At 37.4% G+C, this 576716-nt stretch overlaps 2 protein-coding genes, 1 long non-coding RNA gene and 1 other non-coding gene across 7 annotated transcripts; 1 reads left to right on the top strand and 3 right to left on the bottom strand.

The window, feature by feature from the left end:
• Positions 1-5999: 5999 nt before the first annotated feature.
• On the bottom strand, positions 6000-49413 carry PITX2 (paired like homeodomain 2). Of its 4 annotated transcripts, none has more exons than XM_034442285.3 (5): positions 48592-49413; positions 36706-36761; positions 35420-35557; positions 11819-12024; positions 6000-7539 (listed from the first exon to the last, which is right to left on the bottom strand). In XM_034442285.3, the coding sequence occupies exons 2-5, from the start codon at positions 36749-36751 to the stop codon at positions 6976-6978; spliced, it is 954 nt and encodes a 317-aa protein (XP_034298176.1). In that variant the 5' UTR covers positions 36752-36761; positions 48592-49413; the 3' UTR covers positions 6000-6975. The 4 variants fall into 4 exon arrangements, with proteins under 4 accessions (XP_034298176.1, XP_034298175.1, XP_087731690.1 ...); XM_034442284.3 differs by lacking the exon at positions 48592-49413 and adding an exon at positions 42144-42782; XM_087875564.1 differs by lacking the exon at positions 48592-49413 and adding an exon at positions 42144-42424 and having other exon boundaries at positions 36706-36815.
• On the bottom strand, positions 25606-25678 carry TRNAR-ACG (transfer RNA arginine (anticodon ACG)). Its single transcript has one exon. It is a non-coding gene; the product is annotated as a tRNA-Arg (tRNA).
• A 115826-nt stretch (positions 49414-165239) lies between the features above and the next one.
• Positions 165240-459939, top strand: LOC117679973 (uncharacterized). The gene is made up of 6 exons (XM_087874976.1): positions 165240-165427; positions 208591-208641; positions 217428-217539; positions 389490-389593; positions 430612-430657; positions 459765-459939. Exons 3-6 carry the CDS (start codon positions 217514-217516, stop codon positions 459937-459939), a joined length of 351 nt encoding a protein of 116 aa, XP_087731102.1. The 5' UTR covers positions 165240-165427; positions 208591-208641; positions 217428-217513.
• LOC132710412 (uncharacterized) lies at positions 410757-412943 on the bottom strand. Its single transcript, XR_009621112.2, has 2 exons — positions 412513-412943; positions 410757-411026 (listed from the first exon to the last, which is right to left on the bottom strand). It is a non-coding gene; the product is annotated as an uncharacterized LOC132710412 (long non-coding RNA).
• Positions 459940-576716: the final 116777 nt, after the last annotated feature.

The raw sequence follows: 576716 nt of genomic DNA on the forward strand, positions 1-576716 counted from the left end.
TGTTTTAATGGTTAATTGCTCTTCAACTCAGCCAAGGTTGAGTATTTAGCAGAGAACTATTTGGGCGCAAAAGGAATTTGTATAAGCCCCAAATATAACCTTAACAGTCGATTTTTAGGGAGCGGGGAATATTAGACTGAGTTTGGGTTTTGACTGTTTGCAGTGCCAGGCGAACTTAAATGAACTTCTTCAGAAAGAAGTTGTACTGAACATAGCAAGACTTACCTCCAAAAAGTTAAGGAATTGCAGACTTTATGAATTCCGTTGGTCAATTAAAGATCACTGCATCCCGTCAAAGGTACAATCCCTCCCTCCCTCCCTCCCTCCCTCCCTCCCTTCCTTCCTTCCTTCCTTCCTTCCTTCCTTCCTTCCTTCCCCTTCCTTCTTTCCTTCCTTCCTTCCCCTTCCTTCCTTCCTTCCTTCCTTCTTTCCTTCCTTCCTTCCTTCCTTCCTTCCCCTTCCTTTCTTCCTTCCTTCCTTCCCCTTCCTTCCTTCCTTCCCCTTCCTTCCTTCCTTCCTTCCCCTTCCTTCCTTCCTTCCTTCCTTCCTTCCTTCCTTCCCCTTCCTTCCTTCCTTCCTTCCTTCCTTCCTTCCTTCCTTCCTTCCTTCCTTCCTTCCTTCCTTCCTTTTGTTTCCTCCTTTGGCTAATCCATTTCGCTCTTTCTGTCTAGAAATGCTAATTCTATTCTCGATCTACAGATGTCCAAACTTTTCCCCAATACCCACCCCATCGTTGAATTCAGAACCTAGCCACATTCAGACGACCTGCACCTTCGGAATGGCTCCATGGCTGGGGGAAGACGAAGTCGGGGAATTAAGGAGTCCAAGGCGCGGCTCTGCTTCCAAGCTGGAACATTTCCAGGCCTTGCACGCGCACTGGGACGCGCCCAGCTGTCCCTGCCTGCCTGCCTGCCTGCCTGCCTGCCTGCCTGCCTGCCTGCCAGGGCCTCCGAAGGCTAGGCAAAGAGGAGGCGAGGGCGGCGGGAGAGTTGGTCTCCGGACTAAAAGGGTGGGAGGGGCAAGGAGAGAGGGACTCTGCCGCCTTTTTTTTTTTTTTGTGGATTGGGATGTGGATTCCGAGCCAGACAGCCCTGTTTGTTCACACGCCTGGGCTCAACCGTGGGGATCTCGCTGGTGTTTTTAATAGACTCCTCAAGGGAGGAGCAGCAACTCCAGGCGCTTAATTGATGGCCTGGTGCTTAAGACGTGCAACTTTGAAAAGCAATGTGGATTTCTTCTTTAGAGTCCGGGCTTTTACTCTTTCTCCCCACCCCACCCCATCCCATCTCTCTGCATTCTTCTGCCTTCCCTCCTGCCTTCCTGCCCCAACAGCTCGCTCTGTTTCCAAGGTTGCCTGTGATAGAGGGAGGGAGGGAGGGAGAGAGAATGAGAGAGAGGGAGAGTATAAGAGGGAGAGGGGAGTGGGAGAAGGAGAGGGAGAGAGGGAGGGGAAGAGAGAGAGAGAGAGAGAAAGAGAGAAAGGGGGAGAGGAAGAAAAAAGAGAAAGAGGGGGAGAAAGAAAGAGGGGGATGGGAAGAGAGAGAGAGAAAGAGAGAAAGGAGGAGAGGGACAAAAAAAGAGAGAAAGAGGGGAAGAAAGAGAAAGAGAGGGATGGGGAGAGAGAAAGAGAGAGAGAGAAAGGGGGAGAGAGGGGGAGAGAGAAAGAGAGGAAGTGGGAGGGAGGAAGCGAGAATAAGAGAATGAGAGAGGGGGAGAAGGAGAGGGAGAGAGGAAGGGGGAGAGAGAAAGAGAGGGAGAAAGAGAGGGAGAGGGAGAGAGAGAGGGAGAGAGAGAGAGAAAGAGAAAGAGAGGGGGGAGAGAAAGAGAGAGAAAAAGAGGGAGAGAGAGAGAGGACATAGCCATCACCCTCTTTCCATTTCTGGCCGACCAAGGCATGCAAAAAGCTCCTGGGAAGGAATAAATGGCCATGCAGAGCCAGAAGGAGGAGGAGGAGGAGGAGGAGGAGGAGGAGGAGGAGGAGGAGGAGGAGGAGGAGGAGGAGGAGGAGGAGGAGGAGGAGGAGGGGAAGGGGAAGGGGAAGGGGAAGGGGAAAAGAAAATCCCCTTAAAATGAGGCAGGGGAGTATCATTTCCTTCACTCCTCTACCTGCTGGCCTGAAAACAAGGTTCTCTCCCATTTTAGACAAATAAAATGCAAGACTTTTTTTTTTTTTTTTGAGAGTCAATCAGGGTTCACGAATCGAATTCACAAGATCAGAATCCAGCATGAGGATTCATTGGGTTGGATGTATGGGCTTACGCTCCATTGCCAGGAATGAGATTACAACTACCCACTAATAATAAGGCTGCGGTCCTGAAGGAAGGCGGTTATGTGGGAAGAAAGGCCCACTGAAAACTACGGGGTTTAATTCTGAATATAGGATCAGTCTATAAACTGCCAGTCTTTCATCCCTGAATGGCAAATAAGCCATTTTGTCCGAAACTTGATTCTAAATCTCCTTGATACTGGAAATCTGGAAATCTCTGTTTAAGTCCCACCACTGCATCCCAAAAGGAATGGGCCACACTAGAAATACATCTGAATGAACAGATTGGGCGGAAAAAGAGAGGTCGTGGCCAGGAACTCCCTTCTTGCTCTCTATGAAAGTGCTGGTTCGGGTAGGCCGCCATTGGATTAATAATTACCATTCACTTAATCACTGATGAACGGAGGAGAATAACCGTAATAAATATCTCCCAGATCCTTTCATCCCCCCCCCCAATCTGAAGTATTGACAAGAGTGAATCAATCGATAGCAAACTCCTGGCGATGGAAATAGGGTGATAAGGAAGAAAATTCCTCCATTCAGCTGCCTTTTAGCCTCCCCACCCCTACGCCTGCCCTGCCTTTAGTGAGGTTGGGGCTGCGGTGAATGCAGGCCACTCAACCTTCCCCACCACTAGGCCTTCCCCTGCTCTTCAGGCCCTCTAATGCAGGGGTCTCCAATCTTGACAACTTGGCAACTTTAAGACTTGTGGACTTCAACTCCCAGAGTTCCTCAGCCAGTTTTGCTAGCTAGGCCTTCCCCCACTCTTCAGACCCTCTAATGCAGGGGTCTCCAACCTTGGCAACTTTAAGACTTGTGGACTTCCACTCCCAGAGTTCCTCAGCCAGCGTTGCTAGCTAGGCCTTCCCCCACTCTTCAGACCCTCTAATGCAGGGGTCTCCAACCTTGGCAACTTTAAGACTTGTGGACTTCAACTCCCAGAGTTCCTCAGCCAGCAAAGCTGGCTGAGGAACTCTGGGAGTTGAAGTCCACAAGTCTTAAAGTTGCCAAGGTTGGAGACCCCTGCTCTAATATGTTGGACACTCAATCTCAGCTGGGAATGGGGAGACTTGCTGTCCCACGCATCTGGAGGGCACCAGGTTGTGGTCCAAACTGCATCTAGATGAAATTCAGGCAAGATCGATCTTCAGCTGTGATTTTTTTTTTTTTAAATCTCAATATTCAAACTTTTGAAATTTGACAAACGCGCATGTTTCCATGGATCTACTTTTCAATTTGGTCGAATAGGTCACCTGTCTTTTAGTGCTGATTTTTTTTTTTCCTTCCTCCCACAAATTAACCCATAAAAACGACACATTTTGGCTTTTTTAAACGTTACCTCCAAACCGGAAGATTATGAACTTTTAAGTGATTCAGAGTATCCCGCCACGGGTTTGAATTCGGAAGCTTCAGCGTTTGAGGTTTTTGGGCTGACGGTCCCATTTTTTCTTGGTCTGGACACAGAGCCCACGCCTGTTTGAGGGCCTCTCTTTGCAGATTAGGAACTAGAAAACCAGCCTTCAGTGAATCCTATTAAGTGGCGAGGGGTTTGTGGCAGTGGTGAAATCCAAATATTTTTTACTATCGGTTCTTGGCCAGCGTGGCAGTGGAAGGATATTGCAAAATCTCCATTCCCACCCCACTCTGGGGCCAGCCAGAGGTGGTATTTGCCAGTTCTCTGAACTCAGGGCCGGATTTTCCTATAGGCTAACTAGGCTTCAGCCTAGGGCCTCAAGATCAAGAGGGGGCCTCAAGATCAAGAGGGGCCTACATTCAAATTGTTAGCAAAATTAAAATTACACTTTCACTATAGGTGAAAGGGCCTCATAAGTGGAATAGCCTAGGGCCTCTTTTCATCTAAATCCGGCCCTGTCTGAACTACTCAAAATTTCCGCTACCGGTTCTCCAGAACCTGCTGGATTTCACCCCCTGGTTTGTGGGCGGAAGGGGTGGGTAATAACAGGTCAAGCCAAAAATGGACGGTTGAGTTAAGTTTCCTGGTTGCTAGATTTGCAAGTTTGCTTGGGCAGAGGCGACTTCAGGTGCTGGGCACTTCCGGCTGTCCCTTTGCAATCTTCCTCCCTTCAGGTCCCCTGCCCTTCCTTCGCTGTCCCAAAAACAAGATGCTTTCGTGTCCAGGCAGGGTTTAGTCCGCTGTGGAAAAGAAGAAAAGAAAGAAAAAAAGAAGAAGAAGAAAAGAGAAGTTGCTCTGTAGGGCCTGGCCACCACCAGCGATGGACTTTAGTTGGGATCTTTTCTCTCTCCCTGCTTGTCAGCCGCGATGCGGGGCAGAACAAAAGCGAGTCTGTTTGCTGGGATTATCGATAAAGTTACAACATTAGCAAAACCCACACAACACACCCAAATCTGGGCATCCGGGGAGAGGTGGGAAGGCTCTCGGATCTGGGTTTTCCAATCCTTTTGACCACGTCCGCTGTATGCACGTTGGATCTTTTCTTTCTTTCTTTCTTTCTTTCTTTCTTTCTTTCTTTCTTTCTTTCTTTCATTCTTTCATTCTTTCTTTCTTTCTTTCTTTTTCTTTTTCTTTCTTTCTTTCTTTCTTTCTTTCTTTCTTTCTTTCTTTCTTTCTTTCTTTCTTTCTTCCTTCCTTCCTTCTTTCTTTCTTTCTTTTTCTTCCTTCCTTCCTTCCTTTCCTCATTTCGTGTTTTTGTTAGTTTTAAATCCTTTTAGCTCTTGCCTGTCCCTCTTGTGGGAACCTCCCGGCTCAGAGTGCTGGCGGGCTAATTCGTCCTGATTTGTGCCATCCTGCCGCAGACATATTCAAAAGCATAATCCGGAATGGTTTTAAGAACCAGTAGCTCTCCAGATCTTAGTAGATCCATCTCGCCGGAAGCCAAACGTTGCAAACCAATTGCCACACCGCCCCCCCACCCCCACCCCGAAAAGGAAAAAAAAACAAAAAAACCTCAGCCGCCCCAGCCTAGCCCGTTTATTTCCCCCTCCCCCACTGCCGGTCCACAAGGGAATCGCGGGTCATTGGGGTGGGGCTGGCATCGATTTGGGGCAAAGGTCTGTTCCCCTTTAATTAACGGAGGACTCTCCTTAAAGGGGGCGAGGGAGAAAGAGATAAACAAAAACAAAACAGAACTCCAGTGAGGGAGAAACTTTAGGCTATTTGATCATTTTATTGGTCAGTTATTTGTACTAGGCACACTCCGGCCAAGGTTCAAAACTTGTAAACCTCCAGGTTTAAAATGGCTGGCAGAAGGGCGAACTCTGCCACGAGAATTTAAATTCCGTGAGGCTTATACTCCAGAGCAATCTCTGTTTTAAGGCTTCTTTCCATTTCTTCGTGGAAAGTCGAGAGAATCGAACCTCTTCTGGATCAAATCCATTCGGGTATTGGTTGATTCGATCCATGAAGGTAAAGGACAGGCCTTCATTCTCTCGATCCTGGAAAACACCTCCATTTTTATTTATTTATTTATTCTTTGCAAGACTGGCACTTTATTTATACCTCCTTCGTGCCGTTATGCCAGAGACAGGGTCAGAGGAAAAAAAATCAGGCATTTTCGAAGTTCTCAGGCTTAAAGACTCTAATAAAGGTTTCAGGGGCTTTTTTTTTTTTTAAAAAAAAGACCGAAATAAGATTCCTTCTCCCTTTTTAAGCAACAGGTTGGATAAGAGCGAAGTATTATTTTTCCTTAGAACTTGGGAAATCCTCCCTGGGAAATTCATTCAAAATTTACCCCCCAAAAAATCCAGACCAAACTGTATGCTGTATATTTTACTCCCATGAAACACATTTTTTTTTCCAATGTTGTCTGAAAAGGAAAAACACTAATTATACGAAATGTTATACACGGGGTATGTTTTTACATTGCAGTTTCAAAAGTCACCATTGCATCCACCAGAGGTACTATTCTAAAACTGATATTCACACAATGGGACTTCCTTTTTAATAATAATAATATTAATAACATGTTAGAAACATACAGTGTTGCATTTAGTACAGTATATACATTCCCTTGCTCGCAAGCGGAAAAGAAAAAGGGGGGGGGGGAAGGAAAAACAAATCCCTACTCTCTTGTGTAACATGCTTTATTTTAAAGCCTAACTTTTAAAAACACTGTGGAGATATTACTAACAACTGCTTTTATAAAATTAATTTTGACATTTCAATAGATATATACATCCTTTCCCGTCATTTTTTTTTCTTTTAATGTTAACAATGCTAAACATAAAAAATAACAAGCTTATAGGAACATTAAAATGTCATACCATATCCAGTCAAACGTTTGTCCGTATTTTATATATATTTATAATATATGTCCTTGTCTCGGTTGGGAACTTTTCTTTCCCATTTTTTTTTTTAAACCACAACTCTTTCCATTTATTTTAAGGAGCCGAAGAACACCCTTTAAAAAAAGGCCAAGAACGCCGAAATTTCAAGGGTTTCCCTTCTCTTTTTCTCCCTCCGCCTGGGTAGATTAAATTCGGCCGCCTAAAATTACTCCTCCTCTCTCGCTCTCTCCCCACCCGCCCAGCGCCCCGTTTCCTTTGGATTGAAGGTTCGTGTTCTTAAAATGCCGAGGCGAAGAAGCCTCCTTCGTCCCTTCCGACTGTCACGCACGATTGCCTGCCCTTCTTCCCCGCCCTCCTCCCCCCCCTCCCACGCAGCAACGAGAGCAGCCACCCCGAAGCCCGGCCGAAGAGGCTGGCTTCCCCCCACCCACCCCCCCTTTTTCTCACACCGGCCTGTCCACGGCGTACTGGCAGGCGCTCAGGTTGGAGGCCGGGGTCTGGACGCTGGCGTAGCCGAAGCTGGAGTGCTGCTTGGCTTTGAGTCTCAGGCTGGCCAAGCTAGAGTTACACGTGTCCCGGTAAACGTAGGGAGGGGTTGGCGGGGCATAGGGGCAGGCGGGCGTGGGCACGGCCGAATTGAGCGAAGGGTTGCTCAGGTTGTTCAAGTTATTGAGGCTGTTGAGGCCGGAGCCCGGCACGCCGGTCACCGCCGAGGGGACCATGCTGGAAGACATGCTCATGGACGAGATGGAGTTGGGGGGCGAGAACATGCTCTGCGAGGACAGCGGGTTGACGTTCATGGAGTTGAAGAAGGGGAAGCTCTTGGTGGAGAGCGACGCCGAGGTCAGGCCCTTGGCGGCCCAGTTGTTGTACGAGTAGCCCGGGTACATGTCGTCGTAAGGCTGCATCAGCCCGTTGAACTGCGGCCCAAAGCCGTTCTTACAGAGTTCCGCCTGCTGGTTCCGTTCCCGTTTCCGCCACTTGGCCCGCCGGTTCTTGAACCAAACCTTAAGGAGAGGGAACAGAGAGAGGGAGAGAGAGAGGGAGGGAGGGAGAGGAGGAGGGAAACAGAGCGAAGGAGAGAAGCTGGTCACTGTGGGGAAACCAAAGGACCCTAGCATGCTCTCCCCCCCTCTCAGCCCACTGCGACCCCCGCACTACGGGGCTTCCCGGGCTCCCTGAGAGAAGGGGCAAGCGAGCACCACAAACCGGAACCCCACCTCCCCCACCTCCCCAATCCCCTTTTAAAGGGGATTTTATTGGTTTTTATATTTGAATACTGAATTTTATGTGTTTTTTCTATTGTTGTGAGCCGCCCTGAGTCCTTTGGGAGAGAGGGCGGCATACAAGTTTAATAAAATAAAATAAATAGATAAATCTCCCCCCCTCCACTTTTTTGGTGCCGCCCTCCAGCTCCAGCCTCCCTCGGACTTTCCTCATCCAAGGTGTTTTTTTTTTTAATTTTACCAAAAATCTTTTATTTATTTTTAGGCCCTCTTTTTTATTATTATTTATTTATTTATTAAATTTATATACCGCCCTACTCCCGAAGGACTCAGGGCGGTGAACAGCCAAGATAAAATACACATATTACAAACGTTAAAAAAAAACCAGTTAAAAATACATGAAATGCGTTTGGCCCACAAACAAATTCTCTTAAAAAGAATGCAAGTCCTTCAGCTGAGCCTGAACAATAAACGCGCGTGGCGCCGCTTTTCCATACGACAAATACCTTTTCAAGGCTCCTTTACAGGGGAGGTGGGGAGGGGGGAAGAGAGAGAGGGGACAAAAAAAAAAAGAACTTTAAGGGTTGCCCGAACGTGAAATGTACCGTTATTTATCTAGCAAGGGCCTCTCTTTGGCCCTGCCGTTTTCCGAGAGAGGAGCAACCGCTGAAAATCTTTGCATCCTCCCGACCGCACAGATCTCGCGCTCAACAAGCCTCCCTTCCAAGAAAGCCTTTAAGTAACCTGCACGGAAATGTCCAGGCTGGGCTCCAGAGTTTAAAGGCCCAAAGGCCCAGTAAAACAGAGCGAGGTTCTGTTGGCAGAGACCTCCCCACCGCCCCGGAACGCCATTTCCTCGAGATTTCGCTGAGGTCAGCACGGAAAACCTGTTTAGCCTAGAATGCTTCACCTTTCGCACAAGCTGGTCCACGGAGTGAACAGTTTTTGTTCCTCTGGCCTTATTAACATATGTATGGCTACATAAACAACCCCGTCTACCCTGGCATTTACATTCGGATAATAAGCACACAAAACAGCTCGCCTACGCTGAATTTTAAACAAACAGGCTTCTCCAGAGAGCGGCCAATCTCCTTCTCCTTAAAAGGGACAAAAATGCTTCTCCGCAGCTGACTTTGGAGACGGGGAGGACTTTGTTCCTAGCCCCGACAAAAGGTTATGTAGAGGTCCGAAGGCGAAGATCGTTCCTAACAAACTGTGAGACCTAGCCAAGAAAACGTCCCGTGCATCTGCTGTTTAGTTTTCACCCCGCGTTTCTGCCATCTCTCTCTCTCTCTCTCTCTCTCTCTCTCTCTTTCCTTTGCAGTTCATTCAGTTTGATCCGAGTGGTTATCTGGAACAAAAGGAATATAGCTCAATCTTTTTCCACTCCAAACTTCTACCTCCCTTTCCTTCCCCCCAAAGTCTAGAAGTCTAAGGCCAAGGAGGTTAATCCGCTTTAACACCTATTTTTCTACACAGGAGAGGAAGAGACGATCCTCGCGATGGTATTAATAATCCAGAAGTACCTTGAAATTTAAATCTGGTCAATGCTTTTTCTCTCCCGCAGCCCGGGGAAAAAAAAAAAAGAAGTCAACATAAATATATAAATCGACTAGGAAACCTTCTAATAAATCTTTTACCTTAACGGCTGGTGACAGGAACGTCTTTCTTTTCATGTGCTAATCATTAGTAGAGCTAAGCCAGGTCCGAAGGCGGCTGGTTCTCCTGCGCTTTTTTGGCAAACTTTGCTCTTTCTCGACGCGAGAAGGACGGGCGCCTCCGCCGCCAAGACAAAGGCGACAGGCGCGCGCGTCTTTCTCCAATCCACATTCCCAGCTGCCTGCTCGGCCCAGCCGCCCCCTGCGACTTTCTGATGTGGATTGGAAGGGCCAATCTGCTCTTGGGTTGACCCCCCCACACCCACACACGCGAAAGTTCGCTCCAGCCTGACCCCGGCGCCACAGCAACCGAAGCCTAGGCGGCGGTTTGTACTGCTCCGCGCACCCGAAACGCAGAGGCCGCCACTGCAGACAACCTGCAGGGCGGATCGTGTTTCCGCCATCTGCAACGGAGGGCAGAGCAAGAGCCATGCGCTTTTGGAGCAGGGGATCGGACGGCGGCATCGTGCCCAGCTGAAGGTTATATTGTTCAGTTGTGAATAAAGGCCGCTTCCTTCTTTTGTCCGAGGTTTTTGTTTTTAGGCGTTTGGGACAATCCGACAAGTTGTTATAGAGCAATTCAGTCTAGATGTGGTTTACTGCTAACTGGAGCCACCATAACACCCGTAGTACAGTTGGAAATCTCATTAATCGCATCTCCTGTTAGAATACAAACACACGGAGGAAACTTGCCTAGAATCCCAAGGGCAGCAATAGCAACATCTCAAGAGTAACAATTTTACTCTTTAGGACGAACCAAAAGGTGGTTAAAAGATCCCGGAAGGTTGCTTCAATACGTTACTGTACCGCATTGTTTCCGAAAGGACAATTTTCCAAGAGGACGACTCAATTCCAAACCAGCTTAATTGCAAGCTTTTCCGTTTAAATGGTTTGAACCACAGGAATTCCGGGTGAACTGTTCGAGGAAGCCGGAAAAGATCAGCTTCCTCCTTATACTGTGCCATTTTTTCCCCCTCCCCAGTCGCTTGTTGTTCATTCGCATTAAAGCTTGAGTCTCAACCCTTCCGATTTTTAATTCAAAACAACTTTGGGATATGTATACGCTCTGAGCGTTTAATTAATTAAAAAGAGTTAACCAAAAGTATGAAATGGATTTTGGGGTTCATTTGTCTTTCCTAGATTAAATGAACACCAATCCTTTCCATACCGTCCTTTTTTACATTGCAAACGCAACCTTTTATTTTCGTAAATATCGTCCCAAAACAAGGTCTCTTTCCACTCTACTCCTTAGTGGCAAAAGTTTGGAAAGAAACGCGGTTAAAGGTGGAGTAAGTAGTAGGGCTGCATTCAAAAGTCCTCCCTTTTCACAGCAATTTTTTGGAGAGTCTCTTTCACTCTCATCCAAGAAAACAACTGTGTGGTTCACCACTGTTCCTTTTTTTTAAAAAAATAGCTCCTTCTCCTCCTTCCTTTCCATGACTGTATGTGCGTGCATGTATGAAACAACAGCAGCGACAACACTGAAGCAAGCTGACCTCTGCTTCTCCGGGCATCTCTGCCTCCTTCATTTCACTGGCTTCCACTGAAACCAGCGAAATGAAGTAAACTGAATTTACTTCCACTTCAAATAAACCTTGGAATCCAATCCAAGTGTTTTACTTACCAACTTTCCTGACTCCAAGCAGTAGTAATTATTCAAAACCCCTTACGGAATTTTAGAGTCACTAATCCCATCGAATTAAGAGACCCTCACCACAATCTACGAATTTCTGCCTTAAAACCTAAACTCGGTTTACACAGGGAAAACTCGAGCCGCACCGGATTCCATCTGATTTTTCCTACCACGAGTAGCTCTGAACTACAATCTGGATAGAAAAAAACGGCCCTCCCCCTTTCCTCTCCGGCGCATTGGGGAAGCTTTTTCTCTCTCCCCCCCTCCTCTTCCCCCTCCGACTGAGCTGCCTGATCCTGTCGGATTTTAGGGGCTTTTTAGACGGAGCCATAAATCTAAGGCGAGAAGAGGGACGGGGAATAAGCCACCAGAGTTGTGAAAGCGGAGGGAAAGGAGGGAGGGAGGGGGGGGGCAAAGAATGCGGAGAAGGGAGCGTCGCGGGGCCTGGGAAGACGGCCGAGGCCTGGCGTTTGGCGCATTTTGGGCTGGGCGCACGTCGGAGCCTGCCCTGAGCCGCTTTCTTGGCGCAGGTTCCCTTTGCTCCTTCGCATCCCGTTCGGAACACGCCGCACAGTCGGGGCCGCCCATCCATCATCTTCGGAGGGGAAGGCAATCCGTCAGTTGCCTGACAGATAGAACCGAGGAGCTGCGCCGGGCCAAAGCCCGCCTCGCTGGAGGCGAAATCGAAAGGAGCAGCAGCAGCGGCGGCCGCCACCGCCGCCCTTCCCCGCGAAGTCCCGCCCAGCGTTCCCCACCGCCGCTCTCTTACCCTGACTCTGGCCTCGGTGAGGTTGGTCCAGACCGCGATCTCCTCCCGCGTCGACATGTCCGGGTAGCGGTTGCGCTGGAAAGTGGCCTCCAGTTCTTGCAGCTGCTGGCTGGTGAAGTGAGTGCGCTGCCGCCGCTGCCGCTTCTTCTTGGACGGATCTTCGGCGCCCGCGTCCTCATTCTTGCTCGGCTGGCTTTTCTCTTTCTCTGCGGAAGGCAAAGCAGCGTCGGGTCAGGGGCCCCCAGTCGGGGAGGAGGAAAAGGCAAGGCAAGGCGGGGGCAAAGCAGAAGGAAAAAAGAGTCGCCTCGGTCGGCTTCACAGGCCAGCCACTGGAAGTCCACGCGGGGCCAACCTCTGGGAAAGGGCTGCCTGCGACCCGAGCCCGCTTCATTGCAGCCCCCCGCCGCTGAAAATCAAGGGGAGTCGGCGTGAAGGAGCCACAGTCGGGGCGGTATGACTTAAAATGACTAAGAACCACTTTTTTTAAAAAAGAAAGCAGGCGTGTATCTATCCGCAATCAGGTACGGGAGCTTTTGGGGGAGAAGCAGCAGAAATCCGAAGGGCTGCTTATAAAACGAAGGCGCTTCCTTTCCCAGGGAAAACAACCAACCCATCTGAGAAGGGAAAAGCGCCCCGTCGTTTTTGGCTGGCCTGCGTCTGCAGGATGGCTGCCCCACGGGTGAAGAGTGGCTTCCTTGTGCTGTGGATTCTCCCAGGCTTTTGGAAAAGATTTTACCAAAAGCATCGGCTGCAAATGGGAAAGGAAGGAAAAGAAAAGGGGATTTTCCCCCACCACTAAACTACCTGCTTAGACTTGGAACGCGGATTGTGTAAATTAATCACTCCCGACCTGAACGTTTAAACTGCCAGGTCCAAGCAGGTTTGCTGTGATTATTCACAAGGGATTGCTCACCTCATTCTTTCTCCCTTAAGCATACGGTTTTATTGCAATTAAATATATAACTGCCGGTGGTTGTAGTGGGACAGTACAAGTCTGAACTGACAAATCTCCTATAATATAGAACAAGGGTCTCCACAACCTTGGCAACTTTAAGACTTGTGGACTTCAGTTCCCAGAATTCCCCAGCCAGCAGAGCAATCAGCTCCATTGCCCTGGGTTTAAGGCACCCAAAGACGCACGCACAAAAAGTTTTTAAAAGGACGGACAGATTTTGAGAAGACCAAGTATTATCTTGCATATTCTTACGTTTTTTTAAAGACGTGCCCACTTTGGGGACATCCAGAAATTATATCAAATAGTAGGTCGCAAATGGGAGAGTTGATCTCGATTAATACAAATGACCGAAAAGAATAAATGCCGAATATATATATATATATAAAACTGCAATCAGACTGAGAATCCTTTCAAAAAGCAGTTCTTTTACGCACAGCAGCAAGTTTTATGTACAATGGGAACTGCAGCAAATATCTATGAATCATATAGACACCCTGTTCTCTTTAGGTCTCAAGATTGTCCTTGATGTGTTAAATTAAAAGCGTTTCTGAGTTACAACGGCTTGACCTTAGTATAATTTGAGGTAGTCATGCTAATCCAGGGTCCATAATATCCAGTGAAAACCTGCAGTATTCGACTCAGCAGAAGGTCAACTGTATCCGTGGATTTAGCCCCAAATAAATAGATAAATAAAAAGTATGTAGCCTTAACCCAAGACTTGGTGGTTGAACCCCGAACTATAAAGTTGACGGTGTTTACTTGCAAATAAGTCCACTTCAGTTCTTTCCTTCTCCCTGGGCTAAAATACTGTACACTGCATATTCTGACAGATAATTCTGAGCTCTTACACACATGAGCTGCAATTGCAGTTGAACTCTATGCACATTGATTCTAAAATTCATCCAGTTGCTCTCAACAGGACTTACTCTGGAGTAAGCACAGACGAGAGTGGTCTTTCAGCAGCATTTTCTGCCTGGTTTAGCAGAATTTCCCAATGCAGCTTTTTATTGGAAAGTCTCAGAAACTTGCATGGAGGCTTACAGCCAATTTGCTTGCAATCACATTCATTTCACTAATCTCAGATTTGGGGCATCTCGTTATTTCAAGAGTCCCCACCCCCACCCCCCACCCCGCACTTAGTTTCCAGTAAGGAAAGAGTTCCAATAGGAAGCCTTTCAGAGAGAGATGAACTCTGCTTAAATCAGGTGATACTCCTGGGAATTGTTGCTCTGACTGTTTTCACTTTAGCGGGCCGAGCTCCTGTTGGGTTTGCTGCCGGGGCCAACTTCTCCCCCTTGCGAATACCAAGGTTGGCATGGGAGGTGGAATATAAAAATTGTCCCCCCCTCTAGACCAAAACGTGGCAAATACCTGACACCATCTGAATCGCCTTTTCCCCACCTTAAAAAAGAGTGGAGAATTGCTTTTTTTTTTCTTTCTGGTGTTCCTTTGCGATTCTCTCTACCTTTCTAATTTGTAGCTATGGAAATAACGGATCAGGTCCATTGGCCATTATCCCCCCCCCAAAAAAAACCACGCATGCGCCCGTTGCCGCTGTACAATAATGGGGGGAAGAAGAGTGTCTTTAAAGCGAGAAGCCGGGGAAGGTTAGTGACTGGATTGGGGCAAGAAGCGCCTTACCTGCGGCCTCGGGGCTGGAGGTGTCGGAGATGGTGTGAACCTCCAGCCGATGCTTGGCAGAATCCAGGGCCGATCGCGGCTGGCCGGGGGTCAGGGCTGAAGCCATAACCAGAGCCGGCTGTTGCTGCTGCTGGTGATGATGGTGATGATGGTGATGATGGTGGTGGCAAGACGAAGAGGCGGAGGAGGAAGAGGAAGAGGAAGGGGAGGTGGAGCAAAGCTTATTCCCGGCTCCCAAACGCTCCAGGCTGAGAGGTTCTTTCAGGCAGTTCATCGAGAGTCTCCAGCAAGCCAGCCAGCCAACCCGGGCGGCCGGGGGCTGAGCGCTGGCGGAGAAGAACCCCGGCGAGGGAGCCCGAGCCGCTGCCAGGGACAGAGGCTGCCGCAGTCGGTGGCCCAGGAGCAGCGGCTGCTTAAACCCCCTGGCCAGATTTCGCTCCTTCCCCGGCCTCTCAAGCAGCAGGTAGGCAAGTCAATCAATCAATCAATCCCGTCCGGATCTCAAGGCAAGGGAGCTCCCGGGCCGCCCCCGCTGCGCCGAATCCCCCGCCGCATCCGCCACTGCGAAGCCAAGCGCCCCCGCTGGGAGAGCCTGGCCAACCTGAGCCCAAGACTCCCAAGGCGGACGGGGCGCAGGAGACCATGAATAATCACCGAGAGAAAGGAAGGAGGGCGGGCGGGCGGGCGCAGGTAGATCGGAGTAGATCCAAAGAGCAATCAATCGGTCGGTCGGTCGGTCGCAAAAGCAAGCAAGCAAAGCAAGCAATCCCGGAGCGAGCCGCTGGCGTCCTTCCCTTTCCTTGGGCGCTCGGAGAGCCGGGCTCCTCACTGGCTTCCCTGTTTGCCCAACATCTTAAACCCCGAGGCCGCCTTCCCGGGCCAGTGATATCAGGCGGCCCCTTTCTCTCTCCCCTCCTTCCAGCCTTCCCCCCAGCGGTCCAGACTCGCTGCGGAGACCAAGACTGACGCGGAGGGCAGCCAATCGGAAAAGCGCAACGCCCCGGCGCAGGCTATAATAAGAACAGCCTATCAGACACTCGGGGCAAGGCTCAATGGAAAGCTTCGCTGTTCTTCTCTCTCTCCCCCCCCCTCCGCTCCCCAAACCCCCTTCCCTCCTCCAGTCAAGTTTTCAAGCTCTGCGTTGCAAGTCAGCAAAGGGAAAATTGGAAAAATCTAGGGACGGGGGAGGGGATCCGTCGACGAGGCAATCTTCTTATTACCTAAGCTTTCATCCTGGGGGGGGGAGGTTGGGTGGGGAATAACGGGGGGGGGGGGGGTTAAAGCTTTCTCCTGCATTTATTTCGGAGGTGCCTGCAAGAGCTCTTGGAGCCACTCAATAACCCCGACCTAGAAGGCTACGAGCTTCGCAATCGCTCCCCTAGCACCACACAAAAGATTTCCCCCCCCTTAGATTAAAAGAAAGCAGGTATCCCGGAGGTGAAACGCAGCCTCGAGACTTGGTGGGGTTTTTTGTTTTTTTTTGCGGTGACCTCGGACCTTTGTTTCAGTGACGCAGAAGATAAACTACATTTTTTTAAAAAAAAGGACAAGCCAAAGTGACCGAGAAAGAGATGGTCGTGGGAAAGCGTAGGGGAAACTTCTATCCCCTTAGGACCCTCTGTAATTCACGGCTGTCAATTATTATTACACGGAATACATACGGTAATAAATGTCCCCGATTAACTGTGGCAATAATATTGTTTAAAATCCTCCCCTCCCCCTCTCCGTGACTTTAAACTACTGCAGATGATTTGCACTGATCTTAATGTACTTTTTATAATCATCTACCGATCGGATTCTAAAAGATCCTTGTGCTAATCCTAAACACATTTCATTATTTTGTTGATAAGACTGCAAAGATTTGAAGCTAGGATCCATCCCATACCGGAACAAACAGACGTAATTGGCGCTTTGAGCCCCTTCCCCCCACCTAAAACCAAAACTGAGGTATTGTCTACCTGTTTTAATATGCCGCTGCACTTTTTGCAAATTTTTTTAAAAAAACTCCCTAACATCCTTTTGCTATATTTTATTTTACAATAATGAAAACCAAATTAGAATAAGAAGAATGAAAAAAAAAAAACAACCTAGAAATAAATCGGATGTGCCGAAAACTTTAATTTGGTTTTCGCTTGGCACTTAAAACAAGCCAGGTGAGTGTCCTGGTCATCGAGATTCGCCCGCAGAGACAGGACTTAAAATATATCTTTTATTGAGGCGTCATTGGGATTTAACGCTGCGTGTTTTTACTTTGCTGGAATGACGTTTCCCACCCGCAAATACAGCCTTGCAACTTGTGGCAACAAAATCGGGGTTTAAATCTCTTGACAAAAACATACGCATTTGAGCCAGCCTGCCTACGCAGGAGCAGCCCCGCATTTTTTTTTTAAATTTGATTTATATGCCGCCCTTCTCCGGAGACTCAGGGCGGCTTACAATGCGCTAAGCAATAGCCTTCATTCTTTTGTATATTTATACAAAGTCAGCTTATTGCCCCCACAAACTGGGTTCTCATTTTACCTACCTTAGAAAGTGAACAAAAACTAAGTAAAACAGAAAAGCGCTCTTCTCCTGCCACCGCTCTCTGCAGGTGAAATGGGCTATTCTTTGTTTTTCGGGTTTTTTTTTTTTAAGGGTGGTGTTATATTACAAACTTTAGGGAAAGGCAAAGAGAATCTCGGGTAGACTTTGCTTCTAGCTGGGCTGCAAAGCCTGATCTGTCCTTCAGTCTCTCCTTTGAGAGTGCGGGGCAGTGTCAATACCCCAAAGCAAGGCTGTATTTCTCTATCTCGCAATCCCCCCCCCCGTCCATTATGGTACCGTCGGTTACTTTAAAAGGTGCTTTGCATTCGTTCCTTAATAATCCCGGGAGGGGAGGGGGGGGGAAAGAAATCCTTTTCACTCTGGATTCCCAGTTATTAAACCCGTGGAGTTCGCAGCAGCGGTAGCAGGAGGATTGACTCAGCCAAAGAGCTCAGATTCGCAGGATTGGAGTCCGGTTTTCGGGATGCGCTCACTTCCAGCAAGCCGTCGCTGATCCCTTGGATGTTTCCATAGGGAGAATGCCTGAGCCGGTCGCTTTCACCCCCAGCCCCATTTCCCCCCCACCCTCTTTATGGAAGGTGGGTGCTCGCCCCTTTTGTCGCCTTCCCCGCTATACCCCACGTATAATTTTAGCAGTATAGCTAAGGGGAAAAAAAAGCAAGTCTCGTTAATTTACATGCTGCTCATTATCCGCTCATTAAACGGCGGAGCTTTATCCCTGCGATTTGGCAGCGACCTGCCTCTCCTCGGGACCCCTCAGCGTTTGGATGCAGACAATTCTCTTACATTTGTAGTGGGTTTTTAAGCTGATAAGACTCTAATTTGCTTAAGTCTTTTAAATAGGGGCTTTCAATGATTCTAGCTCTTTTCTTATTGGATTGCCTCTAATTCCCCCAAGATCATAAAGTATATGTATAAAGTAAATAGTTTCTCCCTAAGCACCGCCGGCAGATGACCTATAAGTAAATCAATAAGAATCCGAAGCTTTTCTCCACAATTTGTTTACTAACCATAGCCCGGTTCTCCTTAACCTCCCAGGGCTACGAGGGGGCTACACACGCCGCGTAAATCCCTCCAAGCCTTATTAGAAGCAACGGACGGTGCGGCCGCGGCAGAAATTACTCAGTCGTGGCGCAGTTGAGAACAGGAGGCAGAAAAATGCCGCAACCCGCTTCCCCCCGCCTCTCCCCCGCAGAGAAACAGGGAATTTCTCCTCCAAAGTTGGGAAAAGGGAAGTAAGTAAGAAGACACGAATGAGCTGGAGAAAGGCTAGCGCAGATCCAGCCCTTTGAGGTTGGGTGAAGGAATATCGCCACCCTTTCTCTCATCAGATTGAAAATGCCTCTTTCCGCTCGAAGGGATGCCTTCTCAACCCAAGAGCATCCTAACGCTCTTATTTAAAGCCACCCTAAAGATACACCCCCGTCTTTTATTAAGTTAAGAGGGAGGGGGAAACCATTCCAAAGGACTTTGTATTCACAAGGGGCGATTACAGTAAAGCTACCCAGAAGAAGGTACAGCGCGCTTAGCACCTTCGCTGGTTAAGAAACCGGCGCTCGCCCTCCGCAATCCTATAAATATATCTACACAGAAGCCGGCGCCGCTGCTGTCAGTGAGACTTCCAGTTAAGGGAATATAAGGAGGCTGCTTTGCCAATTTTGAGTTCAGAAGCTGAAGTGGAGACGTGGAAACGCCGGTTTTGAAACGAAGCACAAGCGTAACGCTGTTGCTACTCCTGAGAAAAATGCAGATCCCGTGGATTTTAAGAAGACTAGCCATAGCAAATCAAGGACAAGAGAGGTGTTTAAACCCGGTTAAAGTTGAATTAACGGCTTTACATATATTACAGAATATGGCCCAGGAAACTGTACATGGTGGTTTGAATTCGGAAGAGAATTGTTACCATGCATAGAAATTGTGCAGCAGAACAAGCAGACCCCATCCTGGTGCCCATGGGTGGGTTGGATTCCAACCCTTATAATCTCATTGACATTTCAACACGTTTTGGAGGGCACCAGGTTAGGAAAGGCTCCTGCAGGCATTTCTCTATCTAGTTGAAGTGAGGGCATGGCAGCCTGAAATCCTATGGTTTCCTACTTGATTGAAACCCTCCTTGAGAATCTGGATTTAATCATCTAATCTAATCTTTCAGATCATGAAATCGAATTACTCTTAACTGGTAGCAACTCTCAAATAGAAGAAGCCATTCACAAACTCTCTCCTATTTTGAGGTGGATTACTAGGGTTGAACCTGGATCGTTTCTGTAGAAAAGGACCCACACTTTACCATTAACTTGAGCTATCGTATTCCAAAGCACCAGCCATGGGAAAATGGGCAATCGTATTTTCTGAATGGCTACCCCATCCAGACTTCGAAAGCTTAGACACACACCCAAATTTTGAGTCAAAGACCAGCAGATGGCAGAACCATCCTAACAAATTTAAATCAACGATGATAATGAAAGTATTGATAATATTAATGATAAACAGGATCTGCTTCTGGACAAAAATCAGGAAAGGAAATGGGCCGCTTGAAAATGTGAAAAACAAACACACAAAAAGAGATTGATTCTGGAAGACATGGTTGGCTTCCCATATCATATTTGCCCAAAAAAAGTTAACTAATCCAACATTCTGAGTTTTCAGAAGGCTACACTAGTATAAGTGTTTGAATAGAATAGAATAGAATTCTTTATTGGCCAAGTGTGATTGGACACACAAGGAATTTGTCTTGGTGCATACGCTCTCAGTGTACATAAAAGAAAAGACACATTTGTCAAGGATCATAAGGTACAACACTTAATGATAGTCATAGGGAACAAATGAGCAATCAAATCAAATTGATGGTTTAATCATGTGTCATGGGAATTTGTTCATTGCTGTAAGCATGTTTTTGAATCAGCCATTAAATAGTTTCTTTTGGGTTATTTATTTATTTCTATCCCACCTTTATTATCTTTACAAATAACTCAATGCAGTGATCATGTCTTATATCCCTTCCTCCTCCTATTTTCCCACAACAACAACCTTGTGAGGTGGATTGGTCTGAGAGAGAACGACTGGCCCAAAGACACCCAGCTGACTTTCATGGCTACGGAGGGACTCAAATTCATAGTTTCCCAGTTTCTAATCTGGTGTCTTAACCACTAAACCAAACTGGCCTTTATCATCTTCATATATTCGCAGTAATGCTCCAAGGCGGCTTCCATCAAATAAACATCAAATCCAAATAAAACACACCAGCATCATAAAACAAGAAATACCCACGTTAAAAAACAACAACAACCAATAACAGTGTAAAAAACATGCCATCAGTGTTCAGAAACACACCGCAGACTAAAACAGACACTGCAGGAAAGGCTAATGCGTTAATGTTTTATATTCTTTCTTAAAATGGTGTCATGGGGAGACCATTTGCACTGTACAACCATTATGCTTTAGCTTGTTGCCTGAATTCAGTTTGTCGAGTGCCTGGTGCAACCTTCAAACTTCGTAGGAAGTAGCCTTATGCCAAACCAAGCCAATAGCAGAGTATTTTCTACATTAAAGGCAGTGGGTTTTCAACTCCAGGTCAGGGGTGGGTTAGAACTTTTGGTATGTTAAGAATCTGCTCTGTCCTTGAGAAAGAAATGTTGTACATGGGCAAGATGGGTTTCATAAGATTTGCTGTTCCCGCCATCATTGTATTTTATCCAGATCCACAGCCAGATGTGGTTTAGTGGGCTTTTATAACTAGACTGACAAAAGCCACCAATCTCATCTTTGAAAAGTGAAAGGGCCAAATCCCTTAACCTGGTAGCTCCTGTCCAAGGTGTGGCACGTGGCATAACTTTCTTGTCCCTCATCTCAGTAGCTTTTCATTCCCACTCATCTACATTTTTTTTAAAGAAATAAGTCTTGCTTTGTATCTCTGACATTGGGGCTGCAAAATAAGAAATAGGGGCAATGCCAGTTTCAACTCACTTCTTACAGTCACCGGCTGGAGCCAATGGGAAGGTCTCTTGCTCAAATGCCAGAGGTATGAACTGCATGGAAGCACGCAGTTCTTCTCAAGCACTCTTGATCTTGGGCAAGACTTTGTTTTTCTCAAAGAGGTTTGCATAATATTGTTTTTTTTTTATCTGCATATGTATTTTATCCGAAGCTGTAATCCTGTGCTGTTCCTTGCATTGATCTGTGTGGGATACATTTTTACATAAATGTTACAAAGCAAGAACCATCTCTGTTGGTGGTGATGGTATCTCACCCAGGTTTCCTCTCATGCCATCCAAATACTGTCCCCTTAAAGCAGAGGTCTTCAAACTTGGCAGCTTTAAGACTTGTGGACTTCAACTCCCAGAATTGGCTGGAGAATTCTGGGAGTTGAAGTCCACAAGTCTTAAAGCTGCCAAGTTTGAAGACCTCTGCCTTAAAGCATCTCATTAGGGATCTACCAAATCTAGGCAATAATTAAGACATGGTATGATTTCTTGTCTTCCCTAACACCACCCTAATTGGTCCCATGGTTCCAAGGTGCCTGCCCCAACCCCTTCACTGAGAGAACAAGGCAATCCAGTTATGCTAACAGCAGCTGGAAAGCTGGCAGGGAAGCCACCTTTCCCCACGGCGGTTCCAAACCTTACATTAGAGATGCAAGTCTGTCATATTAAAATTAAACAAACAGACAATTGACTGATAATTAATAGACACCCTCTTTTGTGCTACACTTTAGCGCTCATATCATTCCAGGGAAACGAGTATTATTTACTTTAGTGCCATTTCTAAGTTGTTTAGATAGTTTCAGAAAGTTGGATCATCAACCGTATAATTCCCTGACAATGGTAATGGATAAGAAATAATTAATATTCTAAAGTTGGGAGAACACAAACCTACAGAGAGATAACAAAAAAAAATTAATATCTTCTCGTGGCTCTTAGAATGAAGTGATAATTTTGTAATGAGCTCTTGCTACTACTCAGGCACAGTAGTAACGGGTATGCAAAGGGACATCTAGTATTTTCAAACTAGTTAAATATAAGCTATAAGGAGTTTGAAATGATGAGTTCCATGGATTCAAATTACATTCTAGTATCTTAAGTGGACAGAATTATGTGACACAGAACAGTTCAAAAAGTCCTTATAAATTCTTCAAACAACTGCCTTTTAATTAGGAATAAAATGTTGAATCTTCAGAGTTTGGAAATCCATAATCACTGATTTTACTGATAATTTTAAAGGGTAATTCAGTGGCGGTTAATTCTCGCCAGTAAATCTCAGAATTGTGCTATTTAAAATACAATACACTCTTCCCATTCTTTTTGTTTCTATCACATCCTTCCTTCAAATAGATTGGATTTGTATTCATAATGCCCTAAATTACGGTATCTTCTGAAGAACCTTTTAATTTAGTTTTGATTAGCCCAAAGTCATATATGCAACTCTTCGATGTGCCTCTAACAGGTACGTAGTGTTAGGTTTCAGACTTATAGAAAATAACTGTAAAATATTCTGAAGACTATGTTTTGAAGAATGACACACACACATCAAAAATGAAGTGAAATAAAGAACTGTATTGCTTGCTCATATGATAACAGACCCACAAGCATGTTCCTTACTACCATTACAGGTTTCTCAATTTTCTAATTCATAAAAGTTTTTCATAGGTCCATCCCCCATGATGTTCAGAGCCAAAAGTAGACAGGAGTGACTTCCATGGTAGGTGGGTATGAGGGCAGGAGATGCACTGTGGACTTGAGGATACTTCAGGGCCCATCCTAGTTACAGATCAGGGAAATGAAAATTGGTCCAAACCACATGAGATTTGCTAATGGGCTTTTTTCATCCAAAGCAAATGCTAAGCAAAATCAAGGGCCAGCATGTTACAATGACCAAAATGTTGCATTAGGACAAAGTACAACCTAGTTCAGATTTGCTCTCATACAAGAAATTGTGATCACGATATTCTCCTTGTTAAATAAAACAAATAAATAAAATAAGGCACGTAGCGTAGCAGAATCAGAAGTTATGAACACCATGCTATTCTTCTTTGTTCATTTCTACAACTGGAACTTCAGTTGAATTTCATTTCGTCCTGTTTTCCAGAGCTGCAATTCCTGAATAAAGCTTATTTTTCCAGGAACTGGATCTCTGATTAATTAGGATCACATGATGGAAGCCAGACAGATAATCTTTGTTTAGTATGTTGGTCAAAACAATAAAGAACATGATGAGTCCTTCAGGACTAACCATGTTATTATTATTCAAGAGAAACCATTTATTATTTTTATCAAAAATTTTTCCATCCTAGATTTAGGAAATATAGTCTATTTCCAGCTTGTGCTACAATAAAATGATTACTCCTCAATTAGCACAGAACTCTGTTGTTTTAGCTTATGGTGCAAAAGGTTTTTAAAGCACCCTCGTGGGTGTTCCTTAAATCATTTCCCGGGGCAACTAATCAATGTGAAATAAACAGGGGTCTTTTTTTCCTGCTTTCACAGTCACCACTTCAGCACCAGAAGAACCAATTTTCTCCTAAAAGCTCTACGGACAAACTGCAAAGCAAACAAACAACACCTACCCATCTACCTTGGGTGGGCGGGCAAGGAAGAAGCTAAAGAAAGATTTCAAATAAAATGCCAACGAAAAGGTAGGGAAGAAAGAAAGAAAGAAAGAAAGAAAGAAAGAAAGAAAGAAAGAAAGAAAGAAAGAGGAAGGAAGGAAGGAAGGAAGGAAGGAAGGGGCCAAACCAGGGTGGATAAAAATCAATGATTTTTTTAAAAAAATCAAAAAAATCAGATTTTTTTGATTTAAATCTGATTTTTTTAATTTAAATCTGATTTTTTTTATTTGTATCGAATTTATTTTAATAAAAAACTTTTGGGGTAAAAATCTATTGTAAGATAGTTTTCTATTTAAGATACATAAATAATTTAGTTTATTCAGCATAAAATGGAGCTTAGTTATGTAGCATGAGGCTGTATATTCTGCAACACTGGGACTATCGGTGAGTCAACAGTGGGTCAAAGGAGTAGCAGAGATGACAGTTGCTCTTTAAAAATTATGATTTAAATCGAGTTGATTTAAATCAAGCCTTTTTACTAGTGATTTAAATCACAATTTAAATCAACTAAATTTAAATCAAATCCACCCTGAGCCAAACCAAGTTAGCTGGTGGGAAAGAGAAATAATAATAATAATAATAATAATAATAATAATAATAATAATAATAATAATAATAATAATATCCAGAACAGAAAGAACAAACAAACAGAAAATAGGGAGGAAGGGAAGGAAGAGAAGAAAGGAGAAAGGTCGATAGAGAAATAATAGCTAGCAAGCAAAAAAAAAAAAAAAAAAAAGACTGGATGTCTTCCCCCCCTCGATTTTTTTTTAAAAATTCGGTGGTGAGATCTCACGCTTTTCCTATTCATTCCCTCCCTGATCCCTAGATCGGGGGGGGGGGTCTCGAACCTTGGCCACTTTTAAGACTTGTGGACTTCCAACTCCCAGAATTCCTCAGCCAGCAAAGCTGTCGGAGACCCCTGCCCTAGATCCCTTGTTCCCAACCTTAGCAACTTTTAAAATGTGTGGACTTTCAGCTGGCTGGGAAATCCTTGGAAGCGGAAGCCCCCCCATCTTCAAGTGGTCGAGGGATGAGAAGCGCTGCCTTCGACGCGCAAGCCTTTGGGCGACGCTCGCTCTTCGTTCGATTTAGGTCAGTGTTTCTCAACCTTGGAAGCTTGAAGATGGGTGGACTTCAACTCCCAGAATCCCCCAGCCAGCGCTGCTGGCTGGGGGATTCTGGGAGTTGAAGTCCACCCATCTTCAAGCTTCCAAGGTTGAGAAACACTGATTTAGGTGGTTCTCAATGCTTTTTTTTCCAGCAAGAAGAACCCGTGGCCTTTAAAAACAAAAACAGAAAAACAGCGCGGAAAAAGAAAACGGGGGCTCCTTGTCTTTCGCCTTTCTCGGATTACCAGGCGATTCACCTTGATGAAGAACCATTAATTACACCCATTCAGTCAATATTAGGAAGGCGACGGTGATGTTTTTTTATTATTATTATTATTTTAATTTTTAAAGGTAGGGTTAAGGAAGGAAGACCTCAGATCGCCCCATTCCCGTTGCGTAGCGGCCATTGGCTAACACGCTGAGCATGTCAAGGTCGGCAGTTCAGCGGTTCGAATCCCTAGTGCCGCGTAACGGGGTGAGCTCCCGTTACTTGTCCCAGCTTCTGCCAACCTAGCAGTTCGAAAGCACGTAAAAAAATGCAAGTAGAAAAATAGGGACCACTTTTGGTGGGAAGGTAAAAGCGTTCCGTGCTCCTTTGGTGTAAGTCATGCCAGCCACATGACCACGGAGACGTCTTTGGACAGCACTGGCTCTTTGGCTTTGAAACGGAGATGAACACCGCCCCCTAGAGTCGGGAACAACTAGCACATATGTGCGAGGGGAACCTTTACCTTTACCTTATGCATGGTCTATATTTAACTTACTTAATTACTTACTTACTCTTACTTAAAGAGTTGGGACCTTGGAAGTCATCTAGTCCAACCCCCTGCTCACGCAGGAGACCTGTACTAGGGATTCGAACCTCCGAACTGCCTGCCGACCTTTCTGGTCTTAGACACTGAGCCGTCTTAGTCAGGCACAAAAATAAAGTTTCCGAGCCAGGCAGGAGTCGAACCTACAATCTTCTGATCCGTAGTCAGACGCGTTATCCATTGCGCCACTGGCCCTCCGTATAGTTGCATGCTTGTAGCCGCAGTTTTGCAAAAAGACTGCGACTGGATTCAATGCGGAATGGTTGGTTTGGCTCCATGGGTTGGGACAGACAAGTCAGGCAAATCTACTTGTTCTTTAAAGTAGGGGGCTCCAAACTTGGCAACTTTAAAGTCTCGTGGACTTCAACTCCCAGAGTCCACAAGAGAACCCTGCTTTAAAGGAAGTGCCTCGCTTTGGATAATAGGACTTGGCCTTTTTGCAAGTTCTTCCTGCCCTTCATTTACTGCATTCCTCCCAATCCTTCCGCAGCTCTGCTCTGAGAGCTCTTTGTAAAGAAAGATGGTACTGAGAAAGCCAAGAAAGAGTGGTCCTAAAAAGGGGAATGAAAACCCCACCACAATATTTTTTGTTATTGTAGTTGAAAACTCCAACAGCAATATAGTGCACAATAAATGGACTGCCTGTGGTCGTTTTGAGTTTTAACTGGTTGACCAAGAATGCGTTGGAGAAAAGTATATAAAAAGGTATTAATGTCATGTCCCCAGACCAACTTATCAGCTAAATAATGGAAGTGGGATTTAAATTTTGTGTGGTGGGGGTGTCAAACATAGCACTCTGGTTTCACTATTTCATATTTCAATGAGTAAGCTACCCTGGTGTCTTTTCAATTGTTCTTCAATATAAGAGGTGCATTGTTTGATAATTATAGGAATTGTAATCCAGACACCAGGATTGAGGGAAGCTAATTACAATTGCCCAATACACTTTTATCTTTCTGTATGCTGCACCTTTCCACATTCTGATTTGTCCAAATTACAGCACTTTAGGAACTGACGGTGCAATGGATTTCCAGCCTCCCAAAGGTTCCATGGACCAAAAGTTTGGTCCCAGGATGCTGGTTGGCTAAGCCAGAAGAAACGATGGGAGATGCAATTAAAGATTTAAGGACAGCCTGTTAAGAGAAGTTTGCAGAAGCTGATCAAAGCAGTGGAGGGCGTTTTGGCCCATTCTCCACATCTAGGAGAGAGAGATGGAAGAACAGAGAGAGTTCAGACATCTTGGAGACAGGGGTTATTAAAGCTTTCAGGATTGCATATACACCACAGCTTCCCTCCCTTTCTTATCATCGGTGTTATTGTCATTGTCATCATTAGGACATTTTGTTTCCTCCATGTTTATGAACCTTTGGAGCCAAGAGAGCAGTGGGAGTGTAGAAAATTCCAAATACTGAAAGAAAACTATGTTTAACTTATCTGATCTAATGCCCTAAAGGAAAAGTATCAATTCATTTGATCATTTCAAATCCCGCTTCATGCTTTGGTTGGAGTTCTCTTCATGCAAGCAGAGGAGGGCAGCTAGCCATTCCTTAAAAATCAAACAAGATCGCATTCCTTCTCCATTAAGAACAGGGTTTCTGGCTTTTTGAGGAATACTGTAGATGGAATGTTTACTTGGATTGGCAGAGGCCCCCACTAGCAAACCCCCCCAAAGTGCTACAGTAGCAATGCATTCTTAAAACAAAACACTGAAGCTAAAAATGCCTCTGAACCAGAACCAGACAAACTAAGACAGCTGAAAATGCTTTAAAAAGGGAGCCAACTATGGCAGGAGAAGTTAAAAAGTTATTCTACCATTTTATTTAAAAAAAACAACACACCACAGTGACATGACCATACTAAGTTAAAGACTTGAACCCTACAGATGGCCCAGGAAACTGCTATGCTATTAGAAAAACCTTAAACCAGGCAGTCTACAAATGTATACGTGTATTAACTTTAATTTATGTGCGCAGTGCTTGGCAGTTTCCATTCCTCCCATCTCCCAGTCTCCTGAAAACATCCTATAAATAGTGTTAATTCGTAAAAAGCGGTCTACTAATTCTTGGATAAAGAATTCAGAGAGATAAATTTCTAAGTCAGTTTATTTAGAACTACAATTAATTTGTGGAAAAATAAAAGAATATAGGTCCAAAGAATGTTGGGTTGCAAATGTTCTTCTGATTCTTTTATTCATATGCTACTTTTCTGGGGCAATTTATTTAGCATCCTAAATTGTAACTTGCTTTGGAATCTTGAAACGTACCTTGAAAAATGGAATATATACTGTAAATATCACAATAATACACTCTTCCCTGCAAAATCAGTTGAGTAATCAGATCCTCTGCAGCTTACTCAAAAGTAGTCTCTTCTTTTAAAGATCCTAAGGGATCCTATTAATTAAATTAATTCTAAAGGGATTAATTCCTGTGCCTAAGTAGTTTACTCAGAAGTAAACCACATCATTTCATTAGTTTTTCAGCATGGTAGACGTACTTAAGAAATATTCCTGTTTCCCAAGAAAAATCTTCACGAACCTTGACTCCCCTGCAAACTATAAAAACCGTCAGGGCACCAACAAAACTGAAGATGGTTTAGAATTGAGGCCTAAGGCTCCTCATCATAAAAGTTATTCTGGAAAAGAGATTCCACACATGTAAGAAAACTCTCATTGTTTTCCATATTACTTGATGTGGTTTCAGATTTGAAACATGGTCTAGAAGTAGGTTTGTGGTTCAAATGTAGCTAGGATGGCCTAAATGACGTCCTGGTTGCTGAAATTATTCTAAATACCTTTAACTCAGAAGAAAGTTCCCACAGAGTTGCTCCCCTATTAAAAGGCTGCATGCACTAACAAAAATCTATACATATAAAAGCGAAAACCACTCACACATTAATCACAAAATCTCCAGAATCATAAAGTCTACAAACTTGAAATTTGCCACTTGGCTTCTAGGTGCTCACTAAGAAAGGGTTTTTCGAAATGACCATCAGAGCATTAGTATTTCCTATATTATTATTAACATGCTCTGATGCTACTCCCCCCTCCCAACTTGAAAGTAACTCTGGAGAGAATGGGATAGAATAGGACAGGCTTCTGTGGGGCAAGGCTGAGGGAGAGAAGGGGAGAGGCTTTTATGGGGCAAGCCTGAGGGAGAGAAGGAGAGAGGAAAGGATCTATGGGGCAAGCCTGAGGGAGAGAAGGGGAGAGGAGAGGATCTATGGGGCCGGCCTGAGGGAGAGAAGGGGACAGGATAGGGGACGATTCAAGCTGTAAGTATCGATTTATCAAGCCTGATCACATAGTTTTGTAGCAAAGCACGGGGATCCAGTTAGTATATGATAAATCTAGGGCAGGAAGTATGCTTAAGTTTGCAATTCTAGACTACTTATTTGGAATTTAGTGAGTCAGAATTCCAATTCAAAACTGAATTCAGAAGAGTTGTGTATTATATCGTGTTATAAACCGTAATCCATCCAAGAATATTTTTTTGTTTGTCTCTTAAATCTGAAGCAGACCCATAGGTCAGTTACAGGAGAACCCTGATAAATTATCCAGAGCATCACTTGAGAATTGTGAGCTGAAGCAATTGGGACGTGGGAGTGCCCTTTCTGCAGTGAATTGAGATAAACTAACGTTCTGCCTATGGGAAACTTGATGTATAGCCCTTTGAAAAATAAAACTGTTTGGAAACTTTAGGACTATATAGAATGAAGCCCTTTAACATCCTTATATATACAGATATGTATGTATTCATTTTAAAAAAATATTGGGTGTTCATCCTACCATAAGGTAACTATATAACATAAATAAATAAAAAGCAAGAATTAAAAATCAAGGTCACATGACCAGGGGCAGAATGGGGGTGGTGGGATCTGTTGTTATCTCCATTGAACCACCTCCATTGAACTGTTTCCCCCATTGGGGCCACAGGCCAACTGGTAGAGTCAGGTCTTTCGGCTTAGGAAAGGATAGGAGGATTGAGGCCAACCTCACGTGGGAGGGCCAAGGTGCTTCAGAGGGCAGGAGCAACAGCAAAGAAGGGCCTCTTCCTGGACTGACGGGACCCACTGATCCAATCCCAGTGTGGTGAGACAGTCCCTCATATAACTTGTATCTCCTGTATTGGTTGTATGTCCATCCAAAATAAGCAAGTTGAATTCAATGGGAGTTTTAGCTTAATGCCTATGGTAATTCAGCATTTCTCTGGAAACAATTATTCACTCAACTCAGATAGCTGACTTCCACAATAAAGAACATTAGGTCCCAGTTCAGTAGAGAGATCTAATCAGAAGGTGTTCAACTCCTTCTCTAAGAACTCTTAAATCTTATGGATTGTCTTATGGATTTTTTTAAATGAATTGATAAATGAAAAATACATTATCTGACCTAGCAAATGTTGCTCAATAAATTACACATTTTAGTGCTTGCATTAAAATGAAATTAATTTCTTCTATACAGAAAAACATTAAAAAAAAGTCCTAAAAGATGTAGTGCACATGGGCACCTTGGAAGGTGAGTACAGTAAGACTATTAATGATTAATAAGATTAATGACACTTTGGAAGGTGAGTACAATAAGACTATTAATGACTTAATGAGTTAGGATCAATGCATAAAAATATTCAATTCCCACTGAGTATCAGTTGCTCAGGTGCCCTACACTACACTAGGCATCCCATTGACATGGAAACAAAGACAGACAAAAAGAAATACTCTTGGTCTCATTCAGTTAGCTTTTCTGATATCCTTATCTAACATGTATCAACTATAGCTGGAAAGCAATCAGAATTGATCTGATCTGATTAAGGTTGATTTTAAAATTAAATTGGTTCAAATAGCCATTTTATTTGGGTTAGGACTCATTTGGATCATTACCCATTGGTGCATATGTATTTTTACGCCCAAACGACCAACATCAATTTGGACTGTCATAATGTGATTTGTCATTCCAAATTGATTGGAATCGGTTGGAATCACTCTATATTGTTGACACGGTGGTGAAGGTAAAGGCCAAGATTGAGGAGATTCAGAAGAAAGTTTACCCCCAACCCTGGAAGCTCATTAGGTGATTTTGAGCCAATTATTCTTTCAGTCTAACCTACCTAATCAGGACTGTTATGGGAAAGTTTGAGGAGAGACTTTTGTATACATTGGGATATAAATCAATAATTCAATACATACACAAATATATAGTTTTAATTTCAAAGCAGTTGAATCTTTATATAATCTATAATAACAATACTACAAGAAGAATGTACTGGTGAGAATGCAAGAATGGTTGGATGGCTGGATGCAGATAGATAGATAGATAGATAGATAGATAGATAGATAGATAGATAGATTGATTTTAGGCCTGTGTGGCAGTCACTAGTATTATCTTTTTTAAAAAGTATTGTCTTTTACAAATAAAATGCTTCTTTGAAGGTGTGCATTAAAACAACAATAAAAGCAATGCCAAATTTAAGCTAGGTGGTACTGAATTGAGGAATTGTTTGGGGTCAATTAACATATTTAAAATCTATGAAGGATTAATCCCCCTAGCAACATGTCTCCATTAAAAAGAAAGAAAGAAGGATAAATAGGCAACTTAACTTATAAACCTTTCTCAGTGCTTCTTTGAATTAGACTTCTTAAATAAGTGATGTTCACATACGCCTGGCTTACCTGGACATTAAGATTTCAATTAAATGCTTGTCAGCCTAAATTTAAGCACTGCCCAGAATAGCACCATTTTTATTTATTTTTTGCCTAAATTCAGGGCAGTTTACTTTCTAGGAAGCCTGTTTAGGAAACATCCCACCCAGACTTAGAAAAACCGGTTTGTCACAAACAGGGCTGGCCCAGCTGGACCCCTTTCCCCGTGTCTGTATTTTTAAAACAAACAACAAAACCCCATTCCAGTGAATTCAGCCCCTCCTGCTTAAGTAAAGCCTTGCCTGGAATTGCATCTGCTTGGAAAATTTGTTTTAAGGATTGCAGAAAGTCAAAAAATCTTTCCAAGACCTTTGGATGAAATACATCTTAAGGTTAGAGTTCTCAGATTTCATTGGATTGATCATAGAGCTATGTGCTGGATACTCCTCAACATATTCCAAATAATTGAATTAAACTAGTCAGCAACATTTGCATTTCAGTTATTTTGATAGCAAGATCATACATATATTTATTCACAAGTAAGCCCCACTGAACTCAAGAAAATGTATTCCAATTTAAATGTACATTGAACCATTGCATGGAAGAAGAATGTCTCGTTTTACAAACTGCCCGTTGCCCACCTAGTGAGGTTGTTGAGAATGTATTGAACAACATATTCTCTCATCTACAGTGACCATCATCCGCAACCATTGGCCAAAAAACCCCTAGAGATTATGAGTAGATGTGTGGTCCAGCAAGTCTGGAAGTCCTGGAATAGGAAGGTTGTTGAATATTTGGTTAGTGAAGTCAAAACATGGGCGTTTTGGTGACATTTGCAAATTGTTCTAAGTTTTGCCAAAACTTTCTCACTGCATTTAAAACAAACAAAGCTGGAGGGAGATGTATGAGTTCCACTGCAAAATATCTTCTTCAACAAAATGAATCCTTCATTTTGGTGATGATTCCAGGAATGCAAGCAGACAAGAAGCCTGCGTCAACTCCATCAATGGAACCATCCTTTCTTTCTCACTTTGCCAATTAGGTTTTGGAATGAAAAGGGCACACAACTCTCCCTGAAACTAACTGGCTCCTTAAGATGATTTTATTGGGGCGAGTGGTCACTCATTTCATTGAATGAATTTATTAGAAATCTTTTTTAGATCTCTTTTTGAGGCTCTTTTTGCTAAACATAGGTTAGCTGCCGAAAGCAATAATCCTATGCACTCTATTGAGGAATAAGATTGGTCTACATAGGTAGTAAGTCCCATTTATACTGTATGAAGGAAAGCAAAGAAGTGGGGAAGGATACAGGCTACAAGGCACACTTTTGAGGCTTTTCAAATTCACTTGTGTTAAACATTTCCTGAAGCTTTTCTTCTTGACATCTATGGCATTTGGGCAGATGCATCTGATCGGTTTATGTCTCTTAAGTTCCCCATGGCTTTGTCTTCATTTTATAAAATAAAAAATATTGCCTGTTCCCACCCAAGGCCCCAATCCTTTCATGGGTGGAATTACAATTCTCTTAATTTTCTCATTCCGTTGTGTAGAATTTTAACAAGCTGAAGGTTTGAAAAGCAGGTGAGTCCTATTGATAACTCCATCACTCTCACGTAGGATATATTTAGCCCTGGAGTCTCTTCCCCAATATTGTTCCATCTGGTCCTCAGTTTAGCACAAAAATGGGTTTTTTTAAAAAAATTCCATCTTTAGTTTCAGCTGATTTCTCCTCTTTTTTCTAAAAAAGCAACCTTTGGCCATTTCCTTTCTCATTCAAGAGAGTAAAAAAAAAAAAAAGACCTTGTGGCATATTGCATAGGGCAGAAAATGAATAGGATACAAAACTGGTGAGGCAGAATGAGTAGTTAGAAAAATTAGAATTGGTTTTCCAGGGGAGGCTGTGATGGGGAAAAAAAAAAAACCTCAACTTTTCTTTAGCTAAAAGTCATCTAGTCACGGCTAGATGCAGCCAATATCTTCTGTTGGATGAGCAAGCTCTGGAGAAGAACGTTTCTGCTAGGCTTATGGAAGTTTCCACCTAATTGGATTTGGGGCATCCACAGAATATGGAGGTAACTTTCTATTGTGGGTCCCCTTTCCCTCCTAAATCAAGGTTTGCCTTTTTCTGTGAGGATCCCAGCTCCGGCACTTGGATCTGATTGCAGCAGACAACCTTGATCTGGCTTTCTTCAACACTTGACTCTTCCTGGAAAAAGTGTTTTTCTTTTCTTTCTTTCTTTTTTAAAAATCTCGATAACGTACCTTTCAATGTGATTTCCCAACTCATCATTCTCAGAGGCGTTCTTTGCCCGGGAGGGATCTTTCGCCTGGAAATTAAGGTATGTCCTCTTGTTTCGAGTCAAAACACTTTAGGCTGGAGATCTCTTTGGTGAGCTCAGCGGCAGACCCAGGCCTCCAGCCAATTCGCTTTTATTGTCTTACAAAGGTTTTTTTTTTCTTCAAGGGTGGCGTCGAATTCTTGCACGGGCGCAACTCCGCGGCAGCAAATGCCACCACCGTGGTTCCTGCGCGTTCAGCGGGGAGGAAATATGAGGTTCACGCCCAGTCAAATTTTACTCATCCCTTGAATAGCCGAGACCTCGCCCCGGTGGTGCGCAATCCATTCAGCGGAATTGCACCGAACTAGTGCATTTTTGTATGTACACTTCCATGTCAGCAAATCTCTATGGCAAACATTCTTTCGACCAGACCACCAGGCGAGTGCCAGACACTCCGTGCAAAAGTGTTAGATCACCACTCTGATCATCTCCAATCGGCAGTGTCAGCTGCACTCCAACTCCCGGCAATGGATGGGTCCCCCTGGCTGGGAATCATAGAAGCTGTAATTTAGGTGAAGGGGGTCCTATCGAAGGCAGCTTCCCCAACCCCACTTTTACCAATGTCTTTCCACCCCCAGCCCCCCCCTGTCTCGAGATTCGTTCGTGCTAAAATCACCCCAAGGAAGCCAGTGGGCCAATCGTGCATGATGGAGGATAGACGCCTAAATCCCTTTTCTCTGCATTGTGTGCAGCGATGCTTTTGAAACAACTTGAGTAGCACTTCTGCCCGGGTACTTTTTTTGAGAAAGGAGGCTGTGCCACTGGAACTCAGTGGAACTTTTCCAATTAGGAAGCAATTGGATTTAACAATCCCTGCGATTTCTCATAAACAACCGTGCCCATCTGCATAAACAGCGCTCCGAAGAAAGTTGTTATTATCTTGGGGGTATTAACGAAATGGCATTTCTGCTAATTAAACCCAACTGCCTTCTAAAAACAAGAACAGCCAGAGCCATCTTATTAGGATTGTATACCACTGCAAAAAGAAAAGAAAAAAATCTCATTTACTTTTATTTCCAAGGTTATTGGTTTAAAAAGCAAAAGGGCTGTTTTTTTCCCCTTTTCCCCATTTTCCCATTTTGGATTGGGGAGCAATTCAGGCTGCTAAAAATCTCGCCTTATTACGGAGATTTCTTTTTTTTTTTTTTAATATACTGGGACATATATATTTTAAATAAACATCGATACTTAACTGAAAGAAAGAAGGAAAATGCCACTTGGCTTTTCCCGAGGATGGCAAAAAGCAAAGACCTATCATTGCCGCTACAACCTTTGGTCCTAACTTTCTACACCTACCATTATTGCTAGCGCCTATTGTAAGCGATGGGGTTGCAGCTTAGACGACGAACGCTTCGAATTCAGTGGGGATACAGACGAATCAACCGAGGTCTTTTTTTGGGGGGGGGGTTGGTTAAAAGAAAACCGCCAAGGGTGGCACGCCGGTATATCATTTTCTGGCAAATATGTGTGCTCAATACAAATATTAGATAGAAAAAACAAAAACAAAAACAAAAAACCGCGATCAAATCCCCTTTGCCAAAAGCACATTTTCGCCGAGCCGCTCTCCGCTCCGCGCCCATCGTTCAACAGCAGAGGGCGCCCTTGCACCGCCTTCAGCTCGCCGCCCTGCGCCGCGAGGAAAGCTGGGAGAGCGCGCAAAAACCCTCGCCCGGGTCGCCCGCAGACGAGCCGACAGCTGCTCGGAAAGCTTTGGGAAAGAGGGGAGACCCCTCCCCTTATTTTGGCTCTCCCACCCTGCCTCCCTCTACCCCCCCCCCCACGGCGGCGCCCACCCCCAGGATTAATTTTTTTTTTTTTTTTTTTGCGGGCTCAGCGAAGAGGCTGCCTCGGTCGTGGGAGCCGTGAGTTCGCTAAAGTTAAAGCCCTGGAGGGAGGGGGGGGGCTCCGATCTCTGCCCCCCCCGTCCCGTCTGAGCAGGCGGAGGCGGGCCGCCTCGACTCACCGTTGGCGCTGGGGTGGGCCCTGCCGAAGTGTTTGCTGCTGGAAGCCTCTTTCCTGCCTTCCGGAGCCTCGCCGAAGTCCCCCTTTTTAATATCGGAGTCTTTGGAGAAGAGACATTCGACGGTCGAAGGTTGCACCCCTAAAAGGGAAAGAGAAGGGGGGGGCTGTTAGTTCCGCAGAGGGAAGAAGGGATGTGTGTGTGCCTGTGTGTGTGTGGATCTGAAGTCCTCAGTTTAACAGTAACCGAGTTGGAAGGGGCCTTGGAGGTCATCTAGTCCCACCCCCTGCTCACGCAGGAGACCTGTACTAGGGATTCGAACCGGCCGAACTGCCTTCCGACCTTTCTGATCGACAAGCTCATGTTCTTAGCCACTCACTGGCTAGGTTAGGCTGGCTGGGGATGATGGGGCGTAGGGGATACCTCCCGACGCCCTGGGAAAGGCGAAGGTGGAGGCGCTGGTCCCCCCCCCTTTTTTTTTTTTTAAAAAAAATTGATTTATATGCCACCCTTCTCCAGAGACTCAGGGCGGCTTACAATGCCTTAAGCAATAGCCTTCATACTTTTGTATATTTTTATACAAAGTCAGCTTATTGCCCCCACAAACTGGGTCCTCAATTTACCTACTTTAGAAAGGATGGAAGGCTGAGTCAACCTTGAGCCTGGTGAGATTCGAATTTACTAATTGCAGACAGCTGAAGTTAAATTACAATGCATTAGTCTGCTGAGCTATCCTTGGAGAAGCCCATAGCTTTCCAGTTCTCCCCGGACCTCCGTTGTCCCTCTTTCTCCACCCTCCCAAAAGGAGCTGCTTGTCCTCCCCTCCACTGTTGGGCTTCTGAGTTTCGCGACGGAGGCGAACCGGGCCGTCGAACTGCAAAGGGCGCTTTGCCCGGGCTAGAAAGCTCGCGGCTCTTTTTTCAGTTCGCGAGCCACGAAGCTTTTGGCTGTAAACCCACCCATCCTCCCGAGAGGAACAAGCGTCCGGCACGGCGCTTGAGTGACGGAGGATGCCTTAATTCTCGCCCGATCAACTGGGACGGTGGGGGGGGGGGGTTACAGGATTTTCGGTGAGTTTTTGAGCCCCGAGGTTTACCCCTAATTGTGCACCCCGTGAAAGTACATATATGTATACCCCCCACCCCCGCAGGACCTTTAAGGTCTCTCTTTTTTTTTTGAAAACGGTCCCATAAGTAAACGGCGTGCAAGGACACTTCGACCTTAAATCTCTGCAGGTCGTTCCGGTTAAAATGAAAAAAAGCAATTCGGGGCGAAGCGTTTTTTCTTACCTAACTGGACGCAAGCCGATACAAGTTTACGGCAGTTGGACTCCATAACCCGTTATCTGCAAAACATCAGACGGATTGGCATTGAGATGACAGGCCGAAATAAACGTCAGCTTCACGAAGTCAAACGAGGGGAAACAAACAAACAAACAGGAAGGCTTTAAAGAAAAACAAAGCAAGCTGTCGCGTCGCAAACAAGCCATGCTTCAATAATGGATGGGAAAGGGAAAAAAAATGGTCCCTCTAGACGCCTATTTATTTATTAAATTTGTTGGGCGCCCATCTCGCCCCAAAGTGACTCTGGGTAATATCCTTGAAGTAAAACCGTAAGTTATAATGAATAAATACATAAAATCACAATAAAATTACGATAAAGTTATACCTAAAGCTTGATTCCAAATTCCCATTATTTTTCAGCCAAATACTTTGATTTAAGCTCCGGTAGATGCCAGCTAGCATGGTGAAGTTTGGAAATTGGGGGAAAGGGCATTTAAGGTATCAGATTGGGAAAGCTGGTATAAAAAAAGCCAGGAGCAGATTGGGTTTGCTAAATTCGCTTTCAAGAATGCTGAGCTCCAGAGCTGTCTGGAAGCCGGGTGTTGTCAAAAAGTCAAGATGGTGATCATAATCATACAATCCAAAATTTACTTATTCTTCATATGTATCAACTTTTTTGACCAGACTCTGCTCACACCCCTGATTTGAGGTCATCCCTGTGAGGTCTATTCCTCCTCCTCCTCCTCCCCCTCTGTGTGTGTGTGTGTATACACTTGCAGGTCTCTTTGTGCACCTCAACCCAGGGAGTGAAGCAGATGTACTTCACATGCTTTAAATTCTGATGCTCCAACCAAAGAAATAAAATATTAAATTCAGGTAATCAACTTGACCAGTGATTTAAGCTTTGGACTGTAGAAGAAACTTTGAGAAAGCCATCTAGCTTTCTCATTCATTTAATTTGAATTTTGACTCTGCATTAACTTCATTTTGAAATAAATTCACACACACACACACACACACACACACAAACCAAATCCACTGATGCAAACCTAATGTGAATTCATGTGCAACATTTCATGCCTGGAATCTGACAAATGCCCAGTGGCCCCGGGATATTTCTCTCCTGACAGAACCGTTTTCAATGCACATAGATCTGCAGGGGTTATATAATTAGAGGGAAAAGTGGATTTTCTCACAGAGTTTTTTTAAAATAGGGATGCTGCATGCAGCATGCCAAAAAAGAAAGAAAAAAAAGAAAGAAAGAAAGAAAGAAAGAAAGAAAGAAAGAAAGAAAGAAAGAAAAGAAAATCTGATCCTGAACAAAGGGAAGAAAACACCTCTTGAATAATAATAAAATAAGAATGCATTAGTGTGAAAGTTCTAATCACTCCTGTGTGTGTGTCATAAAGAGCTTGCTTCAATTTAACTACCCAAAACAAATTTTTCTTCTTACATTTGAAATGGCACATTTTTTTATCCATTCATTTGTGATGGGGGAACCCCAGCTTTTACAATGTGTCTTCCTAAAAATGGGCTTGTCTAAACTTGCGGGGTTTGATTGATTGATTGATTCAAATCATCAACAAGCCTGAGATTGGTTTCACTGAGGAAATCAACCCTGTGGACTTGAGGGGTGGGCTGCAGTCTCCTTCACAAAATTACGGTCTTAAGCCTGGGCATTTACCTGAAAGCAAAGCTCAGGTGATTCAGTGCAACCAACTCCCAAATAAAACCAAAGCTGGGCTGCTCATGAGTTAACAAGGGCTCACCCAGCCTGATCCTATGAAATGTTGGTCTTGTCTAAATCCACTGGAATAAATCAATAGCTGACATCTTTGAGCCAGGAGAGCAAATCAAGATATTCAGCTTAACAATGCTGCAATTTACATAACGGAGCAGGAAGGTTTGATGGGTGTCACCTCCACCACGTGGGAAGGGATGTTCTTTTCAAGAGACAGGAGCAGGGGTGTCTCGCTGTAGAGACCCTTTTCCATTTCCAAAGATTTGCAGTGTCTACTTCACTGAACCATCGCCATGCCACTATAACAGCGATGGAGACAGCCTTAGTACCTCCACAGCACTGGGGTGGATGGTGTTACTATAAAGTGACCTCGAAAAAGAGGAAGGTCTGCGTCTGAATTTGCACTCTCAGGGGGTCTGTGGCTTATTGGTAGAGAATGGAAACCCAAATGAAGTCTCTGAGCCCCCTTTCCAGGTAGGGGAGGCAGCCTCTCCAGTGCAGCTTCCAGGGGAGACCCTTTTGGGATGGAGAAGAAATGGGGGGCAAGAAAGACAATGGACCATTTCCCTTCTCTGCCTTCCTCCTTTGGCTAGAAGGGAGAGAGGCTGCCTTCCTAACACTTTAGGTGCTACCTTCACTCCAACTTTTAATTCTTCTGAAGAGTACTTTTAAAACTTAACAGAGCATAGCAGAACAGAACAGACAAGACACCACAACTAAAAAAAGAGGTGTTAAGGAAGAAAAAAAAAGGAACAAGATTAGTGCCTGATTAAGATGTCTGTTTGGGAGATATTACAAAAATCATTACCAGAGCTCTCAACTAACTCGATATGAAGTAACACAGATGGGAGGTTATTAGTCCAGGCTTCAAATGTTTACTTATGGTAATTCTGATAGAAAATTTGCATCTCCTCTTCAGTTGGATAATTTAACATCCCCATTCCCCAATATCCCCTTCCACCATTTCAGTGTGTTAACCGCCCCGCTCACTCTTAAGCAACTTATCCTTCTGAGCCTTCTCAGAAATCCTTGGGGGACAGGACAGCTCTGCCTAACTGGCTAATCAGAAACAGCCAGGAAGAGAACAATAATCCCCTTGATTTAATGGTGATGATGATGAGGGTGATAGCCCTCCATCCTATTTAAGCTGCCTTGCAAAACATGCGTCTCACAAGGAAAACTGTTTTTCAGATGAAGATGCAGTTTTCTTGCTCCAGGGAGAAAATTCCTAGAAGCTAGTAAAATTGCTGACTTCTTCCAAACCAGGCCTGGCCTTAAGATCTCAGATCAGAGCCATCTGATTTTTTTCCAAGCCATCAGCTATTCCTAAGTGTCTTGGGGTAGAACTGGGTGCCAGCAATAGATGCAATTGAGATATTGCTTCAGTTTAATGTATATGGCCAGAGGGACGTATGGAAAAGATGGTAAGTTCTTTATTTTCCAGCAGTCAAGACTGACATGTAAGATGTCCTGAACAGTTTACCTTCTGAGCTACAACAGAAGAAGCAGACAAGACATTTTTCTCACAACGAAGGCCTAATTTGAGATCTGTAGTGAAACTGTTAGAGAAAGGCAGTTGAGAGTCCCTTTTAATTTCTCTTGGAGGGTCCTTAAAGTGGGTTTTGTCAAGCAGGTTTCGCAGGATAAATTCAAACTCTCAGGCTCATCACTTGCCTTACCGGCTAATTAATTGAACACACAGAGACAGATAACTTTTGCTTTAAATCCTTCACTTCCAAAACCTGAACCACTAGAAAATATTATTCTTAAAAAAAAATGCAATATCAGGACTTCTATTTATCCATTGTTTTAAAATCTTGCTCTTACTTATTTTGGAATATAAATATTTATTTGTTTGCAAGGATTCCTGATAGTTGAGAAATAAAGAAATTTTCAGCTGAAGTCTACTCAGATTTATACGAAAGGCAGCACCAAGTTAAAACTTACTTGGGCAAGTAAGGTTAGTACTACAGTGAGAAAGAAGAAAGGAACCGTGATTTTTGCCGAAAAAAAATATTGATTTTTAAACACCCAACCTGCAAATTTATCTAATGATGAAGGGGTCAGGGGAAGGCTCTTGGGAATGACTGTTAGGCTTTATTAATATTAGTTCCAGATGCTAGACTGCTTATACAGTACATGCAAATAATCACATAAATAGAATAAATGGGACTCTTTACCAAATAATTTGGAGTCCACCAATCAATATTACAACTAGAATCATTATTTTCGGGACCCAGTCTTCTTCATCATATACTTGCCTCTCATTTTCATTTTATTGTTTTAAATTCACAAACTTAAATTGCTTTTATGAGCAACTACATGCATACTCTAACAAAAAATAGCTAAAATAAAATAAAGTGCACCTTTTACTGAAATGCAAAAAATGAAGTACCATCGCACTGCAGATTAGAATTTGGTATTTGGTGTCCCCCTCACTTCCCTCATCAATAGCAAGTGACTCACAATTGCATTTTCATGGCATTTTAGATAGACTTATAACCTGATTCTTAGCGATACAAAAAGTGCAAAAATAGGTCAAGAAGGTGGATGGGCATCAAAAGACATAGCCAGAAATTATAGGAGGCAGGATTTGTTTTCATTATTTTGAATATTTGGAAAATTAAGAGAAGAATGTTGCATTTCTCTTTAAAGGTGGATTCACCCCGTGGAATGTAAAGGAACTTTTGTAAAGCCAACTAAATTAATTGGAGTGACCCCCTTTTCCCCCCTGAACCCTTATTTCCTGCCTGGTTTCTTGTTTAATTTAGGTCTCCTTCACTGTTCCTTAAAAATAAAAGAAACACAAATTACTCTTTATACTGCCTTTGGAAGAGGAACCAGATTTAATAATAGGGATATGATGGAGTCAAAAGGCAAGACAAGACAAGACAAAACACCCCCAAAACCTGCCACAAACTTCAGAAAATGTTGCCTTTTAAATGAGACTACAGGAAGCAAATAGAACGTTGAGGAACTCGCTAAAATTAAGTCATCCAAGTCTCAGAATCCCGATGCACCACACGGTTTGCCATAGTAAACCACCCTAGGCGTAATTGCAATTATGTGTTTACGAAAGTTACACTTCAGTTATAAAGCAAGACTCGGCCTCATTGTGGCAACTCCTTGGCAACTTGGCCTCCTCGATTTTTTTCCCCCAAGACTGGATGAAAAACATTAAAGGACACGGAGGGCCAATCATATTTTGCAAAGAATTGCATTTGAAAAAGCTCCGTACAAGGACCTGGTCTTCTTTCTCTTTTCCTTCCTTCCTTCCTTCCTTCCTTCCTTCCTTCCTTCCTTCCTTCCTTCCTTCCTTCCTTCCCTTCCCTTCCCTTCCCTTCCCTTCCCTTCCCTTCCCTTCCCTTCCCGAATCCCAGGGAGATTGCAAGACCAGGATGCCAAGACATGTTTATCAGCCATAAGGGAAAAACGGAACAGAAAAAGAAAAGACGGGAAACCAGAAGGAAAGGGCGCTCGTCTGAAGTCGGGCAAGGGGTGAACCTGGAAAGGAGCGAGACCCCACTGGAAGCCCCTGACCCAATCAAGCGCAGGAAGCCGAAGTCTCCGAGCCAGCCGAGCGCACCCCCACCCCCCCGCAACAAAAACCGGCCGGGACCAGCCGCCCGAATTGGACTCAATCCGCAGACTCACGCCGCTGGCCCAGGGGCACTGCGCGGCCCACCTCCGGGCTCGGGCTTACCGGCTCCAGTTGGCTCTGATGGTTCCTGATGGTTCCTGGATGCCGAAGCGGTGGGCAAATCCCCTGGCGGGGGAGGAGAAGTCTGGGAAAGGGTCGCACCGCCGCCAGCGCCCCGAGCACCAACTCCCGAGGCCCGCCCGAGTCAGAGAAGGGCGGCAGCCCAGCAGGATCCCCGGGAGAAGAAACGCGGGCGTCGAGCAGCCCGTGGAAGGAAGGGAAGGGGACGGAATAGCCGGGCCCGGGTGGGTTGGTTGGTGGCTGGCGGCGACGGCAACAGCAGCGGGGCAGCTTCCCGGCGGGCGACCCGGCTCCCCCTGCCTGGCTCGGGCTCTCCTGCGGCTCCTGTTCCGCTCAACTCCGCTCGGCTCGGCTCGCTCTGCTTGGCTGGGGGAGTCGCGTGACGTCAGCAGAGATTCCACCAAACTGAAGTCGGCGGCCAAGCCGAGCGGAGGGAGGGAGGGAGGGAAGGGGGAAAGGTAGGGGTGAATAACGGGGGGGGGAGGAGGAGGAGAAGGTAGGGGCGGCCCAGCTGCTTCTGCTGCTGCTGCTGGGAAAGGACGGTGCCCAAGAAAGGGGATTGTGGGGGCAGGAAAACAACAACAACGGGACTCGAACGGATGGACCCTGAATGAGAGAGAGAGAGAGAGGTTAGAGCCACCTCTATATCAAGCTGGGGGCGCAGTAGAAGTAATGGACTACAACGCCTATTGGCCAGGGAGTGACGGGAGGTAGAGTCCAAGATACGTGGAGGACGCCAGTTTAACAAAAGCCCGGCAGAAACGAGCGGCTGACAGGAGAAGGAAAAATCAAAAGCGGCCGTGACAGACAGAAGAAGAGCAAGGAAGGGAGCCTGGTACTGAACTGGGAGGGACGGGCTCCTTATGGCTGAAAGTTTCACTAAGAACAGTTAAAAGTTTCCATGGGGAGAGAACGAACATTACTGGCAGTGAGTGTGTGTTTTGTGTGTGTGTGTGTGTGTGTGTGAGAGAGAGAGAGAGAGACACAACGACCAAAAAAACCCCCCACAAACCAAAAAGGAAGAAAAAAGACGCAGCGGAGCGAAGGCGAGAGAAAAGGCAGCGGCCAAAGAAGCAAAGTAGCAAAACAGGCGCAGAGGAAAGGAAAGGAAAAGTCGGAAGCCGAGAGGTGTCGTCCGTCCCGGGGAAGCGGAGGAGAAAGCGAAAGAGCGAGGCCGGGAGAAGGCGAGCCCAGAGGCCTGCTTGCCCTCCTCCCTTTCCTAAACCAAGCCAGCTTTGCTTTGCTTTGCTTTGCTTTGCTTTGCCGAAGCCGCAGCTAGGGAGCCTGCAAACGGAGCCTGCTGAAGCCGGCGGGTGAAAGAAACAAAAGAGGGGAGGTAAAGGAGGATCGAGGCCCGAAGGGGGCCTGCAGGGAGAGGCGCAATGCAAAAGCGGAGTCGAGCATTGGAGCCGGTGCAAAAGGGGCCTGGACTGAGTCGTTCAGCCCACCGGCCTTTCCCCAACATTCAAGCCGGCTTGATGAACTCGGCAGGAAAACGGGCTGCAGCTGGGGAAAAGGTGGCTGGGTGGGTGGGTGGCGGCGAGGGCCGCGGGGGGCGCGAAAGGGCCTTTTCCGCCGCGAGGTTCGCGACCTACAAGCCCCAGAAGCGGCTGGCGGGGTAGAATTTCCTCGGCTCTCTCTGCCCCCAGCAGGTTCACCCGGGGTCACCGATCATTCATTTAGGAAAACGACGAGGCACGAGGCGTAGGAAGAAATACGGTTTCCGAACGGCGTGGCTGCCGTGCAGTTGGCGCGGTTTCCGGAGAGGCGGTCGTGGGGGGGAGGGAGGGGGGGGCGACGGCGGCTATCCCGGGCCAGGCGCGCTTCCTCGGGTGCAAAGCTCTGGCTGAGAGAAGAAACGTGGAGAGATCCGGCCTGCTCGGTTACTTCGACCCTATCAAGAAGAAACAGCGCACGGGGATTTCCGTGTACATTAAGGGAAATCGGGAACGTGGTCGAACTATTAACTAAAAAAAAAAAAAAAATACTAGTAAGATCTTTCACAGCAATTGCAAAGCCAAATGCCCCCCCCCCGCTGATTATTGCAAAAGTTGGGTTGCAGACCCTTGCACCTAAAACGCCTCCCAAGAAATTGTGGCCGCGTCCTTTGCGTTTGTTCCACGCTCACACAGCACGCCCTTCAAAATAAAAATCTTTATTTTTTTAAACCTCAATACAGTAACCGTTTGCAGATCACCATTAAATTTTGAATTTGCTGTTGTGTGTTGCATTATTTTTTTTAAAAAAAGGAAGGAAAACGATTCTACGATAATTGAAAGAGCTAAGTCTTCCCCCCTCTCAAAAAAAATAATAAAAAAGTTGCTTTAATTTGACGCCCTTATTTCAACTCTCTTACTGTAGTTGGAAGCTGGGAAATGGGTCGGTTCTGGTGCAAAGAAATGGGCGCCATTTTGAAGTGTCTGGTTCTCAGCCTATAAGCTTAAAACACAGATGGCTTAAATGAATCCTAATATACCTGCATTAAAAAATTTTAAGCATTTTCGTTTCTTTTGTTGGAAGGGAATCCTTTTCTACAACAGGGCTATAAACCTAGGCCCATTAGCTTGGAATTAAAAAAAAATGAATAAACATGAGGGTTAATTTATAAAACACAAAAATTGCTTCAGTGAGGAAAATTCTTATTCCATCGATACTTTAGTGCTTAAAAAAAAACATCAAATGCAGTGTTACCACTTGCAGGCCATTTGAAATGATCGCCCTCCTTATCGTTTGTCCTACCGATTTTATTTGAAAAGGTAAAATATCGAAATGCAAATTCTAGCAGCATCAAACGTGCCCCATATAAGGGCCACCACAGGCACCTTGCGTTAAGAGTTCGAATCGGATCGTTTCACTGCGGATAGTTTCACCCCCCACCGCCCCCCCCACAACCGCACGTGTGAAAACGGAGTAGCAGACCAACCCGCATTCGCGTCCTTGGGGGGGGGGGAAGAGCCAGGGCCCCCCGAGTTATTGTATCGCAATAAGGAATGCGAAGGAGAAATAAATCCATGGGGGTTAATCCTAAAATCTCTCTTTCGGTCGCTCCGTGAAGTGGAAGGGGGTGGGCGGATGGGTGGGTCGTGAAAGTGGAGGGGGGAGGAAAGAGCGGGAGAGAATGCAGCCTTTTGTTTGGCTCCCAGCGACTTCCAGGCGGCCCTTCGCCTCCCGGAATACCCTGATGCTTCATACACCTAATTAATGTACGGACAGTAGTGGGTAAAATAACTAAGGTAAACAGACCCTCCGTGTTGTAAGTGCCTTTGCTTTGAATCCGTCTGAGGACCGGGAGAAAGGAAGGGGAGGGGGGGGGAAAGGCTGTTCCTTCTCCTGCTCCTCCTCCCAGCACGAGTCTTGGAAGATGCGCGCCTGTTCCTTCCCCACCACTTGCCTCTTCCAGGCACTTCAAATTAGGATCTGTCACAGACCTGCCTCTCCGCCCCCCCCTCCTCCAGCCCCAGCCAATGCTGGCTGGCTGGTTCTCCGTCTGCGCTACCTAGTCAGACTGCCAGCCGGTCTCCAGTTGCTTTCTTTCCCTCCACCCTTGTTGGTCCCCGGGCTGCTGCCTCCCTTGCCCCCTTCAATGCCGGGCCTTGAGACCGGAGCACGACTAGGGCCGGGTACTCCTCTGTCGTTGGCTAGGAATGGGTGCAGCTGAAGTGAGCAGCTGGTGGGAAATGCAAATGGCTGGTGGAGAAACATAAGATACAGAGTGATTTTCATTCCCTCCTCGAGTGCGTGGAAGGAGCTGGACATACGTTTCACGCTCCTAATCCTTCTTTTACATTTTTAGTCATACTCCTATTAAACAACTAATTAATGCTCAGAATCGCTGGGGAATATATTAGACAGACTGCCTCGAAACAGGAGTTTTGAAAGGTTGTCTGGAAACTGTGGAGCTGCTTTAATACACGGATTTTAATTCTTTTTTCTCTCTCCTCGTCCCTCTTTTCCCCCTCCCTCCTCCCTCCCCCATCCCAGCACCCTTTTTCTTTCTCCCAGGAAATGAACCACAATCGCCCCTTTTGGTCCCGAGAGCACCAGCCGCTTTTCTGACTAGTCGTAAACAAAGTGTGTAGCGTCTTAACTAGGTTAGACCAACTGGGTTATATCTCAAGGTTACCTCTGTGAGAGGGTGCAGGGGCGACACGATTGACCGACCGGGGCAAGACTTTCTCGGTGACTTTTTTTTTTTTAAATACAGTTATTATCCGAGACCCCCTTGTAGGACACTCCGAAAGCATCATTCAGATGCCGCAAGAAGGGACTGTTGGAAAAAAATGGCCCTTTTTTCCGGATTCTCGCAAAGCTTCGCCTGAAGTCATTTTTGCCGCGAAGAAGTTTGTTAATGCTCATTTCCATGAATCTCGAATTGAGCAAAGGGCAGGATTGAAGTCTCGCTTAATAAGCAGGTGGAGTTAGTTGCAAGTGCTAATTTCGGGCACTTGATTTTCCATTAAAGGACGGCTGGTTTATTTAGGAAATAAACGGACACTTAAAAAAAAAAAAGCTCCAGAAAGATTCCCAAAGGCCGATTTTAATTGGCTACTAGTTATAACGGCTACTAATTGTCTACAAATCGACTGATATTGCGGGTAGCAATTCTTTAAAAAAAAACATGCTTTATTTCTTCAAAGCTGACGATCGGGTTATAACAATCTAAATACAAGCCCTTGACTTCCGGAATCAGGTGGACCTGTTCACAAAGCATTTCCCGTTCCAGATTCCACAAACGATTTTAACTGCCATTACTTATTTAAAATTTTAGGGTAAAAACTGTTCTTAGCCAAAATGCTGATCCTGGAAATGCAACATCCTGTAATAACCTCGCTTGGTAGCCAAATAATTCCCACTCACTTCAATGGGGCTGAGCGTAAGGTAGAATCCAGACAGCATATTCAGAACTTAGTCCTATGAAATTTGGTAAGGTGCGCTAAGTTCAAAGCTACCGATTCCCAAACAAACACGAAAAGAATGCAATTGCTCTTAGCCAAGAATGAAATCTTTTTCAGATCAATTTCTCTTAAGTAAAATGAATGTAAATCTTTTTGTTAAGTTTGACTACGGATATTAATATTCTGCTCTATCGTCTATTTTTTCTCCAATGGGAATGTCTAAAATCTAACTCGGTTAAAAAAGAAAAAGACGTTTGCTCATCGGTTAGGTCAGTGGTCCAGGGGTGGGGAAGGGAAACGTTATTTCAAAGAAAGCATTTTTGGATGGGGAGGCAAACTAAAAATGTTTGATATGGTAGCATAATTACATTAAAATCATATTCTAGCACCTTACTCTAATGAAAAAAAAAACACACGAAGAGGCTGGCTGATAAGAATTCTATTTACAGACTCTTAATTTCATTGAGGAACTGAGATAAATATGAAAATTAGGAAGAGAAAGAGAAGAAAACTCAGCAGTAAGGAAAAAAATATATCTTTGATTTTGCACCTTTACTGGTGCATTTGAAAACCTGTGAGTATTAATCAGTGTGAAAGAATGAGTTCCTACTTATTTCCCCCCCCCCCAGTTTTGAATGATGTTTTTCGAATCTTCGTCCTTCTTCCTACAGTTTTGCGAATGGGGTAGAAGTTTACAACACACGCGCTGCACTTTTGTTTTATGACTTCTGCGTTTCCTCCTCCCTCCCCCTCCGCCTCCTCCCACCCCTATATTTCTTTTATGATTTTATTTCCGTATTACTCGTCTAGGCATCTCGATTCCATACAAATAGAAAGTGGGGGGGGGGAGAGAAGCGGGAAACCCTTCGAACGGACCCATTAATTTGCATATAAATTAAAACCCATCCTGCTACCTCCTGTGTTCCGGTAGCCTATTATCATTGCGAAACCAGGAACGCTTAAATACTTGAGCTAAGAGAATATATAAATGTCTGCCTTGACTCAGTAATGAACGACCTCATTAAAAACGTCCCATCCCGACGCTCGGAATTAATAAAGAAATGAAAAGAAAAGAGGGAAGGAGGAAATACCCGGGTAGAGATACACACAGACAGACAGACAGAGAGAAAGAGAGAGACATACACACACACACGAGGTGGAAATGTTCAAATCCGGACTTATTCGGGCAGAAGACAACAATCCATGCAAACACAAAAGGGGCATCTCCCACCCACCCACCCACTCCCCGTTTCCAGAGACTTCTTGAGAAACCAAAGCGAGGGAGGTGGAAGAAGTACAAAGGGAGACCCCCCCTTCCTTTCCGCGCCTGGTCTCTGCGCCAGCCGGGTCGCAGCCTTCTTTGCCAGTGGCCGGAGCTTGCCGCTCCAGATCCGAGGACGGCGCCCTCTAAGCCCCCGGCCGCTCGGCTTCCCCGCTCCTTCTCCTTCCACCCTCCACCCCAGGCCATCGAGCCCTGGCAGGACCCCGACGGCTCCGCGGGCGGCGTGAGAAAACCCAGCCCCAGGAGCGCTTACCTGGGTCCGGAGGAGAGGCGGTGAAAGGGGCCCCCTTCCTGGGACAGGGCGAAGCGGCGCGGCGGAATGCCACAAGTTGCTGGGGAGGAAGGCAGCGGCGGAGAGGAGGGAAAAGCGGGGCTGGCTGGCGGTGGGAAAATCTGTCGCCTCGGGGGCCAGGCAGGAGCTCCCTTTCATTTCAAGCGCTTATTGATTTGCTGTTGTCATCTTTGGCCGCGCAGAAGGACACTTGAAAGAAGCGCTGATCTCAGAGAGGAGGTGACCTGACCGGCGCTCTCCCCCAAATCTTAATTACCCACCTTCATGCCTTGGGGTGGGGGAAAAAAAAAAGGGGGGGGGTAGAGAAAAAAAGAAGAAGAGTCCACAGCCAAAAAGGGCTTTGCTTATTTGCAACTTTGTCTAATTAGTCCAGGCTTCTCTCCCTCCCCCCCCCACCCCCAGGCGATCCCATCCGCTTCCAGGCAGCCTCCTTTCTTTCTTTCTTTCCTTCTCTCTCTCCTCAGCCGCCGTCTTTTCCAACGACCGAGCCTTTGGAGGGCTCCTTCTCCCGAGTCCTGGTTGTGTGTGGATGGAGGACCCCAAACTGGAGGGCGCCCGGTTGGGGAAGGCTGCCCCGAGGAAAGAATTCGAAGCTTGGCTTTGGGCTCTCTCTCTCGAACCAGCCGGTTGAATTCGAATAAGGGGGGGGGTGTGGAATGGAGAGAAGGGGAAGAAAGTTTTGCGGGGTCGAGGTGGGTGGGGGAAAAGAGGGGATTAGCAGAGACCCAATGTTCCCTTCTGCCAAGGGCTGCTCGGATTTCAGCTCCTGAACTTGTCTTGAATGTCGGGTTTATGGGAAGCGAAGGTGCTTCTGAAAACAAGGGAAGGGTGGGTTTTCCTTGTTTTTTTTTTTTTTGCTGTGGATCACAGCAGCTCTCAACTAGGGGCTGAGGGATGACGTGGGAACCGTGCCATTTAGTCAGGTTCCTGCTTTGGCAACTTACCTGTCCTTACCAGAGATTCTGCTGTAACTCCAGCTGTTTTTGAACTTCAATTCCTACCAGCCTGGCTAAATCAGCCAGAAATCATCAGAACTGGTTACACCCCCCCCCAAAGATCTGAAGGGCACCCAGGCTGCCTACTCATCATTTCCAGTTTTTTTTTTTTTTTACATCTTGGTTTTTTTTTCCTCTGCAGTTTCCACGCCAGAGATTTATAGTGGTTTTTTTAGTACCATTATAGTAGTGTGGGCAGCATATCATCCCTTGACTACTGTTCTAGTTGGTTTTCTGCAAAAAGGAAAGTCAAGCAGCAGAGATGAAAGAGGAGAGAGGAAAACCGCTCTTCTCAGCTTTTGGATCCATAGTGTCTACTTCTCTCCCCCCCCCGTCTCATCTTTGGGAAGAATTTGGTGTCCTCTCCCCCGCCCCCCAGCCTGCTCTGGAGGAAATGAAGCGCGAGACAAGTCTGTGTCCCTGGAAGAGATGAATCTTCAATTTAAAACACATCTGCCACAATGAAAAGAACGCTGAACAAACCTGAAGAACCTGCCCAGGCTTCGACCTTGGGATAAGTGGGCAGAGGAGACATTAGAAGGATAGTGACAGAACTATAAATAGTTCAGCTGTCAAACTGTTTTGGTATCTGTCAGTATCCAGAAATGGAGCATAGAAAGTAGATTTCCACAGGGTGGGGGAAAAAAAAAAGACAAACAGCACGACAGAACTCTTTCATTCTTCCTACAACCAGACATTATTGTTAATTGTACACCAGGTCCAACCAAATGCTTGGATTTAAGCAACCGCTGTCCCTATGCCACCTTTCGTTTTTGCACCATACAGTCTTTGACTTTCCAGAAAGTTTTACATCAAACCAAGAATTTCCAATGGAAGTTTAACAGATCTCTTAGGCTCTAGGAGTAATGCTGAGATCTCTGGAGAACAAGCCAAACTTGTACAATTTCTCTTTGGATTTAGAAGTGATCTTGATTTTTGCCTTTGTGTTTATCAGCAATTATTGGCCCTATATTTGTTGGGGAGCCCCTGAGAAATGTAACCATCTTAGTCAAATTGTTCTACCCTTGCCAGTGATTGCCTTGTGAAACAACAACATTAGCAGATGTTTTACATAATAATGTACCAAAGCTAAATCAAAATCAGATGAGGTGCAGAAAAAGTGGGCATTATTCTTAATTCTTGAACTTACTATTGGTATTCTTTTCTGCTGACCTTCATATGTCCAAAGGGGCATTACATACACCATGTCTACAGAAATCAGAGGCCAGTAGATTTCTACTTTTTCCAAAGAGGAAAAAAAAACCTGTCTGACTCTAGGATAGTAGAACACTTGCAGTTGATTTTGGATTCTATGCTTCTGGTTAACTGCTAGTGGCCCCCAACCTTCCGTTGAAATAAAACAGGCAGTCTTAAATAGTAGCAAAGCTAATATTAAAATACAAGAGGGAGAGGAGGGGGGAGACATTTATAAAGCCAGATCATTGGCATGTATAGTTCATTGCCTTCACTAAGGAAGAACTTTTATAATGTTCATCTGATACTTCTTATTCTAAGACCTTAAAAATTGAACTGGGAACAGGATACTGTATAGCTATACAGTAGATTGGGTAGTCAATCCACAGAAACTTTGTTTTTTTTCCAAGATTAAAATGGACTTGTCTAAATTAGTGTTTACATTTGAGCTCAATTTTCCATTCCCATAAACTTAATAATTTTCTTTCCGCCTGATTTTCATGTTGATTGATTGATTGATGTTGGGTGTAGTTCAAAGCTATCAGTGAGATTTCCATCAGTAGAATTGCCTTCACCTTGATATTGGTGTCTAGAAAACCTCTGTCAGTGAATCCTCAGAACTAACAGCTTTCAGTGAACAGAACATTTGGTTTTGACCCAGATAAGACAAGCTTTAAAAAAGACAAAATCTCTTCAGATTGATATGGATGCTTTCCAAGTTGACTTGGGGATGAATATGAGCTGAGATTCAAAATTCTGAAGTGTCATGCTTCCTATTAATTGTAAATGCCAGTCAAAAGGATGACATTTAACTGTAGATCCTTCTGAGGACGTGAAGTCAGATTTCAGAAAACTAAGAACTGGTGTGTTTTTGTTCTAATATTCCCTAATTTTGTAGTGCTTTCTAAAACAAGGAACTGCCAATATGTTTGTGTGTGAGGAAGAGACAAAGATCGTGTGTGAATGGGGTTGTGTTTGTGTGTGTGAGAACTGAAAAAAAAATTGTAAGCATTGTTGCCACCCTTGTGGGTATTAAGCCTTCAACATTTCAGATGCATCATGTTACTCATTAAGATACAAGTAGAGTCTTCACAGTTTTTGAGGTGAGTAATCTACTGTGGGCAATGCATGGCATCTGTCCAAGGATTTGTCCACAGTCTGTTTTTACAGACTAAAAACAACAGCAATAATAAAGTCTCACTAATTTATAGAAGATGGATCAAGATTGTGAACAAATGTAGGATAGAAAAGGAAAGATGTAGGAAAGATGGAAGATTAAGATGGAATGGTTTGGACTCAGATCAGGAAGGGATTAAGTGCTGCACAAAAACAAAAATTATCTCTGTTTCCTTCCTCTTCAAAAAGTCTTGTTTTGTTGAGTCAGAATTAACAATGAATATACATCTGGCCTGGACAAAACATCATATAAGACTCCATATTTGCCTCACAAAGTGAATAATTGTAAACTGTAGTAAACCTTTTTGTGTATGTTTACAAGGTAAATGGGACAATCACTCACTTCCTTTCTCCTGAACTCCATATTGGTGTTGCAGTAGAATAGTTTCAAAACAAAACAGAAAAACAAATAAAATAAAATAAAAATAAAGGCATGTTTGCCCAAGATGGTGGAAAAATAAATTGCTGGAGCTTTGATTTTAATAAAGATGGATGGAATCCTTACTGCTCCTAGTTATGAGTTTGGACATAGATGTACTTATTGTAGAGGTAATTTTCTAGAAGAATGTTCATGCTATAAATTTATAATTCATATATTGAATGCAGTCTTATACTGCATCAAGTCATTTCATCCAATATTATTTATACTATGAGAGGCAGTTTGGTGTAGTGGTTAAGGTGTCAGGCAAGAAACTGGGAGACCATGTGTTCTAGTCCTATCATGCCCATAAAGCCAGCTAGGTAACCTTGGGCCAGTCACTTTCTTTCAGCCCTAGGAAGGATGCAATGGCAAACCACTTCCAACGAACTTTGCCCCCCCCAAAAGAAACCTTCAGATGGACATGATTGATTGGAAGAAAAAACAACAACTACAACAACAACAAACTTCCAAGCAAGTCTTGGAACTTACAATTCAGACACAAAAATACTAGAGAAAACATGGGATATTTTCTACCCCATTCCTGTCTTCAGTTCATGGTTGTATCTTTTTCTCACAATGATAAAAAAGTAGGAATCTATATACAGTATGTAATTCCTATTTTAACAGTGGTTTGAATTTGATGGGAAGGATATACTAGTTTTAAAATTCTCTGTATGAGTTCTTACAGCATGCTAAACTAATGTAGACTGGAGATGGATAGTTGGTGGTCAGCAGACTATGAATCAGGCTGCCAGCAAGTCTCCAGGAAAGTGGTGATTATTTTTTAAGAAGCTCTGAAATATGGATACATCAAGGCTACTATGTCTTGCATGATCCTATCCATCTAATCTAAACACCTAAACAGGACCTTTGGAGAGTCTCATCTCCAGATGAAGTGCAGAGGATGTAGACTAGGGGCTGGGCCTTGTCAGTCATACTCTTTCCTGCAAGTACATCTGGATACCTCTGTTTTCATGACCGTGAAGATTAATTTATTTCAATGGTCTTCATTGAAATAACTGTGGGTGAACGCACTACACACGTACATGATTTGGCATGTTTATATTGATGGTTTTCCTAAATGAACCCTGTTCAAAATCTTACTAGATTGCAGAAGTATGCCAACATTATAAAATGATCATTAAAATATGTATCAAATCATGGGTATTGTACATCATGTGAATGTGGAAGCTGATTTGTTAACCTGAAATTAGAGAAGTAGCTAAGGCTATTAGCTCTGTGCTGCAAAAAATCCAGACTATCACCAGAGGGCAGCAAAGAAAAGTCAAACAAAGAAACAAACAAACTCAACCAAATATCTTTGCTGCCATCTAGTGATCACTTGACTCTTTGCAGCCCAGATCTGGTACCCCTGTTCAAATTGTATGTTAAAATTTAGGTAGCTTAATCTATAGAAATCATAGTTGGGTTTTACTTTTTCAAACACAATTATTTAATTTACAGGATAAATAAATGAGCTCTAATGGTGACATTAAGGCCATAGATATGTTTCTTCCATATCATTCCTAGATATGTTTACAATGCAGCAATTTCTTTTTATTATATTGTGATTTAATTTCAGAGAAATATATCTATCAGAGATAGATATAATGACTCTCTGCTGATAATTCAGTTGCATTTTTCGTTGGGCCCTCCCTTGCTAATCATGTTCCTTCAATTCAAATTCAACTATGTTCAGAGATGGGTGCGATAAAATTGTTTGCAATTTAAATAATGCAAAACTTTCTGGCAACTAGCCAGTAAAGGAAGGTGATTGTAAGAAACATTATTAAAGCATAAATTACAGCAAAGAGATGCATTCTAATCTTTTGAAAAAGATAGTACAGATGGATTGTGTTTGCAATGCATGATGCCTTTACAATGGTTCATCTAATCATGCGTTGATAAACCAACCCAATTAAAATCAATGTTTGGATTTACATGGCACATCAAACCATGAATCAACTCATACATGCCCACCTACGCAATGGGCCAAACTTAAATATGGTTGCTTAGTGGGCAGACTGGCATATTATTTGATCCCTATTGTAATTTGATGTTGCACTTTGTGTCGGAAGTTAAGTTCCACTGTTGCCAGTGGGACTTGCTTGAAGGGATTGTAAATTCTCAATTCACGATTTTAATTTTGCTGACCAAGGTGAGCAGGACTGGATTCAAAGTATCGGCAGTTGGAAAAAACTGACACCGCGCAGACATCATAGACAACAACTGCAACTCTCTCTTTAACTGTACTTTGAAAATGATAAAACATTGACAGTTGAGAAAAGCACTGTTTTAAGGGCAAATTCAGTGGCATGCAGTAGATTGCTTTTCGTCTGGGAGATCTGCCAAGTTCTTTTACTCCCTGTAATATACCATGTCAAAAAGTTGGCTCTTTATTACACAACTTTTTCCCCTTCTGAAAATCTGTTTCATCTGGAAGCAGAAGGGTACATTCACTTCTCCAGTGGAATACTCCTTTGCAAATCGCACTGCATTTCTTCTGGCAGCAAAATAGTAAATTTTCTTTGCTGGCTGAATATGGCTTTCAAATCTTTTACTTTTATATGAATCAGTTCTGGCACCATCTGTCAAAACAGTACGCTTAAATGCTTTTAGAAAACATTTTTTTTTCTGATTAAATTTATTACATGCTGTCTTTGAATTTATGGAAGACTTAATGTGATAATAGAGATAAAATAGCTCTCAGTGACATGCTTCTTATGTGATAAGAATGCTCACTTGGACTTCACTATGGAGCTTATTAAGAAATGGATTGTGGTAAAATAATGCATCTTACTGAAAGATCACCAGATTGAAGAGGAGCATCTAGCACCCACTTCCCCAAATTCTGATATGAAAATTTTACTAAGTAGTCAAACTTAACATCCAATTCAAAACCAAGTGAGAATTATGGTAGCTGTGAATCACAGGGTCACTGCAGGTTGGAGAAAGCTGAGTTGTCATCATAACATAGTTTTCTTTGTTAAGGGAAAGCACAATGAAACGATTATCCTTCTCTCTATATAGGGTCACCATAATTTGGCTGTTTTGTAGTTGCAAGGACAAGGGAGTGGGTGTGGCGTATTCAAAACAACAATGAGAATTTTACCTTTTTGCTTCAGTTGGGTAGAAAAACTGGTTCTCTTCAAGTTTTGAACAAATTCCCCGACATTGGACATGGTGGTTGAAATTATTGGGATTGTAATCCAAAACTATCTGGGGTGTATCATGTACTGTACCCATAATTTATTAATCTTGCAAGTTATACTGAATATAATGATTGTTATTCCCAGGTGATATGAAAAAGTGATCTAGTGAATAGAACAGGATTTTAATTCTAGAGCTTTTTTCTCCTCAATGAAGACTTTTCAATAATGAGAATCGCATTCACATTATTTTATCCATAGTGTTGCATCTGGCCTATGCTGTTTGCCTCTTTGTTAGTTTGTGTAATATTCCTACTTATCATTGTCATTACAGAAAAGAGGGTTTTCTTCTACCCTCAGATTGGCTGGAATGTTTCAAGATATACATACATACCAGTGGTGAAATTTAAAATTTGTTACTACTGGTTCTGTGGGCGTGGTTTGGTGGTGGTGGGGGTAATGTGACTGGGTGGGCGTGGCCAACTTTTTTTTTTTTTTACTTTTAAAAGCATTTTTTCTACAACCTCTTCAGCCAAAGAAGTTGCAGAAAAAAATGCTTTTAAAAGCCTCTGATGATCAGGCAACTCAGCTGGGATCGCCAGAGGCTTTTAAAGGCATTTTTGTTTCTACAGCCTCTGGCCGAAAAGGTTGCAGAAAAAAATGCTTTTAGAAGCGTCTGACGATCTCAGCTGAGTCACGCAATCATCAGGGGCTTTTTTTTTTTACTTTTCAAAGCATTTTTTTCAGCTGAAGAGGTTGTAGAAAAAATGCTTTTAAAAGTAAAAAAAAACAGCCTCTGATGATCTCGCGGCTCAGCTAGGCATGGGGAGGGGGCGCACAGGGATTTTTGCTACCGGTTCTCCGAACCACCCGCCGCCATCGCTACCGGATTGGGCGATCCAGTCTGAACCGGGAGCATTTCACCCCTGATACATACATACATACATACATACATATGGTTTATTAAAGTATTAAAGTAGATCTTTATGTAATGATGAGATAACAAAGCGTTCAGCTTTTTTAAAAAAAGTTATTAGCTAGAAGGGCCCCAAATTTAAGAAATATCTTAAAAAACTGTTGTTATCCCTTGTGTAAAGGAAGCCCAAATATTATTCATTGCTTTAGTTTCTTTGAAAACTCATTTTGCTCTGATGTATCAAAGGAAAAAAATGCTGGAGTCATAACCATGACTTTTTAATCCTTTGCACACCCAGTAAAAGGAAACTCAGCATTTCTCTAAATAACCTGTTCTACTGATGAACTATTCTTATAGTTAGGAACTCTGTCCTAACATTCAGATGGGATTTGTCTGTCTTATTTAGACCCTTGCCGTTCAGAAACAAACTTCCAGTGGTTCTCAAACATAATACACAAACCATCAACGTATTCTTTCCGTACACTGAGATATACTCCATCTGGCCCTGAAAATTTAAACTAATTCAAAGTAAATAAGTATTCCTTAATCATGTTTCCACCACACTTGGTTTTCAATCCCAACACTTCATCCTGCCCTTCACAATTGCCTGTTGGAACACAAACTCTTTGTAAGAAAAGGCTGAACCAAACAGAAGTTGAATAGGTTTCCTTTTCCTTTGTTATCTGTCAGCTTTTTGCCACATTCATTGAGCACCCAGCACTCTTGACAGTTCTTTCATATTTTGATCTTATTAGAAGAAGACCTTTTAGTTGTTCTTAATATCCTTCACCAACCTCAGATCACTTGGTGAAAGCAAAAAGATGACAAGGTTCTCATAAATCAGGCACTTCAAATGGTCTCAAAATCTTCATCTGGCAGTTTCAGTAATTGGAAGAAGCTTCTCTGCATTCACTGTGCATGTGAGAATGTTCTTCCAGAAGCCGATTGCAACAGTTAGTAGAATTCCTCTTTCCTATGTAGCAAAGGCATGGAACTCTTTTCTAGCTACTGCAATTGCTGGAAAAGGATTCCTTTCACTTTTGGAAGCAGCTGCATTGTTTCTGAAGCAGTATTAAAGGAATGTATTACATAAAGCTTTGTTAAATCAAAACACACATCAAAGCTTTGCACGGTTCTATTCTAAATAACAAAGTTGAATTTACTTAGTGAAATCAACATTTAGCTGGGGTTTTTTTTTTTTTGAAGGAAAATTCTCTTTTTCTCTATTTCAGAGGTTAACAGCAGCAATATCCAATTTCCTCAAGGTTTGCTTTATTGCAAAGTCTTTTATTGTCTAAGGAGTTCCAATATAAATTATGTCTGTTACATTCATTCAGAACAAAGAAACTAGGAGAAATAGGAAACTGGCCTACCAGTTTCTATCTATTTCTACTTGGAATCTTCAAGTAGGATTGAAAACGATTTTATTATCCAAGTTTTCATTTACCTAATATAAATGAGAACTGTGCAGCTAACTATTGAGGAATAAGGTTTGAAACTCACTGACAGGAAAAATGCAAAAGTATCATCATTTGATTATAGGACATATAATCTCGGTTTAGGACATGAAAGATCTTTATTGGAAATGGAGCATGGTAAATGTCACACAGTATGTGAAAATGGGTGTTGTTGTTGGAGATGATTTAGGCTTAAAGGGAAAAAAACCCCACTGTATTTGTGTGATGAAACAGAAAATCTAGCCAATTTCTGTCACGGTTGAAGCTGTGTTGCTTTTTTTTGACTGACATCAGCTTAGAGATCAAGTTCTCTTTGTTCTACTGCTATCCCTAAAGCATGCAACGGAGAACATGGCCAACCCATTCTTCAGTTTTAAAATAGCCACAAAATCTTATTATAAATTGAATTGTTGAATTGCTTATACTATGTACATCGAATCAGAGAAGTCCATTTCTCAATTCACCCCATGAAAATTTCCTACACCCTTTTGCTTACATTTGAATGCTGTAGCAAGCTGGCAGAGACAATTTCCGTTTCCATCATTGGACTTATTGTAGCAAACCTTGCTTTGGCTAGGAAGACTTATAATATCTAAGGGCCAAAAGGACTCGGAAGGTTGCCTATAAAGGAAGAAATATATAGCAGTAATGTGTGTGTGTTGGGGGCAGGGGTTGAGCTCATGGCAGATGTATTTTTCTCCATGAAACTCATGGAGATGATCTCAGAAGCACTATTGCTGTTAATTTCCAGCTGTTCCAGAAGAAGAACTCTCCCCCCCCCATAACCCTCTTGTAAGGAACACAGTTTGCTAAGCAACAGTGCTAGTAGATTGCACCAAATGGGTCAGCTGGTTTGCAGCTGGAGACTGCTGGTAACTCAAACTTCATCCTTTGCATTCTTGCAATGGATTGATATTTCAAACGTCTCATTCCCCTTTGTTTCTCTTTAATACTTCTATCATCAAGGCTAAACTGATGTCACTCTGTGCGGCAATGTGAGGAAATACGACTTCTGTTCAATGTAAATCTCAATTTTAGTCTATCGCTGAGCTTTAGGGTAACGTAAGACTCGAATAGCATTCAGCTTTGGAAAAGCTCTTTCCTTAAGCTTAGAGTTTTAAATCATTGATTTGTTGTATTTATTGGAGGTATTATGAAGTTGAATCAATTTTAAGTATTTGACAATTTTCTTTTTTCGGAGACTAAAGCATGTCTGCATATCCTTGTTGGAATGAAAGGAAAGGATTGTGCTAATTCGTCACATACTGTTTGAAAAACCCTTTTGGAGAAGATATGGGTTAGAATATCAATTCCTTGCCTGTAGAATGCCGGTGCTTGAATAAAGTCCTGTTTAAATTACCTGTGATGGAGAATGAGAACATGTTGCCTGCGCCCCCACTTTTTGAACATAACATTGTTATCTGTCCTCGCACAGGGGATGAACATCGCCTAATTCTCTTCAAATAAAATCCAACCCATAAAACAAAAGCAAATATTAACGCAGTGAAATACAATACAATATGATAAAACAGCAACAACAGCAATAGTAGCCCAATAAGTCTAGGGAGATGATATACCGTTAGCTAATTAGGCCCAAGCTTGTTGAAATAATAGAGACTTTACGTAGATATTCTTTAAGCGCCACTAAAAAGGGATCCAGGTTTATTTCCAGCTGAGTGCGAGAGCTCTATTTTGGTTGTCGACAAGGAGAACACTGCCTCATGTGTTTCAGCTAACAATAGATCTTTTCTGTATCTGAATAATGTAAAGAGGAAGTCATAAGTTTCTTTCTGGGTAGGTTGTGGGAAGAGGGCTAGTTAGTGTATTGTAGCAAAAAAAAAAAAGCTGAAGAAGCTCAGTAGCATCTTTCCTGACTAAGACATTTTATACAAGGTGTAAGCTTTGGAAAGCTGCAGTTCACTTCATCAGAGGGGGAGAGAGTAAATTTCCATCAGTCTAGCTAGTCTTTGTCTCTGATGAAGTGGCTGCAGTTTACCAAAGCTGATGCCTCTTAACAAAATTTATTAGTTCAGAAAACGTGCTATTGGGCTCCTTCAGATGTTTTTCTGTCCAGGTGCAGCACTTGGCGTTTGAAAGTGTGCTGGGGACCACCTTCAAAAAAATAGGTGTGACCAGAACAAAAAATATTGTAGGTGGGCTGGATGCCAGATGTAAACAAAATTGGATTTAATGTAAGTTACATCATCCATGACTTAACTTCGTGTTTAATAATTTTCTTATAAAGTTATATTTGGAGCTGACTTTTGAAGAGACTCTAGGGGATGCACTGATGTTTTGGAAGCTGCATGTGGCTTTGGGAATCCACATTCATCTCTAACGCATAAAAAACAAAATCAGATTTATATAATCTTTTAGTTGTCTGAGATCCAAACCATTTAGGCTTAAAATGGAAGTGCCAGGAATTTCAATTTAGCTTGAAAACAAGCTCAATATAAGCATTTCTCTTTAATGAAGGGGTTTTCATTGTTCTCTTTAATTCTTTCTGAGGTTCTTATACATTTATATCAATATGTCCCAAAGGTGCTTTTTTCAAAAGGCAACAGGACTTTGTTTTTCCTTTGAAGATATTTCATTTCTCATCCAAGAAGCTTCTTCAGTTCTGACTGAATGGTGGAGGATGGAAGGATTATATTCCTTGCAGACATCTGGTTGTTAGCACTCTTTCTGAGAGTTGTTGAGACAACTTGGAGATTTATCTGTATCCTCCGGGTCACCTGAATAGTGCAATGGGGTGTGGAATGATGACTGAGAATCTCCATAGACATTTATATCAATAGTAGAAAGAAAGTATGGGGATTGTTCTCATACTGGGATGGTAAACTATAAAACTGCAGTTCATTTCATTTCATTATTTCATTTACTGCATCAAATTTAGACAAGAATTTTTTTGGAACCATTGAAAACAAAGCAAGTAAACAGGGTGGAAAAAAATTGAGGTTTTTTAAAACTGTGGCAGAAAAGCAAAATTGATATTTGTTTGAATCTCTATGTAGTTTGTGGTTATGAATTATTGCAGTTTTTTATTTATTTTTATATGCCGCCTTTCTCCAGAGATTCAGGGCGGCTTACAATGCGTTAAGCAATAGCCTTCATACTTTTGTATATTTTATACAAAGTCAGCTTATTGCCCCCACAAACCGGGTCCTCATTTTACCCACCTTAGAAAGGATGGAAGGCTGAGTCAACCTTGAGCCTGGTGAGAATTGAACTCGCAGTAATTGCAGGCAGCTGGATGTTAAATGCTGCCTTAGTAGGAGGCATTAGCCTCCTATGCCACTCAGGCTCTTGACTCTTATCCTTAACAGTTAAGTGCGAGAGTCTTCTTTCCATGCTTATAATACAGGGGTGCCAAACGCAAGGCCCACGGGCCATTTCTGGCTCACAGGATGCTTAGATCTGGCCTGCGGCCACCCTGAAAACAGCGAAGGACCAGCCCACGGTGCCTCTGCCAGTGACCCTCCCGAGCTCCATTTTCACTGGCGGAGGGTTGCAGGAAGCTGTTGTAGCTGAAAACGGAGCTTAGGAAACTGTTTTCACTGGCAGAGCACTTAGGCCACCACAGGCACCCCTGACATGAGTGACGTCGACCTGGCCACACCCACCCCAGCCCCTCAAGGTTAAACACAACCCTGATGCAGCCCTCAATGAAATCAAATTTGACACCCCTGTACAACCGTTACAGTACAGCTGTTAAATATGATGTGCAAACTAGAGAGTTTTTAATTTTTTTTAATAAGAATTCATTCACATCTGTGTTAGAATATAATTTCAAATTATTGAAATATAATTTCAAATTATTTCAAATTATTAAAAAACCATTGGACAGGTATTGTTTTATCCCTGAGTTCAAACTTAATAGGTTTAGTGGGCTTATATACAATGCTTGCTGAATTGTAGCCTTAAGTGAGGATTCAGTCAGCATTGCAAACACATTATTACACCTTATAGATACATATGTATGATTCTGTTTCTCACTTCTATTCTATTTCATGATTCCAATTAATCCAATTAATTTACAGTGATGTGGTAACTCAAAGCGACTTATCAAATGGGTAAGAACTTATGTGTGAAGAGATACAGTATATCATATGTTTGTGTGTGTGTCAAATTTAATCATGAAAAAAGTGACCTGATCAATAAACTGAAATGATATCTGGATTTGCACAATCTGAGGTTGCTAATAGACTTTGATACTTTATAATGAACGGCTGTTTTGCACACGTGAATGAGGAATTTGTCCTAGAACCTGTGTGTGACATAAATAGTAGATTTGTACAGAATTGGTTCACACCTTCATTAGCAAGGCATGGACAGGGTAGAAATAAAGTTATTGTGATTTGTGTATGAACCAAGCTTTTCTTTCTTTGCAAACAAAAAATATTGGCCTTTTTTGCATTAGAAACGTTCTCCTTTCATGGAAGGTAGGTCATTTTTCATCTGAGATTAATTTTTTCCTGTGACATTTGGGATGAATGGTTCAGCAGAACAAATTATTCAGTATGTTTCAGTTTCAGGCTTCCAAAGTAGAATTCAGGTTTTAACATCAGGATCCAATTAAATGATAGTTGGATCTGACTGCAAGAAATAATGGCCCAGAAGAGAAACTGTAGTATTTGTTGATGGTATTTCTCGATGTTCCTATTTAGAGTTCTCCTGTTTTAAATAGAAATCTGGACAATGCCCAGCAAAATATAAAACCATGTATTCCATTCAACAGCTGAACACATGGTCACACCCAAGCATGACTGCTTTATTTAACAATTGGTTGTTTTGCTTTAGGCTGTTCTTAGGTGCCTGCCAGCATCTGTGAACTTGGCTACAACTTTAGAGTTGGGATAATGCTTTGAAAGATTCTTTTGCTACTGATCTGCTGTCCTTTGGAAAGAATGTGATTTGGTCATTATAAATAATACCTGTTCTGTAAATGTATCAGGCCCAACAAGTTACCTACTGCCAACCTTTGTTTACATACCTTCCTGGTAATATTGTTTTGATATTGCCACAATGTTCATGTTAAGTACGGTAGATATAAATATAATAGATGTCTCATTGCATCATATTTGCCATAAAGGTAAAGGTTTCCCTTCTCCGGTTACGTCTGACTCTAGAGAGTGGTTCTCCTCTCCGTTTCTTAGCTAAGAGAGGCAGTGTTGTCCAAAGACATTTCTGTAGTCATGTGACCAGCAGGACTATACGCTGAGGCACATGGAACACTGTTACCTTCCCACCAAAATGGTACCTATTTATCTACTCACATTTGTCATAGCTTTATGGAAATGATAATGAAAGTATTTAAAATAACATCTTCCGACACTGAAGAAATAGTTAAGGAACCCATTTTCTGTGGCATGAAGGTTGCCATAGAAGATTAAGTTTCCAACCTGACTGATTTTAGAGACACGTCCAAAAATGTTTTGCTACTTCCTTTTTCCAGGCTATTTTGTTAACCACTGATGGTAGTCCAGGCAAAAAAGCACAAGCAGGAGTACTAACTCTATTTATATTGTTAAATTATACTGACAAAATTTTGCAAGTTGGGGGAAAAAAATCTCCCCCCTTTTTCCTTTTATTCTCCAGAAAACTTGGGAAGGTCCCTTCTGAAATGTTTTCCACACCATTCCTGTTTCTGTGGGCTGAGATATCTTTTAAATACTGGTTGCCCAGTCTGTGGCTCTCCCTTCTCTAGCCTATGACTCCCAAGGTCACTTCCATTGCTACTACCCAGCTAGCCTATAGTCCTAATACTAGGTCACTTCCATTGCTACTACCCAGGCTAGCCTATAGCCCTGATTCTGGTTCAACCAAAGAATAGGCACATTAGAAATGGCTCTGAAATAAACTGTGCAACTTCTAATATTCCTAGTCATAGTTGCAATACTGAAAGCAGGTAATGTTTCTTTTCTAACTACGTTAACCAGTGGTGGGCTGTTGCCGGTTGTAACAACTGGTTCTCCCAGCACCGAAAATGTATGGGTAGACAAACATACAGGTAGTTCTCGAGTTACAACAGTTCGTTTAGTGAATGTTCAAAGTTACCACAGCACTGAAACAGTGACTTATCACCGTTTTTCACACTCACGACCATTTGATCAAAGTTCAAATGCTTGGCAAATGACTCATATGTATTTTTGACAGTTGCTGTGTCCCGGGGTCACCTTATTGCAACCTTCTGACAAGCAAAGTCAATGGGGAAATCAGATTCACTTAACAACCATATGACTAACTTAACAACTGCAGCGATTCACTTAACAACTGTGTCAAGAAAGGTCGTAAAATGGGGCATATTTCATTTAACATGCCCCATTTTAAAATTATAAATGTTTCATTTAGCCACAGAAATTTTGTACTCAGTTGTGGTTATAAGTCGAGGAGTACCTGTACTTGCTGTAGAGTCTTTGTTGAAGGATAAGTCAAGCTATTCTCCAAAGCACCTGAGGGCAGGACAAGAAGCAATGGGTGGAAACGAATCAAGGAGAGAAGCAGCCTAGAACTAAGGAGAAATTTCCTGACAGTTAGAACAATTAAACAGTGGAACAACTTCCCTCCGGAAACTGTGAATGCTCTAACACTGGAAGTTTTTAAGAAGAGATTGGATAACCATTTGTCTGAAGTGGTGTAGGGTTGGACTAGAAGACCTCCAAGGTCCCTTTCAAGTCTGTTATTCTGATGAGTGTGAGTGATGAGTAATGTATGACATGACCATTGCCTGATCTAGAACCTTCATCATCACCTTTTGCGATTCTAATGGATTCAAAGATTGCCATGGATTCCATCCATTCCCTTGATCCACTGTAGGGACTAGATTACTTAGTGCACAGAGAATGCCACCTTAGAATTAGTCCAGGAGCTAATCCCAATGCCAGTGTAACAGCAGCTGTAACCTTGCATTAATACTGGTACCCTATTGTCAAATCCAGTCAGCCTATGTGGTTGCACAGCAGGTCATAAGATCAAAAGCCCCCCATCAATGTCATCAAAGAAGAATGGTTAGCAGGTTTTGTTCTGAATAAACAGCTGTTCATTGTAGTCCATAAAATTTGAGCAGGGTCAGTTGTATAAGAAATACTAACGTAATGCTTTGAATACTTGATCACAATAACTTTTACATTACTTTGTAAGGCACATAATGATTCTTACGACTTTGCACAGGAAGAAGCTGAGGAAGGGTGACTTATTAAGGCCATGGAGTTCATAATCTCATATCCTCTCTTTATCCGCTGATACTACGAAGTCTTACTGAACTTAATAGAATTTATGTTTGAATAGACATATTTCACATCTGTGGTGTTAATGACGTTGTTTTAAATTTTTGAACATAAAAACTTTCAGCTAAAGTCCTATGCCTCTAACTTCAGGACTCTCCAATAGGCCCATCAGGAATTTTGAGGATGTGTTATCCACATTTTCAGAGAGTAGGTACCATAGAGGGGGTGGCCAGTTTCAAAATAAGCCATTTATCAGAAAAAAATTGGTAAAGTTTCTTCCTGCCACTTCCTTGAGCCTCCAGTGCTTTTTGCCACATTAGTTAAGGTTTTTTAAACCATTTTCCTGGGCAAATAAGCCAATTTTCAAACATAGTGATAAGCTGTAATCACTCACTTTAATACTACAAATGCTTGGCGGGACCATCTTTAATTTAGATACATTAAAATAGAAAAGTAAATAGACTCACAAACCCATAAGCACACATGCAGTCACTAAGATATTTATACTTATATTTGGGGACATCTATCTAGATCCAGTTAATTTCTTAACCTCTTCCAGTTTGGTACAGTCCTAAGGCAAATGGTCACAGTACATGGCACAAAATCTTCTAATTCAGATGGAAAGGAGATGTTGAGGGTCCCAACAGAACTTCAAATCTTTGGATAATTGCCCACAGAGACTACTTGTTGAGCAGCAGTGAAAAAGAATAGAGTCCCATTAATAGCAATAGTGCTTAGACTTATATATCACTTCATAGTGCTTTACAGCCTTCTCTAAGGAGCTTACAGAGTCAGCATATTGCCCCCAACAATCTGGGTCCTCATTTTACCCACCTCAGAAGGATGCACGGCTGAGTCAACCTTGAGCCTGGTGAGATTTGAACTGCTGAACTAGCAGTCAGTTGAAGTACTGTACTCTAACCACTGCACCACCTCAGCTCTTAATGTCCATAACTCAATGTTGTAGAACTGAACAATGTTGTAGAACTGAACAGAAATCCTCCATTGCCATACTTTTGAGATGGTTTGGCCGGTAGCAATGGAATCGCTCTTAACAGTATTCTAATTACCAATCTACTAAATTAAACTGCTCCAACAATATTTCATGAACAGCTATGTCAAAAGCTGGAAAATGGAGCAGCTATAAGGAGCTGCTCCATTTTGCACATAAGGAGCTGGAAGTCTCCTTATGTGTCTCCCAATAAAGTTCTCCAATGAAGGCAGCCAACTTTTATTATATCTATTATAAAGCTCTATTATACCTAGGTCTGAAACCAGACTGAAATTGGATTTCAATGAATGGCTTCATTGGAACATGCTTATTAGTTATGCCCACTAAACTTGAAGAAAACAGTATTTGCAATGGGGTAAAAAACACATATTACCAAATGCGAGTTAAGGAATCACAGACAAGGAACAATACACAAGTCCATAGATGGCAACATTGCAGGCAGGACTGTTCCTAAAATTCTATGCTTTAATAAATTCTGCAGTAAATAAGCCTTATATTTAGTATGTACTATAGTATTACATACAATAGCAATAGCAGACTTATATACCACTTACAGTGCTTCTCTAAGCAGTTTACAGAGTCAGCATATTGCCCCCAACAATTTGAGTCCTCATTTTACCCACCTCAGAAGGATGGAAGGCTGAGTCAATCTTGAGCCTGGTGAGATTTGAACTGCCAAATTGCAGGCAGGCAGCAGAAGTAGCCTGCATTACTGCCCTCTAACCACTCTAACCACTGCGCCCCCTCAGCACAAAATTGTGTCAAAATCTATCCTCCAGTTTTCTGGATTTTCTTCATTCCCTTTTCCAAACCATTTCTATTTTAGGATTTTTTCTTTTCTTTTTCTACTTCCAAATTTATTTTACTGGAGTTTCTAAGCTATTCATAGTATTGTAAAATAGCAAAGATGGAGTATTTATTTCCACTTTCCTTTTGGTGGATTTTCTTGAGATTTAGTTCTAATAGAAGCAGTCATGGAAGCTGTAGGATGCTTTGTAGATGATTGTAGCATGTCAGGGGTGGGTTCTAAAATTTTTTACTACCGGTTCTGTGGGCGTGGCTTATTTTGTGGGCATGGCTTGATGGTCATGTGACAATTCTTTAGGATTTAGTAGAGGTACTGGTCTACCAGGCTTTTAACTACTTGCAGAGCTCTACTGGTCTACTCATTTGTTTTTGGAGGCACCAGTCTACTCATTTGTTTTTGGAGGCACCGGTCTACCACCACACTGCCTTTTAATACTGATCAGCTGTAGGGTGGCCCTTTGAAGCCCCACCGCAAGAGTTTAAACAGTTTCTTTCCTTCTAGCCAATCAGCTGGGACTCGGGAGGCAGCAATAGATTGGGGGCGGGGCCAAATAAAAGGTAAGAATAACACGGGCAGGGGGCGGGAGGGCCCAGCTCCCAAACAAACAGAACCGGTTCGGTGACGTCATATCGTCACCGCTACTGGCTCAGCCGAACCGGGAGGAACCCACCACTGTAGCATGTCCATACGTTTGTAGATTTCTCTGACAACTAACTTGTAATTAAGGAAAGTGCAACAATTCCACATTCATCCCGAGATTTATATCATGTTTCCTACTTTGAAACAAAAACACCCCAAAATAATTGTTCTGGCAGGTTGAAAGACAATATTTTGAAAAATGTGGGAGTCCTATTCAAGCTCATACTATTATTAATCATGCTGAAACTTGGTGGAACGTTGAAATAATTTATGTGAGGACTACATGCAGGTAGTCCTCAATGTACGACCACAATTGAGCCCAAAATCTATGTTGCTAAGTGAGAAATGTGTTAAGTGAGTCTTGCCCCACTTTACAACTTTTCTTGCCCCATTTGTTAACTGAATCATGGCAGTTGTTAAATTAGTAATACAATTGTTAAGTGAATCTGGTTTCCCCTTTGACTTTGCTGGTCAAAAGTTTGCCAAAGGTGATCACATGACTCCAAGACAACGCAACCGTCATAAATATGAGTCAGTTGTCAAGCATCCCAATATAAATCACATGACCATGGGGATTCTGCAATGGTCATATGTGTGAAAAATGGTCATCAGTCACTTTTCTCAATGCTGTTGTAACTTCAAACGGTCACTACATGAGCTGTTGTAAATTGAGGACTACCTGTAAAACCTTCTTTAGAGTATTTTTTTTATTTTCTCCATATAGACCAGAGGTCAGCAACTTGCGGCTCTGGAGCCGCATGTGGCTCTTTCACCCCTCTGCTGCGGCTCCCTGTCACTCAAAATGTGTGACACCTGCCGGCATGCGATTTATTGAGCTTTTCAACCCCCGGTAGGCCAACCGTGGATAAATCCAAGAAAAGAAAAGTTTCAGAAGAAAACAAAATGTTTAATTCAATGACATATGCTAGTTTTGTGGCTGCTCAAGAAATAGTGAGGCACGGGAAGGCTTTTGTGGCTCCCGGTGTTTTCTTTTCTGTGGGAAACAGGTCCAAATGGCTCCTTGAGTGTTTAAGGTTGCAGACCCCTGATATAGACAAAGAGGTAGCCTTTTCACATAGCTATGTCATTATCTGTGCCTTGATGAATTTGGCTGAATTTTCCTTGCTTCCTCAAGTATAATCACATCTGCAGGCCTCCTTATAGAAAATGTGTCCATTTTATTTGCATCTTTGATCTATGCTCATCAGGAGGATTATGGATTGGTATTTCCTCTGCTGACCCTGAAACAAGACAATGGGATTATCATGGTATGATAGCACAGAATAAACATGATCCTAAAATAAACTCTTTGGTCCTTTAGGTTAGCCCATGTAGCTCACCAAGCCACTTTTCATGTGACTGAATTTGTACTTTGGAAACTGGTTGATCTTTGCATCCACCTAAACTTCAAGCACATTACAATGCAACAGGGATTAGCGAGTGTCTCTTGTTTCATTATTGTTCCATTAGTTAGTTCTGCCCATAATTACACTCCACCTGCCTCCTAGTTTCACTTGGGAAAATACTTAAAATTCATTGGGGATACATTGCTTGCAAATTTATTGTGATTTTCAGTTTCACTCTCCTTTTTTTCCTCATAGGACACATACACAAAGCTCAAGATATGCAGGTTGATTTTGTTTTTTGTTTTTTAAAAAGAACAATGTTTTCCAACTACAATAAATTTGCAATTTCTAGATACTAATGAAGTCTAGAAAATACTGTATAAATAAAAGAAAGATGCTGCGTGTTGGAATTCTTTTATAATCCTTTATTTTAAAAACTAGATATTTTGATGAGAGCAGTTATGAAGAGCGTCCTACAACTGAAATTAATGTCTGCTTTTATTCTCAGAAGAGTCACCTTTGCACATTGAATAAGAAGCACCAATTGTTAGAAATAGTCACATAAACATTGTCTATGGAGATTCTCAGTCATCCAGGTCATGGTTGTCCCAAAGGTGCTTTTTCAAAAGGCAACTGGACTTTCTTTGTTTTCCTTGAAGACTTTTCACTTCTCATCCAAGAAGCTCCTTCACTTGTGACTGAACTGAAGAAGCTTCTTGGATAAGAAACGAAACATCTTCAAGGAAAACAAGAAAGTCCAGTTGCCTTTTGAAAAAGCACCTGTGGGACAGTCACATGATCAGGTCACATGAACAGGTCACATGAATAGCCTTTGGTTTCCTGACTTACTTGCTTGGCATATAGTGATGATTTACTGCCTGCACGACGTCATGTTTTAGCTTCTTGGATTTCCTTTCTTCAGTTTATAAATACCGAGAACAAAGAGAACAAAGCACAAAGGCATGGGAAAGTGAATAAGAACAATGGCAAAGAAAGGACTGTATGCCTTTGTCCTCAAGAAAGACAAGTTAGATATTTTTAGGATTTGAGCTCAGCTAAGGAGCCTGATATTTTGTATCTTGCATTGAGAAGAGAACAATAATGCTGGCTAATATTATGTCCATCTTTCTTAACAGAAAAAATAATAATCCGTAAAGCTTCATGCAGAACTCAGTATGATGGGAAGCCATATTATAGTCAAAAGGGGACATGCTGTCCAGTAGCACATGTTATTTTCCACAACTCCTTACTGACAGGCTTGCCCTTGCCTTGGTGAAACCTGAGAATAGGAAAGGGAGAGGTAAAGGGTTTGGGCCATACAAGGGCTGACCAAAGATAGCTTTGTTCCATAGTTGGCAGCAGACCTAACCAGGAAGAAGATGCCATTCTCCCTCTTCAACACCGATGTCTGAGCTAGCTACGCTCTCCCCATTTCATACATCATCCTTCTTGCTTCCCATAAGAAATTCTTAAAACGGGGTCCTCAGGAGAAGAATCAGGGAAGACCTTCCCTCCCAAACTACCACATCGCAACGTCTCGGCTGCCTGCTGTAATAAAAGTTGTCAATCAAAATTCTTTCCTCTAATCCTCATCACAAATCTCCGCTGCATATTTTGTGTTGTTCCATGTGTGGAACATTCACCAGCATCAATAAACCCATGAGCTCAGAATAAGTACTGAATCAGAATGGAGAATTTAGACCTATGAGAAGATACATTAGATTGCTGTGACAAATGGCATCCCACAAAGAGCACGTGCCGAGTAACTATGGAATCTGCGCTATTTTCCTACAGGAGAGTCATATCCATCTTTTTGTATAAAAACAAAGCAGCAGAAAAAAACCCCAGCAGTTATTGTATTATATTAATTTTTTCCAGTTTTTTTTCAAAAAATATCTAAGCTTAATTTTGGATAAGTCATCCTGTAGAAAAAAAGTAAAAAAAGAAAGATGTGTCTCTACAAGTTTCATGTAGACGATGATATTGATGATTAATAATAACAGCCAGAATGTCATTTAAGTCTAATCTTTTGTACACATTTGGGAATTTGGAGATACGGATTCTTGAGTAATATTTAGCAGTCTAAAGTATCCAATAATAGTATTCATCCTTCTTCTTGCACTGAAACCAGTACAGAAACCAGTACTGTGCATGAGTGTTGTATTGATAATTGTGAAATCATCGATCCAGTGGTTCAAGCCACTCTAGTTTCCTATGCCTCCATATAAACCCCAGAAAAAGATATCTAAGGGAATACCTCACACATTTTTTAAAAAACATGGGGGGGGGGAAGCTCCACATGGCACAACTCTTGAAGAGCATTTGGAAGCTGCAGCTGAGGTGGTATGGACAGTTTTGGGCCCTCAAGACTGGCCTATGTAGCACCACTGCTCCATGAGCTTCACTGCCTGCCGGTTTGCTTCTGGGTGCAATTCAAGGTGTTGGTAATCACCTTTCAAGTCCTTCATGGCATGGGTCCAGGTCACTTAAGCCGTGATGGTGCAGTGGTTAGAATGCAGTACTGCAGGCTATTGCTGGCTGCCATTCGAATCTCACTGGCTCAAGGTTGACTCAGCCTTATATCCTTCTGATGTCAGTAAAATGAGGGCCCAGATTGTTGGGGAAAATATGCTGACTTTGTAAACTGCTTAGAGAGGGCTGTAAAGCACTGTGAAGCGGTATATAAACCTAAGTTCTATTGCTATTCGGACTGTCTCATCCCAATAAGATTGGCCAGCAGGGGCGGCATGCTGTGGGTTCCATCGGCTGGGGTATTCTGGCTGGCGGGGTCCAGGAGAAAAGCCTCCTCTGCTGTTGCTCCTGCCCTTTGGAACATCTTGCCCCATGGAGTGAGGTCAGCTCCCACCCTCCTGACTTTTCACAAGAGCTCGAAGACCTGGCTCTGTCAGTTGGCTTGGGACTCCAATGGGAAGGCTTCACATTGGGGTCTATGACAATTCGCCATGGGAACTCATCATGGCCAATTCGCCACAGCTAACTCACTATGGCCAACTCGCCATGGCCAACTCACCATGGCCAATTTGCTGTGAGACAACTCGCCATGGCCAACTCACCACAGGACAACTCGCTGCAGGACAAGAGTTACACTAATATCAAAGAAATGATGGAATGGAATAATTAAATAAAGGATGCGAAGGGAGGGACTAAATAAAATTACAAAAATTAAAATATTTTTAAATTTATTTTAAACAATTAAACTGAATTGTTAAATTGTCCTGTGGTGAGTTGTCCCATGATGAGTTGGCTGCAGCAAGTTATCCCATTCCATTCATATTGGGGGTGATAACTGATCACACCACATCCCGACTCATCCTACTCTTTCACTTCCTATCATTTTAAAGGACCTGTGTATTTATATTTTTATAGTTTTGTATTTGTATTGTGTATAGGTTTTGTATAGTTTTATCCTTTCAATATTGTAAGACGCCCCGAGTTACCTTGTGGTGAGATTGGCAGCCAATAAATTTAATAAACAAACAAATAAATAAAATTTTAAAGAAGGAGACAGGCAATCTACAGTTTAACAATGAAATAGAAAGTAATAGCCTTCTGATACCTCACAAGCTCTACAAAGTTCAAATACACTTTCACAGTAAATTCTAAAGAAATGACTTGAGGAATGAGATAGGAAAACAAAACCTTGTTTTGATAGTGTAGGAAATTTTCAACACAGTTCGATGACAAGTTCTGAAGAGAAGAGGTTTGTGTCTTCTTCAGCTTCAATGTGAACTTTTTGTGGTAATTTTGCAGCAGAGCATATAGTGTCCTATGAGGTATACAAATCATATGGAAGTCATAATGAAACAAAGACAAGGTACCTGTGGAGAATGACAGAGCTGAAAATGAGAACACAGTGCAATACTAAAAGAAGCACTAATTAGAACAATATGTTGTGATATGGATGAGTCTGCTCTTGATCTGTAAATTGTAAATAGAGGTCAAGCAGTGATAGATTTCTGTTTTAGGAGCTTATTTAGAAACCAAAGTTATCTCCAGACAGAGTGGTTGTGCAAAACATCTTGGCAAATGGCAAGGAAGAGATAGTCACGCACCTGGGATTTCTGTGTAATAAACTAACTGTATTCTGTACCTAGGATATTACCTATATTTAAAAGGATGCCGCCTCAGCTTAATCACCATTTTTGCTTTAAATCTCACTGAGTCATGAAACAAAAACACAAGCTAATGAAAATATTTTAATTGTCAAACAATTGAACTGTTGCTGGTCCTTGGAAAATATTCTACATTATTTTGTCGTAAGGACTTGCTAGTCCACGTATAATTTATGCCCATTTGTCTTTTGATGTGGGAGGTATTCAGCATGCCAAATGACTTCATCAGGACTTCTCAAACTATTTTGTGAATAGGTGAAACATTTTGAAGAAGAACTACAAACCTGCTTGAAATTTGAGGAGTTCAGCATTAATTCCCCCTGACAGTATGAGATTCTGTTGTAGGTTTAGGCTGTTACTTCAATATATCCTTATTTAATTGTTCAGTGAATGTTTAAGCCCCAGAAAACTGTCTGTTAATAGAAGTAAGAAGAAGCCTTCATATTTAAGACAAGGCAAAAATTTGTAACATAATTTTATAGTTATTAAATATCTAAAATACTTTTGTATAAAGATTATACAGGGATTTGTCCTGTACACACATGTATGTGTCCATTCTATTATATCTAATGCTTTCTTGAAGTGTCTTACATGGGACATTTGAAATCCAGGTCATTTCCATCTCTCTTGATTTCACCAATGCACTACTGGGTACTCAGAATATAGGTCTTTTTTCTTTTTCTTCTCCTCTTGTCTCTCTCTCTCTCTGACAACAACAGTGACAACAGGAATAATTCATAATAGGGACGGAATATAGTCGTACAATATGGTTGATACAGTTGATTCAATATAGTTTCTATGTCTATATGTAGAATATCCTGGCATGACTTTTCTTAATTTAAGCAATGTGACAAAGTCCTAAAATTATGAAGAAAAGAACACAAGCAGCAAAAACCAGAAGATCAGCTATTGTAGAAAGAAATGGTCACATGACAAAATGTGAGGACCAATGAAGAACATTAAACCAGAAATATAATTTGTGTGTCCAGGAGCATTTCATGGCTGTCTAGCATCCATACAAAATTCATACTTGCTAGCAGCTAAATAGACCAAAGGGCTGAAAGAAAGGGACAGAGCAATAGGGCACTTGAAGTAAGTGACAAACAAAAAATGATGGAGCTATAGAAAGTTCATATGAGGCAAAGACTATATGTTTATACAGAACTGTTTAATAAACAATTGATAAATTATCCCAAATTCTTCTTGAAGGATCTGTCTGATGATCTGCTGAAGGACATCACTGTAGTTTACATCTGAATGGTAAAAGCATTATTTTATCAGTCTTGTGCAAAACTTCAAAAGGTGCTTGGCTTTGGCAATGCTTTAAGCAAAGATTCTTCAAAGCTGTTTCAAAAACAAACCATCAATTCACTTGGGTGTGATTGATGGGAAATCTGTTAGTTGGAAAGAGACTTATGTTGTCTCTTGTGGGTAGATGCAACTGCTAGATTTTGAGGTCATTGGAAACATCTTGTTGAGGTGTAATATCCTGCATTATAGTGTACAGTATGTGGGCAGCAATTCTGGCTGACTACCAGAAGTATCCAAAAAGTTAAGATGGCTGATACAATCATGCAATCAAAGTCCTGCCATCACTTTGATCCAGGAGTGGAATTCTATCAGTTTGGACTGGTTCGGATGAATCGGTAGCTCTGATGATCAGCTGGGAGCGAATCGGTTCACTCCGGCGATCAGCTGGGCCCATCCACCTGCCCCTGTGCTTTACTTACCTTTATCTTCACAGCTGATTAGCACGGCAGAGCGGATTGCTGCACCTCAGCTGTTTTAATTCTTTAGCACTAACGCGGAAGGTGATTTTTTGTTGAACTGTGCACGCGCGCGCAGCAAAGTGCATGATCACTGAACCAGTTGTTAAACCAGAAGGATTCCACCACTGCTTTGATCACATGGTTGTGGCAGCCATTTTATGTTTTGACACACACATGACATATGCATATTTTAGGACAGCAACTGGCAGAAGCCTTCCTTCGCTCACCCAGCATCATCTACCAGTGGGAAAGCAAACTGTCAATCTCTCCCTTGAACTTAGGGCTGTGTAGGGATGCATTTGATCACTGGACATTATTATATGTTAATTGATCTTTCAAATTATACAAATTAAATTAATAAAAATTAATAAAACTGGGAGAACAAAATCTGCTTGATGCTTCCATAACTAATCAGCACGAGGCAAGTACGTTTATAGATATTCTAATCCAACTGACAGAACTGTTAAAAAAATCATAATTACCAGCACATTAAACAAAAATGCAGGAACAAATTCAAGCACTTAAAAAAAACCCTTCATAACAGAATGCTACAGTTCCAACAAATGTTTTATTTCATTCATAGCCAAATAAATGCAATATTAATATTACTTTTCTTCTGAGAAGGCAACATTTTCATAGTAGTATGAATTGTAGGAATATCAGAAGCCAATTCTTTATATATATATTTTCATTCTTTCCTATTTTTCTTCTACATTTTTTCTTTTTTCTTTGTGCACTTTAGCTTTCTCTTTTATTCCTTCTCTTTTATTTTTTTCTTCTTACTCTATTTTGAGTTAACGATTGTGAGAGTTCAGAATTGGGGTCACTTTGCTTCAATGGTTCTACTTCTACCTAAATGAAGGAAGAGGTTAGTTGGTGGTGCCAGGGCAGAACAAGTCATCCTGTTGGTTATTTCCTTGTGGAGTGTGGCAGGTTTCATGGCTCTCAGCTTTGATTCTTGGTATCTACATGAAACTTACTAAGTGAGGTCATCCACTGGTTTGGGTTAGCAATAACAATAGCACTTAGATTTATATACTGCTTCACAGTGCTTTAAGCAGTTTACAGAGTCAGATTGCCCCCAATAATTTGGATCTTCATTTTACCCATCTTGGAAGGATGGGGCTGAGTCAACCTTGAACCTGGTCAACCTTGACCTGCCAAATTGCAGGCAGCCAGCAGTCAGCAGAAGTAGCCTGCAGTACTGCAATCCAACCACTGCACCACCGTGGCTCATTTATCCTAAACAAGCTGGTGATAACCAAATATATATTCATACCTGAAAATTGCCTGCTCTAAGTAGAGTTGACTCGTCTAGTGAACACTTGCGATTTACAGATTTTGAAATATCCTCTTTGTCGGCAAGGAGACAATGTTCTTCAATGCTTGGAGTAATTTACCTACCAGATTACCTTAACCCTAGAAACTGAGATACCATCTTCTCTGCTGATTTTTGCAAAGGTGTCAAGACAGAAGTGTTTCAGAGAGCATTTGGTAATTGATATCATAGGATTATATGTAATGGTGGAATTTTGTTTTACAGATACGTTGCTGATTTATGGTTTAATAGGTGCATTGTATATACTCCTCTGTATGTATGGAATCAGTGAGATACAGTGTTACAATAAACAAACCAAAAGCCATGTGCTGTTCATCGTTTTGACACGCGTATAAAGTCATGCACAATTGCATGATTAGGAGCTGTGGTGCCGTAGTGGTTAGAATGCAGTATTGCAGGCTAACTCTGCCCACTGCCAGGTCAGAAGTTTGATCCTGATGGGGTCAAGGCCTTCATGCTTCCGAGGTTGGTAAAATGAGGATCCAAATTGTTGGCGGCAATGTGCTGACTCTGTAAACTGTTTACACAGGGCTGTAAAGCACTATGAAGCGGTATATAAGTCTAAATTTTATTGCTATTGATTGCTTCATAGGACTGGTTAGGAACCTAAACTGGGACGATGATACTCTTATACTCTTCTCATCCCCTATCCTCAAAATCTGCCTCCAATATCTTTCTAATGACATATGAAGAATTTGCTGTTCATGTTTGGATCAGTGAATTTTTTTAAATATATGTTGAACACTGGGATTAAATGCATATAGCTTAATCCAGTTCTTTCCTAGAATAATGAAGCTTTGTATTGTACTTATACAGTAAACTTAGGAATAGTTCCCTTATCTTGGTCTTCTCTAAAATAATAGGATAAATAAGATGTTGAGTTAATTCTGAGAAAGTAGTCCCATTTTTTTTTTTTACAGACAAGCTGGATTAAGAATGATTGATAGAATCCTAGAACCAGTTAAGATTTCCATTTCCACCAAAATCCTGTTATTTCATGACACATTCTGGGTCTGAGTAGGAATGTATACATGCCATGAAATAACACAATAAACAAAGAAGGCTGGGTAAGAAGCAAGTGGAAGTCTGTGACTGGTAATGGATGCAGGGAGTGACTGAGAAAAGCCAGCCAAAAGAGACAAGAAATGGGAGTCTGACAGTGGGAAGACTTTTCAAGTAAAGTTAGAAGAAAAGATATGTAGCAACCCTTAGAGATATCTGTGCATGCCTTATCAGAATTTATAAGTCTTCCCTGTGAGAAGAAGACCTTGTCTGCAAAACTGGGACAGTGGATGGATGACCCTTTGCAGACAATTATGAAAATAATTTTCAAAATGCTACTCTGTTTTCCCCATAATTTAGTTGTGAATCCTACATGAATGATGTAAAATTATTCTGTTGTGAGTTGATAGTGACAAAGATGACAGACCAAAAGAACAAATTCCAGATTTGGATCATAAAGCAAATGGGGAGGAGGTTTTTTTTTTTACTATAGATTTATACACAAAACTATATCAGTTGTTCTTTTTAATTGTTTCATTGTATTATAAGAGAAATATTGAGTCCAAAACTAATTGTCTTACTGGTTTGGGTATATCTCTTAGCTAAAGCAGTATACGATTTAGAAAATAGGAGGAACTCTCATTAGCTGCATATTTAAGAGAAACATCAATTTAGCTATACATAAATCTGGCAGCAGAGAATGTCTAAAATATTGAAGTGATAACACAATCCCTTAAGTGGCTGCTTTGGCCTCATTCATATACCAGCAATTAATTACTTGCTAAAATAAGAAACACAAGGTAGCAAGGGTGATTAGCTCAGTCCTTTTGAAGACAAGATGAATATTTGTGCAAACAAGTTATCATTCTCTTTATAAAAGGTTAGGTAGGAAGTGGGAAAAAAGAAGAGAGGTGAATTTTAATAGGTGGTAGAACATTTCTTCAGATTGATAGGAATGGAGAAAGAGAGGAAGGAAGTCAATACATATTCTATCCTTTTTGACATTTTTCTTTCACAATGGTTGGGTTTAAATCTGCTAATAATAGTTACTTTTTTTTAAAGAAATCCTCCATTATGTGTTGTTCATTTTTTCTGTGACAAAATAAAACAAAATCTGGAATATATCATAAATAAACATATTTATTAAATGTTTTTAATTAGTTCTGTGGGAGTAGATACAGCCACTGTACAGTATGCTGGTTTGATCTTATTCATCCTTGGCACATACTAGGAATAAGGGTAAAGGCAAAGGTTCCCCTTGCACATATGTGCTAGTCGTTCCCGAGTCTAGGGGGCAGTGCTCAGCTCTGTTTCAAAGCCGAAGAGCCAGTGGTGTCTGAAGACGTCTCTGTGGTCATGTGGCTGACTAAATGCCAAAGGCGCACGGAATGCTATTACCTTCCCACCAAAGGTGGTCCCTATTTTTCTACCTGCATTTTTTTACGTGCTTTCAAACTGCTAGGCTGGCAGAAACTGGGACAAGTAATGGGAGCTCACCCCGTTACGCGGCACTAGGGATTCGAACCGCTGAACTGCTGACCTTTCGATCGACAAGCTCAGCATTTTAGTCACTGAGCCACTTCCTGAAGCAGCTGGTATTATTTAATGGTACTAATATTAGAGTATTATCAGTAGCCATACTAGTACTAACAATAATAAATAAAATCCACTAACCATCAATAGAAACCATGGACTCTTTAAATATGCCGGGTGAATGAAGATATTCTAATTAAGCCCAGGAGGTATTAAAATTTTAGCACCAATGCCAATGAAGTTTACTCTCTCTTTTGGAGGAATAATTCAGTTTCAATAGAAAAAGCAATTGCACAAGACTTCAGTTCCCTAGAATATTTTAAGAGGAAAACAGCTTGGGATAACACAGGATTATACCGATGTACATGTATAGTTGTGATACAACTTGATGAATGAATTACTTCTTTAAAAAGTATCAAGTGATAGATATTTCTGATCAGTGTCTTTGTTTAGTGAAATTTGTTTTACATATGCAAGCCATCTTTTGATGCTGTAGTTCAGGGGTGTCAAACTCAAGGCCTGGGGCCTGAATCTGGCCCGTTGGGTACTTAGATCTGGCCCGTGGGCCTGCCCTGGAACCAGCAAAGGACTGGCCCACGGTGCTTCTGCCAGCGAAAATGGGCTCCTGAGCTCCATTTTCACTGGCAGAGGGTTGCAGGAGGTCATGGCAGCCGAAAATGGAGCTCAGGAGCCCATTTTCACTGGTAGAGTGCTCGTGCCACCATAGGGCCCCCTGACAGGAGTGATGTCAAGCTGGCCATGCCCACACTGGCCATGCCCCCCACCCCCGAGGTCAAACACAATCCTGATGCGGCCCTCAATGAAATCAAGTTTGACACCCCTGCCATAGTTGATCATAAATAATGAGCATGCATATACATGATTTTTAAAAGAAAGATAATTTACTTTTAAAAGGAAAATCTATTGACGTTATTTTGTGTGCCTAATCTATTCCCAGCTCAAATTTTAGAACTGTGAATATTTTTGCTCTAGCATTATTGACTTCCAATATTATTGCTTAATCATCATAAGGATTAGTCATTTTGTTACACCATGCGATTTTTTTTTGTGCCAGTCAAAATTTTACTATTATAGAATTTCAGACATTTAACACTTAATCAGCACCCATGTATTATTAATCATTTCAGTTATGGCAACTTATGAATTATCCACAAAGATAAGCATTCTGAAAATTAGCCTCCCCTCTCTCAAGTTGATATGCAGTAAAGTTAAAAGGCTCAATAATCTACAGAAATGTACATAAAATAGCAGCAATTTGAAAATTTAAGGTAATCTTAAGGTCTCGGTGAAGCTAACCTTGGCATCATTTTAAAGTATTACAATCATGTAATATATTCTCTCCTCTGTCCTTTATAAATCCAGAAAGACTGTTGAACAGATGGGGAAAAGCTTGTGTCATTCCTGAACAAGCCTTTGCCAGTTTCTTGTTCTATATCAAGAGTCATGTTTACATAGCTGATTCATCATAATGATTTACACAAGCAATTCATGAAAATAATGCTGAGCAAATCACAGAGAATAGTTACAAGTGTCATCTCTTTCCATCACCCTTGGTAAACATTGCTCCATTTTCTCTTTTCCAACATCGCAGTATTAATTGCTAGATATAGATGTTGAAAATCCTTGAATAAAACACCTTAAATGACCCTTCTCTCTTTCTTTCCCCTCCAATATTGTTGTTAGCTGCTGCAGTGTTTTCTTTTTTTCCATCCCCACCCTCAATTCAGAAAGTTCCTAATTAAACAAAGAACCAATGAACAAATAGGAAAAAGCTTTCTCTTTCTCATCATCGTCACTATTTGAGAAGAGAGACAGAGGAAGGTAAATTAACTAGTTCCAATGGTCAAGAAACTGGTTTAAGATCCATGGATAGGTGTGACCTTAGAGAATGTCTATTCGTGCCCATCTTGGATAATACAGGTAGCATTATGTCCCTATTGCAATAATATACAGTATTAAGACTGTATACTTATTTCAAGATAACCGATTCTTCACAATAGGTAAAACCACTTTAGATGGACTTCTCCTCAGATCATTAAAGCAGCCGCATCTTTTTCCAGGTGATGTGTCAAGTGGAGGTAGCTGCAGGTAGTATCAAAACATTTGCGTAAGTTTGGAAAAAGATGTGGCTGCTTTAATCATTCTAAGTAAAATGCTTGGGATGAGTTGCTATGCCTAATAAAAGGAAAAACTAAGAGAAGGGACTGATAACCTAGTAGGGTAAGGTGTTTTTGTGTTGTGTTTATCTAAATTTCAAGGAGGGGATTTGGTTTAACATTGAATTAATAAGAATACCAATATTGGATAGAATGAACTTTGGTTAGTTTATGCCAACAAAATAAATCATTTAGACTTATAATGTAATATACATTTTTAAAAAAATTCTAGAAGGAGTTAGTTGAGCTGTCTCAATGTCTTTAAATGAAATACCTGGGTCTGATCCATTGTCTTTGATGTCTCTGTTTAATGAGACTGAGATTCAGAATATATAACAGCAATTTTTCTATGGTTCTCTTAGCATTGCTTTGTTATATCTGGTAGAAAATATTAATTAATAATACATATGTTCAGGCTAACTATTATGCCATAAAACTGCTTAATATTTTTATATTAAGGACCAGGAAACTGTAAACTGGTCATGTAGTTATTGAAATTTCATAAACGTATTACAAATAAACCTTTTGCCTTATACATGGAAGGAGTTGAAACATAAACATTACAACATTGGATCCCTTCAAAACTCTCTCTGCTAATGCTGAGTAGAATACTTCAAATCTGAAATAGTACTTTGAGCATAAAACAGCGTTCTCCTATTTCCTGGAAATATCCTGAGCTCGAAGCATTTTGGAATCCAAATAACTCCAGAATTATCCAAATGACATAATATTTCTGATAAGTTGTTTTAAAGAAAAACTGATGTTTCAAACTAAAATGTGGTACATAGAGCTCAAAATGTTTGGAGCTTATAATCTTTTGTACTTCTCTACTCTATAGCTCAGTACTAAATTACAAATGTTATCTAGGCATACTGTATTTTTCAGCTCAATGGTAGCACCTTTGTGGCCTTGGATGACCTCAGAAATTCAGATTCAGACCTGGTTAGTAATTGGACAGGAGACAAACAGAAACTAACAGGGCATCATAGAGTGGGAAATTGAAAAACAATTCTGAAAATATGCAGTGACAAAGTATTTCTCTGTTGTAGTCTAGTAGGCTTGCACTACATTTTTATAATTATTTATCCTATGACATATGCACATCACATTTTGATAAAAACACAGGATAAAAATGCAAAATATTTGAATTTTTATTTTGTATTTGAAATATAAAATCTAAAATATTATAAACCTATGTCTAGGTCACAGATATCATTTTTTTGGCTTCATTTGTCACCGCCAGGAAATCAGCAAAATGTTCATTTTGGCACTCTGACACTATGTGTTGGATAGTTTGTTTTTCAGCTCCACAGTCATAATTTAGTGATAGCATTTTGCCACACTTATAAAGGGTGTCAGCACATCTACTGTAGCCAGTGTGAATTTGGTTTAGCGTGGTCCATATCACAATGGGGCTGGTCAAATCCAGGTAGTAGTTGCACTACAGAAAGCTACTCTGATTGGAATTTATGGCAGTTGTAATACAAAAAATACATTAGTTTCTACAAGCTGCTTGCCTAAATCTGCTCTTGCAAAGACACTTAAACACTCCTTGGATTTCCTGCAGCAGTGCCATGACATCCTATATTTTTATTATAGACGTTCAGATCTTAAGATTTTAATATTTTCAGAAAAATGGCATTACATATTTTTAATGGCAGCAGACACATTTTATTTCTGTGCAGTAATTTGCCAGCAATTATGAATATACATCTTTGAGTAAAGGTTATTTACTCAAAGAAATGATCTTCATGGTCCTTTACATTCATATTCACATTTGTAATTATTTTTAAAATTATTTGGATGCAAGAAAGGCTTCAAAAGGTGCTCTGAAAACAGCTGCACTTCTGTCATTTTTGTGAATATTTTCTCCATTTGAAAAAGAGTATAAATCTTTTTTTTTTTTTTTTTGCATAGGGTTTTTAAAACGACAATGGTTTGGTGAAAGCCTTGAAGCCCATACATATCTTTACAGTGAAAAAAAAAATAACCCAGTAAATATCCAGTAATGATTTCCCCATCTCACGTTGGCAATAAATTTGAAAAGCTACTCAGCTTGGCATAACCTCTTTCCTAGGAAAATTAAACGAAGAAGCCAAGGGAAGGATCACAAGCTTAGAAGTCTAGTAGCTGGCAAAGAAATCTGGCAAACAATAGCAAGTCTAACAGTTCTGAAAAGTCTCAACTGCCTTTAAAGAACTCTTCATTTCTCATTTCTCCGACAGCTTGTTGAAAATGCAAGGTTCTACATTGCTCCGTTAACTTTTACTTTAAAAAGCAAAAGCGGGAATGACTTTTGTTTAACTGCTCCGAGGCAGGGTTGGGAATTCGATCAATTTTACCTATGGTAGCCTGAAAATCTCTCTGAAGCAAGTTCAATAGGCAAAAGGGAAGGGATGCCAGCTTTTATATGCAAATATACAAGGGATTTTTCTCCAGAGTTCAAAGCTCTGCCAAAAGGCTTTGCAAAATAGTAATTAAAATTTACAACACATTGAGGGGGGGGGGGCGGAAAGGCACCCCTTTCCAAATGTTCAGCACTTATTGCATAGAATGTCATTGCAAGAGTATCTTGAATCCACATTTTATACCTAAAGTACATTAAACCCTATTAAAATGACTATTTTAATGCTGTCAGAGGAGCGAGCATTCTAGCACTGGGAATTGCTGCTTCAATATGCTTTACATCTAATTGCTGAAGGATACAATGCACCTGTGTTATTACATTGGTTTCATTCTTGGATGATTTCCCCTTTGGCAGACCAGTGACACTTTTTCATTGGTTATTCATTCACTTTATTGATTAACACATGGACCAATTTATTAGTCCTTCCGAAGCTATTGTGAGAGCCCAGCTTTTTAAAGGGTGAGTATCTTATACTGAATACTAACAGAGGATGTGTTATATTTGAAAAAAAAAAAAATCTGTATAAAACATACAGCATAATGACAGCAAAATACATTTATACAAAATGTACAAAATAATTTTTATCATAATCTCACTCATCATTTCATTCTTATCTTCCATTCAAGGGCATCTTAAATAGAATAAAGGTTCAAGGTTGACTCAGCCTTCCATCCTTCCAAGGTCAATAAAATGTGGACCCAGATTGTTGGGGGCAATATGCTGACATTTGTAAACCACTTACATAGGACTGTAAAGCACTACGAAGTGGTATATAAGTCTAAGTGCTATTGTTAAGTGCTATCTCAACGTTGCAAGAGAACAAACCACCAATCTCGTATTCTACTCCTAACCAGGAAAGGACAGTTTTTGCTTTTCCTCAATTAATAATTTGTCATTTGAAAATTGGAAGCAGATATAGTTTGTAGAATCAAAGCATGCAATGATTGTCTTTGAATGAAAACAATTGGAATAAAATATAATTATCAGTTTTACTTCCTCCTCCAACTTTTGAATTGATCAGGCCTTTCTAGATCATGTTAATTAAAAAGAATATAACTGTCTTGATGGGAAGTTGCATGGATAGCAACATTTGAATACAGTAGCTAAATAATATAATGACATATAAAGCTATGTTAATAGGAACATGGTATTCTATTTAAGAGAGTTCTGATTCAGTTCAGTTCTCTACAGCACTGGTCAAGGAAAATCTAGAGCATTCTCTTTGTATTGTGGACTACATTTTAAGCAAGACATCAATACAGTGGAGTGACTCCAGATAAGGGCAATATGAATGATTAAGAGCCTGAAATAAGTCCCCTGAGCTGTGAAAGAGTTGAGGATATGTTGCCCGAAAAAGTGAAGATTAAAGAAAACATATTAGTTCTGAAACAGTTGAAAGGCTATCATCCACAATATAGTGCAGATGTGTTTTTAATTTTCTTAGAACACCCAAGTGATACAAATAGCAGAGAAACAAGAGTCTGGCTAAACTTTACTAAAAAGAAATCTTTATGTAAATACCATACTGTTCTGATGGTAAAACCAATTAAGGGAGTTTTTAGCATTCAGAATCATAGAATCTTCCCAGACCAATTGGTTTGGACTAGAAGATAATTTATGCAACATACCTGCTGTCACCTGTTCTACTACTAGATTGGGTTTTTTTCTGTTATTGTACAGAGTAATTTTGATTGATTTTCTTGTCTGGGAGTTTAAAGAAAATGGCTGTAACTTATTTCATTTGGCGATGTTATGTCTCCTACTGCTTTTGATTTTGTCTTGCTCCTGTCATTGCTTCCTACATTGGTTCTCTGTTTTATTTTATTTTGTAAAATGCTTTATGAAACTCTCCAGATTCGATTCCAGAAAGATGCTTTGTAGAATGGTGCACCTGTCTTCAAAACAGCTGCATGTTTTCCCAGAATTTTTTCCCCATGTTACACAGTCCTAACATTGTGTACACCAGATCCATGAATAAACCTTCCAGTCATTAACTCTAATAATCTCAACAGGAGTATGCAGTACATAACATTTCTAAGCCTATTAAAGATTTCTAGATAATATTCATTTCTAGGTAAAATCCATACCAACCAACTGTACTCAAGAGGTTCATCGTTATGCATGTTTTTCTTCTTCACAAATAGTTGGGAATTACTGTTGTGATGAACATTTTTCTAGAGCAGGACCAACTGCAAACAAGCTGAGATGTTGATGAGTGGAAGCCTCAGAATCACATCTTCTTGTGTAGGAGGAGAGTGAAGACTAGCAGCAGGAACTGTCCTCATTTATCAGAGATGCTGAAATAACTTGAAGGTACACCTGCAGTGTGTCAATGCTTCTGGTTTAGCACTGGGCATGATACTAGTATTTGTTCCTGAGTTACCAAAAGCAATAAATAAGTCACAGCCTGACTCATTCTGTTTATAATGCTAACTTGAAAAAGGAACAATTAAATGGCTTTGTGTTTTTAAGGCATATTGCCCCAGCTTCTGGTGATCTGTCGAACATTCATAGTTCATACCATGTTTGAGTACAAAATTTGAGGCAGGGAAATGAAATGCTTTCTATAGTAATGTTAGCTCCCTCTAACATTTCCACAGCTAAATCACTCTCTTTGATTTCTGCACATGTATTTAATAAAGGGACAGGCTTGTCAACAGCCTATGTTTAACATATGCACACCAGAAATTACTAGCTGCTAATTGATAAATGATTGATGGGCCAACGAGATCACAAGAGAGTTTGAATTCCCACAACCTCACTGGGCTGGGAATCATGAAGATTGAGGATGCTAAAGAGAGACAAACAGAGAAATCTAAATGAAGCTCTGTGTCTCTAGAAATGTGTGTACTACTTCGCGGGACATCTGAAATGAGTATCCAAATGGTTTCATTTACTAACATTTATTAGAATGTTAGTTCTGATAGAACTATATTTAGTTAAATATTAGGCTGTATAGAAATCTACAAAGTACTAGAAAGTCTTAAAGAAGAAAAATGGTGGAGGAAGTTGAGAACTTTTCCCTCTTATTGTTCATGTCTTCTAGGTTTTTAAGCAAGCAAAAAACTAGCAAGCATTAAAAGATAATTAGCAATCAACTTCCCTCCTTCAAAATGAAAATAATCTATATTATAATTATAATACATTTTAGATTATTGATGAGCAACTGATGGAACGTATTGATGGAATATGATGATGAACATGGAAAACCACAATATAGGAATCAATCTAATTCTATTCAATTCCTGATCAGTTTTACATATGTTCAGTGTTTGGGTATAAGTCTGTTCTTTCACATTTCTGCATTTTGCTGCGAATATTGAAGAAAATCCATGAACATTTAACTTTCATTTTTGTACAACTCTAATGTTTGTTATTTGTACAATACTGTTTGAAATACAAAGATCAGCTTTAACAACTGGGATAGACCAATTAAAGATCAAAAGTTGGATTCAATTATCCAGAATTCCTAATTGTTATATGCTGCAATGCACAAGATTAGAGAAGGCTAATTTAGGGCACATTGACTCAGCAATAAAACTGCATAACTGACTGCAATTAAAAAAAAAACACTAAAGAAGAAACACAGAGTCTAGGATTCATGTGGAGCATAGATACCTTTTTGACTTTCAGAAGTATCTAACTAATAAAATTGGGCTCCCTCCCATCATCAGTGCCTGATGATGCACATGTCTTAGTGACACACTTACATAAAGCTTGGTATTTCCTTTATTATGCTATACTTGGTCTATTCTAATTGGCAGACTTTCCCTTTCTCCAAGAACATGCTGGGGTGTCAAATTGGCATCCTGTGGGCTGGATGCATCATGCGCAGGCCAAACCCACTCCAGCTCTGTGAAAGGAAAAAACATCATGAAATGTCACATGACAGCAACCTGATGCCATGAATTTGACACCCGTGATCTACAGGATGGTAAATAGGAGCTCTTATAATGTATTTGCCGGTTATTCGTTTTTTAGCCCTATTCTTCCTTCTGCAACTGCAGCAATTCCATCTGTATTATTTCTTAAAGAATTCTCTATGAGAGCCTTTAAAACGGGACTGTAAAAGTTACTGGGTTGGGAGACATTCAGTTCTGCAAAGCATGTTGAAATGTTGAAACCTGCATTCGAGAAGAAGGTGGAACCAAGCCTATTTTTAAAAGAGGGTTTTCAGTGTTTGAAGGGGTAAAAAGTTGCTTTAAATATCTGCAAGGCCTTCCCCCCCATTTTTAAAACAACCAACCATCCAAAAATGCAAGAAAGGCATGTTTTTACTCAGAAGACAGGGTTTTTAGTCACAAGGAGGATACTAGAAAGTCAGATGCCGTTTTTGAGTTACATGTAGACTGTTTGTTTCTTTACCAAGCGCTCTCTATGAGTGTAACCTATTTCTTAATAGCAGATGACATAAATCCATTAGGATTAGAACCTGAATTTAGATTTCTTTTAAAGAAAGTTTTTCTTGAGTGCTTTACAGAATGGTAATTTTTAAAGTAGGACTTTGAATTTTCTGTTGAATTTCTTACTTGACTATACTTTCTGATATTTACCAATGTTGGTCATTCGCTGGTAGTGACAATGATTACAGATTGTCTATAATATTAGATGGGAAGTTAAACACAGTACAATTAATTACTTTTGAAAATCTGCAAATACGTAAGAGATATAAGAATTGTACTGAAAACTCAAGTATAGTAGAAGATTTCTTCCCTTATGAAGTAGGCTCCTTTTTTCCTACCGTATTCTACAAGTTAGTTATTAGATATTTTTTTATATTTGCTTTTAACAAAATGTTTGAACTTATTTTATTCTTGTGAACAATAGAAGATTCTACCTTCTTCTGCCTTCCATTGATCCATAACTATGCAGCATCCCTAGCTTCCTTTGTTTCTTTCTAACTGTTTTCCATTGGGATTTGTTTGGGGAAATTAGAGAAGCTACAAATCACCAGATGGATGATGATTGTAAAATGAAAGGCATACATCCTGCATATAAAAAAGTGAGAAGACTTTGTACTCATCTATGAAAAATGTCCTTTTTCTTCTTCTTTTAGGAAAACATTCTTTTGCATTCAAGTTGAATGAGAGAATGATAAGGAAAAAAACAGTAATATATTTTGGAGTTAGCACTAAATAGCTATGATCAACAGTGTTTATTCATGCACTTTGCTCATATTGCTTGTTGTTGTGGATTTTGGGAGTATAATGCCTGCCATCCTTTCTAGAATAGTCAAACATAAGGAAATTAAGGACCAATGCCAGTTTACACTATGCTGAGTCTCTTCTTATCTTTATGAAGAATTCAAACAGTTAATCATACCTGGACATTGGAGAAGAAACTCATTATGTATGTATTATGACTAGTTCATCTTAATCAACATCTACCAACAGTTGGAAACCCCCCCCCTCTTTTTAAATGTTAAACAACTTCCTAATATTAAGGGAGGAAAAAAAATCTCTCCATCCGCTTTCTTCATGCCATACATAATTTATAAGCCTCTGTTGTCTCTCTCCCTTGCTGATATCTCTCCCATCCCTGCTGTCTAAACTAAATAGCTGCAGACATCGTAATCTTCACTCCTAGGGAAATAACTGTAGCCCTCTTGCAGGATGCTAAGTGAATGAGATGCTTTGCAGGAAAGCCAAGAAAAGTTACTCATAATAATTTCTTTGAAATATATCACTATATATTTATGTATTTGATGTACATGTTGCTTCAATTGTCTAGATGTTTATTGGCAATATGTAATGTACAGAAACAATAAGCAATTTATAAACAATAACAGTAATAAGTAACAGACATATCATGGAAGGATACATATAAGATACACACACACATATATATTCTGTTTAATCATGCTTGATAGTGTGGTGTGTGTGTGTGTGTGTGTGTGTATGTATGTATGTATGTATGTATGTATGTATGTATGTATGTATATTTGCAAGTTTTGGTGTATTCGGGACTTTTCCCGTGTAAGATTGAGAGTATCTTGGCGACGTTTTGACGAGGTCCCACTCGTCATCTTCAGGCTGGTGTCTTCGGCTTCGTGCTTGTGTGAGGATATATATATATATCAAATTCATATTTGCTGATAAGAAATAAAGGGAGACTAGTATAGATCTATTTCAAGCTATTTAGCTCTCACCAGCTAGCCATACCCTTACTCGGATTCGAACTTGGGCTGCCTGCATGTTGAATTAACCTCTGAGCAAATATAAATTTGGTATAAAATGGTTTGTCTTGAGTGCGACTGCTTGAGGGCTCCTCGATTGGAGCTGAAAGGTGAAAGGGAAGCAGTACGCTCCCACCCATATTGGGGTAGACCAGGTGCTTCAACAGAAAAACACTTAATATATATATGTATATATGTGTGTATGTGTGTGTGGTGTACATGTGTGTGTGTGTATATATATATATATATATATATATATATATATAGATATAGATATAGATAGATAGATAGATAGATAGATAGATAGATAGATAGATATACAGTATATATAATATCTTTACATTAAATACACACACATTCAAATTTGCCATTTAGTTGCCTTTTTGGAGTGTTCCTTTGGAAACTCAGTATAATTTCCCCAAGTGTAAAAAAGACCTTGCATTTTTCTCCAGTATTGGTGCTGTTTTTACAGAAAATGTTGTCCAGATTAATTTTGGAGGAAGAAGTGCAAAAGGAAGGGATCGCAATAAACATTAGTTATTTATAGAATAAATGTATCCACTTTAAACAAACTGACCGATCTATAAAGGCCAAGAGGATATCAAACCAGTGAAATATTGCAGTTCAAAAATAAAATAATTAACCATAATGGCAACAACACAGCAGCTATTTGTGCTAAAACCACAATTACTGAATCGCTGAAAGCTTTCTGAAACAGCCAAGTTTTAATAAGGATGCAAGAGGGTACTTCCTTCTGTTTCAAAACAGAAATATGTGAACAATGGATGGCTAGGACTAAATCTCTCTCTCCTCCCCTCTCTCTTACATACAACTCCTTTTCAAATGATAACTAAAGATATTTACCTAATATTATCCCTCTCTGCAGGAAAGAGGATGCTGATCTTTCATTTATTTTTATTTTATTCTGATGTGCAGCCATGTTCATAATGTAGAAGAGTGGCTTCTTTTTCTCTAGCAGTAAAAGCAGCTTAATCCCTGTGTAAGAAATCAGTAAGTATGGTCCGCTTAATCTAGTCCCAATGTGAAACTGTTGACATTTGTTCTTTTTTCTTTTCTCCCTTCACCTATCATTATGTGACTGGGCCTGTTTTGTGCTGGATTAGGCACAAATCTCCCATACAGCACATTTGGCATGTTACTAGTAGTTTAACTTCATTAATAATGTATGAAGAAAATGTAATCCATGACAAGGGAAGGAAAATAAAAGTTTCCCCCCCCTTCTCCTTTTTAACCAACCAACAATTATCTCAGCAAAGGTATAGTCATGATTCGATAGGAGGCCTTTGATGTTGTTGATCTCGCCAAGCTGCTGCTATCATAACTGTTATAGCACTGATTGTAGCTGGATGGCTAAATAAATATAAAATTCTCTAACTCAGCAATAACCTTTATAAATTGCTTTCTTTCATTTTGCATGCTAGGTACTCTAGATTAGGATATTTTTTTTTCTCCCGTAGTTATTTTATATGCAATTGTCTTTTAAGTATGATTAAAGCATAAGAGAATTAACAAAGAAAGGGGAAAAAAATCTATTGGTTTTGCATTGCCAGAGGCTTTCCCTCCAGTCCACCATATAAGCAAATTTAATTATCTTTCTATTCTCTTTATTTAATTCTTATATACTGGCAAAGCAGGTACTCATGTGTACAAAGTACTATTTAGTATAATAATTCAAAATCAATTTCTTGCTTTTCAACAGGAAACCAACACCTTTTTCTTCTGTTAACAAATTCAGTATTATTTCTAAATACAAATTCTTATGATTAGATGTTCTGTTTAGACTATCTTCTGATATATTTATATTAAACTAGAATGGTTTAAATTTTGGCAGATCACCCAATACAAATAACACCTTTTCTATTTTGATTTGGTTCACTTTCCAACATATTATTGTTAATGCAATATTTTTCTAATTTCTTTTTTTATCACTTACAATGCTGATTTTGGTCACATTCCTTTCTTTTGTGCTTAACAAAAGTTAAAAAGCAAATACCTTATTAGTATGTTCTTTTATGTTAATCTTAATTCATTTTTTAAAAAATTGGGATTAAATAGAAATCTATGTGTGCACCTACTTTTGAATGTTAGCACATGTTAATTAATATAAATAAACAATCTGAGGACCAGGCACAGACTTTGTGTTCATCAATGTGTAAGTAAAAAGTTTACTACACTATGTGAAGTAAAAAGTTTCTGGGTAGATGCAGGTAACACTTGTTTTATCAGAAAAAGTGTTGTCAGTGACATTTTTTTTGTGTATTTTTAGAACAACTAACTGCTATTCACCAAAGAAACGGGACAATAGTCAACATTTTCCTGCATTTCTGGAAGTTATTCAGTGTTGATCTTCACAGCAACTGGCAAAGCAGCTCAGGCAACAGAAGCCAGACTCCAAAGCAGTAGTCACTTAGAAGTACTTTGTGCTCCACACTTCTGTCACATTTGTGCTATCAGAGCAACAGCTGGGGAGACTTTTTCAACAAAGATGAGTGTCAGATAATCCTGATGAGATTCCACATCCAGCATCTTTTGTAATTATGTCACATTCGGCTGTAATGGAATAATTCAAGCTGAAAGGACAAGCTTTGATCCTTTCTTAAACCTTTCCCTGTGGACTGACTATCTGAAAGATTCAAAGATATTTCTGTTACAAGATCTAGCATTTCCTCAGGGAAGTCATACTTCTGAAGCAAAGGGGATCTTGCAAAGAGCAATATCATGTTTGCCTAGAACATTTTGGAAAGATATTTTTATATGAAACAGAGATGACGATAAAACAAGATCCTTCTATTTTCTGATCAGGAAGGCAACCCTTGTTTTAACTATTTTACTGATCATTTGGGCATTTTGAAAACTGATGTATAAGAAGAAAGAACTGGTTTTTGCAGAAAGAGAATCACTTTGTGCATAAATGTGTTGCATTTGAGCTGTAATTCCATACCTTCTTCTCTGGAAATAAGTTCTTTTAAACTGTGGGACTGATTTCAGAACAGACATTATAAGTTTCAGTCTTCGTTATTTAAATAGCCTCACTTGTGTGGATCTAATTCAAACCAATATAATAGCAAATAATAGAATTTGTGCTTTTGAATTAAATATAAACCATGCTCAGGAAAAAAGGCTAGATGAGTCAATACCATAGCTAACCATAGTTTAGTAATGCACCCTCCTTTTGGCTTGTTATTCTAGTAATTAATCTTTGATTAGTGGGTAGTAACCTGACTTTTTCTTTGTGTATGTGTCTGGAACTTTCCTAGCATGATTTGATTGAGAGAAGAATCACTTGTATGATAGAAGAAAGAAAATTGTTCCTCAGCCTTTTTATCTCCAAAGTCATTGAGACTGAAAAACAAATCTGTAGGACACTGTTTTTGTAACCACTCTAATATCTTCTCATGGTGAAGTAATGCTAACCAAAACCAAACTAAGGGTATAAATTGCAGTTAATGTATTCTTATCCACATCTTACTCATGGTTTGTACCAGGAAAACATGTTATGCTAAATTATACTATGGCTTTGCATGATATAGGGTAAGGTCATTTACCAGACTGTGTTAGTTCAAACTGCTGTTAAGTAGCTTTGATAATCTATTTAAGGATGGTCTGTAGCATTTCCTTTCAATGTAGCAACTGCCTTGCTCCATCTCAGCTCCAGCCTGACAAACCTTCTTCTTCCCCCTCCATACCCCACATCCCAGGGGCTGGTCATTAGTCTGTCTCACTTTAGCCTGGGTTACCACCAGGCTCCTATATTCTTCACTGATAGCTGGCAGTTATCTTGTGGCTGATCCAACAATGGTCATGAAGTCATTAAACTTTCCCTGCCTCTGAAGAAAGGCAAGAAGCAGGGACTGACTAATTAAGATCTGTGATAGTCTGGATTGAGGACCAACCAGTCAATTCAACTGTTGAAATCTGGAATGGAATTTTGAAGTCAGCTGGGACCAGCACAGGAATGAAGCTACTTAAGCTGCTGGATGCAATTGCCTGTAATAACTGAAGGCATCTTGCATTAGTTTAATGTCTCTGAATAAGAAAACCAAACACAGAAGTAAAATTGGTTCAAAGATAAACGGTAAGAAAAAACCCAATGCTCATTTTTTTTTATATAAAGAGCCCTCAGAGCAGATCAAATTTGTGTTTTAAAGCACAGCACTTTATATTATGGAACACTCCGAACTCTTTGTTTCTATACACAAAAATGGTGATATATAGAAAAGTGTCTCCTCCATGATAGCATACTCCCACTCCTCCCTGGCACTGTGTACTATACACACAACAAAACCTGGTTCTCTAACTTACATATCTTGTGTTAACCATTGATTTTGTACACCATTGTTCTTGTATTTTGGCTAGTGTGCAATTCAATTTTTTTGATTTGAAATTTCTAAATAAAAGAATTAATGTGAATCCCAAATACTCTCTCCAAAGGTACTTTCAGGAGAGTAACTGTCAAGTAATTGTAGCGTTGGTATGACAGGTAGTCATCAAGAAGATTCTGCATTGTATCCAGAGCTATTTATTTCCAAGAAGAACAGTACAGAAAGAAATTACACTGCTCAAAAAAATAAAGGGAACACAAGCAGAAGACATCCCAGATCTGAATGAATGAAATAGCCTTATTAAATACTTTGTTTGTTACATACAGTAGTTTTCCCAGATCTGAATGAATGAAATAGCCTTATTAAATACTTTGTTTGTTACATACAGTAGTTTTGTGTTCCCTTTAATTGTTTGAGCAGTGTACAAACTACTGTTTGCAAAGAACAAAGTATTTAATAAGGCTATTTCATTCATTCAGATCTTGGATGTCTTCTGCTTGTGTTCCCTTTATTTTTTTGAGCAGTATCTTTTATAGTGTTCAGTTACTCTTTCAAGAGCTCGGATTTCCATTAGTTCTACTGTTCTTTGCTCACCTATGAATTACTTTCATTTTCAATTTAGGAGCTTCAGCTGCTGGAAGGAGAAACAAAGTGTCCCATTAAAAGTTTCTGATGTTTAGACAGATATGTCTCCTTACTTTTCTTTAAGGGACAGGCATTTATTTATTTTTTTGGCCCGTCTAGGTAAAAATTAGTTTTCCTTTCCCCAAATAGTGCTTGGTGTCCTTCCAGGAAGAACAATTCTACAAAGAGCCAATTTCTGCAAGAGAGAACAGGGCAACCAGACTTTGCAACAAGTACTCTTTGTTAGTGCCATGTTTGGGATTGATGAATGACTATTCAAGTTACGCCAAATTTAATCATTTTGAAAAATGAGACTGAAGTGGAACAGCTGGAAGAAACCAGAATAATGCTAAAATTTTGACAAATATTTGGGAAATATGAATACTCAAATAGATTGGCTGACATTGGAATGTGAAGATTGATATCTCTAACATTCTGTTGCAACCCTTAATATTTCATCAGGAATTCCTTATATAAATGAGGAGCAGGGTCTACTCTTATATATATATGCTTAGACAGTAATAGATACTTCTTTTCTAGAATATAATGAATGATATTTTTGAATTTAATTTGAAACAAATCTACTTTTCCAAATTCCCGTTCATAATTCTCTTTGAACTAAATAGTTATGTACCCTTGAAATTCTACCATACTTAGTGTCATTATCTATTATCTATGTTTAATACTGGTAATTTCTATGGATTTAAAAACTGTCATCAATCATTGTCATGCATCAGAATTCCTGTTGAGCATTAGACACGTTCGCAAGGAATTCTAGGAATTGTAGATCTTAGTCCAGTAAAGATCACTTCTTTGGAAAAACTATAGTAATGTGTGTAAAAAGTTTCCGTGTTCAAATAAATATTAGTTTTCAAGTCTAGATCCTAATATGGATGGAATTATTTAAAAAATCAATTCAAAAACTCGTTACCATAAACAATCTGTACTTGGTGGTGAACATGAATAGGAATCTTGGAAGGATTCCTTCCTTCAGCAGTAAACAAAAATCAGTCACTGTATATTGCCAAATATGTCATGATGAGAACTGCAGGCGTCATTAACTTCATGAATTAATGAAGCTAATGTTCATTTCTATAGCACTCTCTTAGTCCAACCCGCTTGTTGTGGGAAAAATGTAACATTAACATTTAAAATTATAATTAATATTGATAGAATAATACCTACTTTTTCTGCCTTTTTTCTCTCTTATCTACACTTAATATTCTAAGGCATCTATATAATAGAATATTAGGAATTTAAGCATATTATATAAATACACTATTTTATAAAAATAATACATTGTACTAAAAGTGAGAAGATGGGGCAATAGTTGATTTATATGGCTAAATTTAATAAAATTTTAAAGATTGAGCTATAGGTGGTTGCCGAGCATCCAAAAGAAAATCATGTGACTACAAGCATTTGTGCAATAATTGTAAGTTTGAGGAAGTGTTGTAAATAACTTTTTTTTGAGTCTGTTGTAACTTTGAACATCATTAAATGACTCATTAAGTGAGAACTACCTGTAATTCTATATTAACATTTTATGGATATATTTTTAGTCTCTACATAAGCCACTCATTTATTCATTACGTATTTTATTCTGATTTTATTAGCATTGCTATATTTTTGGTGGTACTTCAACATAGTGTAGGACATGATCTGGCTGAACCCAGGGAAAGATCAAATGCATCATCAGTCATGAGTCCCTTTGCACCCACAAAGGATCTAAGAACAGACCATTTTGAATTCCCTTCTATTCTTAACTCCCGCTAATTTCCCTTGACTGTTAGTAGTTCCAATTCTTGTAGAGAACTTAAGTTTACAATAAATTTTTATACACATTTGAACTGCCTAGATCTCCTGATTTCCTAGGTGCTTGATACATAGATTCTGGTGATCCATACCTCCCTCCCTCCCTCTCCCTCCCCCCCCTCTCTCTCTATATATGTGTGTGTGTGTGTGTGTGTGTGTGTGTGTGTGTGTGAATTTATGCACTTCTATTTGTCATGGCCACGAGGCTCAAGAAATATGGTTGCATTTAGTCATTGTCTTTGTTGTCATCCATTTAGCACCGCCAGGGAGCACATGTAGCTTAAGGAATGCTACAGACATGGGTGACTATTGCTCCCTGTATTGTAGACTGGACTTTCCTAAATTTTCTCTCCAGAACAGCCAAAGCGCAGGTATTGGACTATCCAAGAGTCAAAGTCCTTCTGTGTTTGGATATGTCTAATTGCATAAGACATGGCATAGATGCTTCTATATAACTGTAATTGACAATAATAGGAAACTTGGAGCAATCCATAATTGCTGTTTTCCTCATGGTAATTATTTGTTGGAGAATGGGGTGAGAAAATAAAGTGACTGCAGAACAATTAAATACCAGCGTCTTCACTGTTCTACTCATCTATGTCAAAAAACTGTCCTTTATACCTTTAAAAGAGTTTAGAGTCTATTTATAATCCCTGTTCTTGTCCAATTATAAATGACCAGCTGTTCATATCTCTTGACAGTAGCAGAGGTATCAGTCGTCATGTACTTTGTCAGTATAATAAATTCAGCAATGAACTCTATGATGTCTCATTCTAAGGGCAATTTCTACATATGAGTTACTAAATTAGATTTCCTTTTCACAAGAAGCCTGGGCTCCTGTCAAACTCAACGTATTTAAAGATAGTTAAATATTATGCTCTGGCATTTGTATAGGTCAATACATTGGTAATAATAAATTAATTAAATAGGAGATGAAATGGATATCAGCAGAATGTAGGAACTACATTTGCGAAATATCATGTTCACCGCTGTAATGAAAATGAAATGTGAAGTTTTAAGCACAGGTCTTTTTATAAGTCATGGCCTGAACTTTATAATTCATACACCAGACTACAGCATAGGATAATGATTCCAGTTCCTAATTCATTTTGTTTTTGAATGACAATATTTCAAACTAGCAAGGAAGTAACTGGTTTGAATAGATCACCTGATCCAGGTGTGGTGTCCACAACTGTTTTAATACCAGCCTTAGCCAAAACATAAGAATATTTATATCAGAGTTTTATTGCAAATATTCTGGACAGAATGCAGCTAAAGGATAATATAAAATGTTGCAGGGCTGCCATCAAAAGTGATGGCGAACCTAAGGCATGCATGCCACAGGTGGCACACGTAGCCATATCGGTGGGCACGCGAGCTCAGCTCCGCCAGCTGATTTTTGGGCCTTCTGGACCCACCAGAAGTAGGGAAACAGGCTATTTCCTGCATCCGGAGGGCCTTGGGGGTGGGGAGTGGGGAAGGACCGTTTTTCTCTGTCCCCAACCTCCAGGGCAGAGGTGGGTTTCAGCAGGTTCTGACCAGTTCTGGAGAACTGGTAGCAGAAATGTTGAGTAGTTCGGAGAACCGGTAGTTAAAATTCTGACTAGCCCCACCCACGTCTATTCTCTGCCTCCTGAGTTCCAGCTGATCGGGAGGAAATGGGGATTTTGCAGTATCTTTTCCCCAGAGTGGGGTGGGAATGGAGATTTTACAGTATCCTTCCCCTGCCATGCCCACCAAGCCACGCCCACCAAGCCACACCCACAGAACCGGTAGTAAAAAATCTTGAAACCCACCACTGCTCCAGAGCCTTTCTAGGAGTCTGGGGAGGACAAAAACTGCCTTCCCCACTCCTCCGGAGGCCCTCCGGAGGCTGGAAATGGGCCGTTTTTGGCTTCTGGAGGACCTCAGGGGGTGGTGGTGGTGGAGGCCATTTTTGCTCTCCCCAGACTCCTAGAAAGGTTCTGGAGGCTGTGGAGAGCAAAAAATGGGCCTTCCAGTCCCACCGGAAGTTGGCAAACGGGACATTTCTGGTCTCTGGAGGTCCTCCGGGGGTGGGGGTGGGGAAGGCTGTTTTTGCCTTCCCCAGACTCCTAGAAAGACTCTGGAGGCTGGGGAGAGCAGAAAACGGGCCTACTGTGCCATCATGTGTGAGGAATGGGGGGAGCATGCGGGGATCATGTGCACATGCACGAGGGCAAGGTGCATAGGATTATGAGTGTGGGCACATGCATGCATGACCCCCCCGTTCCTGGCATGCGATGGTAAAAAGGTTAGCCATCACTGCCATAGACTATACTTCAGTAATATATCATGACCATACTTTCTTGTAAAAAATAAAGAACAAACCTGTAAAAGTGACAAATCTGAAAGTATAAAAATCTGGTAATAAAACTTTTTAACTGTTTATTTTTATAATTTTGATTTACAATAGAAAATTCAAGAGTCAAATCAAGAAAAACTGTACTTAAATGCCTATTCTATAAAAACATCAAGCAGTATATAAAACTTTGTTTTAAAAAAATGGTTCAATTTCCATATTTTTCACATGTATGTGAATGACTGTGCATTAAATGGTAGCATTTGTACAGGAAAAGTCAAATTATCAAAATAAAGGGCAAAAGTGTGTTTTTTGATAAATAAATTTAAAGGACAGCTTTCTGGAAAAAAATGCTGTCCTTTATAATAAAGAATATATGGTTACTGTACAGGAAAGGCAAGGCATATAGTAATCCTAGAACAGACCTGGGCATTTTATCATCCGTGCGCCACATCTGGCCCTCTGACTATCCCTGTGCAGCTCGTGGTTGTGGTGGTGGGTGGTGGTGGCAGCAATGGTGGCAGCAGGGTAACGGCAGTGGCATTGGCCCTCCATAACAGTTTCAGTTTCTTATGTGACCCCTTAGGAAAATTAATTGCCCACCTATGTCCTAGAAGGTAAGGTCATTATTTAAAAATATTTTTTTAAATGTTATGGAGCTGTCTACATTGCCAGATAGACAAGGTTTAATTTAATTTAATTTAATTTAATTTAATTTAATTTAATTTAATTTAATTTAATTTAATTTATCACATTTCTATGCTGCCCAACTCCCAAGGGACTCTGGGCGGCTTATAGCAAAAATAATGCGAACAATAAACATAGAAAAATTATTTAAAAACATTATTAAAACATTTTAAAAACATTAAAAGCCCATGCACACCATTCATGGCCGCATCGCGCAAGATTGCAACAGCGAGATCAATGCCCCCAGGCCTGCCGGAAAAACCAGGTCTTCACTGCTTTCCGGAAGGCCAATAGGGTGGGGGTAGTCCAGATCTCATAAGGTAACTGTTTCCAGAGAGCTGGGGCAGCCACAGTGAAGGCCCTCCCCCACGGGCCCACCAGCTGGCATTGTTTAGCTGACGGGACCCGGAGGAGACCAACTCTGTGGGATCTTACCGGTCGCTGGGAGCTATGCGGTAGAAGGTGGTCTCGAAGATAGCCTGGCCCTGAGCCATGTAGGGCTTTAAAGGTAATAACCAACACCTTGAATTGTGCCCGGAGACCAATAGGGAGCCAGTGCAGCTCACGGAGAATTGGTGTAATGTGGGTGTATCTAGGTGCACCCACGACAGCTTGCGCAGCTGCATTCTGGACTAACTGTAGTCTCCGAACACTCTTCAAGGGTAGCCCCATGTAGAGCGTGTTGCAATAATCTAATTGTGAGGTGACAAGGGCATGAGTGACTGTGAGGAGAGCCTTCTGATCCAAGATAAGAAATCAGATGAGCTAATTCTACTTTATTGTAAAGCTTCATTAACAGAATCTTGCAAGTCTGAAAGTACAATTCTCCCACCATCTCCTCTATACCCTAAGAAACTAAGGAGTCTAAGTTTCTCTACCCACTATCTAACTATGGCCTCTGCTGCCTCTTATCCGCTTATCTGATTGTTCCCTAGATGGCATTCACCACATCTCCCAAGGTTTTTCCCACATTCATTACATTGTCGAAACAAAACTCTAGTTTGTATGAGTAATCTCAAATTAGAGTGACCAAGAAAACAATTTCAGTTGCTTTATTAAAAAATTGATAAAGAGTGGTAGAGTGTGAGCAAGGGGTTGCACTAGAAGACCTCCAAGGTCCCTTCTAACTCTGTTATTCTGAAAACAAGTTTGCAAAAGAATGAATAATTTATTCTTTTATTTCATTTTCAAAATAATGGCACTCTAGTGCAGGGGTGAAATGCTCCTGGTTCAGACCAGATCGCCCGATCTGGTAGCAATGGAGGCGGGTGGTTCGGAGAACCGATAGCAAAAATCCCTGCCCCCCCCCCATGCCCAGCTGAGCCGCACAATCATCAGAGGCTTTTTTTTTTTTACTTTTAAAAGCATTTTTTCTACAACCTCTTCGGCTGAAAAATGCTTTTAAAAGTAAAAAAAAAAAAAGCCTCTGATGATCGCGTGGCTCAGCTGGGATCATTGGAGGCATTTAAAAGAAAAAAACCCTTTTTTTCTTTTAAATGCCTCTGACAATCCAAGCTGAGTTGCCTGATCGACAGAGGCTTTTAAAAAATCTGCCGATCAGGCAACTCAACTGGGATCATCAGAGGCTTTTGAAAGCATTTTTTTTACAACCTCTTCGCGGAAGAGAGAACCATTTTTTCATAGAAAAAATGGTTTTAAAAGTAAAAAAAAAAAAATGGCCACGCCCACCCAGTCACATTACCCCCCCCATCACCAAGCCACTCCCACAGAACTGGTAGTAACAAATTTTAGATTTCACCACTACTCTGGTGATACATGCTTGTGTAATTATTCAGCATTCTATCAGTCCCCCCTTTTAAAATTAAGCAATTTGGGACAGTAGTTAAGGTGATTGCCTAGAGACCAGGAGATATGACTTCTACTGGCTGGGTGACCTTAGGCCAGTCACTCTCTCTCTTAGTCCAACTTAGTTTACAGGGCTGTTGTGGGGAAAATTGGACGCAGGAATATTCACTGCCTTGACTTCTGAATGTATAATTCATGCATGCACACACACATTAGATATAATCAATTTTTATCTCTTTTCCAGTAACCATACTGTAAAGTAGACATAGAATCTATAGATAAGTAATCCTTTATTATGACATGGCAAATTACCTTCCAGCTGTCTGCATTTTTCTACACAGCTTGTCAATTAAATACAGTTTTAAAAATTGAAACTAGACTTTTAATTCAGAGTACAATGTGATTATTTTCTTTTACATTTTGGTCTAACCAGAGATAATTTATTACAAATTTATATAAAATTGCATGGCAGACTTTAAGCACATAGACTCCCTTGTAAAACCTATCAAGCTATTGAGTGACCTTTGATGATATATAAATCATGTGGATGATGCAGCAATGTTCCTCTGTTTTCTGAGGGTCAGCATTTGCATAATTACATATTATTCACTGAAAGACCTATCATCTAGTACGAACAAAACAGCCCTTACTTTGTACACCTGAAGTATTTCATGGATATCAAAAATAATGCTGACTGTGATCATTTCTTTTATCATGGATGATCTTAGATAAGAAACTTAAATTACATTTTTAGAGTATAAAAATATTGTTGGGGATGTTTCACATGATAATGATAGAATTCATACATAAGATAGGCAAGAATACACACTGAATTAAAGTATTGATTTTCAAAGTATTTTTTTAAAAAAAGTCAGAAGTTTTAAAGTCAAGCCACCATGCGAATAAATTATTCTGTGCCCATTTCCAAAGGGAAACATTTTACTGTTATAAATTATGCAGGAGCCAAGATTTAATTAGTAATCAGAAAAAGACATTTTAATCATCTAAAGACAGACTTTCATAGGTAGGCTAAGATTTCAATCTACTCTTGTTTATCTTCCGAAACTGATTGATTTTTGTGTTTGACATTGTGTTCTGACATAGAAAAAAATATTAAAAATGTCTTTCCTTCTAAGTATCATTTTAATTAGAACACCAGTTCATATAGTTACCTAAAAACAAAAGCACCTGAAGTGAAATTTTCATGTTAAAATAATATAAATGTTATTGTAGTAAGTACAAACCAGTTACCCTTATTCTCTTGATCAGACCAGTTTGTCATTTTACCTACAATCTCATTTCTGATTTATAATTAACATTGTAGGGCTATCGGGCTTTTATTTTTTGCGAAGAGTTACTCCTTAAGGTCCCTTTAGTTCAAGGGTATGAAATTCAAGTTGTACTCAAGGTTTGAGTAGCATGTTTGGGATTGCGTTCTAAGAAATTCTGAGTGGAGCCAGGCCAAAACCTAAATTTAAATTAATTTAATTAATTTTAATTTAATTAAAAGGGTACTTAGTTGAACCTCTCCAGTCATGTGTTTAATATTTCATCCATTTTGTCACATTAAAAAAGGTGATTTAGCAATATCTTTTAAAAATCTGATGGGATTGTACCCAAATCTTTTTGTTTTTGCATGCAAACAAAGGACCAAAAAAAGGTTTCTTCTTAACTGATGGTGTCTGAATGTGTAAAAACAACCCAACTTTCAAATAAAGATTATATTTAATCTTTGTATTGGTTTATAATTTTTCAGGTTAAAGAGCTTATTCTCAGAAAACTACTCTTTTTTTAAAAAACCCAAACAATCTGAGGCATCATGACTTCCATGTTCGGTTGGAAATACAGAATGCCTTGTTTCTTTGTTAAGCTTATGGTCTTGCATTGCAGTTGAATTTGAAGTATTTACACATTTACCTGCCTCTTTTTATTTCCATTTATTTTATTGATTGATTGAACTTGTGAATTGGCAAAGCTTTCAGGCAATTTCCATGAGCACAAAAAGAAAAACATAATCCATTCCAATGGTGAAATGTAAAATTTGTTACTACCGGTTCTGTGGGCGTGGCTTGGTGGGGGGGAATATGACTGAGTGGGCATGGCCAACTTTTTTTTTTAACTTTTAAAACCATTTTTTCTACAACCTCTTCGGCTGAAGAGGTTGTAAAAAAATGCTTTTAAAAGCCTCTGACGATCCCAGCTGATTTGCCTGATCGGCAGAGGCTTTGTTTTTACTTTTAAAAGCATTTTTTCAGCCGAAGAGGTTGTAGAAAAAATGCTTTTAAAAATAAAATAAAAAGCCTCTGATAATTGTGCGACTCAGCTGAGCATGGGGTTGGGGAGGGATTTTTGCTACCGGTTCTCCGAACCACCCGCTGCCATCACTACCGGATCGGGCAATCTGGTCCGAACCGGGAGCATTTCACCCCCTGATCCATTCTAATTAAATATAATTTATAAACAAAAAGAAAGGCCATCTACTAATGTAGGTTGTCATAGCAAAGGCTAAAATATGAAAAGCAACAAGTATTCAAAAAGCTAAAAGAAAAAGTCTGCAGAGGATAGATCATTGTACAGGTGGATGGTGTGCATGTATAAACATGACATGATATGTATAATAAGTTTATTAAAAAAAACTATTCTGAACCTGCTACAATTGCATTTTATGATCATGCTTCTGTTAATTATGTGCCAAGGGAAATAACTAGAACTGGCTGCCATATTATCTAAATCATTCAAACTTTCTAATTTAATGTTATATCAATTTTCCTACTTTGCCATTCCTTTAGAAAAACAGCATTTCTGGAGTGTGTACATAACCCTGAATATAATAAGATAGCTATGGCATACATATGGCAGGATCATCTCCTGCTTTCCTCCCACCGTCCGGTGTGCTCACACAGAGCGGACCTCCTCAGGGTGCCGTCAGCCAGACAATGTTGGCTGGCGGCCCCCAGGGGGAGAGCGTTCTCTGTGGGAGCGCCAACCCTCTGGAATGGGTTGCCCACCGGCCTCAGGACAGCCCTAAACCTCCTCTCCTTCCGCCACGAATTGAAGATGTGGCTTTTTCACCAAATGGGCTGAATCCGTAGGGGTGACTTCAAATAATTTTAATAATTTGTAATTGATTTTAATTTAATTTTAAACTTATTTTAATTGTTTATGTAATTCTTTGTTTTGTTTTTGTAAGCCGCCCTGAGTCCTACGGGAGAAGGGCGGCATATAAATTACATAAACAAACAAACAAACAAACAAACAAACAAACAAATAAATAAATAAACTCATTGAAACATTTCCTGTGCTGAAAAAAAAAACAACCCTGATGATTTGGGCAGAGAGATTCTCCATATTACAACCCAAGCCAGGGGAAAGGATGGAGGGGAATGGGTTTTCCATATAAACACAATAGCTCTTCATTGGTTAGTTAATTTTTCAATGGCTCTTGTCAGTTGGGGTTTCCAGTGCAAATTCTATTACACTTTGCTGACCTAGAAACAACCTGGGCCAGTGGGATACTTTTAAACCAATTAGCTGTCACACTGGGAAAATACTGTTGTGCATAATTCTAGTGCTGTTTCAAATTATAACTTGAGGGAATTGCATTCGACTTACAAGACAGTCTTCCTTCAACTTCTGCAGAATATAGTGAATATGATACTTTTAAGTTTTGTTCCCAGCTGTGAAACAAAAATGATGTCAATGTAATTCCTGTTTTATAAATACATTTTAGTATTCTGTATATACTCCCAACGGATTTGGCACACATGCCTTTGAAAATGAGCCTTAAGTTAGAACTTTAATTCTCCAACTATTGTCTTTCCTAAACATAGAAACCACTGGTAGATTGAAGAAATTTAGGTTCAAGTTAGAGTTTTGTAACGTATGGTTATTAAATAAAAAGATGTAAAGTTATATTGTTTAAAATACAAAAGAAACACATTAGCAGTACTTCAAAGAACTGACAGTTGAAAAATAAGAATAGCATTAATACAGTCCATAAGGAAAGCAATAGGAAAGATATTTCTAGAATACAACAAATATTTTTTTATTAGAAAACCATGGAAGATGCTACTAGAGAATACTTAATAAATAGGAAAGCATTTGGACATGATCTTACATGTTTGGTTATCAGAATATTGGATTGGCTAATCCTTTGATCAAAATACCCAGAATATTTATATATTTTATGAAATATAAAATGAAATATAATCAACACGCATGGGGCTGATTAAGTTATAAATAGATTTTAATTGCTAAATGCTATGTATGAATACTGTAACTTGCCAAGCCAAGAGCACATTTCAATAGTAGTTAGCCAAAATCTAACCTTGTAAGTCATTACAAGGGTAAGTAGGTAAAGAGAGGGGAGGGAGGAAGGGACAGACGGATGGATGGATGGAGGGAGGGAGAGAGAGTGCAAAAACCGTGACCAGGGGGGCATTTGCCCAGATTCGTCTGGTGCACCAGTTGCCCCCCTACCTGGACCGTGATGCCCTACGCACAGTCACTCATGCGCTCGTCACCTCCCAGATTGACTACTGCAAGGCTCTCTACATGGGGCTGCCCCTGAAGACCACTCGGAGGCTTCAGCTGGTGCAGAATGCGGCCGCGCGGGTAGTGATGGGAGTGTCCCAACACTCTTACGTTACACCCCTCCTGCGGGACCTGCATTGGCTACTGGTTGCCCTCCGGGTGAGATTCAAGGTGCTGGTAATCACCTATAAAGCCCTACATGGCTTAGGCCTGGGGTATTTGGTGGACCATCTGCGGCCAGCAACAGCTCCCCATCGCCCGGTGCGTTCCCACAGGGAGGGCCTCCTTGGGGTGCCGTCGGCCAGACAATGTCGGTTGGTTACAGAGCGGGCCTTCTCTGTGGGTGCACCTACCCTGTGGAATTAGCATCCCCTGGGGCTCCGGGTGGCCCCTGACTTTCGCTTTTTCTGCCGTGGCCTTAAAACATGGCTATTCCGCCTGGCCGGCTTGGACTGAAGGGGTTTTAGAGGGGATTTTAATGGTTTTTATAGTTTTATTGGGTATTTTTAAAAAATTGAACTTTGTGTGTTTTATTGTTGTGAGCCACCCTGAGTCCTTTCGGAGATAGGGCAGCATATAAGTTCAAATAATAAATAAAATAAATAAATAAAAACAGAATTTCTAGACTGTCAGAAATTCATGGATGTTGTGGCCGTATATCACAAAGCAGTGATTTTGGTCATTTCTTAAGGCTCATTTGGGCTTAATCGGGTTTGGTTTGATGGATGAATATTGTCACGGATAACCTTTATTAGGGGTACTGTAATGAATTATCAAAATCTGGATGACCCCTAGATGATAGCAAAGAGTTTCTGTATCTCTCTTCTGCCATCTACTGGTCACTAAATGTGTGCCAACCTTTGTTAAAATATGTTAGTCCCAACCTTTGTTAAGAGAGAGATAAGAATGCAGTCCTAGTTCTAATTTCTCAGTGGTCTTATTTTTTTGTTGTTCAGCATAGCTTGTTAAAATAACTCTGTGGACTAAAGTTGAGTTCTACCAGGATCACTCTACTTGAAGATTCTCGTTCAGAAAGTAGTATAGGAGTTGAAGTAATTGAGATGGAAAAATAGTCGGGTATACTACTGTGTAAACATGGAGCAGGTGCCTTCTAATCTCAAGACAATAGTCGTTCAAAGTCTACTGATTTGAAAGGATGGCATAAAAAATACGGAATTTAAACCTAAGGATTGACATATGCCAACCTCTCTCTATATTTATATATACATGTATACAAATATGTGCACACACACACACACACACACACACACACACACACACATTCACATATAAAATACAAAAATCAAGGGATGTATATGCCTCTGTGTATCTTTCTGCCTTGATGGTTACCACCTTTAAAGCGCTCCATGGCATAGGACCCGGGTACCTTCGAGACCGTCTTCTGCCACCAATAGCCTCCCACCGACCAGTCCGCTCCCACAGAGAGGGTCTCCTCAGGGTGCCATCAGCCAAGTTATGTCGGCTGGCGACACCCAGGGGGAGGGCCTTTTCTGTGGGAGCCCCAGCCCTGTGGAATGAATCGCCCCCGGAAATACGCAAGATCTCCGACCTCCGAGTGTTTCGTTGCGCACTGAAGACCCTGTTGTTCCGCCAGGCAGGGCTATCAACTTAATAATTTTAATTGGGGTATTTTAAATGTTTGGGGTTTTAAATCGGCCAAATCTATGTAATTATTTTAATTTTTAATTATTGTTGTGTGTTGTGTTTTTAAATTGGCTGTACACCGCCCTGAGTCCTTCGGGAGAAGGGCGGTATAGAAATAAAATTATTTATTTATTTATTTATTTATTTATTTATTTCTGATGTCTACATAGCTTCTGCATATATTATACAGTTGTCTGTAATAAAGCAGCTTAACTGGCCATGTCATGTTTGTGAAACTTCTGCTATTATTTAATTAAAGTGGTATTGAGTTTTTTTTTCACAGTGTATATTTATTTCCAAGACTGTAAAATCTGACACATATTGGAAACATTGTTCAGATGTCAAGTATTTTTGCTGCTCCACCCTACAAGTTTCAGTTTGATCCATTATGCTCTAATATTTATAAGGAGTAGCTGGGTGAGATCACCCAACAATTTGAAGTAAGCTTTAAATCTCTTTAACAGCAGATTAAGATAAAGCTCTGAAAATGCTGTTCTGCAATCTGGAGCCCATAATATGCTCCAAAATATTGAAGATGAATCCTGACTAAAACAGAAGCATAATACTTGGTGGTCACTAACCATTTCTATCTTGGCTAGTCCTCTCTTATAAGAGACTAGTAGTTTAGATCTAACACTGTCTCTAGAAGCCTGAGTGAATTTGAAATTTTTGTTAGTATTTGTCAATATTCTATTTAGTCTGTTTTATCATTTGATATAACGTTCTGTCTTCCCTTGAAAATAGTTAAGACATTATATTGTAATAGAGAATACAAAATTTGTTAGCAGGGTGCTAATACATATTAGTTTTAAAAGTCTATTTGTCATCTAACTCCTTTCTTAGAAAAATTAGACATTTATCTTTAAACAACTTACCATTAACATTCTAAATGGCTAAGCTCCAAATATCTGAAATAGTGTCACTTTTAACAATAATCTGCTATGATAATCAGATAATAGTTTTCTTTATTTTTGATTAAAAAAATACCACTTCCTACCTACAAAAAAGTACAAATAACTAAATAAACTTATTCTGGTACCCCTTTAACCGTGGAATACTAAAAGGATTAAATTAGCATTGTTTCATTTGCCTGTTTTTTTTAAAAAATAAATACTTAGATTTTCAAACATGAATCTATATTTTTAAATGGGTTGACAGTGCCTTGTTTCAATTTTCTAATTTTCTGTCCACATTTTAGTCTGTTTTCTTGCACTGAATATTTAACTGAAATATACAACAATAGGCAATGAATATCTTGCAATTCTTCTCAGGATAAAACTAACACACAAATTTCTAAAAGAAATAATTACAGAAGATGAAAATATTTCTTCCATATTAAAGACAGCTGGATGGTCTTACTTATACTGTATCTTAATAGCATTTTGACCTTATGGTATTAGTTATCTAGTAAAACCTACTAAATATGACAGAACTTTTTAAAATGGAAATACGGCTGACAACCAGAAAGCCAGGATTGTCCTAATCCAGATGTCTTGTATAAGTTTCTGTTATATAGAGACATTGACAAGACCTTTTCAACTAAAGGAAGCTTTGCTGACAGAATGCCCATCCCATATATTAAGCGAGATAAAAGAACCTAAAAATCAGTATTCCAACTAATTAATTTTTGGGTAAAATCTTTGAAATTTTGAACTTTGAAATTCTCCTACATAAGCAAGTTGACAAATCTATTAAAAACAATCCTCTTTGTTTTCAAGATACCCTCTCAGTGGCTAGGACACTGACCTTGTCTATCGAAAGGTCAGCAGTTCAGCGGTTTGAATCCCTAGTGCTGCGTAACAGGGTGAGCTCCCATTACTTGTCCCAACTTCTGCCAGCAGTTCAAAAATGCAAGTAAAAAATAGGGACCACCTTTGGTGGGAAGGTAACAGTGTTCCGTGCACCTTTGGTATTTAGTCATGCCAGCCACATGACTGGACAGCGCTGGCTCTTTGGCTTTGAAATGGAGATGAGCACCGCCCCCTAGAGTCGGGAACAACTAGCATATATGTGTGAGGGGAACCTTTGCCTTTAAATTGAATAGGAATATTTTTATAGAAGATTATCAGATTGAGGCTGAGGGAGGGGTCAAACACGTCATAAGTCTTGAGTCCCTGCACACCCACAAGAGATATAAGTCCAGCCCACCTTGAATGCTCTCTTATTTCCTGCACATTTCCCATAAGGGACAGTTGGTCCGATTTTTGTAGAGAGCTTAAGCTTACAATAAATCTTTATACTCATTTGAACTGCCTGGCTCTCCTGATTTCCCTGGCGCTTGACAATCTTTCATCTATGTTGTGTTCTTGAAAGTTAAGAAAAATACCTCGAGATACACTCTAAAAATATAGGGTAATCTTTTTTTGAAATAATACTTTTGGTGACTAGGAGCCTGAAGTGTTTTTCAATTGATATAGTAAGGATAAATTAAGGCTCTAAGGGTGGAGTATATATTTTAGAAGTCAACATTCCTGATTTTTGAATGCCTAGTGCTCTTCATTTCCACACACACACACACATTTTTGTCCTGTAGATTGAATTTCAAACTGTCATCCAATTTAAAATTAATGGAATGGAGAAAAAGGACCTACCTATATCTGCACATGTCAGTTTGCTAAAGCCCAGTAAAATAGCATTAGGAATATCTTTATTTTTCTTGGCATTCAGATAATGAAAAAGAAAGAAAAAGTCTCATAGGTCTTTGATAGAATGCATCAGTGAGAAAAGCTCCTATCATTGCTGACTCTTCATCAATTTTTATTTAAACAGAAATTAATAATTTCTGATAAGTGATTATTGTTATAAAATAAGTGAGACAATAGCAGTAAGAACCATAACAATAGTTAATTCATCAGAAAAATGTATGCATTGAATTCTCCATAAGTGTCAAATTTGAAAAGCTGGCCTAGCTATATTTCCTTTCCAACTATTCCAAACCATATTGTTAGAGCAGGGGTGTCAAACTTGTGGCTCACAGGCTGGATGCATCATGCGCTGGCCACACCCACACCCAGTTTAGCAAAGGAGAAAAAAGTCACGTGACGATGCCAGGACGACGCGAGTTTGACACCCTTGTGTAAGAGAATTGGTCCAAAATACCTTACAGGAGCAGGACCTGTTTTTATTCTTATTGCAATTATTATTGGTCTGTTTAGCTGCATACTGAAATGATTGGCTATTTCTGATAATAGAGACTGGTGAAATATACAGGGGTTGAATATGGATGCAGATACAGGCACATATCAGCAGGTTCTGACCTGTTCTGGAGAACCGGTAGTGGAAATTTTGAATAGTTCAGAGAACCGGAAAATACCACCCCTGATTGGTCCCGCTCCCATCTATTCTCTGCCTCCTAAGTCCCAGCTGATCAGGAGGAAATGGGGATTTTGCAGTAACCTTTCCCTGCCCACCAAGCCATGCCCACCAAGCCATGCCCACAGAACCGGTAGTGAAAATTTTTGAAACCCACCACTGACACATATATGTGATGATGGTAGTCAAAGCAAAGAGGCTTCAAGTATTCTTGGATACATAACATCATTTGGTTGATTTTGTTGGTAAGATGGGCTGGAGAAAAAAAAAACACCTACATAATAATGAATTCAGGTAGTGCTTGATTTACGGACATATAACTTTTATAAATAAATTAATTTACAACTGTAATATAGCCTGGTCGTAAGTCGAGACACCTATGTGACAGATCCAATTTTATGACCTTTTTTGCGGTGGTTGTTAAGTGAACATTCTGGTTGTTAAGCAAATCCATTAATTCTTATGGGCATTTTTTGCTGACAACTGCCTGAAAAGGCTAGAAACAGGCAAAAAATGTTGTAAATTGCAATCACATTCCTGTAGAATACTGCAACTGGCTGCAATTGCCAAGTGCTCAAAATGCAGCAGTCATGTTACTGGTGTGTGTGTGTGTGTGTGTGTGTGTGTGTGTGTGTGCCACCCTAAGAACTCCGGAACTGGTTGTTTTGGGAGGCTTCATTTTAACTTTGAAAGGTCTATAAGTGACAGGTTGATAAGCAAGGAATACTTGCTGTACTGCATGCTGAATTCCTTGTCTTAAATACTCACACTTTATTTATTTATTTATTTATTTATTTTATTTAATTTAATTTATATACCGCCCTTCTCCCGAAGGACTCAGGGCGGTGAACAGCCATAATAAAAACAATGTACAAAAATAGAATTTAAAAAGCAGATTAAAATAATTAAATCATAGGCCGAATTTAAAACTCTCATTTTAAAACCAATTTTAAAACCCCACTAAAACCAAATTAAAATCATTTATCCCATCAGAGTGGCTTGCTGGAATAACAGGGTCTTCACTGCACGATGGAAGGCGCGGAGGTCGGGGATCCTTCGTATGTCCGAGGGTAATTCATTCCAGAGGGCAGGGGCCCCCACAGAGAAGGCTCTCCCCCTGGGGGTCGCCAGTCTACATTGTTTGGCTGACGGCACCTGAGGAGGCCCTCTCTGTGTGAGCGTACCGGTCGGTGGGAGGCAATCGGTGGCAGAATGCGGTCTTGTAGATAGCCAGGATAGCTTTGCATCACAATTTGTTGGGAAAAACAAAACATACAGCCATCCCTCCCAAACAACTATATCATTTTTATTTACCTCCCAAGAAGCTTGCTAGAGCACTCATCTTGGATAAAAATAAAGACAGGTAGTCCTTGACTTACAACAGTTCAAAGTTACAGCAGCACTGAAAAAAGTGACTTATAACCATTTTTTACACTTAAAACTTTGGTAGTATCCTCATGATCGTGTGATCAAAATTCAGATACTTGGCAACTGGTTCCTACTTATGACTGCTGCTGTGTCCCAAGGTCATGAGATCACTTTTTTGCAACTTTTTGACAAGGAAAATCAATGGGGAAACCAGATTCACCTAACAATCAGGTTACTAACTTATCAGCTGCAGTGGTTCACTTAACCGCTGTGGCAACAAAGGATGTAAAATGGAGCAAAACACACTTAACAAGTGTCTCACTTAACCACAGAAATTTTGGACTCAATTGTGGTTGTAAGTCGAGGACTCTCTGTATAGTTCAGTGTCATTTTTCAGAAGCAGAACTTCCTAACTTTCATAGTTTATTATGGGATTGGTTCTATAAGATGTATTTCTCCTTTATATTAGGTTTTCATAATCTTAAACTGGCATTTAAGATATAAAAGGTAGAGGTAAAGGTTCCCCTCACACATATGTGCTAGTCATTCCCAACTCTATGGGGCAGTGCTCCAGGGGTGGTTTTCAAAACCCGTCGCTACTGGTTCACTTGTGGGTGCTTGCGCATGCGCAAAAGCATCTGGGTGGGTGGGCAGAGACCATATTTAGATGGGCAACCCACCACTGTGGTGCTCATCTCCATATCAAAGCCGAAGAGCCAGCACTGTCCGAAGATGTCTCCATGGTTATGTGGCTGGCATGACTAAACACCAAAGGCACTGTTCTGCCCCAGCTAAGGACCCCAAAGAACGCAGAACACACAAAGTCCATTCAAACCTTTTAACAACAACGGCTGTTAACTGCATTAACAGCTGCCAAGAATTCAAAGAATAATAACTGAAAGCTTACTGTGGTTGGCAGAATGCCCAGAAGCAATTTGCAGGAAGCTGATAAGATAAGCAAGACAAGACACGAAGGTATGTGAACGAAGTTGTTCCCTGCAAATTGCTTTAGTCGGCATTCCTCCTTAAATAGGCTAAGGGAGTGGCCAATTAGCCCCAAGCCTTACTCTTGAGGACCTCCTCCTGAGGAGCCACTCCTGCCTTTTGGCAGTTCTGCGTGCCCGTGCATCGAGAAGAGGCTCCTCCTCTTCATCCTCTTCACTTAAGGGAGCTTCTGGAGGTTTTGAAGGCCTGGTTGAATCCCCACCTCTGGCACCACATCTTCTCCAGCCTCCTCATTGTCCGACTCGAGTGCCAGCTGCATAGGCTGCTGGCGCAGCACCACACCAGCCTCCTCGCTGTCTGAATCAGCTGTTAGCTGCACAGGCCGTGTACGGGCCACAACAGGCACATGGAACACTGTTACCTTCTCATCAAAGGTGGTCCCTACTTTTCTACTTGCATTTTTAACGTGCTTTCGAATTGCTAGGTTGGCAGAAGCTGGGACAAGTAACGGAAGTTCAGCCCGTTATGTGGCACTAGGGATTCGAACCTCTGAACTGCCGACTTTTTGATCGACAAGCTCAGCATCTTAGCCACTGAGCCACCGTGTCCCTTAACATTTAAGATATAGTGGCACCATATATGTAGAAGGCTGTGCAATTATGTTAACTTCTCCAGTTAAATCAGGAGCACTTCCTACTACAGGTTTCAAATAGCAATACAATAGATTGCAATCCATAAGCCTCGGAGAAAGTAAGAAGTGATTATTAAAGTAACTTTGTGCTGTCAAACTAAAAAAGCAAAGCTAAAAAAATCTTTCCAGATTTTTTTTCTCCTGTTGAATACTTTCCCTGTCTTCCATTCTGGTATCCATCTACTTCTAAACGTAGTATTTGTTTTCATTCATAGTATTTTAACATTTCCATTTTTTTCCAGTTTGCCAATGATTTAGAGAAACAAGGCACTTTCCTGCCAAAATTACAGTATTCCCTTAGGGCTAATAGTTCAGTGCTGTTACAATATTCAGACAACAGACCTGCCTGTATGAATGTTTCAACGTCAGGGAAGCAAGTTATTTCTTCCCTGTTTTATGACAGACTGGCTCTGTTTATATTTTTTATATTCATGACCAGCTTGTTAATTTATTTCTCTATGATACCCTGAATTTTCTCCATGATACCCCAACTTTTAAATGTAACTATTCCAGCATTGTGACATCACCCAGTTATATTTCAAAAGTTACTATTACATGGCTACATGCTGTACTGCTTTTCTGAACCATTGTTTTTGTATTTCTTTTCTTGAAAAAAACAGTTTTATGACCCTGTAAAAAGGGCTGAATGTTGTCTTCATTAAGATATCTGAAATCTGAAGGATTAAATGCATAGACAGTCATTGTCTCATAAATGGCCTATTGCTGTAATCTATGTTCAACCTGCAGATTATTACCGCAAAATGAAAGCGTATAGGAATTTCTGATAAATTGTTTTGCAACATTCAGTAATAGAATAGAATAGAATTTTTTATTGGCCAAGTGTGATTGGACACACAAGGAATTTGTCTTGGTGCATATGCTCTCAGAGTACATGAAAGAAAAGATACATTCATCAAGAATCATAAGGTACAACACTTAATGATAGTCATAGACAAACAGTCAATATAAATCTTAAGGATACCAGCAACTAGGTTACAGTCACAAGTGGGAGGAGATGGGTGATAGGAACAATGAGAAGATTAATAGTAATGCAGACTTAGTAACTAGTTTGACAGTGTTGAAAATTATTTGTTTAGCAGAGTGATGGCATTCGGGAAAAAACTGTTCTTGTGTCTAGTTGTTCTGGTGTGCAGTGCTCTATAGCGTCGTTTTGAGGGTAGGAGTTGAAACAGTTTATGTCCAGGATGCGAGGGGTTTGTAAATATTTTCCCAGCCCTCTTTTTGACTCGTGCAGTATACAGGTCCTCAATAGAAGGCAGGTTGGTAGTAATTGTTTTTTCTGCAGTTCTAATTATCCTCCGAAGTCTGTGTCTGTCTTGTTGGGTTGGAAGAACAAAGGTGCTTCAAGAGTCCAACTGAGAAAAATCATTTTCAAGCCACTAATAAACAGTTGGTAGGAATAAGAGGAATAACCGTGATTAGGAATATGAGATACTGATGTTCAAATTGCTCCTTGGATGCATATTCTTAGGGAATTTTTTCAATATTTTGGGACGAAAATCTTTAAAAATAATAATAAAAACAGATAAGAAAACCTCATGATATGTCACTATTCCTACAAATCATAGAACTCTTGACAACAGTTTCCATTGAGAGAAGGATAGCTAGTGACAATTTCTTCTCCCAGCTGAATTCAACCTTGGGCTTTATTTACAAAATAACACCATCACTAACACTTAGCCACATCCACTCTGATAATTTTTTTTGACCTTAGTATCATATGGCACTTTGACATTGTCTAATGCTGTGTGCAGTACGTCTCAGTGCAGGTGTGTGTGGGGAAATCATAGTTAGAATGACTTTTGAAAATGCTACATTAAAGTAAAGGGTAAAGATTCCCCTCACACATATGTGTTAGTCGTTCCCGACTCTGGGAGGTGGTGCTCATCTCCGTTTCAAAGTTGAAGAGCCAGTGTTGTCCAAAGACATCTCGGTGGTCACGTGGCCAGCACGACTAAACCCCAAAGGCGCACGGAACACTGTTACCTTCCTACAAAAGGTGGTTCCTATTTTTCTACTTGCATTTTTTACTTTCGAACTGCTAGGTTGGCAGAAACTGGGACATGTAATGAGAGCTCACCCCATTATGCAGCACTAGGGATTCGAACCACTGAACTGCCAGACTTTTGATCAAAAAGCTCAGCGTCCTAGCCACACAGCCACCGTGTCCCTATAATGCTACATTGCTGTTAGCTAAATCCTAGACAGCCTCTCTTATTCAATCATGTATACATAGGGAAAAGGTTCTATTGTGAAAGCTGATGGTTACAGAAAGCTAACACATATCCCGCCCCCCCCCACCCCCAACTTCTTATTTACATCTGTTCAGCATAGTGATGCAGATTGCAATTAATTAAGAAGTTTCTGGTGTGGTAAGAATGATCATACAGCTGGTATGCAAACACAGAACTTCCAAAGCGAATTTTATTCCAGATGGGTGCCCCGTCCCCAAGAAACAAAGAATTATTTGTAACTTTAAAGAAGGCTTACTATGTCTGCATAAAAATGAAAAAAAAAAAGTTTTCACTACTGAGGAATTTTGAAATGACTTCAATTTAACAATTTCAGCCTTTGCATCATTCAAGTTGAAGAGAGTGCTTTGATCAGGCCTGTGTGTTATATAATTTATTAGAGTAAAGGGAACGGGATAACCGTCAGATGTCTTCTGTGGTAAAACACTTTTGTTAAAATGTTAAATGTTTGCAGACTAAGGACATGTTTGGCTGGGAGCTCTAAAAATGAATAAACAGAATGGGACATGCTTGATTTTGTTATTTATCCCCTGGTTAAAGAAACCACAAGAAAAGTGAATATAAATCATGCTGTATGATGTCTTATTCAAAATGCAAGGCATACTTTTTCTATAGCTAACCTCGGTGTGGTAGTATTTTGCCATATCATCTATAATGGCAATAGATATTCAGCTGGCTTTAAGGCTGTCAGTACAGCAATTTTATTAAATCCTTGTAGCTTCTTCATATATACAATGCAAATCCTATAAAGGGCACTTGTATATCCCTGGTGACATATGTCATAGATTTTTCTATTCTAGAACAGATCTGACAATTACAATGACCGAAAGCTTGCATGTGGATTAAGTGTCTTACACAAAACTGAGAAAGGTTTTTTTTTTAACTAGTTGGTATTTATTTATGCAACATTATTCACAAGCACATATAAGATCCACAAACACAAACAGAAATAAAAAGTAAGATAGAACACTAGGTATAACCCCCTACGATAAAAACGAAAATAAAAAAAAAAAGAACAAAGCATCTTAACAACACAGTGAAAAATATAGTAGGAAGAAAAATGTGGGGACTGTATTTATTACTGTAGAATGAATGTGTACATTGAGGGTGCTATATAAATCAAACATCACTACCACCCATGTAGAGTATGACTATCATCCCACATCCAGCAAAATGATATAATACTATATATCCTTAATTGTGTTTTGAAATGTGGTGAAGCCATAAAAATATGTTTTAAGATAGAAGCAGTCTAAATGAATGTGAGATAAATCAGGCAGACTACAACATCCTTTACAACTATTATTCTATCCATGAAATTGAGTTTACATGGAGAATAGTTGGACCATATGTGCAGCTTCAACTCCTTCACTAGTCTCTACTCATGCTGTCCATAAGCTTAGAAAAAAAAAAAAATCAGGAACCTGCTAACTAAGGCTCAGAAGGTCTGCCCTTCATTTGAAAGCATTCTGAACATTTAGAGTTTGTCATTTTTAAAAAATGCCCTGGTGATGGACAGAGTGGAAAATACAAATAAAGATTAAATATCAGAAAATAGCTTATGCCCACAGCTATAGTGTAACACAAATCTTTGGGTAGTTTCAACTTATTGCTTGTATATTTCTTGCATATTTAATTAATTAATATGATTAATTAATATGATATATATGATTACGTACACTGTGTCAAAATTGCAAGCAATGCGAGCAATCTCTTTCTGCAGAGAAATATGATTAACTTCCAACTTACCCCTGTATAGTGTCTATATAATATATCCAGATTGCCTCTAAAAATGAAGCATTGCAAACTTACATTGAGTGTTTGACTCTGTGGTGTCTTCTGAACACAATAAATAAAAGATGCAAATTCAGTAGCAGATTATTTTGCTTCTCACCTTCTAGCAGAACTAACTCCAATGAGTTTGCAAGAATTTCAACATATGCAGGACATCCAAAATTACCAAGTAACAATATAAAATCAAAAGCATGTTTAATCAATCAATACTATTAATAATCCAATATGTTATTGAACTACTAAGTTCAGTTGCAAGTTAGAGAATTTTAGTCATGAGAAGACCACTTATTTTGAAGATGTTTCTACATTCACCCCTTCAACTCTTAGCATTTTGGGTCCAACTGGGAAAGATTTGTTTGAATCTCTGTTGATAGCTACTATTCAGATATTTTAAATGACTTTAAGTTAATATTGACTCCTGGAGACTGCCTGGAGAAGTCCTATGAAAATTGAAAATTGGAGGACTGTATCTTTGTCAGTGTGTTTTAGTGGGGATATTTAGCAATTTTGTGCTGTTCATATCCTCTCCTTATGTATATTTGTCTAAAGTTTTGTAGTGGAGAAGCAATTGAGATTGCCTAGAAACTAATAAGCATATAGCTTAAGCTATAGTAAAAAAGGCAAAAAGAAAAAAAAAAGAAAAAAAAAGATATATACTTCATATGGATGTCTGACTGGTAGGGGTAGATTGTGAAGATTTCCATCCTTAAGATAGGTTTCCTAAGTGGAAAGGTTTTACAAAAAAAGAACTATAAAGTAGAGATTTGTATAAATAGATCTAAGCATCACAGTATATGCTGGCTCTTTGATAGGTTTCTATCCAGTCAATTACTCAGATCTGTATTTCTCCAAGGCACTGGAGGTACATTGAAATAGCCTCATGTGGCCAATTCATCCACTCCCTTTTTTGTTTTTCCAATTTTCTTTTCTTTTATTCTTTCTTTTTAAAAAAATTTCTGTGCTTCTGAGGAGTCTCTTGGAATATCTTATTCTTTTAACATCTTATTCTTGGAATAATGCAAAGTGTCCTGGACATGCTTGATTTCAAATTCTGTGTAGTTTATTTGATATTTGTTGTGTGGCATTTTTTTTTTCCAGGCATGCTTCTGGAACTACATTTTTTAAATACATGTGATGTACTGTACTTTCCAAACCACAAACATTAGTATAAGTGAAGGCAAAGGAGAAAGGCAAACCCAAGTAACCAATGTTATAATTCCCTTTGTATAGGTACTGATTATGTTGTCAAAAGCAATGCCCCCCAAACCAAAAACATACTTCCACATTTATAATAAGATATTATCTGTCTCTCTCTCCACCCATCTCTGCCTCCATCTCTCATCTGCCCATCTCTAAAACATATCAGAAAAATCATACAGTGCATATTTAGATGGAAAAACTGAATTTTGTATTCAGCAAAAACAAGATTTATTTTATACATAGTATAATCTGTCACCAGATATATTCTTGTGAAACAAATTTGTCAGTAGCAAAACACATAAATACACACACACACACACACACACACACACACACACACACACACACACACAAGCAAGCCCTACAAAAAAGCCAATTTAAGATTCAGCTCTAATTTGATGGACATGACATTTCCATTAGATTGTAATGAATTAATCTTGAGAAATAGCTGCCTTCTGCAGAGTTTAATTGAGTACCAATCAATCAATCTTACCGAAATGTAATGTCATTATGAAATATAATAAAAAGCACTTGCTCTTTCAAAAAGAAAAGTAAACAATGAGAATTGGGCGTCTTGATCTTGTGAAGGGCATATACTAATAAGCAATGCTTGACAATTCAGTGCAGCAATTATGTAAATTTCAAATCATAAGACATGATAGGTTCACATCATAATATTTTAAATTCATAATAATGGATGAAAGTACCTTTTCATACGGATACTGCTAACTGTTTATACTAGTCATCCCTGACTTTCTACATCCTGGACTTTGTTTCCTTAAAAGATAATATAGAATTACAAATAAAATTAGCTGAAAACCTGAGGAAAAGTTTAGAAAAAAAATCCTTCTAGTTTAGACAACTATAGCTTAGTATTAAACCCATTCCTATCAAACATTCAGTTATACTTAATTGGTTATTGGAAAGATATTCCAGAACTAAAATTTCTCTTTGAAAGCTTTGTAAACCATTCCAAAAGTTGTAACTTTTAAGTGAATGAAAGGGAAAATCATGAGCAGTAACCACATTAACTGCATCTAATTTAATTAAACTTTAAATAAATAGTTTCTTAAATCAAATTAAATCAAATCTGGCTTCTGTTCTGATTCTGCAGAACTTTTGCTGTTCATCTTCCAGTCACTTCCACTCTGTCATCTATTTCCACCCTGTTGGTAAGGATTACATCTATCACAGCAGACTGAATGAATGACCAGAAGAGATAAAATCAGAAATGAGGCCATAAGAGAAAGAATGGGCATAGAATGTTTGTGGAGATTCTCAGTCATCCAGGTCATAGTTGTCTCAAAAGGCAACTGGACTACTTTTTCCTTGAGGAGGAGGAAGAAAACGTTTTGTTTCTCATCCACGAAGTTTCATCAGTTTTGATGGCAAATATCAAACATTTTCTTCTTCTTCTTGAAGGGGGAAAAAAAAAAGCGATTGCCTTTTGAAGAAAAAAAAAGCACCTTTGAGACAATTGGCATAGAACCAATCTTAAACTATATACAGAAACAGCAAATAAACTGGCTTGCTCACCTAGAGAGGACATTATGGGCAGTGGTGAAATTCAAATTTTTTTGCTACCAGTTCTGTGGGCGTGGCTTGGTGGGCGTGGTGTGGCTTGGTGGATGTGGCTTGGTGGATGTGGCAGGGAAAGGATACTGCAAAATCTCCATTCCCTCCCCACTCCTGGGGGAAGGATATTGCAAAATCTCCATTCCCACCCCACTCTGGGACCAGCCAGAGGTGGTATTTGCCAGTTCTCTGAACTACTCAAAATTTCCGCTACCGGTTTTCTGAACTACTCAAAATTTCTGCTACCGGTTCTCCAGAACCTGTCAGAATCTGCTGGATTTCACCCCTTATTGTGCGATTTCATACCAAACAAGGGATATACAAAAAGAGGAGAAGGTGAAAGAATATGAGGCAGCCCCAGAAAAAGATGGAGAGACAACATCAAAGACACATTATGACACATCGATTAACAATAGTTGAGGCTGCTAGAAGTGCAAGAGACAGAAGTTTGTATCTGCCTTAATACCCAAAGCAGTAAAAGAGGAAGCTAAGAAGAGAAGATAGCAGACTGACTTTTTCATTCTTCTACTTCTGACAGGGCAAGAATTGGTTGAGTCTCTAATTCTTAGCAGCATTAGTACAATAATAGTAGATATCTGAATAATTGAAATCTTGTATTTTGCACTGCCATATGTTTCTTTGAAAGACCAGCCTGATGCAAGCAGACTTCTTATGTTATATTATGTATATTATGCATGTCCAGTCTATAATAAACTACCATGATAATTCTCTCTCCTTTTAGTCTTACTTAAACATTTTCAATGTATTTCCATGTTCCACTTCTTGAACTATGCAGGGGGATTTTTTCTCTGTTATGTAAACATCCCCATCCTTTTTGTTGGGCTTTCTTTTTCAATAAGTTGTAGCCTTTTGTTCTATGTGCTAATTCTGAATTCATTTCACTAAGTTTCAGTGATTCTTTTTCTATCATATTTGTCATTATGCATTAGGATGTTTCCTTATTTAATTTCTATATTTTGAATTAGTGTAGAAATATCAAAGGTTTTGAAGGGACCACTTAGTGAAATCTGTGTAGCTTCCTATGAAATACTGATGTCCCACTCTGATGTTAGCTTTGCTTACTGTTTTCATGGCTCCCATCCTTAACTGCCTATTTAATTCTGAATGTTTGTCACTGTTCCCTTTTGTTCTAATTTTACACCTTCCTATGTGATTGTCAAGAGTCCTGCTAAATACTTCTTTCCCAGTCTATGTAAAATGTAGCCTAAGTTTTCCTAGCAATCCTTCATAATTCTATGTCATTGTCATAGAATCCAAATCTACTCTGTAGCACCATCAAACTCAGTCATATTCATGATGCCCATGTTTATCCTTTTGTCATCATCCTCAACTGGAATGACTAATGAAAAATACTTGTACTCCCCGTTTCTTCACCTTCTTGCCAGTGGTGAAATCTAAACTTTTTTTTACTATTGGTTCTGTGGACGTGGCTTGGTGGGCATGACAGGGAAGGATACTGCAAAATCTTCATTCCTACCCTACTCCAGGGGAAGGATACTGCAAAATTCCCATTCCCTCCCCACTCCTGAGGGAAGGATATTGCAAAATCTTCATTCCCACCCCACTCTAGGGGAAGGATACTGCAAAATTCCCATTCCCTCCCCACTCCTGGGGGGAGGATATTGCAAAATCTCCATTCCTACCCCACTCTGGGGCCAGCCAGAGGTGGTATTTGCTGTGAACTGTTCACAATTTCTGCTACTGGTTCTCCAGAACCTGTCTGAACCTGCTGGATTTCACCCCTGCTTCTTGCTCAAAGTCTCCTGAGATTCTTTCAAGGACGTTTCTGGCTATGTCATTTGTCCCCATTTGAATCAAGAAGAAAATATAAGTTGTTGGTAGTTTGAATAGTTTGGATAGCATGTCTGTGGCATGTTGCATACAGACACAACATAACTACCATCACATTAGTACGAGTCTACAATATGCTACTTTAGTTCCTTTCAGGAGGAAATCACCTATCACCTATATTATTTTTTTAGGTGGCTGTTGAATTTATTTCAGTACACAGGATCTTCCGCATTTCTTCTTTTAATATTATATAATCATTACATTAAAAAAACTTTACACATTTTTTTTTGCAATTAAATCACAAGTTCATTATACTTTCCTATTAAGGTGACAAAAATGTATTGTTTAGTATGTGACATCCACATATATTAAAACCTAAAAGACTACAAAATTCAAACTATTATGTTAAATCTAATATAATTTGGATTTAAAAATTATAACTGGTTTTGTTTGACTAATATCCATTTTTGTAAAATACTTGACATAAATGCAAAATATGTACACATAATGGTGTTAATATTTATTGTATAAAAGCAAGCGAATACAATAGATTTTATTTCACCAAAATAGCTTCTGATTTACTAATGAATGTTGCAATTAAAAAGATTGTATCTTAAATGGTTTTTACATCTTTTTTGTATTTTGAAACCTGCATTTGATTATTTTTAAAGCAGGCCAGAATAGAATTATGTGTATTCATGGAGACTGATACTGCTTGATGCAGGAGAAACCAAAAAAATACATGGTTTCCATTTCAATGTTTTAATAATTGATACTTTCCAGATTATTTTAACTATAAATCATTGTTTTGCTCTTTTAGAAGTACCTGTTTTGCTTACTGTCTGTAACCGTTATTGAGAAGATTATTCTGTGAATAATCTTAATGTAATATTGATGGAAAATTGGATTAGTCTGTGTATAGTTGTTCATAAATGGTCTTCATAAAACAGTTGAGTACGTACCCTGTCTGTGTTTGAGATGCAGTAACAGATGTGATTAAGCACTATGTTCTGAATGCTGCTGTGTCCAATTTGGAGCGAACATCCAAAGTATGTAGCTGAGAACTAGACTCTGAAAAATGTTGGCTGATGATCTATTAGAGTGTGCATTACAAATATGGGAAACAGGAATTTATTTTCTTGATTGCACACACTGTTGAAATCTACCCTTCCTTCCTTCCTTCCTTCCTTCCTTCCTTCCTTCCTTCCTTCCTTCCTTCCTTCCTTCCTTCTTTCCTTCCTTCCTTCTCTCAGAATATATACATATTCATTCTTATCACTGAGCATCTTGATTGTATGATTTTCTTCTAACAGTAAATTTGATTTTGACAGTTTCCACCAGAGAAGCTAGGATAGAAATGTCATATATAATTCAGTTGTTTTCAGTCAAAATTAAAACAGATTTTTTGTTAAAATTGATATAAGCCAAGTATGAGTATCATTTATGTTGGGAAATCAAAATTTATACTAGGGAATTGTTACCAGTTATTGCCTTCTTGGCTTCTTATTTTTACATGCACATTATTGAATGGCATAGAATAAAACTTTATTATGGTCATCGACCAGCAACAGACATACAATAAATAAATTAAAAATAAATCTAACATTATTCGTGAATAATAACATCTCTGTGATAAAATACATGATCTCAAACCTAATTTACATGCATGTAAGTATGTGGGTAAATGTATTGTTATAGATCTCAATTATTGAATGGTGAGAACTTTAGGTACCACTATCAATACAATCAAAACCAAAGATTATCAATATGAATGTTGTGAAAACATTAGAATCTCACCAAACTTGACTATATTCAGCAAGCACATTTCTGAGAAGACATGCATAGCAGCATAATGCAGTTAACAATTTCTGTTGTTGGTACAACATATTGCTATTTCATTATTTTAATGAGTGCGATATATCGCATTTAACTACTTGGATGTTGACACTTGCATTAGAGCCAGTTGATAAAAGATTATATATAAATATTGCATAAATATATAAATGTCTAATGGTAAGGATGCCTTAAAAATAATTTCAAATAGAAAATATATCTAAAGCTGGGCTGGTAGGGAAATGAAATATTATTGTGGGCTGATTGAGGATGGTTTATCTAATCTTATTCTCTACGACTCAGACATAATACCTGGCATTGAAGTTAGTTGATGTCATGAAGCAGCTTGAACCAGTCACAGATCCTTTTGAGTCAAGCCTTTTTATTAAATTCTATAGTTTCCCAGAAAATAGATAAATAATTATAATCCAATACTCCCTACATAATTTATAAACCTTATATTTAGGACCTATACTCTTTTTGAATTTGACAGTTGCATTCAACCTTTGTGTGATGGGTCAGTGACATATTTGCCTTTACCTAAATCTGAGGTAATCCATTTTTTTTTAATTTGATTTATATGCCGCCCTTCTCCGGAGACTCAGGGCGGCTTACAATGCGTTAAGCAATAGCCTTCATTCTTTTGTATATTTTATACAAAGTCAGCTTATTGCCCCCACAAACTGGGTCCTCATTTCACCTACCTTAGAAAGGATGGAAGGCTGAGTCAACTTTGAGCCTTGGAAAGATTCGAACCAGCAGAAATTGCAGGCAGCTGTGTTAATAACAGGGTGCACTAAACCACTGTACTATCAAGGCTCGTTTGGATTTGGATTCCATGTAGAGTTCTGAAATTCATGTGGGCTCCTGGAAGACTCATGGTGGAGGCAAGTGATAGGACAAACTGGAGACAATGTTCCTGCAGTAAACTGGACTGACATCAGATGCTTAAAGTTTTAAATGAATGTTAAAATAATGAGCATCTCCTGAGTGCTAGAGGGTACTAGTTAAGGCTATGATTGGGTGAAAAGGAAAACTGGAAGGCTAAGACAACTTTACCTCATTATTGCTGATGGCTGCTTTAGCCTTCCAGCTAAACAACTAATATATAAACACTGGTACTAAAGGACTAAAGCAGGCTGCTGAGGCTTTGCAGATGTCTATGGCACTGATGGCTAACATAGGCTATATTGCAATTTAGTAAGATGATTTTTTTAAAAAAAAAACATTTCTATTATATATCCACCAGAATAGCTATGAGTCAGGCAAACCTTCTGAAAGACCTCTGCATCCACTGTCCAGTATGACTGCTGTATCATTACACTCCTCAATTCAACTGGGTGAAATTCTTCCTTGTGAAAAACCACAGCAATTGCAAGCAAAGTAGAATGGCCTTGAAGTCGAAGGCTTGGGGGTTTCAGGCTATGAGATCCAACTCTACATGCCTTCTTCCTGTGCTTAAACCCATCACAGAGCATATGAGATGGACTATATGGATTCTGTATAATGATGCCACCCACAGGCAGCCATAGCCATGCTATACAATAATCTCCATGACTGAATACACTGTGTGAGCGCATTAGCAGAGAAAGGGAATAACCACAGGGATGGTTGAAAGCCATCCATTTGGTTCTGCATTTGAGCCCTTATGCTTTGCCAGTAAATATGGGAATTTGCAGACTCATGATATAGATCTTGGTTATTTTTGCAGCACTGTCTTATCTATGCTGGTGCTGAGACATCTGCTTTAAACTTTCAAAGCTCTTCAAGTAGACTAATATATTTATATTTACTGTTTTTAGATCCACTCCATTCAGTGAGCTGAAGTAAGGTAATGTTATGAATAATAAAACAAGTTTCTTGAAGGATGTTGCTGATTTATATGCCTTTGGTTGACTTGCTATTGTCTCCTAGAGCTGTATTTCTGAATAGTATTTATTTATTTATTTATTTATTTATTTATTTATTTCATGTATTTATATGCTGCCATTCTCCCGAAGGACTCAGGGCGGCGAACACAAGTTAAGAAACAAGTACAATAAAATCATAATTTAATCCAAATAATTAATTAATAGTAAATAATAAAACCCGGAATCAGTCTCAGCTTATTTGTTTGAAAAGCCAAGTCTTCAAGTCCCGATGGAAGGAACGGAGATCAGGAGCCGTCCGGAGCTCAGTAGATAATTCATTCCAGAGGGTGGGAGCACCCACAGAGAACGCCCTACCCCTGGGCACAGCAAGGCGACATTGCTCCCAGTTTTTCCTCCCAAGTAATAAGCAATATTTTCCTCTTTATTCCCTCCAACTAATTTACTTCAGAATAGTAGATAACTATATCCACACAGTAGTAGTGCTACCAAGAGACCTTAAACTAATGCATTGTTAATATTAAACTAGTTCAATATACAGTTTTTTGATATCCCTTACATGCTAAAAAGTACTCAGGCCTGTTGACAAAGCAAAGAAATGGTGTCAAAAATAATTTTAAAACCTTTTGACCTGCAAGGTTTAAGAGAATTAGGCACAGATTCTTTTCTTTAAGCCTCTTGGTGACAAGAAATATGGTTCTCTGCCAGCCAGTTTGATTGACAGGAGCGTTTGTAGTTTCAGCTGCTTCTCCAATGCAGCCCTTGTATATTTCTAGTGGGTAAATATAGAAAACTATTTGTCACCTGGGCTGATGGATTATGCATAAGTGAGACAATGATGTTAAGGTTCTAAGGCATAAATGAAAAAAATATCACAAACTTTACATAACTCATAAAGCAGTGCTTAATACCCATAATAAAGTCTCTTCATTTTAATCAAGGGAACTGTCAGACTTCAATATAAGGACAATGAACAGTGTTCCATTTGAGATAGCTGCTTGTTACAAACTGCATCAATGAAATCTTGACAGGCATGCCAAGGTATATTGGAAAATTGATTAATTTGAGCAAGTTGTTATAGCCAGCTGCTTTTATTTGTAAATGTCAAGAATTCCTTCATTTAAAAGTCTCTCTTTTGTATAGGAATTCGGATATGGAAATTAGACTCTCACACAGGATTCATATGCTGTTTTCTGTGTGTCTTTCAATCATAAACAGTAAATTACACTAAAGTTGTATTTGTGTTTCAGTTGCTAAACTAGCCCTAAGCCTTCAGGTGTGATGAAGGACACTCATGGCCAAGGACGAAAGAAAAATCAACTGCTGATTCATATATAAGATTAGCAGGGTGCAATTCAGTTCTTTTATTCAGGCAGGACAGTGCTTTGGATTGTGCTATAAACTTTAACAAGTAATTGAGGAATTTAAGATCAATATTATCTGCTGGCTATTAAGTTTACCATTTATTTATATTAAAAGATTTCTATTGCTGCTCATCTTAAGCAACTCTAGGTGGATCACATAATAGTAATTTAAGTTTATTTGATCTCTTCTAAAGTTATAGGTTTATCAGTTTCTTAACTGATTATTAAGAAAACGTCAGTGGAGCCAATCACAGAGATGATGTTAGTATCTCTAGGTAGTCTAGACTAGAAAATCAAGTCTTCAATAAGACTAAAGCTGTTTTATTGAGATTGGCTAATAACATCTTTACCTAGTTCAGTAAATTAGGAAGCTGTCTGCCTGAGCCACTTCCAAATGTTATCTCTTTTAAAATGTTTCTGCTCCTTTTACCAAGGCAATTGTTCTTCTCTATCTTCATCAGTGCCATCTTTCTTATTCTCTACAAATGGCGACCAACATTTTGCCAGATATTTTCAAGCAGGAGCTGGGCAACCCCATCTCTAGTTTCTTTAATTTGGACTTTATACTGATCAGAATATTAGACTTGGATTTCTTTCAAAACCATGGTTCCACGGTTCTTCATTAAAATAATGGATGGTCACAAGCCATTTATTATAGATGTATTTGAAGCATTGTTCTAACTATTATAACTTCTTTGAGAACATCTTTCTTTGAGTAAATCTTAAAATTGCAATCTGGTATGAATGAAGCAGTTGACTATAGATGTAGAAGACACTGTTTTTTTTCTTTATATAGCTATTTCTCTATATGCATGCATGTGCTGCTAAAAAACTTCTTCTCCAATTATTTCTGTGACAAAGTCCATACCATGCCGAAGTAGGACAAACTGATTGCTGAGTATCTTTGAATTATTACTGCAGTGAAGAGTAACTCTTTATCAGATTTTTATAAAGATTTTGCATAAGTTCTAAGGCAGTCATCACTCAGCTTCTTATCCACATTTTTAAAATCTACTCTACTTTCTAGTCCAATACAAACACACAAAAAAAGAAATTTTGGAGAAAGAGTATGAAATTGGAGCGTTCCTGTGTGACTTCAATATACTCTTACTCCTTCATTGCTTTGTATTTACACCACCAAATTATACATTACAGATGAAAAGAATTATTTCAAGATTTTGTAAGTGCTTTGGTCATTACATTTTCAAATGCAGAACTTTCTGGGGGAAATAATTTTGAACTCATTGATTTTTTTTAGATATGGAGAAAAAGAGTTTGCTATGGAAAATGTATTATCACCTCTCAAAACATGCAGTAAAATTGGCGTTTTTAGCATGCTACTCTTATCTTTATTTGCTGATGGAGAAGAAATCCAGATTTTTTTCCATAGCTCTAAAGTGGAATAATATGGCTAAGTTCACAGTCTTCATCCAGTCTTTAATAGAAACAACATACAACATTCAGGTATAAGAAAATGCAACAAAGAGTAATGATTATGTTTTTCATAAACTCGGCTTTTTACCTTATTTAGTCTTATATTTATTTCTGACTATATATATTCAGTTTCATGAAAACCTGAAAAAAATTGTACTATTTTAACTTTGATAGTATTTTTTTAAAATCAGCTATTCATTTTTTATATACTTCTTCAAGCCTAATTTATATCAATTTCATAACTGTTTTTGAAGTGATCATGGCCTACAAATATTATTGTTCCATTTAAGTGACAGAGCATGCTACTTTCTGAAAAGCTCAAGTTGTTACTATTTAATAGTACATGGTTGGTTGGAGTTGTGAAGAGACATCAGTATTATTAAAGAATCTTTCAATATTATTACTACTACTAATAACAGCAACTACTAATACTAGCAACATTACTATTAATTATTATAATGAAATATTTAAGGTGTATCATTAGAAGCATCTAATTTTTAAAAAAATCACTTGTAGTAAAACCCATGCCAATAAGACTGTATCATTAAAAAGGTAGAGATTTTATTCAAAAGGACTTTATTACAGTATAGATATGCATATGCCACAGCACTGAAAACTAGACTGGATTTTCAGATTATTGAATTATTGGCCTGTCAGTGTGTGCTTTTCTCAACCTGTTCAGGAAATATTAGAAAGTTATTTGCAAACGTGAATTAAAAGTTAGAAGTTGCATTTACAGCATTCTTTCTAGATACCTATATCTATAATATGAGAACAGGAAGAGTTTATTAGATGCTCAGACATGGGAAAACATTCACAGAATGTTGCTATAATAAGATTGCTCTGACTATCACGGCTGTTCTTATATGCTTAACTTGCTTCCTTCTGTCTGTTTCATTTTGCCATGAGGCCTGCATCTGACAATAGCCAGATCCTGTTACTCTGAACAGACTCTGCTACTTCATAAACTTCCTGACTTAACTAGCATCCATCAGCTAGTAGACCAACAGTGATTTTACTGAAAAGATAGATACCTTTTGTATGTATTATAATCCTTGGTGAGTTTTCTGAAAATTTCAGTTAAAAAAAAAAAAGAATTTCAGCAGTGGTGAAATCCAATTTTTTTTACTACCGGTTCTGTGGGCGTGGCTTGGTGGGCGTGGCAAGGGAAGGATACTGCAAAATCTCCATTCCCACCCCACTCTGGGGCCAGCCAGAGGTGGCATTTGCCGGTTCTCCGAACTACTTAAAATTTCCGTTACCGGTTCTCCAGAACCTGTCAGAACCTGCTGGATTTCACCCCTGGATTTCAGGTAGTATATTTGGAAGGATATTGGAGAGATGCTGATATCAATGAAGTTCATGTCTAATGAATAGCAATAGCACTTAGACTTATATACCACTTTACAGTGCTTTACAGCCCTCTCTAAGGTTACCAGAGTCATCGCCCCCAAAAATGTGGCTCCTCATTTTACCAACCACAGAAGGATGGAAGACTGAGTTAATCTTGAGCCTGGTGAGATTTGAACTGCCAAATTGCAGTCAGCCGGCAGTCAGCAGAAGTAGCCTGCAGTACTGCACTCTAACCACTGCGGGTCCATGGCTCAAAATGTTAAACGGTTATGATATTTATGTAGTTATTTACCAAGTACATCTAAGTTATATCAAAGTAACCAAAATATCTTTACAATCCCCAAGACACGTCACAACATTTGAGCACTCCTAATGTTTGGAAATTGGAAGTTGAAAAATTTGACACGCCCTAACATTGTCTAAGCTACATAGAGCAACAGCGTAGTCCAGAAATCAAGAATGTCTCTTTATATGATCATTAAGGACAACAAAAAACAATAAGGAATAAGACTTACTATGATATTGACTCATACTGTTTGTCTTTAGGATATTTAGCTAAAAGAGATTTCTGCTGTTCAATTGTATTTAAAGGCCTTGAGAAAACTGTTGGGCACCATGTATATCAAGCAGCAGTCATCTGTCCATATCCCCATTTTAGCCTTACCTTTCTTGCTGAGGCACAGATCATAAATGGAATTTTGATTGTCATTTTCCTCTTCATACTGCCAGTTATTAAAATATGATATAAAGCTGACAGACAAAAAGGATGGCAGGACCAACAAGGTTTTGATAGCATCCCATAATAACTGTTCTAGGCAGAAGTATTGATATCATCTGATGAAACAATGATGCCTATTTATTTGTCATATTTATTTATTTATTTGTCATATTTATATGCCGCCCACTCTCCGAGGACTCTGGGCGGCTTACACCAAAGACAGTATACTAAATAGCATATTGCCCCCAACAATCTGGGTCTTCATTTTACCCACCTTGGAAGGATGGAAGGCTGACTCAACCTTGAGCTGGTGAGATTTGATCCGCTGATCTGCTGAACTAGCAGTCAGCTGAAGTAGCTGAAGTACTGCACTCTAACCACTGCACCACCTCGGCTCTTTCCCAGGAATTTAAATGAAGCGCTGTTTGTCTACTGTGTGTAAAGAATAAAAATAGGTTAGACTCAGGGTTTAGAGATGCAAGCCACTTGAATTGTGAAATTCAGTACGTACCTAATAGCAAGTTCCCTTGAACACTTGAATACTTTTCCCCTTGAAAAAAAATTGGGATGAGGTGGACCGGTTGCTTTCGTGGTGTGGAGACAATAATTTGATCCTTAACACCAATAAGACCAAGGAGTTTATAGTGGATTATAGAAGGAACAGATCAGACATCCAGCCCTTGCTTATCAATGGAGACCAAATGGGGCAAGTGGCCAATTTTAAGTTTCTCAGTGTTAGCATAATAGAGGACCTGACCTGGGGTACTCTCATTGCAGCACTGGTCAAAAGGGCCCAGCAGAGATTATACTACCTGAGACTTCTCAGGAAACAACAACTGAATGAAAAACTGCTGGTGACCTTCTACTGCTGCACCATAAAGAGTATTTTAACCTACTGCATCAGTGTATAGTTTGCCAATTGCACAGTAGCAGATAGGACAGCACTCCAGACGGTTAATATCATTGCCCAGAGGATCATTGGTTGCCCTCTTCCCACTTTGGAAGAACTTGATAGCTCCTGCTGCCTTAAGAAACTTCAAAACATTCTTAAAGGTCCATCTCATCCTGGACACCCTTTTTTTGAACTATTACCATCTGGCAGATGGTACAGCATAATAAAAACAAGGACAAATAGGCTGAAAAACAGCTTCTATCCCAGGGCAATAACCATACTGAATTCTACTGTATAGTGCAATATTAATGCAATATCAGGGGTTTTCAATTAAATTGTATAGAATATGAAGGATGTGTGTTTGTGTTTTATTTTTATAGTTTTAAGGTATACTGAAGATGGCATTTAATTTCGTTGTACGAAGTGCAATGACAATAAAGTACACTAAAACTAAACTAACACGAAGTGGTTTATTACTATGTAGAAAGGAAGTGGAATTTTAAATGTTGCTTGCAAGGAGGCAGGAAATTCTAAAACAGAAAACAACTAAAATGGAAAATGTACCTGCTGGTAGGAATAGCTAAGCTTTTCAATAATTGTTACATTTCTCTATTTTGCTTAACTTTATTGTGGACATGAAACAGCACAAGAGAATTAGTCCAAAATAACCAAAATTAAATTGAGAATGCTGGGTTAGTTAATAAAAGCACATACAGATGAAAGGTTTTGGCTAAAAGATAATATTAAATCAAAATATGCTGAAAAGCTTGTTCAGGCTACAACAAGAAGGTAAAATTGGCATATAAACTTTGAAATAGCAGTATAAAATACAATACATAAACACACATATATGCAGAAGAACCATGTGGTGCAGTGGTTAGAATGAGTATTGCAGGCTAATTCTGCCAATTCGATTCTCACCTGCTTAAGGTAGACTCAGCCTTCCATCCTTCTGAAGTCAGCAAAATGAGGACAAGATTGTTGGGGCCAATATGCTGACTCTATAAACCCCTTAGAGAGGGCTGTAAAGAACTGTGACGTGGTATATAAGTGCTACTGTTATTACTATGTATGTATGTATGTATGTATGTATGTATGTATGTATGTATATACATACATACATACATACATACATACATACAGTTTGAAAACACATTAAAAATGCAAGTAGAAAAATAGGGACTACTTTGGTGGGAAGGTAATGGTGTTCTGTGTGCCTTTGGTGTTTAGTCATGCCGGCCACATGACCACGGAGATGTCTTCAGACAGCTCTGGCTCTTCAGCTTTGAAATGGAGATGAGCACCGCCCCCTAGAGTTAGGAATGACTAGCATTCAGCCTGTGGGAGGGACATACTGCATCCCTTTCTCATTTCAGCTCCAATCCAGGAGCCCTCAAGCAGTTGCATTCACGACAAACCATTTTATACCAAATTTATATTTCGCTGATAAAGAAATAAAGGGAGACTAGTATAGATCTATTTCAAGCTATTTAGCTCTCATCAGTTAGCCATACCCTTACTTGGATTCAAACTTGGGCTGCCTGCATGTTAGGCAGTTGTATTAACCTCTGAGCCACAAATTCTCCACAAATTCTCAGCTTGAGCCAGGGGAGAGATTAGGTGTTTTTCACTACCACATGCTGGGGTAGACCAGGTGTCTCAATAGAAAAACACTTAATCTCTTCCCTGGCTCAAGCTGATGAAGGGAGGAGAACACACTCACACACACACACATACATACATACATACACATATATACATACACATACACACACAGATGTATCTCCAAAAATAAAGCAATACAATTTCCAAAAGAGATTTAAGAATTATACTACTCTTAGCTAACCCTGTCCAACCTGAGAAAAATATAGTACAATAGCTGACATGGTATGGTTAGGGTTAGGGTTAATGCCTATGGTTAATGCTGTGCCTGAGCCATTTCTGACTATCTTTACTTGGGCTGTTACAGTGACTTTGTAATGAGCATGGTGCCTTTTTGTAGCTTCCAGCCAAAGTACTCAGGGGAGACAGCATCACATTGGGCTAAGGTAAAAGCTCTTCTCTCATTTGAGATGTTAAGTTGCGTAAGATATATAGCAGGTTCCAGAGTGTAACTCCTGCTGCCTGCTGTAGTAAGCTACATTTCTTTATTTTTATTTTCAACACTTTTTAACTTTTTCCCACCAAAATGTGACCCCTCCTCGAATATCTTGCTTTCTCAAAGGGCCTCAACAGATATATGTTAATCTTAGCTCTTGTGTTATTTTAGATTGGATTCTTTATGTCTTTGTTACCTAACAAAACAAAGTCCATGTAAATAATCAATACATTGTTAATTAAAAAGCTGTCAGAAAAGAATAAATGAAAGTAACTGAAAGTCCATTTCTCAATTTATTCCATTATGTTGCATGTGAGCCTTTTGCTCATGTATTTATGGAAGGCTACCCGTTGTGACCCGACTCCCGAGCCTGTCCTAACAGAGGAAGAGGACTCAGAAGGTGATGGGGAGGAACTGATAAGGCCTTCCTCTCCAGGACCCTCCTCTCTGGCAATGCCTCAGTTTCCATCCGAAGGCCAAGAGGAACAGCCTGGGATATGCCAGGAGGAAAGAATATCGGAACAACAACAGATAGGGAGCGAGGATGATGAATCCTGGCTTGATCCCAGGAAGTGTCGGAGGGAGAAGCATGCGCAGCAACAAAAGAGGCATGGGAGGGCCAGAGATTGAGCTGAGTCACTGAGCCACATCCCACAAGGAATAAAAGTGGGTGTGATTGCTCTTCAGGCTTTGTGACCGTCAAAGTTAAAAATCTGAGAGTCACATCGCGTTACCTGAAGTCTGGCTTGTGCATATTTGGATTGGACCTTGGCTAACTCTTGCTTCGTGTATTACTTTTTGCTACTGAACCGGACTGAGGATAAACTGTCTCTTGCTTACTGTGGGTGAAAACTGACTTGGCAGGCATTTCGCAGTTTACTGCCAAAATTCTTATCTGCAAGGGTTTCTAGTCTGATTGCTTAATAAAATCTTGGCAGGCGTGCCTGGTTGTGTGTTTGTCTGTGTGGGGAAGGGGAACAGACCAGCTACCAATTCTGATTTTTCTCAGTTTCCCACTTTTCCCCAGTTAATCCCAATTTTTTTAAAAAAAAAAATAGCACTATAAGGTGTATGCACTTTTGTATGCATTTTTCTAAACATAGACTTTTGTTCTCAGTATTGCCCAACCTTTATAGTTTTTGTATTTCTTCCAAAATAATATATAATGTAGATTTTCCATGTATATATGCATTTTTTGCAGGTCTTTTTCATGCCTCCGTATTATAACATAAGTCTGAGGGAGATTACATTCATTTTATGAAAATTTTATTGGTCATAAACTATGGATTAATGTGATGAAAACTAATAGACACAAAGCTCTGATTCTGCCATATAGATATAGAAAATCTGGGCACATTCAGTTTTTCACTAAATATGCTACGTTATAACCCAATTGAGTTCTTTTTGTCCCTTTCCTTTAACTATCTCATTGTGCATCCCGCCATTCTAATTTCCTTTTTTTGGTCCTGTTATGTATTCTGATCTTCTCTCTACTATTTCCTTCCATGTTGTTTCCCCTCCCCCTCCCTGCTTACTCTCTTCTGCTTCCAGAATTTTTCCTATGGACATTGGAGAAATCTACCAGGTACAGTCTATCTGTGGCAATCCATTGCAGATGGGTGGGGAATCTGATGAATTTCTGCTTGCACAATTGCAATAATAGGTGGAAGACTGAAAGATACACTATGCTTTATGAAGATATAAAAAAATTTAAAGGTTTCCCCTGTCCAGTCTTGACCAACTCAAGAGGGTGATACTCATGCAGATTCTTAGCCATTATTAGACAAATAAACTTAGCTGAGAGAATCTGCATTGTCTGGGAGACATTTCTGTCATCATGTTGCCAGCATGGAAATATGAAATGCAGTAACCTTCCCACCAAAGTGGTACCTTTCTATCTACTTGAATTTACATGCAGTGGTGGGATTCAATTTTTTTAACAACCAGTTCTGTGAGCGTGGCTTAGTTGGGGGTGTGGCTTGGTGATCATGTGACTGGGTGGGCGTGACTAGCTGGTCATGTGACTGGGTGGGTGTGGCTAGCTGGTCATGTGACTGTATAGGCATGGCTAGCTGGTCATGTGACCGGGTGGGCGTGGCTATGTGCATAGGGACTACTCAGAGGGCTGAAAAAAGTCATTTCTGACTGGTCCTCGCACTTTTGACCGGTCCTCACACTTATGACCATCCTCACATTTATGCCCGTTGCGCATTCTTAACAACCGTGTCAGTCATTTCACCACTACTTCTCTTCACCACAGTGACAAGATAGGGCGCAAAAAGTAAAATGTGAGGACAGTCGTAAGTTCAAGGACTGGTCAAAAGTGCGAGGACCAGTCAAAAATAACTTTGTACTGAGTAGTCCATTTACTACCAGTTCTGTGGATAATGTGACTGGGTGGGCATGGCCAACTTTTTTTTTTAACTTTTACTTTTACTTTTAAAAGCATTTTTTCTACAACCTTAAGAGGTTGCAGAAAACAATGCTTTTAGAAGCATCTGACAATCAGGCAAATCTGCTGGGATCGCCAGAAGCTTTTAAAGGGATTTTTTTTCCTACAACCTCTTCGGCTGAGAAGGTTGCAGGAAAATATGTGTTTAGAAGCTTCTGACGATCACTCAAATCTGCTGGGATCGCCAGAAACTTTTAAGGTGATTTTTTTTCCTACAACCTCTTCAAAAAATCCCTTTAAAAACCTCTGACGATCTAAGCTGAGTTGCCTGATCCTCAGAAGTTTCTAAGAGCATTTATTTTTCCTGCAACCTCTTCAAGCTTCTGCCTTTTCAAGGCAAAAAAGGGCGAGGGGTGGGGGACACACACGTGTGGCAGCGAGATATTCCACAGCTCAAACCTCCCCCCACCGGAAACCTGGGAAGGTTTCCCGTCTCTAAACAAACAACTCCTGAAAATTGAGTGGCAGGGGCAGGAAAGTCTCGCCCAGCGAGGAAACAGACTGGATTTCGGAAGAAACGCAGCTCGGTTTAAGGTTAAGTCAGGGCAGAGAGGCTGAGATGGCGATGGAGGGTGGGGGGCAGCCTTTCCAACAAGCAAAGTCAATGGGGGGGGAGCTGGATTCACTTAAATTAACAACCGCTTTGCAAAGGTGCACCTGCGCTCTCACCTGTTGGATATGCCCGGACGCCATCGCCGCTGCTGCTGCAGCCACCGGAGCCCATCCAGCACCGGCGGAGGAAATGCGGCGCTCATCTCGCCCTCTCTGCTGCCTTTCCGACCCGGCCGGAGCCCGGGAACCCCCTGTGGAAAACTCACCTTCTTTGCCCCATGGGTTCCACACAACGGCCCTTGCAGGTAGACCCAGGGCCCTAGGAAGGTCATGGGGATACTGGGCCCCACGTGCCCAGGCAAGTCGTGTTGAGCGTGGGCGCATCGCGGGGGTGGTGGCCTCTGGGGCAAGTTTCGCCTTCTGCTCTGCTCCCATGTGTCTGGGGTGGATGGCTTATCCCTCAGTTGAGCCGGCTAAGAGGCAACATTCCTCCTCCTGCCAGCCTCAAGTTCAGCTCCGGGCAGCGTCCAGCCAGCCTACCTGGCTTCTCCCTGGGCAGCCCACGTGGATCCCAGGCAGCGGAACTCAGGCTAGAGAAGGGCTGGGCAATTGTAGCTCTTTTACAACCTGTGGCCTTTAACTCCCAGAATTCCTGATACAGCCAAGCTGTCTCAGGAATTCTGGAAGTTGAAGTCCACAGGTTGTAAAAGAGCCACAATTGCTCACCTCTGGCTAGGATAGGCTGGCGCTGCGCGGGTGGGAGGCGAGGGGTGGGCGAGCCAGCAATTTAACAAACGGTTCAGTGTGCTGCGATGCCAAAAAAATTACAAAAAAACACCGAATCGTTTGTTAAATTGCTGGCTCGCCCGCCCCTCGCCCACCACTATTTATTGGCAATAAATAGTGGTGTGGAGGGGCGAGGCAAGGGGCGGGCCGAGCCAGCAATTTAACAAACGGTTGGGCCAAACTGCCTAGAACCGGCAGAATCCCACCACTGTTTACATGCCTTCGAATTGCTTGTTTGGCAGGGGCTGGGATGAGTAACAGGAGCTCATCCCATCATGTGATGCTCAGGTTTGGAGCCTGGGCTGCCGATTTTCCAGCTGACAAACTCAATATCTTAATTGCTTACAGCTATCAAAAAGAAATGTTTCTGTCAATACTACATAAAACATGGTGAGGGGTAGATTGAACAAAGTAAAAGGAAGCCATTTAGTTTTCTTTCACTGTCTAATTGTTCCGTACATTTATTCTCCTGAAGAATTTTCACTTCAGTGAGAGATGACACCCATGTTTAAAGTATCAATCACTAATCAAGCACTGAGGACAGATTGTACATTACTTGGTGTCACCTCCATTACAGTAATTTTCAATGGACACTACTTGCATGGTCAGCTGTGAAAAACTGAGTGATAAATTGCTAAGTATACAGATCCTGATTGATGGGCTACATATCTGAAAGTGTGAATGGGTACAACTGCATAGGCATTACATCATTAGGGATTGATCTTATTTATGAATGCATTTGTATAAATTATGACAAATCAAAATTCTGCCCACAAGGTCATCAAGGTATTAGAGAATTTTTAAAATAATCACATGTCAAATCAAACCAAACAAATTGATAACCAAAGCTACGGAAAATCTATTGTTGGCAATTGCAAATTTCTGGCAGATTTATATGTGAAGCAGCAATGCTTCAACTATGCTATGTCCAATCTGCTAACCAATCTAGTTAGAACCACTAACTAGAATTGGTATAATTAGGATAATTTGCACAATAGACAGCAATCTGTTTGCTATTTTTTTTTCTAATCAGATATGCTTTTTGCTAAATCGTGTATGATTAAAGCATTAATCAATTTTATTTATTTATTACATCATCTGTGTACTACCTTGTTCCAAATTACTTTAAGCAATTTGGAAAACAATCTATGTGCTACATTTTTCTAATTAGGTATGTTTTTGCTAAATCAGGTATGATTAAAGCATAAATCAATTTTATTTATTTATTACATCATCTATATACTGTCTTGTTTCAAATGACTACAGGCAATTTAGAGTATAAGCTACGTATAACATAATAGTACACAGTAATCTATTTCAACAATTCAATAAAATACACCAGAACAAAAGAATTCTAAAATTATAACCATCAGCACCTTCCTTGCAATGTTGATATGAGCAGTTGTTTACATCCAACAATGTCCTTCTGAAATAAAACCATTTTACTGTTTTTCAAGGTATAGCAAAGTATTAAAATTTCTAGGCGAAGCATCTGCTAAAGGGATGTAGTCATAACTTAGAAGGTTTTCTTCTAAGACCTTTAGTTTACTAAGGAATGCAAGGACTAAGTCATTTGAATCTCAGCATAGAGTACTGCTCACAACTTCCATCTGACCTTATTTTCCTGAAACAATGTCAAATACAGAAGTACCCTACATTCATCAGAGGAAAAATTGATTCAACCTGAACAGGCTGTATTTCCATCTACCGATTGATTGGTCTATCTTAACATTTATTTAAATATAAACAACAGCTTGAATTTATAACCATGTATTTAAAAGCTGCATATTAATTCACCAGGTAGTCCATTTTCTTTTCATATGTTAGTTAATAATACCTTATTTTTTTGGGTTCCTTCAAGTCAACCTTGACTCCTGGTGACGGCCATGAGAGTTATCTTTTTGGAAGTGATTGGTCCAGCTGGCGTAGTTCCTAAGATGGGACTAGAACTCACGGTTTCCCAGTTTTTAGCCTGTGCCTTAACCACTACATCAAAGTGTTTCACAATGCCTATTTAGAGCATTTGTAACAATCATTTTTCTCATGCCATATTTCAAATGCTTCCAACTGTTATTCATTCTCATGGCTCATTTCCATGAATTTCTTATTGTTTTGCATTTGAAGCTAATGATGCCAGCCATCATCTCCAAGAGAAAACGGAAGTATATATTGAACTTAATAGGAGTAATGGGACTGTATTGGAAATTATTTGCAAACCAGCTCCTCATTCTTTCAACATAATGTGCCATGCAGTGGTGGAATTCAAATTTTTTATCTGCCATCACAACAGCTACCTGGTGACTTTCAGCTCAACTTTTCAGAAATATAGGAAGATAACTTTAGGTATGTACCTTGAGTTCCTGGACAAAGATGGGATATAGATAGATATGCATGTTTGTGTACCAGAGAAGGGACACATAAAGCAATAAAATATACAGAATTTTCTTTGTGCACCTTAAAGTTGTTGCTTCTTTAAAAGTCACATATCAGTCAATTCTTTGCTGCTGGGTGGGAAGGAAGTGAGGGATTGCAAGACTGGCTGGGAAACTGTCACAGAATCTTGAAAATGAAGATCATGCAACAACAGCAACAGCCCAATAGTGCAGCAGCAGCCAGTAGCACTGAAACAGTCACAACTTTCCCATTTTAGTGGTACTTTAATTCAAAAATTGTTTCCCTAGGAATTTTGTCAAAGTAAATTCTTAACAAGAAGAACTTTAATAGCATATAGATGCAGAAATCCATTCTGTCGTCATTTTAGAATTTAGAAGAGGAAGAAATAAAAATGTTTGCTTTTGCTAGGTATGCAAACTTTTGTCCTGATTCGGATCTACCTTTTCCTGGATATGAGACAGCAATTAAACATAATTTCTGTTCTTTTCTTAAGGGTAGAAATTTCTGCTTCTCTTTGGTTGCTATGAAGGATGACATAAGCACAAACTAACTAGGTATTGGGTGAAGTACACACCTTATCACCAAGTTAAGCTAGAAAAAATAGAAAAAATAGAATGATTGCTATTGTTTATTGTATTAATATATATTGACCCTGAATAGTGTCAGTATAATATTATGCATTAATGTGCCCCTGATGCAAACATTGTAGAACAAATGTCAGAACACCAATCCATGATTTCTCTAGCTTTTAACTGATGGCAATTGAATTTGAAGTGGCTCTCCAGCTATTAAAGGTTGAGTACCACTAATCTTGAGAACCAGTTGATTGCAACAAATTATACTGTTGAACTGATAAATGTAACTTTTTGAAGAGACGATGAAAATGAATTCCGAAAGAATATCTGTGTGAAAAACGGTAAAAAGACTTATATATTTTGTGGGCTGGTAGTGACAAGGAAGCCACATTCTCCTGTAATCAGTGAGACTAAATTTTAGTTTTCAACAGAAAACTGAACAAAGGAACCAACCTTTATGCTATTCAAGAAAATGCTTTGTATACTGTTTATTTATGGGAAGTCAAAATAATTGCACCAAATGACTAACATTTTAGAACATTTAGAGAGTGTAGAGAGGCTATATTTTTGCAAAGGTATCAATATGTCCAAATAGAACTGATGGTGAAAGCTTTCAAACTTCACTTTCTTCTTCTACTTCTGTATGGCAAAAAGCCCAGTGTAGACAGACACAGATGGCACTGTAAATTTTATTCTCTATATTGGAGGTATCTTATCTTTTTTATCCCAAAATGGAGTTATAATGCATAATCAGATCACACATAGACAATTCTCTGGATACCATATAAAGATTCAAGAGAAAGAGTTGTAGTTTGTGTCACAGTATATCTTGGGGCTCTTTGAAATGTAGTTATCTGTAAATATGTTAAAATAAGAATAATAATTACAAGGCCCAGGGAGGTACTACTTTGACGTGGTTATGTGGCTTGTCTCTGAGAAGGATGAGACTAAACCAGAGGTTCAACCAGACAATGGTCTCATCAGCCGGGCCAGATGAAGAGTGGCTCTCCCATAAAAAATATGTTAAGGAGTAATTTACAGAAACCATACCAGATTAGTTATTGCCTGGGTCAACATCTACTAAACAGTTATTGGAGCTCCTGGATATTTGGTGACAGATGGGCTACAGGACTCAGCAACTGCAGGACTACAGGAATAAAGTACATTACCATCATGAATATACAAAGACTGAAAGCAAAGAAATAAAAAAAAATAGGCTCTTTGGATGCAATCTCAAAATATCTGGAGTATCACTTAAACATCATTGGCATTAAACAAAATCACCTTCAGTCAATTGCAACCAATATCTTACTTGCAACATCTTACATCCTGCGACAATACTTTTAATACCATCAGACAACATCTCTTTCTTCCAGGTCCTTGGAAAGGATTCAATAGTTGGTTACAAATGCCAAATCCAATGATAACAAGAACAGTGGACCACCTAGTTAGCTCTTGCCAGAAGATTGCACAGACTAATTGGAAACAACAGAATGACAAAATAGCAACAATGGTGCATTAGGATAGCTGCAAGAAATACCACTTGCCTGCAGGCAAGAACTGATAAACTACAAAATATAGAAAATAGAAAATGAAGAAACTAAAGTGCTCTGGACTTTAAAATTCAAACAGACAAGCATCTGCCACATAGACCCCAGATTTAACAATTGTTGATAAGAAAGGCAAAATATTGCAACGGACAGTGGGCATTGCAACACTTGAGACAGCAGAAGAGAAGAGAAAGAACTGAGAAAATAACACAATATAAAGACCAACAAATAAAAGTAGAAGGACTGTGACAAAAGGAAGCAAAGGTAGTACCACTAGTATCTAGCTTTTGATAGAATCCCAAAATATCTGGAACACCATTTGAACGCCATTGGCATTGACAAAATCATCCTCAGGCAATTGCAGGCAGCTTTACTTGTAGTAGTTTACATCCTGCAGTGATACATTTAACACCATCAAACAACCAACATTTGCCTATCCCAAGTCTTTGGGAAGATCTTGATAGGTGGATAAAAATGTCAAATCCACTTTAAACTTTTAGCTGACTACACGACTACACCACAATAATAATGCACTAAACTTGTAGGGAGGCTAGCTAGGAGATTGGATTTGTTCCAACAATTTGGACATCAGATTTGAAAATTCTAACTTAAATAACTCAACTACAGCACAAAATCCAATTTTGTTGGGAACACATCCTATAACTTACTAAAAATAAAAATGAAACCTAATGTTGCATAAGGGGACATGGTGGCTCAGTGGCTAAGACGCTGAGCTTGTCGATCAGAAAAGTTGGCAGTTTGGTGGTTTGAATCCCTTGTGCCGCATAATGGAGTGAGTTACTTGCCCCAGCTTCTACCAACCTAGCAGTTCGAAAGCATGTAAAAATGCAAGTAAAAAAATAGGGACCACCTTGGTGGGAAGGTAACAGCGTTCCGTGTGCCTTCGGCGTCTAGTCATGCCGGCCACATGACCATGGAATTGTCATTAGACAGCGCTGGCTCTTCGGCTTAGAAACGGGATTGAGCACCGCCCCCTAGAGTCAGGAACAACTAGCATGTATGTGCGAGGGTACCTTTAATGTTGATAAGCAAGCCATATACACTTCATATATATTTCAGAAATAAATTGTGTTGAACTTGTGTTGTTGATCTTAATAAGATGGGAATAGGCATGACTGCAACTTTAGTTGATCACAAGGTAGTCTTAAATTAGAATTTGGCATGAAAATGGGAGATGGTTTAATGAACTGCCTTCCCTCTGCCTACATTTTGACCAAGTTCTAATAATAGGTCTATTTTTTTTCTGCTATTATTTCTGTGGGCTCAAAGTGTATGTTTGTTTGTTTTGCCAGATGGTAGGTATTATAAAATGTAATTCATTGAACAGTAAATCCCCTAAAGGTTTCCCTTTGAAATATTGCCAAATCCAATGAAAGTGGGACTTGTGGCCACATTTTTTGCCTATTGTACAGGTTATCTTTGCTGCATTTTGCACAGGGATTAAAACAGGAGATGCATTCTGACCTTTCAGGAATGGAGAGAAAAGCAAAGCTTGGGGTTACAGTACTTTCAGAATTATGTTGGCGCCAACAAGCAAAGCAATCCAATATGACTTGGAAACTACTGAGAAGCTGAACCTTAATCTTGATTCACTTTCATCACAGTTCTAAAATATAGTTGATTGATTCAATGCTACATTTTGCTCCGAAATATTTTGAGATTGGTTCTAAATAAATTTACTTTATTTCTTCTTTAACTATCTCATAATTTACGTTTCCGAGATAGCCGTGAGTGCAATTCGCTTGAACTGTTCCTTAGGATTTGCAATTAGTCTCTGCATGGTTGGCAGCTTTCTAACGCTGGCATGGAAAGTTGGCAGCTTTTAGTTTTATTGGGACAGCTTCTAAGTCCTACAGTTTCGGTACACATGCCCCAACACATCTTAACTGACTTGACAGTTATCAATTGTTTGATTAGATAGTAAGAGCTGACTTTCCTTTTATTTATTGCACTGAGACAAAGCTTATCACTTTCATACTTGCTGACTAAGATGGGAGTTGTATAAGAGTTTTAACTTGTTGTTTGCTTTGTGTTTGCAAAAGACCGATTTTTTCAACCAAGAAGATGTTATATCCTGCCACCATTTTTGAAAGAGGCACATCGTCTAAAGGATTTGCTACTCATGTGGTTGAATCTCTTGGAAACTTTCCAGATTGCTAACAAGAATCTGATTTCCATTCTCCACTAGTAACCAATCCATGGTCTTTTTTTAACAGTTATTGAATTAGCTTGGAATACTTTTCTCTGCCAAGTATTGATTGAAGTTTACAATTGGCTGTTCTGCATGATTTGATCTTTAAAAGTTTCTTTGACAAGAATATTAAAGTAGATTTATTGGCAAACTTGGTGTTCTATTCTTACTTAATAACTTATTGCAAATGCATGTATTTCAGAAAAACATGAATGGTTGTAAAACTCATAAAAATAAATGAAGTAAAACCATTTAAGGGAATAAAAACCAAATTTTATTTGAAGCATCATACTTACGTAATCTAGAGGTAGAAAACTTCCAGTTATTACCACTCCCAGTACAAAAATACTAAAGAGATAAGCTTGACAATAAATATGGCTAATGCTGAAGGATGCTGGGAATTCAGCTATTTTAAAGGTCACAATTTCTTCTTTGTTGATGCAAGCTCTGAATTGGCAACAATATTTCGATACCCAATCAAAGTAAAACTAGAAAAGGTCGCCTTCAATATTTTTGTTGCAATTATTAGTTTTATTTGCTCATAGTCTTTTGGCGGAAAAGAGGCTGAAAGAACCAAACAAAAAAGAAACAATAAATAATATAGAAACATAAATATAGGAGATAATGTTTCCTTCTCCATGCTACTTAGAAAAATATGAACATTATAGTCCTAGAATTATAATCTTGCTAATTAGGAAAAGTTGGCTGTAAGGCAACTTAGTTTTCTTCAAGAATACTTATTTTTCTGAAGGTTCTGGACCATCTTGAATAATGAGTGCTAGAAAGTGGGTTGGGCTGCAAGAGAGTGACTGGTCCAAGGTCTGGCTTTCATGGCTAAGGCAGCATTAGAACTCACTAGACCAAACTAGAGTTAGAGCTACCAATTAATCGTTGAGCTTCATAGTTCACAGTAATGTGATCAAACCGATATAGAGTGTCATAATTGGATTTATAGATTTAAGTTCCTTAAATTCCTTTGTTTAAATTTGATAGATTATTTTCTAGAGCTTAACAATATCCTTTCAGAATTCATGAGTGATGGGGGTATATGAGTTCCCAGTAAAATAAGTGTGAGACTCTAATACTTGCGTGACTTCAGATACCATCAATCCCAGGTGATATGAGCAAATGTTGAGAACGATGGGATTTATAATTCAACCTGAAATATCTAAGGCTCACAGATTAAGGAAAGAACTGATGGTTTATGAGGAATCCCCTTGGGTGTTCGGGATTGTCCATTGATAAGGTTGGCAGTCCTGCAATGCTCTTAGTCACCTTCCAAAATTCAAATACAATAAAAGCATTTGGATGAGAATTCCTCCCAAATTCTGGGTACTTACGAGATCGCCTTCTGCTACCGATAGCCTCCCATTGGCCAGTACGCTCCCACAGAGAGGGACTCCTCAGGGTACCATCGGTCAAACAATGTCGACTGGTGACCCCCAGGGGGAGAGCCTTCTCTGTGGGGGCACCCGCCCTCTGGAATGATTTGTCCCTGGAGATACGGATGATCCCTGACCTAGGCACCTTTCGCCATGCCCTCAAGACGTTATTGTTCCAACAAGCTGGGCTGGCCTAAACAATAATTTTAATGGGTTGCTTTTGATTTTTAATGATGTCGGGGCCAAATTATTTAATATGTTTTTAAATTGCTTTTAAATTTTATATATGTGTTTGTTTTATCATTGGCTGTGCACCGCCCTGAGTCCTTCGGGAGAAGGGCAGTATAAAAATTAGATTAAATAAATAAATAAATTAGTCACATGTTAGCTGAAGATCCAAAGGCAGCTTTTCCAAGGAATTCAGGGAAATAATACAGTGATGGTAGAAAAGAGTGAAAATGATTTTTGCTCCAGCTTGCCTAAACAAAATGTATACTTTTATTTAATTTAAAGTGATGTCTGCTGGAGCAGGGGAAATAATTTTGATTTTAAATAATTTTCATTTCTCATTCCACTTTTTATAGGCACCTATGTGGGTTCTGTCTATATGCATTAGTGGTGCATGTAGATTTTTAAGCTCTTATTTTCTTATCTGTAACACAGGAAAATATCGGAGTGCTTTGTATTTTTAAAGTGGAATAAAGTATGGATTATAAAGCACTTTATTTAACAGATACAATTGGAATATGAAATACTATTTTCTGATATGAAATATTATTTTCTGTTAGAAAGAAACTATCTGATACACAGACAGGGTCTTTGTCATTCTGTATAGCTACTCCCGTCTGTGGAATTTTCAGTGATGCACTAAATTGATATCTGAGGGCTCAGGTGACCATTCACAACTCCTATTTGTGGCAAAAAATGGATGGAAAATAAGCCCATCAAATGGAAAATAAGCCCTGCAAAGTGGTTCTGTGTCTTGACCCTATCTCCAGTCCAAATATTTTCCATGCAGTAAGAAGTTGGTGGTAATTCAAAATGTTACACACAAGTTTAAATGCTCTTTTAGACTTCATGACACTTCATAAAATGGTCCGAACTGGAGGGAAAAAAATGTGATAAAGTGACATGAACCAGACTTCAGCTGATATTCACACACACACACACACACACACACACACACACACACACACGCTGTCTCAAGGAAGATTATAAGTAGAAGTAGAACATGAATGCCACAAAGTATTCTGGACGCCCACACAAACATCTTTCTAGATTTCCAAGGGCTATCTGAACTGAATGAAAAGAAATGGGTTGTATTTCAAACACATACCATTACCCTGAGCAATCGCAACATTTTATGGCTCCAGTCATTTTTTTTGACTGTTGCCATAAACTTTGTAAATATAAAGGAAAAAACATGCACATATATACCCCCAGAAGTTATCATGGTTGCTTTCTACTTCAAATTTGAAACAGATCCCACAGTATCATGAGAATAAACTGATGGATATGTTTAAATTATGTGACAGATAGTTTTGTACAAAGGATATTTTAAAAAATGGAATTGCTTATATCTATTTGCTCCCAGATCAGTCTTCCATCAGATGGGAGGCAAAATTCCTGCAAAGTATGAATCCAAGCTCTACCAACTCTTAATGTATATACTGTATGTTAAAAACAAATGAGCTAGATAAGACAGACACTGTTTGTGTACTGTGTGTTTTTGTAGATGGAGATGGATGAGGCAAAAAGGAATAATACAGCAAGTTTAAAATGAGGTCGGAAGGTTTTGATCTTGGTAGAAGTAAGTTGGTAGAGAATTTAATAATATTAAATTATTTAGGGCAAATAAATTGAAGTTCTATTGAAATGCAAATTAGTTTTTTAAAGATAGGTATAGCAGCCAATTAAAGATAACTTTGAGGGCTATGGATGTAGAGGGACATGCCAATGATATGGTACAACATGAACGAGAGCAGCACCAAAATAAAGATTAGGAAACTATATTCTCTTGGCATAGCCAGTTTGTCATAGTTTCCCAAGTCATTAAATACCATTTCAGTTATATATATATAGGTCAGATTTAAATCTCATTTGTCACAAATATCTTCCTCCTCTTCCTCCTCCTCCCAATTTAAAAGTAATGTCTTTTACATAAAAGGGATTATTAAAGAAATATTCTCTGCATCAAGTATTATGAAATTTGTTCTCTTTGTGAAGGTCTGGTTTGCTTCTTATTTCATTCCATTTTATGGAAAAGCAAAATGGCGACAGCTACATATAAGTTCCTCATGCTAGGCTAAGGAAGCACCGAACAATCTTTATCTGAATCCTACTCATTATCACAAATTGGACAATGTCTGAAGGCAACTGTACCAAATTGCAATATTGAAACGAACCCTTGAATCAAATTAAATGGCTTGTGTGCATTTCCAATAAATATTTTTGTTTATTTTGTTTATAGTTTATACTTCCACAAACACAGCTATTCATAATATTCATTTTTAAAAGGAATTTTGCAACATATGTGCTCTTAAGAGCCATGGTGGCACAGTGGTTAGAATGAAATATTGCAGGCTAATTCCGCAATACTAATTAATCCTAATTTCAGGCTGATTTTAGACAGGGCTTCATTCAAAACAGTCTTGACCATTCTTATGGATGATGATCAGCAGGAGGAAAATTGACTGATCCTACTGATCCTAGGTCTTCCAATGGTCTAGGTCTAATAGTCATTATATCCTCCAATATAAATGAGATTTATCTGTATTTTCCCATGCAGTTTGAATTTCCTTTTTTATTTCTACATAATTTATATATAGAACAGAACAGAACAAAACAGAACAGAATAGAATAGAATTCTTTATTGGCCAAGTGTGATTGGACACATAAGGAATTTGTCTTGGTGCATACGCTCTCGGTGTACATAAAAGAAAAGATACATTCGTCAAGAATCATAAGTTACAACACTTAATGATAGCCATAGGGAAACAGTCAATATAAATCTTAAGGATACCAGCAACAAGGTTACAGTCATACTGTCATAAATGGGAGGAGATGGGTGATAGGAACTATGAGAAGATTAATAGTAATGCAGACTTAGTAACTAGTTTGACAGTGCTGAGGGAATTATTTATTTAGCAGAGTGATGGCATTTGGGAAAAAAATGCACTTGTGTCTAGTTGTTCTGGTGTGCAGTGCTCTATAGCATCATTTTGAGGGTAGGAGTTGAAACAGTTTATGTCCAGGATGTGAAGGGTGTGTAAATATTTTCACAGCCCTCTTTTTGACTCATGCAGTATACAGGTCCTCAATGGAAGGCAGGTTGGTAGTAATTGTTTTTTCTGCAGTTATATATACATACAATAATGGCCAAAATTGTGGAAACCTTTTGGGAAAAGTGTATTTTCTAAAATTAGCTAATAACACCACTTTTTTTTTTGGGAGTAGTACCATAAAATTACATATCAATGGAAAGATAATTTAATCAAGAATGTAATGTAATAACTTTTATGAAGAATTTGCTATTAGAATAGCAGTTACGGTATAAAGAAGAAAAGTGAAACATGTAGAAAAAACAATATAGACAAAAATTATCACCATAGAAAAACGAGATATACAAAAATTATCACGTCAGTTAATACTTAGTTGGGTAACCTTTAGCATGAATTATGGCCTTACAATGTCTTCCCATGGAGTGAACCAAGTCTTTTAGTTCTGTAGCTGTTATAATGTGAAACCAAGATTGAATGATTGCTTCTATTAACTGGGTTTTATTTCTGGGTCGCTTCTGACTAACAAGTTTCTTTAGTCTGCTCCATGGATTTTCAATTGGGTGAAGGTCTGGGCTATTCCCAGGCCATTCCAGCAGTGGAATATGATTACCTTGAAACTCCCCCCCCAAAAAGTGGTGTTATTAACCATCAAATCTCAAAAATACACTTTTCCCAAAAGGTTTCCACAATTTTGGCCACTACTGTACATGAACACACATATACACATACACTTACACATATACACGTGCACAGTATATTTGAAGAACATTTTATCCCTTGAATTCAATAACTCATTCAAGAAATCTTTTGGGAGAAACTCAAAATAGAGAAATATCTCTTAGGATTATATATTTTATTAATTGCACTATCTTGAATATGCAATAGTTATTCCTTGGGTCATTTTAAATATTGAACCATATTTTTATTGGGATTCCCAAAGTTGGTCTAGGACAAGTGCCATTCTCTTCCAAAAGATTGCTGATAACTTATAACTTTATCTTTAAAAGACACTGAAATCTTGGAGATAAGATTGCACATTTCCTGAAGGAATAAGTTTGTAGTTTATATCTAGAGTTATTGCTAAGTCATATTTGCTTATGACTGGCTGATGCACAAACTGTAAGCATTAACAGAATACAGAATAACAGAGTTAGAAGAGACTTAGGAGGTCTTCTGTTAACCTCAAGCAGCTTGACATTTTACTTCTCATCGAAGAAGCTTCTTGGATGAGAAGCAAAATGTCTTCAAAGAAAAACCAGAAATTCCAGTTGCCTCTTGAAAAAGCAACTTTGGGACATAGTAACCTATGTTTTTGTAATGTTTGTTAGTATTTTTGTGATACGCTGATATACAAATGCAAAGCAGGCGCAAGACAGTCCCTTAGAACAGGTTGATCTTGTGATTAACTGCCCCAGTGGTGGGTTGCCCCCAGTTCCAACCAGTTCACAAGAACCGGTAGTAAAACCGGCGGGATGCTCTGCCCACCGCCCTGGATGTCGTTATCAGCGATCTGCGCATGCGCAGAAGCTTGCGATCCTGTTGTGAACCAGTAGTAAAGGTAAGTAGAACCTATCCCTGAACTGTACCCTTTCTTCAACCTGGAGACCCTTCAGATGGGTACCATGTGCACTCACAATTTGACTATCCCAATGCTTTCTACCTTTGGCTGCTTTTACAATCCATCTGGAAGCAGTAAACGGTTCAAAATGCATCAAGCAGTAACAAGCATTTTAAAGGCTATGCCTCACCATTGCTATGTGAGTTGTATTAGTTGCCAATAGGCTTCCAGGTGCAATTCAAGATGCTGGTTGTTATCTAGAAACCCCCTAACAAGGCATGGGGCCTTGTTACTTATGGGACCATGTTTCTCCAATTGTTTCTGCCCACCTGGTACATTCAGGCAGAATGGGTAAACACTAGGAACGCTCTGTTGAATGTTGTCATCTTAAGGGACCAAGGACAAACCTGTTGTTTGTTCCTTTTGGACCAGCATTTGTCAGAGATATAGACAGAACACACTCATCTGTGGTTTCAGAAAGCTCATCGTTTTTAACTGCTTATTTAGATTTTGTGATCTGTGTAAAGTCTACTGCAGTGGGCGTCCATAACAAATCATTATTTTATTATTATTGATCATTGCACAGTCAGCCAGATGTTCAGACTGGTTTTGGCATTTTTGTCTATCTATCGAGTCCTTACCAAGGACCTGGGATAGGCAGACCTGGATGTTGGATGGTGCTACAGATATCGTCGCAGGATGGAAGCCGTTCCAACTAAAGTCGTCTTCTGCAATTGACTGATGGCAAATGCCAATGGTGTTTAAGTGGTGCTCCAGTTGCTTTGGGATTGCACCCAAGGCACCTATTACTATTAGTACTATCCTTACTTCCCTTTGCCACAGTCGTTCTATTTCTATTTGTAGGTCTTTGCAATTTATTATTCAAATTGGAAACTGCAACCAGTTTAATATATGGTTGTTAGGAAGCTAAAAGAAACAGTTGTCAGGGAATCATATAATAGTGATTCTATAAGATGATTTGTATCTTTCTTTCTGGGTAAAACTCAAGATATAAATTGGATCCTGGATACATGGACTAATGTGATAATCTATTTATGCTTCTAGTTATGGTGTTCTTTTCTACTTAAAATGGGAAAGACATGTAGTTGAAGATTTAATGATTTCTAGGAAAATTTTCAAACAGGTAACCTGAAACTTTAGCTTTATGATCTGGGCAAATGAAGATCAATCGGGATGCAAAATTCCAGCAATTAAAGAAGAATCAGTTCCTATAATAGGGATTTATAGTTGATGAATGAAAGATCAATGTGGAAATGTGAAAACTTATCAAATAAAAGATGTAATTAATATTTTGGGTACTTCCTACAGAAGTATAACATTTGATAATCATATAAATTAAGGCCAATTATTAGAAAAAACTAACAAGAGAGATTTTTATATCACAACAAATTGTATCTTACCAAGTCATTAGACTGCTTGTACAGGTAGCCTTTTACAGGTAGACCACAATTGAGCCTGGCATTTCTCTTGTTAAGTGAGACATTTGTTAAGTGAGTTTTGCCTCACTTTATGACTTTCTTGCCACAATTGTTAAGTGAATCACTGCAGTTGATAAGTTAGTAACCCAGTTGTTAAGTGAATCTGTCTTCCCCATTTATTTTGCTTGTCAGAAGGTCACCAAAAGTGATCACATGACCTTGGGACACTGTAACCATCATAAATATGAAACAGTTGCCAAACATCTGAATTTTGATCACATGATCGTGGGGATGTATAAAGTTCGTAACTGTAAAAATCTTCAGAAGGCACTTTTTTTCAGTGCCATTGTAACTTTAAATGGTTGCTAAATGAACTGTTGTAAGTTGAGGACTATCTATATTACCCTGAAATTTGACATTGTGTATTAGAAAACCTGTAAAGAGTTCTCTGATAGTTTGTTTTCCTAGAAACAGGGATAAAAGTTTAGCCACAAATGGTTAAGGGAAATATTATCATGTATAAGAAAATGAAAACTTGTTATGAGACAATTGGTAAAATATTTTTTAAAATGCCCTATTTTATATACAACTAGCTGAATACCTGTGCTCCGCTATGAAGCTATGTGATCGGGCTTGATAAATTGACAGTTACAGCTTGAAAATTAATGAGTAGTTACGATCCGCCTCTCTTCTCCCCTTCTCTCTCTCAGCCTTGCCCACAGAAGCCTCCCCTATCCTACCCCCTTCTCTTCCTCAGCCTTGCCCCACAGAAGCCTATCCTATCCTATCCCCCTTCTCTCCCTCAGGCTTGCCTCATAGAAGCATCCCCTATCCTATCCCCTGCTTGCTGCTGTGAAAGTAAAACTGAAAGTGAAACTCTTCTCCTCTGCTTGTGTTTTGCATTTGGAACAGATTTCTTTTCAGGTGGGGAGGGGGAGTAGAACTCCTTAGCATCAGAGGGCTGTTCGGAAAGTGAAACAGTATTTGCTGTGTGAGCAAGAAGGAGACAGGAAGGAGCCTGGCTGTGGCTCAGCTCAACTGTTCTGTAGTAAAGCTGCTTGCTGCTGTGAAAGTAAATCTGAAACTGAAACTCCTCTCCTCTGCTTGTGTTTTGTATTTGGAAGAAATTTCTTTTCAGATGGAGAGTGGGAATAGAACTCCTTAGCATCAGAGCGGGTTAATAATAATATAGGAAATACTAATGCTCTGATGGTCATTTCGAAAAATCCTTTCTTAGTGAGCACCTAGAAGCCAAGAGGAACATACGTGGCAAATTTCAAAGTTTGTAGGCTTTACGGTTCTGGAGATTTTGTGATGATGTGTGAGTGGTATTTCACTTTTATATATATAGAGATGGTCAAAACACAGGGCAAGAATTTAGCTTCATGAAAAAAAAATCAGCATTCCAGCACAGAAAAAGCAAAACGGTGAAAGATATAGGACTATATATAATGGGCGTTCCATTTGAAATGTTCCATTCCTTTATTAACATAGAAAAATAAACTACATGAACCCCTTACTGAAAGACTATTATGTCAATCTGATATTTAGAAGAACTGTCAGTAGTCCCACCTTTCCTCTAAAAGGGTGAGGATGTACTTAAATCCTCACCCTAGAGTGATATTGCTGTTTTAGGAATAGCAGCAATGGAAATATACTTTGTACTGGCTGAGAAATGCTGCTGTAGATTTCACTCCTTTGTTTAAAACCAGTCCTATGGCTTAATAGGGCTTATAGTGCATATTTGTAGCTGATCCCTAACTTCAATTAAGCCATGTCATCCAATATTTTTTATTTAATCAATCAAGTATCTCAAGGATCCTCACAAGGACTAGCATGGTTGCATTAACTTTGCCTTTTTTTTTTTTACTACTGTTTTACTATCAGGATAGCTATCTACATGCACGATTTGCCCTTTGAAAGTGAATGCATCTCATTAAGTTGGCTGAATGAAGTCACGGCTTATTTTCAGCAGCTTTATGGCTAAAGTTTGTCCTTTAGCTGGCCAGGATGCTTCACCTGGTCCCAAAATGACAGCATTCTGTTAGAAATAGATTGTCAGTCTCTCTCAGTGCCAGAGTTCCCATTGTAGACATTTCCCATCTGGGTTTGGGAAAGCAGACAGCTGGGGAGAGTTCAGGGTTTTGAAGGTTATGATCACAGCAGTTTCATAAGTGCTTTATTTCAGTTCTCTTCTAACTGCACTGGGGACAGGTGCGGTCTGGTTCTGATTTCACTGTCTTAATTTCTTATCTGACCTGGTAGTCAATCAAGGGCATGGGACGATGCGTGGCGGGGGGAGGAAGCAGGCTGTCGGGGGGGAAGGGAGGGCCAAGCTAGAGAAGGCAAGCAGGAGAGAAATGCTCAGCATCTGACTTTTCTCATCCAAGAACTGGCAGCTCGGCCTGTCATTCAGGGCTTGTCTGTGTACAAACGCTGCCCTGTGCAAAAATGGATTTCTGAGTGTTAACCATCATGTTCTTTTTTTCCAAAGGGTCTTCTGTAGGATTTCATTTGCAGAGCACAGAGGGCAATATCTAGGGTAATTCCAGGGCTTAGTGGCTGTGATCTTTTGTCAACTCTACTTGTGAGTGAAATTAAACTTGGTATGAGCACCCACAATCTGAGCTCATGCAACACAATTCCTAGCCAATGAGTAGAAAAATCATAAACCTGACAAGTATTTATGGGAGAAACAGCAAGAGAGAGAAAGAGGGAGAGAGATGTTAAGATAACAGGAATATATTAATTAACCTATTCATTTCCTCTACAGAAGCAGGAAGTCTCTTTTTAGTAAAATGATTTGAGGTGTTGTTGTTGTTTTTTTTAAAAAAATGAAACTATAATTTTTCTTTGCTTTATTAATACAGTAAATTAAAAATATTAATATATTTGAATTAGCCAATTGTTTTGAATGAAAGTCATACTACAGTAATGTATTACTAGCCACCGTGGTCTTGATGGATTATTAGACAGTACCTATCCATGTTCTTATAACAGAAAAAAATCATACAGGCCTTTTGGATATTTTTCAGTTTATAAGATCCATATGAACCAGCATATCCAGCTGCGGTAAATCAGTTGAATACCTGTGGAAATAAATGTTATGAGTACCTAACCTGGCTTGTCTCTTTCTCCCTCATTTTTCTACCTTTCTGCCAAAGGAATGTGTTTACGATTCTATATCCAGGGGTGTCAAACAGGCAGATGACAGGCAGGATGCATCACATGCAGGCCATACCCAACCCAGGTCTGTGAAGGGGAAAAACATCGCAATATGTCACATGATGGCAACGTGACACCGCGAGTTTGACACCTGTGCTATATGCTGTTCAGAAATAGTCTTGTTTCTTATTTATCTTTTTGATAAGATCCAATTATGGTTCCTTTTTCTCATTTCCATGCCTATGCCTATTTTTATTTTTATGTTCTTTCTGCGTGCTCTGGTACAGTTGGGTGTGAATCTGAAGTTACTGGTATTGGGAGGGGGGGTAATGGTTTGGTCTGGCCAAGCTAATCAAAACTGAAACAGCAAAACATCATTTTAAAGAGATATGGAAGGGAGGGAGGGAGGTTAATCAAGGTTCTGCGAAAGAGATAGACATGTCCTCAGGCCAGAGATGCTTTTATCCAGGGGCCGATCCGTTAACGATGGAGACGGGTAGTTCGGAAAACCGGTAGCAAAAATCCCTGCCCACCCCCACCCATGCCACCCAGTCGCCTGGTTGCCCATTTTCCTGCTTGGCCGCTTGCTGCTTCTTTCCGGCTCACTTACTTTTTAGGTCTTGTTTCGCCTGTTGCAATCCCTGTAATCAATTACATCAGCTAACAATTGAATCTGCCTGCCTGCAATCAATCTCATCGGTGAGCAACTGAATCTGCCTGCTTTGTGCCTTCAATTGGGTAAGTAATTGAGGGTTTTTTTGGCGGGGGGAGCTTTAAAAAAATAGTTAATTGGGGGTGTTTTTTTTAGGAGTTTTATTTTTTTTTTAGACATAGCAATTAAAAATTAGCTGCTTTTATCTAAAAATATAAATAAAATAGCAATTTAAAGTTAGCTGCTTTTATCTAAAAATATAAATAAAATAAAATAATAAAATAAAATATTTGTACAGCTTTCTGAGATTTGGTGTGTTTCTGTAGTGTTTCACTCTAACTACACAAACACACAAAATCTCACAAAGCTGCATGTGGCATTTTGTATGGAAAAAGTGTGAAACTTGGTTTTTGCGCTTTTTGTGGCTGTGTGAGGTTCCTGCTTGTTGCAGGGGCCATTTTGGGTCAAGTGCAGCTGCTTTTACATTGTGAGTGAGTCAGTTGTGTTGTGTTGTGTTGTGTTGTGTGTGTGTAAAGTGTGAAAGTTGGTTTTTGGTACCTCTTATTGTTTTGTGTACTTTGTTTATTATTTTTATTATTTATTATTATTGGCCATGCCCACCCAGTCACTGACCACTAAGCCATGCCCACCAATTAAGCCACTCCCACAGAACCGGTATGGAAAATTTTTAGATTTCACCCCTGCTTTTATCTCAGTTACTTGTTGCTTTTACCTTGTGAGTTCCCCCCCTCCTTTAAAATGAGGCCACTTCTGCTAGGGGCTATTGGAGGCAATGGTGAATAGAGATAGGAAGAAAAAGGATAATAATAATTAAAACAAGCAGTCATAGAAGGATATAATCATTGAATCATAGGCTTGGAAGTCAGTATGGTTTTTTTAAACTCCATCATATTAGCAGCAGTGCAAGAAAACATCTATGTAGCACAATATCTCCTTAGGTTTACCTATGGTTTTATTATTATTTCATAGTTAAGGTTCACAAATGCCTTCATATCAGGAGTAAAACATAAAATGTATTTAATCTGGCATTCTGCACTCCCGCACAGAATCCCCTAAAATCAAATGTTCATAGTTTAGGCTAAAAGTTGGTAGAAAATGGTATTAACTCTTTATCCCTGTTTTTATTTGGCTTTAAATAATAATGTTCCTTGATATTAACTTTTTAGAAAGAGTTTAGAACAGAGAAAAACTGAACATGTGTTTTCTAATTGAACCAGACTTTGGTTATACAGCATCCTTGCATCATGGGATTTGTGAAGAAGTTCAGATGTCATCATGGTCCATATGTAACACTGTCATGTTCTCACAATTTATGCCTATTATTATTAAGAATTATTATTTCTGAAGGCTCATTTTTTTTTTTTAAAAAAAAGCAAAATCATTTTTGTTGGTGCCATATTCTACACATTGGGTCTCGGAGCCAATGAGCCAAAAGGCTTGCACTTCAGGGATGAAATCTAGCAGGTTCTGACAGGTTCTGGAGAGCCGGTAGTGGAAATTTTGAGTAGTTTGGAGAATTGGCAAATACCACCTCTGGTTAGCCCCAGAATGGGGTGGGAATGGAGATTTTGCAATATCCTTCCCCCAGGAGTGGGGAGGGAATGGGGATTTTGCAGTATCCTTCCCCTGGAATGGGATGGGAATGAAGATTTTGCAGTATCCTTCCCCTGCCACGCCCACCAAGCCACGCCCACACAACTGGTAGTAAAAAAATTTGAATTTCACCACTGCTTATACTTTCTCAGCAGGGAAGGAGTCAAATACTCTTTTTCATAAAGTGACCCACTGTAAGAGATCTCCAACCAACCGTCCATTGGGCCATGGTCAGATAGACTTTCATTTTTAAGAGAACAAAACCTTCCAGGTTATCTATTTTGTGAACAACACATGTGTGTGATAATATTACTCTTATTGTATTACTATTATAGGAGTATACTCATCACCAAATAAATAAATATGTGATATCATCAGACAAGTTTGCATTGTAGTGTCTGTTGCAAATATATAAGGGATTGAATTGCACCACAACACTATCATTTCCCCCTTGTCCTTCCTGTTGATATGTATTTTGATGAGGTACTTCTGAATAAAAGATTAATGAACACTATTTTTTAAATCTCTTTTATTTTTCAATCCTAAATCATGAAGTTAAGATTTTCAGGATTTCAAAATCATTATCATATTTAGTAGTTAAGATTACATTATATTAAAAGTTATCACCAATATGGTAACTACTGAGCTACATAATATTGTAAAATTATCCATAACTGAATGTTTTGACTCCTGAAAATACAGTATCAAAAAATTAAAATGTAGATTGACTCATATATTCATGTATTTCACATGTGCCAAGTCTAACTATTCAGGAAATAGCCTGTAGAATCTCACTACTACTTTTATAAATCCTGGTATTTTTAGCTCATTGTCATCCTGTTATTCCTTGTTCAACACTATTATTTATTAAAATGAAAATGAATAGAAAAAGTTATTGCCATTGAGATTAAAGCAGAGCTCCCTCTAAGAACTCAATTCTTTAACAGAGTTATTTTAAAATGAACTATTTTTTAAAAATGAGCTATTATTTTTAAATGAGTTATTTTAACAGTTTGCAAGAATATGTTTAGAATTTTAGAACAATGTAGGGCACAATAATTTTATTGTTTACAATGAACACTAAAAATAACAATCAAATCACTTGAAAAGTGAATTTGAATGAATGCCATATAAATGCATTTAAAACAGAGGTGCGGCTATTTTGTATATTAGATACCAAAAAAAATCTTTTTTAAAATTGGATGTTGGACTGTTATTCAAATTAATGCAAATTTTACACAATGCTCCAGTTCCGTCTAAATTCGTTCAGCGCTACGAACTCCGGCAACGAGTTCAAAAAGGAGAGCCGGTCAGTGCTTATGTGGCCGCGCTTCGAAAAGCCGCAATGCATTGTGACTACAGAGACTTAGACGACGCGTTGCTTGAACAACTGATTTGCGGGGTTCAAGATACCCGGTTACAAAGGCGTCTTCTAGCCAAGCCAGACCTCATGCTAGCCGGCGCGCTAGACGAAGCCCGAGCGCACGAGGCATCAACGAAAGCTTCGGAAGCGCTGCAGCGACCCAGTTCAAGCAAAGACGGGCCGAAAACAGCCCCCGTCCACAGAGAAGAGGTGCGAACCAGCACAGAGGAAGAGTCGGACGAGGACGTCTTCCATACAGAAAAGAAATCGGGCGAACAAAGCCGCCGCCACGAGAACTGCCCCAGCTGTGGTGGGGATCACGAGAGACATTCGTGTAAATACAGAGAAGCCATTTGCAGGCGTTGCGACAGGAAAGGCCACCTAGCACGAGTTTGCAGAGCTCAATTTCCGCGTAGTCGAAAGTCACGTGACTACCGCGACCAACCAGAACCGGCTCATTCAAAACAGCCAATCAAAGATGACGGCGCGAGAAAATGGCGCGAACCTCAAAAGCGGGAGACCTACAGCACAAGAATCGGCCAAGCCAGCACAACCGACGATGAGAAAGTCTACACGAAAGTGGAAATTGATGGCAAATCGTGCGAAATGGAAATCGACACCAGGTCTACGTTATCGATCATGTCCTGGTCAACACTCAAGGCACTCCTGCCCCAGCTTCAGAAGAACCAGCTGTCCCATCAGAAAATCCACCTACTCGACTACCAGGGAAACTGAGTTCCCGTTGAAGGCGTGGGCACGTTCCGGGTTACCTACGGCGAGTTCCAGAAAGAGCTGCCCCTGACCGTCGTTAGCAAGCCTCTACCAAGTCTATTGGGCATGAAATGGTTCCGGGCCCTCGGCATGGGTTTCACGGGTGTTCACAACATCAGCGGATCATCACCTAAAGAAACCCTGCTCCACGAGTTTCGGGACATTTTCGAAGAGACTCTAGGCAAGTACGTGGGGACCCCTATATCCTTTAATTTAGACCCCAGCATAGAGCCAATCAGACTAAAAGCAAGACGAGTTCCATTTGCTTTAAAGCCCAAAATTGATGCGGAGCTCGACAAGCTCATTAAGCAAGGGGTGCTAGTTCCCATAGATCACGCTAAGTGGGAAACCCCAATAGTCATGCCAGTCAAATCGGATGGCTCAATTAGAATTTGCGCCGACTATAAATGTTCGATTAACAACGCATTGCAGCAGAGCACCTATCCGGTTCCGATAGTCCACTATCTACTACATTCCCTGGGGCCTGGCAAGCTATTCGCAAAACTAGACCTTGCGCAGGCGTACCAGCAACTGCCGGTAGATGACGCTACGGCAGAATCACAGACAATAGTAACTCACAGAGGTGCCTTTAAATGCACCAGGCTTCAGTTTGGGGTCAGCATCGCCCCAGGACTCTTTCAAAGCACAATGGAGCGCCTTCTACAAGGCCTCCCAGGTGTCGTCCCGTATTTCGACGACGTTTTGATTAGTGGCCAAGACGAGACTCAGTTAGGCCAGAGGGTTAGACAAGTCCTAACGAGGTTCAGAGAAGCGGGACTTAAACTCAAGCGAACAAAATGCAAGATAGCGGTTCAATCAGTGGAATTCTTAGGCTACAGAATTGACGGCACGGGCATTCACCCCACAGAAAGCAAAGTTAGGGCCATCCAAAGCGCACCCACCCCCAAATCAAAATCCGAACTGCAGGCTTTCCTGGGCCTCCTCAATTTCTATACGATGTTTCTGAAACACAAAGCCACCGTTGCGGAGCCTCTGCACAGGCTCCTTGGAAAAAACGTTCCGTGGGTTTGGGGCAAGCGAGAAGCGGCCACATTCAACGCAGTAAAGAAACTTTTGTCTGAGGACAGTTTCCTCATCCAATACAATTCCAAACTACCTCTAGTATTGGTCTGTGACGCTTCGGTGTAGGCGTGGTTTTAAGCCATAGACTGCTGAACGGGTTAGAGGCACCCATCGCCTATTACTATTACACTTTGTCTAGTGCTGAAAGAAACTATAGCCAACTAGATAGGGAGGCACTAGCGGCTGTAGCTGGGGTCAAAAAGTTTCACATGTATTTGTTTGGCCGCAATTTTGAACTTATTATGGACCACCAGCCTCTTTTGGGACTTTTGGCTGGAGATAAACCGACCCCGGCTGCTCTTTCCCCCCAGATGACCAAATGGTCCATTTTCTTAGCCGCGTACTCGTACAGACTGCTCCACCGGCCGGGCAAAACTTTAGGACATGCTGACGCCCTCAGCCGATGCCTCTTGCCCGAATTATTGGACAACCCGACCCCGGAAGCCCCGGTTTTACTGCTTGACATTGTTTCCCCGGGCCCCATTTCTTCAAACGAGGTGGCGAGGGTTTCTGCCAGAGACTCTGTGTTGTGCACTGTAATGGGCTGGGTAATGAGGGGTTGGCCTACCAAGGTGGACGGTGGTGACTTTCAATTGTACTTTAACAAAAAAAATGAACTGTCAATGTTGTGGGGAGACAGGGTGGTCATTCCTTCATGGTTACGGCACAGAGTTCTGGAAATGTTGCATGAGGGACACCCTGGTATTGTTCGCATGAAAGGCCTAGCTCGTAGTTATGTTTGGTGGCCACATCTCGACCAAGATGTCACTGAGTGGGTGGGGAAGTGCAGGCCCTGCCAGGAGTCCCGCCCAGATCTGCCCATAGCTCCCGTTCGCGAATGGGAAAAACCAAAAGGGCCATGGGGAAGGATTCACATTGATTTCGCTGGCCCGTTCCATGGCCAGAACTTTCTTATTATTGTAGATGCATATTCTAAGTGGCTCGAAATTGCCCTAATGCCATCTACCACTTCTGAAGCCGTAATCAAAGTACTCAGAAAACTATTCGCAACACACGGGTTGCCGGACACCCTAGTATCCGACAATGGGCCCCAATTCACGGCAACTCAATTTGAAGGTTACCTAGCTGAATTAGGCATAAGACATGCATTATCCGCTCCTTTTCATCTGGCTTCTAATGGCCTTGCTGAAAGATTTGTAAGAACGGCCAAAGAAGCTCTTTCCCGGCTTGATGCAGGGGACTGGCAGGCTAGAATAGATGAGTTCTTGGCGGTACAGCACACCACCTCATGCCCGACCTCGGGCCGCAGCCCAGCCGAGCTCTTAATGGGCCGAAAGCTAAGATGCATTCTCGACCGCCTGCATCCCAATTACTCCCCCGATAGCTTCAAGGGGGAAGGGGGAGGACTAAGACAATTCCAAGTAGGAACACCAGTTTTTGCTAGAAGTTACACCAATGGGCCCTTATGGGTAGAGGGAACCATCGTGGGAATTACTGGCCCAAAGTCATATACAGTCGATATAGGGCATGGTAAAATCTGGAGGAGGCATATAGATCAATTGCGTAAACGTTTACAAAATGAAAACTCATGTCCTAACTTTCAAGGTCTTCCTGACACAGCTACCTCAAGCCTGAGTAAGCCGGAATACTTATCTGGCAACCCTGAATTCCAGCACCGCCCCAGCGAGCCGACACTCCCAGCCAGAGATAGCCACACCTCCGGAGAAATCCAGGAGGTTCCATTGGCGGAGCCGGGAGAGACGGGAGGTCCCTCCGACCGGCTCGACGCCTCCCAACAACTGAACTGCGCAGGTCAACCAGGATTAAGACACGCCCTGGTCACCTGCATGATTTTGTATGTAAATATGTAAATAGATAGAATAAGTGCCTTCTGGGAGTGGAGGGGTGTTATGTATGTATCTATTTTGTGCGGGAAATTCAAATGTACAGTGAATTCTGATTGGTTCTTGGTCACCCCGGAAAAGTATATAAAGAGGGCTGTTGCCTGTGTTCTTTTGCTGAAGTCTCACCCTGAATTAAAGAGCTGTTGTTACTAGCCTGCTTGTGCTTCTCGTTATTCCCGCGCTACAACACTTTTAATGTGTAAATTTGGTGGATATAATTTAGGGCAAGGAAATGTTGATTGAGTCTACAGGCCTTAACTGAGAAAGAGGCAAATTATCTTAAATAATCTGAACAGTAAAATACAGCTATGTAAATGGCATCCATAAAAATAATGTTACATTGTAAATAAAGCCAGTTAGTTATATAATATATTAGTATATAAAATATATAATAATTCTAATCAGTACTTCTTTTTTAAAAAATTTTTTTCAATTTTTTAAAAAAAATTCCATAGAGATGAATAATGGGAAAAATTGCAGTAGCTGGTTTTCTGTTGATATGTCTGTTTATGTCTCTCTCTGTGTTCTGGGGATTTTTTTGGTTGCTATAACCAAATGAATTTCTGGAATCTGATCTTGAAAGTATCCCTGGAAAGTGTCCACCCCCCTCTATCATTGGAATCATTTGCTGTCCCCCAGTTAAGGTTTACAGGCATCTAGTTAGTAAATGAAGCAACTTCAGTGAAAAACAATTAAAAGAGAAAAATGAGTGGAGCTCTTTCCAACATCACAGCATCTAGGCCTGGAAGGATCTTTCTCAGAAATCTAAAATAAATTTAGTTTATCACATCAGCAGAGATTTGTTTCTATCTAAGCTGACTTTAGATAGAGGACTAAAAGGAGATACAGACATGCATAAAACTATGTATTCCATGAGTAAGAAAGATTTACAGTAACAGAAATTTAGTGTAGCTTGACATCCATGAAAAGATTGTGATGAAATCACTTATACATACCTTAGTTTTCTGTCCAAAACTTCAGGATGGTCAAGTTCATCTGTCAGGGCCTTAGTTATCTTAAGCACAAGGAACCTTGAAATAGATGACTCTTTAGAAAAAAAAAATAGATAGAAAACTTTATGAAAAGTTTTTTGGCCTGTAGAGTTAGACCTGAATTTACATGATATGCCAGGGTATATAATAAAAAAAGTGGGCAGGACAAGATACAAAATACAAAAGTAAATAGGAAAGCAGTGGGGAGGAAGTGGGGGGGGGAAAGAAAAGTGAGGAAGGATTAGGAAAAAGGAAAAGAAGCATTGACTTCCACTCTCTCTGTAAAATAAGGCATTAAGATTTATTTATTTATTTATTTATTTATTTATTTATTTATTTATTTATTTATTTATTTATTGCGATTTATATGCCGCCTTTCTCCCTAGGGACTCAAGGCGGCTTACAAAATGACAACTTCAATACAAATCACAATACAATACCAAATTAAAATCAGTGATTTCAGATGAAATCACAACTTTTTGTTTTTTCATAATAATATAAACTAGCCATTTCTATATGGATCTATCAGTCTAATCAGTAAAACCAGAAAATCAGACTTTCATTCTTTTCCACCTACAAGCACAAAGTTCAGAAGCGGTCTCCATGTGGAAACAAAAGTACTTCTATTCTTTTCTTTAATCAAAATGGTCAATTCTGTCATTTCAGTCAACTCCATCAGCTTCTGCAGCCATTCATCCATGGTAGGAATCGAAGTGTCCTTCCATCAGATTGTACACTCCTGAACTAGAAGATATAGTAGTTCTGGCTACAGTAAGCAGGCAGTCCCTAGCCTCCTTCATTTAACCCGTTATCAATAAATACTTATCAATAATACTTAAAATGAATTTTAAGTTTTCAATAATACTTAAAATAAACCCTGGATTTATTTTCAGTTAAAAAAGAAAAAAACTTGCAACTGCAGAAAAACTTTTCTTCAGGTTTTCTATATTGATCAGAGAGGGATTATGGTTCTTGATATGAAATGTTTGAACTGGACTAATGAGAAAGAAAATCAAGGATAGCTTGGAATGAGAGTCTCTCTTGTGCTCATATAGAAGGTATTCCCAGCTTTGCTCTCCCAGTGAAGCAAGCCTGAGCCCTGCTGGCAATTTTTTATAGATGAAGAAGGAGGAATTAAAAAAAAAAAAGCATTGGGCACACTGATTTCACTCCTAAGGCACCTGTTTCCTCATCTTTTATTTTCCTTTAGGCCCACATCTGTTTTCAGGCAGCCAGAGAAAAATGAACTGACCTTGGAAGCTATTTCGGCCCATCACAAGTACTTAACAAAATTTGACTTGTCCATTTTTTAAAAACATGCTTTAGGAGTAACTTGCTTTTTTCAGCCAGGGCATAATAAAAGAAATCTTACACATTAATTTGTGTTTCTATATAAAATGAGAAAACAAATGGGTATCTTCACCAACATTTCTTTTGATAATGGGGCTTCTTCACAGCATACCTTAGTGGAATGCTGAAAAAGTTTCTGGCTGCCCTTTCAACTTTGGCATGTTTGCTTTGCTTTTATCTCCCAAGCATTTCTCCTCAGCAGCAGCAGCAGCAACTGCCATGTCTTCAGTTAAAGGGAAAGTCCAGAGACTCCTTTGTTCAACAGCTGTTCTGGGCTGCTAGCACAAATTGCTTAGCAGAGGGTGATTTGTAGTGACAAACTCTGAACTTTATCCCTAGAGATTTGCCAGATACCTTAGCAATGCTCTGTGTCTCTCAAGGCTGGGAAGAGGAAGTCCAACTCCCAGTACAGAGCTTGACCCGGCAACATCACATCACTTGCATGTTTTGCTTTTGCTTCACTGGTACAACAGTTCTTGGGTATAAAATAGGCTGGAAGAGTATCGATAACATTACAGATGAAGAGAGATATCTGCAATACTTCCTTTTCATGCACCAAGACAGGTGAGAGGATACCTTAAACATTTGGTCTTGTAGAAAATGTTCATGATTTACGTGGTAAGTGTTGTAACCTGAATTTAAGACAATAAGAATATTTCTAAACCACTTTAAATGTTTAAAAATGCAGCCAGGCAGCAGAAATCATTAGAACAGCAGTAATATTTAAAAAAGTATTGGTGTCATAATATTAAGAAAAAGTCTCTAGGTAAATGGGTGATGTGTATTTGTCTTTTTTAAATATATCACTTGATCTTGATAAGTTTAGCCAAATTGCCCAAATGTACATACTTAAAAAAATGGATTTGGGATATGTAATTAGTACTGCAGTGTTGCAGACACATATTTCCAGACCCCCCAAAAAAGCTTTATTCAAGCAGCACAATTGTGTAAAAAAGAAATATCTGAAGAAAACGTATTATATCTTAGAGTTCTTTGATAGAACAATTAATCTAATAATTTTATCATGATGAAAACTAGCAGATCACATTTTATGCTCTAACATCAACAATGATGAATTTTGATTTCTCACCTATACCTTTGGTGCGCAATAATACCAGTAGAAAAGCTGAAGATAGGAATACTAGGTCTCTGTGTATTTTTGCTTGTTTGTCTTGGGTGATGCTCATTTACAAAATACTAGATGAACGATGGGGGAATGTTATATGGCTGAAACATATTCTAAATCAGGAGAAAAGACTGGTGGCTTTTCAGATGTTGGTGATGACAGCTCCCAGCAGCATCAGCCAGCACTGCAGTCAGTGAAGGATGCTGGAAGTTGAAGCTCAGCAAAATCTGGAAGGTCAGAGATTCCCTACTCAAGTTATATTTCCTTGGAAGGAATGTTATTTTGTTTTATGTTATGTTGAGATTGCTAGCTGTCTTGTTCCTTTGGAATGGATACCATATAAGCGCAGAAAATAGAAAAATAAATAGAAACTCCAATTATGTATGTGTAGTATATTCAGAGTGTACTAAAAAGGTCCCATAGACAATTTATTATGTAAACTTTTTAAATGGCTGCCATTTTCTTCTAAACACTTTGTTATTTATTTGATGTTTGACTTTTGAATATTAATAAATATAGTAACATTTCTTGTGATGTTTGCAAATTCTACTGTGATGGTCTCCTTTGGGCTACACCCTGCATATGTGGGTATGTGTGTGAGATTTCTTTGTATGCACAATTATATTTTCTATTACTACTGTCACAGGGGTGAAATCCACTTACCTTCAATACTGGTTCGCAAATGTGAATGGTTTGCTACGCTTACGCGCGCCTCCTCCACACATGAACAGAAGGTCAAAAACGGGACGTGATGACGTCCGGGCAGATGGGTGGAGCCTCCCACCACTGGCGGTATTGGTTCACCCGAGCCAGCTAGAACTGGCTGAATTTCACCACTGTACTGTCATAACTAATAGCAATAATATCCTAGACTTCCAATTTATGGAACCTAGATTCAATATTTTAATTCTAATTTTAATCGATTGCCTTGAGCTTTTGTAGATTGATGGTGGAAAATACCCACATTTTGGTGTGAGAGGCTACAGCCATTCTTTTCTGGTGGCCAGCTGTGTCAAGGCTTGGAAATTAGTGTCATTCATTATCTCATGTAATCTGGAGCCCAACACACATGTAATCACACATTGGTCCTCATTTTTGTTTCAGAGCAGAAAATAGGTGATCTAGTTAATAATTCTATCACTCTGTCCCATAATCAGATAATTCCCTGATCCAGATAAGGTTGTTACCTTCCCATGACTTCTGAAGAGTGGGGGATTCTTCATCAGGTCTTAAATTGATTCAATTGGTCCTTGGGGAATTTTCAAAATCTCTGACAAAAATTCTATGTTGTGCCTGAGGAACAAATAGCAAAGAAGATCAGGTATTCATTGGTATTTTTCTGGGGACCAAGGTGGATTATACCTGGGTAAATCCATTGGATAATTAAATGCCAGAAAAAATGGCTGGAGCATTGGGCTATAGAATATAAGTGAATCTGACCAAGTTTGGAACAGCCCATGATCAGGCCTACACTGGCATATTAAGAGAGACAACACGTGCCTACTTCTCCTCCCATATTATGTCAGGAGGCTATCATCCAACTGTGTTTAGGCTTTAGGGTAACCAATTATTAGGGAGAGATCAATATAAAGATTTCCCACCTGGCTTCTGTAATCATTTTGCATAATGCTTCACTGCTCTTCAACTTGGGCCCTTGGCAGTGACTCTTGGCAATCTTGCATTTCATCTGGCACTCTTTTCTATCTGTGAACTCTGAGGAATTAGAAAATATGGTAGGTTGTTTCCTTTTACTGCTCTTTGAACTCTGATTATGTCTATTGCAAGGAGCAGGTAGAAATGTAACCATTTGGATTTATAAGATTATGGATACCTCATTATAGGAAGGGACTTCTGAAATGGCTTTCCTGAATCCAGGGATTTTAGGCAACTATTACTCAATCTCTCTTCAGACTAACTGACAAGATCATAAAAGAAGTAGATTAGTTTTCCCTTTTAAGGGAAGAATTCAGCATAAGACAGAATTGGATTGGTGACTCTCTTGGATGACCTATGCTGGGTGGGACATGTATGGGGATTGTGCACTCAACCTAATCCTATTAAAACTTCGATGGCTTTGAATAACTATTGTCAATGGCAATTTATTGGACCACCTTGATGGGACTGATATTGTTGTGCAGCAATTCCATTCCTTTCTCACTACGTATTTTAAGTCTGTAATAGTGAGAGGTGAGAAGCAATCCCAGGGACATCTGCAGTGGGCACTTCTTGAAAGGTAAAGCCTCTTTCCCTGTTCTTCTACATCTATATGAAATTTCTGAGAAAGGTAACCTGATGGTAAGGGATATGGCATCATCAATACACTCTTAGGCACCTGTGACTTCGGAAAAAGAGTGGGGAGCTCTTTAGATGAACTGCTCCAGCTACCGAAATGCATCCAATTATTGCCATCTCTGGCTGTAGGAGAAATCTTCTGTATGTCCTGCCCTGGTGCATGAAGTCTACAATGATCTGGTACGGAGAAAACAGTCTGAAGCTGAATCCAAGTAAGTGGCTGTTTTCCCATCAGGTTTGCCTACTGTCACCAGTGTTAATTTGGATGAGCAAGGATTACTTATGAAGGGGCAGGTTCATAACTGGGATTCTTCTGAAATTGTGGCACCTGCTTGAAGAATAGGTGCCATGGCTAGAGGAGGCTTTGCTCCATTTTGGCTACTGTACCAATTGCAATCTTACTTGGTAAAGGAGGACCTACATTAACTCAGGCCCTTACTACTGCCTATATAATGTTCTGCAATCTGCTTTACAGGGTCTGACTTTAAAGACAATTTGAAACCACATCTAATGCTAATATAGCAGACCACATCCTTGATCTCTCTCAGTTCTGGGAGCATATAACACAGATTCTGTGGCCCTTGCATCAGTCACTCATTAGTGTCTGGAAATTTATTTAAGGTTCTGATGAGCATGAAGCTTTTTATGCTTAAAAAGCCATGGTGGTGCAGTGGTTAGAATGCAGTACTGCAGGCTACTTCTGCTGCCTCCCAGCTGCCTGCAATTTGGCAGATCGAATCTCACCAGGCTCAAGGTTGACTCAGCCTTCCATCCTTCCGAGGTGGGTAAAATGAGGACCCACATTGTTGAAGGCAATGTCTCTGTAAACCGCTTAGAGAGGGCTGTAAAAGCACTGTGAAGCTGTATATAAATCTAAATGCTATTGCTATTGTTGCTATGCTCTCATTTCAGGGTACCTCCAGGATCCCTGGCTCCAGTCAGAATCCTAGATCCTTTAGGGGGAAATAATTTTTGTTTCCATACTTCTGAAGGGTAAGGTAACCAAAGTTACAAGCTGCTGATTTGGAATAGTCTTCCAATAGAGATCAAAGTGTCCCCCTCCTTTTGATTTTTAGAATATGTAAAAAACAGGTATAGGAGGGGTATTACCCTAGTTTAAGAACTGCACTATATTCTGTTTCTTTATCTATTGTTTTTGTTTTCTCATTAGATTTATTGCTTGAAAGAAAGCTGTAAATTAGATTTTAAAAAGTTATGGATTTGGCTTTTCAAAAATGAATTTGAAATCTTACTGTGTGGTAACAACAAACATTTCAATACTAAGGTTTATAAATTGTTATTGAAATTGAATCTGGAAAATGAATATGTACAGCTTTTTACGATCCAATGAGCAAGAAACTTTGTGTATAATTTAATGGTTGAACAATGGAAAAATATGTGAACAAAAGGTTTAAAATATACATTCAATTATAACTTGAAAGAATTTTTTTAAATAAAATGATGTTGTCTTGGTACTTAACAGCAAATAAACTGCAAATAACATTATTATATATGATTACTTTATTTATTTATTTATTTATTAGTCCAATTTATATGCCGCCCTTCTCCGTAGACTCAGGGCGGCTTACAATGCATTATAGCAATAGCCTGCATACTTTTTTGTATATACCTGCTTATTAGGGTTTTCGGCCCCCACTAAGCGGTGCTGTTCTATACAAAGTTGGCTTATTGCCCCCACAATCCGGGTCCTCAATTTACCTACCTCGAAAGGATGGAAGGCTGAGTCAACCTTGAGCCTGGTGAGATTCGAACTTGCACTAATTGCAGGCAGCTGGCAGCTAAGTGCTAGCACTTAACAGCACTTTAGTCCGCTGCACCACCGAGGCTCTATGCCCAAAAATGGAAGGACACAGTGATTCCCACAAGTCCTACAATAGTACAATTATATGTACTGTTTTGTAATTTTGTGACCTTCATGACTTAACTGAAACCAAGAAATTGTATAAATAGATAAACAAATTTACTCCCAAAGGTTGCATAAGGTGAGTGACTAATCTCATAATAATTGTCAATATCCTTGGGGCAGAGCAGAAACCAAAGTCCATGACCCTTCTTCTCATGTTCAATGCATATTCAGTGTATTGAATCATGGGAATATTAAAGAGGATTTAGAGAAAGGGTATAGTTTAAAGAAATTTCATTAATTTGTAGCGCACAGATTAGAGGAATCATAAATACTCTGAGTTAAGCATTGGACCTTCATGAAAAACATATTGTCATGGAAAACAAAAATAGCAATAGGTTTCTTCTGTTTTACACCTCCCATACTCATTCTCTCAACATTTTCCACATTCTTGACCAGCTTGCCCGTAGCCTAAGTCAACCTGAAGCCTATTAACTAGGTTCTTCTGCAGATAAAGTGTGAGTCCTGGAGCTGTAAGGAAGGCAGAGTCATGCCTAGAGTCAAATATCAGATGCCCATGTTGTTTTCATTTTTTTCCTAAGATTAAGCAATAGAAAATCTGAACCGGTTTAATTCTGCATTATTTCATTGTACATTATTACATTTTACAATGTTATTTAAAATGAATGGAATACAATAGATTCTGAATTGGAATGAATAGAATAATAAGGTCCCATTCTATTCAGTGGATCTAAAATACTTTTGACCCAACCCATTATCCTATAAACTGTTTCAAATATTTTATCTAAAAGACAGCACTTAATTTCAAGAGTAAAATAAAAGTAAAATAAACATCAAGGAATATGATAAAGTCTATATCAGCTTTGTCTGCTACAAGTATCGTTCTAGTTCTTTTCTTAACTACCTGTTAACAAAGATCTAGCAGTTGGATCCACCCATTAAAGATAGGGTATTAAAACAGCATTACTATATAGCTGTCTGTTAATTCTCAAACTGGTAGCCTTTAAAAAGGATGAAAGGGCTAAGCATAATATTTTGAGAGCTGTAGGCCATATCTATTTTTTCTACAATGACTGAAATTTGATGCCAAAATTCTTAGTGAAAGAGGGATTATTCCTGCTGATCGTTAATGAACATTTCCCCAATTTACCTGTTTAATTCTATTAATTCTGAAAGTTCTTTGCCCATTTTTGAATTGTACCATTTAAGTTTTACTGTTAAGTATTACTTATTACCATTTCCATTGCTTACCTATAAAAATGTTCCTTTTCTTTTTATCAAATGTGCCAGTCCCTTGTCCTTTTGTGTTCTAAATGGGAAGTCAGGTTTGCGTATGTCTTAGTAAAATTATCAGTTGAAAACACCATCAATTCAAGAGGCAGCAAAAGGATTTACCTGACTTGTGACATTACATTTATATTTTTATTGGCTTGTCAGGTAGAATGTGAATTCCAGGCTTGATTCTGGAAGGTGGAGAGTCCAAAAGATGAGCACACAAGCTGAAGAATACCCAAGGGTATGCTTAATAATATATATCCAGGAATCTCTGATTTATTATTGCAGGAAATTGATTTTTTTAAAAGACATGTACAAAATATGGCTGAATTCCTAGATATTTCCTTTATAAGAAAAATCATTAATTTGTACCAAGTAATCTTTCTCAGGGGCCTTTAATTATAGTTATGAAATGACTAATTTATTTGTCAGTTTAATTGGTTAATCTCACATATACTTGTGTGTAAACCATCTGTGGATAAGATCCTCATATTGTGAACCCAAAGCTATGAACAAATGTGCTAGGTAACATCATTAGTATGAAGAAATACAGTTTGCTGTGCTATTTATATGTAGCAATTTGCTAGTCTTGGTGGGGATATGGCTTCCTTCTTATGAGGATATAGCTTCCCATATCAAGACTGGCATAAAAGAGCATATTGACTTCTGACCAGAATTATTCCTATAGGATATTTTACCAGATTTGTATAATAAAGGGAATACATATTTAATTTTACATGTGTTAACAGCAGCAAGAATTGTTTTTACACAACAATGGAAAAATGAAGAGATCCTTACAGATGCAAGTGTAATAAAAAAAAATTAGAACTTGCAGAGATGGATAGATCAAAAATAAAGGATTAAAAATAAAGGAGAAGGAAGAAACAGAATATTTCTTAACATGGGATTTGTTTTACCAATGCTAACAGAAACAAAGGTTAGAAACTGAAAAGAATGATTAATTATATAACAAACATTTTCTAGTATGGATAAGCTAATGTCAATAATATTAAAAAGGTAAAGGTTCCCCTCGCACATATGTGCTAGTCGTTCCCGACTCTAGGGGGCGGTGCTCATCTCCATTTCAAAACCGAAGAGCCAGTGCTGTCCGAAGACGTCTCTGTGGTCATGTGGCTGGCATGACTCAATGCCAAAGGAGGACAGAACGCTGTTACCTTCGCACCAAAGGTGGTCCCTATTTTTCTACTTGCATTTTTTACATGCTTTCGAACTGCTAGGTTGGCAGAAGCTGAAACAAGTAACGGGAGCTCACCCCGTTAGGTGGCACTAGGGATTCGAACTGCTGAACTGCCGACCTTTCGATCGACAAGCTCAGCGTCTTAGGTAATCATTATTAATGATATGCATATTGTGACTACTACTTTGTTTATTGTCTTTTTGTTATTAAAAATGAATTGTACTCAGACAACACGCTGTTCATAAAGATATTGAATTTTTATGTTTATTAAAGAAAAATGTATCAATTTTATATCTATCTATATCTATATAATATAAACAGGCAGCAAACTCCCCTCTTCCGTTGGTGATGATCCCTAACCTTGTAATGATACATCTGTAAGAAAACAACCAAGCTCAAACAGTAACTTCGGAATATCCTTTTTGGAATATTAAAACAATCATCAATGGTTGACTTCATCAGGTAGTGTCTAAGGTCCACATTCCAATATTTAACCTCCAATATTTTTTTCTACCACCTCCTCACCTCCTGTCCGCTCAAGGTGTGGAATAATTGACAAATGAAAGGACAATATACAACTGTCCTACTTTTCTTTCCAGTGAGCAGTGCAAATTGGGGATTGGGGGAAGAGAATAGGTAAGCCTATTGAATGCAGAGTGGTGGATAACCTTGCCCAAAATCTGAAACCATAATTAGTTACTAAATACATAAGTGTATGAAGATGTTATATACTATAATTTAAAAAAGCCCTATGACATTTGTATAGGTGACAAGAATAATGGGAATTTCTGAGGACGTTGTTTTACTCATTAAAAGTATGACATTAAAATTCTGTTCAAAGATCACCACAGTTGACATTAAAACTTTGTATAAAAGTCACTAATTCACAGTTTAATTATATGAGGCATGGAGATAAGAACTCATATGGAAGAAGATTTTTGTATATGTTCCCGAGAAACAACAAATGTATCATCAAGTTTGTGGTGTCATGTTTATGTGAGTTATCTAGAAGATAGAGGTCAGGGCAGGCATACGTAGAAATGTAGAAAACAGGTCTTCATTCTTGACATTCCATTTAGCTTTGCCATAGAACATACTTCATGACCAGATTTCAGCAGTTGTTTTACTTGAGAAATAATTTCGGTAATATGACACAAGGCCACATTTGTTACAGATTTTCACATAGTCAACGCAATGGGAGTTTCTTTTCAGCTTTTTAGACTCAGGAACATTTATTCAAAATGGCAGTTGTTTCAAGAAAAATAACAATCAATCCTTTACATAAGCAATGTAATGGAATTCATGGCCACTCTGAAACAAAGGTGTTTGTTGTTATCTTGGTTTGATTGGGAACTTCATATCTGTATTTTGGAGACATTATTACACTAGAACCATGATGGTGAACCTATGGCACGCGTGCCAGAGGTAGCACACAGCACCCTCTCTGATGGCACGTGAGCCGTTGCCCCAGTTCAGCTCTGCTGCGGATGTGCACGCCCTCCCGCCAGCCAGCTGGTCTTTGGGTCTCTGCCGCTCATGCGCAGGAGGCGGGGTGCATGAGGGGGCCTGCGCATGCATGTGCGGGGGTGGGGCACATGTGGGGCCATATGTGCATGCATCGGGGTGGGGCACATGCACAGGGGCCTTTTGCACATTGCATTTTGGGGGTTTGGGCGCGCTTTGGGCACTCAGTCTGGAAAAGATTATCACTGCACTAGAATGATTATCCTTCTTCAGAATGATGCCTTCTGACTTTCATAGACAAAGTATTGAGAAATTTTCTTTGAAAACGTGATAAAATGCTTAAAAATGTATTTGATATGAATGTTTTACATTAAAATATTGCATAATTATATAGGTGCATCTGATAATTGTTTTCATAAAAGTTTCTCCTATGTAAGTTCTATAAGTGGCTCTGCATGCAATGTGTGATGTTTAGAACAGCAGTTAACCCAATTTCTACTTTCCTTTCTATATGTTAATTTTATTTTTATTCAATGAGACCCGGATTGCGGGGGCAATAAACTGACTTTGTATAAATATACAAAAGTATGAAGGCTATTGCTTAACTCATTGTAAGCCGCCCTGAGTCTCCGGAGAAGGGCGGCATATAAATTAAAGCAATAAATAAATAAATAAATAAAATACATATATTATAGGGCCTTGGTGGCACAGCAGACTAAAGTGCTATTAAGTAGCACCAGCTACCTGCAATTACTGCAAGTTCAAATCTCACCAGGCTCCAGGTTGACTCAGCCTTCCATCCTTTCGAGGTAGGTAAAATGTGGACCCGGATTGTGGGGGCAATAAACTGGCTTTGTATAAAAAAGAAGACCGCTTTGGGGTGTGTGTGAAAGCCCTACTAAGCAGGTATATACAAAAGTATGAAGGCTATTGCTTAACGCATTGTAAGCCGCCCCGAGTCTCTGGAGAAAGGGCGGCATATAAATCGAACCAATAAATAAATAAATGAATAAATAAATAAATAAATAAAAAGGTAGATAACATAAATTAGCCAAAATTTACTAAGAGCATGTCCATTTTGTTAAAAATAACATATGTGAATATATTATTTTTGGTCTTATCCAGGAAAAAAATGCCTTCGATTTTTTCCTTAATACTGTAGTTCTCATACAGAATGATGATAGACAATCTGCTTTTGAAATTTCTTTCAAAGGAGAAGAAAATAATGGATGAATTTCATACAGGTAGAATATGAAGTTATACAAAAATATTCTATTGTTCATTGTAAGATTATGTCCATGTGATTAGATAGCTTCTCTGCTTTCTAAGGTATATTCAAGGAGAATAGTGTTCTGCCCCAGCTCCAGATTCCCAAGGATATTGAAACACACCAACGGTCCTTATCAAATTTATTAAGTAGCAAGAATAAACCAAAGTCCGGCAAAGGTTGGCAACCAGCCCAGAAAACTAGATAAGACTTTTCCAAAAATGCTCTGATAATAATTACAAGTTGTTTCTAGCAAGAAACTTACTAACGGCGTGTGACTTAAACAGGCTAAGGAAGTGGCCAATTATCCTCAAGCCTTACTCTCGAGGAGACCTCCTCCTCCTGAGTAGCCACTCTTGCCTTTTGGCAGCCCTGCGTGCTCGAGCATTGAGGAGAGGCTCCTCCACTTTGCTATCTCCACTTGAAGGAGCCTCTGGAGGTTCTGAAGACTCTGGCTGAGTCTCTGCCTCTGGCACCACATCCTCTTCAGCCTCCTCACTGTCCGACATGAGCGCCAGCTGCGCAGCCTGCTGGCGCGACACCACACCAGCCTCCTCGTTGTTGGGATCAGCCACAATCCGCGCAGGCTGCTGGCGGGCCACAACAAATAGATATATATTAGAGTGCATTTCTTTTCTTTGGACTATTGTAGAAGAGAACATTGTCATTTCCTAGCCTCCAGAAAAAAAATTGTTGCCAATTTTCACAAGGAGGCAACCTGATAGTTTATGTTAGAAAAAACATATCTATAATTAGGTGATAGGAATTTAAAGCTTTGATGAAATATTTTTTACAATTTTATACTGAGAGAGGGGGGGGGACAGATAGAAAGAGGGAGGGATGGAGGGAAGGAGGGGAGAGAGAGGGAGAAAAAGGAAGAGCGGGGGGAGAGAAACTTACCATATAAAACAGCCTTTTGCTCTTCCATTTAATTCTCAGGAAGCTTGACTTTTTAAAAAAACAATCCCTTAATGATTCTGGACTTTAAGTGAGAGATGGTGAAGTCTGTTGCTAGTGTGATGCTTTTGTTACATTCTTTTGTTACATACATCAGTCTAAAAATTGCCTTGCTCTCTACATTGAAATAGTCTAGTGAGAGGAATACCCTCTCATTATATCGTTTCTTGAAAAATGTAAACAAATGGAAAAGTTTCTCCCAGTGAGAAAAACTTGAAATGCTGAAAAGTTTGGAATTGTTTAGTTTAATAACAAGGCAAGTCCGTTGGGTCATGTTATAAACAAATATCATGTAGTATAGACAGTGCAAATAAGTAAGATGTTTGCCTTCTTACACAGGGAAGGCCGAAAGAAGTAAACTGACATAAACTCTGGGAGAACTGTATATGCTTGCATGAGGTGATATAGATTTGTATTTTGGTCTATGGAGGAGACATGATTTATTTCACTGAAGCTAACAGATTCCCAGTTTGCCTCACTGAAACAAAACACTTCAGGTCAGTGTTATGAGAAAAAGTTTTTGTCAGCCTTCTCACTCAGCCCAGGCCAATGCTTTCAGGGTGGATAACTTCAGGATACCCACAGCTCTTGTGACAGCACTGAGAGCTCTGAAACACAAGAGAGGTAAAGCAGCATGATGGCCTCCCCTCCCCTCATATAACTCTTTGAAGCAACTTTGAATTTGCTTAATTCAGATTTTCATCAAGATAAGCGTGCCTTAAATACTTTTCACAGCTTTAGAATTATTCAGTATCTCTGTCTATGGGCCTTAAAATTCAGGCAGACTTGTGTTATGGAAATAAGGCTAAATAGAAGCTATCGAGCTATTTTAGAGATTTTTGGCTCTGACATTAGAAAATGGTTTTGTTTTAAATATTTTAACTATTGAAAATATTTTCCATCCTCTATGACATTAAAACCCTTTTTTCTTCTCTAAACCAAAACTGTGAAAACCAGATTTGATCACTGTTTATTTCTTGGCTGACCTCAGAAACCTAAGCAAGTTTGGTTATGACTTTAGTGGGAGATAATCAAAGGATACTAGGGCAACAAGCTAGATCAGAGTTTCCCAACCTTTCCAGCTTTGTGGACTGGCTTGGGGTGGGGAAATGGGATGGTTTTGTATGAGTGACCGGCAAGTGCACACACACACAACTCCATTTGCGTGAGCAGCATGCACATTAGGGGTGAGTTCTACTTACCTTTATTACCAGTTTGCATCGCGCCCGCGCACTCTTCTCCACATGCGTAGATCACCTATGATGACATCTGGGTCAGTGGGCAAAGCCTCCCGCCGGTTTTACCATTGGTTCTTGTGAACTGTTCCAAACCGGGGGCAACCCATCACTGATGCACATGTGTCCAGTGCTCACGCAAATGGAGCACGCGTGCACATGCTTGCCTGCTGCTCATGCAAGTGGGGATACGCATGCACTCCCACACTGTTCCTATGGCCAAGTTGCAAATAGCTCACAGCCCACTAGTGGGCCGCAATCAGAGGTTGGGGACCCCTTAGTTAGACTGCAAAATTTAAAAAAATACTTTAGGAGAAGGAAGTGGTAAACCATCTGCACTACATTATTTAGTTTAGTATAGTTTACTTTACATTATTGATTAGCCCTTGGGCCATATTAAAATGCAGAGTTCCAGATACACATTATTACTAAAATCCGATAAAACAATTTAAAATGGAATTCGATCAAATACAATTTAAAATGAAATTGGAATAAAATACAATAATTTAATATATAGATAAATAAAATATGATAACATTATATTTCGGTGTCACCCCTACAATCTACCCCAATCAGTCCCACATATGCTGATCTCAACTGAACCATTTTGCTGCTGTATTAAATGTTATTTTCAGATTCTGACTGCACATGGTAAGTTGTTTTGATATGGGGATCCCAATGCGTAATTTGTTTAATATGTAGACCAAAGTACCTGGAAATATTGATGTAACCACTGCCGTTGCCTCCCTGTTCTTCTCTAATGGCTTTTGTGACAGCCATTAGCATGACAGAAGGGGTGAGGTGGCTAGGATTACAGGAGTGGCCGTTAGGTAAAGGGCGTGTGGGGTGCATGGACCATGTTCCCCCCTCCCTTCCCCCCTCCGGCTTCACCTCCTCACCTCGTGTTGTTTGCACGGCAAGCAACCAGAGGAAATGGCAGGGACTGGCTGTGCATGCATTTAAATATTTTCGGGGAGGGCTTATTTTCAGGGAAACAGGGTATTTCTTACTAGGCTGATAGGAGAGGCTATCATATGCTGTTTTTCACTTTGAGTCCCTCTTAATGTATGTCTATTAATATATACCAACTTACTTGTCACACCTTTTTTTGATTAGTGCTAGGAACATTGTTTAGTTTCATGTTTTAGGACACAGGCAGAATTCGCTCTGCACCCAAGACTAATGCTGGGACCCAAGACTCCAGCTCAGCTCGATTCAAGGGATGACATGTTAGTCACACTCCCAAGTGGCAGAAGAGAAAGCACTTAATGATGATAGACTTATATGAGAACGGAACACACAGCCCTAAAGCTTCTGCAGGTATCAAGCAGATGAGCTAGGGTGTATTCAGCAAGCAAGGGGGTTGATTGCAGAACAAATCCATGCCATATGCCGCACAAATCCCTTGTAACTGTAACTAGTAAGGTTGTGGCTTATCCACCCACCTTCTTAATCTTAAAAAAGTATAATATGCCTTTTTTTTGCAACTTCTCTCAATCCTCTCCATGTGTCACAAAGCTGGCGGCACAATTCACAGAGAAGAAAACAAAACTCAAAGACATTTTTGCCAGGTCCTACCCAAAAGAACCTGAATGGGGTGGCTGCTTCAGGCAATAGACTCTGGACACTTAAGAAAAATATCACCAGAAATTTTGTTCCCTCTGCAGTACTTTTTCTGAATTACTAGAAATTTATATGGCCTAGGAAATCTGGGAAAAAAAAAAAGATTTAAGACTTTAGTGCCACAAAAGCCATAGAATAGAATAGAATAGAATAGAATAGAATAGAATAGAATAGAATAGAATAGAATAGAATAGAATAGAATAGAATTTTTTATTGGCCAAGTGTGATTGGACACAAAAGGAATTTGTCTTGGTGCATATGCTCTCAGTGTACATAAAAGAAAAAATACATTCATCAAGAATCATAAGGTACAACACTTAATATGTAGATAAGGAGGAGAACAGAAAATTTGGAAAGCTGCCTTCTGTGACTATACGCTTTGCTCAATAATGAATTAAGCAAGCAACAATAGAGGGGCAAGGATTGGCTAGGTATACGTTTTATTCCTATAATTTGTGGGGTCTCTTGTTAAAGATATCCCAAGACAGAAACAAAATAAAGCAAACAGAAACCCGAATGCATTAGAGAAGAGGACCAATAAATCTAATCCATTTCTGATCTCCGTGAAATGTTTTGCAGTTCTCTGCATTAGAGTGTTGATAAATCCAGTGATTTGTAGATAGTGTAGGATTTCAAAAATTAGGTCAGATTAGGCCTTCCCAAGATCTATTGGGTGTTCAGAAAGAGATGACCTCAAAGTTAGCTCACTTGGAGTTCAAGTTCTGCCAAAGAGCAGTTCTGATTAAACTTTGGGTGCACCACCTTGTGTTTAAAACTGAATCACCAAAGGAGAGATGCAGAAGTTTAAAATAACAGAACACAGATTTCATTTTAGAATTTACGAATGAAAAACACTTGAGAAAATATCAGCAGGCAGGGGCAGGAAGAACAAACGGTAACCAAATTGGTTCCTGTGACAAACCATAACATTTACTTTAAACCATCCGCATGCTACTCAGTAAAAGTCAAGCTACTACTCTTTTAATAGATCCCAGGCCTTCTTAAACTCATAGCTCTGCCAGTGTTAAACAGGTCAAGAGCAGGTCAAAAAGTGAAAATCCATGTGAAAGTAAACTTTAAGATCTCTCTGCTGGAATAGCTATAGCAGAGTGCCTTCTCTGTGGAAAATATACTTCCTCTTTATGTATCAGTGTGAGATTGTTTGACACACACTATACTTAACAAGTCAGGCAATACATTAAGCAATGTAACAGCAATACGGCTCATACAAATTAGAATTCTAATGATTCAATGTTTGAATCATATTTAATATATGTTTACTGAATGGGAGATCTAATGGGCATTTTTAAGCCTTTAACTGAAGAGTCTTAAACTTATCTACTCAGAAATAAATCCTGCTCACTTAAATGAGGCTTACTCCCAGGTAGGTAGCTAGGACAGTAATTAAGTACACAAAATTATAAGGTCTATTTGATTTCCTCTTTTTATTTGGTATAAATGGCAATGTTGCTACTTAAACTTCTTAAACTTCTTCATTTTGGTGTTTGGTTGATATTAATTCACATTTGAAACTAGCAAATACTGCGTCCCACAGATGCTTTCTTTGAAAAGGCAAATGGACTTCCTTGTTTTGCTTGAAGACGTTTCACTTCTCATCAGAGAAACTTCTTCAGTTCTAACTGAATGGTGGAGAATGGAAAGATTTATATTCCTTGCAATCATCTGGTCATTAGCAGTCTTTCTGAGAGACGTTGAGGCCACTTGGGGTTTTATCTGTGCCCTCGGGGTGACTTGAATCCTGTACTCTACAATTTTTCTAGAAATCCATTCATACTTGTACCCATCCATTCGAAGGGTGTTAATCCTAAAGTGCAAGGTTAAATGTCTATGGAGATTCTCAGTCATCCAGGTCATGGTAGTCCCAAAGGATTGAAGGGTGTGACCTGGATGACTGAGAATCTCCATAGACATTTAATCTTGCATTTGCACTCTTTGAATGGTGTGGGAATATGAATGGATTTCCAGAAAAATGGCAGACTACAGGATTCAGGTAACCCTGAGGGCACACATAAACCTCTAAGTCAGTGTTTCTCAACCTTGGAAGCTTGAAGATGGGTGGACTTCAACTCCCAGAATCCCCCAGCCAGCGCTGCTGGCTGGGGGATTCTGGGAGTTGAAGTCCACCCATCTTCAAGCTTCCAAGGTTGAGAAACACTGCTCTAAGTAGCCTCAACAACTCCCTTGTTGAGTGGTCCAAACTCCCTTACTTTAAGAATACAGGATCCTACAGATATGGACAATTTTTGTCTGGTCTTCAACCCTCCCTTTCTGGGGGAAGTTGATAAGAAGGTGGTTGGCTTCCAACTCCAAAGGGTGCTGGAGGAAATGGATTATTTAGATTCTTTACAATCAGCTTTCAGTCTGCGATTGAATATTGTCTTGTGGCAGGCTTGACATGGGAGTAACACCAGGGATGGGATTCAAAAGTTTTAGCAATTGGTTCTCTGCCTGGTTGCTGGGTGAGTGTGGCCATGGTGGGCATGGCCTACTCAGCTTCCTGCACCACAGAGGGGGGTTTTGCCCTCCCCAAGCTCCAGAGGCTTTCTTTGAGCCTCCGGGAGGGCGGAAATAGACCCTCCCGGGCTCTGGAAGCCCTCTGAAGGCTGGAAACGTGCCCATTTCCAGAACTTCCAGATCTTCTGGGTGACCTGTTTTTTACCTACTAGAACCTCCATGAGGGCCCTGCACTTACCTGGCATCCAAAACGGGTCACATAGAGATTCCTGGGATGGGTGGGGTGGGCGGGGCCAGCCAGTCCTTGCAACTACCAGTTTGGCGAACCAGATGTAAAATTAGCATCCAGTTTGCCCGAACTGGTCTGAACTGGCTGAATCCCACCCCTGACACAGTAGCACATCTATCCTATCACTCCTTGTCTTCTTAATGGCTTCAGTACCATCAACATGGTGTTCTTCTGAATCAGTTTTGAGGGTTAAGAGTGGATGGCAATGGTTCTCCTCCTCCTTCCTCTTGATCTAGTTCCAGTCAGTATTGGTGCTAATCTCTACCCTTTTCTCTTTAAGAACTATTGCATGTAGTATTGCATGTAGTATTGTCCGTACATTGATGATATCCAACTGTACATCTCTGTTCGTGGCTGCCTAAGTGAAGCTGCCAATGTTCTATCCCTGTGTCTGGAAGCTGTGGGCAAAACAGATGAAATTTAATCCTTCCAAAATTCATTAACTATGGCCCTTGGTGTCTCTTAGTCATCCAGGTCATGGTTGTCCCAAAGGTGCTTTTTCAAGAGGTAACTGGACTTTCTTGTTTTTCTTTGAAGAAATTTCACTTCTCATCCAAGAAGCTTCTTCAGCTTCTTCACATATCCATGGGAACCAGAAAATTTTAATTCTCGAGTCTGAGTAATGTTTCACTTCCCCATTCAGATTCAGTGCACAACTTGGGAGTCCTCCTGACTCACTATCCTGATGGAAAAGTAGTAGTTAGTTGTGGCCAGGAGAACATTTCCACTGCTTTGTCAAAAGTTTGCAATTTCTGGAGAAAGAAAGGACAGGCAGTCAATATGGAAACAAATTTAGCTTTATTTGCAAGAAACTTTATTGAGCTTTATACAAAAGAAACTTGGTTTTCTATCTCCCTTTACCTTAAAGATTGCCATGAATGCACATGTACATACACACGTGCGCACACAGAGTCCCACAATTGTTGGTTTCATTGATTTTAGGAGTGTTTTTAAAAAATTTTTTTACATATTTTCAGGCAACCAATATATCTTTTGAACATATTTCTCTTTTTCTATATAATTTTATTAAAACTTTTAGATAGATAAAAGAAATATCTGAAAATATATTTTTAAAAAATAGAGAAAGAAAAAGCTAAAAGAAAAAGTTAAGAAAGATAGTTAAAGAAAAATAATTAAAGAAGCAACTTTTGATCTTTGCAGCAATTACTCCTTCCTCCTTAAAATTATATCACCATTTCGCTTTTTTCTGTCATCCTGACGATCCATTCTTCCATTATGGTTATAGTATTTCTCCATCATTGTGCATAAAATCAGGCTTCCATAAGCCTTTTTTAAATGATTATTTTTGAATCCCAATAATAAAAGTTACGGTTTCATATCAATATTTATACTTAACATAATTGATATCATTATTATTCATGTTTTCAAAGCTACCATGATTTTTCATGTTGTCAACATTGACCAGAAGTGCCATCTTAGATAATTTTTTTGGTGTTATATGCCAACATTATATCACTTTGTAAAAAAAAATTCTCTTAAATTATCATGTAATGTGAATTTCAATCTTTTACTTTTATTTTCTCCCATTGACCCATCTAAATGTTATAACTGAAATTCTTAGCCCATTTTATCATGCAATCTTTAATTTGTTTTTTTGTTGCAAAAAAGTTTAAACATTTTTGCAATTACTTATTTATAAATTGTATGTAGCTTAGATTGTTCAATTCAAGTTATCTTTTTAATCAAGTTACCTTTTGAAGACTTCATCTTCAATTCTCATTGTCTATACTAACAAATCTTGATACACTAATCATTTATCTTTGCCTGCTGTTTCTATAAAATGCTTCTTGTGCTGAGACCAATAAAATACTTTTAGGCATAGCCTGAACTAAATTTACTTCATATTGTTAATATACAATAGTATATTTCACATAATGATTTTAACTTTAATTATACCATAAAAAGTCATGCCAACCAAACTTCAGGTAATATTCTTCTAATTCTAATATACTTTTATTTCTCAGGAACACCCATTACTTCATCAAAAACAAACAGCAATTTGAAATCCTACAATCCTAGTGTGCCTCTTTTCTTTTATATTTAACCCCTTCATTTTCGCTATAGAAATTCTCCCCAACAATGATACTTTTATAGTATCATTACTAAAACTAAAACTAAAACTAAAACTTCTCATCTATATCTTTTTGGGGGAAAAGGATATTTGTTGTTAAAGTGTATCTTACTTTTCAACTTTGTGCTAAAATATTAGCACTAAATGCAATGTTGCAAAATAACAGTCTTCTGAATCTTTTACAGGATTGCAAAACAATACAGAATGCGTTCTAATAACAAAAAATATTTATTTATCTAATGGATTTATATGGTTGCCCATCTCCTTCGGGAGTAGGGTGGTATAGAAATCCAATAAAATAAATAAATAAATCTCACTGAACAGGAATCTGCACAGAGTGCAACCAATAATTAAAAGAATGTCACACTTTTAAAAAATGTAAAATATAATAAAAAGCAAGATTGCAGGAAAAGAACATTAATTTAAACACAAATATATCCATTACTGAAACCATAAGAAAGGCTGAGCGCCAAAGAATTGAGGCCTTTGAACTATGGTGCTGGAGAAGACTCCTGCGAGTCCCTTGGACTGCAAGGCGATCATACTGGTCAGTCCTAGAGGAGATCAACCCTGACTGCTCTTTAGAAGGCCAGATCCTGAAGACAAAACTCAAATACTTTGGCCTCCTAATGAGAAGGAAGGACTAACTGGAGAAGAGCCTAATGCAGGGAAAGATTGAGGCCAAAAGAAGAAGGGGACAACAGAGAATGAGGTGGTTGGATGGAGTCACTGAAGCAGTTGGAGTGAGCTTAAATGGACTCCAGAGGATGGTAGAGGACAGGAAGGCCTGGAGGAACATTGTCCATGGGGTCACGATAGGTTGAACACGACTTTGCAACTAACAACAACAATATCTGCTACACAGGCTCCCCATAGGATCTCCAAAGCTTCTGGGAAAACTGTTTTCAGGGCTTTCTGAAAGGTAACAGGGACAGGACTAACCCTAATTTGGGAGAGATAATAGTGCAAGGGCAGGAGACACTGAAAAAAAAACATACTGTCTGGGTTCCATCAGATAGAACTCTTTAACAGACAGGCCCTGCAACTCACCCTTCCTGCTGGACTCAGTAATATTTTCCAGAGACGTCAAGGTTACAAAAGGTAATACTATATTTCACAGATGTACTCACCTAGAAATCAACCTATACTTGAAGGCTTACTAATTCTAAATTAAAGGCAATTCTTTAAGTTGTGAGAAAATTATTGATCTGATTAGCTACTGTTGCTCTGATTAGAGGATCTAGCTGTTCATGATTTGAAATATTGCATGTACTATAATCATCTAGATTTACAAACCTAAATAAGAAGCAACTGAGATTATACTAGGAAGCCTCCACTCCAAATCAGGATGCACACTACTTGACACCAGGTAGTAATAATAAATGTGTTGCTTTGCTTTAATTATTTAAAATGCTATATAAGAACACCAAAGTTGTAGTGAAGTCTATGTAATCTTTCTGAATCATGGTATATTGTGATTGCTCTATGTTTTGGTGAAGATATAGAAAACACTGCTTATTGCTTCATGTGGTTGTGAAGATTTTTGCATCTTAAATCCAGTAGCCTTACAGCATAAGTCAAGTCTGCATTGACTAGGTGAATATATATATATATACATATATACATATATACATATATACATATATATATATTGGTTATTCGGGTCTTCTCCCACGTAAAATTGGAAGTGTCTTGGCGACGTTTCGATGACTCAAACCCACACTGATAATGAGCCACGACCAAGGACCAGAAGCCAGACCGCAGCTGCATCATTAGCCACTTTAAACCCCTCCAATCCATACATGAAGCAGACTGACATGAAGAGCTCGCATGGCCACAAACACGAAGCCAAACAACAACAACGCAGCTCACCAGCTCAAATCCCCCTGCAACTCAGACTAAGCTGAGCACAACCAAGCCCCCACCCAAACAGAACACACCCCCAGCCAATCAGAGCACAACCAACCCCCCATCCAATCAGAGCACAGCCAAGCCCCTAACCAATCAGAACACACCTCCACCCAATCAGAACACAGCCAAGTTCCCACCCAATCAGCTCACACCCCCACTAGCAGTTAAAAGGAAGAGACAGCTGCGATCTCACATTGCTCCTGGAAGCACGAAGCCGAGAACACCAGCCTGAAGATGACGAATGAGACTTCGTCGAAACGTCGCCAAGACACTTCCAATTTTATGTGGGAGAAGACCCGAATAACCAAAGACCTACATACAAACACCCGCGAAAACCTGAGAAAACAAATATATATATAAAAAAAACCTTGGCTACGTAGGGAAAACCTGGCTAGAAGAAACACACACACACACACACACACACACACACACACACACACACACACACACACACACATATATTGAGCTACTGTGCATGTCTACATTCTTTCTTTTCTTACTTCCTTATTTATACTTCCTTTGTTCGTCTATGTGATAAGCCGCTGGTAAAAGATGTAGTTAGCTAGTTTTTCTATTTTTATAATAAAAGATTTATTAGAATATATATTTTGGTTTTCTTTCTTTAAAGTATACAGCATGGAAAACAAGATCCATCCGCCTCTGATTAAGTACAATTACCCCAGGGAAGTGTCTTATCTCTATAAATACTGGTGGGGAGGTGTGGGGTGCTGGCTTTGCTGCTGTGATCGGATTGGTTGCCTGTGTTGTTACATCTTGATTGGTTGATGGAGTTGATGTTTGCAGATTAGTCAGCTGTTTTGTAACATCCTGTGTGGGTGAGATCCTTAATGTGTGCCCATTAGTCTTTTGTGTTTTAACGACCTGGGTAATGGGCTGTGTGTTCACATCCTGAGTTCTAGTGTTGTGATATCCTGAGTTATTTGATGTAATGTCCTGAGCAGATGGCTGTGATGCCACATCCTGGGCTTTGGTTTGGCTCCAAGTTTGAGGTCTTGCCATGTGTTCATGGTGTGTGTCAGTTTGCTTTGTGTGGGGATTGGAGGGGGGTGCAGCAGCTCGTGATGTTGCCATGGTCTGGCTTCTGGATGGTGGTTGTATTTTGTCTATGGGATGAGTTTGGGTTTGAATCTGGTGAAGATGATTGGTGGTGGTGTCATCTGTTATCTTGGGTCCGGTGTTAATCTTCGTGGCTGGGACTCTTCTGTTGACTAGGGCTAGTTCGAAACGTTGCCAAGATACTATCAATCTTACATGGGAAAAGACCTGAATACTCCAAAACTTGCGGCAAAAGAGACAGCAGCTGAGCTGTGAAAACTATGGCTGATACCAGATAATGCCAACTTCTGATGTAGATTCTTAATGCACATTCCAAGCAATTTGGTATGTTGCCCAATGATTTAATGACATTGAAAATAGCTCATTATATATAGTCAAAAGTAAACAAATGGCAATTAGTATTAGTTCATCGGTTTCTCATGCAATCTTATGCATTTTTCATGGGTGGCTCAGATAGTCTCATTTCCAAAAAGTGTACTTAGACTTGCAGCTTTTAAGTAATGTAATCTCTTTTCAATGTACTTTTAACCTTGTTATATACTTTTATGAATAGAAATTACGTTTGCTTTTTTTAAAAAAAAATCTGTTTAAATGTTACAGAAATGTTATTTTCTATGTCAAAATTTTGCCCTTGACTTCCGGGGAAGAAATGGTGATCTGAAGAGAGCTGCATGGAAAACTAAACTGATAACTGGGGAATGAAGAGCTGGTGAGTGAACTGGCTGTTTGCAATCCATCTCTGGACAAGGAGAGGACTTGGGCCTGCTCACAAGTACCTCAGACAATTTCTCCTCATGAGGAGATCACAGGACGGTTTTCTCTGGAGAGTATGTGATCTGGGAGATGAAACCATGTTGCTGAAGCCACGGTCAGTGCTGGACATGTTCACGTAGTTCCTTTTCTAATGACTTTTAAATTATTTGTTAAATGCTTTTTAGCTATTAGGAATATAGAGTAATAGGGTTGGAAGGGACCTTGGAGATCATCTGGTCTAACCCACTGTTCAAGTAGGAAACCCTATATCATTCCAGACAAATGACTATCCAGTCTTTTTTTTGAAAACTTCCAGTGATGGAGCATCTACAGCTTCTGGAGGTTAGCTATTATACTGATTCTTACTGGATGAATTTGCTTCACTCATTAGTTTTAAATATAAGTTTAAGGACATACCAATATTTTTCAGAGTTAAAAAAATGTTTAGAACATTGATTGTGAAAAGTTACATACTGACTAAGGATCCAGATGAATTTGAAATAATATTTTGAAATTAATTATAAAATTTCTTCTCATTGGAAAAACTGTTGTTTTGAACTCTTAAAAATAATATATAATAGGATAGGACTTTGAAGGTTTGACACTAGAGGGAATCGGAATAAACTAAAAAGGAGAAGATCGCTTAAATTTCACTTACTAATACAAAATGGAGCAAAATATTTTAATATTGAATATATTAAAGGATACTTGTAAACAATGGACCCAAGAGTTAATTTTAATAGTGTCTGCCATTATAGATAGACTGGGTTTAAAAGAAGTTATGGAAGACGAACACGTTTTATCGGACAACACTGAGCAGGATTTAAACATGACAAGCTACAAGAATGATAATGGAAAAAGATGTCATGATGGATATACAAATGATGTTTTAATAATTAAAGAGGATAAACAAAAAACAAACCAAAAGACCAATCTAGATAATTTTCCTATATTAGATTTACAAAAGAGATTTGTTAAAATTTTGAAGAATGTTGTGAGAAGGACAAAGAAAAAATAAAAAGAAACCAAATTTTGGAGCAATATTTGAAAAGATTCAAGATCAGGATTGTTAAAAATAAAAACAAGGAATATAAATTCCTCATTGTTTCTTTGATAAAGGTTAAAATACATATATTATCTCTGGTAACTTTCAATGGACTTTTGCTGATCAGGACTGTACAATAAAGTTTTATTTGTTTGTTTGTTCATTAGATTTATATGCCACCACCTCACTCTGAAAAGTGACTCTGGTTGGTTGATAAATTTAATAAATAAATATTTTAAGGATTTGTTTATAGATAAACAAACATGGATAGAGCAGATTACTGTTCTATCCAAAATTGTTTATCTATAAGCAAATCCTTAACATCTTTATTTATTTTTTATTACAGATCACTTTTTATATTTTATGAGAAGGTAATAAGTTAACTAAAATTAATCAAGAGGAAGTTATTTCATTATGTTTCTTTTCTTTTTTCTTCTTTCTTTTCTTCTTTCCTGCACTTATTTTTTTTAGTTTGTATTAGTTTATATTTTTAAATTGTAATGTTTAATAAAATCACTGTATAGAAATTTTGTTTTCACTCCCTGCATATTATTTTGTGTGTGTGTTTATCAGTTTGCATCAGCCAAAATAAAATCACTGCAGCATTGACTCTTGACTTAAATTTAGGGACTATAATCTATCATACAGACCCAACTTTAGGATTTAGAAAGCTTTATGTTTAAGGGATGATTAGTACCTGGGCTTTCCCATTCCTACTTCAATAACTTAATCATTATATCCACTGGCTCTCATTCATATATATTATGATGTTATCATACAATGTTACTTACTTAAAAATCCAGTGAAATTAACTGTTTCAGAATGTAAAAATGCTGTGTTAATGACAGATCATACTGGTTTTATATTTTATATTTTAAATGCTTTACTGTGAACATATTTTATTTCTAGAATTTTTTTTCTTATAAAAGCCTTATAATCTATTCACCATGAAATATTAGACAAACTCCCGTAATCATCTGTATATAATTAAGGCTCGCTTGAATGTGCTACCCATGACAAGTAGGAATGTGTATGTGTATAAAGTATGTGTATAAAGAAAAAAATCCACTTAGCAGTACTCATCAAAGACATTAGATCTCCTTGCTTTAGTATCTGTTTCCTTTCATTCTTTTTAATGGTGATGATAAGGACATCAGTGCCCTACGCACTAGCTACAATATAGTCCCATAACTGAAAATAGGAAGGAAGGAAGGAAGGAAGGAAGGAAGGAAGGAAGGAAGGAAGGAAGGGAGGGAGGGAGGGAGGGAGGGAGGGAGGGAGGGAGGGGGGAAGGAAGGAAAATAATCATTTTAAATGTGATATTGGTGAACTTGAATGCAAAGTAAGTCTTATGCCTATTTACTTAAGAAGTAAGGTCCTTAAACTACCTCCCACAAAAGGGTTTATAAGATTGCATGTTATTATATATTTATACAATATAATTAATACCTTATTGAATTTATGTACCATGTTACAAATACACGTGACAATAAAATGCCAAATAAAAATATTAAAAGTATAGCTAAAAGAAGTAAACTTGATAATATATATTAAAGAGAAATAAATAATGCTATCCAGTTAGTGAAAGCTTTCTTTGATATAGGAATGAAAATGAAACGTCCTGCCCAAATAGTAATAAAAATAGCTTATTGCTGAAGAAGAGCAATAAGCTCTTATTGCTATCCTGGATTTTTTTTTCTTTTGACAGAAGTTTTAGAAATCCATGCGCTTTACATGGCACTTAGCATCCCTACCAATTAATGTTTAAGCATTTAATAATTTCGGAGAAAGATCTATGGAGATTTGTGATAGGGAGCTTGTAAACGTGGGTTTCAAAACAGGGCTTTTACTATGGCTTATCCTCTGAGATTTGCTTGACACCAACTCTATTATTATGACCGTGGCTGCCAACTAAGCTGTGCAAATCAGCTGATGATCCATTCCTGTAGATCCACTTCTCAAAGCCACAAAGCAGATGCAGCGGCTGCTTTGAAGCTCACCCCCCTCCCCTCCCAAATTCTTTTATGCATGCAACATTTCTACCAGGACTGCTGGTAAAAGAAAAGTAGCTTCAAGGAGGGGCAGTGTGATTTCCACAACTATTCTATAGCCAGTCTTGTACTATTTTCCTAGGACTTGTCATATTCTTACTCCCTGCTAAAAAAAATTTTAAAATGGTTTTATGCATCTTCTTAAAATGTTGCTCTTTCCAATTTTTACTTTTGATATTCTTGCGTTATTTTTTTATCAATTGCATTTTGTGTGTGGCAAACCCATTTTGAAAATAGTCATTTTGGAGATGAATATAAACTCTTTAATAAATGATTCATTGAATAACTTCAATAAATAAATAAATTGAATAAATCATTGAATAAATAATTATTGAATAATTCCAATGATTATTAAAAATAATAATCAATGATGATGATGATGATGATTCAATGATTTATTTGATTTATTTATTTATTCAAGTTATAAATAATAATCATTAGAAAAACGGAACTCTGTAATCCCCAAAATTAAAACTATTGTGTTTTAGGGTGAAGTTTTAGGGAATTTTATACTGGAACTTGCGTACACATGATGATATATTTAAAATTTATAGTTATAATAAAACTATAGGAAATAGAATGCCATAATTTTAATATTTTATCTACCTAATAATCCTGATGGAACAGGGGCAGAAAGCCAAATAAACCCTGATATTGTGCAGGAAAATTATAGTAACTTTTGCTAATAGTGTTTGAAAGTTAACCATCTGTTGTTTTCAGCTTTTAGATAAACCAAATGAGAAGTTGTTATCATCAATGATAGCTTCATCCCAAAGAAGATTTTTATTCTAATGATGTACCTCTCTGTTTCAGCCAAAACCATATCCATAAAACTGTAATCCTTCTTGTTTATTTATTTATTAATAATATAAGATACAAAAATACAAAAGAAAATAGTAGAAAAGATAGGGGAGAAAAAAGGGAAGAGAAAAGGGAGCAAAAGAAAGAAAATGTGTTGACTTCCAACTCCCTTTGATGCAGTAGCATCATCATAATAACATCAAACCTCAACTTTTTACTTTTACTTAATAGTATAATCTAACCAGCTCTATAATGACAAAGCTATCTAATAGGTAAAACCGAAAATCATTTTTTTCCAACTCGAGCACAAAGTCCAGAAGTGGCTTCCAAGTAGAAGCAAAAGTAATTGTGTTTTTGTTTTTAATTAAAGCAGTCAGTTTATCCATCTCTGCAAAACTGATTCTGGAATAAATCTGAACTACTGGTATGCACAAATAATAATTTATCTTGGAGGGAACCAAGATGCAGTTCTGCACAGAGCTTCTATATCTTTACTAAGCCTTAGATGCACCATATCTAAAAATACATTGCTACAAATGCTTGCACATCTTTGCTAGGCCCATTGTGATAAGATTGCCCAGGGTCATGGAATTAACTAAATCTACATTACCATGCTGACCAAAGAATTGCCAGCCTAACAAGATGGTTACTAAGAGGATTCAGTAACCCACACATAATAAATTCCTAGCCCTAGAAAGCAGCTGTGTAATCTCATGGACAGAAGCCAAAGCACCAGTTAAATGTGCAGAGCATAGTGAAGAAGTTAAGAATTTACTAAATTATCTAAAGAGAATTCAGCGGTTATTTAATTAACATTTGAGCTGCACCAAAATATTAAGGTTGTCACTGAGAAGACAACACTGCTATGACACTTCTAAGACAGCTGGTATGTTGCTATACCTTTTCTTTTTATTACTTTGAGAAAGTAAACCATATAATGTATGGAATAGAATATAGAACAAAATAACAGAGATTTCATAAAGCTGCCATAATGCTAGTGTTTCACAGAATCTGAAATGCAGATAATTTTCTCCAAACTTCTCTTCCAGAATGAAACATGAGCAAGAAAATCTAGCTCATAATCTAGAGCAACTATTATTTGCCATAATATGGAAACATTGTCTACCTTCAACCTGCAGCAGTGTGGATTTGTCAATTTGGGACTAAGAAGGACCTTCTTTCCAAGGGGGAAATTGCAAAACTAGCATCTAAAATGCCTCTTTTTTTTTGCCTACCTGTATTCCATTCCTGGAAAGTGATATAATATAGTTTAGTTTATCTGCCGATTTGGTTTCTACATCAGTCCCAAAAAGCAGGTTTGAGGTAGATAGGAACAGATGTTCAGAGAATACTCTGAACAGCTTATCATTAAAATATTGCTTATCCAAGCTGCCTTTTCTTATTGTCCAGCTGATGAGGTACAGTACAAAGAGGGAATTGCTAGTGAGCTGAGCAGCTTTGGTTCATTTTAAGCTGTAACCCCAGATGGAATGAGACAGTCAGATGCATCTTCAAGGTGAGCAGGCAAAGAAATACATGTGTCTGTAGTGTGAATAGTCTTGTTTTACAACTAGGATATCGGTGACTAACAGTACCAATAAAGGAGAATATTTCACTCAGGATTGAAATGAGGGGTCTTTGGTGTTTCGTGAGCTTGCCACTAGAATATAAACTGAGAGCAAATCCTGCTCTTTACTAGCACTGATCATATTACCTAGTTTGGCTAATGAAATGCCTGTATTTAAAAAAAATACCAAGCTCAGAAAGCACCAAGTGACTAACAGTGGAAGTTTTTTCACCTTAAATTGCAGGTTATACTCATGTTTTCTTTTTTTAGAAAAAAAATATTGCTGTTTGTGGCTTATCCTTACACATTCGAAGAAATTGTGCCTCTTAATCCTGTTTACTGTCCTAATTCAGTATGTTTTGATTATGGAGGTAATCAAGCATTGCATCCGACATAGAATTTTGTTATCTTGTAATGTATATACTGAGAAGGCAAATTAAAAAAGCCTCATGCTTTTAGGGAAAAAAAAAACACCCACAGAAGCAATATTTCCTAGTTAGAATTAAAATGTTCAAGGTAGACCTGTGAGAAATATTCATAGGCAAGAGCTAATTTTATACTATGAAATGCAAAAGAATAAAAATGTAGAGAAGATGTGAACAAAATATACTAACTTTGACCTGCTGGTGGAAAGAGAGCTGTTGTTACCTTTGGTAAGCAACTAGTTAATCTGCCTCTTTTTTTTTTTTTTTTCCCCTTTTGGACAATTTGTATGCTGGTCTTGGATGTAAGAAGTGGCTGCTGACAGAAGCTGGTGGAAAAGAAAGTGATTTTTACCTTCTGCTTTGAGACTCCTGCTGGCTCTTAGAGCTACTGCTTCTGTATTCAGCAACTGCTCTTTCTCTTGGCTTTTCCTTTCCTCTTTCCTGTCCTTTCCTTAGTACAGAAAGGACAAACACTCCTTACAATTGTATATGCAGACCAGGGGTGGGTTCTACTTACCTTTACTACTGATTCACAACGGGGTTGCGAATGCGCCAATGCTTCGCTTGTGCATGCGACAAGCTTCTGTGCATGCACAGATCGCCTATGATAACATCTGGGGCGGTGGGCAGAGCCCCTGCTGGTTTTACTACTGGTTCTTGCAAACCAGTCTGAACCGGGGGCAACCCACCACTGATGCAGACCTTGACAATCTTCTCATGAGAGAGTGTACCCTCTTCATTCGGGAAAAGAAGTTAAGCTCCATTAATTCAATCTATTCTGAATGAGGATTCCACAGTGATTTTGATTTATAATATAGCTATTATTTACACATACATCTTCTGCTGCCTGATTATCATGGTGCAGAAGTTTGTTGCTATGATCTAGACCTTCTAATATCTCGTGTTCCAAATAGGCACTTTAATTGGCTCTTCCAATTTTCTTTCATGCCTTATTGCAGGAGTAGCAAACACCTTAGTGCTCGGTGTTGATTTTATTTTGAAGCTCCAGTGAGTGAAAATGGAGGATGAATAAGTGACAAATGAGCAGATTCCTTCATCTTTAATTATAGTTCATTAGAGGTTCAAGTAACCTGTCAAACCTCATGTGTCCAATGTAGATAGCCAAGTCAGGGGAAACCAGGCTAACATTTTTAACACGGTAGAAAGATTGTATAATGTGCATTGTCATAGAAAGAGACAACAGGTGTCAACCAGATGGGAATGTAGGCAGCCAAGTAGGCTAATTTGTGGTTAGCAGGGAAGAGGAAGCACATCATGTCTGTCTGAGGTCATATGACCTAAGAGATACAGTATTAGATTATCTAGGAAAGATAAACTGTTCTTCATAAGCAACTATTTGTGACCTAAGATTTTCAGTGTAAAAACATAAATAAATGAACCTACTCTCCAAAGGAGCAGATCAAGGTATATCTTCAAGAGCTAGGATCTTGTGCTTCTTTTCAAAACCAGCTGTAGAAATCCAAGTGAAGTTACAGATGGACTTCACTATCTAAACTCAAGAATTATGAGGAATCCTTTGAACTGTCTCTGTTTTAATAAAAATTCTTTAGGACTGGGGATTGAGGGAAAAATATTTATACAAGAATTGTGTTTATTTGAATTCATAAAAAATTGATAACTTTCCCTTGTGCTTATATTACTCAGGTGCGAGAACCTTTTATCTACCCAGAAAGGAAAGGCTACAAAATGTCAAAAGCAAGAAGCCAAAGGCAAAGAGTTAGATATTCCCCTCAAGTATTCCTGATTGATTTTAATACTAGCATCTTCCTCTAGTTGCCTATCTAGCTAATAGCACTATTCATTTCTATTTTTTTCTACTTAGTCACTGAACCATTTATGTCAAATTTCATTTCCCCTTTTTCCTCAAACAGCTCTTTTTAAAAATAAATTGTGTTCTGAATAACACAATTTTTTTCTTTACAATATATTTATTTCTAAGGCTGCATTAAAAAAAAATCGATAAGGTCAATGTCCTACCCACAAGAGGACTGATTTCCCTGTCTGTAGTCCTGATCTTGGATCTGAATAAGGTTTTGCAACTACTCTCACATCCTAACCCAAAAGGAAATTAAAATCAGACCTTGAAATAAACTAAAACAAAAAATGGCTTCCTCTATTAATGGAATTCTCTAATTTCACATTAAAGCTGTTCTTCCCATACATTGTACTTGGTATGAAGCATATGATCAGGTATAATTCTGGCCGCTATCTAATTCACTCAAATAATGTACAGTGAACAATGTACTGTGAAGGAACTGTCTTGGGCCCTGCACAATTTTCAGGTATCTCAACAGATTTACCAAGATTTTGTTCTTATTTAGAAAAATAAACCTAGTTCTATAGACAATTACTTGAATCACCATTGGGATATGGTTATGAGTATAAATGTAGTCTGCATCAGAATAAATAGAAGGAAAAATTAAACCTATTAGCTAATTTTTCTTGATTATAAGCTTTAATTAATGTACAAAAAGATATTGTCTGATGTGACAATTTTAATTTTTATTTCTTCAATTAAGAGTGTAGACACACAACATTTAAATGCTTAAATAGCTTTCTAAACTTTAAGCATATTACAGCACTTATACAACACCTTTATATACAGATTGCCCCTAAATTACACCTTGATTTAACGACTAAAACAAGCTGGTATGCAAGAGCAGTTGCTGTTGATCTTTTCTACTAATTTTGGATTAATTGTGATCTACAGCACTGCGTAAACATGCTAACCTAGTGCTTCAACTTCAGCACAGCTAAACATTAATCCTTCTTAATGCTATAAGTCAACTTTTAGTCTTTAGCAGAATTTACCTTAATCTCTGGCTAGGAAATGGACTTATTTACAAAACATAATCCCAAACTCCAGAATCTTAATGAAAATGTTCAGAAGAAGTAATATTTCAGCTGTCCATGACATGTAGTATTCACACAGCTAAAACATTTCTAGTATTTTCTAGAAGACATTTTATTTTTATATAGACATCTGCTAAATAGTATTTTTTCTGGGAAGAATTTTCATAATATTATTAATAATTAGATTTTTGAAGCAGTTTTTTGCAATATTCTGATGAATGGTGGTACAGAAAAGGCTAAATAATGTTTCTGTATATATGTATAATAATGCAGTAAAATATGTAAATCTGTATCATTAAAAAAAACATAGTTGGAAAAATAAATGGAAAGGACGGAAATGAAAACATTATTTTGGAAGGAAAGGTTACGTTTAATAAATATAATCAAGTTCCTGGTCATCTGTAAATCCTTGTCTGTTGCTTAGAGTTAAATATTTGTGTGTATATGTGTGACTATTATATCTTTTCTATGTATTATGCTGACGTGATTTCTCAGGATGTTTGCAGATACAGATCTAGCTAGGGCCGCTTAATATGTTTGATAGCTGTAAATCCTTAAGCAATGTACTAGATGCTTTACCAAGTGCAGAGTGAGTAGTCAGGGTCTTTTTATAGAGGATAGTTATTGAGCTAGCATAATTTGCTATGTTGCATCTTTATTTACTCCTGAACGTCTGCTCTTTACAACTACAGCTTCATCTGTGACTGTAATTGGAAGTAATTTGATTCTCTTATAGGTGTGAAAGCTCCATACAAAATTATTCACGCAGCCAAATGCAAGGCAGTGCGTAAATATGTTTGTTTTTTAAATTCTAATAGTTGTTACCAGCAGACAGTCACTTGAACGAGCTCTCTGGATAGCTTTTCTTTTGTTTCAGGAAAAGGAAATTACAATGGTTTTTTTTTGTCTCTTGCTCTTTCTCCATCTTTCTCTGACTTACTCTGAACTGCTCAAAGAAACATGAAGATGTTATATGGATAAGGCCAAATTTATGTCAAAATTCCAGAGCTTAACAATAATTGTGGTCTATTCTGTGAAAGGTTATGCCTTTAAACAGAACAGCACTATTGGCTATGATAAATTTGCCAAGCTTAGTTTAGTGGAAGCATATATAATATGGTGGATAAAGGAAAGTGACATCTTGAGTTAAAGAGACAGATGTAAAAGCCTGATCTATTGTTCACTCAAAGGGCTTAAAGTCGTTCTCTCAAGGTTTTTTTCCCCCCAAATGTACATGGTTGATTGCAATATGGAGGGCTAAATATGTGAAGTTGGGTTTTGCTCAGTTTCTAATTTTCTAGTTCATTCTATTCTGTTTTATATGACATTTAATATAACAGTGCTTTTAAAGAGTTCAAGAAAAAAAATCTATATGTATTTCCACATATGTATTTCTTCTAATATAAATATCTTTCCCAAACAATTTGCCATAACGTGCTACATTTCTGCACTGCTATTTCAGTACATTTTCTCAATCTGTAGTTTTTGTTTAGAAGTTTGCACTGTAAATTCCATATTCTTCTTAAGTGCTTGCACTTTTATTATTAATAAGATATTTGACGATTATAAATGGGTTTGTTGTTCCTCCTGTAAGCCATGTTTGTTTTGTGCCTTTTTTTGTTGGTATGTAGGTAAAATAATCACATGGCCTTTTATTTGCATGCAATTTTAAAAATTCACTGTAAAAAATATTACAGTGAATTATAAAATTTGGATCCAAATTATCATTATTTCTTTCATATTGTAAAATAAACTAGGAATCCAACCACATAAAGCCTTAGGTGCAGCAATCCAAATATTTCTGTTGAGATATATAATATTTAATGTCATGCGATTTAATGAAGATGACATTATTAATAGGAAATTCCCATAGTCACTTTATTTATATGGTATATGGTGTAATTTATATTGCATTAGATTTGTTTTTTGCTTTTCCTGTATTGTCTTGGTTCCATTTAGTTTCTCTAATGTAGCATTCACAAGCGAAACACAATCCCTACCCCTCAAATTCTGAGATCTTGTTATCAATCAAATGTAATTGTGATAGTTATAAAAATATACAATTGTTTACATTATATTTTATGTGCAAAATATATTGTAACTTTATTTCAAAAAAATTAATTTTCAGGTATTTAGGGAAAAGCAGAAAAATTCACTTGTTCTCAAGTTTCAGTGGAAATATAATTTTATTGATTTATTGTTTTATCTTGATATTGTTTGAGTTCAGAAATACAAACAGCACTTTCAAATGATGTCATTCCAGGTCTGGAAAAACTAAAACCCAATAGGATTTCTGTGTATATATTCATGGCCACACAAACATACCCTTCTTAGATGCATGATTTGGTGCTTGGATTCCTTGAATTCATATTGAAACAGCACAATTGCACGTTAGCTCTGCTGTTTACTTGCTCTGAAATAGATTAAACCAGGTTCCCTAATTGAACTTGAATCTTTCACATTTTTAAAAAAGTATTTTAGGAAATGCTTGGAATTCTTGAAGCAAATTGAAATTGGTCAGAGTTGATTAAGACATTCTGCAAACAATTCAGTCTTAGTCTACAGTCTGATCAACACAAAGAATGGCCATCTCCTGGCTACATTCACACAATGACTTTCCCACAAATTACAAATCACAACAACGGAAGCACCTTTTAGAAAAATCACTTTTTGCAGTATGTGATGAAGTCACTATTTTTCTATGAAGAGTTTCAGTTATATGACAGTCTCAGAAGCACACTGAAAGTTGCCAGAATCAATATTTTACTGATTTTGAATGGGTACCGTTTTTAAAGTGCTGAAGTTATACAATAAGTGAAGTCACCTTATGTGATGGGTGAAAGCTATTATGAACAACAAAAAATAAATTAATAGCCATCAACACTCCAGTTACAACTAAAAGCCACATGCAACCAGGCACCACATAAATACTCCGCATAGAACAGTCCAGTGCGCACATTCTAGAGAGTTCCCTGAAGATGGGCTCCAGCACGAGTCTGAAAGCTTGGAAAATTAAACCTTTGGTTCCGGTGACTGACTCAAATTGGATCCTGAAACATTATCCGGGGACAAGTATGTTTGCCTTAATTTGCAAAAGAAAATAAAGAATGACACTGTACATTTTATGGAACAGAAGTGCTGTTTCACCTGCCAAGATTGTTGTAAAAAATTACCATGGCTGAAGACATTTTTTAAGAGTGTGCAATGCTGTATCTTGTGTCCTATGATATATCTTGTTTCTTATTTTTGTCATGCTGTCATCTTTTTTTTTTTTTTAAATAGTCTTCCTACCCTCTGTCAATAAAGCTGTTCTATGTGTCTACTGTGTAGTTTCTATATCTTGGAAATTGAAGTAACGACAACAATTTTTCAGGTAAATAGGCCATCATATGATTGATTGTCATATGTTGAATATTTTCTCCGCTTTTATTAAATTGAAGGTGGCATAAGAATGAAGTAACAGGTAACAGTAACAGAGTTGGAAGGGACCTTGGAGGTCATCTAGCCCAAACCCCCTGCTCATGCAGGAGACCTGTACTAGGGATTCAAACCGCCGAACTGCCGACCTTTCTGATAGACAAGCTCAGTGTCTTAGCAACTGAGCCACCTAGTCAGTATAAGTATCTTATACTGCAACACTATTTTTCCCAGTCCCATTACTCCACTTGTTTGTGATGTGGAACATTCTGCATTCCAAGTGGACCTTAATTTTCATGTTAGGTTTTCAGTTTGATTTTTCTTTTTGAAAATTTGAAAATTTGAACCCAGTATCACTGGCCTTTTAGGATCTCATTACCTGTTGGCCACCAAGGGGCAGTAGAGAGTAGACTGACGGTGAAAAGGTTACTCTGCCCTCTTTGTTTTTAAGAGATCTCTAATCTGAAGTCATTTCCTCCTGCCCTTTCTCCCAGAAATACAAATACAGAACAGTTTTATCCTTCTTCGAGTAGATGATCTTTACCTATCTCTACAATGTATTTCATATAAATAAGTTTTGATACTTATTGATAAGTTATAATACCTGGTTTACAAATTCCTGGTCAGATTAAATTCCTGCCCTAAAAAATGCACATACAGAAAACTTCAATTTCCAACAGATATTTCAAATAAAGCAACAAGCTTGTTCTTATTAAAGCTAATAAAGCTAATTTTGTGGAAGAACAAAGAAAGAAGATCTTGTAAATATTTATAGCCATCTTTGAAGATCCAATTCTAGTGTTGATCCTGAGTACTTACATTTTCCTTCCTATGAGACAACCAATAAGAAAATGATCGGCATGTGAATGTCTTGAGAAACATATGAAAACTAAATGAAGAAAGTGGAAGAACACTTTTAGTGGTTACTAAAGTATTTTTTTAATGCTCTGAAATGTCTTTTCATTGCTGAGCATACATCTGGAGGGAAAACTGGATCCTTAGCAAAGTTTCTATTCCTCTATGAGTGTTGTTGTCTTTTGCCATCATTATCTATTCCAGGAAAAACAAAACAAAAGTGATCTGTTCCACTAATTTTTTTTTTTTTTTTTAATTTGATTTATATGCCGCCCTTCTCCGGAGACTCAGGGCGGCTTACAGTGCGTTAAGCAATAGCCTTCATACTTTTGTATATTTATACAAAGTCAGCTTATTGCCCCCACAAACTGGGTCCTCATTTAACCTACCTTAGAAAGGATGGAAGGCTGAGTCAACCTTGAGCCTTGGAGAGATTCGAACCAGCAGTAAATTGCAGGCAGCTGTGTTAATAACAGGGTGCTTTAAACCACTGTAGTACCAAGGCTCTTGATTGACTTTGTATAATGCTTACAACTTGAAATTTATACTTTAAGAAGTTAATTGATAATTTACAGTAAGGAAAACCAAATAAGAGTCTTGGCTATCGTATAATATTGTTTATTTTATTAGATGCATAAAATTTAGTCCTGAGTATGCATATACAGAGCATATGGGACACAAACTTGAGAATTTGGGTAACATATGAGGCAGGGGTGGGTTCTACTTACCTTTACTACTGGTTCGCAACGGGGCCATGTGCGTGGGAGCGAAGCAAGCGCACGCTCACTCTTCTGCGCATGCTCAGAAGCGTTCTGATGATGTTGGGCTCGGTGGGTGGAGCCTCCCTCCGGTTTTACTACCGGTTCTATAGAACTGTCCGAACCGGGTGCAACCCACCACTGATATGAGGGTGGAATATGATAAAAGGAGAATGAGTGAAAATTCCTATTAATCAAAACATAAATTGGGTAGGAGACAGACATCTTTGCACTGAAAAACAAACATTTGTAGTGTGGTTGGGAAATTTAACCTATTGCTGACCATTTATCATGATTTAAAGTATGCCAGAGAATTGATGGTTAAGTATGCTATTTCTGTTTTCAAAATTGTGTCCATTTAAATTAGCCAGAATGTCCAACATGAAGTGTAACAAGAAAATTATGCTAAATTGAAGAAGCATGTTTTCTTGCAAGTGACATTATTTGCTCCTGCAAAAATATTGTGCTGTGAGCCACCCAGAGCCAGTCTGAAGTTGGGCACCGCCCAAATTAAATAAATAAAGGAAAATAGACATAGAAGTGGTATTCTGTTTGCTTCTCTTTTGGCTCTATTTTTCAGTAGATGATGTCTCATAAATTCCTGTGGTCCTGACAGATTATAATAACACTTTGATTTTGGTGTAATTTTACGCATTAATTGGGTGGGTGTGAGACAGCAGTATGAATTGACATAATATCCTAGGACGTAGTTGTTAATGATGGATCTTGTAGAGTGTAAATATGGGTAGTAGTCAGCTTGCTTCCTATGTAAAGTGATGCTTATACCATTGTATAGTTCCCCAATAACATCCAGAAAGTACAAGATGATTAGAGGGTAAACATTACTTAAGTCTTTAAAGAAATTTGTGAGAGTGTTTGAGTCCATGAGTCCATATAATAAAGATGTCATCAGTACATCTAAGCCTTAGATGAGAATTTTAGGGACAAGTGATGAAGTAACAGTTGTAACTCATCCATACGTAAGTATACTGTTTTGCTGTTTTTAATATCCACTGTTGTACCACTGATTGAAAAAAGGTATAGTTTTGCAGATTAAGTCATTTTTGTACAGCACATTCGAGGCCTTCACTCTACTTAATTTGGTGTTCTGGTTATTTCAGAAGAAACAAACTCTTAAATATTTCCAAACACTGTTTCACAAAAATATTGCTTAATTACTAAGTATATGAAGAACACAACAAAAACTGAAATGAAAACCTGACGAAAAAAAATGAAATTAAAGTGGTGGAATGTATTATTAATGCACAATTGAAACCTTTGTGTATTCTGTTTTCATAAAGTTGTCTACTTCTCCATGCCTGTGACAGGATGGCTGTTGAAGTTACCTATGCTTTTCATTCCATATCCAGTTTCTCTGATATAAACTTTTATCTTTCTATTACAGCGTTTTTCAAACTTGGCAACTTTAATATGTGTGGACTTCAATTTACAGAATTTCTAGCCAGTGTTGCTGGGGAATTGAAGGCCACACATCTTAAATTTGTCAAGTTTGAAAAACACTATAATAGAAGATAAGGGAAGATCTGGATTCTTTTAAATAGTGTTACGTCTATCCTGAACTGAAAGAGTAATTGTCTATTTACTGGTCAATGAATAAAGTGTCAGTGGTAAACCAAAGATGCCCGAATGATGGAATGGTTGAGCAACCAAGAGTAAACCCTTTATTCCTTCTTCTGTCCTTCTCATTACATCTAGTAAAGGTCTCCTTCTGATTTCGGGGGGTGGGGGTGGGTGAGTCAGATAAAAGGAGGAGAAAGCATAGAAAAATTGTCCAGAAATCAGAATAAGAGAATGAAAGATAAGAAATAAAGGCAAAGAGTGAAAAATCCTACTATTATCGAAATAAGATTTATAGAACTAGAATGATAGAAACTTGGAATAAAAGTTTTTAAGAAAAGATTGGACAAGGATGGCATAACCTGCCTCAGGTTAGACTAGACTCCAAAGTCCCTTCCAGCACTATGATTCTATGAAAGAATGAATAAATGTTGCATAGAACAAGATCTGGGTGGATTGATAATAAAATAATGGTGTACAAGGATAGGGCGCAAATATTCGTCTTATAATTTGTAGGCATGTACAATCCTAGAGTTGGAAATGGGACCCCAGTTTAATTTTAAGTCTTTATTTTTAATTTAATTATTTATTGGATTGATATCTTGTCTTTCTATTCTGTAGAGACTCAAGGCAAATAACATTGTGGGAGCTTCATCACTGGAAGCTTTCAAAAAGAGACTGAACTGCCATTTGTCAGAAATGGTTTCCTGCTTGGCGGGGGGTTGGAGTAGAAGACTTACAAGGTCCCTTCCAACTCTGTTAATCTGTTAATTTTTTTTTTTAATGGAAAGACCATAATTTTTAAAAAAAAAACCAGATTATCCATATAATAAGTATTAAAATCAACTAATTATGTTTGTACTTGTTTGCTATATTTTTAAAAATCTCTAGCAAAGTTCCTATCTTTGCTATGGAGAGCGAAAAACAAAGGATGAAGGATAAAGGATAACCTTTATAATGAGTATAAGAAAAACAACAAACAAACAACTGGCAGAAGCAGAGTGGTTTTATAAACCTTCCCTTCTTGGTTATGGCCACTACGCTTTCAATCACCTCCACCCACCATTGGTATGTAAAGTGACCCTTTAAGACAGGGGTGGGCAAATGTGGCCCTTTTACAACCTGTGGACTTCAACTCCCAGAATTCCTGAGACAGCCAAGCTGGCTCAGGAATTCTGGGAGTTGAAGTCCACAGGTCATAAAGAGGCCATATTTGCCTATCCCTGCTTTAAGACATTGTCCCTGTGAAAATGCAGACTTGATAGGAAAAGAGCATGCCTGTTCCTGCTTCATCTAATGAAAGGCACGCAGGGCACAGATCAGCAAGACATTTGATCTGCTGCTCTGAGCCATGGTGGCATTGCCCAGCAGGATACCCTTGGAGGCTTTCCAGGCCAGAGCCTCACATAGCAATAGGTTGCCTGCACTTGGTCCTTGGGAGTGTATTTTAAGCTTGTGGATCTTGTTTGTTGTAGTTAGCAAGGTTCTAACTGTTATCCCAACCACAGTATCTGATACCGTTCTCTGAGAGTGGAGCCAAAAACCTGAATGGAGGTGGTTTTTTTCCCACTTAAAATTAGACACAAGGGATTTGACTTTCGCTAGTCTGCAATAACAGTGCATATTTGTGAACAGAGTTTTGGTTGCAGGATAATAACTCCTGTTAGATAACAGATCGGAGAATAAGATGCAATACTGTAAGAGGTGATGAACCTCTGAATTAAATATCTGTATTTGCTTGTTTCTTGACATGTTTATGATATATGTGTGTGTTGCTTGACATGTTTCTGATATATGTGTGTGTTTGTGTGTGTCAGGGGTGAAATTCAGCAGGTTCTGACAGGTTCTGGAGAACCGGTAGTGGAAATTTTGAGTAGTTCAGAGAACCAGCAAATACCATCTCTGGCTGGCCCCAGAGTGGGGTGGGAATGGAGATTTTGCAATATCCTTCCCGCGGAGTGGAGTGGGAATGGAGATTTTGCAGTATCCTTCCCCTGCCAGGCCCACCAAGCCACACCATGCCCACCAAGCCATGCCCACAGAACCAGTAGTTAAAAAAAAATTGAATTTCACCACTGGTGTGTGTGTGTGTGTGTGTGTGTGTGTGTGTATAATTTGTATATGTGTTTGTATCTTTGACTCAATGTTAAGTCCTTAAACTACAGGGAATTTGATTCCCTGTAGCTTTCTTGGCAAAATTTTTGGAAATGGTTTGTAATTGCTTTCTTCCTAGGGCTGAGAGAGAGTGATTGGTCCAAGGCAGTAGTGAAATCCAAATTTTTTTACTACCGGTTCTGTGGGCATGGCTTGGTGGGCATGGTGTGGCTTGTTGGGCGTGGCTTGTTGGGTGTGGCAGGGGAAGGATACTGCAAAATCTCCATTCCACCCTACTCCAGGGCAAGGATACTGCAAAATCCCCATTTGCTCCGCACTCCTGGGGGCAAGGATACTGCAAAATCTCCATTCCCACCCCACTCTGGGCCAGCCAGAGGTGGTATTTGCCGGTTCTCCGAACTACTCAAAATTTCTGATACCGGTTTTCTGAAGTATTCAAAATTTCCGCTACCGGTTCTCCAGAACTGTCAGAACCTGCTGGATTTCACCTCTGGTCCAAGGTCACTCATAAAGAAAGGTCCTTATTTTTATATATTCATGCTTAATGGTGGCTTTCGCCCCATTCTCTCAATATTGTCAGTTGCTAGATGAGAGCCAGTTTGCAATAATAGCTAAGGCACCATACTAGAAATCAGGAGTCAGTGAGTTCTAGTCTCACCTGGGAAAGGAAGTCATCTGGGTGACATTGGGTCAGAATTTGGAGATTTTTCATTTTACTTCTAGTCAGTGAAATAATATTGCCCCAGACAGAACTGGTCCATAATTTCCAGGAACAAATGACAGACAAGTTTTTGCACAGATATCTCTTTACTAACTACATTTTGGGATTAGGAAGGATTGGGAAGCTTTAGTCACACTCATGCCTTGACCCCTCCTCAAATAGATTACTGCAGTGGGACTGCTTTTGAAGACCATTCACAAGTTTCATCTTTTTCCAACTGTGCTATTGCAGGCAGTAAAGCCAGTCCTCAGTTTACGACCACAATTGAGCCCAAAAATTATGTTGCTAAGTGAGAAATTTGTTAAGTGAGTTTTGCCCCATTTTACAACTTTTTCTCACCACATTTGTTAAGTGAATCACTGCAGTTCTTAAATTAGTAACATGGTTGTTAAGTGAATCTGGTTTCCGCATTGACTTTGCTTGTCAGAAGGTCGCAAACGGGGATCACATAAATCCAAGATATTGCAACCATCCTAAATGTGACTCAAATGTCAAGCATCCAAATGTAAAACACGTGACCATGGGGATGCTGCAACAGTTGTAAGTGTGAAAAATGGTCATAAATCACTTTTTTCAGTGCTGTTGTAACTTTGAATGGTCACTAAATGAACTGTTATAAGTCGAAGACTACCTGTAAAGCTGTAGTGTACCCATGCTATACCAGTGGTAGGTTCCTCCCGGTTTGGTCCGGTTCGGCAGAGCTGGTAGTGGGGACGATATGATGTCACCGAACCGGTTCTCCCCCCTGCCCTCCCTCCCCACCCCCCACCCACGTTATTCTTACCTTTTATTTGGTCCCACCCCCAATCTGTTGCTGCCTCCTGAGTCCCAGCTGATGACTAGAGGGAAAAAAACTGTTTAAACTCTTGCCGCGGGGCTTCAAAGGGCCGTCCTACAGCTGATCAGTGTTAAAAGCAAACAAATGAGTCGGGTTGTAAGTGCGAGGACTGGTCGTAAGTGCGAGGACCTTCCAGAAATGACTCTGACCAGCTAGCCATGCCCACCTAGTCACATGACCTCCAAGCCACACCCACAAAATAAGCCACGCCCACAGAACCGGTAGTAAAAAAATTTAGAACCCACCCCTGTGCTATACCATTGTTCCATGAGTTGCACTGGTTCCCAGTAGGCTTTTGAATGCAATTCAAGAGGCTGGTTGCCTCAGCTCTTCATGGCAGGAGCACTTCTGTCCAATTGTTTATGCCTGGCTTTTCAGATCTGACAAGGTGGACATGCTCTAGGTTCCTTCTATTAAAAAGTGTCATCTGTGGGGCTTCTACTATTGCAGCACCTGTCCTTTGGAACATCATATCCCATAAGATTATTTTGACCTTACTGTCATTTTGTAATTGAAGATCTAGATGTTCTTCCTGAGATGAGCTTCGTTGAGCGTATATGGATTTTCTGACATGACTATGCTTATGTGGTTGGAGCTTGATTATCCTTCAGTGTCATTGTGTTTACTTTTTATTATTTTTTTGTCCTGTTGAGTTTTAATCATGTGTTTGCCAGCCAAAGTTATGATTGCAAGACGAGCAGCAATATGGATGGATGGATGGATGGATGGATGGATGGAACGAACAAACAAACAAACAAACAAACAAACAAACAAACAAACAAACAAAGGAGCCCTGGTGGCGCAGCAGACTAAAGCACTGTTATTAACATCAGCTGCCTGCAATTACTGCAAGTTCAAATCTCACCAGGCTCAAGGTTGACTCAACTTTCCATCCTTTCTAAGGTAGCTAAAATGAGGACCCGGATTGTGGGGGCAATAAGCTGACTTTGTATAAATATGCAAAAGTATGAAGGCTATTGCTTAACGCATTGTAAGCTGCCCTGAGTCTCCGGAGAAGGGCGGCATATAAATCAAATCAAATAAATAAATAAAATAAATAAATAATAAACAAACATCCTTATACTCAATTGAATTCAAATACCTAATTTCTGAGGAGATAGACACTGGACTACAGTATAAAGATTAAACCCCATTTTTCAACTAACTTTATTCTGCGCCACTATATTTTTCTTACGGTTTTTTTCACCATGCAATCAATAGACCACTGAACGAAAATGCACAGAAACCCTTGGATATTGAAATAACTCTTAGGATTATATTTAAACCAATTTATTTCATTTCTTTAAATGAAAAGCAGTGTTCCATCTGATCATTTTCATATTAAGAAAACATTATTTCCTCTTCTCTTTTGGATCCCCTTCTAAGTGGTCCCTGAGGCAATTGCCTCTTCTGCCACCCCATAAAAAAATCCTGGTTCCCACCCATGTAGTGCCTGGGTAGAATAAAGATCCTATACCATGATAATTTAACCTTGAGGTAGAAGGTCATTTTTTTTTTTAAAGATGATTGAATTAAGACAATGATGAAAGGGAAGAATGTGATTTCAATCAAGAATTTCCTCCAGGAAATTATTTTTGCCTTCAATTTATATATTATGGGTACAAACATATGCATGTATATTATCATGTACATTTCTCCTTATTGTTCCGACCTTCACTGATAAGTAATTCTAATGATTTTGTATCTTAATTGTAGTCTGATTTTTTTTCTACTTAAAAATGTGTTTTTTCTTTCTTTCACAGAAACAGTTTCATTATAATGATACAGTGAATGGCACAAATAGTACTCCAAAGGTATGTACATTTTCAGGGTTTTTTGCTTAGGCATGTATTTCATTTCAATACAGTATTAGGCCTCTCTGTCATAACAGATTTAAAGCAAATCCTCTGTGCGTGAGGAAGCATGATTGCAACAGTAATTATTCCAAAACAGCAGTTCTGTTCCTGTGATTTTGAGGGTGTTTTCAAATTCCTGTATACCACAGGTTTTTAGTAAACAAAAAAACTGACACATTTCTTTGAAAAGATCCATCTATGTTAATTTCAGTTATTTTTTCATATGGGTATTTTTAGGTTCTTAGATCTTTACTTTGATAAAACTAAACATTGAAAGTGAGATTTCAGTAAGATTATGTTAGTACTGAATGGAGATGTTTGTGGAATTTGATTATTTTTGGAAAGTAATCTATAGTACTCATTCTGGCCCAGTTAAGTAGAAGACTAATAGGATTTGCTTCAGGTGACCCAAAAGGAGGAATGTATGCTAAGGTTTTTGTCTGAATGGTACAAGAAGGCTTTTTAAGATAGCTTTTAGAGAAGTGTGAACCTCCTAACACAAATTATTCAGGGAACACATTTCTTCACCTGTATTGATGTCTCTAATGGATGACCTAGGCATATTGATCTGTGTACAAAGGGGCAATTCTATACTCTGGAGTTTTATGGGTTGAATGGAAAACTGACTTTTATTATTGATAATTTGGAGCAAAGCAGATCTGGAACTTTCTGCATGAAAGCATGTGCTTTGCCATTGAGCTGCATCTTCCATAATCTGAAAAGGTACTTCTGAACATGAATCTCAATTCGGTGTCCCACTGCTGGTATTCATTCTTTCCCTTTGGGGATTAATTTTATTTTGATCAAAGGGGGCTTTTAAAAAAATAAAAAAACAGGGAACAGCAAACAGCCAGTTTACAGGCTCATGTGTAGAACAGGGGTGGGTTCTACTTACCTTTACTACCGGTTCACAACGAGGCTGCGTGTGCTCTGTCCTTAATGCGCAAAAGCTTTCTGATGACAGCGGGGTTGGTGGGTGGAGCTTCTCCCTGGTTTTACTACCGGTTCTATAGACCCACCACTGGTGTAGAAGTTTACAAAGATGATGGGGCATTCGCCTCTCTCTCTGTCTCTCTGTCTCTCTTTTTATATATTTTTTAATCACACTTTTTTTTATATAACTAAAGATAGGAACCTAACAATAATCCTTCCTATTTTCCCCACAACAGCAAGCATGTGAGAAGAGTTGGGCTGACAGAAAGAATGATTTGCCTAAAGTCCCCCAGATTACTTTCATGCTTAAGGCAGGACTAGAATTCACATCCTCCTGGTTGTTAGACCAACATCTTAACACTATAAAAGACTGGCTCTTTCTTTTAATTTTTTTTTAAAAAAGCTGTGTCTTGTGTGTTAACACCAGGGGCAGGTTTCAAAACCTGCCGCTACCAGTTTGGTCGTGGGTGCATACGCGCTCTCACACACGCGCAATGCTTCTGCGCAGAAGCATCCGGGCGGGTGGATGGAGCCTCCCGCCACCGTCACTATCAGTTTGCCCAATCTGGGGTGAAGCAGTAGCAACTCACCATGGTTAATACTAAAGATTTACATTCACTATCTTTTATCCAACTTTGCTGTTTTTTCTTATTAAATACTATTGAACTAGATATCTTTGCATTTATATTTTATCATATACAGTATACATTTCTTTCTTTCTCTGTCTCTCCTGTCTCATACACACAAGCGCACACACAAGAACACAATGCTACAATGTACATATATTTGTTCCTTGGTCCCTATTGGTATTTACAGTTTAATATTTCTTAAGTCTGTGGGTTTAAATGCTTTTTTATTATGTGTGTGTTTGCTGTGCCAGACAGAAAAGAAATTTCCTTTCAAGCTATTTTCTCTGCATAGTGCTTGCATGATTTTCAGTTGCACTGTATACATTAGCAGTGATAAGGGCATCCCCTAATCTCCAGGGTCATCTCTTCCTACAGTAGTAAAATAACTTTAGCATGTGTAAAGTAGCTTGAGTTATTTCATACAAAGAAAAGGCTGACAGTCACATATAGAGTGAGCATGGGGGGGGTGGAGAGAGAAAAAGAGAGAGGGAGGGAGAGAGAGAGAGAGGGAGAGAGAGAGGTGAGGCTTAAATTGGTAGTTTGGAAAAGACATAAAATAGTATTTAAACATTTCAAAGGTTTAAAAATTCCAAAAGATAGGAAAAGCCACAGGTTTTTGTAGGGAGAAAAATGCAAATAGAAAATACAATGGAATAGAGGCTTAGATTTTATTTTGTAAGCCCTTCCTGCATGATTAAAAAGATTAAAAGGTGATTCTTTGTTCTATCAATAAATATTTCTAATAATATTTCTAAAACTGTGCAGAAGTCCTCAAGGGAGATGTTGTTTCCCTCTTATGATATTGTGGGATGGGGGGGGAGCAGGGGATAGTCATATAGGTTTTTATAAGAGATTTATGCATGAATCAGGAAAATAATTTTCAAGAATGTGGACATTTTGTCACTCTGTGCTTGCAGCATAAGTTTCCATTACACAAAAAAAATCTGTGTGATCTGCTAATAAGTACCAAGCGATTGTAATAAACATATTTTTGGGGTTTTTATTTGCAGCATGTGAGAAAATTTTAAGAGAAAAGCAAGGCAAAAATACAAATCTGGAGTAAATTTTCATCACCCATTGTGGCTTTTGCTAAGAAAACAGACTCTCAATATAAACAACATCTGCCTTTTTTTTTGCAGTGCCTTTCTAAACAAGACTAAATAACTTGGATTTTTTTTTATCTTCTTGTCTTGCTTCAGTTTGTGCAGAATGCAGGGTTTCCACTGAATACAAGGCACAAAAGTTCTGCTATCTTTGCCTCTAACAGGATTTCCAAATGTAGATGACTGTGAAATGCACTTTCCTTCTCTGTGCTGGTGCTTTAACTTTAGTCTGACTTTAATAGGCTGGGATGATTTCAGCTTATAAATCTTCAACTGGAGGATAAAGTTCAAGTAGATAAAATCAAACAGATGTTGGTGGGAGGATTTCTCCATTACCCATAAAAGTGCTATCATCAAAGCCTGGAATCATTTGTTTTGAATTATTACATTGTTATCAAAAGGACTGTAGCAGTCTGCTTGTTGAGAAATTGGATCTGTTTATCTGAAAACAGAACCAAGATGCCATTCTAAGACATTCCTGGGAAAGTGTGGTTTAGCTGATGGTTGACACGGTAGGATAGCTGTGAGGCACATTGATTGACAGCTGTCAACCAATCTGGCAAGTCTGCTGATAGAAAATGAGACATATTGTGTTTGAAAGTTTCTCTTTTCTCTTTTCTTTTCTTTTCCTTTTTCCTTTTTCCTTTCCTTTTCTTCTCAGCTTAACATGCAGGGACCAAAAATATCCTTAAGTAAAGATTTTCATATTTTAAATATGGTCCAGAAGTTTTAAATAGCAACTAATGAAATTAATGAAATCAATTATTTATATAGAACCTGGAATTATGCAGAATGGAATATGCTGCTCTGGTTACGTATTTGCTTCTTGATTCCTTTCGATCAGTTTGTACTATGAAATGTTCAGTGTGGTTATAGAAGAATTGCATTATGCAACAATTAATGTCAATGGAATTTCTATTTAGAATGGTTTCATAGATATAATAATACAATCCTCATGGCATTTGATTAAACTATTTTTCCTTTTCAATGTGTGCATATTGTTAAGTTGGGTTACATTAATCAGATTGTGTTTTGGTATCTTAGTTATATTTTTATGATGATTTATTCTTAGTGTCTTATTACACACACTACTCTATTTGATAACCTGGTGATACTTACTATGTGCTAGGAGTAGATCACTGAGGACAAAGAGCAATTAAAATATTGAAACTATTGTCTGCTACTGCATTTAAATAGAAACAAACTGAATATGGGCATTTTGGACATGTGTTCTAATTTTCTCAAGCTGCTCCTATCAGTTTCTCTAGAGTTATAATATAAAGTACATAAGATGCCTGTCTGTCTGTTTGTCTGTCTGTCTGTCTGTAGCTACATATGAGCAGATGTAAGACCAATACTGAGCCCTTGTATAATATTGACTAGATGTTTCAATACTTTAACAGGGGGAAAACGCCCTAGAAAAAAACAAAATAAACTACCTTGTGCAATATTCTCTATCCTGTCTGGAGCAAAAGCTGCATTATAATACTACCCATTACTATCCAATTTTTGTGGTTGTTGATCTGACCGCAAATCATTTTAAGATCCTTTGAAAATAAGTGCATCTTCATAGTTGCTTAGTTCTTGCTAGATCTAGCTTTAAAGCTGCAGTGCTTTGGCCCCAACCTTCCAGAAGACCATTAGATGGCAACAAAAAGTTGAGTTTTCTTCAATTCTTTCCCACCACCTACTGTTGACTTAGAGGCTATGCATTTTTGCAACCCAGATCTAATAGCCTACTGATATTCATTTTCTGCATCTATGTAAAGACAACTAATGTATATTGTGTCGAGTTAAAAATTTTAACAAGGAATTTTCTTGTTAAAAATTTTAACTTGACACAATATACATTAAGCTAATGTTCAGACCACAATCCGTTAAAGGAATGTAGGAATGTTGTGCACTTACATGCAAGCCATATAATACACAGTCTGGGTATGTGAAACCTTAGAGCTAAATAAGATCCAGTTACGTACATAAAGAAATAGATCTCTGTTGTTTAAAAACTTCTGCAGTTAGCTTTGTCATGGTAAGGCAGGGCCAGGGAGAGCAATCCAAATGACTACAAAGGAAGGGGAGATCATTTGTTTAAATTAAGTGTGTATCTGTATGTATTGTGTGTGTTTATCTCACTCCAATATGTTTTCTTTGATTGAAAGCATATAGAGACATATCCTATTCCTGTTCGGTTTCTTTTCTCCAACTGCGGTAATATTAATTTTCAAGAATGGGTTTTTCGTTTAGAATTAACATGTATAGAGATGGGCAAAGAGCTATTCCAGTTGGACCATTTCTCTCCTAAAGCTATTGATAAATATCATGTAAGACGGGACTGCATTTATGAATAGCTTGTCATTTTTCTGAATATTTTTCTGAAGCTGGAAGTAGCTTTAAAGGAAAATCGTCTTTAGTCATAGCCAGAGAGAAGGGAATTAAATTCTTCTCATTCCTTATTATGATTTTGTTAATTATGAGTTTCTTCCATCTCATCTACCATGCATAGAAAACCAGAAACACAATTAAATAAAAAGGTATTTAACAACATGGCCTTGTATTCAAAGAACATTGTCACGAACTCACATTGTTTTCATGAAATGGAACTCCAGCGGTTTTAGTTTAGCAATGACATTAGCTATGATAAGCTTACTTTCATAAGATGCCTTCCTGAAAGAAACTGACCTTTAGGTTGTAATGTGGTCTCTAAATTCTGCTTCAGTCTGCAAATATTAAAGAAGTTCAGTTGAATTTATTCACGCTGAATATATTTGATTGACTTTCTTTACATCAGACTTCTCTTAAAAATGAATCCATGCAAATCATTATAGAAAAGGTAACAAAACAATTTCTAAAGTTCTAGAGCTCCCCCGTGTCTTAATCAGACAATGTATGTTTTTGTACACAACTTTTTCCCATGTATGCATTTTTTATTTTATGTCTATATGTATACCATTTTTTCTTACATAGTTTTGTGTGGACAATTTTTACCTAAAATGTATTATTTTTTTATTTAGTGCTCCCAAGCATCAAATGTAATTTGCACTGGTTTGTAAAAAAACAACATTGAGGCAAAAGCAATAATGTTTATAGTTACTCAGCATTGCTGTAAATTGTATAACAATTTGTCAATAAATTGTATAATTTTGCTATATAATTAATATATAATATAATTCCATATTTTTGAAAGCCCTTGGTGTAACATTTTCAATGCTTGCTTGCCGCTCCACTTAAATATTCAAAGATGAAACATGCATAATTTAGAAATTTTCTTAGACTACATCTGGATTTTTACAACAAAAAAAATTGTTGTAGGCAGGAGGGCAGAGATCGACCATGAGGCCCCTCAATTGTGGGGTGCCTCAGGGGTCGGTTCTCTCACCCCTTCTGTTCAACATTTATATGAAACCGCTGGGGGAGATCATCCGTGGTTTCGGGGTGGGGTATCATCCGTACACTGATGATACCCAGCTTTTTATATCCACCCTGAACCAGCCCAGTGATGCCCTCGACATGATGTCCTGGTGCCTGGAAGTGGTACGGATCTAGATGGGGAGGAACAGACTTCAGCTCAACCCTGTCAAGACTGAGTGGCTGTGGATACCGGCATCTCGGTTCGAAGGAGAGATTCCATCGCTGGCTATAGGGGGTGAAATTTTGCCCCCTGTAGACAGGGCGCACAACTTGGGTGTCCTCCTGGATTCACGGTTGAGCTTAGAAGATCATATAACAACCGTGACCAGGCGGGCATATGTCCAGATTCATCTGGTCTGCCAGTTGCGCCCCTATTTGGACCGAGATGCCCTACGCACAGTTACTCATGCACTAGTTACCTCCCACGTTGATTACTGTAATGCTCTCTACATGGGGCTGCCCTTGAGGACCACTTGGAGGCTTCAACTGGTACAGAATGCGGCTGTGCGGGTTGTGATGGGAGAGTCCTGATACTCCCATGTTACACCTCTCCTGCGCAACTTGCATTGGTTGCCGGTTGCCCTCCGAGTGAGATTCAAGGTGCTGGTGATGACCTATAAAGCCTTACATGGCTTAGGCCCAGGATATTTGGCGGACCATCTGCTGCCAGCAACAGCTGCCCATCGCCCAGTGCGTTCTCATAGGGAGGGCCTTCTTTGGGTGCCGTCAGCTAGACAGTGTCGGCTGGCGACCCCCAGGGGTAGAGCTTTCTCTGTGGGCGCGCCACCCTTTGGAATCAACTCCCCCTGGGGTTCTGGTTGGCTCCTGACCTTTGCACCTTCCACCGCGAATTAAAAACATGGTTGTTCACATCACCCAGCCTGGACTGAGAGGGTTTTTAGATTTTGGGGCTTTTAATATAAATTATATATGTACATTATGTATTTTATAATTTTAACTGGTTGTTTTATTGTTGTGAGCCGCCCTGAGTCCTTGGAGATAGGGCGGCATATAAATTTTATTAAATAAATAAATAAATAAAATAAACAATAGGATTGGTAAAAAAGATGGTTTTTGAATTGTTTGGAAGTCCTATCAAATGCTCATCTTGGTTGCCCTATGGAGAAAGTCTTGCCAAATTATAAATGTATTTCAGGCTGGCACTGAATGTTAAGGATTACAACATGCCTTATATCATAATTTTGAATTATACGTCCATATTTACATCTACCTTTGGGGAGTCTGTAAGCATCACTGCAGCCCTAGTCAGATTAATCAAACTTGTACTTAAAATATAGAGCAGGCAAATATTTATATGATTAAACCATTTAATAAATTATTTACCACCCAAATAACTTTGAAATGCATAGTGCTTGGAGATTAGGATTACAATTGCTAGATTGGAAGAATTCTTCTGTTCAGTTATTTGTTTATTAAGCAAATATGCATAGCTGCCGAGCTCACATACAGTGACTCTGTGTTGCATGTAACGTTAAAAATTCACAACAAAAAATCCCCCATTTAAAAATTCCCCATCCCAACCCCTTATTACAGCAACAAAAGGTGAGTCTACTGCATTGTGTCCAAATTCTCTATTTGCCATATGAAGACACTGCGTATCATCCCTTTCTGTTCCTTGGTCGCCTACTCAGAGATTATAACCAACTGAAAAGTAGGAAGATACTGAAGACAATTGCTGGCTGGTGGAACTCTGTATTGGCTTCCTTTTTTTACTCATATTAGTAATTCAGTCCAAATGCCAGGTGACTAGATCAGATTTACTGTAGAACCCTTCCCATCTCTAGGAACATAAGCACAAACACTTCACACCATAATTCAGCTATAGTAATAAGTATGCCTTGTAAACTATATTATTGTACTATAAGCTATTGAATTGGCTGGACAAAGAGAAACTCCTAATTGTTAAACCAGTAGGATTGTAGATTTACAACGCAGTGGTGTAGATTTTACAGTTTTAATAAAGAAACATATGATAGTCAACACGAGCCCTTATGTCTTTCTTTCATTTATTTAAAATTCACTTCTAATTCTATTCCAAAAGACTATTAACCAGTAGATAACTCTTCCTTTGCTGAGAAGTGACATAGGCTGTTTAATATTCAGAGCCGCCCTGAGTCTTCGGAGAGGGGCGGCATATAAATTGAATTAATTAAATATATATGTCAATTTAATGACAGTTAAAAAGAAAAGAATTCCACCTTTCTAAGCCGAAGAGAGCCAATAGTACTAAGGCAGTGGTGGTGAACCGATGGCACGCTTGCCAGTAGTAGCATGCAGACCCCTCTCTATGGGCACGTGAGCTGTCACCCCACTAAGCTCTGCCGTGCATGCATGCGTGCTCCCACCGGCCAGCTGGTCTTCGGGTCTCTGCTGTGCATACGGGGGGGGGGCACATGCAGGGGACGGGGCGCATGCAGGAGTGGGGCACATGCAGGGCGCATGCGCGGAGGGGCAGGGTGCATGTGGAGGCTGCAAGGTGCCCTGCACGTATTGCATTTTGAGGTTTTGCGTGTGCTTTGGACACTCGGTCCGGAAAAGGTTAGCCATCTCTGTACTAAGGCATCAGCCTAGAAACTAGCAGACCTTGAGTTCTAGTCCTGCCAGGAGCACAAAGCCAGCTGGGTGACATACTCTTTCTCTCTGCCCCTAGGGAGGAGGCAATGACAAGCCACTTCTGAAAACATTGCCCAAAAAACTGAAAGGACTTCTCAGAGAATTGGACACAACTGAAGAACAATGCAGCAATTCTTTCACTTGCACAGGTGAGTCTCAGGAGAAATCTGGGGGCCTTCCAGGAACAGTGTGAAGAGCAAGAGCTTACAATCAATCACTCCAAGATCAAAATTATAGTTTTCTCTAGTTGCCACAAACATGAATGGCAAATCTGAAATAATAAAATTGAACAAGCTCCATTCTTTAAATAATTGGACATAATTTTTGAAGCTTTCAGAACTTAAAAGGAAAATACCCAGAGCCATTTCTGTCAAAGTTAAACCATAGCACTCCTGGGCTTTTTTTTTTAATTCCAAAAAGGGGCAGATGTACATCTGCTACTATCAAGCTTTCCAAAAACTGTATCCCAAATGCTTTATGGTATATAAGAATGTTCCTGCAGTGATTAAAACCACTTAGGCACTGCTGAGTCCAGGATTTGAGGCACACTCTTCCGCATCCCATCATGTGCTTCAAATATTTTAATCCGCTTGGAAACTGGCGTGATTCTATTACAGGCAGAAGTCCACATTTGCAAATTCTAGTGGCTTTCTTTTTCTTTTTTCTTTTGGTGTCTTTGAGTCAGTACTGGGTCCTGGCAACTGCCTGCAGTTTTCCTGGCAAGGTTTTCAAAATGTTTTGCCATTTCCTTCTTCCTAGAGTTGAGAGAATGTGTGACTGGCGTAAGGTCACCCAGCTGGCTTTGTGCCTATGGCAGGACTAGATCTCAGTTCTAGCCTGATTCCCTCACAACTGCACCAAACGGGATCTTAAAATCCTTAAATTCTTCTGAACAGAACTTTTTCTTCCTGTTCATTGATCACCAGAATTGTACAACAGAATTTCATTGCACAGTTATGCCACAATAAATATAAGGCAATGATATTTCTCTGGGCTTATGTTCTTAGCAATAGTATGAAGACACTGGTCACACCACTTCACTGAGTTTATCGTCAGTGGTGGGTTTCAATATTTTTTATATCGGTTCTGTGGGTGTGGCTTGGTGGGCGAGGCTTGGTGGGTGTGGCAGGGAAAAGTTACTGCAAAATCCCCATTTCCTCCCGATCAGCTCGGACTTGGGACGCAGAGAATAGATGGGGGTGGGGCCAGTCAGAATTTTTACTACCGGTTCTCCGAACTACTCAAAATTTGCACTACCGGTTCTCCAGAACTGGTCAGAACATGCTGAAACCCACCTCTGTTTTTCGTTAGTTGAAGTAATGCCTGTCCCCACAATTTCCAGAGTTTCTCTATTATTTTCACTGTTCAAAATTAATCTTCACTATAAAAATGATATGGAAAACGTAGTGGGTAATTATTTCACTATTGTAGAATAATAATGTCTATAGGATTCCAGTTATTCAAAAATCAAAAACTATGAAACAATAATTAAAAAACCATTTTGTTTTCTTTTTGGTTTTTATATAATCTTCAAAACTCCAAATTGCCTACAACTGCACCTAAAATAAAGTGTGTTTTTTTTTTGGTTACTATTGCATAGAAAGAATCTGAAATTCCCGGAAATACTTTTTTCTTCTCCCCCCTTCCCCTCACCTTGCTCTCCCCACAGCATTTTGTCTACACAATATAGCTCACAGATACACAGAGAGTATCTGGGCATGTTGCTTTAATAGTTTTTTAGTAGCAAGCTTAGTAGAAGTAGAAGTTTCATCTGGCCATAGACATTTATGTTCAGGTTATATGGGGAAACCTCAGAGACTGTGTAGCATTTGTTAGAGACAATGTGCTGCTTTGACACTTCAAGCAATGAGCTCAGAAGAGCACTCCAATTTATTTTGTGTTGCAACTTTCAAATTGTTTTGCACGTTTCAAATGTTGATGCAAATTATGGTTTTCTATTGCACCTGAGTACAATAAAGTAGCTTGAAAAAATATAAGACACACATTTTCCAACAACTTTTCTCCTTGGCCATCTTTCAACAGCTAGTACACAATGGTAGGGCCAGTGCAAGATTTTTATCATCTGTGCATTAGATTTCATGAATAGCACCATTTTTTGATCTAGAAAATAACATTTTCACACCCTTTTCTGCAACCGGGTAATATTTTCAAATATTTAGATTATTGAATTTTTCATTTCTTTTTTGTTTCTATTTGACAAAAAGCATTAGGCTCAGTATTTAATGGGATAGTTATAGTCCATAACATTCCCCAATCAGTAATTCACTAACCTCGTTTCCCACATGCGGTGTAAGGATGGACAGAGACAAGCAATCTGATAGTTTATAGCAGTGGTATCAAACTCGATTTCATTGAGGGCTGCATCAGGGTTGTGTTTGACCTCGGGGGGGGGGGGCAGTGGGGGCATGGCCAGGGGGGGCATGGCCAGTTCGACATAACTCAGGTTGGGGGCACCTATCATGGCTTGAGCGCTCTGCCAGCAAAAACAGGCTTCCAAACTCCGTTTTCAGCTGTGACGGCCTCCTGCAGCCCTCTGCCTGTGAAAACAGAGTTCAGGAGGGCTCAGGCACCATGGGCCTGTCCTTTGCTGTTTCCGGGGCAGCCCAGTGAGTCAGATTTAAGCACCTGGAAGGTCGGATCTGGCCCACGGGCCTTGAGTTTCACACCCCTGGTTTATAGCATAACAAATATCTATTATGTATTTATCCAACTGTCCAAGTACAGTAGAACACCTTCTAAAGTCCCTAGATTTCACATTGTACTGTGGATCAAGAGCCTCACAAAAGACCTATGTCAAAAATTGATGATAACTGGAGCCTGTTTGAGAAAAGAGGGGTCAGCTTGACTAAATTTGGTGACAAGTCACGTAAATTAGGTGCAGTCAGTTTCTTATAGATCGAATGCAACAATTTATGTAGAAAACACAGCAAAACCTCAAAATGGAAAACTTCCAGCTTTGAGACCTCTCACTTCATCCTTGCATTACTTCTACACTCCATGTGGCCCTCAGCTGCCAAAATAAAGTATAAAAATATGTGATCCCCAGCCACAAACAAATTAGTTGGTTCTAAGTATAGCATATATCAAGTTCCAGATCTCAGAACTATTAATCATATTCTATAGCCTTGGCTACAGCAAAGTATTAAGGGAGGCAGAAAAAATATTTCCTTCTCAAGGACAGCCTGAGACAAACTGACACCTAAAGAAGCCAGTTGGCCTGGCAGTCGTTGTAAAAGTTGTGATAATGTTCTCCATAACACTTGAGTGCAGACAACTATCTTAAGAAGTATAAGACAGGATGCACTTTGCATATAGTTTTGTCTTCCAGTGTGATACTATTCTGTGATCTTCAGGATGTGCTCTTACAGCTGCTACATAGTAAAGCTAGCCCTGCTCTTTTTTGTTCCTAAGGTCATGTTTTTGAAAAAGTGCAAAATTTAATTCCAGTTCAGGAATGACATAACTTTTCTTGGTAGCATATTTGTTAGGATAATGGCGTTCATTACAAAGGCATAGAATAAGAATGGCCAGTTGTCAGTTGCAGATCCTTCAAATCCTGAAGTGATCCATCAAGAAATAATTTGCAAACTTCTCATTTATTAAATCATATAAAATGTTAAAAAAAAATAAACTTAAAAATGGAAAAGGGAGAAAATTGAAAAAAATACAGTAAAGCAGCATTAATCATGAGACAAGAAAAATAAAATGAAAGATAAAATATTTTTTAATGTCGTCACTCCAAGATTAGAACAGCTTATGCCTCTTATAGAAATCATTGTTGATAGAAATTTAGCACCTGGATCAGTGATGGTAGGGTTCTAATTTGCAAGTAGGAAACAAACCGCCTCCCTTATTTTATTATCAACACCCAGATAAGTAGGAATTAACTATTAAATTAACACAAGATAAACAATAAAGCATATGAGCAATATGCTAAGGAACTACCAATTCAGACAAACAATAAAATATTAAACAACGATCTACCAAGAAATTACGAAGGAAAAAACAACAACCTACCAATACTGATAGGACAAGCTACTGTATATAAACAGAGAGCAAACCCGACTGGCTTCTAGCACTGAAGATATTATCTAGTATGGTAATGAAAGGTTTGCAAGCAACCAACCAATTTGATTCTGTGTACTTATGCAGGTGTAAGAAACAGAGAAAAACTAAGTGCCAGGAGGTATGAAAACTGTTGCATAAAGAGCATACATTTATTTTAACTTAAAATAGATTTACAGTACTTTCTCTGTCCAAAGTACACTGGAATGTGGCACTCTATTTAGACTATACAGAGCAAAATGTTGGCAGAAGGACTATAATAAAGTCTGCATTGCAGAAAAATTAAGAACCTGCCACTATTGTCACAAGCTCTCTTTCTCTTCTAAAGCTAGGAAATTTATTCCAACTACCAAAAGGTGTCCAGATTTATAACTTGCAAGTAGATGGATAATTGGAGGGAGACATTTTTGCTAAGTTCTATCAGGTGCTCATTTTGTAACAGTATCAATCTCAGTTAATACTCCAAATATTTTCAGTCTGAAAATGATATACATCTCCCAATTGGACTTAACCAAGCCATCAAAAACAACTGGCTCTTCAAGCAAGTCCTTGATAACCTCAATGAGCTATGTCAAGATGATAAAAATAATTTTATGCCCTTAGTTGCTGGTGCATTTGAAGGAGCATGATAACAATGGAAAGAAAAAATAGATAACTACTTTCAAATGCCCAATCCCCTGTGAATAATTGATGCCAAGTCCAGTGAACTGCTAAAATTCCAGAGTAAGACAGAAACATCCAGCTGCCAATGGCTTTCTTAATAGAAAGTCAAACCAACAAGCTCACTCTCGGCCGATTTTTTTTAAACACGTTTTTTTAAAGTGAATAATAGAAAATCAAAGCTAATGATAAGGGAACAGATTTTCTTCCCCAAATCTGAAGCCAAAATTTGCTGTTTTAAAAGAACAATCAAGCAAATTTACTTGCTTTTTTAACTGAATATTTATCTAAGGGTAGAAGATGTCAGTTTTGCTTTCTCTTGGTTCCTTTTTTTCAATTGTAATTTCATTCCCTTCCATTTCTGAGTAAAATTACATTTTTGTTTTAAAAATATTAAAAATATTTGTATGGATGTTTTGAAATGCAATTCTATCTGTATTCATGTAATTTTATATGATACTGAATTGATCATATTTTTCTAAACATGTAAACATTCTGTTGAAAAACAAGTAGACTTGGGAATGTTTTCTTTTAAATAAAGCAATTACATTTCTATCAAAAACAGTAGATTTTTAAATAAAGTACAAAAGAAACTATCAACTGACGCAAAAAGAATAATACATTAACAGATCTTCAGATGATCAAGATAGAGTTTTATTTCTTTTTCTCTTTCTACCCTAAATCTTATCTTCTTCCCTTTTTTCTTCCCCTAGTTTTCTATAACCTTTTTAATATTTTGATAAACTAATAAAATTTGTAAACACAAATATATTGTATCCTTCTACTATGGACCAATGGGAAAAAAAATCAAGATAGTTTTTTATTCTGTTTTGCATATTTTTTAATCTCTCAAATAAAATGAGAGATGAACATTATACAGTATCATTTCAGAATGGTAGGAGCTAGTTAATGCATAAAAGAAAATTGGTATTGGACATGCTGCATTTTTGTAATAAAGGGTACATGGATAATGAGATTGCAACCACCATTTTGACTTTTTGGCAGCTCCCTTTGTCCCCCAGTCATCCTGATTAGAAAATACCTGTCAACTTAGGGGACTTCCGGCGGTGACGTCATCACGAATGGGTGAGGAAACGGAGGCTCCGTCTCTGAAACCCAAATTTCCTCATTAATTGCTCTTTAGGGGCATTCCCGAACTTGGAGGGATCGGGAAATTAAAGAGGAATTCGCGAAGCCCCCTGGTGTTGCGCTGTCATCAGGGAGGTCGAGCGATCAACCTCTTAAATTGGTGGAGAAGAAGTCGGCCTTATCGGCGGACAGGAGGGATGGCGCCCGCCTAGATCGAAGCAAAAAGTGGAAGCAAATCCGAGTGACTGTCAGATAGATCACCTACAACAGAGACGGCAAATGGGACGCGCGAGCGAATCAGAGAAAGATAAGTGAGTTACAACAGCGGCGATACAAGAGCAGAAGGAAAAAAGGGGGAATAATTATAGCGCGGAAGAGAGAATCCCATAGAATGACTAAGCAAATATAAGAAAAGGAGAAATAGCGCTCGAAGCGGTCTGACTGCGGACCTTTACAGCTGATCAAAGGGAGCAGCCTGTGGACTTTGTGGATATAGAGACAAGCTGTTTGATCTTGGGAATTATAACTGATTCAAACCCCAAACATTGGAAACCGAATGCAGAGACTGAAATACCGGACTAAGTGGTGAATTTCACGGATACAGAAGATCTGTCGGGTTTTCGAACTCTGGATTTACAAATAACTTTGGATAATAAGAACTCAAGTTTAAAAAAAAAAGATTTGAAAATTGAATGCAGAGATCCGATGACTGGGAGAAGAAATTAAAAAAAAAAAAAAGACTGAGACGACACAGATTGCGTTTTTCATGATTGTGAAAGAACAGACTGAGAGAGGTAAAGCAAGAAGACAATAAGGACTAAAGAAAATAAAAATTAAGTGAATTATTAATTTTGAACTGTTTAATTAGTTAATAAGTTTAATATTTGAAAGAAATATATAAGTTGACAATATTTTTATAGCTATAAATTGTATTGTGGAATTGTAGTTAGATAAGGAATTATTGTTAAAGCGAAAGACTGATTTTTATATATCTCTGAGATAGACTGATTGAAAAAAGGGGGTAACTGAAAAGATTGCTAATTAGAAAATTAAGAAAATTAAATTAAAATCCTGATTGATAAGTAAATAGATTTATACTGTGAACAAGAATTAATTGCTTAATTGGGATAACTGGCAATATAATATAATATAACTATATATAAGTTGTGTGGTGTATAAGTAGTATTTGGAGGGGAAAAGAGATATTAAGGAATAACTTAATAATTGATGTTAAGGTTGGAAAGCTTTACACGAATATTAAAAATGTCTACAACATCCACCATAACAAAGACAGGGAAAAAACCTACAACTAGTACGTTAGTAATGACTCCTTCCCCCTCACAACAAAAAACAATAGATAGCATGATGGGGAAAGAAAAAGAAAAAGAAAAACTGGAAATGGCACCTAATGTAATACAAGATATGTTTCAAAAGATCCAGGAAACACTGCTTCAAACACAAGAAAAAATAGCTGAAAATCAGGAAGAAATGAGAACGTTCCATGCAGAGATCAGAAATGAATTAGGAGAAGTTAAGGAAGATATTAAGACCATGAAAGATAAAATTGGGGGCATTCAAAATTCTATAGCAGAAAATGAACAGAGAATTAGGAAAACGGAAACAAAAATAGATCACGTGGAATTAAAAGTAGAAGCAATGGAACAAAAAACCCTACAACTAAACAAAGAAATGTCAGATTCCTTGGCCATGCTCGAAATGGAAAAGGCCTCATACTTCTTGCGTTTTCAAAATGTCCCAGAAGAAAAAAATGAGGACTTAGAAGGAAAGATGGTGGAGATTATTGCAGGAATGATACAAAAAGAGCCAGAAGAAATAAAAGGACAATTGGAAGAAACTTATCGTGTACAAACAAATTATATAAGAAGACACAGATTGGCGAGAGAAGTCCATGTTAAATTTTTAAAAAAATCAATTCAAGATGAAGCCTATAAGAAATCTAGAGAAGAAACGGTGATCTATAATGGAAAAGAAATTATAATCTTAAAACAGATACCCCGAAGAGTAAGAAATCTACGACAACAATATCAATTTTTAACACAACTACTGATCAAATACAAGATAATGTATAGATGGTTGCCAATAGAGGGGATCTTAATTACGTGGGAAGACAAAAGATATAAAATAGATACTCTAGAAAAGGCAAGAGAATTTCATAACACACATTTTAGACTAGAAGTAGAACAGGAAAGTAAGGAGGAAACAGATAGTAAAAGTCAAGAAGAAGAACCAATAGAAACAAAGGAAGAAAAAGAAATAAGACAGAGGCAAGAAAAAGAGAGAGAACAGAGAGAAGGTGCAAAACCTAGAGAACGGATGGAAACAAGAAACACCAAAAAACAGATATAATAGGCAATGGATGAACAGATCAAACTCTTTTCGGTAAACATTAATGGCTTAAATGCCCCAAAGAAAAGGAATCAAATTTTCACAAAATTACGAAAATTAGAAGCAGATGTAATATGTCTGCAAGAAGTACACATTCAAAAAGATTATCAAAAAATCCTAGAAAACCCCAAATTAGGAAAATTATATTTATCTCTGGCCCCAAAAAAGAAAAAAGGAGTAGTGATTTACGTAAAAGAAAAAATACAATCTAAACTAGTTTATACCGATGAGCAAGGTAGAGTGGTGATGGTTGAATTAGAAATAGGAAAAAGGAAAATGTTAATTGTAGGGATTTATGCACCTAACCAAAAACTACAGGTTTTTTTTAAAGACCTACATATAAAATTAGCAGAATTAGAATATGATGATATTTGTGTAATAGGGGATTATAATGCAATAGTAAATGCAAAGAAAGACTACAAAACTGGGAAAAAAAAACAAAAGAAAAAAGAAATACTTCCAAAAGAATTCTTTACTATGGCTGAAGAACTAAACTTGGCAGACGTATGGAGGGAAACACATGAAGAAGAGGCCCAATACACCTTTTACTCCCATCCGCATAACTCCTGGTCAAGATTGGACATGGCATGGATGACCCCAAGTATCAAAACAGAAGTAGAAAAAATTGAGATAGGCACAAACCAATGGGCAGACCACAATCCACTATTCATAAACTGGAAAGGGGAAAGAAGACGTAAGAGATGGACAATGAACCAAAGATTATGTAAAGAAAAAGAATTTAATTTGATGTTAGAAAAGGAAGTAAAAATATTCTTTCAGATAAATAAAATAGAGGAAACCTCTTTACAAAACACATGGGATACTTTAAAAGCATATATAAGGGGCCTAGTAATAGCATATACGAGGAAAAAGAATAAAGAGAAGAAAAAACAATTAGATAAATTAGAGAAAGACCTAAAACAAATAGAACAAAAACTCCAGGAAAAGCCCCAGAACAAAACAATAAGAGAAGAATGGGAAATGATTAAGCATAAATTGAATTTGATAAACCAAATAGAACTAGCCCAAAAAATAAAAATGGCGAAACAAAACTATTTTGAGCACGCAAATAAAACGGGCAGATGGCTAGCCTATAAACTGAAAAAAGAACAGAAAAAAAGAATGATATACCAATTGAAAGATGATAAAGGAGAAATTCAACATAGTAAAGAGGCCAAAAAAGATATTATTAAGAAATTTTATGCGAATCTATATAATCAGGGGAAAATAGAGGAAGATAAAATAAAACAGTACATAGAGAAATCAGAAATGCCAAAAATCACAGAAGAACAAAGAATTACTCTCAATAGGCCAATAACCAAATTAGAACTAGACGAAGTACTGAAAAAGCAAAAAAACAATAAAACACCGGGTCCTGACGGGCTACCGGTAGAAATATATAAAACAATGCAAGAAGTATTGGGAGAGAATATGTTGCGATTATATAATGAAGCTATGGAGAAAGCCAAGATACCAAATTCATGGACAGAAGCCATAATAACAATCATTCCAAAAGAAGACACAGATCTCCAGTTAATACAAAACTATAGACCTATTTCATTATTGAATGCCGATTACAAAATATTTGCAGCAATCTTGGCAGAAAGAATTAAATTAGTATTAAATACATATATACACCCAGACCAAAATGGATTTCTGCCGGGACGCCAAATAAAGAACAACATGAGAATAATACTTAATGCTTTAGAATACTATGAATCACACCCGGAGAAGCAGGCAGTGTTGGTTTTTCTTGACGCCCAAAAGGCCTTCGATAACCAAAATTGGAAATTTATGATTGAACAACTACAAAATATGCAAATTGGGGAAAAATTTGGGAAAATTATAGCAGAAATCTATACCAAGCAATCAGCAAGGATAATTATGAATGATGATATAACAGACAAATTTAATATAACAAAAGGAGTTAGACAAGGCTGTCCACTTTTCCCCTTACTATATATTCTATCATTGGAAACCCTGTTGAAAAAAATTAGAGAAGATCAAGGAATTGAAGGTTTAAGGATTAATAGAGAAGAATACAAAGTTCAAGCCTTTGCTGATGACTTAGTGTTTTTGACAGAAAATCCTATGGAATCTATACCTAATTTGTTTCAAAAAATAGAAGAATTTGGAGAAGTGGCTGGACTAAAAATTAATAAAAATAAATCGAAGCTAATTGTTAAAAACCTTACGGAAATCCAAACAAAAGATTTGATAGATAATATACAAATTCAAACAACAAAAAAAATAAAATATCTAGGAATCTGCTTATCCACAAGAACATCAGCAATTAAAGAAAATAATTATGATAAATTACTAGAACAAACAAAGAAAGATTAGAAAAATGGGAAAATTTACACATTTCATTCCTAGGAAGAATTTCGGCTATCAAAATGATTATATTACCTAAATTTCTATATTTGTTTCAGGTCACCCCAATTAAAATAGATAAACCGTTTTTTGAAAAGCTGAATAAAATAACATCTAAATTTATTTGGCAAGGGAAAAGGCCACGAATAAAATTTAAACTGCTTCAGGATACAAAAGATAGAGGAGGAGCTGCACTCCCTGACTGGGAGATATACTACCAAGCAGCAGTACTATCGTGGGTCAAAGATTGGATAGAATTAAAGGACTCTAGAACTTTAACAATTGAGGGACACGAACTTCAAACTGGCTGGCACTCCTTTATGTGGGATGAGAAATACAAAACACATTCATATTTTAAAACACATACAATAAGGAACTCACTATTACAAATTTGGCTTAAAATTAAAAAACAACATTATATGAAGATACCAAATTGGCTAGCACCGGCGGAATCAATTAGACACCCAAATTTAACAGATAAGACAAAAATAATTAGATATAAAGATATAATTGACTATCAAGGCAAACTAAAGACAAAACAACAATTGGAGACAGATTTACACAGAGGAATAGACTGGTGGACTTACACTCAAATACAATCTAAATATAGAGAGCATATAAAAACATATGAAATTTACAATCAAAAACAAGAAATAGATAAAATTATATTAGATTCAGAAAATAAATTAATTAGTAGAATTTATAAATTTCTCCTACGCTATAAATTGGAAGAAGAGACAGTCAAAGAAACGATGATTAAGTGGGCTCAAAATATCAAACACACAATACCTTTGGAAAAATGGGAAAAGTTCTGGCAGGAAAACCTAAAGTTAACGAAAGCAACGGCGTACAAGGAAAACCAACTGAAAATGTTTTATCGGTGGCATATGTCTCCAACCAGATTGGCAAAAATACAACCTAAAAATAGCCCAATTTGTTGGAAGTGCAAAAAGGCACAAGGGACTTTCTATCATTTATGGTGGACATGCCCGGCAGCAAAGAAATTTTGGTCTAACATCAAAAAATGGTTGGAACAAATAACAAAAACACAGATTGAAAAAGAACCAGAAACATTTTTATTAGGAATATTTAACAAATCATACCCTAAGGATATTAAATATCTTACAATTCACATATTAACTGCTGCAAGAATAATCTACGCAAGAAATTGGAAACAAGAAAAAATACCAAGTGAAACAGAAGTAATAGGGAAAATTTTAGAATGCGCTGAAATGGATAGGTTAACCAAAGAATTACAAGAAAAAGAAGAATCAGACTATTATAAAATATGGAATAGTTGGTATAATTGGTTAAAAATTAGAAATACACAAAAAATATAGGGGATATATTACCGATTGATACATATATATGTAATAAAAATATTATTAGATTACAGAAAGGTGAAGGAATATATTATAAGTAGAATTGTAGAACGTCACTCTGAAAAAATGCTTAAGAAGAAATTATATTCTTTTTGTGTATATGTTGTATAAATGTTCGTTGTGTATATGTTACGTATGTCTTTTTTAATATTTATATTCAATAAAAATTATTTAAAAAAATTTTTTTTAAAAAAGAAAATACCTGTCAACTTCAAACTGAACCTGGCAGCAGTCATCTTTCTGTTCCTCAATTACTACACAGGGGGGGAAGGGAGGAAGGAGGTTGGAATGCCTTACTAGACACAACAAAGAGCTTTCTCATGAGAACCAAGGTCATCTCTACTGGCAACAGATAAGGTCGGAGAAGGAGTACCACCAATTAACCCAATTGGCCAACATGACCAATGACATTTGGGGGTGGGTTTATTTCCTAGTTTAATTATTCTGTAACCACGGGAAAGATTTAGAATTGGTTTTTATTGAAGCTGTGCTGATACGATGTACTCAATAAACTCAGAGTCCCGATTTTCTTGGGTTCGTTAAGTAATGTCAAGCCTTGACAATGCCATTATATCCATGTTTACATGAACTGATACATTTTAAATTGCAGATTGAAAGTTGGCAAAATACATATTGACAGCTTTTTCTCCAGGAGGGGATTTAACATAGGATGCAAGAACAATAAATTGAAAAGAAACCTTTTACAAATCTATTAAGAACAAAATCTTCTCCAGGACTGTAATACATTGTGTCCTTGGTTTGACAACAAGAAAATACTAAACCACAAAGGCTGGTATTTGGGGTCCTGTTTGGGATCCTGTCTGTAGGGACAAATTCCACATGGATTTCTACATATATAAATAATATTTTAAAGTTACTGCTGATGAATTCTCAAGTGAAAAAGTTCTGTATTTTCCCATAGCAAGCCTCAGGGAACCTCAACTGTGGTGGACTTTTCTCAGATATCAGCCTATAAAGTTTAAGGGAATGAAACAAAGAATATAAGAATTGTATTTTTTTCTATAGTTTTGTGGTGAAGATAGCGCTGGAAATAAGACTACATAAAGCTCCTAAAGCTGCAATTCTGTTTTTGGGACCCAAGAACCTTGGAAGATCTGTTTCTGAGTTAAATTACCAAGAATTGTGTTCCAGATCAATTTTCTCAGTCACCCTCTCAGTTTCTCTGAGTTTTGTGCACTTCAGTTACAGAAGCATAATTGTTAGTACTCTGTAAATGCCCATGAAAAGCTATCACTGGAGAACCTGTGTATATAGTGTGTGCGGTGAAGAAGGAGACATTTTGAGGATATTTTGTTTCCTGTTTTAATGATGCTTGCATTCTTTACCTGCTCCACTTCCTTTATCCCTGCTTGTGGTGAATTTTTCTGAAACCCCTTTCAATATATGTTATGTAGCTCTGTATATAGTTCTGTAAAATTTCCATAATGAGATTGGCTCTTTTTCTTTTCATGAATTTACCCTGAATATTGCAGAAAAGCACTTCTGAAAAAGATAAAACATAAACTATTGTGTTAAGCACAGATTTGTGTTTACGTGGATTGGTTAATTAATTTGAAATGCTGGATTATCAGTTTTCTTGCAGGGTGGAGTATTGTATACTTAGCATTAATATATTGTCATGGAACAAGAGGAGTGAAAAGAAGTGTCTATTAATCCTGGTTTGGTCCCAACTTCATGTTATGAAATAAATGTATCCTGTTTCCCCCAAAATAAGACATCCCCTGATAGTAAACCCAACTGGGCTTTTGAGTGCATGGCAATAAGGCCAAGCGCTTATTTCAGGGTCCAAAAAAATATAAGACAGGGTCTTATTTTTGGGGATACAGGGTACATCACATAAAGAAGAAATCTCTCATTGCACTGTTGTGTTACCCTAACCCTAACATGCATGTTGTCAGGCAATTGCCGTAGTAAACCACAAGCTATGAGGCTTTATATTTCTAGTTTAAGTCACTCATCAGAACCCCTTTCAAAAATATAACATTTCATGTGGTTGGAAAAGCAGCAGGGTAAACTAATCAAGTCTATTGAGTGAGCTATATGTTCTTGTATTTTATTTACCAGACTTTATGCTGACAAAATAACCAATAATTAAAATGAATAAAATGTTATAGAAAAAAGAAAGGAATTCACACAGAATTCCTCATTTGAGTGAAGGAGGATCAAGAAGAAGCACATCTAAGCCCAGTCCACCAAGAATGGTATCTCAGGGAGCAAGAGGTACTGACTATCTGAAAGAAAAGTTGAGTGGAATACCACAAAAGGAATGAGCAGCAGAATCCCTAGAGCAGAGGTCTTTAAACTTGGCAGCTTTAAGACTTGTGGACTTCAACTCCCATAATTCTCCAGCCAGCTATTTTGAAGTCCACAAGTCTTAAAGCTGCCAAGTTTGAAGACCTCTGCCCTAGAGTGACCTGAGATGGTAAACCTTGGGGGAGGAGCCTCTTCATAATTAAATGGAAATCTCTGTTTTAGCATAGGAGAAACGAGGAGCCTCTTCATAATTAAATGGAAATCTCTGTTTTAGCATAGGAGAAACGAGGAAAGTTTGGCTTGCCTTGTGCCTAAGTAGTATTACAGAATCATTATGTTTGTAAGTCCAATATGCAACAAAATAATAGGAAATGGACAAATAAATTACTAAAGAAAAAAAATGTACTGGTGAAATGATGCATTCATGGTAGCTTTCTGGTTGACAAAGATACGCAAATAAAATCTGGCATCAAGGGTTTGGAAAAATAATTTTTTCCTTGTTCTAATATAATATGCACATTTGCAGTTGTGAAAAGTTTATATTTATTTTCAATTTCAATTATTTCAGTGCAATCAAGTCAGATTCAGCTCTTCCTTGGAAATTCTAATAAACCCTTTATCCTTGCTCTTTGTTATCGGGATTGTAGATTTTTTTTTCTCAAGGGGGAAGACAGTTTTATTTCAGGATCAAGAAATTACAACTTACAAGAATTCTTAGAAATGAATGATTTTAAGAACTCAAGGTAAGCTGCTTCTTATAGCCTAATGAAACTCGAAATGGTATCATATCTACCCCAAATAACCAGGGGCCCAGAACTGCAACCCCCAAAGTCATTTTCTGCAGCTCCTCAGTACTCCCCATCATTGCTGTTAATGCCAACATTTTTATTCTGCTATTTTGTTGTAAAAAAGATTAAATTGTAGATAAACCTTAAAGTAAATCTAGCCTTTTAAAAAGATCTTATGACTAAGAGCTAAGGTGGTGCAGTGGTTAGAGTGCAGTACTGCAAGCTACTTCTGCTGACTGATTGCTGCCTGCAATTTGGCAGCTCACCAGGCTCAAGATTGACTCAGTCTTCCATCAAGTAAAATGAACACCCAGATTATGGAAGGCAATATGCTGACTCTGTAAACCGCTTAGAGAGGGCTGTAAAAGCACTGTGAAGTGGTCAAAGTGTTATTGCTATGACATGGCTACACACAATCTGAATCATTGCCCTGTCTCTTGAAATTCATAATACGTTGGATTGCTTATGCCTGGAATAGGGTAAAGATATGTTTTCCTTATTCTTGGTGAACACATGAATGGATTAAAATGCAATTTTTAAATGTACTGATAACAGCAGATACATTTAATTGAAACTGGGCTTGTGGAATAGTCGACTTTACACTAACTCAGTAAAATAGTGCACAGATCTTTAAATCATTTCTTCTTGCAAGAACTATTGCTTCAATTTAGCATGCCAGACACAGGCAGTGATGGTAAAATTAGTCCGCAGAGACTGTGAGATACAGAGACTGTGAGATACAGAGGTATAAAGCACAGAGGGACAGGTCAGGGAAAGTCCTTTATATATTTGCTTTTATGATGATATCATTTTTATGAACTGCAAAGTGTGTTGGGTTTTGCAAACAGAAACATTCCCAGGTCTAAGCATCACTTATTTTCTCTAGGAAAAAAAATTAATATTGCTGCCAACAGGCTATATAATAGCATTTTTCAATTTAGCATTATTTTCATAATATAGTTCACATAGCCATCATTAACAGCAAACTTAGATGCTTTGGACAAATAATTACTTAATTTTATAAATCATTACTAATTTATATTATTCAAGAATTATGAAAAAATATTCAAAATAGTAGCTGATTTATCTAGTTCACCATTGTGGGGATGAGTTTGTACGGTAGAGAATGTTTGCCTCAAATTTTAGATAAAGAGCAAAGTGTAAAGAGGAGCATAAACTCCCTCCAAATGTTTGTAGAAATGATGTATAGCTGGTTGAGTGAGGAGCCCTGTAACTGGCAATTAATGCTTCCCAGCTCAAATCCCAAGACAAATGTTACATTAGTCTCCACTAACCTTGTTATGTTTGAGATCTGCTAATTGTACACCCCTAATTCCTTAGATCAGTGTTGGTGAATCTTTTCGGCACCAAGTGCCAAAACGGGAGCGTGCGCGAAGACCAGCTAGTCGGTGCGCATGCGTGCGCTGGAAACCGGAAGATCATCTTCCCAATGTGTGCATGCGCACCAGGTGGCTGCTCTTCCAGTTTCCAGTGCTCCCACGTGTGTGAAGACTGGCTGGCCAGCACACCGGAACCCAGAACAGCAATGGGCGAGAGCTCGCGTGCCCAGAGAGTGGCTCTGCATGCCACTTCCAGCATGCGTGCCATAGGTTTGCCATCATGGCCTTAGACAATATGGCTATTGCTATTGCTTAAAATTATGGAACTTTGATCTGCACATTAGGATGATACAAAAGCTACGAAGGTTGAACCTTGCAATGTTCAAATGGTGAAGTCTCAGGGAAAACAGCATTCATCAGCAGTGGCACCTGAGACCAGAGAATTTAAACGAATGTCTTCTAAGTGACTGGGAAATTCTGGGAGTTGAAGTCCACCCATTATAAAGTTGTCATCCTGCCCTATGGAAACTCATCTAGCAGTATCCCTCTCCTTTCTGTTATTTTAGATTTGATTTGATATCTGCATTAAAATGGAATTGTGACTTTCAATTTCCATTTTTTTTTTTTGGTACTATTTTCCACTGATTTACTAAAACATTTTATTTTGGGGTTGTTTGATTATTGGCAGATTAAAAAAATCATAACAATAAAGTCTCCGCACAATCAACCAGCAACAGCACTGACCCTCAGTCAACCCACATGAACTCTCCAACCAGCACTTCATGTCCCAATGACTCTCACCTGATGTGACCTTCCCATCACAAGACCCATCACAAGACTCTCTCCTAAACTGACCCACACCTGACTCGTCAGAAGACCCCTCAGACAGGGTTGGGTTCTAAAAAATTTTATTATCGGTTCTGTGGGCGTGGCTTATTTTGTGGGCGTGGTTTGATGGTCATGTGACAATTCTTTAGGATTTAGCAGAGGTACTGGTCTACCAGGCTTTTAACTGCTTGCAGAGCTGTACCAGTCTACCCATTTGTTCTTGGAGCGTTCTGGTCTACCCATTTGTTTTTGGAGGCACTGGTCTACTCATTTGTTTTTGGAGGCACCGGTCTACTCATTTGTTTTTGGAGGCACCGGTCTACCCATTTGTTTTTTGAGCGCACTGGTCTACCACCACACTGCCTTTTAACACTGATCAGTGTAGGGCGGCCCTTTGAAGCCCCGCAGCAAGGAAAAAAACAGTTTTTTTTCCTTCTGGCCGATCAGCTGGGACTCAGGAGGCAGCAAATAGATTGGGGGCGGGGCCAAATAAAAGGTAAGAATAACATGGGGGCGGGACGGGAGGGCCCAGCTCCCGAACAAAGAGAACCAGTTTGGTGATGTCATATTGTCACCGCTACAGGCTCGGCTGAACCGGGCCGAACTGGGAGGAACCCACCACTGCCCTCAGAAGACCCTCACCTGATGTGACCCTCCCATCACAAGACCTATTGATCACACGAAGCCCTTATAAACAGAAGAACACCAACACTGACATTCCCTAAATGTCACGGAATATGTGGGAACTTGGTAGCTTGGTAATTAAATGTTCAGAAACCAACCCACAAGCTCAAACAATGAATCTCCACCCTCATCCTACACCCAAACTACAGATATTCATCAGTATCGCAAATAAAGTCTCCTTCAAGTCAGGCCTTTATACTTGTTGTTTTACCAGAGTGCAGAATAGTTTGGCAGTGCTTTTGCTTGATGGAGTCTAAATTACACACTTGGAATATGTGAGTCTGCTATCCCAGTAATATGTTTGAGCTCAATTGAAATAAACAAGCAAACAAATGCATAAGAAAGACAAATTAAGGGTTGAACCTGACTCCTGTTGCTCATGTGCATGCATGTCGTTGAAAGTAACCCATTCAATTAGGGCAGAAGTCTTGAAAAAATATGGGCATATTAAATACAACCCAAAGTGTTTCTTTCCTTGAGCACAAAACAAATAATAACAACAAAGGTCATAGTTCAAAAGTTGCTCTCACTTTACTTTGAATTTGAAGTGTGGCAAAGACCAGAAAAATTAAGACTTCAGAAATTGCTCAGAATCGTCCTTCTAAGACCATACCTCATCCAGCCTGTTTTAGAGCCTTCCAAATACATATCAAACAACCAGTAAGAGGGACAAGGAAAGAGAAATTAAATATTGGATTTATTTATTTTCACATCAGAGGTTTTATGTTGACTTCAAAAGGAAGAATTTGCCATTCCCTATATAATTCTTTTCCTGCAAAATATTATCTTAGAAGACATAATATTGCATTCTGAGAAAAACAGTCCATTCAAAGCTTTTTCTTGATGAGAAAAGGTGGAATTAGATTGTTCTTACATTGCCTCATGTATGAAACAGCAACTGCCAACATTCCTCATGCTGACTGGGGAATTCTGGGAGTTGAAGTCTACAGGTCTTAAAGTTGCCAAGATTGGGTACCCCTGTAGATGAAGGTTTCTGCAAGCCATTTCAATGCACAGAACTTTGGCAGCATTATAATTGAGGTTCAATGCATACAGATTTAAAACAAAATATCATTGACTAAAATAGGCCTTCCGTGTGGTTAAGAATGATTTGCATAAAGTGCAAGCTATGAATGATACTGTCACAGAAAAATTGATCACGGCTAGATAAATGTATGAGAGTCAAAATTCGTATTTGAATATTTAAAATGTTTAAAATATTCGTATTTGAATATTTAAAATGTTAAAATGTATTTGAATATTTAAAAAAGTTGTGAATAGTTAAAATGTTTGGATGTTTAAATTTGAGCATCATCTCATTTATTGTAGCAACAATCCATTTTAAAATTAAATGTAAAAAAGTTCTAATTCAAAATGTCCATATTTATATTATAAATCTCAATGATGAAAAGCAGACTGTTTAAATGAAAAATGTTTAGTATGAATTATGAAATATGTAATGTGTTTGTACATTATAAATGAAATATACTTGGATTGTTATTGTTAATCAGCAGGTTTCTGTTGATCTGGAAACTAAATCATCATTGGTATTGAAATCTTATTTTATCATAATTTCTCATACAACTGAATTCTGCTTAATTCTCAAAATGAAACATTGTATTTTCCTATTAATAATCACAATCATAAGCCTAACCCTACCTTTTCATTAATGAATCATGATATTTTGCAAGTATCTCTACCAAAGCTTGTATATATAAATTTGTTGAAAATGCTGTTGGAAAATAGCAATAAACATTACTATTTGTGCATATACCATAAAACAGTAAAATAGATGGAAGTATACTGTGGTTATACATTCTTAAAACCTTGTGGAACAAAATATGCATTTTAATCAGTTAATTTTTGGATGGGAACGTTGAATGTTCTTTTGGGTTGCCTAATCATTTAATTAGGTTCTGGAAGAAATCTTTAACACAATTTTGGAAAGAGAAGGGGAATATCTGTGTTGTTTTTAGCTTCTTGCTTACTACCTAAAGCTGCTTGTGAAAATCTTTGCCAAATATTCAAACTGAGAGATGCAAAAAAAAAAAAAAGATTGTCCAATTTGGAAAATCCAGGTTATACACTTCTCCCTTCTCCTTCTCTTTCTTTCTCCTTCTCCTTCTGAAAAAAGTAACAGCATTCTCTTTGCGCCTCCATGACTGTTTTCAATATGCTTAAGTGTCTGACTCACATATTTTCAGATTAATTCAGCTTGCTTTTGAATGTAATTTTTTTGTACCGTCTACAGGACTGAATCAATTGCTTCCCAAATGCATATTTTTATTGCAAGGGAATTAAGAAAACAACAATTAAGAACTATAAATTTATTTCTGAGTGACTTCTCAAAGATTCAATGTTGTACCTGTTGAGGTTGACAGTTTTAGATCTCTTTCAATAATTATTTGAATGGAAAGTCAGCTCTTCTGCCTCTTCAATCAGATCTGACAGTGAGAAGATTAAAATTGACACACAGGAATTGTGTGTAATGAGAGTAAATTTGATCTAGCAAATGTTTCAGGGGTGAAATCTACTTACCTTCCCTACCAGTTTGGAAGTGGTTAAAACCAGGAAGTAATGACGACCGGGCGAGTGGACGGAGCCTCGCGCTGCCGTCGCTACTGGTTCTCTGAACCACCCACCGCCATTGCTACTGGTTTGGTTGAACCAGTCCGAACCAGTAGCATTTCACCCCTGAAATGTTTCCTTTGCTCTGACTTAGCATTGTTTTTTTTTCTCTGTAATTTCACATGGGCTATACGATGACATCATTATTTTGAGAAAGATGACTAATTTGGAGATAATAGGGCCAATGTAACAGTTGCCAGAATTGCAAGATTAAATAATACAAAACAACATTGCTCCTAAAATGCCATTAACTAGAACACTGTCCATTTACATTGTTATTCTTGGTAATAATATTTATAATGGTTCATCATACATTCAGCCTGATGTTCAAATTGGATTTGGCATTTTTTATTATTATTGTATTATTTTTATATAGATTTATCCTCTGTTTCTTTAGCAGATCGGGACAGCTTATGTGAGATCTTCTTTTGTTTTATTTATACAACAACAACACTTTGAGGTTAGTTGGTCTGAGCAAGAATAATTGGCCAGTCAAATAGTGGGTTTTTATGGCTGTTTTTATAATTTCCTAGTCCTAATACAGCTCCTTGACCAATATTATATGCCATAAAGATGCAGCTCTACTCTGTACAAAACAAAAAGTTGAAGTTATGAAATAAAAAATAAGGAAAAGTTTAATAAGTCAAAGGGAAGAAAAAAGCCTTCACCATCACTCATATCAGTCCTAGCTCATCTTAAATGTCAGTAACATTATTTATATCCAGTTATTTGAGACACTCTATTTTAATAGCTGATAATATTTTACATACTTTTAAATAGCTAACATATTAGGTATTTCTTACAAGCTTTGTTCGAAGTCAGTTTATAACAGCACACGAACAGTGAGTTCAATCCAGTTAATTTAGATACATACATCCAGATCCAATTTTATATATATATATATATAAAAATTAAATATTAAGTGAGAAAACTTTCTATTTATTGGATTGCACTATTAGAATATTTTGACATTACATAAATTCATCTAATCTGCTGCTTGCAGTGTTTCAAAATGTTTTGTTTCTGTAATTTACAAAGCTGCTGCTTTATTTTCATGAAGTTAGTTTTAAAGCAAATCATTTTGTTTTGAAACTGTTATTTCCAATCCCACAGAAATACAAAATAATTGGGTAGTCTGCATTTTAAGTAAGAGTACTAGTCACAAATGTTATATTTTTTTCATAACAAAATAATGGATAATGGACACTTGCATGCATTCTGACATGAATTGTATTAGGCACAAATTTATTAAAGTGGACCTTTGTTAATTTTTATTAGACAGTAAATATAACTCAGAATCCTCAGAATTTGGAAGTAAAATGTCTGCTAAATTTGACTTTCCAAAATGCATGAAAATTTTTTAAAAACATTAATGTGTTTTAAACTCAATTTCTTTACGTCTGTTCATGCCTTTACCATGTGGTTGAGTTTGACATTTGGCCTGGGAAGTTCATAATAAAATCACCAAGTTCAGCGCACAGTTTTAGGCAAACTATTTTGCTAGCTAAGGCCACCTCCGGAGCAGGAACAGGATTCTTTCATTGTTGTGCAACATTGTAGAAAGGCTCTAAACACATTTTAGCAATAAGGGAAAGAAAACATTTGGGGAAAAATATTTCCTTAAAATTCTTAGTGACTTGATTATTGAGAAAATTTGCTTGGCAGTCTGGAAAATCCTTATAGACTTTCTGCATAAAATGCACTTATGACTTGTGGTTTTGATGATTAGGAAAAAAAAAAGGATTATGGGGGTTGTTTTTGTAATCATAGAGTAAGAGATAACTGTGTAATCATTCTTTTTTAAAAATTGGAAATTGGAAGCTTCTTTCGATTTCCTTTTATGTTTTCTTTCTGCGCTTTTGTCTTTCTTCTTTTTTTTCTTTTTTTCTTTATTTATTCTGTACGAGATTGCATTAATTTTTATGCTCTCTTTAAAACTTTTAATAAAATTTACATATGCATATGCAAAAACCTGGTTGCAAATATAAGCATTTTGGAGAATCTGAATGTTGTGTTTAAAACTTCTTTGTAATATTATATTGCTGACACTAAGCTACTACTTATTATGAACACCGATCCACCCATCCACCACACAGAATAACCCTGTTAAGCTATACTTTTGAATGAATATAGTTAGGACAATAGCATTATTAAGCTCTCATCTCTTTGGAAGGTAATACATGTAGAAAAACATTATACATTATATATTATATATCAACATAACTGTACAAAAATGTTGATTATGTTGATTATTTAACATGAGTCTATATTTGATTATATATATATATACACACACACATATACATACATACAAACATACATACATACATACATACATACATACATATCTGTCAAAGCAAACATACAAAAAATAAAATATATAACTATATTCATCCTGCATGTTGTCCTGTATTGTAATGTAGTGATCATCTTTTCATAATAATTCGGACTTTCTGGAAAGTTCACTGCTACAGTATATTGTTTTAATTGCTTCAAAGCACTCCTGCAAGGCATTTTCTGTGAAGTTTAATGAAGAATAATAGCATTTTCCATCCAGACAGTTATATGCTGTCCTGTATTTTAAACAAAATTAACATTTTCCATTTATGAAGTAACCCCTCTGTTGCACGATACCTACCACAAATGTGTAGGAATCTAAAAATAATCCACAGTCTCTGAATTTAAAAGAAGTGAAGAAAATTATTAAAATTATTGTCTGAGTAAGAAAAGCTTAAATGCATGTTGAAAAAAAAATTGATTGTATTCTGATTTGCTTTGAACTATTGGTTTCATTAGCATGGTTCAGCTGAATAAACACCCTGGGCACTTTATGCTTCTGGGGACCAGCCAATGTAAGTGGAAACACTGAATTTTTGAATTGTTTTTCATTTGTTTTGTAGATGCTAAATGATTGTTTTTGTTCTTTCAGTCTATATATTTGCTTGTCGGAAATAAAGGATACCTTTGAATCCTGGGCAATTTCCTCTTCTAACGTCAGTTTTGTTTTCACATGAATAGAAGGCTCTTTTGCCTTTCTTGCATCCAGTCAGAACTGCTATGATCTTTTCTTTGAACATTTGCCCCTAATTAATTCGCAAGAGAAGTATTTTCAAAACTATAATCACTTGGTATATCATAGCTTGTTTTGGCAATCAAGACGTCTATTCCATTACAAAATGCAATTGTACTTTTTTCCTATCAGTAATTTACCATGATCTTACAAGGTTTTAAATGGAATGATTCAAAGAACATTTTAAATTATATATTAATGTTTAATTATATTTTTAATTTTTAATTATTAATGTATAATAATACAGATTTGCCAACAGGCATTATATCAGTTTTGTAAGTATAGATGTTTTGTAAAAACATGCTGAAGTTGTGCTGTTGATTTTTTTTTTCTTATCCTTCTCTCCAGACTGTAGGTTTGCTAATTTATTATCTTGGAAATGAGAAAAATTGACTTTATATTTTTCTGCATGCATCCCAGAATAGAAATCAGATTACTAAATAATCACTGCAAAAAATTATTCACTTTACCAACACATAACAATATCTTATTTTTTACAAACATTAAGAATATTATTCATTTTAGCAGAAGAAATGTAAAAATATAAAAAAGGATAAATGTTTCAGCGGTAGATGAGAATAAAGATATGATTAAAAGTTTATGTCATAATTCCAATATCTATGGTGATATTTTATGAAGATGTTCAAAGTTATTCATACAATTACTTAAGCAGTTTGCTCATTTTTTGTCAGTTACACCTTTTATCATTTAAAAATATAAAATGACTGCATGAAAATCTTCTCCGTGTTGCTGAAAAGCGTGTATGCATATGCATGTGTTATATGTAATATATGTAATATGTTTCTTAAATTAAGTTTGATTAAAGGTACATATCATAGCATTATTTTACTCTGTATTAGTAAATGTATTTTTATTAAAATATATTTTAATTCTAACATTATTTAAAAGGGTTCATTGCCAATTATTCTGAATTCTTTTAACTAAAACCAGTGATATTTGGTGTGATATACTCATAAAATTATTCATTAGATTAACAATATAAGATAATTATATCAATTTATGCAGTTAAAATATTTTTTCAGTTATTCATCCATATTACACTGAGAAAATACATGAACATTGTTTTTTAAAAAATCTAAGTGTAACTATTCACGTTTGTATATATATGATGGTAACAACAACAACAGGTCTAAAGAAATTAATTTGTGTATACCTCATTTTTCCCGCTTTTTAAATATTTTGAAATGGTTGCTAGAGAGTGACAATCTTTAAACAAATTTATTGGCAATGCCCTTGTAAATAAGAACATTTAAAATTACACTTTAGTGTGTACTTTAGAATATAAAAGGCAACAACTAGCATACCATTTTAAAGCAATTATTTAAAAATAGGCTGTGCTGTGATGAAGTCTAGCTGCACCATCACAATTTATATTACTATATATGTGAGTACATTTATCTAAAAGAGAAAACTGTCTTAAGGACTATTATAAAATGTAACTATTTAATACACTTTTTGTTTGCTGCAGATGTTGTTCCTGCTGCTTATCCTATTGTTCCTAAAAGCACTCTTGCTGGTTATTGACTGTATAAGTTTGCATTTGAGAGAGCTTATGCAAGTTAGGAGTGCCGCATTTATTTATTAGTAATTCGAAGTTTCCTATTATGCATGCCCAAAATATTTGTTTAGAACAAATATGTAGAATGGAAGGTCTTCGTTATTTATCTTATTAAATGCAAAACTGGATGATGTGATGCTGAGAAAGAACTTATTTTACCAGTCACTTTCATAACCCTTAAGGAGCCTTAAATAGTACATATGAAAAACAATTCATATCAGGTTCCCCTCAGGGAATTTTCTTTGGTTTAAGAAAATTTTATTAAAGATTGGCATTGCAAATAACATTTTTCATAACTATATGTAGACCTGTTAAAATTTTTATTAAAACTGGAGTTCGGCCTGTTCTTTTTCATCATTCTACCAGATATTAAACTCTAGAAGCAGCTGTAGGAAATAGAGAAAGGGATTTTCAAAGGGATTTGAGCTCCCTGTCTTTGTGCCTTTAGTGATCATATTATCATACCTATCACACATAACAAAGCCCTAAATCTGTAATTCAGATAAAGTCGTCAGGACTTTGAAATACAAAAAAATCCAAACAGATGCTGTAACATTTTTCTTCTGTCTCTCGTCTCTCTCTCCCCCCCCTTCTTTCTATACTGGTTCTCGTTACATGGATTTTGTAAACCTGAACAGGCATTCTGCAGATGCTGTATAGCAACCTACATACATTAAAGTCTATTATTACTTGTTTAGAAGAGAAAGAGGGCGAGAGAGGGATTTAATTAAAAAGGTACATTTGACTATATCTGCAGGAGTTCTACTCAGAAATTCCTAGAAAAGAGTTCAAGTAAACCCACTAAAGGTTAACAAAAAAAAAAAAAAAAGGATGGTGGGTGCTTGTTTTGAAATGAGTTACATAAGCTAAACCCAGTTTGGAGACAATATTTGTGCATCAGCAGTAGGAGGTTTTATTTTGTGAGGTTACAAGTCAACAAAAAAGATGCGCCAAACGAGTAAGTGTGGACGCAATTCTCTGCTGAATAAAAAGAGCAGTGTGTCAAAAGTTGATGAGGCAAACTCAGAAGGAGAATAGAAAAGAAATTGGCTGCAGGGATCTTGGAATCCTTTCTCTCAGATTAATTACATTGACATGGTGGCTTAGGAATTGGGTCTTGAGAGGAGATCACTGTCATCATATTGTTTAACAGATTAACAGAGTTGGAAGGGACCTTATAGGTCATCTAGTCCAACCCCCCGCTCAAGCAGGAGACCCTATACCATTTCTGAAGAATGGCAGTCCAATCTTTTCTTGAAAGTCTCAAGTGATGAAGCTCCCACAACCTCTGAAGGCAAGCTGTTCCATTGGTTAATTGTTCTCACTGTCAGAAAGTTCCTCCTCATTTCTAGGTTGAATCTCTCCTTGGTCAGTTTCCATCCATTATTCCTTGTCTGGCCTTCAGGTGCTTTGGAAAACAGCTTGACTGCCTCCTCTCTGTGGCAGCTCTTCAAATATTGGGACACTGCTACCATATCTCCCTTGGTCCTTTTCTTCACTAGACTAGCCATGCCCAGTTCATGTAACCATTCTTTATATGTTTTAGTTGCCAGTCCCCTAATCATCCTGGTTGCTCTTCTCTGCACTTTTTCTAGAGTCTCAACATCTTTTTATAGTGTGGTGACCAAAACTGGATGCAGTATTCTAGGTGTGGTCTTACTAGGCCTTTATAGAGTGGTATTAGTACCTCACTTGATCTTGATTGTATTCCTCTGTTAATGCAATTTAGGATTGCATTGGCTTTTTTAGCTGCCGCTGCACACTGCTGGGTCATATTTAGCTGATTGCCCACTAAGACTCCAAGATTCCTCTCACAGTCACTGCTATTAAGCTTGGTTTCCCCCAGTTTATATGTGTGTTTTTGGTTTTTCTTACCTAAGTGTAATACTTTACTTTTCTCTACATTGAATTTCATTTTGTTAGATAGGGCCCAGTGTTCAAGTCTGTCAAGATCCAACTGGAACTTGAGCCTATCTTCTAGGGTGTTAGCTATTCCTGCCAGCTTAGTATCACCTGCAAATTTGATGAGTTCCCCTTCTATTCCCTCATCTAAGTCGTTTATGAAGATATTGAAGAGTACTGGGACTAAGATGGAACCTTGTGGCACCCCACTGCTTACTTCTCTCCATGTAGATTTAGGCCCATTAAGGACTACTCATTGAGTACGGTTTGTCAGCCAGTTGCAAATCTATCTGGTGGTGAAGCTATCTACCCCACTTTTTTCTAGCTTACGAAGAAGTAGGTTGTGGTCTATTTGGTCGAATGGCTTGCTGAAGTCTAAGTATATTATGCCCACAGTATTTCGCTGGTCTACTAATTTAGTCACTATGTTGAAGAATGAAATAAGATTGGTTTGGCATGATCTGTTTTTAACAAACCCATGCTGATTGCTAGTTATTACTTTACTCGTTTCTAGGTATTGGCAGATCTATTTTTTTATTATCTTTTCCAGTATCTTCCTGGATATTGATGTTAGGCTGATTTGTCTGTAGGTTCCTGGGTCTGTTTTTTTTTCCTTTTTTGAAAATGGGAACCACATCAGCTCTTTTCCAGTCCTCTGGTAGCTCCTGGTTCCAGGATTTTTGAAAGATGTGGTGCAATGGTTCTGAGACGACATCTGCTAGCTCCTTTAGAACGCTGGGATGTAATCCATCAGGTCCTGGTAATTTGTATTCATCAAGATCAGACAGGTGTTCTCTTACTATTTTTTTGCTTATTTTAACTTTTATTTCCAGTCTGTTTTTTACAGTTATGTTTCTGGTAGGTTGGTAGGTAGTTTCTTTTTGCATGAAGACCGATGCAAAGAATGAGTTAAGCAGCTCTGCTTTCTCTCTATTGCCTGTTACTTCCTTGTCTCCTTCCTTGTCTTCTCTCTTTAGTGGACCAACTGTTTCCTTGATTTTTTTCTTGTTATTTATATGTTGGAAGAAACTTTTTTTTGTTATCTTTGACTTTTGTTGCACGTCTTTGTTCATTCTGAGCCTTTACTTTCTTGACTTCATCTTTGCAGATTCTGGCTGCCTGCTAAGATAGATATATGCAGCCCTAGTTCAGTGAAATCACAATTCACTAGTTTCTGGGCTTTTTTTTTCTTCTGGCAGCCAGCAGACCCTTTGCTGCCCATTGGGAGACTAAGATAGATCTATTTTGGCCTTATAAGGCTTCATCAGTTAGCCACACCCTCATCTCATGTATCCTCCCTGTAAAGGTACAATATTTGTTGAGGCCTTATAAGGCCAAAATAGATCTATCTTAGCCTCCCAATGGGCAGCAAAGGGTCTGCTGGCTGCCAGAAGAAAAAAAGCCCAGAAACTAGTGAATTGTGATTTCACTGAACTAGGGCTGCATAATATTTTGGTTTACGTAGGTAGAACCTGGCTAAAGAGAAATACATAAAACCTACGAAAAAGAAAGAAAACACACACACACACACACACATTATATATATATATATATATATATGTGCAAAATGTGTATATGCAAAAAATTAAAATCTCGGGTGTTTTCCCATGTCATGTTAAATAAGTTAGTTAAAATGTTTAAAATTCTGGTTAAAATCCTAGCTTAAAATCTTCCAAAAATCCTTACAGAGCACTCTGCAATGTCCTTTAAAACCTTAGCTAAAATCCTACCAGTACCTTAAAAGTTTTTCTTTCTAGCAACGTTTCGACAGGCTCACAACCCTGTCATCTTCAGGCTCTTGTTTAGTTTAGAAGCTATGGGTGCAGTGCGAGGTTGGAGCTGTCGCTTTTCTATGTTTGCTGCTGCTGACGTATGTTGGTTAGCCTGTAACTCTGTGTCCTGATTGGAGGACAGCAGTTTTTCTTCCTGCTTCCTCATCCTGGATGTTTGGCTACGTGTTACAGGCCTAGCTTTCTCAGGTTCTGTATCTGTCTGCTGTAGAGGAGAAAGGATTCTGGTAGGCATCCCAGCACCCTTGATTGTTAGTTGAGATCTCAGCCTGTCTTCTGGCTCGATCCTCTCTCTCTCCCTATTGCTAGCCACCCTCTGCAAAGAGGGAAGAATTCTGGCAGGCCTTACAACATCATTGGTTGCTTGTTGGAATTCTGCCTCTCTTAACACTCGAGTTTCTCTCAGTGCAGGTCCCCAAATACTTGATAACCTAGAGGCGTCATCTCATCTGTTCATATTTTGTGGCCTCTTTTCAATTTCGATGGCCTCGAAATTGAAAAGATTATATATACCATATATATTGTATTGTGCTGTATTGTACTATATTGTATTGTTAATGTTTAAGGTGCTCAACTATGAATGGGAATACCAAGATTCTATTTCTTCCTTAAGAATAAAAGCCAACTATTTCACTTTGGGTGAGTCCTTTTTTCTCACTCCGTTATCTACCAATTTGCACTACAGCGGATTGACTCATGTTCGTAATAATGTCTCTCTCTATCTGTATGTGTGTGTGTGTGTGAGAGAGAGAGAGAGAGAGAGAGAGGGAGAGAGAGAGAGAGAGAGAGAGGGAGAGAGAGAGAGATAATATTTGACTATGCATCAAAATAAGAAGCAATTGGAATGGTGAACATTAGTTATATGGAATCCAGTATCCTAACCAGAAGTTAAATATTTGACTGGAATTTTCTTGAACTTCAGAAGTTATTTACCCAACTCAGTGAAAACATTGGCACGTATATCTTTTTCAAGTAACATTAATGAATATGTTGCACAGTGTGGGAAAAAATTTACTTTACTTTAGTTTTCTTGAAGAAGTCAAATCCTGCTTTAGTTGCCTGAGGCAACATTTTTAAGCACCTTTAATGCAGCCCAGTTAAAAACCCAGTTATTTGACAAAATGCATTCCACTTTATTACAAAGGATTACTTTAAAAAGCACAATTCTGTATGTAGTATGGGATAATTGAAGCACTAAGAATCCCCTACTGTATGCTATATGAGAAATAATTACACGTAAATGCATACTGGAGTTGCATTTTAATGAGTCCTTCCTTGAAAAGGATGAACATGTAACCATATTCATGAAATTTTAGACTGCTTATTTTGTAGCACCAGAAGAATCCAATCGCAGATCCATTGATATTCCATCACTGAAAAAATTCAAAGACATACAGACTCTTTTCCCAAGACCACTGAAGATCTCAAGTGTCCCTCAAGGTCTCAAGTCTATGAATCTTAAGTCATTTATAATCAAAGTCTGGTTGACCCTGATACAGTATGTGTGTTTTTAAAATGTACAGCAGCTATGTTAGGTGTGACATTAATTAAAAGGTCACTTGTTAGGTAAAACACATAATCAATTTTGTAAATGAGTGTACATGTTAAAACAGCAACTCTTTTAGAAGGCTGCATTAAAGATGGATAAACTTCAGTGAATTCTACTAAAAAGCATGTTGAACAATCTGAAGACAAAATAAATATTTAATAGATTCAATCCTTGCTTTCTAACTGAAAGTGTTTAGTGCCACATTATTAAAAGTATTCTTAAACTAGTATGGAAGTGTCTTTGAATTTATTGGCCATATCAGCCCAATATGGTCTTCAGCAATGCTTAAATCAATATAGTTCATTGCATCATTAGTGTGTTTAACTTTGTGGCTATTCAGCCCAAAACATTTTGCACCCATTGATTGTATTTCTCACTCTACCAGCATCCTTCAGAGCTTAGCTGTGTGTTCCAACTTTTCTCTTTTCTGGGATGGATATAGGAAAGAATTGTGATCAGCTTGTGTTTCATTATTAACTTAACCATATTAGACTTACAAAATTCACATATGATCTGTTTATCAAGTGGTATCCAGCTTATGAGAAAATTGTGATTCAGTTCTTCCAACAAACAAACACTAAGCATAAGTCCTAGTGTTCAAAGTATGCATAAAATGTGCATATATCTCAGTGGTGAAATTCAATTTTTTTTTTACTACTGGTTCTCTGGGCATGGCTTGGTGGGCATGGTGTGGCTTGGTAGGAATGGCCGGGGAAGGATACTACAAAATCTCCATCCCCACCCCACTCCTGGGGAAAGGATATTGCAAAATCTCCATTCCCACCTCACTCTGGGGCCAGCCAGAGGTGGTATTTGCTGGTTCTCCGAACTACTCAAAATTTCCGCTACCAGTTCTCCAGAACCTGTCAGAACCTGCTGGATTTCACCCCTGATATAGCAACCACAGCAAAAGCAAATGAATCATATGTTATAAAATATAAAAATATCTATTTCATAATAAATATGTCTAAAAGTTCAGATTCACCTTTTTTTAATGTAAGACAACAGACAAACACGAATCATGAGAGATAAGGACTACAATATTAGCAATAAATTAATCCACGCAAGGTAGCCCCACAGTGAAATAGGAGGCAAATAAATTTGACAAAATAAACAAAGAGCAGCTGAAAATAGCTATTTAATCATCTTTGTTGCAAGGAACATCTTTATTTTGACATATCTTTGAATTTTTGCACAGTGACTATTGGCTTCATTTGGCTGATATTAGCTGAAGAGGCTTATATATACTGATGCTGAGGTATGGAAGAAGATGCAAGTCTAGCTACATATTTGATACTGTTAACAATGGACTGGCACATCTAAGGTTAAAGTTATTGTTGTAAGTTTAAGTACCGAGACCTTACTGACTTCTTCATGACTCTGACACAATGTTAAGTATACTGTTATTGAGCATTTCTGATGCTGTGAGAAGGCATAATTGGCTTCAGAGTATCTGTTCTCAAAGAGCAAACTGGCATGATTTCTCCTCACCACTGTTTCTCATTTGTCAGGATGTTCTCTATCACCACAGCTTCCTTTATATTTTTCAATACCCTGTTGGGCCCAGTGCCAAGTCAAGCACAAGATATTGCCATCACTTCATGCGAGCAACTGAAAGAGAGTTTCAGAGAGAGAGCCAAGAAGGAGATTCAGATATATTGATGCCATAAAAAGATTACCTCCCCCATAATTATATGATCCTTTTATTTATTCAAGCTCACAATTATTTTTTTCCCTGTATAATTTATTATAATTTATGCATTCAAAAAGCCAGCTGGATGACTTTAGACCCATCATTCTTTCTCAGCCCGATCGACCTCACAGGGCTGTTATTGTGGAGAAAATAAGAGGTCAAAGGTATATTTGGATATATTTGCCGCCTTCAGTTATTTGTAAATTTGGTGTGTTGAATATGTTCATCCATATTCGTTATAATAAAGGCGGGGAAGATATAAATAAATCAATCACTTAAAATACATTTTTAAAATATACTTTTGTTCATTAGCAACATCTCAGTGTGCATAATAATTTAGGATGGGTAACTTTGGTATGGTCTTATCAAAACATAAACTGAGAAAAATCCTTTCCCTCTTTGTTATATTTTAAAGCAATTCATGATAATCCACTGTAATTCAGTATATCCGTTTGTCCCTTTGAGTATTAAGTTTTAAAATTAATAACAGACCCAGAAAACTGAATACCACATATCATTGTTATCTGTTTTTAGGGAAAATTACCTTCTTTAATGGACTACAGTTTGATGCAGGAAAATCCACTCTTGTTCTCTTGCACATTTTCTGATCAAAAATAATTCCGCCATTAGTTGGCTTCTGTAAATCTGAGGCACTGTTTTGAATAAATCCCCTAAGATTTATTGAATGCTCTCTGGAGATTCAATTCTTCTTAACCAGTTGTAAGAAACAATAGGCTACCAAAATTATTTGGATGGCTGCCAGAAATGTAGAATACATTCCAGGATGGAGATTATTTCATTTTTGTACACACACAAAAATTTTTTTTTAGTGTATATGATCACAAAGGTATTCCACAAATTCTGCTGAAGAAACTTTTTGTCTGTAAAGAATCTTTATAAAACTTAATTGGAAAATGAACAATAAATTGCTCTGAGACTGCTTTAATTGTACTGAGCATTTTAAAAATGAAAGAAAGATAACCTCTATTCCTTTTATATTTTAAAAGGTAAATGCAGGGAATGTGTGAGCAGAATTTTTGTCTTGGTGTTATTTTTTCCTATTTTGAATGAGACATCCAAATTTATTCTTAGATTTTTTAAAATGGCTAGAGATCAAGTACAAACTGTGAATGTTTATTTTAGTTATTTATTTGCTAGATTTATATCCTAACTTGTCTTTAACAGCTCAAGGCAGATTACCCAGGAATCTCCATTTTATCCCAACAATTACAAAGTATTTGGGATGAGAAAAAGCTACTGGCCTAAAATGATCTGCTGACTTTTCTTGGTTGAAACCAAACTTGAATTTTGATCTGCTTAGACCTATTCCAACACCTTAACCACTTTATCATGCTGATTCAAAATGATCAAGTTCTGCCATGCTTCATAATTTTCAGACTTTCTTCTGACTCAAAAGTATTATTGGTTTATGTTGGCCCATATACTGGGATTCCACTGAAGCATTTTTTTTTCAAATGTTTGATCTAGTTTTAAGGGTTTATTTATATATATTACCATCTTTTTGGTACTTCCATCCCAATTCAAGGGAGTTCACAACATAATGAAAACAATGAAGGAATAAAACACAAATAGCCAAACATAATAAAATCATGTCACAAGAAATAGTTACATACACACCCATCAGCTGCCCTAAACCGAGAACTCCTGCTTTTAAAGTATAAACCATTAAAAGGCAGCATATAATTTTAAAAAATCTGCCTTAAAACTTGCCGTTCCCTTGATATTTGTTGTTTGACACCAACTCCTTAAGGTTCATCAAGAGAACTATTTTTATAACCTAACAAATGGTAATAATTGTAATTTGTTCCAGAGTGAGAAGTCTGTAAAGAAGACCTGTCTCCTATTCTTTACCTTTTGATATCCCAGGAGTGGGTTTCCAAAGTGTTTTTTTCAAGAGGCAACTGGACTGTCTGGTTTTTCTTTGAAGACATTTCGCTTCTCATCCAAGAAGCTTCTTCAGCTCTGAGCGGATGATGGGGAATGGAATACTCCTTTCCATTCCCCACTATTCAGAAAAACCAGAAAGTCCAGTTGCCTCTTGAAAAAGCATCTTTGGGACTTGCTATCTTGTTCCTCTCATGCATTACACTTAGATTCTACATGAGCAGATGGTCTTAACATATCTAGAATCTGAGACAAAGACAATTTTATAGGTGATAAGCATCACCCTGAATTGGATCAGGAAGCAGACTGGAAGGTGATTCATCTTCTTCAGTATCAATGTTAATGTTAATTCTGCAATAATGTACCCATTAATAGGCACACAAATTTAGCGTTGATCTTAGCTTTGGATTTAGCATTTTCCTTTGTAGGTTGTTAACCTTTATTTTATGCAATCATAGGATGGTCTGCTTTTTTTCTTTTTTCTTTTAGGAATAGTAGACACCCACATGCAAAGTGAAATGTGTTGATTGGAAATTAATATCAATGAATTTGTAGATTCTTCAAAGATTTTGGCTCGCCTGTGCTATCCCATCAGGTCTTAATTTGTGGTAGAATGCGTATCATATTTTTTGGAGTATAAGACACTCCACACTATAAGACACACCTATCTTTTTTGGGGAGGAAAACAAGAAAAAAAATCTGCCTTTGCCTCCCAGCAATTTGCCTCCTTGCAGCAAACAGCAAACAGTGGAGGCCAAAAATGGGGCATGTGGAGGTGGCAATAGGCAATGGCAATCCCTGCAGCCTGAAACAATTGATGGTCGGGAGGCTGATCCAACTGACAATCAGCTGCTTGTGCTAATCAGGCTGTGCTGAAGCTGAAACTGAAAAGAGCTGTTTGCTGTTTGCTGCAAGGAGGCAAATTGCTGGGAGGCAGAGGCCAAAGGGTAGGGCCGGCAGGTGGACGTGGCTACCTTCAGTGTATAAGATGCACCCAAATTTTCACCCTCTTTTAGGGGGGAAAAAGTGCATCTTATATTCAAAAAATTACGGTATTTTCAAGTTCTTTTGCCCCTGAACATTTTCAAGATGTGTGTGTGCACGCATGCATTCACACACACACACACACACACACACACACACACACACACACACTGTAATGATTCCTCTGAATAAGTGTAATGTCTATGTGGTCCTATAGTACAGGAATCTGAAAAAGGAGAAAGTCCTGAAAATCAGATAGATCTTTAGGCAAAGTTCTCAAAGAAAGTGCCTCTGTATAATTTATCCCTTCATCACATCATATTTGTTCAGGACATCCCTGATTCTCAGAAGAGATTTTGAGGAGCTCTGAGTCTGTCATCAAAGCAAACAAGTGTGTTTGTGTGGGTATTTGTGTGTGTGCATGTGTATAAACAATGAATTCAATAAGCCCATGATTATTATAGATAAAAAGGAAGTTGGTGGAAGAGCACTTTTAATTTATATGAATTTTTGGATAGCAGGATGCCAGTGTTTTTAATAGGCATGCAATAGATTCTGTGCAACCAATTTTTCCTGTCTTCATGGTATATTATTTACCTCAGGGAAAGAATGAACTGTGTCACACAAGCTTCAGAAACATTGCTTAGAGAAAAGGGGAAAAAAGGAAGCTTCTGTAGGTTGTTCCTTTCTTAAATGGATCTCATAATTGCAGATTTTCAGGAAGGTTGTTCCTGTAAATCCCATAGGCGATGTTGTTACAATCATTCTGGGGCATCAGACGGTATTTAACAGTTCAGATTGTCTAGGATAACAGGAATGTTGTTATGTTGAATCCCTCTACCACCGGGAAGAAATGAGTTGTGACATATCAGAGAAGATTAAATTTGTAACAGAGCACATCTTAAGCACTAGCTTATGATTTCACAGTAACATTAAAAGTCAGCATTTAAGAAATACGACAGTTTGCTTGTCATTAGGATTTGATTTTCTGGAAAGAGCCCTGACAATGGCTTGTGTGAACTAAAGACAAGATTTGGGAGCTGTTTGCTTGCTAAACTCAGATCCTTAAAGAAAGTGGCCAGTTTTGTTTGCCCTCCTTAGTTATTGGCCTGGCTGCTTTAAAACAATGTAACAAATGGCCATGCACATTTTGATCCATGAAAACAGTTTCTACATATTTATCTTTATCCATATCCATATTTATATATGATTTTTCATCACAAATATTTGTTTTTCTGCATGAATATTAGATGTAAATATTGCTGTTACAACAGTCTGTTGTTATTACTGGGTTGTTTTGCTCTGGCCTGTACATAGTTGTATCTTCTACTTTTTTATTTCTTGCATGTAAATAGCGCTGTGTTAAATTATACAAAATGACTGTCCTTCTGAAAGTTACAAGTGGATAAATATATACATTGGGAAAGATACACTTGGCTAGCTGTGGCTGTGATGGTCCTTTCCAGAGTGTATTCAACTAATACAAAGACAAACTTCAACTGATTAATAAAAATTCTTATTTTTTTGATCTCATCACCATCACAAATCTGCTCCTGATCTCTGGTCTTTAAGATCAGATTTTTGGGCCAATCAAGCAGCGGTGATTGTTTCATAATATCTATTGCATTTCTACTCTGTTTTATCCATGGTGTGAATGTAATGGTGCTTGTTACCCCATATTTTGATGTTTATTACTCATAAAAAGACAGCTTTATAATGAATGTGGTTTTCTAAGGATCAGGTCTGAAGAAAGACTTTGACAGTTCTTGAGACTGTGCTTACAACAAAGGACATATTATAGAGTCTTATTTTTTCAGTTGTAACATAATGAAAGATAGATCGTCAGAAAAAGAAAAACTGGTCCTTTTAAATTGTGATGGTGTAGAAAAATGTTGAATAATTATTCAATACTAGATAAAGTAAAGCCCGATTGCTGACAAAGCACCAATAATAAAGCAATGGCTTAATAAGAAAACAACATAATACGAAAACAACTGTCAATGGAAAAAATATTGATGCCTGGAAAAAGAAGTGGCTAAATGCTATTACTGATGACACAAGCAGAGCTTACAGAAACTCAAAGCAGTGAATTGCTGTGAAATGTTGCCCATCAGATCATTAAAAAGCCAGAAGCAACTGAATGATTTAACAATCGCAACAAATAATGTAAAAGTACATTACAATCTCTAAATGCAAAAATTAATTCCAGTTGATGAGATTTATGCATTGATTTGTGGAGATTGTTGTAAGACTCATTTAATGATTTCTTCATATGTTTAGAAATCAGGTTTTTTAAAAAAATATTTCAAGTTTAAAAGGATTTAATTTAAAACTAAATTTTGGCTGGAGAGCAACAGGTTAAATTTTCTATGTGGGTTGGGTTTTATGTTTATATTTTCGTAGCCCTGGTTAGGAGAAATGTTTTCTTTGTTGTGCCAAAGTGATAGGGTTTCATTTGTTTGAAAATCTAGCATACCCCAAGAGGTTACCTTAGTGTAGATTTTGTTTTCTCTGAAATAAATTGCTTATTGTCACAAACTGTCCAACACTGCTGGATTTTGAAAAGACCCCTAAGAAGATTTTTTTTTTCTTCCTAGTGGATGGGCAGAAATTTCTATATTGCAAGGTTTTTCATTTCTGAAAACTGGAATACAATTTGCAGCTGTTTGGCTCGTGACAGTGATATGGATCTGATTGTACATTGTATGCTAAGGAACCATGGATGCAGCTGGAATAGAGGTTATGAATGTTAAAAGCAATGCAAAGGTTGCCCATTAATTGGCTACTAATAAAAGCAAACTCAACTGTTTATAACTGTGGGAGCCAGTACTTTGTATCTGATAACAAGAATTCATACACATTACACAGTTTGGTCATTTAGACCATGACTAATTGCAATGTGAGGCATAGTGATCAAATTTAACTCTACCAGCATGCACTCTGGTTTGGGACTTCATGGCGACAAGGTAGCATTTATTACTTATTCTCCATAACACAGCCTGATTGAAATATCTAGCTATGTTGTCAAAAGAAGCCCAGCTGGGTTTTGGAGCAGCTAATTAAGTCATTAAAACGAGGGGTCAAACAATCTATTCCTACTTGCTGAACGATAGCAAATCCTGTATCCTGCTGTCTAAGACATTAAGGTTTGAATGTTTACAGAGCTGTTTGGCTAAATATCTACTGTTTTTGGAGTCTGATTGAAAAAAAGTCTCTGTTCCTAAAAAAATGTTTCTGAACCTTTTTAAAAATGTTTTTTAATGTTATCAATTAAATGATTTTTAAAAACATTAAAAACATTTTTAATGTTATCAGTATTTTATGGTTCAGGTATAACCATATATAAGGCAATGTCAAACTCACGGCATCACGGCAGTGTCATGTGATGTATCGGGACTTCCCCCCTCACTAAACCGGGTGTGGGCATGGCCAGCACGTGACGCATCCAGCCCAGGGGCTGAGAGTTTGACATCCCTTGCTATAAGCCATGAGTTTCTTGATAAGGGCTATATGAAAAACATTTGTTTAGGTTTGCATAATATACTAGATTAAAACTGTGATCCGCAACAGCTAGATTTTTCACAGCACTCTAATTTTTGGAAAAACCACAACCAACTTTTATTTATGACTATTGGTGTTAAGATAACGAAGATTTGGACATTCCTGGAAAAACAGTGCTAACCTTTTAAATGGAATTTTATTACACTGATTTAAGGTCTAGCCTAGCAAATAGTTGGAGAGTATAGTCCTTCTGGCAATTGTGAAATGTCCACTTGCAACACGAATCAAGTGACAAAATGGTGATTGTGAACAGAAACCCAGCCCTTTGGTATATGCATTATACAGAGTGGTGGGGCTTCCATCTGCTGTAATGGCATCAGCCATTGATTTCCTTGATTTCAAATGGCTCTGAATTGAAAAAGTAATGCACAAACATGTCAACTCCAAGGTCTATTTTATCCACCAGTATGTTATGACCAGATAGTTATAAGCTCAGAAGGGTTACATGGCTAACACAAGAAAGAAATATTGCCCTGGAAAGTAAATATAATATGCAACCATCATCACTGTTAACTATTGATGCCCCAGTCTTCCATGAGAATTGTTTAATTATCTTTAAATCTACCAAATTTTGCCATAAAGAAGAAGGAATCAACCCTATTCTCCAAAGCACCTGAAGGCAGAACAAGAAATAATGAATGGAAACTAATTAAGGAGATAAGCAACCTAGAATTAAGGAGAAGTTTGCTATCAGTTAGAACAATTAATCAGTGGAACAACTTGTCTCCAGAAGTTGTGGGTGCTCCAACACTGGGGCTTTTCAAGAAGCAATTGGACAACCATTTGTCTGAAATGGTTTTCAGGGTTTCCTACCTGAGCAGGGAGTTGGACTAAAAGACCTCCAAAGTCCCTTCCAACTCTGTTATTCTGTTATGACAACTTCAGAAACAGTGCTTTATGGCCTATTAAGAACTTGTAAAATTCTAGTCCCATGTCCACAGTTGCGTGATCCTGATTTAAGTGCTTGGCAACCTGAAAATCTATGAGGAAGCCAGCAGGGAAGGTTGCAAGCTTTTCTGGGAACTGGATGAAAGAACTGCCTGATGAGACAAAATACTTTCTAGAAAGAAAAGTGATTGTGTATTTATCCAAGATAATTTCTGCCATATCTGTGTTGGCCACTTCACTTTCAAAAACTTCTTCATGTAGAAGAATTCAACCCGGAGGCTTCCAGAACATGGATAACTATAACAACCTATAATATCATTAGGTGTATTTATAAGATATTATAATAGGAAAAAAAAGTCAATATGATTGTTCTGTTCAACTGACACAGTGTGCTTTTTATGGAGACAATTTATTTTCCCATTTATAAACCTGAATCTATGAACGGACCCAAATTTCAGAATTGATCCTTAATAGGCATGTAACTTTTTCAAAGGAAATTGAATTCAATATAGCTAAGAGGATGGCTAAGAGTCCACCAAAAGCAAAGAGCACTTTATTTGGCTTTAAACTCGGTTTATTGACCTCTTCCACTCTAGTAAGTCACCACAGTAGAAAAACAGCAATAAACTTGAAACTAACTAAAGGTCTCTTGAAAGGAAAATGTTTCAACCTGCCTTAAGAATGCTGAAGGAAATGGGCCGAACACCATGACATGTCTTAGCTCCGGGGCACCACTGAAATTATCCTATTTCTTACACATGCTCTTAGTATAATGAAAACAGAAGCAGGCCTCCCTCAGCTCATCCTCAGTAATATAAAATACATGTTCATAGGAAGATCTATGCAATACACATCCCAATAGTGCCATTTAAAATAAATTATCCACTCACATGGATTCATAGTTGCTGAAGAAAAGTTACTAGAACGGATAGTATTATGACCTCCATCATCTTTGTTATTTACAAATTTTAGAAAGAGAGTAGGAAAGAGAAAATAAGATATAAATATGGACATGGGGAATAGTGAGGTGAGGGCACATATATGAACCAAATAATAAAGATGGAGGTCAAATAGATATAATTTTGAGATTGCTAGAGGATGTACAGTAATTCTACTGAAACATTTTAAAGAGTTGAAAAAACACCTCGCTCTATCTATCATCTATCTATCTATCTATCTATCTATCTATCTATCTATCTATCTATCTATCTATCTTCATCTATCCATCCATCTATCCATCCACTCACCCACCCATCATCTATCATCTATCTATCTATCTATCTATCTATCTATCTATCTATCTATCTATCTATCTACCTCCATCCATCCATCCATCCATCCATCCATCCATCCATCCACCCACTCACCCACCCATCATCTATCATCTATCTATCATCTATCTATCTATCTATCTATCTATCTATCTATCTATCTATCTATCTATCTTCTATCTATCTATCTATCTATCTATCTATCTATCTATCTATCTATCATAATCACAGCCACTATGTTTTAGAATTGGGTAGGTATTCTAGGAGGATAAATGTTATGGTCTACGGTGGCCAAAAATCACAAGAAGTCTGGTAGAGTTTTTCTGATTAACCATTTTATTAAAAGTCATAAACTTTCATGATCTACAACACAGTTCAGATGTAATAGTTATATTAATTTTAGGGTTTTAAGTTAGGATGGGAGAAAAAAAGAAGACTGTGTGTGAATTCATCAACTTCTTGCTGACTAGAACAGATAAAGCCCCATTTTTCTAAATGCTAAGTGACACATTTGTTAAGTGAGTTTTGCTCCATTTTACGATCATTTTGCCACAGTTGTTAAGTGAATTACTGCAGTTATTAAGTTAGTAATATATTTGTTAAGTGAAACTAGCTTCCCCATTGACTTTGTTTGTCAGAAGCTCACAAAAGAGGATCACATGACTCTGGGCACAGCAACCATCATAAATATGAGTCACTTTGCCAAGCATCTGAATTGTGTTCATGTGACCATAAGGATTTTTCAATGGTTGTTAGTGTGAAAAATGCTCATAATTCACCTTTTCAGTGCATTGTAACACTGAATGGTCATTAAATGAACTGTTGTAAGTCGAGGACTACCTGTAGAACCCTGCTTTTCTTCTTTTAATTCTCTGCTCTTCTAAAACTGTGGACTGTAAATAGACTATTAATAAATAGACTATTAGAACATCAGATACCTACCCTGCCCTAGATTCTCAGTTATGTGTGACAATTACTAGTTGCCATTTGTTTCTCTTACAGATAGAATGCCTTATTTGTTGAGTCTGAATATCCATTTCTAATGTACAGATTTGGTGGAGTATGTCTGTGTGCTTGTTATCAGATCACTTTGAAAAAGGCTTCTTTACAAATCCAGATTAAAATAAGAATTCTCTTGTTGTCAGATGACATTTTTGATTTCTTACAAGCAAGAGGATTGTAATTTTTTTACAGCCAGAAGCATAGCACAAAATATGTTTTTACAGCCAGAAGCATAACACAAAGTGATTTTCAGTAACATGAATAAATGTAATGGGATATATTTTTGAAGAAACTAGTCCTAAATAATAAATTATGTACTAGTAAGATGAAAACTTTAGATTGGTGAATGAAATGTTATCAGTGCTTGAAAGATAATATATATATGTATGATTAAATGTATAATTAAATACCATTAAGAGATCAGTTTCCATGCTAGTTGTACAGGGAGAAAAAAACTATGGAAAATTGTTAGGTTTGTTGTAAATTGTCAGTTTGGTTCATGACCTTAATACTAGTATATACTTTCCTCTTTGCTGCATTTTTTCCCCAAAGTGCCTTATGCATTTTGGCTTGACTCATGTATAATAGTCTATTTGTAATGTGATGCTAAACCATAATTTGGTACTACTTGAAAGAACATGGGTAAGCTTTTACAATTATGAATTAGTCTTTCCTCACCAATGTAGCCATTAGGGATGGGGAACCATGGCTCTTTTATGACTTGTGGACTTCAACTCACACAAGGCCATGGTTTCCCATCCTGCATTAGGAGGACATTAGAAACATTCTTGATTTAAATTAGGCACAATTTGCCATTACTAATGTATGAGCCAAGGTGTGGTTAGTTTAATATTATGGATTTAATTATCAATAGTTTAAACTGTTGATAGTGTATAAGTTCAAACTGAAATTAGTTTAAGTTAGGAACTGATTTTTCTTGTGTCCTTCTATACTTCGCGTACTGATAATCTTACAAGAATAACTCATTAATAACCAATGTTTGTTGAAAACACACTTGTGACTTATAAACCCCCAATTTGGATTTTCTTGTTCTCTGAAGAACTTTAGAATTAGGCAAAGGTAACTCATAAGATGTACAAAGTGCAAGAGTGTGAAAATCTGGGTAGGCTTATTATGAATAAAACTAGCTATAGTCACTCAAACTGGAGTAATATGGTATGTACTAGTTCAGTTCACTTCTCCAGACTTTAATATCTACATGAAATGAAAGAAATAATCTAAAATCCATTAATATATGAATAATATTTAGTTATACATCTCTGTTTTTAGCTCTCCTTACATGGGAGATGTGGTGGAAATCCTGAACCGGGTCCCAGAGAATATTATGTCCTGGCTGGAGAAAAATAGGCTCAGACCAAATCCAATCAATGCAGAATGACTTTTGGTTCAGAATCCAACTACTTCTGGGGTAGGATAAGTGATATCAACTTTGGCTTTTGTGTTCCCTCTGATATCACATGTTGGTAGACCTGCTGTATTTAAGACACTTGCTACAGGTGGGTCCCAGCTTATTTATTCTTGATATTCCACATTTTGATGATGGCAATTTTCCCTACCTAGAGCTGGTCTCAGAGACAACTGTGAAGTTTCAGTTGGTACAATATGAAATTGCTGTATTCTTACTGGAAAATGATGGTATTATCATATAAGTATAAGACAATTATTGCAATGGGTCCCTCAGTTGCTTATTGTTTTCCAAATGCAGTTCAAGGTGCTGGTTATTACTTATAAGCCCCTATGTATCCCAGAATTAGGTGTAGTTATACACCAGCTATTCCATGTAACTTCTGCTCACCTAGCGAAAGTGCATACATAATACCCATGAACTTGTACTTTACAGGTACAACAAAGTTACTTCATTAGAACACAGATCTTTGTAAAAGCTTATCCTGAGGGAAGAACGGATCCCATTCTCATGCCTTTCTAGTGAATAGTTAAAAATTGGTTCTTCCAGAAGATCTTTGGAATAAATTCTGGAATAAGTTCTGAATTAATAAAGATATGGCTACTGCTTTATTATTTTATTTGGCACTTTATAGAATACAGTTTCTGTGCTGTATTGAAAATTTTCCTTGCTTGGTTTGCAGCTTTACTTGTTGCTAAGGCCCACTGTATCTGTGTAGCTGAAAGCTATGGCATCAGTAGACTAATTATTGGCAGGTTCTTCAAAGGTGGACTGATCTGATTTGACTATGACAAACCACCCATTTGGGCAGTAGCAATATGAGACAGTGTTGGAAGAGGAGGATCACATTTCTTTGACAACGGCAACAACACTAGAATCTATTTTAGGTTTGCCATGAAACCTAATGGATAGTTACTACAAAACAAAATGTGACCAAGTGTTGGAAGATGAGCCCTTCACATCAGAAGACTTGAAGTCACTGCTAAAGATCTGAAGAGACTTTATAGTAAAGCTGGTATTTATGATGTAAGTGAAGCAAACACTTTTGGTTTTCTGATTGTTGATGAAGCTATTCATGAAATGATGATCGGAATCTCTAAAGATGTCCCTCATGTATGGAAAGTACAAAGCAGGGATGCTATTCAGCAGGTTCTGACAGTTTCTGGAGAACCGGTAGCGGAAATTTCGAGTAGTTCGGGGAACTGGCAAATACCACCTCTGGCTGGCCTCAGAATAGGGTAGGAATGGAGATTTTGCACATCCTTCCCCTGCCACGCCCACCAAGCCACACCCACAGAACTGGTAGTAAAAAAAATTTGAATTCCACCACTGGTACAAAGGATCAACCAAACAAAACCAGACTCTGCTCTAGATTTTTAAATGGACACTAAAATTATGGAGTCAGAGCTGCCTGAACTGCAAGCAGAGTTCAAGAAAGGCCAAGGAACAAAATATATCCATGCAGATGTGAAAATACAATTGAACACTATCAGGATATTTACCTGTGTTTCACTGACTACAGCCTTTGACTGCTAAACAATGAAAGGTTCTGAACCAAATTAAGAAGCATGAATATACCAAAATATCTAATAATTTTAATGTATATTTTTACATTGAGCTAGAAGCAGCAGTCCAAACAGAATAGGAAGCAATAGAATGGTTCAAAATCAACAAATACTGCATACTTTCCTCATACTAGTTCAATTTACATTCATAACAAATAATTGAAGAAGCAGGACTGTGTGAAGAAAACTGAGGTGTGACAATTGATGGAGACTGTTAACAATTTTCTATGCTGATCATGCACATAAGTGGCTGAAAGTGCAAGTGATCTGAAGCATCTCTTATTAAGATCAGGGAACACTGTCTCAAAGCTGGAGTAGCATAGCATAATGCGCAGAAGACAAAGATTCTAACAGCTGATAACATCAATAATTTTAGCCTTGACAGAAGAGAAATAGAAATTAGCTGACAATTTTAGATTGCTTAGATCAATAATCAATAATGAAACTATCCATGGACAAGAAATCAAAAGACAATGACCTTGGAGAGGAAAAAAAACTATGAAAGGCACAAACAATATCTTTAAATACAAAGTGATTTCTTTGTATTCAATGATCTGACATTAAGCCCAGGATATTTTCATAATATCATATGGATATGAAAGTTGTATACTGAAGAAAGAAAGCAGAAAAAAATGCTTCTGGATTGTGATGTTGGAGAAGGATGCTATGAGTACCATAACTGCCCAATGAGCAAATTAATCAGTATGGGAGGAATGCAAGCCTAAACCTGTTGTAGAAGATGAAATGACAGGCATATAATTTCAACATTTTAAAGACCTCAATTGAAGACAAAGATTATTTAGAGTAGGTACTATGTTTGGCAAGGCTGAAGGATAATGCAAAAGACTAAGACTATTAATGCAATGGATTGATGCCATAACAATAAGCATTGATACTGCCAGACATGGTTTAGAACAGATGGCAACTAATAAAACTATACCGAAAATTTATTTAGAGTCTTTGGAGCGAGTCAGTTGATATAAAGAAAGAAACAATTTGGGTTTTGTGTTCACTTTCAGGGTTTGAACTGACTTTTTTTACCGAAACAATAAAAACAGTAGAAAAATACATGATTCCATGTGGTCAAAGGTTTGAATTAGGAGCCTGAGTAAAAACCACAGGGTAAAAATCTAAAAAATAAGTACATAAATAAAAAGTCTGGGCTGAACTAATATTTTTATTCCTTGAAACCATGTTCTTTGTCTTTTGCATTGCATGCTCAGCTATATAGTATGAATGAACTTCTAGTTTACCCAGACCACAGTTTGCAACATATGATTTACAGAAGCATTCCAAAACAGGACTGTGAGCCATATTAAAATTCTGACCTTAGGAATTGTTGTCATGTCTCCGATGTAAAATTAAATTGATTAAAATATGACATTATTTGGTAGCTTAACTGTACGACACTTGGAGTATAATTGCAAGGATGAGGCTAATTTCCTATTCTTTGGAAGTCAACTGAGTTTTGACAGAGTAGACGTGAAAATAAAATTGTTGGCACTCATTATTCCTTATTTTTTAAAGAATAATTCAAAGTCTAAGCTTGTAAATAAATGCAATTGCACATTACCAGGCAACCACATGGATATGAATGCTTTTTAAAATTTATCTATTTTTAGAATTAATTCCTTTTAAAGTCCCGAGAAAGAACAACATGAGGAAAAAGGCCCTCAAAACCAGTCTGCTAGGATTTTGATAGGTATAAAATGTGGTTGAAACAAACTTTGACAAACTTTCAAGATTCTGTTGTCCCTCTGTTTTTGTTTTGCTTTCATTTTTTGATCTTACCAACCTCAAAGGGGCTGATAATTGATATTATTTCAATAAACTTTTGGCTTGCAAGTCTATATGAATTATTGTCATAGTGAAACAATTTCCATTATTATTTTAACTGTTTTGTTTTATACTTGCATCTAGGACTACTGTAGCCTGCATGAATTGCATAAGCTTACAAATATTGCTAAATAAACAACAAATTTGTTGCTGTTATTATCCTAACAGGCAGAAAGTATCCATCACTTCAATATCTTCATTGCCATTTTTAAGATGGTTATTCTGTCTGTTGTTGTTAATTTACTCTTTATTATATTTAACTTTAATCCTAATTTTTGCCTGCATTCTTTAACTTATACTACTAAAGCTTGTAGATCAGGAGTGTCAAACTCACGGCCAGTGGACCGGATGCATCATGCACTAGCTACGCCCACCCTGTTTAGTGAAGGGGGAGAAAGTCACAATACGTCACGTGATAACAATGTGATGCTACGAATTTGACACCCCTGTTGTAGATCTTTCGCATACACACACACACACACAGATAAAAACATACATACATACATACATACATACATGAATAAAGGGAACAGTATACAGCCTTGTTGCATTGCATTGCTTTGCCAAATCTGGAGCCAACTATTTTACCATATTCTGTCTGTACAGTGGCTTTGTGACCTGTGTATCAGTTTTTCATGAAGATGAAATGTTTTGGGATTCCCTTTTTTTTGTGAGCACATTCCACAGTTTGACATGATTGTCACTATCAAAAACTTTTCTATAATCAATGGAGCACATAGGGACTTCTTTCAGGTATTATTTGGCTTTCTTAGTTATTCAGCATGCATCAGAAAAATGTCTCATATCCTTGGCCCAGTTTAAACATCTGGCATCTCTTATTCCATGTAGAGTTCTAATCTGCATTTGATAATCCTAAACATTTTTTGCTAACATGTGATATAAAGTTTTTCTACAAAATTTATACACTCTTTTAAGTTTCTTTTTTCTTTTGTATTGGAATGTAGATTGACCTTTTCCAATATATTGGTCACTATATTCTTTTTCAGATTTGCTGGGATAGGTTGGTTAGAAGATTCAGTCAATCTTCTATTGCTTACCATATTTCTGTGGCCATCAATTTTCTGTAGCCTTCCAACTTTGTATTGACCAGAGCGCTGACCTAACTTCATCTTCTAGTACTAGAGGTTTTTGTTAAATAGAAATACCTTGTAAAGTTTTGGAAATGACAGCTAGAATCCTCCAATCCCTAGGAATTACAATAGCCACAAACCCACAGCCACACTCCACCAGGAATTATCCAGACCAAATACAGGCAAATGAAAGAAACAATGTCATCTACAAAATCAACTGTAACCAGTGCAATCAATTCTATGTGGGACAAACACCAGAACAGTTAAAAACCAGGATCCACAAACATCAGTTGGCAGTCAAATGCCACGATCCCAAATCCTTAATCTCTACCCACACCGACACCAAATATCAACACAAAAATCATTGGCCACGCCACTACCCATCATGCTCATGAGTTCATTGAAGCTTGGTACTCCACAAGCAATTCCATCAACAGATACATTGACCTAAAACCAGCCTATGAACCCCTCAGAATCCAAATCAACAACACAGCCAACCAGAGACAGCACTGACCTTCAACCAAGTCATGCAATTCCCAACCCCCCCAGTCACACACACTAGCAGTTCAACTACAAACGACCCTGACCTGAGGTAATCTCTTTATCGCAAAACTCATCACAAGACTCACAGATGACTCACTGTCACAAGACCCTAATTTGACATACCCACACCTAAGTTCTTATAAACGGAACACTGACACTGACACTGACATTCACTGACATTCCCTAAACTGAATTTAATTTAATTGAATTGAATTTATCGCATTTCTATGCCGCCCAACTCCCAAGGGACTCTGGGCGGCTTACAGCAGAAGATGTTACCTAGCCTGGTAACAAAACATTCGGAACCCAACTCACAAGTTTAGAGAACAAACTTTTACCCTCATCCTACACCTGAGCTGCAGATATTCGCCACAATAGCAAATCTTGTGAAATATTTTGGATGTTGACATCTCTATTGTACTCCTTCCATCTTCTTCTGGTACTCTTTGAATCAATTACTATGTGTCCATTTTTTCCTTTAGCATACAAATTTGAGTTTGGAACTTCCAAGTTCAGAGAGCTTTTGAAAGACTTTCATTGTTTTTCCATATCTGTTTCCATTTTCTATGTCTTTAAAGATGTTGTTATAAGATATTGATATTGTAACAATTCAGATATTATAGGTAGATGTTATAAAGATGATGCTTGTTGTAAATTGTTTTACTTGCATTTATAAATGTATTATGTGGTTTCTTAAATTAATAAAAAATTTAAAAAGTAAAAAAAAAGATGTTGTTACAAGAATACTTTTTGTATCTTCTAACAGCTCTCTGTTAAATTCCTTTTTGAGACTGTTGTCTTTCTTGGCATTGTCCTCTCTTCTTGGCAATTTCCATGGTTTGTTCCAACATCTAATTTGCTTTGTTCTCTTTCTTCAAAAGGAGATTTTAAATTCTAAAGTCTTCTATTGTCATTACTACTTTATTACCTACAAGTAGAAGACATTTTTGAGGCCTAAAACTAAAGGTTGCCATTAAATTATACTTTTTGGTTTGACAGAATGAGGATATTATTAAATGCATACCAAGGAATAATGTTAAAGATTATAAATTAAATATTTAAATTCAAAAGCCAACTGTCAACCAAGCTCACAAAATATTTCATATTGTTGGCTACAGAACCTGCACATCACTTACATTCTTTCATCATTTGTAAATTAGAGCGAAATATAGTAAACTAAAGTTAATTACTCAGTTTTGGACAAGCAATTACTTTCATGTTTAAACATAGATTAATGATTGTAACATGCTGGCAGATTTACACAGAATTTGAAAATGTCTATATGTAGCCCTGAAGGCCCATACACACTTACATGGTGTAAAGAATAACAAACTCAAAGACATGAATAGGATTGTATCACATAATATACACATGCAAACAATTTCTCAAGGAATTGAATTCTGAACAAAACATTTTCTTCAAGTTATAAGCCCCTTCAAGAGAGGAACTGAGTGGCTCTTGTAAAAGATGGATGCTGATATAATTGCTGATAGTCAGTGATGCTCTGAAGTGTTTTTTTAATCCAGTTTTTAGACATGCAAATGAAAAATTGCCAGCATGAACCTTTGAAAATTAAAATTTGTGATACTGTTTGTGCCCTGTGAACAAAATGATAATCTTTTCATTGTTTACCATACTTCACTTGATGAATTTTTAAAAGTCTAAACTGTTAAAAAATAAACATAATGAAGTTTCAGAATAAAACTTGTACTTCCTTGAAATCTGGCCCAATGTATTTAAACCAATTCTATCTTATTACATTACAAAAATTACATTGTTTACCTGTCATCCACAAATCATTTAAACAAACTGAGAATTAACTGAAAATATTGAGAAAAATAATCTATGGCACTTTTTATTATATCGTATTTAATTTCCTTAATTTCTTTTTATTATCAGTTACTTGATCATATATCCAGTCAGGCTTATCATATTTTATTTATGATACTTTTTTGGTGTTACTGTAACTTTTTGTTTCATTGTTGTAAGTGACCCTTGGGAGTCATGTATCATACATGTTTAATTAATTATTATTATCATCCATAATTTATAGGAATACTTACTAATGCTATTGCATAATAGTAATAGTAATAGTAGTAGTAGTAGTAGTAGTAGTAATAACACAGGTTGCAAAAATTGTCCATTAGAATTTTTGCAGAAAATATAGGCTAATTGTTTGCAAAAATCACATGTGACTGAAAAAGTTTTCTAAAATAACAAAGTTAAAATTTTGGGATGTCAAAATTCAAACTGTTAGGTGATTAGAACAAAATATACCAAATGTTGCCATGATTGAAAAGTGTGGTTAATGATAAGGCAATAGCTAGAAATAGTTGAATGACAACTGGAGAAAATAATAAAATACTGTGAACTACAAAGCTAAAAACATTGAATGATTATGAAGTAAAAATAATTGTTATATCCATTTTAATTTGAGACATTGGTGTAGTTACAAAATATTTCATGCAATATTTAGAAATGTTAAACTTACTCGACCTGATATTGACTTTTCTTACATATACCTATTATTTGTAGTATTGTACTACACTATATATATGCACAGTATTATGCTATAACTGGTACCAATCAATTAAATAAATAAAAAAAAAACTCAAAGCAGATTTTTTTTTTGTAAGTTAAATGTGGTAGGAATGTGACATGAAATCATTTAGGTTGTATGCTCTTTACTTGAATGTTGTCTATGCTCATAGCTTTCTCAGTGATATCTGGTGCTTGTGAATCCCTGCAAAATCTTTGTGCTCAGATATCATGTCACAAATAAGGCAAATGTAATGTGTTTCTATCCCATGGCCAATGCTTCCTCAATCATATCATAATCCAACCTGTGCCTTTATTTCAAAAGAGGCAAAATAACTTTCTCAAGTATGAAAAACCAGTGTGCAAGTTTATTGTTTAGGGAGCAGGGCTGAAGATATAGGATAGCAAATGCTGTGCAAATAGAACACACTCTTGGTTTCTTTCGTATCTAGAATTATGATATCTCTGATCAACAAAAGATTCCTTTTTATTTCCGTGTGATAAGTAGAAGGGGGGCGTGCATTTGAGTGCTATGGTATGTAACATGTGTATAATGGACCTCCATGATGATCTATAACCATAAGAGGCACAAAATAAAACTTGAGATCAAAGGTGTGGGTGATAAAAAAAAAACTTGGATTGAAGCTCCCAATGATGTCCAATGTTTTATTACCAAATTTTCAAAATGACACAAGGTACAAATGATTAAAAACACAAATGGGGAACAAAACGGTGAAAATTCTTCAAAATAGGTTTCTGTATGCATTGTTTTAAAGAATGTGCACAGCCATAGCAGACAGTAATAATGCTAATTAATTATAAGTAAAATTATATGTAAATGAAAAGAAATCAAATTTAGTTTGATTTTTATGATTTCAGACATTAAATCATTAATTTTTTTATTGGATTCCATTTCTAAGCCAAGTGCATTACTTGGCTCATTAAATGTTAAGTTATTTATCTTTTAAGTATGGAAATGGTTAGGCCATTTTTAGAGTCTCAAAATTATAAAATTACATTGTTTGAATCAAGCTAGTAATATATGAAAGGTTATCATTTTTACTTAATAATTTCAAATACATACATTCATCACCAAAAATGCCAAATTTTTGCTTTGAATGTATAGAAATGAAAATGACACTGTGACTTGTAGTGTAGTCTGTTATTATTGCATTGGAGGGTCATTTAAAAAGCTAAGATTGTTGCAGTTCAACAAACATGTTGCCCTAATACACCCAGAGTATCATATTGTGTGTAGTCTTTAAGCATTTCCATGCCGTAGTACTTATTTCAGATGGTAATTTTACTAAAGAAAAGTTTCAGATAACTGCAAAGAATGTACTTCTGACGAGGACAATTTCTTATTAACCAGGGATGATTTTGGTACCTTTCTTATTTATTAGACTAAAGAGCTAATCTACAAAAACATTCCCAAGTTATGCAAACCATACCGTTATTGTAAAGTTTCTTTTCCCCTTACATTAAGAATGATGGCTTACATATGGAAAAATAGTTGCCCCGAGATAGAAAAATGACACATTTTCAAGGCACTTATGAATTGAAATATAATCTGATTAAAATGCATGCGTAAAACCCTTTTGAATGAGGTGCATATCTGATGGCACATTCAGGGATATATTTTTTTTAAACGTGAGAAAAGAAAGCAGATGGTCTCCCAATTCTTTTTGTCATCATTTCTTGAACATGTTTTTCCAGGAGAACTGTCTCGCAATTGCAATTTTTCTGGAACCCAAAGCTGGTAAGAACAATGGATTAAACTTTGGAGGCGGTTGGAAGAATAAAAAAATCAGCCAACATGTCCATTTTTATTGACAGTTTAAGAAAGGAGTGAAAGGTTTGATGCTGTTTTGAATAATCATACTTAATTTTAAATAATGGTTCTCACCTGGCAATTATTATAGTCTAAAATTTATATTCCCACCTCCTGCCTGTCTCCTGTGTACCTCTCAGTATCTCGATTCATATGAGAAACATAAATCGCTTTTTGATTCCAGAGAGGAGAATGATAAATATTTGCCAAATATCCTTTTTGGTGACACAGGGAAAGGAAAATCATTTCTGATGAATTATGATGTTGTATATCATTACTCTAAGTCAGTCAGAAAAATAAGAAGAACAGAAAGTGGGCAGAGGACTTGTTTCTGCAGCTCCCCTCAAAACCCTGTCTAGAGTCTAGTGAAATAAATGAAACATTAATTTGCTCTAATTCAGAAACTGATATTTTAGAAAATGTATAAGTATTTATTGAAGCTTTTACAAAGCTTAAACATTTTCCATGCTGTAATATAAATGATTTTCATTTATGGTATTGTGCTACGTTTGATTATTATTTTTTCAAGTGCTTTAATGATACTTAAATTAACAAAAACAAATCTAAGCATCTTACAAATGCAATAAACAGTAAATTATACAACACATTATAATATTAAAAGTACAAAACCAAAAAGCAGGACTTACATAGGTACATCCTAATTAACTATTTTTGCAGTTAATTTGAGATCTTATGTAGATCATGTTCAAAATTACTGTTTGTTTGACAGACCATAGGAAACTCACCTATATATTTATGGTATTCTTGCCTCTACCTTACAGAAAAAGGAAATTGTCAGCCATGTACTGTGAGAGAAGCATAAAATTGAAATGAATCATGTGTTCTTTCTTCTGTCCAAAATGCCTGATTCCGGTTTTGCACCTGTGATTCATCAATAGGCACAAAATTTTTAAGAACATGTCCATTGAGATCACATTTGATAATCCTTTGAAGATTTTTGTGTGTTGTGTTAAAATGAGAGAGGGATATGTGAAGATTGAGCTTATTACATTGCCTTATGTTGTAGACAGCCTTCTCCAAATCAGGGCACACTCTGAACCACTGTACCTTAGCTAATATTGCTAATAGTAGGGCATTGTAAAAGTTTTAAGCCAAAACACCTGGAGAAAAGACTGACTGTTCTTTGCTCTTGAGTTTTGAGTCAGTTAAAACTAGTTTATTGACTGTTTCTGCCAAAATGAATAAATGTTTGTTTTGTACTACATACCTTTTCTTTTCCTTGGTTGTCTCACTGTCTGGTATTCCTGTTTAATGGTATGAGCTTCCCAACTGATCCAAGAGAAGCTATCACCAGTTGCCACACAATATATGGATCACAAGCTCTCTTGTTGCTCTTTGGATTATAGTAGCCCTCTTTCATTTTACAAGTTTATCTTTTACTTCTTTGGTGTTCTGTCAGCAAATAATCTCAGTCATGTGCTGGGTTCGTTATGCTTTCATCTCTCTGCATCAGACTGAAGACATGACTTGGAATGTAGTAGTACAGCAACCGATCTGCTATTTTGTGGAGCGCACATTGGCAAAATTTGGAACAGAAAGGATTGTCAGGATTTCATTATGTATGATAAGCCTAAACTTTTTATGCTTGTGAAACAGACTGACCTGTTACTTGTTGCTCATCAAGATAATAAAATTGCAGATATGCATAGGAGAAACTTTGTATTAAATATAAAATTCTGCAACTTACATAAAAGATACAGATAAAATATTATAGCTTTGCTAATTTCCCTTTTTTTTTCTGGCAAATTTACTAGCTTCTCATAGTTTCCTTTTGCTTTTAGCAGGCAATGAAAGAATAAATGTAGACGTGAGTTTAAACTGAAGATTGGGAAATGGATGATTTCCACAATTTGCAATTTGACTGAAATATATTTGTTCCTTAGTTTTGTCTACCATTATGAAGACATAATGGTATACAATTCTTCCAGGTAAAACTGAGAAATAAAGTTCTGTGACTTAACTAGCCTGGACATGGCCAAGTTAATTTATTGTCACCTGGATCGAGGAACTGCAGCAAAAAGGATATATGCTGAATTTGCTACTCATTTAGTATAATTATGCTATTCAAAGTAGTTGACAGCCTTTAATTAACTGTAAGTTTAATTAACTTACAGATCTAAAAGAGAAAGGAACAAAGGAAAATGAGATTTATTACTTGCAATTTAATTTTAGTGAGTTATGCAGGTTATAGATTATTGAATGCTAGAAACCAGAAGTATATATGTGGCTATGTAAATCCGATTAATTTAAGAAATTTCCAATAATAAATATCTGCATAAGAGTCAATCAACTGCCCCCAGAGATACGAAGAATTCAAGACCTGGGTGCCTTCCGCCGTGCCCTGAAAACCTTCCTTTTTCAGCAAGCCAGGCTGGCTTAATGCTTTTTAAATGTTTTTAATATGTTTTGTTATTGGTTTTTAACTTTGGGGCCAAATTTATATATATCTTTTTAAATTGCTTTTAATGTTTGCATTTATGTTTTTTACTTTGGTTGTACACCGCCCTGAGTCCTTCGGGAGAAAGGCGGTCTATAAATTTAATAATAAATAAAAATAAATAAATAAATATACCTGTAGGAAGCACAACTGTCAAATATTTCATATGATTTATAGCAATACTGTATTATTATATCTTTACTGTGTGTGTGTGTGTGTGTGTGTGTGTGTGTGTGTGTGTGTGAATTAATATTTGTCTCTATGTAGGAAATGCACACATATGGCTGTATACATACATCCTCAACCATGATTATTTAAAGCAAGACTTCTGATTTCAAATATTTATAGATTTTAGCCTTGACACAAATTTTAAAATATTATATCTGCCTACCCAAGATACACAGCTGACAAATACTGTCAATGAAAGCCTCACTTAGGGCACATGACAGTAGTTTAAGTGGTATATAGCCATGGCAAATATAATTATGGACAAGTCAGACTTTTATATGAATAACTGTAGTTGCCACACTTATTGTACCTGGAGAAACATAATCCTATTCCTCCTCAAAATTTCAGCATATAGGTCAGGCTATCTTCAAGAGGATATTCCATAAGTGAACTTTAGGATTAATGTCATCTTCTCCAATCCTGGAAAATAAATTAAATATAGATTTAACTGATTAGAATTAGTTGCAAGATTTCAGATGGAAAGGATGTATTGGGAGTAATGAGACGTTAACTAGTCCTGTGTCATGCTGCCTATTTAGGAAAAAAAATTGTGGTCAAAGTTATTTTATTTTCATTTTAACAAGACATTTAAAAGAAAATCTCAAAAGAAAAATAACCATATGGAAAAACATTTAATGCAGCAGCTCTTCCCTAAAGCTTTGAACTCTGGCATTAAACCTGGTATTGTTTGGGATTTATCAAAGTTCTCTGATACCAGTCTGCTCCAAATTATTAGTAAGGTTATGCTGCACATTAGTGGAATAACCAAAAAAAATGACTAAGACCTTCTCAGCCAAACCAAGGTCTTTCACAGTTCAAGCCAATAAATAATGCAGTCGTTTTTTCAAATTATTTATAGTGAATGTTTTGATTGTTGATTTTTAAATACTGTTTTTCCTTTTAAATCTTTGACATAGGATACAATAATATCTGGATTTATATTTAGATCCAGCATGTAGAACCTTTCTGCTTACAAAAAGTTTTTTAAAAAAGGTACAATTATAATTTGTACCTATTTGCTACAATAATAAATTTTGGCTGACTGAAATTTAGGATCTGGGTTTTTTTTTAATTTTAGCATGTTTTTTTTTAATTAAAATATGTTTTGAGTTCTATTTCAATTATTGCTGAAAAATATTTTTAAGTTTCTTTGAACACCATATGTTTGTGCAAAAGTAGGGTATAAATCCCACAAATAAATAAAATCACCAAAGTTTATTTTTGCCAAGTTCTCTTTTGCTAATTAGAAACATGTATAACCCAAACCCTGAAATAATTATAACATTCCCAAATGTTACTATTTCAATGACCTTGTTGCTTGGCAGCTACATATACAACAACAAAGATCTGCCGGCAGAAATCAGAAGAGATTCATATTTTGTTAATTTCAGTTAATTTAACTTAGCCTATATTTTTCTGATAGTAATGAAATAATATAGGTAGCAACCAAATAGGGTTAACCTTCTAATTAGTTAGAGTAGAGTAGCCATGGAAACATGGTGAAGGTGTGATAAAAGGATCAGTGAAGGACAAAATGGCACCTCAGTGACAATGGAAGATGTGTGCATTTCCTCATACTGAAGTAAGAGTAATTAGCTGATCCAGGAAGCTTTTGCAGGGAAAATCGATGTAGGTCTACCATCTTATCTTCCTCTACATATTCTAAATCATTTTGATGACCCCTGCAAACAAAAAAATGTAGGTAGGCTTTTCAAAATACTCATAGAATTCAGAAGAAAGAAATGAAGTTCTTAGTGATGCATTGTCATCCTACTAATTTTGTTATGACACTTGGTTTTCACATTATCAGATATATGTATTTGGACAGGGGCCTTTTCACAGACCTGTCCAGACTCCAAACATGGCAGAAGATACAAATTTCTACTCATTCAAAAGATTCAGAAAGTGATCCCAGTCTAAATACTGCTCCTCAGCTTAGTCCATTTTGCACCATTGCCATGATGTGATACAGTATAGACTTTCTGTACATTGAGCTTTTGGAGGTACATATATATATGTGTGTACTTCCAAAATATACTAGAAGAACTAGTATCAAGACCACACAGCTTGTTCCAAAATAATACTCTTCTGATGCTATGAATATGCTCTATATCTTGGACACAAAGTACATGCTGAATTAGGAAAACAAAAGCTTCTTCCCTCTTTAAATTAGCAAAATTTAAAATAGTCAAAATTTATAATCTACAATAAATTATGCTGGCTGTACTGTCATCAATATTCTTATCTGTTTTGCATTTGAATGGTTCAGAATAATATCAAAGAGAAATATGTTTTGCTGCTTTTTCATGCTGTCTCCTGTTGTTGCTAGAGGCATCTTGCTTTGTCATAACTTATACAATTATCAATAGCCCCCTTTTTAATTTGACATTTTAAGAGCTGTGTTAGGTAAGGGATAATTAATAGCACTTAGTTGCTTTAAAGTTGAGCTTTGATTTATATATAGCATAATTACTTCTAAAGCCTCTAACTCAGTGCTTACCCCACTAGGTATTCCATGTGTGTTTTGCTTTAATATGTCTCCTTCCTTATAGCAGGACTAATCCTTTACTTGGGCATATTAAGCTCAGAAACACTGATTACATATTGTGATCTTCTTGTGAGCACCTTAATTATTTCCTTTTCTTCAGTTATTTTATCTTCCAGTTCAATATAAAAAATAAAATAAAATGGTGGATGAAAACTCATAATAAAATTTGTTGCAGATGAAAATCCAATACATAAAATTACTGTGCCTTCAAAACCCAAAATATTACAGTCTTCTAAAACCCTGAATATTTTCCTCTAATCCCATGGTGCCATTTAACAAGTGAAACTATTTTTTATTTTTTTCTAAAATTGCCAATGGCTTTTCTCAAGATTTATTGAGGCTTTCCTTCAGCTTCATTCAGCTTTTGTATACTGAGAATATCCATAGAATTCATTTGTTTCTGGCTGTATATTTCCTCATTTCATCCTGAAATGCAAGTTGGAAACTCCTGTGTAAATTGCTTACTGTAAACCTGAACAATTATTTATTCATCTGTGATTGTGCATAAAAAAACCCTTTCTAATAATGATATGCCTATCAGTATTAATCAAATGTAATTTAGCTTCAGCATTCTTCATATTTTCTTTTGAATTAATTATCTTTCTAGGCTATATTTATATTAATATGGGCTTCCTCTCAGTCTCAAATTCTAAGGAGAACAGTAACCTCTATTTTTTTCCCCTTATCTAGAAGATTATTTAAGCAGGATCTTAGTGCTGGTGATCTCATCCTTAGTTACAAATATACTGCACTAGTGTACTGAGATTTCTATAAACAAGAGCAGTCTAGATTATGGGTTTTATTATACCTCTTCAATTAAGATGATTTAACCATTTTTCGTAAAATTTACAAGGAAAGTAAAATAATGTTAATGTGATTTCACCGTTTCTCTTAATAGCTATTGACACACGCTGAAACTGTTTTATATCTGGGCTTGAAACATAACATCTGTAGGATATATAGTATACTTTTTGAGCAAGAAACAACTTGATAGAATTCTTATGTACCAACCTTCCATAATAAGATTGCTAACTGAATAAATTATGAAAAATATTTTTTTCCTGTAGTCACCAGAAATAATTTTAAAACTGATTTAAAGTGTTTTAGTTTCATACATATGAATACATATAAACAGTAAACTATTTTTTTTTTTACAAATTAATGAAGAGTAAAATTAAGGGGAAAATGAAGTTATGCTCTCATTTAAGAAAAAAATACACTGTGAGTTTTAAAAATATGTGTTGTTGTTATTATTATATTGCTTATGGAGTTTACATTGCACACAATACAAAACTGCATAATTTACAATTAATTTCACATTTTAGTAACATACTTAGGAGACAAGCAAATATTAGATTAAAGGAATATTTTATGTGAGAGGGTTTATCCAGAATGAAGAACTGCTGTTTTAACATGTTGCTTATATTTTAATGTGATCTATACATGAGAGTCATTACATGAGATTCTAATTCTAATGGTTGATTGAACATTGAAGAAATTATATAATCCTTGCTATTTATTTTAATTTTATACTAGAAAATAGGTGTATTTCTCAAACTAAAAGCATTTTTAGTGCAAGGTGTAGTTTCCAATCATCTTTAGTAGGAATAAACTGAATTTATCTTTATACAGTTTATCTGTTGTGAATAAGTTTTCTTGGAATGGCAACTAGCGTTTGTAATATGAAAGCTAGTTATTACTGAAGTAAGTTGTCAGTTATGTTTAAAGTGGAGCTAGAGTTTTTCAATTCAATTGGCAATTGAAAAAACTAGATTTAAAAAAAATATTCACAGCAATGGCTAGAAATTAAACACAATATTTTCCTCATCATCTTGTAATAAAACGGGAAGCTGTATGAAATGAATATTTTCTTCCCACAGTACCTCAGTGACTCTTAAAGGAAAGGGAGTAATTCTGTGTATATTGCAAATAAGGGTCAGACCATTTGGGTTTTGATTAACCTTTCTAGCATGTGCTATGGAGCTTGGTCACACACCGTAAATAGCTTTATACACCCACCATTTATATAATAAAATTTCCAAGCCAACATGTTTGGTCTTACTCTTAACCAATATCTATTGGGAATGATGTGGCAACCTACCTAATCGCCTACAGTCCTTAGTTAAATCATCAGTTTGTTAACTGCTGTTTGCAATCTAAACTCTCCCTCTGGAATGAACTTCTTTAAAGCAAAATGAAATAAAATAAAGGTAAGTAAAAGTAAATAGATTTTCCTATTGAAAGTTATTACTTCAAGAATGAAGAAGATAGATATTGATCTGGCCCATCCTTTGCCATTACAGTCAGGTTCACATAGATAGCACAGACACTTTATTTTAAGCAAACAGCCATTTTCTCTTCTGACTTGGATTCCAGCGAGAATTGAAAAAAAAAAAGAAAGAAAGAAAGTGAAACATTTTTCTGTCCTTCTTACAGGGACAATTTAAGTTGAAGTAACAGTTTTCTGAGATACCTGCACCTGTTATTGATTTATCTCTTCTATGTCATGAACAATCTCCTGTTTCATAATACCCTTGTATACTGGCCTGAAATAGTTAATTAGAAATAGGTATTACTCTGAAAAATGTTAGGAGAGGTAAAAATAAAAACTTCAGAATAAAACAGACATACTGTATGGGTAACGTAGCCTCTGTTCTTTCTTATACTGCATGCATTTGCAAACTTAATAAATGGAACAGTATCATGACTTCTATAATACTGAAAATGACATTCAGAATATGAGTCCCCATTCTTCTGGAGTATACTGCTAGCTAAACACCACAAGATGTTTAGGTCACAAGATGACCTTAAAAAGCTGTAAAATGAAGAATAAAGTATCAATCCTCCAAAACGTGTTATATCTCTGATAACAATCAATGTGTTTCAGATTTGTATGACTGAAAGGGATGCAAGTCTTGGTTTGTGTAAATTAAAAGCTACTTTAAGGGAGTATTATTGATTATCTATTTACACAGATACTTCCTTGTTTGGATATCCTTCTTTTGTGGTTCTCAATTTATAGTTGTGGATTAAGACTTGAACTCTTGTTTTTCCCAAGTATACTTTTTTGTCTTTTTATCATATGTTTTGTCATTTTAGCAAATAAATTTTGACAGGAATTTTGTCGTATTTTGTGCTTGACGGTGGTACTAGATGCTTATCGGATCAAATTACAGTAAACCAGGAGTTCATTACAACTTCTTTGTCTCTGTCTCTGAAAGAAGTTGTTTGTGTGTGCGTGTTCAGTTTTTTTTTCAATAGATTGTTTTTAAAGCACAATTTATCCAGTAATCACACTCACTTAGATACATTTTATAACCAAACTGTATATTATATCAAAGAATACACAAGCATATTTTATATCTATTTCACCTCCCCAGGGTCCATTTTTTATTTTTAAATGTATAGGTCAGTGAGCTTTCGCCTGGCTTAAATCCGTTAAAGTAGCTTTTAACTTGCATAGACCTTTAATTCTGGTAAAGTATCTCACTTTATTATGTCTCTCTTTTATTCTGTATGCACCCAAAGAACTGTGTGCATTATGTGTTTCATGGATAAAGCAATAGAGACAGAAATATGCAGTTAGTCATTTACGTGCATATCACATTATAAATCACAAAGATTAAGGGGAATCATATTTGGGAGCATAGCAATTTTGCAACCAAAAGCACTTAAATAATTACCTTTTTAAGCAACTTTTATTGACTATGCAGGAGGATCAAAAGTAATCTTACTTGTTTTAAATGGTATAAAGTGCCGAAATGCCATTAACAGAGTGTTACAATTCTTATTTTCGCTAAGATTCTTGAAGCTTATCAGAAAGAGATAAAAAATGTATAAATTCAGGAGCACTGGCTAGTAATATCCCAATTTCCCAAACCATTGTCAGTGGACTTCTGCTTTCTCCTGCCAAAATATGTGGAAGCATGCATGGATTCTACTAGATTAGTAAAAGGGGCTTGTTTCCGTGGCATTAGCCAGGTATCTTAGCAACAGGATCATACCAGATTCTATCAGTGCTCTGTGGTGGTGCATGTAATATCCTGGACATAATCTGTCTTTTAATTTTCTTTGGATTGTCATGATATTACAGATACATGTGTTCAGTTATAGATCTTTATTTAATAAGAGGAATGCTTTAGCTGAAGATTTGTACTATGTCAGAAGTGGGCAACTCACAATAATGTTATGGAAGGTTTAGCCTCTGCACAGCCTTGTCTCACATAGCAGATTGACAGGAAAACTTACTCCCTTCATTAAGATGTGCCTCGTAGTTCATATCTTTATGCTGTAGAGATGAGCATGCTGCCTGAATTCATAATGGTGATAATGTTATTTAATGTCAGATAGAATGCAAATTGCTTGTACAATTGAAATGTCATTCGAAAACATGCCACCGTATGCAACACCACTTTATTATAAGTCACTGAGAGCAATAGCTTAAATTTGGAATTGCACTAATCCTTCATCTGCTTTTGTTTACTTTTCATCTATAATAGAGATGTTGAATTTTCTGCAAACCACATTTGCATGGTTTATCTGCTAGCTGACATGGTACAATATGAAAAGGGAACCGTAGGCTAGGAACTCCCCTTTCATTTTTTAGTTGTTTGTATAATGCAAATTAATCACACATGAGAAAAATACAAGTTAAAATGCCCTATCAAATCTTTTCAAGGAATAAGCTAAAGCCTTATATATGAGCATTTCATTATTTAAATTTGTAATACAAATTTGCCATTGGTTTATTGGTAATTGATTTTCCTGGTAATTTAGTCTCATGCAGTAGCTTTTTTTTTTAAATTGAAACAATAATAAGGATTTTGAAAGATTCAATATAGAAATAAATAATGTATTTGAAATAGTATACATGTCTTATATAGACACACACATAAACATGCATGTACAGAAACAATTTTACCCATGATTTAAAGGCACATAAATACATATTTCATGTGGCAAATCTTGTACATAAACCATGACTTCATGACTTTGCGTATAGGAATAGGTAACTGTCCTTGCTGGAACAGATCATCGTCCATATTTATCCAGAATTTTATTCCTCCCAGTGACCAACCAAAATGCCTCTGGAGTACTTGCCGGAAGGAAATGGAGACATACTCATTTCTAATTATTGTTCCCCTGCCACAAATATGCTATGTTTCAATAAATCTTTGAAGACCTGTTTTTTTTTTTTTTAAACAAATCCTGGAAGAGAGTAGCTTGTGAACTGGCTCTCTGATGCATGTTCCATGCCAACCATATTGGTAAATCATGCACTTTTATCCCAGATACAATTTAATAATTCTATTGTCAATTGTTACTTCTTGATTTTTAAATCCTAATTAATATATTCTGTAAGATATTCTGTTCGCTAGGTGGCTCTGTGGCTAAGACGCTGAGCTTGTCGATCAGAAAGGTCGGCAGTTCAGCAGTTCAAATCCCTACTACAGGACTATATGACCTCCAAGGTCCATTCCAACTCTGATACTGTTAAGATGCCTAGAGTTATGACCATAGCTGAGGTGGGTTGTATGTTTGATAAGATACAGCAAGAGTTAACACAAATAAACACTGAAGGTCAAGGCTAACAGCCCTTGACAGACTTGGCTTCCATGAACCTGGTTTAAACATATCTGTGCTCATCACCATTCCCTCAATTTTGTCTTAATAAATTCAACAGATTATGTGCTGTGTCAAGAATTGCTTTATTTTATCTGCTGTAATTTTCCTTCTATCATCTTCATTGGATGACCTCTGTTCCAAGTGTTTTGAGATATACAAACGTGCAGCAGAAATAGAAAATGCAGACTGACAATATTTTTAATTGTAAGGGAAAAACCAAAACCAAACCCGATTAACAATAATGTTAATGCCTCACTTCTTCCCATAATATTTATATTCTGGTAGCAAAAATGGCTCGGGATTTCATAATCCTTACAGGATTACTGCAGTATGTTTCTTTATAATAGTTGTGGCAAATTCTATCATGGTGATTTTCTATTTTGAAGAGGTGAAAGTTTATCCCTATTTGGAAAACTTGGGGGGGGGGGTTGCATCATAATTATGAATGAGAGAATCTTAGCTTCTCTTCACTATCTACCAATAAATGTGATAAAACCTATACTTTCCCATTTGCTTTGAGACAAAAGAAATTCAGCTAGTCAAGTGTGATACAGATTTTGTAATGGAATGCTGGAATTATATTAAAAGAGATTTAGGAAGTGATTCGGGACTTCTTTTAAAAGCTTTTTGAAGTGTATGCATATGTTTGGAGAACTAGAAGGCAGAGAGTAGGTGAGACCATTTGGAAGGAACAGAAGGAAGAACAAAAACAGAAAGCAGTAGCAGGGTGCAGGGTGCTTGAGAAGAAAGGGTGGAAGACTAAGACTATTGCTTAACGCACTGTAAGCCGCCCTGAGTCTCCAGAGAAGGACAGCATATAAATCAATTAAAAAAAAAAAAAAAAAAGGTGAAACTATAGGAGAATGAAGGCATCGTAAAGCAGAGAAGTAGGAGAAAAGAAGAACTGAAGGATGGAGGGTCCAGGTCTCTGAAATGCTGCAGTGAAGTTTGGAGGAATATTATCAAATACACCTAACATTTGATGGACCAGATGTGATGCAAAGTTCAGAAATTTGGCTCCTGCCTTATTTAATTGAGAGTTGGTCAGTGATTTATATTTTCCAGGCAGAAAAAATCACAATTAATTTCATTATGAACCAGTAAGTGTTTATGCTATATATAAGCTGGGCAATTTACATCAAAATATAAATAGAATTCTTTATTGGCCAAGTGTGATTGGACACACAAGGAATTAGTCTTGGTGCATACGCTCTCAGTGTACATAAAAGAAAAGATACATTCGTCAAGAATCATAAGGTACAACACTTAGTGATAGTCATAGGGAAACAGTCAATATAAATCTTAAGGATACCAGCAACAAGGTTACAGTCATAAGTGGAAGGAGATGGGTGATAGGAACGATGAGAAGATTACTAGTAATGCAGACTTAGTAACTAGTTTGACAGTGTTGAGGGAATTATTTGTCTAGCAGAGTGACGGCGTTTGGGGAAAAACTGTTCTTGTGTCTAGTTGTTCTGGTATGCAGTGCTCTATAGCATCGTTTTTAGGGTAAGAGTTGAAACAGTTTATTTCCAGTATGTGAGGGGTTTGTAAATATTTTTACAGTCCTCTTTTTGACTTGTGCAGTATACAGATCCTCAATGGAAGGCAGGTTGGTAGTAATTGTTTTTCCTGCAGTTCTAATTATCCTCTGAAGTCCGTGTCTGTCTTGTTGGATTTCAAAACTAAACCAGACAATTATAGAGGTGCAGATGACAGACTCAATAATTCCTCTGTAGAACTGGATCAGCAGTTTGAGCTTTCTGAGTTGGCGCAGAAAGAACATAAAGCAAGTGGAAATACATATCCAATGCTTTATAAGAATTTAACATAATCTCACTTAACATGGCAGTTCTGCCTGAATTTCTGTCACTAAATGATGTGTTCATATAGAAGGCAATGCAATCACATGAATGCATTGCCTAGGATGCAATTCTGGCACAGTGTGGAATAAGCACAACCAGGCTTGGGGTAGGGGGCCCTGAGCTACTTTCAGCTAGGGGAGGGTGCATTGATGGCATGGATCTTTTCATGTGGTACCTATTTCAGTTGTTTCACATGTTGCAGATGGAGGAGATGAAGGCAGAGACATGTTCTGCTTCAGTATATAGATGAATTCAATCATTTTCTGTCAACCAAACAAAAGATATGGGATATGATATTTAATTGTCTACATCACTGGTTCATAAGCATTTTAGAATACAAATGAACCCATAATCAAGCAGCAAGTTAATTATAAGCAGAAGGTAACAACACTGTTCTCCTCAGCTATGCATGTTTTCTTCTTACATCAAATCAATTTTAGCTTGTACCGAATAAGTCATTTGCTCAACACTGGCTATTTGACACGGACTGTCAGTGAATGTTGTTAGGTTCTGATTCTCTCAGCACACCTGCTGGACTTTGTAAATCAATGTTCATTTTTTCCCAAGCACTGTTCAACAAATACCAACCTGAGAAGAGGTGACCCTTTTAATTCCTTAATATAGGCTAGAGTTTGCCGTGATTTATGGAATCTGAGTGACCTATTCATAAAATATGTATCTGCAAGATGCAGTTTATGAGAAACTTGGCTTTTGGGACACATTAATTCTAAGTGGAGATCCAACTTTCATGTTTTATAATATAACTTTGACAGCTGTAATTTCAGATTAAAGATTTTTCATTCACATTCTCATCCTGATTGCTCGGCATGGGCCTTGTATTACCTTAATGTCAATAGCAAGTGTTAGTCCTATAGGGAGTCATCTAATAAACAGCTGCCATTTAAAGTGGAGACAGAATATTTGTTTCACCTGGCTTATCTCAAGGATAGTGGTTCTTTATAGGAAGCTGGTAATTCTTCAAAGAAAAAAAAATCCAGATGGATTCTCACTGTTGTCTTCTTTCTTTTCTTCACAGAACCTAGTTAAAATAAACACCAATACTCTTGAGTTTTTCAGAAATCCTTTGTTAGCTAGGTCTGTGGATCCAAATTGTGCATACACACTGTGTGTCTACAGACCAAAACTTTCATATCTCTTTCTATGTATGAGTTGATGCTGCAGATTTTATAAATGCCTTTTAACATGGATATCAGGGGTGAAATCCAGCTGGTTCTGACAGGTTCTGGAGAGCTGGTAGTGGAAATTTTGAGTAGTTCGGAGAACTGGCAAATACCATCTCTGGCTGGTCCCAGAGTGGGGTGGGAATGGAGATTTTGCAATATCCTTCCTCTGTCATGCCCACCAAGCCACACCACGCCCACCAAGCCATGCCAACCAAACCAGTAGTAAAAAAAAATGAATTTCACCACTGATGGATATGTAGATAATTAAACCAGTGATCAGTTTTATGCTTTACATCTTTTTACAATCATTTACTTCTCCTGACTATATTAATTTCATTTTACACTCACCTGCATTGTTACTAGAAAAATGTAGATTCTGCATGAATCAAGTAAAAGAAATAAAGCAGTTTCAGAAAGGCACTGTTAGAAATAACTTAATATATTAACATAGATTTTATAAAAGTCATTTCATAGGGGGAGGGTACTGCCTTTATTAAGTAGTTGCCTTTTAAATTTTCTTAATGTGACAGCAAGGGATTATCCCTTCTGGCTGTATCCTATAATGTGTGGGTTTGTGTATGTATATATAAAAGTGGAAGAGATTTCAGGACTAATGATCTCTTTCATGGATAATTAAACTGCAAAACAAATCAATCAATTGAAATAGCTGATGAATTTATTATATCTTGAGCAGCTTTCCCAAACCTGATGTTCTTGATGTGTACTAAAATTACTAGTCCCATCACTTTATAGCGTGACTATTTACCTTTAAGGTTTACATCTATCTGTAATATTGATTGGGCAATCCTTACATAAGTAATGGAAGCATAGATTTATGTAATTATCCAGTTCTAAATGCAAAAGCTGTAAAAATGTTAAAATGCTGACTCTATTTATTAGACTTTTTTTCCATTTAAAAATAATTGTTTGTATTAAAGCATGAAACAATAGCTTAAGAAAAATATTGCTACTATGACAAAGGAGGTGTATCCAGCAAGTAAACCTTTTTCATGTGTCCATAAATCACTTTCTTATATATCATTTGCCAATTTGGAAATGCTCACAATGCTCTTAAAGGCATCTATTAAGAGAACTGGGAAAAATATTCAGTTTTTATTGGTTACAGCAATAAATATAAACTGCAACATTTATATTTCAAGTCTGGTTCTCAACCAGACTTGAGCCTGGTTATTTTCTAACATTGGAATGCTGTGGTCCTATCTAGGACAACATATAATTTGTTAGTTGGTTTAAGCATCGCCACACTTTTAAAAAGTTAAATATTTTACAGATGAGGAAAGGGACTTGTTCTATAACTTATGTAGCCCTGTGGTTCTGCACTTCTTTGGAAGTTCACAGATCTCCATTGAGGCAAATATTTGTTGTAAAATCTTGTATCCAACTGTATTTTTCTCCTACGTATTTTATTTTAAATTTGATATATGGTAGAGCAGTATATGTAGACTGACTCACTCCCAAAATTTTTCGGTTACATGTTCGTGGAATTCTCGGATTTTAAATCCATTTATCTTATATTGCCAAGTTTGAAAAACACTGATACAGAATCACATTATGTGTGTGTGCATATATATATAATGTGTGTGTATAGTGTTTGTGTGTGTGTCTAGAGAGAGAGAGAATTTGATGCCTCTGTGTAGAGGCTACATGGATTTCCTGAATACTGTCATCTTCAGCAAATCTCTGTCTTTATTTTACCTTAAAATGAATAAACCTGACCATTTCAGTTTTTGTGTACATCACCATGATTAAATTACAAATCTAATAAGGTATTGGCAATTATTTCAGATAATTGCTTTTGAGAATGCTTAACTTACCATTTTTTTTTCTTTCCTTAACATCAGCTACCTATTTGCACAGTTCTATTCACCATCATGTTGTGTCTCACATGGCAAGGCTAATAGAGAATAAAATCAGCAGCTCGCTATGTAAATATCTTAGAATATGAACATCTACATTTCAATTATGCTTCTGTGTGAAAAATAAATTATGTTGTCTTCATTACAGTATGGTCCTACCCAATGTAACTAAAGGAATGAATCAGCTTAAGGTATTAACACTAAGTATTTTAGGAAAAATAATATAAAGCAGATTTTGCGACCATGTGCATGGAGACAAAACAGACTTTCATTTAATAGACTTGTCACAGTTCCCGAAGATTTATATTATACAGGATATGGTACTTCTTAGACTGTGTTAAACATTTAAATAATTAGAATTACAATCATTTGTGTCTGAGTCTCAATGTTCTGGGTACAAGGAAATAAACATGGTTCAAACTAAATTCCAAAACTACTATCCAAAAGCATCAATATATTGTCTATACATGGGATCTCAAGGTATCAGCCAATTTGGTGTAGTGATTAAGGCACCAGGCTAGAAACTTCAAGAAGGTGACTGCTATTCCCATCTTAGTTGCTAAGCCATCTGAGTGACTTTGAGCCAGACACTCCCTCTCAGTCCTAGGAAGGAAGCAATGGCAATCTATTTCTGAAATCTTTCCAAGAAAACTACAGGGACATGTCTAGGCAGTTGTCAAAAGTCAACACTGACACAGAGATAAATTGAAAAGAAAACAACAACCAGTAAAATCCTGTTTCTCCTTATTTTATATGCATAAATAAGGAACATCAGTATTGCAGTTACAGATATATGGATAAAAACAATGAAAACTACTTATCTCAGCACTATATCTTAATGCAGTGAAACTTGTTCATTTAAGGAACGTGATGAAATGAAGTTCAGATATGATGCTGAAGATATCAAAATTCACTGGATATTAACTTCCTAGTTTATATATAGGAAATTTTTTTGTAAATAGCCTTAAATATTGTCCAGAATATTATCAGCTCCGGCTACCAGCCCTGGACGACATCTTCAAATATCGCTGTTTGAGGAAGTTGCATAACATTCTCAGAGATTCGTCCCATCCTGTTTACAATCTTTTTGGACTGTTGCCTTCTGGCAGAAGATACAGAACAATTAAAACTCAGACCACACATTTTCTGAATAGTTTTTATCCCAGAGCTATAATTGCACTCAACAATGAACTAAAGGGCCACCATCAGTGAGCTGTTGGACAGCATTACTTGGTCTGTTGTGTGGATGTTTGGGTGGTTTAGGGTGGGGAATTGTGGTGGGTGGGAGTGTGTTTGGGGATTGTTATGTGTGTTGGACCTGGTCTTTGGGTGTTAAGTGAATTTCGTTGTATGGGTATACTGTGTATACATGTACAATGACAATAAAGTTATTATTATTATTATTATTATTATTATTATTATTATTATTATTATTATTATTATTATTATTTATTGGTTAATCTTTAGTGAGATTCACAGCCTGTGAGGCTGGTTAATAGCTCAGCAGCTCGAGTCCTAACCAAGGACCTAGGAACTGTTAAGGTATCGTCGGAGGATGTAAGCTGTTCCGAGTAAGGTGGTTTTTTGTAGAGTCAAAATGTTCAAGTCTGGCAAATTTAGAATTTCTAAATAGCGAGGTAACCCTTTGGGTATTGCTCCGAGGGCTCCAATTACAATCGGGACAACACACGATTTCTTTTTCCACAGTCGCTCAACTTCAATTTGTAAGTCCCGGTACTTTGTGATTTTTTCTTGCTGCTTATCTTCAATTCGTGCATCACCAGGTATTGCAATGTCAATGAACCATACTTTTTTCTTTTCAACTATTGTTATGTCAGGTGTGTTGTGGACCAAGTGCCTGTCAGTCTGAATCCTAAAGTCCCACAAGATCTTGAGTTTCTCATTCTCTAAAACTTTCTCAACCTGATGTTCCCAGTGGTTTTTGCTGTACTCAAATCCAAACTTCTGGCACAATTTCCAGTGAATGATTTTAGCAACACGGTCATGGCGTTGTAGGTAGTCAGTTTGTGAAATTTTGCTGCACCCACTGATCAGGTGGTCGACTGTCTCATCTTTCTCATTGCAGAGGCGGCATTTGCTGTTGGTGGTAACATGTTGAATTTTTGCCTTCATACAGTTTGTGGCTAGGGCTTGTTCTTGAGCTGCCAAAATAAAGCTTTCTGTTTCTTTTTTCAGTACTCCTGATCTTAACCAGTTCCAAGTTAGTTTCTGGTCAGCTTTGCCTTCAATACTTTTCAAGTATTGGCCATGCAGAGCTTTGTGTTTCCAATTTTCAGCTCGCTGCTCAATTACTTCTTTCTTATATTCTGCTTTTGTTTTAGTTGTCTTTAAAAGGCCTCCTTTATTTACTTCCTTAATCATTGGTTCTTCACTTTTCTGGATGTAACCATTCAAGCTTCATTTTTCTTCTTCCACAGTCTGCTTTACTTGTAGGAGTCCTCGACCACCCTCTGCTCTTGGTAAATATAATCAGTCAACATCACTTTTAGGGTGCAAGGCATGATTCATTGTCATAAGCTTCCTTGTTTTTCTGTCCAAATTGTCTAACTCCATCTGGGTCCAGTCAATTATTCCTGCAGAGTATCTAATCACAGGTATAGCCCAGGTATTTATGGCTTTTATGATGTTTCCTCCACTCAATTTGGACATTAATATCTTTATTATTATTATTATTATTATTATTATTATTATTATTATTATTATTATTATTATTATTATTTAGTTAACCTTTAGTGAGATTCACAGCCTTTGAAGCTGGTTAATAGCTCAGCAGCTCGAGTCCTAACCAAGGACCTAGGAACTGTTAAGGTATCGTCGGAGGATGTAAGCTGTTCCGGGTAAGGTGGTTTTTTGTAGAGTCAAATGTTCAAGTCTGGCAAATTTAGAATTTCTAAATAGCGTTGTAGCCCTTTGGGTATTGCTCCAAGGGCTCCAATTACAATCGGGACAACACACGATTTCTTTTTCCACAGTCGCTCAACTTCAATTTGCAAGTCCTGGTACTTTGTGATTTTTTCTTGCTGCTTATCTTCAATTCGTGCATCACCAGGTATTGCAATGTCAATAAACCATACTTTTTTCTTTTCAACTATTGTTAGGTCAGGTGTGTTATGGACCAAGTGCCTGTCAGTCTGAATCCTAAAGTCCCACAAGATCTTGAGTTTCTCATTCTCTAAAACTTTCTCAACCTGATGTTCCCAGTGGTTTTTGCTGTACTCAAATCCAAACTTCTGGCACAATTTCCAGTGAATGATCTTAGCAACACGGTCATGGCGTTGTAGGTAGTCAGTTTGTGAAATTTTGCTGCACCCACTGATCAGGTGAGTGATGATGATGATGATTAAAATGGTACTACAGCTTTTTTTTTAGCTCATTGTGAATCTATGTCACAATGGCATTAGCCAAATTCTGGTGTATTTGACTGCTATGCCATCTCAAAGGTGAATACTTAGCAATTTACAAAGAATGAAAGAAAAGACACACAATCACTTAGGAATCTATCAGCATTAATTGATTTAAGCTGTAGATTAATTAGCAAAATATTTGGTTGACCAGTGGGAGATCTGTTCTAATTGTTAAATAAACGATGAACAGTAAGACTAACAGTAACGCAGAGCTGATTTCTCCATATACAGTATGGAAGAACTATTTTGGGGGAATTCAGGGTAGAAACTGACTACCAATCCTGTGGAGTAAGAAGGTCCCATATGAAGAATTTCTCAAAATAGTTTCCTAGCAAAGCCAGTAGAAACAATTCATGTTTTGAAAATGAATCTCCATGCAAATTAACCATAGGAATCAAAAGCCCATGCATTCATACTATAGACCCTTAACCTTTTCTCCATCTTAGTTCTGTAGTGTTTTAAAACAAAAATCTTGTTTCAACTACAATTTAATGAAGTTATTTCTTATCTGGCAACAAGCATGAACGATTGGTCAAATCAAATCAAATATCTTTATTATGGTCTTTGACCAGTCTATACAATAAAATAGTACTGTCAAAGGAAAAATAGTTTATTACAGCAATTAGTTATTAGACAGGGAAAAAATAATAGGGCAATAAAACAGCATATCTAATTAAAACTTTTGTGCAGTTGTGTCACTTGGTGAAAATATTTGGCTATCTAATATGTGATTTTAAAATTAATGTCCCTTAAAATCTGCATGACCTTTGTATTTAGAAATGATTGGGGCAATCAGAGTATATCTTGGAGCATCATAGAAAGGGCACCTACCTCTTTGGAACCACAAGGGCAAAGTTTCTGTGAATAAGGGATCCCATGAAATCTTCTCTCCAATATAGCTGATGGGAAGGCATCAGATTGGGCTCTAGAAAACTCTCTCTATTTGCTTAGTGTTAAATTGTATAAGTATCCTGCATACTTGTCTAACAATTCAGGGGCACTGAATGGTGATCAGTGTCCCTGATTTTCTCTTTTATTATTGATTTGGGCTTCTCCAGGGTTAATTGGCCTAAATATTCAGGAAAGAGACCAAAACTGCAAAGTTCTGCTATGCAAGTGCAGTATTGATAAGTATTTGACAGCAGCAGACACATCAAATCTGTAGGATCAAATATGATTCTAAGAACTAAGGTTTCAATCCTAGTCCAGGCCTCAGCCTTAAGACTTGGCACGTTAGCTTCCAGGCTCAGTACTCCATTGAAGGTGCATTTTGGGTGCCAAACAAGATCCTGAGAAAATTTGATTGAATGATTTCATAAACATTCATGTTTGTGTATGAGCAATGGTCAAGGATCATTGGATCTATAGTCCATTGCAATTTCCTTAGAATTGAGTGAAATTACATTTCCACAGTTGTATATGCATTTATTTACTGAAATTAGTACCTAGAAACCTTATTTTATCCATTCTTAGCAGAATAAACCAGCAAAATATTAACCTTAGAATTAAATTAAATTAAATATTAGTTGCATAGGCCAATTCTAAGTAGTTGTGAATTTAATGTGTCATTCTGGAATGCGAATCTGGGATTAATTTGAGGCTCTTTGGGTTACTTTCCTTGCTTTTGGAATAGGAACATAAAATAACAATAATTGGATAATTGATTAATAGTATTTATACATTGGTATTTATCTACTTTGGTAAACTATTTTAGATATGAAAGCTTATAGGGTTTTTTTCCAGTTCAGTTTATTTACACCATGTGGAAAACAGCAAGGTGTTTCATGAAAATTGGGGACAGAAATCAGTCCTGAAGAGACAAAATGGAGTACTGAAAAATTAAAAAATCCCTGAGACTCAAATTATTTCTTAAAAATTGAAGAAAGGTGAATTTTAAGCATTTATACTTTCATGCTTTCTTTTTAATCATTCATACGTTTCTTTTAATACATACATATTAAAATAACATATTAAAAAAAGTAAAAGAAAAAAAATTTAAGCTCATTTGCAGCAAACAATCATCATCATAATTTAAAAATTTTCCATCCATCCTGGTACAGCCAGTGTTTCAGTATTTACCAGAAACAGATGTAGAAAGTCTCTGGGGACTAATAGGCTCTTGATTGGTGTTTGTTCAGCACAGCAGGGTCTGGTGTGTGATAGCTCTGCTTCTGCGTATTGATAAGTGTGGGCTGATGATGGGAGGTATAATTTGAAGGCTGGAAGAGGCTTGTTAGCTTTCTGTTGCTGGATGGAATGAAAGATACTTGTTTATTTAGAATTCTTAAGGCTTCCAGAATCACTGTGAAATCTGTTAGTAGGATTTTTTCCCCTCCTTTTCCTTCATGTCTCTCAGTAGAAGTATCTGGTGATGAAAGAACTAACATGATTTATCTATTCCAGAACCTAAAGACAGATGCTGTTTTTCTCCTATCTGCTCCCCTCCTTCCCCCTCCACTGGCCATCCCACTCCCCAACCACCCCACTAATCTTCAATAAACTGAACAACAGATGAAATCAGGTGGGCAGTTTTAATGTCTGTAAAGTTAGCTAAAATGGTGGAGCAGAGTTTAGTCATACGTTTTTACAGAGTAACATTATTTTAAATACAATCTCCCAAATAGTGAATGAAATGAATGACAAATTTATCCAGGTAGTAAACAAGCCTACACCCTAATTTCTACAACGTACATCTGGGTAAGATTAATTTTTCAATATAATTTTAATTTTATAGACGTTTGAAAATTTTAAAAAATGACAACAAGGAAGGATTTAGAACTTATATTTCACTGTCTTTCTACTGGTTTCTAAAGTTGTTTGAGGTCAGATAAATTTTGAGAACATTAGAGTGTTTCGTTGTTGTATTATACGTCCCACTGCCACATTTATGTTCTGGAAGGTTCCCAAAACTTTGTTTTCCATTGCAAGGGGGAATCCCCCAGAAGTGTGAAGTCCTTTCAATTTTACATATGTGTGTGTCTAGGTTTAGACTGAGTTTTCCTTATTACAGTTTTTAATTGTTTTTTCAATTGGTTTAAATGTGATTGTTAGCTTGTGTTTTTATTGTGCATACGTCCAGGGTTACATGCAAGTGAGAAGGGCAGATGTATTAAATAAATGAATAAACATATAAATAAATAAATAAAGTGGGGAAAACCAGATGATGTTATCAGAATAATCAAACAAAGCAACAGGAACAGAAACTGGAAAGAAATTGTTCAAATACTTGTGTTCCTGTAAAAGAGAATAGATGTAGCTCAAGGTCGATCTGGGAGTCCTTGGTGTTTTCTGAACTTAAATGTTTGTTTGCAAACATTTCATTACCAGATTAGATAATATACTCAATGCTACAAGTGTTACAGGTGCTCATGCTAAAGATGTTACGTACTCTGGACAAAATGTCTGCAAGTGAACAACCAAGCTCCGAGACCACCAAGGATTCCACTTCTGTTCTGATCCATACAATCTGGAATGTCACCAGAGCACTTTGAATTGTTATTATTCTTATTCATTATTCTCAACTGATGTAAATTGATGAAAGGAAGAAACTGGGAAATTGAGGAAGTTCAGGACTATATGAACTGTACTATAGCAGATCTAAACTACAGATGATCTATATGAGAAAGACATACTAACAAACTGAATATGAGGTATAATAAAAAAATGATATTGAAAATAGTGATATCACCATTATAATTCTCTTATAAGTCTATGTGTGACAGTATCAGGAATATTCTGTTCAGTTCTGGTTACTATGCTTCCAAAATGACATAGTGGAACTAGAGAAGGTTCAGAGGAGGGTAATTAAGATGATAAAGGTGATGGATCACTTTCTGTATGAAGAAAAGTTGCAAAATTGAAGGCACTTTAGTTTAGAAAGGATGTGGGGCCTTAATTGAGGTGTACAGAATTATTCAAGCAAAGCAAAACTGTTTCATTGAGTCCTAATACTTAAAAATATAACAGTTAAATGCTTGATTAGTTTGGGGGAATACATTTTGTAGTTCTCCACACCCAATACTGTATTCTAACTATACTTTCTCTTCATTCATATTGAAGTTTGTAATAATATAAGAACTTAGGGAAGAATTCTTTATTAATTTTTTTTAAATATAACTAATTTTAAAAGTAGTAAATACAATGGCTTGAAAGTTGACTTAAGGCAATCCAGCAGCTTTGTCAAAATGTCAGGTAGATTTGGCCTCAAAGACCATCCCATTTTAGTGAAGGCTTGTTGACCTTGTTGATGTAAACCAAATGTCTGCAACTTAGTTCATTCAGGCAAAAGTTTGTGACCCTTAACCACCACATTAACATGTCTAATTGTAACTGACAAGGCAATTTCCTGGTGACTATTGCTTGAGAGAAGCAGAGTTTGAAGCTACTAGCAATCTAAGACCTTTGACTGACATATTAACACTTCTAATTCTAATTGACAGAGCACTTAGGCAAATACAATCCAAGGACTGCTAGGTAGACAGTTATATTTATCATCTGATAAAGCAGAAACACTAAACTAAGAAAACACCTATAGATACACAAGCACATTGAACTGCTTATTTAATATGCATAAGTTCCCTTGATAGTCCATAATTTAGAACTATTTTAACTGACACCTTATAAGCAGAGTTAGTTTAAACTGTTCTTTCACCAAACCAAAAACTTAAAGCAAATCTTGATAAAGTGAATTGCTTCTGCTTTACTGATACATCCTTCTAAAGGAGAGAGAATACTTTGTTTTCATTTTAATTGCAATTGTTTCTTTAGCCATGTTAATTGAAACGTTCCATATATGTTAGCTTTTCTTGGAAATACCTTTTTATTGCAGTCAACCAGTTTTAGCTTGACATAATTTAAAGAAAAAGCATTTAAAAAATAGAAATATTTCTTCCGCACTTTCATTGCCAGAGGGAAAAAAATGAAAAATACTATTTGATTTGTCCTAGAATGAAAAATATGATAGAGACCTGTCTTATTTCAATTGATGAAAGATAATTTGCTTTGAAAAGAGAAGAGAATTTGGCAAAAGCTCACAATACAATACTTTTGTATCTATATTGTTCTGTCTTTCATTGGAGGTACATTTCTCTAGCTATTTGCAACTACCTTGGCTTTACAAGCTTCAGTTAAATTTCAGCTTTTGCTTTAGGTTTGTTTGTTTTTTTAATCCTATCTTTATTATTTTTAGAAATAAATCAAGGCAGCAAATAGATCTAATACTCCTTCCTCCTCCTATTTTCCCCACAACAACAACTCTCTGAGGTGAGTCAGGCTGAAAGGGTGACTGGCCCAAAGTCACCCAGGCAGTTTTCAAGCCTAAGGAAGAACTAGAAATCACAATGTCCTGATTCCTAACCTGAAATACTAACCAGTATGCCAAACTAAGAAACTTCCTTCATTGGTTCAGTTTGGGAAGTCAGGAAGGTTTCGGAACAAGAGAAAAATCAGTAACTGAAAATAATATCAATTGTCATACCTCCTGTCACTTTTATCAATAAGATAAACAAAAACAAAATACAAAAAATCAAAATAAATTCTCAAGCAGACCGAGAATAAGATAGGAAAACTGAAGCTTCTTTTGTAGGAACATAAACTTTTTGAAACATTGCAAAATTGATTTTGCACAGTATAGGTCAATGATGGCTAACCTTTTTGCCGTTGCGTTCCAAAAGCAGGAGGTGCACAGGGGGGGCGTCATGCAAGCATGTGCCCACACCCATAATTCAATGCACCCCGCTGCCCCCCCACTCCCCCTGCTTTTGGCATGTGATGGCATGGTGGGCCTGGTAGGCCCGTTTTTCGCCCTCCACAGGCTCCAGAGGCTTTCTAGGAGCCTGGGTAGGGCAAAAACAGCCTTCCCCACCCTACCTGAGGCCCACCAGAAGTCAGGGGGGTGAGGAAGGCCATTTTTGCCCTCCCCAGGCTTCTCTAGCTGAGCTAGGGCAACGCTCACGTGCCCACCAATATGGCTCTGCGTGCCGCCTGTGGCACCCATGCCATAGGTTCATCACAGGAATAAGTAGTCCTCAACTTAAAATCACAACTAAGACCAGAATTTTGGTTGCTAAGTAAAGCAGTTGTTAAGTGAATCACATTTTGCTTTTACAACTTTTTTTGCCATTGTTGCTAAGCAAAGTGAATTATGTAGTCCAGAGATGTCAAACTCGCTGCCTGTGAGATGGATGCATCACATGCTGGCCACGCCCACCTCCAGTTTAGTGAAGGGGGAAAAAGTCATGATACGTCACGTGATGACAACATGATGATGTGAGTTTGACAGCCCTGATGTAGTCATTAAGTGAATCCTGATTGCCCTATTGACTTTGCTTGTTGGAAGCTGTCTGGGAAGATCATAAATAGCAATCATATGACTGCGGGATGCTGCACATGCAGTAAGTACACACCAGTTGCCAAGCAACTTAATTTTGATCACATGACCATCAGTATCCTGCAATAATCATCAGTGTGAGGCCTGGTTGTAAGTTACTTTTTTCCAGTGCTGTTCTACTTTTAATGGTCACTACACGAATGGTTGTAAATTGAGGATTACCTATATTAGACATGAACATGGTCTCAATAACTGTGAATAGACTAGACTATAATTGTCAAAGGGAATAATTTTAGTATTAACTAGTGTACAGGGGTTCTGTACAGGCTATGTTTTGAATTATCTAGAATGACAATAAATTTTAACTATAGTATGATAATTTGATATAAAATTGCAGGGGAACAGGACAACCAATGAAAATCTTAATCCTCAATAAATTAATTATGTTTTCTACTCATTGCTTAAGACTTTCTAATTTAAGGTTGGGTCTAGAATTTTACAAAGATGCATATTACATAAAGCATAAAACAGGAATAAATCTGTGCTTGAATTATCATCCTTTTGTTTAATTTGTTTAATGTTTCTCGGATAATTTCCCATGTATTTGTATTCCATTGAGTATCTCAACAGAAAGCCTTCCTATTGCTAATGCAAACCCAATAAAATCCTTTGTCTGTAAGAAACCAAATACTGAGTAGCTCAGTGGATAAACTATCCACTTAAAATGAAACAAAATTATCTCTTCTGTTCACTCAAGTAACCCCAGTCGTTTTAAAAGAGCTGATGATTCTAGATCACATTTCATATGCAGAAGTACTAATTTCAGGTGTAATAAAATGTGTTATTAAATAGTTGTTTCAGAAGTTTTAGAATACTCTTTCTATTATTCTTTTGAGTCTCAGCATTGCTAACTCTAGAATGGATCCAAAAAAGCTTGCATCTTGATGTTGCATTTGAATGTTGAACAACAGCTTTCTATGGCATGCCTTTTTTTGAAAACATGTTCCAATCATAATACATAATATAACATCAACCTTTACAGGTCAAGCCACTAGAAATCCTGTGTTATTGGTGATTGTATATGCAACCCATTGAGCATATCCAACATTGATCTTTTTAGTGGTTTATAGAACATGAAGCTGACAATCACTGCAGCTATGATAATGCAGGGTCCAAACTCTTTTTAGAAACAGTACAGTATATATGGACTGTATTACAGTAATCCATCCTGTATATAATTAAACATGCATTGTTTCATTGGTAGGAAGGTAGCTATATTGGTTGGACAGATTGCAATGATCAGAAAATAGCACCAGAATTTCTGTTGCTAAGTGAGTGAGTCACACACAATTTTACAACATTTTTTGCCACAGTGGTTAAGCGAATAATATGGTTGTTAAGGAAATCCAGCTTTACATGGACTTGTTGGAAAAGCTGGCTGGGAAAGTCTCAAATGGCAATCTTGTAACACACACACACTCTCTCAAGATATTGCAATTATCATAAATACATGCTGGCTGATTGAATGATTTACTTAGCTATAATTATTTTAATCATGTGACTGTGGAGATGGTACAACAATCATAAATACAAGGACTATCATGAATCACTTTTATCAGTTGAAGACTAGCTGTTATTTAATTGGCACTGGAACTGAATCATATCTTATGGTATTTGGGGACATAGGACCATGATCCATGATTGTGAGAGATACTCCATAGGACTGTGATTGTTACAAAGACTTCCATAAGCAATCTAGCTGGTGGGGGAGCCCCAAGATTCAGCTTGGCTAGACAGACCAGGGTTTATGCCAGTATCTATGGGGAATTTCCCCTTCTTCTTGGCTGGGAACACACTTGTATGGATATATGGTGAGCCATGCACAGAATTTAATAATATGTTATCAACGTCTTCCTACTTTCTGAAGCAAGTTAGCAAGTATCTTCTTTGTAACCAGCCAATTTTACTGCTCCCCCATCTCTTTATTTATATTTAACACTTAACATTAAGAATAAGTGACAAATTAATACTGTAGGTAACTTTGCAGACACTGCATGGGGTGATTTGTCACTAGAACTTTGCCAAAATACAACACATGTCTTTGAGAATAAGAATATTATCCATATTTATGTGCACCGCAGCTGCTTCATTTGTTTAACAGCAATTTTGTAGCAGCACAAATGACAGTTTAGCATATAGGATTCCTAAATATTAAACAGTAAAACTCTAAACATATCCCTTTGTTCTTTAACAGGGATCTCTGATTATATATTATCAGTTATAATCAACTAGTGCAAATGAGTGACAATTAAACTTAGTTTATAGAAGAAAGGAAGTGATTATAATGAAGGATTATAGGAACCACTTCTAGGACAAGGAAGCTTCTTCCTTCTCTCCTTCTCTCCTTGTCCTCCTCTTTTTCAACACAGTGCAATATTAGGCAACAAGTGACCCAAGCTTTCTGGATAGTCGTACTTTGATCTTCAATGGTGGGTGGGCCCCCTGCCATCTCATGTTATGTCAACATATTTCTCTTCTAACATTCTCCATCCTTCACATATTCTATTTCTTGAAGTTGGAAATACCCAGAGGTCACATATTTCTAGATTTTGATGGAGTGAGCATTTTTAATTCTTCCACTCTCTGCTTTATTTCCCCCCCTCCCCACTTTGACACATTAACGCTGGCTGTTCTTTTGAAGGACAAGATATTCTTGCCAGGTGGATATTCCCAAATTCTCACAACTCTGTTCATATGGTTTTTTATCAGAATGTCTCTGAGCAGTGAGAACTCATAACTCATATGAATGGGAAACAGTTGGGGGCTTGCCACACTTCATCCCTCTTGATTGTTGACATTGTTAGCAGCTGCTACTGTCGATCTATCTTTTACCAACTGGGAGCACAGTATATAAAAAATGTTACAAATACAGCACTGCTTCCTTTCCTCCTCCTCCTCTTCCTCCTTCTTTTGAAATTATGTACAGGGGAGAAAACTTTCTGGACTTGTTGGCTTAATGCTAACAAAATTATAACTTGTGAATACTTAACAGTAGTGAATACTACTGTTCAATCATTAACTGGAAGAGTAGTCTTCCCCAAACTGATGCTTCTGATACTTTGGGATCACAAATCACAAAATCCTTAGCCATTTTACAGGATTAGATATCATGTTGAGGAAAGCTGCCATTTGGAGAGCCTGGATTTTTCTCCCTGTTCATTTTGAACTGTACAAATGAGTGACAGACTTTAACCAAGTCATGCAAATGCTATTGCTGATGGACAAGAGAAAAAAAAAAGACAATATGAAGCTCCACTCTATTGGATATCTCAGAAAGGGAGGTAAGCAAATTGGTCTGCATTTTTTAAATCAATGTACATTCACTTCTTTCAAAGAAGAACATTTCTATAAAATACTTATATCAGAATGTGATATTCTTGACTTATTTTAGAATATGCCTGCCTTTTATTGTAGTTATCTCTACAGCATTTTATATGTCTCTCCTTTGTTTGTCATCGTTCTATTAAACCCCAAGAAAGTTCTGAAGAACTCCTACGTATCCCATGAATTTTTAATATAATAGTACCACTTGGAGAAAAAAACCCTGACTTTGTGAAATTCTTAGAAACAGTTCTTTATATTCAGAGCAACAATCTAGCACATTTACCACAACAAATTTAACGGATAATTTTAAAAAAATTATGTCCAATAATAAACAAAGCTGTGGTCTACAGTTCTTGCTCCAGATTCAGAAGATTTGGAGCTAAACTTTTACCAAGGAGGCATTTGTTTAGTTCTCACCTTATTTGGGCCTTGAAGAGAGAAAGTGATGCAGCAATGATGTCATTCTGTTGAAAGAGCAATATTCCTCACACTTACCCTGAAGCTAGAAAACAGATGATGAGAAAGGTGTTAAGCTGCTGGAATCCAAGTTGGATCTCAGCTTAGTACATATTTTTGCCCCCCTTCTCACAGTATGAATAATGCTAATTAAATACCAACAATACTAATTCTATTAAAAGACCATTATTATACAACATACGACCTGAAGATTTTGCAAATTCAGTATTACAAGGGTCTTGGGTAGATTCTAAAGATGAGGATGGAATATACATGACAGCAGTGTTCCAATGTCTCAGGGGCTGCCACAAAGAACTCAAACTATTCTCCAAAGCACTGAGGGCAGGACAAAAAGCAATGGGGGGGAAACTAATCAAGGAGAGAAGCAACTTAGAACTAAGGAGAAATTTCCTGAGAGTTAGAACAATTAATCAGTGGAACATCTTACCTCCAGAAGTTGCTAATGCTCCAACACTGGAAATTTTTAAGAAGATGTTGGATAACCATTTGTCTGAAGTGGTGTAAGGTTTCCTGCCTCAGCAAGAGGTTGGACTAAAAGACCTCCAAGGTCCCTTCCAACTCTGTTATTCTATTCTATTCTATTCTATTCTATTCTATTCTATTCTATTCTATTCTATTCTATTCTATTCTATTCTCTATTAATATTTGCTTCCTTCTAAGAAACAGATTTATTTCTGAATGCAGACAAATGCTTTTAAAAGTTAAAGGAAAGAGAAATGTAAATGGCATTGGTAAACTTGAGGAGAATAAGGAAATAAGGAAGAAGTGTGGGAAAGAATTGGACCAATGGGGGGAGGATAATCTGGAGGGACCAGGACAATATAAAGGAGTCTCCAGAAACAACTTATCCAAGGTGCGTCTTGTTGCATCTTCTATTTTTTTCCTATGAGAGAAAGACACCCATTCATTTAAAGGGGAAATTGAAGCTGGAGCATCCAATTCCAGCAATGAGATTTAATCTTGCTGTTGCTTTCTTTCCTCATCCGATGTTTTATAAGAATGTTGTAAACCCACAAATATCTGCTAAAATCTGATATTTTATTGTTGTGAGCCGCTCTGAGTCCTACAGAGATAGGGCGGCATATAAATAAAATAAAATAAAATAAATAAATAAATATGCTTGTTTGTTTAATATATTTATATGTGCTTATTTGCAGTTATGTCTTGAAGAAATTTTAATAAAAATTAATAAAATACAATACATTAGGAAAATATACATTCGTAACATACTGTCAGGGAAGACTTAGGGGAGGTTTCTAGTGCAGCCCCCATATAGGGACTTTATAACAACATAATAAAAAAAAATTCTCTGTGTCAAGCTGTATTGCATGACATGATGAAAAATAATTCTTTCAAAAAAAAAAAAAAAAAGAACCTGACTTTACCAGGAATGCAAAACAAAAATACTTAGAAAGCTTTTTTTCTCTTCTCCCCAAAAGTCCCCACTTTCAGTTTTCTTTGGATTAATTCATGTTTGCATCAGATTCTTTTTGTTCACACCGAGAATACCCTAGGCCTTTCAGCAGTCCCAGTTCAGTTTGAACCCCACTCAGAAAAACAATTAGCAATCAATTACATTAATTAAAAGGTTTGCCCACAGGAAAAGGCAAAGCTTTAAACAATTAGCAGGAAAAGGTTATTTTTTAAGAAACAAAGTTCTTTAGAAACAGCCACCACCTGAGCGAAAATGTTTGTTTTCACAGTGCAAAGAGGCACCAGATTTTCTGTCTGCTCTTAACCTATTTCAGATGTTGGCAAATGACATGTTAGAGCTTCTTTTGCACAAAAGCTCTTTGCTACAAAGCACTGTAATATAAAGCACAATTATCTAATGGCTGAACTATGCCAATTAAAATATGATATTCAAAAACGTCAAGCAGCTACAGCTGCTCTCGACTTCACTAAGAGAAGTTTGACGCCTCTGAAATATAGAACATTGTCAATTATGTGATCTAAATTGGATTAGTGAAGGGAAAACAAAAATATAAACCTTATTTCTTGAAATCCTGAAACACAGTTACAAAACAATTGAGCTAGCTTAACAAATTTGCCTAAAACAAGTAAAACTATGATATTCCTTGGCAAAAATTGAGCAAAGTAAATTATTCCTCCATCATTCAGTAATTTTTAGTTCCTCTGAAAATTATCCTTTTTTTGTTTTCAGTATTATTTTCCAATAGTATTGCCTTCTTTTTTTTTAAGATTTATTTTATTGTTTCCAAATATTTTTGAGTAGGTGAGCAGTTGGATGGCTTGCTTACTTGATTAATTGTTACACAGATATTGATCCCTTCCTGGTCTTCTCTTTTTTTCTGACTGAAAAAGTACCATAGAATTTTCCATGTGACATCTTTCCTTGGGCTTATTTAAAGCATGGGAATCCAAGCAAGCTGCAGGCCCAGGGAATTTGAGATGAATGAACAACAAAAGAGAGGACTCTTCCCACACATTCATTCCTTGGTCAGGACTAATGAAAATAAAATAATAAAAAAAAACCCCACAGTTTACCAGATGAAAGTCTCATTCATGTTTTTTGCATTAAAACAATGTTAAAATCCATTTATTTTCAATCTGATTGAATGACAAATATGCAATGTAGTAATAGATGATGATAGACAGAGCTACAACAAAAAGTTTTGTCAGATTGACCAAAAATGAAACAAGCAGAAATGTCAAGAGCAGCATACACAGAATGGTAAATTGTATTAGAAAACTAAATTTAAAATATAAGGTGGCCCAGTAGGCTATCATTGTATAGAAAGTAAGCTATGGATTATAAAAAAAAAATCTAAATTTCTATATACAGACAATCCCTACTAAAAAAAAACAAACAGGTTACATTCTGAGAGCTGTTCATAAATCCATTTTGTTTGTAAGTCCAACCAAATATAAACATATGCACAATACAGTTCTTACCAGGGGTGAAATCCAGCAGGTTCTGGAGAACCGGTAGCAGAAATTTTGAGTAGTTCGAAGAACCGGTAGCGGAAATTTTGAGTAGTTCAGAGAACTGGCAAATACCATCTTTGGCTGTCCCAGAGTGGGGTGGGAATGGACATTTTGCAATACCCTTCCCCCAGGAGTGGGGAGGGAATGGAGATTTTGCAGTATCCTTCCCCCAGGAGTGGGGAGGGAATGCAGATTTTGCAGTATCCTTCCCCTGGAGTGGGGTGGGAATGGAGATTTTGCAGTATCCTTCCCCTGCCACGTCCACAAAGCCACACCTACAAAGCCACGCCCACAGAACCGGTAGTAAAAAAATTTGGATTTCACCACTGGTTCTTACCTTAATAAATTACATTTTATATTCTTTACCCAAATGATTGCCGACTAATGCTAACCATTGCATCTTTCAAAAAGTAGTGAGTGCCTTGGTTTCCTTTCACCTCTTGCTCTTGGTGGGCATACAAGGAGACATTCTCCTAGCTCTGAGTCCAGCAAATTGGCATTGATCCACTGCATTGATCCACTGTGCCTTTGACTGTCAGTGATGGGGTGGGCCACTTATAACTTGGGCCACTAGAATCCTTGTTGGGAAAGATCCACTAGCAAGGCAACTGGGGGCTTCGGCTTCACACAACCCTCAAAGGAAGAGATGAAGTGCATGCTGGTTAGTCTTGATCTTATGAGCAGCAATGGGCAGCCCTGAACCACTCCATTCTCCATTGGGATAAGTGAGGCACATTTGATGGAGACTTTCCAGTGGCAGGAGAACCCTGATGACAGTTCCCGATGAACCTTCTGACTTCTTCCTGTTTTCCCATTTCTGCCCTGTGACCCTTTCCAGGGGCATTTAGGGAAGATGTGATTAACAGATTAACAGAGTTGGAAGGCACCTTGTAGGTCATCTAGTCCAACCCCCACCCAAGCAGAGCCTACATCATTTCTGACAGATGGCAGTCCAGTCTCTTCTTGAAAGCTTCCAGTGATGAAGCTCTCACAACTTCTGAAGGTAAGCTGTTCTATTGATTGTTTGTTCTCACTGTCAGAAAATTTCTCCTTATTTCCAGGTTGAATGTCTCCTTGTTCAGTTTCCATCCATTATTCCTTGTCTGGCCTTCTAGTGCTTTGATAAATAGCTTGACCCCCCTCCTCTCTGTGGCAGCCCTTCAAATACTGGAACACTGCTATCATGTCTTCCTTGGTCCTTCTCTTCACTAGACTAGCCATGCCCAGTTCCTGCAACCATTCATATGTTTTAGCTTCCAGTCTTTGACCACTATCCTTTCATGTGGTCTTGTTCATGTGTGTGGCTTGACTTTTATCTTCTCTACCTTATCAGTTGTGGTCTTTGTGGTCACCTCAGGAAAGGTCAGCTCTTCCAAGTCAGCATTCAGACATAGCAGAAACCTCCCCAATTATTCAACTTTCTTCCCTTCTGGGGCACTTGGACTATCTTTCAATTCTAAATACTAATTTGAGAATTAGGCTCCTAAGCAATGGTCCAAACTATTAACAGTGTCTTTACATAACTAAACATTTCATCATAAAAAAAAAAAGTGTATAGTTTGTAAAACCTCAAGAAATGCTGGGATGTTAAACTAAACATGTAGTTCTTTCCTGTTGTAGATCAACTAAGGAAAAAATATGTTGACAAGGTATCTAATAAATAGTTGTGAAGATTGTGATGTGAATCCCAATCTTGCAAAATTGGACTGAACTGATTTTTAGAGCAACATATGCATTATGTTAGATTTCCCACTGCAAATTTTCCTGCTTCAGTTTTTCTATTGCAAATCAGTGGGACTGAAAATATAGTAGATGGTAATTAAATGTTAAAATAGGATACAATGAATTAGAATTGATTTTCCCCGTTCATGTTTCATTGAAGTAAGTAAAAGATTTGTGATCATTCATGTCATTTCTTTCAATCAACCTTGCAGAAGACCAGTTCCCCCAGTAGCTAATACACTTAATTTGAAATAGCCTATGTTATTACTTTGAACAAAAACAAAATATAGTAGAGCAATGATCCACAAATTTTGTATATGTATAGAGGCAGCTTGAACAGGCCTTAAAGACTGAGAAACATAGGCATGGTGCCAAGCTTTATGCAGGGAAACATTTAACAGCTTGATAATTCAACTAAATCTGAAAGGAATTATGTGGGGCAAAGAAAATGCACTTCTATAGCCAGAGGGAAATGGGAATTCCCTCTCATTAATAGCAAAATAGAGTTGTCTGTATATGTGTGTGTGTGTGTGTATTGTTAGTTTTTTTTTTATGGATTATGACCACAGTGATTTATAGTCAATACTTACAGATAGAGAGATAGACAGATAAATCAAAGAAAAGCCAAAATTTTGCCTTTGTATAAACAGAGGTATAGAATCAAAATCATGTGAAGTATTAGTACTGCTTTATAAAGCTTTAGACCACACCTGGAATACTGCATCCAGTTTTGGTCACCACATTACAAAAAACGTGTTAAGACTTTGGAAAAAGTGCAAAGAAGAGTAACTAAAATGATTAAAGGCCTGGAGATTAAAACATATGAAGACCGGTTGCAGGATTTGAGTTTGACTAGTCTAGAGAAAAGAAGGACTGGGGGGACATGATAGCAGTATTCCAGTATTTGAGAGGTTGCCACAAAGAGGAGGGGGTCAACTTATTTTCAAAGCATCAGAGGGCAGGACAAGAAACAATGGATGAAAACTAATCAAGGAGAGAAGCAACCTGGAATTAAGGAGAAACTTTCTAACAGTGAGAACAATTAACCAGTAGAACTTGGTTGTGGGTGCTTCATCACTGAAGGTTTTTAAGAGCCTGGACAGCCATTTGTCTGAAATGGTATAAGGTCTTCTGCTTGAGCAGTGGGTTGGACTAAAAGATCTCGAAGGTCCCTTTCAGCTCTATTCTGATTGATTGATTGATTGAAATATATTGGAAAGCACTTTTAAAGGGTTTATGTACCATCACCGTTTCTGTCATACCTATAATATTTGTCTAGCTTTACTCTTCTAATTACATAAAATATTAATACATAAACCTTAGTCACTTGATTGATTGAAGTTATTGTGCAAGACGGCAAGGAGAAAATAAACTCCAAAGAAAGAAAATCATGGAAAATTGAATATAGTAGCAGCTTTGGTCTAGTTGGATAAATTGCTAGATTAGAAACCAGGAAATTGTTAAATTTTAATTCTGCTTTAGGCATAAAAGTCAGCCGGGTGCTCTGGGCAGTCATTCTATCTGAGCACTAGGAAGAAGGTACCGACCAGCCACTTCCAAAGATGCTGCAAAGAAATTCTTCAGAATGTCCCAGATATGGGTCTAGAAGAGGAATTAGTATCTCTTTATGTACAGTATGTCTCCATAGAAGTTGCAATTCTGTACTATAGAACATAAATCATATGTCAGTATTACCATCTTTACAAAGCCTTCCTTCATATGGAATTTTATAACATTTCCCATCCATCTCTGCTGAGAGTATAATATTGAACTAAAATAATGCTTGGTGAAATTTATTGTTTTTAAACTGATCTAGTTACAATAGCAATAGCAAAAGCACTTAGACTTATGCACCGGTTCAGTGCTTTACAGTCCTCTCTAAGTATATTACCTCCAACAATCTAGGTCCTCATTTTACCAACCTTGGAAGGAGGGAAGGATGAATCAACTTTGATCCAGTGAGAATTGAACGCCTGGAAGTCAACAGAATTAGTCTGCAATACTGCATTCTAACCACTGTGCCACCATGGCTTCTACAATGCTGCTTTGAAGTGTGCGTTGCTAGATCCCAATTGTACTCTTGGTGAGATTTTTATTGTATTATGATTGTAATTCTATATCAACAAGTGCTTAGATGCCATTATTGACTTTGTCTCAACGCCATTATAAACCCATTTCATCTAATTTCAGCTTGGATTTTCCATGAGGACGCATATTTTATCAATTAATGTTAGCTGTGTCATATCTTGAGATGAAAAGAAATCTTTAGACAGTATGTGAACACATGCAGCCATGCACTCGTTTTGACTTCAGTAAGTCCTGCCTCTAGCTTCAGGGCAACATTAGGCATACATTTTTGCCACTTGGAAGAGCTTCTCAGGAATTTTGACTGAACCCTTTCCAAGTTCCGATAATTAATTCCTGGGTTTAATTGGACTCTGTATAAGAGCTGGGATAATGTCTTGGCTTCAAAAAGCTAGAGGGCAGCTGGTATGTATTGCACATTTCTAACCATAACTTCTGAAAATGTCTGTTTTTAGATTCATCATAGAATATTTTTTTAATATAGTTAATGTGAGAAGCTATGGGCAGGTTCTGTCTCCATTTTCTTATAACTATAAACATAGTCATAAGAGAAATTCTTTCCTGAAGTCCTGCTAGATGGATATCTTGAACACCAAAAGGATGGCTTGTAGATTCCTGTGCAAGGAATTCATAGCTTTTCTGAATCATTAGTTTTAAATGTGAGGATGTAGTACACCTAATGACACTTTAATTCATTTCCCGATAATCTCTAAATGCATTTAAAATAGTTCATATGGAATCTGACCAAGGATAAATTTATTAACTATCTACGTAATTAATAAATTAAACCAAAAACATTATCCTAGACTCAGTCATTTAATGGAAAGTGGTTTATAGTATATCATTTAAAGCAAATATGTACACCTGCTCTAATTTTTTTTTAAAATGGGTAAGAATAGTATTCCCCTTCATTGTAAAAACATATACTAATTCAGTGCCTACATCCTGAAGCCAATACAAACAAATAACATAAACTTTTAAATAGTCTGAAAGTTTATTAATACATTTCCCTATTTTTAAGTTTATGCTCACTAAAATTTCCTAAGGAGATAGAGCATGTGAAGCTCAGATCTGGCTTCTTTTAGGTTATTCATTGTTGGAGGTAAAAAAGAAACAGTCTAGACATGATAGTGGATTAAAAACTAGCAACAAGAGGTTTAAGGATTATAACAGAAGCCAAGTGTAATCTTCCCAATTCTTTGTTGGGCTTACTTTGTATCAGATGTCGTCCCTTTTTGTCTAACACTTTCTTAAAGACAATACCTTTGTTGATAGTCTTTCCTGAACACTTGCTCTGGCATTGTATTTGGGCCACTGTGCATTTGGAATATCTAGGTGCGGCCATGGGTTTGAATATCAAAAAGGAAATGCCAGAGACTTTTCTTCAATATCATGTTTACATTTTCTTGCTTCTAAAAAAAATGACTAGTTTAATCATGAAAGAAAGCACCAAAATTCCTGTATGTCATAAAATGTAAGCTTCACACAAGTAAAACTTTTGTATTGTTACAGTGATGAGTTAATACCCAGCTAAAGATGTTTGAACAACATCTTGAACAGTGATCTTGCTGGGACATATCAACCAGATAAGTCAATAGCTAGTTGATCTCTTCTGAAAGAACTCAAGGTCTTTACAGCAAATGAATGTAATTTTTCACTAGTAGTTTATATCAGAGTTGATTTTATATCTTCTGATAAAGAAAAGCAAGTATGCAGTTTAAGAGAAGTGAATACAGCAAACATTTCTGAGAGAGATGAGTGGTTTAGAAATTATATATTCATTAGTTTGTTAGTTTGTTAAATATGTTGAATGTCAATTGTTTTAAGTTGTGATAAAACAATTGAAAAGGTTCAGCATTGGCATCAACAACAATAATTTTTATAATAGCACATTTACCTTCTAAAACTTATGCTGATTGTCTGTTTGGACAGGTAGGTAATAAAACTTGACAGTAAACCTAGTCTTTGGGTAGAACATACTGTAGTACCAAGCAGACATAAATTATAGGGTTTCTTACTTAAGAATATAAAGATGTGTTACAGTTTCCTCTTCCTCCAAAAAGGAGGAGCTCAAATTGGATCAACAGCAACTCTGATAAAAAAACAATAAAATAAAAAGGATTCAAATTCAAGAATAATTTAAAATAAGTGATGGAGCAGGTAAATAACTTTTTTTTTTAAAGGAACTTCTCTAGATTGAATGAAAACATTAGCAACATAAGAAAATTTGATACTTTCACAGCAAGATATTCCATTTTCTAAGCAACAAGCTCTTGGATATGATTTTTCTTTTTCTGTCTCATATCCATTTGAGGATTACATTCATTTTTATTTTGTGGTATTTATGAACCTACAATACATTGTTATTAACCTACATACTGACCTAGGTTATGCTATTACTGTTTATTTTGTTGGTTGTTTTGGATTGGATTTATACCTTTTTCCCCCCTATGCAATTGTCCACACTCATTCTGAAAAAGGGCCATCCTGGAATTTCTTTATAATACATTCCCTTGGATTTAACTGAACTGGGGCAAGCCAAGGTGTCTGTAGGCTGTAGGAGAGATTATAGTATAATAAAACACAGAATGTTGATGAGATCACATTCCATGCCCATCATGAAACTACTAAGTGCAATATCCCCATTTTAAACATGAGGATTTGTTGCCCTTGAAACAAAAATATTGAATAAGAATTCTTTTAAAAATTAGAAACACTGAGCTAATCTAAAGGACCTATATTTGCCAGAGGAAATGTCCTTGAGACAATATGCAAGATGCTCTGAATTTACAATCTGAAAAAAGTGATAACATGGTGAAGTGCTAGATCTGTATTGCAATTATAAATTAGTAGAATATATTAGTATACTATAAAGATGTTGAGACTCTAGAAAGAGTGCAGAGAAGAGCAACAAAGATGATTAGGGGACTGGAGGCTAAAATGTATAAAGAATGGTTGCTGGAATTGGATTTGTCCAGTTTGATGAAAAGAAGGACTAAGGGTGACATGATAGCAGTGTTCCAATATCTCAGGGTCTGTCACAAAGAAAAGGTTCTCTAAAGAACCTGAAGGAAGGAGAAGAAGCAATGGATGGAAGCTAATCAAGGAGAGAAACAACTTAGAACTAAGGAGAAACTGACAGTTAGAACAATTAATCAGTGGAACAACTTGCCTCCAGAAGTTGTAAATGCTCCAACACAAAGTTTTTAAGAAGAGATTGGATAACCATTTGTCTGAAATGGTATAGGTTTCCTGCCTAAGCAGGCAGTTGGACTAGAAGAACTCCAAGGTCCCTTCCAACTCTGTTATTTTATTCTATTCTAATTATGTCAGAGAGAAAAATTGTTACCTAAAGCAATTTCTCAAACCCAGATTAAAGATGAATGAAGACAACATAGTCTTTCCTTTGCGAGCTTATAACAGAGATGCTGATAAAAGGCACCTGGCCTGGTCAATTATGATGCCAGATTTGTAAAGCAAATAGAACATAACTTGGCCAGGGTAGAAAAAGTTAAATTAGATTAAATTCATTGTATGTTCTTACTACTGATTTCAAGAGAATGTGGCAATATCTATTATACTTCAGTAAATGTCACTACCTTCACACTATGTAGTGTAAATACTAAAGAAACATGTGGCTGAAATACTTTTTTCTAGAAAGATATCATCTATATATTTTTGAGATTTGTAAACATTGTTGTTGACTGTGGAATAAAAAATGAACATTCTAACTAAATATGATGTGGGTATTCACTTTATTATCAGCAAAGTTTTATTTGATTTTCAGATTAAAATTTAGTATGCAATATCTAGCATATTATGAAACTGATGGTGTTAGGCATCACCTTCAGAACATATTCTTAATACTTGAAATCTGAAAAAAGAGGTTGCCTATTTACATTCCAGAAAAATAGCATTTAATGTTTGATTATGTGAAGAGCAAATTTCTGGGATAGAAACATATGGACTAGTACATCTCTGTACTGCAGATGTCATAGAAGTTGAAACCAGCAGCTAAGCAGTGTGCCCAAGCTAATGGAACTTCTCCAGAAAAGGAGAAAGCCACAAGGTTACTGACTTGAGCACCAGAAGGCAGCTCCTTGAGAGGAGCTCTAAGATCCAGAGAGATCCTGTGCAGGGGTGGGTTCTAATTTTTTTTAGTACCGGTTCTGTGGGCATGGCTTATTTTGTGGGCATGGCTTGATGGTCATGTGACAATTATTTAGGATTTAGCAGAGGTACTGGTCTATCAGGCTTTTAACTACTTGCAGAGCTGTACCGATCTACCCATTTATTTTTGCAGGCACTGGTTTACCCATTTATTTTTGCAGGCACTGATCTACTCATGTATTTTTGCAGGCACTGCTTCTTTTCTTTTAACACTGATCAGCTGTAGGGCGGCCCTTTGAAGCCCACGGCAAGAGTTTAAACAGTTTTTTTCCCTCTATCCATCAGCTGGGACTCAGGAGGCAGCAATAGATTGGGGGTGGGGACAAAAGGTAAGAATAACAGAAAGAGGACCAAAAAACTGGTATTATGTTGCATGAGGAAGAATTGGTTAGACATATAAGAGAGAAAGGTCCAATGCATATTAAAAGGCTTTATAATGTTTTGCTAGAAAGGGATTCAGAAACGGAATTAGTTAAAGATTGTATGATTAAGTGGGCACAAAATTTTGAAGAACCAGTGATGTTGGAAACATGGGAAAAAATTTGGGTTCAGAATGTTAAATTTACACAGTCGCAGAATCTGAGGGAAAATTTTTATAAAATGTTTTATAGATGGCATTTAGATCCTAAAAAGTTGTCATGTATGTACCCTAATGTTCAGCCAAAATGTTGGAGATGCGAATGTTTGGATGCTACGTATTATCATGTTTGGTGGACCTGTAGGAAAGTTAAGGCTTTTTGGATAAAAATATGGTGGGTCATGCAGAATGTTTTGAAGAAAAAAATTCAATTTTCTCCACAATTGTTTTTATTGGGTATAGTTAAGGGTTTTACACGGGGTGAAATAAAATTAATATTGTATATGATAACAGCAGCAAGATTGTTGATAGGTAAATATTGGAAGAATGAAGCTTTGCCTACTATCGAGGAATGGACTTTGAAGATGGCCAGTTTTGCAGAGATGGCGAAGATTTCAGCATATTTAAAAGATTGTTCACAAGAGACTTATGAATGGGAATGGAAAAGGTGGATAGAATATGTTCAGAACAAATACCAAACTAGAAAGTACCAAATAGCTTTTATTTGAAAACAATGTATTAGAAATATCTTAATGTAAAGAGATAAAGAGGGAAAATTATATAGGGGGAGGGATGGGTTCAGGTATATATATCAGTATTATTAGTTATGAGTACATAATAGGGAAGTCTGGGGGGGAGGGTTAGGGAGGGTTAGGGAGGACGGGAAGTTTGGGGAGGGAGGTGGGGGGGTGAAAAAAGGGGTGAAAATGTAATTGTAAAACTTTTGCAATAAAAAAAAAAAAAGGTAAGAATAACACAGAGGTGGGTGGGTGGGGTGGGGGCAGGGGGGCAGAACCAGTTCGGTGACATCATATCGTCACCGCTACCAGGTCAGCGGAACCAGACCGAACCGGGAGGAACCCATCACTGATCCTGTGAGTAATTTGTAAATAAGAGCACTAGAGCAGCAGGAGAAAACAGCTTGTTCACAGTCTCTAGCAAAGTCTGCTTAATGGATATTGGGTTTGCCCAATCCACTTTTCATAAACATTTTTAGATGGAGGAAATTTTAAAGGATAAAGAGACCTTCAGAGCAGCAAAGTACTTAAAGCCATCTGGATGAGTGTACTTTCAACCTGAAAAATCAGAGTAAAAAATAAGCATACAACTATAAAACTTAATAATAATTAAAAGCAAAAAGTTTGCTGGGAGTCCAAAAAGCAAAAGTTAGAAACAGAGTATGAGGACTACTAGTTAAATTTGGAGGGTTACCTTACTGAAAAGTTTTTTAATGTATTCCATTTCTAGCATTAGAATGAGGAGCAGCAGGGAAAGTCAGAATTGGACAATTTGTCATGGTCAGCTCACTGTGTCTAGCTTGCCACTACCAACTCACCTCTGCCAACTCACCGCCACCAAGTCACCACAGGACAACTCCACATGACCAAGTTGCTGCTGGGACAACTTGCTTTGAGCAGCTGGAGGGATAGCCGGATGGACAAGCAAGTGAGTGGGTGAGCAGAGTACAAAGTGCATTAGGGTGGGCAGCAGGAAGATGGGGGTTGTTTTCACATCACCTGCTTCTACCATTGCATCAGGTTCCAAGTGGAAGAAGCAAAGACAGTGGCATTTGGGTGGTGGTGGTGGCAGGGAGGCAACGTCCAGGGCTTTCCATTTTCACAACTGCCAACACTGCTGTTAATGCCACCACACACCAGGTGTAAAGATGCTGCCACCATGCCAGACATGGACCTGCTGCACCAGGCTCATCGCTCAGCACGTCAGTGGCAGTGGCTCACGAAAACATATGATAATACAAAGAATTTTGAAGACTAATATTGAGATGAAACCAGAACTTTTCTTTCTGAGATTTATAGATAATCAATTAGAAAAGACTTGTGGAAGACTAATTTTATATGTGATACCTGCAGTGAGATTATTATATGCACAAAGATGAATAATACTGAAAAATCCACCTGTTGTGGCCCGCCAGCTGCCAGCAGAGCTGGTGGCAAACTCGGACAATGAGGAGGTTGGGGAGGAACTTGGGCCAGTCCTGGAGTCTGGGAAAGGCTCTGATGGATGCTCTTTGTCGGAAGCAGAGGTAGAGCCAGGGTCGTCTGACATTTCCCAGCTGCCTTCGGAGTTGGAGATAAGTGGGGAAGTAGAACAGCTGGGACCTGTTCTCCTGCTTGCGTATATGCGCAGAGCAGTCAGGAGAGGAGAGCAACTGAGGAACAGGAGCCGATTTGGGAAGAAAGCCACACCTAGATGCTGAATGGCCCCTCCCTGGCTGGGGAATAAATAGAAGCAAAAGGGGAGTAGTGGTTGCAGGAGACAACAGTTCGTATTTCTTTCGGAAGATTTGCTTATCGTGGTTTGTGCCTCAGAGACTGCTTACCAGGAATTAATTTACAGCTTTGTGACTGGAAGCTCTTGGCCTGGCAATTATCCAAGGAACTGATAAGGCCTGTACTGCAGTTAACCCTTGGAAGGATTATTGCCTGGACTGTGTGTGAGAATGCCATGAATTCACAGTAGCTAAATAAAGAGGGGTTTTTCGGGAAAAGGAGTCTGTTTCTTGGTTCTGCTAAATCTGGGTCAGAACACTACCATGAAGAAATGGACTGTGAAGATGGCAGACATAGCAGAGATGGAAAAACTGACTTGTTTGGTCAGTGATAGAACAATAAGTTCTTTTATAAAAGACTGGTTATGTTTTTTGGACTTTTTTTATGAAATGGTGATTTTTTGACTTCTTAACTGAAAATAATTAAATAAGAGGCTGAAGCATTATTGGAACACTAAGGAAGGAGGACAGATAATGAGTTTGTAACTGCTGTAAAGAACTCTAGCAATCCTTTTAATTTTTTCCTTTCTCTAAATGCATTGTTTTCTACGCCCATTTTTCTTGTTTTCATTATATACTTTTTTTTTAATCAAAATCTCCTAATAGAAATTATTAGTGAAAGAGATCTGATTATGTGGTGATTATTCAATGTACTAGAACTTAAACCAGTGTAACATGACAGATTAATCTCCACGAAGGGCTTTCTGCTGCTGAGAGAAGGCAATTCTCCTCATCAAACAAAGAGGCAATGAGGTTTGCATTGACAAGACACTTTGTGTCATTTTGCTTTCCTAGACTGGCCATTCTAAGTACTCACTGAGGCTGCAAAGAGAAACTGCTGCTTAGAAAAGAGCAGCTGTATTGCAAGAGAAGCCTCCATCAAAATAAAGCAGCATATCCAAGCTCTGCATAGTTCTCTTGATTGTTCATTTTAAAGATATATTTATTTTACAGGACTGTATTTCATTAATTCCATCAGGACACTGTGAGGCAAGAACTAGTTACCAAATTCCAGGATACCAATGAATGTCAAAAGAATTTAAAAATTCTTCTGTTTCAATATACTGTATTACACATGTCATGTTGCAATATATCAGTTGCCTCATTTCCTCTTGGTTAAAGACAAATGCTATTTCAACTTCCATGATTTATGGGTAGCTTATTACATTCATTGAACAACATAGAACTTGAGGTCAAGAATTACAAAAATGCAGGAACTGCCGCTAATACCATATAATTTATTTATTTCAAGCCCACCCCCACCCCTACTCTGCATTTCTAAGTCTTCAGTAAATGGTACTCAGAACTGCATATTTAACTATATTAATTTGATAAAGGAAGGAAGGCCAGCACCAGGCTAAATGAAAACTGGTCAATGTAAATTTCAAGGTACTTCACCACAAAATTTGGGCTAATTATCTGATCTTTTAGCCTATTACTGCATGCAAAACTTGCCAGTTGAAGCAAATATGGCTTACATTTTTCCCATGTAGAATATAGTGCAAAATATGATCTGATGTAATCATATAAAATGTGGGGTTCAAAGCATAATGAAGTTAGTCCAATTGGGTGAGATTGAGAAACACTGGCTGAATCTGTTTAGCAATACCTTTCTTCAAAGCAAAACCAAATAAACAAACAAACAATTTCTCTATGAAGAAATACTGACATGTTTACCTAAAAGGGAAAAAAAACATAAAGATTTACATACCTCCCACTGGCTTTACATTATATGCCACACTAATTCTCACTGATATTAAATAGCTTATTCTATTCTGTCAGATAAATCTAAACACTATAGATAAATATCAAATGAGTAGCAAACTACAAGTCCATATCTTGATCAATAAACGTCCCAATTCACAAACAAAGCACCACATTTCACAAAGGAACACTTCAAGACACATCTGTCCCATGTTGATAAAAATAGGTTCTTCAATGGCCATTAAAAACTTGGAGCCATCTGGATCTACAGGGAATACTGTTTCAAAGAAAGGACAGCAATTTAAAAAGTCCATCTCTAACATTATAGATAGTTAAAGGTTTGAAAGGGAAAGGGATTACTATTATTATTTTTACCTCATCTCATTGAATGTTGGAAGAAGATGGTTCTGAAGGCACCCAGGTTCTGATCCAGAAAGCATTTTAAAAGTGACAAGCAGCATATTGAGTTTACTAGAGGTAAATTAGTAGTCATAGTAGCTCTGGAGTACAGGTATTCTACAGGCAAATATGAAACTCTTGGCACTACCGAAGCTACTGTATTCTGAAACAACCATAGTTTCCAAGTGAACTTCAAGGATAGACACATGTACAATGCATTGTAATAATAATATAGGAAGTTACCAAGGGATGTCCTTATGCATATTTTTAAACTAATAAAACATAAAAACCATCAAGGAAAAAAGCAACCTAGAACTAAGGAGAAATTTCCTAACAGTGAGAAAACTTAACCAGTACTTCCAGAAGTTGTGGATGCTACATCACAGGAAGCTTTTAAGAAGAGTCTGGACCAGAGGTGGGTTTCAGCAGGTTCTGACAAGTTCTGGAGAACCGGTAGCGGAAATTTTGAGTAGTTCGGAGAACCAGTAGTAAAAATTCTGACTATCTATTCTCTGCCTCCCGAGTCCCAGCTGATCAGGAGGAAATGGGGATTTTGCAGTATCCTTTCCCTGGAGTGGGGTGAGAATGGAGATTTTACAGTATCTTTCCCCTGCCACGCCCACAAGCCACACCCACCAAGCCATGCCACGCCCACCAAGCCACACCCATAGAACCAGTATTAAAAATGCTTGAAACCCATCACTGGTCTGGACAGCCATTAGTCTGGAATGTAGGATCTTCTTCTTGAGCAGGGGGTTGGACTAGAAGACTTTCATGGTCCCTTCCAACTTTGTTATTCTATTATATAGCCCAAAACGATTAGTAGAGAATATCAACAGATTTCTATAAGACATACTATTAATAAGATATTGGCAACCTTTTCTAGTAATTACCCATGTTTGATTCTACGGGAAGAAGTCTGTACCTTGCTGGTCAGAAAAACAACTGAATTTTTTGATTATCAGATTTGTAAATTAGATGTCATAGATAATACAATGGACAATTTAACAATACACACATGACTGATTCTGTGTCTGAACCTCAGTCTTTGAACATGATTTATTTATTTATTTTTCTACACCATTACAGTCAGATCATTCTCAATGACCTACAGGTCATATAAACAAAAATAAAATATCCACATTGATATTAAAATCCAATCATGAACCATTAAAAATAACCACATTAATTCTTTCATACAAACATAAAATGTACAGAAAAAAACAAACGAAGAATAAACAGAAGGCAAAAACCAAATGGAATCAGGAGAAAGCCTTCTTTTTTTAAAAAAAATATTATTATTTTTTATTCAAGTTAAAATACAAATTTGAAGAAACAAACAAGAAAAAGAACTAAACTAAACATGATAACAAAAAAAAATGCATGGAAAATATACACATATATTGTACTATCCTAGTTGAATACTGATAAATGTATTACTACATTAGTAGTTACCCCCCTTGCAAACCGGTCTTGAATATATAAGCTTCTATAACTTTATTTACCCAAAAATTTAACCTATTACCTATCTACTAAAAAAAAAAACAGTTAACGGGTAAATCCAACAACAGAAATTAACTTCAAAACTGATAAAACACAAAAACTTATAAGAACTGAGTGTAAGGAGAAATGAGAAAGATAAAAACATGAAGATAAGTAGTGAATTGTACAAGACTAATTCCTGGGTTAAAAACAATCGTATTAACAGTGGGTGTACATTGATAGTCCATAAATCTATGCAATTGATGCTGAAATTTAAAAAAAAATAAAAATCATTTTGGGATTATAATATAAGAATTGTAAAGTGGTTACATGATAAATGTTATTTGCAAATCTTAAAGAGGTGGGTGTAGTGTTATCTCAACTTCCTCAATAACTTGTATTGTATCTTGTACATGCATCTGTTCCATTAAAGCCATCAATATTTATGATGAATCTCTATGGATTCTGGATTTCAATTTCTGTTTTTAAATTATTTTTATTGCTTTATTTTATCATATTATTACTGTTATTAGCAGCAGCAATAATAGATTTCAGATCCACAGAGTGATGGAGAGATAAGATAAATGTGAAAGTATTTAATATCCTTTCCCTCGTGATCTTAGGAGGCAGAAGTTGACAGTTGAAATCTACTGTTCCATTAAAATGAACTTAAATCCCCAAGAAAGTAGAGATTTGGACAGTTTTTATACTGTGTATGCCATGTGACTTAAATTTTGTCTAGGTTTTCCTTCCTTAAAATTAAAATAAAACATTAAAAATGAATAAAATCCTTTCAAGAACAAAAGTTATGTCTATGAAGCTTACTAACCTATATTCCTGAGTTCCTCAAAACTAAGAGAAACTTTTAACAATACTTTCTGGCAAGAGCAGTAGTATGATTTAACCTACACCTTTTAGCAGTGATGACTTCATTTGACATAAAATAGAATGTGACTTTCCAACACTCAATAACATTTATTTATATTACACATGAAACTTAAGTTGTCTGCTATATAAAATGCATGAATGAAAACTCATTAATCATAATTATTAATTTGAACACTGTGACATACATTTGAAAAGTAATAAACAATGGCTCTTCTGTAACATGAGCCATTTCAGATGAGTAAAAAATGGAGTTGATAATCTGAACCAGAAATTGCTCTCTGTGTGTGTGTGCGCGCGCGCACGTGTGCAAGCACATGTATTTGTAAATTTTTTTCACATGCAGATTGCATGCATATATATATAATGTGTATGTGTGTATGTATATGTGTGTGTATTGTATTCTTCTGAAATTTCCTGACATGATTTCATAAACTCCATGGATTAGTATTATTTGTTAAACAAGCATCATAAACTTCTGTTATTTTTTATTATTTTATTAGGTTAACTTTGTTTCTTTCAGGTTTCTGTTGCGTCAATAGTTTAAGAAAGATTAGTATTGGGATGGAAAACATTGTTTTGTGATGGTAATCATCAACACAAAACTGAACTTCAAAGAGGAAACACATATGTTTTTGACTTTTATAAAATGGCAGGTGGTCATGAACGTCTTGATATCAAAATTTATTTTCACAATAATAGGGACTTCTTAAGAATCCAGGTGGAATTTTTCAAATTAAAATTCCTAATAACTGAAACAAGACCATGGTTTTATAATTTCCTGATGCAGAGACTAGTCCTGCTGATATCATATACTAATAGTGTAATAAAGTATAAGTGCCAAGAGTTGAGCAATGTTATTAAAAATGTTTTAAAAGCAAGCATGTCAGGGGCAAGTTATTACATTATTCTTTTCCTGCAATACAAATTCAAGAGCAAATTATTTTGTTTAAATGACTCCTCATAGCTGAAATATGGAGTTTCCTGTTATGTCTTTAATAAAATAGTAATTTAAATTTGTTTTATTTTGTCCGTCCTGAAAAACAAATTCTGTTATTAAGACTTTTCTTTCTTTCTTTTTTTCTTAAATATACCCATCTTCTAATAAACTTCATGAAAAACCTGAAAAAGAAAGGGTATACCTTAAGATACCATTGCAGAGTATTCCAGTGTGAGGTAGAAATTAAAGTAGGTAATGAGAATGGAAAGATTCAGCTGCAGAGCATAGAGGCATTGGGCTGGAAGGGGCTTCTAGTCTAACCCTCTGCTCAAAGTAGGAGACCTTATACTATCCTGGTCAAATAGTTGTACAATATATTCTTGAAAACCTCCAGTGATGGAGCACCCATAACTTCAGGAGAAGCTTTTCCATTTTTTTCCCCCTGCCCTTTGGTGCTTTAGAGAATAAGTCAGTTTTGGTCACCACAATGTAAAAAAGATGTGGAGACTCTAGAAAGAATGCAGAGAAGAGCAACAAAGATGATTAGGGGACTCAAGGATAAAACTTATAAAGAACGGTTGCTGGAACTGGATATGTCTAGTCTTATGAAAATAAAGACTAGGGGTGACATGATAGCAGTGTTCCGATATCTCAGGGGTTGCCACAAAGAAGGTGAGTCAAACTATTCTCCAAAGCACTTGAGGGCAGAAGAAGAAGCAATGGGTGGAAACTAATCAAGGAGAGAAGCAACTTAGAAGTAAGGAGAAATTTCCTGACAGCTAGAACAATTAATCAATTGTAAATGCGCCAACACTGGGAGTTTTTAAGAAGAGATTGGATAACCAATCTGAAGTGGTGTAGGGTTTCCTGCCTAAGCAGAGGGTTGGACTAGAAGACCTTCAAGGTCCTTTCCAAGTCTTGTTATTCTATTCTATTCTATTCTATTCTATTCTATTCTATTCTATTCTATTCTATTCTATTCTATTCTATTCTAAAAGCTGAACTAATTTGGTTTGAGCTTCTTCAAGATTCAAACTCATTTTAAAGAAAGATCCATCTAAAAGCTATAAGGGGCAAGGATCAAAACTTCTTCCACCAGGAAGTTGGAAGTTGCTTTCATTGCTTTTTTTTTTTTTCCTGCTGTGGTCATTCTGTATATCCCGGTGCTGCTATGGACAAAGTTATTTTGTGCGACCTGCAAACAGCAGGAGATCTGCTCAGTCATCTTGTTGATAATTTATGTAGCAACAGAGATACTGCTCCAACATAGGCTCTGTGAGGAAAGAAAATATCTCTGAAAGGATGACCCAATGGGTCATAGGTTGCCTAGTAAGTTCTAAAACTCCCCTTAAGAGCTTGAATATAGCATAGTCTATAAAACTTTTTTTTTCTTGTTAAATTTCCATTTTTGTTTTCTTGGGTGGGTGGGGGTAGTTTTCTCCTGGGACTTAGAAATCCACGGCTTTATGATTTTATCATTTTCACCACCACCTAGTGTAAAAGGGCTTTGTTACAAGTTTGAGATAGCCTATTAGTCTCTTTCATGTATAATAAATATTTACCAGAAAGGTGCCAAATTGGGGGATGGGAATATAGCTGTCCCAAAAAGAACAAAAAGAAATAAAAGTTTTGTACTAACAAATATAAGTTTTTAATATAAGGTTTGCATTATGATATTTGGTTTTATATAACAAGGTACATATATTATATAACATACTGTATAGTGCATATATGTTACAAATACTAAAATTATTATACAAATACAACTTTTTTATTACCGTTTCGTGAATCGATGAAGTAGCTCCCTTTCTTTGCAGAATCATACAGTAGTCCTCACTTACCATCTGCTTCACATAGCATCTGTTTGAAATTATGCAACCTCAATTTACAACTATCATGTATCCTACAGTCACATGATTTCCATTTGGGCACTTTACAGATGGTGTGCATTTATGATCAATGCAGGGTCCCCATAATCACATGATCCCTATTTGGGCATTTTGCAATAGGTGCAAAATTTGCAGTTCCATGATTACCAAACCATTTACAATGACTGTGTGACAAGCACAGTTAATAAAGAAGGCAGAACTAAAATTGTAAATCATAGCCACATGATTTTTTTGTTTAATGACAAAGAGGAAGTGTGATGTTTAAGGTTGTCATGGTGATGTGTTTTTCCACTTAATGACCATAGTATTTAGTGCTGGACTTACCAATCCCAATTTTGGTTGCTAAGAGAGCATTTCCTGCATTCATGTGGTATGATATCTGGTATTCAGTCACAAAAGTAATATCAATCTGAGTATAACAGAAACGGAGGCTATTATCTTGCTCCCTTAAATACATCTGATATGCTTGTCTTTTCAAAACTTAAAGTAATAACATGAGAGCACAAAATCTAAAGAATCTAACATCAGGATGTCTAGAAAAATATATTCTGTAGTTCTTCGTATCTATATTTCCAAAAGACATTTCTGAATTAGAGAGCCCTTTCTTGAGCTAGTATCCTCCTGGCATTATGGCCCAGCATTCTTTTGTGTCATTCTGCTATATATAATACTCATCTTTTGTTTATTGTTACAATAAGAATGTTTTAATCCTTATGACACAAGTTAAAGAGGTTTATTATTATAAAATTATTTCCAGAATAGGCCAAATTCTACCTCCATTTCAAAACACTGTTTAATTCTTATGGAAGAGATAAAGTTTTTCTTTCTGATATGATCACAAGGATTATATGAATATGTTGAAAATAACTGCCTAACTGGTGGGATTTATACCTGTGTTTATAATTTTTAAAAATATTTTTATTTGGGTGGGATTCTTAAATTCAGAATCACCCTTCTTTCAAGTAAAGATTGTATTATTATATGGTATATCCACGTTACTGAGAGAATGGACTACATGCATTTTAAATGTCTAGTCAAACTATTATATTCTGCTGAAGTATTTAGTTGGATCAAATTGTAATTTTTTTTTCTTTTTTTCAAAAAAGCCAAACAAAATTATTGGTTATAAATTATTAAAAACATTCTCGAATGGAAAATACTTATGAAATGTTCTTGCAAAAATATTGTTGGGATAAATTAAAGAGAGTATGGAATTCATTAAAAATCAAACTTAAGGTACCGACAATGTTTCTTTTAAACCTGAATATTATGGTTGCTGGCATATTTGCTGCTCTTCCAGTCCCTTTTTTCCCCTCCATTCCTGTGCCATGTTTTGGTCATTTGTTTTGGAAGAGAAACACTGAGCGCTGCTGAAGATTGGAAAAAGAGCTTGGGGTCAAAGGTCGACACAGTAAGGGAGTTTGCTCTTTAAGAGGTTATCTGTGGATCTGCAAAGCCAAAGTGTAATTGGGTTCTGTGATGTGATTTTAGTGTGTAATTGTATATGATCTTGACTAGTTTCAAAGACAAGGTTGGAAGATTTTTTTCCACTGGTTGTGATAGCAATTTTGGACCAACTATGAAAGCTTCTGAGGAACGATTTTGTTATTTCACCATAAACATATAGTTTGATTCACTTCAATTGTGTATTTAATAAGCAATGAGGACTATCCTATCTATTATATTTGAAGAGATACTGTGTGTGGAAATGAAAAGAGCAACTCTACACAGCATCACTGTAAACAACTCTCATTTTTCATTTGTTTTCGAACGTTAGTTCTTCTGTTACACATGGAGCGATTTCACATCTTTATTAACTCTACACGATGTTTCTCTGTTAAATGCATTGGTCTCTCTAGTTTCTTTCTTTCTCTCTCTTTGTCATTTGGGTTCATCAGATTTAGCATCTCTATTTTTTGCCTTTATTTTTTTTCTCCCCTTATCCAAACAACGTGAAACAAACATTTCCTATTGTTTTAGTTGTTTAGGCTTTTCTTGATTAAGCTATCACTGCTGTCAGTTATACTCTTATAAGCCCAGTTGGATCTATTTCATGTTAAGAAAAAGCTCAGATAAATCCAGGAAAGCTTACTGTTTATCCAATGTGAAAATAATTACTCAAAAGTGTTATTCTTAATCCAGATAATTAGAGTGAGGAAGGAAAGATCAGTGTCATTGTGAATTATGCCCTGGCAATTGACTCTTGGTCCTTGTAAGTTTCAGGTGAAGATGTGAATGGATAAAGGTTAGATTAACCATAATCCAAAGTAGCTGCAACCTTAATCTGTTATGATACAAGGATGATCAGTTAAAAAGAGCTGGATTGTGGGATTGTTTCTGGTTGGATAAGATGCTGCTCAACTGGGACTCATCTTAAAACATGCTTAGTACCATGTCCCTGCAGCTGTAAGCACTTCTGCACGGCTGCAGACTCTCACAGCTCAGAGGCAGCCAACTTTTACCGGCCCCATATGTTGTATTTGGTAATATTACACTACACAGTAGTAGTATCTGTGTTTTGAATTAACATGCCTTAATGTCAGTGTTATGGGAAAACGGACAAGAACTTCTATATAAAAAGGCATGTTTGATGACAATTCAAATGTGCTTTGTAGAAAAATAACAATTTGTGCCAATTCTGAGTCATAAGCATCAGTAAAACAATATTGTTTGCATGTATTTAATGATGTTTGTTGAATGTCCCCCTGAACAGTGACTCTGGATAATTTACAATAAGGAGCAACACTATAAACAAATAAAGAAGTAGATGCAATATAAATAAATACAATATATCTAACTATAATAGTCACCCAAAATCAATAAGCATCAGAGGCAGAGTGTAATGGCATGTCCTAAGCAACCTGGAGAATGCAAGAAGGGAAGCTTACTTTAGAAGGAATGTATTGCAAGTGTGGGGACAACACAGAGAAGGACTGTCGTTTCTCTTATACCAGAGGTGTCAAACTCACGTTACATGGCGGCATCACATGACGTATCAGGACTTTTTCCACCTTCACTAAACCTGGCGTGGGCATGGCCAGCATATAACACATCTGGGCCGTGGGCCGGGAGTGTGACAGCCCTGTCTTATACCCTATAGAGTTTACAGGGAAGAGGGTGGGAGATAATTCCTAAGACGGTCGTTCTAGATGGCTGGTCTAACAAAAATTAATTCTAGGAAGGCAGCACCAAATATATCATGATATTGCTTCCTTATTTTGCTTTATAAATAAACCAGCCCTTTGAAGTGGTCTCAGAAGCCTATAGGTAACCAATACAAGCTTAAAATTGGTATTGATTTGCACTAGCAGGGTTGTCTCACCTGAGTCTTGCTGCTGCATTCTGTATCAGCTATACCAGGGGTCAGCAACCTGCAGCTCTGGAGCCACATGTGGCTCTTCCATCCCTCTGCTGCGGCTCCTTGTCGCCGGTCGGCTCCACAATTTGATAGGGCTTTCTGTTAGGACAGGTAGAGGAAAAAGGATGCCATACTAGGAGGAGACTCTATGGTGGAGAAATCGGACTTCTGGTCGGCTCCAGAATTGAATGGGTAGGCTTCCAGTTAGGACCTTTGTGGCTCTTTGAGTGTTTAAGGTTGCCGACCTCTGAGTTATACCTTCCAAATCATCTGCAAAACTTCATCTAAGAGACTTACGGTAGTGTCTTCTATCATACAAGTTATTAGTGATTTTCATGTTTGAAGAAGTGATATTGTACGTTAAACATTTATGTAGTTTATGTGCTTTATTATTAGAACATTAGAACAAGAATACAAATTCAGAATCAGTTAGTTCAACTTTTGTCAACAACTTTATCGTTGCCCAGTTACAGTTAAAATGGGCGAGGGATATAGTATTTTGTTTTCCAGTATTTAACATTATTTTCAGTACTATCTGGATTGTAATATATCATGTTTGCAGTAATTTTTTTAAGGTTGATTATATCTCATAGTATGAATAATAACGATTTTTTTAAAAGAAAAGCATCAAGTGAAAAGTATTGTCCAAATTATTTTTGAAACATAATTGCATGCATTTGTGGGGGTGAGGTCTGTTCCTCCTTCCAACCCTTCAGCAAGTGTTGTGCTGAGCTGAACATAGGCAACCAATTTCAGGCTTGGATGACAAGTCAATCAGTTATTGCTGTCAACAACAACAATGCATCAACAGCCACATACAATGTTGTGACAAGACATTGAAATGATGGGTGGCTAACAACAGTTAAAACCAGAGTTAACAAAATAAATCTTAACTTAATTTAGGGGGACCAGGAATGAAATTTTAGATAAATCTGAAACATAGCATAATGTAGCGATCAAGATGCTGAATTAAAAATGGGGAGGCCCAGGTTCTCATCTCACCTTAACCAATGAAGTTCACTGTATAACTCTGCATCAGTTCTTCTTTCTCAAACCAACTTACCCATAGAGTTATCATGGGAAAAGCATACAATACCTTCAATTTTTGGAGGAAAGGCAGAATACTAAGGCTAAGAAAATGAGCAGTGAACTTTCAGTTACACAATTTAGGTAAAGGTAAAGGTTCCCCTTGCACATATGTGCTAGTTGTTCCCAACTCTAGGGGGCGGTGCTCATCTCTGTTTCAATGCTGAAGAGCCAGCGCTGTCCGAAGACGTCTCAGTGGTCATGTGGCTGGCATGACTTAATGCCAAAGGCACATGGAATGCTCTTACCTTCCCACCAAAGATGGTCCCTATTTTTCTACTTGCATTTTTTACGTGCTTTCGAACTCTTAGGTTGGCAGAAGCTGGGACAGGTAACAGGAGCTCACTCCATTACGCTGCACTAGGGATTCGAACGGCTGAATTGCCAACCTTTCAATCAACAAGCTCAGCGTCTTAGCCACTGAGCCACTTACTACTGTCTATAAACCTCAAGTTTTTATTCCCTACATCCGTTGAGTAGATATAACAACACACCAAATACATTATTGTAAGGATTTACTGAAAGCATATATAAGAATTGCTTCTGAAGCCTTCCAAAGTACAATATAAATGCTAAATATTAATTGACCGTATAATTAACTAGCATAAACTTTATCTGCAGAATTCTTTTCTATTACAAATGTTGACACAAAAGAGTAAATGTTTTAGTTTTAGCTGCAAAAAAATCTAGCTATTTAATGCTATTTAATGCTTATAATGATACTGCTTCTGGTAGCATACCACTTTGTGGGTCACAAAGGGTGGGTCAACAAAGGGAACTTAATCCTTCTGATGGCTTCTGTCTCCCCGAGACATTTACCAAACAAGCTACATTAAATATGTGAGGTGTCTAATAACAGTATGAAGTAAAATATGCACTTGCTGCAAAAAATCCTATTGCTAGCTAGACAGAACGATTATTTAATAGCCTTGGATAGCTAGGAAGGAAATAAATACCCAAGACAACCATGGAAAACTGTACAAATTAGTCATAGTTCAATCTATCAAGTGTCTCAGATGTTTGTCTTTTATTTGAGGCAGGATAGGTTTGGCCGGAGTACTTTGTTCTTCCTTTCATTTTACTACCATAAAAAATAGGGGGTTTTTTTGTTTATTTTTTGGAAAGACGGTTGAATTAGCACTGAAAAAAGTAAACACTAAAGTAAACTAAAAATTGGTAATGTTGATTAGAAAGGTGGAAATGATTCAATCCTTTGGTGCTTTGGAGAGTTTTAATTTAGATCCTTCACAATTCAGTTTAGAAATTACCTTTAAAGCCCTATATGGCTCAGGGCCAGGCTATCTTCGAGACCGCCTTCTACCACATAGCTCCCAGCGACTGGTAAGATTCCACAGAGTCGGTCTCCTCCGGGTCCCGTCAGCTAAACAATGTCGGCTGGCGGGCCCGCGGGGGAGGGCCTTTTCTGTGGCTGCCCCGGCTCTCTGGAACCAATTACCACCTGAGGTCCGGACCGCCCCCACCCTATTGGCCTTCCACAAAGCGGTGAAGACCTGCTCGTTATAATGATCTTGCGATACCTGGCCACGAATTGGAGTGCATGTGTTTTAATGTTTTTAACGTTTTTAATGTTTTAATGTTTTTCTTTTTAACATTTTTTATGGGATTGTTCACATTGTTTTATTCTTTGTTGTAAGCCGCCCAGAGTCCCTTGGGAGTTGGGCGGCATAGAAATGCGACTAAATAAATAAATAAATAAATAAATAAATAAATAAATAAATAAATAAATAAATGGTGTGCTATCAAATCTATAAATTGTAAATATATAATTTAATAAGGCACCAGGCTAGAAACTGGGACTATGAATTCTAGCCGAGTCTTAGGCACAAAGCCAGCTGAATGTCTCTCAGCCATAGGAAGAAGTCAATAGCAGACCACTTTTGAAAATGTTGCCAAGAAAACTGCAGGAACTTGTCCTGACTATGGGAAGGAGTCAAGGCACAAAATTACATAGCTGTATCATTGTAATTTATGACAAGGATCCATCGTATGGAAGAAAGGCCATCTAGGTCAAGATAGCTTACAGTTGTTTTTGCCCAGTTAGTTTAAAAAATGGAAAAGACATTAGGGATGTGCAACCCCAAGAAAATTTTTCATTTTTTTGATATTTTGATAAGGCTATTTTTATAAGAATGTATTCAGTATGTTCACAAGAAGGCTATAGGCTGATTTGTTAAGATTCTTTAGCACAGGGCTGTCAAACTCCTGGCCCATGGGCCGGATGTGTCATGTGCTGGCCACGCCCACACCGAGTTTAGCGAAGTCACGATATGTCATGTGACACCGCAGTGATGACATGAGTTTGACACCCCTGCTTTAGCAGATTCCTGCACTGAGCAGAGTCCTTATAGCCCAAATATTCTGATTCTAATAATACTCACAATTTTTTTGTGTTTTCCTGTCTATCAACATTCTAGAAGAATAGTGATTGCAATTACTTTTAAAAGCATATCTATTAATTAAGCATATACCTATGTTCCTGAAATTAAAAAATGCCTCATTGCCTAATTAACAAACAGATGAAAGATGTTTTACCTTTAAATAAAACTGAACTCCAAAAAGACTTCATTTATTAACATTTCTTGGAATAATTATTTTTGGAAACAATACCACTACATAATATAATCATTCCAGGAAACATTGAAGACAATCTGAAGCCATTATGAAAAAAGCCCAGCACTGCTAAAACTCTATCATCTATCTGTCTATTTTCTCTCTCTCTCTCTCTTTTTTTTCTTTCTCTCTCTCACTTTCTGTCTCTCTCTGTCTGTCTGTCTCTCTCTCTCTGTATCTATCCATCCATCCATCCATCCATCTATCAGCTATCGTAGATCCTTTAGCCTTATGATATGGAAAAAATTAACCATATCTGTCACTTTCTCCAAATGAAAATGCCTTCAGATATAGGTAACTTTGTTAAGCAAGTTAGATTTGAAAAAATAATGCAGAAGGAGGAATATTGGATAGTATGAAATGGCCCTCAATGAAATATGGCCTGGGTAGCTTTCCGCTACATACAATAATTTAAATTGGCAATTTTTGATAGCATGGAGAATCAGATGGATATACTGGTTTTGTCAAATAATTTTCTGTTTTACTACACTATGTCATTTTCTGGGTCCTGACATTTTCATTTTTATTATTTACTGTGCTAATCTATAAGCCACATTTACCTCTTTTCAACTCTCTCTCTCTCCCCCCTACCCTCTCTCTCAATGTGAAGAAGAGTCAATACTTTAATTGGAGAGGGGAAAGATTTATGCAATTGTCATGCTTCAGAAGTGATGAGTCAAAAGTGAATGTGAGTAATCACATTACACTTTGTGGTCACTTTAGTTATATAAAGCCTTTCCTGTTGCATATGTATGTCTCTTGGATTATCTTAATCTTTTTTTGCTTGTTGTCATTGTTAATTGAAAGAGACGAGAACACAGGAACCTAAATATGTCAAATAAGATATATTAAAAGTTCAAGCGCAGAAAATCTTACCTAATCCAACAGTTTTTCAATACAATTTTAAACTTTTACATGCAAGTAAATTTTATGTAATTCAGTTGAGTTTACCAGAAAATGGTAAAGTAAATGTTCACTTCATTTATTTCTCATCTTCTTTCCATGATAAAACTCAAGTTCCTTCAACACCCAACCAAAGTTAGCTTATGTTTCTTTAATCTTCTTCCCATGTCATTCTATAGCAGAGTGAGGCTCATTCCTGGAATAATTAAACCAGCAAGATAATTCTTATGCCTTAATACAGGGGTTTCCAACCTTGGCAACTTTAAGACTTGTGGACTTCAACTCCCAGAATTCCTCAGCCAGCAAAGCAAAGCTTGCTGAGAAATTCTGGGAGTTGAAGTCCACAAATCTTCAAGTTGCCAAGATTGGAGACCCCTGCCTTAATATGTCATAAACACATAAAAGTGATAAAAATACTAATCCTTTCTTTAAAAAGCAGTTCATAATATGAATTTGCCTTTTAAACTATAGTGTTAATTTGACAAATTTCATCAAAGTGAATACAGTAATTTCTGATTAGCTTTTTCAATGGGCTTCCATTTTTGAAATGCCTTCTGTTCCAAGTGCTAAAACTACTGATTTCTATGACCAAATAATGAATAAAGGCTTTGAATGAATCCAAGCACAAGAATTGTTTTCAGTAATCCATTGCTCATTTTCAGCAATTTTGAAGTTTTCCCAACAACGAAACATTTTGTCATGATAGCAGATTAAATCATTTGCAGATATAAATAGGCCATAAACAAGAATTTGGCTCATGAATTTAGTCCTGGATAAAAAATCATAATTTCTTTCCAATTCTATTCCTTTAAAACTACTGAGTAGAATGCTTTGCATTTCTTACCGGCTTAATCTCATTTAGTATATTGTTTCCTTAATGTCCATATTTGCAGTTGGACCTCTGGTTGATTTATTATTTCCCCCAATAAATTCTGTGTTCTGTTTGGTTTTTTGCTTGCTTTTTTAAATTTTTTTTTTGCTTTTTAATTTATATGCTGCCCTTCTCCGGAGACTCAGGGCGGCTTACAATGCGTTAAGCAATAGCCTTCATACTTTTGTATATTTATACAAAGTCAGCTTATTGCCCCCACAATCTGGGTCCTCATTTCACCTACCTTTGAAAGGATGGAAGCTGAGTCAACCTTGAGCCTGGTGAGATTTGAACTTGCAGTAATTGCAAGCAGCAGATGTTAATAACAGTGCTTTAGTCCACTGTACTACAGGCTCTTCCTGGGGTTTTTCCTTACCCCAAATGCAGATCTTAATAGCTCTTTTTTAAAAAGAGCATGACTTATCATCTTTTCTTCATCCTTGAAGTTTACCTGTTCTAATAAATATAATCATTCACACTTTGTGACATTCCAATGGTGCTATGAAAAGGGAATATTTATATTAATTCAACTTTCATAACAGGTTATGTTCCCAGGCTGAGAAACTAAGGATGAGCTCTTCCAATAGTAAAATAGATTTGCGGGCTTTCCTTAGTGCTAGCTGCATTTCCTCTTGGTTCCTTCTCAATGATCTTCTGCTTTCTTCCCTTTCTATCACTTCTCACTCTTTTTTTCTATCTTTCTTACTTTTTTTTTGTCTAACTTGAAAATACTGCAGAGCAAAACTATGACTTCATCAAGAAATAGGTCTCTTGGGAATGGAGGACATGCATGGCATTGAACTGGAAGGTATTTGTCCTGTGAGTCCTGAAACTTAATCCAATGGTTCAGCTGTAGTGATTCAATGGTTAGGACTCTAATTAATAATCCTTTTGTAACTATGTGCTTTGGCCACCTAATGAGAAGGAAGGACTCACTGGAGAAGAAGCTAATTCTGGGAAAGATTGAGGGCAAAAGAAGAATGGGACAACAGAGAATGAGGTGGCTGGATGGAGTCACTGAAGCAGTCGGCATGAGCTTAAATGGACTCCAGAAGATGGTAGAGGACAGGAAGGCCTGGAGGAACATTGTCCATGGAGTCATGATGGGTCGGACATGACTTCGCAACTAACAACAACAAACTATGTGCATTTATAGTAAAGAGCTTCTCTGGGCACAATTACAAAATATTGACCCATGCAAGTCGCATGGTCAGTTGATGTATGCATACTTTTAGTCCAGTCTTCTGCCCTTTGGGGGTGAGAGATATATCTTATATGTTATTATATCTTATAATAACCTTATATAGGTTATGTTCTACTTTATATCCCATCTGGAAAAGAGCAGTTATATAAGCTTTAAGAATATGATCCCCAAGCTTCTCAATTCAATTTATCTGAAGATGGTTTATCACTGAGTTTCTGGACACTTGCATCAATGTGCTTCTTTTTCTCTTTGTAAATGTTAATAGTTCACAAAAAAGCTGATCCCTTAAAAACAAATGCTTTATTCTATTTCATACTAAATTGCATGGCACTTTTGTCAAATTAATAACATAGATTTCAAATGACAAGTTACAAAAGAAAAACCAAGAGAGCTAAATTTCTTTTCTACTATCGGTCACAGGCGAGGCAGGTGTTAGTTTTTCACTGTAAATATCCATAAAACTTCATAATCTATAAGCCCTTTAACAAATTACTGCAGGTATTTTTATGGATGGGAGCATACATTGTTTTACTATTCAGAATTATAATGTGTGTGAGAGAAGTTACAAATTATTTCCCAGACTTATTTTAGTAAATCCATCACAAGAATCATCTTTGTTGAACAATGACCTCATAGTTTGATCATGCTGTGGATTAATCTTGGAAAACAGTAGAAAATATTCCAGGATCACAAATGCAATTGTGTCATTGATTTAATGCCAAAAATTACCGTTTGAATACTACACAGGATAAAATATTTGTTCATCAAATCTACATCTTCTTTTACTGACAGTGATTCTAATGGGCTTCTAGCATTCGCTTCCATAATTTATTTTTAAATAGAAGTGCCAAAAAGTGAAACTGAGATATTCAGATTGCAAAGTATGTTGTTTTTCAGTAAGTTATAGTTCCTTCCTATCAGCAGTTATATGATTAAAATTAATGGCCAGGGATATTGGGACAGTGAAAAAATATTTCCAAGTGATCTTAATTCATAGCATCATTTGTTTGGGAAATTTAACACTGCCCATCTGTCATTTTTAATTCCTGGCATACAATATAGATCTAATTCATTACAGGTTAATTTTAAGAAACATTACTTTACTCTGGCAAACTTTGGTCAATGGCTAAAACACATGTAAAGTGTAGTCAATTTAGTCAAAGAATTCATTTACAATTCAGTGAGAATGTGTACAGCAAAATTTTACTCCTTACTATGATCACATCTGGTTAATGAAATCAAGGTATGCTGTTTCAGTTAATGGTGCTTCAACAGTATGAACTTTTGAAGTCTCCCCATGGCCTGTTTGTGTACGATTTGATTGAAAGAAAAAAACATTCATACTGATACCAAATGCTATTATTAGCTTTATATCCAATGGCAATGTATAATTTTTTAAATTTTGTGTAATTTAAGAATATGGACAAAGTATTTAGAAGATCGCAATTCATCATCTAGTTGCTGTGCTTATTCATTTGATTTTAAAAATTAAAAAATTTGGCAGAGCTATTTGAGGAATTCCTCTGCAGATGCTTAATGAAAGCAGCAGTAAGGCAATATTCTAATCATTTATAATTTATAGTGAAAAAAAAATAGTGAAAACTAAGCTTTTCACAAAACTCTTTGGAGAATGATTGGAACCATTGTATTAATTGTTTCAGGTTATTATTTATTCAGTTTCTAAATTGTTGTCTTGGGATTGGAATGGAATGGTTGTCGGGGGTTTTACTGTAGATGTTTTGATTTTTATGTCTTTTCTATTCTTGTAAACTGCTGAGAGTTTTGCAGTTTTGGGTGGCATATAGATTCAATTAATATTTTTCAGTATCCTATGTATCATTCTTGATAAAATGGTATAAAAAGTCATCCTGATTTTAAATCATATTGGATAATTTAATTTTAAAAGATGCTACTTCATCTTTGGGCTATGATAGCTTATCTATCAGGCAAACCTTGGTTTCAATGAATGAAAGCACATTAGTAATTTCAAAACCTTCCAGTGATTATTAATGTTGCAATGTATGGCTGTGAAAGTTGGACTATGAGAAAGGCTGAGCACCAAAGTATTGAGGCCTTTGAACTATGGTGCTGGACTGCAAGGCGATCAAACCGGTCAGTCCTAGAGAAGATCAACCCTGACTGCTCTTTAGAAGGCCAGATCCTGAAGATGAAACTCAAATACTTTGGCCACCTAATGAGAAGGAAGGACTCACTGGAGAAGAGCCTAATGCTGGGAAAGATTGAGGGCAAAAGAAGAAGGGGACGACAGAGAACGAGGTGGCTGAAAGGAGTCACTGAAGCAGTAGGCGTGAGCTTAAATGGACTCCAAAGGATGGTAGAGGACAGGAAGGCCTGGAGGAACGTTGTCCATGGGGTTGCGATGGGTCAGACACAACTTCGCAACTAACAACAATTTCAAAACCTTCCAGTGATTATTAATGCCATCCTTCTGAATAATATCTTGCTATGTTCAGGAGCAATAGTTTAATAAAATTTTACAGAGAGAGTTCTGCTCAAGTCATTAGTGTTTCCCCTATAACATTAACAAATTTTTATTGGCTCTTGCTTGTCCTCTCCTTTAAACAGCCTTGGTACACAGACTAACAATGACCTATATGTCACTTATATTGTAACACAAAGCTTGTCCTGAGTTTATAAGTTAAATCTCTGAAATTTTCCAAGCAGAATATCTTTGGGTTCTTGCAAAAATTATTTTAACCTAACAAGCTGCCAAATGTCTTTCTTGACACATTTGCTAAGGAAAAAAAATACTTGGTAGTTAACATTTTCAAGTTTTCTTATTTTATTATAGAAAAGGATAAATACACTCGAACACAGTACATTAGAAACTTTAAACAGCATTAAACTATTGAAACAGTAGTAATAAAACCGCTAATGTCCTGCATGGGGTTGGTTCAAGTTAGGGATTATTCTCTTATCCAATTGAGTGAAGGTACAGTACATACGAAAAACTGCAGAGCAACAAAATTAGAATTGAGATCCTGTCTTTTATCCTACTAGGGAAATTATTTATTGCTACTGGCTCTTCTCCAGTGAGTCCTTCCTTCTCATTAGGTGGCCAAAGTATTTGAGTTTCATCATCAGGATCTGGCCTTCTAAAGAGGTCATTCATATGGTCTATATAAAATTGCCTGGGCAATGTAATGTTCTTAATTATATGGCATAGCATGTATTTTAGATATCCTTTAGTTTCTCAAGTTTTAATGTATGTCTCATCAGGAAATCTCCGTTTTTTAATCTTTTATTTCCTTTATTACATAAGAGTGATATTTGTGTAATGGGTGAAGGATAGTTAATTAGGATTATGCATTGGCTTCAGATGAAATCTGAATCCAGATGTGAATCATCCAAATCCAGATTTTACAGCCTCAGGCAAAATGGGAGCAATTCAAATTAGCTTCATTTTATATGGACCTCTTGCTAAATATTCAGCGACATCTTCAGCTACTCTAGGGATATCCATTGTTTCCACATTCAGCAGGAATAGATAATGAAAAAGAGTAAGACTAATGAACTTATCCCCTTTACTTGCCCAGTAATTGTAAGAAAATCATCTTTACCATATTGAGAAAAGATAATTCCTTATGAACATTTCTTCCCTTGTCTCATGGATCGTTTAACTTATGTGGTTCCCACTACAAAAATCTCTGTTAATGTAAATTAAGCACATTCTGCTTCAAATTAACAAGATGATGCATAATTTTTAAAAATAGTAATTATTTAAATGAATATAGCCTGATAATTCCTACATAGAATTCCATAAATAGGACAGACTTTATCCCATTTAGGACTAACTGATTTGCAAATGGCATCCTATTTTGATACAAAACAAACATGTTATAATCATCTATGTTTTTGCCACACTAAACAATAGGATAACTACAATTCTACTTTAACAAAATGTGATCTATCATGGGTGTCAAACTCGCCATGTCACATTGCCATCACGTAATGTATTGCAACCTTTTCCCCTTCACGGAACTAGGGTGAGTGTGGCCTACACGTGACACATCCGGCCCGTGGACCGCCAATTAGATCTAGACAAATTGGATCAGAAAAAAATCTTTTTGAATCCAGAGCAAATTACACCAGTCCTGAGGTTATAAATTTTAATATTGGTCCAATATTGTACTTAATCCATTATCTGCATTCTTAACCCATTTATTTTCATCAGTTCATATAATATCTATGAAAAATGGGAAATACAGCCTGTGGAGCATTTTTATTTTATTTTCTAAAATAATTTAAATCAGCACATATCTGGTAAATGTCTTCCAGAAATACCTATTCAATTCTCCATTCCTACAAATATATTAGCTCATAAAAATATGTACTTGTCTTGTTTGATTTTGGCAACTTATGCTTAGTTAGAGCTACTTTTGGAAGGCCAAATGAATCCAGCTAAACTGCAAGTTTGCATTTATATCTGCATCAAATCAAGATAAACAGGGGAAAAAAAACAGAAGAATAGTTGCTGAATGAAATTTCTATTTTCGTGACCATTGGGGTTCCTTCTGAGCTGTGTAATCTGTTGAAATACCAATTATCACTTGAATTTCAGGGACAATTTTTTTTAGAAAAATAAATCCATTGTTATATAGTCCCTCAAATGTTTCTGCTGACTGCATGTTTGTATCACACTGAAACATTGAAACCTACCCGAATATTTTACAAGATAACTTCTGCTCAGTAACATTGACTTTCTATTTGCTGTTACTCTTAATAGAACGATTTGTACATAAGGTTTCTATTGTCCACGCAAGAAAGAGAGGTTGGCAGAATCAATTTCCTCTTAAACATATTGATAAAAAAACCCTCCAGATATAGGGTCTGGAAAGAAAAGTGGGGGAATCCGAGACACTAGATTTACCTTTGTGTGACCTGTGTAGGAATGTTGGAAAAATTAATTCCAGAATATTATGTCAACATTCCTTGAAGTTGTGGATATGATTTACATAGTAGGTCTTCTCTCTGGCTCTAACTTCTTTCATCTTGGTACTGTAAATTGCTTTCATTTCTCCCCCTGCCCACTCCGTTCCCTAATCTGTATGCTTGAGGTATTGTTGTGATAAATTATTGAGGTACAGAACTGAAAATGGTGTGTAGATTGTCTAAGAAATTGAGTGCAGTCAGCCTTAAAAGTGGTGAATGATGTGCTAAAGCAGCTACCTTACCCTGGTCATGTCACAGATGTCGTCAATGAGCAGTTGCTTTTAACTTTTGCCTTTGCCCAGGGGCACTCAAGAGCAGCTGGATTTATTGAATTAATAATTGCTCTGTTTGTGATGTTTTGTTTTCCAGAGACCTTGAAAACTGGCTGTAATGTAAGCAAAGTATAAGACCGTTGCTTCTGTATCAAACAAGGGAGTGTCTTCACTTTTACTCTCATGCCTTTTCATCCTCACAGCAAAAGATAATAGGAAATCTGACCATTGTGCAGTGGTATATCATTCCTGAAATAACAGGGATAAAAGAGAAGTGGCTTTTGTGAAGAAGTGTAACTACACGATGGAAACTAAATGTAACATTCACAAATTAGCTGGTATTCTTCACTGTTTCATGAGATAGTCTACTGATCTGAATATTCAGATTTTAATTGGATATTTTATTCCATAACATCACTCTCTTCTATAGTAAATAATAAGTTTATTCCAACTGCTACAGAGAATCTGGGCTTCTTCGTTGTAAATGACACTGAGCAGGCTCACTTGCTAGTAGTAGCAGCATTTCACTCAAGAATAAAGTTAAAAACAACAGCTTTTAATAACTTTGAGCCCAGAAATGTGAGATTAGTGCCCTGATACAAAATTGTAAGGCAATAGGGTTTTTTTTCTGAGTTATGGTACATATTAACAGCAATCTTCACTTTTTTTTTATTTCTCATAATGGTAGCACCATGAGATTATATTGAAAAGGATAATTGGAAATTCTGATTGCATTTACTTGGCTAAGAGAAAATAGCCCCAATTATTCCTTGTATGATCAGATCCATTTTTCTACTATGCATTGCATAAAAATCCAAATAAATAAATAAAAACAAAAAAGTTCTGCTGTGAAAAAATGATTTTTCACACTGATTTCATGGCAACCAACCATTTGTTACCAAGACTTTTAAACGGAATCAGACTCCTTTGTAGATTTTTTTTTAAAAAAATAATCTTTTTGAACAGGCTTTTAAATTAGATTATTTTGATTGATCTTAAATATATATAGTTTTCTTTTCTTTTCTGGTAAACTAGATTATGAAGTAGAATTGTACAGGGATCAAATCCAATACAGCCAAAAATCTGTTAGATCTGGTGTGGATACTTACTAGATCATCAGCAGATTCATAAAGGAATGGCACTTTTTTGGATGGAGGTAATCCATGGTAGCAGCATGGTTTCAAGAAAATAGGAGTTTTTGCTGGAAAATGTGATAGGCTTGGATTGGAAATTGCTGCTCTCTTCACTCAAATGCATATTTTCTTGAACCCATGATGCAAGACAAGCCATTCCTTTAATGACATATTGACAGTATCTATGAATGCAATTATAAAAGATGCAATACTATTAAAGTATTAAAGTATTTGGTAGTACAGTGGTCTAAAGCACCCTGTTATTAAGACCAGCTGCCTGCAATTACTGGAGGTTCGAATCTCGCCAGGTTCAAGGTTGACTCAGCCTTCCATCCTTTCTAAGGTAGGTAAATTGAGGACCCAGTTGTGGGGGCAACAAGCTGACTTTGTATAAATATACAAAGGGATGAAGGCTATTGCTTAGCACATTGTAAGCCGCCCTGAGTCTCCCGAGAAGGGTGGCATTTAAATCAAATTAAAAAAAAAAAAAAGGTAACACTGAAATAAATGTGAATAATGTTAAACATCAGAAATCTCTCCTATTGAACAATTCTGGATATAGATAAGTACATACATCATAATATGCTAACACATATTTCAGTCTAGCTCAGAGGAACAAGACAATTTTGATGCAAAGGTCCAGTGGCTGCATGTTTGTGTAACATGATATACTTAGTTAAATTTCTAAAAATGGCACAAGGCTTCAAATGGGAGATCGTTTGTTCTGGACCTAATCTGAGAAAGGATTCATATCTGCTTCTAATGTTTCCAAATCGTCTCTACCACCTTCATTATATAAAGTTTGTTTTGGCTAAACCATAAACCAAGAAATGTAACTTCATAAATATGGGAATAGCAAACTCCTTTTGCATTGCTTACAGTGTTCTCCCCACATGTGTTTAATTAGAGAAAAGTATTAAATTAATATATTGTTGCTCTAGTGCAACAAAAGCGAAATTAGTTTGGAAGTTTTTATATGAACAGCAGTTGCTCTAAAATCATTTCAGATCAGTGTTATTATCATATCGACTACACTGGTCACAAAATTTCATTAAGTACAAAACTGGGTCTTACAGTCAAATAAAGTAGCGGTAACTGGAACAATTCCATTCAAATGATGAAACTGTGCATGTATGTTCTTTTTCTTCTTCTTTTCCCTATTACACATACACACAATAGATATGATGGCAGAAGCCCATTTTCCCCAACATATGAATTAGAAAGCTATGTGGCTGAGGTTACTGATTATGTACATGGGAATACATAAACATACATATTTCTCTGAAATTAATGTTGTTATAGTATACATTTAAACATTATACAGCAAGCATCTCATATTAGTGGCTTTTTTCTTTGGTACAGAATGATATGTAATTGTAGCAGAATGATTTCCCTATCTAAAGATTATATATATAATATATATGTGTATGTGTGTGTGTGTGTGTGTGTGTGTGTGTGTGTGTGTGTGTGTTACTGTGTTTGTAATCTGCATGGCCAGAAATGATTTATTTGCTACATCTGGCATGGAGCTGTAATGATTCACTACTTTGTGAGATGAGTTTGGCAAGTTTATCTTGCTTGCCATTCGCATTTTTGAAAATGAAAATATATTCCAGAGCTTTTGATGTGTCGATTGGGAAAAAGGTAAAGACAGCTGCACACATATCCCAAGAGAATCCGTTCAATAGCTAAATGAAGACCTTGAGTGCTTTCTTGTTAGCCAAGATAGATCTACATCCAGATGAACCAAAATTAGTCAATAGCAAAGGCTCTTAGGAGTAGGTGATCAGAAGCCACAAATCAGTTTTCCCAGGGACTTGGTTATTGGCAGATTGTGCCTAAGGCTAGGTCCTGCTGCTGCATGCCAAGCTGTAATTTTTCCCCCTAGTGAAGTTTTAAAGTCACAGGCTGATACTATAACAGCAGTCTCCTGACAATGAAACTGTCAGCAGTCCATCAGGTATCAATTTGTTATCAAGTAAATTATCTATAGCTTTAAAGTTCTTTCTTTCTTTCTTTCTTTCTTTCTTTCTTTCTTTCTTTCTTTCTTTCTCTTTTTCTTTCTCTCTCTCTCTCTCTTTCCTTCCTTCCTTCTTTTCTTCCTTCCTTCGGCCTGCCTGCCTGCCTGCCTGCTTGCTTTCTCTTTTCTGTTTAAAGGATATAAAATGATTAAAATACTCAAATTCATGTGAGCCCCTTATACTGAAGCACAAGAGTGATCAATCTTTTTCTTAATTCACTTTCTAGTACTTGGACAGTAAGATGCCAAACTACTGAAATCTCTACAAACATTAATCTACTGAATTGAAACAAACTCAGACCAACAAAAGATTATGCCTTTATTGTATCGATAAAAATAAAAAAATGTGCAAGATTTTTGTTGTTCTCTAAAAATCTTAATCAGGCAAATTGTTACAGAAAAAGAGTAGTAGAGAAAAAGTAAAGAAAACCAAAATTAAGCAGATATTGTAGATACTGCTGTCTCAAGATGTAATTATGGACTATACACAGAATTGGCTGATATTTTCAATGGACAATTATTGATAAAGTGACCCTATTCCTGGACTCCTTCTCTTTCCTACTCATTGGTTTTTGTAGCTACCACTGGAACAAAATAATACTGAACTTCATAATCATACATATGATGATTGTGATGATAAATAGTATTATTTATTACTGTGATAATAAATAATATTACTATCAGAGCAATAGTCAATGCTACTACAACTAATAATTATGCATTGTGGAATCAGTGCAATTATCTGACCAACATGCAAAAAATGTTCTTTCTCTATGTCAAGAAATAGTGCTTTGAGAGAAAATCCCTGCAAGCTATTTACATGGCACCTGCTACAGAAATTGATTTCCAGCAATATTTATTCCTTGAGTTAAAGTCCTTAGTTACAGGCAAATTTCAATCTGCATTAAGCATCAAGCTAGAAGAAGCACAACACATTCAATTTTGACCTACTAATTCTTTTTTCAGTTCCCGTTCTGGCTAAAAAGGAGCATTGTTATTTTACTATTAATAAAGCATGATCTAAAATAGATCTCTATATATTACAAGAATTTTCTTATGATAGAAATTCATAATCTGAAGCAGTTCAATTCAGATACAGATACATAATATAGGACTATTACAAATGAAAGGTAAGTGTAGTCAGGGGTGAAATCCAGCAGGTTCTGACAGGTTCTGGAAAACCGGTAATGGAAATTTTGAGCAGTTCGGAGAACCGGTAGTGGAAATTTTAAGTAGTTCAGAGAACCGGCAAATGCCATGTCTGGCTGGTCCCAGAGTGGGATGGGAATGGAGATTTTGCAATATCTTTCCCCCAGGAATGGGGATTTTGCAGTATCCTTCCCCTGCCACGCCGACCAAGCCACACCACACCCACCAAGCCACGCCCACAGAACTGGTAATAAAAAAAATTGGATTTCACCACTGAGTGTAGTTCTATTTTCTATTTTACAGCACCAGATAATAGATCTGACACCTTTAGCTTTGTTCAGAGCAATATATGCACATTTCATTCATAAGACTTGATGTCTCTTCTGTACCATCTCAAACATACAGGAAATACCACGAAGATCATTCTTCTGAGAAATACATTAGCCGAGTCCCATCAAATCAAGTCACATGTCTTTTTTTCATACCTCTGTTCAGCTCTGCCAGTAATGGGGAAATTAAGGCCAGCGACAGCAAAAGTAATTCTTCTTAGGTGCTTGGAGTATATCTAAGAAGTACTGTGTAATTTTCAGCACCCTGCAGTGCTACTGATTAGTTGAAATAACACTATGGACCTGTTATTATTATATCTTTTTAGGAACTCTTTAAACTCTAACTATACAGATAGAATAAGAAATTAATTAAAATGTTGGACAATAACAAAATCAGGAATATCTATATTTGCAGTCTTTCCTTCTAGGCTTGCATACATCTTGTGTCTGTCAAGTATATCAAATAACTAATTAGCCCTTTTTAAGTGTTTCAATGCTTACACTGGTTGGTTATCATACTTGAGTCCAAGAGGAAGGGTTTTATAAGAACATTACAATTGAGCAATGTCTATTCTGCCTAGGCTATAAATCAGGATATTTTTAAACAGTTATGCTTAGAGTTTTATTTACCATTTTCAGAAAAGACTAGAACATTTGGAGTTTTGACCTGAGCTTTTAAATCACATGAACAGTAGCCTTTGTCATTCTCTCCTGGTCCTAACTCAGCAAGTTGTCTGAATTGAATTAACCAAATCTGGATTTTCCCCCTTCAAATCATGCGATTTTAAGAGGGTATCTGTAGCTCAGGGATGAACTCTGGAATTCTTAGTACTTTCTGACTTGATCGTTTACTTACAGACATCTTATCACCCAACTAGGTAACATCATCAGGAATAAGTCATGCCATTATTTTCTAGATCCTTTAACGCTCCACCTGCAGGGACAAATATCAGACATTTAAAATGAGATCAGTTCCTGAATGTTGTTCTTGATCAATGTTAATAACATATTTTACTAAATATAAACGCACACAGATGTACATATGATTTCTATAGATTGAATAAAGTATAATTTAATATCTCAGACATTTCCAAATTCTCTTAATTCCATCCAGAGCCTAGAACTGTCCTCAGAATGATAGCTTATTTGTATAATGAAAATCCTGACTTATAAGTGCTATGTGCTTAGAACTCAAAGCATTGTTAGAGACCCCACACACCCACTTCATGGTCTGTTTCTGTTGTTCCCCTCTGGAAGGAGGTTTCAAAGTATTTCTAGCAGGACTTCCAGATTCTGTAACAGCTTTGTTCCCTAGGCTATCCATCTGGTAAACTTGCAAGATTTGTTTCTCTTGCCCTGTACATGTATACATCCAAACTAAACTGTGTGGTTTCTCCGTGTCATATAATATGTGTGGCTACATGCATAATTTTGTATATATGTATTTATTTATTTATCTTGTCATGTTTATGTTTATATTAGAGGTAGAGACCCTTTGAGAGCTGTATGCAACGTCATTTCATTTTAATGTATGCTGATTAGTGTACATTTAAAGTGACAATAAAGCTATTCTATTCTATTCTATTCTATTCTATTCTATTCTATTCTATTCTATTCTATTCTATTCTATTCTATTCTATTCTATTCTCTTAAAAAGCTGATGATGGTGGGATCCAGTTTAGAACTTCAGTGAGAGACCATGAAGAATTCAAGGACTGTTTGCCAAACTGGGAATTGTGGTGTTGGAGTGGGGTAATATCTATCAAGAAAAGGATAATGGCAACCTGTTCTGTACTATTTCTAAAACAAATATCAATAGCCACCAGTGCCTGCATTTGACTCAAGTGAGTCTTCATTTTATGTTACTGTTCAGATATTCTACTGGTTCCAGAGATATATTAGGAGCTGCAGAATTGATGAATCTTGCAGAATTCATCTTAATTTATCCCAGCTGGGCTGAAAAAAATGGAATTGGTCTCTGAATGGCAAAGAGGGTTTCTGTAGCTTTTCCTGACATCTAGAGTTCATTTGGATTTTTGCAGCTGATATATGGTAACAGCATTACTGGGTTATATTATATAGCTAACAGGATTACTGTGTTATATTATGTAATTAATTAAATTTTTGCTCCTTCCTATAGCCCAAGAGTCCAGCATTTTATTCCACTGTAAGCATAGTTACCTATGGAGGTCCATCGTGCAACCGTCTTTCTGTTATGCAGGACGAAACTAATTTTAACCCTGAAAATCCTCTAATGTTATCAATAGCATTATTACCTCAGATGCTACATGTGCTTCACTATATATTAATATTCACATTTGAAGGCTAAAGTAACAAAGGAAGATATTCATGTAAACTTTCAGGATAGTTGTGGCTCCAGTAAATGAAAATTGTGTCATACAATGTCAGATGTCATCTTGAGCTGACCACAGAAATAGCTCAGGGCGCCACTGTGCTATAGTCAACAGCTGTGCGGTGATGATGTTTTAACACAGGTGAAGGAAAACCTTAGAACACAAAGGAAGACAAAGATTAAGTAAGCGAATGATTGTCTAAGAAAGTAACTATTTCTCGCTGCACTATCACATACTTTCTCTTTTCTTTGATGACTCCAAAAAAAAAAAAAGACTACTGTGTCTGATTGAATGTAAGTTATAATTATTTTTCAGTTTGATAGGTTCACGATGTAAAGTTTTCTGTGATTTATTTGTGCTGTGCCCATAAGCATATGCTTTATTAGTGCACCAAGCATCAAGTGTTCCCAGGAAAAAAGTATGAATTGCTTTTCAAAGAAGTTAGATCCGTATATTTGATTGCTTGAGCTAGCCTACTGGAGTTGCAAAATGCCAGACCACCATTAGATAGCTTCAAAATATGACCAAAAACTCTGATTCTTTTCTGCCATCTGACGTTTGTTCTGATTTGTATAGTTTTAATATCAGGATCCTGTTTGTTATTCAAAAAGTCATTTACAAGTTTTTTAGAAATACGGGTAAGTCACGAAGCCAGATTCTCTTGTTGACACTGTTGTTGCATGAATCCAGGCCCTGTGGGTTTTATGCCAAGGCTTATGATTTATAGTGTGGTGTGAACTGAGCCAAATAGGCTTTCTTCAATAAATCATGTTTAAACATGGCCGATGGTGCTGTATGGACCAGTCCAGCAAAAGCTTTTCATCTGAAACAAGAATCAGAAAATAAAGATGAGCATTCACAAATAGGAATAACTACTCGAGTATGATCTATTATTTCTATGGAGGTGATATTATTGAAAAACGCCCTGAAGTTTTAAGTTCAGTTTGAAATTAATCAGCATGTTTCCATTCATTTACAGGCCTATATAATATTAGCTAGGTTCTGATGGCATTTGTAAAAGAATTTTGTATACACATGATCATTTTTATTGGATCGTAGCAATATGTTTTGTTTTTTTAAAAAATCTTTAGATAAAAGATTTTCATTTGAAGTTTTGAACTTACACTTCTGCTCACTCTTTATAGCTGATCACAGATAAAGGACTGAGCTCTGTTTTGGCACTTTGTACTCAGTTTACAGACCATTTTTCTCTTCTAGATTTGTACCCTTTCATTATCTGTTAAAAATGAGTAGTTTGTTTCTATTTCTGGTTTGTGTCAGTTTCACATAGATTAATTCATAAGTCTCCTGTGTCTTGTTTTCATATTTATCTTTTTTAAAAAATGTCTGCACAAAATTCTTGGCATACATTTGCTCTAAAATCCACAGTTCTAAGCACATACTTCTAAGAACACAGTTCTAAGCACATAGCATAAACTGTTTCAATTCCTACCCTCAAAACGATGCTATAGAGCACTGCACACCTGAACAACTAGACACAAGAACAGTTTTTTCCCAAATGCCATCACTCTACTAAACAAATAATTCCTTCAACACTGTCAAACTATTTACTAAGTCTGCACTACTATTAATCTTCTCAACGTTCTCACCGCCCATCTCCTTCCACTTATGACTGTATGACTGTAATTTTGTTGCTTGTATCATTTGTACCCTATGACTATCATTAAGTGTTGTACCTTATGATTCTTGATGAACGTATCTTTTATTTTATCTAACCTTTGTAAGACAACAAACTGGCTAAACAGGGAAAAGAATATAGACAATTTTCAAATTGGACAGATATTCAAAGTGGGAGTCTTAGCAATTAGTATTATGTCTTTTTAATTTGTCTATAAAATATATGGAATGAAATAGCTAAGGTTGCTAATGCCAGTAAACTACTTAGAGTAATGAAATCAAAATTGGAATATGAATAATCTTTCCCAACTGCATCAACAGGCCTCAAATATAATTCTGGGTAATCAAACGCAAAATGATATATATTGATGAAGCGGTCCAGACTTCATACATACATTCATAGGATCTGAGGGGGCAATAAGTAAATGGAAAAGGCAACCTGTTGTCCTGGTGGATAGCTTGATGAAAATGTTAACCTAGTATATAACTGCTTAGAGCCTTGGTGGCGCAGCAGACTAAAGCACTGTTAAGTAACACCAGCTGCCTGCAATTACTGCAAGTTCAAATCTCACCAGGCTCAAGGTTGACTCAGCCTTCCATCCTTTCGAGGTAGGTAAAATGAGGACCCGGTTTGTGGGGGCAATAAGCTGACTTTGTATAAAAAAGAACACCGCTTTGGGGGGGGGCAAAGCCCTACTAAGCAGGTATATACAAAAGTATGAAGGCTATTGCTTAACGCATTGTAAGCCGCCCTGAATCTCCGGAAAAGGGCGGCATATAAATTAAACCAATAAATAAATAAATAAATAAATAAATAAATAAATAAATAAATAAATAAATAAATAGAAGATTTTATTATTGGAATAATTAGAATGGAACTTGAAAGCCTAGGATGAGACTAATCTTGGAATATTGGTATGATTTTGATAACCTCAGCTGGGAAGGTTCAAAGTAGAGCAATTAAATAATTATAAAACTCAATCATATTCCTATAAAGAAAGATTGGATTTTTGGGTCTTTTTACTGATGTTAAAAGTGGTTAGGTGAACATAGACTATAGGGTTATAAGTGAAGTTAAGTGAAGACATACAATAGGATTATAAAATCGTTATGAGAAGAAAGCTGCAAAAATGCAGAGGAAAGAAAGCTTTGAGTAATACTAGAATACTAGAATTAACAGTCATCAATTAAATTCTCAGAGTTTCTGAACCAATAAAAGGAAGCAGTTTATACCATGCAAAGTTAACCTAGAATTCACTATCAGATGTGATGATGCTGACTAGGATATTCAGGGTTTGAGATTATTTTTCCCATGGAATTCTTGGTGCTCTCTGATCTTTGTCGTTTGCTTGCAGACATTTCATTACCCAACTAGATAATATCATCAGTCTAAGTGATTTTCGACTTTGCTCCCTATTTATATACAGTAGCTTGACCTGCCTATGTCGGTGAGGGTTTGGTTTTTTGTTTGACAGTTCCTTGATTAGGGTATTGTTTTCTGCTTGATTGTTTTTTGTTTGCTTATTTGGGTGTTAATTGATTGGAAGAATATGTACTGGTCTTTTTTGTTTCTTTCTTAGCTTTTTATAGTGTCTTTTGAATGGTGTGTAAATGTAGTTTATCTCCACCTAACCATTGATAGTTGATTTGTCAAGCTTCTAGAAACTCCCAAGCATTTTTGGACTTAGCTTTGATTATTTTTTCTCATGTAGACCTACCATACAGTCCTTAAGATATACTGATAAAGTCTTCCTCCAGGCCTCCTTTCTTTAAAAAAAAAAAAAAAAAGTGAGATTTATTCAAAGTAGACAGTTTGACAACCTGTCAAATATCCTCACCAGTGAGATCTGGATGCTTATTTGCATTATTTACATATAAAACCAATTTTTTTTTCCAGATTTTTAAACTATATTGTACAGGTATTATAATATATTACCATTATTCATATTATCTTAGATTTTCATGATAACCTTGCTATTACTAGGTTGTATAGCATATTTTTAAAATTTTTATTTTATTAGATATGTTTTAACTTAAATTGTATTATTTTGGGGGATAGGGGTGGTTATAGTTATTGCAACCCCGTGTAGAAAGAATAAGCTATTGTCTTAAATATTTTAAATAAATATTTTCTAACTAAAGTATTTTGATTCTACCACTATCTCTTATTAGTAACTAATAGATATATTTTAGTTGTACTTTTTTGGGTGGAGGGAGGTGTTTGGTATTTTTGCACTTCATTATGCATCACCCAGAACTTAGATATGGTGTAGTAGTTAAATCATTAAATAAACACAGAGATTAAAGCAACATAAAACTAGAAAAATACCCTCTTGCCAGTCATGTTCATGCAATATAAGATGTCTTTGGTATTTACAATTGCAAATTCTCTGCATTCTAATAAACTGAATTTCATGGTCTCCTATTTTCTACTTTTGAGTCTGTAACTCGATCTTGACATTTTCTAAATATCTGAAATAATATTATATACATACAGCATTCAGGATAGGATGCACAGTATAATTTTATCTTTAAATCAGCACAAATTACTTTAGATAGATGATAGATAGATAGATAGATAGATAGATAGATAGATAGATAGATGATAAATAGATAGATAGATAGATAGATAGATAGATAGATAGATAGATAGATAGAGATGATAGATAAGCCATCCTATATCTACATTTGCGTAAATTACATGCAGCAGCATTAAATAATTTACACAATTATAGATATATGATGGCTTAAAATATCAGATTTTATATTTGTGAAAGGAGGTATGAAAATTGACGACTTATCACTACCACTTACAGTTTTAGTGTAACATTTTTCTATAACGAAATCAATGTCATTTGCCTATTGTATGGCAAAATAATGTTTTTACAGGCCCAGCTCACAAACTGTAACATATGAATAATAACATTTATTTAGTTAGTTAGTTTTTATTTTATCTCCAGAATTATTTTGGGAATGATTTTTTACAGACTATTGGTTACTTAAGTTATAAACCTTTAGCATTTATTATTGATTTATATATTTATTCATTCATTTATAGATTGATTTATAGCTTGTCCTTCAAAGTACTTTGTGTATCCACAATTTGACCACCTCCCAAAAAGTAGTCCACACATATTGTAGATAAATTCATTAATAAAATTTTAATTAAAGCATCATAAAATACAAAATGACACTTAAGAACAGGCTTTTTCATTTTACAAACTCTTAGAAAATGGAATATTATGTGCTTGTTGTAACTGTTAATTAAGCTTCCTTGGACATAGCATTTTATAGGCATGTATGCTACCACCCCTCCAAAAATAATCTGCCCCTGTTCCTATTGTCTGTAACCACTTTGTACCTTGTACACGGCTTCTCAGGGGCACATAGTAAAGTGCTGGCTTGGGGTGTGGTGGGGGGGAACCTTGATCCTATAGGCTATATAAGACTTTAAAGAACAGCACTGATGTTTTTATTTTTATCCCAAAAGACTGAGACTGAAAGTGCAGTTGTTTATGAACTGGTAACATATGCTTCCAATGCCCAGTCATACTTAACCATCGTTCAATGAGTTGAAAGCATTGCTAAGGCACTCCATGGGAAAAGTTCTGAAACTTGAAATGCACCACATAAATTTGGTCAGTTGCATTAGGTTCACAAATTTCAGAAGTCTCACCCCTGAGTTCTCACAAGATCTTTCTGAAGAAGAATAAAGTATGATGATACATTGAACACTTGAAAAAAAATTATGCATTTGGGTCTGTGTGTGTGTCTCTTTTATATAATGAATTATGTTATTTCCCTAAAGATAATTTAAATTCCTAGTAACTAAATATAAATGTTTATATAAAAGAATTTCCATGTCTTGCACAGCTGAAATTTACCACCCAGACTCAGCTTCTTGAACAGGCTGTGACTGTTCTAATGTTCTACTTTCTGAAGGAAATATGAACATCTCATTTGCTAGAAGTTAGATGTGGAATGAACATTAAAGATTTATTTGAATTGAGATGATTAGACTTTTACTTCCTCCACTTCACCAATGGCTTCATGTTAGTCGATTATAGTAAAATCAGGACATATCATGAGGAATGATATTATGTATCACATTATAGCTTGGAAAACACACAGTAGAAGCAACATTTGATAGAAAAGAACTACACAAAATTATTGTTGCCTGAAAACTGAAAGTTATTTTGGAAAACTTTGATGCATGCACATTTTATATTCTTTCTCAAACTGATAGTTTACAGATGTGATGGACTGCAATGTCTATATTTTCAGGTCAGTCTGATCTGACATCTGAAATCCTGGGAGCTACTTATCCAGTAGATCTGGATGACACCAACTTAAGGAATGTTAATTAACATAGTACCACATTGTAGTTTTATTTACCTTTTTCTTTCATTTCAGTTCGGAACCATCCAAGTCCAGACTGACTCTTGGAAGTTTTCAATACAGAACTGAGTACAAATATAATAATCTAATAAAAGTACAGTTATAGAAATAACAGAATGGCAATAAAACCAACCCCCACACAAACAAATGAAAAATATAAATCTGTTATAACAAGTGGGGTTCCATCCACCTTAGCACAAGGCCTAGGACAATGGCGAGATCTTTAAGGCCTTTTGAATGCCATATGGATGAAGCCATCTCAATCTTGGAAGGACTTATTGTAGAGAGCAGATGCATGTCAACAGTAAGTGACCACTGATATTAAAAAAAATAATGTGTGTCTAGAAAATAGCTAACTCTGGGACCTTAATACAACTAGATCTAATACTTTTAAAATAATCTATATTGGAGAAAAAAAATCCTTGGGTAAATAACACTTGATTCATAGCATAGCTGAGTTCTTTGAGATGGACACATTTGAATACCAAACCATGAGATATGAATTTCAACAAATTCACATATGGGAATTTACTAACTTGAACTGCCCCTATTTCAAAATCTACTTTCATATTGGTCATAAAGAAAGCCTTATTAAGGGCAAAACAATTTTTCTACCTTGAAGGTTCTTGTCAGCAAAGCTTTGCTAAATATGCCATAACTCTGATCTTTCTAAATGCCATTAAACAAGAGTTATAGGTCTGACCAGGACACTTTATATCCCCTACTTTCTGTTTTTCATAAAGTTTTCCTAAATGATAAATATGAAGCCTAAAACATCTATTCATATAAAATATCACTATATTTAGTGCCTTATAACCATCTATCACATCAACTCATATCTGTCTCTCTATCCCTAGCAAAGACTTCTGTTTCATTATGCTCCTTTGTTTGTGACCTGCTGCCAAATTCATCGGTATGCATCATCTCCAGTAATATTGAGAGTTGTGTCTTCCATGAGTCTTTGCCACTGCATGATAAAGCGCTCTATTTATATTAAAATGAAGAAGTTCCTAAGGGAGACATAGAACCAAATGAAACAACAAACAGAGCTTTAGAGACTGAATATGTGAAGTGACAGCGACAGCAAAATGGCCACTCTTGTTACCGAGTGGCCCAAAGGTCTGCTGCAAGACTTATAGTGGGATCCATCATGGTGTGAACTTGGCAGCTCTTGTAAGCTTAAGTACTTGCCATTGAAAGGATGTTTTCCAATACACACATTGATTAATTTATTGGGAATTGAATCGGCAGGGTGTGTCATTGTCGTATTGTGTGATTGCTTGTATGTTTATAGAGAACCAGTAAATATTCTGCAGATTGCAGAGTCTGAATAGTCCCGCTCTGATTAAAACTGCCATTGAAGAACAATTCATCAGTTGGAAAAGTTTAAGAAATGAAGCTGTGGTACGACCTGACTTATTATGCATTTCATTCTACAAAAGGTAATATTTAACTGGAACCAGGGGTGGATTCTAAATTTTTTTACTACTGGTTCTGTGGGTGTGGCTTATTTTGTGGGTGTGGCTTGGAGGTCATGTGACTAGGTGGGCATGGCTAGCTGGTCAGAGTCATTTCTGGAAGGTCCTCACACTTACGACCAGTCCTCGCACTTACGACCTGACTCATTTGTTTGCTTTTAATACTGATCAGCTGTAGGACGGCCCTTTGAAGCCCCGCAGCAAGAGTTTAAACAGTTTTTTTCCCTCTAGTCATCAGCTGGGACTCAGGAGGCAGCAATAGATTGGGGGTGGGACCAAATAAAAGGTAAGAATAACGTGGGGGGTGGGGGTGGGAGGGCGGGGGGGAGAACCGGTTTGGTGACGTCATATTGTCACCGCTACAGGCTCGGCCGAACCAGACCGAAATGGGAGAAACCCACCACTGACTGGAATTAGTACATAGTTTCCATAGAAAGGAGTATCCAGAAAATTATTTTTTCTTGTGCCTGGTTATTAACTCTTATCCCTAATTTTTTCACATCTTTCATTCTTCCAATGTGAAAAACAAGAAGGAAAATTATCTTTCCCCCCCCACCCCCAGTCCCTTCAAGTCAGAGTTGGTTCCTGGCAACTGCCTGGACTAGTCCCTGCATTTTTCTTGGCAAGATTTCATAAATGGTTTGCTACTGTCTTCTTCCTAGGGCTGAAAAAGAATTAATGGCCTATGGTAGGACTAGAACTCACAGTTCTTAATCAGTACACCAAGCCGGTCTCAATACACATTTTGTTACATGCATCATACTATCCACATATGGTAACTCAATTACTCACCTTTCTTTACATAAGGACAAAAATATCCATTTTGGCCTCTCTATTATCTTTCCTTCTTTTTTTTCCTTTATATTCTGTCTTATTCCCATCAGAATGTTATGATGCTAGAAAAAAATGTTGGGAATATTTTGGATAACAGGAAGAATAAAAGCAAGAATAGATAAAGAAAATCCAAAAGCCCTGAAAAAGTAGAAGACAATGAAAAGGAAGACAGAAGAAAAGATTACTAGATGCTATCAATGAAGGCAAAAGCATGAGTTTCCAAGCATGAGTTTATAACTATTGCAAACTGATGTCCATTCAGTTACAAAGCAAAGGTGACTGAATGATCAAACAAAAATGATTGGAAGTGACAGAAAATATAAAGCCTCTATGAAAAAGAGAAACATGGATTAGTGTGCCACAAATACAACCCAAGCTGAGATTTATCTTAAGAATGTTCATGTTATTCAATGAAACTAAAGATATCTTGCAAACCAACATGTTTTTACTTGCATTACACTATTTAGAAGGTACATGGAGAGTGGATGATGAGCTATTGAAAGGAATTCAACTGAGGAAATGCATAGGAACCAGATATGGGATGGTTTAAAGTTTGATAAGCTACAGCTGGCTAGCAGGTTACAGTGTTTTTTTCCGGTGAGACTGGTCTATCAGGGCAACCTGGTCTATCCAAATATGTGACGGAACATACTGCTTCCACTTTCTCCTTTCAGCCCCAATCCAGGAGCCTTTGTAGGCAGTCGTTTTCGTGACAAAATTCGACAAAAATGTTGAATTTATATTTACCGACAAAGGAATAAAGGGAGACTAGTTTAGATCTATTTCAAGCTATTGAAACACATAATATGTCCCCTGGAATAGCTGACAAAGCAAAGAGAGCCCATGCCTTAGAGTTAATACACCTACCTAATATGCAAGTAGCCCGGGTTCGAATCCCAGAAGGGTATGGCTAGCTGGTGAGAGCTAAATAGCTTGAAATGGATCTATACTAGTCTCTCTTTATGTCTTTGTTGGTAAATATAAATTCAACACAAAACTAGAAGGTTACAGTTTCTGCAACCTTCTTCCAGAGAAATCTGAAAGGCAAGTACAAAAAAAGTTACACAACTACAGAATAACAGAGTTGTAAGGAAGACCTTAGAGTTCTTCTAATCCAATACCCTGCTCAATTCCTTGTTTAAAACCTCCAGTGATGGATAATCCACAATTTCTGGAAGCAAGCCATTCCATTGTTGCTCTCCTCTGCACTATTTCTAGAATCTCGGCATCTTTTTTATTGCAGTGACCAAAACTGGACCAATTGTGGTCTTACCAGTGTAGTATAAAGTGGCATCAACATTTCACATGATCACATGATCAACATCACATGATCTTGATACTATCCCTTTGTTGATGCAGCCTAGGACTGTGTTGGTTCTTTTGACATCTGCAGCACACTGCTGGTTCATACTTAAGTGATTGTCCACTAGGATCCTAGATCCTCAATGAGCCAGGTACTGCCTATTCTATACCTGTGCATTTTGTTTTTCTTATACATTTAACTTTATTAGAGTAGTATCATTTAATCTATGTCCTTTTCTGGATTGTTTTGCTATCAAGAATGCTAGATGCTCTTTTTTCTGATTTTTACACAGATTAATTTTTTAATTCTGAGGAGAATGAAAAGCAGTAAATGAAGTCTTATGCCTTTACTCAATACTTTCAAAAAAGATTTGAAGAACAGTTTTCTTATTTATGCCTACTTTAGATAAGTTTAGCTAAGGATGATTGTATGAGTTCCTGTATTTAAATTACAAATTTGCATTTTCCATCCTTCAGTGCAGCTGAAGGAATTGCCTGTTTTTTCCTTACACAGCCTGGTTGCCACCAGCCTTTTCTGCCCTTCACTTTAAAAAATTATGACTAATTTCTGATGTGTATGGGCACCAATTAAATATGCAGCTGAAGCTTACCTCACCATTTCTGGAGGGGCATCATCCTTTATCCCAAGGAAAGCAAGATGACATACTGATGAGAGTGCCATAAAATTGTTCTTATTAAAAAGGTTCATCTCTCAGAACTGCCCCTGCAAACCCTTTTTTTCCCTTATGACAACACAGATGAAATCATCCAATTTTGCCTAATAATAGGCTTGATTTTGATTGTCTCTTCACCATACCCTTATCTCATTATTACTGGCAAACATGACAAAAAAGGAAGTTATTTACAGTATGTGTTATTTAATGGATAGTTATTTATCCATCAGGAAATAGCTAAAAAGTAAAGCTGATCATTTTGTGTGTAGGGCCTGCTACTGTGTAGGTATCTATATAAATTACTGAAAGATTACATAAAAAGATTTTTTTTTTTTGGTCCAATCAAATCAGGGTTTCTATTTTACAATATTTTATCAAGAAAGCTGTCTTGTGGAAGCTAAAAGAACAAACTAACAAAACAAAGCAACTGAAATCTTAGCAAACTGTCTATATGTGCCATTTCAGAATTAATTTTAGAAAGTCTTTCAGTAAAACCAGGAGTCACAGCAATTAGGTATGTAACTGTACAGATGAATTCAGTAAAATCGTCTCTGTCTCCTTTTACTTATCTCCTCCTCCTTTTACAGATCTTCCACCCATCCATTCTCTCATTTTCATTGTGTCTATGGATCTTAGACAAATTTCACAGCCGGAATGGTTTGATGATTATAAAGTCACTTAATTACTGAAAGATTCTATCTATGCTATATGTGGAGCAAGAGAAAACCTTTGTTTTCCATGACAGATGAGGCTTCTCCTACTTTAATACATAATCTTACTAGCTACTGCACAAAAAGCCAACATGTAATATACATGATAACCTATCAAGGTGGTTTCTGCAGTATAAATAAGTACCCTAAGTAATTAAGATGGCAAAACATGTCTGATGTAATTGTTGCATGCTTATTAGAAGCTTTCCCTAACTGGAATCTCTTGGTATTTCATGTCCATCCTAATGTGCATACATAAGGGGAGAGTGTAATTAGCAACTATGTCATTCATTCAGTAAACATTTCGGTGCTGTTTGATGTGACTGAACTGGGCATCACATATAATTTTACACTTTTATCATACCGAGCAATTGACAGGTCTCTAATGTCAGTCTCAGAGCTTTTGCTCAGGTTGAACTTTGCCTCACAGAGGTCATTTTCCTGCCACTTGGGGAAAGAAGCCACGTCCGGTAAATCCTACAGAGTCAATAGATACGATAATAGCTTTAGGCACATTTTCTTAGAATCTAGGGATTTTTTCCCCCAATAAATATAAAGCAATGCTAACTTGTCTACCTATAACTATGTAAGCAGCTATCCTTAGGAGCACATCTCCCTTAGTTTTGTTCGTTGTTTTATGTTCTTGTAAGAAATATTTTATATGCATGTTTTGTTTTGTATGCTAATATACATTGCTTATTTTTGTACATTGTTTAAAGGCTAGTGCAGATATAAAAGCAAGGATATAAAATGAAGGATATGAAACTCCTTGAAAAATATACTATGCAGTAGAGTTCATCTTTAGGTATAAAAATTCAGCAGGTGTAAAAAAACACTGACATTGGTCCTCATTTCAGTGTTATAAACAACTGATTCCTTAGATCAGGGGTGTCAAACGAAAGGCCCGGAGGCCAGATTCGGCCCGCATGGTGCTTAGATCTAGTCTGCAGGGCTACTATGGAAATAGTGAAGGACTGGCCTGCGGTGCCTCTGCAGGCAAAAATGGAGCTCATGCGGGCTGCGTGCGCCCCCCCAACTCCATTTTCTCTGGCAGAGAGCTTGGGAGCCCATTTTCGCTGGCAGAGCGGTCGCTCACCAAAGGCGCCCCCAACACAAGTGATGTCATGTTGGTCACCCTCACCCTGGCCATGCCCACCCCAGCCCCCTGAGGTCAAACACAAGCCTGATGCGGCCCTCAATGAAATTGAGTTTGACACCCCTGCCTTAGATGAAAGAAGCTTTGACAAAAAGTCTGTTCGAGAACTATGAGGCATAGTCCTGCAGATGGTAGCAGAATCATTCTATCTCTGTGTTTAGCAGTTTCTGCAAATTAGGATTTTAAATAAAAGTCATAAATGCACTTTATTTGCATATTTATCAGGATAATTAACGGATGATTTATCTCTAGCAGATGTTTGAGATAAATTAAAAAAACTGAATATTCTTCGACCAGTTTAACACAAAACAAATGGGAATATAAATATCCAAATTAAAAATATGGGTGTTTTTTATATCATCTGCACATGCTTAGTGTTAAGAAAAGCTTCAAAGAAACAACAAAGTATTTTTAAAAACATTTGATTAACTTCTAACTTCTTTTTAATTCCTTCTTTCTCCTAATGATGTATTTCTTATGCAAAGGAATGAATTCTTGAATATAATTTCATCAGTAAAATATTTTAACCTTAGAAAATTCAGCAGCAGGAGAATAAAAAACTTCTTCAGGCGTGGAAGAACAGCTTCAAATTCAATAGACTGTTGGATCTTCCTTCAACTGATCTTTCTAAATATACCAGTTCAATCTTTCAGTGATCATTGAATATGTTATCTGCAGTAACGGCGCTTAAATTCTGAAACCCTACTATTCAAACAAACAACAGTATTGCTAAAAAAATTCACAGGCAAGTCTCATCAGTTTATGGGCATGCTGTTTCCATCAAACCATCAAATAATAAAACAAGAGCACCATTTTGTTGATGGATCTGGTTTGTTTGTTGTTTTACCATTCCTTACCTCCACCCATCTGTCCATATCACCCTACATCTATAAAGGTTACAACATGCTGAGTGGACATGAGGAGTCTCTCCAGGCCAGTATAAACACACAGCAGGAAAGCCAGTATTGTTTTGAGTTTTAGTCATTTCAGGTTCAGGCAGCATAAGAGGAAGTGTAGAGCAGGGCAAAAAATGTTCATAAAAGTGAATAAGGAAAGATAAAAGAGACAGCAGCAGAAATAATGCCAAGGAATCATTTGCCTGCATGTAATATTTATTAATAGGACATGAAGAATACACAAAGCATTTGTCTTTCAAGTAAAAGGTCAAGGCCTAAAGCCAAATTATTATTTTTTTCTTTTTTCAAAGTGGAAAGCATTTTTAGCTCTTGATAGAAGGACATGACTACATCCTGGCATGGAATTCTGGTGGTTTACCAAATGTTTTTTTCATTAGTGTACCAAGAAGTACATTCTTCCATTCTTGACTTTCGGAATGACAAGCTAGAGTATGTATGCCAAGCTTTTTCAAGGCCCATATCCCTGCAGGTTAAAAAGAAGTTCATATTTAGTGGGAGATTAAGAGTAAACAGAAGTCAATTTCCCTGCTTTTCCTTTCACCTCCCTTTACCTCAATTTGGTCTTCTGCAGCAGGATTGTTTACCTAATCTGCAACCCTTCATCCCTTTACTTAAGAGCAAACCCACTGAACTCAATGGAGCATACTTTTCAGTAGAAAACTTATTCTTGCACTGTAAATAACCATTTCTTCTTAAGAGGAAAAAGACGACAATGTCAGGAAGGTTAAAAAGGGGTGCCAGTTCTTGGAGAAAGCAAGCTTTAAATGGAAGATATTTCAACACCTTCACATTTTACCACAAGTTCAGTTAAGATAATTTATAGCAACCCAATAAGATACGATCCTTTACATCTGAAAATCCGTTGTGTTCCTTGGAACATCACTGCCAGCTTTTGCAGAATGAGAAAGAGAGAAACAGAAAGAAACCTGAACTCTCTAGTCTTTCTAAATAAGTCATTCTGACTAAGTGAGATGATGACTCTATATTTGAAATAAGATTCTTGCCAGTGTCCAATCAGTCATGGCAGGCCTGTTAATGAGAGCAGCCAAGAAAAAAACCCAAAAGGAATATTATTCACCGTTGAAGAGAAGAGATGCTTTTGAAGGAACTCTGTAAATGGAAGATCTCTGTGGTCAAGTAATTGTGGAAAAGTAATTAAGTGGTATGGATTGTCACCATGTGTCTCCACTTGGTTTAATTCAAGGACTCATTGTGATAGTCACATTTTGCTCCAGAATATTTTCTAAGCAATAAATTGTTGCAGGAGAGTTTACATGTATTTATTTAATTGAGTATAAGCTTTCAAAACTATGAAATTAATTTGTAAGGAACAAATTTGTAAAGGAACAAACATGAAATTTAAGCATAACATTTCTTGGGTGAAAACTAGAGATAGTATTCTATGGAGATGAGTGACCACCTTCTTAGATATTTCTTTTTAATTAAAATATGTCATTTAAAAATATTTTTATGATTTGTAGTGGGGAAGTAGGTGAACCAACAAATATAAACAAAGAGAACTAATTAAGACAGTCACCAACTGCTCTCAAAGACAGCTTTAAAATATGAAAATTTCTTAGCTTGAAGACCACATTAGACCACCATGACATTATTATGGAAAAAATGGTAGAAGAAATCCTGAATCTTAACTTTTAACTATTTGAAAGACGTTTATATCTTTTCACTGACAATGACCAATCAACTATTATGTATCAACTGGTTCTTGGGAATCAAAGGATTCCAATCTAGCAAATGAATCTTCTGCTAGCTCAACCCAGCACAGTTGAGCTCAGGTGTGAAGTGTCAGAAAACTAAGTTTACTGCCAAGTCTAGACTAGAGAACCCAACACAAAGGCCACTATTCTTAAGATATATATATGCAGGGTAAAGCAGCAAAAAATGAAAGAGGCACTGATCTTTTGATGACATCCACTGAAAAATTGAATATCAGTTATGGAATGGAGACTGTAAGACAGAAATGTTGATAGTAAGATGCTGGAGAGAAGAAAAGGAGGATAAACCAGAACATTTTAAGGAAGTAATATACCCACATAGATTGCACAGTAAATGCATAACAAGGTTTTGGTTAGTTTCTGTTCAATTGGCTCATCACACTCCACACTAAAACCATAACATATAAAATAAACCATTATTATTTAGGTCTACACAGCATCTTAAGGCATAGTTTTAGAATCTATAAAGGCTCATTTCACATGTCATGCTAAGACAAAATGGCTTAACGTGGTGTACAAAATAGATAATGTGCAGCTGTGTTCCTTTGGGTGTTTCTTCTTCTTCTTCTTCTTGTGTCATATCCTTCATTGGACTTTGGCGATCATGTTGGCAATCCTATTTTTGTTAACAGCCACATGAAAAAGTGTGTTGGCTGTTTCTAACAAATAAAATTGCATTCTATTGAGTGTTTCTAATTTTGAAAATTACTTGTTAGTCAAATGTCTATGGAGATTCTCAATCATCCAGGTCGTGATTGTCCCAAAGGTGTTTTTTTTCAAGCTGAAGAAGCTTCTTGGATGAGAAGCGAAATATCTTCAAAGAAAAGCCAGAAAGTCCAGTAGACTCTTGAAAAAAGCACCTTTGGGACATACTTGTTAATTTAAAAAAAATTAAATATTACAATGGATATATAAAATAAAATGCTAGTAAAATAAAATATTAAACTCATAAGGCTTTCCATTTTTTCCATGAATAATGGATCTGTTTTAATTTAACACAGGTGATCAGGATATTTTAATGACTGTAAAATATTAATTTCTAATTAGGATTGACCAATTCAATGTTTTCATTTCTCAATAGCACCTGGGGGAACCGGCATATTGGTAATATTGCTAGATATAAACTTTATAAATCTTTACTTCTAAAAATGGCAAAGATCTAGTGAGAAGTGTTTTATTGTTTACAACTCCAAATGCAGCTTCATAGAAGAGGAAGAAATCCATGTTACTGGAATCAAAAAGAGTAAACAAGAGCTCTTGAAATTTTAATCAGTATTTTTCTCTCACAAAATTTCATCATATTAGGTACATACTTACCTTGTGAGTTATGATCAACATACAGTATGCTAATTAAAAAGGATGCTATAATTCTAAAACATTCTGGACAACCTTAGACTTTCTTAAGATCATAGTTTCTATGTTTTGTACTTAGGCTTCCAAATACTAGTTGCCAGATTATAACTGGTGGTTTATCAGTTCTGAGGGAAAGAAATAATTATTCCCTAGTTTACAATATTCAAATGATAATTATATAAGGAAAACAACATTTGCCATGATCATCAGGAACAAATCTAGGGTAACAGAGCCAAATACTAACAATTCATTTGTAAACTGAATACATTTTCTGGAGCAGTGATGGCAAACCTTTTTTTCCTTGGGTGCAAAAGCACGCCCCACCCATAATGCAATACACCCCCCCCCACAGGCCCTGCCCCCTGTGCATGTGCATGACTCCCCGTGCTCTCCCCACCCCCACATGCGCACACGCACACGACCCCTGTTTTTGTGCTAGCAGGCTGCCCTGAAGCCTCCTGGAACCAAAATCAGCTGGCCAGCGGAAGGCACATGGGCATTCGCGGTGGAGCTGACCTGGGTGTCGGCTTGCATGCCTGCAGAGATGGCTCCATGTGCCACCTGTGGCACGCATGTCATAGGTTTGCCATCATGGTTCTAGAGTAAACAATAGATCCATATCAGATCTAGTTCACATATTTATCTTTAAAAAAATAATTTATCATGCAAACACTGAATATTTTTTTCTATTCTACTGCTGACTTCTACTATTGCTGACCTTCCAATTCAGTATTTTAGGACTGCAGGGTTTTTAGGATTAAATATCAAAATGTATGTTCATTATATTGGCAGTAATTTGTATCTAAAGATTCAAAATAACTGAAGACTATTTCTCTCTGTTCAGAATGACCATTAATATAAAAAAGACTGACACTCCGAAGCTACAAGTGGGATCAATTTTGTACCTTAAGCAAGAGCCTCCAGAATCAATGTAATTAGTCATTTTTTCCAGACAAGGTTTGATTAGGTTCCATTGTTTTCCAGCAGCAGGAGAAAGAGAGTTTTCTAAATGGAATGAATGCAGAATGGATTGAATTCACTGAACTAAAGGCATACTATCTTATCCAATTGATCCTGCAGATTGCTGAGTAGGATGCTGAGTAGAGTATTCTGTACTCAGCAAAGCTGAAGTTTATTGCATGGATTCTGCCATTTCTTACATAAGCACTAAAAGTTCAAGAACTTCACTAACCACAACTACCATTTGAACTTCTGGGTAGTATCTTGCCCAGAAAAATTGCCAGCCAGAAGTTATTACAATGAACTAATAGCAACTCCATATAACACAATTAAACTGTCTTTCTAGTACATGTACTACATCCCAAATATCAAATGTTTTTATAATTCCAGTCTTTGGTCTCATCAGTCTGAGCATTTCCTCCATGCTCTGAGCTTGCACTGAGATAATAACAAAACTGACTAATATAAATGTATTGGTGACACATATCTCCAAAGTTCAGCTCAATTCCACTTAGATATTGAAAAACTTTGATGATAAAATAATAATCCTTGAACAACTATATGCAGCAGATCTTGAGAGATGCTGATCTCATTGGAGTGATCATTTAAAAAATATATTTTGTGTACAAGCCTTCATACTATTATACCTTCAAGTACAATACTAATACTTGCATTAGATAAGTATATACAGAATTATAACTATTTACTGATAATGATATATCATATTTTCCCTTTCTGATTTTTCCTTTTTTTAAAAAGCATTTTAAGTGCTTTCTTTGACAATGTATGTATTTTCGTCAAAATTATCTGTTTTGTTTTGTTCTTTTCCCTTTTTTGACTTTATTTTACAGTTAAAAATAAAAGACATAATCCCATTGCTGAAGAGAAAATCTAATAATCTCAAGAAGATATTCTCAACATCAGAGCAAAATGTTACTGTAAGAATCCAAAATTACCAATAAGGAATAATTTCAGTGTCAGCCAGCTGGACTAACAAAGCTGTCATAAGGCTATTATACTAGTACGCAAAGTAAGATATGATGAATGGAAAAGAAGTATGCCAGCATTTTTAGTAGTTATTCCATTTATGAAGCCAGTGTTTAATGAGGAGTGTGACAGGAGACAAATGAAAGATTCAGCTGGAAACATACAAAATTAATGTCTATATTTTATTCAGTATTCTGTTAAGTGTTTTAGAATACATTTTAAAGAACTGTGGTTTATTGTAGACAAACTCAAGAATTTACCTGAATCCATTCCATGCTTCAACTCATAAATGTTTCAATAGATCTACACAGAAGGTTCTAACTACGGCAAATTGTAGTTTCCTGCCTACCTTTGCATAATCTACAGAATTGCAAGCAGCATCTAATAGTCTTCAGACACACTGAGCAAACTGCCTGTTTATATCAGATGCTTTATGACTTCTCACTATTCTGGTGCTGTAGGAATGGTCCATTTGAGGTATTCTTCAAAGCTACAGACTGCCCAAAGAAAGAAAGAAAAATCAATGCAATTGTCTCCTATTCAAAAGACCTGCAAGAATTAGTATTCAAAAAATGGCATTAAATTGTTCAGAAAGGAGGCAGAACAATCCAAGTTGTTTGTTGTTGTCGTTAGTTACAAAGTCGTGTCGGACCCATTGTGACCCCATGGACAACATTCCTCCAGGCCTTCCTGTCCTCTACCATCCTCTGGAGCTCATTTAAGCTCATGCCTACTGCTTCAGTGATTCCATTTGGCCACCTCATTCTCGGCCGTCCCCTTCTTCTTTTGCCCTCAATCTTTCCCAGCATTAGGCTCTTCTCCAGTGAGTCCTTCCTTCTCATTAGGTGGCCAAAGTATTTGAGTTTCATCTTCAGGATCTGGCCTTCTAAACAGCAGTCAGGGTTGATCTCCTCTGGGACTGACTGGTTTGATCGCCTTGCAGTCCAAGGGACTCATAAGAGTCTTCTCCAGCACCAGAGTTCAAAGGCCTCAATTCTTTGGCGCTCAGCCTTTCTTATGATCCAACTTTCACAGCCATACATTGCTACTGGAAAAACCATAGCCTTGACTACACACACTTTTGTTGTAGGAGGGTGATATCTCTGCTTTTTAGTATGCTGTCTAGATTTGCCATAGCTTTCCTCCCCAGGAGCAAGCGTCTTTTAATTTCTTGGCTGCAGTCGCCATCTGCGGTGATCTTGGAGCCCAGGAAAATAAAATCTGTCACTATCTCCATTTCTTCCCTATCTATTTGCCAGGAATTGAGAGGGCCGGATGTCATGATCTTAGTTTTCTTAATGCTGAGTTTCAAGCCAACTTTTGCACTCTCCTTCTTTACCCTCATCAAGAGGCTCTTTAGTTTCTCTTCACTTTTTGTCATTAAAGTGATATCATCTGCATATCTGAGGTTGTTGATATTTCTCCCGACAATCTTACTTCCAACTTTTGATTCATCTAGCCCCGCCTTTCTCATGATATGCTCTGCATATAAGTTAAATAGGCAGGGGAACAGTATACAGCCTTGCTGGACTCCTTTCCCAATTTTGAACCAATCAGTGGTTCCGTATCCAATTCTCACTGTTGCTTCTTGACCTGCATATAGATTTCTCAAGAGAGAAATAAGATGGTCTGGTATTCCCAGCTCTTTAAGAACTTGCCACAAGACAACCCAAGTCCTACTTACCTAAGCTGGTGGAAGATATACTACTCCACAACAACTGACAGCCATTCATCAACCCGGTTATCTTAAAGCTTGGACAAATGACAGATGGCCTGATATTTGCTGGTGCTTTTTTGAAGGGAATTAAGCAGCTTGGAGAGCCAATGCAATAAGAGAAAAATTCACCCAGTAGTAGCTGAGTGGGGTGGAATAGCAACTTTATAATTTTGCCAGGCCAAGAAAATAAAGGGGTATTACTTGTGGCATACTTTCAAGAATGTTGTTTTTAGTTAATTTTGCAATTATATATTCTCTCCAAAAGTATTTGTTGTGATGTTTATATCACCTTTCCTCTAAAAGCTCAAGGAGGCACAGATAAAATTTGTCCCTTATTTCATCCTCCTATCAAGAAATCTTTATGGTGTGTTACACTGAGAGATAGTAACTGGCTCACAGTCCCCCAACAACTGAGCAGGACTATCAGTTGAGCAGGAATACATATTTGAAACTCACTGAGAGCTCTCTGATCTCATTTCACTTCTTCAATTAGTATACTGCATTGGAGGTTTTTTTCCTCTACAGAATTTTAATAACACAGTCAATTCTAAAAATTAAGAGGAAATCCTTATTCTAAAGGATTTATTATTCTAAATGAGATTTATTCTAAATCTCATTTACCGGAACAATCTTGAACTAAACACAACTGTGAAAATGTTGAACAAAACTGTGGAAATGATGGTAGATTTTAGGAGAAAACCTCCTATACTTCCACCTCTTACAGTACTAGACAACACAGTATCAACAGTAGAGATCTTCAAGTTTCTAGCTTCTATAATATCTCAAGACTTAAAATGGACACCTAACATCAAAAATGTCATCAAAAAAGCACAACAAAGAATGTTCTGTCTGCGCCAACTCAGAAAGCTCAGACTGCCCAAGGAGTTGCTGATACAGTTCTACAGAGGAATTATTGAGTCTGTCATCTGCACTCTATAACTGTCTGGTTTGGCTCTGCAACCAAACAAGACAGACACAGACTTCAACGGATAATTAGAACTGCAGAAAAAACAATTGCTGCCAACCTGCCTTCCATTGAGGACCTTATACTGCAATGAGTCAAAAAGAAGGCTGTGAAAATATTTGCAGACCCCTTGCATCCTGGACATAAATTGTTTCAACTCCTACCCTCAAAACGACTCTATAGAGCCCTGCACTGAGGGCATATGCACCTAAGACAAATTCCTTGTGTGTACAATCACACTTGGCCAGTAAAGAATTCTATTATTCTATTCTATTCTATTCTATTCTATTCTATTCTATTCTATTCTATTCTATTCTATTCTATTCTATTCTATTCTATTCTACTCTACTCTACTCTACTCTACTCTACTCTACTCTACTCTACTCTACTCTATTCTATACATGAGTCAAAAAGAGGGCTGTGAAAATATATACAGACCCCCGGACATAAATTGTTTCAACCTCTACCCTCAAAACGACACTATAGGGCACTGCACACCAGAACAAGTAGACACAAGAACAGTTTTTCCCCAAATGCCATCACTCTGCTAAACAACTAATTCCCACAACACTGTCAAATTATTTACTAAGACTTACTATTCTTCTCATCCTTCCTAGTACCTATCTCTTCCCACTTATGGCTATAACCATGTTGTTTGTATTTTTACAATTTATATTGTTTTATTGTTTCCTAGTATGATTTTATTGCTTATTAGTAACCTATGACTATCACTAAGTGTTGTATCTTATGATTCTTTATGAATATTTTTTTTCTTTATGTACACTGAGAGCATATGCACCAAAGACAAATTCCTTATATGTCCAATCAAGAAAGAACTCTATCCTACAAGTTATAATGTAACAGATAATTGAGTGATTCTGGTAATATACAAACTCTTGAGATTATTGGTGTTCTTGAGATCATTGGTGCACCTTAGCTTTTGCTTTCCCCCCCAAGAATTTTACTAAAATTTATTACAAAATAAATATACAAAAGGGAAAAAGGTTTAGGGTTAGAACTAAGAAAAAAGATGAAAAGCATGCAGAAAGAAAGAAAAAAAAGTAATGACTTTCAATATCTTTCAGTGCAGTAATATACAATATCAAAAAAAATCACAACTCAACATTTTGCTTTGCATTTCTCAACATTTCAAGCCATTCCTATAACACAATCGTTATAAGCATCAAAACGTATAAGCATCAAAATCAAAAGTTTCATTTTTTTTTCAGGTTCCCTGGTCACAAAAAGGAGAGATCTTCCTGTCTTCTCTGTAGCTGCTATATACTCTGGAAGGAAACTTTCCAGAGAATGAACAAACATATTAGGTCACAAGTAATAATATGTTAAAGCATATAAATTTAATAAATAAATACACAAAAATAAAAGAAAAATAATAGATAAAATAAATTCCCCAAAAGATCTCAATCTAAATTGGCCCTCTGGTGCTAACTATTTAACTAAAATGCACAATTCCTAACTGCATGAATGATGTAGTTTGTCAAGATTTCATTGGGGTATAAGTCATATAAGAACACTTAAAATTGCTTCTGAAGTTGTATTTTTCTATAGTTCAGAAAATTGACAATAATGTATCTGTATTTAATAAGCCTGTTCAACAACTGTGATTTCTCCATCTTACCAAGTTTATGGAACTGAGCCCAGCCCACATATTCTTAAGTAATTAAGAGTATACTATTGCATTTCCTTAGATATCTTGGCAACAGCCCGTTTAAACAGTTTATGCCACATACAGTATTCTATTTTTAACTTTATTCATTTGTAATGTGGTCTAATGGATATGTATCTGGTGCTTTCTTCTTGCAGAAATAAAGTTATCAGAAACTATTCTTCCCAAAAGCCATGCCTCAAATTTTGGTTATGATAAAATAAAGAAACAAAGATTGCTCAATTGATCCATGAAAAACAAAATCCATATTTGAGGAATCATGGGCCACAACTCAGCCTTTTGATCTTCCATGAGCCTTAGGAAGTCATCCAGTGTTGTGACAACATTATTCAAAAAAGTGGATCAAAAATATTGTCTGTTTTGTTTCCCCCAGAAAAATTTGGATGGAACTAATGTAGAGAAAATTACAGAAATATTTCCCAACTACATGAGATATTTCAGTGCTAATGGCCATATGTGGACCACAGGCCACAGATTGCCCACCCATGGTTTAACAAAACAAAACAAAATGCAAGCTTTATATTTTCATAGAAGAACATGAGCAACAGTAATCTAATAAATCCCTCTGGAGATGGCTAAAAAACTATAGGATGCAGTAGGACTGCCAAGTTGCCAAAGAGAAGGAATCTCACAATGGCATATCATATTCACTGCTGGAAGCTCTGCGAGGTTGTGGGATAAAAAGCATATTATGGATGTGTGAGCATTTAACTGAAACATCAATTGAAGCACCCCATGAAATCAGGTTTATGTTAATTTTTGTGCTGGGTCTTTTCCACACCACAGCAAGTTATCAATAGCAATAGCACTTAGACTTATATACCTCTTCAAAATGCTTTACAGCCCGCTCTAAGAATCAGCCTATTGCCCCCAGCAATTTGTGTCCTTATTTTACTGACTTTGGAAGGATGGAAAGCTGAATCAACCTTGAGCCAGTCAGGATTGAACGGCTGGCAGTCGGCAGAGTTAACCTGCAATACTGCAGTCTAACCACTGTGTAACCATGACTCTTATCAGTTAAGTTCACATCCTCTTCTGTTCCAGTGGCATAGCTATTTTTTTGACATTATACTTTATTGAGCCAGCCTGCTTCTCTTGTCTCAGCTAATGAACAAGAAATATTGCCTCAAAGCTGCAAACGTAACACACCCTAGCCCTATCCATATAAACCTTTGGAAACTTTGTCTTGCCAATGTGTTCTGTCCAGCTTGCAACAAATCAAGCTTGTCACCCATTTCTTACAACCTCCTGTGACCTGGTGGAGGGGCAAGTCAATGGACAATTTTCAATGACATGATAAATTTAGTACCCATTGAATGCAATGACAAGGGACTTCCTTTTAGGACAGGCCAAGCATCTCACAAACTCCAGCAACATCTTCCCACAAAGCCAAGTCACTGGGCCATTTTTTAGTGACATGCCCGTCAGGTAAAAACTGAAGTTTTAAATCCTATGTGAAATTTCTTATTCTAAAATTGGAATGAATACTTTCTACCTTGGTTCATCATGTGGCTTTTTTATGGGCTGTGTCTTGGATTATTTGTACCCTCCTGGACTATTTTTCCCCATACCTTATGTCTTTGCTTTTACCTAAAAAGAGATTACGAGAAATATTTTAAAGAAATTATTGTAGTGAAATTGTTGAATGTATTTAGCTAATTTAGCTGTATTTCTTAAAAGGCTATTATATCTTCCCATTTGGTTTCATTTGCAGCCATTCCTTCCCCCCAAAGCATCAGCTTCAAGCATTTTTATACTTTACCACTAGACTTGCTGGATGATATTTTTTTCCTACTTGCTGTTCAAATTGTGAAGCTGTTTGTATCAAATCAATTTTGCCCACAAATCTCAAATCACAAACTCAAAATTAATCATGCACTATTTAAAATTCAAATCTCCAATCTGAAACCAGTTAGGCTTGTCTTGCAGCAACCTACAGGGACCTATAAGCATTTGGTATAAATTAAATGATGAAAAAGTGATAAAACAAGCATATACCCAGGTCATAATAGAAACCCAATTCTTCTGTACTTGCATCCCAATATTGAATGCAAATATGAAAGACAAATCATTTGTGTCATGATGTTATGATGCACATTGCATTGTTTATTAAAGGGAAATAAAACATTTTTTTTTACTGTGATTGTTTGTGGAAATGACCTGGGAAACAGAAGGAAGATTTGCAAACTGGACAAATAATGTGTTAAAGGTATCTCAACCACGGAAAGGGAGATGTCTTGGAAAACATTCCAGAAGAAACCTTCTAGCCAAGAGCTTTCCTAGTTTTCCAGAGAATAAAAGGAAAGGAGGTGGGGGGGAGAAATATTTTCGGTCTTGCTATGGTTTTTCTTGCCTAAGTGTAAACATTGCCTTTCTCCTATTGAAGTTCATTTTGTTAGATAAGGTTCAGTGTTCAAGTCTGTCGAGATCCATTTGGGGTATTGGCTATTCCTGCCAGTCTGGTGTCATCTGCAAATTTGATGAGTTCCCCTTCTATTCTCTTATCTAAATCATTTATGAAGATATTGAAGAGTACTGGTCCTAAGGCAGAACCTTGGGGTACCTTGAGATGGGATTTGAGCTTGACTCAAAAGAGATGTAACACTTTTTTTTCATCATTGTTGTAGTGAATAATTGTTTTCTGCAGTTTTATAAATGTTCGTTGTTTACCTTTTGTGGTATTTGAGAAGTGAACTCTGAAATATAATGGTCAAATTTGTCCTTTTTGAAGATTTTATTTTTTTCTCTCTCTCTACTTCATCTACACGTGAAAAAGAGGTAGCAACTGTCAGTTTTTAGAGTTGATACAGATGAAACACACATTTTGGCTTTTAGAACCCTCTGCTGGAAATCTTATATCCGCAAACCTGGTCCTTCTGGGTACTTTCTTCTACCTTTATAGTATCATTAATGATACTAGCACTTCCATCAGTAAAAACCAAAGGACTATGGAGCCAAAAGCTGTAAAAGCTGTTCAACATTATAGCTTGAAAGGATAGTAAGAATTAGAAACACTTTAGTAGATTCTTTGGGGGAATGCTAAACATTGCTGGATAAAATCATCAGCAGAATGTTCCAAGACTAGCATTTAACATTTGGAAGAAAGACAATCAGACCTGAAAATCTGATTGTCCTGAGATCATGAGGCAGAAAAGTTATAATTCTCCTTATATGTCAGAAGCCAAACGCCACCAGAAACAAGAATTTGCATTAATCTTTTCCATTTAATTTATAACAGGCTGTAGGGAAATATTACATAAATGTAAAAAAAGAACCAAAACATATTAACTGAAGTAGAAATTAGTTATTAAACAAATTATTTGTAAACTGCTTTTCTCTTAACACTATTCTGAAGATGATTTTGAAAATGTTACAAATACAAAACCTATTAGCTAGGAACTACTACTGCTATTGGTAACATTTAGTCTGATCCCATAAGTTAGTGATCTATAACTACATTTATAGATATGATTTTAAAAGCAGTTCAATAATTTTTTATTCAGTGATAGCTTCAATGATAGAATTATGGATTAACTCCCCAAAATTGAAAGATTCAATTAAACCTGGCTTATTGCTTGTCTCTTAATATATAACATATACTGAGGAGTGAGGGGGCCTTTTTTTTATTGCAAAAGGAATCCCTTCCTCCATTTCAGGTAAAAGTCCAAGCCTTGGCAATGTAAAACCAATTCATCTAATTACAGATCAAGCCAATCACTTGCTATCTTATAAGGCTAGAGGTCAGCAGTCCAGTATAAGCAATTAGTTGAGTTTCTGTGGTATTCCTAATACTTGCACTTCAGATCTGTAGCCCAATTCCCTGGCCTGATTTCCCTCTGTCCCATTGCTTCGAGTAATGTAAATTGTATCTTGTCCCTAGGTAATCGAGATCAGCGTTGTCTTGTCCGTCCACTCGCTGTTGATGCCCTCTCAGTGCTGCGATAATGGTTTTGGTGGGCAATCAGACAAGAAGCCTTCTCGACTCATCTCTCATAATAGGTTGTCCTCCTCAGGCAAAATTGAATAACCCCCGATATGGCCTGAAGGCACGCAATACAAATTCAATAAGTCTGCAGTGTCAATGCCCTGTCTTTTTTTTTTTTTTTTTGGCAAAGCAAGTAATTATTCCACACCAACATTCAGTAATAGGAGAAAGAAACAGCATGAGATAGCTTTGTCCGCCTACCTGAAAACATTACGTTAATGGGATATTTCTCTAATAAGAAGTAATTCCATCTTTTTCCAATGCCCCTTTGCTCCCAGATTTATCTCCTCCTGAACATTTCAAGTATATGTTTTGTGAAGGCTTTTAACAGCAGCATCTGTGGGAAAGTTTAACAACTTCACTGCTGTTGTTTAATATTTTCCACTTTTATGGGTTACAGTTGTGCTGTCTTTGCTTTTACTGATTTGTCAAAGATTTATTATAAACCAAATACAGCTGTTCTTCCTTTTCCATAAACTGAAGCTGTTTTGGCAATCCTAGTTTCCACTATGAAAATAAATTTAAAATAGTTTTTCTTCTCGTACAGAGCATCTGCAGCCAGTTGTCATTTAGTGGTCAGTTGGGTGCCAAATTGGTGGTCACCTCACTTTAGTGGAAAGCAAATGCCTATGATTTAAAAATAAACAGCCAAAAAGGCAAGCAGATGACCTCTCTCTCGTTTTCCAGCTAATTCCTTTAGTTAGCTCCCTAAGAGAAGTTAAACAGTTTGTATATTCTGCAGTTCTATTTATATTGGTTAATTGTGCATTTTAAAAACCTTTACCTTAGACTAATATTATGGCTATAATTTATTAACCTTAAAACGTTTTACTACCATATATACTCACAAAGATAATCCTGGAGAATCTTTTAAAAGAAAAAAATATATTACCACTTTCTGCAGTAAGAATTAGGATTGTAAGAATATCCACCTGTAAGTGGATATATATATATATATATATATATATATATATATATATGTATGTATGTATGTATGTATGTATGTATGTATGTATGTATGTGTGTGTGTGTAATATATACCTTGGATAATGGTCCACTCTTTGCAGTACATGGGAGTCTTTTTAACCAGCCATTCAATACTATAAATTGATTAACTGTTGAACATAATCTTTTTTTTCTTTTTTGGGTTGTTGTTCTTGTTTGTTTTGTTTTATGTTATTTTGTTTTTGTTAGGTAGAGGATTCAATAAATTCTTGTTGGAATAGAATAGAATAGAATAGAATAGAATAGAATAGAATAGAATAGAATAGAATAGAATAGAATAGATGTTTTGGATATGTTTTGCACAGAAAGTAAATTATTCATTTCTTAAGGTTAGGACATTTTCTTTTCTCCTGAGAACTTTACAAGTGTAATAAAGACCCCTGTGAAAATCATTTCCAGGACTGGTTTATTATTGTGGGACAATTTCCTTTGGAGCTTCATCACAATTCTTATGTTGTGATTGTTTTAGATATTTTCCTTTCCCAAACTGAAAAAAAAAAAGCATTTTATCCATTTTGGCCATTAGGTTTCAGAATATTGCTGCCCATATTTTACAAGTGCAAGTTATGAGGTTATAAACACTAAAAATAAAATGCTGAAAATATGCATATTCTGAGATTTAATGAAGATTTTCCTTAAGAAGGCTTTATAGCTAATAATTTCTGCATTTTCCCCCCTTTTATCCCACCTTCTGTTTCTGTTACTCGATTAAAATGCCATTTAAAGGGAGCCTTGGCATCATTGCACCGGCTGGAAGAGTTGGAGGTTGGAGGCACCGTGCTGCGGTGGTTCTCCTCCTTTCTCTCCAACTGGTCACAGTTTGTGTTGGCAGGGGGGCAGAGGTCAACCTCGAGGCCTCTAATCTGTGGAGTGCCGCAGGGATCGGTCCTCTCGCCCCTTCTGTTCAATATTTATGTGAAGCCACTGGGCGAGATCATCCGTGGCTTCGGGGTGAGATACCACCAGTACGCTGATGACACCCAGCTGTACATCTCCACCCCAGGCCACCCCAACGATGCCCTTGAAGTGATGTCCCAGTGCCTGGAGGCTGTGCGGATCTGGATGGGGAAGAACAGGCTCAAGCTCAAGCCTTCCAAGACTGAGTGGCTGTGGCTCCTGGCATCCCGATATGGTCAGTTGACTCCATCACTGACTATTGGGGGTGAGTCTTTGGCCCCCACAGAAAGGGCTCAGAATCTGGGAGTCCTCCTGGATATGCAGCTGTCCTTGGAGGAACATCTGACGGCTGTAACCAGGGGGACCTTTTGTCAGGTTCGCCTGACTCGCCAGTTGCGGCCCTTTCTTGATCGGGATTCCCTGTGCACAGTCACTCACGCCCTCGTCACCTCTCGCCTTTACTACTGCAACGCTCTCTACATGGGGTCCCCTTGAAGAGCACCCGGAGGCTCCAACTGGTCCAGAATGCAGCAGCGCGGGTAGTGACGGGAGCAGCATGGCGGTCCCATGTAACACTGCTCCTGCGTGAGCTGCACTGGCTCCCAGTGGTCTTCCGGGTGCGCTTCAAGGTGTTGGTCATCACCTTTAAAGCGCTCCATGGCATCGGGCCTAGCTATCTTCGAGACCGCCTGCTGCTACCTACGACCTCCCATCGACCTGTGCGCTCCCACAGAGAGGGCCTCCTCAGGATGCCATCAGCCAATCAATGTAGGCTGGTGACCCCCAGGGGGAGGGCCTTCTCTGTGGGGGCACCTACCCTCTGGAATCAGTTGCCCCCAGAGATAAGGAGAATCCAAGACCTCAGTGCCTTCCGCCGTGCCCTTAAAACCCACTTTTTCCAGCAAGCCGGGCTGGCTTAAGAAGAAATTTTTAAATGTTTTAAATTGGTTTGTGATTTTTAATTTTTGGGCCAAATTTATATATATTTTTAATTGTTTTTTAATATTTATATTTCATGTTTTTAACTCTGGCTGTACACCGCCCTGAGTCCTTAGGGAGAAGGGTGGTATATAAATTGGAAATAAAATAAAATAAAATAAAATAAAATAAAATAAATTTGATTTAGTCAGGAGAATTTGCTACTCATATATTCTGGTGACATTCCACCATAAAATTAATCTCAGTTTATGTTTTTTTACCAGTTAAACTTCACCTTTTACTCCCATTTTTTTTCAATAAATGAGGCACTGTTAGTAGAACAGCCCAAATACTAAAGTCAAGTATAACACAGTAGCCAATAAACGAGTGATGGAATTCAAATTTTTTTACTATCGGTTCTATTGGCATGGCTTGGTGGGTGTGGCAGTGGAAGGATACTGCTATATCTCCATTCCCACCCCAATCCAGGGGAAGGATACTGCAAAATCTCCATTCCCACGCCACTCTGGGGCCAGCCAGAGGTGGTATTTGCCAGTTCTCCGAACTACACAAAATTTCCCCTATCGGTTCTCCAGAACCTGTCAGAACCTGCTGAATAAACCCCTGCAATAAACTTTTCAGATTTTTTTTTGATAGGAATAAAGGGGGTATATTAGTAGCCTTTCTTTAAAATGTAGATTTCATTATTTCAGTGCAAAGCTAAAAAAAAAAAAATTGCAAGAGAAGATCTAGCACATTAAAGAAGCTAACACTGGAATAATTCCAAGCTATTTTCATAGTTCTTATACAACAATGTGATATGGGAAATGATCATGTTGCATTGGTGCATTCATAAAAGAAGATACAGCCATTATATTATTATGCAGCGGTGGTAGGGAGGAGGGGATAATTTCTTTAAAAAAAACGAATACCCTAACTCTCAAAAAATCCAGAAACCTTCTTCCAATGCTGGCCAAAATCCTGGTACCCACCCACTATAGCTAGGCCCTCCTAAGAGATTGTCCATTCTAATAGACCTTATAATAGACCTTTCGCTTTCAAAAAGAAGCAAAATGTTTCTTAATACTTGGCAAAGGCAAAGTGTAGGTAGTTCTTTATATAAACCATATGATTTGCCACTATCCAAAAACCAAACAGGCCTCTATACACTAAATGAAATGAACAGTTGGATTGGCTGAATAAAAATTATTATTTAATTTTTAAATAACAAGCTTTCAGCATGAACTTATGATAAAAACATCTGAACAAGTGCACTTTTTCAACTTGATCAAGAAAAATGATTGATGTTGAAAGTGTGTTTATGTGTTTAACAAAGAATTGCTTGTTTAATTTCTTATGCATTCATCAATGCCAACAAGATATAAACTCATCAATAAACTTGAATGATTAAAAATTTAAAAATAAACTTACTTATTACTGTATTGAATATCTCTGTAAGGCAGAATTATGGAGTGTAGTACAAAATTTTCCAAATAGAAACCCCGTCAACAAATAAGTACTATAGTTATCTTAAATCATGGTGTTAGAGTTTCATTTTCCATGTAATCCCTTGGCATATTTATTATACTTATCAGAAAGCAGTAATGCACCAGTATTTTTTACTTTTCCTCTACAATTTTATGAAATCTTATCCATATTTACTCAAAAGTAAGCATTATTCTGTCCACTGGAATTTACTTTCACTTCTAGGTAAGTGTACATAGAATTGCCACTTTAAAGCTCTTCTCATTTTAATACAGAAGAGATCTGAAAGTATTCATTAAAATTATTTACCGCAAAGTATTTCAGATAAGATAGTCCTCGATTTACAACAGTTCATTTAGTGACTGTTTGAAGTTACAGTAGCACTGGAAAAAGTGACTTATGACCATTGTTCACATTTATGACCATTGCAGCATTCCCACAGTCACCTGATCAAAATTCAGATGCTTGACAACTGGCTCACATTTATGATGGTTGCAGGATCCCGGGATCATGTGACCTACTGACAAGTCAATGGGGAAACCAGATTCACTTAAGAACCAGGTTACTAACTTAACAACTGCAGTGATACCTTAACAACAATGGCAAGAAAGGTTGTAAAATGAAGCAAAATTCACTTAACAGTCTTGCTTTGCAATGGAAATTTTGGGTTTAATTGTGGTCATAACTCTTAACTTAACAAGTGCCATGATTCTCTTAATAACTGTGGCAAAAAAGGATCATAAAATGGGGCAAAACCAGGGGTGAAATCCAGCTGGTTCTGACATGTTCTGGAGAACCGGTAGCAGAAATTTTGAGTAATTCAGAGAACCAGTAGCAGAAATTTTGAGTAGTTCAGAATACCACCTTTGGCTGGCCCCAGTGTGGGGTGGGAATGGAGATTTTGCAATATCCTTCCCCCAGGAGTGGGGAGGGAATGGGGATTTTGCAGTATCCTTCTCCTGGAGTGGGGTGGGAATGGAGATTTTACAGTATCCTTCCCCTGCCATGCCCACCAAGCCACACCACGCCCACCAAGCCAAGCTCACAGAACTGGTAGTAAAAAAAATTGGATTTCACCACTGGGCAAAACTCATTTAATAACTGTCTCACTTAGCAACAGAAATTTTGGGTTCAATTGTGGTCGTAAGTCAAGGACTGCCTGTAATGATCTGATCAATCATGGGAGGGTGTATGTGTGTGGAGAAATAGAAAAAAGAAAAAAATATTTCTTCTAAGTCATACATTTGCTCATGAAGAAATAAACTGTGTGCAAATGTACTGTATTGTTTAGGAAACACGACTGAAGCATTGGGTGAAAGTTGGGCAAGCGCCAGCTCTATCACAAATCTTTCATTTAATTTATAAAATCCCTTTGTGTGGCATAAATTTACATTTCATTGTGTAGCTTTGCTTTCTATCTTCAGTAAATAGATGAACATCCAGTGGAAAAGCTGTGTAATTATTATTATTTTTTTAAAAAGTGGACTGAATTCATTAGCTTTCCGGCACCATCTCTTAAAAGTCAGCACCGTCTTCCCACAATAGTAATTATCTGGTTACCTTTTTGGAAATGTATGTAAGAACAAGTTACAATATGGTGACTAAAGTATCAGTTCTAAGTCTGTTAAATTAACTTTTAGATCCCATTCTACACATTAAAACAGCATTTTCCCTTTATCCATATTCTCAACGATTCTTGAATTATACAAGGATCTACATTAATAGGTGACTCTTGCCTGTTGAAAATCAGAATGATCCCTTTTGTCTCAGAGAAGCAGTAGCCAGCTTAGTGCCAAACAATAGGAATGGGGGGTAATTCAGAAACTTCATGGTTGGTTGATTACATAGCAAGGATAACTTAATTCAATACTGTACTAATAACTTATATACTGTAGATAAGGAAAAAAGTGACCTTATCATCTTAAAGAGAATTGCCAAAGCTTGCATCACCTCTTACTGCAGAGTTGAATATTAAATGGAAGAATAGGAAGGGCTTCCACCATATAGTCCTCAGTTTCTAGGGTCTGGAATAGATCAACATCACTCTGCATTAAGCTATAATGAAATTCTATTGCAGCACCATGCACCATATTGCTGGCTGATTACATAGCAAGGATAACTTAACTCAATACTGTACTAATAATTCATAAACTATAGATAAGGGGAAAATGACCTTTTCGTCTAAAAAGAGAACTCCAATATCTGCATTGCTAAATAATCTCTGGAATCAGAAATGTTGAATAAATGTTCCAGGAAGAATCTTTCTCCCCCCCCCCCTTTTCTTTGATGTGTAGCATCATCTGTAGTATGTTACTGCTAGTATTGGCCCATGAATCATGAAAAGTTTCTTTGACTTTGCATAATCAAAGAAAAGAAAAAAGGCCAAGGCAAGAGTTTAAGTTGAATTTGTTACTCAAATTTTGATTGAGACAAACAAATTATCTTATTCTTTTGGTTGTGTAGGAGGATTGAGACTGAATAATGTCACCCAGATGGTTATTAATTAAGAGGTGGTTGTGCCATTGTTCAACATTAAAAATATGTGTGAACAATGGCAGCTCTTATCAGTTTCAGGTTTTTAATTGCTGTTCTTTTATATAAATTTATAAACTTTCAGGAATAAATTATTGTAGAACAAAAGCAGGACAAACTATCCATAGTAAAAGGATTAAGATAAGTATTCTGTCACCACTTTTTATGTGGTCATATATGCAAATTATTTCTCCCCAACACAAAAGAGAGCAGAAGACATACATGAAATTCGTAAAGGAATATATATATATATTTGTTTTCTCAGGTTTTCGCGGGTGTTTGTATGTAGGTCTTTGGTTATTCGGGTCTTCCCCCACGTAAAATTGGAAGTGTCTTGGCGACATTTCGACGAAGTCTCATTCGTCATCTTCAGGCTGGTGTTCTCTTGCTCCTGGAAGCACGAAGCCGAGAACACCAACCTGAAGATGACGAATGAGACTTCGTCGAAACGTCGCCAAGACACTTCCAATTTTACGTGGGAGAAGACCCGAATAACCAAAGACATATATATATATATATATATATATATATATATATATATATATATATATAAATGGTCTAATCCAGAATATATATATATATATATATATATATATATTGGGGTACATTTTGTAGAATCATAGTTTAACGGTAGTCAGGAATTATGGATGTTATTAGTGTGTGTTTTTTTTATTTTGTACTCTCTTAATGTGGTGACTCATGGCTAAGACGCTGAGCTTGTCAATCGAAAGGTCGGCAGTTCGAATCCCTAGTGCCGCATAATGGGGTGAGCTCCCATTACTTGTCCCAGTTTCTGCCAACCTAGTAGTTCGAAAGCACGTAAAAAATGCAAGTAGAAAAATAGGGACCACCTTTGCTGGGAAGGTAACAGCGTTCTGTGCACCTTTGGCATTTAATCATGCTGGCCACATGACCACGGAGATGTCTTCGGACAACACTGGCTCTTCAGCTTTGAAACGGAGATGAGCACTACCTCCTAGAGTTGGGAATGACTAGAACATATGTGTGAGGGGAACCTTTACCTTTTTAATGATAGCTATTTTCAAAACATTGTGTTGAACTAAAAGAATTTGAAATATGTATCAAAACCAGTGGTTGATAGTTGATCCTCACTCGTTTGTAACCATGTTGATCTTATACAGATCCTTTATAGAGTTTCCCAGAGAATCAGAAATATTTCATGTATTTATATCCTGCTACCAATACTTAAAATTTGTCAAAATTTAAAACTCTCTAATTAAGAAATGGGGCATTCTATACTGGCATCATCAATGTATGTTGGAAAACATCTATGTTATTATCTCTTAGCAGTTATCCTTATTTCTCTAGTGTTACATTAACTATTAACATTCCAAAACATAGCCACCGATGTATAATTCATTCATGGCCAAAGGCCATCCAAACTTATTTATCTGTCATGGCGAATTTGATACAACATCATAAATTGCTCAAGCCATTGAAAAACAATAAACTGAACATGTTACAAGAGTGGGCAGTTCCTTTCATTGGTATTGCATCTTTCAAGATGACAGGAATCCTCAAGAGACCAGGACATTCTTAGTTGTATGAGTTTGTGACTAATAGGTAGTTTGATGTGACAAGAGCTAAGTGTCTGGGGAAATAGAAGCATCTTTAAACTCAAAAACCTTTGTGTCTCATTCTTCTTCAGGGTTATTGTTCCAAAATCTATAGGGGCCTCTTTTACAGTTTGCATTTACAGACAATATGCAATCAGCAAGAACTCTGTAGTTTTTCTGTCAGTATTGATTTGCTGTCATTCAATTCTGTAGCTAATTTGCTTGTTAGCAGTGCTTTGAAAGGAATATTATAATTTGGTTGTATAAAAATTTTAATGACTTTAATACATTTACATCTATATTAAATTTTGCATGATTAAATAATGCAGTATGTCACAAAATGTTATTGAACTTCTACATGTGAAAAATATGTTACAAAATTAAATTTTATTTCAATGTGCTTATATGGGATTCTCATGCAAATTCCAAATCAACCTTTTGAATTCTGAGGTAAAAATTCAGATAATTCTGTATATCTCAATGTCTCATCACTATGCAATGATTTAAATATCAAGTTAGTTAAATAGTTTTAAAATTCAGAAGCCATCAAATAATTTGAAACTGCTAATTTCATTTGTTAATAATCTGAGAATTAGTGATATGAAACTGAGAAAGAGTCTTTAACTAAACAGGAATCCCAAACTCTCTAGCTCGTCAACCCATTCATAAAATTTCAGATTGTTCACCAACTGCCAAGCATTTATTATATAAAATAATTTAATAAATATTACTTTAATAGTACTACAAATAATCACAAATAATGCACTTCCTCCTCTGCTTTCTCCTCAGAACAAAGCTCTCTAACTAAAACAGAAAAATTAAAAAAAGAATAATTGAGCAACTAGACCAGCAGAAAACAGTTGAATACAATTGACAGCACTGAAGTTTGTTCCAAAGAAAATATTAAAAGATATCAATACTGTAATATCAAATATAAGCATCAGTGACTGCAAGAAACAAACCAATTAATGTACAACACAGCTGCAACTGTAACTGAAGATTTTGGATGCAAAATCAACAAACAAAAAAAAGCTAAGTTCATCCCCAAAATGGAAGATTTTGGTGTAAAATAGGTTCAGTAAACTTAGATCAGATGCAAGGACATTAGACCAAATGAAAGGAAAAAAACCCCAAAGATTAAGAAGATAAAAATAATATATTATCAAGAAACATCATTTAGAGACAAGGAAACAAGGAAGTACTAGAATTTAAATAAAGTAGCAAATAACAGCCATAGACAAGAAAATCAGCAGATATGAAGCACACATTGCACATTATAGGAAGAAGAGGTTCTATAAAAAGACAATAGTGAACATTACAAAGAAAAACAGTGCAATTCTGGGCATAGCTATGGAACAATCAAAAGAAATAAAACAAAAATGCATCTTGGTTAAAGAAGGTGGATAAGAATAAAACAGAAGCTGAAATGAAAGAACTGGTAGAGAAAAGTGCAAGATCAAGAATTAGTCAGTACCAGGTGAAGATGAATGAACTGCATGGTCTTTGGTTGAAACATCTGCCTGGGCTATACCCACTCATTGCAAACCAGTTTAACAATATATTTAAGGAGGTAGAATTGAAGATTGGTTAATATCTGATAATGAAAGATCCAAGAAAAGGGGAAGCACCAGGCAACTACAGGGCAATTACCTGCTTAACAACAACCTTCAAATTGCTCACAGGTGTGGTAGCTGATACAGTCCAACAGCATTCAGTGGAAAACAGGTTCTTTCCATCTGAACCAGGGGTGAAATCTAAAATTTGTTACTACCGGTTCTGTGGGCGTGGCTTGATGGTGGTGGTGGGGTAATGTGACTGGATGGGCGTGGCCATTTTTTTTTTTTTTTACTTTTAAAACCATTTTTTCTACAACCTCTTCGGCTAAGAGGTTGTAAAAAATGTTTTCAAAAGGCTCTGACGATCCCAGCTGATCGTTTTTTTAAAAAGCCCCTGCCGATCAGGGAACTCAGCTGGGATCGTCATAGCATTTAAAAGGAAAAAAAACTTGTTTTCTTTTAAATGCTCTGACGATCCAAGCTGATCAGGGAACTCAGCTTGGATTGTTAGAGCATTTAAAAGAAAACAAGAGGTTTTTTCTTTTAAATGCTTTTGACGAGCCGCGCGATCATCAGAGGCTTTTTTTTTTTTACTTTTAAAAGCATCCTTTCGGCCGAAATTGTAGGAAAAAAATGCTTTTAAAAGTAAAAAAAAAAAGCCTTTGATGATTATGTGGCTCAGCTGGGCATGGGGGGGGGCGGGGATTTTTGCTACCGGTTCTCCGAACCACCCGCCTCCATCGCTACCGAATCGGGCGATTAGGTCCGAACCGGGAGCATTTCACCCCTGATCTGAACCTAAAGGAAACTGTTTAGACAGCAGAGGAACAAAAGATCATCTCATTCAGAAGATGGTTTTGGAAAAGTGCAAAAAAAGAAAGACTAACTTGATTGTAACTTGGATTGATCACAAGAAAGCATTTGACACCCCGTTCCATGATTGGGTAATCAAGAAGTAACATAATTATTCAATTTCCAAATCCTGTCAAAGTAGAGGAAAACCAACCATTCTAGTTAAACATATAAGGAAAATGACAGCATCATTTTGAAGTCTTGCATTTTACTGATAGAGAGCCAAAGGAACTACAGAATGAAATCAAAGGTTATTAAACATGAATGTGAAAATAGAATTGAAATTTGTTGCTATTTCTGGTTAGCTAATAAAAAAATCATTTTCAATAGAACTAAAAATGGGAAATCAGTAAGGGTTTTGCCTTCAATAGATCAGATTTAGGAAGAATTAAAACTTAAACTGGCATAATGACTTTTTAAGACTCCCAGCAGTCAATATTTTTCTTCTTCTGTATTATCTATCTATCATCTATCTATCTCTCCATAAAATAGTGTAAATGAAATTATATTTTTAATTGATGTCATAAACCTCTGTATAGGCAAATCAGTACCTGAACTTTAATCCAATATTAAAATTACTTGTAAAAAAATAGTGGAGCAAGTGTTACATTTTTTGTTAAAGATATATTAATCTCATCTCAAAGGAGCTATCAATGTTACAACTAACCCCGGAGCGGTAAAACGAGCTGTAAAATAGATTTGATGTTGGAATATTATAAATTCTGTCATTATGGATAAGATTAACGACACAGCCTGGTGATCATCTATTGCTTTTAGTGCTATGGCAATGTCTAACACATGTCCTGCTTAGTAATTATAGCTGACTTAGTGGAAATAAAGGGCATGAGAGGGATACTCTGGAATAATTATGAATAATAGAGAGACAAATGCTTTGCACAAGTGAATAGGGAGATTGTAATTTCATGGGGGCTGATTTCAGAAAGGGTTAAGTCACAAATAAATTAACAGCTTTAATGCAAGAATAAAGTTCTAATTTATTTTCATTCATCTGAATTATAAACCAGAAATTCACATGATGTGTAAGATATGTCTTTGGGGATCTATTCAAGTTATTGCTGAAAGCAACTTTTAAAGCAACTTTTTGAGTCTAGATTTGCCATATTGGGATATATTATCAAATCTTTTTTTTACTCTTGTTATCTGTTTTGGAATAAAATATATTTGACAATGACACTAATGCTGAAAAATTCCACTTAGCAAATAGGTGGTAAAACATACTATTGCAATGTTTGGGTGGAAGTTGGAATCATGACTTTATATCAATTATATTAATTACTATTACTAAATTCAAATTAAATATGGTTTCCCAGTAGATAACATTTGGCATTTTTATCTACCTATTGAGTCTTTCCAAAGGAGTCATCTGGGAAGGCAGATATTATTGTTTCATGGTGTAGAAATATCACAGCAGCATGTACAGTAAGCTGTTCAAGGAATTATGACTGTACGACGCATATAAATGTATTATATTGAGAAATAGGAAAAGTGATAAGATTCCACATGTTAAAGAATTGCTTTTTGCAAATGTGTGACTGCTTTGTTTTTAGAAAAGGCAAAGTTTTGTACTAATTAAAGAAGAAAGCAATATGTAATACAATGGCAGAGATTGTATGAGATTTTATTTTAGGTTTTGAAACCTAAAAAAATTATGTACCAAAAATATTGATGCTTTTCTTTTTGATGTTTTTATCCATTTTGTTATCCAGGTAACAGGTTATGTGATAATACAATTTAGGGTTAGGAGACAAGTCTACTCTTTTCTTTTGAATCAAAATGTTGTTACTTTTTCCCACTCCATATAAATATACAGCTAGTTCATGACTTACAACAGTTAATTTAGTGACTGTTAGAAGTTACAACAGCAAGTGACTTATGACCGTTTTCACATTTATGACTATTGCAGCTCCCCATGTTCATGTGATTAATATTCTGACCGGAGGTGGTATTCACTTACCTTCGCTACCGGTTTGCATATGTGAACGCATGCTCCACCTCTGCACATCTGGAGGGCCTTCCGCGCATGCGCAGCATGTCAAAAACAGCACGTGATGACGTCTGGGCGGGTGGGTGAAGCCTCCCTTAGCCGCCACTACACCCAAACTGGATAGAACCGGCTGAATGCCACCACTGTTTTGGACATTTGGACATCATATTGCCAAATAGTTGCTTGGCCTTGGGTCATGTGATCCCCTTTTGAGACCTTCCAACAAGCAAAAGTCAATGGAGAATCCAGATTTACTTAACAACTGTGTTACTAATTAAGCAATTGCAGTGATTCACTTAACAACTGTGGCAAGAAAGGTCATAAAATGAGGCAAAATTCACTTTATAAATGTCTCACTTAGGATCAGAAATTTTGGGTTCAATTATGGTCATAAGTCAAGGACTACCTGTATGGATTATTCTTTGCTAATCCTACAAGGTGATTTGTGAAACTCGAATTGATATCGTTTGGAATAGAAAGTTCATCTTTGGTAGTATATGCAGTTTTAGTGTTGTGATACAGTCTAGCCAAGAAAGTTTTAGTTTTTCCATCTTTCAAGATCTTGCTTTATATCTTTCCATAATTTATTACAATTGTTACTTCAAGCTATAATTTAAAGGAAAATTGGTAGAAAATGCTTTGCAGATGGTATGTAACTCCTTCAATAATTTCCATGTTAAACAAATCATATAAAATACATGTTGGAAATGCTACAACCAAAGAGGGACATTTTATCATATGTGGTAATCATGTTTGAAAAAAACTCTCAAAAATAGTAAAAAGAAATACATCAAAATATTGATAACATTTTAGTTAGGTTCATTTAGCTTATGATTGTTAATTGAAATACCCTGTATTTTGCTCTGGGAAGTCTGGGGGGAGGGTGGGATGGGGGGAAGGGGTGGGGAGGTGGTGGGGGGGAGGGAAAAAGGGTGGGGGGAATACTGGGGGAAAAAATTTGTAAAACTTTTCAATAAAAAAAAATATTGATAACATTTTTAAACTAAAATTTGAAGTAAAACCACAAATATTTCTCTTAGCTATAATTCCAAAATAGACAAATGAAAAATGTTGCAATTTGCTAAGATACCTGCTGACAGCTGTAAGAACGAATTTGGCATAACATAGGAAAAATGAAATTTTGCTGATAATACAAGATTGGGAGATCAAAACTGGAGGGTATGAAGCAATGGCAAAACTGATATTATACAGTATATCCACAACATAAGTCTAACCAAATTTAAACAGGATTGGCTCTTTATATACTATACATCATACAGCAAGGCAAATTAGACATTTGGAAGATGGTTTTTAGGAAAAAAAAGTTATGAGGTCAATCAAAAATAATAGATGAAATGACTTCAACAGACACTAGCAATAAACTTCAATGTTCAACATTTGATGTACAATATGAATATTTAGATTGTGGTAAGTAGTTGAGGAAAAAACGGAAGGGCAGGAAAGAATAGATCACTAAAGTTTTTCCATAATATTTTACTCATGCTTTCTTAATAGGTATTTTTACTTTACTGTGTTTTTTATGTCTTTGTTCTGGTATAACTTTCTTAAAATTTATTAATAGCATAAGTAAAAAAAATAAAATAAAAATTATCAATTTAAAACATGCTGTGCAGGCTGGATTTATACATTATGCTAAAAAAAGGGATGTGTGATTTAGGACTTTGATCCAATGCAGAAAACTAAATTAAAAACTTCTCAATACATGAATGTGCAGCTTAAACGAATTAACGAGAAGACCCCTTCTTTCATATAATTGGTTCCTTCTCCAAATTGCCCTTCCTGTTCACAATTTTTTTGCTAACATATAACTAGACTATGGTCCTTATTTGTCTTGCACAAAACTCTTCTTCTGGATATTCCTACATATTTCTGGAGAATCCTGGCATATTCCTTCTTCTTTAAAGTAAAATCTGTTTCTCAAGGTCAGATGCAGACATTCTTAAATAAGTCTAGTCTATTACAATTAACAAAAGGTAGGTGGGGATCCTTTCATTTATTTTAGAGTGAGAGGCCTCAAGTTAGACCATTTCATGATAAGCCACAATGTCAAAATGATGAACATGTCATGAAGTTACTGAACAAAGAGCACAATTTAGCACTTCTGTAACAATACACAACATAAGAACTGTAGGTAACATATAGTACATACATGTATAGTTTATACATGTAATTCCCATGCACACCCTAAATGGATGTGTGGCATCAAGCTTATTGTACTATACAGGTAAGAAAAAGAGGTCCAACAGCAACAACAATAGGCAATTACTGGAATTCTTTCTTAATGTCATTCTTATTTCTTGCAACAAACTGATCAGAGAAGCGTGTTCTTGAATCACTTCTTGTATGACTTCCAGTTCTGGAAACAGTCAAGAGAATTCTGACAAGAGAAGCCTCTTCCATAATTTACTTCCTGAAAGTCTTAGTTCTGGTGCCACAAACTGGGCACAATATTCAAGATTGTATCTTACAAGCATTGAATATAAGGTAGCTTTTATAACTTCCTCGTCCACAGGAATATGACTCAATCTTTCTCCACATTTTTGTTTTGGATCTAATCTTGCTGATTATTTGTTTAGCTTGTGGAGACTGTAGTTTCTATAGTTCCGTGATATTTACTTCTTGTAGACAGAATGTTAATTCCATAGCATAGGATTTTATTTTTATGTCTACAAGTTGGCTTAACATTGTCCCTATCTTAATTGTGATCAGTAATGTCTTAATATTCTGGAATGAACTTTCAAATTTAAAATCAAAAGGAAAAAATGCCACATGAGGACCTCCTTTGAAATAATTATTAATGTTTACCTAGCAGCCTTGAGTGTTTGTATGTATGTGCATGCATCGTATGAGTTTTAAACAGATTTAACTGAAATATTTTTATAGGCTATCTGGAATCTGGAGATAAAACTATTTCTGGTAATTGGGAATACAATAAAATGTGAACTTTGGACCAACTAATCCGCCCCCCCCCCCAAAAAAAAGAATTTATAATTAATAACAAAAAATAAACATTTTTGCCAGATCACAAGCCAGCAACTTTCTGTATGTTGAGTGAAGGTCTTAACCATTCTGCTGTTTTAGCATGGTTGATAAAAGAAGGTATGGAACATCTTAGAAGTGCTGATAAGCACTGATTCAACTAACGGCTCAGTCCTTATTCTGCAAGAAGCAATGGATTGTTGGGACTACTCTGAAGTCAACTCACAGGCTCTAGTCCAAGCCAACAGGAGCATTTGAGGCAACATTACAGAGAAAAGTAAGCATAGTAGAGAAACATGAGCTGCAGCACTTTGAAGGTAAATGTGGGATTAATGGAGGGTAATATCACCCATTTCTGCCATTTAAAAATACTTGTCTGTCCATTCTGGGAACAGGATAACCAGGCAGTGCATATCAGTGCTATCTTACTTGCTAGTTCATTCCTGGTGTAAGGAGTCTATCTAAAGAAAGTAGTGGAGACTATATTTCCAAAGTTATTATTTATCCATTAATATGACTGTATATAGATAATCCCATAAGTAAGGATATTTGATAGAGGTAGGTGGCTGAAAGAGTAATGTATTTTAATGAGACTAATAACTCATGTTTCTATCTAGCTTAGAATTATATACACTGCTGGCAAAGGGTACAGGTTGTCTGTTTGATCTTAATTACCAGATCTAAACCACAAACAGTACATAGTATGGTTGCTGAACCACTCTTGCACTTCAGAGGGTAACATTCACTCAATGTTAACAAAATTCAATACAGTAGATCGGTGTTTCTCAACCTTGGCTATTTGAAGACGGGTGGACTTCAAGTCCCAAAATTCCCATGCCAGCAAGTCTGACCGGAGAATTCTGGAAGTTGAAGTCCACCCATCTTCAAATAGCTGTGGTTGAGAAAAACTACAGTAGATAATCTAATCTGATGCTCAGAAGAGGAATTTTAGTTATCAGTGGAATATGCAAAAAGCTTTGCCATCCCACAAAGAAGGAAGGGTGTGGGCAACAGCTTCTAAATATAGTTTTTCTATATTTATAAATTTTAAACTTAGGAAGAATTCACACCCCAGCAGGTTGGAAAGGAGCTGGTTCTTCCATATCACTGCAAGTTTTAGGAGTGTCAAACTCATGTCATCACGGTAGTGTCACATGTTGTATCAGGACTTTTTCGCCTTCGCTAAAGCGGACATGGGCGTGATCAGTACATGACGCATCCAGCCCATGGACCAGGAGTTTGACAGCCCTGGTTTAGAGAAATAGTAGCTATAACTTTATCTGTGTGAGGATGTGCCTGTAAGTTTGTGCTAGAGACAGATTGAGTGATTTTTGCCCATTTCAGATACTAATACATTATACTAGTTACTATTAGCATTCTTTTGTTGTTTTTGTCCTTCAAAGATGATTTAGCTTTTTACTTTTTAATATGATGTTTTGGGTTGATAGATTTATTTTTGAATCAAGAATGCAATTAGTTTGACTAGCTAATTATTATTGGCTACATGAATTTTAAGTCCTGTTTTTATTCACAGGTGTAAGGCTGGTTATTGAATAATTAAGTGGGAAAATTCTTGTTTGACTTTGGAGATGGAACTAATTAATTCATCTGGATTTTTACCATTTGGAAATGACAGTGATTATTTAAGGTGTTCCTGGACTAGTCATTAACCAAAATAAATCTTCTGACTCTGATATGAAATGTTCCCTTTACATCTATTCCAGAAACAAAGCACTTGTTTTGGAATATTTTGTTATGGTGAGATAATAGAACTAGGAAAATAAAGTTCAAAAATTAATATAAATGTATCTCTGTGATTAAGTAAAACAAACAAACACATAACTGATACACATAATAAGTGAAAAATAATTCATTCCATTAAATCAAAATATTGTTTTCTAAATTTTATAGTCAAACAATATATAACTTAGTCTGTGTCTGTACTTGTTACTGTGTATGGTTATATTTAGGATGTTGTCCAACTTCCTAAGAAAATCAAGAAAATCCCATGTTGTCAATCCTAATGTAAGCAATCAACAAGAATCTCCTAAAATATTTGTAGCTACAAGCCAGTTAGATGATATAATCAGAATTTGAGCAAGGCTTGTTTTGATTAGAAATGTTAGTTAAAAGTTTCATTTAGGATGCTTTGTGAGATGTTTTGAATGTTTCACATGATGATTAGAATACACTCCCCACTCCCCCCAGGGTAAAACTATAGTATCTGAACTATTGTGAGCAGGTTTGGGAAATTTCAGTCCTGCCAATTGCAGATTTCTTTCCAATGTAAGAACCAGCTGGAATGAGATTTATTTTTCAAAATTGTGGCAATTAAACTTCCGAATCTAATTCCACCAGTTCCTGTGGTTTTAATAAAGCAGATTTTTAAAAGTTTAAATCAAATATGCTTAAAGCTGCTTCTTCCTCCGTGTGTGTGTGTGTGTGTGTGTGTGTGTGTGTGTGTGTATCTATCGAGGCACCTGGTCTACCCCAACATGTGGGAGGGAACAAACTGCATCCCTTTCACCTTTCAGCTCCAATCCAGGAAAACTCTATCTCTCCCCTGGCTCAAGCTGATGAAGGGAGGAGAACTTGTGGCTCAGAGGTTAATACAACTGACTAACATGCAGGCAGCCCAAGTTTGACTCCAAGTAAGAGTATGGCTAGCTGATGAGAGCTAAATAGCTTGAAATAGATCTATACTAGTCTCCCTTTATTTCTTTATCAGCGAAATATAACACACACACACATACATATATACACATACACCTATGTGTATATGTATATATCCTAAGGTAAGCAGTTGCCCATGCATATTGCAGTATATTTTTTTACTTTAAAAACACATTGTTAGGCTGTATGTTAATTTGAGTGCAATTGCAATTGAAGGGCAATGAAAAACAAGAGCCCAGGTTTGATGGGATTATTAGGATACTATATGGCTCTGAAGTCATTTGGCAGGTGACTTGAAGGAATGGTTAGTTCTAGTAGGCATCTCCACATCTTTGCTCACCTTCTAGAGAGATGGTTGGGATGACCTTGGTATAAAGGTTGAGCAGAGGCTCTGGTATAGCTATGTCGAGATAGTGATGTGCATCAAGAGGATGAAGTGATTTATGCAACTATTGCTTGGACTTTTTCTTCTTCATTTAATCCATGGCACCATCCAGTAAAAGAAGGGCCCAGTGTGAGGACTTGTTATAGGTTGAATGGATGGTAGAACAATTCTCAGGGTGGATAGCCCTGAGTTCAGTGCATCAAGACAGTTTTGTGCATCAAGACAGCCTGGGAAGAGTATGTGTGTAGAAGGGAAAAAGGCACCCTACCTTGGGAAATAACCATCTCATTCTACTAACTATCTCACTCTACTTGCCAAATCTGCTATTAACCTAGCTCACTGATTAATGGATAGTGTCTTCCATTACAAGTTTCAATCTCACTTGTTGCCCCAGTGAGGCTACAACTGAATATGCAGCAAAGGCATAATGAAGAGAAACGGTTGGAGCAAGAAAAATATCTTCTCAATGTACTTTATAAACAATAGCCAATGTGGTATTGGAAAAGATCCCAATTTCTCTTTTTGTTTGCCCTGACCTTTTCCCTCTCAGTTTCTCTTTCATCTAACTGCAAGTTCAGATTTTCTTCTAATCAGATGCTGTTGGTCCCTGGATGAACTTGCTCTGGGTCTCAGACAATAGAGTGGGTAGAAGTTATGACAACAATCTTGCTTTACAAGTACACACTATCAGGTTTACACAGAAGCTGCAGATAAAATAAAACTTTTCTACAGCTATGCCTATATATAGTAAATGTCAATCCAAAAATAAATATAAGCTGAGAAGGGAATGGCTATCTCAAAAATAAAACCCAGCTTTCAGAAACTATGTCAATTTAATTATTTTATCATTTCCATGGAAAATATATTACTTTATGAAATCACGAGGTTGATCATTGTTTAATCTTATTCAGAGAGAAGATACAGAAAAATAGGCATCTTTATTTGTTCCTCAATCTTATACCTAATAAATAGACTTTTCCATAGATAGGCAGGCTTGCCACAGATTTTGGTACCACAGATCATTTGGAAGCACTGGTGGGTAGTAAATTTTTTACTACCGGTTCTGTGGGTGTGGCTTGGTGGGTGTGGCTTGGTGGCATGGCAGGGGAAGGATACTGTAAAATCTCCATTCCCTCCCCACTCCAGGAGAAGGTTATTGCAAAATCCCCATTTCCTTCCGATCAGCTGGGACTTGGGAGGCAGAGAATAGATGGAGGCAGGGCCAGTCAGAATTTTTACTACCGGTTCTCTAAACTACTCAAAATTTCCGCTACCGGTTCTCCAGAACTGGTCAGAACCTGCTGAAACCCACCTCTGTTGGAAGTCACAGTACTGCAAAGTTTTAGAAACAAGCTCTACCTTGAATCATTTTTTTTCTTGTTTTGTTTGCTTGTTTTTCCCTTAGGTTTCCAGATCTGAAAGGCAACACACTATGGCTTCCATTAACGCAATGGAATTTAATGACTCTAGAAAGTTGTATCACTGGATTTTTAAGAGGAATGGCAAAAGGTAATACACCTTGCTTCTTACATCATTCAGAAGTTACAGGAAGCTTACTTTTCTTTTCGTTCCTTTGCTGGCTTAAACACCAGCTCCTATTGTCTTGGGGTAAAAAAAAAAAAAGATCAAGGACAGCAAATTATACTTATGTCCCTTGGCAAGCCTGACCCTATCTATTTTCTCAATACTGTAAGAACAGTAAATTGCCAATCAAGCAAAATTGTGAGGAAAGGCAAACAGTTCCATTTGTTTCTGACCCAAAAGAGCTGCCTTCCTTTGTCTCACTTTTCTTTGTATATTGTCATATGAGTTGGTGTATAGTAGATATATCTTCATTTGAGTCAGTGAGCCTTGCTTTCTCTCCCCTCACCCTGCTAAGTAAGGGGAACTACTTATATGAGACATTTTTGGGAAGCAGTGTTGTTTCAAAATTGTGATAAATAACCAAGCAAATTAATTAACCAGAAATAAACAGCAGTTCTATAGAGGGATTTGCAACTCTGTTAATAGGGGATGGGTATTTAAAATAGAACATAATAACAGAGTTGGAAGGGCCTTGGGGGTCTTCTAATCCAACCCCCTGTTCAGGCAGGAAACCCTATAACATTTCAATGGTTGTCCAAACTCTTTTTAAATACTTCCAGTGGGAGAATTCACAACTTCTGGAGGCAAGTTGTTCCACTGGTTAATTGTTCTAACTGTCAGGAAAATTTTTCCTTAGTTCTAGGTTGCTTCTCTCCTTGATTAGTTTCAATCCACTGGTTCTTGTACTCCCTTCAGGTGCTTTGGCAAATAGCTTGACTCCCTCTTCTTGGTGGCAGCCTCTGAGATATTGGAACACTGCTATCATTTTACCCCTAGTGCTTCTTTCCATTAAACTAGACATACCCAATTCCAGTAACTGTTCTTTATAGGTTTTAGCCTCCAGTCTCCTAATCATCTTTGTTGCTCTTCTCTGTACTCTTTCTAGAGTCTCAACATCTGGATGCAGTATTCCAAGTGTGGCCTTACCAAGGCATTATAAAGTGGTATTAACACTCCACGTGATCTTGATTCTCTCTGTTAATGCAGCCTAGAACTGAAATTTTAAATTTAAAAACAAGCTACGCCACTGGAAATTACTTCAAAGTTGCTATAATGCTCCTGTAATGTAGGAAGCTTGAAATTTTATGTGTGATGCATTACTCCAAAATTCAGCATGAAAATAAGCCACTATATGGTTATTGCAGAAAATACCAAGAAAGAAATTCTCAGTCTTTACTGAGAATGATGCTATGAAGTGTGGTGAACTTTTAAATGTTTTGCAATTTTTCAAAGCTTAGATCAGTAAGTGCAAATTTTATCAAATACTATTCTATTGGAAAACAGGTCCTAGGGTTATTAATAATGACAAATTATTAGTTTCTTATATATACTTATATAGTTATTTCCAATTAACTCCATTACATAGGGCTTCAGAAGGTGACACAGTAAATCACTTCAACACTGAAATAATACCACAACCTGTGTCTGACTTTCAGCATTTAGTATATTCTTTCCATTTCTTTAGTATATTCTTCACATTCATGCATGCTAAAAACTTTGACACAAACATCAACATTTCTAGTGAGACCAAAATTATTTTGTACACAATCATCATAGTTTAATACTCAGGAAGTTCTGCACTTTCACATTTTTTTTCATTTTATATCAGAGAGACCCATGAATTGGTGAGTCTATTTGTTTGTCTGCTTGTTTATCTTTTAGCAAAGGCCCTTTCCTTTTTTTAACTTGATGACACCCTAAGTAAATAACAGAAGGCCTTAGGTAGACTGCACATACCTTTGTGTGATTATTTATAGGCCTATAGTGAATTCTCCACATTAAGGGTTTTTATTGGTGCTTATTTCTGGATAATCCAACCAGCCAATTTCTTTTCTACAGAAATGTCAAACCCACTGCCCTACTTAGAGTTTAGTTGTGGCACAATATTTCTTATAAAATTGTGTTTATACTGTTTTTACTCAAAAAGTTTAAATACAGAATTAATTTCTAGTAAATTATAAGAAATATTGTTCAGATTAGAGAAAGCACTATTTTTTAAATCAATACATTCATATATGTATACCACTGCATGTATTCTATCTTAGTCAAATAATGTAGCATATATTAATAAATATATGATTTTATTAATTATAAATAATATATTATTATTTTTATGTTACTTGATCAGTATTTAGAATAATATTATATTGAGTGAGAAAGAGAGAGAATGTGATGAATAGCTAGATGAGTAAGAGATAGATAGATAGATAGATAGATAGATAGATAGATAGATAGATAGATAGATAAATAGATAAATACAGTAGATGGATGGATGGATGGATGGATGGATGGATGGATGGATGGATGGATGGGAAACTGCTCTTTTTTCTCCCAGGGAAAATATTGCAGCAAAATTCATATGACTGAAATAACATTCTTCCCCTTAACTTAGTGATGAACTGGTGCAAGGCTTGTACATATTTTGCTGTGCTTGGACTATGCAACACTTCAGATTGGAAGGCAGAAAAAAAGTCCTTGAAATACACAGGGGACAAATGTAGCACCTGTCCATCATGTTCTGCCTGTGGTGCAGCTGTTTGAAGGTCTTGCAGACAGGTGCTTTGTCCATGGCCCTGTGTGCTCCAGAGCAGCTGTTGAACTTCGAATCCAAAGTGCTGCACAGTCCTTCACTGTATACCCATTCATATCCAGAGTAATCTTTGGCATCCCTGTCTTCCACCACTTCAGTTAAATCCCAAAGGGAGATATCTGCAGGGAACTCCTGCTATGGTGACTTTTCTCTGGTTGTGAAAGTTGCAGAGTGGTAGAGAAATATGTAAAGGGAAAAAAACAAAACTGCCAGCTTTTGCTATTTTTCATCTTTATAATCAAAGATGCCAATAATCTTTTACTTTATAAAAGTAAAAGATTATAAAAGTATAATCTTTTGCTTTATAATCAAAGCCAATGCCAAATAAAGTTCCAAAGTGTCCCAAAAGTGATATAGAAAAACAAATTCTCATTTTGAAGAAGAGGAAAGCTTTTCAAAAATTGCATAATGCATTCTGATAGAGTAATAATTTGAGTCTGAGTCAGAATATTTGTGTGTGGTTTTTTTTTTTTACGAGGTGGATGAAATGTACAGAACTACATGGGCAATACGTAAGCGATATGCTGTGATGTTGATCTAATATGAGGAAAGGTACTTCCCTTTCAAAAGTTGTCTCTGAATTTGTGGTCTATATAATCTAGTCACATGTGCTTTTTCTTCTTAATTACCCAAAGTACTTGAAGTAATTAATCCAATTATGCTAGGTTTTGTTTATTTGTTTATTTATTATTTATCATATTTAAGAACCACCCATCACAGAGGACTGTATATCAGTGTACTACTCATATTCAGGTTATAGATGTTTATAGCCCTCTTTTAATGATGCCTAATTCTTCTGCATTGATCGAACCTCTTTCTTCTGCAAGAAAAATCCACTACATATTTCATTTTAATATTCTAAAATTGGTTTTTGTCTCTCCACATTTTTTGGGTGACTATAAAGAGACAAACGTTAAAATTTTCTTAGTTTCCCCCCTCCCCAGGATATATTTGAAATATGTATTAGCTAAAACCAAACATGTTAAACTAATTAGACTATGCAAATGCAGCTCAGCAGGACTGCTTTTAAAGTCAATTATATTTACCAAATGTTCAAATAAAAGAAAATCTGTTTCAATAACAACCTAACAACCATGTGGAACAAATAAGGCCTCTAATTAACTTTTCAGAATGTGGTTTAGAGTTCAGCTTTCCAATGATGAAAATGTAACTAAATCTGATTCTCTTTTAGTGTCCTGTTTAGCATTGATGAAATTCTGTTATCCGAAGTACAGTCAAGACTCTGGTGTGTGATCTTCCTTTGAATGTAGCAATCCTCAATGACCAGCTGTTGGATCAAAAAAAAAAAAAGATTTTTTTTTTTCCAGTTAGAGCATCTTTTCTTTAGAACTTCTGACTTGGGGAAGTACATCAGCCTACATCAGTGTTGGCTTACATGCAGGTGGTAAAAAACAAAAACAAACTTGCTTTTCAATGTATTAAAAGAGATGTTGCTGTTTTTGATTTTTTAAAAAAATTATAGTTCTGTTCTGGTAATATTTAATACAGCCTTCCTCAACCTGATGTTCCACAAGATGTATTAGATTACAAATTCCATCAAATTTTAAGAGAGAGAGAGGGAGAGGGAGACAGAGACAGAGACAGAGACGGAGACGGGGAGAGAGAGACAGACAGAGAGGGGGGGAGAGAACCATGGGTGACAGTTCTTAAAGGTAAAGGTTCCCCTTGCATATATGTGCTACTCGTTCCCAACTCTGGGAACGGTGCTCATCTCCTTTTCAAAACCGAAGAGCCAGCGCTGTCCGAAAATGTCTCCATGATCATGTGGCTGGCATGATTAAACGCCAAAGGCACATGGAACACTGTACCTTCCCACCAAAGGTGGTCCCTATTTTTCTACTTGCCTTTTTTACGTGTTTTCGAACTGCTAGGTTGGCAGAAGCTGGGACAAGTAATGGGAGCTTACCCCATTACGCGGCACTAGGAATTTGAACTGTTGAACTGCCGACCTTTTGATCGACAAGCTCAGCGTCTTAGCCACTGAGCCACCTAAAGGAGATTAATATTACTATCTCAGACAAGCATGTCTGTCACTTGAGATGTGCTCACAAGCACATTGACCATTAAAAAAAAACCTAGCTAGCAGATTACTGGGAATGGAGGCTATGGCTGAAGCATTATCAACGTACCTTTCTCATACAACCTCTTTAGCCCTTCCTATGCAATAGGGATGCAATTATATCCAGAAGTGGAGATGTCAGTGAGCTGTTGGAGATTAAGGCAAACAGTGGACCAGACTTGCAGGTAGATAAAGAAATATTTCCATTAGTGCAATGACCTTCCCATGGCCATTTATTTATTTATTGCGATTTATAGGCCATGGACCCATCAGCCAGATATTTTGTAGGCTTTTGTTTTTAGCATGTAGAAGTAATTGCAAATAAAGTTATCACGAGCCTATAAACTAAACACAGTGCAAATAATAGTGTGAGAAGAGAATATTTATAGCTCAGGGTTGAATTGTGGTGTCTCCTCTGAAAGGACTCTATCATTGAAGATGTTAGCAAGTTTAATAATGAAGTGTCTGAAAGAAAAAAAACCAATCCCAGAGAACACCAAGGACACGCCACACAGAGGATAAAAACATACTACAAACTATTATGAAATCATTGTTTTATTATAAATTTTAAAGCTTCCTAGGGGAAAAATGTTTTTAGTTTTATTTTAATTTCAAGAGATACGATCCTGAACAAATTTGGGTATGCTGATCCCCTTGAAAGATCAGCATTGATTTAAAAAACATGACCTTTCTAAATGTTGATATTTCCATGTCAAAAGCAGGGAAGGATGCAAAAGGAAAAGCATAGTGTAGATAAGTATACTTCATTCATTCATTCATTCATTCATTCATTCATTCATTCAATCATTCATTTATTCATTCATTCATTCATTCATTTAAATTTGTATGGCTGCTCATCTTAAACAAGTGTCCCTTGGGATGAACAATCATAGGATCAATGAAAACCAATTAAAATACAATACAAAAAAAATTAAATACATATAGCAACCAAGAAATACTGCATTCTCTAGAAGTTAGCATAACAGAAAATAAGGTCCTTCACACATTCAGGACCACAGTCCCAGCAACATAGACAGACAGACAGACAAGACGGACAGATGGACAGACGGACAGAGATTCCTCCAATAAAAATGACTGTTTTTTCCTATGCTGTGTTCCAGCTTGGTAGATGAGATCAACATAGACGCAAGTGTGGTGAACTCAGGGGATTTAGTAAGCATCAATGAAAGCATTTTATTGTGCTCTCAAATGCTGTCATATGTAGTTAGCTAACAAATATGATAGGTTTTTAGACTAATCCACCATGTCCTTGCAAAAGCTCCTTGTGTGTTACATCATCTTGCTTTGGGCCAAGAGTTTGTTTCCCCCAGATGATTATCATGGAGTTGCTGACAGGTCTTCTGACTTAGACACCGGAATACATGAACTCTCCTGTTTATCTACCACTACTGAGAAAGGGAGCACAGGCTGCTGATATGCTTATGCAAAGCACTCTATCAGGCATTACATAGTGTCTATGTGCTCTGAATGTTTGGGGTGTGATTAATCAAAGCACATACTTTTTGACATCTTCCTGCTTTTGCTGCAGTGTCAAGTTTCTCTTGGTTGAAATCAGGGTGACAGAAAAATTAATGAAAAAGGCCAAATGTGACATCACCAGCCAACTGGCAATAGTCGCAGAACAATAAATAATACTTTGTTGGCTTGTAGAAATGAATCCCAGACAATATGCACTTCATAATTCCTCTAATCTGTACATTAAATCTGTTATGCAATCTATACCATTAAGTATCTAATATGAAGGCTGTTTGATATGTAAAAAATGGCAAGACAACAATAGCAAATTGTTGTCTTGCATGTAATTGCATTTAATAAACTGCCATAATATTAGCATTGATATTTTCGTATTATTATATTTTGAAGTACCAAAATGTCTATGATGCTACATGGACTATGACTAGCAAAAGGAAAAGCTGCTCCTTATATACATAAGTTATATTTATAATTTTCTCAGGTAGTAAATAAAGGGCCACAGTAAGGTTAATATTTTCTTATGGATGGAGCTATGTAGATTATACCACCTGTCCCGAACTTCAAAAGTGATTGATTCTAGTTTATTACCAGCACTGAAATATGATTCAACTAACAATTCAGTTCTCCTTCACAAAGGATCAACTTCTAGCATTTTTCCTCTTTGAGTAACCAAATGCTTTGAGATAGCACAGAAAAAGAGTCTTTTTCATATATACACATACACATACACATACACATACACATACACATACACATACACATACACATACACATACATATGAAAAAGACTCTTTTTTAAGAGTCTCTTAAAAAAGACACACCCCAGCCATTTGGAAACACACCCTCATTGACAAACGAGTCCCTAACACAAAGAATGACACCAGACCCACACTCACGAAAACCACACAGGATGTCACCACCATACAACCATGCAAAAAGCAAACCCACACCGATGAGGCATGACCACGAACCAGAAGCCAGACCACAGCTGCATCATTAGCCACTTTAAACCCCTCCAATCCATACATGAAGCAAACTGACACCCACTATGAAGATGTGGCACAACCACGAACGCGAAGCCAAACAACAGCAATGCAGCTCACCAGCTCAAATCCCCTGCAACTCAGACTAACCCGAGCACAACCAAGCCCCCACCTAAACAGAATACACCCCCATCCAATCAGAGCATAGCCAAACCCCCAACCAATCAGATCACACATCCACTGGCAGTTAAAAGGAAGAAACAGCTGCAATCACACATTGCTCCTAGAAGCACGAAGCCGAAAACACCAGCCTGAAGATGACGAATGAGACTTCGTTAAACGTTGCCAAGATACTTCCAATTTTACGTGGAAGAAAACCCGAATAACCAAAGAGCTACATACAAACACCCGCGAAACCTCAGAAAACAAATATGTGTGTGTGTGTGTGTGTGTGTGTGTGTGTGTATGTATGTGTATGTATATATATATATATATATATATATATATATATATATATGTATGTATGTATGTATGTATGTATGTATGTATATGTATATGTATATGTATATGTATATGTATATGTATATGTATATGTATATGTATATGTATATGTATATGTATATGTATATGTATATGTATATGTATATGTATATGTATATGTAATGCTTGATCTATGTTTTATATTTGGTGTTAAGATTCGTCTATCTATGAGAGCAGGTTTCCAAATAGTAGGCAGACGTGAAGTGTCATCCCATTTATTCATGCAATATGGTCTTTTCTCTATTTCGATTGCCTCTCTGATTATTCTGCCATTGAGATGTTCTATTTTTGCAACTGTTTTTGTGTTATTAAAATTAATATTGTGTCCTGTTGTATTTATGTGTTGAACTAATGATGATGTGTGTTCTTGCTTTTGTATTGAGTTTTTGTGTTCCTCGATACACACACACACACACATACATGGAAAGATATATATATATAATGACATTATTTTCCATGGTATTTTAAAAGCATAACTATTTTCCATTTTGTGAACATACAGAAATGGATGGTGGTGAAAGACATCTTGTATCATTATTTATATTATTAGACTTAATCATAGTGCCAGCCCTGGTGTGTCTGGAGGCCCGGGGCTGCCATTCCGGCAGGGGAAGGAGAGCTGCGCGGCCGCACCATGCCCACCAAGTACCATACCGACCGGACCAACAAAACCACTCAAGAACACCAGCTGGATGGGCAAGGACAGGCCAGACCCAGCCAGACCCGGTTGCCGCTGCTGAATCCACAGCCAAACAGCTCTGAAGTGGCTAAATAGCTGAGAAGCAGAGCGGAAAGCCAGTGTTATCTGAAGACAATTTCCATGGTCATGAGGCCAACATGGCTATATGCCAAAGGCGCATAAAATGCTGTTACCTTCCCACTGAAGTGATGTCTATTAATCTACTTTGCATGCTTTAGAACTGCTAGCTGAGCAGGAGCTGGGGCAAGTAATGGGAGATCACTCCGTTGCACCAAGCTCAAGTTTCAAACCAGGACTGTTAGCTGCCCAGCTGACTGCATCTTATCTTGTAGATGCCTCTAAACCCAATGGAAGGTTAATTCTGAAACAAAGCAGATATGGCTGGGACTAGTTTCCCTAGCCTAGGTATGGTAGGACTACTCTAGTTATAATCCACATCTTTATACTAACATTAAAAAATCCCAAAAGATCAGCAATGTATAAATTTAGTATGTAAACTAATGTGTAATGTTTAGACCATATGAATAGTGTTGGAAGGATACATAATGCAGCTGCATATAAAGAGGCTGAAGATACAGTTTATGATCTACACTTATGGAGAACCCTATTTGAAAAAAAAATGTTACGTATTATAATATGCATATAAGAATCTTCCTATATTATATTTCCTATAAACAACTGATGTTAGACATACACTTTCAAATTTATCTCATCTGTGTTCCAATCAGCAGAGTTTAAAGCGGGTGAGAGGCAGTGGTAATATTTTTAAAAGTCTGCCCTATCACAAGGGACCATCAAACATTGGATACAGTTATTAGGCCTTGCCTTCATATTAAAGGGCAGCTGAAACAATCTGCTCCATTTTATGGAAATTAGTTGCAGCTGTTGCACTTCTGGCAAGTTGCTTCCTCAGAAAAATTGGATATCCCTACTCTATAAATATTGCTGCCAATGTATATTTAGTTATATCTTTGTTTATTTAAAACAAACATAAATGGAAGATCCTTCCCCACCCTTTAGAAATCTTTTGGAAAGATGAACTGTTGAGTATGTCCCATTCATTCCCTTTCTCTCAACTTGGCCTGCTGCAGCATTTTTCAATTTTGGGGAATTCCTTTTTTGAAATGTGCATGCTAATTTAATGGGTTGTGGTGAAGATGAGAGACACTCAGCAAAAGAAGAAGCACGAAAAGTCTACATGGAATCTCTCTGAATACTACATTTTGGGAATAAAAACTAGCAACTCTTTGATTGCAGAAAAGAAAAAGATAGGTCTATGCAAAGCACTTTGGACTCAACTCAGCAATATAGTGCATGTCAAGGTGGTGATATGTGTGTCCTCTGTGGCAAAAAAATTTTTTTGTGGTTTTCCCCAACAAAGTCCTCTGTGTTGCTTTGTAATCTTGGATTGGCACTTCTAAGAGTGTGGTGGGCTGAAGCTGCAAAGCAATGTAAGTGAAACAATATGGCCAGAAAACTTTGCTTTTAGGTATAATCAAATTAAATCATCCTATTGAATTTTTGTTCAGGCTATTTGATCATTCTTAACACTATACTTATCCCACAATAAATGAATAGTAACTGGACTAGTCTTAATTTCTCTGCTGTGAACTCAGAAAACACACAGTTCACAGAAAGTTTCTCCATTCAGATTGTTGTAGGAATTCTGCCATTGCCTTCATAGGTTATGTAAATATGATATAAGATTAATCCACAAATGGTTTATTTGTGCATAGCACATTATGTAATTACAGAAATTGCAGCTTTCTAACACAGATGAAGGATTTAGCATATTGGATGGACTTTTAACCATACAGTACTTTTCTAAATGTGTGATTCCATGCACAGTTTAGGAATGAGGTAAGCAAGCATTGCAGTGGTGTTGAAATTCAAGAATCTATTCCTAAAAGCTGTAGTTGTTTTATCAGAATTTGGATTCTAATTAATTTCCCTATCCTCACCACTTTTATTTAGAATAGCAGGTGTGGGAGGAGCAATCAGGCTGTTTTGCTTCTTGTTAGAAGGTGTCCATTGAGCATCATTTTTCACAAAGAACGTTGGGAAAGTTGCTGGCTTCATTGCTTTAATAAATAAGACATAAAAAGCAGGGGTGAAATGCTACCGGTTCAGGCCGGTTTGCCTGAACCGGTAGTAAAAAAGTGCTTTAAAAAGTAAAAATAAAAAGTTCTGACGATCGCGCAGCACAGCTGATCGTCAAAACTTTTTTTTTTTACTTTATAAAGCATTTTTTTACTACCTATTGCCAGAACCTTTTGTGTAAAGTGTGATAGTTGGTTTTTGAGCTCTCTGTGAGGTTCCTACTTGTTGAAGGGGCCATTTTGTGTAAAGTCCAGCTGCTTTTGCATTGTGTGTGAGTCAGTTGTGTAGCTTTTGTGTTATTTTTGTGTAAAGTGTGATAGTTGGTTTTCCCAGTCACATGACCACCAAACCACGCCCACCCAGTCACATGCCCACCAAGCCATGCCCACCAAGCCATGCCCACAGAACCGTTAGGGAAAATTTTTGAATTTCACCTCTGATAAAAAGTATCTTAAGGCATACGTTCTTATTTAATATTTTGACACATTCTGTGTGCCACTTGGACTTCTTACTGCATTCCTGCTCTATATTTCTTATTATTATTTTTATGTTCTTTGAAGTGCAGGTCCCAGTAAAGGAACATGTAAGGAGAACCCTAACATTAACTTTGGAGCTTTTAATTTTAACAAGGTTTAAGTTAAAAAAAATATTTAATTTAAAAAAAATTGTCCTATGTGATCACTTCACATATGAAGCCATTTTCCTTCCAAGTATGGGGCCTTGTGCGTAATATTCGGTGAAACACTTAACCATGTGCAATCCCCTTGTCTGTATGGTCCAAAACATAAAAAATGAAATTAGCAGAGCTTTTTACGTAAAAGAATCTCTGAATCTCAACATTTGCTGCATAGACTTGTATGCTATTTAAGATTAGAGCCCAAATGGCTTATTGGGAAATGGAATTGTCATGGAAGTCCATTTTGTTGGAAATCCAAGCTTAGAGTGTTTGTCATGCTTCTGTTCTCTTTCTCCCTTCTGTTTTATGGCCTGTATAGATGTGTTGTGGGGCCAGATGAAAAGTTAGATTGTAATTGAGTCCCTTAGGTTAGCAAGTATCACCTTAGATTAGAGTTACAGCATTTCATGGATAGGTTTTTTCTTTTTTCTTTTTCTTTTTGCTCCACAGTGGAGAATCTTGAAAAGAAGGCTGGAATTCTTGGGTGGTCACTGTTGAGGTAGTTTGAAGCATACAAAATATAAAAAGTATGCATGAAATATGCCAGTATATTAAATTAACATCCTGCAAAAGCTCTCTTTTTAAAATCCAGATGCTTATATTGCTTTTGACAGACTCTCAGCAGTAAAGTTTTAACTTTAAAGAAGGCGCTTTCTGTTTCTGTTTTCAAGTTAAAAATAATGAAAGGAAAACACACTGAAATTCCCACATTATTAAATAAAACATTTCAATGGCCCAGGGCCAATAATTGTCACGCCATGAACAAATGCCTTACGGTAATATGTTCCATAACTGTTTGCTAAAAACTACCAATTTTAACACATTTGCACATGATTAGACACAATAAAAAGTTACTTATTGAAGTTAGTGAGACAGTAGACTTATGCCCAAGGGAAGGAAAACTTCACTGAAAAACTGAATGAGTGAAGTAGTTCAAAATAAGTTCCATGCTGTGAAAACAGATCATAAATATGCAGCCATCAAATGATTGGCTTTGTTCTTATGGTCAGGAGGTCAAAATGCTGCTACTTTGCAAATGCCATCCTGAGGGATTTAGGCAGAGCCACATTCCTAACAGTAGATACTGGACAAATCCATCCAGATAACATTCAAAAGTAAAACATTATTTAACAACTATAATAGATACCAGCAGTGAACACAGCTTACGCATAACAACAGATTCAATAGATAGAATGGCATTCTTCCCACTTAATGGAATGTATAGTTTACCAAAGGTTCAATCTCCCCTCCACCCCAAGATATATTATTAATTTCTCACAACTGGCATATCGTCCACCTTTCAAGGCACAAATTCTCTCAAAATGGTTGATGAGCAATAATAGGTAAAATCAACATCATTATTATTACAGGCAGTCCTCCACTTACAACAGTTCATTTAGTGACCCTTTGAAGTTACAACATCACTTTAAAAAAGTGACTTCTGACCATTTTTCACACTTAGAACTGTTGCAGCATTCCCATGGTCATCTGATCAAAATTCAAATGCTTGGCAACTGTCTCATATTTACGACGGTTGTAGAGGGACCCAGGCTTGTGTGCTCCAGTAGTGGGTTTCACTTACCTTCGCTACTAGTTCGGAACTGTGAGCGCATGTGGGGAGGCGCTTCTGCGCAGAGCATCCATGATGACGTCTGGGTGGGTGGGTGGAGTCTCCCACCGCTGCTACCAGTTCACCCAAACCATGTGCTCCCATTTTGCGACCTTCTGACAAGCAAAATCAATGGGGAAGTCAGATTCATTTAACAATCCTGTCACTAATTTAACAAGCGCATTGATTCACTTAACAACTGTGGCAAGAAAGGACGTAAAATGGGGCAAAACTCACTTAGCAACAGAAATTTTGGGCTCAATTGTGGTCATAAATTGAGGACTACCTGTATTATCATCTAGCTGATAGTAATGGTTCAGTGTTCCAGCCTTCTGACTGGTCACTGTTCGAGTTGCTTCCCTCCATCTTTATTGATACCATTGAGAAGGGTAGATATACATTTTTTAAAATATATGGATTTCATTGCTATCCTGTCCTTCCTTCAAGGAACAGATAATTTTATTTTTCATTAATCCTATGTAGCCCGTTAGGCTGAAAAGCTGTAATTTGCTGAAGTTACCTAGGGAATTTCATTTTGAAAAGGGGATTAACTCCAGTGGGTCATGGGTCAAATCCAACTTTATTCACTATGGGCCACTGGTTTTTTTCAGTTCTTTGATAAATATTTCACAGAACTGTCATGTAAACCAAAATGCTCCCACTCTTATTTACGGTTTAAGGATATATTATCATGGATATGTAGAACACTCCGGATATTGTCTGCATGTGTTACAGACGTTCATATATTATTGCATACAAACTGTAATTTTTTAAAGAAATATATATGAAAAAAATCAACACTGTAGACATCTTTTTCACTTTTAACAACATAATACAAAGGTAGCACCAATATTTCCAAGTGTTTCAATCTACCACTCCATAAACAAATCACATCTACATAAACAAATTGCATCTATATTTTAATATTTTTATATATAATCTACAAATTATATGTACACCTGCAGCCTTACCCTATTTCAGTTCCACATTTATATCTTCACTTTTTCTTGAATGAAAACATTTTCCTCTGTTATGCTACCATATGTCATTCCTTGTTCTCTTTGTCTATATTCTTCTCAATTAACTTTTTTTTTACATGCGTAATATACAGCTATCATCTTATTTACAAAGCAATCCGTTTTATATACAGGGTCTTCTTTTTATTCATAGACTCTTTCATTTTACTCTTCCACCAAATACTCTTTTTCCAACCCATCACATAAATAACTCTACCCACCTCCATACCACTTTGAAATATAATTCTTTTCATCATTTCCCAGCTACAGTTGCATTTTCTTTCTTTATATACACCTATTCATGGTGTATATAAAGAATATAGATACAGAATATCTACAATATATATATATATATATATATATATATATATATATATATATATATATATATATATACATACATACATACACACACACACACACACACACACACACAGTGGCTCAGTGGCTAAGATGCTGAGCTTGTCAATTGAAAGGTTCAGCGGTTTGAATCCCTAGTGCCATATAACGGGGTGAGCTCCCGTTACTTGTCCCAGCTTCTGCCAACCTAGCAGTTCGAAAAATAGGCACCACCTTTGGTGGGAAGGTAATAGTGGTGTTCCGTGCGCCTTTAGGTTAATCTATATTCTATTATTATCTCATAAAGAGTCATCACTTTTTTATATACCGTATTTTTTGGAGTATAAGATGCACCTTTTTCCCCTTTAAAAGGGGGTAAAAATTTAGGTGCGTCTTATACACCAAATGTAGCCCCGCCCACCCACTGGCCCCCACCCTTTGGTCTCTGCCTCGCAGCAGTTACCTCCTTGCTGGAAAAAACAGCTCCTTTCAGCTTCAGCGCAGCCTAATTAACACAAGTCTCCCGACTCCCAGCTAATTTGCTCTCAGCTGTTTTGCGCAGGGCTCTGCTGCTTGCTGTAAAGAGGTAAATTGCTGGAGCAGATTTTTTTTTTTTCCTTTTGCTAATCAAGCTATGCTGAAAATGAAAATGAAAGTAAAGCAGGCTGTTTGCTCTTTGCTGCAACGAAGCAAAATTGCTCAGAGGCAGAGAGAGATTTCTTTTTCTTCTTTTCCTCACCAAAAAAGGTAGGTGCGTCTTATACTCTGATGCATCTTTTACTCCGAAAAATACGGTAATTCTACTGTCACTCTAATTCCTTTAGCTTTCCTTCACTTCTTTCTTTTTATTTACTGGCTATGTTTTTCCTGAGATCCATTCTTGATATCAATGGTTCAGCTCACATTAAGAATCTCTTGAGCCTTCCCTTGTTTTTTCATTATATATGATCGAATTAATCATGCTTTTTTCTTTGTGTACATGTGAATTATTGCTGAAATCACCTATTAGAACAAACAAATCTTTCGTTTCTAAGGAAGTCTTCCCAAAAACATCTCCATCCTTTCATTTTTGGCCTCCTGAATGGCCAATCATTCACCTCCCCCCCTAATTATTTCCTATAACCTAGGTTACCCCTCCTGTGCTCCTCTTGAATTCCATTAATTCAAAATATTGCATTTTTATTGGCAACAGTTCAGGAACAGAAGATGCTGACAGGAAAGAAATACATCCAAACACGAAGCAAATCTCTCAACGGTTGTTTTCCGGCAAAGAGGCCAAGAGCCGTTGCTGGTCTTTTAAGCCTTATGGGAGGGGCCACTCATCTCTTGGCCCTACTCCCGAGTCATCCTCTCTGCTTTAGCTGCTCCTGCTTTCTGGCAGCTCTTCTCTACATGCACTAGGAACAGGCTCCTTCTGTTCCTCTGCCTCTCTACTGTCAGCCTCTGGAGGCTCCGAAGCCTGTGCATCACTCCCCGATGGCCCTGGCACCATTTCTGCCTCTGACGCAGAGCCCTCATCCAGGACTGGCCCATGTTCTTCATCAGCCTCATCGGTGTCCGACTCCGCTGCCAGCTCCGCAGGCTGCTGGCGGACCACAACAACTGGAACATTGCATATAAACTATCATCAGTTTATGTACCATTAATTTCATCGGCTTCCCACCAACTACAAAATATATGCATGTTTCCCGAATCTATGCAGTTTCAATAAATATATTTCATTTACTATGTAATTTATAATCTGTGCAGTTTGGGTAAATAAATTGACGGCTTTAATAAATACATGCATTTTGGCACACTGTACAGGACTGGAATTCAAAAGTTATGTTAAGATAATACTGGTAAATTGCATAGATTCCATATTTAATTATTATGATTAATTTTGTTATGCCAAAAAAAGCTATGATGGATTTTCCCAGCCTCCCTCTTTCAGTGTCCCGCTGCTAATATTAACAACAATTTCACTAACAGTTAAGACTTATTTATTTGCCCAGGCATTCCTGAAGTACCTCATCATTTTAATGGACTTTGTGCATGTATATACAAACATACATATTATACTGTTACATGTTTAATATCACTGTGCCGAAGTTTAGTGGAAATATATATTAATGCATGTGGTTGCCTAAAAACAGTAGCCAAGAGCCTGGCTATTACAGGTAGTCCTCAATTTACAACAGTTTGTTTAGTGACCATTCAAAGTTACAGTGGCATTGAAAAAAGTGACTTATGACCATTTTTCACACTTATGACTGTTGCAGCATCCCCATGGTCATGTGATCAAAGTTCAGATGCTTGGCAACTGGTTCATATTTATGACGGTTGCAGTGTCTGAGGGTCATGTGATCAACTTTTGTAGTCTTCTTAAAAAAGCAAAGTCAATGGGGAAGCCAGATTAATTTAACAACTGGGTTACTAATTTAATAGCTGCAACAGTCACTTAACAACTGTGGCAAGAAAAGTCATAAAATGCGGCAAAACTCACTTGACATATGTCTCACTTAGCAACATAAATTTTGGGCTCAGTTGTGGTTGTAAATCAAGGATGACCTGTACTTGGATTGAACCAAAGCTTAAAGCTTGATGAATCAGGGCTGTTAGCTAAACTGCAGAGTTGCAAAATATATCAGAAAAATTAGAAAATAATTCCTTCCACAGCACTGCCGTGAACGGGATCACTAGGAAACGACTTTCACTAAAGGCCATGTTAATGTTTTTATATTATTATATTCATCTTTCAGATTACATAACAATTGGTGTATGATAAAAGTGTCTTCTGAAAGGCTTTAAAGAATAATTAAGATATAATTGGGACTGTAAAAAGTAAAGATATGCGGTTTTCATGATCTTAACTATTCCTCGGACTGATTATTTGGCCGCTTGTGTAAAACACACAATTACCCACTGATCAAATAACAGTTGCACACATCATTTAGTTTAGCACCATACTACTTTTTAAAAGCCCACAAGAGGTATTTGTAATTACACTAACAAGTGTAATAAAATGCAATAAAAGCAAGCTGGATCAAACTGAAACTCTAATGAATGGCAGTTTACGCTTAGTGGGACAATTGAAAAATAATCTAATCATCCAAATTTGAGACAGAATTAGGATTCTTTTCAAAAGTTATGTGAGTTTACAGTCTGAAACAGTAAGGTTTATAGCAGCATTTAAAGAAAGGAATCCAAAATTAAGAGTGTGTTTTAAATAATGTTGTTTTCAGAAATGCTAATTAGTTATTGTTGCCATTGAGTTCAGACTGTTGCTACTCAATACTTCTTAATCCAAGTCTACTTCCTTTCATTTGCAAAAGGTCCAGTGTTTAGGATGTAATATGCCACCTTTTTCATCTTTCCTTCTCTTATGCCAAAAGAAGCTATATTTCTCTACACATACCTGGTTTGATATGTCTTTTAACAGTGTAAATCTTTCATAAAGATACAATTGTCCTAACAGCTAATGAAAAATTAATTCATATCTCCTTTTGTTCCTCTTCACAGTTAGGCCACTGTTAGCTATATATCAGTATACTTCAGGAGTGGGTTCTATCTACCTTTACTACCAGTTCGCAACGGGGCCCCATGCGCGCTCTTCTGCACATGTGCAGAAGCATTTTGATGACGTCGGAGTCGGTGAGCGGAACCTCCCGCCGGTTTTACTACCGGTTCTATAGAACCGGTGTTCTATAGAATGGAACTAAAGCACTGTTATTAACATCTGCTGCTTGCAATTACTGCAAGTTCAAATCTCACCAGGCTCAAGGTTGACTCAGTCTTCCATCCTTTCTAAGGTAGGTTAAATGAGGACCCAGTTTGTGGGGGCAATAAGCTGACTTTGTATAAATATACAAAAGTATGAAGGCTATTGCTTAACGCATTGTAAGCCGCCCTGAGTCTCCGGAGAAGGGCGGCATATAAATTAAAGCAAAATAAATAAATAAATAAACCAGTGTGAACCGGGGCTAACCCACCACTGGTATACTTCTATTTCAATTTCAGGTTAACACATAGCAAAATCTATTAGCAAATCCCTTTATAGTGTTTCTTCTCTTAAACATAGCTGACAATGTTCAAACTACTTGAGATGCTAAGTAAAATTCAAAAATAGCCAGATATTTGATAACACAGATTTGGGCAAGTTGTCCAATATCAAAAGTCTTCTACTTAAATATGTGATATTTGCTAGTCTGTAAAGGTGGAGAAAAAACATGCACATTCATTTGCACAAAAACAGAGAAGGTATATAATGCTTGGCATTTATGCTATACAAAAGCAAGTTAATTAATTAGAATTATGGATTATGTTGTGAATTTTCCTTTTGGCCCTGGCCAGGCTTCTTAATTCTGCACTTGTCATACATATTGTGGTTTAAGAAGCAGAAATATGGAAGTACATATTTTGAAAATGAAGAAAATGAAGACCATCAGTTATCAACAGCAGAAGCAGAGCAGATGCTTGGTGCATTAATAGCAGTGTTTGTTGTCACTTGAGGCTTTTAAGAAGACCTTGGACAGTCACTTGTCTGGAATTGTATAGAACCTCCTGCTGGAGCAGGGGGTTGGACTAAAGCACCTCCAAGGTGGCGGCCTGATGCACATGCTTCACTTGCACAAGCAGTGGCAAAGCATGCATGTGCATGCATACGCATCCGTGCATGTGTGCGCACCAGAAGATAGCCATTGTTTGACTGTAAAAACTTGACTGTAAAAAATATGATTTCTGTAATAGAGTTGTCAAAGTCTGGAATGCCCTACCTGATTCAGTTCGTCTCAACTACAAATTTTCATAGTTTCAGTCACAAATTGACTTCCGTGGACCTTACTTCATACTTAAGTGGTCAGCAGAGAGGGCGTGCATAAGTGCACTAACGTGCCTATCGTCCCTGTTATTGTATTTTTATTCTCTTATTCTTGTTCTCGTTTTTATCTGACAAATTCCAATCAATCAATCAATAAATAAAATTGTAACTTTGAAGGGTTGCTAAGCAACCCTTCATAAATCAAGGACTTCATGTATTCTGCCCTCTCAACATCTTTCATATTGGAAAGCAAATTAATAATCATGGTAGTTGAAAGCCTAATTTCTTATCCCAATGCCAAGCTTGTGAAGATAAATAAATGAATGTAAATGCTATTATACTGGTAATCACTTCTTCATGTTTTATTGACAATACTCCATAAGAGCACCAGCGTGCCTACCGTCCCTGTCCTAATGTTCCCTTTAATTGTACTCATTTTATGTATTCATTTCATGCTTATACTTATATATATTATCTAATATGTACTAGACAAAATAAATAAATAAATAAATAAATAAATAAATAAATAAATAAATAATAAATAAATAAATATCTGAGCCCAAATAAAAGTGCAGAAATATCACAGAACAGACAAAATGTAGTAATTATTTTTGTTTCTCAAATGCTGCTGTGTTACACAAAAAGAAAGGAACTGTGCATATTTGTAATTGTATGTTCATAATATGCTGTTTTCATAACACCTCTAAATAACTAAGCCTCTGTCTCCTGATTCGGGGGGGGGGGTCTCTTTGTTTTTGGTATCTTACATTATGAGAAATAATGTGATCAGAAAATAGTTCATGTATGGAAAAGTAAACAAAGACCAAGTTGTGACTTTAAATTGGACATTAAACTAATCCAGGTCTATACCTTAATAAAGGCTAGAGCTGGGAATTCTTATGGATTTTTTAGCTCATTGCTGGGATGACAAAGAAATGCAATAAATGTTCTATTACTTACACAAGCTGTTAGTTTTCAGAAAATTAGTCACCAATAACCTTTTACCCTCTGTACTGCTCTCTTCCACAGTAAAAGGACCTGACCTGAATCAAATGCAACCCGTGGTTTATTTGATTGCTTTTTTTTTCTTCTGATTTATGCTGTTAATTTATGATGCTATTAGATGTTTTAGCCCAAACATTGCATTTTTCTTTTGGAACCTTTTGCAGATAAAAATTTAAGTTTTTGATCATCACTAAAACCACAATAAATCAAAATATTCTATTATAAGAAATAAACTGCAATAAGTGTAAATATAAATTTTTGCTACATGTTGGGGTTTCAGTCTATTGTATTTAACAAAAGTGGGATATGTGTGTGAATATATATGTGAACTTTAACATTTATATTCAGCTGAATGAAACGACACTAACAGGGGTGGAGATGGGGAACATTTACATTATATAGCCCACACCAACTCCATGGTGGAATTATATTGATTAGTTTTCCAGTTAGCATGTAGACCTCCTTCTGACCCTATTTTCAGGGTCACTAGATCATAATGTGATAGTACTGAGAGACTGATGTCCCTCCCATATTGGTTTCTGAGAAAAGTATGGAAGTGGACAGAAGAAATCATGGTCTCGTTTATATATTTATTTCAATATTTTGAAGATATAAATGCATACATAAATTGCATGTGGAATGTAATATCATGGGGCAAGCGAAGAGTCTCTGAATCAATCCAGAGAGACCCTTAAAAATTAAATTGTGGACATAACACACGTAGTCAGATCCAACAGTATTTGAGCAAATCTTTCCCCAGGTGATAATATTTTAAGTGCAAGATGTTTCTTGAACTATTGTAATATACCATCAAATAATAAATCAGATTAAAACTACTTCATTTGTATGGTGATAGAAATGCTTTCTGCTGAACTGAAAAATAAAATTGTAACTGGATCCAGACAACTTGGAGGCCTTCGGGAGAAGACCTTTATTAAGCATAGGGAAAAAGAGGGGGGAAATCCCATCTAAAAAGCACATTCTAGCTTTAAATAATAACCTGAGTCGTCTTTTAGTATCATAGTATCACATGTGCTATATGCTATGTAAACTTTAATTTGTTAAAGTTCCATGGAAACCTCATAACTAATATTTTCCATGGCAGGTGTGCAACACTGCAGAAAAGACCAAGAGTAAGAAAATAAAGCACTTAAAGAATGCTTTCAATACTATTTTTAATTGTTATTTGAAGCTTACTGTTGACCTGAGTTTTGTAAAGCCACAAAGTCTGGACACAAGGACTCAAATATCCTCCCCCTAATGTTGGACTTTTCAGTATGCCTTTGAACTCAGTCTTCTCTGAAAGTGTTGTAACTGAAGGAGAGCACATGGATGGTTGGTAGGAGTGGAATTTTTTTTAAAAAAATGAAAAGGGCTTAGTTTCCAGCAGTTGCAGCAGCTGTTACATCTGTCTCCGGGTTTTCTGAGCTGAAATACAAGTAGAAAGAGAACAATGTTTTAGTACATGTTACTAGTACAATTAATAGAGTGTGTGTGCAAAGAGCCCACCTTCACTCAACTACAGCATGAACCAATCCATTTCTGAAAAGTAGCAAAAGGAAAATGTTAGGTGGAAGATATATACTTTGCCTATGGTGACCCTCACACTGTGCTATTAAGGAGACTTCAAAAACAATATTCATACACAAAAATTAACAGTGGAAAAAAAATGTTAGCATAATAATTTTATTTCTTTTTTTCTTGTCACATGCAAATTTTCCCTGATATACGTATTTATATTTTCTTCTCATGGTTTGTTTATTTATATATATATATATATATATATATATTACTGCATACACAAACAAACACACACACATTGAGATTTGTGTGTAATTTTTTGGGATGGTAGGTGCAAATGTATAGCAAGATATGAGCCAAATAAAGCACTAGTACTGCTAAAGTACTAGTTACTACAATGATCCAATTTATAACATTGTTTCAGATATATTGAGTGTATTTTGACTACAACAAGATAAATTTGCTTCTAGTATTCTGCTCCAACAAATAAGATCTGTATTACGTTTCTCTCTTTCTCCTTATTAAATTAGTTTTGAAATTTCACACAAAAACTACTTTTCCCTAATTCCTACAATGTTATATGAGTATCTAAACCGGTAAGATACGTGTGGCAAAACATATATATGTCTGGTAAAGTTTAAAATAAAATATACGAAAATTAATAATTCATCCCACCACTGAAGTGCAGCTAACCTTATTTTTTAACTTAATATTCCCTATGGCTTCCCTGTGTCCTTTTTAATGCAGTAAATAATGTCCTCACTTCCCTCCTCTTCTAATACACTCCACTTCTAATATGATCTTTCCTTTTCTACTTAAGAAAGATGTATTAGGTTTATTAGCATTGGTATAGCTGTCAGCTTTGCACTCTGCATATTATTAACAAGACCAAATTAATTTTGATGAAAAGCCAATGTGTTACCATGTTAACAATGCCCAAATTTATTCAGTCTGTAGGCAAACAGCTGGTCCTTCTCCAAACTTTACACAATACAGGTATCGCCGAGCAGGCTGTCATTACACCGAGCATGTGTGCCTTCAGTGATGAAAGCAGAGATCCAGCTGTTCAATAGCTATAGTATATATATATATATATATATTCCAAATACAGAACCACATACTGGACAATGTGCGATATACAAGGAGTGTTTTATACATTAATTATTGTTAGTCTAGATTACCCATCAATCTATCTCATCATGACTAGCAAAAAAAACTTACAATTTGGTACGTAACTATAGAGCAGGTTAGCCCAATTTAGTATGTGTGGTTATATTCCTACTTATGCTACCTAATCTGGAAAGCATAATTCTTTAGATTCAAATAGAAGAATAGAATAACAGAGTGGAAGGCACTCTAGTCCAACCCCCTGATCAAGCAGGAGATCCTATACCGTTTCTGACAGACGGCTGTCCAGTCTCTTCTTGAAAGGCTCCAGTGATGAAGCTCTGACAATTTCTGAAGGCAAGCTGTTCCATTGGTTGATTGTTCTCACTGTCAGAAAATTTCTCCTTATTTCTAGGTTGAATCTCTCCTTGATCAGCTTGCATCCATTATTCCTTGTCTAGCCTTCAGGTGTTTTGGAAAATAGGTTGACTCCCTGCTCTCTGTGACAGCCCTCAAATATTGGAACACTGCTATTCTTTCTTTTCTGGTTGTAGACAGCGTATAATCACAAGGCCCCAAAAAGCATTATCTGTCATAAGAAAAAGGACATTTGCTGATGTCAAGGGTACCTATCTTTCCTCTCCAAATCAGAAGCTTCCAAAAGCTAAGACTAATTCTGGTGCAAAAACAATATACTGGCAAGTAATTTGCTTTGTTAAGTAATCTGCTTTGGCAACCATCAAATCAGCAATCTAATAGAACATGATTATATGAGTTCACATGGCAATGCTATTAACCCACAGGGCAATATGCCACTGGAACAACTTACAAAATGTGCTCCATTATTATCTCTTCTGAACCCTTCCTCCCAGTATTTCTATAGCATATAGAATATATCTGGTTTATAAACAACAATAACTCTAATATAATATTATACAAATAGTTATATAACAGTGCAGTAACAATAAATTAAAACAACCTCATTAATTATACATCCCCCCAAAAATGTATGTATGTATACATGTATATTATATTTTTTTTTAAAAAAAAGTAAAGGTTTCCCTGTCAGTCATGTTCAACTCTAGGGCACTTGCTCATCTCTGTTTCTTGGCCAAGGGAGCCAAGGCCAGTGTGGCTACAGACCAAAGGAACACAGAATGCTGTGGTACCTATGAATCTACCGTATTTTTCAGAGTATAAGACGCACCTTTTTACCCCCCAAAAGGGGGTGAAAATTTAGGTGCGTCTTATACACCGAATGTAACCTGTGCCTCACAGCAGTTACCTCCTTGCAAGCAAACAGCAGGAAAAAAACAGGTCTTTTCAGCTTCAGTATAGGTTAATTAGCACAAGTTGATTAGATCGGCCTCCCGACTCTCAGCTGATTTGCTCTCAACTGTTTTGCACAGGGCTCTGCTGCTTGCTGCAAAGAGTGCTGGAGCAGATTTTTTTCCCCTAGCTATGCTGAAAAACGAAACTGAAAGTAAAGCAGGCTCTTTGCTGCAACATGGCAAAATGAGGCAGAGAAGATTTCTTTTTCTTTTTCCTCACCAAAAAAGATAGGTGCAAACAATGGGAAATTTAGGGCAAAAGAGGAGAGTTCAAGATTTTAAAACACAAAAGAAAAAAGGAAAAATAAAAATGGGAAGGGAGAAAAAGAAAAAGAAATGAAAGAGAAAGGTGTTATACATATTTAGAATTGAAATATGAATAGTAGTAAGAAATAAAGGGGAAATCATGATTGTAAAAATGAAATGAATAATAATTGGAATATTTTTCTATATGGGCAAAACTTTGGGTTATTGGGAGAGTTTAAGATGTGAAAATGAGTAACATAAGGGGAAAGCTCTATTTAACTAGGGAATTGTAATAATTGAGATACTATTAATTGTATATTGTGTTGAAAGCAGAAAAGGTTAAGTTGTGCTTTGGAGGAATATATGGGGGAAATTATTTGGTTTATTATTATTGGTAAATATAATTAATTGATTTGTAAGAAATTGGATTGCATGGAAATAATTGGAATATTCATGTTCATATTGATTAATATACAAAAAAGATAGTTATATAACTGATGATTGATTTATATTAAAATGTTGAATTTGTATTAAACAACTGTAATATTACATAATTAACCAATGTGAGAATGGATATAAAAATAGATGACAATGGGAAGGGATATAATATAGAATAGAAGAGAAAATTGAATTTGATTAAGATGAGAGATGAGAGAAGGTTAATATTGGTTTTTTAAAAAAATAGATGAGGAATAAATATGGCAAAAAGGAAATATAGAAATTGTAAATTTAATTGAAATGACTAAACACTGTTTAAATTTGTGAACCGGCCAAATACTCTGTTCAAAGAAAATACATTGTATGTTTGTATGTGTGTTTGTCTAAAAAATAAAAAAAACTTTTTAAAAAAAAAACAACCAAAAAAGGTAGGTGCGTCTTATACTCCGGTGCGTCTTATACTCTGAAAAATATGATACATACATTTCAGGGATGGATTCTACTTACCTTTCTACCAGTTCACAAGAGGATTGCACACATGCGCAAGCGAAGCAAGCGGGTGTGTCTTGCTTCTGTGCATGTGGAGATCACCGATGACAACATCCGGGGTGGTAGGCAGGGCCTCCCACCGGTTTGTGGGAGTTCTTGTGAACCGGTCCGAACCGGAGGCAACCCACCACTGATACATTTGCATACTTTTGAACTATTAGATAGACAGTAACAGGGGCAAGTAAGGTTCTACATTTAGGCAAGAAAAACAAAATGCACAGGTACAATATAGGTGGTACTTCGCTCAATAGTAGTAACTGTGAGAGGGATCTTGGAGTCCTGGTGAACAATTATTTAAATATGAGCCAGCAGTGTGCTACAGCTGCCAAAAAAAGCCAACACAGTTCTAGGCGGCATAAACAGACGGATAGAATCAAGATCACGTGAAGTGTTAATACCACTTTATAATGCCTTGGTAAGGCCATACTTGGAATAATGCATCCAGTTTTGGTCGCCACGATGTAAAAAAGATGTTGAGACTCTAGAAAGAATGCAGAGAAGAGCAACAAAGATGATTAGGGGACTGGAGGCTAAAACATATAAAGAACAGTCGCTTGAATTGGGTATGTCTAGTTTGATGAAAAGAAGGACTAGCGGTGACATGATAGCAGTGTTCTGATATCTCATGGGCTGCCACAAAGAAGAAGGAGCCAAGCTATTCTCCAAAGCACCTGAGGACAGGACAAGAAGCAATGGGTGGCAACTAATCAACGAGAGAAGCAACTTAGAGCTAAGGAGAAATTTCCTGACAGCTAGAACAATTAATCAGTGGAACAACTTGCCTCCAGAAGTTGTGAATGCTCCAGCACTGGAAGTTTTTAAGAAGAGATTGGACAACCATTTGTCTGAAATGGTATAGGGTTTCCTGCTTAAGCAGTGGGTTGGACTAGAAGACCTCCAAGGTTCCTTCCAACTCTGTTATTCTATTCTATTCAAGTAATGGGAACTCACCTTGGTCACACAGGTCTTGAACCCAGGATGTCAGCTCTCCAGCTGACAAGCTCAGCATCTTTAACCACTGAGCCATCATGCTCTATATTATATTATATATGCTAAATTGAACAGTTTCAGTTTCCATTAAATATTAAATTTATTTGTAAAAAAAATGTAAGGGAATCCAAAAAGTCAACATCAAAACAAAAGAAAGGTATTTTCAGGACTCAGTGTAGTGTATTATTTAACATGTTGTGGAAAACACTAGGGGAAGAGAGGTAATACAGTGTCTTGGGCTCTTAAACAAATGGTGCATATTATACATGACAAATAAAAATCATGATTATCATGCTTCTATAAAACATGTTTAATTTAGCCAAAGCAAATAAGGGAATATTTGCAAATTGTCCCAAAGAGCATATATATATATATATATATATATATATGACGGGTGGGTTCTACTTACCTTTACTACCGGCTTGCAACAGGATCGCACATATGCGTGTTTGCTTCATGCATGTGCATGCCTTGCTTCTGCACATGCACAGAAGCTTCTGTGCATGCGCAGATCACCAATGACAACATCTGGGGTGGTGCGCAGGGCTTCCCACGGGTTTTACTACCGGTTCTTGAAAATTGGTCCGAACCGGGGGCAACCCACCACTGATATATGGAGAAGCTAACTCAGTCCAGTAAAAGAATGGAAGAAAGCAAGTGAAGATAGTGACCTGATCACAAATTAGTAAAGACATATTCGTTCTTAGAAATGAATATTTTAAGCTTCTAAATTAGACAGTTTAATTTACTGATCTTTTGTGTAAGCAGATGTGATGTGGAAAATCCATAAAACAAAATGATTAAAAATACAACAGGTGCCAGGAGGTCATGGCAAAACAGTGACAAATCATTTTTAAAACTAATCAGAAATATATAGTTGATCACAACCGTCTAACCATCTTTTTTAATTGTTAAACTGTAGGATATCTCTGTTGGAAAAGAATTCCAGCTTTTAAAAATAAGGAAAATCTAGAAAAGTTCAAATCCGCATGCATGCATTTCATTAAACTTTGTATGCTCTGAAAGTCTTTTTAATCTCTGAATTCTATTCGCTCTATCTAACCATAGCCATTCTTTTCATGTCAAAACCATGAATCATATCAATATGTTGAATGTTGCATTGTGGTTGCTATTCCAAATAATCCAGTTACATACATTCCAAAAAAACATCAAATGAATGTATGGCAGCCAGGACAAAGAATAATATAATAATATAAAGTCATAAAGCTGACCGAAGATTTAAACCATCTCTTAAAAGTGTGAGTGTCTGCATAAACTCACACACGACAAAGAGAATCTAGATTTATATGTCGATCCTTTTATTTTGAAAGAGCAACAGTGTGCTTAAAAATTTGTACAAGGGCTTTTTTTCTTCTTGGCACACATTATTTTCTAGATGGTGGCCAGGTATTATTTTTTTGTAAGTATTTTATATATTCCTAACAAAATCTGCAACTGTGATTTAATTTTAATGATTTTCAGATCAATTCTGAGGGCAAAATTCTTCCAAGTGGCAGCATCCATACAAATAATGGTAACAACTGTTCTTTTTTTGATGTCAAGGTTCCCTGTGAATTTTTTTAAAAGAATTTCATAATTCTTTAATAAATTAATTATAAATTAATTAATTATCAATAAATTAATTTGAAATTTTTTTTTTGCTGTAAGATGGCTAAAGAAGTATACTGAAAGATCAGTGTGCATTATTGTCGGGAGATTCCCACAGTAGTAAATGTGGCAGGCCTGAAGGCCCAATGCAAAAGATGGCTTCCAGGCCTGACAATTATCTTATTTCCTGTCAGCACAAAATTGAATGTTGCTTTACATGGCCATATAAAAATAGAGTTTAAAAAATAAATAGAGCCATTTAGAATTTAAAGGGCACTAATGTTCACTGTGTACAAAGAAAGGTTAAGGTTGTACATTTACTTTTATTTTTTTTTTATTAAAGTCAACTTAATAGTGGATATGTATTGTACTGATAAAAAGTGTCCACAAAAGAGACCTAAAACAAGATAGATCAACGACATCAGCAAGTATTGCAGGTCCAATTGGCAAAAGAAAACTTAGGACCATATTGGTTGGAAACATGCAGAAGAGGTCTGCATCCTGCAGTGGATAGAGAATGGCTAAAATGATGATGATCATGATGTAGTGTATAGATTCCTATGTAACCAGATAAGCAGTGAAGATGAAATAAAAATTACATGGTGTGTTTTGTCCTAGAAATTAGAAAAAAAGGTGGAGAAAGATAAGGAAAAGAGTACTTGCTCTTTATTATGTGTCCTTTCAACACTTAGCCAATCCTTTAGAGACAATAATAGCCTAATCTTATGTTAACCAGTCAAGGCTGCCATTACAAACTGGGCCATATAAATAAAGTTTTTTTTAAAAAAAGAAAACTTGTTTTCCAAAGAGGATGATTATTCAATAATTTCAATATAATAAAGTAACACATAGGTAGGTATAGGTTCAAGCAATAGTGGAAATTATATTTATTTATTTGAATTCTATAGCCATCTCAACAAGTGACTGGACAATATATATATTATTCGGGTTTTCTACCGCGTAAAATTGGAGGTGTCTTGGCAACGTTTCGACGAAGTCTCATTCGTCATCTTCAGGCTGGTGTTTTCGGCTTCGTGCTTCTAGGAGCAATGTGTGTGATCGCAGCTGTTTCTTCCTTTTAACTGCCAGTGGGGGTGTGAACTGATTGGGTGGGAGCTTGGCTGTGTTCTGATTGGGTGGAAGTGTGTTCTGATTGGTTGGGGATTTGGCTGTGCTCTGATTGGATGGGAGGTTGGCTGTGCTCCAACCCTCCATCCATCCAATCAGAGCACAGCCAAATTCCCAACCAATCAGAACACACTTCCATCCAATCAGAACACAACCAAGCTCCCACCCAATCATCGAAACGTTGCCAAGACACCTCCAATTTTACGCGGGAGAAAACCCGAATAACCAAAGACCTACATACAAACACCCGCGAAAACCTCAGAAAACATATATATATATATATATATATATATATATATATATATATATATATATATATGTAGGTCTTCGGTTATTCGGGTCTTCTCCCACGTAAAATTGGAAGTGTCTTGGCGACGTTTCGACGAAGTCTCATTCGTCATCTTCAGGCTGGTGTTCTCGGCTTCGTGCTTCCAGGAGCTTGCTGGAAGCACGAAGCCGAGAACACCAGCCTGAAGATGACGAATGAGACTTCGTCGAAACGTCGCCAAGACACTTCCAATTTTACGTGGGAGAAGACCCGAATAACCGAAGACCTACATACAAACACCCGCGAAAACCTGAGAAAACAAATATATATATATATATTAAACAAATAAATATATATATATATATTATTTATGCTTTGCCCTAAGAGTTCCTATGTGCTAGTGAACAAAATGATTTAGTTGTCACTGGAAAAATGCATGGCTGAATGCCTTTTATGAAAGCATAATCAGGGGAAAATGTGCTTCCTGAGATTTGTATCTGTGGAATATACTGGTGAAATGGTTTAGGAAAGTAAGTTTTCTTTCCAAGGTATGATCAAAAATTGGGACAGGCCTATTGTCCCAACTTTTTCATTGAGTGAAAAAGTGAAAATAGGCACCACTTATAATCTCTAGTAGAACAGTTGTTTGCAGTTATTCCTAAAAAAACAATCCTTAAAACATTGTCTATAGAAAACTAAGTACATTCCATTTTTTTTCACAGAAATATGAGCAGAACAATGCTTTTTGTACATTTTTGACTTTATAAATTATTAAAAGAGGAAGCCATATATGTTTCTTTTTTTATGACTAAGACCATGGAGTATAATTTAGCTTCAACTCAGCCTGTGAAATATATAAGTAACCAAGTCAACCTAACCAGACTTAAACACGAAATGTTATACACTAAAGTTGTGATTTTATACCACCAGAGTCAAACTCGCCATGTCATGTCGCTGTCATGTGACGTATATTTTTTCCCTTTGCAGAGTGGGGGTGGGCGTGACCCACACGTGACGCATCTGGTCCTTGGGCTGCCAGTTTAATACCCCTGTTTTATACCAAATAGAAATTAAAGTGGCATATCATATGAGTAAATATGATGGCACCTGTCTGATGATTGTATTTTATTTTAAAAGGAGGCAAAGCTGTATTTTTAACAGCTGCTGCCAGGCATAGTTGCTATTATTGCTGTTATTAAAGACAGATGGATAGTTATAAGGAAAAAGAAACCTCTGGTTTTTGAAACCACAGTTGCTCACCATAAAAAGGGGGTGAATATAAATAATCATTGATTGATAAAGTTATTGCATTAAAGGGGACAAGCTAGACTAGACTACACATCAAAAATTGTCTGACCACTGACAGATGTGAAGAACTGAATCCAAAAAAACTGAGTACCGGCTGGAGCATCTGCCAAACTTCCAACTGCTGCCTGGTGAGGAAAGTTTGGTCTTCCTTCAGGCCTTTGGCAGTTGGAGAACAGACAGAAAAAGAGAGAGAATGTGGTTGATTGTTTAAGAACAAATGACAGCCTATCATTTGATGTTAAAATCATTTGTAAACTTGTTTCAGTTTAGCATTCTGTTTCTGTTAGTAAAATTTGGCTATTTTGCTCTGCGTTTTCAATATACACACAGAAAGCCAAGCATATTTTCAACTGTTTTCAGAAGCCCTTTTATTATTTCAGCCCAGATTTATTTTTGGGGGGGGGGAATTAATTCAATATGTTGACTGCTCACATAACGGCCTTAAAGGTAACAGGGGGGCTGTTAGAAAATTGAAATATGGGCGGCTGCCCTGTTCACTTCAGTACAAGTGAGTTTCAATATACGTATTCTAGTATGAACAAAGGATGGACTAACAGTGAATATGCTAATTCATTGATATGAATATCAACTAAATGAACTAAGAGTTTATTTGGTTCACATTTAAATGTAAATTTATCATGTTTCACGTTTTAAAATCACTACACAAACTAAAATTATTTTTATTTTAAAGTAATTAGAATGCATATGCAACCACAGGTAATTGTATAAGTGGTTGAAAGAAAGTCTAATCATAGGTACACATGAAGTAAGGAATATATGCGTGTAGGGTGGGTATATACTGTGTGTGTGTATGTGTGTATGTGTCTGAGGTAATTATTTATAGGAAAAAGTGAGAATTATTGAACTTAACAGTGGTAGTGAAAGATCTCAACACCACCGACAATGCTGCTACCCTTCAAAAAGACCTTGACTATGTATCAGAATGGTCAAACATTTGGCAATTTCAAATCTCAACCAACAAATGCTCAGTCTTACACATCGGCAAAAAAAAATCAGAACACAAAATACAAGCTGGGCGGATACGACCTCGTAGACGACTCTCACTCTGTCAAGGACCTTGGAGTACTTATCTCAAATGATCGAAGTGCCAGAGCCCACTGTAACAACATTGCCAAAAAGGCATTAAGAATTGTTAACCTAATCTTGCGTAGCTTCTTCTCTGGTAATATTGTACTGCTAACTGGAGCATACAAAACATTTGCTAGGCCAATTCTCGAATATAGCTCATCTGTCTGGAACCTGCATTGCATATCTTAATTAATACAATAATACAGTTCAGTTCTTCTTCAGAGAACTGAAGAAGCTTCTTGGATAAGAAGCAAAACATATTCAAGGAACAATAAGAAAGTCCAGTTGCCTTTTGAAAACACACCTTTGGGACAACTATGACCTGGATGACTGAGAATCTCCACAGACAATGTGAGTAAGTGTGTCTGATCATCAAAAGAATGTGATTATCATTCCTTGTGGTCGGGAAAGTTTGTTTGCTTGCCTGCTTGCCTGCCTGCCTGCTTGCTTGCTTGTTTTGGTGCCTTCAGGTCAGGGTTGACTCCTGGTGATTACCTGGATTACTGTCTGTAGTTTTCTTCCCAATATTTCAGAAGTGGCTTGCCATTGGCTGCTTTACAGGGCTGAGAGAGAGGGACTGGACCAAAGTCATCCAGCTGGCTTTCTGCTTAAAATGGGATTCTAATTCATGGTCTCCTAATAGCTACACCAAACTGTTTCTCAGTCCTATTGGAGATTAGTTTGTGGTTTGGGGAGGAGTTTGGGAGAATACTAATTGCAAAGGTACAAGGGAGGGATCATGAGCAAAATCTAGGAAGTGCAATGCAATGTGTGTTGATGTCAGTGAGGGAGTATGCATAAAAAGGCTTCTGTATTTCATGAGAAATGCATGAACGTAGGAAAGAAACTGTTGATTTAAACCTTTGAATGATGAAATGAATAGGTATGAATTAAGGAACTTTTTCCATGATACAGAATTGAAAGATGAATGTCAAGTATGGTCATGGATATGTGATGGATATGAGAATAAATAAAAAGCATAGCAAATGGATCAAGCCTAACTAGAGAGTAAGCCAAAAATGTATCATGCTTCTTATGTGAAGATGTAGAGGTATAAAAAGCAGGTGGCAATCATGATCTGGGTTTGCACAAACCCAGTTGCACAAATTCTTGCATCAGGAGGTTGTACTCATTGTTATTCATACCTTGCTCACTATTCACCTGGATTATTCAATGCATTCTATATGGACTGGCCTTAAAGACTATTTGGTAACTCTTCATTCAGAAGGCAGGGGCACAAATAGTTATGGGCACATATCAGTGTAGCCTTATAACAACATTGATTCACAAGTCATAGTAGGTACCAGGAAGCTTCTAGGGGCAGTGTGAAGTACTGATTATTACCTATGAAGCCCTTCATGACACTGAACCTGGTTATTGCAGGAGTGCCTATTTACAATTACTTCAGCCATCCAATAAGATCTGATGAGGTAGACATGCTCCAGATCCCATTACTTAAGTTGTGTTAAGAAAGCCATCTATATAGGGCATCTACACAGGGCATCTCTATAGGGCCATGATGGCGAACCTATGGCACATGTGCCACAGGTGGCATGCGTAGCCATATCAGTGGGCATGCCAGCTCAGCTCTGGCACGCATGTGTGTGCCGGCCCCCTGATTTTCGGGCCTTCTGGGCCCACCAGAAATAGGGAAACAGGCTGTTTCCTGCCTCTAGAGGGCCTGAAGTGGGGGAGTGGGTAGGCCTGTTTTTCTTTCTCACCTGCTCCAGATCCTCTCTATGCATTTGGGAAGGGCGAAAACAGCCTTTCTCACTCCTTCGTTTTTTGCTGTCCCAGCCTCCAGAGATTCCTAGAGAGGTTCTGGAGGCTGGGGACAGTAAAAAAGGTCACTTCCTGTCCCACCAGGAGTTGGGAAATGGGCCATTTCAGGCCTCCGGAGGGCCTCCGAAGGAGTGGGAAAGGCTGTTTTCACCCTTCCCAGATGCATAGAGAGGATCTGGAGCCAGGTAAGAAAGAAAAACGGGCCTACCGGGCCATCGCATGCCAGGAGCGGAGGGGGAGGGGGGTTGCACGCACATGCGCAGGGAAGGGCACATAGAATTATGGGTGTGGGCACATGTGTGCACGAACCTTCCCCGCCACCCCCCCTTTCCTGGCACGCGATGGCAAAAAGGTTAGCCATCACTGATATAGGGCATCTATATAGGGCAGGTACCACAACACGGGGTTTTTTTCCCCTGTTGCTGTACCTGCCCTATATAGCATTCGTCCTGAGATTAAGATAACTCCCAAAATCTGCCTGCCTTTTGGAAGGTCCCTAAGACCTGGATTTTCTACCAAGTTTTACATCTGTCTTGATTCAGTGGTCCATGAAAGTACATCTATAGTATGTAGATAATAAAGTTGAAAAAAGGTAAACAACATTTTTACAGAACTATAGATACATTGAGGCTGGGTGTGACAAGGAATGGCTGGAAGGGGAAGGGCCAGACAAGGCACCCCTTGACGTGAGTGACATTGACTTGGCCATGCCCACCCAGTCACATGACCATCAAGCCATGTCCACTGTCATATGACCACCAAACTAGGCCCACAAAATAAGCCATGCCCACAGAACCGGTAGTAAAAAAATTTAGAACCCACCCCTGGTCTTGACTCTTTATGACAGTTTAAATATTTTTTACTATGTTTTATTATTGTTCTTGTAATATGCTGTTTTTAATTGTGTACTCCATCCTCAGTCAAAAATCAATTGGGCATCTATATATATTTATTTTTTAAGCAAAAAATGATTCTTTGATGGTGTCTGAGAATACAAATATTTTCCAGCAGATGTTAGGTAGGTTTATGATTCAGCGAGAAGAATGGATCTGAAAATTAATCTGTCAAGGAACAAGGTAATTGTTTTTGTTACGATATTTTCAGGATCAGACTCAATAAATGAATTAAGAATTAGATATTCAAATAAAGCACTGTTTATTTACAGAAGGCATTCTATATTCACTGAATAATAACAGATAGAAGCACAGAAAGAATGCATACAGCTCCTTATATATACATGGGGTGGAGCTGGATATGGGAGTGGTTAAATATGAATATATTAAGTAGTGAAGAATAAGTTAACCCCTGATATCCTGGTCATGTACTATTTACATAATAAAGAATAAGGCATTTACTTGTGACAAATCCCCCTCTAAATGCCGATTCGATATATTACAACAATTACATTCAGATTCAGAACAATATAAAACTTGTAACTTAGAAGTCAAGTATTTATGCTGCTTAGAAGGCAAAGGCTTTGTCAATATGTCAGCTATTTGCTCTGATGTTTCGCAATGAACTGCTTTAATAAATCCATCCTGAGATAACTGCCTTACATGTTTGAATTTTATATCTATATGTCTGGACCTTTGTCCAATAGCATCAGATCTAGATATTTCAATAGCAGCCTTGTTATCTTCATGCACGATAAATGGTAATGTAGGTTTTTTCCAAGTGTTTGACAATAAGTCATTAAACCATATGAGGTTATTTGAGGCTTTAGACAGACAAACATATTCTGCCTCAGTCGTTGAGGTGGCTACTAAATCTTGTTTACCAGTATACCAGTAAACTGGACAATCGTTAAGGAAAAATATATAGCCAGATGTGCTTTTTCTACATGTGGTATCGCCAGCCCAATCCGCATCGGCATAACATGTGAGGATGGGCTCTTTGACATTATTGGGTTCCAATAATAAACAGAAGTCTAAACTATTCTTTAAATATCTTAATATTCTTTTGACAGCTTCCCAATGATATAATAATGGTTTGCTGACGTGCCTAGACAACAAGTTGAGAGGCAAAGCAATATCAGGTCTAGTCCAATTGGAAATATATAGAAGGGAACCGATGACTGATCTATAAAGTGTATTATCTTTAAATTCAGGGGATGATTCATCCGTGTTCCTCAAGAAATCAGTTTGCATGGGAGTGTCACAGGGCTTAGCATTATTTAAGTTACATTTGTTCAGAAGTTCTATAATCTTATCTCTTTGAGAAAGTTTGAATCCCCTTTTTGTTTTACTGATTTGAACTCCAAGATACTTATTTACCTTACCTAGCGATTTCAAAGAGAAATGTTCATTTAGTTTTGTTACAAATGTCTCTCTCCTCTCTTTATGTTTACCTATATACAAAATATCATCCACATAAATTAACACAAATTCTAGAGAATCACCCTCTTTTTTGACAAAGAAACAGTTATCAGCAGTAGTAGCATTGAAATTCATAGTTTTGAGTACTTTGACTAAACATTCATACCATCGTTTGCCAGATTGTTTCAACCCGTATAAACTTTTGGTTAGCAACCACGTTTCATTTTTGTTTGTGTATTGACTATGAGGTGCTCTTACATATATTTCTTTATCTAATTTTGCATGTAGATATGCAGTCTGTATGTCGTATTGGAATACATCAAGGTTAAGTGCTGATGCTATAACCAGAGCCGTTTTAACACTCTCAGTTCTTACTCTGGGAGAGTATGTGTCTGTGTAATCCTCGGGATATTTTTGTGCATAACCTTGTGCAACTAGTCTAGCTTTGTATAAGGTGTTGCCTCCTTCTAAGTTTTTGATTTTATATATCCACCTGGTGCCAATAACAGTTTTATCTTTAGGTGCAGGTGTAGGTGTGAATACATTTAATTCTCGTAAACTATCCATCTCTTTAGTCATGGCTGATTCCCACTTTTTCTTTTCTTCGGGGGGAAGTTTTAACACTTCCTCGTATGTGTTTGGTGTTGATGTTTCTCCATCCATATACATTACATAATCTTTGTATTTGTTTGGCACTTGATTTCTGTTACTTCTGATCGTTCTTCCTGGTTTACTATCATTGTCATGTAAATACCTTGCTTCCTTTTTTGTTAATGAATCTGTCTTTATTTTGTGTTGACTGTTTGTCCACGTTTTGATTTTGTTTTTATGTGAGTTGTGATTGTATTCTTCTCTAGTCCTTTTTTCTTGTTGTTTGGTGTCTGTATTAGTGTTTGGGAATATTTCATTAAGATGTATTTTAGACCAGTTGGCCTGTTCATGGAATACAGCCGTTCTGGAAACTATAAATTTGTTATTATTATCGATAAATCTGTACCCTTTTGTGCCTGTTTCGTATCCCATGAACCTGAGTCTTCTGGATACGTTCTCACCTTTACGTCTCAATTGCTTAGGTATGTGTACGTCTGCAGTGACTCCAAATATGTGCATGTGTGCTATTTTGGGTTTCCTACTATACATTACTTCATATGGTGTCTTGTTAACAATGCTGGACCAAGTTTTGTGTATAATTGGAATATTGTAAAGCTTCTGACCAGAATTGTTTACCTAAGCCAGCATCTTCTAACGTGCATCTAATCATGGTTTGTAATGTTGAGTTCTTTCTCTCTACCACTCCATTTTGGAATGCAGAGAAAGGGCTAGATGTGTAGTGTAACATCCCTTTGTCTTTTAGCCATTGGGAGAATTCTTTTGACATGAATTCACATCCCCTATCTGTCATAATTTGTTTTATTCTAATATTATGTTGTGTTTCTACGCGTTTGTAAAACTCCTTAAATTTCTGAAAAGTTTCATCTTTGTGCTTTAGCGTATAGACAAACCCATAACGACTATAGTCATCCACAATGGTTAGAAAATAACGTTTTCTATATGTGATTGATGGTGTTAATGGACCAACTAGATCCATATGTACCAAGTCAAAAATTTTGTTGGTTGATCTTGTTGACTTTCTGGGTTTGGGACTAGTTTTGAGTTTTGTAGATTTACATACTGAGCATTCCAAATAGTTTTTACAATTTTTTATTCTAACACCTTCAGCATGTTCAGTCATCTTTTGTACTACAGGAAAACTGGCATGTCCTAATTTCCTATGTAAGACATGAGCACACTCATCATGAATTGGTTTACCAATTTTAGGTTTTTTGTCATTGGGTGTGTCTTTGTGATTATAAATAATCTCATGTTCCTCATTGTCACTATTACTATTGTCTCCATTATCTATGTCATCGTTATCTTCCATGTTGGAATCAATGTTGTGTAACCATCTCTCTTTTGTCATTAAATAAGGTAGACCTCCTTTAATAACCACAGTACCTATGCTTATTCTGTTCTTCTCTAATGTTGCTTTTCCTTTTGAGAACACAATATTTATGTCAGAATCTCTGCTTAGTTTTATTGCACTAAGTATGTTGTGAGGTATTTCAGGTATTAACAATACCCCCTCTATTTTTCCTAGGCCAGGTAAGGTTATATTCCCTCTACCTATGACTTGGACCTTTTCTTGATTAGCTACTTTAATTACAAATTTATCTTCTACAAATGAAGATAATATATTTTTATTATTTGTAGTGTGATTAGTTGCTCCAGAATCGATAAGCCAATCGTTGTTTTCTGTCCGTTGTATGTTAGTGTTTTCATGTTTGTTTAACCCATTCAGTGAACCAGACCTTCTATCCTTTGAATTATCCCTGCCCCCTCTATGTTCTCTATAGTTGGGTGGACTTCTATATCTATGTCTATTAATTGATGACTGTATGTTGTGGTATCTATTTCTATGGTCTGATTTTTGTCTATTTCTGAGGAGTTTAGGACAATCTCTCCTATTATGTTCCTTGGATCCACAGTTGTGGCATCCAATTGGTTCATGATATCTTTCTTGAAATGCTACCCTCTTATATTGTTTATGTTCCATGTGATTGTTACAACGACTCCTCCTTGAATTATCTTCAGCTATTAGCTTATTAGATAGGTTTTCTATGGATAAATATCCTAAATTGATTGTGTCTAAATGAGATATATAGTTATCCCACGATGGGTCTAGTGAGTTAATGATAACACTCTTCATTGTTTGATCTGAAATTATTTCCCCCCTTAAATGCAGTTCTGCTCTAATTTTGTTTAAAGATATTAAATGTTCACTTATGGTAACCCCTGGCTTTATCCTAGCTGAGAAGAAATCTTTAGACATTCTTGTTGTAGTGGCTACACTTTCACTGTGAAACAATTTAAACATGCATTGAATAATTTCTGAGACAGTCAGATTTTGCTTAATACTGTGGTACATGGCAGGAGATATACTGGAAATTAATAAGAAAAATGCTCTATGGTGTAGGCAGTCCAATTTTAGAGTCCAAGGTCTTTTTGGGGGGTTAGTAATAAAAAATAATAAGTTTTCTTTTAGAAAGACAACCTGGAGCTGCTGACACCATTCTTGTAAATTAATACCATCTATTCTCAGTTTTGGGAAGTCATTGGGCAAATTCCCAATATTGTTGGATCCATTACTTACAACTGGGGGTAGTCCGTGATCTTGTAAATGTTGAAAGTTGCAAAATGGCGTGGGTATGCTTGCAACGAGTCTGAATGGTTCTCTCCGTTCCTCATGTCCCCCGAAGTTGTCTGCGTAGTCTTGCACATGCGCGTTGTTCATTTCGCTCCTGAAGCCGTCGTGAGAGGTTCTCGCTGCTGCAGCTCTCCCGCATTGCTCTTCCTCCGAGGAATCGGTCTCCGGCTCGATCTTGGGAGTCCTGGTGATAGCAGGCGCTCGCTTTCTTTCGTTGAGGACGCTGGTCCTTGGGATCGTCTGTGGTGTGGGGTGGTATCTGCAGGGCTCTCTGGGTTCAGGCGTCGCTGCTCTCGTCGTTCGGATAGAAGCGGGTAGATTCTGAGATGTTTGCTTGCTTTTCGTTGATTCTTTAGTGATTTTCAATTTTGGTCCAAAAGCTGCAAAGAGCGTTTTCATTGCTGACTCTACCCGCATATCTATTGAAGCTTCTTCGATTTCTGTGTCTGATTCTTCTGAGGTGTAAATTTTCTCCCTTTCATTTCTTGCATCGAGTAAGGCTTTTCGCGCCAGATATTTTGAATCCAGCTTTCTGATTGGCTCTGCTTCACTCATCTTAGGGGTCTGTTGAAACCAAGATGGCTGCCATTCGAAATTTTGCGCGGGACTGTTAGTTTTCTTTTTCGCTGTATTTTTATCTGCAGGCAGATCGCTCACCATTTTTGAGTCTTTAGATTTATCCGTAATGATGTGCTTCTCTCTCGCTGCTCCGTTGTTTTTTAATATGTCTTGGAGGTTCGCGATGAGATTTTCATCGTTCTTTTGGCTTTTTAAGAGTTTTAGTATCTCTGACCTGAGTTCGTTGTTTTCTATTTCGTTTTCTTCTTGGTCATCAGTTTCATCCATTATTTCTTCGTTGTCAGTAGTGCAGTCTTCAGATTCTCTCGATATTGCATTCGTGGACTCATCGATTATTTCTTGATCTGCTTCCATTTCTTTGCTGTATGCCCTGGTGTTGGGCCTTTCTCTTTTGTTTCTGGAGTTTTCTCTCTCAGACATATTTAAAGTTTTATTGAGTCAATTCAACCATCCTCTGCTACCAGATTGTTACGATATTTTCAGGATCAGACTCAATAAATGAATTAAGAATTAGATATTCAAATAAAGCACTGTTTATTTACAGAAGGCATTCTATATTCACTGAATAATCACAGATAGAAGCACAGAAAGAATGCATACAGCTCCTTATATATACATGGGGTGGAGCTGGATATGGGAGTGGTTAAATATGAATATATTAAGTAGTGAAGAATAAGTTAACCCCTGATATCCTGGTCATGTACTATTTACATAATAAAGAATAAGGCATTTACTTGTGACAGTTTTTGACAGGGAAAATGGAGAAAACAATTACGAGTTATGTGTACATGAAGAAAAATTAGAGCAAATAAATGAATATGTGTACTTTGGGAATGTACTAATGATGTGTAAATGAATGAGTACATTTTAATATGTAAAAAAGCTGGTAGAAAAATAGTGGATATTATACATTTGCCACTAGAAATCAATAGGTTTGGTGGGTTTTTTGGAAGAAGCAAAAATGGCTAAGTATAAAACACTTTCTTCTATCGGAATTACACACTTTCTTCTCTCGGAATTATAATGTCAGGACCAGTGGTGGGTTGCCCCCGGTTCGCACCGGTTCTATAGAACCGGTAGTAAAACCGGCGCGAGGCTCCGCCCACCAACCCCAATGTCATCAAAATGCTTCTGCGCATGCGCGCGAGTGAAGCAAACGCTCGTGCGGCCCTGTTGCGAACCGTTAGCAAAGCTAAGTAGAACCCACCCCTGGTTCTAACTTAAAAGTAAATTTAATGCAGCCGGATTGAGAGATATTTAAGTATATGTGGTAAAAGAAGAAGTTTAAGAATGAATATTAACTGAATACAAAATTGAGTGATCAGCAAAAAAAAAGCACATTAAAGATCAAATCATAAAATAAACCTATGAATGAAGAGTAAATATACCAAGAGGAAGAGGAGGAGGAAAGTTCTAGTTAGATGGAGCTGATGAGATTTTTCTGAAAGAAATATAGAAGGCAAGTTATGAAAAAGTGTATGGATAAAGAAATACTGTTTTTTTCCTTAAGGAAGAAGAAGAAAACATATGTCTTCTCATCCAAGAAGCTTCATTAGGTGAGAACTATTTGACTATGTTTTTTAAACTATGTTTTAACTATGTTTCTTTTCCTAATCTCATAAATGTTATCTCTAGCTTTATAATTTCTTTCTTCTGTTTTCTGCACAATACCCAGAAAGGAATAATATAATCCATGTATTCATGTATATATGCATCTTTTTCTTTATGTGATCTATTTCATAAATGAAAGATAATACTAAAAGTGAATTTCACATAGGGCTAAATTAATCTCCATTTTATCTAATTTTCTGACATGGTAGAAAAAATTAACATATCTTTAATATCCATGAAAAAATTTAATATAACTTCCAGGGGTGAAATCCAAAATTTTTCCCTACCGGTTCTGTGGGTATAGCTTAGTGGATGTGGCAAGGGAAGGATATTGCAAAATCACCATTCCCACACCACTCCAGGGAAAGGATATTGCAAAATCTCCATTCCCTCCCCACACCTGGGGGAAAGATATTGCAAAATCTCCATTCCCATCCCACTCTGCGGCCAGCCAGAGGTGGTATTTGCCGGTTCTCCGAACTACTCAAAATTTCCGCTACCGGTTCTCCAGAACGTGTTAGAACCTGCTGGATTTCATCCCTGATAACTTCAGATATGCAATGGAGGAACATAGAAGGATAAAAGATAGCAATTGTTAGCTATATTTTGTGGTTCAGAAAATTGCATTGGAAAAATCCAGTTTCGGTCCTTGATATTTCTTAAATAAAGTTGGGATTCTCAAAAATGACAATGTTATACTGTACTGTTTTATGTGGACTAATACAGTGACTCGGTATTGAAGGGATTCTATGATTCCTGTTTGTGGTAAGAAATATCTTTATTTCAAAAATAAATGAAGATTAAGAAGTGGGTGGGGATCCACAGAATAATGTTTTGATTGGTTTAAATTGAAAGGAGCCAAATTAGTTCGTTGACATAATACCATAACCTGTATTACAATTAAAATGAGATAATTTCAAGGACCAGTTATTATAATAACAGTCATAACTACAACAATGAAAGAACATAATCTTAACTTCAGACTTTAAGCACATATCATCTCCCCTCAAAATAATAAATAACATGACACAGTACATAGAGATACTTATCTTAAGTACATAGAATTATTGTATTAACTGCCTTTTTTTAAAAAATTAAGTAATCTGAGATCTTGCATGAAAGATGTCACAAAACCTGCATGTGAAGATGATGACTGTGGTCACATGAGGAGAAGATGTAAGAAAGGTAAAATTAATCAAGGTGGAATTAAATTAATTTAAACTTCAGACACACAGAGGTAGGCTCTTCAGGTATAGAAAAAGTCATTAGTAGTATAGTTTATTGAATAGCCCGAAGGCCTTTTCAAACAAAACAGAAGAGAAAAAGGGAAAAAGATAAAACAGTTACAAAAATAGCAATCTAAAAATATATGATAGATGACATTAAAATTTTACCATATCAAATTTCAATAGCTAAGTTGCCAAGAAGACAAGACAATCTAGAAGACTAGATAACCCAAATAGGATAGCTCCTCTCTAACTGAGCTCATCTTTCTTACAATCGATAAAATTTTCCTTGATATAACTGGCTCGTATTGCCGTCAACCTTTTAAGATATCAAGTGATCACTCTTACCAGGGGAGGAGAGTCAGCCCTCAACAGAAATGCTAATTTTTGGCTTATATTCCAGTGGGGAAATTTATTTATAATTGGGGACAGATATTGATTTCTAACTTCCTGATAGAGACTACATTCGAATATTATATGCACCGTGTCCTCCACGACGTTTACCCCACATATGCATATTATTTTGTCATACGGGATTTTCCGATAACGGCCGAATCTAACGTTGGTATCTAGAAGTTCGAATCTAAACTTAACAAATAACTGTCTCTCCACTGATGGGATTTCTAAATATAAATACTTTTCCAGGGTGAAAGTTGTTTTAACTGCTGTCAGCAGTTTAAGGGAATGATTAGTTGAAAGGGTTGCCATATCCATTTGCCCATGTATATCTTTAATCCGTTGTTTAACTTGGTTCAGTGTGTCACACAACGGGAACTCTACGCCATATCGGTTCAATATTTCTGACAGCCGGGTTAGCCAGGAATACCTTTGAGGATTTGAAATCTGCTGTTCCTCTAGATATATTTTAGGGAGTCTGCTGGCATCCATCTGGGTCATTTTTAGCCAGTAGGCTACCGCCCTAGTGATTGTATAGGTGTATAGTGAGAAATGTCCCAATTCAGCTCTGACGGCTGCAGCTGAAGTGGGATAATAATGCTTCTGCGCATGTCCAAGATGGCGGCGCCCGCTGGAACTACGATCTGATGATGGGGCACCGACCTACCCTTTGGGTTCTTTGGGGGTCATGCTGAAGATCTTAGACCCCAGGACCAGTCAGGGGAGCTCCTCGCCAGCACGGAGAGGGTTTTCTTTCCCTCCGTGACTGGGTAGAGAGGAAGGGGCGATGCATGGAGCGCCAGGCTGATCAGCTGGGCGTCGGCAGCGTCGGCGGCGTTTTTTCACAGCCGGCGGCCATCAATTAGAGGGAGCGGTGCTGTGCCGGGGACGCCGCCGCGCGGCAAGCTTCTAAGCCCGGGGGGTTGCCCGAGGGGTTGTAAGATGTGTCGGGCACCCCCCGAAGACCTCTGGGACGTCGCCAGGCTCTTTCGGGGGCTGGCGACGATGGCGCGGTGGCGGCAGCGATGGCGGTTGCTGTGAAGGCTAGCTGGCGGTCAGACGGCGCTGGGGACCCCCCCTCGGAATAGGAGCGGGGGGGGCAACAAACCAACAATCCAACAGGCCTGGGAGACCTGCAACAATGGTCGGGGCGGAAAAGACCCGGAGCGATTTGCTGGGCCTTGGGAAGCCTCAATTTGTGGTTGTATGGGGGGCTGGGGAAAACTGCCCCATTTCTGCCCCATTTCTCTCTTCCCCAGCGTTCCTCGTTAAACCTGGGCCCACCGGACCAACTATCAGCCTGTGTGACCCATTGGCGCGATGCCCTATTATTGTTACTATTCTGAACCCCCTGACTCTGGAGAGGGCTATTTCCATCTGAATGGGAGACCGGTACAAGACTGCATCCCGTCAGCTGAGGGGGCTGGACATTTGCCTGGCCACCGTGAGAGGGTGGCCAGGTACTAGAGCACCTGAGGGCTGAACCGGGAGGCTTTTACATGAATGCACTTTATCAGCGAGGGGATTTTACCAGCGAGGAGACTTTACTATAGGTCTTTACCTCCGGACAAACCGCCGTGAGAGGGCGATTTTGGACCTGACCCCTGGACGCTGTCTTTATGCATCGGTTCATTGCTACCATCTCACCACATGAGGGGACTGTCCAGCTGACCTAACCACCGTGAGAGGGTGGTTGGAACTATTTTCCCCCTTGGAATTGTGGTCGTCTTGGCTTGGACCATGGCCTCTGTTGTGAGGGGACAAGGGACTTGGTCATGTAAACATGTCTCTGAGACTCCCCATTCCTCTGTCTTCTCCCCAGTCCTTTATATATACCCTCAGGATATGGTCTTATTACCCAGTATGATGATCAATGTACTCAGCAGCGGAGCTTCTTGGTCTGCGAGACTCCCCCCTCTCGCAGGCTTGGCCCTCCATTCTATCGAGGGCCTACCTCGATGACGGGCTCTGGAGTCCCGAGAGGTGGCATGCCGCAAAGAGGGGGCTGCGGGGTTTTTTAAAATTGTCCTTGTTTAAACTTTTAAGGGGTTTGGGGAGGGGGGAGGGGGGTGGGATTGAAATTAGGGTTGTGGGTTTGGGGGATAACCCACTAGGGGGAGAGTCGGGCTTGGCCAGGACGTCCGGCGGGGGTGGCGGGGCATCCGGAGGGGGTCGAGCTGGTCCAGATTGTGTTTCTACCATCGGTACTGTGTGTGGGAGAGGTAGATATGGCGGGAGCAGGGGGCCATATCATGTTAAGGGAGCACGCGCCCGCTGTCTTCAAGCGGTAGAGTGCTCCGGCCCCCAAAGCTCCACCCGTGCTCCAGGTAGTACAGACCTTCAGGGCCCGGGCCTTCGCCTGATGTTGTGCAACGCCAGGTCTGTAGTAAATAAAGCCCCCCTCATCTGTGATCTTGTTTACGAGGGGGGAGCGGACCTGGCGGGTATTACGGAGACCTGGTTGGGCCCAGAGGGAGGGGTCCCTCTGGTAGAAATGTGCCCACCAGGTTTCCACGCATTCCATCAGCCAAGGCCACAGGGGAGGGGCGGGGGAGTAGCGGTTATTATTAGAGAAGGCCTTAGGCCGAGGGAGACCACTGTACCTCAGACAGCTGGTTGTGAGTCCCTCTTTGTGAAGTGGGGCCATGGGGTTCAGAGGGGTTTGCTGATCACGTACCTGGCTCCCTGCCACGTGGCGGCAGCCCTGCCCGAGCTACTCAACGTTATTGCCGCGGTGGCGGTTGATACCCCCAGACTTATGGTCATGGGGGATTTCAACCTGCCATCCGTGGGTGAGGCGTCTGAGGTGGCTCGAGAGTTCATGGCTTCCATGACGGCCATGGACCTGACCCAACTAATTCATGGCCCTACGCACATTGGGGGAAACACACTGGACTTGGTTTTTGTCTCTGGACAGTGGTTGAGTGATCTTGAGATAGGGGATATAGTCATCGAGCCCTTGTCATGGTCAGATCACTCGCTCCTTCGCCTTGACCTTCGAACCGCGGCACCCCGCTGCAGGGAGGCGGAACCGGTAAGATGGTACCGCCCCAGGCGCCTGATGGAACCTGATAGGTTCCAGAGGGAGCTTGGGCCAATCCCGGAGGTTCTGGCTCACGCCTCGTCTGGGGACCTAGTGGCCGCCTGGGATAGGGCGGCTGCTGGAGCCCTGGACCGAGTCGTGCCTTTGCGGCCTCTGACCCGGCGCCGATCTCGCCTGGCTCCTTGGTTCACCGAGGAGCTGAGGGAGATGAAGCGCCGGAAAAGACGCCTAGAGAGCTGTTGGAAGGCCAGTCTTTCTGAATCTGACAGAACACTGGTAAGATCCCATATTAGGAATTACCTAGTGGCGATAAAAGCAGCAAAATGTACCCATTTTGCTGCTCTTATTGCGTCATCAGATAATCGCCCGGCCACCCTGTTTAGGGTGACCCGCTCCCTGCTCCATCAGGAAGCGCGGGAGGACCCCTTGGAGGGAAGAGCCGAGGATTTTGTTCAGTATCTGTATGACAAAATCACTCAGATTCGGGCAAGTCTGGACTCTGACGGGATAGATCCAGCGAGGGTGACGGAGACAGGTCTTGAGACTGTTATCTGGGATGAGTTTGATCCTGTGACCCCAGATGACGTGGACAGGATTCTGGGTAGATTGAACGCGACCACATGTTTGTTGGACCCGTGTCCCTCCTGGTTAGTGCTGGCTTCCCGGGAGGTGACGCGAGGCTGGCTCCAGGGGATTATAAATGCTTCGTTGGGTGAGGGTGTCTTTCCCGCCGCCCTGAAAGAGGCGGTGGTAAGGCCTCTCCTCAAGAAGCCATCCCTGGACCCGGCAATATTGGCTAATTATCGTCCAGTCTCCAACCTTTGCTTTGTTGCGAAGGTTGTTGAGAGTGTGGTTGCGCGACAGCTACCCCAGTACCTGGATGAAGCGGCGTATCTAGATCCGTTCCAGTCGGGCTTCAGGCCTGGGTACAGCACGGAAACGGCATTGGTCGCGTTGGTTGATGATCTCTGGAGGGCTCGGGACAGGGGTTGTTCCTCTGTCCTGGTCCTGTTAGACCTCTCAGCGGCTTTTGATACCATCGACCATGGTATCATGCTGCACCGGTTGGAGGGGTTGGGGGTGGGAGGCACCGTTTTACGGTGGTTCTCCTCCTTTCTCTCTGACCGGTCGCAGTCTGTGTTGACAGGGGGGCAGAGATCGACCCCGAGGCCCCTTATATGCGGGGTGCCGCAGGGATCGGTTCTCTCGCCCCTTCTGTTCAACATTTATGTAAAGCCGCTGGGCGAGATCATCCGTGGTTTCGGGGTGAAGTACCATCTGTACGCTGACGATACCCAGCTGTACATCTCCACCCCGAACCACCCCAACGATGCCCTTGAAGTGATGTCCCAGTGCCTGGAGGCCGTACGGATCTGGATGGGGAGAAACGGGCTCAGACTCAACCCATCCAAGACCGAGTGGCTGTGGTTTCCGACGTCCCGATATAGTCAGCTGACGCCATCGCTGGCTATTGGGGGCGAATCACTGGCCCCCACGGAAAGGGCTCGCAACTTGGGCGTCCTCCTGGATTCACGGCTGTCTTTAGAAGAACACCTGACGGCCGTGACCGGGAGGATTTTTCATCAGGTTCGCCTGATTCGCCAGTTGCATCCCTTTCTAGATCGGGACTCGTTACGCACAGTCACTCATGCCCTCGTCACCTCTCGTCTGGACTATTGTAACGCTCTCTACATGGGGCTCCCCTTGAGGTGCACCCGGAGGCTCCAACTGGCGCAGAGTGCGGCCGCGCGGGTGGTTATGGGAGCAACATGGAGCTCCCATGTAACACCTCTCCTGCGCGAGCTGCACTGGCTCCCGGTGGTCTTCCGGGTGCGCTTCAAGGTGTTGGTTACCACCTTTAAAGCGCTCCATGGCTTAGGACTTGGTTACTTACGGGACCGCCTACTACCATCAACAGCCTCCCACCGACCAGTACGCTCCCACAGAGAGGGGCTCCTCCAGGTGCCGTCGGCCAAACAATGTCGGCTGTCGGCCCCCAGGGGGAGAGCCTTCTCTGTGGGGGCCCCGACGATCTGGAATGAGCTCCCCCCAGAGATACGGAGGATTCCGGATCTGCGCACCTTCCGCCGCGAGTTGAAGACGCTTTTATTTCATCAAGCCGGCCTCGCCTAATTCTTCTCCCTTTAAACTGTAAATTTTAAATTTTTAAATGTATTTTAAAATTATGGGTTTTTAATCAGTATTAATTTCAGCCAAATTTATTTAATTCATTTTACTTGATCTTAAATTTTGTATATTTATGTGTTTTATCTCATGGCTGTGCACCGCCCTGAGTCCTTCGGGAGTAGGGCGGTATAGAAATTCAATAAAATAAATAAATAAATAAATAAATAAATTGTTTACCCCAAGCATCCTCCTTAACAGATTATTTTGAGTTCTCTCTAATATGGGGGCCTCTGTAAGACCCCAAATTTCAGCACCATAGAGCATGATCGGAACAAGTTTAGCCTGAAAGACTTTACGAAGAGGTAAAATGGAGGTTGGTTGGATTCGTTTACTTAATTTAGATACAAGGCTTGCTCCTGCTCTAACCTTTTGAGAAAGGTATTGATGGTGCGGAGTCCAACCTCCTGCACTGGAAAAAACAATTCCAAGATAAGTATATTGGGTAACTTGTTCAATTTTTGTGTCGTTAATCTGCCAATTGTGCTTTTTATTCTTGTTGCCAAAGACTAAAACTTTTGATTTAGCTACATTTATAGTCAAGTGGTTTGCAGTACAGTAACGTGTGAGCTTGTCAAGAAGTCTCCTCATTCCTATTTGGGTTCTAGAAAACAACACTAAGTCATCGGCATACATTAATACGTTAATAAATCTAGAGCCTATTTGGGGGCTGTGCGTCATAAGATCATCCAGCTGCGCTGGGATATCATTTATATAAAGGTTAAAAAGAGTAGGGCCCAGCAGGCAGCCCTGCCTCACTCCTCTAGTTGTCGGTATGCTGTTTGTTGAGGCCCCATTTGCTGCATATCTGACTCTAATTGCCGTATTAGTATAGAGAATCCTGATCAACAAAATAAGTCTGGGGTCCATCCCCATAACTTGTAGTTTCCTCCACAAATGGTTCCTATCTATAGAATCAAAAGCAGCAGTAAGATCAATAAAGGCGGTATACAGCTTTTTCCCCTGGGTCTTGTATTTATTAATTAAGTGGGAAAGGACAAAACAATTGTCTATGGTAGACCTACCTGATCTAAAACCTGCCTGCTCATTTGCCAGAATTTCCTTATCCAAGCACCAGTCCTCTATTCTCCCTCCGACTCAAAAAAAGTCATTAATAATGTTTCTCTCCAAGAAACATACTGAAATAGATTTATTGACAACAAATGTGAAATAGTGTTTAACGTGCTGGTTTAGGAACAAGTTCTAATTGACCCTCAAGTACAGAATGATTTGAAACCAGTCATTTTTTCTCAACCCAACTTTAGAGAGCTGTTGGTCTCTACTCTGCAGAAAGGAGGAGTAAGCATGAGCTGAAACTCCTGAATGAAAAGTGTTATACTAAATGTAACAAATAAAGAAATGAGCATTATAAATGCCATTTTATGGACCTGGTGGTGTAATCATGTATACACTCCCTTATTCTTTCTCTTGGTTATATTGATTGACCAATGACTTGCACTTACCTGCTTTTAATATTTATCATTTTCAGTTTAGTTTAGTTTTTCTCCACTTGGATCTAAGGATTATTGTATTCTTACTATTTCCCTGTATTTTGTTTATTGGTTGTGTTATTTGACTGTTTCTACTATGTGAACTGACCAGAATCACAAATGTGAGATAGGTAGGTATATAAATTGAATTAATTAATAAATTAGATATATATTTTTTTAAAAATAGAGAAGGAAAGAAAAGAGAAAATAAGAAAGAATTTAATCATTTTGCTCTGTAATGCCAGCACAATATTGATTAATGAATAATTTAAAAAAACAACTGCGATTATTACAAAAGAAGAAGTGATTATTTGTAAATGGCCTTGCTTTAAACTATTTGCCCACTCATGAATCAACCTGTTGTTGTCTTCTCTGGGACCTACAATATTATTGGTATCATTATTTTCCATGGAAGTAGAACTTCAACTATATATGAGATCCAATGGTGCCCCTCTGTGAATAGAAATAGTTCTCACATGCTGACCTGTCTCTACTATTAGGGCAGGGCAACCTTTTTTGATCAAGACCCATATTTATTTGTAAAAATTATTTCAACCTCCAAAGAGTATCCTATCACTAGCAGAAGCCATGAAATTTGTCTTTTTGATTTCAGGAGTTTGGGAGAAAAGTAAAGGTATAAAATAGGTATATTAGAAGGTGACTAGACTGTTGATTTTTGAAAGCTATAAATTGATTATGGCTCCAGTTAGATTTGAAATAAGATTTTAAATTGGTCATGGAAATCCTTCTTATGGGAAAAAAAATCTAGTTTTTTTCAATTCTTGAAAGGAAACATGATAAGATGAGTATTAGAACATTGGAAAACAGAGGGAACCAGAGGAAAATAAAAATTATAATTAAAGGAGAAGAAAATTTGGCTTACTAACATGGAATGTTAAAAATGCCATTATAGATAAATGGCTTTTAGGAGATGGTAGAGGAACAAGTTTCGCCATATAGAACTGGGGCAAAATTGAAAGTGGATTTGAAAATGATAGGCTGATATAGGAAAAAGAGCTTTCACTGGATATTCAAATAAAACCTGCTGATGTCTTAATAATTGAAACTGAATAATTGAAATGTGCAAGTGGGAAATGAAAAAAGTGATTTGAATAACTTTATCAAATCTATGAAATGATCTACAAAAAAGATCTGTTAAGCTTCTGAAAGTTTTTCTGAGTAGGGACAAAGAAGAAATCAAAAGAAGTGCAGGACATTATTCGAAGAGATTAAAGATCAAGACTATTAAAAGCAAAAGTAAGAAACATAAAGACCCCACTGGCTTAGTTGATGAAGGTTAAAAAATATATGGTGTTATTTCTGGTAACCCTTAATGGGCTTTTGTTGACCAGGACTGGATGACAAAGCTGTCATCCACCTTCTCTTAAAGTTCAACAAAAAAACTTCATTCCATAGAAGTTTATGTTGAACTTTAAGAGAAGGTGATAAGTTGTTCAAATTGTTTATACTTGTGATGAAGAGGGCCATTAGTAAATGAAATGTACTAATGGCCCTTACATTTACATGATGTAAAAAAGATGTTGAGACTCTGGAAATAGTGCAGGGAAGAGCAACAAAAATGATTGGGGGACTGGAGGCTAAAACATATGAAGAACGGTTGCAGAAACTGGGTATGTCTAGTTTGATGAAGAGAAGGACTAGGGGAGACATGGTAGCAGTGTTCCAATATCTCAGGGGTTGCCACAAAGAAGAGGGAGTCAAGCTATTCTTCAAAGCACCTGAGGGTAGAACAAGAAGCAATGGGTGTAAACTAATCAAGGAGAGAAGCAATTTAGAACTAAGGAGAAATTTCCTGACAGTTAGAACAATTAATAAGTGGAACAACTTGCTTGCAGAAGTTATGAATGCCCAACACTGGAAATTTTTAAGATGATGTGGGATAACCATTTGTCTGAAGTGGTGTAGGGATTCCTGCCTGGGCAGGGGGTTGGACTAGAAGACCTCAAGGTCTCTTCCAACTCTGTTATTCTATTCTAAATATTTACCTTTCTTTTTTCTTATAATATTCACATGACATTGATTTTATTATTTTCTTTTAAAAAGTTATAGTCTTATTTGCTAAGGAGATCAATGGTAAATGTATCTTGTTAAAAACAGAACTTCAAGTATTTTGACAGTATTTAGTGCATGGAATATTTTATGAAATCACAAAAGTGTATTAAATGTTTAGTTGCATCAAACATTCTTTTTCATTACATAATAATTCATTCTATTCACCTTACATTCCATGTTGAAAATTTGTAGATCTTGTGAACATAGTTCAGATAAATTGATACTACTTTTCAAAACTGCTAATCTATGCTAATGTCATTTTGGTAATAGTCTGGCAACAGCTGTTAGAATGTTGTCCCTGTAGGTCATAGAGTGAAGATGGGAAAATCCTTAATAAAATGTTGTCAGAAGCTACAGGTGGGAAATAAAGGAGCTTTTGTGACCTGTAATCCTATTTCCTCATAAAATCATGGAGTGTACAGTCATTTCGTGGCTGAAATTAGATAACATGCTGGTAGTCTTCCAATATCAACTTATGCAGTTTGCCAGTATCACTTCTGGTGAAGAATCATAAAACAGAGAGCAACTGACCTTTTTATTTCTTTCTTTCATTCCTTTCTTTCTAACTTGCTTTTGGAATTGCATATAAAAATAGGAGCTAATCTAAATAAAGGAGGTTTTTTTTAATAAATTATGTTAGCTTTGATGAACATTGCATAGTCAGGCTTAAAGAAATTAAGATTTATAAGTATGGATCATAGTGTTAATGGACACCTTCTGTTTTCTCTAGGTCAAATGAGATTCAATGAGCCATTCTACATCCCAGTTAAATACCTAGTACATGTATGTATGTCCTGATATACATATATCTAGATCTAGATGATATAGATAGATATAGATAGATAGATAGATAGATAGATAGATAGATAGATAGATAGAGATAGAGATAGAGATAGAGATAGAGATAGAGATAGAGATAGAGATAGAGATAGAGATAGAGATAGAGATAGATAGATATAGGTATTTCTCTTTAGCCAGGTTCTTCACATAAATACACATAAAGGCCTACGAAAAGAAAAGAAAACAGATAGATATAGATATAGATATAGATATAGATATAGATATAGATATAGATATAGATATAGATATAGATATAGATATAGATATAGATTTTACCGTGTTTCCCCAAAAATAAGATCCTGTCTTATATTTTTTTGAACCCTGAAATAAGCGCTTGGCTTGGCCTTATTGCCATGCACTCAAAAGCCCATTGGGCTTATTATCAGGGGATGTCTTATTTTGGGGGAAACAGGGTACTGTATTGATTAGCCCTTGGGCCATATTAAAGTGCAGAGTTCCAGACACAAATTATTTCTAAAATCTGAAAAAAACAATTTAAAATGGAATTGGATAAAATACCATTTAAAATGAAATTGGAATAAAATACGATTTAAAATGAAATTGGAATAAAATACAGTTTAAAATGATAGCTTTGATTAGCCTGTAGGCCATATCAAAGCACAAGGTGCAAACACATATCGTCAATAAAATCTTATACAAACAATTTAAAATAGGAGTCGGGTAAAATACAATAGTTATAGAATAAGATACAATATAATTTAATAGATAAATATAGATATAGATATAAATACAGATACATACACATACACATACACATACACATACACATACACATACACATATACATATACATGACATACCTAGAACTAAGGAGAAAATTCCTAATGATGAGAGCAATGGAATAGTTTGCCTTCAGATGTTGTGGGTGCTCCATCACTGGAGGCTTTCAAAAAGGGGTTGGACTAGAAGACCTTCCAACTCTATTATTCTATGTTCTATGATATTTGCATTAGAAGGAATATACAGCAGGTAAATGAGGAAGAACCAGATTGATGCAGTGTTTATAGTACTGGCCTAGAAACCAGAAGACTGTGAAAGCCAGTTGAGTGACTGGGTCAGTAACTCTCTTTCATCCCAACTCACCTCATAGGGTTGCTGTTGTAGGGAAAATAGGAGAAGGAAGGTGTACTAGGTATATTTGCCACCTTCAGTTACTTATACATTAATAAAGGCAGGATAAAAATCTAATAATAAAGCCATAAAGGAATTACAATTTGAATTTTGTTCTTTTTTTAGACATTAAAAGGTAAGACTAAATAGGTAGTTCCTCCAATGTATTGTTGAAATAAGGACATTGACAAGGCAGAAGAAAAATAATAGTAGCAGTCTATAAGTGGGGTTTTATTCAAGGCTTAACTGTGATGAATGTATTGATTAACAGGGCCAAAGTAGCATTTCTGATGTTGGGTTAAATAAAAGAAATAAGCCAAAATGATAGACAGACAGTATGAATTTTGAAACAAGACGATTCCAGTGACAATGTTTGTGATGAGAATCTTAAATTTAGTCCTACAATCCAAAAAAAAGTGATACTTATAGATTTTTGTTTTTTTTTAAAAAAACACTAATTTCTATCTTTCCTCCTTTCCTTTGGGAATATATTTATATTACATTTCCTAAGGAAATCTATTACATCAGAAATACTATTGGGCTCTATGGATAATTGTTTTCTACAACTGCTTACATTTTAAACATTACAATATTTATTAGTCAATGTTGAAATGTTAATAGGTTCTGTTTTAAAATTCTTGTTCAATCTGAGATTACAGCATTTGATTTCTCATTAGCAGATGTAGTAAATGCCTAAGGAAAATTAGATATAGCTGAAAACCATTATTTATCGGCTTCAGAAGAAATAAATTGTCATTGCTGAAAATTTAATGCCATCGGGGTTTTTTTTTTTTTCTTTTCTACTTGCACAAGGAGCACTATTGCTAATAGACTTCAGAGCTTGAAATAAATAAATCTTTGGAATCCTGTTGCATCTCATGGGGTGTGACATTTGACAGTCTTTTATAGTGCCGAACGAAACAAGTTTGTGAGCTGGAATTCAATTGCGGTGTATTGATTCCTTGCATCAGTCATTATTCCCTGCTGATTGACAGCTGAAAATTGGTTACGTTAAGTATTTCATATGTTATATTGGCTGACATTTGCTTGCCTGCTCTTGTGTCAATATTGTTGTAAAGATCTCCAGCTCTATGAGATAGCAATATACACCGACTGTGGCTTTTGTGTGATGTTCCAGTGTTTTTCCTGACATAATTTAAGACATATTAAAAACCAGCAGCATCTCCCCTCTTGAGAAGCTTAATGCCAATATTATTGTCTTCCAGGAGAAGATCATGTATGCTCATAATCGGGTGCTAATTTGCACCCATATGCTCATGTTTAGGCATTAGGTGCTATAACTGTAAAACTGAGCCTGATTGATTGATTCATGTCAAGCCTCATCTCAGCTCATGCGGTGGAAAGTCATGCGGCTGACCCTTTTTACACTAAAAAAAGAGAGATCCCTGTTCTCTTCTTTCACCTAGAACCATCACATTGACTGAATAATCTGTAATACATTAGTGCTGACATTTGTTAGGCAAGAATTAAACAAGACACAGTAATCATTCCCCTGAATAAGAATTGTGTTTGGTTTCCAGCAGAGTTCTATTAAACGAATAATAGAATTGTCTGCTTCAATGCAGAAAATGGTGAATATTCTCAGAGGTAATGAGCTTCTTTAACTCTTTCGTGCCTGGGGATCATGTTTTGCTCAGCTTGCCTGATGGGGCAGAAGCAGGAGGAATCTCGTTGGGTGTGAATTGCTAGAGGTCAAGAAGTAACCCAAAACAAAATGCAAAACAGCTCAAAGGGGCTGGTGATAAATACAAAGATCTTCTTACCAGAACTCAATCCACCATCTAATTTTCATTTGTGTCACAGGCTTTGGTGGCATTTTAGAATTAACTCATTTTGCACAGTAAATTGCATCCTAGAAAATGGTATTTCACACTGTTAAAAGGGGGAAATAGTCTCAAATTGCATTAGGTTTCAAAATAAATGTGTCATGCACTCCCAAAGATATCTATTGCTGAGCTGTGGAAAGTGGGTGCACAATTAGGACTGTAGTTTCTCAATGCTCCCCACCATTACAAATTCTTGTGTATCTTCTTAGGGCACATTTTGCATAGTATTTCCAGCAGCAGGTAAAGTTGCTTTTATTCTCCTTGATTTTTCTGTCCCTATACTGTAGAGGCTTTAATTTATTTCTACCTGTCCTCCTTTTATTGTATATAATTGCCATTTGTGAGTAACCATTGTTTAGTATGTTCTTCTGCAGTATTTATTTCTAGTTAACTGTTTATATAATTGCCATCTTAAGCAAGCTCATAGAAGTAATATTTTCAAACCCTCCCTCAAGAACTTCCATTCCTGCTCCCCAAACACACATACTGGCCAGCAACTCCCTTGAGAAGCTTTTCAAAGATTGCAGGAAGCTGCAAAGGGAGGAGGGAAATAGGAAATTTTCTTTCTGTAAACTTCCTTTATTAACCTCATGGGAAATTAAAACAAGCAGAAGACTCATCAAGAATTCATCAAATGGCTTACAGAGATACGTATCTGTACTAAAGCAGGAGGTGTAAGCATATGTGGCAAAAATTACTCATTTTTGGGGTGAATTCATCAGATAGATCCAAGATTGTCTGGGTGATTATTACTCTGTATACCCAGCACTTTTAAAACCTGTGCAATAGTACTATTTATCTAACTACTATGTGGTGGAAGGAAGGGGGATCTGCTATTTGATTCTGAGACTCTGTTCATACTCTGCAGGTTTTATTTTACAGTGCAAGTTAGCTATGGGAAGTTGCTTCATTTCACTTTTGTTATTTGTTTTTCAAGCAATTCAGTCCCTGATTCTGACTTCAGGCCTTGGAATAAAATTTAATACACAATCAGAATGTGTACTGAATGGGTTATCCTACTTCTACTCATTTAGGTTATATATTTTGCAACTGCATTGTTCTACAAAGAGCAAAGGAATATGATATCCTTGGTTTTCATAATAGTTTAAAATATAAATTGTGCACAGTACTATATATGACAAAGTTTCTTATATAACCTGTATGGTAAGGATGAAGTCTTGCTCAATAAGGAATTATACATATACATCAGAGGTGGGTTTCAGCAGGTTCTGACCAGTTCTGGAGAACCGGTAGTAAAAATTCTGACTGGCCCCACTCCCATCTATTCTCTGCCTCCCAAGTCCCAGCTGATCAGGAGGAAATGGGGATTTTGCAGTAACCTTCCCCTGGATTGGGTTGGGAATGGAGATTTTACAGTATCCTTCTCCTGTCACGCTCACCAAGCCACGTCCACAGAATCAGTAGTAAAAAAATTTGAAACCCACCACTGATACACATAAACTGAATTCCCACTCTGGTCATAGGAAAAGTACTCAGGAGATGGCTAAAAGAAAATTCAGAATGAATGAATGAAGCTATACTATCTAGGTGATTTAGATAGTGTCTAGGTAATCTGGATAATATCTAGGTGAACAGATGAAAGTTTAGCAAAGAGAGATCCAATCTAGGATTAAAGATAATTTTCCAGACAGTAAGAATGACTTGCCTCCAGAAGTTTGGTTGCTCCATCATTGGAGGCTTTTAAGAAGAGACTGGACAACCATTTGTCCAGAATGGTATAGGGTCCCCAGTTTGAACACCTTCCAAGGTTCCCTCCAACTCTATCCTGCATCTGTAGATTTCAGGTGGTTTGTTAAATAAACTGGAGTGGAAGAGAGAGAAACAGAGAGAGAGAGAGAGAGAATAATTGTCACTATAATTTCTTTTACATATCAATTTAATCAGAGCCAATATTATCTGATCTAGATAAGTAATATATAGCTTACTTTATCACAACAAACCAGATGAAGGTTAAAATGGCAGGAGTTTACCAGTGTTTTTTATTCACTTATGTTTAACAATGAGGGAGTTCAAGGTGCCTGATTAGAATTCCGCAAAGGAGAATCACCAGGTCATATTTCCATGTGTAGAAGTCAACATGTGAAGATCAGTGAGCAGCCTTCCCTTTCTGTCACATTGGTGATGTCATGGAAGAACCAGGTTCCATTCCAGTGTGATTGGCACTGAATACATCATGAGACTGAAGATCTTAAAGTCCAAACTCAAGAAGAAGAAGAAGAAGAAGAAGAAGAAGAAGAAGAAGAAGAAGAAGAAGAAGAAGAAGAAGAAGAAGAAGAAGAAGAAGAAGAAGAAGAATGCCTTTCATCCATACATGATGTTGACAGACTCCACTTACCAAAAAAAAATAGGTGGGTGTGGAATCGTACAAATATGCCACTCAGCTGAAGAAGAAAAAAGGGCATTGGAAGAATATCTGAAGGACAGTGAAGAAGATGCACTGAAGCAGTGTTTCTCAACCTTGGAAGCTTGAAGATGAGCGCTGCTGGCTGGATGATTCTGGGAGTTGAAGTCCACCCATCTTCAAGCTTCCAAGGTTGAGAAACACTGCACTGAAGCTAGCCCACTATGAAGGCTTACTGAGTACCATAGAGACCAAAGTGGCCTACAAGAAAAACCAAAGAGAGCTCAGAAGAAAAAGTATTACATGGCTGGTACATTTAAAAGAAAATAGCAAACAGAGCAGATAATTAGACAATGGCTAACAGCATTAAAGTTGAAGAAACAGACAGTGGAGCTAATTCTGGCTGCATAAGTCGAAGCCTTAAGTATAAATACATACAAAGCCAGAATAGAGATGACAGCAACAGACAGCAAATGCCACCTGTGCAAAGAAGCTGAAGAAATAGTAGACCACCTAATTAGCTGCTCTGAGAAGATTGCACAGACTGACTATAAATAGCAGCATGACAAAATAGCAACAATGGTACGCTGGAATATTTTCAAGAAATACCATTTGCCTGCAAGCAAGAATTGGTGGGACCATAACACCATAAAATAAAGAAACTAAAATGCTCTGGGACTTTAGATTTCAAACAGACAAGCACCTGCCACATAACATCCCAGAACTGACAATTGTTGATAAGAAATGCAAACAAATATTGACAGTGGACGTTGCAGTACCCGGAGACAGCCGAATAGGAGAAAAAGAACTGGAGAAAATTACAAAATATAAAGACCTGCTAATAGAAGTGGCAAATGAAAGCAAGGTTAGTATCAGTATTTATAGGTGGCTTGCCTAGCTAAAACATATGGAGCACCTCTTGAACACTATTGATATTGACACAATCACAATTAGTCAGTTGCAAAAGAGTATTTCCTGGGTGTGTTGTGAATGGGTCAGCATGCTGCTAGGCACCCTCATTTTGCTGGGATGTCAGCAAGTTTATCTGTTCTGTTGCCACAGCAATCTTCCAAATATTGTCATCTGAAACTACTATATCCTCTACCAGCTCTCCAATGATGTTAAATTCTGCTGATTTCCTGGAGTGGTAGAGAATAATATTTGCATTATATGTTTTAGGTTTCATCCAGCTTCCTGGGAATTTTACAGAATAATTCAATTGCCCCATCTTCTCTTTAAGGACATATGGACCCTCTTATGTTGATTCAATGTCATTGGCCTAAGGACCATTATCCAATCACCTAGCTCAATGGTGGATTCCCTGGCATGCACATTATATTTCTGTCAGTTTTGACTTTCTTACCATGTTATATATTTATTTGATTTCTATAGCCACCTATTTCAACAAGACTCACCCTCTTGCAAGAAATTTGCAATAATTCTTATTTGTTTTGTCTTTATCAAGAGCTATGGTGGCGCAGTGGTTAAAATGCAGTACTGAAGGGTATTTCTGCTGACCACCAGTTACCTGCAAATCTCACCAGGCTCAAGGTTGATTCAGCCTTCCATCCTTCCGAGGTCGGTAAAATGAGGACCCAGATTGTTGGGGGAAATATGCTGACTCTGTAGACTGCTTAGAGAGGGCTGTAATGAACTGTCGAGCTCAGTGGTGGGTACCTCCCGGTTCCGCCTGGTTCCGCCGAGCAGGTAGCGGTGATGATATGACATCACCTAACCGGTTCTCCCCCTCCCCCACCTGCCTCCCCCACACCCCACACCCCACGTTATTCTTACCTTTTATTTGCCCCCCCTCTCCAATCTATTGCTGCCTCCTGAGTCCCAGCTGATGGCTAGAGGAAAAAAACTGTTTAAACTGTTGCCACGGGCTTCAAAGGGCTGCCCTACAGCTGATCAGTGTTAAAAGAAAACAAATGAGTAGACCGGTGCCTGCAAAAATAAATGGGTAGACCAGTGCCTGCAAAAATACATGAGTAGACCAGTGCCTGCAAAAATAAATGGGTAGACCAGTGCCTGCAAAAATACACGAGTAGACCGGTGCCTGCAAAAATAAATGGGTAGACCAGTGCCTGCAAAAATACATGAGTAGACCGATGCCTGTAAAAATAAATGAGTAGACCAGTGCCTGTAAAAATACATGAGTAGACCGATGCCTGCAAAAATAAATGGGTAGACCAATACCTGCCAAAATACATGAGTAGACCAGTGCCTGCAAAAATAAATGGGTAGACCAGTGCCTGCAAAAATACATGAGTAGACCGATGCCTGTAAAAATAAATGGGTAGACCGGTATAGCTCTGCAAGCAGTTAAAAGCCTGGTAGACAGTACCTCTGCTAAATCCTAAATAATTGTCACATGACCATCAAGCCACGCCCATAGAACCGGTAGTAAAAAAAATTAGAACCCACCCCTGGTCGAGCTGTATATAAGTCCAAGTGTTATTGTTGTTGCTATTTTGTTTCTGTAACAAGCCTTGGCTCACTGAGCTTTCCAGTTTCTACAGCTTAAACACTTTATATTGTTATATTTCCCTTCTGTTTCCTGAATGTATTCATGCTTCTCTTTGGAGTTTTAGAAAGGTGTATCCATACTTCTTTAGATCTTTCCTCTTTGGCTATCATGAATTCAAGATATCATGAATCATTTCCTCAATGTAACAGTCATTTCAAATTCACCTTTTCTTGTTGATAGGGATTAGGTCCATGATAGCAGACATTTTATTCTCTCTTCCAGTGTCTGGCACATTGTTCTCAACAAGCGAGGACAAGAAATTGTTGGATTTCTGACTCTCAACATATATCAGAATAATTAAAATACATTATTTTCATCATCATCACTTTGTGACACAAAAAGCCTTATCCCTATTTTTTTTTCTCTGCACAGCCATATTTTTTTCTCTGCTCTATGCTAAAGCCTCTTGATAGTGCCATGTTTTTCTCTCTTTTATTTTTATCAAAATATTTTCAATAGGCAATTCATGTTCCAAAGCCCGGATTTTTCTGGAAAAGCAAAGAAACATCCCCATATTTCCTGTTGCATCTGTTCCTTTGAATAACATTATTTATAATAATGATAAACAACATTAATAAAACTTAAAGAAAACTTTCAGAAAGCACAATTTTTGGTGTAAAAGCACCATGTTTAAAACATTATTGTGCTCCTTTTTTTAATTCTCTGACATTCTCCACTTTTCACTCTGTTTAATTCTACTCTGCTAATTTACTATAAGAAGCTTTAAATTCTTATACAGAATTGTGTTTGCCAGGATTGGTGGAAACAATGTGCTAGAAAACTAGGGTAACGGCTTGTCACATTTTTGACTTAGGAAGAGAGAATTTGCCTTATTTGTTTCCTATTTCCCTAAAGCTTTGAGAGGAAACTTGCCTCCAGCAACTTAGCTGCCTAACTCTTCCACGTCCATCTTCTGGATGTCACCTGCTAAGGTAAGGAGCCTGAAAAAGCCTGGACACTGTATGTATGGGTGGCCTTTTGTTTACGGCAGACAAAGACAAAATCCTCTGGATTACTTGAAGATATCATATAACACACAAGATGGAGCTACTATTATTCTCTTCTAAGACATATTGTGTTTCCCTTGGGCAGAGAAAAGTACACGCAGCCAATCCTGGGAGGGCAGGTCCTATTAAAGATTTATGCAAGCCTGAATTATTTGGCTTTAAACTTTGTCTTTTTCCATTTTTTAATAAGAAGGATGCTTTCTTTAGACACTGCAACCTGAAGTAGATGGTATCACCTGTAATCCTTGGCTTAGGCAGAGAGCTTCTAAATGGATTGAATTAGGTGCAAGACAGAACTGTTTTTTTCTTTCTTTCCCTCAAGGCCCACCATTACTTTTTCCCTGTTGTTTGTGCTTTTAAGGATTCCACTAATGCAGCGTTCAAGGTGGGACTTAAAATTCTATGTCTTTCAAGCCTCTTCTTCCAAAAAGCATGTTTAGAAGTGGTTGATGCCTGTAAACATTTTATCAAAGCTCGGTCCTTTGATTTTATGCATTTAAGAATGGATATCGTAAAAGTGATTTTTGGGGGTGGGAGGGTGAGCAGGAAAAAAGGCAATCCGTAACATTAATGCAGCAGGAAGCTCTGTAAATTTATAATTTGAGATCATTTAAAACTTGATTTATTTATATTCCATGTCATTTCAGCTATTAGTTCAGTTCAAGTACTCAAAAGTATAGTTATTGGGAGGATTATTATAGATTGTTACTTCCACTTTAACTATTTTTGAAATAGCTTCATTCATAAAGTATGAATATATTTACTCCCATTTCAAAATTCCGGGTACTCCCAACAGAAAACAAGGACTCGGTCAATCCTGAGAAACTGAGTTTTACAAATTCAATGTAATTTAGTAGCTTGAAATATCAGAATTTTTCTGTATGTAGTTAGCCTCTTGAATATGGCAAACAAGCTGTATGTTAAACAGCTCTATAGAAGATTAGTTTATTGGTTGGTCCAGAACAATAGCCTGGCAGATAATCAAGCCAGATTTGTGGATAAATAAATACTTCCATAATTTACTAGAAAAATGTATCAACCATCTTTATTACTACATATGTTGTAATATTTAACGTATGTTTATGTTATTTAATATTGAAATATCTATTCTGAATTTCTTTGGGATTTTTGAAAGTTTTATAATAGGTATTTATGCCCCTGTTGAAATTAGAATATGGACTTAATTTTATGTAGGCTCCATATTGCTGTCTGAAATTTTGAGTTAAATTAGTTTTTTGGGAGATGGGGCAGTGGTGGGTTGCTCCCGGTTCGCACCGGTTCGCAAGAACCGATAGTAAAAATTTGTAGAACTTCGGAGAACCGGTAATAATATTGGCTGGCCACGCCCCCGAACCAATCCCCGGCCCGGTTGCCGCTCGCTTACCCTGCCCACCTCATCAGAGTTTTTTTTTTTATTTATTTACTTTTAAAAGCATTTTTTCTGCAACCTCTTTGGCCGAAGAGGTTGTAGAAAAAAAAATGCCTTTAAAAGCCTATGGCGATCTGATGGGGAGGGTTTCTGGTAGCTTCCTGACTTCACTGACCTTACAGAATAATTTTTTGTCATCAGAGAAGGAAGCAATGGATTTTGATTTAAAATTGTAGAGCTTATCAGTTCAATATCTGACCCTGATTAGCCTCAAGAGGACCACGACAGTGCTGAAGCATTGGGTTCTTGACGACGACATTCAGAGAGATCTAAGTACAGTATATCCTCCCCTCTCTCTGTGAGACAGGTTTGCTTAAGAGATCTTTATCCAATGGCAAATAATGAGCCAATTTTCTATAGTCAACTTATAGGATAACATTCACACTTGCTAAATTCAATGTTTAACCTTATTCATTGCTAGAAAGAAGATTTAACAGCATTCCAGTGCAAAAGCAGCTTTAGTCCTGCCTGTTGGGCAAAATGGAAATATCACATCTGTTTCTGTAATGCTCAACGTCATATTCTACCTACAGACTTATATATCATCATCTCCTTTTAATGACCCCATAATCCCTTGCGTGGTAGAGTCTGTGCAACTGAATGGAACTGAGTGCTTACTGGCCGGATGCCCTTCCTGTCCCCTATGCGGAATTTTATTCTCATCATGCCTGGAGAGAAATATCTGCCTTTACCTAGGATCGAACCCATAGCCTCCTGATCATGAGGCAAGAGCTCCACTTCTAAGCCACTGCACCAGTCACACACACACACGTGTATGTATTAATAAATGTTTAAAATATTGTATTTGGTTAAGTGCAAACAAGTCTCTTCTTTCTTTTGGTCTTCAACAATAAGTGAAAAAAAATTATCTGTGTGTTGATTGTGCCAAACACCTAACTTTGTCATATTATCCCTTTTCAGGTAAGGCTGAAGCTTGTAAATGACAGATTTCTTAAGATTGCCTTCAGTGATGTTCTCATATCCTTTCCATTATGCCTTTTTACTGGCCTTGTAGTGAGATCTCCAGGACGGCAGACCTTTTGCTTCTTGAAAGTATAAGCTTATTTGGTCTGAAACCCTATTAAAGTAAATGTAGCAACTCAGTTTTTTCTGAAGAATTTAGGGAGCGATAGCAAGAGATAAGAGATAAGAGTTTAGGGAGCAATAGGAAGAGATGCAGTAGCTCAGTGGCTAAGACACTGAGCTTGTCAATTGAAAGGTTGGGAGTTCAACAGTTCGAATTCCTAGTGCCGCGTAATGGGGTGAGCTCCCGTTACTTGTCACAGCTTCTGCCAACCTAGCAGTTCAAAAGCATGTAAAAAATGCAAGTAGAAAAATAGGGACCACCTTTGGTGGGAAGGTAACAGCGTTCCGTGCACCTTTGGCATTTAGTCATGCCGGCCACATGACCACAGAGATGTCTTCGGCAGCACTGGCTCTTTGGTTTTGAAACAGAGATGAGCACCACCCCCTAGTGTCAGGAACAACTAGCATATATGTGTGAGGGGAACCTTTACCTTTAGGAAGAGATAATGATCAAAGAGGTTGAAAATATAGGATGAACTATTTTCTGTATATTTGATAATAGAAGTTCAAAGAACAAGGGAAATCTTTCTGTGGCTTGGGAACAGCAAAAAACTTTAAATTTGGAAGAAGCAAGGCAACCATAGAAAATAGTTGCAAGAGAAATTTGACTAAACTAAATAATATTCGATCAGGTAGTTTGTTCACAACCAATGAGTTTTTAATTGAGAAAAAGAAATAAACATAGTATAATGTTGTGGTTCTAGAATGAAAATGGAGCTGTGTAATTCATGTACTTTCAATGAGAGGAAGAGGTTTACTATTAAAGAGCTTTCACAACAATTCCCTGCAAAAAGTTACCCTGCGGTAAGATGGGCAGCCAATAAATTTTATAAACAATTAAATAAAATAAAAGCAACAGGTGCCCGATCTACTAATGTTGTTAATTCCATTTGCACATGAAACTCACACAATCTTCTTTTACAAACCAAGACACTGGATGAAATTTTAGGGGAAAATGTGAGTGATAATATATAATTTATACTATATATAAATTAATCATGACATTTGAAGTATCATTAATTTTCACAAAATTATTCATGAAAGCACCGCCCCAACCACTGGCATCATTAGTGTTCCTTTCCCATAGCAATATTAACTGTAATTCAGTTTGCCAAGTTGTCTCTTGGAATCAGCACCTCCAGCATCATTGTTGAGAAAGTTTATGCTTATTCAAATTATACTTTCTGGGAATTGTGTTGGAATTGGAGCATGAAAATTCAGATTTAATTTCTGCTTGACCACGGAGCTTACTGGATAACTTTCTCTGAACCTAAATTGTTTCCTGGGATTACTGTAGAGAAAATGTTGAGCAGATTCTCAAGACCTTGACCTTCTAGAACAGAAGTGTCAAACTTGTGGCCCACAGGCTGGATGCATCATACACTGGCCATGCCCATGCCCTGTTTAGCGAAGGGGAAAAAAAGTTGTGATACGTCACGTGACTCCACCGTGACGACATGAGTTTGACACCCCTGTTCTAGAGCAGGGGTATCAAACTCGCAATAACACGTCGTCATGTGACATATCGCAACTTTTTCCCCTTTGCTAAAATGGGGGGTGTGGGAGTGGCCAGTGCGTGACACATCCGGCCCACGGCCTGCGAGTTTGACACCCCTTTCCTAGAGAAAAGAGAGTCAATAAATTAATTAAACTAAATTAAATAGTAATTATAACATTTTCCTTTGGTGAGCTAAGATTAATATCATGAATCAGGGTTCCAAGGACTCTCCCTCCAAACACACAGAGAAAAGAACCACAATTCCCCCTAAATGTAAAGCTGCACCTGTACTTTTGCCAGGTGGGTGAATAACCGCCACTGGAGCTGTTATTATCTGTTCTCTTTTCCACAGCAAACAGAAGAGACCAGAGAAAGAAGTATAGCTGCAATAGTGCACTTTCCATTTCTGTGGAGAGGTGCCACTAATATCTTTGTGTTAACAATGCTCAGGTTCAAATATTTTCTCCCTGACACCGCTACCATCACAATCAATGATGATCATATCTGCAGGGGGTGGAAACAAAGTACTATATATATATTTCTTTCTCAGAATTGATGCAAGAGCATATTTGTGTTGCTCTGGTTGCCCGGCAACCATGATCTCTTCTCTTGGTCTGACAGTTGCTTTTTTTTTTTTTTAACAAGGAGCCAGCCATAACATAAGGAGCATTGATCCTCAACTTATTATCAGATCTTGCACACACACTTTCAAAAGCTAATCACATATAATATTGCTGCTGAAGGCTTGCTTTACGCTTCATTACACTTCTGTGGCTAAGTTTCTAGACAGGATTGTGGTGGTTTGTAAAGGTACCCAGGAAGAATTGTGCCGCTCTCATTCAAACTATTAGAACATTTTTTCTTATTATTATTTATGGGAGGCATTATTGTGTAATAGTTAACCATAAAATTATTTTTGAATTTTTATAAAAGCATCTAGGTAGAGTCAAGAGCCTCGGTGGTGCAGCGGACTAAAGTGCTGTTAAGTACTAGCACTTAGCTGCCAGCTGCCTGCAATTAGTGCAAGTTCGAATCTCACCAGGCTCAAGGTTGACTCAGACTTCCATCGTTTCGAGGAAGGTAAATTGAGGACCCAGATTGTGGGGGCAATAAGCCAACTTTGTATATAACAACACCACTTGGGGGGGGGGCGAAAGCCCTAATAAGCAGGTATATACAAAAAAGTATGCAGGCTATTGCTATAATGCATTGTAAGCCGCCCTGAGTCTACGGAGAAGCGAGCTGCACTGGCTCCCGGTGGTCTTCCGTATGCACTTCAAGGTTTTGGTTACCACCTTTAGAGCGCTCCATGGCTTAGGACCTGGTTACCTACGGGACCGCCTGCTGCCACCAATAGCCTCCCACCGCCGGTACACTCTCATAGAGAGGGGCTTCTCCGGGTGCCGTTGGCCAAACAATGTCGACTGGCGCCCCCAGGGGGAGAGCCTTCTCTGTGGGGGCACCTACTATCTGGAATGAGCTCGCTCCGGAGATACGGAAGATCCCGGATCTGCGCACCTTCCGCCGCACTCTTAAGACCTTTTTATTCCATCAGGCTGGCCTGGCCTAATCTTTTTCCCTTTTTTCCCTTTTTAAAATGTAAATTTTAATCTGTTTTAAATTATTGGGGTGTTTTAAATCTGTCTTGAGCCAAATTGTTTATTCGGTTTTACTTTGCTTTTAAATTTTGTATTTATATGTTTCATCGCATATTAAGACCTACCTAGTGGCGATAAAGACGGCAAAGTTTAATTACTTTTCCGCCTCTATTGCATCATCAGGGAATCGTCCGGCAGCCCTGTTCAGGGTAACCCGCTCCCTGCTCCATCTGGGAGCGCGGGAGGATCCCTTGGAAGGCAGGGCGGAGGATTTCGGACAATACCTGTATGACAAAATCGCTCAGATCCGGGGGGACTTGGACTCTGACTGGGTAGATCAGGGCAGGGTGACGAGGAATAGTCTTGAGAATGTTATCTGGGAGGAGTTTGATGCTGTGACTCCCGATGATGTGGACAGGATTTTGGGGAGACTTAGTGCGGCCACATGTTTACTGGACCCGTGTCCCTCCTGGTTGGTACTGGCCTCCCAGGAGGTTACACGAGGCTGGCTCCAGGGTGTTATCAACGCTTCATTGAGTGAGGGTCACTTCCCCGCGGCCTTGAAAGAGGCAGAGGTGAGGCCTCTCCTCAAGAAGCCGTCCCTGGATCCGGCAATATTGGCTAACTATCGTCCTGTCTCCAACCTTCGCTTTCTGGCAAAGGTTGTTGAGAGTGTGGTCGCGCGACAGTTTCCGCAATTCCTGGAGGAAACATCCTATCTGGATCCGTTCCAGTCTGGTTTCAGGCCGGGGCACAGCACGGAAACGGCATTGGTCGCGTTGGTTGATGATCTCTGGAGGGCTCAGGACAGGGGTTGCTCCTCTGTTCTGGTCCTGTTAGACCTCTCAGCGGCTTTTGATACCATCGACCATGGTATCATGCTGCACCGGTTGGAAGAGTTGGGGTTGGGGGGCACCGTTTTACGGTGGTTCTCCTCCTTTCTCTCCGACCGGTCGCAGTTCGTATTGGCAGGGGGACAGAGGTCGACCTCAAGGCCTCTTATATGTGGAGTGCCTCAGGGGTCGGTCCTCTCGCCCCTCCTGTTCAACATTTATGTGAAGCCGCTGGGCGAGATCATCCGTGGCTTTGGGGTGAGATACCATCAGTACGCTGATGATACTCAGCTGTACATCTCCACCCCAGGCCACCCCAATGATGCCTTTGAAGTGATGTCCCAGTGCCTGGAGGCTGTACGGATCTGGATGGGGAGGAACAGGCTCAAGCTCAACCCTTCCAAGACTGAGTGGCTGTGGTTCCCGGCATCCCGATATAGTCAGTTGACTCCATCACTGACTATTGGGGGCGAGTCTTTGGCCCCCACAGAGAGGGCTCACAATCTGGGAGTCCTCCTGGATACGCAGCTGCCCTTGGAGGAACATCTGACGGCTGTAACCAGGGGGACCTTTTATCAGGTTCGCCTGATCCGCCAGTTGCGGCCCTTTCTTGATCGGGATTCCCTGTGCACAGTCACTCATGCCCTTGTGACCTCTCGCCTTGATTACTGTAATGCTCTCTACATGGGGCTCCCCTTGAAGAGCACCCGGAGGCTCCAACTGGTCCAGAACGCAGCAGCGCGGGTAGTGACGGGAGCAGCATGGCGCTCCCATGTAACACCGCTCCTGCGCGAGCTGCACTGGCTCCCAGTGGTCTTCCGGGTGCGCTTCAAGGTGTTGGTTATCACCTTTAAAGCGCTCCATGGCATAGGGCCTAGCTATCTCCGATACCGCCTGCTGCCACCGACGACCTCCCATCGACCCGTGCGCTCCCACAGAGAGGGCCTCCTCGGGGTGCCATCAGCCAAACAATGCAGGCTGGTGACCCCCAGGGGGAGGGCCTTCTCTGTGGGCGCTCCCACCCTCTGGAATCAGTTGCCCCCAGAGATAAGGAGAATCCATGACCTCAGTGCCTTCCGCCGTGCCCTTAAAACCTTCCTTTTCCAACAAGCCAGGCTGGCCTAATTCTTTTTAAGTTTTTTTAATTGTTTTGTTTATTGTTTTAATTAATGGGGCCAAATTTATATATATATATATTTAACTGTATTTTAATATTCATATTTGATGTTTTTATTTGGCTGTTCACCGCCCTGAGTCCTCAGGGAGAAGGGCGGTATACAAATTCAAAAATAAAATAAAATAAAAAATAAATCTTGTGGCTGTTCACCGCCCTGAGTCCTTTGGGAGTAGGGCGGTATATAAATCAAATAAAATAAAAAAAAAATGAAATAATATACAAGACTGGCAAAATTTTCAAGTAATTTTTAAAGGTATTAAAATTTGTATTCATTTACTGTACTGTACTTTTATAGCTTTTTGCTACACATGGTAGGCATCTTTGTCCGATTTATGTCATGTTTGTTTGTTTGTCTCCCAGTGCTTACTAAATAACAGACTGAAATAATTGATTTATTAGCACCATGGCTTATGAACCACAGCTGACTTACTAGACTCATAGCTTAAGAGCCACATTTCTGGTCCACATCAGATGGTTCAGGGCTTCTAACACAGGTATATCTTCAAATACTGCAAAATTTTACCACTAGTACAAATACTATTAATTTTACCCCATCCATACCTGTACTTATATTGAAACTTATTTTATATAGCACACGTTTTTCAAAATACTGCACAGCACTTCATGACAAAAACAAAAACACACAAATATATGTACTGTATATAAATGAAAAGCACAAAAACGTGCATATGAAAATCATGCAAAAATGCAAAAAAGAACATTTTACATAGAATGTTTTAAAACAATTGTGCAATCTCAGATTCAAAATGGTCTTAACTTTGGAAGCATTTGTCTGAACTAAAGTTTGAAATTTCCACCTATTTCCTAGTTCCTCCTCTTATGCCTTTAAAAGACATAAATTGCTTAAAAAACCAATATTTATGTTTTATATATAGATTCAGCTGTATATATAAGATTACTTGTGCCTGTTGTAATTGTATAAAGTCTTTGTATAATGTCCTGCTTAACTTTAGTATAAACCCAATATTTCTCTAATCCATGCTGTATTATGGCTATATTTTTGAAATTACTTTGAAATAATTATTCTACGAAAAATAAATTCATAGCATTTTTATTTTTTCCCAATAACTTATATGTAACTGTACACATTGTAAAGTTTTAGAGGACTGTTAGGTTCCATATATCTTATGGAATTCTTCATTCTTTGCATTTAATTTAATTAATATTTGAATTCTTTCAAGTTAAAAATCTTATTTTGCACAAAACTATAAAAAAGTTTACAAATGTAAATTGAATGATAATGAATGTTTAAATTAATTGAAAATATATTTTGTTTCTAAGGGGGAAGGAAGGAAGGAAGGAAGGAAGGAAGAAGAAAGAAAGAAAGAAAGAAAGAAAGAAAGAAAGAAAGAAAGAAAGAAAGAAAGAAAGAAAGAAAGAAAGAAAAAGAGATCCACATGGGTATATATATCTGGAAACAATATGCCAATTAAACTTGACTGAAAACTACTGTTAGTGTCTTTCAATTAGCACAGAAAACTCAGTCATTTGTAAATGTATCTGTTAAGTATGCATTAACAAATTAAGCATTAAGAGTCCACAGATATGTTAACTACTGTAACCATAATATCATAGTATTGTTGGAAGGATACATTATGCTTTCAAACCTTTATCTGCAAAAGTGCAGGATTCATCTTAATTTCCTCCTTTCACACGGTTCAGCTCTTTGTCTATTTGGGAAAGGAATAAGAATGAATCATCTCTGTCTACACTGCCTTCTACATCCACCATAGTTCAGACCCATTCACCTGAATATTATGGACTATCAAGAGCAATTTGTCACTTCTTACAAAACAGTCTTTTCAGACCTCCCACACTGATATCTCTACTTCAGAACTGTGTTTTGAAATCCATCATTCCAATATGTACAAAACATATTAACAGCTTCTATAAGTTCCTTGATGAACTTAGTGTAATAATAATTGTAAATTCTTTCCTTGTAAGCATTTACAGCTCAATCACAGAGTATCACACATGTGGGAAACCATGTTGTGTGTATAAGGTTTGACAAACCTACCTGAAGCACAAAACAAACAGCTAGGCAAGGGGAGCTGCTAGTGTGATAAGATCATCCAAACCACATAGGCATAGAGTTCACAAAATCCGTCTTCCAGCGGTTAGAAGTTTATTGGATTGATTTTTTTTTAGCAATAGATCCATTGCTTTCTATAGCTTTGTGTTCAGGAACAGTTTGCCTTTTATATCTTTCCTTGTCAATTTTAAAAATTAGCTTACTGACTTTTAAAATCAGTTCCTACTAAAAACATTCTTTACCACACAAACATCTGAAAAGTGATCTATTTATTAATGTTATGGGGCTCAATTTAATGTACTGAATATATAACTTTGTCTCATACTGATACTTAAAGGAAATGAACCCAGAAAATCGTTGTTGTTGTTGTTGTTGTTGTTGTAATCATCTTGTTTTAGTTCACTAAAGAAAATGATCAGAAGTTTTTTCATAACAAACAGCCATGGCTGCAACAAACACCACAAAAGAAAGGTGCATCAGTGTTGTCACAGACTAATCTGTATTATAATTTGTTGTGACATGATGTGGCGAGACGTAAAGGCTGCACTTAATTTCTGTTTATTCATTTTACATCTTGACATCGCACCCAGAAGCCTGGTGTATTATCAGCTAATCTTGGTGGAGGACTTTAATTGCTTGATTGCTTTATATTTCAAGTGGTCTGGGTGTATGATGCCGACCAGGCCTGAATTCAAGAATCTGCTTTTAATTTACAGATTGGATAAACTACTCTTTTCTTTTTTTAAAAAAAAAAAGTGCATTTAGATGTCTGTATTGTAATGCTGAAAGGGACATGGTGGCTTAGTGGCTAAGACACTGAGCTTGTTGATCAGAAGGTCGGCAGTTCAGCGGTTCAAATCCCTAGCACCGCATAATGGAGTGAGCTCCCCTTACTTGTCCCAGCTTCTGCCAACCTAGCAGTTCAAAAGCAGGTAAAAAATGCAAGTAGAAAAATAGGGACCACCTTTGGTGGGAAGGTAACGGCGTTCCATGTGCCTTCGATGTTTAGTCTTGCCGGCTACATGACCACGGAGACGTTTTTGGACAGTGCTGGCTCTTTGGTTTTGAAACGCAGATGAGCACCGCCCCTAGAGCTGGAAACAATTAGCACGCATGTGGGGGGGGAACCTTTACCTTTACCTTATTGTAATGCTATTGCCCAGACTATTTCAAAACACTTACCAGGATTACCATAAAAAAAACACAAGAGAAAAAGGGCCAAAGGTCAAAAAATTCTTAAAGAATTCCTCTACAGTACACAAATGAATATTATTTTACAACCTATCTACAATATTTACAAAACATTCTCAATTTTGTTTTGTTTTTTTCATTTATTTATTTTGGCAGTTGTATAGCTGTTCAACAAACTATGTGACTCTAGACACCATAAAGCAGGGGTGAAATCCAGCAGATTCTGACAGGTTCTGGAGAACTGGTAGCAGAAATTTTGAGTAGTTTGGAGAACTGGCAAATGCCACCTCTGGCTGGCCCCAGAGTAGGGTGGGAAGGGTGATTTTGCAATATCCTTGTCCCAGGAATGGGGAGGGAATGGAGATTTTGCAGTATCCTTCCCCTGCCACGCCCACCAAGCCACACCATGCCCACCAAGCCATGCCTACAGAACCGGTAGTAAAAAAATTTGGATTTCACCACTGCCATAAAGGCAAAAGGTAAGGAAGTCCCTGCAGATTTTATTCTGCTAGTCATTGCCGACTATAAGGGGTGGTGTTCGTTTCCATTTCAAGGCCATAGAGCCAGCACTGTGCAAAGACATTTTCATGATCATGTGGCCAGCATGACGAGACAGAGCACTGTTACTTTTCCACCAAGTGGTATCTATTTATCTACTCATCTTTGCATACTAAGGTTGCAAATGCTAGGTTGGCAGGAGTTGTGGCAAGGACCAGAACTCACCCCGCTACATGGAGCTTGAGTCTTGTGCCTGGGCTGCCAGTTTTCCAGCCAACAAGCCCAGCATCTTAACTACTGAACCAATGTGCCTTGGGCAGCATGCAAAAGACAAAATCCACTTTTGGTCATAGCTGCCACCTGCTCTTTATCAGGAGCTATCACTCCAGTAGGCCCTCCAGACTACAGTACATGCAATCTAAGCAAGACAGTACAAATATGCACAGATTCAAAACTAAAATTTCACCAGTTACAGAATCCATGGGCCTACGACCCATAACTAATCACTTTTGTAACGTTTGAACCAAAGCCTATTCTTCCCCAACCAGACATCGACAAGCTCCAGATACCAAGGTAGAACCATGGCAGTTATACTTGGATGGCACCAGGATCCATGCACAAGAGTCCAAAGAGGTGCAACCTGGTTTAAAGTAGCTGCTACTCTCATTCCAAGCAGGGACCAAGAACTCAACCAAACTGAGATATGGGCAGCTAGCTTCAAACAGTTCGGCTTTGGGAATACTTCACAGACTTGGATGATGAGGTTGGGGAGGAACTTGGGCCAGTTCCAGAGTCTGGGGAAGGCTCTGATGGATGCTCTGCATTGGACACAGAGATAGAGCCAGGGCCGTCCGACATTTCCCAGCCACCGGACAGACAGCTGTCTTTGAAGGCTGAGATGAGTGAAGAGGAAGAACAGCTGAGACCTGTTCCAGATGCACGTATGCACAGAGCAGTTAGGAGAGGTGAACAATAGAGGACAAGGAGTCGATTCAGGAAGCAAAGAACACATGGACACTGAATGGCCCCTCCCTAGCTGGAGAATAAATAGAAGAAAAGGGGCGTGGTTGTCGTAGGAGACAACAGTTCGTATTTCTGAACATTTTGCTCGTTGTGTTTCGTGCCACAAAGACTGCTTGCCAGAACTTAATTTGTAGCCTTTCAGCTGGGAGCTCACGGCCTTGCAATTATCGGAAGGAACTGATAAGGTCTGTTACTGCCGTTAACTCCTTGAAGGACTATTGCCTGGACTTTTTGGTGGATGAATGCAATTAATTCTCAACAGGTAAATAAAGAGGGGGGTTTTGTGACAAGGAGTCTGTTTCTTGCTTCTGCTAAGGCTGGGTCAGTACAATTCTGTCCATGTTGTTTTTATGGCCTGTCAGCCGCCGCTCCTCCAGCAGCCAAATCAGAGGAGGAGGAGGCGTGAAAGTCAGGGTCAGCATCAAGGCAACCTGAGAGGTCCAAGTAGGAAGAGAGAATGGAGCTGGCGGAGAGAGAGAGACAGAGGCGGAGCTTAGTAAAGGAATCTTTGAGTTTCAGAGGGTTTGTCGTGTTTGGGGAGCTGGGTCAGAACAGTTGTTGCTAGGAAATTGTTCTTTAAATTATTTGACGCAAGTAAGAAGAATACATAGGTTGTCAATAGGCTCGGTAAATTCTTAAGTACAACATAAAGAAATCATCAGTATCTGAAGATATAATCATTCTTTGCACTTGTGCTTTAGTTCTACAGAGGTCTCTATAATTCTGCAGAACTTTCTATAATTGCAAACAGAAGGAGACAGTTGTGCTGCAATGAAACAGATTTTTATGATTAAAAAGTCACAAGACAGCTATGTTTCTCCCAGCTCTTCTTTCCTTGTATATTTTGACTCAAAGATGTCTATATTAAGGCAACCATAGCTGCATGCAAAACTTTGAATGGAGTAGTAAAAGACCGACAAGAGACATAAAGACTTCTGTTTTGTCCCATCTAAGGGTCAAATGGATTTTTGCAGATAGGTCAGCCCTAGGTGAGACATGCAATTAAATTGTCTGACTTATAAGATCTATAAAATTAGTAAGTGCTTGGTAAAAATCAAATTATGATTATGGCAGGAGAAAACGGGATTTGAACTGTATGCCTCTTAATCCAGTTTTATTGAAGAACTCAACATTTAATGACAAAGTACAGCTATACAATTGGATTTAGGTGCAATTACAAATATCACACGCTTGTACATACATTTAACAGGTTGTTAGGAATTCACTTTCAAACACTCAAGATTTTCACACTACCCTACAAATTGTTACTGTCAAAGTGTTCCATTTTTGGAAACCTTTGCTATCAGTGGAAGAACACAAAAATGAACCTGCAGCAAACACCTAATAATTTTCAAATGATTATTTGACTTTAGCAGAAAGCAGGTAGAATCAAGGAGATGGAAGGCAAGATGAGATAAAAATGTTCATCAACGGGAAATTCTCAACCTGAATGAATGCTGAAGAATTACCTTATTGTCATAACAATAGTTGTAACATAACTATGACACAACAGAAAGGTGGCGTGGTGGTTCAGTAGTTAAGAAGCTGGGCTTGTTGGCTAGAAGGTTCAAGACCCAAGCACCATGCAACAGGGTAAGCTCCCATCCTCACCCCAACCTAGCAGTTCGAAAACATGAAATGCAAATAGATAAATAGGTACCATTTCAGTGGGAAGTAATGGTGCTCCGTGATATCATGCTCAGTGGTGGGTTGCCCCCCGTAGTAAAACCATCGGGAGGCCCCATCTACCGCCCTGGATGTTGTCATCAGTGATCTGCGCATGCAGAGAAGCAAGGCGCATGCACAGAAGCAAGGCGCATGCGTGATCCCGTTGCGAACCGGTAGTAAAGGTAAGTAGAATCCACCCCTGGTCATGCTGGTCACATGACTATTTCTTCAGACAGTGCTAGCTAAATGGTCTTGAAATGGAGATGACCACCACCATCCCTATGCTAGTCAACAACTAGCAGAGTAAAATCTGCAAGGACTCCTCCATAACAATAGTAGTGTTACAGCCTGTATCATGGCTAAACTGAAAGTGAATTAATTCATTTGCAGACAAGAGCATGGCACAAATTACTGAACGTAGGCTGGTTCAAGTGCCAACTGTAGAGAAAGCCTTTGTATTTCTTTAGAATTATACTTTCAGGTAGCATCTCATAGTTTATAAAAGAGAACAAAAACACAAACACAAATCAAATATAAACCAAAAATCAACTTCTCCATCATCTAGCACTTGAATTATGTAATTTCTCCTTCTAATCAGTGTATTGAGTAGATTTGACAGGCTCTTTCCTATCTAGCTAACATTGCAAGCTTAACCTTCCAATGGCTCTATGTACTGATACCATACAAGCATGCACAGTTCAACACAAATTATACGGTTGCTTTCCTTTCTTAATTAGGTTATTAGATACTAGTTGGATTCAAGATTAATTTGTACACTTTTAAATAACATTGATTTTTATTAGAGGTGTGCTAATTAAAATAACTGTATTGCTCACTGATATTTCAGATGTCCTACTGTTATATAATTAAAGCAGCAGTCACAAAGAAAAGTTTTTGCCATTACAAAATGCTATTGCTTAAAAAAATGAGATTGTTAAACCAATAACCTAAAAATTTATATAAATTCATCTACAGTTGTATTGCATTTTAAACTAATCTGATAAAAACTATTAAATTAAATGCTGAAAATGGTCACCTTTACCTATTTAACTGCAATTATTACATGTTATATTTAACAAAAAAAAAGACAATTGTTGATACAATATTTCCAGCTTGTTTTTTTTTTCTATAAAAAACTATATTTCTTTGGTTTCTGTGACATTTTGAACAATGATTTCAAAGTTAGCATTTTTATTTTTTGCCTTATTGATCAGAATGCTACCAAAATTCCAGCACTTTCAGGTTCTACTTTGGAAAAGCAATAAATGGTCTGGTCAAATATTACAGAAAGTAGTAAAAATTATCATGTGAGTTGCTGTAAGAAAATCCACTCGTACAACTATGAGTCCATGACATTATTTAATACAGTTAGTATGTATAATATAGATACCTATATTGAGCAGGATGTTTATGCATATCGGTATCCATGTTGACTTCCACTAAGTGCCAAACAACGACAATGTAGGGCAGGAGTGTCAAACTCGATTTCATTGAGGGTCACATCAGGTTGTGTTTGACCCCAGGAGGTCGGGGTAGGTGTGGCCAGGGTGGGCGTGGCCAGTGTGATGTCACTGTGGTGGCCCGAGTGCTGTGCTAGCGAAAATGGGCTCCTGACCTCCATTTTCGGCTGCAACGGCCTCCTGCAAACCTCTGCCAGCAAAAACGGACCTCGGGATGGCTGTGCGTGACCCTCCCAAGCTCCATTTTCAGTGGCAGAGACAACATGAGCTGGTCCTTCACTGTTTCCAGGTTGGCCCTGTGGGCCAGATCTAAGCACCCTGCAGGCCAGATCTGCAGGCCTTGAGTTTGACACCCTTAAGCCAAGATGAAGCCCTTTTTAGTGCAATATCTGTGCAGTTTAGGTGAATAGTTGTCCTTGAATGACACTGGAGATGTGAACTAGACCAGTCTTCTAGTTGGTATATAAGTGATGAATTTTATTAGTTTTTGAAGTGTCTAAATAACAACTTAATCAATTCCATATCCACTGAATATTTGTACAGCTATGCAATATTTCTCCAGGACAGAATTTATGGATTGAGACTTGAGCATACAGAAATGGAAGGAGATATCTCTGCTCTTTCTTAGCCCTGAAGGGTTGGCCAACTTTTTCAGAGTTATTTGTTATCAATGTGGAGAAGTGGAAGATTTAATAAATAATAAATAAAGAGCCACAATTAGATTTTTAAAAAATAGTACTGTTGTCACATACCCTCGCGTATTATTAATCTAGCAGAAGCTTTAAACCAGTCGAAATAGGAAGAGGCAGACCAAAGATGATAAAGACTGGACAAATGCTGGACTTAATGTAAATCAGAACAGAATTACTTTCTCCATTTGCAATCCATGCCTTATAAATTGAAAGAAAAAAAATGTTCCAGTAACCAACCATAAACTTTCTCATTTTATTGTAATTCAGCAGAGATGTGGCTTTTGGATTTTTATATTGTAACACAAATTAAATTATTCCTCTAGTACAGTGGTCCCCAACCTTTCTGGCTCCATGGACCAGCAGTAGTGGTGATGGCAAGGGCAATGGCGGGAGGGGGGGGGGATAGTTTCCCATACAACATAACCTAGATCTTGTGTATGTGCAAATGAAGATTCACACCTCGCCTGTCACTTGCACAGCCTGGTTCACCAACTGGCTGCAAACCAGGGGTGGGCTCTACTTACCTTTACTACCGGTTTGCAACGGGAGCGAGTGCGCACACTTCTGCACATGCACAGATTGCAAAATACGAGGCTGGGCAGGTGGGCGTAGCCTCCCGCCACTTTTACTACGGGTTCACAAGAACCGGAGAGAACTGGGAGCAACCACCACTGCTGCAAACCTGTACTGGTCTACGGACCCCTAATTTAGTATTATTCTTTTTAATTTTTCTAATTTGAAAACATTTGTTTGCTTGTATTTGTAGTTTAAAAGTAAAGACTGTAGTTTGGAATGACATAATTATTATTTCACTTTTTGAAATTTTTGAATGTATAAAAGACTAGGAAAAAAGGAAATCAATATGCCAGTTCCAGTTATGAAGAGTGGCTTTCCAAAAATTGATTTCTTTAATTGTTTATCAAATGTACAATACTGGTGGTGCAGTGGTTATAATGGTAGAGTATATACTGGTGGCGTAGTGGTTAGAATGTAGTACTGCAAGCTAACTCATTGCTCACTCCAAGAGTTCGATTCTGAGTGGCTCAAGGTTGACTCAGCCTTCCATCCTTCCAAGGTTGGTAAAATGAGGATCCAGATTGTTGGGGACAATTTGCTGACTCTGTAAACCTCTTAGAGAGGGCTGTAAAGCACTATGAAGTGGTGTATAAGCTACTGCTATTGCTATATAGTCCCCCAAGTTATAAAAGCGATTGTACAATAAAAACAGAATGATAAAACATATATTAAAATAACCATAAAAAACAATAAACGTGGATATAATACAGAAGAGTGTTTAAAAACTCACACATTTTAAAGCCATCTCATGCATTCCCTGTTCCCAAGTGGGGGCCAGGCCTGCTGAAAAATACATGTCTTGAGAGAGGTCCAGAAGGCCAACAGGGTGTGATCTCATCAGTGGCAGAGGAGGAAGAAGATGATGTTCCAAAGTTTCTTTGATCATGTCTTTAAGGTTCAGTTTCCTGGCTTTGTGGAGTCAACCTGAGATTCCTTTAATCCTGATGTAAAATACCAAATTATTTTTATTCTTATAAAAGTAATTTGGTATTTTACTTTTCCAAAATGTATTTATTTACGTGGTTCAATATAATAGTTAGAATCATAGAACTAGAATCAAAGATGGTGAATAGGTAATGTGCTGCTATAGCTTCCCGATTAAGTGGCTATCCAGTTTATGCTTAAAAACATAAGAATAATGGATGGTCTGCCCCCTTCCAAAGCAGTGTATTTCACTGCAAAAGAGTTTGTTTTATCAGGAAGTTATTCCTAAAGTTTAGCAAAAAGGGGGGGAAAACCCAGCGTGTGTGTCTCTATTGCTCGGTATAATTTGAACTATGTCTGTAACCTTCCAAATAAACACATTCATAATGTAAATTGAACAGAGTCTGAATTACTATTGCGGGGAGACAAGTGGAAAATATGGGGTCATTAATTTTTCTTCTGTTTGACTAAAAGTGATTTGGGATCAAGAAAATGCCATAGTTGGTAACACTTCTCCAAACGACTGTAATCATTCTTACTTTAGACACTAAGTCACAAATATTTACAAACCATCATCATACACTGCAGTTTCTAAGAACTACACGGGATCTCACTAATTTTTCAAAGAGCTATTTATGACAGCATGACACTTCATGATTAAATTTGTGCTAGAAAAATGTACATAGATCTCGAATTAGTTTACCAATGAGCATGGGCTAAGCAAGTTTCAAGTGAAAATAATAAGCAGTTGAGTCACTTTCAAAATCAAGGAGTCAGCTGTAATAAAAGTTTCATGCAAAAAAGTGGAGGTACAGAAAGCCATGTGAGTGTAATCTTATAGTGCAAAACTTCATTTCAAATAAATGGTAGAGCAAGCATCCCAGACTTTTTAAAAAACAAGTTCCTCATTCTTGTTATTATAGTTTAAAACTCAGACAAGAAGTAAATCCATATTGATAGGAAAAAAGGCTCGTATTTTATTAGAAATATTGTATTGTGTATGGTAAAAGGTTGGTGTTTTTTTTTAATGAAGTCACTGCAATTACTTTCAGAAAATAATAAGGTTGGTCAACCATTAAACTGTGAAAAAGTCAGTTGGTTCCTTCCTTCCATCTGTCACACATTCTGATTTAGCCCATGTGGTCAGGGATCAAATTATATTTTACCCTGATTCATAGAAGGATTTCATTTTGACAATAATAAGAATAAAGCTCTCTGAGTGTATAACCTATGATGAGAACATGCATAATATCAGCATATCTCTATCAGAGTACAAGACAATCACTAATTATAAGGGTCACAAGATGACATCACCTAATACAATAATGAGCATTCTTTTGCACCTGCAGGAGAGAATTGATGCTAATCTAGGTTCACTGATATACTTTTATCCTGTTTTCTTATGAGATTGCTTCTTTCCTAATCAGAACTCAATGATCTCATAGAAATGGGAAACGCTGTTCTCCGTTTAATCAGGTTTCTGTCCCAGTGTAGTCTATGTTCTCCAGGATTTCAGACAAGAGTTTATCTATCCTGCCTAGAGATGTTTGATATAAAACCATGTAAAATATTTTTAAAGCATATTTTGGCAAAACATCATTTTCTTATTTTAAAAAATATTTTCTTGATATAAAGCATAGACGAGCAACCATGAATAAGCACTTATCCTTTCTTGAGGGAACAAAGATTATAAGGGTTAAAGCTTTGGTATAAAATTGATGGAATTGGACAGATTCAGAGACATTGTAAATTTGTTATTGTTTTGTTAGTTTTTTGAATAAGACAGTTTTATCTTTTTTTAAAAAATCCATGCAAACTTATTGGAAAGCTTAGGTACAATTTAATGTACCATTAATTGTACCATTTAATGGTACAATTACCATTAAAACTCTAAGTCATTTTCTCTTTTATTTATTTCTTTCTTCTTTTGATTTTTAAACTATAGATTCCTAGATTAGGGCCTTATTCCTTCCACTAGCTTGTTCAGTGCTATAAAATTGACAATAATGCCTGAATAATAAGTGATTTATTCTGTAAGGTTGAATAACTAATCTTCTGAATATACACTGTGGAATATTTACTCATGGAGCAGAAACTACAAGAAACTACAGTATGCTACAGGTAATTTATGAGGAAATGGATTTATCAAATGTGTATGAAAAAAGAATGGAAGAATAATTTTATTTATTTACTTTGATCAGTAAAGCAAAAGAATTGAATTGTATTACAAGTCAAGATTTTGGTAGAAAACCAATAAAAATACATCTTACTTGAATGAAATCAGGGATTCTTAAGAACAAATAAATATGCTTACACTTGATTTCTTGAAAAATAAATTAAAATTTATTTAAAATTTTAAAAAATAATTAATTAGCCTACTGTTAACCTGGCAGTAAAAAAGAGTGAAAGATTCATAGAAACTGATAGCTATTAAATATTTTGATATGCATTGTTTTCACATTAAAGTTAAAAGCATAACTTAAATGACTTTTCTTAGCATATAAAACAGATTAAACTGAAACTTGTAAAAAAAATGAAATGGATTTAAGTTGTCAAGTTTCATTTAGAGGAAAAATGGCAACTGAGGCCAAACAATCTAGTACCAATGGTAGTGACAACCGCTGCATTAACTTTAAGACATCTGATTTCTTTAATAAGCATTAGAAAGCGGTAACAAACTCTAAACAGGTCCAATTAGTTAGTATGTAAGTGTCACTGGGAGGGCCTCTTAAGAGTTAGATATAAATGACAACTCTTAAAATAGTATAGAAAGATGGTTAAAACAACTTGTGCATAAAGCCTGATAGTATATTTTCTTTGAGGCAAATCTGCGAATTGAGGCAAGATTTTTTTCATAAACTAAGCAGATGTTTATGATTAGTTCTTAGTTAACATCACCCAGCTGTCCAATGATGATTTTTATATAGAGAGATCATTGTGAAGTACCATATGCTTATATAAATCACGACTATGGCAGTTGTGTTACTGGAGACAAAGTGCAATATTTCCCATTTTAGGTAACTTCTTCAAATCACACTATATAACTGGGCCATAGGCTACTCCCCCCAATACTATAAAGAGCTCCTATAAAGAGCTGGTGTGTGTTGTTATATACAAACTAGCATTGTATGTTTTACAAGAAACAATACAGCAGCCACCAGGATATGGAGTACAAATTTCTATGCCATTCTATATTTGAAATATATTTGAAATATGATCGTGAGATTTATACTGATGGAATTGTAATTGCATAATACCTGATCTGTGGAAGATGGACAATTTTCAACATATTTGGTTTAAATTGCTGTGTTGTTTAAAATATAATGGAGAAAGATGCTGTTGAATATGCTATTGAATTGGCTGCCATTCCATTCACAGTTGACCAAAGCATCCGAAGTCAGGACAGAACGCAATGGACGGAAACTAATCAAGGAGAGCAGCGACCAAGAACTAAGGAGAAATTTCCTACAGAACAATAACTCAGTGGAATGGCTTGTCTTGACAAGTTGTAGGTACTCCATCATTGGAGATTCTCAAGAAGAGATTGGACAGCCATTTGTTCAGAGTGTTATAGGGTCTCCTGCCTGAGTAGGGGGTTGGACTAGAAAACCTTCAAGCTCCCTTCCAATTCTGTTATTCTGAACTATCTGACTTGGAATCACAGTTTTAGGACTAGCTTTTTCTTTCCAATCTTAAAATTGAGTGATGTGGCATTTTATATACCGTTGTCTAGACTTTTGCACAATTATATGTAGGTGTTGTACATGTTCAGATGAGTTGAAATATTTTATTCCCCCTAGACTAAACAATCTCTACAGTATATATTATAATGTCAGGATCATTCATACCAGAAAAAGTACTGAGTTTAATATATGACCAAATGAGAATTTTTATTGGATTAGTTAGCAACAAAGTAGAACATAAAAGGAACTTTTATCAAATTATTAGTATTCATTTCATGCTGGATATTTAGATGTGAAAAATAAAACAGGAACAGCACAATCCTATATATACACCTGCCGGGAAAAAAATCTGATTTATGGGATACTTAGTCCTAAGTAAATCTGAATAAAAATTCAGATTACAGAGATGTTTATTACAAGAACACATCAGAGTTAGTCCAGATAGTTCTTGCCTTGAGTTCCCTTTAATATAGGAGTGGGCTCTCAGGCATCTCCAAGAAGCCTCCATAAACCAATTAATTTATTTTTATTTTTATTTTTGTTTTATAGTGTGCAAGCAAAAAAAAATGAGCCAAAAACTAGAATCATCAATCAAAAGTCAATGTGATTTTTCAGTTGCAAGTAATATAGGGCATTAAAATAAAAACCATTTTGCCTCAAAACATTGTCTCAAAGGGTTGGATATTTCAGCATCTTGGTCTGGAGATTTCATTTAAAAAACGCTTCCAGGAGTTCAAAAGTTGCCCACCTTTCTTTTAGTATTTATCTACAATCCTGATTACCCAGCCATACTACAAATTTAAAATCTCCCTCCATCTCTTGAAACCTCACTGCTTTTCCAGTAAGTGTTGGCTCCCATCTCTTACAGTTTGGGGTTCCAGCCAGACTTGTGTCTCATCTATTTCTCTTCTTCCTGCTCGTCTTGGACCCAAATACTAACTCAAGTAGCTATAAAATCTGCTTTCCAGACCGGAAGAAAAATATTGTGTTTTTTTTTTACTTTTTAAGATCTATTTCCAAGCCTGTGCTCATCGATCAAGGAGACTGTTCTAGCCAGTTCAGTTTGCTTTGTTTTTAAAAAAACAAACCTTCAACCTTATAACTGGTTTATACTAAAATTATTGATACCTGGCAGAGAAGTTATTAAAATAACAGATTCATGATCTGCATATGAGTGTATATAATGGAAAACCTTGAGTGGTTAGTGCTAGAAAACTCAATCCTCACTAATCCCATTTTTAGACCTACTAAAAAGATACTCTAAAGAGATGTAAGCCAGATAGTTGTCACGTTCAACTGCCAGATGCTTATGAAAAGGGAGAGGAGTATAGAAGAATCAGCTTTCCATAATATCCATTACTGGATATGTCAAAGAAGTGATATCTAAACATTCCAAACTCATGAAGTCCTTTGGATTGCATTTAGGAAAGGTAGCTTTTAAGGAACAGTGAAAGATACTGAATGCATAAATGCAGGGGTGAAATCTACTTACTTTCTCTACCAGTTTGGAAGTGCACATCACATGTGCGCGCGGACCCACTGCGCATGTGCAAACCCTTCTGCGCATGCACAGGGGGTAAAAAACAGGTTACTTCCTGGTTAAAACCAGGAAGTAATGACAACCGGGCAGGTGGGTGGAGCCTCGCGCTGCCATCGCTACCAGTTCTCTGAACTACCTGCCACCATCGTTAATGGTTCGGCCGAACCAGTCTGAACTGGTAGCATTTCACCCCTGCATAAATGCTTCCAGAAATATTGACTAGAATTCTGATCTTTAGATAAATGCCATGGAAGTGTTATTGATTAATTCATAATACAACTACAGTTACTATTTATGTATCTTCTGATTGCTTTTGTATGGAAGGTACTTCATTGGGTTCAGTACTGTGATTTGTATCAAGAGGAGAGGAGAGGATAGGAAAGGAGAAGAGAAGAAAATCATGCCATGATAAAAAGATAAAGATTTCCATATAAGCATTGTATATGGTTATTTAAATACGTATATGAAAATGTATGCTATAATTAATTTAATTGGATGGAAATATGCTACATCTCACCAGAGCAAGAAATATTGATGAAACAGTGTGTGAGAAGGCCGGATTGTTGATGAATAACTTCAAGAGCCTAGCTGTCCTTTCTTATCATTCATTACCTTAATACTAGATTTATGTTTTAAGAAATTCCTTGAAACATAGAAAATCATCAATGAATGTATTGTCTTTTCTAAAATAATACATGTGACTACCATACCCATTGTCCAAATCATCATCATCATCATCATCATCATCATCATCATCATCATCATCATTCTAGCTATTTTCTATCCAAGAAGATGAAAGCCTCTTCCACATGTTTCCAACCAATGTGATCTTGAGCTTTCTTTTGTCAATTGGGCCTGCAAAACTTGCCAATGTCATCAATCTATCCTCAGTATCCTGGGGTGTGAACAATCCCATCCAGAAAGCTTCAACTCATTCAGAGAATCTGAATGAGATGCTTCTTCCACTAGTGGACCAAGCATTTATTTGTCTTTCCTCTTGATCCTTATCTATGTCAAAATATTTTTTTTATTGTTGTTGTTATAGTTATTTTTGGCATTTGTTGCATGTTTTAGCTCATTCTGAATCTTAGCCTTCCTAAACCCCATCTTTGTAGATTTTGGCTATTTGTTGTTATCTCGCTCTAGTTGCAAGCCTCACTTTCCATTTTTGATACTTGTCCTTTTTGTCCCTCAGTTTGTGAAAGTGCTGTTTGTGCAACCACTCTTGTCTTTCAGGTGTCTCTTGTTTTTCTTTCTCGAGGTATTGTTTTCGTTTGGGCTTTTATTATCTCATTTTTCAGAGATTCCCAAGCACCCTGAACTGTTTTTCCATCCAGGAATCATTCCTATTCTTTCTCTTAGTTTATTGAAGACCTCTCTCTTATAATCTAAAAGACTCATTTTATTTTATTCAGTTACCCCTGTGTCCAGTTTGGTGAGTCTTAATATGACGTGGTCTCTCTCCCTCTCAAAATTCTGATAACTTCTACTCCCTCAACCACTTCATCCTTATTAGTAAGTATCACATCCAATATATTTGACACTCCAATTCACTACTCCATCTTTGGGATGATAAAGTCAGCTCTACATGTATGGAACTTATTCGCTCTCCCATTTTCTGCAGAATTTGTTTCCCACTTGAATATCAAGGTGGTCAAAGTTCCTTATTATTACAGTGATTTGTTTCCTAGACACATCAGCTAACTGATTTAGAAAAAGTTCATCTATTTCCTCTGCCTGGTTAGCCTCTATATGGTATGCATCCAGTGGTGGGCTGCTGACAGTCCGGACTGGCGAATTGGTAGTTCCAACCATCAGCTGGCCCTGCCCTATCCTGCTCTTTATTTCCTTCTTTCTGGCTCAGCTGATTCACATGGCACAGCTGATTTCCACACCTCTGCTGTTCTACTGACTGGGGCTGCCTTAGAAGGTAAGCAGCTGAGCTTCAAATTTCTGTATTTTTCATGCTGTGCACAAGTACGCATGTGTGCACAAAGCACGCACTCACAGAACCGGTTGTTGCAGCCCACCACTGTATGCACCTATAGCAGTGTTTCTCAACCTTGGTAGCTTGAAGATGGGTGGACTTCAATTCCCAGAATCCCCCAGCCAGCAGTGCTGGCTGGGGGATTCTGGGAGTTGAAGTCCACCCATCTTCAAGCTACCAAGGTTGAGAAACACTGACCTATAGCAATGTCATTTCTTTTCCACCTAATATTCTTTCTTTGGTATCATGTAATTCTGTTCAGATGTAATAATTATTTACATGCAACACAATTCTCTTCTTTTGTTGGGACTGCTTCTTTTGAACAAATCATATCCTTCTTTTAGTATATTCCAACCATGCTTCCATCCACCAAACTCAGTAACAGCAACAATATCATACCTGCCCAAATTTACTAAGACTTCAAGCTCTCCCAGTTTGAGCATTAATGAACAGCATCTGATCAATTTATAACTGACCTTGCATTTGCTTGCTGCACCTCCTGCTTTATACCTGCGTGTCCCTTCGTCCTCACCACATATGCACATACATCTATTCCTACATGAAGAAGGAAAAAATAGAATAATGATCTCTTTTCACTGAGTTTTATTTTGGAAGAACCCTTGTTTTAAAGTAGGAATAGTCCCTTATAGCCTGCAAACTACAAGTAGCCTTAAATCTACTTTCTTTGGCCCACAAAGCTCACAAAAACTGCAGAACTGAAATCCAAAGTTCACTTGCCCAAATTTTCTAATTAAGTCTAAACAAAAATGCACCAGTGCAACACATTTCATAAAAATCCCCAGACACTGTACAGTCAGACCAAACTGTAAATATTTGAATGTGAATGTGAATAGACTCTACCATTTACAAAGGCCTTAGAAACCAAACTACAGATCTTAGGAACTAAATTTATATTTAAAACAAAAATATGTTTTAAAGCAGAAGACTAGAGCAACTCTAAGGCACCTATCAAAAAGTTGGCTATCCCTTGATCAAATTAATAGATGAATTACAACCCAGCTAATAAGAAACCTGAATCATCGGGCTGATTCAAGGGAATACAGCATATTTTGGCCAACCAGACAGGGAACAAGAATCAAGCTCTGTGTGAAAACACCTAATATTTCCACATGCGTTGTTATTAAAAGTTCTCTGGTATATCAACACAAACCTCACCTTCGGTTCTACACACTGGGATTGATAGATCATTTGGCAATTTATCAGGAGGTAGGCAAACATTCACTGGGAATGTTAGTGAGATACCACAATAATTTTGTGTGTGACCTAAACCTCATCTGAACCCAGGTCTTTCAGTGTGAAAGGTTAATGCATTAACCCACTGCAGCATTTAGCTCCCCAGCCATTGGTACCTATTTCAATATACTTTAGAGCTAGTCTGTAAATATGACATTCAGAAGTAGTTCCCAAGAGAACAGGCACAATGCTGATGGTACAGACCTGAATAATGCATAGCACAAAAATCTCTGAGGCTGTCTAGTAAGAAAAGACTTAGGCGGTTACTTGAAAAATCTCACTGTTTGCCAAGTTGACATTACAGGAGATAACTTCTGGCTAAGGGTATATTTTTGTCAGCCATCAATAACGTTCTTCCCAGAGAATCTTAAAAGAGATTCTTTTCCCACCTAAGCTCAAGATGGAATTGGTGGAAGGGACAGGTAGCTCCAGATGGTGCTAAACTACAACTCCCAGCACATCCAAGCAGACTAACTGACAGTGAGAGAGATTGGGAGTGGCACGTCACCTATTCCTGCTTTGAATGGTCAAATAGCTTACCTGATCCTCTAAATTTAGAATATTTAGCAATTGATGTGAAAATAACTATGACGCTAGCTCAGTGGTGAGATTCAGCCAGTTCGCACCACTTTGGGAGAACCGGTTGTTAACTTTCTGAGCCGTTTGGTGAACTGGTTGTTGGAAGAAATCATTAGGGCAGAAAACCGGTTGTTAAATTATTTGAATCCCACCACTGCACTAGCTTGTAAATTCTGACTACTAAATAAAAGACTGGTCAACACTGTAGGGTGTGTTTGTGTGTGGGAGAACATTTTTAAACCTGATCAACTCTTAAATAATGAAAGTACTGAAAAGTGGATTTTTACCTTATAAATTCATTTTTAGATGGGTTTTGTGTACCAATGTTAGGCAATGATTTGTCACAAATCCCAATAAACATGTAATGTTTGCCATCAGAGTGCTCTCTGGCCTCCCTTTCACTGTCATAGGCCTTCAGGAACTTCTGTGATTCTCCAAATCGATCCAGAGCTCTGTTATCAGCTGCAGAGACCTTTAGGAAAGCCTTGCCAGCTGCACAAAAAAATGGGCCGGCAAGGCAGGTGATGGGGTGCGTAAGGCCTGGCTGCAACTGTCTGAAAGTAAGCAATAGGGCAGCTCCACCACCCCACATCCCCACCCTAGCTTAATTTTTACCTGTGCAACTTGGAGTGGATTGGGGCTTATTATTTTGGGGGGTATGGCTTATATTGAGCGCACGTGTAAAAATCAAGCTAGGACTTACTTTCAGGGTAAGTCGTATTTTCAGGGGAAATTTTATAGAAGCTGTTTCAATTAAATGTCTCAGTAGGTATCTGGGTAACTTGGTATTGTTGTTTTGCCTCCCTTTCCTTGTGTAAGCTACAGAACCAATGACTGGCAGCCTAACCTGAAGAGTTAGTAGATAGAAGATAAAATCTGCCATTTCCCCAATGAGTTAAGAATGTATCTACAGAGAAGTAGCATAATCAGCAGAGTGGTAATCCAGCTAAGCATTTGGTCTGGCATGCTAGCAAATTGGAATGCTGCCTCTACTGTGATGCAGCTTAAGATAACTTATTGGGACTCATCCATAGCTCTAATAAAAGGGATCAGATGTACCGTTTCATCGCAATCAGTCTCTGCAGTAAACACGGGTTTGTCCTTCAGCTTCTACTTATCCCTTCAAGCCTAGAAAGATAGTTGAAACTATTGCAAGGCCAATTCAGGCTTTGCTATTTACACTCCTGGATTCCTTCTTGGAATGAAGAATTATTTTGTACGCTGCCTATGTGCAGAAATCAGAGCATCAGAGCAGATCTATGGGAAATTACTATCTGGACAAATTCCAAGTACAAGGATTATCTTCCTAATAATCCTTGTAATAATTTTCTCCACAATGATTTGTAAAAGAACAGTTCAAATTAATGTTTTTGTTAGGAAAATAAAATCCTGATGCCAGTTTTTTTCAAAATTGTTAGGTTTCTTCTGGAGGATGACTAAGCTATAATAGATCTGAGCAAAACAAAATATTACTTAAATGAAATCAGATTAACCAAGACTTTCTTAATTGTTAACTTTGAATAAAATAGCTGTAATCAATTTAAACTGTCCATTGCACATAAGTATGCATATATGGTGACATATTGATAATGATTACATACTGGAAAAAGACAGCAAAATTCATATGTTTCATTCAGAATCAGTTACCCCAATAACATTTATATATTGTTGTTACTTCTATGTTAACCTCAAAGGGTGATTCTAGATGGGGATCTTAGAAATGGAAATGAAAGAAAAGAAAAGAGTGCTGTCAAAAGAAAATTGTTACTAGGAACATGGTTATGTAGTATTCTATAACTTAGAATAAGTCATTCTTTAGATTAATTTATTGATATAATTTAATGTGTGTTTAAATTTGTTGTAAACTATAGAAATAGCAATGGCACTTAGGCTTATATACCACTTCACAGTGCTTTATAGCCCTCTCTAAGTGGTTTACAGAGTCAGCATATTGCCCCCAACAATTTGGGTCCTCATTTTACCCATCTCGGAAGGATGGAAGCCTGAATCAACTTTGAGCCTGGTGAGATTCAAACTGCCAAATTGCAGTCAGTCAGCAGAAGTAGCCTGCAATACTGCATTCTAACCACTGTGCCACTCTGGCTCTTAAACTATGTTCAGCTCTTGTGGGGGGGGGCGGGATATAAGTAATTACAAATACCGACTGACTGATTACTAATTAAAACCTTTAATTAGTCTTGTTGTGATAATGAAGGAAAGGATATTAAGATGGTACTTTAGAGTGATAGCCCTATCAGTATCTTATGCATACAGTTTCTGAGACTAGAAGTATTTCCCTACAGAATATCTAGTTCTTTTGTAAGTCATTCTGAAATAACTATAATAAAATACAACTATTCTGAAATAAGAATTTTCTGTGAACAGTTATTAGGGAGCAAGTTCTGCTGAATGTTGTAAGTATTATATCCAAGAAAACATCATAAGAACTGCATATTGTATATCCTTGCCTGTAAGGGAATGTGCTTGGAAGCAGATAGTCCAAGACCCATGTGTAATTTCCCAAATCCTTTTTGATGCTCCTCCTAGAGCCTTTTTCAAGTAGTCTACTGAATTTTGACAATTGCTACACTTTCATAATACGATTTCTGACCTTTCAGAAACAGTAAACCTGATATATAGCATAAGCCTAAGAGAGTCTTATTATTGTTCATATCTGCAATTGTTTACATTTGGCAAAGATGTTCAGTGTTTTTAGTGGTTTTCCATCTGAGAAATATGTTTTGATAACAAATGGCTGCTGTGGCGGTCATGTATATATAACTGCTATACCAGGAGACATGGGATGACTGTCCCTATTGCAATTGCCAGTTTATTAAGAAAACTTACAGCCCAGTAGCAACGCCACATGCTATTCCCATTGTGGACATCTCTACTTTAGTGTTAGTAGAACTACAAACTTACCAGGATGAATCAAAAAGCATGACACCTTTTGAGATTTAGAATTCATTTGGCTGCATACAGCTGAAGGATTCAGTGTTTATTGCTCCAGGACAAGGCATTTCCAATACATCACCATCAATACATCTCCGTTTTTATTTTCAAAATTGTTGCACTATACCTATAGAGAAATACAAATAACATCTTGAAAATACATTCACTGCTGACATTCTGCAGACGGTAAGGAAAAATAACCCTAGATGGGAAGCATACAGTTCTGAATTCTCATTATCTCATGGAGAGCCATGATATGAAGGGACACACAATATTGTCAATCAAGGTGAAGAGATTTTAAATTCTCTTAAATGTCAATGAGCTTTTGATCCAATCTTTATAAATGAGTGAAAGGAGATTGTCCTTTTCAAGATCTTGTCCTGTAGCCCAGTATGTTGTTTGTAAAAAAAAAACAGACATTGCAGTGAAAGAATGTCTTGTTCTCGTCTTTGTTTTGTTTTGTTTTGTTTTCAGAACTTGACAGAAAATGAGGAAACGGATGCAGAAGAAAGCATGCAGAAGAAAGCATGAACAAATAAATAAATGTGTGGACTTTTGTTTATGGCATGCCACATACCATGTATTAAATAAACCATATCCCTAATTTATCAACTTAGAAATTTAGCATATTTTTAATACATTAATTTATCCCCCAAAACAGGAGAAATACAATATTTTAGCCCTCTCCCGTATTTATCCTTTGAAGGAGTCCAGCACAATGTGTACTTTCATGCCAATCACAGTTCACCAGCCATGTATCCTGGTTTGCCAGGAACATAGTACATCCTGCCATGTAGAACTTAAAAATTGGGATAGAGGAATGACAAAAGCAAATATACTTGGAGAGTATATAAGGCATGAAGAAAGGTTTTATTAGATACAATTGAACAGATGAATAAATGGCCATTTTCACCTCTTGGGCAAACTTTACGGTATATATCGTGATTAAGAAGACATTTGCAGTCTGTCTCTTGACTATGAACCAATTTTCTGTTGGCAATAATAATGTTTAATAGATAAAATAATATTAGCAATTGGGCAGCTCAGTGATTTTAGCCTGCATAATTGCTGATGGGAATACAGGTAAAAACAGAGTAGATCTCTGATTCTCCCTTTTTAAGGATTACAGGAGTTATTTTGGAATTAATAGCATATTAGACATGTAGGAACACACTATAATTAAGTCCAAAAAAAATTCCAGTAATCTCTTTGTTTTCAGAGCTTTGTTAAAATGAAAGTGTCTCCAAGAAGTTCCCTTTCCAGGAGACACCATAAGTGTTTAACCATAAACACAATTTATCAGTTTTCTTTTTTACTCAGCGGTGAGAAAGCAACAGAGTATGTTAGAGACATCTTTCTAACAGCTCAAAGATTTTCTTTGCTGACAAAAGAGAGAATAGCTACAAAGTAACACTGTCATTAAGAGGAAAAGTAATGTGTGTGCTTCAGTTAATACCAACGTCGTCATAAATAGCACACCTCTGTGTATTCGCCAAGTCAAACAAACCAAAATAATCCATGCTTAGAAAATGTAACTAACAAAGTCCCAACAATCTCCTGAATGAACCATCAGATTCTGATAACCGAAATGTGCTGATTTCTGAACATAACAAATCCCACATGAATATATTTTGTCACAAGGTGCCACCTAATAAATCCACTAAGTGGGCTCAACTAAGCGTGGAAAACAGCAAAGAATGGAATTTATTCCCATTAATTTTTCTCAGGAAAATGAGTACACGGTATATTAAGGACCATTAAATTTAAACATGTCTGCTTATTTGAGGGGAAACTGCACACAAAAAAGAAGTTTGTTTTAGAGGATATTGCCAAATCTTTACCTGTGAGTAAAACGTCTGTAGAAAAAAGTCATTAGTCGTCTTATTTGATCCAAAAAAAAAAAAGCACACTTGAGTTGTTACACTATGTATGGTGTAGAAAAATGACAGGAAAATATTGCTATATTTTTCAGAGTAATATTTTACATATTTGCAGAGAAATACAACTGGTGTATGGCTGTATGATACAGAATAGTTTTCCACTAATTCAATGGGCAGTGATGGCATGCCTCAGTATGCTCCTGTAACACCAATGTTTTGCAAGCTGCACTGCCAGTTTTTTTCCTGATGCAATTAACTGTGTTGATACCTATAAAGCCTTACATGGCATAGGACCTGATACAGTGGTGAAATCCAAATTTTTTTACTACCGGATCTGTGGGTGTGGCTTGGTGGGTGTGGTATAACTTGGTGGGTGTGGTGTAGCTTGGTGGACGTGGCTTGGTGGGCATGGCAGGGGAAGGATACTGCAAAATCTCCATTCCCACCCCACTCTAGGGGAAGGATACTGCAAAATCTCCATTCCCATCCCACTCTGGGGCCAGCCAGAGGTGGTATTTGTCGGTTCTCCGAACTGCTCAAAATTTCCACTACCGGTTCTCCAGAACCTGTCAGAACCTGCTGGATTTCACCCCTAACCTGATATTGAGGAACTGTCTGTCTCCCATAATATCTGCTTGGCCAATTAGATCTGACAAGGTTGCTGTGTTCCAGGTTCCTTTGATTAAACAATGACATCTACCCAGACAAGCACTGCCTCCCCTCTGCAATAAGGTTTTCCCCAAGATTCAAACACCCCCTACCCTACTGGTATATCAGAAGAGCCCAAAGACCTGGGTTTTCAACCATGCCTTTGGTGAAGGTAATTCAAACTCCCCTTTTGCTTTGTTGCCATCCAGTTTCATCACTACTGACATTTTGTTTCTTCTTTTCCATTTTTGTTGCTTCTTTGTTTTATAAATTGCTTTTAATAAATTGTGATACACTGCCTGGGAGTCAGGCAGTGTATCAATTTAATAAATAAATAATAAATTTAATAAACATCAAATTATTCATCAGAGAATCAAGTCCACGGATGATGCCAACTTTTTCAAGTCAATTAAAACTAAAATGGATTGTCCCAAAGGATCTTCCTTGAAGAAGGTTCTTGGATGAGAAATGTCTTCGAAGAAAAAACGAAGTCCGGTTGCCTCTTTGAAAAAGCACCTTTGGGACAACCATGACCTGGATGATTGAATATCTCCATAGACATTTAAAATGGATTGAGAAGATCTCTGCAAATGAGTGACGTGTAGTTTGACATACTGGGACAAAGACATCTTAGCATTGTATGTAATGCCCACTGTGAGTAGGGGCTAAAGTATCAGAACAGCTATTCCTCTTCCTTACTTTCTTTTTCTGCTGCAAATGTCAACACAGCAATCTTACTGGCATTCAGACAATATTTTTCAACTTTTGTACAGAGCCTTGGACTTAGGGTTGTTAATGCGGAAATAAAAAGGTTGAAAGAGATGGACAAATTAACAAAAGAGCTCAAAGAAAAGGAAGATACGGAATATTATATAATCTGGAACAAATGGTATAATTGGCTAGAGACTAGAAATAATGGATAATAAAAATGGGGTGAAGTTGAAAATGGAAAGAACGAACTTGATAATGTATAGAATGTATAGAATGTATAAAATCAATATGATTGTTAAGAGGTATAATGTAATTAAAAGAGAAAGGGACAAGAAGAAAATGAATAGTATAAAGGGAATCGGGGGGAAATGTAAATATTAGAAGATGACCACGAAATAACTGTAAAAAGAGTGTGTGTGTGTATATATACACACACACACATATGTTTTGGGTTTTGGGTTTGTCATATTGTGTTGTAATAAAAATAAATTTTTTTAAAAAGGCTGAAAGAGATTGGTAAAATATCCTTGTTTTACCAAAGTGATCTGTATTTATTATACAGAAGTCTGAGATTTTTAAAATATGAAATATTTTAAAATGAAATATGAAAAATTACCAAAGAATATTTTAGCACCTTAAAAAACATAGTACTGTGGCAGCTTCTTTGTTTTGCCTGGCCTCTTAGCACTAAGAAATTATACCCAACATGTAAACATGATGCATAAGGTTTCTTAATGTTTTCACACTTGTGTTATTTGCCAAAATTGTTTTCTTCATTATTTAAAATGTAATTGTTTAAATTGAACCTATCAGCATTTTTTGAAGTTTCAGAGTTACTCTGACTGTTTACTCCCAGGGAGATTTTCAATTTGATGAACCTCTGCAACTTTTCATTCAGGAAGTGATCAGAAAGCTAAAATAGTTTGAAAGAATCAAAATGTTGCCAAGAAATTGTCTTGCAAGCATTTATCTCAGATCCTCAAATATAAGATCAAGATTGATAAGATTAGATCAATTGAGGGTGATTTTGACATTCATTATTTAGCACAGGATACATGCTGTTGTTTGTTTTTCAAGGTAGAAAAATAAAATAATTTTTTAAGCTACAATCCTACCAAGACATACAATCCTACTAAGTTGTATGTTGTCAACAGACATTATGGAACTCTTATAAATGGGGTTATGCTTGTGGCTTGGGATTTCTCCTGGACTTGCGGTTTAAAAACCTGGAGAAACTTTGCTCAGCTTTGACTGGTTACATTACCCAGACCAAGATGTCCTAGCAATGGTAGCTCATGGTAGCTCATTGGCCAGATTAACGTAATGTGTTCTACATGGGGTTGCTCTAGGGGTGTTAAACTCAAGGCCGTCAGGCTGGATCCGGCCCATGGGGTGATTAGATCTGGCCCGCAGGGCCACCCAGGAAACAATGAAGGACCAGCCCATGGTGTTTCTGCCAGCAAAAATGAGCTCCTCTTGAACTCCATTTTCACTGGCAGAACACTCAGGCCATGACAGACACCCCTGACATGAATGACATTGAACTGGCCATGCCCACCCTGGCCACACCCACCCAGCCCCCTGTCGTCAAACACAACCCTGATGTAGCCCTCAATGAAATCGAGTTTCACACCCCTGCTCTAGAAGATGACCTGAAGCTGCATTTGGCACAAACTATGGGGGCTAGATTTCTGTAGAGTCAGTTCTCTTCACTGGTGCCCTCCATTTAATAGAAAGCTCTTCCCCTGTCCACATAGATATTGATACCCCCTATTTTATAAGAATTTTGAAAACAAATCATGCAGTATTATTCCAGAGAGCATTTGGCCACTATATTAGCTGAATAGTACCTCTGATGTCTAGACTTTTTATACAACTATTATTTATATCTGTTTTAATATATTATTGTACCCTGTCCAGAATCCATTAGGATTGGGACAAGCTATAAATATTACAAAAATAAATAAATGGGGAAATAAGACCCAAAACTAAAACAGTGCTGGCTCATAAAAAAATATTCTAGACCATGTATAACTGACGACAATTGCAGCAAAATTAGAAGCATGGACTTTTTAAACCCGTAGGAAAAGTCCAGTTTCTTTTTCAGTTGTTATATATCACAGTTCTTTTTAAAAAGATCTGAAGAAGTCTATTAAGGAATAAATCACATTGTGTTTAGGATTACCAGTGGCATTTACTTCTAAGTAGCCATTCAGTAGATAGGGTTACATGGATACTTTTATCTTTTATCTATCTTTCCTTCCTTTGCCATTAATAATAACATGAAGGCCAACAACAGCAAAGGAAATGACAGCTGTGGTTTCAGATGGTTGTGAACAAATAATGATCTCTCAAGACACCACATTGATGTGCTTCTGAGGCTTGTGTGATCTGAGGAAGGTGGGAGCTATGCCAGAGGTTCAATCATACTGGACAAGTATCATCAGAGGACCCAGAATGATATGGTAAAACAGAATTTATAGAAACCTATACCGGACTGGTCATTGCTTGGTTCAACAAGGGCATCTGGTGACAGTTGGCCATAGGACTCAAAACTGTTGGCTGAGCAATCAGGACAAGCAGCTGCAGAGCTACTGGAAGAAAAGGTGTTCAGCCATTGCAAATATACAAAGATTGAAAACAAAGAAATTGTTATATAAAGGGGTGAAATGCTCCCGGTTCGGACCGGATCACCCAATCCGGTAGCGATAGCAGTGGGTGGTTCAGAGAACCGGTAGCAGAAATCCCTGCCCTCCCCCCATGCCCAGCTGAGCCGCGTGATCATCAGAGGCTTTTTACAAAAGCATTTTACAAATGCTTCTAAAAGTAAAAGAAAAAAAAGCCTCTGATGATCGCGTGGCTCAGCTGGGATCATCAAAGCCTTTTAAAAGCATTTTTTCTACAACCTCTTCAGCCAAGGAGGTTGTAAAAAAAATGCTTTTAAAAGTTAAAAAAAAAAGTTGGCCACACCCACCCAGTCACATTACCCCACCACCAAGCCACGCCCACAGAACCGGTAGTAACAAATTTTACATTTCACCACTGGTTATATGTTATTACAAATCAAATCCAATAAGAAGAGTATATCTAAAAAGAATGCACCCGTTTTGCAAATAACAACATTCAAAATCAGAAATAACAGAACAGAACCTAGAAGACCAATGTTGGTTCATAATAGGAAATAAAGTATTTACAGAAGCAGAATTGAAATAATTGAAAAGGTTGATCTAAGAGAAAAAAGCAAAGTGTTGCCAGAAATAGTCCAGTCGCAGAGGTAAACCAGGGGGAAATCAATAGTAGAGGAATCCAGCATAGCTGTTGAATTGTTTTCATACCCAAACTAGGAATCCTCTACTCTTCAGAAAGAACAACTGAAAACAACTTTTTTCTAACTGAAAAAAAAGAAACAAAAAATAATTGAGCATGTAGAACAGCACATAACACCAGAATAAGGTTGCCTGCATTGAAGCTTGTCCCAAAGAAACAGCTAAGCACAAGTATTAAATGATGTCAATACTGCAATATCAAATAAGCACCAAATCACTGCAAGAAACCAACCAACTAATGGACATATGGCTGTAGTTATAATAATATCTGGGATGCAAAATCAACAAAGATGAAAAAAAGCCAAATAATGATCAGGCTGGAAAATAGGCTCAGGTAGCTAAGATCAGATGCAAGCAAGCTAAAACAGATGAAAGAAAATTAGCTTAAGAACAAAAAGACAAAGAAATATCTCCTAAAAACAATGATTAAGACAGCATTGGAAATAATAAGAAAGCAAATAACAGCTGTAGCCCAAAAGATCAGCCGACACGAAATTCGAATTACCCACTATAGGCAAAATCTCCAACTTTATTTGAATCAAAAACATTTCTAATAATGCATCAATGCAGAGACAGCATTAAATCAGTCAACATGTGATAAACAAGAAACAATGCATTCTAGACACAGCTTTGAGACAATCCAAGAAATACAACAATACCACTTTGATAAAGAAGATGAATAAAAATGAGTGGATGGATGGATGGATGGATGGATGAAAGAAAGAAAGAAAGAAAGAAAGAAAGAAAGAAAGAAAGAAAGAAAGAAAGAAAGAATAAAAGCTGAAACTGAAGGACTAGTACTAGTGAAGAAAAGGGCAAGGAAGATCAAGAATTGGTCAGCACAGGTGAAGATGAACTGCATGGTTTTTGGTTGAAATGTCTGACTGGTTTGCATTCATTCATTGCCAAATTGACAACATACTGCAAGGAGGTGAAATTGAAAATTGGTTAAAATCTGGCAAATCTTATCCAATAATGAAAGATCCAACAAAAAGGGAAGTACCAGGCAACTATAGGCCAATTCCCTGCTTACCAACAACTTTCAAATTGCTAACTTGTATGATAGCTTATGTAGTCCAACAACATGTGATTGAAAACAGGCTTTTTTCCCACAGAGAAAGGAAACAGTACAAAAGAGCCTTGGTAGTACAGGGGTTTAAGGCACCCTGTTATTAAGCTGGTTATTAAGACCAGCTGCCTGCAATTACTGCAGGGTTCGAATCTCGCCAAGGCTCAAGGTTGACTCAGCCTTCCATCCTTTCTAAGGTAGGTGAAATGAGGACCCAGTTGTGGGGGCAATAAGCTGACTTTGTATAAATATACAAAAGGATGAAGGCTATTGCTGAGCACATTGTAAGCCGCCCTGAGTCTTCGGAGAAGGGCGGCATATAAATCAAATTAAAAAAAAAAAAAGCAGAAGAAGAAAAGATCAACTCTAATTGATAAGATTTGGACAATTAGAAGAGAAGGAAGACCAACTTGAATGTAGCTTAGATTGATTAGAAGAAGGCATTTGGGTCCCTGCCACACCATTCGATAATCAAATGCCTAGAAATAACAGGAGTCAGTAGAAAGACCAGAATTTGTGCAAAGACCTATGAAATAATGGATGACACTGTTGTTGGTCAATGATGATAGATTGGAAGAGGTTAATAACAAAAGATGAATCTTTCAAGGAGACTAAATATCACCACTACTGTTGTACTGACTCTTCCGCTGTCAATACTGAACAAGTCAGGGTGTGGCTAGCAAATCAGAAACATTTGCCACACTATCACTATGCTAATATGGCAAAAGAAAGCAAAGGTAGATCAACAGTAATAGGTTCCTTGGTTGCAATCCTAAAACATCTGTAGTACCAATTGAATACCACTGACATTGACAAAATCATCATCAATCAATTCCAAAAGGCAGCTTTAGTTGGAACAGCTTACATCCTGTGACGATATCTATCAAACAACATCTGCCTGTCCTAGGTACTTGGGAAGGACTGGATAAAAATGCCAAATCCAGTGTAAACATCTGACTGTGCAACCAACCATAATAATATCATCAATGGCTTTGAGTTCCTGTCCTGTTGTGTAATTACTCCTCTTTGTCCCCTAATGTGCCCTTTTGATGCAAAAGGATGTCCCTTGTGTCTTGTTCATAAAAAATATTTTTAAGCAACATGCTAACAAACGATCTTAGCTTTACAAGTGCAGGACATGTTTGTATTTGACCGAATGTGGCATTCATTTAATCACATTTCCATTAAGCAGAAGAAGGAATTGCTTGCTTATCCAGGGAATTCATAATTCCAGTTGAGAACAAGATGAAAAAGAGGCACTAAAGGAGAAAATATGCATATTCAGTAAACATAAAAGAGAAGCTTGTTATTCAAAGAGAAGAGCATAAACTACAAAGCTAAAGTGGGAGTAAATGGCACACCATTTACAAATCATGAATTAATTTACTTACAACTTGATCCTCAGGAGCTGGCAATGCCGATGAAAGGCATCCCAACGGTACACAGAAGGGGCTTCTTTGCACAGGTATTAGGAAATATTCTGGAAACAATTGCAAGGGTCATATGAGGGGTGGCCAGCAACAGGCCTTGACAAAACATAGATATTAGCTAAGCTGTTGCGAATTTATTTGCTTTCTGCATGCTGCAATGCAAAGTACTGGCGTGGCTCAAGGACTCAGAAAGGACATTTACACTATAGCATTGGGCTAGAAAAAAGCTAAACTCAATAACTTTTGAATATGCAAACAGTGGTCTTGTATCTGGATACCCTGATGTAGCTGCTATATCAGTGGTGGGTTGCTCCTAGTTCGGTCCAGTTCTGTAAAGCCAGCGGGAGGCTCCGCCCACCTACCACGATGTCATAATAGGTGATCTGCGCATGCGCAGAACCGAGCGCACATGCACGCTTCCGTTGCAAACCGGTAGTAAAGGTAAGTAGAACCCACCCCTGTGCTATATCCTGTACAAAAGCCCAGGTATCTAGGTATAACCACTACAGGGTGACTACTCAAGGTATGCCACATTTAGATTGAGGTCAGCAGAATGTTTCTACTGTTGTTTCTATACATGGCTTCCCGTACGGTTGCTGAACCCATGAAGGGCCCTTTTTTTTATGTTTGGCAAGTCTCGATTCCAGCTGGTATCAATTCCTGTGGTGTAAACAATTGTGCTACTCTTATTAAAGCTGCTTTGTATGGGCCTGCCTCCATTTGTAGTCAAAACTGAGACTATCTCTGTGATTCCACAACATTTTTTTGTTTGTTTGTCTGACAGCATCACTTACAGGGACTTTGGTTCCTTTTGCATTGGATACAAAATGCATTCTTTGCTGTGTGACTAATTCTCCACATAACCAACCTTGGTTTAGCGAGTGAGGCGGTGGCGAGCCAGAGGAAGAGAAGGTGAAATAACAATGCATCATCTGTTCCAGGTCATTCAGTGTTTCACAGGTTTAATCAAGCTTTCTTCATCCTCCATTACCCTCATTAGGTACTGTTAGGCTACTGCTCAGTGTTGATCTGTATCTTGGTAAAGACTATTGTGGATGATTAACTGTAATTACCAGTAATGGCCCTATCTCTGCATGGAAAAGACTGGCAATGCTGTCATCAGGCTGGCATCTCCTTTGTGGTAAATGGCTCAGCCTATTACCAATTAAGTTATTCGTGTTTGATCCCACAGGTTGCTCTCTGTGTGGGCTCCCCCTTCTCCAACAGCTAGTTATTATGAATTGTCTATGCAATGTGGGGGGAGGGGGGGTTGATGGTTCAGACAACAATAACATGAATAAGGCAATCAAGAGAAACAAAAGATAAGTTCGGTGATCCATTTAACTAACTGGATACCTACAAGGTTTCCTTTGGTATTCTTAATTCTATTTTTCTTGGAGCACTTTGTAGGCAAGTGACAGGTATTACAATAAGGTAGAGTAAGGATACCTATCCAATCAGTATAATCCAAATCCAACCAATTAAATCATTTATAAATCATTTGATCTTATTAAGCATGTGAGTTATCAGAACAATACCCTAAGGGAAACCCCACTTAGATGAGAAGATTACTCAAGCTAGCTAGCTAGATGATAGATAGATAGATAGATAGATAGATAGATAGATAGATAGATAGATAGATAGATAGATAGACAGATGGGTGGATGGATGGATGGATGCAGGGAGGGAGGGAGGGAGGGAAGGAAGGAAGGAAAGAAGGTAAGCAGGGAGGGAGGGAGGCAGGCACGCAGGCAGATAAGAATTGATTTTTACAAATTATCAAAATAAAGTTCTTTTGTATTATGTATTTCTATTACAATTTTGTGATATGATTTGTTGTATCCTTGGATGTTATTTTTTCTGTATCTCATTCTCATCTCCATTACTGCTTTCCTCTGCTTCCAATAACTTTGCTCTCCTTTGGCCATCTCACCAGAATTAATGGAGAAATTTTATTCAGAAGCCCATGATATAATTACAACAAATACAAGAATGTGACCTCCTTGGTAGAAAGCTTAGAAGTCATGTGGAGCCAAAAGATCCAAAATAGCAGTGGGCACAAGGGAAGGTGGCAAAGCAAGAAGAGAAAAGCAAACAGAAGTTCACCAAAAAAGACGAGCACTGAAATAATGAAAAAATAAAAATCCATTTCAAAAGTTAATTTTATTTCACTTTTCAGGCCCATCGACTGAAATGAAGGATATTTTAGCAAAGCCAAATGACTGGATTGTGTCATTTTAACTTTAATGGGGAAATTAAACCCATACGTAATTCTCTTGCATTGATTTTAAACTCAGTTGTGGCTGTTTTGTACCCTATTCTAAAATGGGATTCCTAGGAACATTAATAACTCAAATGAACAATTTTGTAGCATGTCTCCAGTTTCATTAAATCCAGCCTTTGTGTAAATGGTGTTAACCCATTTTGAAGATGCAGGCTTCTCACTGTATAAAAGACACCATAATTAAAGATTGCAGGCTTGGCTGGCCTGTGTGAAATTCTAGTATTTGAACTAACACACTATGGCTCAATGAAAACAAATAATAGGTTGCATCAACAATTATAGTTGTTGGCTTGGTTTACAGCTTTGAGTATATAATTTGTGAACACAGTTATATGATGAGCTTTAGGGCCGTCATTCTTGTCATAATTCAAAATTTTAAAAAATGTCACATGTAAAACAGCAGAAAGCATGTCTTCATCTCAGCACAGAAGGCAAAGATTTCAAACCAATATTTGATTATTTGATGTGTATTCTTTCCTATCATTGTAAATCAGGGCAACATATCATATTTTTTCATCTATTGTATTCATGCAGGGCAATAAGGCTGTATTTATGGTACGGATTACTCTTCTATTCAAACCATTTCCCCAATAGCATATAACAGCAGCTTTTTCTGAGCTCAAGATGACACTTGATTTTTGGAATATATTCCAGAAGTGCCTCTCCAAAACTGCAAAGGCAAAATGGAACAGTAACAAACCACGAATATCAATAGAAATGCCAATAAAACAAGTGACATAAGCTCATAGGAAATGAATATATCAGACTCCGGTGCTGCAATTGATAAGGCCCTGTCCTGTCTCAAAACTGCCTTGTTAATGATCTCAGTGAACAAACTTAGAAGATGTGCCTGTTATTAGGAATTCCTGCTGTAGGGAATACAAGAGAGGAGTCACTATAGTGGCAAAAATCAGAAGACTGGTACCACCTTTTCTATCTAATAAATGTCCTTAAAAGGGATATCCAAAGGTGCTTTTTCTGAAGGCAACTGGACTTCCTTGGTTTTTCTTTGAAGATGTCTCGCTTCTCATCCAAGAAGCTTCTTCAGCTCTGTCAGGATAGTGGGGAATGGAAGGATTTATATCAGTGGTGAAATTTAAAATTTGTTACTACTGGTTCTGTGGGCGTGGCTTAGTGGGGGGGGTAATGTGACTGGGTGGGCGTGGCCATTTTTTTTTTTTTTACTTTTAAAACAATTCTTTCTACAACCTCTTTGGCAAAGAGGTTGTAAAAAAATGCTTTCAAAAGGCTCTGATGATCCCAGCTGAGTTGCCTGATCGGCAGAGGCTTTCTTTTAAAAGCTTCTGCCGATCAGGCAACTCAGCTGGGATCGTCAGAAGGATTTAAAAGAAAAAAAGCCTCTGCTGATTAGGCAACTCAGCTTGGATCGTCAAAGGCATTTAAAAGTAAAAAAGAAGAGGTTGTAGAAAAAATGCTTTTAAAAGCCTTTGACAATCCCAGCTGAGCCACGCGATCATCAGAGGCTTTTTTTTTTACTTTTAAAAGCATTTTTTCGGCTGAAGAGGTTATAGAAAAAAGGTTAGTTTTAAAAACTAAAAAAAAAAAGCCTCTGATGATTGCGTGGCTCAGCTGAGCATGGGGGTGGGGCAGGGATTTTTGCTACCGGTTCTCCGAACCACCCACTTCTATCGCTACCGGATCGGGCGATCCGGTCCAAACCAGGAGCATTTCACCCCTGATTTATATTTCTTGCAGATAGCTGGTCGTTTGCATACTTTTAGAGGGTTGCTGAAGCATTTGTACCCGCTTCTTGGATGAGAAGCGAAGCATCGTCAAACAAAAAGAAAAAAAACCAAGAAAGTCCCATTGCCTCCAGAAAAAGCACCTTTGGGACAATCATGACCTGGGTGACTGAGAATATCTACAGACCATTAAAAGGGATAAGTTTTTATGCCATAATAAAATGAGCTGCAGTTTCTGAAAACTTATGCCTTTTATAAAAAATGTGTTAATTGGAAACAGAACTACTAGCAGGCTGGGATATTATAGCTATATTTATCCATGTGATGAGTTAGAACCTAAAATAACGAAGTTGTAAGGGACATTGGAGGCCTCCTAATCCAATCCGCTGCTCGAGCAGGAGACTCTATACCATTTCAGACAAATGGCTGTTCAGTCTCTTCTTAAAAGCCTCCAGTGATGGAGTACCCACAACTTCTGAAGGCAATTCATTTCACTGGTTAATTATTTTATTTATTTTTTATTTATTTTATTCAATTTGTATACCGCCCTTCTCCTAGTGGACTCAGGACGGTGCACAGCCAGAACTAAAACACATACCAATACAAAATTTAAATTTTTTAAAAGAATTACATGACTTTGGCCCAAAATTTAAAACATTCAAACTAAAACCCATTGACAATTTAAAAAGCTAAAAAGCGGGGGGGTTCATGCCAGCCCTGCTTGATGGAAAAGAAAAGTTTTTAGGGCACGGCGAAAGGCCCGGAGATCCGATATCCTTCGTATCTCCGGGGGCAAATTGTTCCAGAGGGCAGGAGCTGCCACAGAGAAGGCCCTCCCCCTAGGGGTCGCCAGCTGACATTGCCTGGCTGACGGCACCCTGAGGAGTCCCTCTCTGTGGGAGCGTACTGGTCGGTGGGAGGCTATCGGCGTCAGAAGGCAGTCCCGCAAATACCCAGGTCCTATGCCATGGAGCGCTTTAAAGGTGATAACCAACACCTTGAAGCGCACCCGGAAGACCAATGGAAGCCAATGCAGCTCACGCAGGAGAGGTGTCACATGGGAGCACCCCCTCGCTCCCATAATCCCCCACGTGGCCGCATTCTGCACCAGTTGGAGCCTCTGGGTGCCTCTCAAGGGGAGCCCCATGTAGAGGGCATTACAGTAGTCCAGGCGGGAAGTGACGAGTGACTGTGCGTAAGGAGTCTCACTGTTAGGAAATTTCTCCTTAATTCTAGGTTGCTTCTTAGTTTGCTGTATATTTTATATACAACTATACTTTGTATACAACATTGTTAGTTGTATATTTTGGAATAGTTAGAATTCATCGCGTAGATGAGCTGTAAAGTTGAGAACTTTAATTAATTAGTGGATTGATCAAAATGATTGATTTATTGAAGCAACTATGACTAAATGTGATTTCTTTTACATCCTATTAACTCTTTGCATTTAACTGAATTCAGAACACTGAAAAACATTAGATGTTTCCTTCTAGTGGAAGTTTAGCATATAAAACTGTTAGGTTTCCACTTCTATTTCTTTCAATAGCACCCAAAATAGAAGAGAATATTTTTAGCTCTGAGTTGAACTATGAGGTCCTCAAGCAACCTTGAGTTTGGTTGCTTTCTTGCAGTTGTTTCATTACCCAACTAGATAACAAAGAGCCACACATTACTTCCTTCTACGTTTCCCCAACAAGACCCCTAAGACAAAAGCTATCCCAAAATCACACAGTGAGCTTGGCATGTTTGGGGTACAGGGATAAATCAAAACAGCCAAGGGGGAAATTATGACTATGCAATTAAAGCTCTGCTGCTTACATATGTGAAGGACAAAATGATTCCAATTGCTATGGAATGAAAAAGAGAGTTGTGGAATGACCTAGGAATTGTCTTCTCTTAATACAATTAGAGGTCATTATAAAGCAGATTTTAAGACCATAATGAAATTATTTCTACCACAAGGCATTGAGCTTGTATTGCTGAAGATAGACTACAACCAGAGTCTCCCTCATCTATGCTACACTAGCTCTCAACTGTGAGATTGGGGACTTCAACTGCAGTTATTTTACAATGCTGGAATCCTACAAAGATTGCTTAATTTATTTTAATTTAACCAGTGAACAGAATAATTTACTGTACTGAACTCTGAAAGCTTCAACATTGCTTGAAAATTCTAGCAAGCAGGGCAGAGATTCAAAAGAGCACTCTAAAGGAAGAGCTCATGACTGAGGCCGTGCTGTCTAAAATGATTTACACGTTCAAGGACCAGACAGACACAGAACTCAGCTTAAAAGCATTTAGAAGTACAATGCTGGATTTCACCCAAAAATCTTGCTTTGTCTTTCTTTTTTATGAATAGTAGCAAATATATACAGAAAAAGTCATTATTCTCTCAGAAGTTTTTACTTATTATCCCTGACTAAGCTTTTATTCATTCTTGGCTTTCACCAATGTATCATTAGTGCATCATGTGTTAAGCATCAGATTAAATGAAATTGATGTTTGAAGGCAGCAGGGAGGGGTTTTTCCCCCTCTTCTTCTTCTTTTTTTTCCAGACTCTGTTGGACTATAATAGTGCAAATGAGGCTGCAGTAGAAAGGTTAGCTCCATTGACGTTAAGATGATTGCACGAAAATAATTTTTCTTCTAATCCTCAACCACATTAATAAAAGGATGTCCTATTTTCATAAAAGATCAGCAACAGTTACTTCATAGATGTAAAGATATCTCTCTTACAGATTACATCATGCCAAGGTAATATTAAAGAGAGGCATTTAGAAATTAGTTCAACATTTTCATACTTGCAGTTGCTACAATAAATAACCCAGCAGTGAGAAAAGCTGGCAAGATTTGGTATTTTTTTTTAATTTAGAAAAATGAAGGATGGCATCATTGGAGCAGTGAACAATTTTGTTCGTTACTTTACTCTGACAAAGGAAAAAAACGGGGGGGGACATATTGCATATAAAATTATTCAATCCAAATTTAATTGCATTGAATAATGTTGATCAACCCATTGCAATAATAGAATTAGTACATAAATGGAAAGCAAATAGATATCAATAATATGACTGCAAAAATGGGATTTCATTGAATTTCCAGCACTGAAGAATTGTATTTCTTTGTTGTCTCCTCTACTTGATAAATCCATTATTCCTTAGATAAACTCAGGTTTGGAATTTGTAATTCAGAAATATATCTACATCTTTAGGTAAAGGTTAAGGTTTCCCTCGCAAATATGTGCTAGCTGTTCCCAACTCTAGGGGGTGGTGCTATCTCCGTTTCAAAGCCAAAGAGCCAGTGCTGTCCGAAGACATCTCGGTGGTCAGGTGGTCGGCATGACTAAATGCCAACCGCTGTTACCTTCCCACCAAAGGTGGTCCCTATTTTTCTACCTGCATTTTTTACGTGCTTTTGAACTGCTAGGTTGGCAGAAACTGGGACAAGTAATGGGAGTTCACCCCATTATGTGGCACTCGGGATTCGAACCACTGAACTGCCGACCTTTCAATCGATAAGCTCAGCATCTTAGCCACTGAGCCACCGCATCCCTAACATCTACATCTTTAAACAGCATTAAACGTTGTAACACATATTAATAAACTTAGGATATTAAATCAAAACAATGTGTAGTAAGACAAGGCACATCCTTTGAATAAGTGTCCTGTCACCCATCCTGCTCTTCTTAATGTGGCTGGAACCAAGCTTTGTTAAAAGTTGTTCAGGTGCCAGAAAGTTTGAAATATTATCTTTTCCTTGAATTATTTTCCTTTTAAGATTATATTAATAATCCTCAAGATCCTTAGCTATTGGTATGTTTATATAAAATATTCTAATGCTTTATTCCAGACTGTTTGAAAATAACTAATATTCACCTAAGGACAGTCTTTAATTGTTTACAAAAATGTTCTTTATTTATTTATTAAGCAGACTTATATACGTTAGGCTTAGAATCATTCAAATCACATTTCAACACTGACACTAATTTGTGAATTTTAGATACACCTAAGCAGATTGTGAAACCAAGAAATGTTTTAATTGAATACATTGTTATTTTTCAGTTTTAGGCAATTGAAATTCCACTTTCAGTAACTTAAATGATTTAAACATTTAAATCTGATATAATTTATTAAAGCCATCTGTTTGTCTAATAAGGCAAAGAAGCGGTTCCAATGTCAAATCAAAAATAAGAAAAGATTAAAGACATCCTTGAGAAGCTTCATCAGACATCTTCAGGAGATAGATAAAGATTTTAATTTTAATTTTAATAGCTCTAGAAAAATGATCATAATGCTACTTTTTGGTCCAATTAACAAAAACAAATTCATTAAAATTTAAACAAAAATATTGTTTAAAATGTAAACATATTTTAAACATTTCCATTACACCATATTAAAGGCCTTTTCTGCATTCAACAAGTCCATCACTGCAGTTTTCAATTCTTTTTTAATGTATAGCCAGAATGTCAATTAGTAATATAATATTATCAAACTTCATAGTCTTTTTTACACAGTCAGATTGTGCAAGATGAATAATTGAAGGTAATCATTTGTATCTGCCAAGGTTCCTGTCATTTTTTTCAATCAATCTTTAAAAAAGAAAAGCATAGTCAGCAAGATTTTTATCAACCTTCAAATCCCACTTCTGTAAATTTCACTAAAGCAAGTTAGAATTTACAATGCCATACAATGCCATACTTTTTCTTTTCATAGATGTATGGCCTCTTTATTAGACAATTTATGGCATTTCTATGACAATGGTAAAATATGCAAACAATTGAAATTTGAACTGCCAAGAATTGACTATTTCAAGAATGGACACTGATAAAATGTGTATCGAGTCACAAAGTCAAAGAAGAAAAGAGATTGCTCTCCCTCTTTCATAGTTGGGGTCAAACAGTGAAACAGAATCGTGGGAGAGTCTGTACAACAAAATGAAATACTTCTTTACACAGTACTTGGATCACTAATGGAATTTATTACCCAAATGTGATCCTAAAGAAAATGAGAAGAATTTGGAATTTGAATGGTTAATAAGGGTTTCCAGGAATGGAATGACTATATCTCAATAGCATGCCTCTAGTTACAGAAAATAGCTATAGAAACCAAAACTCTATATGAGCATCCCATAAATATTTTTTGGCCTCTATGAGAAACACGAAATTGAGCTACATGGGATTATAGTCCGATCATCTGTTTTATGTTAATAACTGAGGTTCCATAGATATGCTGGAATCCTTCAGAATAAATTAATATGAACTTCTTTCTCTAAAGAAAACAGAGCCATCTTACTGAATTCCTGCAATATACAACAAAGATCTATTATTTCTAGCAGTATAGCATTTTCCACCAACCACACTCCTTATTCCCAGTCTAATTTATTGGCATGAAATACCATCTTAATCTGCCCTAACTGACAACAGATAAACAATTTACCTATTTAATCTCTATCACTATCAATTTGATCTTTCTTCCATGTCTTTCTGTATCTTCTTTGTTTAGATCAATGTGACAATATATTCATGTGAATAATTTTGATTTACTTATATAGGGCAGACGTAGAACCTACCATCATGAGAATAATGCAAATTACATATAAAAATTACGAATTTTTCTATTCTTTTTGTCCTTCTCTCTCTATTGTAATATATGGATCAGGACAGAGTGAAACACATCAATCTCCACATGAAAAAAATGTTTTATAAAATGTGGTAGAGATATTAAGTATCTTATTTTTAATAGCCTGTATATATGTAGGTGTTATGACTGTTTTAAATTATTAATTACCAATGACTTGTAAATGGAAAAATTAATTATGGAAAATATTCTACAATTCCATGTTTGAATCTGTCAAATAGAAGGCTTAAGCAAACTTCCTTTTTGGTTTTCTAAAGAACTTGAATTACTTGTTCACATGTATATGCATTCAGATGGATGCATTCCAAGTAAATGCCAAATAAATGAGATTTAGGGCACTTCAGAAGGATCATTTCATAATTCATAAATTACTTTTTTATTGGCATTGTGTTCACAGCTTTCTTAAAACACAATAAAATGTTAATGCTCAATTTTACTTCTAAATTAATCTCAGCACAAACAATGAAACAAACTCTATTTGCCAATAAAATATTCTAAAGTGCCGGAATCTAGTTTACAAGTCAGGAAGCTGGATCTCAGTATATTTCATTTGTTTAAGCTTTGCTATAGCTCCTGTGAGTTATAGACTCTTCAATAAAAAAAAGGTCATTTGCATTGTTTTATCTATAATTTCAAGTGAGACTTTTGTGTGAATAGCAAATTCATCAGACATGAAAATAAATACTACTTTTCCAGCATTATGGAGTTATTTTAGCATTTTACCGTTTCAGTTCTCCAAGCATACAATATCAGATTTAATTTTCCTATATAGATCAGTATATTTATGCTACAACTTTCTACTTCTTACCTGCAGTCAGGCACATTGAATTCAATGGAATTTACTTTTCAAGAAGTCAACCATAAAATTAGACTAGTGGTTTTTTTAAGTGAGTTTTTGAAGACCAGACATATCATGTAGATACAGTACTTAAATAAAATGTGTAACTATTTCAAATGGCTTGTGATCTTAAAATGGGAAAATGTGAGCCTGTAATCTCAGGTTACATTTGTGGATAGAAAAATTAATGGGGGATTTCATTGAATCTGGCAGAACAGAATCCAGTAAGGAGGGGATAATTCTGCAACAGTTTTTGAAGATGGTGCTTACCTTTATGTTGGGCATTTTCTTCTCTCTTTTTTCCCTCCTTAGTTTTTAGTAACAGCTGCAAACAGTAGTAGTTTAGCTGATAGTTTTCAATTTCTCCAAAGCCAGTGTTAATTTATAGGGAAAATTGTATCCACAAAACAAGATCCATATACACATAGAATATTTTGCTAAATGACCACTATTATCTCACATGGGGGAAGCAATAAAACAAAGCTCAGGCAAACATATCTTTCAGGACAAAAAAAATTAATCAGATTCCAAATAATCAAATATTGATGAAACAAATATAAAACTATTGCTTGGTTCCTTTTTTGTGCAGGGAAAGAAGATGCGTTTTCTTCCAAAAAGTGGTTGAATGTTAAATACTGAAAACAAAAGGCTGCCATCATTCAGTAAGTACGTGCTGCCATCTGGTGGGCATAACTTTTTTCTCTTGGCCAGTCCAGCGTATTTCCAGAAAATGTGTACAGAAACAGGGTGTGTTGCTCTCTGGGTGATATTAAAAAGATCTGCCTTTTACATGATAATAGAAAACCTACAGCATTGTCAGATGGCTTTTTTGTGTTGGGTTGGGTTGAGTCAAGACATGAAAACCTACATTAATTGGCATTTACAAGGAAGTGTGTGTCCTTATAAATAAAACTGGCATAAATTAAAGATCAACTAGAACTTGACTAGTCACATCAACATAGATTGGTGTATATTTAGCCAGTTTTTTCTTTAAAAAATTTTTAAAATTAAATTTTAAAATTCTTAGAACCTGCTTTTAATCTGCAACCTTTTATTTTTATGAGCATAACCTACCTAAAATGCAACCTAATTTCTTATAGCATATATATCATTCTCATTTTGAATATTTGCACATTTTAATATTGATGGTTAATTTTCCATTATAATAGATGCTTGACATCACAAAACTGCCTGAACAAAAATTACTTCAAACTTTTTACTTACTCTTTCTCCCGCACATTTGTTTTTAATCAACAAGAACCCCTCTGAACTAATCATATTTACTCCCAATCCATTTTCCCATTAACACAAAATGCTTGGATTAAGCTGAGCCAAATGGTCTTAAATTTAAGTACTTGGGTTTAATTGGGTTGTACATGCAGCCTTGTTCCTTTCACTACTTTGTAACATTCCAGTTCCTAAGCTTGAAAGTAAATTGAATTCCAATAGCTGGTGCAAATTTATATGCCATTTAGGACTTCACTACATGATTCTACAAACTATATGCTTACGTATGTGCCTATCTGCACCTTTCTCTTCATAGCTTATCTTTTTAAATATAGCAGATATATTAAATAAAGAAAAATATTGAAAAGCTCTATATGTTCTAAGGAGCTATTTTTATTTAAATTACAAACTCATTTCAGATATAACAATCAAATAAATAAGAAGGATTCTGGTCATTCCAATAAATTTCACTGTTTCAGTTCATCTGATTTCAGTGAAAGAATGAAGCTTTAGGTGACATGAACCCATGCCTATATTTATTAAAACAAATGTGCAATATTTGGATTCTTTATAGTTAAAGAAAAGTATGTGAAGGAAAATGAGTCACTGATTTTTACATCATTATAGTACATGTGTACTCCAGATAAGCAACTTTGGAATTACAGCCTGAGAACTGTTAATTACCATATTTATAATTATTTTGTTTGTACGCCAATGTTCCTTCTAGAGAATGCCAAAGTAATTTAATGAAATTTCTAGCTTAGTCACGTACGCACTCTTTTGCCTACATGAATTCCAAATGGCTGACATCCAAGTAGGAATACATAGGTTTTCAATTCATAGGATTAACTGTACAATAGACTTCACCCTCATATTTACATCATCATACAACTCTCAAAGCAACAATGACTAGGTTGGTATAGAAGATGGGGTCTTTCCAATATCCTACCTTACCCATTCAGTAAGGCTCTCCTTTCTACGGAAGATCCAATTAATTTCATCCTATTATTTTATATAGACAGGAATGGCTACATTATTTTACTGAATTTTAATATTCCCATTTGGATGAATGTTTCCCACAATTTCCATTATTTTATTAAAATAATTTATGTTATTTTATTGTATTGATTATTTTTCTATCAACCTTACAACCCTTTGTTGCCCATGGTGTACCATAAAGCTGTTTACTAATAAATTAATAAATCATTACTGATCAGTAACCATCTGCCCTGGGAAATAAGTCTCTGTAAATTTAAAATTGTGATTATGTCCTATATGAGTTTTACGTATATTGTTACAATAACCCTGATCGCAACCCAGCAGGCTTCTTGCCCAGTTTTTCTAGTAAGTTTGCAGAATGATTACACAGGGTAGTATTTTAAAGTTGCAATTGAAAAGACAGGCTGAAATTCTATGAGTATTTTATTATATCTTTAAAATACAATGATACTGTAGACTAATTATCTGTTGCAAAATTTCTTCTAATCTTCCAGTTCAATTTGTGTTAAATTTTCACTTAAAGAAATGCAGTTCAGCTACAAACATATTGGCAATCACACAGCATTGGTTGCTTTTAATTCTCAAATGACTTCATTTCAGATGCTTTTATGTTATATTTCAGCCGGCCGTTGTGCTGCTGGGAATAACTTCAGGTCAATAGTCTCCCAGTCCCGTATTAAAACAAATACAAAAAAAAAGAAAAACACCCTAATATTATTTCCAGACAGATGTCTTCATTAGAACTATAAAGGGAATTTGAGCCTTACCAAGAATTCTATTATTTTTATAAGCAGAGAGTTTTTGATGGAAGGAAGAGAAGGATATGTTCGAACTACTTTAAATTGGGAAATTTAAATATTTAAAATGGGTTACTCTTTTTTTAAAAAAAACAAACAAATTTTAGGCTGTTAAAATTGTGGTACAATAATAACTATATCAACTTATAGATTCTGCTGGCATTTGGTGCAAGTAAGTATTATCAGAGGGGTGCAATGAAATTTTTGGTTTGTCCATTTTGGCAACTCTGTCTTTTGCCTCTGAAGTTATCAGATTTAGCTGTAAGGGATCCCTCGGGAAAGTATCCCAACTCTTTCATTGGTTTCTCTTTTGCATCTGGTGGGAAGAAACTGCAAGACTGAAGCAGCAAATTGCAAATGAAGCTGTGGAAGATTAGTGAAGGTATAGTGAAGTTTGGCCAGAACGAACTGAATCTGTATGACATAGATGGCTCACACGAAACTGCAAGAAGATTAACCAGCCTACCATACAATTATTTTTTCAAGCGAAAACCAGGCAAGAATCAGTGTACATCTTTTCCATTATTTCTTTTACTTGTTTGGCCATAGTTTACCCCCAGGTCTATTTGTCTAAGATTTATTAATTGCTATGTATTATATATGAAATTGCCACTTTTTCATAGAAACCGGCCATTGGTCCAGAAGTTTACTGGATTATTTGTAGGATACTAGGAGTTTAATTAGGTTAGATAGAAGAAACGTTTCTTTTGGGAGAGGCAGGTTGAGAGATAGTACGGTAAGGAAAATATTTTGTTGTATTTCTCAGCAGTTTGTGACATGCTTCCTTTTGAAGGAATCAAATTTTATGACAGTAGCCTAAGAAGCTGGAATATTTCAAAATCCTGTGACATAAGGATTCTATGTAGATAGCTACATGTTAGATGTTGAAAAGCTAAAAGAAAACTGGAGAAATAAAAAGAGAACATCTTGTCATTTCTCTCTTTTTTTTCATTTTGTTTACGATTAAATTTTAAGTTGAAAGTTGCTTGACATAAAGGAGGAGGATACATTTAGTTGCACAATTTGTAATCATTGATAGTGCTAGATGGATAATAAATTGGAGGAATGTCTGCTAATATATCTATGAATACAAGTACTGCAGAGAAAAAGATCTGGTTGGCTTAAGAGTTATCTCTTCCCTAAGAAGCCAGCAAAAAAATAATAACAAGGTTAGTCATTCCAGAGGTCTCTTTTAAAAAGTGAAATCAGTCAATCATTTCCCCCACTGATTTAAAGATCAAAAACTATAAACTAGGATCACTTCGCACAAATACTGTAATCTAGACACAGTTGAAGATGCTGATTTGTCAGCTTTAAAGTCCTACATGAGTGGGACCAGGTTACCTGAGGGCCTGCATCTCCTGAGGGCATCTGCCCATCCTACCTGGTAAGATAGGCTGAGTGTGCTCCAGGTCCCTTCCCTTAAGTGTGCATCTGAAGAGAGGCACCTTATTCATGGCTGTGCCAATTTTGGGAACAATCTCTCCTGAGAAGATAATCTGAAATTCAAAGGACTTCAACCCCTTGCCCTTCCAGAAGGCTTGGAAACCTGGCTCTTCCCTGAAGCATTAGGCTAGAATAGAAGTGAGCCCAGAAAATCTAAATTTGGAATTGATGGGGTGTTACAGCACTGTAATGGGGTACATGACGCTGTCCTAGAATTTTGTGGGGTTTATTTATTCTAAGTTTAAGAAAACTGATGTGATTATTATGTATAAATTTTCTTTAAAAAGTACAATCTTGTTTGAAAATAAAACAAAAGAAGTATATATTTTGTACAGGTAGAAATATGAATGATCACTGGAATGTGCAAAAGCAGATGGAAAGTTTATAGCAGATGCTTTAAACATCTGAATTCTTGCCATGTTATTAAAGTCACCAGCTATGCCAAGGATCTTTCCATGGTGTGTGATTCTGCCCTAAGATCATCTTGCTATATATGAACAATTTTCTTGCTCTGAAAAAAGAATGTCAGTTTTGTCTGGTTTCTACGTAGTAAAATTAAGTTTTGCTTCATAATATTTTGTCTAACACTAATTACAGTGAACAGCATTCAACTTAAATGGTGTAGTTCTTCCTCACTATAATCTTAAGAGATTTAAAAGCACTCAAGATTAGATGAATGAGGTCTGCTATTTACATAATTTTGGAACCTGAAAACCAACTTATTTCCCAATACAGGATATGAATTCTGATATAAAGGTCTACATGTTATACAGTAATTTTTTCAAAAAAAAAAATATTTAAAACAATACTTAAATACAGGCTGAGAGATTCCAAATACTAAGAAATGGTAAGTGAGCTTTAGCTAGACTAAAATTTGAATTAAAATATACCAATTATGTCTCTGCCTCAGCTTCTATAAGGCACTAGATTGATTTTGTAAAAATTAATTTAAAAATAGAATCATCTATCTTCTATATTTCATTTATGGGACCAGTTAGCTTGATAAAAATGATGCCAGTAAAAAAACAGCAATGCAACATATACTGAACTACTACTATTACTGGGTTATTATTTTCTGTCTGCTCTGGAATAAGCTTCACTAAGAACAACGGGAATTCTGGCCTTTACTAACAATCTTAAATATTGATTTTTATAGCAGAGATCCTGCAGAAAGTTACCTTTCCATAAGTGTCATGAAATACAATTATGAATAAAGGGCATCCCAGCTGAACGCTTAATTTAAAATAGTTTAGCTGTTCAACATCACACTTGGCTTTACACCCCAATTCTGAAATTCCTAGTGTCATCTGAACAACCACTGTTGAAAATGAAACACTAGCCTGATGCTTAATGCTTTCTAACTGGGAGTGATGGCTAGCTTTCATTTTTGTTACTGCGTATAGCTAAATTGCTGAGATTATGGAGTCACATTTAACCAATTTTAAATGAGTTGGGAAGCAAAGCCTTGGTTTTGTTGTTTATGTAATAAAGCATCTTAAGAGAAATGAGTATTGTCAAGACTACATTTTATCATCCTTAAAATTTAACTAAATGACATAAAATTACACCTAGGTATGTTCGAAAGGGGGAAAAAAGGAGTGGTCCTGATAACTGGCTATATAAGAAGATCTATTATTGCCAAATGTTTACCTCAGATTTTTCCCCCCCACTGAAACTGTGGAACTTAACAAAAACATTATATGCCCTTGGCAAACCAGACACTCCAGTCTTTGGATGAAACCTAATTAAACTAAGTGCTAGTAGCAAGGGCGTTCAGCAGCCCAGCCAATTCAGGTAACTAAAACAAGGCATCATTTTTCAGCATTTAGTTTTGCCCTTGGAAACAACATGATGTGCACTGTTTTTGTATATGTCATACAATTTTTTTTAAAAAAAAAGCCTATTCTGTGATAAGAAGCCCAAATAAAATTGCTCCTGTTTGTGTGGAACTAATTTATTTTTCTTTTCCACTTTGATCATTGACATAGCCTCGTAATGAAGCAGAGAATCAGCAATATTAACAGGCATGTATATTTTTTTTAGTGGAATGAGACATTATTTGGTTCTGTGAGACATTATTTGGTTCTCCTCTATTCAGGCCTCTTTATAGAGTTTTGATGTATGAGAAACTATTAAGTGTTTCGACCATGTATTGGGGAGGAAAGGGAAGTCTACCGTTTATATCATTGCTTAAAAACATGCCTCTTGTAATAGCCATAACAGATGAATCAAGTCTGACTAGCCAATTTTTGCAACAGGGTTAACTTTTCTAGATTAAAATATTCATTTTTTTTTTACAAACAAACAAATACAGCAACACTCAAAAAATGTTGCATGTGTAAGGAAGTGCCTACTTACAATTAGGCTTGTTTTGAAACCATTTATTATTATGTCTTAAAAGCAGTTATACCAGTGTTAAAGATAAGCAGAAGATACAAGCTTTCGTGATTAGATTGTGCAAATGTATTAGCAACATCTGATATAGGACAATGATTCTTTGCTGTATTGACATGAGGGGTTACCATGTAGCAACTGTTCAATATCTTACTTTGGACTTCTGTGATAGACCACTTAACTACCTCAGCTTTCCCAGTGATCGTCTCATTTATCTAGGATTATTGCACTGAATTTACTGTTTGGTTTTCTTCCAGAACTGAAATGTCAAGTCCAGTGTCATGTATGCAGTAGCTTTGTGCCATGAGAGCTCAACAGATCCACCAAAAGCTGCTAGCAGTTGATCTTTGGACAGAGCTAGAAATAAATAAATCCTCTTTAGCAGATCAATATTCATCCCATTTAATGCTTGATGTGAAACTTCTGGATTTGTGAAAGCAAAGCTGATGTACAGCTAATCGTTGAAAATGGGCATTAGGGTTTTTATAACATGGCAACATATTGTCAGACAGGAAAAGGATAAATATATTGCGTCCACTCGGTCTCTGCACACACTTGTAATTGGATGTATGCACACACTGAATACGATATTTGCATTGTCCTGTGTATGGTTTCATAGATTGTAAAAAGTTATTAATAAGAGATCATACTATTAATAAAAGTATTTCTCGTTGTTGTAAGGTAGCATGCTATATCCATTGATTTTGTACGTTAGGAGAATTGTGATTCAGCCATCTGTGCAATTTTTTTCAACCATAGCTTAGATATTATAGACCTCGGAGTTAAAAGTAAGAATGTTTTTTTATTAAATAGACTAGCATTCGGTCCCTCAAAACTCTGTAGTAAACCTAAGTGTAAAGATCTCTCAAAGGATTTCTGCATTTACTTTTCTTTTAGATGAACTCTATCTTGTTTCGAACTGCCTTTAATTAAAAAGATATTCATGTGGCTTAATTTTTAGTTGTTGCAATTTCATGGCTAGCTAATGAGTCATTGTTTTTCTGCTTTTTGTATATTTTTAATCTATTTATTATGTTTGCAAATACATGAGTTTACATTTTTTATTTTGATAATGTTGCTTGAAAAAACGAACTGTGTTTTGAAAATATTAGGTTTATTAGGACAAGATCAGTAATTTTTGATGTGTAATATCATGGTTAAGGTTCTTCTACTAAACCAGGAATATCATGGAAACTTTGGACCAGTTGGCTAAGTAAATTCAGGCACCCTACCTCACACAATTGGTAGGGAAAAAATAGAACAAATGCTGTATGTACCATCTAGAACTCCTTGAGCAAAGGCAGAATGAATATTTTATGAATAAGTAACTTCTACTTTAAAAATATTTCACATGCTTTAAGAGTTATAATTTGACAATAAGAATGTAATAATATTTTTTTCTTTAAAAGGAATAGTATTACCATAATTTTGTAAGAAATGTTTTAATAAATATCCACATATCAGCAGTTTGCAACTTCATAATGCCTATAGTGATGACAATTTGATAAATACTATACTAGAGAATGGATCCATCACTGATCAAAGGCTAAATTTAGGATTCTAAAGCTCATTGGGTGACCTTACCAACTATGCTTTTCTGGCCTTATCTTAGCACATTTTAGTGATGCAAGAAAATAGCAATTCCTTCAATTCTAAGATTTGGGAGAAACATTTATTTTATCATGACTGGGATTTTAGAAAAGAGATAATTCATCATATTGGTGAACAAGCCATCTCTCCTGGTTCAGTACATTTCCATTCATCATCACTGCTAGAAATGATTTTTCTCCTGGAATACCATTGGATTAGAAGTGCTTAGAAAGTTGTCCGGTCATAACTTCAAGAGAAATATTTATTTGAGCAGTAAGTGCATAGAACACTCCAGCTGGTGATTATGAAAAGTTTTGGCTTTCTTTTTCATATAGGATGCTTAATACCTTCTTTTCTCTGTTTTGAGCAGATCAGAAAAGGTAGTACATAGAACATAGAAAATGTAATGGTTTGGAAGGATTGGAAGGAAACTTGGAGATGTTCTAGTCCAAATCCCTGCCCAAGGCAGGACAACCTCCATCTATCGCACTCTCAGCTTGAATTAATGTAATGCTCTTCTATTTGGTAGAGAAGCAGTGAGAACATAGAGAGAATATCCAAATATCACGTCCAAATATCAGTGGCAGGATGATAATATGGGGTTTCCGGTTAGGAAACATTAGATTGCAGAAGTAACTATTAATTTCATTTGTTCTTGGTTCCTTTTCTGAACTCAATAAAGGAATGCTTTTTGGAACAATGCTGCTTATTGCAGCGGACAATCAGAAGGACAGCCAAGTGGGTTGAGTCTGTCTACAAAAGATTAAATTGCTCAAACTTTGAAAAAGTCATTTTCAAATTTGATCAGCCAAAATGATAACCATTGAATATAAATAGGCATCTCATTTAAGGGGACCAGCTGATCTTGTCTTTCTGTTGAAAAAAAAAGTATATAAAATTTAGAGACGACGTGCTTTAAATGCATACATAGAAAGCAGTTGTATACAAAAATATAGGACAGTTATCTAAAATTACCCATATATTTATACACATTTGCATTTGAAAACCAATACAGATTTTACTTTATAAAAAAAAAACTGATAGAAATGACTGGTGATATTCTTACACTGACATGGACTGTATAAAATTTGAGAAGACGGCTAGGATATAAAACCATCAATTTCATCTTTATAGAGACAGGATGCAATAGTTTTATGAAGTATGACAAAGATACTTCTAGGAATATATAAAAGATGAATGTAACATACATGTTTTCCTCCACTGTGAAAGGAGAGGAAAAAACTAGCTGAAATTGTCCAGCTTATTTGAATGCAAAGACCAGCAGGCAGTGGGGAAAAGAAATCCCTCCCAAGATATTTGTTAAAGAAATCTCAGAGCAGATGGCCAAATGGAATTCATCTCTGTTTGTTATCCATCTTCTGGGTTAAAATACATTGTGGAAGCCAGGAAGAAAATATATACACAAATCATTTGGAGCAATGTCGTGTATGCAGCAGTCTTTGCAACCAAAAGCAATCCTCCTATTTTCATATGTTGATTTCAAAGTTTTAAAACAAGGGGACAAGAGAAATACCTATCGAGATGTTTAAGTTTGATTATACAAATTCTTCAGATCCTTCTCATCCCCGAGGATAGTTGGTGTGCCCCACTATTATTAAAGAAAAAGAATGTTGAGTAGCATCCCCTCCCCAAGACCCTTTGAAGTTTAACCTGCATTGCAAACTGTTTGGTATTCTGAAGAAAGATGGTTGTCTGATGGATCCTTGTTTTGTTTTTCCTTCCGTCTTCAGAACGTATAGACGGGTTGAGGCAGGAAGTGTAGCTTGAAAGGCTGGGACAAATCCAGTGGGATTAACCAGAGCACATTTGCTGCTGTGTGATCCTGACTCACTTAATTTAAAAACATAGCAAGGAGCAACATTCATTTTGTTCTCCAGCTTGTTCACAAAGCAAAACTTGCAGGGATACAGAGATTCAGGATTCTGGCATTCTGTTTCCTGTGAAAATGAATATCACTGAAACAGCTAATGCTTTTCCACTGAACATGTTAAAGATTGGTGTGTTTTTATAGCCAACCTTGGTCAAATTAACATTAGCAAATTAGCATGCTAAACTAGCCCTTGGAATCCTCCAAAGATAATGACTTAATACCTAAAGATAGTTAGTCCATCAGCCTAGTGAATTTTTGTCAAAATCTAGCGATATGTATTGATTTAAAATATTTGCCTTTTTTCATTGTAGATGAAACAGCTTATAACCACTATAAAAACACTATGGTAAGGTAAAATCAACCAATTAAAAGAAAAAACTAAAAGGACTTTGTGGCAGATTTTTAAAAAGTGTAAAAATAGACTTAAAAGGGCAGGATTGCTATACTTGGTCAAAGAATGATCTGTAAGGTATAGCATGGCAAGTTGGACCTTCCCCAATTTGGGAGACTAATCCACCTGAGGTAAACTATTTTTACCTTGTTCTAAATTGCTTAGGAACATATTTACTGATCCTGAAAGGTAAGTAGTCAACTATAATAAACAGTTAAATCTGTCAACATCCAAAATGAGTCCCTATGAAACTAATACCACTAGATTTTGATAAAAATTCACTAGGCTTAAGTCATTATCTTTGGAGGATTTGAAAGACTAGTTTAGCATGCTAATTTGCTAATTAGCTAATTTGCTAATGCTAATTTAACTGAGGTTGGCTATAATTCTTTTTGAGAGGAATTTTCACAACCTCCTAAAAATCTTAGCAACTTGCCTAAATTGGGAATCTCTACCTTCCATCCAAGGCCATACTTGGATAAAAGTGCTATTGAAACAATCTCAGAACTTGCCTCCAGAAGTTGTGAATGCCCCAACACTGGAAGTTTTTAAGAAGATGTTGGATAACCATTTGTCTGAAGTGGTGTAGAGTTTCCTGCCTAAGCAGGGGGTTGGACTAGAAGACCTCCAAGGTCCCTTCCAACTCTGTTATTCTATTCTAAATCCACAGGACAGTAATTCAATAATTCATCTTCAGTCTTTGTTACTTATTTATTTAATTGGAATTATTTATATACAGCTTCCTAGTTTTATCAGAATCTCCAAGACTATAGTAAAATGTTTCCAAATGCATTAATAACAATACTGTAATTTCTATAATTAATTCTATAAAATTTCTATAAATATAACAATTACTAAAATAATCAACAATTATTCAAGCTGCTGACAATTTGGCAGTTAAATGTAAGTGATGGCAGAAACACTTCACATTCTGCAGAATCCTCCATAGTGAATGTCATAGTGGAGAACATCCTCATCTTGCTATTGCTGAGTAGGCATCAGCGGGTCATGCCATCGCCAGCAAGACATCCTTTGTAAAATCCAAAGACTGCTAATCTAATCTAGAAGCAGAGAATTTTTTTTAAATTGGATTTCATGCTGTTTAAGGCTTTATAAGCAAAGAATAAGATTTTGAACAATTGTTGCTCAGCAACAATTTTAGAAGCATTTTTATAGCACTTTTCATATACAAAAAGAGACCAACTTACTCAATACATTCTTCATTAGTTGCAAAACTTTGTTAAAGCAAACCCTATATAAATTGTGCTACAGTAATTCAATCAATGAATGAAAGTCCTATACCAGGGGTATCAAACTGGTGGCCCGTGGGCCGGATGCGTCACGCACAGGCCACACCCACCCCGGCTCCACAAAGGCAAAAAACTTCACAATTCATCACAATACGTCACATGACACGATCGAGGCTGACACCTGTGTCCTATACAATCAAGTTCTTGTCAACCTGAATTAGACCCTGGAAGGAAAAGCATCTTTCTTTCATTGTCAACCAATGACACTGGCAGAAGTAGGATATTCTTTCAATATCCATCTTGCATTTATACTAGTCTTAGTATAAAAAGGTATTTTGCACAACCACTATGATTCTGGTTTTTAGCGCAACAGCTGTTCTTCCTTCTGCGGGAGCTTGGTCTACAATTCCCTACTCTTCAGACTTTCTGAAGAGATTCGTAAACTTGTTGTCCTACTGATGTTGCTGAAATATAACTTTTTGCAGCCTCAGCAATATCTGGTACCTAAAGTTTTTCTTTTGGATAAGAATTAAGTAGTTCTAAGGCCTTTTAAATTTTACATGCACAACATTAAAAATTATAGTGGATGGTCACTGTGATTTTGCTTAGATCAGGCAGGGCCAGTCAGTCAGCCATGTCCACTTTACTCAATGACCATTGTCTGTCTGTCTGTCTATCATCTATCAATCTATCTATCTATCCATCTATCTATAATCTATCTATCATCTATCTATCTATCTATCTATCTATCTATCTATCATCTATCTATCATCTATCATCTATCTATCATCTATCTATCATCTATCATCTATCTATCATCTATCTATCATCTATCTATCTATCATCTATCCATCATCTATCTATCTATCATCTATCTATCATCTATCCATCATCTATCTATCTATCATCTATGTATCTATCTATCATCATCTATCTATCATCTATCTATCATCTATCTATCTATCATCTATCTATCATCTATTTATCATCTATCTATCATCTATCTATCTATCATCTATCTATCATCTATCTATCATCTATCTATCTATCATCTATCCATCATCTATCTATCTATCATCTATCTATCATCTATCTATCTATCATCTATCCATCATCTATCTATCTATCATCATCTATCTATCATCTATCTATCATCTATCTATTATCATCTATCCATCATCTATCTATTTATCATCTATCATCTATGTATCTATCTATCATCTATCATCTATGTATCTATCTATCATCAATCTATCTATCATCTATCTATCTATCATCTATCTATCTATCATCTATCTATCTATCATCTATCTATCTATCTATCATCTATCTATCTATCTATCTATCTATCTATCTATCTATCTATCTATCTATATCTATCATCATTATCTACCTTCAAGCTCTGTAAAACAAAATCTCTGAAGTATCCTTTCTGAGAAATATGCAAAACAAATTATCTTGTCTGGCCATTGATACCGCATATACTTTCATACATTCATATATGTGTGCCCATGTGTGTTTCTCAGCATTGTCTTCCACATAGTTGCATCTTAATTATTTTATTTGGAGAAAGACAAAAAGCAGAATATGAAAAATTGATGTACGGGAATAAAATTCTTGTCTCCAACTGAACAAGAGATAAATAAACACATTGTATTTTTCTGAATTTAACTTCAAGTTTCAAAACTAAAAATAAACACCAGAGGGAGCCCCAGCATGGCTTAAGTCAAAGGTAAGGCAATAAACAGCAAGCGAGATTCCAAACAGGCATACAAAGGAGACAAATATTATGTTCTTTTTGGATTTTCTTTTTAAATATTTTACCTTCTAGCTTATTGTGCATTTGGGCATACTTTTTATGCATTTCATCTAAACTTTCAGAAATATTAAACTGTGCCAGTGGCATCTAGTAGTGTGATAAGTAACCCACCAAATCCTCTCTCTTTATCTTTATTTTATAAATGTACTTACTTGTGTAATGTGTCGTATGTATGTATGTATGTATGTATGTATGTATGTATGTATGTATGTCATTCATTATGATAAATAAATATTCTCTTTTTAATACTAGTCCATTAAACTGACACAATGGATTGCCAATTGTCTCTGCCTTGGCTTCATATTCTACACCAGATGTTTACTTAAATATTTCACACAAGAAGTTTGAACCGAATCACTTCTATACTAGCCTTAATTCTTTCTTAGAATAGAATAGAATAACAGAGTTGGAAGGGACCTTGAAGGTCTTCTAGTCCAACCCCCTGCCCAGCAGGAAACCCTACACCACTTCAGACAAACGGTTATCCAACATCTTCTTAAAAATTTCCAGTGTTGGGACATTCACAACTTCTGCAGGCAAGTTGTTCCACGGATTAATTGTTCTGACTGTCAGGAAATTTCTCTTTAGTTCTAAGTTGCTCCTCTCCTTGATTAGTTTCCACCCATTGCTTCTTGTCCTACCCTCAGGTGCTTTGGAGAATAGCTTGACTCTCTCTTCTTTGTGGCAGCCCCTGAGATATTGGAACACTGCTATCATGTCTCCCCTAGTCCTTCTTTTCATTAAACTAGACATACCCAGTTCCTGCAACCGTTCTTCATATGTTTTAGCCTTACCAAGGCATTATAAAGTGGTATTAACACTTCTTGATTCTATCTCTCTGTTTATGCAGCCTAGAACTGTGTTGGCTTTTTTGGCAGCTGCTGCACACTGCTAGCTCATATTTAAATGGTTGTCCACTAGGACTCCAAGATCCCTCTCACAGTTACTACTATTGAGCAAGGTACCACATGTACTAATAATGGCGAACCTTTTCGGCACCAAGTGCCCAAACCAGAACGTGCGTGCCAGAGCAGCAGAAACCCAAAGACCAGGTGGCCAGCACACATGTGTGCACCAGAAACCCAAGGACCAGAAACCCAAAGACCAGGCATGCGCGTGCCAGCCATTTGGTCTTCGGGTTTCCTGTGCTCTGGCGAAGACCAGCTGTCTGGCACGCATGTGTGTGCCGGAAACCAAAACACCAGCTGTCGATGGTGCACATGCCCACAGAGAGGACTCTGTGTGCCACCTCTGGCACGTGTGCCATAGGTTTGCCATCACAGACATATACTGTACTTGTGCATTTTGTTTTTGTTAGGGAATTGGGTTGAGGGGGTACCCCGGACCATGAACCAGCTCATGAGCAAACACACTGAGACTGAAATAAATCTGACAGAAGCATCTTGTGTAAAAATATAATTTACTTTAAAACATTTAAAAAGCACTATGTCTTTAAGAAAGCACATTAAAAACAAAGTCTTATCTTGGTTATATGAAGCAAGGCTATCTCCCTAGATTCCTCTCCACAATATCGAAACAGTTCACAAGAGAATAAAGCTAACATGAAGATAAGCGGCTTCGGCGTCGATACATCATCGAGGTAATAGAAGGAGCGCAGCACAAACTTCACAGCTAAAAGTCACCTGAAGTAAAAACAGTTCAAACAGCAAACATTGCTTGAAGCTTGTGGGAGGAAGAAGGTCCAGCAACAGCAGTCCCGATGATCGCTTGCGTGCTACAAAACAGCAAAAGGCAAGCATCCGTGGGAGTTTCTCTGCAACGGCATCTGGAGTCCTTATCTGCATTCTTCTCCCATCTGCGGCATTTGCACTGAGCTTCCTGCAGGAGCTGTGCATTTAGGCCTAATCCGGAGTCTAGGCCCAAGTAGCAAGCAAAAAGGTCCTTGATTATATGGGGAGTTAACCTGCAATTAACTAGGGCGGGAAGGCTTGCAGGTAATTATAAACAGGAGATGGCTTGATTGAAACCATACTGTTTGTGAGTAGGCAAGTAGCCACAGCAATCCTGGAAACACTCGTGACAGTTTTTCTTGCCTAAATGTAGAACCTTACTTTTTTATATATATAGCTCATCAAATTGGCTAATTCTCTGTACATTCACACTGCAATTTTATATTCATTGCATTTCTTGCATATTTTAAAACCAAGAGGATGGCTAGCAAGGGTTACACTATTGAGTTTAGTCAGAAAGAATGCAGCCAATGACCCTACACAAATTTGAAACTGTTCCAAAGTTCAAGAGATAACTTGGTCTACCTCATTTTTTATCTCCTTTACAAACTCTGCTGGTTCTCTGTCATGTTAAATGTATTTTAGCATGCTCATGTGACAAAAAGAATTCTGCAGTACAAACAAGAACTCTGAACATTGATTTATATAGCCATCTCCTTCCAACATCTAAATACAGCTGGCTCTGCTTGGTATGCTTTCTGCTCATTTCAGCTGCACAGTACTTTTCCCACAAAACACTACGAGAATAGATGTATTTTCTTAAGAAAAAAAAATGTAGATGAATTGTATCTCCCCAGCCTTATTTAAAGGTGCAAGTAATTTCTAGGGTGACAATTAACAATTGAGTGTTTCTTTTATAATTGATTTGATAATTATATTGCTGTGGGATATTGCAACACTTTACTTGTTCAAATGTAAATAACCAGCTAAATAAGCACTAAGTCTGAAACTGATCCTCATGCAGAAGTCACTCCTCACCTGAACCAGATTTCTTTTTTTTGTTTTTCTTTAAGAATGAAAAAAATATCAGTTTCAATAAATGAATCTTGGGGCACCATAAAGACATTTAATTATGGACTCACTTTTTAAGAGTCATAAATTACTGTCTATCAGGTGAACATGTTCACTTTTAAGAGTCTTTCCCTCCCCCTCTAATTACCTAAAACAACTTCACCTTTTGTGATAGATGTAGAGAACCTGATGATTTTCCTTTTCAGCTAAGAATATTGCAACTCTTCCCTCTTTGCCTGGTATCGCATGGGATGATGCTATGATCCTAGTATTGATATTGAATAGTTAATTGTTTATTCAGCACTAAGGAGTTATGTTTTCCGGGAAGCTGGCCAGAGTCATTTGTATAACAGCTATATAGATGATAGATGATAAATAATATAGATAACAGATTACAGATATAGAAGAGAGAGGGGGGAGAGAGGGAGATGAGAGAGGAAGAAAGAATAATGGAACCATGCAATGCTGATGACAACTCCCTTTTCTTCTAAACATGCTAGGTGAATATGACAGTATATAAGGTAGGAAAACTAAAGATAGGTAGATAGGTAGATATAGCATGTAATTGCTCTGTGAGATTTTGTTTGTTTGTTTGCTTGTTTGCTTGTGGTACTGTAAACATGCAGGAATCCACGTCCAATTAAAATATTCAGGTATGTGTGAGAAATGTTCCACCTAGTCACTTCTTTTCCAAATTTATTTATTTATCTATTTATTTTTCAAATTTATATGCCGCCCTTCTCCCGTAGGACTCGGGGTGGCTCACAAAATAAAAAACAACACAACAATCCAAGTGCTAAAATTAGTCAATTGAAAACCCCAGATAATTAAAAAACCTGGCAGCAGATCAGGGAATTTGCTGAAAAAGCCATGTCTTCAGCTCGGCACGGAAAGCGCGGAGGTCAGGGGCCGCCGGAGCCCAGTGGATAACCCATTCCAGAGGGTTGGTGCTGCCACAGAGAATGCCCTCATCCTGGGGGCCGCCAGCCGACATTGTCTGGCCGACGGCACCCGGAGGAGGGCAGTCCTATGTGAGCGCACTGGGTGGTAGGAGGCCGGTAAGAGATGGTCCTGCAAGTACCGCAGTCCCATGCCATGAAGGGCTTTATAGGTAAGTACCAGCACCTTGAAGCGGATCCGAAAGGCCACCGGCAGCCAGTGCAGTGCAATTTCAAATTCCTTCTCCTGGTCCTAGGTGTTCTACCTCTGCCATGTTGTTTTCAACTTCAGATGCAAGCCAGGATGATAGCAACATTTTAAAATTTTTCTCTACCATTTCTCAGATGAATCAGATGGGCTTCTACAAATTTATTTTACTGTGTAAACAAAAACCAGAAGAGCAGCTGCAACACTATAACATACATTAGTCTTCTTTTGCAGTTCATACTGGAAAATCATGACAATAAGGTGAGAGCGATTGTTGTGCATGTGGTTCTCTTGCACATTTAATCTTTAGGTCATGTTGTGTCCAGATGCATATTAAAGCCAGCACAAAAAGTTTTTTGTACACTATCAATACAGTATGTTCATGATGGAGCTCACTTAGCATTTGTAAGTTTCAGAATACAGTGGCGTATGCATTCTGAATTCCCAATAACATACTCATTCATGTAATGTCGCTTTACATGAGTTGCATTAAGTTCTCAGTGGTTGTCACATTTAAAGTCTTCTTTGGCATAAGACTATTTGTAGAATTATCTGCGTCCAGTGGTTTCTTTTGTCTGACCCCATCCAATAGGTTAGACATGTTCTACCACCACTACCACAATTTGACATAGTGAAGTCTAGAAAGTGTGCTCTCTCTCAAAGCCATGGTATCCGCTTTATGGCTCAACCTTCCCCTTGACATTCAGCCGCCCATGACCTTGAAGACCTGGCTTTTCTCCAGGTGCTGTGGCTGGGATGGGCTCCAGCCAGGTTTTTTTATAGTTTTCTTTGCTTATTGTGTTTTATTTTGTTGTTCACTGTCCAGATTTGTATTGGCTAAGTTATGCAGCCCTATGACTTTGCTAAACAAATAATGAATTGCATACTGTTTACAGTCATGTTATTCCTGCCAGTACTAGTAAAAACCCTGAACTGGTGGTGTGGTGTCATCACGTCATCCCAATCAGAGAATGAATATGTCCTTGTAGCTGCTATAATATATGTTGTCATGGTGTTCTTTTAGTCATTCCTAGTCCACAGCCTTTAGCTATTCATGTTCTAAAGTAGTTATATATTATACAAGATTCTGATATACACAGCAGTGGTGAAATCCTCTGCGGATTGCCACCGGTTTGCTGCCCGTGCATGCGTGGTGCGCATCAAACGCACACTGCACATGCATGTACAATGCATGCCAAGTGCACACTGTGCACACGCGCATGCGCAGTGAGCGCCAAACATGCACTTCGCGCAGAAAAAGGAGGTAAGTAGAAAAGCAGGGGGGAACAGCTGTGCCGCGCAATTTAGATTCACTAGAAAGCAGCAAATCCTGCTTTCTAGCGAATCTAAATTGCGCGGCACAGCTGATTGTCAGAAATACCACTTCAGATGAACCGGTAGCTTTTTCTTACTACCAGTTCACTGAACTGGTAGCTTTTATCACTACCAGTTCTCCTGAACTGGTGCAAACCGGTAGCATTTCACTCGATACACAGGTTTAGTATGCTTCTGAAACAGTGCTAGTCCTTATCAATTTAAAATAGGAAAAAGCCACATTCTGTCAATAGATAATTGTTGGTTCTGTCACAAATTGCAGTTTTTCTTCTCTTTCTGCTGTCAAAGATTTATCATGGTTTTCTTCTGACTAGGTGGTGCCATTTTAAGTAATAATGGGTTACTTTTTAATGATGACAGTTGCAATTATTCATTATGAGGGCCTGCTATCTTCCTGCCCTTCTAATTAAGCATTGCTTCAATTATTTTTAAATCCTCTCCTCTGTGCCCATAAGCAAACCATGGAACTAATTTGGGGAGATGGGCTAATGTTCTTTCCAAAGATTTATTAATTCAATTTGTATGCCGCCCCTCTCCGAAGACTTAGGACGGTCATTAGATCTGTATTCAGAGGTAGCCCAACTTTCATGATGCAGTCACAGAACATCTTTGTACTTCTGTCTTATCACTTGGACAACTTGAAACATTGCTATAACCTCCATTCCAGGAATCTATATTCATTCACCCAACTCTTCCCCATACACATTAAGACAAGCAGTTACTACTTCTTTTTCACAATAGTATATTAAGACCTGGTAGGAGAAGAAACAAAATCACAAATAATGTTCTTGTCTTGTCTCAGATGAAAACTCTAAAGACAGTGTTATTCACAGCCTAGTTCTTGAGGCACGAATAGTACTTGACATTATGAACAATGCAGTTTCCACCAGTTTCGACTGACCCACAAATGAGAAAATAGCACGTAGGTCCAGCCCTCTGATGTTCCTTTAGAAAATCATAAAACATGTCAGTCTTCCTCAGCCTGGTGCTTTCCCCAATTTCTAAAATTTCCATGCCAAAGACCCAAAAGTAAACTGTAGTCCAAACACATCTGGAAAATATCATATTGAGAAAGCTAAGATATCTAAAGAGAGGAAGAGAAGAAAGAGAGGATGAAATTAAGATTGCCTCTTAAGTTCCTTTTTTAGATACTGAGTCCCACTAGAGGCATTATAAATACCAGGAGATTTACAAAGAGTTGAAGCAATTCTGTTCTGGGAAAGGGGTTAGAGTAGAATATTACTTTAGACCCAAACAGATATTCTTTGACATGCAGTAATGTTTAAGATTTTATTTAAAAGTTATAGTTTTCACGTAAAAAGTTTATTTCCTTCTCTAAACCATAACAATGTACTAACAAGATGGAGAAACCAATTGAAACCAATCTTGAGGAAATGTTTGGGGCCATAAAGAACTATAGTAAATGTCTCTACTTAGCTTAGTATCACTGACACTTATTGCCAGTGTGTTTAGAAACCTGGGGGGGGAAAAAGGAATTTTCCCAGAGCCACCAGAGTTGTAGACACTAAATCTTTTATATGCAAAGTATGTGCTTTGCTATGAACTGCCACCTTCTCTTACCCTATTAATCCTTCAATTGCTTTGTTTAATGTTCTTATCACCTCATTTATATCCTTGGGAGAAGCAGTGTGTTTGTATTTGCATGAGTTTATTCTTCGTCTCATCTTTAACCAAGCCAAGGAAAAGATGTGTTATATCAGAGCACTTGTTTATATGATTGAATGCAAAGCATGGGGAAAGCATTCAGTACATCAAAACATTCAAAACATATGTACTGAATCAGCAATAAGAACGTATCTGGTAAAATGCAGCTGTTTATGGAGTCATGCAAAATATCTGTGTTTAATCCTCCTGTGAAATTTCAAAGGATTTATGACCTAAACTATGAACCATTAACCAGTCTTCTCTTCCATTTATCCAGAATGATTTAAATTTGTCAGTATTGGCGTATTTATCAGCATAATTTAAAAGCGTATTCTTTTAGTAATTCAATGGAATTGATGCATCTAACTAAAAGATATTGTGATAAAATTAAATATGAAATCATAGCATAGGAAGACATCTCAAACATCAAATAGTGCAGCTCCTTTACAATGCAAGATATGCATATATATGGCATCTTTGATAGACATGCTATCTCCACTTAAAAGCTCAAGACTTTCCACTATTTTCCAAGGTTCAATAATTGACTAAATTATATAACACTTTAGTCAATTATTTCTAAAATTTTGGCTAAATCCATCATTTGAACTCACTGGTCTCAGTCTTATTGAAGATGATTGCCTTATTGTCCAAGATCTGAAGGGCACCACACTTCTTGGTCTCTAGGCTGTGAAAACCTAGGTTTTTTCACCAAGTGCTTAGTCAGGATCTTAAGTGAAACATAATATTATACATGTAGTTTGTGTTGTAAGCTTGTTGTGCAGTTCTTTGATTATTATACTCTGATTATTTTAATTGTAGCTTTTCATTTTGTTTATATATGTTTTATTAAATAGTTTTATTATGGGTTACTGCTAGCTTCCCAGAGTTATGTATATTAAATGGGTGGCTATATACATTTTCTAAAAATATAACTATATCTTCTCATAATGTAGAGGAATGCAACTGAAGAATGTTGACATAGCTTCTCAGGATTCTTCTAAAGTTCACATCAAATTGTAATTTATTTATTTATTTATTTATTTTTCTTATATTTATATGCCGCCCTTCTCCCAAAGGACTCGGGATGGCTCACAGAAATTAAAACGATGAAAACAATAAAAATAGCTACTAAAATAATCAATTAAAATCTCCCAATTAAAAATCGCCCATCAAATCAGCGAATTTGTTGGAAAAGCCATGTCTTCAGGTCACGGCGGAAAGAGTGGAGGTCGGGGGCCATCCAGAGCCCCGTGGGTAACCCATTCCAGAGGGTCGGTGCGCCCACAGAGAACGCCCTCATCCTGGGCGCCACCAGCTGACATTGTCTGGCCGATGGCACCCAGAAGAGGGCAGTCCACAATTATTTTGTGCTAGAAAATTATTAATCATATAAACACTCTGTAAATAATTCAAATTTTAATTTTAATTTACTGAATTCAGTGTTTGTCATAGTTACACTTTCTTTTCAACATATTTAACAATGTGTATTGATTCACATTCAAGATCTTGATTATCACAAAACTACCAAATCTCTTTGAATATATGAAGGTCACTGGAATAAGTTCAGACAATCTTTTTAATATATTGTATACAATTTCCTAAATGATATTTTGAAAAAAAAAATTCTTCCCTAACTGTATGTATGTAAAAGGCTAAGCCATTTGGATTTAAAATTGTGCATATTTTGACCGCTGTGTTTCACAGATAATAAAGAGATTCAAGATCTTCAGCAGAAAATATTTTCTTCTGTACTTTCTTCTTCAAAATTAAACATATGTCTAGTGTTCTTATCTTGTACTGTGGACACTCACAGCATAATCCTTGTAGTGCCTGAAGACATTTTCCTAGTAACATAAAATTGTTGTCAGTGGCATTTATTTGACAAATATAAGGAAGGCTCGCTGGCTGGTAGTTGGTTGGTTACACAGTTGGTTGATTTCAAGTAAAGGTAAATTCCTGGGAGAAAAATCATCCTGCAAAAGTAAAATTATTTTTGTTTCAATAATATGCCATTCATTTATAAACAATGAATATAGAGATTCATTTTTAAATGAATGAAATTTCATATTAAAATAATTGAAAATAATTTCAGAACAATATGTTTATATCCTTCCACTCCACTAATTAAAATGGACACCTAACATCAAAAATGTCATTAAAAAAGCACAATGAAGAATGTTCTTCCTGCGCCAACTCAGAAAGTTCAAACTGCCCAAGGAGCTGCTGATTCAGTTCTACAGATGAATTATTGAGTCTTGTCATCTGCATCTCCACAACTGTCTGGTTTCTCTCTGCAACCAAACAAGACAGACACAGACTTCAATGGATAATTAGAACTGCAGAACAAACAATTGCTACCAACCTCCCTTCCATTGAGGACCTATATACTGCATGAGTCAAAAAGAGCGCTGTGAAAATATCTACAGACCCCCCCGCATCCTGGACATAAATTGTTTCAATTTCTACGCTCAAAACGACGCTATAGGGCACTGCACACCAGAACAATTAGACACAAGGACATTTTCCCAAATGCCATCGCTCTGCTTAACAACTAATTCCCACAACACTGTCAAACTATTTACTAAGACCGTATTACTATTACTATTTCATCCTTCCTATTATCTATCTCCTCCCACTTATCACTACAATTTATATTGTTTTATTTGTTTCCTAGTAGGATTTGATTGCCTATTTAGTAACCTATGACTATCACTAAGTGTTGTATCTTATGATTCTTGATGAATGTATTTTTTTTTCTTTTTATGCACACTGAGAGCATATGCACCAAAGACAAATTCCTTGTGTGTCCAATCACACTTGGCCAATAGAGAATTCTATTCTATTCTATTCTATTCTATTCTATTCTATTCTATTCTATTCTATTCTATTCTATTCTATTCATTATTCTAATCAAATACTTTCTTTAGGAACTATAGAAACTTGGAGGAAAAAGAGACAGTGGTAGGATTAATTATCATAACATGTCTGAGTCACACAGTACTTATTTTCAGAAAGTGATATTTAGCTTCGAGTGTTGTTGATGTTCCCTTTAGGGTAGCATACAAAGTTTGCTGGTAATGAATTAAATTGAAGAAAGCGAACTCATTTGGGTATAGGAAGTGCAATTCCAGTGGCATTGTCCTCTCATTTGTTAGAAATCTATATAAAGAGAGAAGTGGCACAGTGGTTAGAGTGCAGTACTGCAGGCTACTTCAGGTGACTGCTAGTTGCAGTTCAGCAGTTCAAATCTCACCGGTTCAAGGTTGACTCAGCCTTCCATCCTTCCGAGGTGAGTAAAATGAGGATGATCCTCAGAGATGATGCTGACTCTGTAAACTGTTTAGAGAGGGCTGTAAAAACACTATAAAGCAATATATAAGTCTAAGTGCTATTGTTATTTAAGACTCACTAGTATTAATTATTCTCTCAAATAAAATTATAAACAATGTATAAATAATACACTTACTTTTTAAAATGTACAGTCTGCTAAAAGTCCATTAGAGACTTTTTGAACTTTGGTTCAGCTTTTATAATTGAGTATTTAGAATATATGTATTTCTTGTGCTTCTTGGAATGCCCATGTACTGAAACAACCTTCTTTGATCAATCCAGGAAGTGTGATAGAATGGAAGAAATTTTTATCCTGAGAATTTGGCATCGTAATAGGACAGTAGTAGTTTTTTTTAAAAAAGGTTACACTTTTTTACAAATTGGATAGAATTGTCATTCAGCTCAAATGCTTTACAGAAAGACTGCTATTGCCTCCAGTCTGGCCAATACTTCTTCAGAATTTTTTTAATCCATGGGATTAAGTAAGCAATGGAACAAAGTGGATTTTTAAGTATCTGCACATAGATAGTAATTTTTCAACTCAGGTCTTTGTACACCTGTTTGTATCTAAGAAATGATTATAGAACTGCTGCATAAATGTAGCACCAGAATAAATGCAATAGTGGGTTTATTCTGAGTTTCAGAAAGAAATTACACAGGTAAAAACCAAAGTCTTAAACAGTTCCCAAAGGAAAACTGTAACAGCACAAGATAAAAAAAAAGAAGAAGGAAAGATTAATCACACTGTTTCCACTGTCAAAGCTCCCTTTCTAGATTATACCAATTGAGCAGCCAAGCACTTAGCACTGTGTATTTTATAGCCTCAAATCACATTAATGCATGATTTAGGAAATAAACACAAGTTAAAAATAAAATCCTTCTGGATCCTCTGTTGTTTTAAAATGAAAAGGGCTCTATAATCCTTTAAACCGGTAAACACTACCAGAGAGACCATTGTCACTAAATCAAAATCATTTTTACAGAAAGAGTATATACCGCCAATTCTTTCCACTCATGCAAAACGCCACTTATGGGTGAGCAGTTTTACCTTTAAGCATCAATGTGCATCAGCTGCCTGTTTCTCACCAAATAGATGGGTTTAACAAACAAACAAAAAACCTTAGCCGCTGAAAGAATCGTTCATGTTATTATCTTTCTTTAATGTTTTCCACACTAGATTGTGACAACCAGAAAGTTATTTTTAATTTAAAGCATAATTTCTGAAGTCCTTCTATGAAGTCCCATTGAAATGTATGAAGAGTCCTAATATATTCATGTGTAAACATATCTCGGGACAAGACCCACTGTAATGAAATTGTACGGAAGTATAAAAATATTTTGCCCTCTTTCTGTCGATTCGCTTCTGCTTTAAATTGATAACAGCTCTCTTTTTTTTTGTAATTAACCTTTAAAATGCATCTATATGTTTAAGCTAGAGCAATATTCTTGGAGAGAGGGAGAGAGTCAAAGTAGTGACCAGAATTTCTTTCATCTCTCTTCCGATTTGTTTTTACTGGGGAAAATTCAAGATGTCGTTGTTGCTTTAAAGCACATAGCCTTCTTGAAACGTCCCTGATTATCTGTAGAAAAGATCTACAGAGTAGCACATAGTTTTACTGAATGCCGATTTATCCACCAACAGCTTATTTCATTTGAAAGGCAAAAAATGAAGTCACCCTTTAAGAAATCCTAAAATAGTGGGGAAACTGTTTTTCTAAACCTTTGGATATTTTCTTTTTTTCTTAAAAATATGAACAGCCTCTAAAACCCAGAGCTATCTTATTTCCAAAATTTTCTGATTGTTTAAAAGTCATCCCATGTGTGATTGAATATGTACCATCAAGTTATTGTTGACTCTTAGTGAGCACATAGTGCAGATAGATGATTTTCATTGTAATCTGTCTCTAATCTGGTCTTTCAGATCTTTAAATGAAGCATTCATTGCAGTGGTGAAATCCATTTTTTTAACTACCGGTTCTGTGGGCGTGGCTTGGTGGGCGTGGTGTGGCTTGGTGGGCATGGCAGGGGAAGGATACTGCAAAATCTCCATTCCCTCCCCACTCCTGGGGAATGATATTGCAAAATCTCCATTCCCACCCCACTCTGGGGCCAGCAAGAGGCAGCATTTGCCGGTTCTCCAAACTACTCAAAATTTCCACTACAGGTTCTCCAGAACCTGTCAGAACCTGCTGAATTTCACCCCAATTCATTGCCATCATAACATAAGTCCAACCACCTTACTGCTCCTCATCCTCTTCTTCTCTTTCCTTCCACCTTCTTCAGAGAACTAGGTCTTCACATTATTTGTGCCTTAAGTGAGAATTCTGATTTTGTCCAATGATCCACTTCATTTCCTTGGCTGTCCATGATATTCTTGGGAATCTTCTCCAACACTAAAGTACAAAAGCATCAATACTTTTCTTATCCGTGGTGGCACAGTGGTTAGAATGCAGTACTGTAGGCTACTTCTGCTGACTGCTAGCTGCCTGCAGTTTGGCACTTTGAGTCTCATTGGCTCAAGGTTGACTCAGCCTTCCATCCTGCCAAGGTTGGTAAAATGAGGGCCCAGATTGTTGAGGGCATATGCTGACTCTGTAAACTGCTTAGAGAGGACTGTAATGTACTGTGAAGCGGTATATAAGTCTATGTGCTATTGCTATCCTGCTTCTTCAAATTATGACTTTTGCTTCCATAGTTATCACAGGGAATACCTTGATTTGCACAGTTCTGATATTTGTAGATATAATATAGACAGATCGTGGGATTTGAATATCTTTTCTAAGGCCTATATAGCTATTCTACCAAGGAAGCAAGCTACTCTGTGGAATATTTATTGACTGCTTTTTGTTTACAGTTAATGGTTGATTTTAACACGCAGAAGCTATCCACCAATCCAATATCTTCATTGTTACATTTTAAGGCTGGGGTCATTATCTGCAGTAATTAATCTGGTATTCTTCATATTTAATTTTAGTCCTATTTTCTCACTGTGCTCCTTCACTTTCTTACTAGAGTTTTCTGTTCTTTGAGGGTCTGGGTAATGACATTAGCATAGTATGGCTTACTGATTTTTCTTTCTCCAATTTTAATACCACAATCATTTTTTCCAATCCAGCCCTTGTCTATCCCTTGACTAAATTAAATTTTAAAGAATCTGTTATGCAAAACTATTTCAGAATAAAATTGTCCCAAACTCATTGGCATTGGCAACCTTCAGTCTCAAAAGACTATGGTATCGTGCTCTGGAAAGAGGTCCTAAAACAGCATCTGATGTGACTAAAAAGGCCAATTCAAGAGTGGCAATCCCTTCCACTCTATTTCTCTTTAAATTGTTGTTTCAGCGTATCTTACACAAAACTCCACACCCATGGACATACATACATGTGTACACCCACTGATAGGTTAAATACTGCTGGTGCAAATAACCATTCTGAAATGTAAATGTATTTTACTTTTTTATCTAATTTGTTTCACTATCTCCATTTGGTCTTCATTTCATTTCAAGAACATATATTTTGTATATTCTGAATATTTTGTAACTGTTGCATTGGGATTCATTGATATGAAGCAAATGTTTTGCATTTAAACATTTCTCAAGCAAAGTATTGATACATGGCACTCCGAGAGCTTTCAGATTGGCTTTAACAGTACTGCTAACAAGACTGTAATTTCTGAAAACAAGATATAAAACTATTTAACTGATGACAGCAATCAACAAGAATTCAAAGACAGCAAGATGTCTTCAGACAGACATTTCCCAGACTGACTGATAGTTCTTTAACTTTTAAGTGACAACTCTTTTTAAGAAACCAGATGGAAAAAATTAATATCATCGGGTTAGGAGAAATGTCATATTTGTAACTTGATAATCCTTCATCCATAGTTCATATCTTAGCAAATAATATACTTTGAAATCATTTTCTTCTTGGTGGAATAAAAAAACTTTTTAGGCAGAGATGAGGAAGATCTGTCTCTCTTTTTGTCTCTTCAGCTGTACAAACAGGAATTGTGAAGAAGCATTCCACTGCAGGTGCAAAATTTCTTTCCTTTAAAAAATAATCTACCTGTTGTTTTTTAAAGAAATTATTATGGACCTTCCAACTTGGTTGCCAACTATCTTCTTGATAAATGGTAGCTAAGCATTAAAGTATAAATGCATAAACTTCTAGTACAAGCTGTAGTGGTGACACCGATATTATGATGTGACTTGTCCATACACCTGCTTCCAACAAGTATGACCACATAGATTTTGCATATAATGCCTTCCAATTTCAGTCCTTAACATCTCAAATTAGGAAGATTCCTGTTCCTGACACCTTGGTCATGGCTCTTTGATGTAAACAAAGTAGATATACCAATAGATGAACCAGGGGTGGGTTCTACTTACCTTTACTACCGGTTCGCAGCGGGGCTGCGCATGCTCTTCTGTGCATGCACAAAAGCATTTTGATGACATTGGGGTCAGTGGGCGGAGCCTCCCGCTGGTTTTACTACCGGTTCTATAGAACCAGTATTAAAACCGGGGGCAACCCACCACTGAGATGAACCTAGACTACAATGGCTACATATGTTGGGTGCTTTTTTCTTTATTTGTAATTTGAACATTAGAACCTTAGTGTTTATAGCAAATTTGGATCATCCACAAAAATGATGTTCTGCTGCTTAAAAAATGCTTGATATTCTTATTAGTAATATGTCATATTCCAATTTTATGTAAGTTTCCTTCTGTTGAAGCTTCTATTTTTCTACCACTTTGGGGGACATTTTAAAATATTTTGCTTTTTTTATGAGCCTTGCATTTTAAGGACATCTGTTTTTTTGTCCAGCAACAGAGGCTACTAGTTTTCTGTTTTTGTTCAATTTCTATTAGATATCACTCCATTCTTCTGCATTTTTGTTGTCTGTTATGCTTCTGGAGCTGTAAAGACCCATGGAAGGAGTACCATCGTGATGTCTATGCTTGGGATTTAATTGAAGCAAGGGAAACTAGTACAAACTCAGACAGAATTACTCAATGAAATACAGGGCCCCTCAAAGCTTGGTATTTCCAGAACTGTGCAACCTGATTAAAAATGCAGAAGAAACTGTTGGCACTTCAAGAAGTCTCATACTGGATGTTATAGAGGCATAAGCAGGGGTGGGTTCAGACCAGTTCGGTAGTTACGGCCAGCGGCTAGGCTCACCCACCTACCCCAATGCTATTCCGTCTAATACAATCGCCATGTTTTTGACACAGCGCGTATGTGCACAAGGCATGCGCATGAACGAAGCTATCCTGTCCTATACAATCATGGTGTTTTTGACACAGCATGCATGCGTGCACTCTCACATTTTCAATTCTGGGTGAACCGGTTGTTAAATTATGTAAAGCCCACCTCTGGGCATAAAATATATGAAAGAACAACAGAAATCCAAATTCTGTTTCACAGCGAAACGACAATATGTGAACCAATGGACAAGTATATCAGGAGATAGCATTGCAGTTTTGTGTAAAGTTTCCAGTCTCACAGAACATATATAGGTTGGAGATAAGAAACAGTAGGAAAGTAGCTGTACAAGTTTTCTCCTTCCAAAAAGACTGAAAATTTTAAACTGCTGGTACAGTCCATCTATTGTTCTATTGCAAGCTGTTTTCTCACTTACTAGATTTTTTTTTTCCATTTAAGTCTGGGACCAAGTCTTTCAGTTACAATTTTTTTTCCCCTGGAAGGCAAAGTGCATCCATCACTTCTCCGGTTAAGCAGGATGGCTGAACCTGTAAGTGTCTATAGACAGTTTCCCCTTATCTCTGGTTCTTTTCTGTCAGTTTGGTGGACCAATGTTTAGATTAATTCCAGAAAGGGAGCCGTCTTCTTTGCAGTGACTGGAAAATGTCAAAGGGTCATCTGAGTGTGAATCCACTATTGGAGCTGAGGAATGTGTTATTTAAGACACCCCCCCCCCAAAAAAAAAGTTGGGCTGCAGTTGTGAAAAATTAAGGTGTCACTGAACAAGCCTTTTAACTATGTTTGGATGGAAGTTGGCCTCAGGAGCTTTAGACTCCATTTAAGTTCAAGCTGCAACATTGGAGGCAAACACCAGAACGCTCTAAAAACAGACCAACTTTCAGGTTGGTTTGGAATGGCACAAAAACTTTGAACTTCCCAAAGGGGGAAAAAAGGCAAGTTCTTATCACACTTTGTTTCCTTTCCACATTCTACAATACAGCTTTTTATTTCAACCTATTTATACACAATAATAGCTCCTGTGGTCTGCCAACACAGTATTAAAAATAACACTGGGTTTGTTTGTTTTTTGTGAAGACATGCCTTGGAGAACAAAACAAGGAGAAATTGTGTGGTAGGCTCAGGGGTAGGTTCTAATTTTTTTTACTACCGGTTCTGTGGGTGTGGCTTATTTTGTGGGTGTGGCTTGGAGGTCATGTGACTAGGTGGGCGTGGCTAGCTGGTCAGAGTCATTTCTGGTCGTCGCACTTAGGACCCGACTCATTTGTTTGCTTTTAACACTGATCAGCTGTAGGACGGCCCTTTGAAGCCCCACGGCAAGAGTTTAAACAGTTTTTTTCCCTCTAGTCATCAGCTGGGACTCAGGAGGCAGCAATAGATTGGGGGTGGGACCAAATAAAAGGTAAGAATAACGTGGGTGGGGGGTGGGAGGGCGGGGGGGAGAACTGGTTCGGTGACATCATATCATCACCGCTACTGGTTCGGCCGAACCGGACCATACCGGGAGGAACCCACCACTGGTAGGGGTGAATTAAGAAACAACTTTAATGAGAAAGGGATGCACTTTTTCAAGCAAAAACTATTTCTCAGGTCCAGGCACAGATTTGCTTGGTACTGAGCTTGGCACAGAAATATATGAGTTAATATTATTTCTTTGGGGCAGTATTTTCCAGAGGTATATGTATGAAGGAGCACGATGGCTCAGCTGAGCTTGTCACCTGCCTGTGGTGGAAGGCGTTAATTGGATAAATCAGCTTAACATTATTTCAGCATGTAGTGTACAAGCAAAAACCAGAGGAAGGTTTTATTTGAAGAGCTGTGGTGGTCAATGGTTACAATGCAGTATTGAAAGCTGACTCTGCTCACTGCCAGGAATTTGATTCTGACAGCTCAAGGTTGACTCAGCCTTGCATCCTTTGGAGGTCAGTAAAATGAAGATCCAGATTGTTAAAGGCAATATGGTGAAATTTGTAAACCTCTCAGAGAGTGCTGTAAAGCACTGTGGAGTGGTATATAAATCTATATGCTATTATTATTGCTATATTGCTATTTTGTTCTTTTTCAGTCATTTCCCAGTGGTTAATGCAGCTACTGTCTGAAGTCAAAATTTAAGATTCTAAGTTGTTAGCAAGAAAAAAAGAATGGCACAAATTTCCAACTGGAAAAAAGTGTGGTTATTTACAGTTGGGATATAATTATCACAACTCCAGAAAATTTTGAAGTAATTTTTGCTAATACACATAGCAAAAGCAATTAATTAAATTATAAACTTCATGTCATTTTTTAAATTAACTCTGTGAGTTATATTGGCTGAGTTTGTTGAGGTTGGTAAATTATATTTACAACAACAGCAACAAGAACCAAGTAAATATCTTTGCAACTGATGGTGCACGCAAGATAAAAATATGATTTACTTGCCATTTATTGATGAATCATACAGTATGGTTCTTAAAAGCAAACGTGCATTTTTTGCTAGACACTTTAAAGATATTTCTGAAAAATGCAGTAAATCTCGTTTACTGTCCCTGCTCCACATTGAAATCCAGAATCCATTAGCCATGATAGTCACATAAATTCCATCAATTTATAACAGGCAAGCCTAGTTCAGAATTGTTGGGATTGTAGGTCCCCAATTCTGAGCCAACACTAAGGGCCCAATCAAAGGGCCCAATATGCAATAATAAGCATTTATGTGCTAAAACTATCAACCATGCATAGCACTTCAGCAATAATTAAATATTTCCCCATTTTTCCTACCTTCTTCAAACTTTTGCACCCAAAATCTACCAGAATAGAAGTACGGTAGTATGAATTTTCTGTGGACTTCTGACTCCATGCTCACATTCATAAATTAATAATAATCTGGGTTTTTATTTGCTCTTCTGTTTATTGTATTAGTTTATTTCTCTCTTTTTATGACTACTTGATTTCATTGGCTTATTTCTGTGTTTTCATTGATGCATGAATTTTATACTTTTTGTTGCTTCTTTGATTGGTTGCTAACTTTTATTTTGTTTATTAAGGTTGGTCTTTATAGGATGCATTAGCTATCTGTAGGAGTGTGTTGACAGAAGATGGGATAAAGAAAATGTAAAAAGCAAACTAAATGCTACAGGCATATTTTTGGCATCTCTTGCACCTGAAATGGGCTTCCTTCACAAGAGCCAATATTTCTGGATCAGTTGTGATGCACTTTGTTTCTTCTAATCTGTAATATATTTATATCAACGGACCAAAGCTATAAATTCAGTACCGACACGTTTCATAGTGTGAACCTCCCGATCTGCTCTAATCCCCAGATTAGATACTGAAGTGCTGTTTCAGTTATGCAGCATTATCGCATCCTATCACTTGGCCTCTTTTCAAATTGTAGCATTTATTGACAATACTTTCAAAGCTGTTGCTAAGTTGTGAGCACTCTGCCTTATCAACTTTTGCTTTTACAGCCTCACTTAGGTAGACTTTTGTGCAGGAATTGCTATGCTAATATCACTGATACAGAAAGGTCTGTGTCTGGCCTGTGCAGAGGAATTTGTTTTCTGGCAGTGATCCCTCTGTATAAATTTATATGGATCTTCCCTTCTTCATACTTCTACATAAAATGCATGTGATTTTCTGGAATGTTGTTATTTGACTTTTTATTGCCTTGATATTTCATAATATTAGCTAAGTTATACATAATTGGTATTTTGAATGAATTGATTACTTGGCTGAACTGTTGGTTCATACTGATCAAAAAACAGTAAATCTACAGGCCAAATGTAGCCAAAGTTTGCCAAAGAACTCAATAGCAAACCTTGAGTTCACCAATAACAATAATAATTTATCACAAAAATAAATATCAGATGGTTTAAAAACCTGATTAATTACAACCATATTAACTATATTATTTAATAATAAACAATACTTATTTAATAATAAATAACTTTAAAGAGTATCATTTTGTTTTAATATATTTTTCAATATTTCAATTTTTTCACTTACGATCAAATGACTGAAGTGTTATAAAAGTACCGATAATTAAGTAAATAATTAATTACATCTCCCCTCCCCCCAGGTTTGCCATCATTCCCTACCCAGAGGGATTAATCTGTAATTTTCAAAATATACATATCTTACAACTTTTGGTCTAGAGTGACGAGAAGAGCAACAAAGATGATTACGGGACTGGAGGCTAATACATATAAAGAATGGTTGCTGGAATTGAGTATGTCTAACTTAATGAAAAGAAGGAGTAGAGGTGACAGCAGTGTTCCAATATCTAAGAGGTTGCCACAAAGAAAAGGGAGTCAAGCTATTCTCCAAAGCACCTGAGGGCAGGACAAGAAGCAATGGATGGAAACTAATAAAGGAGAGAAGCAACCTAGAACTAAGAATAAATTTCCTTTTTTTTTGTTATAAATTTTTTATTGAAAATTATTAAAAATTACAGAATAAAATATAGCAATATGGATAGAATTTCAGAGAGTAATATAATACATATAGAGTTTTAAAGCATCAATTTTCGCCTAGAGATAGTACAAACCTCCATTAAACCAACTCATCAAAAAAAGAAAAGATTATCCAGAAGAAAAAATTCTCAACTGCCATGCAATGCTCCTATAAATATTTACCCACATTCACACTAAGATTAATATTTTACATTCTTTTTAAGATTTCTTTTTTTGCAGCCAAGCGTACCACCTGTCCCAGCTCCTATATAATCCCGATACTTGTCTATCTCGCAAAAGGCCAGTAAGCTTCTCTGCTTCTGCACAGTCCATGAACTTTGCAGTTAACGTAGCCTCCGATGGAATATTTTTGGATTTCCATTCTTGCGCAAACGAGATCCTGGCTGCAGTGATGATGTGGAGAGCGAGATACCAATTAGTTTTGTTTAAGTTCTCTGGTTTCATGCCTAGTAAAAACGTTTCCGGGTTCAATTCTATCCTACATCCTATGATTTCTAAAATCCATTTTTGAATTCTAGCCCAATATTCTTTTGCTTGGGGACAGGTCCACCAGCTATGAAAATAAGTTCCCATAGTGGCGTTGCATTTCCAACAAACCGGAGAGGTTCCTGGGAACATCTTTGATAATCTAGCCAGAGGCAGGTAAATTTCCTGACAGAACAATTAATCAGAGGAGCAATTTGCCTCCAGAAGTTGTGATGTTCCAATACTGGAAGTTTTTAAGAAGAGATTGGATATCCATTTGTCTGAAATGGTATAGGATTTCTTGTCTGAGCAGGGGGCTGGACTAGAAGACCTCCAAGGTCTCTTCCAGCTCTGTTATTCTATTCTATTCTAGTGCAGGAAATGCAACAAAACTATTACTAAAAATGGAGCCACAGGTACCTATCGTGATAGAAGGCTTTCTAATGATTCTATTTTTTAAAAAATGTCTTGTTGCTTAATGATGAAGCTGAATATCAGGAAAGTAAAATAATCTCTACGAACATCCAGCTTTGACCACTTTAGAAGAAGAGATTAACCCTAAGGAACTCTAGTTGTTTAACTATTTCAGGTTCATAAGCATAATAGAATGTTAAAATCATCTACCAATTGAATCCTCTCTGCATCATTGATGCATTGATGCATTGATGGTTAGTCTGAGAATTCAGGCAACTGTAGCTGTATCTGGTTTTGAATTCTTCAGTATTGCAAGAAATCACAGCAAATACGGTTTATTCTCAGCAATGGGTACCTCTATATTTTTTCATTTTCTCGTTAACTTGAACAGGTTTCTCTTTTTGCAGGTTTATAATTGTAGTGGAGACTTTTCTTGGCTGCAGCTATTCATGGGAATTCCAGCTGAAGAGAATTTGTTAGTAGTACTGCCGCCTGGTGAATTGCCACCTTTCCATCCCTGATGATGATCCTGAAGTATGTGGACAGACTTGATCGGCTTATCATTCCGCTGCTGCAGAAAGATGTTACTTCCTGAAGTTCGGTCCTTCACCAGAGGATGCATGGCAACATGTAGGAATGTGGAGGATAAACAGAAAAACAAAGAGATGGAACCATTGCAGACATATTGGAAGTAATGGCTAGCTTTATAGAAATGACTACTATAAAGCCTATATTAGAACCAAATAGATTGAGGGTTTAGATTGAAAAGATATGGAATTGGGAAAATCAAATACAAGACAAAACAAGAACAAAAAAGAACAGAATAGGTACAACATAACAAGGCTTTGGCTCAAAGAATACATATACAACTAATACATATAAATAATGTTGCTCTTATTTTACCATTTAATATATATATTAAATTTTGCATGTATATAATCTTGCTGTACTGTATTATCAAATTCAGAATCTATAAATCCCAACAATAGTTGTTTATATCTTCAAACCAAAACGAACCTAGAAAAATTGTCTCACGATTATGTTTTAAACAGACACTTTCTGATATACGATGCTGAAGTTTGTTTACATCATGGCAAAAGTAATGGAACACATCCAATGGGCAAAGGTCCAGATTTTTGACTGATGATAATAGAATGCAGCTGTTCTGGCCTCTTTATGAATGGAGACAATTCATAATTCACATTTTGCTTATAAAGAAAGTGTGTTTAAATAATGTTTGCCCTTTGAAATGAAGCCTTGTAAGTTTGCAAGCCATGGGTAATATACCCATCTCTCTGCTCCACTATAGAGCATTCATCTGGTATTCAGGAGTGGAAGTCCCTCGAGGACAAGAAAATACTCCATCCTTCAAGTTACAAACTATGAAATATATAACCTATGCCTTGAGATTGGGAGATTTGGAGGCTTTGGATGAAAGTGATGATAATTGGTCAAATGATTATAATTTAATCATTTTCATTATCAACACTTCTAATATTAGGGAAAAAATAGTGCAACAGAAAAGTAATCAATGCCCTTAGCAAGGTCAACATTAAAAAACATTGATGATAATCTTTATTATGTAATATCCCACAACTTAAGGTGTTAGGTGTTTGTTGAATTCAGAGTTCTTGTTTCTGCTTGTTCATTTTTCAGTTAACACACTTTAGGAATTGAAGAACAATGCCATTATTTGTATTTTAGACCTAGACCTTCGTGTATCAGCAGTAAAATAGACTAAATCGCCATCTAGAAATTGCATGAGACTATTCATACTATTCCCAAATGATGATGATCAACATCAAGAGTGGAGAATTACTTCAAGAACTGGGGTCCTACAGACAGAAGTACATTTGTAGGACATTTAACACATATCCTACAGACATTTACAAAATTAGTGCTGATGCCATGGAATAGTTTCTCCATTAAGATCAGAATGGTACGATCAACCTCCAACATAAATCAGACAAGGAACCCAACAAGATGAATGAATTATAGTTCATTGTTAAAATCTGGCAATTTTGTTGTGTTTGTTTGTGTGTGCAATAAAAGGCATCACAACCTAGTGCAATTTCTGCTCTGAACATTAAACCATAACAAGTGCAGTTGGCTTGTTAGCTCAATTTATTTTCAGAAAAGTTCTAATTTTCAATAACAGATGCTTCATATTATACATTGGCACCTTTCGCTAGATTATTTGAGGAGTAACACGAAGGCCAATATTTACAGCTTTTATAGCACAGATCTGTATTTGTTTTATTGTTTATCATCCTGAAATCTCAGCAGAACTATTTGTGCCAAGTGTAATTTAAATCAGCCATGGTTCCCAGCTGTTCTCAGTCTCCATCCATCTTTACCTGTACAGAATCAGGAAATAGTGGCTACACAATATTTCATGTTATCTGAGAGCAGAAGCTTGTAATGGAATACCAATCTAGACAAGGAAGCCATATCATCTTGCTGGAATTCCCTGTTAAAGAATATATAAATAATCTAAAACTTAACTGTTGCAATATTTTTAGGATCAGACTCAATAATGATAATAAAGATTAGAGGTTTAAATATATCTCTCTTTAATCTTAACAGGCATTCTATATTCACTGAATATTTACAGATAGAAGCGAGGGAAATGGTGAGGGTGGCTCCTTATATATACAAAGGGCGGAGTCAAGGATGGGAGTGGTGAATTATGAATACATTAGGAAACAAAGAATAAGTTAACCCCTGATATCCCATATATACATTATTTACAGGTTAGAGAATAAGGCATTTACATCTGACAAATCCCCCTCTAAATGCCGGTTCGCTATACAACACTAATTACATTCAGATTCAGGACAATATAAGACGTATAATTTTGAAGTTAAATATTTGTGCTGCTTAGAAGGTAAAGGCTTCGTTAATATGTCAGCTAATTGTTCAGAGGTATCACAATGCACTGCTTTGATAAATCCATCTTGAGACAATTGTCTCACATGTTTAAACTTTATATCTATATGCCTGGATCTTTGTCCAATGGCATCGGATCTGGATATTTCAATGGCTGCTTTATTATCTTCATGCATAACAAAAGGTAAAGCAGGTTTTTTCCAGACATCTGAAATCAAATCATTAAACCATACAAGGTTATTTGCAGCTTTGGATAAACAAACATATTCCGCTTCTGTGGTTGAAGTGGCTACCAGTTCTTGTTTACCAGTGTACCAGTAAACTGGACAGTTATTTAACAGAAAAATATAACCAGAAGTGCTCTTTCTGCATGATATATCTCCAGCCCAATCCGCATCTGCGTAACAAGTAAGTTTTGGCTCTTTGTCATTACTAGGTTCTAATACTAAACAAAAATCTAATGTACTTTTTAGATACCTTAGGATTCTTTTGACAGCTTCCCAATGATACATAGTTGGTTTACTAACATGTCTTGACAATAGATTGAGAGGTAATGCAATATCTGGTCTGGTCCAATTAGATATATAAAGAAGTGAACCTATGACTGATCTATAGAATGTATTATCTTTAAATTCAGGGGAAGACTCATCATTGTTTCTAAGGAAATCAGTTTGCATGGGAGTGTCACATGGTTTAGCATTGTTTAAATTGCATTTGTTTATAAGTTCAATAATTTTATCTTTCTGAGTGAGTTTGAATCCCCTTCTAGTTTTGTTAATTTGTACACCAAGGTATTTGTTTACTTTACCTAGAGATTTCAACGAAAAATGTTCGTTTAGCTTATTTACAAAGGTTTCTCTTCTCTCCTTGTTTTTTCCTATATATAAAATATCATCTACATAAATTAACACGAATTCAATGTGATCATCACCTTTTTTTACAAAGAAACAGTTGTCAGCGGTGGTAGCGTTAAAATCCATGGTCTTAAGTACTTTTACCAAACAATCATACCATCTTTTGCCAGATTGTTTTAACCCATATAGACTTTTGTTCAATAGCCAGATTTCATTCTTATTAGTGTATTGACTGTGTGGTGCCCTTACATATATTTCCTTATCTAGTTTCGCGTGTAAGTACGCAGTCTGTATGTCATATTGGAATACATCAAGATTGAGTGCAGATGCCACTACCAGAGCTGTTTTAACACTCTCTGTTCTCACTGTGGGAGAGTATGTGTCAGTATAGTCCTCCGGATATTTTTGTGCATAACCTTGTGCAACTAATCTGGCTTTGTATAGAGTATTGCCTCCTTCTAGATTCTTAATTTTATAGATCCACCTAGTACCTATGATTGTTTTATCTTTAGGTGCGGTCGCAGGTGTGAATACATTTAATCCTTGCAAACTTTCCATCTCTTTTTTCATAGCTAGTTCCCATTTTTCCTTTTCTTCATAAGGGAGTTTTAATACTTCCTCATATGTATTAGGTGTTATTTGTTCACCATCCATATGCATTATATAATCTCTGTATTTACCTGGTATTTGATTTCTATTGTTTCTAATAGCTCTTTCAGGTTTGCTATGGTTGTCATGCAAATATCTTGCTTCCTTTTTTGTTAATGTGTCTGTCTTTATTTTGTGCTGACTATTTGTCCAAGTTTTGGTTTTGTTTGTATTTTTGTTGATATTTTGATTTTCTATTGTTCCTTCCTCACAAGATTTTGTATCTTTGTATTTATCTGGAAATATTTCATTAAGATGTAATTTAGACCAATTTGCTTGTTCATGGAACACAGCTGTTCTGGAGACTATAAATTTGTTATTATTATCAATGAATCTGTATCCTTTGGTGCCTGTTTCATATCCCATAAATCTTAATCTTCTGGATACGTTTTCTCCCTTCCTTCTCAACTGCTTAGGTATATGTACGTCTGCAGTGACTCCAAATATGTGCATGTGTGCTAATTTGGGTTTCCTATTATACATCACCTCATATGGTGTTTTATTCACAATACTGGACCAGGTTCTATTTTGAGTGTAATTTGAATAATGTAAGGCCTCTGACCAAAATTGTTTGCCTAAACCAGCATCCTCTAATGTGCATCTAATCATGGTTTGCAGTGTGGAATTCTTTCTCTCTACAACCCCATTTTGGAACGCAGAAAATGGACTAGACGTGAAATGTAGCATTCCTCTATCCTTTAACCATTGGGAGAATTCTTTAGACATGAATTCACATCCCCTATCTGTCATAATTTGTTTTATTCTGATATTATGTTGTGTTTCTATGCGTTTGTAGAATTCCTTAAATTTCTGAAAGGTTTCATCCTTGTGTTTTAATGTGTAAACAAAACCATAGCGACTATAGTCATCTACTATTGTTAGGAAGTAACGCTTTCTATAAGTGATTGAAGGAGTTAATGGACCAACTAAGTCCATATGTACTAAATCAAAAATTTTGTTAGTCGATCTGTTGGATTTTTTTGGTCTGGGACTAGTTTTTAGTTTAGTTGATTTACATACTGAGCATTCCAAATAATTTTCACAATTTTTTATTTTGACACCTTCTGCGTGTTCAGTCATTTTTTGTACTACAGGGAAACTTGCATGTCCTAACTTCCTATGTAAGATGTGAGCACACTCATCATGAATTGGTTTACCTATTCTTGGTCTCTTCTCTTTGTGTGTATTTGTGTGATCATGAGATATTTCACATTCATCATTGTCACTGTTACTAACATTTTCATCATCTGCCTCAATACAATCCTCCATATTTGAGTCAATGTTATGTAACCATCTTTCTTTTGTTACTAGATAGGGTAGGCCTCCTTTAATCATCACAGTGCCAACATTTGTTTTGTCCTTCTCTAAGGATGCTTTCCCCTTTGAGAAAACTATATTGATGTCAGAATCTCTACTTAGTTTTATGACACTTAGTATGTTATGAGGTATTTCAGGGATTAACAATACCCCCTCTATTTTTCCTAGACCAGGCAATGTTATGTTTCCTCTGCCTAATACTTGAACCTTTTCTTGATTAGCCACCTTTATTACAAACTTATCTTCTGTAAATGAAGATAGAATATTTTTGTTATTAGTGGTGTGATTGGTTGCCCCAGAATCGATAAGCCAATTATTGTTCTCATTTTGTTGTGTTTTAGTGCTGTCTTGTTTATTTAGTCCATTCAGTGAACCAGATTTTCTCTCTTTTGAATTTTCTCTACCCCCTCTATTCTCTCTGTAATTTGGTGGGCTTCTATATTTATATCTATCTGTGGAAGACTGTCTATAATTGTATCTGCTTCTATATTCTGGCCTATGTCTCTCCTTTGATATTTTGGGACAGTTTCTTCTATTGTGTTCCCTGGACCCACAATTGTGGCATTTAAAAGTTTCATTGTATTTTTCATGGAAAGCTACCTTCCTAAAGGGTTTGTGTTCTGTGTGATTGCTAGAACGATTTTTTCTTGAATTGTCTTCAGCTATCAATTTGTTAGATAGACTCTCTATGGATAAATATCCTAGATTGATGGTGTCTAAGTGTGACATAAAACTATCCCATGATGAATCAAGTGAATTGATAATAACACTTTTCATTGTTTGATCTGAAATCACTTCCCCCCTCAGATGCAGCTCAGCTCTTATTTTGTTTAGAGATATCAAATGCTCACTTATGGAAACCCCTGGTTTTACTCTAGAAGAAAAGAAATCCTTAGACATTCTCGTAGTGGTAGCTACACTGTCGCTGTGGAATAAATTAAACATGCATTGAATTATTTCTGAGACAGTTAGGTTTGGTTTGATACTATGATACATTGCAGGACATACGCTAGATATTATTAAGAAGAATGCTCTATGATGCAAACAATCTATTTTTAAAGTCCAAGGTCTTCTTGGAGGACTAGTGATAAAGAATAGTAAATTTTCTTTCATAAAGACAACCTGGAGCTGTTGATACCACTCTTGCAAATTAATGCCATCAACTCTAAGTTTTGGGAAGTCACTGGGTAAGTTTCCCACATTATTTTGTCCATTACTTACAACCTGAGGTAGTCCGTGATCTCGCAAGTGCAGGAAATTGCAAAACGGCATAGGGATGCTCGCAACGAGTCTGCGCGGTTCTCTGGCCAGTTCAAGTCTTTCCGGACCGTCTACGTGGTTTCGCACATGCGCGTTGCTCATTTCTCCTTTGGCATCGTCGTGGAAGGTTCTTTCCATTTCAGCTCGTTCGCTCTGCTCCTCTTCAGACGAGTCGGTCTCTGGCTCGGTTTTAGGAGTTCTGATGGCGGCGGCTGTTCTTCTCTTTCTCCTGTGTGCGTTGATATTTGATCCGGTCTGCGGTGTGGGGCGGAATCGGCATGGCTCTCTGGGCTCGGGCGTCGTCGCTCTCGAAGTCAGGATGGGAGCGTGTAGGTCTTGAGGTATCGGCTTGTTCTTTTGCTTCTTCGTTGGCGCTTTGGAGATTTTTAATTTTGGCCCAAATGCAGCAAAAAGCGTCTTCATTGCTGATTTTATTTGGGATTTGGTAAAATCGTCTTTGCTATCTGATTCGGGTTCTTCTGGAGATTTCGAATCTTCCTTTTCACTTTCGTTGTCAGATAACGTTTTTCGCGCCGGAAATTTTGAACTGAGCATTTTGATTGGCTCTGCTTCGCTCCCTTTGGAGGCTTGTTGAAACCAAGATGGCTGCCATTCAAAATTTCGCGCGGCATCACATCTTTTCTTTTTCATAACGACTTTCTCTGTAGTCATATCACTCACAGTTTTTTGGTCTTTGGGTTTCTCTTTAGCGATGTTTTTCTCTCTCGCTGCTCCGCTGTTCTTCAGCATTTCTTGGAGATTCGCGATGAGACTTTCATCATTCTTCTGACTTTTTAATATCTTTAATATTTCTGACCTGAGTTCGTTATTTTCTATTTCGATTTCCTCCTGGTCATTATTTTCATTTATTAGTTCTTCTTCTTCTGTGGTGTACTCTTCGGATTCTCTCGAAATCGCGTTTGTGGATTCGTTGATTATTTCTTGTTCAGTTTCTATTTCTTTGCTGTAGGCCCTGGTGTTGGGCCTATCTTTCTTAGACATTTTTAATTATTTATTGAGTCAATTAACCATCCTCTGCTACCAGTTTGTTGCAATATTTTTAGGATCAGACTCAATAATGATAATAAAGATTAGAGGTTTAAATATATCTCTCTTTAATCTTAACAGGCATTCTATATTCACTGAATATTTACAGATAGAAGCGAGGGAAATGGTGAGGGTGGCTCCTTATATATACAAAGGGCGGAGTCAAGGATGGGAGTGGTGAATTATGAATACATTAGGAAACAAAGAATAAGTTAACCCCTGATATCCCATATATACATTATTTACAGGTTAGAGAATAAGGCATTTACATCTGACATTAACTTTTATATGAACATGACATAAACAACAATATTTAGATTTGTCTATCAGCTAGAACTCATTTCTATCTATTCCCCTTTTCTTTCTCCTTTTAGTCCCACAAATTATGGGTGGGCATTAATTAAAATTCTGTGCATTGAATGATTTCACATTGGTTTGCTGTGCATTAAATGATTTCATATTGAAATCAGCAACAAATACATATTTCCAAATGTACCCCATCTCCTGCAGTCTTTGAAGATGCAAAATAGAATGAATGCTACCAAAACAAAGTCAAACATCAATAACTGGATAATGTTCCTAATATTAGCACTATGGCCTTATAATAGTTTTCCCAACAATGGAGTTTGGATCTTTTTTTAAAAACCACCAGAGCTATGATGATTTTTCATACATCAAAACACACACAGGTTTGAACTGATGTTCATTTTTGACCTCATTAAAGGTAAATTTGTAAGGTAAAAATTCCAAAGCTTCAGATTTTAAATTAGTTACTTGTGAGGAAGCTGACTTCATCACATAGATTTTTATAATTTGGCTAGGCTAGAGGTTTTTTAATAATAAAAGTAGGCTAATGGCAATCACCTACAGTCTAATTTTTTTTAGATATTCTATCAAGCTGGATTAATTTAGTAGATTTTAATGAAATCATTTAAAGATAAGCCTACAGATTCAGATGGTGAAATTTGAGGAATTATCTGCATTTTTTCACTTAATTCAAACATTTATTATAAAATATATTATAAAATTTGGGAGGAAAGTTTTTGAATTTGTGCTGGAGCTCATCCTCAAGGAACGTCTCTCCAGAATATGGGGAGAGAAAGAGAGAAGTTCCCTGGGGATGGGCTCCAGCACAAATCCAAAAACTTGGAAGACTAAACCTCTGGTCCTGGTGACCGATTCAGATTGGATCCTGCAATCCTCTCACTGCACAAGAAGCTGGTTGTCCAGCCCCTCCTCAAGAAGCCATAGACTTGACCATGAGGAAACATTTTTTGTTCCAGAGAAACATGAAAGGGGCCTAAAAGATTATTAGTCTAATGATTAAATAAAGTGTTAAAGAAACAAAGGTGTTGTTCTTCTGCATACACGGGAGAGCAATGAAAATGGTGGGAGACAAGATGTATTTCAGAACTGAGTACCCATTTGCTCTAGTGAAAATTAGCCATTTAATTCTTGGATGTTCCCTGTGTGCCTTGCTGAATTACTCCACTGAACAATCTGATTTTATCACACCTAGGGACACTTCAGAGGTGGGATTCACTTATCTTCCCTACCAGTTTGCAACAACGAGCGTGTGCGCGCACGAGCTTCGCTTGCAAGCGTCACTTCTGCATATGCGCATGGCCTTCTGTACATGCACAGTAGTCACACATTACGTCTGGGTGGGTGGGCGGAGCCTCCCACAGTCACCGCTACCGGTTCATGCAATACGGAGAGAACCAGCTGAATCCCACCACTTCCATGAAATTATAAACATCATTACAGAATGTACTTAGCAGCCCAACTTATATGGAAATTGTACAAGCAGAAATTCTTCTTAGGTCTTGTGTATGGACTATGTTGTTTCCAAATTGTTTCCCCCTTGTTTAACTGACATCTTCAGTCACTTCTGAGAAAATTGGATTCAGTTCAGGGGTGGGTTCTACTTACCTTTACTATCGGTTCACAACAGGATCACGTGCGTGCGCTCACTTCTGCACATGCGCAGATCACTTCTCATGATGTCAGGGTCAGTGGGCGGAGCCTCCCACCGGTTTTACTACCAGTTCTATAGAACCAGTCCGAGCCGGGGGCAACCCACCACTGATTCAGTTTGAAATCAAGGTGGGCCACAACCCATTCCCTGAAGTGTCTGTTAAGTTATGAAGCATTATACTTCCAGCTTTAATACATGAAAAATAAATGCCTACAGAAATCTGTTTTTTAGCTCTGGGATAGTTATATTTCAACTTTTGCCACAGGCAACAATGTCAATTGAATTCATTAGGATTTTACAAAGGTGAAAAATGTCTCCCAACACTTTCTTCTGATAGAACAAAAAGCTTTGTTTCACTTATACTGACCAAAGATAAGGAATCAATTGCTTTCTCTCTCACTCTCTTTCACACTCTCACTCACACACACCCATTATATGCCTTATATCCATCAGCACCAACTTGGCCTCCAATAATCTTAGCTTTTTCTTTCTTCAGAACTATTATCTAACTGCTAAACATCTTTTGTTTCCATTACAGTTAAATTGCAATATTTTTCAGAAACTGTAATCTGTATTAGTTATATTACTTGAACTATACTAAGATAAATCATTCATTTGCAGCAGTTATATAGAACTATATCTTTAACAAATTGTAGTCTTTCAAGCAATATTCAAAAGAGATCTGTTTGAAAATATGGGAGAAAAACTATACATTAACAAAATCCATTGCATTTAAAGAGAACCAATATAAAATGTTCTACCGGTGGCATCTAGCCCCAACAAGACTCGCAAAAATGTACCCCAACTTAAAGCCTAATTGCTGGAAATGCAATCAAATACAAGACACCTATTTCCACGTATGGTGGCTCTGCCCAGAAGTTAAAAAATTCTGCCTTAAAATACAAAAATGGCTAAAAGAAATTACACACTATAAAATAGAATTTAAACCTGAACTGTTTCTTCTGGGGATTATTAAAAAAAAATTATCCTAAAAGGATAAAATATTTAATTATTCATATAACCACAGCAACTAGAATCGTACTCGCGCAAGCTTGGAAAATGTCCACTATTCCAACAGACTGTGTAATAATCCGGAAAATTTTCAAATGTGCAGAAATGGACAAACTTACTTTAGAATTAAATAATAAGGAAGACTCGGAATATTATTTAACTTGGAATAATTGGTATTAATGGATAGAAATTAAAAATAAGGAATGTATAGAACAAAATTAGATATAAAACGTGATTGAATATGTTGATTAAATGATAAAGGCTAAAGATGACCTCAAATTAATCATGACTCTTGGGAACTATCGGTATATGAAGATCTCCTCTTGGTAATAGTATGAAAGTGAATGTGCAGCCATCTGCAGAAACTTCTCATACTTAAGCATTCATATAGAATAGAATAGAATAGAATTCTTTATTGGACAAGTGTAATTGGACACACAAGGAATTTGTCCTGGTGCATACGCTCTTGGAGTACATAAAAGAAAAGATACATTCATCAAGAATCATAAGGTCAACACTTAATGATAGTCATAGGGAAACAGTCAATATAAATCTTAAGGATACCAGCAACAACGTTACAGTCATACAGTCATAAGTGGGAGGAGATGGGTGATAGGAACAATGAGAAGATTAATAGTAATGCAGACTTAGTAAGTAGTTTGACAGTGTTGAGGGAATTATTTGTTTAGCAGAGTGATGATGTTCGGGGAAAAACTGTTCTTGTGTCTAGGTGTTCTGGTGTGCAGTGCTCTATAGCGTTATTATATAAATAATATATAATGTAATAATCAACATACACTTATAAATATGGTTAGATCCATGTTTAAAACTAGCAAATGCTTACTGAATTACAGATACAAAGAAAAAAGATCATTCCAAAATACCTATTTCAACTAAAGGTTTCGCCTGTCAAGTTGTTTCTAACTCTAGGGAGTGGTGCTGATCTCCATTTCTTACACAAGGAAGCCAGCATTGTCCAAAGATTTTTTCCATGGTCATGTGACCAGAATGGCTATAAGACAAAAGCACACCATCACTGTTATCTTTCCACCGAATGATTAATGGTACCTATTAATCTATTCACAGTTGCATGCTCTCAAACTGCTAGCTGGGCAGGAGCCGAGGTGAGTAACAGGAGCTCACTTCATCATGTGTCATTTAGGTCTTGATCTCAGGCTGTCAGCTTTCCAGCTGACAAACTCAGCATCTTTAACTGCTGAGCCACATGCCCCCTTTTCCAAAAAGTATGGGAAGCTAATTAATGCCATCTTTATGAATATTGATTTCCAACCCAAATCCTAACTGAGCTGAAGATTTTCCTTCTTTTTCTTAATATAGTACCAGGAGAAGTACTGGTCTTTGAACATTCAATCCAGTTTCTTAGGTGTGTTTTCCCAACTTCTGTCAGACTTTAAATGATGAGCATTCTCTATTACATCTGGAGGGCACCAGGTTGAAGAAAGCTCCCATCATGTTTAGTCTTAATTCTATGCTAAGTAGCATCTACTCTGCTACAAAATTATTTTGATCTGATCAGAGATTGAGGTGTCCAGAAGACTAATGCATCCAAGCTTTAATGCCAAATCCACTGTTTACCTAAGAGCTTCAAAAGACCTGTATGAGCTATATTGGCAATATTAGTTCAGCCACCACCTCTCAGGCTTTGGTGAACCTCTCTGTTATCTCTTAAATACTTATATGACATTCTCAATTTTTCTTTTCCAATGTGTTTTGCCAGGATGAAAACTGGAGTGTTTTTGCTACCATAAGGTAGTAGCTCCAAACCCTTATGAAAACCAATATGTGTTTAACATATAAACATAAAACAACAGATTAAAGGGTTGAGTAAGAGATAAACAAAGACAGATGGTACAAAACTAATTAATACAAAAATATAAATAGCAAAATGAAGCTATACTACTGCTTTCATGTGTAATTTAAATAAGGGAAAGGTTTCCATGACTTTAGCTACTACTAGGAAATCATACAAGAGGTAATCAGAAAAAGATAAATTTAAATAATATTCCCATTTTTCTTTTTGTAAAAAAAGGAAGGCTTATTTGATAAGCATTTCTTCCACTCTTTGGAACAGTTTTTGCCAGACAGTGACTGCTTCAAACATGATATTTATTTAATTACTTAGAAAAATAATGTATTGCTATGGGGAGCACTATATTCCTATCCACTAGTCTTTCTTCCGTACCTAAATTTACTTAGTTTTCTAAAATTATTTTCAGTTTTAAAAATAGAATCAAAGCAGTGATATGCCAGAAAACAAAAGTCAGTTTAAAAAACCAACTGCATTTATGAGAATATCACTGGGCCATTCAGATTTAACAATATATGACAATATATTTGTTTACCTTCTAAAAACTGGGGGTATATAGCTATAGCAATAGCAGTTAGACTCATATACCACTTCATAGAGCTTTACAGCCCTCTCTAAGTGGATAACAAGGTCAACATATTGCTCCAACAATATATCATTTTAGATGACCTCAGAAGGACCTCGGAAGGATGAAAGCTTGAGTCAACCTTGAGCCAGTCAGGATTGAATTGCTGGCAGTCAGCAGAATTAGCCTGCAATACTGCATTCTAACCACTGTGTCATAACGGCGCTAAATTATGTACCATGACACTTATTTTGCAACTAGACAAGCCCATCCCCTGTGACAACTATTTTAAAGCTTTCAAAATTCCTTGTGTGTCCATTTTCTCAAAAATATTCACTAAATTTGGTTTAGTGCTGCAAAGAGATATGTGTTTTTAATGGTAACCAGCCTATGAACTTCCACAGCTTCCACAAATTCATCATAGTAGCAAAGTATTTTGAAGTTTTGACATCCATTTTTGATGAATTGATATTTTTCATGTCATCCAAATCCAGACACAGTGAAAACTGTAAATAGTAGAACAACAAAATGATAGTTTATGAAACTCCTTATGCACCATGATTAAAACTAATCACAATTTCATCTCCAAATAACTTTTTAATTATTATGAATTGGGACTTGAGGGGAACTATGGTAAACTTGGTAAACACAGAACTGACAACTATGGCACAGACCAAGGAATTGGTGTGTGGGCCAGTTCATTGGAGAGGATGAGATATTGCTTATTTGTGCTCCAGATTTGTGCTGCTCTTCATGAGGAGACCACAAGTCAGTGGTTTTCTGCAGGTCTGAGTGCTGGAAAATGATGTTATCAACAATCTTGATTGCAACCAAGCAGAACCTTTTAAAAAACACTATCCCGACTTTCTAACCACTTTTGGAGGTGCCTATTTACCATCTTAAAACTATTAGAGACTTTCAGAGTGACAAGTTTGAAAAATGTTCATTGGATGCGTTTATTTTCAGTCAGAACAAAAGAAAAATTACAAGCATAAGAACTTAAATAATTTAAATTAATTTGTGGTACATTATTTGAAACAATTAAAGATTACATTTTTCAATATGTTGTTGTTTCTGGTAATTCAATGGGGTTTTTTTCCCCTTGTTTCAATGATGTGGCTTTAAAGATTTGTTTATAGATATAAGACATGGGAAGAAGGGATTTTTTTTTGTCTTTTTGGAAAAAAATGATAAATTACTATGTAATGTAAAGAAATATGAAATTAATTTGCTTTTTGAAGATTAATATATATATATTTATTTCTGATAGTTCTTAAGATTTTATTTTTTGCTAATAGATAAAACATGCAATAAGGGATGAAGAGATTTTTAGCTGAAGTTAGAGAAGATGATAAATTACTGAAATTATTTGTACTTGTCTCGCTGAAAGTGGAAAATTATTAATTAAGTGTAAATATATAAAAATATTAATTTTTCCCTTTTTATATATTTACATTTAGTTTTTTACATTTTTATTAATTTTCTTTTAGTTTGCTGAATTGCTTTTTTCTATCTTTGCATTTTTAAACTTCAATAAACATTCTTTTTTTAAAAATGAAATAAACAGTAAAAAAGCTAAATAAGATTTTGATCTAAGAAACTTATAAACAGATCAGATCAATTTGGAATATTGAGTTTCACTATAAGATTGTGGAACTAATTATGAAATATAAACAACTTTTCATGGGAAACAAACTTAAGGCTATCCTGGCTACTGTAAGTCATAATGAAGATAAGTGATGATTTTAGAAACTGGACTAAAGATTCTGAACAGAAGAAAAAATCCAAGCCTGTTCTTGATGCCAATTAATACTGGGATTTTGTTGTTGTTGCTGTTGTTAGTTGCGAAGTCGTATCTGACCCATTATGACCCCATGGACAATGTTTCTCCAGGCCTTCATGTCCTCTACCATCCCCCGGAGTCCATTTAAGCTCACGCCGACTGCTTCAGTGATTCCATCCAGTCACCTCATTCTCTGTCATCTCTTTCTTCTTTTACCCTCCATCGTTCCCAACATTAGGCTCTTCTCCAGTGAGTCCTTCCTTCTCATTAGGTGGCCAAAGCATCTTCAGGATCTGGCCTTCTAAAGAGCAGTCAGGGTTGATCTCGTCTAGGACTGACCAGTTTGATCACCTTGCAGTCCAAGGGACTCACAGGAGTCTTCTCCAGCACCATAATTCAAAGGCCTCAATTCTTTGATGCTCAAAATAACATAAAACATTGTAACATCAGAAATATGAAAGGAGATTTTGTAGGAGAATAAGTGGCAGAATTTATTTAAACTTAACTTTGTTAAAAGAAGGATCAGATTACAATTACTACATAGCCAGGTGTGAACTAAATCCAATCCCTCTTGAATTCTGTGGACCCTTATTTAACTTCAAGCAGGTGCTAACTGTTAGTTGAGAAGATTTAGCAATAAATCAGTTTAATTAGACCTTTGCATGTAGACCTGATCTTTCGTGCTTGACGTTAATCTTATTTATATATTTCTTTTCTTTTTCTTCTTTTTTTCTTTTTCAAAACACTTATAAGGAGGGGGGAATCTGTCCTCTGCAGAACACTGGTAAAGAACTATGTGGCAAACTGTAAACTTCATTATTGGGTAGCTGAAGATGATTTCAGATTTTCAAGAATAATAACTTAATAAGAAGGAATTTGTCAATTTCTCTTGTTCTGAACTTCTTTCTCCTTCCCTCTCCTCCACTCTGCCTTTCCACCTCTCAGTGTCCCTCAGCTATCTTCCTCCTCCTCCTCCTCTTCTCTCCATGGCTATGCATGTATGAACTTTCATTCTTGGCTATTATTTGCAATTTCATGTTAGTCTAGGTTGTTTTTTATTTGTTTCAATTTTAATTAGAAATATGAAGGATTGTATACTTTTCACGGAGTTAAAGTATAGTTCCCCGTTTCTTCCCATCAGCAATGGCTATTTAGTCAACCTAAAATGGATTCTATTAGGTGCAAGAAATTTAAGTCTTGCAAACTGTTAAATAATAATCAAAAAATGCCAACTTTGAAATTTGCTGGAGAAATTGCCAAATAAGCTGGTCTCTGACAAATAAAACAAAATCTGCTTTAGAAATACAAATGAATTAGTAAAAGAGAAAAATGAGGTTTCCCGAGGCTGCAATAAGTAATGCCTGCTACATCTTCTGGCATTAATCATAATAAGTGCTTTATCTCTGGCTGTCATGTTTAGTTTCTGCATGCAATTTACCTCTCAGGCAAGCTGTTCACAGTTATCAGCTAGGCTTATCTCAGAACGTATAGTCTTCAAGTGCCTAAATGTATTTCCATCAGAGTTCCCACAGTTAATGCGACAAAAGCCGACATAAGTGCTATTTTAAGACACTGCTGCCTCCCTTTACATTAAGCAGGGTTGCTTATATCCTGACCACTACAGTCACTTGAAGGGGGAGGGGCCAGGGTGGGATGTCTATATTCTGAAACCAAACTGTAGTTTCAACCTGATTCTCAATGGTCATATGTTTTCTTTCTGTTTTCATTTGCATTTGCATTTTTATTTCATTTTCATTTTCTTGGCTCTGATCGATCATTGGATAGCCCACTTTCTGCTCGACACAATGCGGCGGCTGTCAGAATTCCTGAAAAATTGGAAACATGCTTAATTGCATTCTTTGAAAAGTTATAATGCACCATTTTATAGTTCCCAAAAAAGGTTCTCAAGTTCTTATCATCGAGAGAATGCAACCTTTCAAAAGGTAGAAGCTGGGACTATTACTTCCTTTCCTTTTTAGCTCTTCAGAACTTTTTATCTTAATAGAGTATATGTGCCAAATACAAAATGATCCAGATTCCATTTTTTCAGCCTCAGGTGTAACTAAATTGTTCACTGGGAATCATTAAGTCATTATATGGGATATGGTCAGTACATGGAATATGCTTTTTTGACATATGTGTGATAAAACAGATGATATGTGAAAAGATAGTTTGAAATATTGGCAACCTGATAATATTCCATGCTGCATTGTCCTATTCCACCACAATGCTCAGTAATCTGTGGTAGCAATGTTCTATAAATATTGTTAGTAGCTTTCAGGATTAACTTATTGCCTTGTCAGTTCCATAAATATGTGCTGAGTACTGGTGTTGCAGCTATAGGAGTCAGCAGAAATCCTAAGAAAATGCTAGTTTGTCTAAAACATAAATTTTTAGATTGTCTAAAACATAAAAGGATAAAGATAAGAAATATATGAATATATAATAGTTAGACTTGAAGAGCAAATCCTGGGTCAAAATATTTGTCTTCCTCAGTGGAACTTTAGAAAATTGCACTGTGACCATCGGCTGTTGAAGACACCTTAAAATGTTAATTTGGTCTTCCAGATCTGACTAACATGAAATGGCAAAGTAAATTTGCTAACATGAAATTGCAACTACACATTGCTTCAATTAGTCAAAAATCATGCAGTAGTGTACCCACTACTGTATTTCATGAAAACAAAATTGCATTCCACAGCTTGACCTGTAGAATCCTGCAGCTGCCAATTTTTTCCCTTCTGAGTAACAGATATATCGGATTATTTGCTTGAATGAATTAAATGGAGGAAAGCAAAGAAGTTAAGAATCAAATGTCATAACCGGCAGCTAAGTACACATTTATTGCCTCACTACCGGTCACATTTATTGCTTACTGGAAATATACTGCTATTTTTTAAAATACAAGACAAATCTTATCTTAGGGAGCATATAATTATAGGATTAAGTAAGAAGAGATATTTAGAATATTTTAGAATAAAGGAGGATCACAAAGAGATCTTCAAAGACGCTCTATCTCTGGAAATTGAGAGCAATGAAACTTTCTTTGTATCTTGTGCAAGAGTTTGGTTTGTTCTACAATTCTGTGTGGAGAAAATAACATTGCACAATTATCTTATGGGCTAGGAAAGCAGAACTCATATGAACATGTTTGAAGATTGTCATTTTTCATCTTCCTTTGACTTTGCTAATAACATTGGGTTGGGTGTAAAAGAGTTCTCCATTCCTTTAAATATATGTCCATTTTTATAAGTGCCAAGAATGAAATAAATTCATTTGAACAAAAATTATGTTATGTTTTCTAGAAAATGTGCATTTTATGTGTTCTATAACATATCAGAGGAAGAGGGACAAGAACAACTTCATCATTGTGCAAAAGTATGTCTGAACAAAAGTTTTGCCATGTTTTCCCATTGCAGCAGAGACTTCAAACATCACTCAGATTTCAGGAGCAACTTGTCAGGTCACACAAAGAATAGTTCAATGATTACTCTACGAACTTGGAGATGGTTGACATCTCAGAAACTACGTATAATTCTCTTCAAGTATTTATCTGGCCTCAGACTGATATTAGAACCATTACAAAAGCAAAAGCTAAATATGCAAAAGTCATATTTCATTTCATGCAAAATTATTCCTAAGAATGTTGTTCTCTCTCTCTCTCTCTCTTTTTTTTTTTGGTCACTTCTTTATCATTCGTTACATACATGAATTTTTAGTACCTCCCTTCACTGAAAGAGAAGAGTCTAAAATAAATGAAGTCTTTAAAAAAAAACATTCCAAAATGATTAGTGAGACTGATGGATAGTATCTATTGTTTATTCTGTCTTGAGATTTAAATAGGCTCACATTCCACAAGTTACTAATAGCTGCACGGTGTAATATTTTTTTTGTCTTGAAAAGATGGCGAAACTTACATTCAAGTTAGCTTTAGCTTTTAGGGATGCACCAATACTTCCAAAATGCTAGCAAATATTTCTATTTTTAAAAATAAGCTACAAATACTATAAACAGTATTTACAGGCTACAAACAGTATAAATACTGGTAAGTTTTATAGAACAAGGTAACATTTTCAAATTTAACTTTATGTATATGCTATTCAGTGTAAACAGATTACTTCAGACTTTTTTTTAAGTTATAACTTTTTTTGTTTGTTGTTCTTTTAAAAGATAATGAATTTAGTTATGCAGTTTATTGGAGAAAATATATTTTCCCTGATGTGGATGCAATCATCTTAGGAACATGTCCCCATAGCAGAATCACAGGGTGGGGAGGTAATGGAAGTCACCAAGACCTGATAACAAGCAGGTTTAAAAGAAATGAATTATTAGTATTAGAAGTACTAATTCAACTCCATTTCTGGAGTTCAAGATATTAGCTCTTATATTTAATTCCCTAAAATGTCTAAAATGATAATATTTAAATATTTCTGGACTATCTTTCATGACCAAGCTTATTTATTTGGTGGGGTTTTTTTTAATTCTTTTTTTAAATAGTATATTTATTGAATTTTCCAACATTTAAAACACAAAACACATATTTACACTTATAACAGCTTTTCCATATCGGTATCAATATCTTTTGTAACAATCATATTTACAAAAATTCTATTTATATACATCACTATTCTATGTTGTATCCTTCTTTAAATTATAATAATATCTACTCACAAATCAATATATATTTCTTGTAAACTTTACATTCTATATATTATACTTTTTACACCTTATGCCTTAAGTTTTACGTTTACTCTCAAGCCAGGAATACCATCTATTTCAAATTTGATAGTACTCGGATTCTTCCCTCTCCTTAATTTCCATAGACAGTCTATCCATTTCTGCACATTCGTAAATTTTCCTTATTATCATGTGGTCTGGAGAAGTATCAGTCTGTTTCCAATTCTGTGCTAAAGCAATTCTACTTGCCGTTAATATATGTAACATTATGTATTGTAATTTTTTTCCCATTTTCCCATCAAAAATACCCAAGAGGAACAACTCCAGCTTCAACTCTATCCTCTGTTCAATTATCTCTTCCAGCCACTTTCTTATCTTACACCAATACTTTCTAGCCTTGGGGCAGGTCCACCACATGTGGTAGAATGTTTCACTTTGTATCATTGCCCATCTCCACCAGTGATTCTGGGTAGTAAACAATCTTAAAATAAGTTGAAAACAATTCCAGCTATAAATATAAATTATTCAGTAGCCAAGGGAGGTTTCAGAATCACCAATCACAAGCAGAGCCAAAAGATGAGACCCTTCACACACTGACAACCCAGGCCTTTAGGGCCTTACCTATGCCATATCAGGGAAAAAGATCAGTAACTATAATAATTATTTTTAATTAAAATGACATGAAATCCAATGCTGCAAAAATTAAAATATCTCTCCCCAAGACAGTCAAGTCGAGTTAAATTTAGAATCCAAAACAGAGCAATTTATTCCATGGATAAATAAATGCCCATTTGTTTGTTTGTAAAACAGATGAAACCGTCATTGCCATCTCAATCTTTGATCTCCTTCATCTCCACATACTGAGTGAGGAGGACCAAGTAGGAGGAACAAATGTTGTCATCTCAATATGAGTACAACAATCTATGCATTCTGGATCCATGTCATGTGAACAGTTGTGCTCTCTTCAAAAATAATGAAGCCAAAGTTCCCTGTCAGAACTCCTAGCCGAGATCAAGAAAGTGATGTCCATAAGAAGCTCAGAAATGAGGTTGGAGAAAGGATGGGAACTGTGGTTGCAGAAAGCCGACCCCTCTTTCACATGCATCAAGCGAAAGACATACATAAAAAGGACATAACTTTTTGATCACAGCTGTAGCTGCCATCTTGACTTTTTTATATACTCCTCCTCCCAATCCTTGCAGATTTTCCCAGAATCTGTAAAATCAGTAAAAGGAGTGAACAGCATGAAAACATGGAAGGGCGGGCAAATCTGTCCATATCATCACTATCTGTTTATATAGATATATATCCTCGTGCTTTTCAACAATAGCTAAATAAGCTAATAACAATGTTTCTTCGTGTTCAAACTACAAGATTTAAGGGTAGAGGAAGAAGAGTTTGTGTAATATCCTCATGCAGACACAAAGCAATTTTATAATATCTATGATTCCAGTTTTAAATATAAAAACTTGTATGCTGTGCAAAGGGAAAGAGGACTTTGAAAGAGCTGATTTCTTCCAATTAAATTGTTTGAAAATATGGTCAGTTAGTATTGTTTTTAGATTTAAAAATAACTTTGAGCCTCATTTTAACAGCCTTCACATAACTAAATCATCAGAGCTTATTGATGTAAAATCACACCTAGTAAAACATATTTTTGCATATTTATGAAATGCTTTTACCAATTAGTTAATAGATGTTGCTAATCTAGTTCAAAAGAGTATGCACAAAATACACTTAAAATTAATTGTAAATTGAGCCATTTCCTAAATAACTACAGCATGGGGCTATTTCAAATTTCTTTTGCATCCCTGAAGACTAAATAATGTTTGGCAGCAAAGATCAAGACGATTTTGTGGCTACAGTTTGCAGACTTCCATAAAATGTGTAATTTTTTTTTCATTAGCAAACTGGCCATCTGTTACTCTCTGCCAAAAGTGTTTTTTAAAAGGGTATCTTTAAAAATCCACATTTATTAAAAGATTATTAGACGATTTAGAAATCAGCACAAGAATAGTGTTTATATAATGCTCAAATAAAGTTTTTAATACATGATCATGAAGTACTCATATTTTTCTCAATTGCATGCTTTATTTCTAGAATTTATCAAGTATTGAACTTTTTTTTTTTTTTACAAACTAGTATTGAACTTTTATATGACGATTGAAACTGAGTTAAACATCCTTTTACAAAAATAAGTATAAAACTTTTCCATTCATTCTGGTTCAGGATCCTTGCTTTATAATAAAACTGTTAAATTAGTTAAAAACTAATGTACATGGATTGTTTAAAATAATTATATAGGTTTATATACTGGATAGTAATGATTTTAAAACAAAATAAAAATACGTTAAAGAAAAAAGGAACAAAAGAGAAGAGAAGCAATAAATGAACTATTTAAAGAAAACATAATTGGTTAAAAAAACAAGCACACACTTGCATAAACTAGAAATTTTCTTAGAGTTTTAAATTTTAATTTTTTTAATTTGGAATTTTTAAAACTGCCAAAGGTTCTTAACATTTATTTAATAGAAACTGAAAATATATTACTACTAACTTGATATTTGATAAGTGTCTTCCAATTTTAAAGATGCTTAAATCAAGATAGGCGTCTGAAACTCCTATGGCTTTGCAGTCCTAAATATCCTCCTAATTTAAGATGCAAAGTTATTATTTAAGAAAATGTGCATAGATAAATAACTGGAAAGAGAAATTAAATCAATACCCTTTCTTCCTCTCAAGAGGCTGCCAGAAACTTAAATGGAGTTAAAATAAATGCCTTTCCTTCCTACTGCTTTTTATGATAGAGCTCGGGACCACCTCCACATGGGCTATTTTACCTTCCCCCCCCCCCTTCAGATATTAACCTAGAGTTCTGGACATCATGCCTCCCAATCATTAAATGAGCTGAGCAATGTTTTATTACAGATCTCTGTGGCTGAGCTTAGAGAGGCTTTTAAGTGCTCTGAGTATGCCATACTTCTGCTGCAGATTGTTGATGCTGCCACAGAATGACAGAGTGATGTGCCTTGAATTCCAATGAAGATCAGTGGTGCTTTGCTTTGAGGGGGTTTTCTCTTCCCCATAAAAAGTGAGTACTTTGAGAAACTTTGTTGTTCAAGCTGTACTATATGTTTCCTATTGTAGGAGGCCTTTCAATTGAAAAGTCTTTGATAAAGAACAATTATGCCTCAGAACTTTATGAAATATTAAGACAATAGCAAAGGCCTTTCATTCTTAAATTTTACACAAAGATTTCCAAACTAAGAATTAGAATTGTCTAGGGAGGGATGTTGGTAGAGAAATGTAGTAGAGTATAAAAAGAAAAATCTGGAAGAACACTTGCATGATTGACCATAGATATGTTTTCCCCAAAATATCAGTTTATTGATACCGTTTCTTTCAGCTGACAGCTTTGGTGGGTTTATAGGCAACTCGGTGGCCTAGATGCATGTGTTTTCACATACTGTTTAATGGATTAAAACCTTACAATGTGTCCCCCTCCATCTGCTGCTTTAGTCTAGTATTCTTGGATGCACTGTCTTCCTTTTTTCTAACAGTAATGCTCCAATCCCTACTGCTTAACAAGTGTGTATGAAACAGATTTTAAGGGATCCAACTCTGATTACCACAGTTAGCCCATTAACACTATGTATTTACAGTGGATTATTAAAAGGGAAGTAGGGGTTAAGTCACTAGGTCTTTTGTTTCCCCAGGGGTTAACCTGGCAGGCTGTCTGGCACACACAGGAGGGCTGACAGGTAGAAGGATTTGTGTAAGCAGTGTGCATGAGAGCCAACAAGGAAAACTGAATGCTGTGGATTAGTTTTGGATTATGTTGTCAGAGTGAAGCCTGATGGACAAACTGCAGAGAAATAAAATGCAATCTGTTTGGGGAGAGGGACACTGTGCACAGCATTCATTTTTCAAAAAATGGCAAGAGAAATCATTAATAATTTGTAAATCTGTGTCCATTAGCTTTTTCCTTTGTTATCCCATGAACGTGAGTTTGTCACTGTTCTATTTGGTCTCTTCTTAGTGAGGGATAGCAAGAAGACACACACACAAACACACCGCGGGGGTGGGGGGATTTCTGAAGCTTCAATTTTAACACCTGTGATTGCCCTTGAGAAAATTGGTGACTCTTCTTTTATGACACTTTGCATTTTCCTGAGGCATCCTTTCTAGAAATAACCAATTGAAAGTCCATTCATTACTTATTATGGAAATCTGACTCACAATGGTTTTATGCGTCAAGTGTAAAAAATTTACAGAAAGATCCTATGTCTGATTTCATGAAATACTGTTATCATTTTTCATTAAAATTGTGCATAGTCTTCTAATAGTTAATGTTATTCCATTCTTCCTGGTAAACATGATCATCCAGGTCATTTGAACTGACAGACAGAAACAGTAAAAATAAAAATATTGATAAAGCTGCTACCTCATTTTGCCCACAAATTGGACAAAGTCAAATTTTATTTGGTTAACTGAGCAGTTCTACTAATTTTAATCATTTGAAATTGTTGTCTTTCTAACATTGTGTTTGTTATTTCTTTTTAATAGTATAATAATATGAAACGTACATTTTAAAACATTGGATTAAAATTGTCACTAGCCCTTGGATTTCTCATTCTCTGATCTAAATACTTGAACAATGAAAATAAAAAATTAAATTTAATAAAATTTAAAATTTAAATTAAATAAAAAATTAAATTTAATGTGCACAAAACAACATGCAGACAAAAGAATTAAAATTATATTAGAATTCAAACTATATTAGAATTTGTTGTCATCTACCCATCCCAATCATGTACAGTAAATACATACATACATATATACCCTTCCTTCCTTCCTTCCTTCCTGCCTGCCTGCCTGCCTGCCTGCCTGCCTGCCTGCCTGCCTGCCTTCTTATTATGTCAATATTTGAATCTTTGGAGGCACAACAGAAAAAGTACTATATGTATTGCAATATTCTGGCCAAGATGGGTAGGAGATTTTCATAGCAAAATTCACAGATAAACTACGCACCTACTCCTGTGGAAAAAAGTAAAGGCATGATTGGATGAATAGAGAGCTATTATTGGAATTATCTATATGTCTATACTCACATTAACTGGCGGTACTTGGAAATTAAATAGCTTGATATTTCATAGTTCGCACTTGGGCAACATCTTTGGTAGATCAAACAAAATGAGTCTCTTGATTTCTAGCCTTATGTCTTAACTACTAGACCAAATTGGCTGTAATTTATACATTTACATTTTTGGCTTTTATATAAATTTATATAATTTATATTGATTCATCGTGTATACCAGAGATGGTATTCAACAGGTTTTGAGAGAACCGGTAGCAGAAATTTTGAGTAGTTCGGAGAACCGGTAAATGCCACCTCTGACTGGCCCCGCCCCCATCTATTCTCTGTCTCCCGAGTCCCAGTTGATCAGGAGGAAATGGGGATTTTGCAATAACCTTCCCCTCGAGTGGGGAAGGAATGAGAGATTTTACAGAATCCTTCCCCTGCCACGCCCACCAAGCCATGCCATGTCCACAGAACCTGTAGTAATTTTTTTTTGAATCCCACCACTGATGTATACATTTGAATATTTAAGGATAAATATTACATATTTAAACTGTTTGCAAATGTTTGCAAATGCCACAGAAATTTGAAAAATAGACTAAAAATACCAGTGAACTGATGGTCCAAGATTTAAAATGGAAAATTGTGACATAAACTGGGTGAGGGGATTGGATTATCAAGGTTATCAAAAACCTTAATATTAAAATAAGCTGAATTTCATATATGAGGCTCATCAGAGGTGGGTTTCAGCAGGTTCTGACCAGTTCTGGAGAACCAATAGCAGAAAGTTTGAGTAGTTTGGAGAACCAGTAGTAAAAATTCTGACTGGCCCCGCCCACATCTATTCTCTGCCTCCTGAGTCCCAGCTAATAGGGAGGAAATGGGCATTTTGCAGTAACCTTCCCCTGGAGTGGGGAGGGAATAGAGATTTTACAGTATCCTTCCCCTGCCATACCCACCAAGCCACGCCACCAAGCCATGTCACGCCCACCAAGCCACACCCACAGAACCGGTAATAAAAAATTTTGAAACCCACCACTGAGGCTCATATACATGATATTTTACAGCAAGGATGCAAAATGCTTTCTCTGGGGCTTGCCAGGCTAATTAGCCTGACTTGTGCAGCCTTGAATATAACGTCTTCCTCTTTCTTCAAGCCCATTCCCTAACCCTAGTGTTGGTACCCAATTTTAAGCTCTCAAAATGCAGAATAACTTAAGAATGATTATTGCATACCTTTCTGATCATGAGAAATGAGCAAAGAGTTAAACAAGTAACTTCTGATAAGTTGAATCTTGGTATGCTTTCTCAAGCACAAGGTGCAGTCAAAGTGATTAAAGGAAGAAGAAAGGTTTAGCTTATGCTCTTTAAGAATGGTTGTTTTGTTGCAGATGTTTCATTAAACTTCACTCCTACTAGCGCTCATGATGTTACCTAGCTTGGTAATGACATGTCTGCAAGAAAACAACCAAGCTTAGAGAGCACCAAGGATCCTGCAGTTCAACTCTGAAATACAAATATAATCTTTTATTACTTTCCTACTGGTTTGGTGAATTGAGAGAATGTGTACAATATAATGTATATATAATGGTGAAATGCGTCCAGGTGCAGAGTAAGGGGTCCCTGCTTTATCCTAATTTGGCAGAGGGCTCTTTTAAATGCAAAATGAGATGGAGAATTATGGTTTGTCGTGTCCTCCTGAAGAAAGAAATGGATGGTATCTAAAGGTGAGACATGTCTTTAAGCAGGTATGAGTTTAAAGCAGTGGTGAAATCCAATTTTTTTTTTACTACCGGTTCTGTGGACGTGGCTTGGTGGGCGTGGTGTGGCTTGGTGGGCATGGCAGGAGAAGGATACTGCAAAATCTTCATTTCCACCCCACTCTGGGGCCAGCCAGAGGTGGTATTTGACAGTTCTCCGAACTACTCAAAATTTCCGCTACCAGCTACCAGTTCTCTAGAACCTGTCAGAACCTGCTGGATTCACCCCTGGTTTAAAGATTGGCCTTTGAAACATATGTTTTGCCATAGGTATTATAAGATTGAAGGTAGCTCCTAGATTGAAGTCAGTTCCCCAGATCTATGGTGTAGGCTCTTGAAATCTGGCTGCTAACTAAATTTTAGTTTTACCAATTTTTAAAAAAATGCTGCAGCTGTCAAATGTTAATAACTGATAATTTCTCTTTTTTTCCCTTGATGACTGCTTTTTGTACTTAGAAAATGCCATTTCAGCCAATATCAATGATAAACACTACAGAAAAATAATGTTTTTAACATGAATTGCTCCAGGCACACTTTTAAACTTTGCAATAGTTTATGAGAATTTTCAAAATAAATACAAATAAGAGGAATATTAATAACTCAAAATGTACTACAGTACTGATGACTGGCTAAATGCTCACCATTTAGCGGAGAAAGAGGAAGGGAAAATAATGTATTATCCTGGCAGCCTATGGTAAGTGTAAAAAATACAAATTAAATTTTTTATTCCTGCTCTTCAATGGAATGAAAAAAATTTTGGTGAATTGTATCAAATATTCTTTATTTAAGAAGTTCTAAATAGTTCCTAAAGACTTTTTCCCCTTATTGATCTAAAAGATATTAAGCAATTAATGATGTGAGTTCCTCTCAAGCCCAAGAGTCAATCATTCTTTTAAGGTAGAAATCTGAAATCCCAAAGATTATAGGAAATAAAACAAAACAATTAGAAATGCTATTGCAATTCTTGCAAAAGAATCATGAATTATAAGAAATATAACTATTCAAAAGATAAATTTCATAGTGTTCAGTGGCAGTTATTGGCAAATAAAAAATCCATAGGTTTTAGGAAGAATTACTTCTAAGTAAATATTTATAGACATAATGCAAATAAACGTTGGAATAAATATATGAGTGGCAATAATCATATTTCTTTCTTCAGCTGGATTTTCATAAAATCACACCAGAGTAGGTTAATTTGTTAATATGCAAGCATTGAGTTTTTTGGATAAAAACTAAAGGAGCTTGCCAACTGACTTCCAAAAATCTCACAAGATACATTTCCACAAACGCTTGACTGTGAAATAGCCCAGTAAAAAGGTAAAGAGACAATTTCATAGAATCTTCTTCCTCCTAAAACTCTTACTTGAATACCAGGTGAAAAAAAGGTCAATGAAAAAAAAATGAGGCGGAATTCTAGAATAAATAAATCCTTGAGAGGCACAGAAAATAAATTGACTGTTGGGTGACAACTTTATTTTAACATGCGTTATCTGCAGTATTCTTTTTTCCCAAGTTCATACCCATCCTACACAAGTACAAATATACATTCCTTGTTAGTGCAACTGTCATATTTCCAGCGGGAGAAAGAGAGAAGGAGAGATGTGTTTTTAAAAGTGTGCCAAGGAATTTTGACACCGTCAGAAGTATACACACTTCAGCCTTAAAATCCAGGAAGACTCTGGATTCCATAGGACCTAAAGCTACATAAATAGCCATCATATTATGTCCTTCAAGAAAAGTAGCATTATATAAAGTACTGGTACATAGAAATAATAAGAAACAGTAAATAAAAGTAATATAAGACATGCTATAAGAAAAAGAAATATAGTTAAATAGACCTTACACCAACATTGCTTACTATACTTCTTCATAACTTTCTGTTTCTGAAAAACATCTTTGTTTCCATTACAGACATAGTTTGTTTTCAATGCTGCCTTTTTTTTCCTTCAAATCTGTCACTTGTTTCTTTTGAGAGATCTCCTGAATTCCATCCAGCTACCTCTTAGATACTTTTCCTTCTCTCAGTTCGTGCATTCTTTTTTATAATTGTTTGTTATTGTTGCGACCTAGGCTTACTGAGTCATTACAATACACAATTAATCCCAAACAACCTATTTTATTGTAACAGCTGAGAATTACATTCATTCCTAGCTGAGTCCCAATTAGCTGCAAAACAAGTCCTTCGAAAGAAGTCCTTCGGAATAATCACCAACCTTTATCTTCTTTGACACCCTGCCAAAGGCCTTACTTGGCAAAGCCCCATGGAGTTCAGAAACAAACAAGAGATGCCAACTGGAAACAGAGTTAGCAACGTTGCTTTCCTGAAAAAGGCCCAAGTGCCTTTGTTTCTCTTTTAAGCCTTATAGGAGGGCCCAATCATCTCCTGGCTTTACTCCCAAGTCATCCCTTTTGCTTTAGCTGCTCTTGTCTTCTGGCAGCTCTGCGCATGCGTGCACTAGGAACAGACTCTTCCTGTTCCTCTGCCTCTCTGTTGTCCGACTCTGGGGGCTCTGGAGTCTGCACATCACTCCCAGATGGCCCTGGCCCATCTCTGCCTCCGATGCAGAGTCTTTGTCCAGGCCTTCCCCAGACTCCAGGACTGGCCCATGTTCCTCCCCAGCCTCCTCACTGTCTGACTCCGCTGCCAGCTCCGCAGGCTGCTGGTGGACCACAACATTATTCAGTCCTTATTCATTCTCTCTATATGATCAAACTGCTTCAACATTCTTATTTCCTCCTGGCTGGTCACTTTTCTAGTCCTTTATCTATTGCCCTATTCATCCTTGACTATTTCTTCAGGTTTTATGGCAGACATTTGTTAAGTACCCTATTCCCTGTATTTCAGTGTATTTTTATGTTTGTATCCAACATTCACGTCCAAATAATAAAAAGAATAAGCACATTCTTGTACACTGCTGTTTTAGCTCTCAACAAACTGCACATTTACCAATATTCATATCTATTAAAATTTATCTATCCATGTTATAATCTTTGTTAATCATGCACAAACATATCTGAAACAAAAATATGTTCTGGCTGAAGTAGTAGACAGTTTATCCAATCTTGACTGTACGCACAAGACTGTTATCTCTTCCCCAGGGAAGAGAGTCAGTCTATGGTATTTCACTTGCAAAGAGCATCTGATATTAAATTGCTGACATTCGGTCCTAAAGAACTCAAGGTTTCCATTAGTAAAAAGCTTCATGCCTGTGCTGCTTCTCTTTTAAAAACATATGAGCACCACAATTTAATGACCACAAGTCATTCGTCCAGAAGAATAAAATAAACATTACAATTATTAATTCTGTTTCTCAGTATCCAGAACCATGATTTTACTAAATTATGTGATTCAAGTAGGAATATTCATTAAATTTCCTTTTTCAGAAATGATATAATATAATAAAGCATGCTTGTGTCCTTCTTTTGGCCATCAGTAATTTCCATTTTCCCTCCAATACACCGTCCCAATATTTTTTTAATATAAAGGAGGTTAAGCAGTAATTCAAAGATGTAACCTAAGCAATAAATTATCTGTTGATCCCATCGCTTCACTGAAAAGAAGTGTGTAACATCAATCCATTTGAACATCTGGCTTATGAGGAAATGACTTAATGCATGATTTATACCAAATGTTTTGGTAGCTCCGAAAAAAACAAGCATTTGTGGTTGATTTATTGTAAACCAACATAATCTTAAACAGTTTGGGATTCAGCTATATAAAAGACGGTCTTCTCGGATTGAATTCCATAGAATAATTGGTAGGAATGAAATATGACCAGAGGAAGAAATTAAACTCCTCTTTGATTGCTCAGGTTCCTATCCAACCTTAATAAGAAAGGAAGAAACAATAGTGCATCACTAACTAATTAACATGTCATTTGTCTCTAAGCACTTTTAAGGGTGAGGAAATTACCCTGAAAATCTAAGACATATAAACCCCAAAGGATTTAAATTTTTGCCTTTACAAGCTGTTAGCTGTCAGCTTTTTTAGCAGAAGATGTTTAGCATATATGCATTATTCGATTGCTTTACTCTACTCAACTAGCAATTTCAAGTATATGGAATCAAAAGGGCTATCAATTAAGTTCTGTCACTGCTGTGTTGATATGAGACATGCAATGCCTTTCCAATTAAAATGTTACTTTGTATTATTTTAATCCCAAACTATCCAACATGTCTGGAAGATTGGGCATGAAGATAACATAAATCCAGAGTATTTATTTGTTTTGAGTTTACTGTAAAACCAGTATTGTTCAACATTTTTCTTGACTATCACTTGCCCAAGTATTTATGTCAAACTTTCACTCCAATACATGACACATTCCCATATAAACTTTTGGGCAAGTTCTGTTTATCAGGTTATTTTAGGAAAATTCATCACCGATCCACAATTATGCCACAATCATCCACAAAGATCACAAATATTGAAATCCCCTGCTAGAAGAAAACTACAAAGGGTAATTTATTGTAAACCTCTTCTTTTTCTCTTTGTATTTAACCATATGTTTAATCAGCAGTAGTGCCTTAGGAAAATGTAACTACTAATTTTTATTTTGTTTATTTATTATTATATTTATTTTATTTCATTATTGGGATAATAAAAAATGCATAGATTTTACTAACTTATTTGAAAAACAGTTTGCATTGGTTTGACTCTTCTCTACCATGTGTCCAAGGTCATTCGCTGCTCTCAAGTTATTTGTCTTTGTTCATCTGATGGGTTGATGCATCTGAATGTTCTTCTGACTAGCAACTTGTTAACCTGGTTTACCCTGCAATCACTTTCTTGAGTCAGCACTTCAAGCATGTATTCGCTACACTCCCTTTCAAATGTTGCCTCCAGTTTGCAAAGAAGAGTGAAGCCCAGGAAGTGATAAATGTAGTGGCATAAAAAATATTTCTTTCATCCTGAAAGAAGATGCAGCAGCTCCATAGCTTTTAGTATCACCACACCACACTCCAAAATTAACAAAATAAAAGGAAATCAATATTAAGCATTTGGGGTTTTAGGGCTGTGGGTGCTTGCCTGAAGTTGACGTCCTTATTCTGGACCTGCATTTTTGTACTTCAACGAAGTGTGTACATCTTACATGTTCGCCCCTACTTGATACTCCAACTAATAAAAATATACAAAATCTACTCTGATGGATTTCCCTAAGACAGAATCTGATCTCTGAATTTTGCTGTAACCACTTAAATATGTCTAGGTAGACTTTTTAGTATTTTCTTTGCACATATAAAAAAACATCAAACCTGAAATAGGATGTAGCTGAACAATAGTGATATAATATTTAGCTATCTCAATAATGCTTTTCTTTGGTGAGCGAGGAACAGCATCTAAAATGAAAGGACACAATTCTGTTAACAAGGATCATTAGACTGGACAAATGCCTTTCTCCCTTGTGTTTTCTAGATAAGGGAAGCCTATCTAATAGTTGAATTCCAAAAGTCACACAGCATAGCATTACAGACCCCCTGAGTGTTACTTGAGAGTTCATGCCCTGTTTCATCAAATACCCCCATGACATTTGCCTAGGAAGGGGCATGCTAATTATAGGGATTTAGCAGACAGTGTCACAAAATTTAGCAGACATTTCATCACAAAAAAATCTTCAGCAACTTTTTTTTGTTCTACAATTGCTTACTTGTCTGTGCAAACAAATTAAAGAGCCTTTCCAACCCACTCCACATTATTAGCATGAACTTTATTTGTGGTAGGCATGAGATTCAACAAGGCTTTTAAAACAATCAAATTCTTTTGATTGAGAGCAAGAAATTAGCAAGAAATTTCTTGATGGAAAAATAGAGTATAGGACATAATCTTGGCAGTTTAAATAATCATATTTCTTTTTTGTCAATACACTTCCACAATTTCTGGTGCTAAGTGAGACAGTTGTTAAGTGAGTTTTGCCCCATTTTATGACCTTTCTTACCACAATTGTTAAGCAAATCACCACAATTGTTACATTAGTAACATAGTTGTTAAGTGAATCTGGCTTCCCCATTGACTTTAGTTGTCAGATGATCACAAAAGGTGATCACATGACCCTGCAACACTGCAATCATCATGTATATGAGTCAGTTTCCAAGCATCTGAATTTTGATCATATGACCATTACAGTAACAGTAACAGAGTTGGAAGGACCCTGGGGGTAATCTAGTCCAACCCCCTGCTCACGCAGGAGACCCGTACTAGATTTTTTCCAGTTCTTTTTCTTCGACTCTAGCAGCTCGAGTCCTAACCAAGGACCTAGGAATTGTTAAGGTATCGTCAGCGGATGTAAGCTGTTCTGAGTAGGGTGGTTTTTTGTAGAGTCAAAATGTTCAAGTCCGGTAAATTTAGAATTTCTAAATAGCAGGGTAGCCCTTTGGGTATTGCCCCAAGGGCTCCAATTACAACCGGGACAACACACGATTTCCTTTTTCCACAGTCGCTCAACTTCAATTTGCAAGTCCCGGTACTTTGTGATTTTTTCTTGCTGCTTATCTTCAATCCGTGCATCACCAGGTATTGCAATGTCAATGAACCATCCTTTTTTCTTTTCAACTATTGTTATGTCCGGTGTGTTGTGGACCAAGTGCCTGTCAGCCTGAAGTCCCACAAGATCTTGAGTTGTTTATTATTATTATTATTATTATTATTATTATTATTATTATTATTATTATTATCTCTTTTATGCATTAAACATGAAGCTGAATTATTTTATTATTATATATATATATACATACACACACATATATATACGTAAAGCCCTGAAGACGTTTTTATTTCATCAAGCCGGCCTAGCCTAAATGGTTTTTAATTGGGATTTTAAATTTTATGGATTTGGGGTTTTAAATTGGGTAGCCAATGATTTAATTCTTTTAATTATCTTAACTTTTGCATTTGTATGTTTTTTAATTTTGGCTGTTCACCGCCCTGAGTCCCTTTTGGGGGCGGTATACAAATTAAATTAATAAATAAATAAATAAATAATACATATATATATATACACATACACAAACACACACACAGTGTTTCCAGTTTCTGAATCCACCACCATGTATGTTATGTCCAACATTTTTTTTCTCAAAATGTAATACCTTATATTTCTTCCTGTTAAAGGATGACTTAATCTTATTAGCCCAGTTTTTCAATGTATATGCCATACTCAGTATTGCCAAGTCTCCCAATTTTGTATCACCTCAAAATTTGATGAACAGTTCATCAATACTTTGCTAATTCATTTTATGTTACATTTATCTTTCTTGTAATTGCTGAAAAAGTGTTCCCAGCCTAGATGGAGAAAGAGACACATCAAATGCTTATTCCCTCCATAGCTTATGAACATTATGAACATTTAACAATCTTCTTGGGCTATAGGAATTAACGATGGTGCAGGACTCTAAAGAAAGCAAAGTGACTTGAGTTCACTGTTCAACCTAAACACAGCTGAACGTGATGCAGAGCTGCCTCAACTAAAGTGGACTAAACTACACTGTGATACAGTTGCCCTATGATTTCTTTCTGTTCTTGAAATGGTCAGATGGGGTAAGAATTGAACATATGTCCTTTTCCTCCACCTGTAACATTTTTAAGGCAAGTATTATTGTTTTGAACAAAATCTTAATGCTTGCTCTTATTTATATATTGTTTATCCTTATTTGCTTTTTTTATTAGATTATGTTTGTTTAAAAGAAGCCTTTATTTACCTACTGTTCAAAAGAATAAAAATTTAAAACAGCTGTTGGAAAATTTTGAATTGCATCATTTCAAAGAGATTCTTTTATCTCTGGCCTACTCTCTAGCCAGTGAGTTCCTGCTTTCTTAGTCCCTCACATCAAATCTGGTTCCTTGTTGTCTCAGGTTGCAGTAGATCCTTCCCTTCTGCTGATGACCTAACTTGCTGGTGTGTGTTTTTCCCAAGACCTTTTTTTCTGAGAAGATTCTCAGTAACTTTCTCCATACACCATAAATATATCTATAAAAATGCAGACAACAATGTACAACTAAAGTCAATTTTATTTTCATTAGTAAAACTAAGCGTCTCGGAAGTGTTACCCTTCAGATATTGTTTTTATTTTTTAAAAAAATGATGTGTAAGCTTATAAATCACCATAATTCATTTTGTCAGTGAAAAATCTCAACTACTTAAAAGAAGCAGGGAATGTAAAAATAAACTGAGTTCCAAAGTGAGGGCTGGATCTTTTCAGCCACCTGTTCTCTACAGTTCTACTCATACTAAAAGCTCTCCCGGGGGATTAGAGACTTTTCAAAGAGGCATCTTTTGAGGTGTGATGGACTATTAAGAGACAGAGAAAGGGAGAAGAAAAGTAAATGATGACCTTATAATTTCAATCAACAGGTCAACAGGTAATAGCTTATTTTAACAGCTTATTTTAATTTTAATCCTGAATGGTCATAGAAGAATGGCTTCAATTCATATACAGCATTCCAGTTTCAAGCTAAACAATTACTATATGTGTAATTGGAATGGAAGGAGAGTTGCCTGGAATTCACTAAACTGGATATTCTTAGTGGGGGGGGGAAGGGAGGGAGGGAGGGAGGGAGGGAGAGAGAGAGAGGGAGAGAGAGAGAAAAATTCAATTCACCTCATTTCAGGGCTGCTTCAAGTAGCTTTACAAAGTTTTACTCTAGACTTTTCCTCATATAGAAGAAATTTTGGGTTCTAAATCTATCTTCTGAATATTTTTTATATTATAATCAGGGGTGAAATCAGAACCAGCAGGTTCTGACAGGTTCTGGAGAACCAGTAGCAGAAATTTTGAGTAGTTCAGAGACCCGCAAATGCGACTTCTGGCTGGCCCCAGAGTGGGGTGGGAATGGAGATTTTGCAATATCCTTCCCCTAGGAGTGCAGAGAGAATGGGGATTTTGCAGTACCCTTCCCCTGGAGTGGGGTGGGAATGGAGATTTTGCAGTATCCTTCTCCTGCCATGCTTACCAAGCCACGCCCACCAAGCCACGCCCACAGAACCAGTAGTAAAAGAATTTGGATTTCACCACTGATTATAATCCAGTATTTGTTTCAGCTTTTTAAAATAATGTATTGTTTTTAATGTTTTATTAGATTTGGTATTCATACTTTTTATTTGTTTTAATGGTTGGTGTTGACTAGACCACAGGCTGTGTACTAATATACAGAAGTGTATAGTACATAAATATGATTTTAAAAACCAATCTATTTATGTGAGCCCCTTGAGACACTCCAGACAAGAAGTTCCAACCATGAGAAGTAACAGTACTGTATCTTTATTACACTAACTGTCTCTTATTTGAGAAGGCTGCTTTCTCTCAGACATTTACAGGGAAAGTGGTGCATGCATCATTCCAATCTACCAAATCATTTTTTTTTCATGATACAAAATAGATGAGGGATTACCTGGTTTCCTACTTTCCAGCTCTATTATCATTATGTACACAAAAGGCTTAAAGCTGGAATAACCAAAGGCCTCTCTCTGATAGATTGTCCATGCTAATAACCACAATATTGTTACTAGTAGCTCTGGAAAGCTTTGTGCCATTCATTAGACATAGAGAAAACGCTTACCTTTTGTTCAAATCATTCTCTCTTCTTGTTTTGCCTTACTTTTTGCCAGTTAACAGTTTATGTTGCCTGATCTCTAATAGGTAAAGATCAAGCTATATTTAGTTAGCTGCATGGTATTAATTCTGTGTGATCTGGATATAGGAATGTGCAGGCTGAAAAATAAACTGGAAATTACAGTAGTTTGCTACCATTTTTCCAACATTCCTACATTGTACACATAACGTAGGGAGCCAAAGTAATCATTTTATCTACTTCTAAAACAGTGCTATATTTTCTAATTACTTATTTGTTTTATCAAATTTATTATGGCTACCGGGTCTTAAAGACTCTAGGCAAAATCAAATAAAAATTAAACGTAGTTACATACATGAAAGAAAGATGGCATCCTGTATTAAAAACTACCATGCAATTAAAGGCTATGCAAAACACAACAGGGGTCTCACAAATACATTATTCCCAGGATTTTTTTAAGGACATCCAGAACCCTTGCAGACTGGGCACCATATATATCTCAGAGATAAGGGGGTGAAGTGCAGTTCCAAAGAGTGAGGAAAGCAACAAAGAAATCATGCTTCCTTGGTACCACAAGACTATGTTTAATTTAGGGCACTTTGTGCATATCAACTCTTCCCAAATGTAGTGGAAGGGCAGAAATGATTAAACACAGTCAGTTCCCTTAAATAACTAGATCTTATGCCACAAAGGGCTTCCTAGATAACAACTAGCACTTGAATTGTATTCAGAAATCAACTGAGAGTCAACGAACAAAGACCATTCAATTAAATAGAAGATTTGAAATGAGTAGTTCTTTACTGGAAATTGAGTAAAAGTCCTTTGACTCTTATGCAGTTCACAAAACCCAATGATGCTTAATTTGGAAGAATCAAATTAGGGACTGATAATCAGGATGAAATGGTTTGATAGTGTCATAGATGCAATGGATATGAATTTGGGCAAACTCTGAGAGACAGTGGAGGACAGGGGAGCGGACATGTTATGGTCCATAGCAGGAGTGGGTTCTAAAATCTTTTACTACCAGTTCTGTGGGTGTGGCTTATTTTGTGGGTGTGGTTTGATGGTCATGTGACAATTGTTTAGGATTTAGCAGAGGTACTGGACTACCTTGCTTTTAACTGCTTGCAGAGCTTTACCGGTCTACCCATTTGTTCTTGGAGCATCCTGGTCTACCCATTTGTTTTTTGAGGCACCGGTCTACTCATTTGTTTTTGGAGGGCACTGTCTACCACCACACTGCCTTTTAAAACTGATCAGCTGTAGGGTGGCCCTTTGAAGCCCACAGCAAGAGTTTAAACAGTTTTTTTCCTTCTAGCTATCAGCTGGGACTCGGGAGGAAGCGAATAGATTGGGGGACGGGCCAAATAAAAGGTAAGAATAACACGGGCGGGATGGAAGGGCCCAGCTCCCAAAGAGAACCAGTTCGGTGATGTCATATCATCACTGCTACCGGGCTGAACCGGGAGGAACCCATCACTGGTCCATAGAGTCACAAAGAGTTGGACACAACTTAGTGACTGAACAACAACAACCAGGATTTGGCTCAGATGTCATCATATAATCTAGTACAATGGATTATCTCTGAAAATTTAATTTATCCATTGACAAGAATTTTTATTTTGTTTTTTTTTTGTTTTTTTTAAATATAATCTTACAATTGTTGTTAGCTACCCAAAGTAGCTGACTTTGTATAAAATATACAAAAGTATGAAGGCTATTGCTTAACGCATTGTAAGCCGCCCTGAGTCTCCGGAGAAGGGCGGCATATAAATCAAATTAAAAAAAAAAAAGTCATGTATTTCAGTTGGACAGCCATATGAATTGAATAAACAAACACATCCTATATAAGGTTTTTAAGAAATGCATTTCTCATGAGTTTGCGATTATTTTTGTTTTTAAAATTTTATATGGGTACTTGTTTTATCTTCGGCTGTGCAGCGCCCTGAGTCCTTCGGGAGAAGGGCGGTATAAAAATTAGATTAAATAAATAAATAAATAAATAAATAAATAAATAAATAAATAAATAATAAATTTTATTTCGTTAATTTAAATGTAATTTTAGTAGCAAAAGTTGAATGTTCAATAATGGGCAGATTTTTTATTTTATTTTTTTTACTTTGTTTCTGCCTCTCATCAGTGTTCTGGAGAAACAATTGTTTGTTTTGTTTTATGGAGATCAATTTTGACAGTATAATGTTTGCCCACAGTCTCAAGATAGCTGCAAATGCAGAAATAATGCTTCATTGGAAAAATTACCTCATAGCATAAACCTACATAGCTAGGCTAGTCGTGAGATTTATGCTTTGAAAAATCAAGTAATCTTGAACGTTTCATGCAAGTGTCTCCAAAGCTTGAATTTAACTGGATCATATCAACAGAGGGAAAAGAAACAGATGTATCTCCAAAGCTAGAAAAAAGAGAGTACAAAGAAATTATGTATGGTGTATATGGCATCTGATTTTAATATGATAACTCTGCTGCTCTTTGAAAGTGTATCTGGAGCATGCCATTTGTTTTAATGCCTATGGATTACTTTATTGTTATATTAAACATGACCCTTCTGTTCGTCTTGGTTTGAGAATGGTTTGCTTCTCTTCTGACATTATGAACAGCATGACCAAGTTGAGTCACACAACTCATTTATACAGGTATTTGTTATTTCGAAGGAGCGGGGTGCTTCAGAACAATTTCCTGTCTTTGAGTCCTGGGACCATTTTGTCTTTCTCACTCACTCGATCTCTGTTCCTTTCTTGCTGTAATTGCAATCTGCTTTAGTTCTTTAGAAAGGCCTATGGATCTTGCACAATATTTATGGCTGTTAGGCGTTCTGTTTTTAAAAGTGGGCTAGATAGGATTATGTTTCTCTCCAATCATAGTGCCAATTTAGATGGCTATATCTGACAGAAAACAATTCAGAAATAAAGTTTGAGGGATTGACAAAATGTACTTGGAAGTACTTCCTTCCTGTTAAGAAGAACTCTCATTTTAGAGTTAATCTCCAAATTAGGTTTAACCTCCCTTATTAGGGTTAGGCAAAAAACATGGTTAAATGAAATAACCACAATACATTGGAAGGAAATCAGTTGAAATGTATGGTGTCTAATAGTATGCTAGTGTATTTTTAAAATATAAGAATGTATAACAGATATCAACTCTTGACAGGTCTGTAGGATCAGTGGTGGGTTTCAAAAAATTTTACTACCGTTTCTGTGGGTGTGGCTTGGTGGGCATGGCATGGCTTGGTGGCCGTGGCAGGGGAAGGATACTGTAAAATCTCCAGTCCCACCCCACTCCAGGGGAAGGTTACTGCAAAATTCCCATTTCGTCCCGATCAGCTGGGACTTGGGAGGCAGAGAATAGATGGGGGCAGGGCCAGTCAGAATTTTTACTACCAGTTCTCCAAACTACTCAAAAGTTCCGCTACCGATTCTCCAGAACTGGTCAGAACCTACTGAAACCCACCTCTGTGTAGGATGTCTTAAGATATACTCCTGCAAATTCTAATGTATAAGCTATCAGTTCTTGCAACTTGTCTTCCCTAGCTCACTCATAAGGACACTCATCGTGTCCAGGCCTGACACTAAAATTTGTCCTTTATTCTTCATCTTTTCAAAATGCATACAGAGGATATCATTCTTGACTGGGAAGTCCCTCTTCTTTTATAAATGTTTTATATCTGTTCTCTTAGGTCAAATGTTTTACAATAGCCCTGTCTCATGAAACAAATTTTCAACAACTGGTTTATATGGATTATTTTTCCAAATATTCTACAGTATTAACCCTTCTTTGCTAAATCCAAAATTCTGAACTTAAGTCAGCAGTATTATTTCACAGAAATCTGAGAGCAAATAACCCATCGTTACTACAGATTTGCCCGTCAATGCTACAGTTGTCTATAACAAGGAATTTTAATTCCAACATAGGAATCATGTCAAGGCAAAAGACACAAAAATGCACAGGAATTCAGGAAAACTGTTTTTCTACTTCCTATCCAAACTTATTTTGTCTTGCAGAAATTCTTTGGGATTCAAGATTTGAACAATTTGCTATGAAGAAAGGAAGGAAGAGAAAGCAATACACAGACTTTGTGGTTCATGTTGTTCTAATGTATCCTCCCCTAATCTGTATTCCTGTTCAAGTTTTGGAACTACAACTCTTGGAATTCTCAAACACCCTTGGCCATGCAGTCAGAAGCATTCAGCACTGAATTAAGCTAAGAGTTGTAACTGGTGAAGCAGGAATATCTGATCCTCATATTACGAATACTATTTTGTAAATGAATAACAGATATAGAAACCTTCAAAATAGTCCAAAAATGAGGAGATGCCATCATTCAAATCTTATATATAAAATATTGTTATACATTTTTATTCTTGATTGTTGTGTGAAAGAGAATCTTATATCTATTGCAGAATTCTTTGCAATAAATCTATCTAATCTTGTATATGGTTAAAAAATGTAGAGCAGGGAGAGAATCTAATCACTGTACCTGGTTTTCTCATCAATGTAGGCTCCAACTCTTGAGACTAAGCAATGGTTATAGAGTTCTGGCAACCCTCCTGACTATTGATCGGGTTGCCAGAGTTTTTTTCCAGGAGCAGACCAACCACTTAATCTAAATTATTAGTTATCCCAAAAGGTGAAACAGAATTGTTCCTTAATAACCAGAAGCTCCGCTACCCTTCTGCTCAAGAAGCTTCAGCCACAATAGCAGCAATCCTCTAATATCCCTTTCTCAACCCAACTAGTATGATAATAATCTAGTCAATGTATCATCCACATGGTGCTCAGTAAACAACTTGCATCTAAACACCAGCAAGACAAAGGAGATGGTGCTAGACTTCCGGAAGCAAAGAGAGGAACCTGCCCCACTCTATATCAAGGGGGGCTTTGTGGAGAGGGTTTCCTCTTTCAAATTCCTAGGAGTCCACCTTAGCCAAGATCTCACCTGGAAAACTAAAATGTTCCAGGTGGTCAGGAAGGCTCAACAGAGACTCCATTTCCTTAGGGTCTTGCGGAAAAATCAAGTGGAACTACGACAGATAACTTCCTTTTACTGGTCTACGATAGAAAGTGTCTTCACATATTGTGTTATGGTATGGTATGCTGGCTTGACAGCCACGGACAAAAAGGCATTACAGAGGGTGATGAGCACAGCACAAAAAATCATGGGCTGCCCCCTGACCTCACTGGACAAAATCGCCAGGACTTGCTGCCTTAGTAGAGTGAGGAAAATACTCAGGGATGATTAACACCCTGGTCAGCACTTCTTTACTCACCTACCATTGGGCAGGAGATATAGAAGCATAGCCAGCCGAATGAATACGCTGAGAAATAGCCTTTATCCGTGGGCCATCAGACTTCTGAATGCAACATAACACCACAATTAGGTTTAATTGTGTAACATGCTGATTCCAGTGTAATATAACATAATGTTATATACATATATGTATATAGGAATGTGAGCTAGGTATTACTTATTTGGGTTTAGGGATTTCTTTTTCTTTTATTTATTGAGTTATTGATATGTATTCTGTGTTCAGGGGCGGCTGCGCCAGTGGTGGGTTTCTCCCGGTTCCGCCCAGTTCCGCCGAGCCAGTAGTGGTGACAATATGACATCACCGAACCGGTTCTGACCCCCCTGCCCCCCCCGTTATTTTTACCTTTTATTTGGCCCAACCCCCAATCTATTGCTGCCTCCTGAGTCCCAGCTGATGGGCTATAAAGAAAAAAACTGTTTAAATTCTTGCCGCGGGGCTTCCAAGGGCCGCCTTGCAGTTGATCAGTGGT

Source organism: Pantherophis guttatus, chromosome 8, assembly GCF_059756535.1.
Source record: "Pantherophis guttatus breed Tessera chromosome 8, ASM5975653v1, whole genome shotgun sequence".
Classification (NCBI taxonomy): Eukaryota; Metazoa; Chordata; class Lepidosauria; order Squamata; family Colubridae; genus Pantherophis; species Pantherophis guttatus.

Excerpts from the sequence above, each read along its gene's own strand:
- PITX2 (XM_034442283.3), bottom strand. The coding sequence starts at position 14,688 with ATGAACTGCCTGAAAGAACCTCTCAGCCTGGAGCGTTTGGGAGCCGGG. Across the intron at positions 12,025-14,414 it reads CTCCAGCCCCGAGGCCGCAG|AGAAAGAGAAAAGCCAGCCG; the intron begins GTAAGGCGCTTC and ends TGCCTTCCGCAG. Across the intron at positions 7,540-11,818 it reads TCACCGAGGCCAGAGTCAGG|GTTTGGTTCAAGAACCGGCG; the intron begins GTAAGAGAGCGG and ends CCTCTCCTTAAG.
- LOC117679973 (XM_087874976.1), top strand. The coding sequence starts at position 217,514 with ATGCAGCAATTCTTTCACTTGCACAG. Across the intron at positions 217,540-389,489 it reads CAATTCTTTCACTTGCACAG|GTTTCCAGATCTGAAAGGCA; the intron begins GTGAGTCTCAGG and ends TTTTTCCCTTAG. Across the intron at positions 389,594-430,611 it reads TTTAAGAGGAATGGCAAAAG|GAAGAAGAAGAAAACATATG; the intron begins GTAATACACCTT and ends TTTTTCCTTAAG.